The sequence below is a fragment of the Ochotona princeps genome, chromosome 25 (genome assembly GCF_030435755.1).
Source record: "Ochotona princeps isolate mOchPri1 chromosome 25, mOchPri1.hap1, whole genome shotgun sequence".
NCBI classification, from domain to species: Eukaryota; Metazoa; Chordata; class Mammalia; order Lagomorpha; family Ochotonidae; genus Ochotona; species Ochotona princeps.
Window position 1 is genome coordinate 23,981,217 of NC_080856.1, and position 435,447 is coordinate 24,416,663.

General features: G+C 43.7%; 4 protein-coding genes, 1 long non-coding RNA gene, 1 other non-coding gene and 2 pseudogenes across 26 annotated transcripts; 4 read left to right on the top strand and 4 right to left on the bottom strand.

Annotated features, from left to right (window-relative positions):
• Window positions 1-5,931: 5,931 nt before the first annotated feature.
• Window positions 5,932-31,734, top strand: LOC131477983 (uncharacterized). Its single transcript, XR_009244236.1, has 3 exons — window positions 5,932-6,052; window positions 11,382-11,441; window positions 31,519-31,734. It is a non-coding gene; the product is annotated as an uncharacterized LOC131477983 (long non-coding RNA).
• A 34,833-nt stretch (window positions 31,735-66,567) lies between these two features.
• CCT8L2 (chaperonin containing TCP1 subunit 8 like 2) lies at window positions 66,568-68,527 on the bottom strand. Its single transcript, XM_004594490.4, has one exon. It carries the CDS (start codon window positions 68,269-68,271, stop codon window positions 66,586-66,588), a length of 1,686 nt encoding a protein of 561 aa, XP_004594547.2. The 5' UTR covers window positions 68,272-68,527; the 3' UTR covers window positions 66,568-66,585.
• Window positions 68,528-74,379: 5,852 nt separating this feature from the next.
• On the top strand, window positions 74,380-301,397 carry KMT2C (lysine methyltransferase 2C). Of its 19 annotated transcripts, none has more exons than XM_058655077.1 (63): window positions 74,380-74,432; window positions 75,382-75,543; window positions 126,170-126,190; window positions 129,147-129,235; window positions 143,783-143,921; window positions 150,684-150,872; window positions 154,138-154,286; window positions 158,162-158,271; window positions 182,969-183,131; window positions 192,820-192,991; window positions 194,810-194,924; window positions 203,682-203,851; window positions 204,245-204,396; window positions 205,380-205,493; window positions 206,647-206,721; window positions 207,914-208,611; window positions 217,571-217,690; window positions 219,860-219,976; window positions 225,220-225,321; window positions 225,487-225,591; window positions 229,609-229,790; window positions 230,015-230,179; window positions 231,110-231,219; window positions 231,640-231,705; window positions 232,451-232,663; window positions 235,200-235,328; window positions 236,801-236,920; window positions 238,317-238,447; window positions 242,081-242,261; window positions 245,521-245,625; window positions 245,917-245,964; window positions 246,884-247,012; window positions 247,197-247,229; window positions 247,331-247,450; window positions 251,783-251,915; window positions 252,176-252,390; window positions 255,316-255,389; window positions 255,933-256,112; window positions 256,671-258,536; window positions 259,198-259,487; window positions 262,499-264,303; window positions 265,318-265,429; window positions 268,420-268,498; window positions 269,921-269,984; window positions 271,691-271,923; window positions 273,800-275,506; window positions 278,747-278,959; window positions 279,995-280,159; window positions 281,434-281,575; window positions 281,700-281,844; window positions 283,479-283,657; window positions 283,776-283,912; window positions 285,234-285,483; window positions 287,006-287,130; window positions 287,967-288,074; window positions 289,616-290,735; window positions 291,236-291,372; window positions 293,652-293,794; window positions 294,086-294,254; window positions 296,763-296,879; window positions 297,200-297,273; window positions 297,557-297,665; window positions 299,412-301,397. In XM_058655077.1, the coding sequence occupies exons 2-63, from the start codon at window positions 75,383-75,385 to the stop codon at window positions 299,502-299,504; spliced, it is 14,877 nt and encodes a 4,958-aa protein (XP_058511060.1). In that variant the 5' UTR covers window positions 74,380-74,432; window position 75,382; the 3' UTR covers window positions 299,505-301,397. The 19 variants fall into 19 exon arrangements, with proteins under 19 accessions (XP_058511060.1, XP_058511061.1, XP_058511069.1 ...); XM_058655078.1 differs by having other exon boundaries at window positions 74,383-74,401; XM_058655084.1 differs by lacking the exon at window positions 74,380-74,432 and having other exon boundaries at window positions 75,208-75,543; window positions 293,652-293,782.
• LOC118760249 (U2 spliceosomal RNA) lies at window positions 84,717-84,894 on the bottom strand (annotated as a pseudogene).
• A 7,353-nt stretch (window positions 301,398-308,750) lies between the features above and the next one.
• Window positions 308,751-362,960, bottom strand: GALNT11 (polypeptide N-acetylgalactosaminyltransferase 11). Of its 3 annotated transcripts, XM_058681309.1 has the most exons (12): window positions 362,832-362,960; window positions 338,106-338,438; window positions 333,169-333,292; window positions 331,750-331,916; window positions 328,425-328,550; window positions 324,366-324,615; window positions 320,294-320,411; window positions 318,571-318,723; window positions 314,415-314,633; window positions 311,799-311,903; window positions 309,525-309,662; window positions 308,751-309,007 (listed from the first exon to the last, which is right to left on the bottom strand). In XM_058681309.1, exons 2-12 carry the CDS (start codon window positions 338,398-338,400, stop codon window positions 308,876-308,878), a joined length of 1,827 nt encoding a protein of 608 aa, XP_058537292.1. In that variant the 5' UTR covers window positions 338,401-338,438; window positions 362,832-362,960; the 3' UTR covers window positions 308,751-308,875. The 3 variants fall into 3 exon arrangements, 2 of the variants coding, with proteins under 2 accessions (XP_058537292.1, XP_058537293.1); XR_009247624.1 differs by lacking the exons at window positions 308,751-309,007; window positions 309,525-309,662; window positions 311,799-311,903; window positions 324,366-324,615 and having other exon boundaries at window positions 314,505-314,633; XM_058681310.1 differs by lacking the exons at window positions 308,751-309,007; window positions 309,525-309,662; window positions 311,799-311,903; ... (3 more) ...; window positions 324,366-324,615; window positions 328,425-328,550 and adding an exon at window positions 329,936-330,017.
• Window positions 343,136-343,240, top strand: LOC131477985 (U6 spliceosomal RNA). Its single transcript, XR_009244239.1, has one exon. It is a non-coding gene; the product is annotated as a U6 spliceosomal RNA (small nuclear RNA).
• A 2,605-nt stretch (window positions 362,961-365,565) lies between the features above and the next one.
• On the bottom strand, window positions 365,566-393,777 carry LOC101519389 (polypeptide N-acetylgalactosaminyltransferase like 5). Its single transcript, XM_058654988.1, has 9 exons — window positions 393,688-393,777; window positions 390,338-390,419; window positions 389,378-389,498; window positions 382,013-382,179; window positions 379,997-380,119; window positions 375,206-375,455; window positions 373,021-373,165; window positions 369,955-370,104; window positions 365,566-365,758 (listed from the first exon to the last, which is right to left on the bottom strand). The coding sequence occupies exons 2-9, from the start codon at window positions 390,384-390,386 to the stop codon at window positions 365,603-365,605; spliced, it is 1,161 nt and encodes a 386-aa protein (XP_058510971.1). The 5' UTR covers window positions 390,387-390,419; window positions 393,688-393,777; the 3' UTR covers window positions 365,566-365,602.
• On the top strand, window positions 375,498-377,367 carry LOC105942321 (S-phase kinase-associated protein 1-like; annotated as a pseudogene).
• Window positions 393,778-435,447: the final 41,670 nt, after the last annotated feature.

Below are 435,447 nucleotides of genomic sequence, written 5' to 3' on the forward strand. Positions count from 1 at the left end.
TTGTGGCATAGAGGGTAAAGCCGCCCTCTACAGCACCAATGTATCATTTGGGCAACCTTTCAAGTCCTGGCTGCTCTACTTCCAAACCAGCTCCCTAATACTTTGCCTGGAAAAGTAACAGAAGATGGCCTAAGTACTTGGGCCCCTCTATACCTAGTGGAAAGTCTTTATGAAGCCCCTCGCTTCTGTCTGACCCAACACTGGATGTTGTGGCCATTTAGGGAGAGGACCAACAGATGAAAGATCTCTGTCTCTTTTTCTCTTTGTGTATATCTGCCCTTCAAATAAATAGGTAGCTATGGAAGGAAGGAAGGTGGACAGGCACTGTGGTATTGTAAGCTAAGCCTCTAGCTGCAGTGCCAGCATCCCATATATAGGCCCCAATTTGAGACCCAGCTGCTACACTTCCAATCCCACTCCCTGATTATGGCCTAGGAAAGCAGCAGAGAATGGTTCAAGTCCTTGGACCCCTGAACCATGTGGTGAAGGAAGAAGTTCCTAAATGCCAGCTTATTGATTCAGCTGTAGCCATTGTTGTCACCTAGGGAGTGATATTGGATGGAAGATCTCTTTCTTCTTTATAGCTCTGGCTTTCAAACAAAAAAACCTTAAAAAAATAGAAAAGGTGATGTGATATGTATATATAAAAATAATATATATAAAATAGAATATTATTTATATTCTATGGAATATAAGTCAACCATTTGCATCAACACAGCTTAAACTCTAGGACATTATGTTAACTAAAATAATCTGGAAAAAGACAAGCATTATAAGGCATATCATTTACGTGGAATCTGAAAAAAAAAAAAGAACAGAGAAGTAGGATGGTTCTCACCAGGTGCTAAAGGGAATGGGACATGGGGAGTTGTTAGTCAAACAGTGCACAATTTCAGTTACAATGTGAGTGTACAGTGCCCTTTAGTGACTAGTTAATAACTTCACTGGATACTGGAAGTTCTGTGAGAGTAGGATAGATCTTAAGCACTCCTACCACCAAAACAAGAAGGTTAATCGTGAGAAGAAAGACAGTGTGTTCATTTAGTGTGGTACCCCTTTAATAATGTCTACATATATACACTGAATACATAGAACACTGTAAATGTCTTCAATGTTAATTTCTCTATTATGTGAAACTAAGCTGAAGAAGACAAAAGCAATGCTTTATTGCCTTTTAGAATTGTGATCCATTGCCATAGTAAGGGAATGTGAAGTCCTAATGGGACAGAATGAATTTGCTGAGTAACTAAAACACAAATAATAAAGCCTGAACCCGAGCAAGGCAAGTGGAAACTCAGAGAGGGACGTGCTGGGGGTGGAGTCGGCAGTTCCACCGCTGCAGTTGTTGAGCAGTGAGGCTGTTTCTCATTTGAAGAACTGTGTGTACAACAATGCACACAGAATCAGTTGGGACCCAAGTAGGGGAAGCTGGGGACAGTGGGAAGGAAATGACAGACCAGTAAAGAGATGTACAACATGACCCAGAAGTCCAAACTCCTGTTCTCTTTCTACCTAAGACCAAGAAAGATTTGTTCAAACACTTCACCAAAAGAAAGACTTTATGTAATCTTTGCATTTGACTTCCTTTCCCAGGTGACAATCACCTGAGGATTTATTTATTTATTTATTTATTTATTTATTTATTTATTATTTGCAAGACAAGAAACAGAGCAATTTTCACTGCCTGAATGACTGTAGTAACTAGGGCTGGACCAGCCAGAAGCCAGGAAGCTGTAACTCAGCCTGGAATTCCCATGTATCCAAGCACTTAATGCATCACCTGCTCCCTTCCAGAGTGTTGGTTAACAGGAAGCTAGACCATAAGCAGGGACAAAGCTCAAAGGGCTGGCATTGTGGCATGGTGAGTGGATGCTGATCTGAGTCCCAGCTGCTCCATTTCTGATCCAACTGCCTACTAATGGCCTGTGAAGAAACGGAGGATGACCCAAGCCCTTCGGCCCCTGTACCCACATGGGAGACCCAAAAGAAGTTCGTGGTCAGCCTGGCCCAGTTCCAACTGTTGCAGTCACTTGGCAAGTGAATCAGCAGATGGAAGACCACGCTTTCTTCCTCTCTCTGTAACTTTGCCTTAAATAAATAAAATTCATCTTAAAACAACCCACAACCAGGCATCCTAATTGGGTTAGCAGAATGTGTGTGTGTGTGTGTGTGTGTTTGTGTGTGTGTGTTTAAAGATTCATTTTTGATTGGAAAGGCCAATTTACAGAGAGGAGAAACAGAAAGATCCTCCATCCACTGTTTCACTCCAAGTAGCAGCAATGGCTGGATCTGAGCCAATCCAAAGCCAGGAGCCAGCAGCTTCTTCTGGGTCTCCCCCATCATTTCAGGGTCCCAAAACTTTGGGCTGTCCTCCGCTGCTTTCCCAGACCACAAGCAAGGAGCTGGCTGGGAAATGGAGCAGCCAGGTCATGAATCGGCATCCATATGAGATGCCAGCATGTGGAGGTGGAGGATTAACAAATTGAGTTGTCTCACCAGCCCCCAATTGTAGCAGATGTGCTAAGCATCTACTTGAAAATGCTGCACTAAAAAAAAACAAACCAAAGCCCTGCATCAAATACTGCCCTTGCACTAAATGTTCCATCCACCTAAGACCCGAGGAGGAATAACGGGAATTCAATAAAGAGAAGAGCCAAGAGTTTGTTTCACCATTCCAGAATTGTTTGCATCAGTGAAGGAGCCCTGTGCGTGTCAGGACACCCTTCAAGGCTCCCAGGACACTGGGCTTCCTTCTCTGTAGAAGTGAGAGTCCCGGGAACAACAGTTACCCACACAGACCAAGTGCATCTCCAGCCATTCGCTCTCCCAGCTGCAGGTCACTGGCCACTGGAACGGGCCACACCCTGACACGAACATGTGTCTAGGAGAGCCACTTGCATCCTTCCCTTAACAGGACCCTGTAGCTGCGAGTCAGTGTTGTTCACTGAATGATTTTGTCCAGTTTTGGATACAGCTGACAAAGAAAATGAAGAAAACAGTTCAGACTATGTAGAATTTGCCTGGAGACCCTGGGTCTGTCTCCACAAAGGGGATTGGGTGACTGGGGGCCACAGGAAGTTTGACTCCAGCCCAGAAGTGCCTTGACCTCTTTGGAAATGCTGGTCCAGACACTTTAGAGAGGTCCTCATTTCTCTGGAGAAACCACACTCTCTGGTATGAAACATGCATGAACAGATTTAAGGAAAATGGAAAACAATTTCTTCTGGTGAGTCCCTCATTGGCAACTTTCTCCTTTACTAGAAAATTACCACATGCCGATGGGATTTCTGTTTTAATGGCGAGACACAGGGAGTCCCCTGTGGACACTAACAGGTGCCCAGGGAGGGAGACTGTTTTTCCTATCTCAGCGTAGGGTCCCACTAGGCTCTTCACTGGGAAAAGTTCTGCTCATTCGTGGATTCCTATTCTTAATGATAAGTAACTTTTATTTTCCTGTTTCTAACTGTGTATTGCATTTAGGGGAAAAATGAAATGTAATATATCCAACAAAGAATATTAAAATCAGCATTACTCCATTAAGAAGAGAAAATCATTAGTTACAATTTGGCATATATCTTTATGGTCATTTCTCAGTATACATATTAACAATTGTTTTATTTACAAAAAGGAAAACAGAGTGGTTTGCTCCTACATTGGAAAATATTTTTTTTCCACTTATTTTGCAAACACAATGCCATGCGATGATAATTATTTCACATATTTTTCTATTGACTGTCTGGAGTCCTGGGCTATGAATATGTCCTGCTCCATTTAACCAACCTCCTACTTACACCTTTTTTCTGACTTTTCCACATCACATCAACTCTAGCACAACGAATTCCCGAGTAATTCAACCTGTATGTGCACTCTTCCTTGTTTCTTTTGGATAAGGTGTTACGAGCGGCACTTCTGAGGCAGAAGACCCACACGCTTTTGGTGCCCAATGCTTGCTGCTCATCCATCCTTCAAGAGGTCACCACCACAAGCCCCCCAGAGGAGCCCCTGCTCTCTGAGACTCCACAGAAATGGATTTTTTTTTTTTTTTTTTTTTTTGCTGCTTGAGGGTTCAGAGTTGATGGTCTCGTTGAGACATTCAGCGTGCTCCCAGCTGCTGAAGTGATTTCTCCTTTCTGACTTTTCTGCTGCTGTGTCATGACCCTTGCGAGACAGGAGCCTGAGGTGGGTAGGCGCACACAGGCCAACTGAGCTTCACACATCAGCTGTTTGAACTGGTAACTGCACTTGAGCTTTCCTTTCTGTAACATGAGGACAACAGAATCACTGTGAGAATTGAACAAGTTTATGCAAGCAAAGTACCTGGGACAGTGCCTGACTCACAGCAAGCACTGCATGAAGTGTGCAGGAAATGGCTCACTCGCAGGGCGGATGCGGATAAGGGGGAAGATGATGCAAGAATGGGGGTGAGGCAGTATACTTTTGTGCCTTCCTCTCAGTTTCGCTGAGACTCTAAAACTGCACTAGAAAAACAAATTCAATTTTTAAAAAAGATTTATTTATTTGAAAGGCAGAGTTACACAGAGAGAAGCAGAGACATCTGCCATTCACTAATGTACTCCCCAAATGGGCGCCAAGTGCTAGAGCTGGCCCAGGACAAAGAAGCTGCTTCTGAGTCTCCCACATGGGTGCAGAGACCCAATGACTTGGACCTCCTCTGATGCCTTCCAAGACCATTAACAGTGGGGAGCTGGATCAGAAGTGGAGCCATTGGCATTTGAACCAGCATCCATATGGACACCAGTTCATGTCCAGGCTACTCCATTTCTGATCTAGCTCTCTGCTTGTGGCCTAGGAAAGCAGTGGAGGACAGCCCAAGGTCTTGGGACCCTGCACCCATGGGAGGGAGACTTGAAAGAAACTCGTGACTTCGGATTGGCTCAGCTCTGGCATTGAAGCCATTTAGAGAGTGAACCAGTGAATGGAAAATCTTTCTCGCTGTCTTTCCTTCTCTCCATAAATCTGGTTTGCCTTTCCAATAAAAATAAATAAATCTTTTTTTTTTTAAAGAACTTTTAGCAATAAAAATCTTTGCTTGAGAGGTTTGACAAGAATAGAGAAGAACGGGCCTGGCGCCGTGACCTAGCGGCTAAAGTCCTCGCCTTGCACACACCAGGATCCCATATGGGCGCCGGTTCTAATCCCGGTGGCCCTGCCTCCCATCCAGCTCCTTGCTTGTGGCCTGGGAAAGCAGTCGAGGACAGCCCAATGCTCTGGGATCCTGCACCCGTGTGGGAGACCTGGAAGAACTCCTGGCTCCTGGCTTCGGATTGGCTCAGCTCCAGCTGTTGCGATCACTTGGGGAGTGAACCATCAGATGGAAGATCTTCCTCTCTGTCTCTCCTCTATATATCCACCTTTCCAATAAAAATAAATAAATCTTAAAAAAAATAGAGAAGAAAATCTTTTTTATGACACTGTTTTGTCCCAGCATTGTCACTATTAGTTTAATATTTGCTTCCTGCAAAGACTTGGATCAGGATTACCTCAAGACATAGGAGCTAGGGGAGGGTATGCTCTGCCCCTGATCTTGTTGACTCCAAACAGCACTTATTTTTTTTCTTAGGACTGGCAAAGAGCATGCTTACAGGCGATGGTGACTTTCTTCCGCTATTGGAAGGAAATAATATTGGAAAAAGTAACACAGCTGCTCTTACTTTTCCAAAGGATGAAAGTTACGAGGAAATGAATTTGGGCTAAACCTAAGAAAGGACTTGTACTATAAATGGCTTCAAGCAGGGGCTGCCATCAGGGACTGGAATTGACTACAAGAGTAGAAGCCTGTATTCGACGAGCATAATGTCTCCTCATTATTTAAGACTTACTTTCTTCTCAGAGCTGTCTGTGCTGACATTTCTGGTTCTTCAATTGCAGCTCACAAGCATTATCAGCCCCATGTGTCTCTCTTCTTTCCACCAGACTGACTCCCCGCCGTGCCCGAGGCAGTGGGTTACCCAAGACCGAAGAGAGCAGCCTTGGTTTTACTTCTGGTCACTTGGATTTGGTCACATTGTCCCTAAGCTTTTGTCCCCACAAGGTACGTTTTTCTTCTTGCTAAAGAACTGTGTTTCTACCACTGTTGAAACTGATGATTTTCATGCTTGCCTTTAATTAGCCAACTCACTCATTTACAAAAATATTCAGGAAGCTTAGCTGGAGTGATTATACCTGCATAGCATTCTATGCCAGTGTGGATGAATCCGAGGTCTCAGATGGCATTCTGTACCTATCTGGAATTAGGATCAGCTTAAGGTAGACAGTCACTGCTAAGTCCTCATTGTGATTGCTAGGTGGAGCCTGGTCACACCACAACCCACCCTGTTTTTCAGGGTCTACGCAGTGATAGCCAGAGCTTGCGATTTCATACTACTGTCTCAGGGAATAAATTATCTTACATCGAATCCTGGGAGAAGGTCCTGACAGAGCTTTCACTAGGATATACAAGATGGGGCCCACAGTTAGAGCATGTGAGGCACTGGAGGGCAGGCCTGCCATGGAGTCACAGGGAAAGAAGTGATGCCATCAGCCTGACTGTTCTCCCGGCCCTGCCCTCACCAAGAAGTCCTCCTGCTCAGAGTGTGTGAGTTCCTGGTCCCTTCATTCTCCGATTCTCTAACATCAGGCAAGGAGGTGGCAACGCTGTCCTCCCCTGCTCCACGTCCTCTGGGAGTACTACACACATGTACATTGTCAGCCTCTCAACCGCAATCATTGCCATGGCCCAGAGCCCCAGCCCCCCAGGGTAAGCCTTCATCTGGTAAACAAGAGGATACAAACCAGAACATTTCTTCACTAATCAGAAACACTCCCTGAAAGCCTGCTCTTGGAAAAGTCCACACTCCCTCCGCGGCCTCCAGGCTTGGTGTCCTCCTCTGCTGGTCTGTCTGCTTGTCACTCAAAGCCCCCACCCAGATGGTCATCATGCCAGTTGAACACACTTAGCATTGGATTCAAATTGGTTTTATTTTCATCAGTCCTATTTCCAAATTCCTGTAATTTCCACTTCACCCAATTAGTGCATTTCGGTCCAGTTGTACCCAGCACGGGGGACAGAGGCATCACCCACTCAGAAATAATAGCCTCACTGCTAATAAATTAGATGGTACCACTGGTAAGGATCAGTTCCAGCCCATTCTTCCAAGGCCTTAATAATTAACATTAGTTAATCTAATATTCAAATTCTATTCTGAAATGAATTCCATCTCAAGGATGAGACGCCTTAAATCTAGTGTCTGGGAAGAGTATTTTGATGGAGCAGTAATAGTCTAGTCCTAATTAAGAGATTGAACAATGTGTGAGTGAATGGCTTTCCCTATTATTTCTCACTCCCCAACTCCAGAAGTGCTTAGACTCCGAGAGGGACCTTGAATACCTTAACTGATAATAGGTATTGTAGGACTCTGGCCCTACATTGCCTCTTCCAAAATATAGACTCCAAGGTGAGAAGTACTGAAGGCCATGAGTCATGCAACATAAGGAATGGAAGAAGTCCCAGCTCTGTTTGTTTCACTACTTCTCAAACTTAACCTGACTATGGGTTATTTGGTATGAGGTCATGACCGTGGGGTCAGTATGTGGCCAAGATCCTGAAGACCCTCAGTGAACTTCCATTAAATGAATAAATGAATTTTCCAAGACTGTGTGTCAGGAGATGCTGTTATAAAGCAAAGAATGCCTTAGGATGGTGGCAGTAAATGTAAACCTCAGGAGATGTACTTGCTAACAAATGCTATCCTACCATTTCTTCAAATTGCATACCAAGGTTAATGTGCCCAGAAAGCAGACCCATCTGGATCCAGGTTTAGTCCAATAGACATTTAAACTCCTGGAAGGGAGGAATTATTTAATGCTTAGTGCATACATATTTTTTGAAGGTTAATATTAATTAACATTTATTGAATACCACTTAGTGTCAAGGACTTTTTTAAAGCAGAGAAACAGAGAGAGACACTCAGATAGAGAGAGTGCTCTCACCAGCTGCCTCACTCTCCAGATGCTGGAAATAGCCAGTGGAGGACAAGCGCAATCCAGGAGCCAGGAACTCCAGGCTGTCCCACAGAGATAGGGACCCCAGTGTGTGAGGGACCACAGGTGACAACCTGCTGCCTCCCAGGTAACTACATTGAACACAGAATGGCACTCTGATATAGAATGCAAGTGGTAACTCTAAACTGCTGCACTCAACTCCTGCCCCAGATACATCATTTAACAAATAAACAAATGAGAGTAGGAGAGAGCCTGCCCAAGAAGTTCTTCGGAGTCGTCTGTTCCAGCCCCCATGCTACAGCTGAGTGAGACATACAGAAAACTGATGTTGGTTGCGAACAAGACTTATAATTACTCTTCTAATTGGATGCCTAATGCTGTGGCACTAATCCATCAGATTACATTATTGTCCACTGCATAGCTGTACTACAGTACTTGTAGTTTCTTTAAGCCGGCAAACAGTGCATGTATGCATCACCGTCGCCCTGGAATCCAAATACTAGCAATTATATTAAAAATATATGTTTACTAGTATTAACTCCAAGAATGGAAATGTTCAAATGTCTAAGGAATTTTTAACTTGAATGCAACCACTTTAGCAATCAGATTATCTGGGGAATTTTTCCCCTTCCTTTTATGAAATTGGGTTGTTGATTTATTTATTGGGCTCCCTTTAAATTCTCTGAAAGCTCAGAAGTGCTTCTATCTTTTCCCTTCTGAAATGGACTTGTTCTCTGGAGAGTGGTGGGACATTTGTTTTGCTAGCAGGATGGCTGATCCATGACAAACCTCTGGCCTTGTCCTGGTAAGAAAAAATGGAGAGAAATCATTGGTCCGCTCACTGGTGTGTTGGCTTGCTCTGCAGAAGGCCTGAGGCACTCTCCCCAGTTTTCTTACATTTGCAATAATCAAATCTAAATAAATAAGAGATCAGGTAATATAATTTTAGGAGTAACATTTTGGTCTTTATGTCCAGAAATATGTTCCCCAGTTACTAACATCTATGGTAAGATCTTAACAATTCAGATTCAAATTTGACCCTGTCCTTCGTTTCAGAAGACATCAAACTGAAAAGTTGCAAGTTTGGAGTAGTATTCCAGAGTACAAGCTTTAAGCAGAGAAGATAAGAGCTTCAGTTTTGCCTTCTGTTGGATGTAGAACAATAGGCATATCATGCCAGCCTTTATTTCCTAATTTGAAAAAATGCACTCAATATAATATCTATCTCATAGAAATGTTATAAAAATCACAATCACAACATTACCTGTATTATCAATTTCTGGTACAACACTTAGGAGTTATTTTAACTGCAGTCAGTATTTCTGTCTTTTTCTTTTGCCACACTAAGGAAAAGAGGATTCTAAACTTCCACTTCCCACCCAGGAGACATTACTGACCAAAGTCTTTAGTGCTTTTCAAGCAGTCGTGTTTTCCAACCTTAAAGGCAAGCCAGAAATAAGGACTTTTGAAAACCAGCTAGAATGCCAAAGGGTGCCTGGGTTCGTGAGGGGGGACAAAAAGCAGAAGCAGCAAGCTGTTACTATGCATTGAAAAATTTTTTAAAAACTTATGTCACCAACTTTGCAATTTTATGAAGAATCTGTTCAGGCTACCTCTATCTATAGCTATTTTCTAGTCATTTGGGTAACAGAGAGAGAAAGAAGAAGATCTTCCATCCCCTGGTTCCCTCCCAGTGACCACAACAGCCAGAGTAGGGCCAGGTCAAAGCCAGGAGCTTTTTGCAGATCTCTCCCTCTTTTTTTTTTTTTTAATGATTTACTTACTTTTATTGCAAAGTCAGGTATACAGAGAGGAGAAGAGACAGAGAGGAAGATCTTCTGTCCACTGATTCACTCCCCAAGTGACCGCACTGGCTGATCAGGAGCCAGGAGCTCTTCTGGGTCTACCATGTGGGTGCAGGGTCCCAGGGCTCTGGGCCGTCCTCGACTGCTTTCCCAGGCCACAAGCAGGGAGCTGGATGGGAAGTGGAGCAGCTAAGACTTGAATCGGTGTCCATGTGGGATGCAGCCATGTAGACAGAGATTAGCATACTGAGCCACTGCATCACCCTCTGAAAAGCAGAGTTTTTAGAGAGGGAATAGACAGAAATGACTTCCACCCACTGATTTACTCCTCAAATGGCCAAAATGGCTGGAGTTGATCTTCCTCTGGCTCTCCCAGATGGGAGCAGTGCTGTGAGAACTTGAACCATCTTCTGCTGCCTTCCCAGACAATAAGCTGGATTGGAAGTGGAACAGCTGGCACATGAATCCATATGGGATGCTGGTAGCTCAGGTGGATTAGCCTGTTGGCTGCCTTGTCAGAACCTCCTTTTTTTTTTTAATTTTTATTTATTTGTAAGGCATAGTCAGAGAGAGAGGGAGAGATGAAAGTTCTCTCTCCAAATGAACACCAGAGCCAGGGCTGGCCAGTCAAAGGGAGAAGGCAGGAGCTTCCTTCATGTCGCCCACATGGCTGCAGGGGCCCGAGGACTTGGGGCCATCCTCCGCTGCTCTTGCAAGCACTCTAGCAGGGAGCTGGATTGAAAGTAGAACAGCTAAGTCTTGAACCAGCACCCATCTCAAACCTAGTATTGAAATTACACCGTGGCTTAACAAGTTGAAAATAGTGCCAGTAAATGGACTTACTTAGGGTGGTGAGTACTGTCTGCTAGGACTACTGTAGGTCGCAAGGATGGGCAACAGAAAGGTGAGGTGTGTCTCCAGCAAGGAGATTGTGGGATCTGGCTAAACCTAAGAGGCTATAGATACAGAGAGCCAAGTTGAAGCTAAAATCAGGTAATCATGGCTTTAAAATCCATAAAATTTTCAGAACAAGGTTGATTCCAAAGTATGAACAGAACAAACTATTACCAAGTGTCAACAAAGCAGGCTGAAGCGGTAAACAAAACAGACATTAATTAAAAAGAAAATGGTGACTCTGCAGCACATTCCAGGCCCATCCACATGTTTCTGCTGTTCTCTGCCATGTCAGATACAATCAAAGATTCAGCCAGCATCATGACTCTGATCAAAGGCAACAACACAATGGCAGCTAGAGTTGAAAATTACGTGGGTTGAAAAATAGGATCAGAGTATGAATGGGAGGTTTGATAACTAACATGGCTTTCCCATGTTAAGCAGTCCCATGGCAGAGAATTCCCTGAAACCCAAGTGCAACAATAGGAAACAGAGCAAACCCCGGGGATCTGAGATGAACAACAGTCAAGAGCCACGAATGGCTTAGAAGCTCTAAAACTAAAAGTTAAAGGCAAAAAGCTAAAACTCAGGAGCATTCCCTTGTTTACTCATCTCATAACACTTTTTATGTATAGGCATGATGAGTTCAATGGCAAAGCATATATTCTTATGTTTTCACAGGACTTTGAACATTGGAGAATTCCCTGTAACAATGGAAGATGATTTTTATGACAAAATGTGGTAAGTGCTTTGATTCAGCAAAAGCTGAGACTGAGGGTGGGCCATGCCAGGCTGGGTTGAAACATCTTCCAGCACAGTCAAGATCCAGGGCTAGAAACGGACCACATAGGAGAACTTTGGGCACTTCCATTCTACTGCAGTTCCCACTGGTGAGTTCCATAGCCAGGGCAATGGGCAGACAGGGCTGGGCAAGGCTGCAGTATTCATCCGCATGCATGTGGGCTGAGTCTGGGGGCAGGCCAGACCAGGCTAGTCTCCAGCACCCTCTGGGGCTCCCAAGAGCCAAGCTGGGCCACAGTACACGCAGTGAATGCCAGGACTAGGAGCCAGTCATGTCAGGGGTGGGAGATCCAGAGCTGGGAGCAGGCCTAGTAGGGGAACTTGGAGAAATCCTCTTTTAGTTCACAGCTCCCACTGGTGAGTGCAAGGGCTGGGATTGGAGGCAGCACAGGCCAGGCTGGGCTGCAGCACCCATTGGAGTATGTGTGAGCTGGGTCTGGGGTAATGCTGGGCTAGACCAGTCCACAGCACACAGTGGCAAGAGCAAGAGCCAGAATGGGGCACAGGTCAAGCTGGATTGAACCACAACACCCACGAGCTCACATGAAGGCTGGGAGTAGGCCAAGCTTGGCTAGGCTGCTGCATCTGCTGGTAAATGCTAAGACTGGGTATGGGGCATCTCAGGCTAGCTCACAGCACCTACCAGTACATGCAAGCCCCAGTGGTAGGGAATAGGCCTGGTAGGGGAACTTCAGGGACTCCCTTGCTGGGCTACTGTATCTACTGGGAGTGTGAGAGCTGGAACTGGAGACAGGCCACGCTGGGCTAGTATATGAGAGCTAGAGTGGATATAGGGCAACGAAGCTAGGCCGCAGCACCCACTGCCAAGCGCCAGGCTGCACTGTAGTACCTCCTGGCAGGCACAAGATCTGGGTCTGAGAGTGGGTCTGGTAGGGAACTGTGGGCACTCCCCTGCTGGGTTGCAGCTCCTGCTGGTAAACATGAGAGCTAGGGCTAGGGGCAGGCCAGACTGGTCAAGACAGCAGCACCCAGGCGCATACATGTAAGCCAAATCTTGCGGGGGGAAGGTGGGCCGCGCTAAGCTGCAACACTCAAGGGTTTGCATGAGAGCCAGATGGGATGTGGGACAGATGGGGCTAGGCTTCAGTACATGCTGGCACACACAAAAATCAGGGCTGGAGACAGGCCTGGTAGGCGTTGGTGTGGAACCTGTGGTGGGCTGAGATCATCCTAGGCTAGATTTCCTGGAGGATTCCCAGGCTAGATTGCTGGACTCAAATGCTGGACACAGGCAAAATTATAAAAAATGTGGTCTGACCTTGGAGTGCATGTGTTGAGACTGGGCCTCCTTAGCTGGTGCTATTTGTGCAGTGGACAGCATGCCCAGGTGCACACGGAGGACATGACAGCCTGCTTGTCTAGGTCAGCAGAGGACATGGATTGCCTCTTCACAAGCTGGAAAGCTTTGCAGCAGGTGTCTGGGTCTGTGGATGCACACTGAGGTACACTTGGTCAGCCAAAAGACCCTGGAAAGTTTCTCTCAACCCTGGTGCAGTGGAGCCGATGACATCGCAAAACTAGCAAAATCATTCGAGTATCACTCAGAACATTCTTCCTCACAGTAGGGTCTGTAAGGCATCAACAAACAACTGTCCCCAAGCCTCAGGAACTGCTGTTTGGCAGCAAGGAATAGCCCCCTGAGGACACAGGAAACAAAGAAATGGAAACGTTTGTCCCACCCACCTTCCTACATACCTCAACCCTCCCCACCCTAATCGGAAGCCCCAGGGGTGTACATCCCTCTCAACTACATAAATAATATTAAAAATAAAAATAAAAGAATTTCTAGAAAATTTTTTAAAATAATGGGATTATTAATTTTACATTGAAGATTTTAAAAAATTTAAAGATTTATATATTTTTAATGGAAAGTCAGATATACAAAGAGGAGGAAAGACAGAAAGGAAGATCTTCCATCCGCTGATTCACTCCCCAAGAGCCACAACAGTCGGAGCTGAGCCAATTAGAAGCCAGGAGCCTGGAACTTCTTCAGCTCTCCCACGCGCGTGTATGGTCCCAAGGGTTTGGGTCGGCCTTGACTGCTTTCCCAGGCCACAAGCAGGGAGCTGGATGGGAAGCAGGGCCTCCAGAGCACGAACCAATGCCCATATGGGATCCTGGCACAAGCAAGGCAAGGACCCCAGCTGCTGGGCCCCTGTGTTGGGCCCAGATTAAAAAATTGATATACACAAAGAAAATAGAGAACACTTAATGGCTGGCACCATGAGTAGAAGCTTAAACCTCTATCTGCAGTGCCCACCATATGACTGCCAGTTCGAGACCTGGTTGCTCCGCTTCTCGTGCCTGCTTATGGCCTGGGAAAGCAACGGAGGATATCCCAAGGTCTTGGGACCTTGCACCCACCTGGGAGACTTGAGAGATCTGGCCATTGTGGCTACTTGGGCGTGAACCAGCAGATGGAAAATTTCTGTGTGTGTGTGTGTGTGTGTGTGTGTGTCTTTCTCTTTGTGTAATTCTGCCTTTCAAACAAAAATAAATAAATTTGGGGCCAGGTGCAATACCAAGTAGCTAAATGGTTGCCTTGCATGCTTACATGTGCTGGGATCCCATGTGGGTGCCAACTTCTGTCCTGGCTGCTCCACTTCCCATCCAGCTCCCTGCTTGTGACCTGGGAAAGCAGTCGAGGACGGCCCAAAGCCTTGGGACCCTGCACCCACGTGGGAGACCCAGAAAGAAGCTCCTAATTCCTGGCTTCAGATTGGCTCAGCTCCGGCTGATGAAGCTACTTGGGGAAGTAAACCAGCGAGTGAAAGATTTTCCTCTCTGTCTCTCCTTTTCTCTGTGTATCTGCCTTTCCAATAAAAATTTAAAATGAATAAATAAATAAATAATTAGAAGAAATAGAATACCCAAATAGTCTGCTGTTGGGTTTTTTGTTTATATAGTTTTACAACAATGATGAAGTTGAATCTAAGCGTTCATTCTAAGGGTACTCCACACCTCGAGGACTTGTCCTGTGAATTCTAATAAGTGTGGAAGGAATAAAACCATCAGTGTCACACAAATTCTCCCAGGGAAGTTGAAAAGAGTACTTTCCTCTGCTTACTGCATGAGGTCATCATAACTTGTACCAAAACTTGCCAAGGATATCATGTGGAAAAAAATTAAAAGTTTTAGGCCAATATCATTCATAAGCATACATGCAAAAAATGCCAAATAAAATATTGCCAAACTCATTCTAAAAATGTGTAAAACATCTGATGCGTAACAACCTATGTGAGTGTATGCTATGGAAGTTTAGCAAGTTTACTAAAAACCAGTGCAGTTCAGCCCTTGACAAAATAAAGGAGAAAATGATCATTTTAATAAACACATTCAAGTGTTTGATTTAGTTGACTATGCAAGGGGACTTGTATAGCACAGAAGTATAAGCTTACCACTTGCAATGCCAGCATTTCGGATTAGAGCACCTGATCCATGCTGTGTTTTCCATGTCTGCGAAGCCCGCAGAAGATGGCCCAACTGCTCAGGCCTGTGGCACCCATGTGGGAAATCAGAATGCAGTCCCTGGCTCCAGCCATCATCCTGGCCCAGACCTGGCTATTGTAGGCATTAGGGAAATGAATCAACAGAAGGAAGACCTCTCTCTCTCTCTTTCCTTGCTGCTTTGCCATTCAGATAAGTAAATAAAATTAAAACCAAAAAAATAGGGACCGGGGCTTTGGCATAGTGGGTAAAGCTACTGCTGCGACCCTAGCATACCCATATGGGCACTGGTTTTGTTCCTGATGCTCCACTTCTGATCATATGTGCCTGGGAAATCAATGGAAGTTGGCCCAAATCCATGGGACCCTGCACGCACGTGGGAGACCTGGAAGAACCTCTGGCTCCCAGCTTCAGACCAGCCCAGCTCTAGCCATTGTGACCATTTGCAGAGTGACTACACCCTTCAAATAAAGTAACTTAATGTCAATTAATCCCATAATGATGTAAATTTTTGCTGATGGTATGTTAGAGCTTTCAATTGACTGGGATGATACTCTGCTGGCTCTGTCTTCATACCAGAAAGGGTATACCTAAGAAGCTGTTGAACTTGACAGGACAATAAGATGCTGGACTCTATGTTTGGTATACGCTTGCAATGGGGGAATCTCAACTGAACTTGAGCTGTGGTTATGCAACAAGGTGGAGGAATCCACCATGGTGGGAGGGTTTGGGGAAGGGTGGGGAGAACCCAAGTATCTATGAAACTGTGTCACATAATACAATGTAATTAATGAATTAAAAATAATAAATAATAATTAAAAAAAAGAAAAAAAATTAACTTAAACAAATACACATATACTTAACAGAGAAATAGTGAAAAAATGCCCATAGAAGTTGGAACTGAGGGAAGCTGCTTCCTTCCTTCCTCTTTCCTTCCTTCCTCTTTCCTTCCTTCCTCCTTTCTTTCCTTTCTTCTTCCTTTTTTTAAATTATTTTTAAAAATTTTACTTATTATCATCATCATTATCATCATCATCATCATTTTATGATGCAGTTCCATATGCCCTGGGATTCCTTTATCCCCTCCCCTATCACTGAGTTCCCCGTTATTAGTACTGTAGTGTAGCTTTTTCACACGTCCACCTGCTGCTTTCCCAGGCCACAAGCAGGGAGCTGAATGGGAAGTGGAGCAGGCAGGACACGAACCCATATTGGATGCCAGCACTTGCAGGCAGAGGACCAGCCAGTTGAGTCATCACGCCAGTCCCATACAGAAAAAAATAATTAATCTCTGCCACATATAGGTTGTAGATAAAGGGCACCTTCTAGGTTCCTGCCACAACAGGGGCTGAGACTCTGTTCTTGTATTGAGGGATATCTGTGGTTCTAAAGAGAGCCAGGACAGCAGAAGGCTTCAGCATTTTATCAGTGGGCTTACTCATGCAGATCAGCTGAACATCTATGCCTCGCCCATCTTTTTGCAATCATCCTCCTTTGGCCAACTTCCAAAAGGTGTGCTTTTGGACTTCCCCTGAGGCAGCCAGCCTGCTGGGTCTTGTGGATATGTGGCACACACCGGACTTACCCTTGCTGCCCTCCAGGACTGACTGTCCTATTCATGCTCAACTCCCCACCGCATCTCAGCATCACAGGCACTAAACCAACGGTTGTTCCTTTGAACTGAGGAAGGGGAAATTGTTCTACTCCCAAATGTCAACAAACTATAAAGTTCCTAAGGAGAAGGGGCAAGATTATTTTTAATTAATGCCTGCCTGCTAAATGTTACTTCATTTTGTTCCTGCAATAAACCTTAAAGGTCAGTATTCTTACCCCCATTTTACAAATGAGCAAATCCAGACATGGACTAATCAGGCCACAGTCAGCCGGCAGTGTCAGAGACAAAGCCACCATCCAGTTTGCTTCACTCCAAACTCATTTCAGCCTTTAAAAGCTGTGTGGCTCCTCTAAGGAGTAATTATTTTATTTACTCAGTGGTTCAAACCAGAGATTATATAAAATTCACATTATGAATCTAACTGCTGTTTTCAAAATGTGCTCATGCTCTGTGTGTGTGTATGTGTGTGTGTGTTGTCTTGAAGGTGCATGGCTGAGAACAATTCCCGTTTTGTCTGGTAACCTACTTGAGAATTCACAATGGATTTAGTGGAGCGATATCTTTTATTTGGTTCTTTCGATTCTTTTTACCACTATTTTGTTTTCCACTAAATCAGTTACATTTGAGAGAGGCTTCTTTTGAAAGAGATCTCTTTCTCAGTTTTTGCAAAAGGAACAATTTCAGTACAGCCAAAAAAGTATAAAGGGAAACTATTTTAATTTTTTTTAATCCATGCCATTATTAGCTCTCCTTGCAGCAGCTTCTTCTAATTATGCAGAAGTGCACACATCTGACACAGTGCCTGGCCCTGACTCATGACTTACTAATGAGATCATATTTTTCATTACAATTCCAAAATCCCATCAATCTTTTCTTAATTATTTTAAAGTGAATTTGCTGCTTTAGAAAGGAAAGGGCGTATGTGGCACTAGCAGGAACTAAGAAAGTTTCATGCGATTTCAATTTCAGAAACTTTGTTGGCAGGATGGCCTGTAACTGTTGCCAATGTTAATAAATCACATTTCGATGTCTAGGAACGGGTTTAATGCCACAGCCTCCCCCCACCCTCCCGCCCGCTGCCATGTAGCAGAGCTCACTCTCAGATTCAAGAATCAGAACTACAGCCTTCCAGATAACCCTGCCAACAGCTATCATAGGCATTGGTGGGCCCAGGGATAACATTCAAATGTTTAACAGCAGATCCTAGCTGTCACACTGAAGCGGGGTGCCGGACTCCAGCTCTGCCAGACTGAGGCCTCCAACAGGGTCTTCAGAGGCCCCAGGAGACCCCTGGAAAGGACACAGAGCAAGCAGGCTTAGGGGGCTGGGGGCAGATGAACCAGCATCTATTTAATGACTCTTACAGAGATGCATTTAAATCTTTTTATATGCAGCATAATATAGGCATCTACCAGCACCCACCCTACTTACTTCAGCCCAGGGATCCCAGAAGGTGCTGCCTCCTAAACCTGGATTCAGGTCTCCTTTTTATTTTTCTTTAAACAGTTTAAAATACAGTTTTTTAAAATGTATTAGGGCCAGTGCAATGACTCAGTTGGCTGATCCTCCACCAGCCAGTGTTGGAATCCCATGTCCTGGCTGCTCCACTTCCCATTCAGCTCCTTGCCTGTGACCTGGGAAAGCAGTCAAGGATGGCCCAGAGCCTTGGAACCCTGCACCCACGTGGGAGACCCAAAAGAAGCTCTTGGCTCCTGGCTTCAGATTGACTCAGCTCTGGCCATGGCAGCCACTTGGGAAGTGAACCAACAGATCGGAGATATATCTCTTTCTCTCATTCTCTCTCTCTGCCCTTCTCTGTGAATCTGCCTTTCCAATAAACCCAAATAAAAAACATTTATTTGGGTTTATTGGAAAGGCAAAGTACAGTGAGAGACCAATATAGAGATTTTTTTTCCTTCACTGGTTGACTTCATATATATCTGCAACAGCCAGGATTGGGTCAGGCAGGAGCTGGAAGCACAAACTCCATCCAGGTCGCTCACATGAGTGACAGGAGCCCAGGCACTCGGCACATCGCCTGTTGCCTCATGGAACTGGGCCTTGGATCCTGACTCCCCAGAAGGGGCTGCAGGCATCCCAGGCACTCTCCCAACAGCCGACCCCAATCCCCACTCCTGAAGTCTCCATTTGAGTTATAAAGAGCATGAAGGTTGAGGGTGATATTGTTTCAGTTTTGTCCAACATTCTGCATGAACTTTCATAATAAGTGCTCCCAGTTGCTTTCCACCCCATTTTCACGTCTTGGCTGCAATAGAAAGCGGGAATCTACCCCAGTGCTCAGACAACAGAGAGTGGGCATCTACCCTATGCTCAGGGAATAGGAAGCGGGCATCTACCCTAGTGCTCAGACAACAGACAGTGGTCATCTACCCTAGTGCTCAGACAACAGACAGTGGGCATTTACCCTAGTGCTCAGGGAATAGGAAGCGGGCATCTACCCTAGTGCTCAGACAATAGACAGTGGGCATCTACCCTAGTGCTCAGGGAATAGGAAGTGGGCATCTGCCCATGGTCCTCAGGTAATAGGAAGTGAGCACCTGCGCCAGTGCTCAGGCAATAGACTCTGCAGACTCTGCCTGGCCTCACTGAGGTGTGTAATGAGGCACAACCAAAGCTGTGGCAGTGAATTTGGTCATCTTTGCACTCATTGGTCTTTGTTCTCCATAGTAACTTTTGCATTATTCCCATGAAATCGAGGACTTTAAAAATGAAATTCTAGTTATCTGATTGTAAATTTAAATGGTTTAATTTAATTTTTAAAATTTAAAGCAGATGTTTCGTGACAACATCAGTTTTGTAGTTCTTGAAAGTTCTAGCAACCCCTTATAAACAGTAGGGTGGGAAGTATCATTTTGTTCTTACATCTGTTTAAATGAAATTTCTTCACCACATATATATAATATATAATGCTATATTATATATTGTAATATATAATATAATATATAATGTGATATTAAATAAATAAATATATATGCATAGATATTTCTTTAAATCTGCAGGTAAAACGGGGGGCCTTCAAGGAAACAGGCCTAACCAGGAAAGACACTAGGCCTGGCTGCAGGGGGCTCTCATTCACAAAATCCACCTGATTCCCTGATCTTGGCAACTTTATTATGATTGTTTTTATGATGATGATGATGATGAGAAACAGAGACAGATTCTCCATCTGTTGGATCACTCCCCAAATGCCCTCAGCAGCTGGGGCTGGGCCGGGCTGAAGCCAGAGGCTCATCCTTCAACACAGCTATCTTCTGTGGGTGGCAGAGGCTCAACTACTTCAACTGCTTCAGCGCTCACCTGCTTTGACAGCTGTGATCTGAGCTGCTCCAACATCAGCCTCTTGCCTTTGTGTTCCTTCTAACTGAAAGTCAGGAAGAAGGGAGACAGAGAAGGCAAGAAAGATGGTTTTTTAAAAATTGCTTTATAGTAGTTTTGTGTTTGATGATGCTTACATAATCAGAATGGACAGGTGTTCCATCCGCTGGTTCCTTCCCCTCCAAATGCCTGCATGTGACCACCAGGGCTGGGTAGGCCAAACTCAGGAACCTAGAACTCCATCTCACTTTCCTTACGTGTTTGGCAGGGGCTTAAGTTTTTGTTTTTGTTTTTGTTTTGTTTTTATTGGGAAGTCAAATATACTAAGAGGAGAGACAGAGAGGAAGATCTTCCATCTGTTGTTTCACTCCCCAAGTGGCCACAACAACCAGAGCTATGCTGATTCGAAGCCAGGAGCCAGGAAACTCTTCTGGGTCTCCCACACAGTGCAGGGTTCCAAGGCTTTGGGCCGTCCTTGACTGCTTTCCCAGGCAACAAGCAAGTAACGGGAAGCAGGGCTGCTGGGACATGAACTGGAGGCCATGTGGGATTCTGGTGCATTCAAGGTGAGGACTTCAGCCACTAGGCTACTGCACTGGTCCCCAAGTATTTTTTGAGTCACAGGAGCATCAGCAGGAAGCTGGGACAGCAAAGTAGTTCGGATTCAGACCAGGCACTCTGAGGTGACGTGGAGGTGTCCCAAGTGGTGGCTTCACCTACTGTGCAACAATGTCCACCCTACCCCATATTTCCTTTTAAAGGTGTGTCAGTATTATTCATTATGCTTTGTACCTGTTTCTTCCCGCATCAGTGCTCAGTTCTGTTTGCAGAAGTGTTCTAGGCTGACACTGTTCAGGGCCTTGAAAGGAAAGCCAGGTGTAACAAGACAGGCCATGCCTCCGTCCCCGCGAAAGCAGCCCAGCCCTGTCAGTAGGAATGTGACCCATCACCTAGTGGCATCATGGCAGGGCCCAGGAGCCATTCCTGCTCCTAGATTCCATGGGCCAGACCCAGCATCTCAGGCCCTTGCTCCCCATTCCATGTATTAGAATAGAATAAGTCAGCTGAAAAAAAAAAATACTGAAGAAAAAAGTAAGGAAAATCGGAGCATGGGGGCAGCTGGGGCCAGCACAGAGCCCAGAGCAAGGCATAAAGGGCCATTGTGCCTGCGCTCCTCAGCTTGCCACCGAGGCCTTGGCACCCCCAAGGCGGAGGAGCCAGCAGTGATCTGCTTTCTCTGAGGGAGATCCTTGGATCAAGCCTGAATAAAGAACAACTTGGAATGAGGTGGGGGAGAGGGAAGACAGACAGAGCTAAGGGGCAGTGGAGTGTGCGAGAAGAGCGGGGCAGAAGGAAGGATGTGGGGAACCCAGCCGCCCTTACTAAGCTCTGGAGGGCTCCCCTTCCTCCCCTACAACGACGAGTCCAAAGCTCATTTTGGCAGCTGTCAAACAGGAAGAACAATGCTTCAAATAACTAATCACCGATTATTGAAAGCATGTTCTTGCAGGAAAGAGAAAAATGGAAGAGAAACTTAGAATTCCTTGCCATGGTAATGGTCCCCAATTATGAAGCCAGGACTTGAAGGCTTTGTCATTCATTGTATGAAACAGAGGAAAGGAAGCTCTGCAAGGGAGCTCTGGTGCCCAATTGTTATTTACTTACTTACGTCTTGAATAACGAAAGCAATTCCTTCCCAGCGTCCTGGTTTGGTTGTCACCCCATGCCTTCTCTCTGACCGTTGCTAGGGAAGTTGGAGTGGAGGTAGGAACGAGATTTGTTCAGACGAAATGTACTGCGCGACGCTCAGCATCCACAGTCTGGGGGATGTTTTTTGACCTTGAGCTCCCCTCCCTGATATCACCCACCCTCAACTCAACCCCAGCCCTCCAGCAGCAGTCCCTGGAGCTACTCCTGATTTTCCCAGGGAAAATCCAATCCATCCTAGGCCTTTGGTTTGCCCTTAGAAAAAGTTGGGGATCTGAAAGACTAGTACTATCAAAAAAAAAAAAAAGTGTAAGGAAGAAGGAGCTGGCACTGCTAAATGGAGAAAGTTTCCAGCAGCTTAATCCATCTTGCACAGAATCATTAATCAGGTGCAAAACTCCTAAAAGGAGCAAAACTAGGACCAGCACTCTTCCAGAGCCTGGATTTTTGTTTCCAGTTCCTTAGTGTCTTTGTATCAAGGCCGATCCAAGCCAGCCAGTCAAGAGCCACCTGTTCTTGTCCCCTCCCATCTCGCTGACCTCGGAAGTGAGAGGAGAAACGATGGGAAACCCAGACAGCTGCTTTGACCCCCTCCCCCACAAAACAAGCAGCCCTTTTCTAGGAATCAGGCCAGACCCTGGCAGCAGCTTTACTCCCTGTGAGAAGTGCTTCTGTAAGCATATTAACTCTTTCATTCATTGAACAGTTCTCTCACTGAACTGAAGATGAAGTCAGGGGCAAAGAAGGACCTCACAGAGCAAGCCCAGGTCTAAGTGTTCCAAGCGGCTGAAGGTCATGACAAAGATTACTCTAAGATGGACCCTGATGATTCCTGTCTTCCAGTGTCCATGTCCTTGGAGTTCCCTACCACTGTGAGGAGAGAGAACCTAAGGAGATGCTGTGGAAGTGGAGTCTGCCAGGGGTAGGTCTTCTAAGACCTTGAAGCTCCAGATGGCTTGCCCTCTCCTCGCTCTGCTGGGGGAGCCAGGTGCCACTTCGCAGGGCTACTTAGGCAGTCCTGGCCTGAGGCCTCCCACCAACAACAAGCCGTGTGAGTGGCATGTGGGTGACTCAGGTGACCATCCCTGGCACCTGCCTTTGGCATGACCTTGTCTTGGCTTTTATAGCTATATGGGGAGTGAACCAGTGTATGGAAGATTCCCCTCTCCCTCCCTCTATCCTTCTCTAATGTTACCTTCCAAATAAACAAGCAAACACATTTAAAAAAAAATGAAAGATGAGGTTGGAGTTGTAGCATAGCAAGTTAAACTACCACCTGTAATACTAAAATCCCTTTTGGTTACTGGTTCTTTTTTTTTTTTTTTTTTTTTAAGATTTATTCATTTTATTACAGCCAGATATACACAGAGGAGGAGAGACAGAGAGGAACATCTTCCGTCCGATGATTCACTCCCCAAGTGAGCCGCAACGGGCCGATGCGCGCCGATCCGATGCAGGGAACCTGGAACCTCTTCCGGGTCTCCCACGCGGGTGCAGGGTCCCAATGCATTGGGCCGTCCTCTCCTGCTTTCCCAGGCCACAAGCAGGGAGCTGGATGGGAAGTGGAGCTGCCGGGATTAGAACCGGCACCCATATGGGATCCCGGGGCTTTCAAGGCGAGGACTTTAGCCACTAGGCCATGCCGCCGGGCCCGGTTACTGGTTCTTGTCCCAGCTGCTCCACTTGGAAGCAGCAGAGAATGGCCAAAGTACTGCAACTTCTGTACCTACTTGGGAGATCTGGAAGAATCTTCTGACTCTGGACTTTGGCCCGGAGCAGCCCCTGCAACCGTGGCCACTTGCAGAAGGAAACAGCCGGTGGAAACTTCTCTCTTTCTCCTTCTCTTTATAACATGGGCTTTAAAATAAATAAGCCTTTTGAAAAATGGACAGTTTGGTAAAGGTTTTATTCAGTTGACTGCAGTAGGGGAGCACAACTCCAGAATCAACTGAGTTCCACTCTGAGCTGTGGAGACGTGACTGGGTTTCTTGTTTTCTATGATTTTTGTAAGACAGAGAGAGAGAGTTTCTGCCAGGAGCTTGTCTCCCATCACCATGGCCACTCAGGGTCCATATTAGCAAGAAGCTGAAATCAGGAGGCAGAGACCAACATCAAATTCAGGTGCTCCAGTATGGCCTGCGTGTGTCTGAACCAACAGCCTAACTGCTGGGCTAAACACTGTTCTGAGTGGGTTTTTTTGAAGAGGGAAAAATGAGGGCTGAAACTGAATTGGAGAGGTAGAAGGTTACAGAAAGAGAATACTTTTTCAGAACCAGCAGGCGAGGTCAGTTTTGTGTCAAACTAAATCTCACAGGGTGGGCATTTGGTACAGCTGTGACAACGGGACTCTTGCAACCCGTGCCAGGACACTGCTGTTTGAGTCCCAGCTCCACTTTGATTCCATCTTCCTAAGGAGCACATGGGAGACTTAGAAAAGTCTCCTGACTTCAGATGGGCTCAGTAGTCATACATAAACAGGGCAAGGTTTCAACAATGAAATGTCCACAACACAGCCACTCTTGTGGACTTTATCTTTCTTAAGTTGCTCTTTGATGTGTGTGCCTTTTAATGAAAACCAGTGACTGGCAGACCAGGCTGAATCAGTTCATGTCATCCACTGGCAAATCCGATCACCAGAACAGAGTGTGGGTTGAGCCGGGTTTGGTCGCGACAAAACCAGTACACATTATGGAATGCCAGGGCGTGGTTGCCTGTGCTGGATTTGACTGCAGCACCCAACCAGCAGACGTGAGATCCAGGAAGGGAGGGGCAGAGCTGGCAGGGGCATTAAGGGGCTGGTCCCCTCTCCGGACAGCAACTCCCACTGGAGAGCGTGGGCTGGGATGGGGACAGACCAGACTAAACAGGGCTACAACACCTGTGCACTGCATGTGGACTAGATCAGGGAAAAGCCAGGCTGGGCTGATTGTTCCTACTGGTGTAAGCATAAATTAGAGTGGGTGAGGGTTGTTAGGGCTTAACCACAGCATCAGTTGGCAGAAACTGGCACTGGGGGCTAATTCTGTCAAGTCAAACCACAGAACCACCCGAAGAGTGCATCAACCGGGATTGAGAGAGGCCCGGGAGGGAAATAGTGGGTTCCCCCTTCTTGGGTTACTACTCCCACGGGAGGGCATGAAAACTAGGATGGGGGCTGGGATGGCTAGACAGAGAGGCACTCAACAACATCCGTGAGGGCTGGATGGTTGAGTTGGTTAGATGGAACTAAGCTTTAATACCCATTGACAAGTACAAGAGCCAAATGGGATGGGGGACAGAATGGTCTACTGCTACACATACTGGCAAACCAGGGTAGGGGGCGGGCCTGGTGGGGGTTATTGTGGGTCGCCCGACTAGGCTGCAGATCCCACTGGTTGAAGGGCCTAGTATGTGCTGGGCAGAACCAGACTGGACTGCAACACCCATTGGTTCCAGTGCAAGTCGGGACTGAAAACAGAACCAACCCAGCAATTGAAACCACCAGCTGATCGTGGTGATGGACTGTGCCCGGCCCTGTGTTTGCTAGAACATACAAGAATCTGGTCTGGAAATGCCTCAAAGTTTCTTTGGAGATCTCCCCAATCGAACTGCTGGACTCAGAACTCTAACCAAGAAAAGACAGAAGACAGAACAGGTCAATCATTCATCTCAGCTATAAGTTGGCAGCGAAATATGGGGCAAACGGAGACTTTATGATGGACCATATCAATCAGTGGACGACCTCATCAAGCGAAATTGGCAGCGATTCATAACTGGAGAACTATTAAAACCACTTGAGCAAATATCTCAGAGCATGCCCCACATCCGGGACTTGGGGTTGGTGGGAAACCGGGTAGGGCTTCTCCCTCAATATCCCCCTTTACCTCAGATACATGATGGAAACAATATGGACGTAATAGTATTACCCACTTCCCTATGCCCCCTAAACCTTTTTTTGTTAACCATAATTAACTATGTAAAGATTGTCAACAACTATACAATAAAATAAATTAAAATAAATAAAGAAAGAAAGACATATCACATTGAAAAAGAAAAAGAAAAAAGAAAACCAATGACCAATACCATCAGGACAATAGTCAATATTGGAGGTGGCCATTTTTCTCAAAAGTCAGTCCTAGGAACCTCTACCCACCCCTGTTGCTAGTACTATAAACTTGTAAAAATGCATGAATTTCCTGAAACACAGATCATGAAGGTAGAGAGGCAGTGCTAGTTAGCAGACAGCTTGAGAAAAACAGCACCTTCATGAGCAGGAAGGCACATTCTCTTAGAAGTGCTTAAAATGGGGCCTGGCACGGTAGCCTAGCAGCTAAAGTCCTCACCTTGCACGCGCCAGGATCCCGTATAGGCACTAGTTCTAATCCCTGTGGCCCTGCTTCCCATCCAGCTCCCTGTTTGTGGCCTGGGAGAGCAGTCAAGGACGGCCCAAAGCCTTGAGACCCTGCACCTGCGTGGGAGACCCTGAAAAAGCCCCAGGCTCCTGGCTTCGGATCAACACAGCTCCAGACATTGCAGACAACTGAATGAGTGGGGAACTCACTACAGAGAGTGTGTCTAGGCAGGAGGAGGCAGATTTTGAGGCCAGCATCAAGCAGCCCACGTTTAAATATCAGGCTAGAGCACTCCTGACAGAGGGAGCAGCCCTGACAAAGGGCCCACCTGGGAAGAAACCCTTGATTGGGAAGACTGGGTCTAAATAGGAGCCTGGTGAGGACCAGCACTGTGGCTCAATGCTCACCTTCCAGTGCTGGCATCCCACGTGGACACCAGTTTATGTCCTGGCTGCTCTACCTCCCATTCACTTCTGTGCTTATGGCCTTGAAAAGCAGTGGAAGATGGCCCAAAGCCTTAGGACCCACTTGGGAGACCTAGAAGAAACTCGCAGCTTTGGATCACCCTCAACTCCAGCCAGTATGGCTATCTGGAAGTGAACCAGCAGATGAAAGATCTTTCTGTCTCCCTGTCTGTGCTGCTCTGTTAAATCTGTCTTGCAAATACTACTACTACTACTACTACTACTACTACTACTACTACTACTACTAGTAATAATAATCTGGTCACACAGCACCCCCTTTTTATTGGAAATTCAGATTTACAAAGAGGAGACACAGAGATAAAGATTTTCCAACCACTGGTTCACTCTCCAAATGGCCGCAATGGCTGGAGCTGAGCCAGTCTGAAGCCAGAAGCCTGAAACTTCTTCAGGTCTCCCCATAGGTGCAGGATCCCAAGGCTTTGGGTCATGTTCTGCTACTTTCCCAGGCCACAAGCAAGGAGCTGATGGGAAGTGGAGCAGTCAGGGCACAAACTGGCACACATATGTGATCCTGGCAGATGCAAGATAAGGACTTTAACCATTAGGCTACTGTGCAGCACCCTTGAAAGTCTCTCCTGTGGGCAAGCAAGTGGGGATGGGTCTCAGCTTATTTAGCCTATGTGAGGGGCAACAGGAATGTGGTTTCAGTGCATGTCTAGAGACTCAAGACCTCTTTTCGTTTCAGCCCATGCCTTGAGACCCTTCTGTCCCTATGGTACCTTGAGACCCCTGCGGACCCATGCAGTTGGCAGGAGGCCAGAGCCCTCTGGGTATTTCCCTCCCCTTCAGCCTCTTCTGGTAATTTGGGTTCTTTCTAGTAACTTGGTCACGTCCTCCTCCTGCCTACCCCGGCCCATGCCCATCTTGTGGTAAATTTGTGAGGATAGTCTTATAATAAACACTCAGGGTGCGGGTGAGTTGCATAGGTTGTGGTAGGTTACACAGTGCCACCTGGCAAAGTACATGACAGTTGTACTGATGGCTAGGCTTATAATATGTAATAGATGTTTATATCCAAAAGAAATATTGTTACTACCCTGAGGCTTGTTGCCCTGGACCCAGCCTATATAAGCTTGTACTTGGTTGTTAATCAATGGACAAGTTCACCATAACTGTCTCTGGTACTTCTCTATTGAGAATGCTTTACCATGTTACCTGGGTGAGTAGTCTACGGCCATGATCCCCTGCATTCTCCTATTGTTTCATCCCAAATCCAAATCCTATTCAGGGAGCCCATAAATTTGCCCAGGTCACACTGACTGACGCATTTCACTGGTTTCCTATTATTCTTCAGATGAAGAACAAAATCCTATATGTAGCTGTGTAGGCCTGTGGATTTGATTCCTGCCCACCCTGCATCTAACCTCGCACTTACTCTTCCACATTCCCTCTGCTTGCTTTGGCTTACAGAAGCCTGGTTCTCTCACCCAAAGCCTTTGCATGTGCTGTTCCCAGAAGGTTTCTTCATCTCTTCTCCACAGATTAGTTATCCTTCAGAGAAATCCAGGTGCTGTGACGCCTTGTGCAGCACTCACCACGGCATTACTCTGTAACGCTTTGTTGGTGGGTTTTTGTATCACATACATAGCGTGTTTTCTAATTACATATTAGAGATTCTTTCGTGATAAATTCACTCGTGCTGCTGCACTTCTAACCCAGCTCCCTGCTAATGCATCTGGGTAGACAGCAGAAGACAGCCCTAGTTCTTAGCCCCTGCCGCCCATAGGGGAGAAGATGTTGGCCATTTGAGAAGTGAACAGTTCATTATAAGACCTTTCCTCTCTCTCTCCTTCTCTCTGTCACTCTTACCTGTCAGATGAGTAAAATAGATCTTTAAATGGGGGAAAAAAAACTTCACTCTTACAAGTATTTAGACAGTTGGACTGCATGACCCATCCAAAGGTGGACAATGTCTTCATCTTTGTATCACCAGAGTCTATTATTTACATACCATAAAATATGTGCTCCTGTGGAATGACTGGCACAGTGTCCAGTGGAGGATGAAGCTCATACCACCTGGTGGTCCTTCAGCAGATTGTAGTACGGAGCAGGAGAAAGGCCATGGCCAAAAGTTTCCTGACCACATACAGAAGGATCTAACAAAGTGTCAAGTTCACAGGATACATAGTTTAAATTCTCTGCAGGAGTGGGGTGGAAGAAGAGAGGACCTCTCAGGTGGCTAGGCTGGAAGATGCTGGGAGAGCAAGTGGCAGCAGAAGCCATGGGAGAAAGATGCAAGGAAGAAAGGCAGACACTATTGTAGTGGCTGTGGGGCAACACCAACAGAAACCCAGGTGAGACTACAGGCATCATGGGAGGAAAGAGAAAAACAGCACAGCGACACGCAAGCTTGGACATTCGTGAGTTCTGCTGGGAGCTGTGGAAATGCCAGTCGTCAGGGCCCATCAGCAGGTGATGGTTCAGAACAAGCAAGGTCAGGCCTAGTGAGGGACGTGCTAACCACGCATTCTAGGTACATCTGAGGAAGGTGGTGCAGGGGTTACACAGATGGTGTCAGGTCAGGTGCCCATGGCTGGGTGAATGATCCAACTCAGGAACTTCATCCTCAGAGTCTCCTCTGCAGACAACATGGCTTTGAGCAGCAGTTCAGGCCGGGTCTCAGGTGTGCATGCATTAATGAGGAAGCAACTGTAAGAAAGGGAGTTTATGTACAGAAGGAGTCTGGGCTGAGTGGGGATGTGGCTTCCAGAAGTGTGGTCTCACACTGACCCTGTGCAGACTCAGCCCACCTGGAAAGCAAGGGGCAGCCAGGTGTGGCATTGCCTGTGGGCTCACCTGGGTCAGGGGGACAGGATGGCAGAAACCCAAGACAGTCTGGCTCCCTTCAGTCAAACCCAAACACTCAGTTAAATTTATGTTTTGTCCTTTGTGTTCATCTGTGATGGCCTTCACATATTATCATAAGTCATACATTCCTTGAGTTTGATATCTGGCTTCTATGTCCTTTTTAACTGCAAAATGGAATCTGTAAAATTCTTTATCATAGAGCCAGTTCAGGGGGCGATACAGAAGGCAGCCTGAAGACCATTCCTGCACCTGCCAATCCTGCCGATGCATTCATAAGCCAGACCTGTCTCGTTTAGTTCTCCGCTCGACCGTTCCAGCTCTCTCCACTTGAGCCACCAGGGACCTCCCTTCTCCCTATTCCGCACGTCCCACCGCCACCACAGCTTCCTCAACCTCGGACAGCTCCAAACAAACCCCTGGGAATAAGCATCCGAAAGAAAAGCTGCCACAGGAGACATGGACTTACCCAAGCGATGGCACTGCCAGTCAGGAGCGGGGAGTCAGGACCGTGCTCCTGGACACCCCAGTCAGGCGCCCATCTCAGGGGTGCACATGTGCATTCTGCCTGGCACGTGTGAGTGTGATCACATGTGTGAACTCTGGACTCACAACCCCAGCTGCATCACTTGGGAGCTGGGCAGGCTTCGCTTCAGTTTCTCATTTATAAAATGGGAATGACCACAGAACACTCCTCGTTGGGATTTCTTAAGATTAAATTTGTTGATAAATGTAATCCAAGACATTGCCTGCCAATACGACAATAGCAATTAATGATGGAATGATGAAAATGTCCTCTCTAAAAGTAAGAGAATTTTACACATACACATGTGTGAGTACGTTGCCTCTCCACGGTAGCCTGCCTGAATGAACATCCTTTATGTCTGCCTGCTAGTGTACACACTCATCATCTTCACTTCTAATGGATTTTTTTATATATGTGTTTTCTCACTTCTATCTCTTTTAAAGAAAAATAAAAGGTTTTGTCTTTTTTATTTATTTGAAAGGCGAATTGTCTGAGAGATTTTTCCATGTGCTGATTCATTCTCCAAGTGCCTGTGAGGGAGTTAGGGCTGGGCCAGGCCAGGGGTCACGTGGGTGACAGGACCCAATGCCTGCATTGTCAGGTGGCACCTCCCAAGGTGCATGCTACCAGGAAGCTGGACCAGCAGAGGGGCAAGGCTCAACTCTGGAGGCTCAGATTTGGGACCACGGCCCCACACACCCTCCTTCTTTCCCTAAATATGCATATGAGACAACTCCAAATAGGAACAGAAATAATTCACAATTTTCTGATGAGCCTTACATGGTGTTATTTGCTATTTTTTAATATGTGCCTGGTAACTGAAGAAATTTTGCTTTTGGTTTCAAATCTTAAACTACAGAACAACATGAATGCACACATTCTTTTGGGAAACCTACAGAAAATCACATGTGGCTGTCCCACCCTCGCCTCTCTCGCCATCCCTTTCGAGAGGTGAGCCCATTCCTTAGTTCTTGTGTCCCTTGCAGTCCACTCTCTGTGCCCTTACACAACTTTTCCCAATATTTTATTTTTATATAAATAAAACTGTTTACTGTTTTCTAGTTGTCCCACTTAATACAGCCTTCTTGATCAGTACACATACATACACATTCCACTAATTATTATTCCTAACAATTGTCAGTAGTGTTGCAATCACTGCTTTATCCACTCACAATCTGAAGGCACGTGTTTTTATTTTTTTTGCTGTGGCAAACAAAGCTGTAACAAACATTCTTGTGCATCTATAACGCCATCATTATGTTTCAAAATTTATTTATACCCTGCTTACTACCAAAAAGGATTTAAAATAGCTAAAAATTATTTTCCAACTTGAATCCAAATCTAAGAAGTGCCAGTTGTGAATTTAGATAACAAAGAGGGAGGGGGAATCAAGCTAATGTCAGAAAATTTATAAGTGAATTAAGCTAAAATGCTAATTGTGAGAGGGTAAAACAGATGGGGTTTCGTAATATGTGATCCAAAGGTTTCTGGAGACACTTATGTTTGAATTAGAGGATGCAGCATGCGCCTTCCTGGCAGCAGAAATTGAAAGCAAAATGATGTTAAATTGATTTTTCCCCCAAACAATTACTCCCACCAAATCTTCTTTCATCATTCTATTTTTATGTGCCAACCAGAATGCTGAATGTATTTGAAATAAATGGATTTTTTTAACGAAATTGTTATTTATATATATTTTCCTTTTTTTATGTTTTTGTATCTTTTCCTATCTTTACATTTCTAGTGTCAACACTCTCCTGGGTATTAGAAGCCTCATGAGAACCTGTCTTGTCCTCCATGGAAACCAACATAGAAGAACCAGCCCCCACCTTGAGGCTGCTCTGCTCAGAGAGGTACGTGGCCATGACAGTCTTCCAGAGGCCTCTGGAGCAGGTGCCCTCAAATGTGTTTCTCCCACACACTTCCAAATGATACCAAGGGATACTTGGCAGAAATGTTGCCCTAAGGGAACCTCCTTCCAAACACTCAGGAGCCAGGTCTGCCTAGAGTCAGCTCTGTCCTCTGGGGAGATATGCAGAGACACCAGTAATAATGTGGACAGTGGACTGGTGTTGAGGTGATGGGAAATGGGAGAAAATCAGAACGATGTTAACATCAGTGTGATGTGCAAGTAAGATTTTAATACAAAGGGGCAAATAGGTTGTTTCAGTCCATGTTTATACTTCTTTTTTTTTTAAAAAAAAGGATTTGTTTATTTTTATTGGAAAGGCAGATTTACAGAGAGAAGGAGATATAGACAGAAAGATCTTCCATCCACTGGTTCACTCCTCAAGTAACCACAATGGCTCGAGCTGAGCTGATCAGAAGCCAGGAGTCAAGAGCTTCTTCCGGGTATCCCATGCATGTGCAGAGTCCCAAGGCTTTGGGCCGTCCTCGACTGCCAGGCCACAAGCAGGGAGCTGGATGGGAAGTGGAGCAGCTGGAACATGAACCAGCACCCATATTGTATCCCAGCACTTGCAAGGCAAGGATTTAGCCATTGAACCGCTATGGCAGGCCTCCATATCCATACTTATTCAACAACTGAAGTCAACACTCACATGCTGTAGGACTAGATCGAACTATAGCAAAGTAGCATGCACAGAGGCCAAGACGGGGTGCAGGCCATGCTGGCCTAGGCTAGACTATCACGTTTACTGGTCGGCCTGAAGGCCAGGGATGAGGGAGGCTGGGCAGGGCTAGGCTGCAACACCCACCAGTGAAAGTTGGGATTGCAGGTAGCCAGGCCAGGTCAGGCTGCAGCATTGATGATAAAAGCCAAGAGGGGTGATGGGTTATGCCAGCCTGACTCACAACAACCTCCAGCACATGCAAGATCTGTGGCTGGGAGTAGGCCTGCTTGGTGAGCTAGAGACACCCAGCTTGGCTTGGTTCCCACTAGTGAGCATGTCAGCTGCGATGGGGATGGCAAACTGGGCTGGACATGGCTGCAGGATCCCTTGCCATGGCTGTGGACTGGGTCTGGGGTATGCTAGACTAGGCTAGGCTCCAGCACCTATTGGTGCTTGCAAGAGCCAAAGTGGATATAGGATAGGCTGGGCTATGTCTCGGCACCCGATGAACAATGTAAGAGGGGAATCTAAGGGTAGACCTGGCAGGATTGGGCTATAGTACCCAACAGTAAGTTCCAGAATAGGTGTGGCCTGGTCTGGCAAGGCCACTGTACCTGCCAGGACAGTAAGTGGACCAAGTTAGTTAGGCTAGTCCAAGAACTCACCAGTGTGCACGAAATCTGCCACTGGGTAGTGAACTGATGGAGGAGCTTGAAATTCTCTATCAGGACACAGTCCCTGCAGGTAAGCATAAGAACCAAGGCTGGGAGCAACCCAGCCCAGGCCAGGTTACACTATCCACCGGCATACGTGTGCAGCAGAGATCTGGAGGCGGGCCAGGCCAGGCCACTTCGTAACACCCACTGGCAGATCTGAGAACCAAGACAAGGTGCATAACATGTCAGGTTGAGCCATAGCACTAGCCAGTTCACATTATGGCTGGGACTGGGGGCTGGCTGGGCTGGGTTAGGTTGTAGCACTCACCAGTGTGAGCTGGATCTAGGGGTAGCCCAGGCCAAGCCAAATTGTAGCAACAAGAGAATCAAGATGGCAGAATAGGGTAAGGACACGTTTATACAGACGGAAAAACATTCACTCAGGATGAAGCAGAGAGGACATATTTCAGGTTGTAGGAAAGGACAAAACAACAGCAGAGGGGTACCTGGAGACTGACCGACACAGGAAAGCAGTGGACACAATGGTGTGGTGTTGCAGAGACTGATACTCCAGCACGGCGATCTGAACTCCACAGCAGCCGAAACTCCACCAGCAACCAGGTGGGAAGGGACTTTCACTGGGAGCTTGGGAGGTGAACCCAGACAAAGAACTGTCTGTTCTGCTGGTCCATTTGATTTGACCAGGAGCAGAGACGGAGCAGCAGATCTTAGATGGGCTGTACGAGAACAGAGTGGATTTCAAAGCCCAGTCAGCTTCCTAAAGCTGAATTGGGCGCCATTTTGTGTAAAGAGGAAAGGGCGGGCCCCACGGTGTGGCCTAGCAGCTAAGAGTCCTCGCCTTGAAAACCCCGGGATCCCATATGGGCGCCGGTTCTAATCCCGGCAGCTCCATTTCCCATCCAGCTCCCTGCTTGTGGCCTGGGAAAGCAGTCGAGGATGGCCCAGTGAATTGGGACCCTGCACCCGCGTGGGAGACCCGGAAGAGGTTCCTGGCTCCCGGCATCGGATCGGCGCGCGCCGGCCTGTTGCGGCTCACTTTGGGGAGTGAAACATCGGACGGAAGATCTGCCTCTCTGTCTCTCCTCCTCTCTGTATATCCGGCTTTCCAATAATAATAAAATCTTTAAAAAAAAAAAAAAAAGAGGAAAGGGCAAGGGAGAGGACGGAGCATGTGCTGAGCTGGGAGTGAGCTCATTTCTGTCTCAGTGAACTGCAACGACGTGGCATTCTACGGGTTCCACCCAGGGCAGGTCTGGGATAGCCCTCGGATCTGACGGCCAGCAAATCAAGAACCTTAGTGGTTGTACATCAGGCGCCATTTTGGGCACTGTGGCAATAGCTTTGGGACTGCAGGGGACAATAGTGAACTGTGCATGTGCTGATCTCACGAGAACTTGCTGAGGTCCGTGGATTGCACTGGTCCTGCAGGAAAATAATACTGACTGTGGCATCGTACCGGCCAAAATAGGTCCGTGTGGCACCCAGACCTAACGTCCAACAGGTTCTGACAAGATCAGCACCACCAACAACCTAACTATATAGGACACCTGGTGTCTCTCTAATCCTGGGACCTGCTCCAACTGAAAGTGGGAGAAAGGTTGCAGAGACAATGGTGAAGCCTCAGCACGGTATCACAGGAGGTGGAGAGTGGTGAGCCAAGAGCTGGGGCTGTGGAGACCACGGTGGAAATCTGACGTAAGAACCCAAACCTGGAACTCGCTGGAGGTTGTAGCACAAGTGGCTGCAAGCAGAAAGGTGTGTACCAACTGCAATGAGTAAAATCGCATTGTAGACCTGTGGGTGAAACATCTTAGAAACCTACCCCAAGGAGAAGACTCTGCTAACCAGAAGTACAATGATCAAGAGCAAAAGAAGAGACAAAGGCACAATGAATATTCCCGAAAACTCCCCTGCAAGGGAGCAAAACCCTATGCCAACCTCAGAGTTAACTGAGGAAGACATCGAGAAAATGGGGCACACAGAATCCATAAGACTCATTTTAAAGATTCTGATTAACAATGAGAAGCTCATGCAAGAGTTCAAAGAATTTAAGAAAGCAATAAAGCAAATCAAGGCTGGTATATCAGAAATCAAGAACACGGTGGAGCAAATTAAGAGTACAGTGGAGAGTCTCCAAAACAGAATGAAGCAAGCAGAAGAAAGAATCTCAGAATTGGAAGGTATTTCCTGTCATCAGGGGAAAGCAAACAAAAAGCTGGAAGCAGAGCTGGATCAGGCCAAAAAAAGTATTCAAGAATTGAAAGACACTATTAAGAGGCCAAATATAAGAGTTATGGGAGTCCCAGAAGGTGCAGAAAGAGAAGCTGAGTTTGCAAATGTATTTAATGAAATAATAAAGGAAAATTTCCCTAATCTAGAGGAAAAATTGGGAAACAAGTTCCAGGAGGGGCACAGAACTCCCAACAGGCTTGATCAAAAACGATCTTCACCACGACATATGATCTTCAAGCTCTCTTCAATTGAACATAAGAAAAAAATCCTTAAATGTGCACATGAAAAAAAATCAATTGACATATAAAGGAAAGCCAATTAAGCTCACAGGAGATCTCTCACAGGAAACTCTACAGGCAAGAAGAGAATGGAGTGACATATTCCAGATTCTAAAAGAAAAAAATTTTCGGCCCAGGATAACATATCCAGCAAAGCTTTCCTTTGTCTTTGAAAATGAAATAAAATTCTTCCACAGTAAAGAAAAGCTAAAGGAATTTGCCTCTTCCAAACCTGCCCTACAAGGGATACTTAAAGATCTTCACAGAAAAGAGGAATAGCACCTTCCCAAACCAAAGGCAAACAGGAAGAACATCCCAGTAAAATGACAACAGAAGACTAAACCAATGAACAACCCATTCCTAAAATGACAGGACCAAAGTACCACCCATGTATATTAAACTCCGAATGTAAATGGCTTAAGCTCAATCAAACGTCATAGATTAGTACACTGGCTTAAAAATCAAAACCCATCTTTTTATTGTCTGGAGGAGACTCACTTCAACAAAGATCAGCAGAAACTGTATCACATGGGTTTTGTTGTTTTCTGTCAGTTTCACCTCTTCAAAACACTTCCTTCTGATTAAATCATTCAATGACTCGTAGATCATGCAGTGGCATAATTTTCTTCAAGAAGGTTCTTGATTTTCATTTCTTCAGCTACACATTAGTCATTTAATAAAATGTTATTTAACTTCTTGATGTTGTTAATTTCTTTTTTCTCCCAGATGTTGATTTTGTTTTGTGGCTGTTCATTTAAGGGGATGTATAGTAGCTGTGTAATGGAGACTGTCATTATATAGTAACATGTCATTTAACTTCATGGCATTGTAAATTTCATTTTTCTTTCTATTGTTGATTTTGAATCATGACTTTTCATTTAAGGGGATGTATGGTAGCTGTGAAATGGAGACTAACATCCAGATGTGAGGATGTAGTGTGGCATGCATTTCTACTTTCAGACAAAGATGGACTTACAATGAAACTGTTTACTATATCTTGACAATAGGATTCTAGAGTCTCTGCCATTGTCTGTGCCTGCAATGATGGACATATGACTGAGTATGAAGAACTTTATGTTAGTAATGATATAGCGGAACTTGGGAGGGGAGGAAACTGGGGAGGGGATAAGGGAATATGTATTATAAAATAATAACAATGATATTCCCAAGTGCCCCTCCAAAAAAAAAAAAAATTGTAGCAACGCCAAGGTAAGGTGGGCCATGCCAGACTGGGCCACAGTATCTACCAGCAAACAAGACCTAGGAGGAATGGTGAACCAGGTCAGGCTGCAAGGACTCCCCTGCTGGGTCTCCACTCCTGCTGGTGAGCTTGAGATCTGGGACTGGGGACTGACCATGCTGAGCAGGGCTACAGCCCATTGGCCTGCATGTGAGCTGGGTTAAGGGGAGAGCCAGGCTGTGCTAAGTGACCATATCACTGGTGCATGCAAGAGCCAGAGTAAGTGCAGGCTGATCAAACCTTGCCACAACATCAGCTGGCAAGAGCTGGAAATGGGGGGGCAAGTCCTGTGAAGTTAGTAGACTGCAGAACCACCTGGAAAGTGCAAGATCCAGGGCTGGGAATGGGCCTAGTAGGGAAACTCTGGGCACATGTCTGATGTGCCATAGCTCCCACTAGTGAGCATGAGAACCAGGGCTAGGCGCAGACCTAGCTAGACAGGTGGTGGCACCCACTGACATGAGTGTGGCTTGATAGTGAGGTCCATGGGGCTGAGCTAGACTCCAACACCCATTGGTGTGTACAAAAGCCGAATGGGACGCAGGATGGATTGGACCATTCTTCTATAAACATCATTATGCACAAGATCTGGGACTGGGAGCAGGCCCGGTGGGGGTTATAGGCTGTAGTTCTTGCTGGGGTGCATGAGGCCCAAGTGCGTGGTGGGCAGGGTTAAGCTGGACTGCAGCATCCTTTAGTATGGGGCTGGCGATAGAACTGACTCAACAACTGCAACCACCAGGTGTGTGTGTAGGCCGATGTGGGTGATGGACTGAGCCAGACCTCATATTGGCTGGCACACACAGGAGTCAGGTCTGGGGTCACCTCTGGTGAGGTTTCCTTGGGGACCCCCCCAACTGAATCACTGAACTCAGAACTCCAACCATGGGGAAAATCGCAGTATCTGTGGTCTGACTGTGGAGGGCATGGATCAAAACTAGGCCTGCTCAGTTGCTGAAGACAGTGCAGTGGACGGCATGCCCAGATGCACATGGGAGATAGGACAACCAGTTCATTGAGACCTTCAGAGGACGTCTAGTACCATGGAGGACAGAACAAACTGGACAACTCAGCCAAGTGTTGACAGCACGCATCTGGGTGAGTGGAGACTATGTCAGCCAATGGCCCTTGGAAGGATGGGCCCCCTCCCGCGGTGGTGGTGGGGCTTGTCTGGCTCTACTCGCCTCTCTGCAGTGCTCCTGGGGCGGTCCAGGTCATTCGCCTTTCAGGTGCCTGAAACCGAGCGGTGGTGTCGCTCCCTTCCTCCCCTAGTGCCCCAACAGCAGTGAAATCAGCAGCATTGCAGAACCATCAAGACCACTTGAGCAGTGCCCTTGAGACATGCTCCACATTAGGGACCCTGGGATGACATCGGGTGGCCATCCTCCATCCCCGGTTACTTATGTGGTGAGGATGTTGGCTGCAGTTTCTTCGCTCTTCTCCCCACCTTCCCCACATACCGGAAGAAAAAAGGAGATTGGAAACAATTGTCTCATCCATTGTCCCCCATTCCTTGACCCTAATCGGTGATCCACATGAGCACACATCCTTCTTAACTATGTTAACATCATCAAACATAAAATAAATTTATTATTTAAAAAATATTTTTTAGTTGAAAGGGTCCAGAGAGAAGATAAACAGAGAGAGAGAGATCTTCCACCCACTAGTTAACTCCCCAAATGGCCACAACAATCATGGCTGTACCAGGCTGAAGCCAGAACCAAGGTTTTCATCCAGGTCACCACACAGATGGCAGGGGCCCAAGCCGCAGGAGCCTGGGTCAGGAATGAACAGCTAGGACGAGAACCAGCTGCCACACAGGAGTGAAAGCAAAAATTGAAACATTGGTACCACTCGCTTTCCTCCATATCTGACCCTCCTTGCCCAAATCTGAGGCCCGTATGGGTGTGCATCCCTCTCAGTTTTGTAAATAATCTTAAAAAAAAATTGAAAAACACCATAAGGTGTCAAAGGTGCCAGTTTTACCAACCGTGTCACAGCACTGCTTATTACACCTGTAGGTTCAGATCTTGCCTACTTGCGGTGAGCTAAACTGGAAGAAAGCTAGGAAGTGTGGGCACTGAGCAGAACTGGTTAATACTTCTCCACTGCAGCATCCTGGTTCTAGAAGATTACTCCAAGGCCTGGCTGGCACTCAGCACCTGCTCCTGAGGTCCTTGCTAACCAGATCTGCATTGGGAGCCAGGTCATAAAACCCCCAGGAGGGACTGAGCGAGCTCCAAGAGCTAATTAGAGACGGTAGCTCCAAACTGGCCCTACCAGTTCTGGTTGGCTCCACAGGCTGTCTCCTGTGGACAGCTCCTAAAGTAATTCAGTGCATTGTTCTAATGCTCCTGTGTCTGCTAGTTTCACAAAATTGTGCAGGAAATAAGCAAAAAGCAAAACTACAATGAAGACAGAGCCTTAATGCTGGCCCCTGTCACATGTGCTGTCATTATTGAGTCGGAGTTTCCTTCTGTTCTGCATGCATTCTTCCCAGTGTAGTGGTAGGGAGCCGTGTGAGGATTGTGGGCTCTGGCTCAAGCGGCCAGGGTTAGATTCCCCTCCAGCCATTCAATCAATTGGGCAGTCTTGAGCAGATCACGAATTCCCCCCTATATCTCAACTTCCTTATCTGTGAAACACACTCTACAGCAAGACCTACCCTTACAGGTCCATTGTGAAGTTTAAATAAGAAAATTCTACTAAGGTAGCAGAAGCAAACTGACTTCAGAGGCATGCAGCCAGGGCAGTCTCATAGGGTCAAATGGTCCCTACTGGGACTCAAACTCCTAATAATCTTATCATTCAATTTCTGTTTTCCAAGTGAAGTCTTATGGAACAATGGAGCATGTGGCAGGACTTGCAGCAGGGGTAGGCCTGCCTCCCTGCCTCCCTGCCTCTGAAGGGCAGGTTCCTGGCCACCTGTCCCCCTCCCTGCTCCCTGGCTTCATCCCTGCCCAGCAAACTCAACAGCTCTCTCTGGGCAGGGCCTAAGAGGACTGGAAGAGATTCCCAGCCTGGCGAAGGGCAGGGTCGTAGCCTGTGTTGTATTAGGTGGGAAGTTTTCAATCCCCAGGCATGCCGTGGTACCTTAGTCTCGGCAGCTGGCCTGCTGGCAAGTGTGCACCTGTAAACACTGAATGGCAGAAAACCTGGACACCTGAGAAAAAAACCTATGGTGAACATAATGGCTGAGGGTACATTAAGTCTGTAATTATAAAGTAAATAGAAATTATGTTATTGTAAAAGTTAAAGGGGAGAGCCTGGCACAGTAACCTAGCGGCTAAAGTGTTCGCCTTGCAGGTGCCGGGATCCCACAAAGGTGCCAGTTTGTATCTTGGCTGCCCCGCTTCCCACCCAGCTCCCTGCTTGTGGCCTGGGAAAGCAGTCAAGGACAGCCCAAGGCATTGGGACCCTGCACCCACATGGGAGACCCAGAAGAGTCTCCTGGCTCCTGGCTTCGGGTTGGTACAGCTCTGGCCATTGCGGCCACTTGGGGAGTGAAAAAACAGATGGAGAATCTTCCTCTCTGTCTCCTCTCCTCTCTGTAAATCTGACTTTCCAATACAAATCTTTTAAAATTCAAGGGGAGAAAAAGAAAGGAAGGAAGCAGAATTGAAGGAGGGAAGGGTAGTATGGTTATCTTAGAATTATATCTGTGAAATACGTGAAATCTGTTGTCTTTGTAGTAATAACAGGGGGGGAAAACAGGAATGTCTACAGCCCTGCCCTGCTTCTGTGTACCCCCAGCCCAGGAATATTGTTGGTCAGAGAGAATCTCCCATCTGCTGCTTTACTCTCCCAATGCCTGTCACAGCTGAGGCTGGGCCAGGCAGAAGACAGGGGCCCGGGACTCGATCCAGGTCCTTCCTGAGGGTGGTACTTGAGCACCCATGTGGGAGACACAGGAGATGTTCCTGGTTTCTGGCTCCTGGCTTTAGATGGGCTCAGTTCTGGCCGTTGCGGCCACTTGGGGAGTGAACCAGCAGATGGAAGATCTTTCTCTGTCTCTCCTTGTTTCTGTAAACTTGTCTTTCCAATGAAAATGAATAAATCTTTAGAATCCTCCTTAAGCCAGCAGACCTGACAACCAAGATCTGTCTACCAATCTGAGCAAGCGCACAAAATGAAGCCTACTCTGTTTTGGAGTGTCTTCCACTGCAGTGCGCATGCCAGAAGTGGTAAAGGAAGCAGCGTAGGGTGCACTCTCACTGGCCCCTAGGATACGATGTGAGCATCCCAAGTGGCAGCTCAGCCCACTGCCCTAACACTCACCTGCTATCCATATGGTGCTGTTTCAGGCTGCAGCTTGACGCATGGCACCACAACACCAGTCTCAGACAAAAACCTCTATTCTACACCATTGTAGGGATCTAATCTTCATTGATACAAGTGGGTGTCATTATTTCTGTTTCCCAGAGATCCTGAGTGGTGAACCTTGGATTTTAACCATGTTTGTTTTCTCAAAAAAAAAAAAAAAAAAAAAAAAAAAAAACCTCTTGATGTTTTAAGGGAGTTCCCCTTCTAAGCATTAGTGTTAAGAAAAATGGCAGCTGTACACTATTAAAGGATTTGCAAAAGATACTAAATCAAAATATCAATAGGCACTAAGAGCTTTAACTGAAGCTCTCGGATAAATAAATATTTAAGAACAGTTAAAGACGTAGGGCTTTTAAGGAAATATTTACTTTGGAATCCTGGTATAAGCAGAATTTTTTATAAAAGCAAACAAACAGAAAATGCAGAAGAGGGCACCCCAAGGGAGCTACATTTTATTTCACTAGTGTTCCTGTCCAATGTGGCCTTCTTTTTTTTTTTTTAAAGATTTATTTTATCTTGCGTCTGGCACGATAGCATAGTGGTTAAAATCCTTGCCCTGCACACCCGGGATCCCATATGGGCGACAGTTCTAATCCCGGCAGTCCCGCTTTCCATCCAGCTCCCTGCTTGTGGCCTGGGAAAGCAGTCGAGGATGGCCCAAAGCTTTGGGACCTTGCACCCGCATGGGAGACCCGGAAAAAGCTCCTGGCTCCCAGCTTCAGATTGGCGCAGCACTGGCCGTTGTGCTCACCTGGGGAGTGAACCATCGGAAGGAAGATCTTTCTCTCTGTCTCTCCTCCTCTCTGTATATCTGCCTTTCCAATAAAAATAAAATAAATCTTTTAAAAAAATTTTTTAGAAAATCTTTTTCTAATTTTTACAAAAATAAATAAATCTTTTTTTAAAAGATGAGGAAGAAGTTATAGTTGCCTTTTCTTTTAACCTTTCTAACATATTTAAATTTTCTTATGTCTTTCTACTGTATAATTGGTGTGTCAGCAATGTCAGGAACTCTGTTGAAGGCCTAGCTCACCCCATTGTCCCCAGAAAGTAGAGCATGAACGGAAAGCTTATGTTCTGCTTGAAGATAGAGCGGAGAGGCAAGGAAGGAGGGAACCAAGACAGATGGATATTATCACACTGACTGCCGCTGAAGACACAGGTTGCTCAGTCTCACAGAGGGCAGTCTCTGAAACCACATAATCTACAGACCAGGACACTTTTTCTATGGAATAGAAAGGGAAGAATTTATCCTCTGGCTATAGTATACTGCTGTTCAAAGGTTTGTCCCGGGAGATATTAACTGCCCCACCCTTGGGACTATGCTTGCATTGGTACTGAGTGAGGTCACGTGGTAAACACTCAACAAGAAGCCCCAGGGACATAGAAGTATCTGGGGAAGGAATACAATTAGGACTGTGGCCGCTTTGGTCATTGTTGAAGTGGCAGCAGACAGAAGCAGGTGTGATCGCCACATCTGAGGTCATCACAGGTGTCTGAAGTGTACGTCTTCTTCCTCTGCCTTGGTTCCCGAGTGCTCCTTTCTGAGGGTTGTCTGAGCAAGTGAGCACAAACCAGGTGACCCAGGACATTAGGAACTCATTTTCTCCCGCTTCAAGAGAGACCAGAGCCTGAACTCAGGGTGGGAGCAGAGAGTCTGTTCCATGGCATTCTCCATTCTGCTGGTGGTTGCTGCAAGTCCTTGCATTCCTTGACTAGCAGCTGAACAGTTTCAACCCCTGTGCTTGTTATCACGGGCTCACATGGTTGTCTTCCCTTCAGCTCTCATCACACAACATTTTCTTCTCTGTGTCTTTCCTCTTCCCCTCCTTTTAAAGACACCACCATTCCTATTACATTACCCCCAATGTGACTTCATCTTATTTTTTCTTTAAGATTTATTTATTTTTACTGAAAAGTCAGATATACAGAGAGGAGGAGAGATAGAGAGGAAGATCTTCTGTCCAATGATTCACTCCCCAAGTGACTACAACGGCCGGAGTTGCACTGATCTGAAGTCAGGAGCACAGAGCTTTTTCCGGGCCTCCCACGCGGATGCAGGGTCCCAAGGGCTTGGGCTATCCTCAACTGCTTTCCCAGGCCACAAGCAGGGAGCTGGAAGGGAAATGGAGCTGCCGGAACTAGAACCGGCGCCCATATGGGATCCCGGCGCGTTCAAGGCAAGGACTTTAGCCACTAGGGCATCACGCTGGGCCCATGACTTCATCTTTTTTTTTTTTAAACGTGCAACCAAAATATATTTAATCAACAGTATTTCATTTTTTCTTGCTCCTTAGGCATTTACCATCTTAATAAACTTATATTTATATACATACTAAATTTTAGATGAAATTGATCATTCAGTCATTTTTATATTTTATATGCTATAAAATGCAGCATAAAATATATAACTCAATGCCTACTTCAGATTACACATATGAAATGTTTGCAAGTCAGACATAGCTACAGTAGCTTTGGATGCTTATTTACATATGTTCTTCAAAATTTAAAAAAAAAAGAATATGTTGTGTGACCAATGTGACATATATCAGCAATAAAAATCACAATTTACAATATGCTCTGCAAATATGTTTGTCTCATTATTACTGAGTAACAGAAATAAGCAGAAAAATACTTGTTTTTGTTTTTCTAGAGCCATTGACTTTTTGGATTTTACATCAATAACCTAAGTTGTCCACTGATATTCTATTCCTACCTCTCTCGAACCTATACTGCTCCACAATTTTTGGTGATCCTTTTAAGACACACCCATTTAAGTCAGATCAAGTTGCTTCACAATACATTAGAAATAATTCTAACATAATTACCAGAAGGAACAACCCGAGGTGAGAATAGTACTGTTCATCTTCTTCTCTTATGGCTGGAGTAATGCCAGGCATATGGGGAACACACAAGTATTTCTAAGTAATGAATTAATGGTGTTTACAAAGAAATGAACTTTTGTGTATTGGGGACAGTGTTATAGCTGTGATTGGTAAATATTTGTTGGACAACTTCATTGACCTGAAAACTTCGAGCTGCTATTATATATTAGGAAGAGTAGAAATGAAAAACATTAAAGCATCTAACAGTAACCATTCTACCTATCAAAGATGTTTACTCTTTTTTTTTTAAAGATTTATTTATTTATTACAAAGTCAGATATACAGAGAGGAGGAGAGACAGAGAGGAGGATCGCCCGTCCGATGATTCACTCCCCAAGTGAGCCACAACGGGCCGGTGCGCGCCGATCCGAAGCCGGGAACCTGGAACCTCATCCGGGTCCCCCGTGCTGGTGCAGGGTCCCAAAGCCTTGGGCTGTCCTCAACTGCTTTCCCAGGCCACAAGCAGGGAGCTGGATGGGAAGTGGATTAGAACCGGTGTCCATATGGGATCCCGGGGCTTTCAAGGCGAGGACTTTAGCCGCTAGGCCACGCCGCCAGGCCCAGATGTTTACTCTTTATCAGGAGGACAAGCAAAACACAGCTATCTCAAAAACTGATGGGAATGTATAGAAGAATTTTAGAGAAATATCACCTTATCACTGATAAAGAATAACCTGCCAGTAAGGGGCAAAGTGAGGGCCATGTACCTCATACCTTAAAGATGATTGTGATTTAACCAAACAGAGAAGACAGAAGAGCTAAGACTTCATCTGAACTGATGACATCTGCAATGACCCTGTTTGCAAGTAAGATCAGAGTTAGTAGCTCTGGGAAAGATGAGTTTGAGGAAACACTCCTGGGATCCCATATGGGCGCTGGTGCGAATCCCAGCTGCCCCACTTCCCATCTAGTTCCCTGCTTGTGGCCTGGGAAAGCAGTCAAGGACGGCCCAAGGCCTTGGGACCCTGCACCCGCGTGGGAGACCCGGATGAAGCTCTGTGCTCCTGGCTTCAGATCAGTGCAACTCTGGCCATTGAGTCCACTTGGGGAAGTGAATCATTGGACAGAAGATCTTTCTCTCTGTCTCTCCTCCTCTCTGTATATCTGACTTTTCAATAAAAATAAATAAATCTGTTTAAAAAAGAATCTGTGAATGGTTAAGTCTCTTATTAAAATTTGTGCCAGATTTGTATTTCTAATTAGTGTGTCACACAAAAATCTATATACTTCATGAAGCTGGCAGAATAGATTGGGAAAAATCCTAAAAATAGTAACTTAGGGGACTGACACTGTAGTATAGCAGATAAAACCACAGCTTAAGATGCCATGTGGGCACCAGTTCAAGCCCTTGATGTCCCATTTTCTATCCAGTGATGATGGCCCAAGTACTTGGACCCCTACACCCACATGGGAGATGCAGAAGCAGCTTGGCTCCTGGCCTGGCACTAGCCGTTGCAGCCATCTGGGAAGTGAACCAGCAGGTGCAAGATTTTTCTGTCTCCCCCTCTTCTTTATCTATCACTGCGTTTCAAATAAATAACACTTTAATAAATACATAAGTAAAAAAAATAAAGAAGTAGTGAGTGTCAGCATTAGTTCTGAGAGTCTGAGCTCTGGACCAGCAATGAGACCATCTGGAAACTTAGAAAAACAGATGCTCGGTTCCCACCCAAACATGTTGGAGCAAAAACCTTGGGCATTGAAACCAGCAATCTGGTGCAATAAGCCGTCCAGGTAATTCTGATGCAGGCTCAAGTTTTAGAGCAGCTGATCTAGATCAATTGAATATACTAATACCACAAAATAATAAGGTTTAAGGCACAGAATTCCTCATTTTACTACAATAGTGACTTTTTTCCATCCAATATGAGAAGCATTTGCAGTGTAGTTTATGTTTCTGCTAGAAAGTTCTCAACATAAGATGTTTTAACTTTCTGACTTCAGGATATTTTTACATGCCAAGGTCATTTGTTAAGGTGGATTATATTTATTAACATTTACTGCACTAGGAACTAAAATTGAGAAAATGTTAAGCTGTACCCATTAATTTCTTCTAAATGAAGGATAATAAGCCCATATCATGTTTATTTAAATCACATATCTTTATGAAAAATAACTATATTTTCCAAAATAAAAGAAGAATTATATTCTCCAAAAAATGGAGAAGTGGCATGTGTGTAGTTTTGTAAATCTCTTTGCTATCTTGCTAAATGGAAGACAGCTGGAATCTTGTACTTGCATTCAGTCTAGTTAGGAGGATGTTCTGGTTGATTTATACTGAGAGAATCTGGCTTCATGCGGGTATGAACTTGGAAGAGGCTGAGGCCCACACCCCTCTGAAGGGATCTCCAGGATCCCAGAACGCCGAGAAGTATTCCACTGGAACACAGTTGGTGACCCCAAATGGCGACAATAGCTGGAGCTGGGCCAGGCTGAAGCCAGGAGCCTGGAGCTTCATTTAGGCCTCCCACAGAGGTGTAGGAACCCAAGCACTTGAATCATCTGCTGTTGCTTTTCCAGGCACTTTAGCAGGAAGCTGAATCAGAAATAGAGCAGCCAGAACTCGAACCAGTGCCCAAATGGATGCCAGCATTGAGGATGGGGGCTTACTTAGCTCACAATGCCACCATGTGGGCCCCAAATTGTGGCTTTTTTAAAAATTAATTTTAAATTAAATCATTACTCTTTTTTTTTTTTTTCAGTATTTCTTACAGAGAAGTAAGGAGACGGAGATTGCAGAGCCGTGTGGGCCCCTGGTAGGGATGAAGAGAGTCAGGGAGGAGTGGAACAGTGAGAGAGACGTGTCAGTGTGGCTGGAGTGGGAAGAAAGACCTTGTCGGGCTGCACAGAGGTGAGGATGCAGATGGGGGAGGTAGGAATGGCAGGTTGTGGGAGTGTTACTCGAGTGGTCATTGCATAAGAGGTGACAGAATGCCTGTGTCCTCACAGGGTAGAATTGAGCGTAGAGAATGCCCAGGAATTGGCCAGAGAAGTCTTGGACTAGCTGGAACCAACTGGTTCTCAGAAGGGTAGGCCAAGGAGGCACAGCAGGTTCTCAGGGTTGGTCCCGCAGACGGGAAGGCATTGTCGATGAGGCAACATTGGCCTGGCATAGCGTGAACCATCAAACTACGAAGGCCTGAGCCTCCCTCCCTGTCCTCCCTGTCCTGGAGGTGAGGGGTGTGGCCAGGCTGGGCATCATGCTCACTTGTCCTTCCCTCTTCCAGTGTGATTACTTCTTGGGCAAACAGTTGTTTTCCGAGAGGGAAGTTTCGGAAGGGAGTGGGAGGATCACTTTCCAAGGCCTTGGCCTCCAATAGTGCAACTTTGGTTCAAAAGCACCAACACTGCCAATAAGCCTGAGCCTGTCCAGGCTGAAAGACAGGCCAGGTGTGCCAAGGGCTGAACCAGGGCGAAGCTCTGCACAGCGCCATTGGGGGCGGCAGGACCTGATCCAATCCATTCATCCAACGTGACACTTTGTGCCCTTTCTCTGGGACCTAGTTAATAAAGATTTCTGTAGTAGCTCCTATTGACCTAGGATTTTTTTTTTTTTAAGATTTATTCATTTTATTACAGCCAGATATACACAGAGGAGGAGAGACAGAGAGGAAGATCTTCCATCCGATGATTCACTACCCAAGTGAGCCGCAACGGGCCGGTGTGCGCCGATCCGAAGCCAGGAACCTGGAACCTCTTCTGGGTCTCCCACGCAGGTGCAGGGTCCCAGTGCTCTGGGCCGTCCTCAACTGCTTTCCCAGGCCACAAGCAGGGAGCTGGATGGGAAGTGGAGCTGCCGGGATTAGAACCGGCGCCCATATGGGATCCTGGGTCATTCAAGGCGAGGACTTTAGCCACTAGGCCATAATCCATTTACATTAAGTTGGATTTACTACTTTAAAAAAACCTTTTATTTTGTCTTAGCATCCCCACCCCGACCCCAGGCCCAGGAAGTGTAGAAAGGCAAGAATTGTTGTAGTCCCATCTTATTAAAGAGAAAATCAAAATGTGGGAAGTGGTAAGTGACTTGGCTGAGCCTGCTAACTAGCTCCAGCAGAATCCAAGTTGGAAAGCACGCTTGCTGGATCCAAGTTCTGGAACCTTTTCACAATGAGGCCTTAGTAAACTGTCATGCCCTGTTGGTTCACCAGCATCATCTACTAACTAGTGCAGAACTTCAGCAGACTTTGAACAGATTCTCCTTCTATTCACTCAATCCTGCTTTGAACAAAATAGAGAAGCAGCTCAAGGTAACATTGATGTATCACATGAATGGATTAATTGCTCAGCCTTTGGTAGAACTATCTTCTCCTGGGCAACATTGTAGCATAGAGGGTTAAGCTGCTGCCTACCAAAGCAGCATCTCATATGAACAATGGTTCCAGTAACAACTGCCCCACTTCTGATCCAGCTCCCTGTTAATGCTCTAGGGAAAGTAGCAGACAGCCCAAGTTCTTAGCTCCCACCCACCAATATGGAAGACCCTGTTGGAGTCCTGGGCTCCAGGTTTTGGCCTGGTCTATCCCTGGCCAATATGGCCACTGAAGGAGTGAAACAACCAATGGGAAGTCTGTGTGTCTCTTGTACCTCTGTCTTAAAAGTAAATAATGAATAAATCTTTAAAATTTTTTTTCTCTTGAATTTTCTGAATGCATGTCTTTCACTACATCTAGAAAACTACGGTATCCTCAGGCTGATTTGTTTGCCAGAGTGGGCACAGCTGGTGTGGAGAGGGCTTTTGCCTGCCCTCCTGCACCAGGACTTCTGCTCTGTGCTAGGGAGGATCCAACAAGACCAGGGAGAAGGGCCCGATGCAGTTGCCTAGTGGCTAAATTCCTTGCCTTGCTCTTGCCAGGATCCCACAAGGGCACCTATTTGTGTCCTGGCATCCCTGCTTCCCATCTAGCTCCCTGCTTGTGGCCTAGGAAAGCAGTCGAGGATGGCCCAAAGCCTTGGAACCCTGCACCCACATGGAAGACCTAGAAGAGGCTCCTGGCTCCTGGCTTCGGGCTGGCTCAGCTCCGGCCATTGTGGCCGCTTGCGGAGTGAATCATTGGACGGAAGATATCCCTTCTGTCTCTCCTCCTGTCTGTATATCTGACTTTGTAATTAAAAAAAAAAAAAAAAGACCTGGGAGAAGCTCCCGGGTCACTTGCAGATCTGTACAAGTGAAATGCAACGTACAGCCAGATAAAGACAAGCCAGGGTGTTTTCTCAAGAAGTGCTCTGACAGGGAAGGAAATTGGAACTTGCTTACTTGCTTGTTTTTCCTTTTTTGGCACTTAATTTAGGGACAGCAGACTGGATGTGTTTTCTTCAAAAAAGGAAGTAATGAAGAGGTATTTTAGGTGAAAACCTGGATGATGGGAAGGAGACAAGTGTTTAGACAGGTTATTTGTGTCCCTCAGCTCAGGCTGCTGTGACACACAGACATCTCTCTGGCAGTTCTGGAGGTGAGGCCATCGCGCGCCTTGCACCTCCACCCACATCCGGTGAAGACTCGCTGCCTTGGAAGCTCCGACTTCTCCCAGCGTTCTGGCAAGGCAGAGGAGGGCCGGGCTCCAGGCTCCACCCTTCTGACCTCATTTCGCTGTAATAACTGACTCAAAACACCAAGATTCAGTGACATTGCAAGTCAGAGCTATAACACAGAGACTGAGGGAACACAACTCATAACTTCGTTCAATAAAAAGCAGTAGGGGGCCCGGCGGCACGGCCTAGCGGCTAAAGTCCTCGCCTTGAAAGCCCCGGGATCCCATATGGGCGCCGGTTCTAATCCCGGCAGCTCCACTTCCCATCCAGCTCCCTGCTTGTGGCCTGGGAAAGCAGTTGAGGACGGCCCAGAGCACTGGGACCCTGCAGCTGCGTGGGAGACCCGGAGGAGGTTCCAGGTTCCCGGCTTCGGATCGGCGCGCATCGGCCCGTTGCGGCTCACTTGGGGAGTGAAACATCGGACGGAGGATCTTCCTCTCTGTCTCTCCTCCTCTGTGTATAGCTGATTGTAATAAAATGAATAAATCTTTAAAAACAAAAAAAGCAGTAGGGCGCGGGCACCGGGTGCAGTAGGTCAAGCTGCCTCTCTGTGCCACCTGCACACCCTTTCGGAGGACGTGGCATTAAGCAGCATCTCCAGATCTGTGCCAAGGTGCCACCTGGGAGGTGCAGATGATGGGCCAAGTGCCTCAGGACAGCTGGATGGAGTTCCTGGCTCTCGCTCTCGCTCTCGCTCTCTCGCTCTCTCTCTCTCTCTCTCTCTCTCTCTCTCGGCTGTCTGGCTCTTTCCCTTCTCCATCATTCTGCTTTTCAAAAAAAAAATAATAATAATAAATAAATAGATAAATCTTAAAACATTTTTTAAAAAGGATTTATTTATTTTTATTGGAAAAGCAGATATACAGAGAGGAGGAGAGACAGAGAGGAAGATCTTCCGTCCAATAATTCACTCCCCAAGTGAGCCGCAACGGGCTGGTGCTGTGCTGAGCCGAAGCCAAGAGCCCAGAACCTCTTTCAGGTCTCCCACATGGGTGCAGTGTCCCAAGACTTTGGGCCGTCCTCAACTGCTTCCCTAGGCCACAAGCAGGGAGCTGGATGGGAAGTGGAGCTGCCAGGATTAGCACTGGCGCCCATATGGGATCCCAGCATGAATAAGGTGAAGACTTAAGCTGCTAAGCTATTGTGCCAGGCCCAAAAAGAAATAAATCTTAAAAAAAAAAAATGAAGAAAAAGAAGCAGAAGAAGCACGGTATCAGACAAAGTTGACTCAATGTCATTTGCTTTTATTAATTGGTTTCCTCTGGATTTGTGGCTAGCTGGTATGGATACCAAGCAGGGGTATGTTTTGCTTTTAAAGATTTGCTTTAGTCCAAGTAACCAATTTAATATTGAAACAAGGAAAATACTGTTGCTTGCACATGCGGGTTTTTTTTCTACTGTGGCAAAATATAATGATATTATTTACTCATTTTATGTTCTCTCACCCCTCCCAAAGAAACTGGAGCATGTTACAAATGAGATGGATAATTCTTTGGCTCAAATTCTGAATTTTCTAGCTGCAGAAAGTCAAGGCCAGTTGGAATTTGTTTTGTTGTTGCTATGCTCATCCCCATTTTTTTTATTTTGTCTTCTTGAGACTCTACTTCAAAGTTTCTTTCTCTCTTTCCTTTTTTTTTTTTTTTTTATCCAGTGCCCTGATATGGGATGCCGGCATTCCAAGCTACAGCTTGTACGTCTGATATAAATGTCTTAAAGCTTTCTAAAGTTGATTCATTTTTGTTGAAATGGCAGATTCACAGAGAGAAGGACAGAGAGGGCAAGATCTTCCATTCACTGACTCACTCCCCAAGTGGCCGCAATGGCTGGAGCTGAGCTAATCTGGAGCCAAAGAAGCCAGCATCTTCTTTTAGGTCTCCCATGCGGGTACAGGGTCCCAAATCTTTGGGTCATCTGTGGCTGCCTTTCCCAGGCCACAAGCAGGGAACTAAATGGGAGAAGCAACAGCCAAGATACAAACTACTGCCACAATGGAATGCTGGTGCTTGAAGGATCAGCCAGATGAGCCATCGCCCCAGCCTCTCATATTTTAATGTAGGCAATGCAAGAAATTTCACAAGATTCATAGTTTTAATTTGCATTCAGGCATACAGACATTAGCTCTTCAAACGCAGTTGTCGGCTGGTGGGTTAAATTTACTTTCTAGTAGATCCTCAGCTGGGTATAATCTAATTTATGTATTTTATTTTTTTCTTGCATAAATTTTATTTCTGATAATTTTTACATGTTTGATTAGAGTGCAGAGTCAAAGGCTAGAAGAAAGTGGGTGAGACCTTTGTTTTCACAGTCTCTTCTTTCTTGTATATGGGGGAAAGGGAGAGATAAGAGGAGAAGCCACACCCAGCCACCCACTCATCCCAGAGTCTAGGGACTCCAGGGGTCCTGGTCAAGTGGTTTTAATAGTTCAACAGTTCTGTATGGTTGCAGTCTTGCCACTCCAATCAGGATTAAATCTCTCCAGACTCCACTGGCTGACATAGTCCTCCTTAGAAACTCTGCTTCACAGGGTATTCACTGGCTGGGGTAGTTGATACCATACCATACCATATTTTATATATTTTTAATAGGAGAAAATATAAATGCTCATGGAAGATATCCAATGGATCTGCTATCTTACTTTCCCCAGTTCTAATAATCTTTTCAGTGAATTTTCTTATTGTTGGAAAGATCTGTCCAGAAATAAGTCTAAAAAGGGTTTGGGTGGCCAGTGTTATACACAGATCAGCTACTGCTTGAAATACTGCACCTCATATGGAAGTGCCAGTACAAGTCCCAGCTACTCCCCTTCCAGTCCAGCTTCCTGCTCATGGGAAAGCAGTGTGTGAAGGTCTGAGTACTTGAGTCCCTGCTGTTCATGAAGAAGACCTGGATGGAATTCCTGACCCCGGCTTCTGCCTGACACAGGCCCAAGGTCACAGACATCAACAAATGGAAAATCTGTTTCTCCCTCCCTCTCCTGGTCACTGTGACGTCCAAGTGGCCGCAATGGTAGGAGCTGAGCTGATCCAAAGCCAGGAAGCAGGAGCTTCTTCCAGGCCTCCCATGCAGGTGCAGGGGCCCAAGGCGTTGGGCCATCCTCTACTGCTTTCCCAGGCCACAAGCTAGGAGTTGGATGGGAAGTGGAGCAGCCAGGACAGGAACCAGCACCCATATGGGATTCTGGAGAGTATAAGGCAAGGATTTTAGCCACTGAGCCATTCAGCCAGCCCCCAACACAGAATTCTTCTAAAGTACCTAGGGCAATGTCCAGCACATTGCTCTAGAATGTAGAGATATTGTTATCATCATCACCATCATTATAATTTCTGAATCCTTTTAGGAAATTCTTAGGTATATAATCCTTCATGTTTAATTCTAGTCATCAATATTTCCAGTGATGTTCATTTGAATTGAGAAGGGTTTTTTGTTGTTGTTGTTGTTTTTTAAAGATTGATTTGTATTGGAAAGTCAGATTGACAGAGAGAAGGAGACAGAGAAAGATCTTCCATCCACTCGTTCACTTCCCCAGGGGCTTTGCAACGGCCAGAGCGGAGCCCATCTGAAGCCAGGAGCCAGGAGCTTCTTCCAGGTCTCCCACACGGGTGCAGGGTCCCAAGGCTTTGGGCCGTCCTTGACTGCTTTCCCAGGCCACAAGCAGGGAGCTGGAAGCAGAACTGCGGGGATATGAACCAGCAACCATATGGATCCCAGTGCATGCAAGGTGAGAACTTTAGCCACTAAACTACCCTGCTGGATTTGAAATGGACTTTCTACATGGAAAGTAAAATGCAAACTATTATTTCCATTTTTTCTTATAAATTTCACCTTGTGATGCAACTGGCCTTTTCCCTGAGCATGACTGGTAAAGAAAATAATGGTATACATCCGGTCGCCATATTCAATCCCAATGAGTTACCCATTTCTGCTCGTTGTAGTTACCTAGAGCAAAACCCTAAGATCATCTTTTCTTTTTCAGTTCACCTTTTCTTTGTGACAGTCTTTCACAATGTTATATAAGCTAAGATGGATACTCCAGCACAGATTTCTACAGTAACCAGGTGGCTTAAATCAATCCCACTCTGCCTGATGTACACAATGCACCCCGTGTAGTAGGCAGGACAGCAGCCACATCTACAAGGCAAGCCACAACTCTGTACTTTTACCTGATAACTTTTGTATTTAATCTTAGGAACTAAAAGCCTTTTAAGCATTGTGAGACAGCAACAACAGAACACACACATTAAAAAAAATAACAATAACATAGATCTGCAGACCCGGGTCTGTACCCTCCATGTACAGACACCCTTCCTGCTGCGTGGTACCCGAACCCCATCCAGCACGCACAGCCCTGAGACCGTCTTTACCCTGGACTGAAGTCACGTCCTTCCCCAGGAGAAGAAACGTGCTGATCTTTCCTAGTCCTGGAAATTCACTACCAAGCGTGAAATGAAACCGCGCCAACACATTTTGGTCAGGAATTATAAAAATCCTTCTTTCTGAAGGGGATTAGACATGAAGTGTTTAGGCAATACAGTAACTCCATTTAAAAAGGGAATTAATTTCCCAAGTCTATTCCAAAAGAATTTGCTAGCCAGGGATACAAAAGAAATAACTGAGGTAGAATGTCTGTGAGTGGAATAGAAGCACTTGGCTTTCACATACTTTAAGAAACTTACATGTTCTACCCTCTGATAAAGGTATGACACTTTTAAAGATTTATTTACTTTTATTGGAAAGGCAGATTTACAGAGAAAGGCCAGACAAAGATCTTGCATTTGCTGGTTCACTCAAGTGGCTGCAATGGCCGGAACTGAGCAGATCTGAAGCCAGGAGCCAGGAACTTCCTCCAGGTCTCCCACGCAGGGGCAGGGTCCCAAGGCTTTTGGTCTCCCTCGAGTACTTTCCCAAGACATAAGCGGGGAGCTGGATGGGAATTGGAGCAGCCAGAATTAGAACTAACACCCACATGGGATCCCAGCATGTGCAAGGCAAGGACTTTAGTTACTAGGCTACAGGGCAGGATCTGAAATATGCTTAAATGTGGCGACATGATTGTTTTAGTATTGCATTTTGCTGAAGTTGTAAAATATTTTTACTATTCCTCCTTATACATGATACCTAGTGGTTAACTGCAGCATTCAGGTTTTTGAACACTAATTTGCAATTCTCTCTTCTGACAATACTGACTTTATTTACTGATAACATCCTGGTGTGCTTGTTGAAGAAAAATAGGTTGTTTTATTTTCTTAAGCCAATTAACACTAAAAGAGAGGCAAAAATGAACAACCATTATTAGTAGGAATGCACTAAAAAAAAGTATCAAAACAAGAAAAGATGCCTATTTCTTCTCTTACTTTCTAGTTTAATAAGGGCTAGGAGTTTCTAAATTGCTAGTTTGCCAGTTGGTGAGAACATAGAGCGAATCCTCCATACAGGTCTGAATGATGAAAAGGTATTACCAATGAAAGGTGTTCTGTGCTTGGTTAATTTCCATTTAAGACTGAACTTCTACTCCATCCTAATCCTGTTAACATTATATTACAAAATAATATGTTCTTCAAGACTAATAATGATAGGACTAGTTAATACGGAATTTCATTTTAGGTTGAATTTAAATATGTTTTACTTAATGCGTAATTTTATTTTTTGATGACGTTTTATTGTAAATGTTAAAAATTTACATCTGTACCTTCTGTACACACACAGTATAATATACTGTCTCTTTTCAGTGCAACTACAGTGGATTTAAATAAAAGCTGAAAACAAAATAACTTGTAATACAATAGCCATTTGGCAAAGTAATAACGTTTTGAGCACATTGTTTTGTATATAATCATTCAAGAAATATGTTGGGTACACAAACATTTAAAAGAAAACATCTCATTTCATTGTATTATTGCACAAGAAACAGTTTGTAATAATTAGTACATTAAATAGTCTATTTTAATATTAAAATTGTAGCGTTTTTCCACATTTGACCTCCAGCTTTATACAATTTAGAAGAGGTGAGGTGGTCCTCGTTACTTAGACAATGCGTCTGCCACCCTGTTCTTTGGAAAAGTAACTCGGTTTAAATGGCTAGGGGTGAAAATGAAAGCATCGCATTTACTGTCCACTCCGGGCGAAAGTTCTAAGCCAACGTGCTGAGTTAACAAAGTACTGCTGGACCAGGGATCCTGCAACAACATCCATGTTGAAGACGTTCAAAAGACGGTGGCGGCTTGATCACGAATCCATATTGAAGAAAAATGGACGTACAGTTAAGCAGAATCGCAAATCCCCACCCCCACTCCCCAACCCCCAACGGTTATGTTATAGAAATGAGAAACCCGGGACTGGGATTCACGCTTTAAACTGTTTTATTTCTATTCTTTTCGCCTGGGAGTAATTGAGGGAGCGACGTGGGCGGCCCTGACGAGGGAAATCTCAGTGCAGCAGCGCTGGAAGGACGGAGCGCCAGCAAAGACGCGGAAAGCCCACGCTTCAGCCGTCCCTCCCGGCACCACGTCGGGTACAAAGCGCCTCCCCAAACACCGCCACGCTCCCGTCACGGCCCGGCGGAGAACACAGGTGACGAGCGAAGAGGGAGGCCGCAGGGCAGCAGGGCGCACGCCGCCACCCCGGGCTCCCCGGCCGCCCCCACAGGGTCCTCAGCCGCCACCCCGGGCCCCCGATCGTCCTCAGCCGCCGCGGATCCCTCCGCGCCAAGTAGTGCGCCGCTTCCGCGGGGACGGCGCCGAGGCCCCCTGCGCGACCGCGGCCTGTGAGCGGCCCGGCCTGAGGGGTGCCAGTCCGGCTGGCTCGCGTTCTCCCCGCGACACCGCCGGAGGGACCCTCGGCTCCTCTAAGCCTATACCGGGCACGATACCGGAGACGCCGCCGCCGTCGGGGCAGGTGTCCCCGCGGCCGCCCCGCCCCCACGGCCGCCGGCAGGAAGAGGAAGGAGCCGCCCGCGGGGCCGCGCGAGGCGGGGGCGCCCCGGCTCCCGCAGGCGCGTGACCTAGTTCGTCCTCCGGTGGATTTGACAGGTTGTCGGCTCGGGGCTCCCCGCCCCCACCCACTTCCGGGTCTCTTCCCCCTCGGCGCAGGGCTGCCCACCGCCCGAGTTTCCCGGCGAGGCGCCTTACTGGCCCTGGCGCCGCCAGGCGTCCCACCCCCTCCGCCTCGCCTTCCCATTGGTCTTCGCGACGCCCGGAGCCCCGCCCCCTGGCCGCCGCGCATCGCCATTGGCTTGGCGCTGGCCCGCGCCCCGCCCCCTGCCCGCGGCCGAAGCGCTGGGTGCCTGCGGGTCACCCGCCGCGTCTCCTGCCGGGCCTGGTCCTCTCTCCGCAGCCTGCCTTCTCTGGCTTGCTGCCCCGCGGTCTGGCTGGAGCGCGAAGCCGAGCTGGGCACTCGACTGCGTCGCTCGGCACCTGGCCGCGCACCCTTCCTCGCCTCCTGCGCTCTGCTCCGCTTCCCACCATCCTGTCTTGCCTGCAGTAGAATTCCTTCTTCAGGCTATGGCTTCGTGTTGACTATGTGTCTCTGTGCCTCCCCCTTCGCCGCCTTCCACTCCGGCACCCAAAATTCAGCCTTATCGGCAGAAAGGGCACGGATAAAAGCGATAAATGTCAATACCAATGTTTTTATTGCTTCTGGGTTTTGAAACCGAAACTAAACGAATGTCCTCCGAACCTAGGACAAACATTGTCTTCTTAACCGGATGAGCTGGAACAGCGAAACTGGAATAACCAAGTCGCGGGAGGGGCGGCTTTGCTTGGCGCCTTTAGGGAATATTGAACTCGGGTGTCTTTGGAAGTTTGCCGGAGGTTGTAAATGGCTGTTCTTATATACAATGATAAATTGATAGGGCTGAGGATTCAGTCTAATGCCAGTGTAAGTCGTAGGCTGTCATTATTTAAATGAGGGAGTGAAGTGGGAGGGCTCCCAGGTGAGGCCTGCGGCTCCCGGCCTGCTTCCTCCCGCCTCTGGAGGCGCTCAGGGCCGGGTGCTGGGCCTGTGGCCGCTGGTTTCCTCCTGAGCTTCCTTCACTCCACGCCCAGCCCGCCCAGCCCGTTTTACCACAGGGCCTTTGCTCCCGCTGTCTTCCGGCCGCATTTGCTCAGAGTTCTCACGTGGAGAATTCAAGTTCATCATCTGAGCTGGCGCTGTCTAAATAGGCGATGGCCCTGCCCCTTATTTCCTTTCAAAGCACTTAGCAGCAAAGTCTGAGATCCCCTTGTCTACTTTGCGTGAGCTGTTCCCCTCCTCCCTCCTGTCAAGGTGTGAACTTCCTGACCAGTGCGGTATTCCTACAGGGTAAACTCTGCTGCTGATGGCGGCGACAGATCCAGGTTCCAGCTCATGCACGGGGGAGTAGGGGGAGCAACAGAGGATGGCTCAGCTACCTGGCCCCATGTCACTGACATGGGACACTCAGATGGAACTCGGGATTCCTGGGGCCATTGCTGCTGTTTTGGGAGTGAACCAACAGGTGCATGATCAATTCTCTCCTGTCACTGCCTTTGCAGTAAATGAAGTCTTTAAACACCAGAAAGCAGGTGAAATGGGCTGCTGGAGGCAGGGGGTAAGGCACGAAGCAGGTGCTCAGCCAACCCTCCATGAATAAACAAGTAAGTTAGCTGGGATCCAATGTCCTGAGCAAGCTGTAGGAGTCTGCCAAAATCGTATAGACATACCTGAGTCAGGATTGGGAAAACAGCTCTCCTCTTTGTAAATGTTTTGTATTTCTTAAGATTTGTGCACTTTATTTCCTGCTCTTCTTTGACAAGGAGAAGCAAGCCCCAAGGCTACCCTTTTGCCCACTTCCTTTGCAGCTGATGCAGAATGGGTCATTGACTTTGTCCTCCCAGCTGGCCCCAGGTGGGTTGGTGCCTGGCAGGGAGCTCCTGGGAGCATTTCTGCTTGGCAGAGGGTCAGAACAGGGGACAGGCGGGAGTCCTGGCTCTCAGACCATCCCTGGAGCTTAGCAGTTGCACAGGAGTTGGCTAAGTGTCATCCCTTCCCTTCCACCACCACCATCATCGAGGGCATGGGAGCAGAGCCAGGAGGAGGTTCCTCCTCGCTCCTCCTCTAGTGCACCGCCCAAGAGGCCAGTGTGATCCTGACCCAGAATGTCTATGAGAAGGTCCTTCTCTTCCTGCTCAGGCAGAGAGCGCCTGATCAGTTGCTGGAGTTGAAAGAGGTGATGTGAATTTGGCCAAGTCTCCTAAGCGTTGTGAGTCTTGGGGGCTTAAGCTGTCTGCCTACACTGTTTGTTCATAGTTTCAGGGGGTATGGACATATCATGGATTTTAGCTGCTAAAACTGAGTGCCAAACAAGAATCCTGTGGCCTTCCCCATGCCCACAGGGTGGTTGCCAGGAGCAAGAGAAAGCCAGTGCTAGAGTGAACTTCCCCCTGGCTCACCCCAGGTTGGATCTAACCCAGAAACCAATGGGTGTGGCCAGGAGAAGGCTGGTTTGAGTGGGTTAAGTGAACCAGAACACATCCTCCGGGTAGAGGTTGAGGTGGAGGTGGGGGCGGTCACTGAAGTCTCAGTAGTTTCAGGCGGGGGGGTTGCAGAGAAAGCAGCGCGGTGACGGTTCCTCTTTGCTGCTGACAGCACAAAGAAGAACGTGTGGAAGCTGACTTCAGTGCAGTGAGCTAAACCCCCTTTTTAGGGTGCTCACTTCCTTTATTGGAGTGCCAGCCCACGTCCTGCCTACTCTACTTCCAGTCCCACTTCCTGCTTACGTGTTTGGGGCAGACGATAACAGCCTACGTTTTAGGTTGCTGCCACCCACATGGGCAACCCCAATGGAGTTCCTGGCTCCAAGCTCTGGCTGTTGTGGGCATTCAGGGAATGGCTCCGCAGTTGAAAGACCAACCCCTGTTTTTTGTCATTCTACCTTTCCAATGAAAGAAAACCCTGGTGTGGAGAATTAGCTATTCTTACATCCCTAATCTGCCACTAATGCTAGCTTTGTGATTTTGGGTAAACTGGAAAGTGGAGAATGTTAGAAGTGGAAGAGTGCTTACAGGATCCAACCTTCACTGCAGAAACTCCCTCGGTAGGCTCTAGCCTGAGTCTCCTGTGTGGGAATTCGGTGCACACTCCGCTCTGCCTCACTGTGAGAGCTGAATGAAGCAATGCTTGTGCAGAAGAAGACTTGGGAAGGCGACAAGCAACACTATTCTTACGCAAAGCAGTTTATTTGTATTCTTAGTGGAGTATTGATGCCTCATTAATAGGACAAAGGGAGAGTAACAGCACCTTCAAAGGATAAGGCTACTTGGCTCCAAGTGAGTATTAGCACTTGAGGAAGAGCAGATTGTGGGTGTGTTTATTCCTGGCTGGGGCACATGGCTAGAGTTGGAGTTGCAGCCCTTAATTGTACCATTAGGATGGGAGGTTGGTGTGATAGCCAATTAGACACTGAAATTGTCTTTCTGCTTAAAACGTTTATTTATTTGAAAGGCAGAGGGAGAGGAGGAGAGGGAGAAGGGAGAGAGAGGGAGACTTCCATTTGCTAGTTTACTCCCCGAACATGCAATTGCTTGGATTGTTGTGTCCAGCTGAAAATCAGGACTGGTTCTCTCACATGGGTGGCAGGATCCCAAGCACTGGAGCCACCTCTGCTGCCTTCACAGGTGCCTTGGAAGGCAGCTGGATTGGAAGTGGAGCAGCTGGGATGCAGAACATCACTCTTGCATAGGATGCTGGGATTGCTGACCACAGCTTAGCTTAGGGCCAATAGTGCTTGTACCTGGGCTGATTCTCCGGAAAGGAAGTTTGGCTTACTGACTTGAGGGAAGACGAACCTAGTGCCGGGAAGAGACAGCTTCTTAAACAGTAACCTCATCTTTAGGTCATTTAAAAAATAGTTCATTTAGGTCCTTTGAAAAATAGTTGCCAGGTCCCATGCTGTGGTGTGGCAGGTAAAGCTGCAACCTGTAATGCCAGCATCCCATATAGGTGTTAGTTTATGTCCTGGCTGCTCCACTTCTGATCCAGCACCCTGCTAGTGACCTGGAAAAAGCAATGGAAAATGGCCCAAGTGATTGGGCCTCTGTAGTACATGAGAAGACCGGAAGAAGTTCCCAGCTGCTGGCTGCTGGCTTCTGCCGGGCCCAGCACTGGCCATTGCAACCACCTGGGAAGTGAACCAGAAAATGTCTTTCTACTTGTCTTTGTTGCGGGGTGCAAGCAAGATCATGCCAGACAAGTCTAGGGTGTATTAAGGAGTCTTTATTAACCAAGTCTGGCAATAACAGAGCCCACTAGAAATAGCAAATGTCAAGTCCCTAAGGCAATCCAGTCCTATCTGTAACCACTAGAGGAATGACTAGAGGTCATTACCTGAAGTCCATCTGCTAAGCTTAAGACCTGTGTCCCAGCTTACTCAGCCGTATGTTATCCTAAGAGACATAATGGACAACCTGGGCACGCTTACAAAGCTGCAGACATTCACCTTTCCCTGGCTTCTCTGCCCACATTCCATCACTGCTAGGCCTCACCTCTCCTGGAACTTTTGAAAGTACACAAATTAGAAATAAAAAGTCTTTTAGCAATAGCATCTTTATTGTCTTGCCCAAGCAGTGAACAGAAGGTGAGGAATACAGACATACAGGGGCCATGCTCAGGGGCTACTCTACCTACCCAAGAGTCAGAGTGCAGAGTAATAGAAGCACGGGACCGAGAGAGAAAGCCCCTTCCTATCAGGGGCCTTTATGAGGGCTTGTGAGGGGTGTGATGGTGCAACAATGCAATAGCACCCCCTCTGGTTCCAGGTGATGATAGGTGGGCATCATAGGTGAGCAGAAGAGATTCTGTGGGTGGGGAAGGCATGTCTTCCAAGCACAACTAGCTGCCTTACCCCCACAATAGTCCCTTCCTCTCTCTGTAACTCAGATACATAAATAATTTTTTTGGCAATTATTCTATTTTGACAATCTTTACATAGTTGATTAGGGCACAAAGGGTCAAGGGTTACAGGAAAGTGGGTAAGACCTTTGTTTCCACGTTATTATTGTTACTTTTCTTTCAGTATCTGTGGTAAGGGGAAAGAAAAAGGGAGAAGCCCCACCCAGCCTCCCACCCATCCCAGGTCCCCAACGTGGGGCATGCTCTGAGGGTCCTGCTCAAGTGGTTTTGATACTTCAACAGTTATGAATTGCTGCCAATCTCACCATTCCAAACATGTTGAAAGTTCACTTTAGAGTCTCTGACATAGTTCGCTTTCGAGTCTCTGCCCAGGTTTTCTCTGCCAACACATGGCTGGGGTAGTTGAATTGTTTGTTCTGTCTTCCGTGCTCTGTTGTGGTACTGGGTATTCTCTGCAGGTTCCTGTGGTCTGCCATATCCTCCATGTACACCTGGATATGCTGTCCATGGCTCCGTCTGAGCCTCTGAGGAGGCCCAGCTAGATATATAAATACATTTTTGAAAGAAAACAAAAGACTAGATGTCAGCAAGGTTGTCATGCAAGAGGTTTATGGGGAGGGGAGAACAGGTATGAAGAGCCGCCAAGTCTGAGCTCTGAGGAAGGGGTGGGGAGGCAGGAAGCTGTCTGACTGCAGTGCAACTTAGAGATGGTCTTTGCTAGGATTACTAACAGTATTTGAATACAGGGGAGCCTGGACAGACCTATCTTAACCCTCAGCACTGTTTTGCAGCACCCAGCAGGAAGTTTGCTCTGGTTTTAAGATAGATTCATTCATTGATTTGAAAGGCAGTGCCACAGAGAGACAGAAACTTCCTCTGCTATTTCACTCCCCAAATGGCTGCAACAAATATCCATTTTAAACTCCCCTGCTAATCTGTCCCTATCACTAGTAAGGTAAGCACTAGAATCAGAGCTGGGGGTGGGTCAGGATGGACAAGGCAGTGGTTGCACCTGCCAGCATACATGAGAGCCGGGTCTGGGGGCAGATTGGGCCGAGCTAAGCTGCAGCACCCACGGGTGAGAACAAGAGCTAGGTGGGATACAGGCTGGGCTGGACTAGGCTGCAGCAAAAATTGGGATGTGTAAAAGCTTGGCTGGAAGCAGGCCTAGTGGAAGTTATTGGGGGGTTGCTGCAGCTAGGCTGTGACACCTGCCAGTGTGTGTTCTGTGGCAGACTGACTGGCTGGGCTATAACACCTATCAGTTCACATAAGATATGGGCACACTGGGGAAACATGCCCTGACCAGGCAGCTGTGTGCACTGGACTTGGACCCCAGCCACAGGGAAAATCACAGGTTGTGTTGTCTGACCTTGGAGTGCATGTGTGGGGACTGGGCCTCCTGTTTTGCGGATAGAATGCCCAGGTGCATGCAGGGGACATGACAGCCAGCTCATCCAGGCCAGCAGGGGATGTTGAGTCCTGAAGGCACGAGTGCCATCCCAGAGGATAGAAAGCAGAACGGGTTGGACCACTCTGATGGCCGATCTTTGCAGCCTGTTCCTGGGGCTGTGGATGTGCTGGGGTGGATTTTGTCAACCAGTAGACTTCAGAAAGATTTTCTCAGCCCTGGTGTAACAAAGGTGATGACATCTCAGAACTATCAAAACAACTTGAGTAACACCCTCGGAACACTCTTCTCCACATCAGGGCCTCCTGCCCTGCAGCACAGGAAAAAAAAAAAAAGAAATGTGTGTCCCACCCACCTCCCTTAATATCTCAGTCCTCCCCACCCTCATCAGAGTCACATGGCATTCATCACTAACTATGTAAATAATATATATATTTTTTTAATTTAAAAAAAAGAAATGAGGCTGACATGGTGGCATAACCAACTAAACTTCCTGTGGTGCTGGAGTCCCATATGGATACTGCTTCAGGTCCTGACTGTTCCACCTCTGAACCAATCCAGCTTCCTACTTATGGCCTGGAAAAACAGCCGACAATAGCCCAGGTTCCTTGAGCCTCTGTACCCATGTGGGAGATCCAGAAGAAGCTCCTGGCTCCTAGCTTCAGATCGGCCCAACTCCAGCCATTGCAGCCACTTGGAGAGTGAATCAGCAGATGCTAGATCTCTGTCTCTCCTGCTCTCTATAAATCTGACTTTACAATAAAAAATAAATCTTAAAGAAATAAACAAACATAGCTTTATGGGTGCAGATTCCCAAGGCTTTGGGCCATCCTCAACTGCTTTACCCACTAGCCTACTGCACCAGTCCCTAGAGAGAGAGAGCTTAAATTACGGCTCACTCCCTAAATGGCTAAGTGCACCTGGGCCAGGCCAGGCCAAAGCAGGAAGGTGGGAGCTTCATCTGGGTCTCCTGCATGGGTGACAGACATCTAAGCCCTTGGGCCATCTTCTGCTGCTTTCCCAGACTCAATAGTAGGGACCTGGATGGGAAACAGAACAGCCAAGACTCAGCCCTTTGGGATGCTGGCCCTGTAGGAAGCAGCCTAACTTGCTTTGCCACAATGCCAACCCCAACATACCTTTTATGTGATTAAAAAAACACTAATTGTAAAATTCCAAAGGGCCTCAGCCTTGGTCCTGGTATCCCATATGGGTGCTGGATCTTGTGTAGGGTGCTTCACTTTTGACCTGGCTCCTGACTGATGGCCTAGAACAGCAGAGAATGGCCCAACGGCTTGGACCCACTGCACCCACGTAGGAGACCTGGAGGAAGCTCCTGGCTCCAGGCTTCAGCATGGCCCAACTCTAGCCATTGTTGCCATTTGGGGCGTGAACCAGCAGATGGAAGATCTTTTTGTTTCTTCCTCTCTCTGTAACCTTGCCTTTCAAACAAAAACCCAACAATAACAAAAAATATTTTTTAAAAAAATTCAGAGGGCAATTTTTAAAAGGCTTTATTTATTTATTTATTTAAAGATTTATTCATTTTATTACAGCCAGATATACACAGAGGAGGAGAGACAGAGAGGAAGATCTTCCGTCCGATGATTCACTCCCCAAGTGAGCTGTAACGATGCGCGCCGATCCGAAGCCAGGAACCTGGAACCTCTTCCTGGGTCTCCCACGTGGGTGCAGTGTCCCAATGCATTGAGCCGTCCTCAACTGCTTTCCCAGGCCACAAGCAGGGAGCTGGATGGGAAGTGGAGCTGCCGGGATTAGAAGTGGCGCCCATATGGGATCCCGGGGCTTTCAAGGCGAGGACTTTAACCGCTAGGCGATGCCGCCGAGTCGATTTATTTATTTTTATTGCGAAGTCAGATATACAGAGAGGAGAGACAGAGAGTAAGATCCTCCATCCAATGATTCAGTCCCCAAGTGAGTGCAATGTCCGGTGCTGCACCGATCTGAAGCCAGGAACTTCTTCCAGGTCTCCCACGTGGGTACAGGGTCCCAAGGCTTTGGGCCATTCTTGGCTGCTTTTCCAGGCCACAAGCAGGAAGCTGGATGGGAAGTGGAACAGCTATGACATGGACTGGTTTGTATATGGGATCCCAGCACATGCAAATCGAGGACTTTAGCTACTATGTTACCACACCAGACCCAGATCCCTGTTTCTCATGGCTTGAGAAAGCAGCAGAGGATGGCCTAAGGCCTTTATCGCCTGTACCCACATGGAAGATCTGGAGGAAGCTTCTGGCTTCAGATCAGCTTAGCTGTGGCTGTTGTGGCCTTTTCTGGAGTAAACCAGTGGATGGAAGACCTCTGTCTATCTTACCCTGTCTTAGGGTAACTCTGCTTTTCAAATAAAAAGAGTAAATAAATCTTAAAAGGAAGGAGGGAAGGGAGGCAGGGAGGAGGGGAGGAAGAAGGAAGGAGGAAGGAAGGAAGGAATAAAGAAGGAAGGAAGGAAAGAAAGAAAGAAAGAAAGAAAGAGAAAGAAAGAAAGAAAGAAAGAAAGAGGAAGAAAGAAAGAAAATTTTCATTCATTGGTTCAACTCCCCAACTGTCTGAAACAGCTGAGATTGAGCCAGGCTGAAGCTGGAAACCTGAATCCCACCCAGGTCTCCCACATGGGTGGCAGGGCCAACGTATTTTGACATCTACCTCTGCATTCCCAGACACATCAGCAGGGAACTGAATTAAAAGTGAAACGTCCAAAACTGGAAGTAGCATCCATATGGGATGCTGGCTTGCAGGCAGCGGCTTAACCCACTGTGCCAAAATGGTGGCCTCAAAAATAGAATTTATAGATAAGTTTGGGGCAGGTATTTGGCTCAGTAGGTTAAGCCACTGCTTGGGACAACAGCATTTCTGCCGGTTCCTGGGAGGCAGTGGATGATGGCCCCCGAATGGAGTTCCAGGTTCCTGCCTCTGTTTGGCCTGAGACTGGCTACCGTGCTCGTTTGAGGAGTGAACCAGCAGATGGGAAATGGCTCTCTCTGCACTTCACCTTGCAAGTGCACACACACACACAAAAGTAAATCTTCTTAAAGTAAGTTTGTCTTCATACAAAAAAAAATATTGAAATCCATGGTTACTTTTCATGATTTTCATTTTCCGTGAATTTTTTTCAATTTCCCCTCATGAGCTAAGCCTACTAAGCTCTGCTCGGATCCCTTCCTCACTATTCAGTCCCCCCCTCCCACTCTTCCGTGTTCCCGCCCCGCCATGCAGCTCTCCTCTCCAAGGCCTGGAACAGTCATAAAGTGGGAGTTTTTCTGTTATCTATGCCAAGGAAGCCTTTAAAAACCAGTAGCTCCTTTATTTATTTATCTAATCTTAAAATGATATTCTCTTTTCTTTTTCAAATAGTCACAACTGAAATGACTGTAAGCTGGAACAGCTAGTTTTCGGAATGCTAAAGTGACACTAGACATAAATTCATATTCTGTTTGAATAGTGTGCAGGAAATGCTCAAACAGTTGCAAAGCAATTGCTGGAGAGTGTGTGTGTGTGTGTGTGTGTGTGCGCGCGCATCATCGAAGTACAGGTACTCAATTTAAAAATCGTGTTAGAATTGAATCCTGCTCTTATTGTAGGAAAGGAACAAACTCTAATGGAGAGGAATAGGAATTGAAAAAGTCAAGACTTGGAAGGCAGTAAGCCAGTCAAGGAACTGTCCTATTTCTGCAAGTGGTTGTATCTGAAGAAACAGACTAACGGTCCCGGAGATGGAGGTTGTCTATAAGGCGAGTATGAACTTCAGAGCAGACTGCCCTCCTTGGTGCGCGCCCCTTTTTATTGAGACTGATGTTCCTTGTACATCGCAAGGATTCTTTTTTGCATAGAAGACAGGCGTTCCTTTGGCGTCTTCGTGTCAGATTCCGAGCTCCGCTGCTGCGTGGGACTTTGCTTGGCCATTACAATTTTATCTACAGTCACGAGCTGCAGCACCACCTCAGCTACTGCCCGAAGTCCTTGGGCTTTGGCCATGAGGGGGTCCCATATCCCTTCCTGGGCCACGTTTATTATCCCTTCAGTTCCCACTCCGATCAGGAAGTTCCCAACTTGGTGAACTCCACTCATTTTAGCCATCACGTCTGAGACAGCCAAGCCCGCGTTCTCAGCCAGGGTTTTGGGAAGAGACCGCAGGGCCCGGGCAAATGCGAGGAATACAGGACCGCCCGGCCCTTCCAGTTGTCTTCCCTTATCTGTGAGCATTTTAGCCAGAGCCATCTCCGAGGCCCCAGCTCCTGGAATCAGTCTGGGATCTTGGCACAGCTGGAAGTAGGCATCAATGCCATGGTAGGCAGCCTGCTGTGCACCTCGGAGCCCCTCTGTTGTGGCCCCCCTGAGGACCAAGGTGAGGGCAGGTGTGCCCGGACTGTCCCATTCAAACACCATGGCCAAACCTTCTCCCAGCTCCTGTCTGTAAACCTTCTGGCACTTGCCTGGCTTCAAAGGAGGAATCAGACGAGTTTGCAAAGGTGTGTCTAGCACCTCGCTCAGATAAACCATCTCCCTCCGAGACGTGGCTTGAATCACCATGATGCCAGACTTGTCAGCCATTGTGAGGGTCCTGTCATCAATTTCTCCCCATACCACCACCACATTAATACCGACAGCTGCCAGCTGAGAAACTTGCTCTTGTATCAGTCGTTCACTTCCGTTACTAAAGTTAACTAGGTCCTCAGAACTGGAAAGCCGGGCAGTTGCTGGGGCATTAGGACTGGCAGGACCAAAGGGGCAAATGAAGAGAGCCACCCTGGCCCCGGTTAACAGCACAGTCATTTGGCCACAGGGTTTCCCAGACATCGCTAGACCCGGAAGCAGGCAGGAATCCTCCAGTGCCCCTCCATGCAGGATGCATACCCCAACACGCTCAGGCTTGAAGCTGCCATCCAACTCCTTGCTAGCCCAGCATGCATGGGCCACCAGCTTGGTTAGGAACTCTACGTGGCTCACGGTGTGGGTATTCATCACAGAATAGAGGGCCCAAGAAGGATCTTCCAAGGGCCCCAGAGATCGGATGGCTAGAGAAGGCAGAGAGGCCAGGACCTCTGCCGAGGCTGTGGCGTAGGCCTCCCGGAGCTGGATGCGAGGCAGGCCGGCCTTGAGTAGGTCCTCGGCCTGCTCCAGCAACGCTTCTGTCAGCAGGACTAGGAAGGCTGTGCCGTCCCCACTGCCCTCTGCCTGGGCCTGGGCTGCATCCCGGAGGAACTGGGCCACGGGGTGTTCCAGCTGTAAAGCCTTGAGGATTGCTGCGGCATAGCCTGTGCACAGTGTCTCTCCGCTGACGGTCACCAGGAACTTCTGCCGGCCGCAGGGGCCGTAGCAAGGCCGGATGATCCTGGCCAGGGTCTGGACTGCAGCCGTGCTGCTCAGCTGGTACCTGGCTTCCTCTCGGGCACTTCCTGAGCATTCCTTGGGGCCCACCTCCAGGCGCTTGGGCAGCTGCAGGGTTGGTGGGGCTCTCTGGTCCATGGCTACCAGAGGGGGAGGGAGTGTGTGGGCTGCCAGGTGCTCTGGCAGTGGCAACAGGGGGAGTGGTGTCAGCAGAAACAAGGAACCCAACAGTCTGAAGAAGCCAGCCTGGCGGAGGCACGCTGGCTTAGCTCCAAGGGGCTCCCGAGGAGAGCTCAGGCCCAGAACCAGCCCCCAAGTTGATTCTGCAGAGGAACTGGGCTCCTGGGGCTTCTGAACTTGGTAGCAAGCAGGATCTTTAGCTGATGAAGTCACAAAGTGGCAAATGGAATCCGGGCTGGGAAATGAGGTCACAGAGGATGTTTAGCAATGGGCAGGCCCTGACTGCCGGCAAAAATCAGGCCTGGTTGTCCAGTAGGAGGGGGACACTCCTTTAAACTCGAGATGATGAGAAGAAAATCAGGTAGCAATGCCTACGTAGTTAAAGTCGCTGATGGGGCAGTACAAACCCAGAATAGGTTAAGCTTCTACCTGAGGCCCCAGGTTTGAGTCCTGGCCACTGTACTTCTGATCCAGCTTCCTGCTAATAGCCTGGGGAAAGAAATAGAAGATGGAACATCAACTGGATGCCTGCCACCCATGTGGAGGCCTGGATGAAGCTCCCGGCTCCTGGCTTTGGACTGGCCCAGCCTCAGTCATTGCAGTCATTTAAGAGGGAACCAGTAGTTGGAAGATCTTTCTCTTGCTCTCTGTAACTCTGACTTTTCTTTTGTTTTGTTTTTTTTAAAGATTTATTTATTTTTATTACAAAGTCAGGTATACAGAGAGGAGAAGAGACAGAGAGGAAGATCATCTGTCCGATGATTCACTCCCCAAGTGACCACACTGGCTGGTGCTGTGCCGATCTGAAGCCAGGAGCCCAGATAATCCTCTTCTGGGTCTCCCACGCAAGTTCAGGGTCCCAAAGCATTGGGTTGTCCTGGACTGCCTTCCCAGGCCACAAGCAGGGAGCTGGATGGGAAGCGGGGCCACCGGGATTAGAACTGGAACCCATATGGGATCCCGGGGTTTTCAAGGCGAGGACTTTAGCGACTAGGCCACGGTGCCAGGCCCAACTCTTTCAAATGAAATAAATAACCCTTTAAAAAAATTCCATGTGAAATCACCAGGTACTTTTTTTTTGAGGGAAAATTGAGAAAGAATGTCTGTGCTTTGTTTTGTCTTCTTTGCAATGTTTAGTTTAAATGTTTATTTATTTAAAAGGCCGTAGGGGGAGGGAGGAGGAGTAGGGTAGAGATGTTCTATCCGCTGGCTCAAGTCCCAGTTAGCTTCAAACACCAAGTCTCAGCCAGGCTAAAGCTGGCAACTCCATCCAGGTCTCCCACGTGGTGGCGGGGCCCCAAGTACTGCTGCCTTCCAGGCACAGTAGTAGGGAGCTAGAGTGGAAGCAGAGCAGCCAAGGCCTATTCCGCACTTCGGATGCCACAAGCGGTGGCTTTACCAAATACCCATGATGCTTACCCTTTGTAGTACAACTCAATATGTTTTGCTATCTTTATTTTTGTGACTTTCTTTCAAAATTGATATTTTCATTTTATATGAAAGGCAGGGAGAAAGAAAGAGAAAGAGAAAGGTTTCATCATTGTACTCACTCCCTAATTCCTGCTCAATCTGGGCCTCTCCCAAGTGGGTGGCAGCAACCCAGGTAGTTCAGCCGTCACTCCTGTCTCCCGGGCTGTACATGGGCAGGAAGCTGGATCAGAACCCAAGGAGCCAGGACTTGACTTGAACCAGGCATTCCGAATATGGCATGTGGGAATCCCAAATGGTGTCTAAACAGCTGCACCACACGCCCATGTATTCTAATGAATGCCACTTATGCAAGCTAAGACAATTTGCACACTTACAGAAATGTAAAATGTAACAAACTATACAGAAAAGTGAAATATACATATATATTGTAAGGATAATTTAAAAAAACAATTATCCCTGTAAAAGAATTCTTTTATTAATTCATTTATTTTTATTAGAAAGGTGGATATACAGAGAGGGGGAGAGACAGAGAGGATCTTCCCTCCGATGATTCACTCCCTAAGTGGCTGCAACGGCTAGAGCTTAGCCAATCCGAAGCCAGGATCCTCTTCCGAGTTTCCCACGCGGGTCTCCCAAGGCTTTGGGCTGTCCTCGACTGCATTTCCAGGCCACTTTCACGCCGGGCACAAATTATTATTATTTTTTTAACATCAAACCTGTTTTCATGTATATTTCACTTACTGTGCAACAATTTATTCAGCTAGTGTTGAGTAATAGGGTGTCTAGGGGCTGGCACGCTGATTCACCTGGAGAATCCTCCACTTGTTAGTGCTGGCATCATATGTTGGTGCCAGTGTGTGCTTTGACTGCTCCACTGCCCATCCAGCTCCCTGATTGTGGCCTGGGAAAGCAGCAAAGGACAGCCCAAAGCCTTAGGACCTGCACCTGTGTGGGAAACCCAGACGAAGCTCCTATCTCCTTGGCTTCAGATTGGCTCAACTATAGCTGTTGCGGCCATTTGCGGAGTGAACCAGATGATGGAAGATGTTTCTGTCTCTCCTTCTCTCTGTGAATCTGACTTTCCAATGAAAATACATATATCTTGGGCTAGGCACGATAGCGTATGGTTAAAGTCCTCGCCTTGAACGCGCCAGGATCCCATAAGGACGTCGGTTCTAATCCTGGCAGCCCCGCTTCCCATCCAGCTCCCTGCCTGTTGCCTGGGAAAGCAGTCAAGGACGGCCCAAAATTTGGAACCCTGCACCTGCATGGGAGACCTGGAGGAAGCTCCTGGCTCCTGGCTTCGGATTGGCTCAGCTCCAGCTGTAGCAGCCGCTTGAGGAGTGAATCATCGGACAGAAGGAAGATCTTCCTCTCTGTCTCTCCTCCTCTCTGAATATCTGCCTTTCCAAAAAAAAAAAAAAAAAAAAGAAATACATGCATCTTTAAAAATAATAATAGTAGGGTCTGGCACGGTAGCCTAGGGCTAAAGGCCTCACCTTGCATGGGCCAGGATCCCATATAGGTGCCTGTTTGTATCCCGGCTGCTCTACTGTATACTTTTCTCTGCCAGTGGCCTGAGAAAGCAGTAGAGGACGGCCCAAAGCTTTGGGACCCTGCACCCGTATGTGAGACCTAGAAGAAGCTCCTGGCTCCTGGCTTTGGATAGGCTCAGCAATGGCTGTTGTGGCCACTTGGGGAGTAAACCAGTGGTTAGAAGATCTTTGACTGGACAGTAAGATGCTGGACTCTATGTTTGGTATACGCTTGCAATGGGGGAATCTCAACTGAACTTGAGCTGTGGTTATGCAACAAGGTGGAGGAATTCACCATGGTGGGAGGGTTTGGGGAGGGGTGGGGAGAACCCAAGTACCTATGTAACTGTGTCACATAATACAATGTAATTAATGAAGTAAAATAATAAATAATTAAAAGAAAAAAAAAAGATCTTTGCCTCTCTCCTTTCCTCTGTGACTCTGACTTTCTAATAATAATAATAATAATAATAATAATAATAATAATAATAATACAAGTAACCATTACTTTCTAAGTTGTAGATGCAACCATGGGGACATATGACCCCCCTCCGCCTGATGATTCACTCCCCAAGTGACCGCAATGGCTGGTGCTGTGCCAACCTGAAGCCATGAGCCAGAAACTTCTTCTGGGTCTCCCACACAAGTGCAGGGTTCCAAGGCTTTGGACCATCCTTGACTGCTTTCCCAGGCCACAAGCAGGGAGCTGGATGGGAAGCAGGGCTGCTGGGATTAGAACTGGCACCCACATGGGATCCTGGCGCATTCATGGTGAGGGCTTTAGCCGGTAGGCCACGGTGCCGGGCCCAAAAATTGTATATATTTTTAACGACTTTTTTAAATTGAAATGTCAGATATACAGAGGAGAGGAGATACAGTGAGGAAGATCCTCTGTCCGATGATTCACTCCCCAAGTGACCACAATGGCTGGAGCTGTGCTGATCTGAAGCCAGGAGCCAGTAGCGTCTTCTTGGTCTCTCATGCCGGCACAGGGTACCAAAGCATTGGGTTGTCCTGGACTGCCTTCCCAGGCCACAAGCAGGGAGCTGGATGGGAAGCGGGGCCACCGGGATTAGAACCAGCACCCATATGAGATCCCGGCACGAGCAAGGCAAGGACTTTAGCTGTTAGGCTACCACACCAGGTACTTAAAATTGTATTTGGTCCTTTTTCCACATGCTAATGTCTGATTTAATGGTTTTGAGGCCTCTCAGCTACCTATCGCCTGGATCTTTGCCCCTGTGGTCTCAGAGCTGTGTAATTTGGATGAGTGTGATGGAAAAATCTCTGGAAGGCTTTCAAATGGAAGAAGTATTCCTTGAATCTTTTCTCAGCATCGTAGGGTATGTTTTTTCCGCCGATGTTAACCTCACACCAACGAGCCCACTCTTCTCTTTGCTCATAGTGGCCAGGCTGGCTGGCCTGTGCCATGTTTCCTCTTTCCCCAAACCTGCCTGCACACCGCTGCCACGCCTCCATTCACTCCACCCACTTTTCTCCCCAGAGTCCCCCTTTTCTTTCCTCTAAGTTTCCAACCAGAGTGACTTGCAATTTGCATAGACACACTGACAGATTTTTGGAAGCGCTAAGGAAGTGTATTGAAGTAAACTGCCTTGATGTATAATTTTATACTTATTTGAAACTCCTAGTGCAAAGGAATATTCTAATTTCAGCACGAAACACCAATAAACCCTTGGATCAATCATCCAATCTGAAATTGTATATAAAGTGTAACAGGCAGCATAAATTGAAGAAAGGCGAGTGTTCTTGTTTTTACTTAGAAATAAGCTTCAGTTATGCCCATTCCTATGTGTAGTAGGATCTTTTCAATTAGAATTTGTGTTTACCATGCCAGCTGCCTGCTGCTCAGTCCCAGACTTCCTTCAGGGTGTGAATTTGGTAAACTTGAAAAAGCAGGAATTCACCCCGAAGGAATTCACGTGGCTATCTTAACTACAGTCCTGATTGTAGAAAACCGTGTTTTCAGTTAGAAGAGCCTCAGGAAATCAGATTGTGTCTATGTTGCCCAAATAGGAATCGCAGTTCAAAGTTAATATCCTGGTTTAGGGAGGGCAGGTGAGCCCCACGGCAGGAGACTGCGCCTACGGTTCTCATGGTTCACGCGAACAGAAAGGCTCCCCACCACAAGGCTCCCCCATGTAAAACGAGGGTTCGCCCTGCTCCTGCCGCAGATGGTTTCTGTTTAATATAGCCCTCCGCCCCCTCAAGTCTCCGTATTGCTCACTGCCGTAGTAACAGCGGATAGTAAGGGAAGGTAAGGACAGCACAGCGGAGTACATCGTCCAGGCTTATCTGTTGGCATAAGGAAAGCTTCTGGAATCCCATATTTATAACTGCTCTTCTGGAAAAAAAACCTGTATTTCTGGCTTATTCTAGCCCCATTTTTCTTTTACTTTTTTTTTAAACGTCCTGTAAGAGGTGGCTGAGAAATACTCGGATTATTTTTTGTCTCTTCATCAGCACAGGCTGAATTAAAATCTAGTTGTTGGGCTGTCGTGAAGCATTTTATTCTTCAAAATGTCACGGTTCTTTGTCTTACAGCTTTGTGTAAAGCCGTCCTGGTTTATTATTATTATTTAAAATGACGTTATAATAACGAAACTACAACTGGAATTGGATTATCACGAAGTTGAACTCCATTGCTTTTCCTCCACAGCCAGTGAAACGAAAGACTACCGTGCGCGGGCGGCGTCATCTCCCCGGGTCTCCACACACTCGCAGTGAGGGCGGATGGGGGAGCCGCGGGCGGCTGTGCCGGGGCACCCGGAGGCACGCCGCGGCTCAGCAGCGCGCCAGGCTCGGTCTCGGGGTACATTTTTTTGGTGTGTGTGTGTGTGTGTGTTTCCACAGCTTCCCCGGGGCCTCCGTCGCCCGGTGGTGCCCGGATCCCGATTCCGGATCTCTTTGTCCACAGCTTGCTTCTCTCCCGAGCCGGAGCCGGAGCCGGAGCCGGAGCAGCCGCTGGCTCGGCCGGCCGCCGCGTCAGAGCGGGCGGGGGGAGGGGCGGGGAGGGAGCCCCGGGCGGGGGGAGGGGCGGTGAGGTCAGCGGCGGCGGCGCGTCCGCGGGCGGAGGGGAGCGGCGCCTGCGCGGAGCGGGCCCCGTGAGTGGCAGCGGCGGCGCGCGAGGGGCGGGTGAGGGGCCGGGGAGCGGGGGGAAGGGGCGGGGGCCGGCGGGGCGGTCGTGCGTGTGTGAGTGTGTGTGTGTGTGTGTGTGTGTGGGCGGGCGGGCGAGACGGCGGCGAGTTGGAGAGGTCTGTGGTGCGGGTCGCCCCGGGGGAGCCCCGGCGAGGGCCTCGCGCCGCGGCCACGATCTTGTGTGTGTGTGTGTGTGTGTGGTGTGTGTGAGGGGGTACACGGCACACACGCAAAAAACTTCCTCCTCCCCTGCGCCGGGAGAGCGAGCGAGTGTGTGTGTGTGTGTGTGTGTGTGAGAGAGAGAGAGAGAGAGAGAGAGAGAGAGAGAGAGGGAGGCAGGGAGGGGGCGGAGGGGCCGGCGCTCGCGCAGCCCCGGAACCCACAACAACAACTGGAGCAGCTGTCAAAACTTCGCCGCCGCCGCCGGGGCCTGCGGGCGCGGGGGAGGGGCGGGACCCCCACGCCGCCCCGCCGAGCCCCCTCCCCGAGCCGCGCGGCTCCCCGTCCCTTTTTTTTTTTTCTTTTTCCCCCCTCTCCTCCCGCGGCGGGCGGCCCTGGGGGAGGGGCCTCGGGCGGGGAGCCCCTCGCGGCCGGCTCAGCCTCTCCGCCCCGCAAGCCGCCGGCGCCCCGCCCGGCCCCGCAGCCGCCCCGCCCCGCCCCGCCCGCCCGCCGGGCCCGGCCGGCCCGCCCCGCCCGCCGCCCCCCGCCGGCCCCTGCGCGCCGAGGTGCGCGCGCCCGCGCCGATGTGTGTGAGTGCGTGTCCTGCTCGCTCCATGTTGCCGCCTCGCCCGGTACCTGCCGGTGCCGCCGCCGCCGCCGCCGCCGGGGCTGCGGGCAATGCGAGAGGCTGAGCCGGGGAGGAGGAACCCGAGCAGCAGCAGCGGCGGCGGCGGGAGGCGCCCCCCAGGAGGAGGCCCCGGATCCATGTGTCTTTCCTGGTGACTAGGATGTCGTCGGAGGAGGACCGGAGCGTGGAGCAGCCGCAGCCGCCGCCACCGCCCCCCGAGGAGCCCGGAGTCCCGGCCCCGAGCCCCGCAGCCGCAGACAAAAGACCTCGGGGCCGGCCTCGCAAAGATGGCGCTTCCCCTTTCCAGAGAGCCAGAAAGAAGTAAGTTGAGTGCGGAGGGCGCCAGGCCGGGCCCGAGCTGTCACCGGGCGCCCGGCCCGCGGCCCCCCGCGCCCCGCGGCCCCGGGGGTGGGGGCGGGGCGGCCCCGGGCGGCGGCCCGGCCCCGCACTCTCCACTTTTTACTTTGGCCTTCTCGTTGCTGCTGCTGTTGCTGCTGCTGCTGCTGCTGCTGCTGCTGCTGCTGTGTTTTTTCCCCCCCTTTCGGGCTTCTCTCTCGCTCTCTTTCTCTTGTTTTTTTTGGGGGGGGCGGGGGAGATGGCGTTGATATTGCTGGGGAGATTCGTCTTGGCCTAGCAGGAATCATTTAAAAAACAAACAGCGACGCTCGCCCAGGTGTTTTCCCCATCGGACGAATTTCGTGTAAACTACAAAAGCCGTCCGCGCTCTCGGCAAACTCCGGAGCTGTCAAAACGCCGCGGCCGGGTGGGCTGGGGGCCGCGGAGGGGTGGCGGCCGGCAGGAGAGCGCCTTCTCTTTGTCAGCTTGTGTTCCTGGAACTTTTCGGGATCCCAGCCCTGTGTTTTCTTGTTTAATGATAGATTAGGAAGCCATTTGACTTCTTCCTCCACCCCCTCCCCCCACCCCCGGAGCCGCACTGCCCGGAGCACACAAACCCTGCTGTGTGCTGGTCCCCTCGCTCAGGTGGAAGCCACGCCAAGTTTGGGGGTGCCTTCCGTGGGGCCGACTGTGAAGAGCTGCGGGGGAGCCCTGCCTGGCTGACCCCCCGAACTCGCGGCGGAGGACTAGGCGTTTTTTCGTTGGTTTCCCAGCGTACCCCAGTGCCTTACGTGTCTAGAATGGTCTTTTTTTATTTTAATTTTTAATACCAAAGCGGATAAAAGACAACTTTTGCCTGTAAATTAAGAAATTCTTGCTAGCGCCAGGGAGTCCCTGGACTCTCCCGTGGGCCCTTCCTTTGGCTGTCTCTCCAAGTTGTAGGGTGGCATTTGCTGCTTACTCATTTCATTGTCGGACCTTCTCATGGAGCTGTCGCCAGTGGAGGGGTGTTGCTGGGACGTGGAGGAAGCCAACACGTTTATGGATGCGCTGTTTCTGTGGCTCGGATGCGTTCTTTTAGTAATAGTGTTGTTATGTTTAGTGATTTGGAGTAAAAAATGGTAGTGTTAACTGAGGCACAGCAGGCCTGGGGTGTGGGACACCTTTAAGCTCCTGACTGCGTGTGCTTGGCTTTGCCTTGCCTTGACTGTGAAAATGAGTCAGGGCCTTCACTTTGCTCCCATATTTTTTTGCTAGCCCTTTCCGAGCTGTGGCAAATCAGGAAGGCAACAAGTGCCAAGTATGCATTACCTGTAATAGGTTAGGTGGTTTTTTTTTTTTTTTTGAAACAGTTTGTTTATTTTGCAACTTATAATGTGGATGTAAAATGCCATTGCTACTTCTGTGTGAACTGAAATTTAGAGAAGCAAGGTGGAGTTTTAAGTAACGAAAGACTTCCCTGCCCCTTTTCAATCACTGGAAGCAAGTGAAATTAGCTTTAACTTGATTGCTTTGTATTTTCACTGTTTGAAAGGCAGTTTTCGCTCTTTCCGAAGGTATTTTTGAATTCTTACCCTAGAGAGCGCAGCCAAGTACTGTCCCATCCCTAGCCCGCCCCTCTTGTTGTAATGAGCTCATTTGTATGAGTGTGGCTCCTGGCTGCACCAGAATAGAAGTAGATTTATTAGAGTTTTTACCACCTTATTGTTTAAAATTTTCTCTCTCATGTTATGAATGAAAAAAGGTGGCCTTTTGAGAAGTTTGAAAATTTCCACAGGGGCGGGTATTGTTGGTTAAAGCCACCACCTGCTATGGTGCTTGTCTTTGCTGCCCCTGTTGTAATTCAGCTCCTTGGTAGTTCATTTGAGAAGGCCCAAGTACTTGGGCCTCAGAGCACATGTGGGGAAACTGGAAGAAGCTCCTGGTTCCTGGCTTCACATCGGCTCAGCTGGAGCCTTTGCCACCACTTAGGCTGCACACCAGTGGATGGAGGATCTCTCTGGTCTTTCCTCTGTAAATCTGCCTTTCCAGTAAAAATAAGTAAATCTTTAAAAAAAAAAACTGGGTTTCTTCTGAAAGGAATAGAATCATTTGTATTGTTAAAAAAATTTTTTTTTCATTTACTTAAATGGCAAAGAGAGTGACAAAGTAGTAGGTTGCCTTCCGTGTGCCTGTTCACTTCTCAGAGGACCGCAACTGTCAGGGCCGGGCTGGGCCAAAGCCAGGAGCCAGCAGCTCCCTCGGGGCTGTCTGAGTGACTGGCAGGAACACAGGTGCTTGGGCCGCCATCTGCTGCCTCTCGGTGTGCATTCGCAGGAAGCTGACCCTGAAGTGGAGCAGCCAGGACTGTGCTGTGGGGTGGAGAGGTCCTGCATCGCTCCCTGGCATCTGTCCTGCATCAGTTGTTTTAGAAACATGGGATTGGGATTAATATATCAAATGGGAAGCAGAGATGGTTTTTTCAGTTGTGCGTCTTTCTGGTATTCAAATTCATGGTGAAAAGACCCTGAAGTTACATGGTGAAGACCCTAAAGTGAAACTGATGTGTCACCAATGTGATGTAGGTTTGATTATGGAATTGGAAAGAATCCATCAAAGAAAGGGAAGCTAATATAGCTTGTGCAACAGAGTGGAGATAAGGGTTTTTCAATTGCTTGTGTAGTGGCTTGTGTTAAGATAGACATAATGCTTTATGACATTTTTGCTATTTTTTCCTTTTTTTTTTGTGACTTTGATGGAGTGAATTTTGTATGTTTGTCTTTGGATTTCACAAAAAAACATGCTTTGTACATTACACTTTGTTTGGATTTTGGTGTTTTTTTTTTTTTCCAAAGATTGATTTGGAAGGGCTACCGAGGAGGAGATGAAGGTCTTACCTGCTACTTCAATCCCCAGATGGCCACGGCGGCCAGTGCTGGGTCAGGCTGAAGCAGGGAGGCAGGAGGCAGGACCTTCTCTCTGGGTTTCCCGTATGTGTGCAGGGGCCAAGCATCTTGACCATCCTTCAGTGTTTTACCCGGGTATGTTAGCAAGGAGCTGCATTGGAAGTGCAGGACCCAGGAGAAGACCTGGCGCCCATGTGGGATGTTGGCATCACAGGTGGTGGCTTTTCATGCTAAATCACAGTGCTGGACCCTGAGTTTGGATTTTTACTAGCTAACTGAAATAAATATAACATTTTCTTCTTTTGTAATGGTAGCTAATTTTTCTTGTCATGTAAGCTGTGTTTAATATTAACCATGATTACTTGAAAATTGCATGTAGTACCTAAAGTCAAGAATTCTGAATTGAAGCTATTAATATTAGAGACAGAGTTTGTTAATTTTAACTTTAATTTTTATCAGACAGTGAGCAAGAGCATGCCCACTTGTTCACCCTCCAGATGTCTCTGGAGCCAGGTGTCCCACGTGGGCGGCAGGAGCACAGTTACCTAAGCCATCACCACTGACTGCCCGTGGACTCAGGACCAGGAGCTGGCTATCAAACCCAGGCATTCTGACACACGAAACTGGCATTGTTTGATTAAGATAATTTTGGGGGGAAGTCAGAGATACAGAGAGGGAATGAAAGAGACAGAGATCTTGTCTTTCCTGGTTCCGTTTCTCTGCAGTGGACAGAGCCGGGCCAGATATCTGTCAGGTTAAAACCAGGGGCCAAGAGCTTCATCAGGGTCACCAGCTTGAGTGACAGGGCCATCTTCTGCTCTTTGCTAGACCATTGAGCAGGGAGCTTGATCTGAAGTAGAATACCTGGAACTTGAACTGGGGCCCATTTGGGCTGCTGGTGTTGGCAAGCTGTGGCTGTAGTTACTACACTACAACATTGGCCCCAGAGGTGGAGTTTGAAAATTTGGGTGTAAGTATAAATAGAGGTGTTGGTATGGTGTTACAGTAGGCTAGGGAGCTGTCTGCAACACTGGCATGTTGGATGGAAGTGCTGATTCAAATCCTGGCTGTTCTGTTTCTAGTTGAGCTCCCTGCTAATGAGCTTGGGAAAGAGCTTGAGACCCTGACACCAAAGTGGGAGAACCGGGGAAGGCTAAGGTCGCATGACTACAGCCTTGACCAGCTGTTGTGGCCATGTGGGCTTGAACCAACAGATGGAAAATATGTAATTCTCTCCTCTCTCTCTTTTTGTTCCTTTTGAAATATTTATTTGAGGCCTGGAGCAGTAGCTTAGTGGCTGAAGTCCTCACCTTGAACATGCTGGGATCGCATAAGGGCGCTGGTTCTAATCCTGGCAGCCCTACTTCCCATTTAGTTCCCTGCTTGTAGCCCGGGGAAGCAGTTGAGGACGGCCTAAGGCCTTGGGACCCTGCACCTGTGTGGGAGACCCAGAAGAAGCTCCTGGTTCCTAGCTTTGGATTGGCGCAGCTCCAGCTGTTGTGGCCTTTTTGGGGAGTGAATCATCAGACAGAGGATCTTCTTCTCTGTCTCTCCCCTGTATATCTGACTTTCCAATAAAAAAATAAGTAAATCTTAAAAAACTATTTGAAATGCAGAGTCACAGAGAGGCCAGGCCAAAACCAGGAGCCAGGAACGTCTTCTGGGTCTTCCGTGTGGGTGCAGGGACCCAAGCCCTGGGCCTCCTCGTTGTTCTCCCAGATGCACTTGCAGGGAGCTGGATCTGAAGTGAAGCAGCCGGGACTCCAGTTGGCGCCCATATGGGATGTGAACCCTGTAGGAGGAGGCCCTTTCACCCATCAACTACTGTACTGGCCCCCTCTCTTTTCTTTATAAATAAATGAAATCTTAAAGAAAAAAAGTAAATAGGAACTTCCTTTTGCACATAATGCAGTTGTAAAATTTATACTTGTCTAGTAAGTTTTCCTAAGTTGCAAAGACCACTTAATTATTGGTTATTTGGAATAGCTCATGAGCTTCATGTGTATACATGTATACATATATACATACATATATATTAAACATTTATTTTTTTTGGAAAGGCAGATCAGATTTACCAAGAGAAGGATTGACAAAGATCTTCCATCCCAAATTTGCTTCAAACCCAAATTTGGGTTTACTTTCCAAATGGCCGCAACAGCCAGAGCTGAACTTATCCAAAGCCAGGAGCTTCCTCCAAGTCTCCCAACTGGGCACAGTGGCCCAAGGACTGAGCGATTTTTTGCTGCTTTCCCACTGTTAAGCAGGGAGTTGGATGGAAAGTGGAGTAGCTGGGACGAAAACTGTTGCCCATTTAGGATATTGGCACTGCATCTTGGAGGATTAGGTTGTGTTACCACCCCACCAGCTGCTGAGTCAACTATTTACATCCTGAACCAGTTTCTTTTCAGAGAACAGTTACTCTTATTAGGAAGCCACCTGAGCATTATTGTCTTAGAAGAATTGGACACAGTAGTGATATGGGGATCAGTAAACGAAGGCCGTGCAGCCGGTGGCTGGTGCTTGTCTATATTGGTGAGAGCCTTCCTCTCGTTGTCATACCTGGACAGAGTGACACAAGGCTCTACTGCATCAGAATAGATACATTTAATAAAATAGTGATTTGTAGTATTGATATTGTAATTAGTATTCACACTTTCTAATGTAAATTTGTAGTTTTTATGATAGAAGTTCTCTATGTTTTCAAGAAATAAGATGTGTGGAAACTTTGTGTGGTTTCAAGTCCCTGGCAGTTAATGGGCACTGAAAGGTTTTAAATGAGCTGATACCTGATCCATGACTGTCAGTCTCTCTCTCTTTTTAAAGATTTATTTTATTTTTATTGCAAAGTCAGATACACAGAGAGGAGAGACAGAGATGAAGATCTTGCGTCCGATGATTCACTCCCCAAATGGCCGCAATTGTTGGAGCTGAGCTGATCCAAAGCCAGGAGCTCGGGGCCTCTTTTGGGTCTCCTACGCAGGTGCAGGGTCCCAAGGCTTTGGGTCGTCCTCGACTGCTTTCCCAGGCCACAAGCAGGGAGCTGGATGGGAAGGGGAGCTGCTGGAACATGAACCAGCGCCCATATGGGATCCCGGCAGATGCAAGGTTAGGATTTAGCCACTAGGCTGTCACACTGGGTCCTGTCCTTAGTTTCTTACAGTTCATAACAAACTGTTATGTAGAATGATAAATTCTATAATAAAAGATTGCACAAGTGCAAAGGAGACTTAAGGGATCCTGAAGAGTGCAAACATGCTTCTGTAATTCTTCGATAGGATAGAGTTGAGGAACCAATACTTGCCTGTTATGTGCTAGGTACTTCTAGTGTTTACCAGATATTGCATTTACTTGATAATTAATAATCACATGTGGGCCCCACTGGTACGGTAGCCTAGTAGTTTAAGTTTTCACCTTGCATGAGCCAGGATCCCATATGGATGCTGATTTATATCCCAGCTCCATGTCCCATCCAGCTTCATGCTTGTGACCTGGGAAAGCAGTCGAGGATGACCAAAAGCCTTGGGACCCTGCACCTGCGTGGGAGACCTGGAAGAGGCTCTGGGCTCCTGGCTTTCAATTGGCGCAGCTCAGGCCATAGCAGCCCCTTGGGGAGTGAAATCAGCAGATGGAAGATCTTTCTCTCTGTATATCTTATTTATTTATTTACTTACTTATTTAAAGATTTATTTATTTTTATTGGAAAGACAGAGAGGAGGAGAGACAGAGAGGAAGATCCTCTGTCTGATGATTTACTCCCCAAGCGGCTGCCACGGCTGGAACTGAGACGATCTGGAGCCAGGAGCCAGGAGCCTCTTCCGGGTCTCCCACGTGGGTGCCGGGTTTCAAGGCTTTGGGCCGTCCTTGACTGCTTTCCCAGGCAACAGGCAGGAAGCTGAATGGGAAGCGGGGCTGCCAGGATTAGAACCGGTGCCCATATGGCATCCCGGCGCGCCCAATGGGAGGACTTTAACCACTACGCTATCGTGCCGGGCCCTTGATTTATTTGTATTTGAAGGTTTATGGTTACAGAGAGGAGAGAGAGCAGTATCCTCCACCTATTGGTTTACTCCCCAGGAGTTGCCCTAGTTTTGGGTAAGCTGATAGGAAGCTGAGAATCCCTTCCTCTGGTCGCAAGTGGGTTCAGGGGCCCGACTTGAACCATGCCCATAATGAGGGAGCTGAATTGGAACTAAAGCAGCCCTGAGTCAATTGCATCCTGCGCTGTAGGCTTAGGCTTAACCTGATACACCATGGCACAGGTGCCAGAGATGAGTGTTCGACAATAGATCCTTTCCTTTTCTAGGGGGTTTAAGGAGAAGGACATACTAGAGAAGAGGAATAAAGGAACTGTTTATGCAAGCAAATAACCATGTTCCTTTTCAGAAGTTTCACAGTTTTCAGCCGGCTGTGTGATCTTCAGATGCCTTCACTGCGCTTTGGTTGCCTTGTCTGTTAGGTAGAATTAACACCTATTTCACAGAGTTGGTGAGGAATTACACGAATGTGTCTACTGCATGGTGTCTGACATACAGAAAGCACCTTATCTCTATTCATTTGGTTAGCATTAAGTAGGTAGGCACAGAGTAGGGGAGAGTAGGCATAGAGTAGGTTCAGTTCAGTCTTGAGTGGTTCTTCATTGTGTTGGACTCGCAGGTCCTTTAGGGTACCTTGTCTTTGCCTGGGAGAACATATATGCTATACATAGATTTCAGTGTTCAAATTTTCTGAAATTTAAGGGGGCTCGTTGATTCTCCAGAACACATCGAGAAGTTTTGTAGGGGTTTTTAGCTCAGAATAAGAAAACTTCGTCCAAGAATGAAGTGCCCCATAAAGGAAATAATCCCAGATACAGAAGGGATGGAAATTTCTTTCTCTTCAAATTAGGAGCTTTGAAGGGAACAGTGTAGGATATAAGGGCAGCATAATACATTTTTGTTCTAGGAAAACAGGTGATGTTCAAGAGGATATTCGATTTTCAAAGTCTGCAGATGAGAGCTGGTGTTAGGCACAGCAACTTGTCAGTTGGGGTGCCTGCGTCCAGAGTGTCAGAATCCTGTCTACTAGGCTTTCCATGCAACTTTCCAGCTGATGTGCACCCTGGGCGTGTCAGGTGACAGCACACAGACTTTGCTTCCTACCAGCCGGGTGAAAAAGCTGCGTTCACTTTGGGGCTCCTGACTTTGGCCTGACCCAGCCTTTGGTGTTAGCTGCATTTGGAGAGTGAACCAGTGAATAGAAAATCTCTGTGCCCTGCCTTTCAAATTAAATAAAAGTAAATAAGAATTTAAATAAAAAGCAGATCCTAACAGTGTGTGCCTTGGAACTGCCACGGTGCTTAAGAGGAAGGTCATAGTAACCAAAGAGGAGGTGATGGCAAGATAGTTGGTTATCTTGCCGCTGCAAAGGTGTAAACAAAGCCCAAAAAAGGCGACCAGAAAAGATAACGTGGCAGACAGAAAAGTGCAAAAGGAGAGGAACAGCCAAAGGAAAACAGTCCAGGTGACTACCCAGAAAAGTAAAGACTTTCCTGTAAAAATTGAGAAACTAGAAATGAGGCTCAGCCAGCCTGTGACGATGCAGAGGAAAAGCCACAGGCTTGATTACTGTCCAGTACCATGTCTTCTCTCTAGTCCCTGTCTCTCCTCTCTTACCATCTAGAGGGATGTTTTTAATCAAGTTTTCCATAAGTGCACTTTGTGTAGTAGCTTTAGAAATATTTAAGAATGGGGACCCGGCATGATAGCCTCGTGGCTAAAGTCCTTGGTTAGCTTGCCACTGTGATCCCATGTGGGCGCCAGTTCATGTCCTGGCTGCTCCATTTCTCATCCAGCTCCCTGCTTGTGACCTGAAAAAGCAGTCGAGGACAGTCCAAAGCTTTGGGTCCCTGCACCTGTGTGGGAGACCTGGAGGAGGGTACTGGCTCCTGGCTTCGTATTGTCTCAGCTCTGTTTGTTGTGGCCACTTGGGGAGTGAACCAGCAGATGGAGGATCTTTTTGTCTGTCTTCTCCTCCTCTCTGTAATCTGACTTTCTAATAAAAATAAGTGGCACCAGCATTCCATATGGGTGTCAGCTCATGTCTCATGCTCCCCTTTCAATCCAACCCTTTCCTTTTGGTCTGGTAAAGAAGCAGAGAATGGCCCTGTTCCCACCTGTGTGGGACTCCTGAGAGAAGCTCCTGGTTCCTGGCTTTGGATCAGCTCAGCTCTGGCCATTGCAGCCTTGTAGGGAGTGAACCAGTAGATGGAAAGACCCCTGAGTCTCTGTGCTGTCTGTGCAATGTGCCTTTCAGATAAGAATAAATCCTAAAAACATGGAAGAAACATTTACAAAGGAAGAAAGCCCTGTCTTGTCTCATTTTAAGCGAAAATAATATTTTCAAAGAGGTGAAACCATTTGCTGGCTGTTTGTTTTTACTACACTTGATCTTAGCCAAAAGACCAAGAAGCGGTGGGTGGTTGTTTTTATTTACCAGAAAATGATATGATACTGAATTATGGGAGGCTGGCTCTCTTAGGTGTTCTCCTAACATTCCATGGTAGGGAGTAGTTTTGTATCTTAGGATGTAATGCGTTACTAAATGGATGCTTGAATAAAAAGTTTGCATTTAATCTGTTTTGAAAATTTTTGATTCTCCCATGTTTTTCAAGTAGAATTGTTTCCTACAGAAAAAATTATTCCTTGTTGTTTTGTCAGAATAGTATATATGCACTTTATAACATGTTGTTTTGTGGTAGTCCAATTTTGCTAAAGTAATGTTAAAGATTGAAATGGCTCAATTAGCTAATCCTCACCATGGCAAGTGGCAGGATTCCTTATGGGCACTGGTTCAAGTCCTGGTTGCTCCACTTCCCATCCAGTTCCCTGCTTGTGGCGTGGGAAAACAGTAGAGGACAGCCTAAAGCCTTGGGACCCTCATGAGACCTGGAAGAAGCTCCAGACTCATGGCTTCAGATTGGCTTAGCTCTGGCTGTTGTGGTCACTTGGGGAGTGAATTAGCAGATGAAAGTTCTTTCTCTACCTCTCTCTGTAAATCTGACTTTCCAATAAAAATAATAAATAAATCTTAAAAGAATTTAACCTTATCATGAATATGCTATTGTGAATTTGTGAGATTTATGTAACAGCTTATGAAGATTTGAGTATATTGGTACTTCCTGAAAGGAAGAGTTAGTTGCCTTCAGGTTTGAGGCTGGAAAATCCATGGAATAACTATTTTCTGAAAGTTTTTTTTTTTTTTTTTAAGATTTATTTAATTTTATGGAAAGATTGGATTTATAGAGAGGAAGATCTTCCGTCTGCTGGTTCACACCTCTTCCGGGACTCCCATGTGGGTGCAGGGTCCCAAGGCTTTGGGCTGTCCTCAACTGCTTTCCCAGGTCACAAACAGGGAGCTGGATGGAAAGCGGGGCCACTGGTACATAAACCAGTGCCCTTATGGGATCCCGGTACATGCAAGGTGAGAACATTAATCACTAGGCTATTGTGCCAGGGCCTGAATATTCTGTGTGTTTATTTGAAAGTCAAAGTTAGCAGAGAGGACAATAGACACACATGCAGAGATCTTTCATCCACTGGTTCACTCCCCAAATGGCTGCAATGGCCATGGGTGGGCCAGGCTGAAGCCAGTGGCCAGGAGCTTCTTCCAGGTCTCCTGTGTAAGTGCACGGGCTTCACTGTTTACACAGGCGCATTAGCAGGAACCTGGATCGGGAAGTGGAGTAGCTGAGCCTTGGATTGGTTGCCATATGGGATGCCGTACTGCTAACCCTGTAATCATTTTTTCTTTATTTATTTTTAAGATTTATTTTTTTTTTTTCTTGAGAGTTTGTGAGAGTGAGAGAGACTGATTTTTTTCCATTCACTGGTTCTCTCCCTGCATTAGTGCAATAGCTGCAGCTGACCTAGGCTGAAGCCAGGGGACAGGAGCTCCTTCTTGGTACCCACGTGGGAGACTGAGTGAGGCCTTGGGCAATGCTCGCCGTGTTTACAGTCTCTAACCAGGGTGCTGGATTAGAAGGGGAGCAGCCAGGAGTAGTACTGGCACTGATATGGGCTGCTCGTAGCTCAGGTGAAGGATTAGCTTGTGCTACCATCATGCTGTCCCCTGTGATAACTTCTAGAAAGAATGACATTTTATGGCTTAAAAAAAAAGATTTATTTTTATTCAAGAGCAGACTTACAGAGAAAAGTAGATACAGAGAGAAAGACCATTTGCTGGTTTGCTCTCCAGGTGGACTCAATGGCTGGAGTGAGCCGATCTGAAACCAGAAGCTAGGAGCTTCTTCTGGATCTCCCACGTGGGTGCAGGGTCCCAAGGTTTTGGGCTGTCCTCGACTGCTTTCCCAGGCCACAAGCAGGGAGCTGGATGGGAAGCGAATCAGCCAGAACATTAACTGGCACCTGTATGGGATCCCGGCACATGCAAGGCTAGGATTTAGCCAGTAGGCTATCATGCTGGACCTCATTTTGTGGATTTATAGGTTTTCAGTATATATAGAATTTTGTACAAACTGTACATTGTCAGTTTCAGTAAAATCTCAATTATAGATAACAAAAGATATAGATGATGTTCATTTATAAGAGTGTATTATCCACAAAAGCATGGTGAAGTACAAGTGTGTAGAAGTGAGGTTATTTTGGGGATAATGTTCAAGTATTAATTTGTTTTCAAGTAAATTTGCTCAAGCTTCAATACTTTAAATATGGTTAATAAGGAAGTGCTTGGTACTTGTGGCAGTCTCCGTGAGCCTGGAAACTTGCTCTGCAAGAGTTTTTAAGTCGGGACACAACTGAGGGAGATGATGAATTAAAAACTCCTTGTGCATGATAACTGGTTTCTCAATGTTATAGTCCCAGTAGCTACAGTGCAATTGTTCTCTGCCTTTCAGATGTTTTAATTTGAAAGGCAAAGTGAGAGGGAAATGGAGATACAGAGATACGAAGAGAGGGAGAAGGAGAGAAAGAAATCTTCCATGTGCTGGTTTACTATTCAGATGTGCTGTAGCTGGGAGGTGAGGCCTCAGGCTCAATCTCCTCCTGTGTGTGGTGTGGGTGGCAGGGACCCATGTGCTTGAGCCATCAGCTGATGTCCCTCCAGAGTGTGAAGTTCAGTTAGCTGGAGCAGAGAACAGAAGTGTTGCTGGAACCCAGGCACTCCAGCGTGGGATCTAGGCATCCCAAAGTGGCAGTCTTAACCACAGTGCCAAATGCCTGCCCCAAAGTGCATTTTTAAAATAGGATGATATAATAAGTGATAGTTTATATCCTGCCCACTGAGATGATAGGGACCCAAGTTCGTGTACTGTGATCTGCTGCTTTCCCAGGTATGTTAGCAGGAAGCTGGATTGGAATCAGAGTAGCTTAGGCTGAACTGGTACTTCTAGGGAGACACACGCTGTGGTTTTGCCTGCTGTGTCACAACACTGGAGTGAGTGTCATGTTTTTATACCCTTAGACATGCTTTAATGTGAATCTTTTAAGTTGAGGAAAGTATAAGTGAGCCGGATGTGGCTTTCCTCCTCAAAAATGACTGATGTTCCTCAGGAGTTAATCTTCGGAGTTAGACTTCCCGGAGATAGTTTATCTTAACAGGTTAGGCCACCACTTGTGACATCAGCATCCTTTATGGGCACCAGTCCAACTCTGACTGCGCTGTTTCTTATCCAGCTCTTTATTGATGTGCCTGGGAAAGCAGTGAGGGTGGCCCAGGTGCTTGGCCTCCTACCACACCTGTGGGAGGCCCAGATGGTTTGGGGCTGCTCCCCTCAGCGTGAGCCATCCTTGGCTGTTGTGGTTATTTGGAGAATGAGCCAGTGAATGGAAGATCTTGCTCTGTCCTTATTTCTGTACTCTACCTTTCGAATAAGTAGTCTTTACTGTTTCTGACCTTATTGCTCTAGTTTTCATTTGTCTTTATTATGTAGCCTTCTGGATTGACCACTGTCCTTGACTTGCTAATGTATGTGTTTTGTTTGGTAGATAACATTTGGGGTTTTAGGGGACGTTGTGGAAAAGTGGTGGGGGTCATGAAGTTGGTAAAATGCATAGTGCTTGATTAAACTGATCTTTGAGGAGGATGGGCTCTGCAGCATCTTTGTGCTCTAGTGGAAACAAAAATACCAAGAATGATTGAGGTAGATTATTAATTGATAATAGAGATTATTTTCTCAAATACAGTATTAAGTCTTAATTACATCATCTGTGAGTCTTAGTTCTTCAACAAAAATTTTTAAAAAGGTTTATTTTTATTGGAATTAATCAGATATACAGAGAAGGAGAGACATAGAGGAAGATCTTTTTTCCACTGATTCACTCCCCAAGCAGCTGCAACGACTGGAGCAGTGCTGATCCGAAGTCAGGAGCCATGAGTTTCTTCCAGGTCTCCCACGCTGGTGCAGGGTCCCAAGGCTTTGGGCTGTCATCCTTGACTGCTTTTCTAGGCCGCAAGCAGGGAGCTGGATGGGAAGTGGAGCATCTGGGATTAGAACTGGTGACCATGGGATCCTGGTACGTTCAAGGTGAGGACTTTAGCTGCTAGGTTACCATGCTGGGCCCAGTTCTTCAACAAATTTCAGCAAAATAAAAATTTTGAAATTCAAGTTCATATTGAATTTTAATCATGTTTGAATATGTTATGTGCCAATCAATAGATTATAAATTTGCTTTGTGTCTTCTAAACATTTAAAAAAATTAAAAAAAAATTTATTTATTTTTATTATTAAGTCAGATATACATAGAGGAGGAGAGACAGAGAGGAAGATCTTCCGTCCGATGATTCACTCCCCAAGTGACTGCAATGGCCGGTGCTGTGCCGATCCACAGGCGGGAACCAGGAACCTCCTCTGGGTCTCCCACGCAGGTGCAGGGTCCCAAAGCTTTGGGTTGTCCTTGACTGCTTTCCCAGGCCACAAGCAGGGAGCTGGATGGGAGGTGGAGCTGCTGGGACTAGAACCGGTGCCCATATGGGATCCTGGGGCATTCAAGGCAAGGACTTTAGCTGCTAGGCCACGCTGCCGGACCCAAACATTTTTAAAAATTTTTAATCTAATTTTAATACTGTTTATATAATTGAGAGGAATGTATGTCCATGTGGGCCTCCAGTTAGAGTGGGGAGGGCTGATGTAGGGAGGAAGTTGGAGGGACAGGTTTTGTTCATTTATTTCCTTCTGTATCTGTCTGCTGGTAAGGAAGGAGAGGGGGCCACTGCTTACTGTTGAACCATAGCAGCCCCCTGAGTTGGGGGACAGTGTGATGACACCTTAGAGATGCTGATGTGGGAACAGTGTTCTGAGGGTGCTGCTGAGACATGGTTGGCTTTGTTGCACTGGCGTTGAGAAAAGCTTTCCAGGGTCTGTTGGCTTAGTGCATCCACAGATTCTGACACTGCTGCAAAGCTTGGCCAGGAGTGTTGTGTGTGTAGGCATGCTGTGCACTGCACAGGCATCAGCAACTGAGGAGGCCTAGTCGCGATACATAGATTCCCAAGGTTGAATCCTGTGCCAGGGTTTGAGTCCCAAGGATCTAATTGAGTAGTCCCCCACCCTTGTCTGGGGTCCTCAGGCTTGATTGCACCACCCAGTGCAGGGTCGGGTTTGGTCTCCATCACCTGCACAGCCAACACACATAGCGGTGCATGTAGCTGCTTAATCAGTGCTGTCTCTAGCCCCATATGTCATGCAAACCGGTGGGTGCTGCAGCCTAGCCGAGCCCAGCCTGTCACAGGCCCAGACCTCATGCACAATAGAAGGTGCTGTTGCCTAATTGGGATGACCCCCAGTAACCCCAGCCAGGCTGTACAACCCTAGCTTTTGTGAGTGCCGGACTGCTGTGGCCTTGACTGGCCTAGCCCACATCCCATCTGGTTCTTTCTGGACACATGGCAGGCAGTCCACCTCGCACCCAGATTCAGCCCACACATATATCAATACGTGGTGCCATCTTTTCCAGTCTGGTTCACCCCCAGTCCTGGTTCTTGTACTCCTCACCAGTGGGAGCTGCAGCCTAGCAGGGGAGTGCCTATAGTTCTCCTGCCAGACATGCTGCCAGCCCCAGATACTGTGTTTGCCAGGGGATACTGTGGTCTAGCCTGAAATGTTTCATACCCTGTTCTGGTACTTACTGGCTGGTGCTGTGGTCTATCATGGTGGCCCACACTCATTGTGATTCTCATGTACCCTAGCGGGTGCAACTGCCTCACCCAGGCCCATGCCTATGCCCAGCCTACATATTGGCCCCGTGGGTGCTACAGCCAGTAGCCTATAGCCTGCCGACAGTCTGAGCTCTCACACTCACCAGTGGAAGCAGTGGCTGGCAGAGGAGTCCCTGAAGTTCCCCATCCAGACCCACACCCAACCCTGAGTCTTGCTAATGCCTGTGGATACTGCAGCACAGTCAGAGGTGGCCCACTTCCAGTCTCAGTATTTTGGCAGGTGCTGCAAACCAGCTTAGCCTAGCTTGCCCCCATTCCCAGGTCTGAATGACAGGTGCTTTATTCTAGTCCATCCTGGTCCTTGCTTGGCATGAGCCCTGGTGAATTGCTGGGGGCTATGGCCCAACCTGGCCTGACTGCACCCCATCCTCGCTCTGGCTAATGCCAGTGTTTGCTGTAGACTGGCCCAGCCCAGCCCAGCCTGCCCATATGTATGCAGACAGGTGCTGCAGCCCTGCCTCTAACCCTGGCTGTCGTGCTCACCATTGGGAGCTACAGCCTAACAGGGGAGTTCTCCTAGTTCTCCTTCCAGGGTTCCTAACCCTGAATCTCACACATACTGGTGGGTGCTCTGACCCAGCCTGACATGGCTTAGTCCCACTCCTGGAACTCACCAGTGGGTACTACAGACTAGCCCATCTGGCCCGCACCCATTGCTGCTCTTGCTGGCAGGTGCTACAGCCTAGTCCAGCCTGGCCCACCCCTTCACCCAGCTGTCGTATGAACCTAGGGTACTGTGGCCTTGCCCAATACATCACGCACACATTCTAGGTCTCGAAGTGCCAACACATTCTGGGGTCTAGTCAAGTCTGGCCTACTCCCTGACCCAGCCCATACACATGCCAGTGGGTGCTGCAGCCTTGGCCATCCTGGTTCACCCCCAGTCTTGCTCTTGCTCTCACCATAGGGAGCTACAGCCTAGTAAGGGAGTCGCTAAAGTTCCCCTACCAGGCCTGTTCCCAGCACTGGATCTTGCTTGTCCCAATGGGTGCTTTAACTTAGCCTAATGTCAATTCTAGCTGGTAGGTGTTGCAACCTAGACCAGCCTGGTGTGGTCCACATCCTTTTTTGTCTCTCATACATGCCAGTGGGTGCTGTGCCCTGCTTGACATGGTTTGTCCTCAGTCTCGGTGTTTGCATGTGCTGGTAGATGCTATAACCTGCCCCTGACCAGCTATCTCCCAGCCCCACGTTCCTGTGAGTGTTGGTAAGTTCTGTGATCTAGCCTGGCTTGGCCTGTCACCACACCTAGCTCTGTTGTAAACTGACAGGTGCTACAGCCCCACAGAGGGAAGCCCACAGATCCCCTACAGAATCGGCCCCAATCTGATCCTCTCACGTTCTGGCGGGTGCTGCAACCTGACATGGCTCATCCCCTACCTTGGCGCTTACATGTGCGGGTACTGCAGCCTAGCCCAACCCGGCGTGTCCCCCAGTTAAGCTTACACGTGCGCCAGCAGGCAGTGAGTGATGTTACTTAGCCCAGCCCAGGTCTCCTGTGTGGGCGGCTGCCTTGGCCTGACTCACACATGCCCTCTGGTTTACTCTCTCTGAACCACCCTGTCTCAGCTCCCTCACCGTGACTACAGTAGTTCAGTCTGTGGAAGCCCTCAGATGTCACTGCTCCCCTGTCAAAAATCCTTTTGGTGGTTTCCAATCCAGCTCATTCCCAGACCTCCTCCAAGCAATCTGTAACTGCTCCCCTCCTCCCCCTGTTGCAAGGCAGTGTGCCCGGGGGCTGGGCTTGTGGGTCCCAGCTGTGTTCCCCATCTTTCACTGTGCAGACTTCACAGTGGCCATCAGAACTCCCCGTGTATCTTTAAAGAAAAAATAGAATAAGCAACTATGTGGGTACACTGATATAGTTAACACAGATTTGACATTAACCAGGCCCAGGATGTCCACTAGCTATTGGCTGCTTTCCTTCCAGTATTGTAACACTTAACTATGTACAAGGCAACCTAGACAGTTGCCTAAAGCTGGGGTTCTAAACATTTTTTAAAAAATTATTTATTTTGACTTGGGGAAGAATTCCAGAGAGATCTTCCATCCTCTCATTCATTCCCCAAATGGCCACAATGGCCAGCACTGAGCTGACCTCAATTAGGAGCCAGGAGCCTCTTCTGGGACTCCCATGTAGGTGCAGGGTCTCAAGTTCTTGTGCCGTCCCCCACTTATTTCCCAGGCTTTAGCGGGTGGAGGGATCCGGTGCGGAGTAGCCAGGTCCTGAACCAGCCCTGGTAGGATGCCAGCGCTGCAGGCCGTGGCAGCAGCAGCTTTACCCTCTATGCCATGGCACCATATTCTCTAAATATTTTTATTTAAAATAGCTTCATAATTCACTACAGGTGATTCTTTGAAATTATAATGTAATTTTTAAATAGGAGAGTGGTTTTTGAGTCTTAGTTTGCGCTGGTGACCAAAAAGCCTAGATTTATACTTAGCCTCTGCAATACAAGCCCTTTCTAGAAGGCCTGCGTTCTTGGGTATGTTCTAAATCTTAACTTCTTTAAGTTTTATTATGGATTTTAGAGGAATTAATGTTAGCTTTGGAGACCATTGTGTGAAAGGTAATAATGTATAATCAGGATTCTGAGCGGATGAGATTTTATGGAATAGTAGATTTGAAAAAATACTTTCTTGACTTGGCTTATTTGGAAAGACAATCAGAAGTTGACCCGTAGTTACCTTGCTCTGTCCTATCCACCCTACATTAAAAGTCTTCAGTACATTTATTTAAAAGGCCAAGACCACTGTTAAGTCATTATTTAGGATAGTTTATTAGAATAACTGAAGTAGACTAGTTATATTTCTTAATTTTTTTCCTGATTAAGATTATGTTTGGTTTAGAAAGTTGGAGAAGTAGAATTGCTTATTGGGCAGGAAGGTAAATTGTCCATAATTGCAGATTCTTGTTTTGTGGAAAAGGTGATGAGAAAACCTTTTGATTGGAGCTGGTGGGTGGAGTCTGAAGCTGGCATCCTGTACAGGCGCTGGTTTGAGACCTGGCTGCCAACCTTCTGATCCATCGCTCTGCTAATGTTCTGGGCAAGCAGTGGAGGATGGGCCAAGCGCTCGGGCTCTTGTACCCTCGTGGCAGATCCCCAAGAAGTTCCAGGCTTGTGACTTTGGCCTGGCCCAACTCCGATTGTGTCCATCTGTAAAGTAATCTAGTGGATGGAAGATTTCTTTCTCTCTCTCTCTCTCTCTCTCTCTTCCTCTTTGTGTAACTCAAATAAATGTATCTTTTAAAAATATTTTTTAAATCGTGAGAAAAAAGGATATAAATTGATTGAAGCATGCTAATTAGACTTGTTTAATAAAAAGTTTCATTAATTGAAAGAAAAGAGGCTCTGTTTTGGCAGAATGAAGCACAGTTAGGACTTTTTGGGTAAACACTGAATAATGTTATGATTTTGGTCTTATACTGGAGATAGTATATTAGAAAAGATTTCAAGATAACTAACAGGGTATATGTACTTTCTTTTTAATGTAATGTTGCTGAATGTATTTCATTTGTGTTATAGACTTAGCTTCTAACCAGACTGTCTTGAGTGTTCCTTAGTTCTACAACCTTGCCTGACCCTGCCCACCCCCAGCTGCAGCTCTTGTGCATGCAGTTTGGCAGGGATGAGCCTACCAACCCTCTTCCAGTCTGCATCCAGCCCTGGTTCTTCTGCGTGCTGGAGGGATGCTGTGACCCAGGATAGTGTGACCCAACCCTGTCCTGATTTCATGTGCGCTGACTGGTGATGCTGCCTGCCTAGCCTGGTCTCTCACATGGGCAGGTGCCTTGAACTGACCCACACATGCCCTCTGGATTTCCTTTTCTAAACCACCCCATCTCAGCTTCCTCAGTTACCTGTGAGTCTGGTCTGTGAAAGCTGCCAAAAGTCATTCCGCATCGGTCCAAAACACCCTCGGGGACCCCAACTGCAGTGTGTCCCCACACCCCTTTTTCTGGGTAATCTGCAGCAGCCCTGATACAGTATGGGCCAGCAGTTTTCAGGGCTGAGGCAGTGTGGTCCCACGTGGCATCCTCTCTGCCTGATGGGTACCCAATATATTTGTTTAATTGCAGAGGCAGATTTCAGAGGAGAGGGATATATATATATATATATATATATATATATATATATATATATATCTCGAGGGAGAGAGAGAGATTGATTGATTTAGATATCTTCTATCCTCTGGTTCACTCCCCAAATGACCATAATGGCTGGAGTGGGGTGATACTAAGCCAGGAGGCGGGAGCTTCCTCAGGTCTCCCAGAAGGGTACAGGGTTCAAGCACTTGGCCCATCCTTTTACTGCTCTTCTGCCATGACAGCAGCAGAGAGCTGGATTGGAAATGGAGCAACCAGAGCTGAACTGGTGCCCATATGGATGCTGGCACTGCAGATGGAGGCCTGGCCTGCCATGCCTCTCTAACCCCACTTAATTCTTCTTCTTCTTTTTTTAAATTTATTTGGTTCTATTTGCAAAGCATATATGTCAGAGAGAGGCCTTCCAGGTCTCCCTCGTTGGAGTAGTTGTGGCACAAGGATTGGACCATATTCTGCCGTTTTCTCAGGCACATTAGCAGGGAGCTGGATTGGAAATGGGGCAGCCAGGACTCAAACTGATGCCCATATAAGATGCCAGCACTGCAGTTGTTGCCTTAAGTACCTGCACCACAGTGTTGACCCTAAACTCATGTTTGTACTGTTACTATTCTAAGATATTTAGTGCTGGTGTTAATGATGTTAATTAGTGCATCATTTTTTTCTTCATAGTGTTGAACGTAATAAAATATCTCTACAATACTTTTAGCTGCAAGTTGAAACAGCTGTGTTAGTTTATAAGTAGATATCGTATAGAAGTGTATATGTCTCTCCCCTCTCTCTGTATGTGTGTGTGTATGCTTGTCTGTTTTTCTACAAATAAATTTAAATTGTGCTGAAATATATGTTCTGTGTTCTATAAGGAAGCAATGTATTTGAATGAAAACTTCAGTGTAGTACTATTCCAGTTGATAATGTAAGTTTGATAGCTGCAAAGTCGTTATTACTCTAGGTATGTGATTGCTTTGAGCATGCATATTCATTTTTTAGACATAGACAAAATGTAACCTTTTAAAAGAACACTGAAGCACTCTTTTGCTTTGACTCAATGTAATGACAATAAAGATGTAAGGTTATTGGGTAAATTATCTTTAAATTTTCTTAGCTTTTTGGGTCTGTTGCTGTGGCCCTGCAGTTTAAGTCCTCGCCTTGAATGTGCTGGGATCTCATGTGGGCGCCAGTTCTGATCTCAGCAGCTCCATTTCCCATCCAGCTTCCTGACTGTGACCAGAGAAAGCAGTTGAGGACGGCCCAATGCATTGGGACACTGCACCCATGTGGTAGACCTGGAAGAGGTTCCAGGTTCCTGGCTTCGGATCTGCGCGCACTGGCCTGTTGCGGCTCACTTGGGGAGTGAATCATCGGATGGAAGAGCTTCCTCTCTGTCTGTCCTCCTCTGTGTATATCTGACTTTGTAATGAAATGAATAAATCTTTAAAAAAAAAAAAAAGAAAAAAAGAAAAAATTTTTCTTAGCTTTTTGTTGTATTTCATGGATCCTGGGAAAGTGAGTCTGTGACTTGTTTAAAATATATTCTATGATGTGCTTGTTTGTGTAGCTACAGTAGACCCTTGGCTCCTGTGGCGAGATGGAACTGTGTTCCCTGTGTACTGTCTGCTGAGATCTTTTATCCTTTCTTGAGTTGCTTTGTTGTCCTTTTTTTGTTTGTTTGTTTTGTTTTGTTTTCAATTGGAAAAGCAGATTAGCAGAAAGAAGGAGAGACAGAAAGATCTTCCGTCTGCTGGTTCACTCCCCAAGAGGCCACAATGGCTGGAACTGAGCCGATCTGAAGCCAGGAGCCTCCTCCGGGACTCCCATGTGAGTGCAGGGTCCCAAGGCTTTGGGCCATCCTTGACTGCTTTCCCAGGCCACAAGCCGGGAGGTGGAAGGGAAGTGGAACAGCCGAGATACGAACCAGCTGCCCATATGGAATCCCGGCGCATGCAAGGCAAGGGCTTCAGCCACTAGGCTACCATGCTGGGCCCAGGATTCACAATCTTTTAAAATGATTTATTTATTTGAAAGAGAGTGAAGAGTGATGTTCCATCTGCTGCTTCACTTTATAGTCCCAAACTCGATTCATTTCTTTTAGGGTGGCAGAGCAGTCTTACCATCTTGGGTTACCTTCCTAGAAACATCAGCAGGAGGCTGGATTCGAAGTGGAGTAGTTGCGACTTACAAGCCAGCACTCTGATGTGGACTGTCATCCTCAGAAGTAGAAGTTTAACCTACTGTGCCACAACACTGGCCCCTAGATTCATAATCTTTCTTGAATAAGAGGTCTCTTTATAATTTAGCACTCTTGGGCCTGTTGCTGTGGCCCTGCAGCTTACGTCCTTGCCTTGAATGTGCTGGGATCTCATGTGGGCGCCAGTTCTGATCTCAGCAGCTCCATTTCCCATCCAGCTCCCTGATTGTGGCCTGAGAAAGTAGTCGAGGACGGCCCAAAGCCTTGGAACCCTGCACCTGCATGGGAGAATTGGAAGAAGCTCCTGGCTCCTGGCTTCGGACCAGCTCAGCTCTGGCTGTTGTGGCCACTTGGAGAGTGAATCATCGGACGGAAGATATTTCTCTGTTTCTTCTCCTTTCTGTATCTGTCTGACTTTGCAATAAAAATAAATAAATCTAAAAAAAGTTGGCACACTGCTCCTACCTGTTTATTCTAGTATAATTTTTGTTATTGATCAGACTTCATTTGTTGACCCTTAGTTATCACTCAGGTTACAGTTAATAAGCAGGTTTAAAATGAGTTTAGTTGACAGTAGTGACTAGTAGATTTTCCTTAAGATGAAATTTAGTAATAATTTGTAATTTGACAATAAGGAATCCACTATTTTGCTCCAGTGTCAGCTTTTCCATTTTTATTTTTAAAGAATTTATTTATTTTTATTGGAAAGTCAGATATACAGAGAAGAGGAGATATAGTGAGGAGGAGAGACAGAGAGGAAGATCTTCCATCCGCTGGTTCTCTCCCCAAGTGACTTCAATGGCCAGAGCTGAGCTGATCTAAAGTCAGGAGCCTTCTTTGGGTCTCCCACGCAGGTGTGGGTTCCAAGGCTTTGGACCGTTCTTGACTGCTTTCCTAGGCCACAAGCAGGGAGCAGGATGGGAAGTGGAGCAGCTGGGACACGAACCAGTGTGCATATGGGGTCCTGCTGCGTGCAAGGTGGGGATTTTAGCCAGTAGGCTACTATGCTGGAGCCGTCTTCTTTTTTTTAATTGATTAATTAATTTTTGAAAGGTAGAATTTATGGAGAGGGAGGGAGGAAAGGAGAAAAAAAAAGAGTGAGAGATCTTCCATCTACTGGTTCACTCCCCAAATGGCCACAGTTGCCAGGGCTGAAGTGATTTGAAGCTGGGAACCAGGAGCTTCTTCAAGTCCTCCATGCTGGGTACAGGATTTGAAGGACTTGGGTTATTCCCTTCTGTTTTCCCAGGCCATAAGCTGACTTGGATCTGTGAAGTGGAGCAGCTGGGACAGGAATCGTGCAGTACATGGACACTGGTGTCAGAGGGCAGAGGATTGTTGTGCTGTGTCACCATTTTTGGCCCCTGTAATGCCAGCTCTACACTGCGTGCACTAGTTTTTTTCCCTGAGCTTGGGATTTCTTATTTGGTTTTAGAAGTAGTTTCTCTTAAAGCATTAAAAAAAGTCATTTAAATGACCTATTATTGAAGGAAAATAAGTGTGTATTTTGATATATTTGAGCCAGATAGTTTTCTTTCTAAAACTGGGTTGAATCAAATCTAATATTCAGATATTTACTGTTTCAGTGTTTTAAAAATAGGATCTTTAAATTGTGGATGAAGTATTTTTGGTGTTTAGAAAAGAGTGTTAAGCCTTTTATTATATTAGGAAAGGTGTCACAAGAAAGTTATGAACGTAATACACATTGAGAAAATTTTAAAGAACACAGGAGGCCTAAGTTTTTAAAAATGTAAGGTCTTGAACTTCAGACCCTCATCCTAGGAGATAATGACTGTATGTGTCCTTGATTTTTGCTCTTCATATAGCTTTTGCATTTGTATGTAAATATATGTATACACACACACACACACACACACACACACATCAGCAGTAAGTCCTATTAGTCTATATTGTTTTGGTCACTTTGCGGTTTTCTTGAGTCCTTCCTCCATTTTTAGCATACACATGTATCAATCTCATTTGTTTCAAAATTTATCCAATGATGTGGATCAAGTGACTGCTTATTGCAATTAGGATGTTAGATACTTTTTTCTTTTTAAGGTTTATTGATTTATTTGTTTTTATTGCTGCTTTCCCAGGCACATTAGCAGGGAGCTGAAGTAGAAATCATATGGCTGGGATGGAGTTGGTACTCATGTGGTGCCATGAAGCTAGCCCCCAAATTCATCTAGTGATTTTGGCTTCAGCGGCCGCGTGGACTGTGGATTAGATGGTCTGGTTTTGCGGCTTTTGGGGAGTGAACCAGTTAATGGAAGGGCTTTGTTTGTGTCTCTTTCTGTTTTTCACATCAGACTGTAGTTAAAGAGAAATGAATCTTTAAACTAGGATGGTGTACTCTAAATAGGTTAGCCATTCATCTGATAACAATTCAGTTTATTTAGAATTTTATTATGTTTATAGTAAACATCATTTGTATATGTATACTGTGAGCTTATTCTAGAAGATGAATTTGCTGTATGCAAAGTTCTCTCATGAGAGAATTCCTGGAAAAATCTGGAGCAGTACCCCCAGCCGGAGCACCCCCCCCCCCCCCCGCCGGACCTGTCGGAGTAGTACCCCCTCCCCCCCACTGGAGCAGTACCCCCGCCAGAGCAGCCTCCCCCCCCCCCCCGCCCGCGGCCGGACCTGCCGGAGCAGGACCCTCCCCAGCAGTACCCACTGCCAGAGCAGTACCCCCCGCTGGAGCAGTACCCGCCCCCCCAACAGTACCCCCGCCGGAGCAGTCCCCACCCAGCAGTCCCCACCGCCGGCCTCCTGAGCTTACCTTCCCCTACAAATGAGGCGATGGCTTGGGCTCCTGCACCAGAGTGTATTCTTTCCTGGAGTCCTTAGCAACAGCATGCACTGCTTGGCTTACATTTCAGGATTCTAGTAGATTTTTATGTATGAAGTCACTTGACTAAGTCCAGAATGCAAGTTCTCTTTCTCAGAGTTCCTAAAGTCACAGCCTGTCTGTGGCTGTAGTTTTCTTCTGGTTAGCAGTCATAAAGCTGCTGGTCAGTCCTTCAGTTTCAGTGATATACATTTTGTTGTAAGAATTATGACAATCATGTTGAAATTATAAGCTAGTGATTGTTTAATGGATGTTTAATTGTAAAGCACTACCTTAAATGCTTTACAATGACTGCATTAGTTTTATCTTTCATCTACAAAATGTATACTTTTTTTTTTTTATTTGGACTGAGACAAAATGCTTCTAGCTTTTAGTTGTCTTTTTGTTTTTTATTTTTGTGTCAGTGTTTCTGATAAGTTTGTCGTTTGAATACCTTTAGTCATTTGTGATTGGTCAAAATACAAGCAGAATAAATGGCAGAAAAAGATAAGTAGATGAAACAATATACTGCAGAATACATTCGGTTTGGAAGAGTGATCGTTTTTGGCTGACTGTGTTTCTAGTGTTTTAGGTTCTTGGGGTCAGAACTTGATGGCATTTTGCGCAGCAGGTGAGCTGTGGCTTGGGCTGCCTGCCTCCCTTGTTACAGAGTGTGCTGCTTGACTTTAGTTTCTTACGCGTGGGCACCATGGGAGGCAGCAGTGATGGCGTAAGTGGTTGGGTTGCTGCCATCCATCCACGTGGAATACCTGGATCCCAGAAGCAGCTCCTGGTTCCTGGTGTTGGCCTGCCCCAGCCCTGGTAGTGCAGGCGTTTGGGAAATGAACCAGCTAGTGGAAGAGCTTGCTTTGTGTGTCTGTTTCTGCAATAAAATTTAAAAGCTGAGGAGTTTGGATCTTGGCCTTACTACACAGTAGCTATTAGATTTCTGGGTGTCCATTGTTTTTTTTTTTTTAAGATTTATTTATTTTTATTGGAAAGGCGGATATACAGAGAGGAGGAGAGACGGAGAGGAAGATCTTCCGTCCCATGATTCACTCCCCAAGTGACCGCAACGGCCGGTACTATGCCAGTCTGAAGCTGGGAGCCAGGAACTCTTCCAGGTCTCCCACGTGGGTGCAGGGTCCCAAAGCTTTGGGCCGTCCTCGACTGCTTTCCCAGGCCACAAGCAGGGAGCTGGATGGGAAGTGGAGCTGCCGGGATTAGAACTGGCGCCCGTATGGGATCCCGGTGTGTGCAAGGTGAGGACTTCAACCATTATGCTATCGCGCCGGGCCCCATTGTTATTTTTGTATAGTTCAGCTTCCTCAACTTAAACATGGGGTAACAGTAGTACCTATTTGTGTAGTTGTGGTTCATGGCTAGGAGGAAAGGAAGCAAGTCAAAGTCAACTACTTTGATTAAAGCTTTATTTATTAATTTGAAAGCTAAGTGGTGAGAGAGGGAAGATGGGAGAGGGAAGGAGGGTGGGAAATACACAGATCTTCCGTCTGCTGGTTCACTCCTCAGGTGGCTGCAGTGGCCAGAGTTGAGCTGAGCTGAACCCAGGAGCTTCTTCCAGGTCTCCCACACGGGTCCAGGGTCCCAAGACTTTGGGCCGTCCTCGACTGCTTTCCCAGGCCACAAGCAGGGAGCTGGGTGGAAAGTGGAACAGCCAGGACATGAACTGGCGCCCACATGGAATCCTGGTGGATGCAAGGTGAGGATTTAGCCTCTAGGCTACTGCGCTGGTAGGTCTTTTTTTCTAGTAATCTGTAAATAATTGTTTGGTGTTAAGAAAATAAGTACTTGTTACAATGGATTCTTCAAACATATATGAGGTACTTTTTGAAAAATAAGGTTCATTTTCATCTACTTCAAAGGCAGAGTGGTGGGACAGGGGAGGAGCTTCCATTTGTCTTCAGCTGCTGGTCTGGGCCTCCATGAGTCTCCTGTGTGGGTGACAGACTCGTACTTACCGGAATAATCACTAGTTGGAAGCTGGGTTAGAAGCAGAGATGCCCATCCCAGGCACGGCTGGCGTCCTAAGCACTGCTTAAGCAGCTGTGTACAATGCCTCCGGACACTTGTTTTGATGATTTGTTTTACTTTTATTTGAAAGGCATACTAATAGAGAGGGAGAGACTGGGAGAAGTGGCTGCTTAGACTGCAGCTGGGCTGATCGGGAGCTGGAGCTAGAAGCTTGTTTTGAGTCTCCATGTGGGTTCAGGGAGGTGCTCAAGGACTTGAGCCATCCTTCTTTGCGTTCCCAGGCTACAGCCAGGGAGCTGGAAGGAAATGAGTCAACCGGGACATCAGCCGTTCCTCATGTGGTATGCCAGTACTGCCGTCTCCTCTTAGCCTACTACACTGTGGTACTGGCCTCCACACTCTCCAAGTGAGCCGCAGCGGGCCGGTGTGCGCCGATCCGGGAAGCCGGGAACCTGGAACCTCTTCCAGGTCTCCCACGTGGGTGCAGTGTCCCAATGCATTGGGCCGTCCTCAACTGCCTTCCCAGGCCACAAGCAGGGAGCTGGATGGGAAGTGGAGCTGCCGGGATAAGAACCGGCGCCCATATGGAATCCCGGGGCTTTCAAGGCGAGGACTTTAGCCGTTAGGCCACGCCGCCAGGCCCCACACTTGTTTTTCAATCTAAGCTTTAAAGTTTTAATTGTATCAAGATTATTTATTTATTAAGTAATTCTTAAATTTTACTTTTAATATTGTTTACATAGTTGATGGGAGGTACGTCCATGGATGGTTTCTGATTAGAGTGGGGATGGTTGAGGTGTGGAGGAAGGTGGGTGGGACAGATGCTTCAGTTTTCTTGTTCTCTCGTGTCTGAAATGAGGATGTAGTTTTGCTCTCTGCTGTCAAACTACATCAGCACCTGTGGATGGGGGATGGTCCTCTGATGAGATCCTGGTGTGTTACTTGAATGGTTTTAATGGTTTTGAGATTGTGTTGGCTTCATTACACCAGGGTTGAGAAAATCTTTCCAAGGTTTAATGGCTGATCAAGTCCACTTTAGTGCGTGCCCAGGCCCAGAAACATTGCAAAGCTTGCCGAGCATAGTGTCCAACATGTTCTGATTTCTGACAAGTTGCTGTCTCCTGCTGGCCTAGATGAGCTCATGTCCTCCATATGTATCTGGGCATATGAACAGGCATCAGCAGCTGGGGAGGCCTAGTCATTATACTTGCACTCCAAGGTTGAACCACACATCCAGTGATTTTTCCCTGCGGCTGGGAGTTGAGCCGAGCCATCTTCGACTGGTGAGTCTTCCAAGAAACCTTGCCTAGGATACCTCAAGCTTGACCCTTGTGTACACCAGCTAGTGCAGTGTCAGGTTTGGTCCATCACCTATACCTGCCAATGTGCATACTGGTGAATGCAGCTTTCTGCAGCCCCATATCTCATGCAAACCAATGGGTGCTTAAGCCTAGCTCAGCCCAGCTCACCACAGGAGCAGTCTTCATGTACACCATTGCATGCCATGGCCTAGTTGGGTGACTCCCAGTAACCCCCACTTGGCTCACCCCCACCGTCGTTTTTGCATATGCTGGCCTGTGCTCAGGTCTAGCCTAGTCTGCTTCACATCCCCTCTGGCTCTTGTGCACACTCATGGATGTTGCAGCTTGGCTCAGCCTGCCTGCCCATAGACCTGGCCTTACATGTATACCGATGAATGCTGATGCTTTGGCCAGCCTGGCCCACCTCCAGCCCCAGCTCTCCTGATCACCAGTAGGAGTTGCAGCTCTACAGGGGAGTGTCCACAGTTTTCCCACCATGCCCACTCCCAGCTCCAAATCTTGTGCCTTCCACATAACTCACACCCAGTCCTGGTACTTGCAAGCAGGTGCTGTGGCTTCACTCATTCTGGCTCTCTTGTACACCCAGTCTGGCCAGACCCCAGGCTGGCCTGCCTCCAGTCCCAGGCCTCATGCTCACCAGTGGAATCAGTGGACCAGCAGAGGAGTGCTCCAAGTTCCCCTACCAGGCCCCTCCCAATCTTGGGTTTTGCATGTGCTAGTGGGACCTGTGATCCGGTCTGAGACGACTTACCTCTGGTTTCAGCATTCTCCAACAGGTGCTATAACCTGGCTCAGCATGGCCTGTGCCCCGTCCAGCTCTCGCTGGCGGGTACAGCAGAGTAGCCCAGCCTGGCCCACCACCCAGCCCTTATGTGAACTGATGGATGTTGCAGTCCAATCCAGGCAGGTCTGCACCCCATCCTGGCTCTCTTGTGCTAGTATGTACTGTGGACAGGCCCTGCCTGGCCCACCTCCAGGCCCAGCCCTCCCCCATACCTGGCTCACATGTGTGCTGACAGGTGCTACAGCCTAGCAGTAGAGTTCCCTAAGTTCCTCTACTAGGCCTGCTCCCAGTCTTGGATCTCGTGTGTGCCTATGGGTGCTGGCAAGGTGTCTGTGGCCAGCCTGGCTTAGCTGGTCATGTTTTTGGCGTTCACTGGCATATACTGTGGCCCAGTGTGATTGGCCCACACCCATTCCAGCTCTCGCTGGTGGGTGCTACAGCCTAGCCCAGCCTGGCCCACTCCCAGACCCAATTATCATGTGAACTAGTGGGAATCATAGCCTAGCTAGGCCTGTCCCTCATCCATTATGGCTCTTGCAAGCACCATTAGGTGCTGGAGCCTAGTCTAGTCTGGTCTGCCACTAAAGCTAGCCCACATGCATGCAGCCTGGTACACCAAAAGCCCTGGCTCTTTTACTTAGCAGTGGGAGTTGCCACCTACCTTAGGAATCTTCAGAGTTACCCTACCAGCTCTGTTCACCAGCGTGCTGATGAGTGCATTGACTCAGCCTGGCATCGCCCATCTGCAATTTCAGCTTTGTTGGTGGGTTTTGCAACCTAGCCCAGTTGGGCGTGGCTCACACCCTGTCCTGGCTTGCATGCATGGCAGTGGGTGTTGTGGCCTGGCCCCGATCCCGAACTGTCCCTAGTCCTGGCCCACACAGAAACTGAGGAGTACTGCAGCCTGGCCTGGCCTGGCCCACTGCAGCTCTGGGTATTGTGCTCGCTAGTGGGAGATGTGCCTTAGCAAGGGCATTCCCCAAGCTCCCCTACCAGGTGTACTCACAGTCTTGGATCCTGTACAAGAGAGGCATTGGGTGCTGTGCCTCTCTTGGCATGGTTTGCCCTTAGTCCTGGCCTTTTGGTGGCGACTGGCCTTTGGTCCAGTCCTGCCTCTCCTCCAGCCCCAGCTCCCACACGTGTCAGATGAGTTCCGTGGTCCAGCCTGACTCAGCCTGTCACCACCCTGAGTTTTCCACACAAACTGGCAGGAGCTGTATTTGCGTAGAGGCAAGTCCACAAATCCCCTACAGAATCTGCCCCCAGATCTGGTTTTCTCTCTGGTGGTTGCCATGGCCTAGCCTGATATGGCCCACCCACTGCTCCTGCATAAGCAAGTGGGGACTGCCTCCTAGCCCAGTCAGGCATGCTTCCCAGCCCCAGTTTCTGTGTGTGCTAGCAGGAGGCAGATGATGCTGTTTGGCCCAGCCCAGGTCTCCCAGGGTGGGTTCCTTGGCTTGATCCAGACAGCGCCCTCTGGTTCATCCCCTCTAGACTCTCCATCTAGGCTCCCTTGAGTACCTGTGTACCTGCGAGTGCAATGGCCCAGTTTGTGGAAGGCCACAGAAGTCATTCCTCCCCATACATTTCCTCAGCCATTTGCACTTCAGTGCACTAGATCCCACCTCCCCAGGCAATCTGCAGCCCCTGTTGCCTGGGGGCTGGGGTGGTTTGTCCTGGCTTGTCTCCCCCACCTTCCCCATATATCTTTAAAAATGGGTTAAATTGTGGCTTAATTTATAGTTTTGTGGAAAGGAAACTGATGGGAATGGTTTGGGAGAAGGAAGATTAAACTTAGAGGACTGAGCAGTTGGCATAGCAGTGAGGCTACTTCCTGGGTTATCCCCCTCCTATCAGAATGCCCAGGCCAATTCCAGTTTGTGCATACTCGGGGCGGGGGAGGGGGAGGGCGGTGCTCGTGTCCCTGCCTCCTGTGAGAGACTTGGGTGGTTGAGATTTGGATTCCTGGCTTCCATTTGCCCAGTTGTTTGGGCCATTTCAAAATAAATGAACGAATGAATATGTTTAGAAGAAAAAACAAAAAATCGAAGGCATTTTGTGCCGAGAGATTGAGACAGTGTCCAGAATGCAGGCAGAACGATAATTCGGGAAGCGCAGTTGCTGAGTATGTAAGCATGTGTGAAAATGGGCACCATCATATGATAGTTCTTTGATTTAATCATTATGGTGTAGTGAATGTTCTATTGAATATTATTCCTTTACATTTCTTCTTCTACCAAATGTTTTAATTTTGAAAAAATTTAGCTATCTATAAATCAGAGAGAATGGGTGAACTATCCACTGGATCACTCTCCAAATCTCATTCCTTGGAGCTGGCCCAGGCCGGCCCCCAGCAGCTTCCTCCAGGTCTTCTGTGTGAATACAGGTGCCCAAGGAGTTGAGCCATCTTTCACTACTTTCCCAGGCACATCAGCAGGGAGCTGCATTGCAAGTGGAGCAGCCAGGACTTGAACTGGCACCTATATGGGATGCTGGTGTTGCAGATGGTGGCTTGACCTGGTGTGGCCCCTACCAAATCATTCTCTATAGTTTTTGAGTGTGAGTAGGAAAGTGTGACAAGAACTACATTTAAGAAAAAATCTATTTACACTTACATAGGAAAGGGGTGAATCGGTGGAGCTGCTCAGCATTGATTCATTTTTCTGGTTACATAAAAAAGGATCTAGCATTCTGAGTCCACCTGTTAAACCCAGAAAATGATTGTTATGCAAGCTTCCTAGGACTACTGTAACAAAGAACCAAAAACAGTAATGCTTGATATAACAGTGATGTGTCTTTTATTAGTTTTGGATACTTAGAAATCTAAAATGAAGGTTGGCAAGGTTGGTTCCTGCTGGAGGTTCTGTGGGAAAGTCTGTTCCATGCCACCTTCTGCTGTCCCTGGCTGTGTCTGTGGTTCTGTGTGTACACCTGCTGTGCCTGGCTGTGCCTGTGGTTCTGTGTGTACACCTGCTGTCCCCGGCTGTGCCTGTGGTTCTGTGTGTACACCTGCTGTCCCCGGCTGTGCCTGTGGTTCTGTGTGTACACCTGCTGTCCCCGGCTGTGCCTGTGGTTCTGTGTGTACACCTGCTGTCCCTGGATGTGCCTGTGGTTCTGTGTGTACACCTGCTGTCCCTGGCTGTGTCTGTGGTTCTGTGTGTACACCTGCTGTCCCTGGCTGTGCCTGTGGTTCTGTGTCCACATTTCAGTCTTGAGAGGATGACTTCCTCTGAAGTTGATGCCTAGCTAAAGATCTTTTTCCAGATAAGACTGGTTCTCACATGACTCTGGATGCATGTGAAGTTTTGAGGCAAGACACTAGTCATTACAGCACAGTAGTTTCAGACTGTGAGTGAATTTCAAATATTCAAAGTTGTACAGAAGTTTTAATAATGAAATTACTGAAACAGACTCAAAAATCTTTTAACCTCTTCAGGATTTAAGGTTTTGTGATTAAATGTTCTTAATAACTTTTAAAATGATAAATCTGATGAAATTAAAATTGTATATTAGGTGAACAGAGATGAAATACCGTCTATATTCATAAATCTAAATCCTAAATTAAAACGTCTTTTCACCATTTTTAAGCACTATAATGTCGTTGTTACCAAGGAAACATTGAAGATAGTCTTCTGAGCAGATGACAAGTGTCATTATTGCATTTAGAAAAATGTTTGTTTATTTGAATGATGGGGCAAAGGGAGGAGGTCTTCTGCTGCTGGTTGGCTCTCCCAAGTGCCTGTAACAGGCAGGGCTGGCTCAGTCAGAACCCAGGAGCCTGGAATTGCACTGTGGTCCCTCGTGTGGTTGTCCAGCATTCACATGATTGGGCTTCACAGGGGATGTGTTGCAGGAATCTGGGTGGCAAGTGGAGCTGACATCCATATTGGATGCAGGTGTCATGAGCAGGGACCAAGGCTGCTGTGCCAAACAGCTGCCCTAATCACTCTGAATGTAAATTTGCAACTTGCAGTTTTCACATTGACATTATTTTGAACATTTCTGTTTATCAGTAGAATTTACTTCTTGAAATGCTTAGTGTTCAGATGGTTTTCTTCCTCCCCCCCTCCCTCCCTAAAACTTGGATCGGAGCAAGATCTTTTTGGTGTAACTGAGTGGATTGAGCATAGCCAATTCTAATCATAGGCATAGAGCTTTTCCTTGTGACTTATTTTAAAACCTTAAACTATTAAAGCTGCCACTTGAGATTAACCATGCGTTTTTAGGGGTGGGAGGTTTTGACAGAGGCAGAAAGGAGCAGATACATTCCCCCTTCTCCCTTTTCAGATAATTACTGAAAGAAAGAACATTGAACCAGCCTTTTTTGAAGGAGAAAAATGATCAAATATTGGTAATTTCATGGTATTTAAGAAAGCACTCCTCCCTGCACCATCACGCAACTCCATTCACATGAAGCTGTAATTTTAAAACAGGTTGAGTAATAAACAGGTTTCATGTAGGGGAACTCAGTTGAATATTGTGTGTCAGTCCAGGAGCAGTAATAACAAATGTGATATTGGAGTCAGTCCCATGGTGTAGTGGGCTAAACTTCTGCCTGTGGCACTGGTATCTTACATTTTGTGTCCTGGGTACTCTGCTTTCCTTCTGGCTTCCTGCTTTTGATCTGGGAGAGCAGCAGGGAAGGACTCAAGTCCTTGAGCCCCTGCATGCCTATGATAGACCTGAAAGAAACTCCTGGCTCCAGCTGGAAGACAGCGTAATTCTGACCATTGAGCTATCTGGGGAGTGCATCAGCACATGAAGGATTATCTTTCCTTCTCTCTGTAACTTGGTCTTTCACATAAAAATCTTTAAAAATGAAATTTTTTTTTCATAAAGCACTCATTTTGCATAGTGTGGCTTTATCTATCGACATGCTTGAATTTTCAGATAATCAGTTTCTCGTGTTTAAATTGCATTTTAAAGCCAAACACATACTTGTCCCTCTGGGATACTTATAATACTGAGTGAGAATATAAAATGCCGTGTGGGTTAGAGCTGGCATGTGGTGCAGTGCCAACATCATATATGGTTACCAGTTTGACTTGCAGCTCTGTTCGATCCAGCTGTGTGCTAACATAAGGAAACAGTGGAAGACAGCCTAAATAGGGGCCGCTGCCAGCTGTGGGGGCCTAGACCTAGGTGGACCCTCACTGACCCTGAGCCTGTGGCCATGTGCTTGGGATGTCTTTCTGTCTGTCTTTGCTTTTGTGCCTCTCAATAAATCAGTAAATGAGTCTGGAGGTAAAAAAGAGACTCACATAAATGTTATGCTGTATCATTGAGGGAGAAATAAAGTAAAACTTTACAAGTTCAGCCAGTATCGATCCAGTTAATAGTAATGGTATTTTCTGTCTGTGGTTGGTTGAGACCTACAGATAAGAGGACCAAGTATGTATTTTCTATTGAATGTAAGTGGTTCTGCATTATCTTTAGTCAACCCCTGATTCTTTTACTGTGTGCAATAAGTTTTATTTTTATTATTAAAATTTTTGTTTTTATTATTATATTTTGATTTAGTATGAAATTTGGTTGTGTTTTGTACCTCTTAAGAAGTTATGTATATGTATTGTCTGATTTTTCTCAGCATACTGATTCATAAAGCCCACAGTAGGGATCAAGAAAACAAATTTCAGGTGTACAAAGCCAACTTCCAGTCTGCCATCATCAAAAGCCCAATGACTTAGAACTAGTCATTTAAGGAAAGCTGTTTGCAGGAAGCATCAGAAAATGGTGCTTGCCAGCAGGTTAATTTTTGAAGTAATTTGAAAAGAGTTAGATTCATTTTCTTTTAAAATTCATTTATAATGATAAATTTCAGTTTCAGACTTTAGGTACCAAAGTAATTATTACCAAAGTAATAATTTCTATGAACTAGTCTAGCATGTTGCCTTAACAAATCTTAGAATTTTCCTGTTCCTGAGAGTTTAAACGTTAAGAGATCCTAAAACAAAAAATTTGAACTCAAGCGGAGAAATTATAGATTTTAAGAGAAAGATTTATGTACCTGTTTTCAAGAGTTGTAGAGAGATCTTTATTCCACTGATTCACTCCCCAAATAGCCGCAGACATCCAGGGCTTCACTAGGCTGAAGGCAGGGACCAGGACCTTCTTCCAGGTTTTCCCCTGTGGATAACGAGGGCCTGACAGCACCTGGGCCACCCTCTGCTGCCTTTCCCAGGCTGTCAGTAGAAAGCTGGGCGGAAGTGGAGCAGCATTTAGGACAGAATGTTGAAGTTTTCAAATTCATGTATACTTTTTTCCTGATACAATCTCTGGTATCCTTTCAGGTTGGATCTGAATTTCACAAAAAGGGTATGCTTCATGAACTGTTAAATAAACTCCTGATTAGAATTACTGATTTGAAAATCTACATTTGCTCCCACCCCCCTCAAATTTGAAGGCAGAGATCACCAGTGATAAGTTTATTCACAGTTCACTTAGGTGGGTCTTAGCAAGGCCATAGTGGGATTCAGGAACTCAATCTGGGTCTCCCATTTGGGTGGCAGAACATCAACTGCCTTTCCGTGTGTGCACTAGGAGGAAGTTGAAATTGCAAGTGGGAACTAGGTCTTGAACCTGGGCACTCTGATACGGGATGTGGGTGTCCTAAGCAATTTCTTAATCACTATACTAAACACTCAAACTTACGTTTCTGTTTCTTCTCTTTTCATTTTTTTTTTTAATAAAATGGCCTCCTCCTCCTTTTTAAAAAGATTTACTTATTTTTATTTGAAAGGCAGATTTACAGAGAGAAGGAGGGACAGAGAGACCTGTTCCATCTGTTGGTTCACTCCCCAAATGGCTGTAGTAGCCAGAGCTGAGCCAAGCTGAAGCCAGGAGCTTCTTCCAGGCTACTCATGTGGGTTCAGGGGTCCACAGTCTTGGGCCAGCCTTCAGTGTTTTCCCAGGTCATAAGCAGGGAGTTGCATCAGAAGTAAAGCAGCTAGGACTTGAACTGGTGCCCGTATATGATGCCAGTTCACAATACGTTGTGTCTGCTTTGGCAGCCCACACACTAAAATTGGAGTGCTACAGAGATTAGCATGGTCCTGGGAAGGGATGACATGCAAACTTTTGATGATGCAGTTTTATTCAAAGAAGATTTATCTGTTTGAAAGGCAGTGTGTGACAGAGGAGTAAGAGATCTCCCATTTACTGGCTCACTCCTTCATTGAGCATGGTGGCCTGGCACTGGGGCCTGGCCAGGCTGCAGCCACCAGGGGCTTCTGAATCTGCCAGGGGCGGGGCAGGGTGGGGGGTGCGGATGTTCCGCTTTGTTCCCAGGTAGATTAGCGCTTTGTTCCCAGGTGGATTAGCAGGGAGGTGGATGGGCAGTGCAGAGCAGCTGGGACTTGAAATGGCCCTCTGATGTGGGATGTTGGCATTGTAGGTGGCTGCTTATTTTTTTTAGCATGTATGTGTATTTAAATAGATTTACTTATAGTTGTATGAACAAGTATGCATATACTGAAGAAATTGATCTAATGATATGTTCATTGTAAAGTGTTAAAATTTGTTTTTCTTAACCTAGAGGATTTACTGATTAATATAATATTGTATTTTGGGACTTTGATACTTTATATTATTATAATTCATAAATACTTGTATCTCTTTTTCCAACATTTATTTTTATGTGTGTGAGAAGCAGATCTACAGAGAGAGAGAGAGAAAGAGAAGAGAAGAGAAGAGACAGACAGAGAGATAGAGACGTTTTCCATCTGCTGGTTCTTTGCCCATATGCCTGCAATAGTCAGGGGCTAGGCCAGGCTGCAGCGAGGAAACCATGTGGGAGATTCCTGTGTGGATCATACAGACCCCCAGTGTTTGATTGCTGACCTGCTGCCTCCAGGCCTGTACGGTAGCAGCACACTGGATCGTCAGGAGTGCTCAGCTGGGAAGCTGTGCACTCAGATAGGAGATGCAGGTGTCCTTCAGTGACACCATAACTGCTGAGCCAAACCCCAGGTCCACAGATACCTTTATTTTAAAGTATATTTTTGTTGTTGTTGTTGTACTAAAGGCATATATGATTGTTATAAATTTAGACGCTAGCGAAAAATCACAGATTCAGGAGTAAAGCAGCGGACGGAAGATCTGACTTTCCAATGAAAATAAATAAGTCTTAAAAAAAAAAGGAGGGTACTTTGGTTTATTTGAAAGTTAAAGCTAGAGAGGCACACAGAAAGATCTTTCATTCACTGGTTCACCCTAAATGGGTGTAATGAGTTGGCCTAAAGCCAAGGGCTTGGAGCTTTTCCCGGGTGTCAGGGCCCCAAGGTTTTGGGCCATTGTCTGCTGCTTTCCCTTCTACATTAGCAGGGAGCTGGGTGGAAAGTGGAACAGCTGAGATTTTTACCAGTGTCCATATGAGATGCAACTCTGTAGACATAATGTGTTCAGTTGTGGTACTGATCTCTTCCTTTTTCTGCGCTGAAATCTTGCTGAATTTTCTCATAGTCCTTGAAAAATAAATAGATGTAATTTGTCATTATAGGGTCTCTCTCTCTTGCTGTCTGAATGTGCACACTCACACCCCTCCCCCCCATGTGGGAAGGGGTGTGGTGGTAACTGATTTTGCATCTTTTGGTTCATTGCCTAACAGCCAAGTCTGGACTGGGCTGAAACCAAGTGCCAGGATTCTGGTTTTCAAGCAGTGGTTTAAATGCAACCCCACCACCACTCCCCCTTTCCTACCTGAAGTGGTCTTTATAAGAAGATGTTTACATGAATTTTAAAGTTGACAGTCATGTCTATTTTGGTGATAACGTGATGCTTTAAAATATGTATGCATTGTAACTGACTGTACCAAGCTAATTAATACATCATGTCCATTTTTGGAAGTGAGAATGTTTACAGTGTTTTCTTGAAGCAATTTAAGAATATGTGTTTTGTGCTGGTGCTGTTGTGCAGCAGATTAGGCCATAGTGGGGCCTCCCACTGGCCACATCCAGTCCTGCTGGTGTGACCATTTGGGGAGTACACCAGCAGATGGGAGACTTTCTAACTCTGTAACTCTGCTATTTTTTTGTTTTTTAATTGTAAAGTTAGATTTACAGAGAGAAGGAGAGACAGAGAGAATCTTCTTCTGTCTGTTAGTTCACTCCCCAAGCGGCGGCCATGGCTGGAGCTGAGCCAATCTGAAGCCAGGGGCCAGGAGCTTTTCCAGGTCTCTCATGTGCATGTAGGGTCCCAGGGCTAACTGCTCTTCAAATAAAATATAAAATGACATGTAGCGTTAATTATGATCACTGCTGTGCAATAGCTCTGATAAAAACATTTCTGTTGTATAATTGAAATGTGTGCATCTCGTAGCAATTCTGCTTTACTACTGTAAATTCTGCTTCCTTAAAATTTCTGGTGAGTAAAATCATGTATTACTTATCTTTCTCTTATATCTCATTAAACTTAGCATAGTATTCTCCATGTTCATTCTCTTTTTAAAGGTTGCGTAGTGTTCCATTTTATAGAAATACCAAATTCAGTTATTTTGCTTATATACCTGCCCAGTTACTGAGTAACTGGATCCTATGGTGCTGCTATTTTAAATTTTATGTGGAGCTCCCAAACTGTTTCTATATTATATTTTCCAGCAGTAGTGTGAAAGAGTTCGTTTTTCTTCACATCTTGACAACACTTGCTATCTTTCACTTTTTTGGTGAACAGCCAGCCACTTTAACAGGTGTGAGCCAGTATCTTTGTGGGCTTTTTTGCGGGGGAGGGGGGCGCGTTTTTCTGGTTATAATGTTGAACACTTTCTTTAAAACTTTGGACATTTGTACATCTTGTCTTGAAAAATATTTAGATTGTTTTCTTGAGTTGGGTGTTTTATATATTTTGGGTGCTAGTATTTATTACTTGAATAATATTTATTAGTTTTTCAAGAGTTTCAGAGAAATAAGAGGGAGAGTAAGAGATATTGCGTGAAAGCCCTTGAACTCTTATTCTATAGATTGTTGTCCAAAGGTTGGGAGCTGGATACAATAGGCCAAAATCAGGAGCCAGGAATTCAGTGCAGATCTCCACACCTTGGCAGGGTCCCAGCTGCTTAAAACCATTGCTCACCTCCCAGGATCTGCATTGATAGTAAACCGGAATTGAGCAGCGAGCTGGGAGTCAAATCTGCTTGCTCATTTGTGGGATTTGGCCATCACACACACACAAACACTTTTTGTTAAGTAATTGATTGATTTATTTGATAGGCGAAGTTGAGAGGGAGTTGGGCGTGGAGAAGTAGAAACATGCATCTTAACATGTGTTTGTTCCCCAAATCGCTATGGCATGCTGGTGCTACAGGCAGAGGAATAACCTGCTCTAGGAATTAATAGTCTGCATTCAGGTCAACTTAATTTTGGGAAAAGATTTTATTTTTTTATTCTAAAGCAGAGTTGGAAGGACAGTAAGAGCTTCCCATTAGCTGGCTCACTTTCCTAATGGCTAGAGCTGGGCTAGGCCAGAGACAGGAGACAGGAACTTCATCTAGGTCCTTCACATAGTTAGTAGGGGCCCAGATACTTGGGCCTTCTTCCATGGCTTTCCCCAGATCCTTAGCAGGAAGTGGAATTGAGCATCTTGGATACAGAGTAGAGCCCATAGGGGATGATGGCATTATAAATTGTATTTTTACCTGATATAACATAGCCCTGGGCCTTTCAGTAGAGTTTGAAGAAACACATTCTCCCATTTAAAAAGTAATTATCATCATTTACTTATTCAAGATGCCCAGAAGAATGAATGAGAATAAGAGATGGACACTGAGGAGACAACTCCCATTCTGTGTATTACTCTCCAAAGGGTGGGAGCAGAGTGGGGCAGGACTAGCTGATGCAGGAATTCAGTCAAAATCTTCCAGAAGAGAGCAGGGGCCTGAGTACTTGGGACATTATCTTCTGCTCACCCAGACGCGTCAACAGGAAGCTAGATTGGAAATGGTGCAACTGGGACTCCAAGCAGTACCCATATGAGATGCTGGTGTCACAGCTGATGGACCAAACCCAGCACGCCATGACCTCAGTCATGGCTTGAAAACTTGAAGATTAAAAAACAATTTTTTTTGTTAGAAAATTTACCCATTGGTTTACCCCCGAATTTTCCCCAAGGAGCTGGTGCTGGGTTGAGTTTGGGAGGCAGGTACTCAGTGAGGTGCAGCAGGGACCCACCCCCCCTGACCGATCCATCACTTGCATGAGCAGGAAGCTGGCGTTGGGAGTGGTCCAGGTCCTGAATATAGGTGCTGTGAGAGTGGAAGTGGGGGATCTTACCTGGAAGCTTAACTGCTAGATTAAATTCCACTCCTAACATTGTTCTTCACATATGAGAGAGTATGTGATTTTTTTTTTTTAAAGATTTATTTATTTTTTATTACAAAGTCAGATATACAGAGAGGAAGAGAGACAGAGAGGAAGATCTTCCATCTGATGATTCACTCCCCAAGTGAGCCGCAACGGGCCGATGCACGCCGATTCGAAGCCGGGAACCTGGAACCTCTTCCTCTGGGTCTCCCATGCAGGTGCAGGGTCCCAATGCATTGGGCCATCCTCAACTGCTTTCCCAGGCCACAAGCAGGGAGCTGGATGGGAAGTGGAGCTACCGGGATTAGAACCGGCACCCATATGGGATCCCGGCGCGTTCAAGGCGAGGACTTCAGCCGCTAGGCCACGCCACCGGGCCCGTATGTGATTTTTTTTTAAAGAAAGATTTTAAAGTCAGATATACAGAGAGGAGGAGAGACAGAGAGGAAGATCATCTATCCATTGATTCACTCCCTAAGCAGCTGCAATGGCTAGAGCTAAGCCACTTTGAATCCAGGAGCCAGGAGCCTCTTCCAGTTCTCGCACACGGGTGCAGGGTCCCAAGGCTTTGGGTCATCTTCAACTGCTTTCCCAGGTCACAGACAGGGAGCTGGATGAGAAGTGGAGCAGCTGGGACACGAACCAGCACCCATATGGGATCCTGGTGCATTCAGGGTGAGGACGTTAGCTGCTAGGCTACAGCATTGAGCTCAAATGTGTGATATTTTATTTATTTTGACTTGAAAGGCAGATTTACAGAAAGGAGAGAGGGAGGGGAAAAGATACCTTGGATCTGCTTGTTCAGTTGCCAGGTAGCTGTGGATCTGCTTGTTCAGTTGCCAGGTAGCTGTGGTGGCTGGAGTCGAGCTGACTTGGAGCTGAGTTAACTTGAAGCGAGTATTCAGGAGCTTCTTCTGGGTCTTTTCTGCGGTGCCAGGTCTCAAGGCTTTGGGCCATCTTCTTCTGCTTTTGAAGGCCATGAACAGAGAGCGGGATGGGAAGTGAGCAGCCAGGACATCCATCCTGTGTGTTATGTGTGCTGGTGGGAGCTGCGGCCCAGACAGGCATGGCTCACCTCACCATAGTAGCTGCTGCTGCCTGGCTCATCCTGGCCTGTCCCCAGTTCCAGCTCTGGCTGGCTGGTGCTACAGTCCAGCCATGCACCAACCATCCCTCCTGTTCCAGCCATAATGTGAACTGGCTGGTGTTGTGGCCCAGCCTGGCCTGTTCTATACCTTGTTTTGGTTCTCAGATTTGCCAGGGGGTGTTATGAACTGGCTCAGTCTGGCCCTCCTTCAGACCTGCCGCACATGTAACTGGCACTGTAACCTGACCTGGTCTGGGCTGCTCCCAGCCTTGGTTCTTGGGCTCACCTGCAGGGACTGGTCCCTACAGAAGAGTTCCCCAAGTTCCTCTATCAGTGGCAGATCTTGCAGAAACCAGTGGGTCTTTGACACAGCCTAACTGTCCTAGCAAGAACAGTGGCCTTGCCCGACCAGCTCACACCTATTCTGATTCTTACTGTTGGTTGTTACAGCCCAGCCCTGGTTGGTTCACTCCAAGACCCAGCTTTCGCGTGGTTTAGTAAGTGCAGAGATGTAGCCTAACCTGTCCTACACCTACTCTGGTTCTTGTGAGTACCAACAAGTGCTGGAGTCTAGCCCAGTGGCACACGTCAGACCCAGTCCACACCCATACCAAGGGGTTCTACAGTCATGTCCAGTCCAGACCCCCCTGTCCCATTCTGGCTCTTGTGTTTACTGATGGGAAGTACAGCACAGCCAGGGGCGTCCCCTTAGCTCCCCACCAGACCTGCTCCCAGCCACAGATCCTGTGCATGCTAGTGGTTGTTCTTACCCTGCCCGCCATAAACCAAAACCCGACTTAACCTTTGCCATATATACTGCAGCCTGGCCTGGCCTCGCCCGTCCACAGTTCCAACTTTTGCTGTTGGGTGATACAGTCTTGCCCTGCCCAGCCTCTCCCCTGGCTTTCATGCAAACTGGTATGTGTTAGCCTAGCCTAGGCTACTCCTTCCTGGCTCCCATGCATGCCTATGTGCTACAGTTTGGCCCGCCCTGCCTGTCCCTCCCCCCCACCTCCACGAGCCAAGCTACACACCTACCAACAAGTGAAACAGCCCTACCCTCCTGACCAGCACCCAGCCCTGATGTGCTCACCAGTGGGAGTGACGACTCACCAGGCCCACTAACAGACCAAGATCTTACACATGCCATCAGTGCTAGGCCCTTACCTGGCACAGTCTGCTCTCCAGTTTCAGCCTTTGTGTGTGCTGGTAGGTGTTGCAGCCTGGTCCACCCTCTTCCTGGGTGTGTCTGCAGGTGCTATGGCTTCAACCAGCCTGGCCTGTTCCCAACCTCAGTGCCCGTGAGTGTTGGTGAGTTCCAAGGTCATGCTTAGCTCAGTCTATCACTACCCCCCGACCTCAAATAAACCAGCTGGCATGGCAATCCCATTAGGTGAGCCCACATTCCCCACAGAATCTGCTCCCAGACCCAGTTCTCTTAGGAGCTGATTAGTATCATGGCCCAGCCTAACATAGTTTACCCCTGCCCTGAAACTCACTGGTGGGTACTATGGTTGAGTTTTATCAGGCAGGCTCCCCCAGCCATGGCTTTCATGTGTGCTTGTAAGTGGTTGTCAGTACCAACTAGCCCAACTCAGGTCTCCCACGTGGAAGAATGTGGTGATTTAGCCCCAAAAGGTCCTTGGTTTCCCTTCTCCAAACCACCCAGTCTCAGCACCCTTGTTTACCTGCAAGCACTGTAGCCTGGTTTGTGGAAGTCCCCTAGAAGTCACTCCTCACTTTTCACATTCTCCCTCAGGAGTCCTCCCTCCCACATTTCCCCAGACCCCCTTCCCTGAGCAATCCACAGCCACGAGCTTGCCAGTCCTCAAGCCCAGCCCTCCAGCAGTGTGCCATGCCAGTCTGGGGTCCTGTCTGCCTACCTGGGGTCTATCCACACTGACGTGTAGGTCCCCAGACCCTCTCTGCTGCCGTCACAGCATCTGCACACCCGCCTCCCCATATATTTAAAAAAGAGAAAATTGAACAGGCAGCTATGCTGGCACACTGGTCTAGTTAACACAGATTGGCATTAACCAGGCCCTGGTTGCCTGCCAGCTATTAGCAGCTCTCTCAGCAGTGAACACTCACCTAGGTACAGTTCAGTCTAGGCACTTGCCTACAGCTGGAGAGGATGTCTGTTTTTATTGCTGAGTAACTTTTGATGTGTGTTCTATGTGCATGTATATAGTTGTATACATATTTTTCACATCTTATCTGTTGGTGAGCATCAAGGATTATTTTATATTTTAGCTTCTACGATTTGTACAGTAATGAACATGGCAGTGCAGCTTTCTTTGAAATGCTGATCTCATCCTTTGGGCATATACTTAGAATTGGGGGAGTTGTATCATATGATCCAATTTTAGTTTCTGATGAATCCCCATTCTTTTCTCTATGTCTGTGCTAACTTTCATGCTCATTATCAATGTTTTTCCATATCTGCACAAATTTGTTATATTGTACCTTTTAAAAAAAAAGATATATTTATTTTTATTGGAGAAGCAGATACACAGAGAGGAGGAGAGACAGAGAGATAGATCTTCAGTCCATTGATTCAATTCTCAAGTGGCCACAATGGTACGAGCTGAGCTGATCTGAAACCGGAAGCCTGGCGGAGGTTCCTGGTTCTTGGCTTTGGATGGGCGAGCACTGGCCATTGAGGTCACTTGGGGAGTGAATCATTGGACGGAGGATCTTCCTCTCTGTCTCTCCTCTCTGTATATCTGACTTTGTAATAGAAAGAAATAAATATATATATTTTTAAGGATTTATTTTATTTTTATTGGAATGTCAGATACACAGAGAGGAGGAGAGACAGAAAGGAAGATCTTCTGTCCGATGATTCACTCCCCAAGTGAGTGTAATGGCTGGTGCTATGCTGATCTGAAGCCAGGAGCCTGGAACTTCTTCAGGTCTCCCACTCGGGTGCACAGTCCCAGGCCATAAAGCAGGGAGCAGGATGGGAAGTGGCACTGCCGGGACTAGAACTGGTGCCCCTATGGGATCCTGGAGTGTTTGAGGCGAGGACTTTAAGCCACTAGGCCATGCTGCCGGGCCCGATCCATGTTGTTTAAAGATGTGTAATTTATATCTGAAATTGTTCATAATATTGTTTTTTGCATGCTTATGCAACCTGTAATGACATCTCCTTTTCTTGTTTCTAATAATTTTAATTTGTTATATCCTCAGTATTTGTTCACTGTTTCTATAGATCTATTCTGTTGATCATTCCAAAGAATGAGTTTATCTTGCTGACTTTAGAAAAAAATAGTGTAATAGAAAATAGGACATGTAAAAGCTTTATTTCCATTGTAAGTTCAAATACATTAAATACATTTAAAATATGTGTTACTGTGACACCACCCATCTCACTAATAATAATTTTTCACTTCATACCTTTTTAAACAATCAGTTCCTAATACCCTCCTCTTACCCCTCAACAACCAGATACTGTCATCTTTAATAATGAATACGAAAGTACCTCAAATCAGTGAAGACCATATACATACCTACCTACATATGTAGTCACACACACACGCTATATATATTTTGACGCTTGTGTCATTTTACTTAGAAGTTCATCTGTTTTACAGTGTAGCATATTTTAGATTATACTGTTTTTGAGGCTGCGTTATTCCATTACTTGCAAAAACCAGTCTGTTTATCTGTTAGTTGATGGTCTCTTGCTTTGTTGTTGCATTTGTAGCTGTTAGGAGTAATGGTACTGTGAATGTGGGTGTACAGATGTCTGTTAAAGGCGCTGGTGCTGTAGGGTGGTGGGTTAAGCCACCTCCTGGAGTGGTGCCATTCTTATGAGCACTGATTTGTTTGAGTCCTGGCTGCTGCAGTTCTGACTGAGCACCTTGCTCCTATGCCCAGGAATGCAGCGGGCGATGGCCAGGATGCTTGGACGCCTGCCATGCAGTGGGAGTCACGGAGGAAGCTCCTGGCTTTGGCCTGGCTGTTGGAAATATTCGGGGAGTAAGCCAGCAGATGGACGAGCTCTCCCTTTGCCCTCTCTGTTTCTTTGCAGTTCTGCCTTTCACATAAATTCAGTAAACAGAAGGAGGATATGTGCTTTTAAAAAAACTGTGCTTACGACCTTACTTTTGATTCTTTTGGTATATAAAGCTGTTTCCTTTCTTTTTTTTTTTCTTGAGGAATTACCACCTTTTTTTTTTCACATCAGATGCATGATTTTACATTTTTGTACATTTTTTTTTTTTTTCAGTGCATAAGGCTTCTAATTTCTCATCATCTTTGCCAACATTTGTTGTTCTGTTTTTTTTGATGCTGGTCATCTTAAATGGTGTAAAGTAATTTTTCTGCTTTTTTTTAATTTTAAGGTTTATTTACTTGAAACAGAAAGACTAAAAGAGACCTTCCGCCTACCAGTTTAGTTCACAAACGGCCACAACAGCCAGGGCTGGGCCAGGCGAAAACCAGGGGACTGGAACTCCATCTGAATCTGAATCTCCATGTCAGTGGCAGGCACTTATTCAGTTGAGTCATAACCTACTGGTTTGGAAGTAGAATAGTTGGAACTTGAGCCATGCAATCCACTATGGGATGTGGTTGTCCAACTGGTGGCTTATCCCACTGCTCTATAGTGCCCACCCATCTTTGTTGATTTTCTTTTAGACAGTATTTGTGGGAGAGAGGACATAGTTTCTATCTTCTGATTTCCTTCCCAAAGGAAGCCAAGTCTGGACAACAGGAACCAAGAACTGCATTCATGTCTCCCAGGAGCCAAGAGCTTCTTCTGGGTCTCCCATGTGGGTACAGGGTCCCAAGGCTTTGGGCCGTCCTCAACTGCTTTCTCAGGCCACAAGCAAGGAGCTGGATGGGAAACGGGGCAGCTGGGATACTGACCAGCACCCATTTGTGATCTCGACACATACAAGGCAAGGTCTTCAGCTAGTAGGCTACCACGCCAGGCCCTTGACCCCAGTTCTTAAAGTGTATACTCAGACCATTGATTTCTTTCTTTTCTAACATGAGTAATTCATTCTAAAACTGCTCTTCAAAACAGTTTTAGCTGCATCCAAGAATTTTTGATACTGCATTTTAATTTTTGTTTATTCATTATGTTTTCTCATTTCCCTGAGAATTTCTTTAAAAGAATATTGCTTTTCCGATTATTTGAACAATTTTTATACCACTTTTATTTATAAGCTATCCATTAGCTGCATTATCATCTGAGTACATGATATTAATTTTTTAAAAATAATGTATTTGAAAATCACAGTTACAGATTGGGGGGGGAGAGCGAGAGCGAGAGAGAGAGAGAGAGAGACAGACAGACAGAGAAGGGGGATGGCAGGAAAAAGAGGGAGATCTTCCATTGGTTTGCTCTCAAACTGGCTGCAGTATTTGGGGCTGGACCAGGCTGAAGACAGGAGTTAAGAGCTTCTTTAGATTTCCCCCGTGAGTGGCAGCGACCCAAGCACTTAGGGCATCTTCTGCTGTTTTTCAAGGAGACTGGATCAGAAGTGTAGACTTAAACTGGTGCCCACATAGGATGCCAGTGTCACATGGTGGATTTACCTGTTATGCCATAATGCAAGCCTCAGTGATTTCAACTTTGCAACTTTTTTGAATGCTGCAAATGTGTATTCTGTTCAATGGAGTATTGTGCAAATGTTAATTATGTCCAGTTGGTTGGCATTGTTGGTTGATGTTTATTATTATTCTATAGTTGGAGGGAGGAGCAGAATCTTCCATGTACTGGTTCAGTCCTACTTCAGAATGCTGGCAGTAGCTAGGATTATGCTAAGTTGAAGCCATGTGCCTGGAACTTCATCCAGGTCTCTCTCATAGGGTGGCAGAGACCTGTGTACTTCTGTCTGCCAGGGTGTGCTTTAGCAAGAAGCTGGAATCATAAGTGAAGGCCAGGGTTCAGATGCACACAGTCGCTTGTAAGATGTGGGCATCCCACATGACATCTTCACTTATGCACCAAACGCGAGCCCTCCCCTGCTGATAGTTGGTGTGTTATGAGAAAGGAGCAAGTTCTACTTTGAACTGTAAAATGTCTTGTTTCATGTGTGTTGAATTTCAGTTGTTTATTGCATACACTTTTAGATTTTGTGTTTTTGGTGAATTGAGATTTTATCCATAGGCATTGTTCCTGTTTATATTTGGTAATCTTTTTGTATTTGTCCGCTTTGTATATTAACATTAACTCAAGCTATATCTGTATTTCTTTGAACATGTCATTATCTTGGGAGACAGCATCCAGTTGGGTCTTTTTATAAGTTCGTTCTGTTCATCTGTGTTTGGGGCTGTGCGTTGAACCCCCTGTTGTGATGCTGGCATCCCGCGAGAGCACTGGGTTTGAGTTAGCTCCACTTCCGGGCCAGCTCCCTGCGGGATCCTGTTTCTGGGAAAGCTGCAGAATGGGGCCAAAACCTTGGGCACGTGCCGCCCATTTGGGATCTGTAGAACTCCTGGCTTTAGCTTGGCCCAATCCTAGCCATTGTTGTCATCTGGGGTGAATGCAAGACCTCTTTCTCTCTCCCTCGCTCCCCCTCTGTAACATACATTCTGACAGTGATTTGCTCGCTTAACATGGTTATTTTTGTTTTTAGTAAACATGCCATTTATTACTAATTTTGCAATTTTATAAACTTCACCTGGTTATTTATTTATTTGATATATTGGCGTGCTCTGTTTTAAATTTTAAGATGGTTGTGATTGTTTAGTTGAATATTTCAGGTTCTGCCTTTTTTTGTTTGTTTGTCATTGATCTTTTCTTCTCTGCTTGAATCTCCCGTATGCACCGGCAGGGAACCCAAGCATTTGGTTCCACATCTGCTGACTGCTAGGTTCATTATTGGTATCTGGATTGGAGTGGAGTTTGGTGCTTTGATATTGGTTGTGGGTATTCCAAGTGATAGGTTAACTGACTTCGCCACATGCCTACTTCTGTTCAGATTTTTATTTGTGTATTTATTTATGTTTTTGTTGACAGATTTTATTAATTTGAGACAAAGGTACAGAGAGAAAGAGACAGAGGGAGTTTTCATGTATTGGTTGACTCCTCCAATATCCACAATAGCCAGGGTAGGCCTGGGCCGTTAACAGGAGCCTGCAGGTCACTCCAGTTCTCCCATGTGGGTGGCAGGGACCCAACTACTTGGACCATCATCTGCTGCCTCCTAAGATGTGCAAGCACAGAAAGCCGAAGGGAGGGGTGCAGTCAGGACTTGAATGCAGACACTCCAGTTTTGGAGGTCCGTATCCAAATGGTGTTTAAGTAAATTCCACCACATGTGTAGTGTGAACGTGAAAAATAGGCCATAATCTTATTTTTTTGCTTTGTTGTGAGAATGACATTATCTTCAAAAATGGGATGGTCCATTGCTTACATTTATCCTTGGAGCAGGTGTATATTCATGATAGATACTGTTCTTACTCAATATCCTGGGTTGAATTTACTGTTAGTGTATAGCTGATGTCATTGGGATTGGGGAATATTTCTTTTATTTCCTGATAGGTTAATATTTTTTTCTGATTGGCTTAGTATTTTTCTCTTGTGTTTGACACAATTTCTTAATAAGGCCATTTAGGATGGCGCTGTAGGAAGTTTTATGACGACAAATCAAATTCTGTGTTTTCTAATGGACACTGAAGACAGTAATTGGGATGCCCAGTTGGAGTCCTGGCTGGTGGGATGCCTGGAGCATTCCTGTTGCTGCTCACATGGGGACCAGCTCTTGACTTCTGTCTGACTCCACCACAGTTTCTGGAGGAATTTTGGGAAGTGAATCATCAGATGTCATCAGATGAGAAATTTATCTGTCTGCCTTTCTAAGAAGTAAAATTGTTCAAGTTGAAAAGTTTTCTTAGGTCAGTTTATTAAGATTTATTTTCATTTCAAAGGCAGATTTACAGAGAGCAGGAAAAAAAAGACAGAAGTTCTTCGTCTGCTAGTTCACCCACCACTTGGCTACAGCAGCCATAGCTGAGCTGATCTGAAGCCAGGGGCTTTCGCTTAGTTTCCTGTGTGGGGTTAGGGGCCCCTGGACTTTAGCCATCCTGCGCTGCTTCTCAAAGCTGTGAACAGAGAGCTGGATTGCAAGTTGAACAGCCAGGACAGTAATTGGTGCCCATATCCTGATGCCACAAACCCAGGATGAGCTCACTGTACCATTGTGGTGTTCACCTTAAGTAAATATTTGTATTTTGTGATAGTCAAAAAATGTTGCTGTTTCATCTATGTGTGGGTTTTTTTTTAAAGATTTATTTTTTATTGGGAAGGCAGATTTATAGAGAGAGATTACAGAGAGAAAGAATTGGTTCACTCTTCAAGTGACCAGAACAGGGGAGCCTAGTCAATTAGAAGCCAGGAGCCAGGAGCTTCCTTGTTCTCCCACGTGGATGTAGGGTCCCAAGGCTTTGGGTCATCCACTGCACAAGCAAGGAGCTGTGGAGCAGTGGGGACAAAGTGGATGCCGAAGCCACAGACTGAGGATTAGTGCACTATGCCATTGTGTTGGTCACCTTAAGTGAATTTTTGTGATTTGTGGTAGTCAAGCTGTAGTGTGAGCTTCCCTGTTCGACTTTTTTTTGTTTTTCCAAAAATATATGAAGTAGTTATACAATTACATTATATGTTTTAACTCATCAGAATGCAGTGTGAGATGTTTTCATCACTTGAAATCAGCAAAATAATTTTAGTATACTAATCCATATTAGTATACTTTTCTTAGCTGTAAAATATTTTTGCTATACACATATTAACTCCATAATAATTTTTGCTTTTAAATAGTCATTTCTAAGTAATAATTACCTATTAACAAACCTGCAAAGAGACAAAGAATATGTTTGCACATTTCTTGTTGTATCAATTTACCCAGAATTTTTTTTTTAAGATTTCCTTATTTACTTGAAAAGCAGTATTACAGTGAGAGAGAGATATCTTCTATCTACTGGTTCACTCCCCAAATAACCATAATGGCTGGAGCCTGGCCAGTCCACAGCCAGGAGCCAGGAGGCCAGGAATTTCTTTTTTGGGTCTCTTAGCACTTGGGCTGTCTTCCCCTGCCTTCCCAGCTATGTTGGCATGGAGCTGAATGGGAGGTGGAGCAGCCAGGGTTAGAACTGTGCCCCAGTGGGGTGCTCATGTCACAGGTGTGTGCTTTACCTGCTGTGCCTCAGGGCTGAGCCCAGATTATTTGACTTTGAAGAATTCCCTTAACATATCATGTGGTGAAGAATTTCTTCAGCATTTGAAAGTTTTCAGTTTACTTTTTTAAAAGTTTTTTTTTTTTTTAATCTTATTAGTCAGATATCCCTCTTGCTGTCCTTTTTGTTCAGAATTTACAGGACTTTTTCTTAACTTATTCTTATATTTTGTTCTCTCTCTCTTTTTAAGATTTATTTATTTTTATTGGAAAGGCAGAGTTAAAAAGAGAAGGAGAGACAGAAAAAAAGATCCTCCATCTGCTGTTTTACTCCCCAAGTGGCCACAATGTCCAGAGCTGAGTTAACCTGAAGCCAGGAGCCAGGAGCTTCGTCTTGGTCTTCCATGTATGTGTAGGGTCCCAAGGCTTTGGGCCGTGCTCAACTGCCTTCCCAGGCCACAAGCAGGGAGCTGGATGGGAAGTGGAGCAGCTGGGACTCGAATTGGCTCTCAAGGAATACTGGTGCCACAGGCAGTCTGATGTTGCTACACCATGGTGCAATTCCCTGCTTTTAGGATTTTAAGAAATTCTTTTCCAGCATTTTGGGAAATTAACTATACATCGATATGCTACATTTTGGGGAACTTGCAGCTCAGTTTTGATGAGGTATATTGTTCTGTCCTTGTCCAATTCACACTTCTAGTAGATAAGTTGCTACAGTTGTGTAGGGCATGGGTGCTTTATGTGTATGTCATTTTTCACTCTGTCCTTTCTTTTTAACAGGTTTTCAAAAATGTCTTTAAGGTCAGTGATTTTTTTTTTTTCCCTGTAATTTTCACAGATGTCTTTCTTTGTGAAAATTAGTTCGTTTTTGATGCTATTTTTGTAAATCCAGTTGTTTGATTTTGTATTTCTCCAAATATTTGTGTTTCCTTTACATTGTTGATTATATGAAGCATATTGTAACAGCTCTGTCCTTTTAGTCATCTGGTCCTCAATCATTTGTTTCTATGAATTTTTTCTTTCGATTGTGGCTTCAATAGTCTTCTTTCTGTTTCTTCATACATATTACACATTTCTTTTTGCCTTTAGAAAACTGTGTATAACAAAGGTAAGGTTTATAAAAGGTAATTTACAAACCAACAGCAAAGTACATTATGTATAGGCATTCCTAAAACCTCCAAGTGTTTGGGCCCAGTATAATGACTCATGGCTAAATCCATTCCTTGAAGTGCTGGGATCCCATATTCCGGCTGCTCCACTTTCCATCCAGCTCCCTGCTTACTGTCTGGGAAAGCAGTAGAGGACAGCCCAAAGTGATGGGACCCTGTACCTGTGTGGGAGACTTAGAAGAGGCTCCTGGCTCTTGGCTGCAGATTGGCCACTTGAGGAATGAGCCACTGGTGGATGATCTTTCTGTTGGTATCTCTGTAAAATCTGATCTGCCTTTTCAATAAATATAAATAAATCTTAAAAAAAAAAAAAACAAACCCAAGTGTTCAAATGCAGGCCGAAGGATAACAGCCACTGCCCCTAGGCATAGGAAAAGACTCTCTGCACATCATAATTCAGCCAGTCTTCATGATACAGTATTTAGATGCACAAAAATCATACAAAGTTAGTCATACTCAGTGAAGATGATCCAAGAACTTAAAGACATTCCTGCTGGATAGTGTGTTTGTGGTGATATGGTGAATCGATAGAATAAGAGGCCATGTAGTCAATCTCATGTGCTTTGGTTTCCTTGCCCAAGAAGGATGTGTATTTATTTAAGTAAGTAATTTTATGTAAGTAAGTAATTGTCTTCACTTGATATCCTGACCTTGTTACAGATTCCTCTAACCTTGTCATCTTGCACATTTTTATTGGACATCACACAAGGTTTTTTTTTTTTAATGAGTGTTAGACTTCCTGTACAGCAGCTAAGTAGGTTCTGAATCATATTTATCTCTTTGCAGTGTGGTCTAGAAACCTTTACTCTATGATCCATTTAGCTTTACTACCCAGGCACATCAGTAGTAAGCTGGATGAGAACTGAAGTAGCTGGGACTCCAACCAGCACCCTCCTGGCGTGTGGGTGCTCAAGCGGCAGCTCCACCGGCCACACCGTAGTGCTGCCTCCTGCTCTTATTCTTGACACATGTGCTCTACTTGTTTCTTGCTGTGTTTCTTCTTACTAAAATGGAGTTTTGTTAAAAGAGTGATTTTGTTTTATTTTTTTCAAGCTTTTTTATAGTCTTAACGGTTTACATAATGTGTTTCTGTTGCATTTTATTATTTGTGTAAATTAGTCTTTACTGTTAAGCAGTGACAGCAAGAGTATTACTTTTAAAATGTTTGTATTTTTAATTTTCCATGTTTTTTCTGTTTATCATGTATTTTCTTTTTCTGCTTGCTGTTAGGTTGACTGTATTTTCCGCTTCCCCTATCTTCCCCCTTTGAATGTTTTCTTTAAACTTATTTGTTTAGAATATCTGTTCTTTTTTAATTTTTGAAAAGTTGGAAGAGTCACTGGGAGTTGAAGAAGGGATGAAAAAGGGAGACCAAGACAGAGGGAGCTGTCATTGATTTACTGCCCGAATATGGCAGCAGCCAAGGCTAGGTCACCTGAAACCAGTAGCCTAGGTATTCCACCCGGGTGGCAGGATTAGTGCTGGAGCTGTCATGTGCTGCCTCTGGGGTGCACATTAGTAGAACGTTCAGATGGGGAGGTGATCCAGAACTCTGAAGGCAGAGATTCCAATATGGGATGCAGGTGTCCTGGGAGCATCTTAGTTACTGTGGCATATACCTGACTGTTCTTTACAACTTAAAGCTATTGTACTTAATACATTCTAAAGATAATGATTCCTTCCTCTGTTTTGTAGTTGTTAATTTTTTAAAAGAATATTTATTTATTTTATTTTGGAAGGCAGTATTAGGTAGAGGGACAGGGAGGAGAGATGGCGGGAGGGAGGGAGGGGGAGAGAGAGAGAGAGAAAGAGAAAGAAAGAAAGAAAGAAAGATAGATAGATAGATAGATAGATATATGATCTACTTGGGCCACCCTCTGCGGTCCTTTTCCTTGGCACGGAGCTGGATCAGAAATGAAGGATCTGGTCCTTGAACTAGTTCCTGTGTGGGATCGTGGCTTTGCAGGCCGTGGCATTGATGTGCCACAACATGGGTCTTATGTTTTATTTTTCTTATGTTTTTGTTTTTGGCTCACTTTTTTCTATTCTTTAAGATACTTAAAATCTAGTTATTTTAATTTTTAATTCTATTAACGAATTTCTTGTTACCACAATTGGGGTAGCTTTGTTTTACTTTCTTAAAGTGTTTACAAGTTTCACTACCATCTTTGAGAGCCAGACATGATTAGCTTATGCCTATCTTTTTTTTTTAAGTCTCTTCCCTCTCTCCTATTTTGTGTCACGTGTACCACAGTGACCAGTGTGAGCTTTGGGTGTCACTAGTTAGTGTCACTTAGTGTACAGGTGGGAAGAGCCAGCATAAGGGCCTTGGAAAGTCAGCTGCAAGCCCAGTTGGAGGAGTACTTAGTAACTGAGTTGTGTTGTCACAGCTGTATTGATCTGGAGCTGTCCTCAACATTTACATTTACAGGAGCAAATGATGACATAAGACCTTAATGTTTGATATATTTTGAAATACTGGGAAAGTACTCAACTTACTTTGTGTGCATTCACACTGTGCTATATTTTGAGTATAAACTGAAGCCTTTAAAGTTATCATTTAATTATACGTACTTATTTCTTTGAAGGCCCCGGAGTAGAGGAAAAACTGCTGTGGAAGATGAGGACAGCATGGATGGACTGGAGACAACAGAAACAGAAACTATTGTGGAAACAGGTATTAAAATTTGTTCTAATTGTTAAAAGCACGTAATAACTCACTCGTTCCTATCCTTTGTACATTTAACATTTTTATAGCTCTGTATTGTGTTAACACTTTTCTGTATGCTGAACTTTTTAATTTTATTTGAAAGGGTGGGAGAGAAGATTGTTGGGGCTGGACGGTGGGCATGGGAGCAGGCTAGGGGAAACACCAAGTAATCTGTTAGGTGGATCAGACCAAAGCCTGTAGGTGGCAGGGCTCCAAGCCCTTGGACCATCAGTGGTTGCTTTTCCAACAGAGAGCTGGATCTGAGGTGGAGCAGAGAGTGTCAGCATCCCTGTGCCACAGTGCCAGCTCCTGTGTGCTGAACTCTTAATGTATATCTGCCTCTCTTAATAGCTAATAATAAAACAGCAAAACAAAACCGAAAACTCAAGTTCTTCTCTTCCTCTCTTTTTTGTTTTAACATTGACATACTTCATATTTGTGCATCAATGTTTTATTAAAGCAAAATTGAAATGGGAAGAAACTCATTCCTGGCCATTAATAGGATAAGTTGGTATATTTCTGGCTAATGAAGCGTCTAGTATAGAGTAGAAAAAAAGTGTGTGCCATTACCAAGTAGTATGAAGTGCTGTGTTAAACAAGTAGTTTCTGTCCATTGGACTTTTAGTTATGTTAAATCATTTTTTTTTCTTTTTTTATTGATTACCTTGCATTGTGTGACACAGTTTTATAGGCACTGGGATTCCCCACCCCCCACCCACATGGAGGATTCCTCCACCTTGTTGCATTACCACAGTTCAAATTCAGTTGAGATTCCTTCATTGCAAGCACCTACCATTCATAAAGTCCAGCATCATATTGTCCAGATAAGTTCAACGGTTTCTTGGGGAGACCATCATCTCTGGATTGAAGGTAGAGCCGGCAGAGTATCATCCCGTTCAATTAAAAGCCCTGACATTACATCAGTAACAATTTATAACATTATGGAATTAGTTGACATGGTATTGAGTAACCAATATGTTAAAAGAGAAAAAAAAAAGAATACAAGTTCTTAACCACATCCTGTGACTTCTTCATTGACATTTCAATTTTAGTTTATATACAACTGAGTTCTATACACCTTAAAATGGCTACAGATTACTATTCAGCTGTCTCGTGTCTATTTTAATTTTAGTATTTAGCAGTTTATAGCGTTGAAGCATGATTTTGCTGATACTGGCTGTTTTTTGGGTAGTCTAACTCTATAACTCTAACAAGACATATGTCAACAGTTTAGGTGAACAGTTTTAGGAGGGGTGTGCAGAGAAATCTTCACTACCCCAGTGAGGAATAACTAATCTTTGTGTCCCACCCAGTGAGTTATAAGTGCATCCCCACTGACTGTTTCCTGTCTGTTTCTAAGCTTTCCTTGTTGTTCTCTGTCTGTCTATTCTAGTTTGTTTGTTTGTTTGTTTTGAGGGGTTTCTGGAGCCATCCTGATGGTCATTACGAGAGAGGGTGAGGACCCAGATTCGGAACCAGGCAAGGACCAGAGAAAGCTCCTCTCGCTAATCCCGAAGGAATTTTACTTTTCTTCTGTTTCTGCGGACCGCTCAGTGCTCCTGGCTGTTGGTCCGATGACCTTGGATCCTGCAAGGCAGGATTTGGGCTTCTTCCATCCCATGTAGTAGATCCAAATGGGGGTGGGTGACCTCGGAGTTCTCAGCCTACGAAGGCACTCCATTTCCCTGTGGTCTTGTTGGCAGTTGGGATGTAGTCCTCGGTGCTGTTACTGGTAGTCCTTGGTGAGGATCTGGGAGTCTTCAGGGTTGGGATACAAGCCTCCTCCTGTCTACCTGCTCCTCTCTGGGTCCCCCCTCACCCCCCGTTCTACACGTATGACCTCCTGTTAAGAGGTTGTTAGGATTGCTCCTAATTCCCCCCATATGCCTTTGTAGTTTTGCTATTGTCTAATGCTGATTCGAGTCTGTTGTCTATGAGTTACCAGTTATAATCCTAATAGGTTATACTTCCCGTCTTCCTCACACCTTCTAGGGTGATGTAAGATTTCTCTGCTCTCCCTTCCCATTTCCGAGTAGCATAGGGCCTTACAAGTATATTAGGTTTTACAATTCTTTGATGTAGATCATAAGCAATCTGACTCATATAGATTGTTGGTTCATTGGTTACTTCACAATATCTTATTGCATGAGATACAGGCTATTTGGAGTTGAAATAATATTACTGTTTTTCGGATTGACATCATTTCATAACAGCCACATCAATAACAGCAACAACAACATCAACAACAAATCATAACACCCTGAAAAAATAACGCGCCACTGAGTAACCAACACATACGTGACAAGGAAACACAGAAGTCTCTTGGGAAAAATGATGCCATTGTATACTTCATGAGTACGCGATGAATTCTGCTAGAGAAAAGGGATTATTTGGAAGTAACAAAACTGAGATAAAAACATCAAAACACGTGGGATACAGCCAAAAAAGCAAACAATCAAAAAAACAGTATAGATTGGACTGTTGGAGTTACACTTTCCATGTTGGCTTCCTTATATGAGAGAGAATATATGGTATTTGTTCTTTTGTGATTGACTCATTTCACTGTTAAAAAAGTTAATGTGAAGTTTGTAAATGCAAAGGCTTGGCACAATATGTTGCTCAAACTATCTTGTAAAATTTACAGGTTAATGATTTAGTAAATTGTCAAAAGGACTAGATTTCAAATTATATTTCAAGAATATCTGTATGAGTTTGTCTCTTACTGGAAATATTCTTCACAGAAGTTAGTGATGGTTTTTTTGTTCTGAAGTTACTATCACCTTAATGTTTCCAGAATTTGGTGTCATTTTTAGGGAGAAGCTAAACATTGTCAGATAAAGTTGACATTATGTCCCTGTTGTTCTTGGACAACCTGTCTCCTCCAATAGGGCCTATTTAGAGTGGTAACGTGAAACTGGAGGCTCCAGCATGATGGCAGGCGAGGTGAACCTTCACTTACAACGCTGGCATGCCATGTGAGAGCTTGGTCTCTGGAGCCAGCTCCCTGCTGGTGCACCTGGGGGCGCAAGGCCAGTGCCCTCACAGCTTTGAGGGAGCAGACCTGAAGATGGAAGGTCGATCATGGCCTCTTTGTCTTTCTGTTCTTTGTGACTCTGCCTTTCAAATAGGTAAATCTTTTTTATTTTGATGAGACTTTATTTTTTTCTAAATTTATCCTTTTGTGTATTTTCATTACCATATAAGGTGATTTAGTAAGTTAAATTGATTCTTTTTCATGTAATATATATTTTTTTCTGTTTTCTATTCTGTTACTTACTAGTAAAAACTACTTTTTAAAAAAACTTTATTTGGGCCCGGCGACGAGGCCTGGCAGCTAAAGTCCTTGCCTTGAACGCCCTGGGATCCCATATGGGCGCCGGTTCTAATCCCAGCAGCCCCACTTCCCATCCAGCTCCCTGCTTGTGGCCTGGGAAAGCAGTCGAGGACAGTCCAAAGCCTTGGGATCCTGCACCTGTGTGGGAGACCTGGAGTAAGTTCCTGGCTCCTGGCTCTAGATCGGCACAGCACCCGCTGTTGTGCTCACTTGGGGAGTGAACCATCGGACGGAAGATCTTCCTCTCTATCTCTCCCTATCTGATTTTGTAATAAAAAAAAATAAATCTTTAAAAAAAAGTTTATTTGAAAAGCAGAGTCAAAGGGAAACACAGAGGTCCTTCAATGCTGATTTACTTTCTTTCTTGTTTTTTAAAGACTTACTTTATTTTTATTGGAAAGTTAAATATACAGAGAGAAGAGACAGAGAGGAAGATCCTCCGTCTGCTGATTCATTCCCCAAGCCACCACAGCAGCTGGAACTGCTCCAGTTTGAAGCCAGGAGCCCAGAGCTTCTTTTGGGTACCGCGTCCCAAGGCTATGGGTTGTCCTTGACTGCTTTCCCAGGCCACAAGCAGGGAGCTGGATAGGAAGTGGGGCTGCCGGGATTAGAACCGGCGCCCATGTGGGATCCAGGTGTGAACAAGGTGAGGACTTTAGCCACTAGGCTACTGCGCTGGGCCCTGGTTCACTTTTCAAATGACTTGGCCTGGAGGAGGAAGGGCCTGGAGCCCCAGTTCATCTCCCACATGGGTGTCAGGTTACTGAATACTGCCATCATCTTCTGCGTTTTCACCTGCATCAGCAGGAAGCTGGACTAGAAGCGGGAATGGCTGGAGTTTAACTGATAGTCTAATATGGAATGTGGTTGTTCTAGGGGGTGGCTTAGTGTGCTTTGCCACCTCGACTGCCCTTTGAAAGTCTGTTAGGTTGTACCATGTTTTTATACTCCTTTTGGTGCACTTACTAGCCTTGTTCTGGGGCATTCTGTCTTGTTCAGTGAAGATTTAGCACTTGAATTTCTATTTTATTCTCTGTTCCTTCATCCATTGCTATTTTTGATGGTCTCTTAAATATGCTAGTTTCTTGCCATCTTTCAAAGTCCTGTTTTCCAAATCACCTCAGCACTCATTGCTGTGGTCATAGTTTATATTTGTCATTTTACCAATCACCAGGACAATGACTGCATCATTTCTAAAATCTGTATTTCAGACATCCTGTCCTCTGACTGCCATCTCTTCTTCCATATCCCATAGGTTTTCAGTTGTATCAGATCTTCAGTCATCTTACCAGTAGATTTGTCCTCTTTTCCATTCTAGTTCAAATTCTGGTTCATTATTGTAATCACTCTGTCATGTATCTTCAGATTCCTTGCCACCCTCCTAGCTTGCTTTCACAATAAAGCCTGCACTTGACATTGTAACAGGTTAAACAGAATTTTACTAACAGTTTTACTTAGGTTTGTGGCCTCAGATCCTGGGGAAATCAAGATTGCTACCATCCATTCTCCTTTCACTTGCAAATTTCTTCACATTATTGGAGGTCGATCAGTTTACCACTGTTTTTTTGTCTTCAGAATTCTAACACTTCTTATTTTCATTCTTCAGCTGATGATCTTTCTATTGTAATGGAAGGAAAACAGGAACAATTACACAAGTCGCACATTTTTCATCATCAAATCTGCCTTCCTGATTAAATGAAATGGAGAGTGTGTGAGGCTGAGTCCTGCTTGCTTTCTCGAGTCTGTTGTATCACCATTTTCATTTTGAGTCTGCAGTTTTGTGTATGTGTGTGTGTGTGTGTGTTATTTTTAGGATTTATCTATTCTTGTTGAAAAGGCAGATTTATAGAGAGCAGGAGAGACAAAGATCTTCCATATGCTGGTTCACTGCCCAGATGGGCCACAATGGCTGGAGCTGAGCTGACCTGAAGCCAGGAACTAGGTGCCTCTTCTGGGACTCCCATGTGAGTGCAGGGTCCCAAGACTTTAGGCCGTCCTCTACAAGTTTTCCAGACCACAAGCAGGGAGCTGGAAGACACCCATTCGGGATCCTGGCTAGGCTAGCAAGGTAAGGATTTAACCACTGAGCCATCGTACTGAGACCTAGTCTGTAATTTTCTTTGCTTTCCCGTGAATCATTGCTGTTAGCATGTGAATATGCTTCAGAAATTCCCATCTTAGATGTAAATGACCTCTTTTGATCAGGCATCCTCTTTCAGTTCCTGTATGCTTCTTTGATTATTCTTTTAGCAAAAATCATTAGAAGAGTTGTGTGTCTGTACTTAAGTTCCTTCTTGCTTTTTTGCCATTCTCTCGTGAACTCTGAATCAGGCCTTCTTTCTCTTATTATTATACTTAAAATTTGTTCTGGTAATAGCATCAAAAATCTCATGTTGTCTGCAACAGCTTTTAGTGTTCATTCTCCTAAACCAGAGCATTTTCTTCGACTAACCAGTGAGACGTCAGTCTGTTGGTTTTTTGACTCAGAATGCCAAGCTCTCGTTTCTCCTGTTACCGTTCTGGCTGTGTTTTATTCTCTTCGTTTGCCTTAGGTGGTCTTATTAATTTTTTTTCCTAAATTAAAAAGGTGTTTTATTTATTTTAGAGGGAAAGAGAGTGCCAAATGGTGATAAGATCTTCTCTCCACCGATTCTCTCTCAAAATTGCTGCTGGAACTCCATTTAAACCTCCCGTATTAGTGGAGGGCTCATGCACGGGGACCGTCTTTCTGCTTGTTCCCTAGTGCCGTGGTGGTGAGCTGGATGGCCTCAGTGTCACAGTGTGAACACGTTATTGGGTTTCTTTGCTGTAATTATTGTCTGTGCTGGTAATTTTCATGTCATAATACCAGGTCTCTTCTTACTTGGTGTGCAGCCGTTAGGTTCAACTTGCTTCTGAACATTTCTTCTTAGATATGTAGAGTATTTCAAATTTAATACATATTCCCTGGAACTTTTTATTACTTTCCTAAAACTTTTTAAAGTTATAACTTTGTTATTTTTGATGATGCTTATATAGCTGAGAAGAATGTATGCCCATGTGGATTGTTGATTAGGATGGGAAGGGTCGAGGTATGAGAGAAAGTGGATGAGACAATTACTTTCAATTTTTTTTTCCTTTTTTCTGGATCCGGTGGAAGGAGAGAAGGGAGAGGGCCACTCGTAGTAGTGCAACTGCATCAGTACCTGGGGATGTGGGATGACCACCTGACGTCATCCCAGGGCCTCCATGTGAAGCAAGTTCCAGGGATACTGCTTAAGTGGCTTTCCTGATGAAGCATACCTTCTGCTCTCCCTGTTCACGGCCTCGGGTTACAGGCCTTGTTGATACTCCTGGAGCCAGTGGACATACTCCTTTCTCAGCTGTTTATGCTTTGCTTGCTTTCCTTCTTTCTCTTTTCTTTCTCTTTTCTTTTATTTTCCTTCCTTTTCTTTTCTCTTTTCACATTTACTTTTATTGGAAAGGCAAATATATAGGGAGAAGGAGATACAGAGAGAAAGATTTTTTTTGTTGCTCAATGTGATCTTGGCACTGAAGGGGGAGGATTAGCTAATTGAGCCACTGAGCTGGGCCCTGTTTGTTAGAGAGAGAGAGAGAGAGAGAGAGACAGAGAGATGTCTTCCATTGGCCGGCTCACTCCACAATAGTTGCAAGGATCATACCTGAGCTAGGCGTTTCCAGGTCTCTCACATGGGTGCAGCGACCTCAGCAGCTTGGGACTAGAACTGCTGTCCTTCCTGGATGTTGATCCTGAAGTGACTGGTTAATTCACCATCCTGAAACATAGGTTTGTACTCAAGCTTTTTTTCTGATTTGCTTAGAGAATTTTTTTCTGGAAATCAGGCAACTTATCCCTTATCTCATTTGTCTCTGCTCAGTGAATATCTCCTTTTTTTTTTTTTAAGATTTATTCATTTTTATTACAAAGTCAGATATACAGAGAGGAGGAGAGACAGAGAGGAAGATCTTCTGTCTGATGATGCACTGCCCAAGTGAGCGTAGTGGCCAGTGCTGTGCTGATCCAAAGCCAGGAACCAATCTCTTCCAGTTCTCCCACACGGGTGCAGGGTCCCAAAGCATTGGGCTGTCCTCGACTGCTTTCCCAGGCCACAAGCAGGGAGCTGGATGGGAAGTGGAGCTGCCGGGATTAGAAGTGGCGCCCATATGGGAACCCGGTGCGTTCAAGGCAAGGACTTTAGCCGCTAGGCCACGGCTCCAGGCCCATCTGCTCAGTGAATATCTTATTAGAGACTCTTTTCCTAATCAACTTCTTTAAAACATATTGTTACTTTCTTTATAGTTTTCTTTCTGTTGTTTTAACAGATGTATGTTATAGTCTGTATTTGTTTATGGTGTATTCTCCAAGCTAGAATGTAAGCTTGTTTTGCAAATGATAGCTTAACCCATTGCACAGACTTCTGGTTTAATTCTGTTTTATTGGAAAGGTAGATGTACAGAGAGAAGGATAGACAGAGAAAGGTCTTCTGTCTGCTGGTTCATTCCCCAAGTGGTTGCAATGGCTGGAGTTGAGCCTGTCTGATCTAATGCTAGGAGCCAGGAGCTTCTTCCATGTGGGTGCAGGGTTCCAAGACTTTGGGCCATTTTGTACTGTTTTTCCAGGTCACAAACAGGGAGCTGGATGGGAAGTGGAGCAGCTAGGACACAAACTGGAGCCCATACGGGATCCTGATACAGGCAAGGCAAGGACCTTAGCCATTAGGCTAGTACCCTGGGCCCAATTTCGGGTTTTTAGCTTAACGTTTTGCTATTGACTTTTTGAAAATACTTTCATTTATTTGAAAGGCTGGGAGAGAGAGAGAATGAGATACATTCATATGTGCATGCATGCACACACATGCACAGAGAGAGACCTTCTATATGCTTATTCACCCTACAAATGTCTGCAAAAGCCACATGTGAGCCAGACAATTCTGGGAGCCAGGAACTGCTCCCACGTGAGTGCTGCTTTCACACACACATTAGCAGTAATGGGGATGTGAACAACACTCCAGAATGGTAAGCTTGTTTTGCAAATGATGGCACAGACTTCTGGTTTAATTTTATTGTTGCCTGAGCAAATATTATATGATTCTAATTCTTTTAAATTTGTTAATAGGTGTTTTATGGCTGGTAATGTGGGTTTGAAAAGAATATGTATAGTTTTTCAAGACCCATGTATTTATTTATTTACTTCAAGGGCAGGAGTGACCGAAAGCTGTATGTTTGCATGCACGTGCTGGTGGTTAGAACTAGAGCACATGGGCATGTCTGCTTTAGTGTGACAATGAGAGCATACTTACATTTGCTGGCTTGCCGTATGGGCGCAGGTTTCTGTCCCACTGCTGCACATTTGATCCGGTTCTCTGGTTGTGGTTTGGGAAAGCAGCAGAGGCTGACTCAAGTCCTTGGGCCCCTGCACCAGCCTGGGAGACCTGGACGAAGCTCCTGGCTTTGGACCTGCCTAGTTTCAGCTCTTACAGCAATTAAAGAAGTGAACCAGCAAATGGAAGGTCTCTGTAGCTTTCAAATAAAAATAAAATAGACCTTTAAAACTACCAGATTGTATTTTACCAACAACAACAAGAAATAATCAGAACAGGAACCGTATATCTATATTCACTTAAGGTATTAATTATGTGGTCTTACAATGCTTTTTGATTGTAGGCAGCTTTATAGTTGCTAATACTATATGTTAAATGGTGAGCAGACTGAAATTGAGGATAAGTAATTTCACAAGATCACGTTGAGCTAAATGTCTGAGCTGTAGATGCAAATTTTAACACAGCAAACAGTTTCTGCTATTAATTTTAAGCTCCTTACATCATAGAACCATGTTTTTAGGATTTAATAATATGAGGTGGAAAATTAAAGGTTTAGACTAGAATATGTAATGCAATTTTGTAAGGGTAGAGGTCAATATATTTTATCTTTCTATCTCCAGGAATAATGTCTCAAATACGTGTGATGTGATTTAATGAACCGTATAGATAATTTCTTTAGTTTTTCCTAGGAAGTAACTTCCTTACTTGTGATCACGTGCTGCAGTAGTGTAGTTCACACGGCACATGTGCCACCTAGTGGCTAGTGATGAGCCAAAGTGAGTGACTAAGGATAAAAATCTGCCCTTCCTCCTTATCCCTGGGTTGAGGTGGTTTCCACCTTTCCAATTTTAGAGCATTTTATGACCAGTGTTGTTGCCTATTTTTTTTTTTAGAGGGAACTAGACTGGGATATATCATTCTGGAATTTTTTAAAATGTAAAAATTACCAGCTCCAGTTTCCACAGCTTTGGTGTGTAGGCAATTTGAATGAATAGAACCGCATGAAAGATGAACACTCTGCAAAGTGGCCATGTTGCAGATCCTAGACTATTCTTTTGGCGAATGTCTCACTTCTCCCCTTGAGGAACCATAGACTGGTGTTTGTGCATTGTTGATATCAGGACTGTTCCAGTCAGTTATCACTGGGGTCAGTCATTTCATTCGGAGCATATCTTTGACAGATAAGGCACTATCTCGTTTGCTTGTGTTACCAAATGAAGAGTAACAGTTAAAGATAGATTCTATTCTTATCTGTAGTTACCCATGCATAAAGATACCCATTTTTGTTTCTGTTTTGTGGCCGAAACTGGTGGTCCAAAGGAAGCAGTAATAAAGCTGAATTTTTTTTTGTAGAAGGTGAAAAAAATCAAAACAGTAAACTCTTAACAAACCAACTGAAAGTCTCAATCACTAATATTTATTAGATTTAGACTAGAATGATAGGCAAAGCCAGTAGATGTAGTGGCTGAAGGAGACAAGAAAGTAGAGGAAGTCTTAACCTATCCTATTTTTATTCTCTTTGTGGATCGGGACTGCACCTGATCCTATATCAGTTCTGTCAGTTGATCATGCAAGTATATATATACAGAAATAGAATATTTTAATCCTAATTTCGAGAGGTTGTATATATGAAGTCTGACATCATTAAGATATTATTAAGCTTTCCGTTACTTTTTTCTAATTAGAGAGGGGACAGACAGGCAGATATTAATGGAGAGAGAGGGCAAAGTTGTGTTGCTGGTATCATATATTGGAGTTCAGGTTTGAGTCCCGCCTACTCTGTTTTTGATTCAGTTTCCTGCTAATATACCTGGGGAAGCAGCAGAGAATAGCCCAAGTGTTTGGGCCCTCCCCATGTGCAGGTGAGCAGATGAGTTTCTGGATCTTGGCTTTCACCTGGCTTTGGCCTGGCTGTTTTCGGACATTTAGGGAGTGAACTATTGTAAGGGAGGCAACAGTTTGTTTTCTGCATTGTTGCATGTCACACTTGTATCAAGTATTTTGACACTATATGAAGTGGGTCCATGGATTTTCAAGCTCCATTGCTAGTGTATCATGGCCTGATGATCAAGCCACTTATTTCAAGGTTTTATTATGGTAATTCCCCTCTCCTGATACCAGTGTCTATGTTAATTAGTATATGTGTTAAACTATTGTGACAAAGACTACAGAATAAACCAGTGGCTTCTGTAAAGCTAATTCATTTTTCTCTCATATATTATCGGCGTGGTGTGAAGTCTAGGCTGATGATGTATCTTTGTTCCACATCGTTGTTGATTGACCAAGGTTTTTTCCATATTTTGTCTCTGCTCTACCCTGCAGCGTTGCCTTCACTGGCATTTTTCTGGCTATGTGGCTGTCATGTTCTTCAAAGTTCTTAGGTAGTGGGGACTATAATTTAGTATAAAGTAAAAAATGTTTTTTTAAGTGATGGAAAAGTTGCACAGTCACTTGTGATCATATTCTCTTTAATTAATTAATTAAGTAAGTAACCAGCTTGGAAGACCAAGTTATAGGGAGTGAGGGAAAGGAGGAGAGAAATGTCTTTTAAAGTGGCCGCAGCAGCCAAGGCTGGGACAGGGTAAAGCCACGAGCCAGGAGCTTTTTGTGGGTCTACTATGTGGCTGGCAAGTGCACAAGTCCTTGGGCCATCTTCTACTTGTTTCCCAGCTGCATTAGCAGGGAGCTGGATCAGAAGAGGAACAGCAGCTGGGACGTGAATTAGGACCTGTATGTATGCCAGTGGTGGCTCGGCCTTGTTCATCGTGATGCTGGCCTAACTGGTGACACATTTACATTCCTAACTGTGAAGATGGGTGGCACATGTTTCTCTATTAGAGCAGTCATGTACTCGAATAAAACTTGAATGATATAGAAATAAGAGAATATGGAATTTTGTCCTTTATTTTCTGCAGAATTGTGTGCCTTATTCAGTTAACCTTTAGAGTTCTCGACATATTTTGGGTTTGAATACTTCATTAGGGTTACAGATTGCATGTGTTCTCTTGTACCTGTGACACTCGTTTGGTTCACAGAGTTTTCTGTCATACATATGTTTAAAATTTAATGAAAAGTTAGTGAACCATTTATATTGTTTTTGCATATAAACTTCCTAAAGTTTTGATGTTACTACTTGACTAAATCAGCTTCTGTAAGGATAGACCTAACACCAAATTTATGTACCAAATTATGACACTGGGAAGATCAACTACTTGATAAAAAAAAGCCAAAAAGTTGTATTTTAAATAGGAAAATTAAAACTGCATCAATGCTTCAAGTCGTGTTAATTTTATGATTTGAAATACTTTATAATTATTTACAGTTTTTCTCAAAATGTTCAAAACTGTTTGCTCTTTTATTTTGCACCTAGAATATTGTCTCAGAAATTGAAATTGCAGATAGAAATGCTGAACTGAGAAATTAGAAATCAAGGTTGATATGAAATTGTTAAGCTACTATACGTATATCTGTAGTTTGCAGTTAATATATGTTTAAAGCTGTGCAAATGTGTTAATCGTGTAGATTTTGAGCTGAAAACTACGAAGCAGGGACTGGATCAGTAACTCAGCTGGCTAATCTTCCATTGCCAAGTGCCAAGCTTGTGTCCCAGCTGCTCCACTTCCCATCTGGCTCCCTGCATCTGGCATTCAGGATGGCCCAAAGCCATCTTTATGGCTTTAGATCTGTGCAGCTTTGGCTGTTGTGGCTAGTTGGGGGAAGTGAACCAGTGAATGGAAGATTTTTTTCTCTCTCCCTTTCTCTCTGTAAATCTGTTTTTCCAATAAAAATCTGAAAGAAGAAAAGAAACAAGGACATATGGAGGAGCTTGTAGAAACAGGGAATTTTCTCCAAGAACAACATAAAAGGACATGCTGAAGGCTTGTCTTTCTAGAACAAACAAGAACTCTGAGTTAGCAGGTATTAGACTATTGAATCATCAATAAGATATGGTTAGTTTTTTTCATTTCATAGGCGAGTGAAAGGTAAGTTTTACATGATATTGAGTAGTTAGTAGGTGGGAGAACTGATTTACAAATAAGATCTTTATAATTCCGTATTTATCCATTGTGACTGCTCAGACTGTATCTGTTTCGTTACATATCAAAAGATGAAGAACATTTCACTAAAAGAAGGTAGTTGGAGCTGGCACTGTGGCTTAGGAGGCTAGGCCCCTTCCTGTCTGTGGTGCCAACATCCTCTGTAGGCACTGTTCATGTCCCAACTTATGGCCCAAGTCCTTGGGCTCCTGAGCTCACCTTATGACAGGGATGGAACCACCTGAATGGTGACCTGTTGCTCCCCAGGGTGTGCATGAAGGGAACCTGGATTTGGGAGCTGGAACTGAATCCAAATGCCTGCTCCCAGGCTCCAACTTAAACAACTCCTCATATCTCCTTGAAATGAGTTACCCATTTGTAAACTGCTGATTTCTCTAAGGTATTATTCTCTCAACTTTCTGTAAAGCATCAGTGTTCTTTACTGTTTTTCCACCAAAATTTTACCATAAAGTTGATGTTTGATCTGAATTTCAGTGTTAGCAGAATTCATATTGTTCTAACTTTGGAATTTTTCAAACTGGTATCTTATCCTTGCTAATGCTGCCATGAGATGGTTGTAGACATGTTATAATAAATTGAAGCTTATGCTTAATTTTTCATAATACACATGCTTTGAATGTTTAAGACTCCCCTGTGTTGGTTTTGTAGATCAATTCCTGTAAATCTGCAAAGTAAGATTTTTATTACAGCTAGATATACGAAGAGGAGGAGAGACAGAGAGGAAGATCTTCCATCCGATGTTTCACTCCCCAAGTGAGCCGCAACGGGCTGTTGCGCGCCAATCAGAAGCCGGGAACCAGGAACCTCCTCCAGGTCTGCCACACGGGTGCAGGGTCCCAATGCATTGGGCTGTCGTCAACTGCTTTTCCAGGCCACAAGCAGGGAGCTGGATGGGAAGTGGAGCTGCCGGTGCCCATGTGGGATCCCGGGGCTTTCAAGTCGAGGGCTTTAGCTGCTAGGCCATGCCGCTGGGCCCTGCAAAGTAAGATTTTTTAAAAAAGCATTTATTTGGACCCAATGAGATGGCTCTGTAGCTAAATCCTCACCATCTAGCTCCCTGCTTGTGGTCTAGGAAAGCAGTACAGAATGGCCCAAAGCCTTGGGACACTGCACCTGCATGGAAGACCCGGAAGAAGTTTCTGGCTTCAGATCAGCTCAGCTCTGGCTATGGCGGCCATTTAGGGAGTGAACCAGTGGATGGAAAAAATCTTTGTTTCTGTCTCTCCTCTCTGTAATTCTGCCTTTCTAATAAGCAGATTTACAGAGAGAAGGGGACAAACAAAGGGAGAGGTCTTCTACTAGTTGGTCCACTCAAATGGCTTTCCCTGGAACAGGTTGGGGCTTGGAACTTCTTCAGTTCTCCTACATGGATACAGGGACCCAAGCATTTAGGCTACTCCCACTGATTTCTGAGGCACAATAGTGGGAACCTGCGTCACAAGTGGAGCTATTGGGTTTTGAAATGGTACTCATTTGAGATATCAGCACTACAGGCAGCAGCTTAACTGACAGCACAGTCCCTGAAGATTCTTAACAGTTATCACTAGGATTAAATTTCAGTTCTAATTTTGGCACAAGAAGAAGTCAGTATGTTTTATATTATTTCAATGATCATTTTACAGTAGAGAATAAACATAGTGGAGACTGGACCCACGATATCTGGTGTAGGCTCTATTAATAATACAACCCTTTTCTTTATAGGGAAGTATTGGCATTGGTTGTTTGTATTTTTCCTCTATTACATATGTTATAGGTGATGAATGTAAACACAAAAATAACAGTTGTTTTGTTTGCTGTTCAGCAGAAAACAAAGATCAGTCTGCAGAGGAGGATGCCGAAGAAGTAGATAACAACAAACAGCTGGTTCCAGTTCTTCAGCGATCTGTGTCCGAGGACTCTGCACACTCCCTGGTCTCTGTAGGTGTGGAAGCCAACATCAGGTTAGAGAATGCACACAGTTCCGCACCAACTAGACAGGAAGCAGCGCACTGAATTGGGTGTAGAAAAAACTTAAGGGTATGATTTAGGATGTAAATCTGAGTCTAATTTTACAGTTTGGTGATTTAAATTTGAGACTGATACATCTGATGTACTGCTGTGGTGTAGTATATCTTGTGGGAACAGTATATCTTGACTAATTTTCCCAGACCAATGTAGAATGTTACCAGTATGCCGTTCCTAGCAGGAGAAATAACTATTAACATTTAGCATAAGGACTGTATTTTTTGCTTACAAACCCATGTTCAATACCTTCTGCACATTGTTTAACAAATATTTGAGGTCTTCAGGAGAGTAAGAAAATGTGTTATGAAAAACTATGCATGCATTTATGTAATTTTTGCAACAAAAATTTTTTTGGCATTAATTTGTAAAGAATACTGAGAAAGACATAGCAACAGACAGCGACTCCTCAGCCGTTCATATCCACTGTGTCTGGCCCAGGGTGAAGCCAGCAGCTGTGCCCATCATCTGCCGCTTTGTAGGGTGAGCCTTGGCAGGAGACTAGACCTGAGGCAGAGGGATGTGGAACCCCTCACTCTGAACCAGGGATGTGAGTGTCTTGGGAAGCATCTGAACTGCTGCCCTCAGCACCTCCTGACGCCTCATTCTGCTAGCAGGAACTTTTTTTGTGGGGGTAGGGATAAGATGAGAAAGTGGGCATCTTTGGTAGGGTCCACAAAGCCTGAGACTAGATTCAGTCCTAAGCCAGGAGCTGGGAAAAACAGCCCAAGTTTCCCAAGTGGTAGCAAGAACCAGTTATTTGAGTCATCATCACTGATTGCCAGGGCCTGCATTAACAGGAAGTTGGAGTCAGGAGTTGGAATTGGGAATTGGACTCCGTTTGTGGAGGGGGCAGGAATCTGGCCTACATCCCAAATCAGCTGCTCTGGTGCAGCTGTGGATGTGAGACTGGATACATACCTCCTTGCTCCACAAAGTTTTGCCCTCGTATAGAATAATGTTTCAGTGCGTAAACCAGCTTTGATGTCTTAAAGTTCTTAGTTTTTATTTGACAGATAAGGATAAAGTGATGACAATTTTGGTAACTTGAGTATTTCCATCTTCTTGGCCTTTCTTTGGCTTTGGCACACCTTGGTCCTCCATTGGTCCTTTATCGGAGGTTTTCCATCTTTGTAATGTTGTGTTCATCCCGCCTGAGTCCTTAGCTGTTTGTCTTCTTTTACCTTTGTACGCTCTCTGGCATGGCTCATCCAGCCTGTAATATAAATCCTGTGTGCATCGTGATGAGCGCAGTGCTGCTTGCTCTCTTCACTCCAGACTCCAGACTCTAGATCATTTAGTTATTAGGGGCATTTTCACATTAATCTTTCCAATAAACAGACATGACATGTCCTGCCTTTTATATTATCTTCAGTTTCTTTCATCGGTATTTTATGGCGTTTGTTTATATGCCTTGATTAAATTGGCAGCTAATGATTTTGTTTTTGTCAATGGGGTTATTCCCTCATTGCCTTTGCAGAGAGTTTGTATTCATACATAGAGATAGTGTTGGCTTTGGATGTTGCTTTTGTGTCTTTCTACTTTGTTGAATTTGGTTAACAAAGTCTTAATTGAGGATTTTCTGTGTAAGACCTAGTTATCAGAAAATAGCCACAATTCTGTTCCTTTTTGTCTTGCCTCCTGGCAGTGACCAGGCATTCTAGTTTTATGTGGAAAAGAAACCATGAGAATGGGTGTTATTTTTCTTTGTTCCATGTAGTTAGTTATTTCTTTCATTTGATTTTTCTTTTTATAGTCTCTTTTACTGATTTCCATCTTTTTTCCTTATTCCTTTCTCAGAGACTTCTCTCCCATGTGATCTAATTGAATAGCTAGTCATTTATATATAAACTTTTAAGTTTACTTTTAAGTTTACTGGTTTGTATAAAATTGTGAGCCTTCCTTTCAATTGTCACGCTAGCTACATCTTTGCTTTTTTTTTTTTAAGATTTATTTATTTTATTACAAGTCAGATATACAGAGAGGAGGAGAGATAGAGAGGAAGGTCTTCCGTCCGATGATTCACTCCCCAAGTGACCGCAATGGCTGGTGCTGTGCCGATCCGGGAAGCCAGGAACCAGGAGCCTCTTCTGGGTCTCCCACACAGGTGCAGGGTCCCAAAGCATAGGGCCATCCTCGACTGCTTTCCCAGGCCACAAGCAGGAAGTTAGATGGGAAGTGGAGCTGCTGGGATTAGAACCGGCGCCCATGTGGGATCCTGGGGCATTCAAGGCGAGGACTTTAGCTGCTAGGCCACACCGCCGGGCCCTATCTTTGCGTTTAATACTGTCATTATCATTTTGTCCCAAGTACAGAGATTTCTGTTTCAAGCAGGGTTTCTTTAGCAATAGTTATTCTAGTTTACAGATACTTTGGAAATCTTGTGTTATTCACTGTGCGTTTCTAGTTTTTCTGACTTATTTTCAGAGAATATTATTTGTATGTTATTGATCATTTGAAGTGATGTGGTTTTTCTTTTATGACTCAATGGTTAGCTTATTTTTGGAATAATTTAAAATGCTTGAAAAATAGGAACTCTTGGTTATAGATAGAATTGAATGCAGTGTATTTTTTATTGAAGAGTTATTTATTTTCATTGGAAAGACAGATTTATAGAGAAGAAGAGACAGAAAGATCTTCCATCTGTTTGTTTACTTTCCAGATGGCTGCAGCTGGAGCTGAGCCGATCCAAAGCCAGGAGCCAGGAGCTTCTTCTGGGTCTCCCAAGCGGGTACAGGTCCCAAGGCTTTGGGCCATTCTCTGTTGCTTTCCAGGCCATAAGCAGCGACCTGTTTGGGAAGAATAACTAGTGCCCATATGGAATGTGATGTTTAATAGGAGTGGAGGATTAGCCAGTCAAGCCAATGTGCTGGCACTGAATGTAGTGTATTATACAACTATGAAATATACAGGATAATGAAGACATTTAAAATGATTAATTTCATCTAATTGTTTTTCTGTGAAAAATCATTAAGATATATTATTGGTGACTGAGTAATTTAAAAAATTACTTGAAAGGCAGAATTGGCTCAAGAAGGAGAGAGAGGAAGGGACAAAGGCTGGGAAGGGAGAAGAATGAAAGAGAGAGAGAGAATGAGAGGAGATTGAGATCTGCCATCCTTTAGTTCATTTTTTGAGTGACCACGATAGCCATGGGCTGGGCTAGGCCAAAACCAAGAACTGGGAACTTCACCTGGCTTTCTACATGGGTGACCGGAGTCTAGGTACTTACAGCATCTTCACTCCCTTTGCAAGGTGCATTGTTAGTAGGGAACTGTATCTGAAAGTAGAGTGGTTGGGACTTGAACCCATGCTCATGGAGGAGGCCAGTGTTGTAGTTGTCAGCTTAGCGATTGAGTGCTGGTTACACTTACTGCAGGATTTACTTTCTAGTTTTTTTTTTAAGATTTATTTATTTTTTTATTACAAAGTCAGATATTCAGAGAGGAGGAAAGACAGAGAGGAAGATCTTCTGTCCGGTGATTCATTCCCCAAGTGACCGCAATGGCCGGCGCTGTGCCGATCCGGAAAGCCAGGAACCAGGAGCCTCTTCCGGGTCTTTCCACGTGGGTGCAGGGTCCCAAAAGCTTTGGGCTGTCCTCGACTGCTTTCCCATGCCACAAGCAAGGGAGCTGGATGGGAAGTGGGGCTGCTGGGATTAGAACCGGCGCCCATGTGGGATCCTGGGGCGTTCAAGGCGAGGACTTTAGCTGCTAGGTCACGCTGCAGGGCACACTTTCTAGTTTTTCAAGTAGTTATTTGTTTTATTTTGAAGGTTATTGGGAGTTCATATCTTATACGGTTACTGTTAATGTTCTGTAATATATTGTTTCAAGTGTAATTTTTTAGACTTGCATTAGTCAAGCAAATTTTGTTTGGCTTCATATTTGGTTGGTGTCTTTAACTTCTCGCCCATCAATATTAGTTGTTCTTGTATTATGTGTCTTGTCTTTGTTTTCAATTTTTTTTTTTACCTAATTGTTGAATTTAAATATGTGTGGTATTGTTTTTAAGATTTATTTATTGTTTTGAAAGGCTGCGTTCCAGAGGGAGAAAGAGTCAGAATCCACTGGTTTGCTTCCCAGAGGGCTCCATGTGGAGATGTGGAGATGTGGGCCAGGCTGAAGCCAGGATGGGTCTCCCGGATGAGTTAGGAGGTCCTCGTACCTGGGTCCTTAACAGGGTGTTGGAAAAACAGCGAGCAGTCAGGACCTAACCAAGAGCCTAGATAGTATACTGGCTTTGAATGTCAAAACTTAATCAATTATGCCATAATGCCCTCTCCTAGAAATTGTTTTTTAATTTGTGAATTTTAAGTGTTTGCATTTATTATACTGCCAGTTTTACTGACATCTAGCTTGCCATCTAAGATAATGTTTTTCAGTCCTTGTGTGGGTGAACACTTGGAGAAGGGCTCGTGAGTAGGATGACTGCGGACGTAGGTGATCTGTGTTCATGTGTTAGTCACACTTGACGTTGAGCAACTTTTAACCTTTTTCATTGAATTTTTCTTGTCCTCCCTTTTTGACTTATAGCCACCTTTTCTCCAGATGATATTGTGCTTCATCTTTTTGGAAGCATCTTTAATTTAATTGAAAGTAAATTGGTTACCCTGTGATTTCTACCTTCCAATGAATCCAGTAAAATGAAATGTGATTCTCTGATTTTTTTTTTTTTTTTTTTTTTTGTATTAGAGATTCATTCTTCATTTTTCCATTTGAAGGGTAGAGGGAAGAGGTTGATAAATCTTTCATGCACTGCTTTCTTCCATAAATACCTGCAGCAGTCAGAACTGGCCAGACCAGAGCCAGGGGACACGCCATGTCATCCAGGCTTCTTATAAGTGATGACATTTCTGAGGACTTGCAAATGTGAGAAAAATGTTGTTATACTTTTTTAAAAAAATATTTATTTCCTTTGATTTGGAAGGCAGATTTATAAAGAGGAGAGACAGAGAGGGAAAGATCTCCATTCACTGTTTCACTTCCAAATGGCTCCAGTAGCCAGATCTGAGCTGATCTGAAGCCAAAAGCTAGGAATTTCCTCCAGGTTTCCCACATGGGTGCAGGATCCCAAGGCTTTGGGCCATCCTCCACTGCTTTTCCAGGCCACAAGCAGGAGCTGTGTGGGAAGTGGAGCAGCTGGGACATAAACTGGCACCCATATGCGATCCTGGCACTTGGAAATGGAGGGTTGGCCTGTTGAGTCCTCACAGTGGCCCCTTATTACACTTTGAATTAGAGGGATGGAAATTTGTTTATTTGCTTGAAAGGGCTGAGAGGGGAGAAGAGAGAAACAGAGATCTTTTGTCTGCTAGCCATTCCTCCAGTTTTGCAGCTGCTGGGGCTGAGCGGTGAAAGCCATGAAGGCCGGGAGGCTGAACTAAATGCAGGTCTACTTGCCTTGTGTGCCTGGCAAGAGTCAGCTACCTGCCAGGGTGCGTGTTGGCAAGAAGCTGAGGTGTAGTTGTGCATTTGGTAAGAGTGTAGATATCCCAGCCTCAGCTTAACTACTTGGCTCAGCTCTTGTCCTTGAATATAACATTAAAAAAAAATTAAAATCTTTTGGATGGTGTTCCAAAATTTTCAAATTTTCAATTTATTTTATAGGCAGAGAGGCATAGGGAGCAGATTGAGAACTCTGACTTGATTCAGTCCCCAAATGCCTGCAGCAGTCATAGTTGAGTTGAGTTCAGAAGCAGGAGCTGCAGTCAGTTAGGGTTCCCTCCTGGCTGGCAGGAAGTGTACTGTCCCTGCCTGTCCCAGGCGGCAGCATCATGCAGCTGGATCCAGAAGCCGGACTGGGAATCGATCCCAAACACTCAAATGTGGAACGCCTAAAATGTCCATAATTCAACATATGTGTATGATAGATACGCAGAAACACGAACATAATTCACTGAGTATTAAATTAAAGATTAGTTCATTTTGGTGCAAAATCTTTATAAATCTATGCACAGTTAGAAAATACATAACTTTTCATTTTCTAATGTTAAAGTCATTATCACAAAGCAGCAGATATTTAAATACAGCTTTATGACAACATAGTAATACCTTGAGTTTTTTTTTAAAGATTTATTTATTTATTTTCTTACAAAGTCAGATATACAGAGAGGAGGAGAGATAGAGAGGAAGGTTTTCCGCCCGATGACTCACTCCCCAAGTGAGCCGCAACGGCTGGCGCTGCGCCAATCCGAAGCCGAGAACTAGGAACCTCTTCCAGGTCTCCCACACGGGTGGCAGGGTCCCAAAGCTTTGGGCCATCCTCGACTGCTTCCCCAGGCCACAAGCAGCAGGGAGCTGGATGGGAAGTGGAGCTGCCGGGATTAGAACCGGCACCCATATGGGATCCCGGGGCGCTCAAGGCGAGGACTTTAGCCGCCAGGCCACGCCGCTGGGCCCAATACCTTGAGTTTTTTTAGATTTTTCAGAAAACTTTCTCTTTAACACAAAAATGTTTGTTTTGGTATATTTAGTGTCTAAAGATAATGGTGTGGGGAAAGTTAAGTTGGAATTGCATCACTGTTACCAAACTCAGTTGTTCATGTATAATCATTGAATAGAGAATAGAAGATACACATTAAAAACTTTGATTTTTTTTTTATAGACACATAATCCTAACTTACAAGTATGTGTTGTTTTCACCTGAACAAATGATAAAGCTACTTCTCTTTTTGTCTTCCCCACATTTTATTTTACTAGTGAACAGCTCTGTGCTTTTTGTTACTGTGGGGAAAAAAGTTCCTTAGGACAAGGAGATTTAAAGCAGTTTAGAGTCACACCTGGATTGCTCTTGCCATGGAAAAGCCAGCCTTCTAACCAGAAGGACCCTGATGACAGCAGCAATGGCGCCTGTGAGAGAATGCCACGAAAACAAAGAGGACAGCGAAAGTAAGCAAGCCTTCTGAATTTACTTTGTTGAAGTCTATACAGTTTCTTTTTATTGTGATATGTACAAGTTTGCAAGTTGAGGTTGTTAATGTAGAACAACTGTTCATGTTTTCCATATTCATAGGATTTTAAAAAAATGATTCACTATCAACCCAACAATCGGCCCTTTTCTCAGAAATTTGTATTTTAAAATGTTTGTCATGTTATTTTTGTGTGTGTGACCACAGAAGTAAATTTCTGGAAGTAAATATTCCATAAGCTTACAGGAAGTACAAAGAAATTGCGAAAAGAAAGAAGTTAATGGAACCCTTCTTTCCTGCCTCAGTAATTGTTTCTGTGAACGTAACATGTAGCAAATCAGTGTGTTTTTTGTTTTGTTTGTGCTTTGTGTCATTCATATCCCAATGCATTTAATTGACTGTGTATATATATATATTTCAGAGCATGTTGAGCAATCCCTAAATGTGGCACATTCTTGTAATGTAGTGCTTGTTTCTCTCCTGCTCTGCCTCTCTCCCTGTCTTCCTCTTCCCCTCTCTCTTTTTGTCTCTTTCTCTCTGCCCTCAACACCCTAAGAGACTTTAATAGCTATGTATACTTGTCCATATGGTACACCCTCCTTCAATGTTTTGAAAACTGTTTTTTCAGATGTGTTTAAAAGACTTCTTAATATGTGAATTAGGCTTCGTTGGTTAAGAAAGTAGAAGCTTTTGCAGTTGGTGAGAGAGTCTAAAAATTAATTTAGCTTGGAAAGCTAACCAGCTCTGGCCCTTGAGGGTAATATCGTCGAAGTGCTTCTCTGGCTTATGTCCAGGTCTGGGTACTAGCGCATTATTGTGTTGTGCTTTTTTGATTGGCCGCTTTTCTGAAATGCTGCCAGTGTCTTGATGACCTGAATAAGAAATGAAACAGCAAAATGAAAGCGAATCTTGTAAAAGAATTTAAGGTAGAATAGTTGCGAAGTTTGATATTTTGAAGGCTGCAGCTAGATGACATGTAAGACCCTGATCTGTTGTCAGTTGAATGATCACATGTTGAAAAAATATATTTAAAGATGTGCACACTTGTAATGTCAGTTGAAAATTAGAAAATTTAATAAACTGAGCTAGGCTGTATGTTAAAATTTCATTTTTGCTTTAGATATAAAATACTGTCCTGGAAAATAAAGCTGGGATTAATTTACTTTTTTTATAAATGATGTTAGATGTTAGTGAAGATCTTCGTATGTTCATAACTAAAACTGTGTTGGTTTAATGAAAGTCTTTATGGGTACTTCATATTTATTTAACATGTTTATTAAGTAGTGTACTTAGTATTTACTGTTAAGTAGTGGCAGCAAGCTCATTAATGAAGCATACTTTCAAAATTTGCAAATCATTTAGGAGCAGATAATTTAGCTTAGTAATAATTTTCAATATCTATAAAATGTTACTGATGAAGTACAAGCAGTTAAGTCCTTTCAATTTGACAAAAAAAGTTTCAAAAATAACTTTCCCCTCTTGTTTATAGCAAATATAATAGGATGTGATTTGGAATTCTTGTCCTGTGTCTTTTTATTTTATGGTTTAAAATTTTGGAGGTCCATATTTTGGTTGATTTCTTCATTCCCCTTGTAACACTGAGCTGCTGTCATCTTAGCAATGGCATTGGCGATGTATGATGTATTTACACAAATTCATCCTCAGACGTGAAGTTTGGATCTGGTGACGATGTTCGCTAGAAGCTGATTAGTAGTACACTGGATAGTTATTCCGTTGGTTCATATTCTTCTTCCCTGTCAAGTCCCAGTGTCCCCCAAATGTTATAGACTGTTAGTTGTTTTTTCATGGTAAAATAATAATGGCTAATAATAGATAAAATAATTAAGGAATGGAGATTATATTTCTAGAAAACAATTTGTTTTCATTTTACTGTGGGTATTTGTAAAAGGGAGAATTTAAAGTTAGCGTAGCATGTTGAATGTTTGAAAAAGCGCATTTCTAACGCTGAACATAAATTGCTGGTTGTATTTGTATAATTTGATATTTAGTTGTACTTACTGAAATATGTTAATACTTGTTTTCTTTCAATGATTCCAGGTATAAAAATGTTTAGTCCCCTGGTCATTGTGCTGATTTTCTCTTAATAAGAATCTTGCTAAATATCCAGCTTACAGAAGTGCAGTGAGTTGTGATCTATATTCAATAGTGATTATTGCAGAATTATCAGGTTAAATACTATGATATTAGGAGGAAATTTAAGCTGTAGTGATAGTCGCCTGATTTCCCATTTTAATGTTAGACACGATTGCTTTTGTTTATAGGTTATATACCTTATTTAATTTTCAAGAAGATATGTAATACAGCTTTTTGTATCCTGCTACCTTCTTTAGTCTCCCAAATTCAGTGCTATTTTGTTTTTGTTTGTGCCTCTTCTATTTGAGAGTGCATGCAACAACATGCCACAGATCAGCTTTTGGGATTCGAAACTTACAGTTACCATGCTCTACAAACTTCCTTTCAAAAAAAAGATATATTCACTTATTTATATGTTTATTTTTATTAAAATTAGAGACAAGCAGAGCTTCCATCCGCTAGTTCACTCCCCATGTGGCTGCAGTGGGTTAGAGGTGAGCCAGTTCAAAGGCAGAAGCCAGGAGCTTCTTCTAGGTCTCCCATGCAGGTGCAGGGTACCAAGCTTTGGGCCATCCTCTGCTGCTTGCCAGGCCACAAGCAGGGAGCTGGATAGGAAGTGGAGCAGCTGGGACACAAACCAGTGCCCATATAGGACCCTGGTATGTTCAGGCCTAGGATTTAACTGCTAGGCTACTATGCCAGGCCCCCAACTTTCTCCGCTACATTTTTAAGTTGGTTTTCATTTTCACAGGGAAGTAACCCTTTTTTTTACCCACATAAAATTGCTTCTTGTGGTGTGGCAGTGCTCAATTTAGATAAAGCAAATGTAAATGTCATAATATGATCTAGTTACATTTTATAAACGTTTAAAGCGAGGCTATAGGGAATTATTCACTTATTTGTTAAATTGTGATTTTTGAGAAAGAATATGAAGAGAGTGGACTCTTTAAAAATCTTATTAGAGAATGAAAAATACATTTATAAATGAATTTAATGCTTGTGAATTTTTAGTTGCTTACATGATGTAGGATTGAAGTTTAGATTTCTAACTATGAATAATAATGTCGATTTGGCATTGCACTGTGCTTAAATATTAATGATGCAATTTCCTGCTTGTTATCACTTTCACAGATTTCAATTTTTATTTTCAGAGAACGATCTCCTCTGCCGAACATAGTGTCTTGCGTAAGTGTAAGCACCCAGACATCTTCAGATGACCAGGCTGGTAAACTGTGGGATGAACTCAGTCTGGTTGGCCTTCCAGATGCCGTTGATATACAAGCCTTATTTGACCCTACAGGTATGATTTCTCTTCTGTAACAGTTTATTCTTGATTGTGTAAGCTTATACATCTCAGTACTCTATCAAATTTTTCACTAGGAAGTACATTTTTTTTAAAGATTTATGTATTTTTATTACAAAGTCAGATATACAGAGAGGAGGAGAGACAGAGAGGAAGATCTTCCGTCCAATGATTCACTCCCCAAGTGAGCCGCCATGGCCAGTGCTGTGCCGATCCGGGAAGCCGGAAACCAGGAGCCTCTTCCGGGTCTCCCACATGGGTGCAGGGTCCCAAAGCTTTGGGCCATCCTCGACTGCTTCCCCAGGCCACAAGCAGGGAGCTGAATGGGAAGTGGGGCTGCTGGGACTAGAACCGGTGCCCATATGGGATCCTGGTGCGTCCAAGGCGAGGACTTTAGCTGCTAGGCCACGGCTCCAGGCCCAGGAAGTACATTTTCAGGAATTAATTAGGATATATTCTTGAAAATCTCATTAAGTATGCCCGCTTAGAGAAAGGAACTTATCTAAATTAATAGTCTCCTAATTTATTCAAGGTCTGCATGGTGCCAGCACTTGACAGGTTAATTTTATAAATACTTACATTTACTCTTGTGTAGATATTAATGCCAGGGAAATCTAACAGTTGTGGAAAGAAAAGGAAAAAGATTTATTTATTTATTTTTATTTGAAAAGCAGTGACAGAAGGAGAGACAGAGAGATCTCCTTCTACTGGTTCATGTCCCAAAAAACTGCAGTGGTCAGAGATGGCTAGAGTGGGGCTCGGACCTAGGAGCTTCCTCTGGGTCTCCTAAATTTGTGTAGGAGCTCAAGGCCTTGGACCATCCTCTGCTGCCTTCCCAAGCAGGGAGCTGGATTGGAAGTGTAGCGGTTAGGACATGAACTAGTGCCCATATGTGAAGCTGGCTCTGCAGGTAGGGAATTTGTGTGCTGTTTCACTGGTCTGGGCCAAGAATTGTAGGTTCTCTAGCTCTCTTTTTTGTAACATTTTTATTTTAATTTGAAAGGCAGTTATAGAGAGGAGAGACAGATACCTTCTATTGATTCATTCCCCTAATCTCAGTGGCCAGAGCTGTGCTGGTCTGAAGCTGGGAACCAGAAGCTTATTCCAGGTCTGCTTTGTGCAGGGGCCCAGTGCTTTGGACCATCTTCCATTGCTTTCCCAGGCCATTGACAGGGAGCTGGATTAGGAAATAGAGAAGCCAGGAATAGGCCCAGTGCCTGTATCACATGTTATCATCACTGCAGGTGAAGGATTACCCTTCATATAGAAGGTCCTCCACGTAATTCTCATTGTAATGCTGTTGGAACTTTAAGTAAATCTCATTTTACAGTTGAACTACACACTGATAATGGTTCAGTTGTTGTGTGATGGCAAACTTATTTTAGGCCTGGGCTGATACTGATGAGTGATGTATGCTACTGTCAAATGGTTTAGCAAGAGTAGTAAGTTTTTTCCACACGGTTTAATGAAAAGATTAAATATTATATGAACAAAACAGTAAAATAGAAAAAGGTCTTTTTAAGAAAGATTTATGTTGGGCCCGGCGGTGTGGCCTAGCAGCTAAAGTCCTCGCCTTGAATGCCCCAGGATCCCACATGGGCGCCGGTTCTAATCCCGGCAGCTCCACTTCCCATCCAGCTCCCTGCTTGTGGCCTGGGAAAGCAGTCGAGGATGGCCCAAAGCTTTGGGACCCTGCCACCCATGTGGGAGACCCGGAAGGTTCCAGATTCCCGGCTTCCCGGATCGGCACAGCACCGGCCGCTGCGCTCACTTGGGGAGTGAATCATTGGACGGAAGATCTTCCTCTCTATCTCTCCTCCTCTCTGTATATCTGACTTTGTAATAAAAAAAAATAAATCTTTAAAAAAAAAAGAGAAAGATTTATATATTTGAAGTGCAGAACTAGAGATAGTGTGAGAGAGAAAAAGAATCCATCTTCTATCTGCTGTTTTCTCCCCAAATAGCTTCAGGGGCTGGAGCTGGGCTAGGCCAGTGTCCTGTGCCAGGAACCCTTTGGCGTCTCCTCCCTGAGTGTAGCGGCCCAAGCACTTGGGTCATCTACCACAGCTTTTCCAGGCACTTTAACAGGGAGCTGACTCTGAAGTGGAGCAGCCATACCACATCTTTACCCTGTTGTACCACCATGCTGGCCTGGGTAACAGCAAATTTCTAGGGATGAAATAATTACTAATTCAATGATGTATGAAATTTCTTGTGTATCTGCATAGTCTGGAAGGCTTGTTCAAATGGATTTCTTGTTCCACCTGAAGTTCCTGCGGGAGGTTTGTTTTAATACATCTGAGTTGTGATCTGAGACTCTGTATCTTTAATGCCAGATTGATAATGATATCAGGACTGGACTATAATTTGAGAAGAGTTGCTTTAATGGTGCTTGAAATACAGAATTTCATTGTGTATTTTTCTTTTATTTTTTAAAAGATTTATTTATTTATTTATTTTTTAAAGATTTATTCATTTTATTACAGCCAGATATATACAGAGGAGGAGAGACAGAGAGGAAGATCTTCCGTCTGATGATTCACTCCCCAAGTGAGCCGCAACGGGCCGATGCGCGCCGATCTGAAGCCGGGAACCTGGAACCTCTTCCGGGTCTCCCACGCGGGTGCAGGGTCCCAATGCATTGGGCCGTCCTCAACTGCTTTCCCAGGCCACAAGCAGGGAGCTGGATGGGAAGTGGAGCTACCGGGATTAGAAGCGGCACCCATATGGGATCCCGGGGCTTTCAAGGCGAGGACTTTAGCCGCCAGGCCGTGCCGCCGGGCCTGAGATTTATTTATTTTTATTACAAAGTCAGATATACAGAGAGGAGGAGAGTCAGAGAGGAAGATCTTCCGTCTGATGATTCACTCTCCAAGTGAGCCGCCATGGCCAGTGCTGTGCCGATCCGGGAACTAGGAACCTCTTCGGGGTCTCCCACGTGGGTGCAGGGTCCCAAAGCTTTGGGCCATCCTCGACTGCTTTCCCAGGCCACAAGCAGGGAGCTGGATGGGAGATGGAGCTGCCGGGATTAGAACCGGCACCCATATGGGATCCCGGGGCTTTCAAGGCGAGGACTTTAGCTGCTAGGCCACACCGCCTGGCCCTCATTGTATATTTTTCAAGTATGAATTGAGATAGAAGTTTTATGTCTTTTTTGGTTAGTATGTTTAGAAAGGTTTTTTTGTTTGTTTGTTTTTGTTTGTTTTAATTTGAAAGGCAGATTGATTGAGAAAAACACGCGGAGCAAATGTCCACATACTGGTTCACTCTGTGAATATCCAAAACAGCCTTGGCTGGGTCAGACAAAAGCTAAGTGCTAGAAAGTCATCCTGGTTTCCCACACCCCTTGCAAGAAAGCAAGTTCTTTGCCCATCATCAGCTGCCTGCCAGGCACATTAGCTGGAAACTGGACTGAAAGTACTTGGAGGCCTGGACTTGAGCTGGTGCTGTCATACGGGATATAGCTGTCTCAAGTGTTGGCTTTAGCTGCTATACAAAAAAATCTGCTCAGATTTGGTTATTTTAGAAATGTGTATTTATGTATTTGAAAGAGAAAGAAATGAATAGGTTGAGGGAAATCTTCCATTATTTGTTCCCTCTCCAACTGCCTCTAACAGCCAGGACTATGCCAGGCTAAAGCCAAGAACCTGGAATTCAGTTTGGGTCTACCATTTGATTGACGGACCTAAGTGCTTGAGATATTACCTGCTATCTCCCAGGGTACACTTGACCAGGAAATTGGAATCGAAAGTCGTGCTAGGTATTGAACCCAGTTACCCTGATATGGAATGCAGGTGTCTCAAGCAGTGTTTTAGTAGCTATACCAAGTTTCTGCGTCATGGTTAATGTTTTTAATATTTTTTACATTTTAGGCACCTGTTGGGCTCATCACCGTTGTGTGGAGTGGTCACTGGGTGTGTGCCAGGTGGAGGAAGCATTGCTAGTGAACGTGGACAAAGCTGTTGTCTCAGGGAGCACAGAAGTAAGTAGTAAAAACATATTTAAACAATAGTTTTATAACTCTTAGTTATCAAAGATTTACTTGCAGGAAATTAAGTAAGTAGTAAAAAGTCCTCAAAATAGGAGAATATTATTTTATATCAAGAGTAGTATAAACCAGAATTATATAAATATGTTGTTACTTAATAAACTTTAATTTTTCATTAAAGATTTATTATTTTTTGAGATTTTATTTTTATTGGAATGTAAGATTTACAAAGAGAAGGAGAGACAGAAAGATCTTCTCTGTCCACTGATTCACTCACCAGATGGCTGTAGTGGCCGGAGGTGAGCTGATGGGAAGCTAGGAGCCCAGAGCCTCTTCCGGGTCTCCCACATGGTTACAGTGTCCCAGGGCTTTGGGCTGTCATTTGCTGCTTGATGGGAAATTCCTCTAAGAAACCTTGCCTGGGATGACCTCAGACTTAAGTCTGTTATGCAACAGCCAGTGCAGATTGAGGTTTGCTTTGTCACTTCTACCAACCAGCACACATACCAGTGAATGCAGCTGCCTGGTTAGTTCTGTTCCCAGCCCGATCTCATCAGAATTGATGGTTACTGTGGCCTTACCCAGCCCCAGCCATCACAAGCCCAGTCTTCACTCACACTCGTGGGTTCCATGGCCTAGTTGGGACAACCTCCAGTAACCTCTACTCATTTTTGTGTATGTGCCAGTGTGTGCTGTGGCTTAGCCTGGTCTATCATTCATCCCATCTGTCCCTCCTGCCACATCCATGGGTGCAGGAACTTAGCCTTAGCTCAGCCCATCATTTTTTGTAGACCTTGCCCACACAAATGCTGAAAGGTACTATAGCCCAGCCCTGCCTGCCCTCAATCCTGGCTCTTGAACTCAATCAAAAGGAGTTACAACTTAGCAGGAGAGTAAGTTCCCTTACCAAGCCTGTTCCCAGCCCTGGGTCTCGTGTATGCCCATGGGTGCTGCAGCCTGGCCCAACTGGTTCATACCCGTTTTGGCTCTTGCTGGTGGTGCTGCAGCCAGTCTGGCCCACCCTGAGACTGGCTCTCATCTGACCACGTGGGTGCCTGATCTCTCCCACATCCATTCTGGCCTACCCTAAGCCTGACCCATAGGCATACCAACGAGTGTTGCATCCTTGTCCAACCTGGTCCACCCACAACTCCAGTTCTTGCATTCACCAGCAGGGGAGTCCCAAAAGTACCCGCAACAGGCCCTTTCCCAGCCTTGGATCTCATGAGTGTCAGTTGAATTCTGTGGTGCAGCCTGGCTCAGCCCATCACCACTCCCAGCTCTCTGCACAGACCAGCAGCAGGTGGTGTATTATCACAGAGAAAAGCCCACAAGCCCCCCACTGAGTCTGCCCCCCAGATCCTGTGCTTGCACTTTCTGGTGGGTGCTCTGTCGTTCACAGTGGGTACTGGGGTTAGCCCATCCATGCATGTTCCATCACCCTCCTCATCTCTAGCTTTTGTGTGTGTGCCGGTGGGTGGCGCGTGATGTTGGTTAGCTTAGCCCAGGCCTCCCACATGGGCCGGTAGCTTGGTCTGACCCAGGCATGTCCTCCCAGTTTTCCCCCTAAACCACTCAGTCTCAGCTGCCTCGTCTACCTGAGAGTACAGTGCCCAGTCTATGGAAGATCCCAGAAGTCATTCCTCTCTTGACATTCCCTCAGTTGCTGCCAGTCCAGTAGGTCCCCAGACCTCCTTTCCCAGCCAATCTGCAGCCTCCGCCAGCCCTTCCTAGGTTCTAGCGCCATGTGTCCTGGCCGATCGTTCCTCAGGTTCCCCACTTAGCTTTAAAAAAAAAAAGAAGAAGAAGCAACTGTGTTGTTCTACTGGTATAGTTAACACAGATTTGACATTAACTAGGCCCAGAATGCCTGCCAGCCACTGGCTCCTTTTCTCTCAACAGTGTAACACTTGCCTAGGTGCACGGCAACCTACATGATTGCCTACAGCTGGGGTAAACATAGATTTAAATACTGCCTCTAAATCCAGTTTGCAGTTGAATTCCTCTGTTGGCATCAGGTATTACTCATACAGCTTGCCATATTTTAGGATTTTCACTTAATTCTGAAGCAGTTACAAAAAGGCAAGGAAGAAAACTGATGAATTTATATTTCTTTGTTCTTTACAAATTTTTTTTTTAAAGATTTATTTGTATTGGAAAGTCAGATATACAGAGAGGAGGATCTTCTGTCCGCTTGGTTTGCTCCCCAAGTGGCTGCAATGGCCAGAGCTGCGCTGATCCAAAGCTGGGAGCCTGGAGCATCCTCTACTGCTTTCCCAGGCCTCAAGCAGGGAGCTGGATAGGACGCCAGGCTGCTGCGATTACAACGGGTGTACGTATGGGATCTCAGAGAGTAAGGCGAGGGTTTTAGCCATTAGGCTACTGCGCCAGACTCTAATTTCCTTTGTTTTTGACGAGCAGTTTGGGAAAAGTGAGACAGCTCTTCCAAACATATTCTTTGAATATAGGAACTAAATGGCTTTTTTATAAGATAATGTCTTCAAAAATATATGTAAGGATTTAGAGTCCAATGATTATTCAATTATTAAAATATTTTTGTCTTAGATTATTAAAATCATATAATTTGTAAGAATAATCAAGTCACAGCGCTTGTTTTGGCGATCTGATGTTACATTTAAATGCATGTTGTCAAAGTTTGAGTGATCTAGCACATCATAATTTGCCTGTGCTTCTTTGGCCAGACTGAGGCTGTGGTATGTATCAGCACCAGCTCGTCCATGGAGTACTCCACATGGGTTATTCTGTTAGAATGGAAAGTATCTGAGGGATGACAGTGACTTGTGGCTTAGGACTCTGTAATCTCAGTTTGGCCAAGAGGAATCTGTGTGAATGCATGGTAATTTCATTTATAAAGACAAATGCAGGAGTATAGATAGATGATTTGTGCAAGTTTTTAAAATTACAGATATTTTCTATTGGAAAAAAAAAACCCCAAGCAAAAAACAAAAACAACCAGAGACTTGAGTGACCTTCATGTCTTCTGGCTTGAGTGAGCTGAAGCATGTTGGATGTGCTAGGGTATTTGGTCATAGGTACATGGAGAGGAGTTTAGAGCCAGTGGCAGTTTTGTCATCCTTTTATCTCTCTTGAGTAACTTTAGTCACTCAAAATTTATATTGGTGCAGATATTTTCTTATATTTTTGGGGTTGTTGTTTTCTTCCCTTATTAGATAGGCATAGCTAGTTACAACTTTTACTCCTAAGAAGTGAAGATTTGTCTCAGTGCTTAAAGTTTCATGCATGTAACAGCACAATGTTGACAAGACTGGGCAGAAACCTCTGTTCTCTTGATTTGGATGCTGGGGGTGCAGATTGTCCAAAAATTGGGGACAAATTTAGTGATAATAAATTGTATTTCCATTATGGTTTTTCTAGGATATCTGTTCTGAATATGTCTCCAGCTATGCAAATGAAATATTGTTATTGTTTTTTTTTCCTGCAAAATATTGAAAGCAGTCTAACTGCCCACATGTTTAGATTATTTAAACAATTGAATGAACTATATGCTATAGCACCTGAAGGAGTACTGTGCAGTTGCAGGCAACCAGTGAGGTAGTGTTTGTTTGGGCATTTAGGGAATTAGGGCACTTACTGCGCATGTCAGAGTGCGTGACTCCAGTTTTCTGCCCATGTGGACCCTAGGAAAGTGTGGCAGCGTCATGGATTGACACAGAGAAAGGACTTGCATCCCCAAAGGGCTGCATGAGTGGGGCTTTGTCATGCTGTATTCTGGAGATTTTTTTTCAGGTTTTCCCTGTTGGTGGAGGTGCCATAACCCTTGGATCATTCTCCTGTTTTCTACCTAGGCACATTAACAGGGAGTTGGACTAGAAGTGGAGCATCTGGGACTCAAACTGGCACCCATAAGCCACAAAGCCAGTCCCTGATGCTAGTTTCTGCAGTGAGCATACAGTTAAATAAATATTTTGTAGGTACCGACTGTTCAGTTTCTCAGTGTTGGAGAATAAAAAGGTTTGTATTGATGGAATGGAATCAGAAATACAAATATAGAATCAATACAAAACTACCTTCAAAAGTTGTGGACATTGGAATGAAAAAATATTTTGGAGGGCAACTCTGTGTTGATGTAAATAAATAGATATAAGAAATGTGTTGTATCACTCATCTGCTTTGTACTGATAAGTGACCTCCATATTTTATTCAGAAGAAAAGGCCATAGCTCTTAGTGTCCTTCTATGCTATGTCTTATGAAACCCTCCCTGAATGCCTTCAACAAGGAGAACTGTCCCCAGGGAAAGCCTGCTAGTATGTCGATGACGCAGTAAATGAGTCCTAGGAATTTTTGTTCTTGCCATTCGTCATGGAGAACTGAATGAAGTTCCTGGCTCCTGGCTGAGGCCTGACATTTGTGACTGTTTAAGGAGTGAATTAACAGATGGAAGATTTATCTCTTTGTGAAATCTCCATCCCTCTACCCTTCTTCCTGTGTGGGTCATTCCTTTTTTCAGATAAATACCAGATAAATGAAAAGTTTTTAAGATTTGTTTATTTACTGGAAAGGCAGAGTTACAGAGGAAACCAGGTCAAAGCCAGGAGCCAGGTAATCCATTTAGGTCTCCCATGTGCTCTCCCAAGCACGTTAGCAGGGAGCTGGATCAGATGTATATGAGTATGAACTGGCTTCCATCGGGATGCCAGCCTTACCCAGCCTTACAGACTTCAGCTTAAGCAGCTGCTCCACAATGTCAGCCCAATAAATAATTCTAACAGACAACACACTGTGAAAGTCTTCATATTCCCTCACTAGCCAACTGTGAGTAGCTCTATGTGAAATCATTTAGAACAGCAGTTCTATCTTTATGTCTGCTGTTTACATGTACTTTTATGAGTCGCGTTAAATAATCCTAGTTAAAAAACATTCCTTGTCGGGCTGGTATGGTAACTCAATCAGCGAATCCTCCGACTTGTAGCAGCGAAGCCCCATATGGGTCTAATTCCTTCTGCTGTGTATCTAATCCAGCTTACTTGTTATGGGCTGGGAGGGCAGCAGAAGATGGATTACATCCTTGGGTACCTGCAGCCATGTGGGACACCTGGAGAAGGCTCTTGGCTCCTGGCTTCAGATAGGCTCAGCTCTGGCCTATTTGGCCATTTGGGGAATGAGCTATTGGATGGAAGATTCTATTTCTCTGTTTACAAACAAAAATAAATCTTTCTAAAATCTACGCATATGCATTCCTAATGTTTTATAATAAAAACTAAATTATTAAAATATGCCTTCCTCATTTTCTAGATCTTCTTAAGAGGATAGATAGGTAAATCTTCGTGTGGCTGTGTTTATGTCAGGTGTACACAGGCTGTCTTTCCAATTGGGGATTTGTTAGAAGGACTTATAGTACTCACCTTAGGATCTGGGATGTTATAGTTCTTTTTTACGGTTAGGAAAATTATGGGGCTGGTGCTGTGGTGTAGCATGTCAGACCACTGCCTGCAGCACTGGCATCCCATAGGGATTTGTGTTCTGGCTGCTCTGCTTCTGATCCTTCTTCTTGCTGATGCCCTGGGAAAGCAATGGAAGATGACCCAAGTGATGGGGCTCCTATGCTCACCCAGGAAACCTGGAGCTAACTCCTGACTCCTGGCTCCAGACTGGCCCAGCTCCAGCCATTGTGGCTGTTACAGAGCGAGCCAGCAGATGGAAGTTCTGCCTCTGTGTTTGTGTGGCTCTGCCTTTCAAATGAGTAAGTAAATCTTCTAGAATGTCAAATTTTAATATTTCTTACAAAGGTGATTGGATTACAGACCCATGTGGGCCTCTGATCAGGATAGAAAAGGTCAAGGAGGTGTGGAAGGGAAGTGGGTGAGATAAACATTTTAGTTTTCTCTCCTGTGTCTTTGAGGGGAGGTGGCGCCGAGAGGGAGGGAAGAGAATGTGCATCCGTCCTTGGTGTCACATTCTGGGAGTGGAGACGGCGCTTTGATGTCAGTTTTGAAGTCATGATAGGGGGAATAATGTTCCAAGTGTTTTACTTTCTCAGGAAGAATGTTCTGAATGTTGTCCTTGAGTGTCTTGATTGTTTTGAGAACTTGTCTGCTTCATTACACCAGCAGTGAGCAATTGTTTCTAAGCCTGTTGGCTTTCCATGTCTGCCTCAATGTACCCACAGACCTAGTTTGCTTGTTGTAGAGCCTGGCATGGAGTGTTGTTCAACTTGTCCTTCTTTCCATCTTTTGATGAGGTACTCAAAGCCTTGTATCGACTGTGTTGTTTCTCTTGTTCTTCTGGGTATGCTCTCCATTTTTGCACAAGGATCATCTGCTGAACTAGCCTAATCCTGTGGCATGTGCTCCAGGGTGCAGCAGGCTGAACTGACCTGTTCCTTGCCCCAGATCACGTGTGTATCAGTAGATGTAGGAACCTAGTTAGACCCCAAGTACCCATACTGTTCCGTTCGCCAGACCTGATTCACACACGTACTGGTAGTTGCTGCAGCCTAGTCAAGGAGACCCCCAGTAACTGCAGCCAGGCTGGGATCTCATAAATACTGTTCCCAAGAACACCCGTTAGGCTCACCCCTAGGCCTGGCTCTGGCACGCTGCGCTGAGTATTCTGGCTTGGTTTGACCTGGCCCACCCCAGACCCAACAATACAGTTTTTTTCTGTTTCTCAAACATTGTTAATAAGCCAGGTATCATTTTCCTTAAGTCATATTGCTTGTTTACATGCTGAAGTTTCTTTTTTTTTTTTAAAGACTTTATTATTATTGGAAAGCCGGATATACAGAGAGGAGGAGAGACAGAGAGGAAGATCTTCCATCCGATGTTTCACTCCCTTGGTCTTAAAGTTTTTGAGAAAAAGTCATAAATTCTTATCTTTTAGCTTTAAATGTTTGATTTAAATAGATAAGCTTATTACGATAGAGGTGAATAATGTTCTTTGATATTGAAAAAGATCCTTTGTGCAGCATGGGAGAGTATCAGACTCATGGTGTTATAGATAAGGTTACTTCAAGAAATTCTTGGGAAAATGGAATTAGGATACGTTCATTTTGTTAGAAACAATGTAAAATTCACACATAAAGCCTATTCAACACTAATGGAAATGAATACTATGTAAGAAGTGCATTGATTCAATTTTTAATTTTCTTTTTTTTTGCCCCAGAATAAATGTAAACTTTTTTTTTTAAGATTTATTTTAATTTTATTGTAAAATTAGAAATAGAGAGGAGGAGAGACAGAGAGGAAGATCTTTCGTCCGATGATTCACTCCTTAAGCGGCTACAACAGCTAGAGCTGCACCCATCTGAAGCCAGGAGCCTCTTCCTGGTCTCGCATGCAGGTACAGGGTCCCAAGGCTTTAGTCCGTCCTTGACTGCTTTCCCAGGCCACAGGCAGGGAGCTGGATGGGAAGCAGGGCTGCTGGGATTAGAACCGGCGCCCATTTGGGATCCCGGTGAGTTCAAGGCGAGGACCTTAACCATTACGCTATCGTGCCGGGCTCAGTGAAGTACAGTCTTAAGGAATCAAAATACTGAATCGCTCTTTTTCAAAGCAGTTCGATGATTTTGGTTGTTTAAAAGTGGTAAAAGTTTTATTGCAATTTTTTAACTTGAAAATGGATATTGAAATCTTTCTAAATGAGGAGACTAACTTCAGCTATTAAATATGTAATAGCTTTGGAAGTTAGATTTGCTGCAGAGTTGTTAATATTTATTAAATTCAACTGAAAATTATAAAGCAATTTACATGTGAAACTTGCTCTCTGGTGGTGTCTAGTGGTATTTGGACCATGAGTATGGCACACTAGTGTGTAAGGTAAAAAAAAAACTCATTTCCATTCCCACAAAAATTTACTGCAGAAAAGTTTTCTAGCTCAAACCAGTTATTTTAGCAGTAATAATTTTTACACTTGATCTTAGCCAAAAGGCCGAGAAGAGATAGCAGTAATAATTTTTATTGTTTCACCAGTGGTATTCTTGCAGAATTCTCAGTTGAGAATGTGTTCTGTCAGTGTCCTGTTTCTTACATAGTAGTACCATCGGTTTTACCTACTGTAGCTGTTGGAATTTGTATGAGTATGGCTGTGTTGTAAATGGCAAATAAAAAGTTTCAAAATAATTTTAGCTTCATGGCTACTTTCAGTGTGCTTAGTGGCCTGCTTTTCTCAGACACTTATGGCCCACTCCTTGAAAACTCCTCAGTATAAAAATGTTTATGTATGTGAGGTATTTGCTGTATATGAATATTCGGTATAATAGGTTTTTCTTTTAAGGACAGTTGCAAATTGGAACCAGTGGAAGTTTATGGATAATTTGTGAAATAGATTTTTTTTTAATTCCTTAAAACAAAATGCTGATGGTGCTTTGGAATCTCTTCAAATGATTATTGTAACCATGTTCCCTGCTTCCCACATGTAATCTCTACAGTCAGTTTAGTGGCAATTAATCTCTTGCTTTTGCTTGCACAAGAGTACTTCTAAAAGCTCACTAAGGGCCCGGCAGCGTGGCCTAGTGGCTAAATCCTTGCCTTGAACGCCCCGGGATCCCATATGGGCGCCGGTTCTAGTTCCGGCAGTTCCACTTCCCATCCAGCTCCCTGCTTGTGGCCTGGGAAAGCAGTTGAGGACGGCCCAACGCATTGGGACCCTGCACCCGTGTGGGAGACCTGGAAGAGGTTCCTGGTTCCTGGCTTCGGATCTGCGCGCACCAGCCGTTGCGGCTCACTTGGGGAGTGAATTATTGGACGGAAGATGTTCCTCTCTGTCTCTCCTCCTCTCTGTATATCTGACTTTGTAATAAAAATAAATAAATCTTTTAAAAAAAGCAAAGAAAAATACAGCCAAAGCTGGCAATTGGCTGACCAGTTAAGGCACTTGCCATATAGCAGCGTACCTATATGTTCGGTTCCCAGCCAGTGCCAATGTAGACCCTGAGAGGCATCTATCTGGTCATGGCTCAAGCACTTGAATTCCTACAGCTTTTGTCATTTTCCTTTGGTATAGTAACTATTCTTATCATTTCTTTGAATATTTCATGACTAATTTTAGTTCTCATTTGAGTTTGTTTTTCTTTGTTTTCTAATGGAAGGAACCTTTTTGATGATTTTAGAATTCTGGTTGAAAATGCTTTTAAGGACTTGGAAATTGTGCCATGTTTTTGGGGATTTGTGGCTTCAGATGACAATTTTAGGCTTCCCCTGTTTCCCCCTACTGGGGTCTGGAGCCAGGGATCTTCTTACATCCCACTGAACATCAATGTCCTAGCTCCTTGTCTGGCCCTTTTGTAACCAACCTTTCCGGAGGTTAGGGTGAAGGTTGTGTTCCAGATTCTCATTCTGAACTTTGCCATGGATATAGGGCATGGGATTTTGGTTGGTTGGTTTGTGTGTGTGTGTGTGTGTGTGCACTCACATGCCTGTTGCGGTTTTCAGCGTCTAGGCTAGTGCTTCCATGTTTTGGAAAATAAGTCTGCGAATTCAGGTTTTTGGGTTCTTTGACATCTGGGGCCCGAAGTGGTCTTTATTCATTCATTTATATTCCCTCTCTGTCAGTGTCTTTAGTTTTAGTTTGTCTTGCCTATCATACCTGAGGTTTTGTGGTCTGTATTTAATGGAAAAAATCCCTCTTCAGTTTAGTCTGGAAATTGAACTCTGCATTCCTTTTTGACTCTTTATCCTCCAACGTGAAGTTGCAGGTGGGCATGTTTGGCTTCTTTCAGCACTGTGCTGTAGCATTTCTCAGGAGAAGTCAGATGTCATGCATGTGATGTTTCACTGTTCTCCAGTTGCTTTCAGGATTTTCTCTTTATCTTTGGTTTTCAGCAGTCTATGATGTGCCTAGGTGTGGTTTTCTTTGTATTCATCCTGCTTGGGGTTTGCTGAGCTCCTTGGAACTGTAAGTTGATATTTTTCACCAAATTTGTGAAAAGTTTGATCATTATTTCTTTTCTTCACATTTTCTTGCTCCTGTTTCTGTGTAGCTCTGTGTACATGCATGTTAGAGCATTCAGTAGTCTGATAGACTGAGGAGTTGTTCATTTGCTTTGATTTCCTCAGAATGAGCACACTATTTATTTTTAAGACAACTAACTGTTCTGTTTAGGTTCCTGTTAGGCTCATTCATTGAAATTCTCATTTAAATAACTATGCTTCAGTGATGGAGTTCCTTTAGTTCTTTTCGGTTGCTGTGTTCTTGGTTGGGACTAGCTCTGCCTGTTTGTTGTTTAACGTGTGCTCAGTGGCTGCTTTGAAGTCTTGTTTCATTCTGGCTTTTTCCATGGAATATTTTTTGGTTTTGGTGTATATGATATAATTTTCTGTGGTTTCCATTTCTCATATCTAAGAATTTTTGTCGATGGTCAACATTGTAGATAATAGATTGTAAATGGTGGATTCTGTGTCTTTTTATTTCCACTGTCAGGTTTTATTTTAGGAGGCCTTATTATGTTGGATGGACACTCCTAACTATGTTATAATTCCAGTTGTTGGCACTGTTGGTTTCAGTTGTTTCTTTCTCTTTACCTGTAAATATTCCATTTGTGCATGTATGTTTTGGGGGTAAAAATTAATTTAGAAGTAGTTCAAATATTTAGATTCTGTATACCTTCAATTCCCATTCGTTTCTATTAGTCTTGAAGTGTTTTCCAACGCGAGTCAGACTGTATATTTTTTGCTTTTATGATTGCAGTGCCACGTTCCCCTTTCGTGCATGTTGGCCATGGCCTTGGCTCAGCATTTGTTTCAGTCTTAGTTACAGTTCATTGAACATCGCTTACCTTTCTCTTCCTCTTTGCCTTTGGTTATTCATAAGTGACTTCAAGTAGTTTGTATTCATGATTTATTTATTTATTTATTTATTTATTTATTTTTAAAGATTTTATTATTATTGGAAAGCCTGATATACAGAGAGGAGGAGAAACAGAGAGGAAGATCTTCCATCCGATGTTTCACTCCCCAAGTGAGCCACAACGGGCCGGTGCGCACCGATCTGATGCCGGGAACCAGGAACCTCTTCCGGGTCTCCCACACAGGTGCAGGGTCCCAAAGGTTTGGGCCGTCCTCAACTGCTTTCGCAGGCCACAGGCGGGGAGCTGGATGGGAAGTGGAGCTGCCGGGATTAGAACCGGCGCCCATATGGGATCCCAGGGTGTTCAAGGCGAGGACTTTAGCCGCTAGGCCACGCTGCCGGGCCCGTTCAATGTGTTTTGACAGAAATGTTTCTATGTACTTTTGTAATTCTTAACCACAATCAAGAATTGAAATGCTTCCATTACTCTGTAGGTTCTCTCATGATTCCTGTAAGTTCTTTAACGTCAGTTCCCACAACCTTACTCATCTCCTGGCGGTTATCAAGCTGCTGTTCTCCATATTTTAGCTTTTATAGACTGAGAGATGAATGGAGTCATACAGTATGTAGTATTTTTTATCTGGCTTTTTAACTTAGTGTATTAGCTCTGACATTTGTTCATTTATCAGCAATCAGGTTTTTTTTAACGTTTGACTAGTATTTGTATGGATGCTATGAACAATTTTACAACAGTCTTTGGTGTATCTGTTCATGTTGCTTGGATAAATACAGCTTCTGGCCGACTAGAAATAGATACTATTTTTAAGATATATATTTTTTAAATTAGAAAGATTTGCAGAGAGAAGAGACAGAAAGATCTTCTGTTTACTGATTGACTCTTCAAGTGACTGTAACAGCCAGAGCTGAGCTGATTTGGTGGTTGGAGCCATGAGCCTCTTACTTGGTCTCCTACACAGGTGCGGGTCCCAAGGCTTTGGGCCGTCCTCGACTGCTTTCCCAGGCCACCAGCAGGGAGCTGGATGGGGAGCGGAGCAGCCGGGACACAAACTGGTGCCCATGTGGGATCCCGGTGCATGCAAAGCAAGGATTTAGCTGCTAGGCTGCCGTGCCATGCCCCAGAAATAGATATTTTTGAATAAAGTTTTTTCACAATTTTTTAAAAAAATATTTATTTATTTTGAAAGAGTTCTGGAGTGTTTGAGGAGAGAGAGGAAGGGATGAAAGGAGAGAGAGAGAGAGAGAGACAGAGACAGAATTGCCTAGGTGGATGGAGCTGCGCTGTTGCAAAGCCAGGAGCCAAGAGCTCTTTTGGGGTTTCCCACATTAGTTCCAGGGACCCACTTGGGTCATCTTTGGCTGCCTTCCCAGGCACATTAACAGGGAGCTATATTGGAAGTTAAACAGTCTGGACTCAAACTGGCACTCATTTGGAATGCCAACCTTGTGGTGTTATTGTTGAAGCCAGCACCACAGTTGGTAGCTTTATCTGCTCACATAGCTTTCACAGTGTCTTTAAAACTATCCGTGTACTTGTCCATTTCCCTTAGCTGGAGCTAAACGTTCCAGTTACTGTGTATTTTTGCCAGTAGTGAGTATCCTCAGTGTTTCTCTGTTTTATCCATCTGATTGCTGTTGGGTGTATGTCCCCTCTGCATTTCCTCCATGATGATGATGAAACTGAGCACTATTTTAGGGTTTTATTTGCCATTTTTCTATGTTTGTGGGGATTTTGTTGAGGTATTTTATTTCTCCCTCTTCTTTCATTGTATTATTTTGCATTGTTATTGAGTTGACAAAAGTATTTAATTGGGGCTGGGGTTGTGATGAAGCAGTTGAAGCTGTCTCCGGCAGCACTGGCATGCCATTGTATGTGCCAGCTTGAGTTCCTGCAGCTCCACTTCTGTTGCAACTTCTTGCTAATGTGCCAGCAACAGGGGTGTTCCATATGCGTAGGCCCTTGCACCTGCATGGGAGATCTGGAAGAATCTCCTCGCTCCTGCCTCTTGGTTCCCTGCTCCTGGCTTTCTGCCTCATTGCTCTGGAGTGGCTCAGTGATGGCCGTCGTAGCATTTTGAGGCATGAACCAGTGGATGAAAGATCTCTTTCTGATTCTTCTTCTCTAATCTGCCTTTCAAATTAAATAAATCTTTAAAAAAGTAATCCATAGTGTATCTATAAAGATAATAGTCTGATTCGGGAGATCAGTAATGGAGTTTGATGCTGATCATTGGATGTGTGAGTTACTTGCTGTCTTGTTACTTCATGGTTTATGGTGTTACTGTTTTTCGTTCATCTTAGTGGCAGGAGCAGTAGGAAGCTAATGGAAGTATAGTATCTCTTCTCTCTATGAGATGGGCTGAAAGCACAAGGAATTTGGTGGTTAAAATTATGTGGAGATGCTTCAGGAAGTTCATTAACATGTACATTTTCTTTTAATTTTTCCAAGAACATTTTGAAGCTTCCATACATATGCTAGATATTCACATACATAACTTTTGTTTAAATGGATTTTTTGTATGTAGTCTCTAAGAGTAGAATTGTTGAATGTTGTCAGAGTAATCTAAGATGATGAGTGCTTTTCCTTCAGTTTTAGGCTTGGGCTAAAGCATCAAGTTTTAGACTACAAATAACAGTATCCAATAACTTAGTATTTTTATTTCTGCCTCCTTGACCCTTATGTGGTATTTTAAACTTTTTCCTCCTTTCCAGTTCAGTTTGTTCTTTTAATAACTGAAGATTCATTTATTTGGAAAGCAGAGTATTACAGAGAGAGGGAGAGAAAATGAGAGAGATCCTGTTTGCTGTTTCACTCTCCAGATGCCTGCACTAGCTGGGGCTTGGCCAGTAGTTAGCCGTCAGTGTGGGATCCCAGATGAATGCAGGAACCCAAGTTCTTGGACCGTCATCTGCTGATGTCTCCCAAGATGGTCATTAACAAGAAGCCTTAGTAGTAGTGTGTACTACTAGTTTTAACCATGAACTCTAATAGTAAATGTGTATTCCCTGGAGCTATTTAACTCACTCTGCCACAGTGCCAGAACCTCAAAACTGATTTCTTCTATGACATGTGGTGTTGTATGAAAAATCATTGAAATACATTTCCCTTAAAATAAACTGATTTTCAAACAGTAAATTTTATTGAACATATTTGTCCTTATATGATTCATCTAGCACTTTAATGTTAATCTCCCTAATCAAACCCACAAAAAGATGGTTTATATAATAATTGTGTTCATTTATTTCTTTCCTTTCTTCCTTTTTTCTCTATTTTTTTCTTTGTCTCTCTCATCTCTTTTATCTAGTTTGGCTAAGTATAACTATCTCCAATTTATATTGCTTTTATGTGTTTGAATCACTGCATTAGCATCATCTTAATAACTGAAATTACCTTAGGAAAATTAGAGATATTTACCTATCCTTAGGGAAGGGAAAAATGAGGCAGGGCACTAGTATTGAAAACATTTGTTATGAAATAAAATTCTTCCACAGTAAAGAAAAGTTAAAAGAATTTGCCTCTTCCAAACCTGCCCTACAAATGATACTTCAAGATGTTCTCTTGGGCCCGGCGGCGTGGCCTAGCGGCTAAAGTCCTCGCCTTGAAAGCCCCGGGATCCCATATGGGCGCCGGTTCTAGTTCCGGCAGTTCCACTTCCCATCCAGCTCCCTGCTTGTGGCCTGGGAAGGCAGTTGAGGACGGCTCAATGCATTGGGACCCTGCACCCACTTGGGAGACCCAGAAGAGGTTCCAGGTTCCCGGCTTCGGATCGGCGCAGCACCGGCCCGTTGCGCTCACTTGGGGAGTGAATCATTGGACGGAAGATCTTCCTCTCTGTCTCTCCTCCTCTCTGTATATCTGGCTGTAATAAAATGAATAAAATCTTTAAAAAAACAAAAAAGACGTTCTCTTGAGAGAAGAGGAATAGCGCCCACCAAAACCAAAGGCAAACGTGAAGAACATCCCAGTAAAATGACAATAGAAGACTAAATCAATGAACAACCCATTCCTAAAATTAAGGACTAAATTATCACCCATACATATTAACCCTGAATGTAAATGGCTTAAGCTCAATCAAACGTCATGGATTAGTAGACTGGATTAAGAAACAAAACCCATCTATTTGTTGCCTACAGGAGACATATCTCACTAACAAAGATCAGCGGAAACTATATCTCATGGATTTTGATTTTTTTTAATTTTCATTTCTTCAGAATAATTTTTTCTCAAATTCTTCGCTGACTCGTAAGTCATACAGTAGCATAATTTTCTTCAAGAAGATTCTTGATTTTCATTTCTTCAGAGACACATTAGTCATTTAGTAGCATGTTATTGAACTTCAAGGAGATGTTAATTTTTTTCTTCCTGTTGTTGATTATGTTTTGTGGCTTTTCACTTAAGGGGATGTGTGGTAACTGTGTAATGGAGACAGTCCTATCTAGTAACATGTTATTTAACTTCATGGCATTGTAAATTTCTGTTTTTCTTCCTATTGTTGATTTTGTATTGTGACCTTTCATTTAAGGGGATGTACAGTAACTGTGAAATGGAGACTAACACATCCAGATGTGAGGATACAATGTAGTATATGCATCTCCACTTCCAGACAAAGATGGAGTTAGAATGAAACTGTTTACTGTATCTTGACAATAGGATGCTGGACTCTCTGCCATTGTCCATGCCCGCAATGATGGACATCTGACGATGTATGAAGAAGTGTATTTTAGTAATGATATAGAGGCACTAGGTGGGTCTAGGGGGCGGGATATTGGATCTGGGATAAGTGAAATACCAGGAGCCTATGGAACTGTATCATAAAATGATAATAAGAGTGATAAATAAAAAAGAAAACATAATTGTTATGAGAAAGAAAAAGGAAAACGTTTTTCGTGAGAAGTACTAGGGCCAGCATTGTGGCGTAGCGCTTGGTCGCCACTTTGTGAGATGGCACCGTGCTGAGCTGCTCGGCTTCGGAGTGTGCTGCAGAAGAGGCCCAGGTCCTTGGTCCCTCTGCCCTTGTGGGTAACTTGGAAGAAGGCTTCTGGCTTGGGCCTGGCATAGTGCCATTTGGTGAGTAAACCAGTGGCTAGATCTTTTTTCTTTTTGTAAGTTTGCCCTTCAAATAAATCTTTACAAAATAAAAGCTAGTATGTAGCTTTTTTCTCAGAAAAACCTTACTGAAGACTAATACATATATAACCTAGTACACTTGTGCTTTGTGTAATTTGAACATTACAAGTACTGTTTTCTCTTATTCATGCAAAAATCATGATACATATGTTGCTCCTTGTAATTCACTAATTATTATTTGCATGTAGTATTCCTGTGAGAATGTCATAATTTAACCATTGAACTCTATATTTGGGAGGTTTTCAGTTTGGGACTGTTGTGAATTATATTTTTTGGACATGCCTATATATAAATTTTGGTGGACAAAAAATTAATATTTAATATTAATATTTTGTGGATTTCTAACCCCCAAAATGTTGATTCGATACCTTATTGTGATGTAACCCATGGCAGTGATTAACTGATCAAGGAAATATATTTACTATTTTCTTTTTTTTAAAAGATTTATTTAGTTTTTTATTACAAAGTCAGATATACAGAGAGGAGGAGAGACAGAGAGGAAGATCTTTCATCCGATGATTCATTCCCCAGGTGAGTGCAATGGCCGGTGCTATGCCAATCCGAAGCTGGGAGCCAAGAACCTCTTCCAGGTCTCCCACGCGGGTGCAGGGTCCCAAAGTCTTGGGCCATCCTCGATTGCTTTCCCAGGCCGCAAGCAGGGAGCTGGATGGAAGTGGGGCAGCCGGGATTAGAACCAGCGCCCATATGGGATCCCAGGGTATTCAAGGTGAGGACTTTAGCTGCTAGGCTGCCCTGCCATGCCCGGAAATATATTTACTACATTCTAGTAAGTGAATGTAATTTCCTTTAATACCTATGTGTAACTATTAATGAATTTGAGTTCAGTTGTTCTATTCTTATTTATGTGAGTCAAGGCAAGAAATTTAACCTCTCTGTGTCTCATTTGCATGCTGACATGTAATGGTATCTGTCCAAAGTGTTGGTGGTTCTGTTTGCATTGCTGTTTCGTGTAAAGTACATTGGCCCAGTGTGGTGGCCTAGTGACTAAAGTCTTTGCCTCGCATGCACCAGAATGCCATGTGGGCACCTGTTAACGTCCTGGCTGCTCCACTTCCCATCCAGCCCCCTGCCTGTGGCCTGGGAAAGCAGTAGAGGATGCTCCAAGGCCTTAGGACCCTCTCCCCACATGGGAGACCTGGTCAGAAGCTCCTGGCTCCTTGCTTTGGATTGGCTCAGCTCCTGCTAGTGTGGCCACTTGTGGAGTGAACCAGCAGAAGAGGATCTTTCTGTCTTTCTTTTCTGTAGATCGACTTTCCAATAAAAGTAAATAAACCTTGAAAAAAAAGGAGCATGTTATATTGCCCAATTTTATGCCTGCACTAAATTACGAGTTTCAGAAACCTACATTCATTAGATTTTTTTCTTTTCTTTTTTTTTTTTTTTAAGATTTATTCATTTTATTACAGCCAGATATACACAGAGGAGGAGAGACAGAGAGGAAGATCTTCTGTCCGATGATTCACTCCCAAAGTGAGCCACAACGGGCCGGTGCTATGCCGATCTGATGCCGGGAACCTGGAACCTCTTCCAGGTCTCCCATGCAGGTGCAGGGTCCCAATGCATTGGGCCGACCTCAACTGCTTTCCCAAGCCACAAGCAGGGAGCTGGATGGGAAGTGGAGCTGCCGGGATTAGAAGCGGCGCCCATATGGGATCCCGGGGCTTTCAAGGGGCTTTCAAGGCGAGGACATTAGCTGCTAGGCCACGCCACCGGGCCCATTAGATTTTTTTCTAAGCTGTGTTTGCTCTGTATGAAAATTTTAGGTTTTATGTAATTACATTAATATTTTATATATGATAACGTTAAAGATTATAACTATTAGAGGGCTGTTCAATTGTCAGGGTTTCTAGCTTGCTTATATTGTTCCAGCTAGAGAAATTATTTGACTATAGGAAGAGAGAATATTTGTGGAATGCTTCCCTCTCCAATGACATCTTAGAAAAATCGCTGAGATTTGCTCCTCCATTTCTAAGCAAGAGTTCAGGTTATTTCATAGTGTTAGCACATTGTGAAATATAAGCATAATAATTAGCAATAGATTCTTAAGAATGTAATAATTATTTGGCATAGATCAAAGCATTGGAAACCCTTGAAATGCTCTGTTTTTTAGACCACGCTTATTCCCCTACTGAGGTGTGATTTGGAAGATATAGACACAGAAGATATAGAAGATATAGACACAGAGCATAGAAAGATGGCAGGGTTTATTTGAAAGAGCGACAGAGATCAATACATTAGTTTGTGTGTGGGAGCCACCCCATGCAGAGATACCTTTGTGGTGGGTCAGAGAATCATCTGTGAGAAAAAGAGATGAGCAGGGACAAACAAGGATCCCCAACCATGGTCAGGATGCAAAGTAAAATCTCATTGAATATTTTCAATCTCTGTATCAAATGACAGATGATGTCCTAATTGAATTTACGAACAAGGTGTATTCTGAATCCACTTTATTGTAAGGGAGACTTTCCTGAAGAACCTTCATTCATGAAGAGCCTCTGCATGGATTTCTAACTTAAACATATTCATAATAAAATCTCTTCCTTCTTGGCTGAGGTCATCCTGGGGAATTGGACATTTTAGATCAACAGCTTAGGAGTGGTAGAAACCAAAGTTCAAGGATCCCTAACTCCCTTTCCCAGGTCCTCTGTTGAGTCATGTGGGGTAAAGGGGGAGATAAAGGGAAAAGCCCCATCCAGCCTCCCACCCATCCCAGGTCCTCGATGTGGGTGGGGCATGCTCCGAGGGTCCTGCTCAGGTGGTTTTGATAGTTCAATAGTTATGAATTGCTGCCAATCTTGCCATTCCAAATATGTTGAAATGTTTCCAGAATCCGCTGGCTGACATAGTAATATTTTCTAAACACAGTGCTAAGGTGGGTTTATAACCTTACATGTATTAATCTCGTACATAAAATATGTTTATTTTTTGGTAAAAGCTTACTTATTTGAAAGGCAGAGTAGTAGAGAGGGAGAAACTATGAGAACTTTCTCTTTAATCTTCTGGCTCACTCCCTGTTCCTGCATCAGCTAGGACGGGGCCAGGCCGCTGCCTGTTCTCTCCCGTGTGTCCTGGGGCCATTTTCCACCGGCTTCCCAAGTGCATTAACAGGAAGCTGGAGAAGAACAGCCTGGGCTTCAGCCTGTGTGCTGCCATATGAGCCACTAGGGTTGGCTTAAAGTAGTTCTCCACAGTGCTGCCCCACATGTTGATTAACATTGGATTTAATTTTAAATTTAGTTTCATTATTGTGATTCTTTAGTTTTATATTTTTGAAATTATTTTTTCCTCTTCAATATGGGTAAAATCTTGATATTATTTAATGATTTCCTAACATTACATGCTTTTCCTTTGGTTAAAAGATCTGCTTACTGTTACAATATTAAATTTTTCTGGTATACAGATTGGGGCATTCATCATTATAAAATTTCTAATTCTTAATGTGTTGGACTTGGGAAATGCTTGCTTCTATTAATTGCTTGATTTTCTGTGGCTGTTCACATACTGGTGTTCTGCCTTCTTTCATTATGCTGAGAACCTGTTCCCTGGTGAAATATTTCAAAATTCTTGTGTGTATGTAAGTAGAAGTATGAAATATGACTGGATTACTCTGAGTTAGATTTGATCATTGTGTTGAAGTTTTTAAAGTATTTTTTGGTTTGGGATTTATGTTAGTGTAATCCACGCTGTGTTCCTGTAAGATATTTATTAGGTGCATACATGTTAATGACAGTGTGTTCTTTCGAGTTCATACTATAATTTAAGACCTATGCAGGGCCTGGTGCGATAGTGTAGTTGTTAAATTCCTCGCCTTGAACACATGGGGATCCCATATGGGCGCCGGTTCTCATCCTGGCAGCCCCACTTCCCATCAAGCTCCCTGCTTGTGGCCTGGGAAAGCAGTTGAGGATGGCCCAAAGCTTTGGGACCCTGCACCAATGCGTGGGAAACCTGGAGGAGGCTCCTGGCTCCTGGCTTCAAATCGGCTCAGCTCTGGCCGTTGCGGCTGTTTGGGGAGTGAGCCATCAGATGGAAGATCTTCTCTGTCTCTCCTCCTCTCTGTGTTGCTTTTCCAATAAAAATAAATCTTTAAGAAGAAAGAACTATGTAAACTAACTTTATTTGTACTCATGACTTGTTTATTGAGATTTAGTTATTACTGTTGTTCCTACAGTTTTCAGAGTTCTGTTGCTCTGCTTGGATAGCAGTTGTCTGAATTTTTTTTCTTCTTCAGCCCTTTGCTTTGTAGTTGCAAGTGTTACTGTGCCTAAGTAAGAACATGTTTGTGTATTTACGTGTAAATTAAATATATTAAGTATATTACACATGTTTTCAAACATTTTTAAGTATTAGTTATTTAAAAGATTGCGGGGAGAGGGCGAAAGAGAGAGAAAGAAAGAAATCTCATCTACTGGTTCACTGCCCAAATGATTGCAATGTCTAAAGCCCAGAGTCTCCTCAGGGTCTCCCAGGTGGATGGGAGGGCCACATACTTGGACATCCTCAGGGTCTCCCAGGTGGATGCGAGGGCCACGTACTTGGACATCCTCAGGGTCTCCCAGGTGGATGGGAGGGCCACGTACTTGGACATCCTCAGGGTCTCCCAGGTGGATGGGAGGGTCACGTACTTGGACATCCTCAGGGTCTCCGGTGGATGGGAAGGCCACGTACTTGGACATCCTCAGGGTCTCCCAGGTGAATGGGAGGGCCACGTACTTGGACATCCTCAGGGTCTCCCAGGTGGATGGGAGGGTCACATACTTGGACATCCTCAGGGTCTCCCAGGTGGATGGGAGGGCCACGTACTTGGACATCCTCAGGGTCTCCCAGGTGGATGGGAGGGCCACGTACTTGGACATCCTCAGGATCTCCCAGGTGGATGGGAGGGTCACGTACTTGGACATCCTCAGGATCTCCCAGGTGGATGGGAGGGTCATGTACTTGGACATCCTCAGGATCTCCCAGGTGGATGGGAGGGTTATGTACTTGGACATCCTCAGTTGCTTGCGGCAGAGCTGGGTGAGAAGAGTAGCCAAGACTTGAGGAAATGCTGGCATTGTAGGTGATAGCTTTAGTTGCCGTGCCATTGCGCTGGCCCCAGTGGTTTTTGTTTTTAAGTGGAACACTTACCCTATTTACGTTTACCCAGGAGGTTGAAACTTGGCTGTTGAAGTATAAACATTTTTTAGCTTCCAATTATTTTTTTCATAAACCTCGAAAGCTTGCTTTCTTTTTTTTAGTATTTAGTATTGCTATAGAGAAGTGATTATTGATTTTCCTTTGTTCAGTGAAATATTTTCTTTAGGCCTACACAATTTTCCCTGTGTCCTTGCTGTATTAAATTTTTTTCAGTGCTTTTAATTGGGTGTTTTGATCAGAATTGTATTTTGAGGATTTTAGGGAAGAATTGTATGAAGGTTAGTACTTTTTTTAGATCAACAGAACAGGGATAGGCTTTGTTTTACTCCCCTCCTCGGTAAATGGAGGTGGCTTAATGAATATTAGTTTTTAATAATACAAGTTTTGATAAATCTGCTAGCATATTCTTTTGGAATACCCTCTAATTTATTCTGTGTTCAACTTTTAACTTTTGTGACTACGAATGACCATTTTCCTTTTTTTTTTTAAACACCTTCTAGTACTCTTACTACTAAATAGATATTGCACCTTCTGGATCAATTTTTTTAAAAATTTCTTTATTTTTGACCATCTTTACATGGTTAATTAGGGCACAAAGGGTCAAGGGCTGCAGCAAAGTGGGTAACTATTATTCTCTTTTTTTTCTGTATCTGGGGTAAAAGGGGAGATAAGGAGAGAAGCCCCACCCAGTGAATCAATTTTGAATGCCATTTTACCTTTCTTTACGTCTGTCTTGTTTATTGCTGTATTTTCGGAGAATTCTTGCTGTGTAATTATAAAAGAGGGTTGGTGGCCATTTGAAATCACTTAAGAGTGTGAAAATCCAAATAATATTTGACATCTCCTATTGTTAGCCATAACTGTAGTTGATGTATAATAAATAGTTGGTAATTGAATGAGCTTTGCAATACTGTTTAGCCTTGGTTATTTTATATTATAATTCTGAGATTTTATTAATTTTTGTTTAGTAGTATAGGTTTATTTTGAGAGACCTTCCTCATTTTAGAATCATTAGATAAGAGTTTTGTCATTTCCTCTGATTTTTCTATTTGGTAATATGAATTCTTTCTGAATTGTTTTTTACTTTAGATTTCCTTATGTGTCCTTTGGTTAATGTTTAAAGATGAAAAACACATTTTCCTCTTTTCTTTAGTTCATATTTTCCTACATGTGCTTTAATGACTAAAAGTAGAAAATAATCAATGTTATATAATTGCTTGTGATATTTATTGAGGTAAAGCATTGATAAACTTTATTTTTTAAAATGTTTTAAAATTAATTACATTGCATTATGTGACACAGTTTCATAGGCATTGGGATTCCACCAATCCTTCCCCATACATAGGTACCCTCTCCAATTGCTAATCAGTTTTCAATTTATCAGTAGTGTTTATGACTTGGGATTTCTGGTGTATGGTAGATAAATATGCTAATGTTATACATGTTCCCATTGGAAATAATTTTGATCTGATTTAGGAAGATGAATTCCAGACTATGAGTCTAGCCTGTATTTTCCTTCAGTGCGAAATGTCATTTGTTATCTATTTGATTTTAACTGATGATTTTGATGACTTTGCTTAAATGCGTTTAGTTTTTTACTTTCCTTGCTTTATTCCTGATAGCTTTATATGGCAGTTAAAAATTAGTATGTTGAAATTATTCCCAGTACTTACCATAGTAAGTTAGCTAATGTTATATTGTGTGTGTGTGTATAGTAGATATGATTAATAGAACATACTGGTTTTCTAGGTTGATATAAATATTAAGGAGTAAATCTGATTTTTCCCTTATGACATATGATATTCATTAGCCAAGTATATTTATTTTTAAGATTTATTTATTTTTATTGGAAAGGCAGATTTACAGAGAGAAAGAGAGATAGGAATATATCCATCCCCAGATGTCCACAGTAGCTAGAGCTGAGCCAAAGTGGAGAGAGCCAGGAATCTTTGATGCAGGTGCAGGGTCCCAAAGCTTTGGGTCATTCTCCACTGCCTTCCAAGGTCACAGGTAGGGAGCTGGATGGGAAGTGGAACAGATGTGGCGTGAACTGGTGCCCATATGTAATCCTGGCACTTTGAGGTGGAGGATTGGCCAGTTTGGCCATCGTGCTGTGCCCAAACCAAAAAATTTTTGAGTACAAGGATTCTGCACAGTTTGACTCATAGAATCATGGAGCAGGGTCTGACTGCATGTGAAATGAAATTTCAGTTGTTTGAACTTGGTTATTTGTAAGCCACACATAGGATTAGCAACAATGATGTCTGTTTAGTGGATATAGATATGAACACTTTCTAGGATAAGCACCATTCCTGTGCTATGGAGCAAATATTTTAATCTTATGCCTTTACTCAAAGATCTTGCACCAGAGCATAAAAAATGAAAATAGGGGTTTTTGCTGTTGGTCAGTGTGTTAAACTGCTGCCTGTGAGAGACTCGACTGCAGTTCCTGGCTTCAGCCTAACCCAGTCCAGAAGATGGGAGTAATCTTGCTCTCCTTCAGGATCTTTCCCCCTCCCCCTCTCTGTTACTCTGTTTTAAATGAGAGAATGAATGAATATATCGAAAGGTGCACTACACAGAAAAGACTATGATAGCACAGCACCACAGAGCAAAGGTTCTGCAGACAGTTGTTCTCACAGTATGTTGGGAAGAATGAGGAATAGTTCATTACCCATTCTATGGAAATGGTGAAAAGAAAATTTGGCTTTTAAAAGACATTATTTTCATTGGAAGATCAGACTTACAGCTTTTTAATATTTTTTTTTTAAGATTTTATTATTATTGGAAAGCCGGATATACAGAGAGGAGGAGAGACAGAGAGGAAGATCTTCCATCCGATGTTTCACTCCCCAAGTGAGCCACAACGGGCCGGTGCTATGCCGATCTGATGCCGGGAACCTGGAACCTCTTCCAGGTCTCCCACGCGGGTGGCAGGGTCCCAATGCATTGGGCCGTCCTCAACTGCTTTTCCAGGCCACATGCAGGGAGCTGGATGGGAAGTGGAGCTGCCGGGATTAGAACCGGCGCCCATATGGGATCCCGGGGCTTTCAAGGCGAGGACTTTAGCCGCTAGGCCACGCCGCCGGGCCCAGCTTTTTAATATTTTTAATATTTGCCGCAGTTTCCCTCCACTTATGTGGGGCTTATTTCTTTGTTTTCCTTTCCCGAGAGGAGACAGTGTGAAGTGGGGTAAAGTGGTACCCAGATGACTTCAGTTACCTTCGCTGTCCCAGCTTTGATAGGTAAATTTGAAACTAGTTGCTACAGCTATATATTTAGATTTTTACCTTGAATCCCATAGGCATTGCTCATTTACTTACTTAAATGTTTTGATGAGGTTTAAGTGTTAAAATAATCCTAAACTAAAATCTTGCCTTAAAACCATAATTATATACTTTTAACTAAGCACATAAAAAATTAAATTCTGACTTTTTAATTTGAATGGAAGCACCAAGTATAGAAGTGAGTACCTTAGGTTTTATTATTTTTAACTGATACTTTATTTGCTATTTTGCAGGCTGAAACTTTCCTAATAATGTACAATGATTTTTTTGTCCCTTAGTGGCTTTATATTTGAGTGTTGTTTTATAAAGAGATTCCTGTACCTTGACCTTTTACAGCGATGTGCATTTTGCAAGCATCTTGGAGCCACTATCAAATGCTGTGAAGAGAACTGTACCCAGATGTACCATTACCCATGTGCTGCAGGAGCTGGCACCTTCCAGGATTTCAGGCACTTCTTCCTTCTCTGTCCAGAACATATTGACCAAGCTCCTCAAAGATGTAAGTTCTTAAAATAAATGTTAAAAATCACTGAACATATTATTCTATTTGTAATAAAAGATAGCATGATGAAATCTTAATAATCAGAGGTCTTTGACAGAGATTTATAGGTATTTCTAGGTAGCTTCATTGAAGTTAATTCAGAAAAGGTATTTATTTAGAGGTAGCTTCATTGAAGTTAATTCAGAAAGGTCTGATTCTCAGAAATTCAAAGCCAGTTGGTGTTTTCTGTTCTGTTAAATAAAAGACCTCAGACAACCTCTGTAAGGGAGAAAATATTATACAGAATTCCTGCTGTATATATGGACATACAGTATTTCTGATATAAACTCTAAGGAAATTCATTAAAGACTTAAAAGATATTCAGTATCTTATTTATTTAAAGCCACCAAGGGTGTACGTTAATAGGAACATCCACAGCTTCTGAAATTTGTAGTTGTAGAGTCCAGTTAATGTTGATAGAAATCTCTGCTACTGCTTCTTAATGGTTTATCTATCTTGATACATTAAATCAGCAGTTATAGTTTTCCTTTATTTGCCATATGGTTTTTTATAATTATGTGAAAATTTCTAGATGCTTGAATTTCATGTTACATAAAAATTATATTTTTATTATATTATTAAATGTATACAAATATCTTTTCTTAATATATGAATTTCCAGTAGACATGTATGTTCTGGGATCTTTTTTCCTCTGATAAAATTGATTTTTCATTCTCATTGCAAAAATCTCAGTTTATTTAATCATTTTGTATCATCTTTTAATTATACATGATTTTGACCTTTACCTTTTTTTAAATGGTATTGGTCAAAACTTTTCCCAAAACAAATATGGCTTACACAGACTTCATTGAAAGTTATTTTAAATACAGTGAGAGTGCATGATTGTTGCCTTTTAGCTGTTTTCATTATGATGTCATTTTCTTTTATATCCAAACATCTAACCATGTTGTCCTTCTTCTCTATGTATGTAATATCTCTATATATGTATAAAGCATTCAGATAGGTGAAACTGAAATTTCAGATTTTGCTCAGTTTACTAAAGGCTAGAAATAATCATGAAGGTTATAAATGAAGTTAATGTGTTTATTAGTTTCCATATAGTCATCAGAGGCATGGTATCATAGATGCTGCCAGCTGACTAACGCACATGTAGAGTGTATGCATCTGAGTTTTGTTTTGCTTTATGTATTCAGTCATGCTTTATTTATTTATTTGAAATAAAGAGAAAGAGAATCTTTCCCATCCACTGTTTATTTTTCTGATGACTGGGACCCAGAAGTCAGGAGCTTCTCCCAGGCCTGTCAGCAGGGTTCCAACACGTGGGCCATATTTGGCTTTTCCCATGCCATTGATAAGCAGCTGGATCAGAAGCAGAGCAGCATGGCATTAGCCAGTACTCATCGGGGATGTTGGCATCACAGGCAGTGGCTTTTCTTGCTGTGCCACAATGCCGGCCCTCAGTCATGCGTTAGACCTCATTAAAGAGCACACAAACTTTTATGGGAATGACATTTTGGTATTAGAAATTTTATTGCTCAGTGTAAGTGTTACTTTCTACTGACTCTAATCTAGTGGTATGTACCTCCATTTTTATGTCTGCTGTTATGTATCAGTTTGTAAAATAATGCACTGTGAAAAGCGAGGTAAGGTAATTTATCATCATTTATTATGCATGTGGTGAAAAATTCATGCTGAGATCCTAACACTAAAAGATACACTGACAGTATTGGTATCATGACTTTCAAATTGAACTCATGAAGACTCATAAAAATACATGAACGATAGGATAAAATAAAACTGGAATAGGGCCTGGCAATAGCCTAATGGCTAGAGTCATTGCCTTGCTTGCTCTGGGGTCCCAAATGGGCGCAGGTTGGTATCCTGGTGGTCCTGCTTCCCATCCAGCTCCCTGTTTGTGGCCTGGGAAAGCAGTCAAGGACGGCCCAAAGCCTTGGGACCCTGCACCGCATGGGAGACCCTGAAGAAGCTGCTGGCTCCTGGCTTCATTTGGCTCAGCTCTGGCCGTTGCGGCTACTTGGGGAGTGAATCATCGGACGGAAGATCTTCCTCTCTATATATCTGCCTTTCCAGTAAAAATAAATAAATATTTAAAAGCAAAACCTATAGTAAGTAGTGAAATATAGCTAAATGAAATATACGTAATGTAAATTCAAAGTTGTGGTGAAATTGATCCTTAAACTTCAATGTATCCTTGGCATCAGGCCTCTCAGTGCATGGAAGGAAATAGGAATACCTGTCGGATTCTTGGGATTTATAAAGAATCTTCAGCGCTTCACAAAAAATGCATATTATGAAAAGTCCAAACCCTGGTGGAAAGCTTTGTTTTGTACTGGGGAAGCATTTAGCCTAGCTGTGAAAATACCATTTAAACTGTCTCCTGCTTCTGATTTCAGCTAGAAATCTTGTTACTGTAGTAGACTTCAGGAATTAGAGGGAATATATTCATGTGTTTGTTAGTACCTTCCATGTTGAGGACTTTAAATTGAGTTTCTGGTTGGCTGTTGTGAGCATATGTGTTCCTGGGCTGAAGATCGGATTGGGCTATCACTTCCAACTTGCAGAAACTGCATTACTGGAAAGCTGGCTCTAGGAGCTAGTCCAGGAATTGTACCCACACACTCTGATATGGGACTCAGGCACCCTTAACTTCTTGTCTAAATGCCTGATCTGCCGTAAACATTTTAAACTTTGCTCAAATAGCAAGAATCCACTTGATGCTGAGACTACAGGATAAGTTGATACTACATATTAAAGTGTAAAATGATCTTGGGAATGGTGTTGTGGTGTTAAGCTGTCCACCTGCAATGCCAACGTCCTATGTGGGTGCCAGATGAAGCTCCTGCTGCTCCACTTGTGATCCAGCTCCTGACTGATGCTCCTGGGCAAACAGCAGCAGGTGACTCGAGTGCTTTGACCCTGCACCCAGAAGACTCGTAATTGCTGGCTTTGGCCTGACCTAATCATGGCTGTTGTGGCCATTTGGGCAGTGAATCAGCGGATGGAAGAACACTGTTCTCTCACTCTGCTTTCAAATAAAGAAACCTTTGTAACCAAGAAAAACGTATTTGCCTTGTAGTATAAAAGGAAATCTTATAAATGCAACCAGCAAACGCCCAATACAGTAGTTTCTGTTACAATGGAATTTTAAATACTGCAATTTAACTGCAGAAGTTCTGACCATCTGTCTTATTCTAAGGACAATTTTGCATATTTGTTACATTGCTACCTTAATAAATCCTTTTGTATATATTTCTGGTTATTGTGACAATGTGTTGTAACAGAAGATATTTAACATTTCTTTTTAAATGGAAGCATCTTCAATAAATGTTAGGAGAATTAAACAAGAATAATGGCACTTGTATAACATTGTGCTGTTTGTATTTTGTTTTACAAAAATAGTTATTTTAGCTGTTATTAAAGTCCATATTTGTGAGAGTAGCATTAATTTGAGTATGCATCGAGTTACTGAGTAATATGCTGTGATAGTTGGTTAAATAAGATCTTTTTGTGAAAAAAAAATCAAAACACGAGTTTTGTTTAAAGAAATGTTAAAAAAAATTATGTGTAGACAATGTCAAGATTTCTATCAGAAAGTAGCTTTAGTGTTCTCTGTCCTTGGTAAGGAGTAGTCATGATTCCAACATTATTTTCACGATGTTGAGAATATGCTAGCCTTGTCTGAAACTTTACATTAAATACCCCTTTAGGATATCTAATTATTCATACTTCCTGTCTAGGAAAACTGAGAAGCAAGGAGTTTGCTATGTGAGATTAGAAAACAGAATATTCAAGGCAGAGAGTACAGTTATTATATAGTTCTTGAAATGATTCATGAATGTGTCAATTTAATCTACTGAGTGGATATAGACATCCAGATGTACAAAAGCCAAATCAGGTAGACCTTGTAAGTAACAGAAGAAGTTTGGTTTCTATTCTGTCTGTAATGAGAAATGTTTGTAGGAACTCAGCATAGCAATTACATACTTCTGCATATGCCTCCAACACATTTTCATTAGTTGGCTTTAGCTCCAGTCTTTTATGGGTTGATTTTTTTATCTCTCGACAATAAACCCTGCTGTCTTTCTGTTACCCTAACTTCTGTCTGCCTCCTGACTTTTCTGTCTTGTCTTTGTGTCTGTCGAATGGGCTGCCCTTGTGGGTAACACCCATGCTTTTCCTCTTGAGAGATTGCATTTGATCAGCAAATCACCTAGCTTAGTGTCCTCCCAATCATGCACCCTTGGAGGGAGGGAGCAGGTGTTGCTGTGTTGGCGGAAGTTAGAAAGCTGTGCTGACTTAGTCCTTCAAAAGTTGATGCTGTGTGGCAGCACTTTGCGTTTGGTTGCTGTTCACTTGTGAATCTATTCTTACGTGCTGTCTGAACTTTGTTGAACAGTTTGAGCAAGGATACTTTGTTCTGCTTTAAGCCCAGTGCTTTTTTCTTTTTCTTTACTCACTCCCTCTCTTTTCACAGCTGTCATTTGGGAAATGACCTCCAAAGATGATGATTCTCTTCTCCTTCCACAAAACCCTTGTTTTTTATACTCTATTTCATTTATTCATTACTTCATCTGGTACTTTATTTTCTATGTTTCTATGTACATAGACATTCTTAGTTTTGTTTGACCATTAGTGAAGTTTGCTTAGGAATTAGTAATATGGTCTGTAATAAAACGTATGATCTTTAGGTTCAGATATACCTAGAGTTTACAAGTAATTTTTAGTTAACCTTACTCAGTCTCTTCTGCTTTTTTCCAAGTACTTTAATAATGTTTTCACTTATTTTATTTCTTCAGTTTTAATGTTCTGTGACTTGTGGACATAGATATGTGTGTCTATCATATGTGTAACTTTGTATGCTTTCATAAAAGTTACTCATTTACTTACTAGAACAAGTTAGAACACGCCCATTTTCTGGTTATGTCTCCAAACGCTCAGAACATCTGGGGACTAAGCCTTATCAAAACCAAGAACTAGAAACTCATTTCCTGCTCTCTCAGCTTGATTGGCTGGACCCTGCTAGTGCTCCCTCCTTGGATGCACATTAGCAGGAAGCTGGGATTGGGAGCGTAGCTGTGGCTTGACCCTAAGCACTGTAGTGAGACGCAGGCATCACAGTGGCATCTTTACCTCCACAACAGGACTGTCCCTGCACACAAGACAGAATTACAGAGAGAGAGTGAGCGAGAGAGATTGATTGATTGATTGATTGATTGATTTCATCCTCTGGTTCACTACCTGAACGGCTACAGTGGCTGAAGCTTGGATGCTAGAGCTTCTTCTGAGTCTCCCACATGAGTGCATGGGCCTAAGAGCTTAGAATGTCTTCCACTGCTTTCCTAGGTCACTAACAAGGAGCTAATATGGGATGCTGGCACTGCAAAGGGCGGATTAAGTCGCTGTGCCACAGCACCAGTCCCAGAATACTAAAAGCTGCCTAGCAATAGCATCTTTCTATACATAATTTCTGAAAAGTGTTTCAGTATTTGAATACTTAATCTGAAATTGGCCAGTTTAACCAAGCTCATTTCCTTATGTAGTACTTAGTAACAACACTAAAGTGTTTTATATAACATTAGTTGTTTTTGCAGTGCATATATCATTCGAGCATTTTTGTTTGACTTATTTATGATTAGTGATCCACAGAACTAAAACAATGTGACAAGATCACATTGGACTTGTTAGATGCTATCACAGAAAAAGGTGATCGCTGTAGCGGTTGTACGGACTTGTTGCATTTAAAGTGGATGTTGCTTTATAGAAAACAGATGTGCAGTAAGAGCATAGAATTTTATTTTTTCAGGTAGTCATGGTAAAAGGAGAGAAAACACAAATTTTAGTTTTATTTAATTGGCATAAAATGTTTCAAAGTGTAATCATAAAATTTTGGAGATAGTTGTATTTTGCTCACAGTGAATCTTTGGAATCCAGACTGTACATTTATATATTCTGTGCAATTTAATTTAGCCTAGCCTTCCAGTTCCTTAATGGCCACCAATAAGTAGTATCTTAGCAAGTTGAAATATCAGAATAGCGAATTCTAGCATGTTTCACAGAAACATTTTAGACATTGTTCCTGGAAAATTGTATCTGGCAACCAGTTGAGTATTTCCCCAATTTATTAGTTTTCAGGGTGGCTGAAAGCCAAAATAATTTCTTATTTTGAGTTCTAGAAGATCTGATTTTTGAGACTGCCATTGGTTCGCTACCTGCAAGCACTGGCATCTCATATCAACACCGGTTCATTCCCTGGCTGCTCTACTTCCCATCCAGCTCCCTGCTTATGGCCTGGGAAGGCAAAAGAGGATGGCCCAAAGCCTTGGGGCCCTGCACCCACATGGAAGACCCAGAAATTCCTGTCCCCTGGCTTTGGATCATCTCCTTGACCATTGTGGCCATTTGGGGAGTGAACCAGAAGGTAGAAGATCCTTCTTCTTGTTTTTTTCCTTCTCTGTGTTAAAATCTAGCTTTCAAATAAAAATTAACACTTTTGTTTGTTTGCTTTAAGACTCTGTTTATTTGAAAGGCAGAGTGATGGAGAAATGTGGAGCTCGAAATGGGGGGGCAGTGGAAGATTGTTTGACTCCCCAAATACCTGTAACAGCCATTCTGAGCCCGATCAAAGCCAGTAGCCTGGAACTTAAGCCAATTCCTCCATATGGTGGCAGGGAAGTCAAGGCCCTTGGTCTGTGGACTGCTGCCTTCCAGGTATTAACAGGAATTTGTATTGGAAGCAAGGCATTGCTAGGACACGTATCAGGTTCTTTGTGGACGGCCAGTTTCCCAAGCAAGCAGTTACTTTTGGCTCTGAATTATCTAACCCACTTCATTTTAATAGTCTTTAAAATGTTTATAGCTTTGAGGGAGTATTTATGGCATTCGTAGTATTAACAAGAAACAACTTAGCCTGTTGTGTTCTTACTGTCAAAAGGAACAATTTGTGACATTTCATTTTTTTAAGATAATGATTTAATTGTTTATCAATTAAAGAGGTATTTAAAAGTAATTTTAGAAGGAAGTCCTTGATTTTTAAATTATGCAACAGAACTTGAGTCACTCTAGGAAGTTTTAGATAGTAACTGGTAAGATTTTACTTCAAGCTTTTCATAGTGTCATAATTGAGTATGTAAGAGAAATTTGTTGGAGACACGAAGATATTTGGCGACTCACTGAGTTTTTGATTGTTTTAATAAATATTCAAGGAATATGTTTGGATATTTTTTTTAAGATATACTTTTTATTTATTTAAAAGGCAGAGTTACAGAGAAATGAAAAGTGACCCAGAAAGAGGTTTTCTGTCTGCTGTTGGACTCCCCAGGGAGCTGGGCCAGGCTGAAGCCAGCTGCTTCCAGGTCTATCTTGTGGACCCCGGGGCATGTGGGCCATCCTTTGCTGCTTTCCCCCACACTGTAGCAGGGAGCTGGATGGGAAGTGGAACAGCCAGACCTCAAACTGGTGCCGATATCATGCCCTGCTGAGTCCCTGAAGCAGTGTTGTGAAGACCTGTCTGTGTTGGGCACATAATCCAACCAGAGGGAACTGAGTTAGATAAAACATGCACACATTGAAGAGCTTGGGCTGTGACACAACCAGAGGGAACAGCGTTAGATGCAACACACATGCCTTGGGCTGCTGTGACACACAGCAGTTGATTTGCTATGATGAGGAAATAGTGAATATGTTCTAGAATTTACTTGGAAAGGAATATATGGTAGTTTTCTTTTTTTTTTGCCTCATCCTAGAGATTACCATTTTTAAAAAGTTAAGACAAAAAGTGATGTATAATGGAATTTAAAGCAAGCAGAACATAGTAGCTTGATTTACGTATTCGAGTTTGCTTTAGATACATAGATGATTGAAAGAGATCAAATCATAGAGATTTCATTTGCAATATGTTATGATTATCAAGACAAATTATTGGAATATACTATAAAAATAGAAAGAGTGATGTATAGAAAATATAAGAAAGAATTGTTGTCTGGTCCGTTTTATATCAGGGAAGAGTTAAAATGACAACTGTAATATTGAGGTATTTTTCATTACCTGTTCTGTTGGGAAAGAGTTTTAGATTTTTAACCAAATTGTATTGTAGAGCTGTTGAGTTTGAGTGTTTTTTAAACATTTGGCTATTCACTTTAAGACTTGAAAGTAAGTTTTTAGGATTGGGCTGTTGATGCAGATTTGGGAATCTTGGAAGCATTTTATGACATGGAAATCAACTTGGTCACAAGGGAAATTACTACGATAATTCAAAACAAAACAAAACAAAACAAAAAAAGGACCAAGAGGAAACATTTAGAGGGATTATGGGAGCTCGAAGGCCAAAACAGGAGTATCAAGTGAAGGTGTGGGGAAAATAGAGAAGAATCAGAAGAGTTACACGGAAAGGGAAACTAAATGTGAAAGGGCCTAGGAAGTGTTGTGGTGTGCACATAAAGCAAATAGAAAAAGAAACCATTGAATTTCCCATGCTCATTGGTATCCTTAAAATAATTTCCACTAGTTTGCAGGTACAAAGCTAGCCTGGGACGTTGAAGTTGAGTCTAAACTGCTGTCCACATTCCAAAGTCCATTTTTCTACTGCTTTGTGTTTTTGAAAGATTGTGAAAAAAAGACAAAAAGTCTGTGTTATAAAGACTGCTATGACTCACAGGGTTGAAAATATTTACTATCAAGTTCTATGCAGAAAAATGTCTGCCAGCTGCTAGTTCAAATAAAGGAAGAGTGTTGTTTAGTTTTAGGATGCTTGTCTGGGAAAAGTGAAAGTAAGAAGTACTTCAAGCTAAAGGAGTAGACAGGAGTGATGCAGCCTTCACGAAGCAAAGAATCAAAAGATTCAGGTGCTCTCGGATGTTGTGAGAATAGGCATCTTTGTATTCATTATTAAAAGGGGTATGATTTCAGAGTATGTTCTTTTCCTTGTGTGTTTGACAAAGCAGATTATTCTTATATAATTTTTTAAGCTCCAAAATCCTCATTTAGGGTTAGAGATAGGGTCCCTAACTATATATAAATTTTAACAGTTTTACAACTAGAAATTAATATCAATGAAGTATAAAATTAGTATATGAAGTATTGTATTTGTATGTGAATATGTAATTTTCACCTTTAGCATTTTCTCATTTAAGATTTTTTCCAGAGTTAAAAAAAACCCTGTGTTTCATTTGCATAGTGTCTGTGTATTAATTGATTATAGTATTTCTTGGTTTTATCTCTTGATGTAGCTCATTAAATATTTCAAAATATTTAGCATCAAAATAAGATGTTTATTTTTATATGGCAAAGCACCTTTTCAGTTCATCTTTGCCTTGTTTGTTTTTTCAACAAGCATATATTGAGCATTAACTTAATGCCCAGCCTTATCATTGGTATTAAGGATATAGAGATCAGAACTACCTGTCATCTCAAGTAGATACAGCTACAAAAGGTTGTAGAAATACACAACAATTTAATTTTGTGAATTTATTCTATAGTCCACATTGAACACACTATAAATGTTTCTATAGAGATCGGATTCTTTATTGGATGTCAGTTTAATATGGATAACTTAGGATGTCTGAAACATTTACCATGCAAATTCCCTTCAGGTGATTTTTTAAGCTGTGAAGTCAGAAAAATATCAGATTCTTACCCAACAATTTCGTTGTTTCACTGTTAATTATAGCAAAGGAAGATGCAAACTGTGCAGTGTGCGACAGCCCTGGAGACCTCTTAGATCAGTTCTTTTGTACTACTTGTGGGCAGCACTATCATGGAATGTGCCTGGATATAGCGGTCACTCCATTAAAACGTGCAGGTTGGCAATGTCCTGAGTGCAAAGTGTGCCAGAACTGCAAGTAAGTTTTAATTTTAAGTCAACGGTGTGTATTGAGTTTAAGAGAGACCCTATTATTAAGTGCTAAAAGGTTTGTATAATATGATAAAAGTTGTTCATGTTACAGCTACATTCATCCAAACTGATTTCATTGTGGCTTAAACAAATCAGTAGGTATTTATTTAAAAATATTTTTATTGTTTTTGGGACAAATCTAAATCAAATTTTAATAATTTAAATTCTTCTGATAGTAAAATGCTGCTGATTTCAGTTATTTTGCTAGCTAATTTAAAATGAATTATGTTAACAATTGAACATTAGTATTAGAGAAATAAAGCAGCTGTTTAACAAGTGTTCTGGGGAGGAGATTATTAATAGGAAAAGAAACATTTGACTTTAAAAGCTATATGTTTAAATTGAGCCCCCCAAATCAATGATGTGTTTGAATTTCCATTCTGGGTAGGATGCTGTCCAATATTTTAATAAATTTTGTATACTCATTTGACAAACCGTTCCCTTTGGTATGTCCTAGTTTCTATAATTCTAATACAAAATATTGAAGTGACATTGAAACAACTCTAATGGAATTATGTTTTACTATTTGTTTTTAGCTATTTGGTCATTTCAAGCTGGATCAGTATCTTTATCAGTGATTTAATTAGCGTGATAACTACAGAGAGTCACCTTTATTTTTCAGCAGTCTTTAAGATGTTTACAAGCTGAGAATTTTTGTAACTTGGCCGAATTATGCTCAGCACTGCCTTGATCAATCTTGGGAGTTAACATGGAATCATAGGATAATCTACCTTCATATTTTGTTGTAAATTAGATAAAAATATCAGTAAATATTTATTTGATGCTGTATATCTGCACTCTGTTTCTTGGGAAGGAATAATAAAACTCAAAGAATGCTTCCCTCCATGATTTTTTCATGTAGCTGAAGAAATAGAATATTCAACTTTATGTGTGGAACTTGAATAGCTCTAAGCTAGTTTGCCCGTTTTCCTGTATACTTTTATTTTCTCCAGGCTTTAATCAAAGATTCCTCTCAACTCTGCTTATATTCTGTTTTTTTCCCCTTTCCCTGTCTTTAAAGTCTTAGTATGTTAGAATTATCAGTATTCTAGAACTGAGAGAGAGCTCATGCAGGGGGCTGGGCTTTGGAGCAGAGAAGTATCTAGAGAAACACTGTAGTTTTTCTGCTGTAATCATGACAAGATTTCTTAATTTATGTTACTGAACATTAACTACTTCGTGGGCAATATCAGCTCTTGAACTAGGATTAGATTTAATTTCACAATAATCTTTGTGATTTGCTTGTATAACTGAACTTAGAGTTTAATTCTACCCTTTTTTTTTTCTTTTTTTCTAATTCTACATTTTTAAGAGTCACACAGCTAGGGGACAGTAGTGTGCATAGAAATGCACATCTGGTGGCAGATATTATCCACTTTTCAAAGAAGTTTCCAATTCACTGTGCCAATATTTGTTCCTTTCTGCACCATATCACATAGCAGGTAAAAATGCTTCCTCCCAAAAGGATGAGTATCAGATCTTTAAGAAGTAAGGATTAGCGGTTGTTCATCTTGCCTTAACTCTTCCTTCTTTACAGGAATCCTAAATTTACTAAAGAAGTTTACTTTAGGTGAGCATTAAATAAGCATCGTTCAGGGACTCAGTGGTTAGGGGGAAACCTGTATAATAATCTGTTGAGAAATAAAAAAGATACTGAGGTATTTATAAAGTGTGCATTTTCCAGGACTCATTCTTTTCATGGTTACTTATGTTACAAAACATAAGTTTAAGCATAAGGCATCATTAATGCTATCTTATTTTTTAGACAATCGGGAGAAGATAGCAAGATGCTAGTGTGTGATACGTGTGACAAAGGGTATCATACTTTTTGTCTTCAACCAGTTATGAAATCAGTACCAACCAATGGCTGGAAATGCAAAGTAAGTTGTTTATTTTTTTAAGAAAAATATCCTCTGTATGTTTTATATAGTGAGCAGACAAATTCAGATCTATACCATCAGCTTTTTTTTTAATACCTTTGTGGACATATAATTGACAAATCTTACACTTTACATATTTGAAGACTTTCATTTCACACACACACACACACACATACTTAAGAAACTACACTTATTTTCAAGATAATGGATGCCATCCTTCCATCCCCAGATTTCCTGATGTTTCTTGGATCTCTCCCTCATGGCTGCTGCCTCCTCCCTTGTGCTGCCAGGCACTGTAGACCGTGCTCGCGTATTGTATGGGGTTGACATAGATTTTTTTTTTTTTTTTGGCTTCTTGAGCTGTATGTGGTTGTATAGTTGTGCATATCAGTACTGTTAGTGACAATTTGAATTTTTACACTTTGATGCTATTATAAACTATGCTGTCAACTTTTAATAAATAGTTAAATGGTGTTTTGTGACTTAGGAATTGTTCATGAATTATTTACCAGTCTTCCTAATAACGTTCTTCACTGGATGATATCTTCATATGAGGAAACTGAAATTTAGACATGTATTTTAAAAATTTGTTAATTCATAATTCTTGCCTAAAGTCCTTGTAAATTGTTTAAATTTGTTTGTAGGTAACATTATGTTTTGGTCAAATAACTGTTAGGTAATCTTTTTTTTCTTCTATGTGCACCTATACCCATAGATTCCCCCCCCACACACACACACACATACGCACCCCTCACCCCCCTCACACATACTATGGGTTATGTGTGTTCTTACATTAAGTATTTGGAATAATGTTGTGTATGAAGCTTTCAGATTTTTCTGCCTTGTTTTAAATCAGCGATTATGGGAAATTATGTCTAAATTTCTCTTGGTTTTAGAAATCAGAACAGGATATATTTTTTGTTTAAAATCAGACTTTCTACTTGGGTGGGCCATTTTTAACATCTCTTTTCAGTTACTTTTAATTTTTTTTGGTTATTCTTTTAGTCAGCAATTCTCTTGTTTTCTCATCTGCTTCTTTATCTGTTCATTGTGACCCTGAGTTGTATGATGGTAACTTTTAAATTTCTTGAGGAATTTGCTAAGGCTCTGGTGTTATCGGTAGATCCTATAGGCCTAGATCCTACATTATCTGTGAGCCTCATAGTGGCTACAGAATGTTTGTAGTACTAGGTACAACTACAGAATTTGGAATATTTGAACAACCACTATGTGTTTAAAACTATTAAAGTAGAAATGGAAGGGAAGAATGATTCAAGTTTACTTTGAATTCTATACTGATTCACTAAAACTAAATTTCCCCCGATACTTAAAAACAACATTTACCTGTGGTCTTTATAGACTGAGAGCTTGTAGCTAAAGAAATAGTCAAGAGATTATATTTATTCTTACTCCAATAATGTATGCTTACTCCTTGTGCCATTGTACTATACTTAGTTGAGTAATAAGAGCTTCCTTTCCTAAACTGAGGTACCCTGAAAATTTTCTCTTAAAATCTTATTTAGTTATTTTATTTGAAAGGCAGAGAGCTAGAGCCAGAGACTTAACATATCCATAGGTCCATTCCCCAAATGTTTGCAACAGCTGGAGGATTTGCTGAATCCAGGAGCCTGAAACACAACCTTAGCATTATCGGGAAGCTGGGATTGGTAGCAGAGTTGTGACTTGAACCCTAGAACTCCAGTATGAGATGCGAATGTCCCCAGTGATATTTCAGCTACTATACCATCTGTCTACCCAAAGAAATATTCCTGGTTTTCTTTTTTCTTTTTTCTCATTAGTATGTAGATTGTAAGAAACCTTGAAACTTTAGATCAGTATGCCATCGTTCCTTTCCCCATGTTAGTTTTTAGACTCTTTTAAAGAAGAGTCTAAGCAAGTTTTATTTAAAATAAAGCTGAAAAATGTTTATCAGTGCAATGAAGGAAAAAATGTTAGTTTAATGTAACAAATGTAACTAAAATGCTTGGACTGCAGCCTCTGTGTGGTAGGTGGCATCCCGTATGAGTGCTAGTTTGAGTCCTGGGTACTCTACTTCCTGTCCCGTTCCTTGATACTGTGCCTGTGAAAGCAGTGAAAGATGGCTTGGGCACCTGTGCTGATGTGGGAGATTAAAGACAGACGGAGAAGCTGCAGGCTCCTGACTTGGGACAACCCAGCTCTGGTCATTGTGGTCATGTTGGGGAGTGTACCAACAATCTCCTCCTCCTTTTTCTTCTTCTCTTCCTCTCTGTAAATCTTCTTTCAAGTAAAAATAAATGCATCTTTTAAAAAGGCTAAAATGCTAATATTTATTAAAAGGAAAGATGCTTTCTGTACTTTATTCCATTCCAGTTCAATGCTTAGGACTTTTCTTCAAAGATATTAGAGGTCCAGTTTGAGTCATGGCTGATCTACTTCCACTTAAGTGCATGCTAATGCTCCTTCAAGGCAGCAGAAGACCAACTGAGGAGTGACCCAGGCGATTGGAGAGCTGTCTCTTTTTAAACAGTGAAATAGATTTCTCTTGTCTCATGCAGAAGAATTTCCAAGGGCACAATGAGAATGGGCAAAGCAGTAGTTTTGTTAAAAACAAGGAACGTGCTGTTGCAGCCGTCAAGAGGAAGCGAACGACAAGGGAAGAATTAGCCAAGTATCCTGCAGAACTTGGCTCTTTTGTCGAAGTGGTGTCATAGAAGTGTCTTTAATTGGCTGGTTTAAGGGATTGGAACGGTCCATTTGACAAGGTACAAGGGCTGTTCATTCCAATTTTAGTATATGTGCTGCTGAAGCGAGCGCACAAGGGCTCTTCGATGTTTACATCCTGAATTGGTCTATGTACTTGGGGAAAACTGTAGGGAGGCTGGAAGACATCATTGCTCAGGCAGGAAGTGGTGACTCTCACTGTTTATTATTGGTTCTTCGTTATGAAGCCAAGTGCTGTTATCGGAATCAGCTTGCAGGAACTTGACCAAACTATGTAACTCCTCACAGTGTTGACACTGTTATGACTTTGTTCACTTGTTCAGGTTAATCAGAACTCAAAGTTTCCAATAAGGAGGTCATTGAACAGTAGATTTATTGAAATTACACTTTACTCTAAATTTTTTTCTTACAGTTTGGCCATTTGTAGCCTACTGAAATCTGTAAGAAATGGAATATTAATCCAGGTGTTTCTAAAACGTAAAACAGAAGTTCAATGTAATTTCTAGTATGCTGTGTGCAGTATAATGGAGTTGATCTGTACAGAGTCCTGTACTTATTGTAGAATGGTACTGCTGTTGTGCCTATTTCTGCCATTCATTCCTTTTTCCATTACTTTGGTATGTAAAAATCTTGCTTTAAGATCAGGCAATTTCTGCATTAAGTTTTTAGGTTAGCATTTCTAGCAATGATTTCAGGGTCTTAGAAAGCATGAGTGTCTGAGTCTGCAGTGTCCCTTTAACCTGTTCTTGAGTGATTAGCATGGAAATGTGCTCTGTGTAGACCTCCTGCCTGTCTAGGGTATTGCATTCAGAAGAGTGCGTGTGTGATGTGGCTAGGTTAGAGTCGTGTCTGGAGACAGAACCCAGGTGACTAATGGGCTTCGGTCCTTAGGCTGATGGGAAGCGAACCCTGACACTTAGCACGATCTCATTCATTTATTTATTATTTTTTGCTTAGTGTAGTTTCAAAGGGCATGGTGGCATGCAGGGAGAGCGGAGTGCTGGGAAGGACCTCCTATTTCCTCCTTGAAATTGCTTTTAAAAATGCTGTTTTAAAGGAGGAGGCCAGGGTTCTGGAAAGATGGTAAGCTGGCTGCTGGCCATAGGTGTTGGAAAGTAGGGTGTGGGGCGCACACTAGGAGCAGGTAAGGAGTGACACCTGGAGCGGAGGGCCCAGGTCTGCTTGTTCGTACGGCACTCAGTGGGTTCTCCTAGGTAGGGTGTGTGGCGCGCAGGAGCAGGTAAGGAGTGACACCTGGAGCGGAGGGTCCAGGTCTGCTTGTTCGTACGGCACTCAGTGGGTTTTCGCCGTGGATTCTCCTAGTTAGCCTCCAGAGTGGTGGTGGTGTGAGGGGAGGAACTTTCTCACCTGCAGCCAGAAGCCTTGGTAACCTTACTCAGGTGTGCAGCCGAGAAGGTGGGGCCTGAGGGCTAAGAAAGCTTCCTTTTCCAGGTTGTTCCAGTTCCTTCTCTTGCTGAATGGTTGGGGTTATTCCTTTTCTGTTGGTTATCTGGCTAAGTAAAAATCATTTCTACTGTTTGATGAATTGGTATGTTTATACTTTTTTCTTCATTCGTTTTTACGTGAAGTTTTTATTTCTAATTTTCTTTCTTTAGGAGAAATGAGTATATAGTATATGGCTTTTATTATAACTTTGCTTGTGAGTTTGCTGGAGTTATATCTTTTACATATGTATGTTTCTGATCTTTTTCTAGATTGGTTCAAACATGTCATTCTGTTTTGATTGCATTTAAGTAGAGAATTTGAATTTGCAAGTTTTTTTTTAGAAGAAAATTTGATACTTTATATAACTAAATTGTGTAGCATGTGTTTTTATGAATTTCATTGTTAGGTGAAAATACTTTTACCTTTGATAAGTTGACTCAACAAATTGGTAATATAGATCAATATAGGTGCTACTGTTGATTTCTGGTTGTACTTTGAAGCAGTTATTTGAACAGTTTAGGTCTGTGTAAATGTGGTGTACTTGTTATTACTATAACATTTTGTTGTCTTCTTGGCTGTGTGGCCCCTCCACTGCCCCTGCCCATTTTTGGGTCGAAATGTTTACTTTCCTTGTTATTTTTCTTTGCTTCTGTGTATTTTACATGTTTTTGAAAGGTTTAATAGAGTTAACTGTTTGGATATATGGTTGCAGCTGGAATGCTTGGCTATTTTAAGAGCAAATATTTTTATTTTTTTTGTTGGTTTTCCTGTAATGATTTTGATTTTCAGTTAAGAGTCTTATTTTGCTAATGTTAATGGTGATAAATGTTGAAAATACAAATTTTTCTCTTTCCCACTCCCTGCTGAAAATAGATTTTTCCTTTTGACTGGATTTTATTAACCTAGGTAATAACCCTCTTAACTTTTTTTATTGCTACCTATCTATTTCTTTTGTTAATTCTAATTCCACTTCCCCTCATTTCCTTGGTTATGCTTCTACAATAAAATGTTGCCAGTTTTTCTGAAAAAGAGTGTTCACTTCAGATGAACACAAGGATGTGATTTGATAAAATATTTTGCATTATTATACTTTTTTCTTTTTTATATATTTTAGAAACCTTTTTCAGCTTTTCTAATTTGTGATATTACAGGAGAAACATTTTACTTCATTATAGTACTCTTTGTATGAAAATTTTTGTGTCCTTATAATTGTTAGTTCTTGTTATTTGCTTCCAGGATATATCTGTTAGTAGTTCTGTAGTCATTAGTTTTGCTAACAATGTGTTGACCACCTTCAGTCTCCAGTCAGGCTGATTTAAAAGTCTGGAGAAGAAGTTTATTGCTTTTCTATTTTCTTTACATGTTTTAATACCCACTAACAAGTGTATGCTTTTTATTTTATGCTTTTTAAAAATGTTTATTTATTTGAAAGTGACAGTTACAGAATGGGAGGAGAAGAGGGAAAGGGAGAGGATGAGAATCTTCAATCTGCTGTTCATTCTTCAAATGACCACATTAGCCAGGGCCTGGACCACACCAAATTCAGGATCCAGAAGTTTCACCCTGAGTCTCCCACATGAGTGCAGGGTCAAAAGGACCTGGGCTATTGTTTGCTGTTTTCCCCGGCATATTGGCAGGGAGTTGGATCGAAAGAGGAGCAGCTGGGAGTGGACCCAGTGCCATAAGGGATGCTGGCACTGCAGGCAGCAGCTTTTCATGCTTTGCTACAGTGCTGGCCTGTTTTATGCTCTTAATGAAAACATAACAAAGAAAATGAATTATTTTGGAACATTTCTGTAGAATTTAAGTGTCTTTCTGATGTACTTTTGGACTTTTTACCAATTGCTTTCTATGATAGTCTAGTATTCTCTTTCAGAGTAACATATTTCTGAGAACAGTAATGGGTATTTTCTTATTCTGTTCCATCAAAACACTATAACGTAATAGCTAAAAATTTAGGCTTAGGAGTCAAGGTCTGGCTATCTTAGTAAATATGTTATTTTTGGTAAGTTGTGTGACTTCTTAAGTCATTGAAAAGAGTTAATGCTTATCTCACAGAAACTTTCATTTACTGAAACTGTACCTATGAAATGCCTAAAGAAGGACCTAAATAATCATTGTGCTCTTGTTAAAAAAATTATTATTTGTAGGCTTGAGAGAGTGATATGTTCTTTCCGAAGGTTCAGTCCCTAAATGTCTGCCAGTAGGACAGGGCTGTCCATGGCAGAAGGGGGAACTTAGACGAGATCAGGCACATTCAGGGTGGTATGACTGTAGACGAAACTGGTAACTCAGAACCAACCCAGGGCCCTGACATGGGATGCAGAGACCCAAGTGCTTGCAGTAACAACTGGTACCCTCCAGACTGTGCATCGCAGGAAGCTGGAGACGCGTGCCGAGGAAGGACTCCAGCGTGGCAGAAGTGCTGTACTGCAGCTCCGCCCCTGGAAGTCATTTTCTACCTGTTCAAAGAGATCTTTCTCATATTTTTAATCCATTTTTAGTGTTTATAGAATACATCACTGTGTGTCTAACTATAATTTAACTGAAGTTCTGTGCTTGGATATTTAGGTGGCTTCTGCTATTTTGCATGATGAATCACTATATGATCTGTAAATGTATGTGCTTTTGAGTTACTGGGAATGCAAATACAGGACGGATTCCTGGGAGTGCGAATACCACTATCGTGGGTTGGGGTTGTGTATTGAATACTCAGTTAGTTTAAATAAAGATTTGGTTGAACTGTTATCTGTCATTTTTGTTGTTTGTTTGATTGATTGTTTGAAAGGAAGAGTTAGAGCGAGCTTTTCCATCTGTTGGTTCAGTCCACAGTTGGCTACAATGACGCACACTGCAGAAGGCCAAAGCTATGAGGCAGGCTCTTCATCCACATCTTCCAAGTGGGTAGCTGGAGCCTCAACCTTATTTTTGGCCATGTTTGTGACTTAGAATGATTGGAATCTAGTTTTGTGTCTTTTAGGGCTTGCTAGTTTTATTCTTAAATGTGTCATTGGTGCAGTGTGCCAAGTAGAAATTTCTTATTCATTCTAGTACTTTAACATGCTACATTTATATATTACTGTTTTGTTTAATGCTTATTTGAGTTTGAGTCTTTAAGGTCTTTTGGTGTGTTTCCTCATCATTTAAAATAGAATTGTTTCTTCCTTTCCTGCTCTCATTTGTCACATGTTCCAGTGTGTACATTGGTTCCAGAAGCGGGTAACAGGGATACCACTGTATGTGTTACACTGAGCAGCCACACTTGGTTTCTGACCTTAGTGGCAATGCTGTAGGATTTCTGCAGCAAAGATGTGCTTTTGGAATTGAGGTTTCCACCCATTTTTATGGTTTCTCAAAGAGTTTTTGTTAGGTGTGTGTGTTGACTTTCCCTAACACCGTTTTTTTCTTTTGCATCTGTCAATATTTTTTCTCAGACTTATTAATTCTTTGGTAGGTTTAAAAAATGTTTAATTGAAAGGCAGAACGATACACAAAGATACAGAAAAACAAATACCATTCTTCCACTAATTTAGTCTCTGAATGGCTGCAACAGTTTGGGCACAGCCAAGCCAAACCTGAAACTCCCTATAGGTTTGCGATGTGGATGAACGTGGGACTCAGTTTATGAGCCATTGTCTGCCACCTGCCATATACAACAGCAGGAAGCTGTATTGAAAGCGTTAATGGAGGCTGGACACAATCTCAGGCATTCTGATAGGCGAGTTTCAAATATCTGCCTAATGGGCTTTATACCACCATGCCTACCATCATCCTTGCAATTCTTATATTTATTGTTTTGGATTAATTGTTATATTAATTTGCATCTACTTGCATGCTGGGATTGAGGGGTGTGTGAGGAGAGAGACACGTTCCAACTATTGACTCTGCAAGTGCTTGGGCCAGCTGGGCTAGGAACATGTTGGAACCAGTAACCTAGAACTCATTCCTTAAAGGCCCTGCCATCGCTGCCTGTCAGGGTGCGTCACCAGGAAGCCGGACCAGAAGTAGGTCTTGAGCCGGCACTCTGACATGGGGTGCAGACAACCCAAGTAGTGGCTTGTCTACTACCCCACACATGCCCACCCCTGGTTAACTATTAATGATGCTTTGGAGTCTGAGAATGTATTTATGACTTTCACATTACCTTTTTAAAAAATGCATTTCTTAAAAAAATTATTGATTTATTTGAAAGACAAAGAGAAGGAAAGATAGATCTTCTGTCCACTCGTTCGCTCTGCAGAGGACTGCAACGCCCGGGTTAATCTAGTAGCCTGGAGCCCCCTCTCGGTGTTGAACATGGGTGCTGGAGCCTACACCTTTGGACCATCTGCTTTTCCTAAAACATTAGCAGGAATCTGGATTGTTAGTGGAGTGGCTGTTCTATGAACCGATCCCCATATGTGATGCAAGTGATGATTTTACCCCCTAAGGTGAAGGTTTTAGTCTAAATATTCTAGTATCACATCAAATGTTCCTAGGAAATTGCTTTTTCAGAAGTGTATACCTTAAGTTGTTCTAATCTGTAATCCACAAATGAGTCGTTTCCTTAAAAGAAGGTTTACATCTGGATATATAATGCCGTTGGTTTTTATTTTTCCTGGTGTTTAGAATTGCAGAATATGTGTAGAGTGTGGCACACGCTCTAGCTCTCAGTGGCACCACAACTGCCTGATCTGTGACAGTTGTTACCAACAACAGGAGAACTTGTGTCCTTTCTGTGGGAAGTGGTACCATCCCGAATTGCAGAAAGACATGCTCCACTGTCATCTGTGTGGAAGGTAAGGACAAAGTTATCCATTCCCTGTCCGCTCTTTAATCCTGTGAGCATCTCTGCTGCCCGATAACCACTCCAGAAATTCCACCACCAGGACCTAGTGTCGGTTTGGATGGGTTATGTTTTTATGAGTTTGAAAGGCATGAAGAAATAAATGGGTAAAAGATCATAACAGAAATGAGTACCAAGAGGAAAAAATTTTTAAATGCGGTAAAAATGTCGGTTGTTTCTAAAATACCTGTTCTAGTGTTCCAATCCCTGTAAGCAGTAAGGGTCAGCTTTAACCCTTCTCTTACGCATTCTCAACTGATGTTTCAGAATTTGGTTATCATTTTTTCCTAGCTGTTAGCTTGACTGTAAATTAGACATTTTTATTTAAATATACTTATCACTACAGATGGGTTCACTTAGAATGTGACAAACCTACAGATAATGAACTGGATTCTCAGCTCAAAGAAGAATATGTGTGCATGTATTGTAAACACTTAGAAGCTGAAATGGAGCCCTTACATCCAGGAGATGAAGTGGAGATGGCTGAACTTAACACAGGTAGAGGCGAATTGTTTCGTTGTTTACAAATAAAGCTATAGCAGCACATTTCAGGCCTAATATGTTAATCATATTCACAGTGTCATGTGTACCAGACCCACGTTTTTAGTTTCTCAGTCTTTCAGAATATTTGTTATCTTGGTAATTTCTGAATTTGGTGGCCAAAATTTAACTTCTTTCAATTCTCTTAGTATTTGACTTTTGGGTTGGTGTGCTTCCCTTCAGTTGTGTTCTTAATGCCAATGGTTGAGCATCTACCCTAGTATGTTTTTCCCAGTTGAATTTCCTTTTTGTAAACAACAATTAATTTTGTAATTCTTTACTTAAAAAAATTTTTTTAAAGATTTTTACTGGAAAGTCACATATACAGAGAGGAAGATCTTCCGTCTGTTGGCTCACTCCGTAAGTGGCTGCAATGGCCAAAGCCGAGCTGATCTGAAGCCAGGAGCCTCTTTTGGGTCTCCTGTATGGATGGCAGGGTCCCAAGACTTTGGGCCGTCCTCAACTGCTTTCCCAGACAACAAGCAGGGAGCTGGGTGGGAAGCGGGTCTGCTGGGATTAGAACTAGTACCCATATGGCATTCCGGTGCATGCATGGCGAGTACTTTAGCCACTTGGGTACCGCGCCAGGCCCTCTTTACTTAAATGTTACCCATCTCCTCTTGAGGCCAATATGTTGTTCAGATATAGATTATTTTTTGTTAATATCCTATTGTTGCAAACCTTAATAAAAATGTTCATAGAAGGGATGAATAATCTTACTTTGTCGTTTGCATGAAATTTAAGTAGAAACATCTTAACTAGTAACAGTAATATCAGTGCAGGAATAGCCTCCTAATATATTACACTTAAAATACTTATTTAACATAAGAAAATCTGAAGAAAAAGTAGGGCATTTTGTTGATGATTTACAAGAAACAGTGATAATTGTTGCCTAGTTCACAAATTCAGAAAAACTCATCTCTTGAATCTTTTTTGTTAAGATTATAGCAATGAAATGGAAGTTGAAGGACCTGAAGATCAAATAGTATTTCTCAAGCAGACAGAGAATAAAGGTGTTGATGGAGATGAATCTACACCTGGAATTGTTCCAGCTGGTAAGAACTTTCTGTAATACTCTATTTTTAACGAGAAGTGAGTGTCTGCTTAAACTTAAGTATCCTAAAAAAAAGTAGCTAGGATACTGATATTAAGAAAATTGCTTAGAAGAAAGCAGAATTACAGAAGGAAGGAGTGAGAGACAGACAGAGACAGGCACAGAGAGACTGACTTTCTATGTTTTCTACATATTGGTTTACTCCCCCAAGATAGCCATGGATGGGCCAGGCCAAAGACAGGATTCTGGGTCTCCGTTCTGTCTTCCACATTGGTGGCAGGGCCTAAGGGCGTGAGCCATCTTCAGCTGCTTTCCTGGGTGCATCATCAGAGAGAGAGCTGGATTGTAAGTGGAGCAGCTGGGCTTTAACAGGCGTCCAAATGGAGTGCTTGGATTGCTAGCTGTGGCTTCACCGTCTGTACCACAACAACAGCTCCAGAAGACAGCAATGTAATAAAACAATAGAAATTAGTAGGAGAGAGGGCTTGTATAATTTCTCAGTGACGTTATCAATATAGTTCAGTCATACTGCCTACTTTATTTAGTGATCAAGTGGTTTCTTCATTAAAAGGCAATCCATTTCTTTTATTATTTTTGTAATTGCTAACTCTTACCTCTTGCTGATTAGGAGATGTTTCAGCCTGCCATAATAAAAATCGTATTGTATCTGATCATCTCAGCAGCCCTACTGACTGTTAGTTCAGTGATATTCAGTTAAGCTTTTTGCTGTATTGATAACAATAGCTATTGGTGTATTTGAGGATCTAGCATTAATGAAAAACTATTTCAGGAACAATGCTTAGTAGTTAATCATTAAGTTCACATTTAACAGCTGTAATTAAAAGCTGTAATTCATAAAAATTGAGGGAAACTCATATATATAATATATAATGTATGTAAAATATATTGTGCATGAACAGATTCCTAGTTCTAAATTTTTTACTGTACTGAGAAATAAACAATGTATTGCATAAGTAGATTCCTAATTTCATTTTCATACTCTACTTACTGACAAATAATAGTATGCTTTATGCTTATATTGGAAATTGGTATTTGGTAGGAGGACAAAAAGATAAGTCTACTCAGATTGTTATTGGGGTAGGAGTGTTAGAGAAATTTTAACTTTTTGCTAGACTCTGTAAATGTTGTTTTAGCAGTTCAAATCCACACTGAAGAGCAGCAGAATCAAGTACCCGAAATTCTTGACAATAATGGTCATCTTTTTTCTGGTAAGTAGTATTTTCATATTGTTTATTTTGGAGTTACTAGATAACACCTCCCTTTGGCTCCCTGTGGATTTGAGACATTATTCACTTAATTATCTTCTCAAATTGTCCCTCAAAACATACTTGGAGTTGATGTGTACACATAGTAACTATTTTTAAGCTCTGTTGATTTCTTTTCTTGAAAATAATCGACAGTGTATTTAAAGGAGGTTAATTTCTCTATAATGGCCTTTTTTTTTTTTTTTAAGATTTACTTATTTTATTGGAAAGGCAGATGTACAGACAGGAGGAGAAACAGAGAGGAAGATCTTCCGTCCGATGATTTGCTCCCCAAGTGGCCGCGATAGCTGGTGCTGTGCCAATCCGGAGCCAGGAGCCAGGAACTTCTTTTTGAGTCTCCCACGTGGGTGCAGGGTTTTAAGGCTTTGGGCCGTTCTCAACTGCTTTCCCAGGCCACAAGCAGGGAGCTGGATGGGAAGTGGAGCTGCCCGGATTAGAGCCAGTGCCCATATGGGATCCCGGAGCGTTCAAGGCTAGGACCTTAACCATTATGCTATCACGCTGGGCCCTATAATGGCCTTTTGTTGTTGAAACTACTTGCATCAGACCTGTTATTTGGTGTTTTTTTTTTTTTTTATCCCCAACAGTAGTATTGCAATAATGCAAGAATGAGATTTGAAATACCATTTTGATACCAGAGTACAGATAAATGCTAGTTTTTCAATGGTAAATAATAAATGAAAATGTTAGTGACTTTAGTAATGTAACTTAAGAATTACCTTGAATGTGTTCAAAATAAATGCCACTTATTTTTATCAGTCCCAGTACATAGAATAACTTAGGTCTAATACCAGTTGGACCACTAAATTTTCTTAGTAAAGATTACGTTAAATGTTTAATATACTAGTAGTCTTAGTTGATGTTTACTAGCCAGTGGCCGTGTGTTTCTGATATCTACATTTATAGACTGTTATTACACTGTTATTTAACAGTCAATGAAGACGTGTAGGGAATAGATTAAAACTGATTTGGTGGCTTCTTGCTACAGCTTAATGCAAGCTAGTTCAGTGATTCTTTTCTGTCTGTGCTCATTATTTGAATCTACAAAAGGTTTACTATAACTGAAAATACTGTTGCATTTTGTGTTTTAATTTTTAATTGCACATTAATGTAACAAATATTCTGAATTTTGTAGAGTCACCCCAGAATAAAGAGAACATTGAATTGGAAAACCAGATTTCTCATGAAGTTGATAAGGCAAAATTGGAAATGCCTTCTAAAGTGACTAATATTTGTGATGAAGATCAAAGTGGCAAAATGGAAGTGACAGAGAATGTTGATGTCCTTACACACCAGATGGTGGTGCAGGAAGAAGAACTGCAAGTGCTGGAGGAACCTAAAACAGAGGTGTCCAAGGAGGAACCTGGATCTCCAAAAGCAGTTGTCAAGGCCATCACTGTAGCTTTAGTGTCTCCCAGTGAAGAAAGTACTTTGCTGTCTTGTAACGAACACTTGGTAACAGAAAGGGTACAAGAAGGAAAGGAACAGAAGGAGTCTGAGCTTTCCTGTAGGTCTACAAACTTTGAAATGACGCCTGCCGTTCATAGTTGTATGAAAGATGGTTCATGTCGAGGAGATAAATCTGTATCATCTGAAGCACTGTCATCATTTTCATCATCGGGAGACCTAAGCAAGGCAGTTGTGTCTTCCTCTCCAGCACTTTGCTCAGACTTGCCTCCACAAAATATCCTGCACAATTTCCCATCAACTCTCAGTTCTCCTGTTGGAAACATCATGCCAACAACTTACATCTCAGTCACTCCCAAAATTGGCATGGGTAAACCAGCTATTTCCAAAAGAAAATTTTCTCCTGGTAGACCTCGGTCTAAACAGGTAGGGTGACGACAATGACACTGCCGGAAAATATTTTGGAGCAGTTATATAAGAAGGTGTATGTATAGTCTTGCTTAGTAGGGCAACCTTTTCCATTCTCGGAGAACTTAAATACCATGTTGATTCACGTGTTTTTGCCATTATTTTAAAAATATTGTTAATTACACATGTTAATTTAGTATTATTTGGTGGTTTTTTTTTTTTTTTTTTTTTTTAGTTTATTGGAAAAGTAGAGAGAGAGATGAATCCTCCATTTGTTGGGGCTCATTCCCTAAATGCCTGCAAGAGCCAGGCTGGACCATCCAAAGCCTGAAGTCAGAATATTCATCCAGGGCTCCTTTATGGGTGTCAGGAACCCTGCGGTGAAACTAGAACCCTGACACTCAGATTTGTAGGATGTGGGCATTGCAAGCAATGTCTTTATACCCAATCCAGGTTCTATGAAATTTAAGTGAAATTGTTGTAAAATTAACATATTATACGTAAGAATGAATTAATCTCTATAAAGTCACTTCTTTCTAAAGTTGTTTTAAATATGGTAAGGTATCATACAGTAGAGAAGTGTTTGGTCTTAATATTAATTTGTAGTTCTCAGTCTCATGAATCAAATTGCTTGTAGTAATTAAAGTTTTACTTCTTAAGTAGGAATAATATGTTAATCTAATTTTGTGGTTTTACTTTTTTTCTCATTTTTTAGCAAATATTTAATACAAGGGTGGGGTGGTTATAGACCCATGTTGTCTCCAATTGAGATTAGGATTGTGTGGGGGAAGGTGAGTAAGAAAATATTTCCACTTTCCCTCCTGTGTCCATGGGGAGGAGGAAACGACAGAAAGTGTGCTACTTCTTACTGTCACACTACATTATACAAGGGCGGTTTTCTTATTCTCTGATGTGGAGAAAAGTGTTCCAAGTTTGTTACTCAAGTGGTCTTGGTTATTCTGAGAGATTGTCAGCTTTGTTACAGCAAAAGTGTGACATTCTTTGTGAGACCTGTTGCCTGTCCTTTTCTACTTCAGTGTTCCCATAGATCTAGGTGCTTGTTGTAGAATCTCGCCTGAGGTGTTGTTCAAACTGTCCCTCTTTCCATCTTTTGATGAAGTCTTTTATTGGCTTAGATGAGCTGGCTGCATCTGGGGGCATGCTCTCCTTTTTTTTTTTTTTAAGAGTGGGGTTTGACCTAGCATCTGAGATGCTTTTGTATTAGAGTGCTTGGATTTGATGCCTATGAGTTCTGCCTGTATCTCTCAGTATAGACCTTGGGAAATCACAAATAATCAAGGGCTCATGTCATTGGGTCCCTGCACTCTTGTGCTGATCTCGATTGAGTTCTTATATTCTTAGTTCTGCATTTTTCCAGCAGCACCAGCGCTTGGCTTTTAGGGAGTTAAAACCTCTGCTCTTGATCTGTGTGCCTTCCAAAACCAACCAACCAACCAGCCAACCAGTAGCTATGAAATATTACTTACTGTAAAATGTCCAATAAAGTTTTCCAAAACGTAGATACTATTTTTAAGTACTTTTTGACAAATTCTTCATGTCTTCATTGTGTTAAGTTTACAAAGATATCGTCCTTTAATTACACTCCATTAGTTTATGAACCAAGTTTATTATTTTTTTATTTGAAAGCATTTATTATAATAGTAAAACATGAAAACAAACAGACCCAACACTAAGGTTTGATTAAAGTAAAACATAACTTTCACAAAGAATGAGGGATTATTCAGCTTTTGAAAAATAGCATGTATAAATAAACATATGCTGAAGTAGATGTTATTCATAACAGAAAAGTTGATAAAACCGTATCCAATAAAGTCATTTTCCCTTATAGAATTATATAACTTGTTTGTAAAGCAAATTTCTGACAATATACAATGTTAATAATATTAAGAGTAAAATTGTAGTGAGATGTTTTCTTTTTGTTTATTTTAATAAAAACCTATTTTTTCTCTTTTGACAAGGAAAAAGCTTTCAGAAAAACTTTCAGATCCATTTAGTCATTTGCACGGCAGCTAATTTGCAGCATTATATTTCAGTGCTATTTCCTTTTCACTTTTTAAGATAAAATGTGCATTTTAAAAGGACAGCCAATTCTCTTCATAGCCTTAGCTATTGAAATGTTAGTATATTTTATTTCTTCAGAATTTGTGTTTAGTTAGCAACATAATATCCAGTTTTAAGTTTTAATTTCTAGTTGCAAGATTTAATGTCTGTGTAGAATTCTTTCCTGAAACAAAACTATTTTAAAACATATATAATAAAAAAGAGAGAGACTCTCTGTCTTAAAGAACTATCATTTCAGAAAATATACGCACCTGGATCCCACAAGGGCACCAGCTTGTGTGCTGGCTGCTCCATGTACTCTCAAGCTCCCCACTTGTGGCCCGGAAAAGCATCAGAGGATGGCACACTTGGCACCTTGGCCAGTATGGGAGACCCAGAAGAAGCCCCTGGATCCTGGCTCTGGATCAGCTCGGCTCCAGTCACCGCAGCCACCTGGGAAGTAAATCAGCAGACAGAAGATCCTCTCTCTGTCTCTGCAAATCGAATTTATCCTTCCCTCCCTTCCTTTTCTCTCTTTTCACTCTCTCTCTCTTGCTCTTTCTTTCTTTCAAGATTTATTTATTTTATTGGAAAGTCAGATTTACAAAGACAAGGAGAGACAGAAAGATCTCCCATCTGCTGCTTCACTCCCCAAGCAGCCACAACAACCGGAGCTGAGCTGTCCGAAGCCACGAGCCAGGAGCCTCCTCCAGATCTCCCACGCGGGTGCGGGGTCCCAAGTTTTCAGGCAAGGACTTTAGCCACTAGGCTCTGACGACGGGCCTCTGTAAATGCACCAGAGATTTATTTATTTTTATTGGAAACTCATACACAAAGAGGAGGAAAGAGAAGATCTTCTGTCCAATGATTCACTCCCTAAGTGGCAGCAATGGCTGGAGCTGAGCTGATCCGAAGCCAGGAGCCTTTTCAGGGTCCCACGCGGGTGCAGGATTCCAAGGCTTTGGACCATCCCTGACTGTTTTCCTAGGTCACAAGCAGATAGCTGGACAGGAAGTGGAACAGGGATTAGAACCAGTAGGATTAGAACCAGCATCCATATGGGATCCTGGCTCATGCAAGGTGAGGACTTGAGCCATTAGGAAACTGCACTGGGCCCAAGTTTATTATTTTTTATCAGTTACATTTCGTTGCAGTCACATGCTATAATTGCTTTTGTACCACAATTGAATTTTTTTTAAAAGATTTATTCATTTTATTACAGCCAGATATACACAGAGGAGGAGAGACAGAGAGGAAGATCTTCCATCCGATGATTCACTCCCCAAGTGAGCCGCAATGGGCCGATGCGCGCCAATCCGGGAAGCCGGGAACCTGGAACCTCTTCCGGGTCTCCCACGCAGGTGCAGTGTCCCAATGCATTGGGCCGTCCTCGACTGCCTTGCCAGGCCACAAGCAGGGAGCTGGATGGGAAGTGGAGCTGCCGGGATAAGAACTGGCGCCCATATGGGATCCCGGGGCTTTCAAGGTGAGGACTTTAGCCGCTAGGCCACGCCGCCGGGCCTGAATTTTTTATTTTTTAAGATTTATTTATTTTATTACAAAGTCAGATATACAGAGAGGAGGAGAGACAGAGAGGAAGATCTTCCGTCCAGTGATTTACTCCCCAAGTGAGCCGCAACGGCCGGTGCTGCACCGATCCGATGCCGGGAACCAGGAACCTCTTCCAGTTCTCCCACGCGAGTGCAGGGTCCCAAAGCATTGGGCCATCCTCGATTGCTTTCCCAGGCCACAGGCAGGGAGCTGGATGGGAAGTGGAGCTGCCGGGATTAGAACCGGCGCCCATATGGGATCCCAGGGCGTTCAAGGTGAGGACTTTAAGCCGCTAGGCTACGCCGCCGGGCCCCACAATTGGATTTTAAGTGAAATCTTTCAGATGATCACACTATTGTCATTCTATTGCTGTGTGTGCAGAATCATCCTCTAGAATGAGCTGTAGTGGATTGTGTTTATTTTTTTTTCATCAGATACGAGTTAGTAGTTTCTTACATATCGTTTTTTGATCAGATACGAGTCAGTAGTTTCTTACAGTAGTTTCTTAGTATACCATCTCTGATTGTTATCAAAGAATTTTTAAAAATTTATTTGAAGGCAGAATGACACAGAGGGAGTGTCAGAGCTATTCCATTCATTGGTTTACTCTCAGAAATGGCCACAATAGTCAAGTGTGTATCCGTCCAAAGCCAGGAGCCAAAAGTCTGTCTTGGTCATCCACTTGGGTGACAGGGTCCCAAGTATGTGAGCCATCTTGCCCTGCTTTAATGGAACAGTTACCAAGGAGTTAATCTCAGGTGGAGCAGCAGACTTGCTCCAGTATTTTTGCAGGCAGCTTAACTTGCTATCCCACTATGCCAGCCTCGCTTGTCAGATTCTGAATGTAGATGCATTCACATAAACTTCTTTTTGTTGTCACTGTTGCTGTTTATTTGAAAGGTGGATTTACAGAAAGTGGGAGAGACCGAGATCTTCCTTTCACTGATCTATTCCCTATGTGGCTGCTACAGCTGGGGTTGGGCCAGAGGAGCCAGGAACTTCTTCAGGTCTCCCACATCCGTGCAGGGGCCCAGCATTCTGGCCATCTTCTCTTCCTTTCCCAGTCATGTTAGCAGGGAGTTGGATTAGAAATGGAGTCACTCCGAATGGAACTGTGATGTCTGTATGGGGTGTAGCATCACAGGAGAGGCAGTTAAACCACATATCTGAAACCACAATGCTATTTTTCTTTTTAAAGTTTTCTTTTACTTAAGAGTTGTAGAAAGAGAAGGGGAGAGACAGGGAGATTATCCATCCTTTGCCTCATTCCCCAAATGGCTGCAGTGGCTGGAGCTGGGCCATTCTGAAGCCAGGAGCCAGGAGATTGTTCAGGGTCTCCCACATGGATGCATGGACCCAAGGATTTGGGCCATCTTTTGCTGCATTCCCAGGCCATTAGCAGGGATGCAGATTACAAATAGAACAGCCAGGACTCAAACTGGCACCCATATTAAATGCTGGCAACGTAAGCTGAAAATTAGTATGCTGTGCCACCCCATCAGCTCCAATATTGCTATTTTTCTGATAACAATGTTAACAATTATGGTTATGTGCTGACAAATAAAAGGCTCCAATTTACTGGTTTACTTCCTGGGTACCTGCAACCACCTGGACTGGGCTGAGCTGAAGCCCTAAATAGACTCAGTCTATTTATCCCCTGCATGGGGCAGCGTGTGAGCTCGGTGACAAGCTGTCCAATGCAGGGATGTCTTTACCAGTATGTTAACTGGAGAACTAAACATTTATACAATTTTAAACTTAATTCTTAATAAGCTGTTTCAGTGCACATTTTGATTATTTCATATCCAGCTTTTAAGATAAATGTGAATTCTGAAACATTGCTTGTTATTTAAGAAGCAGATTTCATTAAAGCAAAACACCCCACTGTGGGTAGTTATTGTAGTTGTGCTTTCTTGGATCCTTAAAAGGTGGAATCTATGTATTAGAAAATGTATCTTGGGATCTACTATTTTTTTCGACTTATTTTTCTGTAAGCATTTTGAAGAACTCATGTAAAAATCTTGTTCTTTAAGGAAAATTTAAAATTTCAACATAGAATCAACAGCTATTTCTGTAGGTATTATTATAGTTTAAATACCAATTCTACCTTTTAAAAAACAACTTTTAAGTGCTCTGTATTGTTTATAGTGTAATTGCTAAGATTGAAATTATTGTCTCCCTGTTGGCCTTTAATTATGAATTGTGCCTTACTCTCTAAAACTACTCCTTATGGTTATTATAATTAAATGATAATGTACCTAGTGTAATGATCATGTAGCAAATGCCACCACATTTTTTTTTTATTTGAAATGTCAGAGAGTTATCAATCTTCCTCTGTGCATTGTTTCACTCCCCAGCTGGCCACAATGGCTGGAGTCGAGCTCCTCCTTGGTCTCTGTGGGTGCAGGCTGGCAAGGGTTTGGGGTATCATCTGTTTTGTTGTTGGTGGTTTTTGTTTTGTTTTGGTTTTGGTTTTGGTTTAAAGTTATCCTCCGTTGTTTTCCCAGGACATTAGCAGGGGGCTCTGTTATACGTGTAACAGCCTGGTCTTGAGTTGGCACCCACATTAGATGCTAGCATTGCAATCAGAAGTTTAACTTGTTGTGCTGTCATGCCAGTCCATGATGAGAATAGAATGTTGTTTAGAATGGAGAGTTAAGGAACTGTAATAATCAGGCATTAAATGTTGTGCTGTCATAATGGACCTGAAACCAAATAACTTGCTTTGTAACTTCTGTTCATGAAATACCACTCCAAAGTAACTGTAGTACTGGACTCTGGGACACTGGTCACAGTAAATGCAGTATGTAGTAGTTCCAAATTCAAAGTCATGTAATTGTTTTACAGATATTTAGGACTTATATAAGGAGACCTTTGAACAGGATATGTGGTGATCAGCATTGTGGAACAATAGGTTGAACGTTTTGTATGTGGGACTTAGGATTCTGTAAAGCATAAACATGAGGTGTTTGTTCATCTAATGAATAGACAAGTTTTACACTTCAGCTGTCTATCATGTTTTTCTTATTTCACTGATCGTCTTTCTGTCTGGTGAGGTGTTTTCACCTTCCCTAACTTAGATTCTTTAATAGCCACATGGCTTAGGGACTTACTGGGCAGCTAACCTTTTCTGAATGGTTTATGTAAGTTTTTAAAATTAAATCATAGCTGGGATCTGACCAATGATTTATAATTAGACATTGATAAGTATAGCTGTATTTTAGTTTTGGTCTAAAGAATGTATAGGGTAATTTTTTTGTCGCAACATTTATACATAATCATGATTTTTCTTCAGTGTCTATAAAATTGTACCTAATCTCTTTTCCAGTGTGTTATAATATACTTAGTAAAATTCATAATGTAATTATCTTAGCTTTTGTTATATAAATTCTTAATAGCAGTTGAGTGGTTTCCTAATTATCCCTGAAATGACATCCAAATATTCTTTATCTTTTAAATCCCTTCATTGGGTGTATTCATGTTATATGAAATGTAAATGCTTTTTGAAATGAAATAACATTCTGGCATCACAGCTAACTTATGATGAATAATACATAATCACCAGAAAGTTCATATGTCTGAGTTATTTCATGTAATTTCTGTGTTACAGTATGACTTTTTATGATATGTTTTGAGAACTGTCTCCTCACAGATAACACTGAAAGGAATTTAAGATGTGCACTAACCACATATCCTCATTGAAAATCAGTGAGACTAGAGAACTGTATCTGTCTCTCTTGCTCCCACTTCAACCACTGAATAGCAGTAGAAAACCCCAAATGCTGATTCACAGTGACATGTGAAATGGTATCCATAAACTTAAAAAATCAGGAAGGTGGTTGATCTGGAGTGCCAAGAAAGGGTTTTTTAATGTGGAAGCAGGGAAACCAGGCTGGGCCTGGGGCATGCCTACACAGGGTGAGATAGTAGAGGGGCTTTGGGGAAAAAGTTTCTTTTCTTTAAGTGCACTGAGAAGCAATGGAAGGGATTATATATAGTAGGATGGTAATTTGCTTGTCCAGCATTTCTAAAACTTTCCCCTGGCTACCTTATGGAGAAAGACTTGACTGTGAGAACACAGAGCCCTGTGGTAGCAGCATACTGGGTGAGAAAGAGTCGGGGCCACCATTGGGCTGCTGGCCCTGAGAATTCAGGATAGAGTTGCTGGAGAAAAACTTCTAGAGGTTTGATAGTCAGCTTGAAAACCTGAATAATTCTGGAGAAGTTTTAAAAAGAAGTGCTACAGAGAATGAGAGTTGCCTTTGCTGGATTTGGATGTGTGTGGATTGAGTTTATAAATCCAAAGGGAAACTGACCTCTCCTTTCTGTAATTACCCTGAAACTCCCCTCCTTGATGGAGTAGTCAATATCTGGTGTCTGCTCAAACACCTCCTTGACAGAGTAGTCAGTGTGTGGTGTCCGTTTTAATTTCGAGTGGTATCTTTTTGTACTTACTGGGATATTACTTGCTAGTTTCATTATATTCTTGAACTGGTAAGTACAGTGTACTTCAAGTTTTGGTTATTGGTGAAATTGTAGTACGTATTGTTGAATTATATAATTTGATATATCTTATTGTTTGGCATTTGTTTTGTGTTATCTGAAATGTTACTTTGTGGAAATAATTTTTTTTTAATGCTGTTTAGCATCTTCATCAGGTTAGTGTAGATTATTGCTAAATGTTATTTTAAGTAAAAAGCTTTAGTTTTATTTTAATTACTTTAATATACTATTTCCTGTGTAATTTATCAGATTTAATTTGTAAATTTGGGACAATTTGCTTTAAAATTTTTCTGATTTTCCAATTGGGCCCTTGGGGGTAATCTCTTAAAAAAAAACAAACACTCATTTCCCTAAATAAAAAAAAAAAAAGAATACTCAAACCTGCAAATGGCTTTTGCATTTAGAGGTTATAAACTTAACACTCAGCCATTGAATGTGTATGTCAATTGATCGTGCATGTTTTGGATTAACATTTTTATATTGGTGATTTGATTGTAAACAAGAAAGTGTAGGATTCTCTAAGGTTAGCTGTTTACTGCTTTTCAGTGGAATGATACTTCCTAGAACAAATGGTCAGATAGTTTCTTCTAATGTTAATTCTTAGATAGAGTGTGATTGATGTTAATTTTGGTTGTAAAATTGCAGTTCATGAAGTCAAGCCTGTGATGGTAGTGCTGATTCCACAGGGAAAACTTCCTAATTCCCTGAAGATAAGATTTTTAGCCCCTTTCATGAAGCAATTTGTCCTAAATTTCCATACGTTTGCATTTGTTTTTGCTGTTCTAAAATTCCTTAGTTGCTGGCTTTGATCTTTTATGTTGCTGAGTTTTCTACATCTATTTTCTCACCTACCATATCCTAGGGGGCTTGGAGTACCCATAATACAGTGAGCCCACCCTCCTGGTCCCCAGACATTTCAGAAGGTCGGGACACTTTTAAACCCAGGCAGCTTCCTGGCAGTGCCATTTGGAGCCTCAAAGTGGTAAATAAAATTGCATTTACATTCATGTATCATTTATTGCTGGTCCGCTTTATCCCATTAAATGTTAAAAATTAAGCTTTTTTTTTTTTCTAGATTCAACTTCCAGAGTCACTTTAGTAAGCTAAAAACATGAAAAACAACTTGCTTACCTTTGACAGACTGGACTAGGGTGAAGTTACATTGCAGTTATAATAGTGTATTTTAATACTTTTTTGTGGTTGATTTATTTTGTTGTAATTAGAAGATTTCTGTGAGTGGCAAGTAAGCCAAAAAATAATTAAAGGATTGCTTCTTGACAAATTCATAAAATGCTATTACTTAGAATAGAATACATTAATCTCTTTAAGTTGCTAGTTGAGAGGAAGTACCACAATTGCAGCATATTTCATTGTATTAAAAACCTCCAAGATGGGCTTGGCAGTGTGGCCTAGTGGCTAAGGTCCTCGCCTTGATCCCATATGGCTGCTGGTTCTAATCCCGGCAGCTCCACTTCCTCTCTATCTCTCCTCCTCTCAGTATATCTGACTTTGTAATAAAAATAAAATAAATCTTTAAAAAAAAAAAAAAAAAAACCTCCAAGTTGCTTTAGTTTTTCCCCATGTCTTTGGGGAATGATTCTCCTAATTGTTGAGGTAATTTAATGTATCTTGAATTAGAAAAAAGTTTGAAGAAGCATTGAATATCGTATCAATGAAAATGCTTAATTGAGTGGAGAAAAAATTTCTCTTGATCTCCTTTATTTAATGTAATTCTGGAATAAATTGGTATGAACTAATCAGGATTTTATAAGCAGTTCTAGATTGTATTTATTTTCTCTCATTAGAAGAACTCTGATCATCTAGATATAAATGTTTGTTACAGGAGTATAAAAATGACCACCAATTTTCACCTGTTTGTATCTGTATTGTTTGATATTGGACAGAGAAATAGCTCTAGTCTTCATAATAGTTTCATTTACTTAAAATAAGCAAATCCACATCTGTCTGTTGTTCAGAGGTGCTTGTGGCCTCTGAAAGGTGGAAGGGGAGAGTGTGTGAGGGATGTCCAGGAGAGAGAATTGCTGTGCTTATTAAAGTTGATAAGGGAGAAAGATTTCTCCCTTTCTTTTGTTCACACCTATTGTTTTATGCATATAATACTGATAGCCATCTATTTTTTAGCATGGAAAGCATTTTAATTAGAGAATGAATTGCTGAACATTTTAAACTATGATAAATGATAGTAGTTGAAACTGCAATGTGATATTTAACTTGGCAGGTTGGGTTGGAGTGGGAACCTGAGAGGATTTTTCTGATTATTTTAATAATCAGGGAATAATACTTAAGAATGCATGTGTGCAAGAGACTAGTTTCACAAGCCCTGGTGCTTAGGATTTAAATTGTCAGGGAATGTAGTATGCTTTCCCATAGAATTTTCTTCTTGTGTTGGGTAAGGTTGGATGAATTATTTTTATATCAGGCACTTACTGTCCAAATGGCTTATATCAATATTTTCATCCTTTTGTCGGCCTTGCTATAATTTAAATACTGTGGTAAAATGAGATAGTTCTGTTCCATTCATAGAATGTTATTGATTAGTAATGGAAATTGACTTAATTTTATTGACAAGATTATTGTATGCTAGCAGAATTAATTTTCATACAGTGTGACCTTGAACCATTTTATCCCTTAGTTACACAGGTTTCTAAAGTAGAATAACCGGAAAAAAAAATAAACCTTGAAAATAAAAGAGATCTTAGATCAGAATGTTACCTGTTAACATCATTGCTGAAAGATCTGTTAGCAAGAGTTCTTCCTTAATTTTCTTAATATTGATTGTACTTCATTGTACATTGAAATGTCTGAATTATTTTAAAAAATTTTTTTTGAATTATTTTTTTAAAGCTATCTAGAATGTAGGACTAGGAAATGGGAATGGAAAAATAATAAGGCCTGCTAATGGTGAAATTTCAAAACGATAATACAATTTGTAAGATTATAATAATTTTGCATTTGTATTTTAATTGTGGAATATTTGTACTTATTTAATGATACAAATAATCTTGTCTCTTAATAGTTACCACCTAAATCAAAACAAAAGGAACTGTTTGAATAAAATTTCATAAAATGTTTTTTCTTACTGCCGTTGGGATGTTTATGCAATGTCGATTTTCCCCTATCTGTTATCTAGGGCCGTGGTTCTGGATTTCCAGGGAAGCGCAGACCTCGTGGGGCAGGACTGTCGGGACGCGGCGGCAGGGGCAGGTCCAAACTAAAGAGTGGGATTGGAGCTGTTGTATTACCTGGGGTAAGGAGCACCTTAGTTACTTCTGCTGTATTCTGTAAATATCAATTGACGATAGATTCATTTATAATAAATTAATTAGACCCTGAAAGTCCCATAAATAGAGTAGAATTTTTATTGTACTCTGTCTCTTCTAGTTTCTGACCAGGCTACTGTCATAGTTTCTATTTCCTCAAACTTTTATCTCTCATTTTTTACCATTAGCTTTGACGTTCTTTCAGACTTTTAGGGAAAGTCATCAAGTAACACATTTGTTCTTTTATTTGAAAAAAGGGAACAAATCTTTGTTATATTAGTGAATATGTTTGGAAAGTTTGATTAGGTTGGTGTTTGCAGTTTTTGGTTGGAGTTGATGTCAGTGGCTAGAGGATTTGGTGGCACAGTGCATTAAGCTACCGCTTGCATCCCGTGTCCTATGCTGGCTTGGATTCTGACTATCCCACTTCCAGTCCAGCTCCCTTCTAAGCCATTTTGAAAACAACAAGATCAAATTGTTGCTGAGTTCTCCCCACAAATGGAAATCGCAGAAGAAGTTCTGGGCTCTTCTCTTCAGCCTGGACCAGTCTAAGGTGGTGTGATCATTTGGGACAACAACCAGCGAAATATCTCTGTCTTTCAAATAAATGCATTTTGCCAAAACAATAGAAATGTTTTAGGTGAGAGTGGACTCCAGAAATGTGTAAGATTTTATGACTAGTTTTGATGATTTATAATAATATTCATAAATATTTTCTCATCAACATTTCCAATAAAAGATTTATCTACTTTTATTGAAAAGGCAGATTTACAAATCTATAAATCTGCCTTTTGAATACAATATATATATATTTTATGTAGAAATTGAAAATCTTGTTTCAAATTCTAAATATTTTTCTGTAGGATTTTATGTGTGCGTGTTGAGTAAAAGTGATAAATTATTTATAAGTCAGTTTATTTAAAACTTTTACCCTTGTTTTTCCAGCTTTTCTATAAAGTTGTAACATCATTTGATATGACTTTTACACCACAGACAAATAATACTGGATTCTGTTACTTTGTTTTTGTTTTGTTAAAGGCAGTAACACCCCCTCCCCCCAAAAAAAAACCTGATTAATTCTTGTATAGTTTAATAGTGGGTAAGCAATGCAGTTTCATGTGTACTTTTTTTTTTTTAATATTTATTTGAAAGAGTCACAGAGAAAGTGCGAACATGAGTAAGGTTTCAGCCTTTGCACTCCCCGAACGGTCATACCACCAGGGCTTTGCCAGGCTGAAGCCGGAAAGGAACTCCATTTAGGTCTCCCAGGTGTATACAAGGGCCAAGCATTTGGGCCATTATTGCTTCCCATGGCTGGTTTTCAGGAAGCTGGAAAAAAGTGGAGTGTGTGTGTGTGTGTGTGTTTAATGATTGATTTTATTTTAAAGGTATAGTTACACAGAGAGGAGAAAGGAAAAGAGATGTCTTTTGTCTGCTGTTTCACTTCCCAAATGGCCACAACACCTGGGGCTGGACCAGCTGAAGCCAGGAGCCCAGGGGCTTCTTTCTGGTTTCTTATGTGGGTGGAGGCCCACACATCTGAGCCACCTGCCAGTTCCTTTCCCTGGATGCTTTAGTAAGGAACTGAGCTGGCACAAGCAAGATGGTGGTTTGTAGCTGGAAGCTTTATGTGGTGTGCCTCGAAGTATCTCTTTGCTTTTTTGTGTAGTTCTCTTAAGTTGTCTTGTATCTGTGCATGCCTTCAAGTCATTTCACAGTGAACAGTGAATACTTCAACCTCAAAATTTCTTCATGCTGACCTGGTGCTGTAGCCTAGTGGCAAAAGTCCTCGGCTTGCGTGTGTCAGGATCCCATATGAGCACCAGTTCTAATCCCGGCAGCCCTGCTTCCCATCCAGCTCCCTGCTTGTGGCCTGGGATAGCAATGAAGGACTACCCAAAGCCTTGGAACCCTGCACACATGTGGGAGACACAGAAGAGGCTACAGGCTCCTGGCTTCAAATCAGCATGGCTCTGCCCATTGCGGCTGCTTGGGGAGTGAATTAACGGATGGAAGATTTTTTTCTCTCTATGTATCTGACTTTCCAATACAAATAAATAAAATCTTAAAAAAATTTTTTTCTTTATGCCTCTTGTGATCCTTCCACTCTCTTCAGCTGGCACTAGTCTAAGTAGTGTCTGCTCCACAATTCACTGGGTTTATAGTAGTTTCATTTTTCTAAAATTTTATATAAAAGTGGAATCACAGAGTATGCTCCTTTTGGTATGGTTGTTGCATTTACTACAGTTCAAATTTCATCCATGCTGTTGCATATGTTTGTAGTTTGTTGCTGTTAGATGCTAAATGAATAAATTAAAATATAAAAATATTTCTTTAATTCACGAGAATTAAGTTTAAGTTTCTTTTATGAGGACAAAATTTTTGACAAAAATTTGATTATCCATCATTTGTTAGTTACTTTTCGAATCTTCAGCCTGTTTGAAATTTGAGTGATGGTACTAAAGTTAGCTTGCAATATTCTTAATATCTTGGACACAAGTTCTTCCATGTGTGTAAATATTGTCATACATTTTGTGATATCTTTCTACTTTCTTGCACCTGTTATTGCAAGAGTAAATGTTTATAATTCATGAAGTTTGGCATCTTAATTTGCTATTAATTGTGCTTCTGATGTCTGAAATATATTTGCATAGTTCCTCCTTGGAGACATTGGTTGCTTTAGTTTGCGTCTGTAAGTCTGTGATCCAGGTTGACATAGGTCTGCAGAAATGAAGTTAACAACGCTGTTTCTCTGAACTGCCTGTGCGTTATTCTTGGAAATTGTGTGTGGACCCATTTTTGTAATTTTTGTGGTTCACTTATGGCATTGTCTCTATCTATAGGTCAGTACTATATTAACCTAATTATTTCTATTTTACAATAAGTCTTGAAATCAAAGCATTGCTAGTTTTTCTAATTTCCACCGTTTTGAGGTTAGTTGGAATGTATTTGAATCCCTTTGGATTTCTGTATGGATGCTAGATTAGCTTGTTCATTTCTATAATTTCTAGAATCTTGCTTAGATTTATTAAGACTGTTCATAGCAAACATATTATAGAAATACTGTACACAACGTTAGAATTTTTTTGCAACAGTGCACATGTATATCGTGCAGTTCTATTCCTGCTTGAACTTTCTGATGTATGCATATATGTTCAAACTGAAGTTCAATTTGGAGAAAAGTATTATTTCTTTAAATTGCATATGTGTTTTCTTCTACATTTTAGTAGGGCTTCAGTTACCTCAGTGATGTGCTGTAACTTTCACCATACATGAGTTTGACTGTTGTCTTGATTCTATTCTTAGGTGTTCCATTTTATGCTATGTTAATGCACATGTTGTCTTGGTTGCCTTTTATTTTTTTGTGAGGCAAACAGATATAACTCCTATACAGAGATTCATTCCCCAAATGCCTGCACCCTACCTCCCCACAAAATGCTGGGAGTTGGGAATCCCACCCAGGAACTCCCAGTGAAGCTCTGACTTGCCTCTTGGATTCTGTGTGAGGAGGCAGGCTGAGACGTGACTCAAGCGAGTCTGGTGTGGGACCCAGGCCTCCTGACCCATGTCCTCAGACTCGACCCAATGAGTGCTCGTTCATTTCAGATGCTGAGAATTAGTTTCTTACATATTTAATTGAACTCATTTTTGTATGTTGATCTTGTGTTCTGGAAACTTAATACTCAACAGTTAATACTTCTGCTTATGTTTTTAATTAATGTAGAAGATATTGTATGTTGTGTCAAATGCAACTTTATGATTTTGTAGATGTTTTTGTTTCTGTTCATTCTTTGTGGCATTCACCGTAACCTTTCAGACAGTGTTAAGTAGAAGTGATTGGATCAGAATAACAATAATCCTGTTTTTGATGTATCTTTTTCCCAGTCTTGTGTTAGTCCACTTTTTGTTGTTGATTTTAATAGACATGCTGAATTAGTTTGACGGCTCCATTTGATTGATCATTATTTTCTTATAATTGAATTGCATCTTTAGAGATGACTAAGTCCTTCAAAATTTTTTGCTTCTGACTATTGAGATAATTAACAAAAATTATGTATTAAGGGGGTGCAAAATGTTTTGATATAAAAATAATGATTAGATATTGTTAAATGATTACCACTAGTAAGCTAATTAGTATATTATCTTTTTTTTAGGGAATAGTTAGAAAATTTTTGTTATGTAATCCTTTGTTAATAAGGTGATTTTCATTGATTGATATTTTCTATGTTGATACAGTCTTGCATTTCTGGGTTCAAACTCAACTTGGCTATGGAACTTTCTATTATTTATATATTGTTGCATTCAGTTAGCTGTGTTCATTAGAAATTTGTTAGTAGTGTGATTTTTTTTGGCAATCTCACTGATTTTGGTAATATGCTGGCTTCGTAAACTAAGTATAAAAACATTGTTTTTCTTCTGAAAAGTGCGATGTTTGAAATATTTACTAAATTCTCATAGAATTAAGTTTGAGTCTATCTTGATGTTGAGTTTTCTTTGAGACAGTTTTGACATGCAGATTCATTGGTTTGGTTAAATATAATGAAGTCAAGAAACAAATTTTGGTTGATAATCTTTTGGTTAATTTTGAAAGTTTGATATATTTTTCTAAATAATATTGTAAGGAAGTCACATTCATTAGAAACGTAATTTGAGCCAGATATGCAATTTAAGACTTCCTAGTAACTGCATTAAAAAGTTTGGATGAAAAGATGAAATTAACTTTAATGTGTATCGTTTGACTTATATTCATGTTAATATACCACTTCTACTTGTAATATATATGTAGGTAATGTAATTTTTACATTATTTTTTTACTGGTACTATGTCTTTGAAAACCATTGCATGCTTACCTTGTGCTTACAGCATATCTCCATGTGGGTTAACAGTGCAGTTCTTTATTTACACTATGTAGTGTACATTATATGTATACAAAAGTATTCCATACTTATGTAGTTTAGTGTTTGTAGGTGTTCAATGGTTACTGATGGTAGGTTTTGTTTTTCGCATTACTCTGATCTTTAGAAATTGTAAAGAGGCAATTCAGTGAATTACAATGGTGACCCATAGTCATTACATGATTCTATGGTAGTGTTTTGGCATTAATCTTAGAAGTTGGGATTGCTATTCTAGACCTTGTGAAAAATTATATATTTCAAACATAAATTTGAAGGAACTTTTCAGTGTAATATAAGTGGAAAATATAATTTCATATTTTATGTACTTTTCATAGGTGTCTACTGCAGATATTTCATCAAATAAGGACGAAGAGGAAAATTCTATGCACAATACTGTTGTATTGTTTTCAAGTGGTGACAAGTTCACTTTGCATCAGGTTTGAACTTCGTGCTTGTCTTTGTACACTTGCATTATCCCGTAGACACAGGAATCATCTGATATTTAGCTACAAAGCTGTGTTAGTGAGGACGGTATTGTGAAATGAAAACTTATGTAGTTTAGTTTACTTTGAAGTTTGTAATTGATGTGTTCTCTGTTTCAGGATATGTGTGTAGTCTGTGGCAGCTTTGGCCAAGGAGCAGAAGGAAGATTACTTGCCTGTTCTCAGTGTGGTCAGTGTTATCATCCATACTGTGTCAGTATTAAGGTAAACATGCGTCCATGGGTTGGCAGGCATGCCCCTGCTCCGACTACATCTCCTGAGTACCATAGTGCACCCACAGACAGGAGGGAAGGGCGGGGGAGGGACAGAGAGAGAGAGAGAAGAGAAGAAATTGTGAGATCAGAATCAAGGACTTGGACCATCTTCCACTGCTTTTCTCAGGCTTACTGGCCAGAAGTTGGATCAGAAGTGGAGCAGTCAAGGCATAAAGCGAGTCTATATGAGATGCTGGAATTGAGGCACTTTAAGCTCTGACATTACATTACTAAACATCCCATTTATATAATTATTTTGTTTTGAGTGCTGTATGCATGTAAAAACTTTTGCTTTTGAAGTGCTTTCTTGCTCAAGAAAGTAACTTTTTTAAACCTGAAGTTTAAAACTGTAGTAGTTAACACTACCTTTTTTTTTTTTTTTTTTTGGAAAATGTATGTCAAAAGTGCCTGCATTTAATTTGCAATTATTTTAAAATAGTTTATAATGTCTTTGTTAAGGGATTGTGTTTAGTTGGTTTATTTTGTCTGCTAATGACAGAAGTTGAGAATAACTGGCTTAGTTACCACAGATTCATTAACCCGTTCTAATCTTTCTCATAATCATTCTCCTTACCACCAACCCATATGCAAAACGATGCTTTTTCCTAAAAGCTGAAAAATGGAAGACAGTTTTCACATTGATATGTAGTGTGGTTCAGTAATAATCCAGGGTCTGTATTCCTCACCCTGCAATGTTTTACTCTGTTTTATTCCAGCAGCTGCCAGTCTGGTATCAGTTTACTGTGTCCTTAAGCCCCAGCACTTAGGGGTGTCTATAGAATTCCTTCTTTACTCACTAGTGTCGTTATAGTCTTGGCTATTTGGGATTTACTTCTTCCAGGCTCATCGGAGCTGTGATAATTTTTCAGTTCAGAAATTCCCAGGAGTTACTCTTTTGTTTTGATTTGGGTTCTGATTTGGCCTTTTGGACTTGTAGCATGCTATTCACCAGTAATTTCTGGAGAATTTATTCTTTATTGCTTTTTCCTTGCTAGAAGTATAGTCCTATACTGCATGATGTCCCATATCTACATTTTTCCTGTCTTTTTAGTTTCTTCTGAGGGACAAACAACTTGTGTGCATTATCTCTTCATAATGGTAGCTGTTTGTCCATATAGAGTATAAAATATGTCTGTTTTAAAAGCTACTTGAGCTTTTAAAAGTAGAGCGCTAATAATTAGGCTAAGAGAGAAACTGAAAGGATTGAACTACTACAGAGAGGGCAAATTACACAAATACTAACATGTTCGATTTGGGTCTCAGATGCTCTTGACTAATTTGAGTAATTTCATTGAGTATGGATCTGTGATATATTGAAGAATGAATATAAATTGGGCCCGGCGGCGTGGCCTAGTGGCTAAAAGACCTCACCTTGAACGCCCCAGGATCCCATATGGGTGCCATTTCTAATCCCGGCAGCTCCACTTCCCATCCAGCTCCCCGCTTGTGGCCTGGGAAAGCAATTGAGGACGGCCCGAAGCTTTGGGACCCTGCACCCGCGTGGGAGACCCGGAAGAGGTTCCAGGTTCCCAGCTTCGGATCGGCACAGCACTGGCCGTTGCGGCTCACTTGGGGAGTGAATCACCGGACGGATGATCTTCCTCTCTGTCTCTCCTCTCTGTATATCTGATTTTGTAATAAAAATAAATAAATCTTAAAAAGAAAGAATGAATATAAATTGAGTAAACTTGAGAACTTGAATCTTTAGGACCACAAAATATGTGTCTGATAAAAGAGAACATAGTAAGAATGAAGGTATATAGTTTAAAATTCCTGGTGTGGGGACTTTCATTTGGTCTCCCACAATGCTATTTGGTTTTGTCTGTTGCTGCTTTTTTGTAGGCAATTCTGAATTTGTGACAGACCATATAGTCTGTTTGTCTGAGTTCTCATCCTCTTTCGGCTCTTGCTCTCTCATTCTGTTTCTTCTGTAGCTCTGCTTTTGAGATAATAATAGCCTATTTGTTTCATAATGAGTTCAGCTGCCACCTTCATCCTAAAATGGAGCACCAATTAGAGTCCCAGCTATGGTGCCTAGGAAATTAGTCAAAGATGGCTCAAGTTCTTGGCCCCCTGCCACTTGTGTGAGAGAACTCACAAGTAGCTCGGGTCTTCTGCCTGCTCCATTCAGCAGATTGGAGAGTGCTCTCTCTTTCTCTCTCTCTTTGTATCTTCTCTTTTTCTCTGTAGTTCTGCCTTTCAAATAAATAAATGTGTTTTGTTGTTGTTGTTATTGTTGAAGTATTATAGTTAAGTACATGCATCAGGTCCAAGAAGCAAAGTATGGCTTTAAATGTTTTTCTCTTTTTTAATTTGGAAAAACAGAGAAAGTAGGGGAGGAGGGAAATTGTTCCCGGCCACTGGTAGATTGTCCAAGTGCCCACAGCAGCTAGGGCTGGGGGTAGACCCATGATCCAGAAGGCAATCCGGGATCTCATGGGAGCAGCCATCTGAGCATTACCCTGCCTGCCTGGTTTTGCTTGCTGGGAAGCTGGAGTTACTAACCACAACTGCAAGTCACACCCAGGCACTTTCATGGTGCAATGTCTGTGTCTTACCTCCTACGCTATGTGTAGACTGTTGACTATTGTTTTTAACAACCAGAAGAAAATAATTACTTGTCACCTTTCATTAACTTTGTAATTATTCATTTTTACCTAGTATAAAAGAACTGCTATATGTATTACAAGGGTGTTTTATAAAGGTAATGATAAATAATATTAAAGAGAAGTTTATTTTGCAGCAATGTATTTTTTGTAACACACTGTTAGACACTGTCCTTGTATCTTACACATATGTCCCTGGACCTGGACTGATGTCCTTTGTTGTGCACCTTGCTTCCTTGATTCAGCATCTACCTTTTGTTCTTTTACAATTTCATTCTGTATTTTATTTCTGTGAGTGACTTAATTAGAGTAGTACGAGTTGAGTTTGAAAGCTGTTCTTCCCTTGTATGCAGTGGTTTGAACTGTAGAGATCGTAGTTTGAAAAATACTGTTACTTGATTGTAATATTCAGAGCTGTGAAGTTTGATGACATCCTAGTAGGTGTTCCTTTGAGTTTCTCCCTTTATTTTTCCCTCTGGTAGCCTTTAGGTTTTTCTTACTCCTCATGGGCTCAAGTTTTATCTTTTCTTTGATAGCTTACCGTGTTACTTGTTGGCTTATAAATTTTCCACTAAACTTTGTTCTGTGACAGGAAAAAAGAGAAGAGAGTTGAAACTCAAGAGTCCTTAGCTTCACAGCATAAAAATTCTCCAAGACACTAGATGTGTTTTTTTTTCTCTTTCAATTTTAGTATTTTTATAATATGCACAAATGTCAAAAGCAGATGAATTCCTTAAAATCAGCTCATGTAGTTGTATATTGGTGGAATTTTCATCTGAACCACAACGTGGTTGTACGGACTAACAAGAGACGTTAATGTATATTTTCATTGCTGTTATTTTGAAGAACTCTTGAAAGTGTTTAAACATGCCCAGCCCTGTACAGGGCCACAATAGTTGTTCAGTAAAAGTTATTTTTCGGTCCGGCACAGTAGCCTAGTTGCTAAAGTACTTGCCTTGCATGATCAGGATCCCATATGGATTCATGCCCTGGCTGCTCCACTTCCCATCCAGCTTGTTGCTTGTGGCCTGGGAAAACAGTAGAGGATAGCCCAAGTCCTTGGGACTCTGCACCTGTGTGGGAGACCCTGAAGAAGCTCCCAACTCATGGCTTTGGATTGGCTCAGTTCTGGCTGTTGGCAGCCACTGAGGAGTGAACCAGCGGATGGAAGATCTTTCTGTTTCTCCTTCTCTCTGTATATCTGCCTTTCCAATAAAAGTAAATCTTTTTTCTTTAAGTTAGTTTTTTCCTTTTTGCTTCTAGCTATATAATCACCACATTAACATATAGTTTCTTATTATATACTCTGATACATGAGTTCTTAGTTATAAATTAATGTGGATTGATTGTTTCTCTTACAGATTTCTAAAGTGGTTCTTAGCAAAGGTTGGAGGTGTCTTGAGTGCACCGTGTGTGAGGCCTGTGGGAAGGCGACTGACCCAGGAAGACTCCTGCTGTGTGATGACTGTGACATAAGTTACCACACCTATTGCCTAGACCCTCCATTGCAGACAGTACCCAAAGGAGGCTGGAAGTGCAAATGGTATTCTGGGATTTGTGTTTTCCTTGGTAGACTTTTGAGTTCAGAACTTTCTGATACCACATGTGTTTTAATCACATTATAAACAACTAGCATGAGAGATATACTTATCAAAAAAATCTTCATTTGTGTAATCATTTCACCTTATTCTACTTATATGTAGCTTCCTGAATTACAATAGCTGTATGTCAATAAAATTGAGACTGTTGGGGCAATTTGGATTTCAGGTGTGTTTGGTGCAGACACTGTGGTGCAACATCTGCAGGTCTGAGGTGTGAGTGGCAGAACAACTACACGCAGTGTGCTCCTTGTGCAAGCCTGTCCTCCTGCCCCGTCTGCTGCCGGAACTACCGCGAGGAGGACCTGATTCTGCAGTGCAGACAGTGTGATAGGTATTAAGCTGCTCCTTGTCTTTGCAAGCTTCCCTCTGTCAGCTTAAGGAAATTGGAAAGTATTTCCTTAATCATAACTTTAAGGAATAAGATCTTTAGCTCTCCAGATTTTTAGCCAACTTGAAAATTACAGATTTTCTGCTTTGAATTTCAGACTCAAGATTTTTGCCTTTGGGATATTGAGTGTTTGTGAATCTCTTGAAATTTGATGTAGAATTATTGCTTGCATATGTGCATTTTCTGCTTATAGGTTTTTGAATTGTTTTATTAAGCATTAACAATGACCTCATCCATTGTGTTTTCCTTCAGCCTTTTTTCTTAATGCTGTAGATTCTATTTATCTGGTCGTTTAGATCAAGGTCCTAACCTCTGCAAGTTTAATGTGTACAGCTTCAAAATCGAGAATGTTTGCTTGGTCTTATGTGTACATTGTTGAGCTCTGTAGCTATCATTTCTTCAGTTGGTACTGCTTACCAGTTCTCTGTTCTGAAGCGTGATAGGTCTGTAACTATTTCCCAATCAGCATTCAGCATCACTATATGTGAGATTAAGCTATTTCAAATTAGATGCGTGGATAAAACACTTGCATCTTGGGCTTTTGGCAGTCTTCTAAACCCCTTTACCTGACCTAAGTAACCTAACTTGATTTTTTTGATATGTTCAATGTATGATTGCATAATAATTAACCCATATTCATTTAATGTATTTTTGCTTTTCTCCTTAAGTTTGTTCCTTTTTCTTCTGTTTTCTGTAAAAATTGTTGTTAGTCGGTAGAAATAATTGGAAGAAAAACTTAAAATGTGCTATGTAGTAGGAACTGTGAGTTGCAAGGCTTTTATGTCTAGAAATCAAGCTTGTGGTGTAGATTTAAAAGGAAACAATTGCCTGTATATTCATTTGTTTTTAAATGTACAAATATGGTCTTTTCAGATGGATGCATGCAGTTTGTCAAAACCTAAATACTGAGGAGGAAGTGGAAAATGTAGCAGATATTGGTTTTGATTGTAGCATGTGCCGACCTTATATGCCTGTATCAAATGGTAAGAGATAAGAAGTAATAAATCTGTTCTTCAGTAATGTACTTGTACTTTTTTTCCCCATAAATAATAAGTGGATTTATTGTTAGTTCTTTTTGTCTTTGAAGCTAGTGTTGTAACCTACTAGCTTGTGAAAATGAGTTTTTTTTTTAATTGGTAATTTTTGTTATCCTAATTTTCTATACTGAAACAGTTTGCCTAAAGGGAGAGGATGAAACTCTTTATTTTACAGGGTAATTTTACTTTCGAGGAAGATAATCTCTGGTAGTTATTAGCAATACATGGAAATGGCTGTGTTTCTTCTCTGATGTAATATTTATCTAGTTCCCTTTATGTTTGTTAACTCTTTAGTGAATTGATATGTTTCGTTCATGTATGTGTTTTAAACTTTTTCTGAAAGATTCCCTGATTTTGTCATTTCAGTGCCTTCCTCAGACTGCTGTGAGTCTTCACTTGTAGCACAAATTGTCACAAAAGTGAAAGAGCTAGGTAAAATTGCAAATACTGTTTTTTTGTTTTGTTTTTCAAAACATATGCATCCTTAATTTGTGTTCAACTGGCTTGTTGCACGTTATTTAAAACTTGCTTTAATCATGGATACTCTGTCTAATGTTGGTCATGATTTCTGTAATTCATACATACAGTGTTCTGCAATTTGAGTGGGAAATTATCCCTTTAAAAGGGTAACAAACATAATGAAGTTTTAGAAAGAACTATTAATGTCATTATGTATGGTTTATACTTTTAGTTAATCGCAGAAAACAAAACCTAGTTCATAAACAGATTCCTATAACTAATTCAGTATGTTACTATTTTTTATATAATAGAGCAGCCTGCTTTGGTGATGAATGTAGTATCTTTTATCTACCTGTGTTTGATGTCATCAGATATGAAACTATTTGTCTAGTACATATTTTGTGCTAATGAATAGTTTGCTCCTACTTTTTGGAAAGTGCTTTGGGAAAAAGTCATAGTTGAATAGTAGAAGAATAGCACAAAAGTAGATATGCCAGAAGAACTATTTTCTGAAAGCATGAAGCATTTCTGCCTATGATCCAGTAAGCTTAGACAACTCTCCCTAATTTATGACAGTATTATGTACTTGACTTTTGCAGATACTGCCAAGTTGAACTATAGTCACATTTCCTTGTTCTGGATATTTTGGAATAATAAGTTTGTGAGACATATTTAAGATGAAACCTTAAGTTTGTGTTCTTGGGGTTTATAATTGTAGATCCACCTAAAACATACACCCAGGATGGTGTGTGTCTGACTGAGTCAGGGATGACTCAACTACAGAGCCTCACCGTGACAGTCCCCAGAAGAAAACGGTCAAAGCCAAAGTTGAAATTGAAAATTATAAATCAGAATAGTGTGGCTGTCCTGCAGACCCCTCCAGAGATCCAGTCAGAGCACTCAAGGGACGGCGAGATGGACGACAGTCGAGGTGATACTGCTCATTCGTTTTTCATTGACTACAAATGTAAGAGTGGCAGCACTAAGATAATTTTCGAAATATGTATGCGTTTTTTAAAGGTAAATCACATTATTTATTATAGATGTATCCTGATGTGTCATTTGCCTTAATTGATTTTACTAGATTTTTTCCCTTTTTAGATTTTTTTTTTTTGCCTTCATATATGTATCATGTTAATTGTAGAAACCTTGGGAAGCTCCATGCCATGGACAATCAAAAGTGCATGGATTTGTTTCTTTAGACTATTAAATAAACTTTCTCAGAGAATGTGTCTGGTTTAAAGTATAAGTTGATTGATGTATGTAATCTTGAAATGGCGTGTAAATTTATATCCACAGGTGTTCATCACAGGGCACTTATTTGTACATGTTTTTCTTTATTTTTTCCCTATTTTTCAAATATTAAAAAAAAAATGACTTATTAGAGAGTTCTTCTTCCAGTGGCTTTACTTCAGTAGTCAGAGATTGGTTAGGCCAAAGCCCTAACCTGGGGCTGAATTTAAGTGCCCCCATGGGTGTTAGGTTGCATCATCTCCTCTCCTCAGTGTGAGTGTTGATAGGAAGCTGAAATCAGAAGTGTCAACACTTTTTCTTATGCAGCAAGTGTCCTAAGAATTTTCAATCTTCATTTTGTAACCTAACTAATTTTAGTAGTAACACTAAATTTAGTGTTGGTCTGTTTTTTGTGCTAATTTCCTTATAGCTTATATAAAAAATTATCTTACTTTCATTGTATTTTTAAATATGAAAAAATTTTTAAAGACTTATTTCAAAGTCCATTAAAGAAAGAGTTCTTTTATTCCCTGTTTCACTCCTTAGATGGCCAGATCAGCCAGGACTGAGATAGACAGGAACCAGGAACTTCATCCAGATTTCACAAGGGGTTCATTTGCCAGGGGGCTTTTCCCAGGCCTCTGGTAAGAAGCCGGATTGGAAGTAGGGAGGTGGGGACATGAATTGGCACCGTTGCAGATGTAGGCGTCCCAGGTGATGGTTTTACTTTCTGTGCCACAGCTCTGACCCTCTCTTTGCTCTTTCTGCTGTATTTATTGAATGGCTACTATTGCCAGGGTTTGCAATTTATGTCTTGCATTCATGGAGCTTCCTTTTATTTTCTTCATCTTATTTTTATTTTAAAGCAGACTTAGAGAGTTGAAAGAGATTTTCTGTTAGTTCACTCCTCAGTGGATATATGAGCAGGAAGTGGGTCAGGCCGAAGCCAGGATCCCAAAGCTCATTTGTTGTCTAGTGTGAGCACAGGAGCCCAAGCACTTGGTTCATCTTGTGCTGCCCTTGCAGTGTACACCTAGGTTAGCAAGAATTCGGCATGCAGGAGCCATCTGGTACACAGGCTTTACAAAGCGCTGCATAAGCCGTAGGATTACCTCCGTGAGAAGCGTCTGTGATGGTGGGGAAGCCAATGCAGAGGTCCTGTGAGAGATTGCACAGTGTGAGTAGGGGATGTTGCTGGGACCACCCTGTCCAGCAGAGTAACGGGAAGAGTAGCTGAGTCATCTAGAATAGAAGAAACTTATATTTGTTAGAAGTTGAATAATAGAGGAAATTGAAGGTTTCAGAAAAGAGTGTCTTGATCTTCTGTTTTGAAAGGCGGGAGACTGTTGAGGCCAGTAGATCAATCAGAATATTGCAGTAGTCAGACTGATACTGGTAGCTTTATTCCCAGAAGTGGTCTTCCAGAATGTATCCAAAATGTTTATTGTGAACAAACAAACTATAGGCTTCCATTCTTAAAAAGATTTCTTTATTTTATTTGAGAGAGAGAGAGTATCCAGTGGCTTTCTCCCCAAATGGCCACAGTGGCTGCAGCTGGCTCTATCCAAAGCCAAGAGCCAGGCGATTCTTCCTGATCTTCCACATGGGTACAGGTGACCAAGGACTTGGGGTCCTCCTCCACTGCCTTCCCACACTGGTAGCAGGGCAATGGATCAGAAGCGAAGTTAACTGGGACTTTAACTGGCACCGTATGGCATCTTGGTGCCACAGGTGGCATCTTTACCTTCTGTCCACAGTACACAGTACGCATGGATGTATGGCGTTTCTCCCAATACGTTGGCTCACTAGTATTATTAATATGACACCCATCAGCAAAAGAGCTTTCTTTCTTTCTTTTTTTTTAATCCTTGTGCACTCTTACAGTAGGCCCAAATTATATGTCATTGATTTGGGGTTCCCATTGACCATCATCCTGGGTATCATCTGATACTCTGTTGTGCTCATGCATTTTCTATGATATCCTGAATTTGTCTTCCTTGGTTCTACACTTGTTCCCATAGTTTCCTGAGAGATATTGTATGGAACACAAATATTGCATTATTTTTCTCCAGTTTAAAAATATGCCATCCATTGAGCAGCATTTTAAGACTTGGTGTACTCACGTGCCTCATTAGAAAGGATTAGTGATGACCTTGTGTTTGTCATTATGTAGGGATTGTGTATTTGTTGGCTTTTCCTGTTTCATCCATATGCTTGTGTGTGTGTTTGTTTAGAAGGAGATCTCATGGACTGTGATGGAAAATCAGAATCTAGTCCTGAACGGGAACCTGTGGATGATGAAGCCAAGGGAGTAGATGGACCGGATGCTATCAAAAAGAGGAAAAGGAAACCATACAGGCCGGGTATAGACCTAAACTACACATTTTAATAGAACAAAAGCTCCAGAGTATAATATTCAGGATCTGAAATGTAATTGAATAGCTATCATCAATGTAATTCAGCCTAATAAACACAGCATTTTATTAAGCATGCTAAATGTGTGTGTATAAATTAAACTATTAATGTGTTTTCTAGCTGAAATTCTTTGAGTTTAATATCCCAAAATAATATTTAAATTATTATCCTAACTTTTAACTATGTAACTGAATGCTTTATTAAGTTAGTGTTTGTTCATAGTTAAGTTTCTTAGGCAATTATAAAGTAACCTTCTGTGTGTATTTCCATGATTATTTTCAAAACTGAATTCCTAGTATCTTTGTTTTGAACGTCTTTTTTTTTTTTTATTGTATATGCAGTATTCAGGGTGAAGGTGAGAAAGTATGTTGCTTAGAATTTATAATACACTTAGTACAGTGGCTAACAGAGCATGCTGTTCCTTAATGTCTGACTCTGGTGTAGAGAAGCTGCCTTTTCCATTTGTTTACAAAACTAACTTAATGCCTCTTGCCAGTCAATGAGATATTAAAATGGATCAGGACAGTCTTCAATCCTCTGATAGACTGAACATCTTACAAATAAAATGTAAAGTCAGGTTTTACTACATGTAAGGAAGAAATTTTTTAACTGTTTGTATTATGCAAGATGTTAATGGTGGCCACATATACAGGAACCTAAAGTTCCAAATGTTATTCTGATGATTTAATTTTAGTTGTGACCTTAAAAAATATTAGTGACTTTTCGAGACATTGTGAATTCCTTCTAGGAGCCTACATTTAATGGATTCTCCCTGCCTTGCCTGTAATAGATCCCTCTGCTTGAAAGGCCTACTAGTTCATAAAATGTATAGCTACACAGCTATGTTGCTAGATAAAAGTGTTGACTTTGTGCCAGGTTCTATTCTAGCAGTTTTATGTTTGATATAGTGTTAGGAAGTAGTATACATTATTCTCATTTTTCTAGTTAGAGAACTGAGGCATTGAGACATTAAACGTGGAAGCCAGGCTCCAAACTAAATGCTTTTAACTACAGAGCTCATGTATCTTCTGTCTAAAAACCTTTATGGTGAATAACGTGAGTGATAATAGTCACGGTCCTCTTGAAGTTTCATTAATCAAAGAATATTTGTCTTCTAGTTTTATTATCATCTAACCTGCTCATATGAAAATTATTAGCCAGCTAATTTATCAGTTACTAATATTTGATGAATAAGCTTAATTTAATATTTTCTCTGACATTGTCCAGAAGAGGAAGCCCATGCAAGTCTTTCTTTAGCCAATTTGTGATTTATTTTTTGACAGTGGTGGTCTTTGACATTTTTCCTTCTAACTTTGATTTTTATTAAATAAGATGAGATTGTTGGTTCAAATGATCCCAGTTTGAACTTTGAAAAATGTCTTATTTAACACAAAAATTTCTGCCTACTCTCTTTGCATAGGTATTGGTGGGTTTATGGTACGGCAACGAAGCCGAACTGGGCAAGGAAAAGCCAGAAGATCTGTATTGAGAAAAGATTCATCAGGCTCTGTCTGTGAACAGTTATCTAGCAGAGATGATGGTATGGTACTAATTTATCTTGATTTTACACTTTCATATTCATGTCTCTTCTGTTAAGATGACCTGCATGGTTTTGAATTCAGGAGCATTAATAAAAATCAGAAATGATCACACATTTGAGCAGTGAAGCTCCGTAGCTGGTTATTAGGTCTGCTGACTGAAGTAGCTGCATCCTGTCCTAGACTGCCCGTCTCTGGCTCCTAGAGGTTGCTCACTGGGAGGAGACCGAGATGGAGTTCCTGCTGCAGCTTGTTAAAGAGTGGGGTTTGTGTTCTGTTCCCTCCCACTCACAACCATGCTTCTGCCTCTCTCCTTCCACTCCTCCCTTTTCCCCCTGCTGTCCTCCTCCTCCCTCTTCTCCTCCCTCCCCTCCCCTCCCCTTCCCTCCTCTCCCCTCCCCTTCTCTCCCCTTCCATCCTCTTCCTTTCACTTCCCTCACTTCCTTCCCCTTTCTGACCCTCCCCCACCCCACCCCGTCTCTCTCACACACATTCTTCCACTATCTTTGATTAATTTTTCAGATATTTTAAATTACTTTACGTTTAAAAAGGCTAGTTTCAGTTGTAGTCTGACAACAAAAGTACTCATGTGAATTGTCAGTGGAATTGTACACATGGGTACTGTTAGCTTGTCTTTTTCAGTAGTGTACTTGCTTCTTTGCTCATTTCAGACTCTTAAGATTGTTTTGTTTACATTCTCCTATATTATGAATGAATATTTCATAAATGCTTATTACTAATAAATATTCATGAGCAATTCATAGACATGAATGTTTATAGTGCATACACAGGGTGCCATGGATGATAGAATTAGAAGGTAAGTTTATGTTTGAGCAAGAAGTTTTATATCTTTTCATAATTTTTCCGTAACACTCATTTTCCTTGAATTGTTTTAAGACTTTATATAGAGAATTTTAATTTTTTGTGCGAACATAATTTTAATGACATTTTCCATGAGCTTTTAAAATTATTTTATGTATTATATATATATATATGCTTCTAACTGCCTCATTTCAGTAAAGTGATACACTTGAGATTTTAGATTGAAGGATGCACATTAATTTGAAATTTCTTTTATTGAGTGTTACCAGTACAATCTTCAAAAAACTTTGGTTTAGTAGATTTCCATTAATTGTATGTGAAGAACTTATGAGCAGTGAGTATTTTCATTTTGAAATAGCTTTAACTGGTTATTGTATTTAAAAACAGAAATTTCTGCTTTACAATGATTGTCAAAGATTAGGCCACAAAATGGAATTTTTAGTTATTAAAATTTAGTAATATAGTTATGATAAAACAGTTTGAAATTCTCTACATTGGTCAATTATAAAATTAACTGGAGAAATTTGTCTGAAATTGTCAAATGCCCTGTATTTATAAATGTGATTGTTGTTCTAGGTTGGAGTGAACAGTTACCAGATACTCTAGTTGATGAATCTGTTTCTGTTAGTGAAAGCAGTGATAAAATAAAGAAGAGATACCGAAAAAGGAAAAATAAACTTGAAGAAACGTTCCCTGTCTATTTACAAGTAATATTTTTTAACATTATATTTACTTTGTTAATATAGGGAGTCTAATGTATTTTGCTTTACAGAAAGATTTATTGCATTTATTGTTTTGTTTTCATTTATTTGTAAATGCAGGTATTTAATTTTTTAAAAAAACATCCCAGGGCTCTATAAAGTATACAGTTTACCCCTGATTGTGTATTGATAAGTTATGTTCTTTTATCCCAGTTGTTTATTTCTAATTCTTTTAAAAGCCAAAGCAATCTTGCTCTGGGTTGAGAGAGCTTTATCCAGGTCTCCCACGTGGACAGAAAGGATTCACAGTTGGCCATCGTGTATGGCCTCGTAGAGAGCTGGATGAGAAATAGAGTAGCCAGGCCTTGACCTTCACTCCCATATGGGATGCAGACATTCCAAGCAGCAGGCAGTATGCCACTCTCAAATTACTGCTGCTTCCAAACTAATTGCACCGCAATCCTAATTGCCAGTGAAATGACCCTTTGTAGTAGGTGTGTTTATCCTAGCGGTGAAGATGTTAGTGTGGCATGTTTAAGTACCTGAGTTTGATTCCTGGCTCCAGTTCCTAACTCCAGCTCCTGCTGATGCCGACCCTGGGAAGCAGTGGTAGTGATTCATGGGATTCCTGCCACCCAAATCCTGATTTTTTTGGTTCCCTTCCTGCCTAACAGTGGCAATTGCAAATATATGAGGAATGAGCCAGGAGATGGAAGTTGTCCTTGTTTTTCTACATCTTATATAAATAAAATTTTAAGAAATTATCCGTTAATAGTGAATATGCTAATTGTGTTTACTGAACAAAAAATGTGTTTTTAGTAGGCATTTTTAACTTTAATAATAATTTACCACTATTAGGGCTTTGTAAGCCACATGTTGAAGCCAAAAAATTCTGTTAGTTTAATAGGAGCACTCCAAGATAAATTATGTGTGATGAGCATCAATTGAAAAACAGAATTCTGTTTCTCCTTTGTAAGCCTTTGGTCCCAGAATTGCTACATGTTATTTATTGAAGCACTTGTTTATATTAAAGCTGAAGAAGTGTTTTTGTCATTTGCTAATTTTCATGCCTGGACATGTTCCATCCTTCCTGGGCCTCTTCAAATGAGTGCGTTGTAGTGGATCGACGATACTCGGTGTCTGTCCTCGCTTCAGTGTCTCTACTGATCTAATCTGTCTTTCGTAGAGTTTAGAATTAAATATTTCTTGATTGCTTCAATTGGAGTTTTTATCTTAATTACAAACTGATTGTTTTAAAGATTTATTTTTATTGCCAAGTCAGATAAACAGAGAAGAGGAGAGACAGAGAGGAAGATCTTCCATTCCATGATTCACTCCCTAAGTGACTGCAATGGCCAGTGCTGCACCTATCTGAAGCCAGGAGCCTGGATCCTCTTCCAGGCCTCCCATGCAGGAGTGCAGGGTCCCAAGGCTTTGGGCCGTCCTTTATTGCTTTCCCAGGCCTCAAATAGGGAGCTGGATGGGAAGCAGGGCTACCGGGATTAGAGCCGGCACCCATATGGCATTCAAGTCAAGGACTTTAGCCACTAGGCCACTGCGCCCGACCTTACAAACTGATATTTAGCTTACAAAATTTCCTTACTTTCCATTTTTGTAGTTATTTCCCCCTCACCTCCCCACCCCCACTTAATGGCCATGTTACTGCTTTAAAAGTTCAGTTATTGTTATCATCATCATCATTATTGTTATTACTTAGACCTTCCTTTTTAAAGATTACAGAGCATTAAGGAGAGACAGAGCTCTTCCATCCACTAGTATATCCCCCAAACGGCTGCAACTGCCGCTGGTAATCAGGAGTACTTTCATGTTTCCTATGTGGGTTCAGAGGCTCTAGGGCTTGACCCAGCCTCTTGTTTTTGTGGACTAGCACTACAAGCTGAGGCTTAGCTAACTGTACCACCATGCTGCCCCATAAAAAGTTCAGCCTTTAAAATCTGATGATATTGGTTGCCTTTATTTTTTAAAAGATTTATTTATTTATTTACTTACTTACTTATTTATTTGAAAGAGTTTGTGTCAAAGCTTGGTATCCACTTTGTGGCTGAGACAGCCCAAAGCCAGGGAGCTTCATCCTGGTCCCACGTGAATGGCAGGGGCCCAGTGCCTTTTCCTGTCGTTAGCAGGGAGCTGGAACAGAAGAAGAGCTGACACCTTGATGGGATTCTGGTGTTACAAGCAGTGACTTTACACAGCGGCGTATGAATGTCCCTTTTTCTCCCCTTGTTGCCCTCAAATTCCTTTTCATCCTGCTTTTTGCTCTAGCCTCTGTGATGTTCAAATTTCTAGAGTATAACAACTTAATTCCAGTTAGAAATGTGAAAATTTGAAATAAAATGTAATCTGTGTCAGATTTCATCCCTCCCCAGCCTCTTTTTAAAAATTAGGAAAGTTTTTCTTTTTAGTATTTAGCTTTGTACTTTCAGAATGTTTTATAGTTTAATGATAGTTTTTACATATTTTCTTGAACATATTCAGCTTTCTTTATTTTAAGGATATATCTAAAATATTTCTAACATGGTGTATGCTCTGTCTCTCTCTATACACACACACACACACTTTAATTAATTTATTTGAAAGGCAGTTAGAATTGGAGATCTCTCATCCTATGGTTCACTCTCAGTGGCCCAGGGATGGGTGAGCCTAGTGTTAGGAGCCTGGAGATCCACCCAGTTCTCCCTTGTAGGTTCAGAGGATAAGCATTGTGGTGCCAGGTCCACCAGCAGGGGGCTGGGTTCCAAGTAGCCAACCTGGCACAGTGCTGACTTTCCAAATATTCACTAACAGTTGCTTTATTTCAGAACATTGTGTGTAAATTTGAATGTGCACTAAACATTAATAGTTGTTGAAACATTGTTCTTTGCAAAGTCCCTTTGCAGGCAGATCACATTGTAGGACTATAGTCAGAAGATTTCTTAGATTGAAAATAAAAGGGATATTGAGTGTTTCCTTTTTTTCTTTAATATTTTGGTAAGTTTGGGAGAGATCCTTGCTTTCAACACCAGCCTCCAGAGCAGAGCTTTTATGTTGAAATTGAGAAGTGTTAATACGAGTAAATGAAAAAGAGCCCTTAACAACTCTAAGTGGCCTCCCTGGCTGCACTCCTGCAGTGGTTAGAGTTGTTGTAAGAGCCTGCTTTCATATTTGCAGTCTAAGTTCCCGTATGCCTAGGTGCGTCAGTGTGAGATTACTCAATCAAGCTTGAAGTATATACATGTTAAAGCTGTACATCCAAGTCTGTGATATTCTCTGGAAATAATTTATAAATATGATGATGCCTTGTTTTTCTGTAGTATCAATTAAGGTGCTAATAGTATTGTGAATCTGTCAACTTTTAGCTTGTAGTGTAATGTGGAAATAAATTCTTGTACTGTAGTTTCTGGAAACACATGTGATGGAAGTTTTATTTGAATACCTTTTTTCTTTGAGGGAAAACTACAAAAATGATTATTTGTACATTGGAATAAAGCAAGCTATGTGATTAGTATGTTTCTATATTCAATCTTTATATTGTTAAAGTCTAAGATTTTCTTATTTCTGTTGCATTGTTAGAATGATGACAGTCTAATCTGTTTGGAATTTTTGGACTTACACTTTTTATATGTGCTTATTTTTATCTAGGAAGCTTTCTTCGGAAAAGATCTTCTAGATACAAGTAGACAAAGCAAGTTGAGTTTAGACAGTCTATCAGAAGATGCAGTTCAGCTTTCATATAAAACAAACGTGAACACGAGCTTTCTGGAAGCTTCATTAGATCCCGTGCTTAGCTCATCCTCAGTTCCCGCTAAACTTGGATCTCAAGGTAGGGGAACTTTTCTCATGCTTATATTGTTTGTGTTGTGTAACATTAATTTTTTTAATTGTGCATGATGCATTTGATTTTTATTCTTTGACATGTACCTTTTAATTTTAAACCGTTGAAATGCTTTTGTTAGACTTCCTATGCTTTCTCGTTATCATCTTCATTGAATGGTGTAGTATACACTCAGTAATTATAGCTACGTTAGTGGGAAAGTCTATAACTTACCTTTGTTAGTGCAGCCAAAATTACGAGTTATAAAGGAAAACAGTTAACACCCTGTTCAGTTTGGCCATTGTTAGTGAGTTATAAGTATAATAATCTTCAAAAAAGGCATACAAATATGTTTGTTTATAATGCAATCTAGAGAAATGTAAAGCAAACCAAAAGGAATGTCACAGCACAGGATGCTGTGTTAGTTATATACCTTGTCCCCAAGCATTGTGTATCATTCTTGACAGCTAAATGTTTGCTTTGAGAGGGAGGCTTTCCACTGCCTTCTGGGATGTTCACCAGCATTTTCTGTCTCATAATAATCAATATCTCTAGATGCTGTCCGATATTCCTTACTGTACAATGTTCCTGGTTGATAACTATTATTCTAGTTGTTAAGAATCAGGAAAGTATAAGAATTTGTGCTTCTCAAGGAGTAGGAACAAGCTGGTAGGAGTTCTGTTTTGGACCTGGAAACCTAGTGACCGCAGTTACTTCGATGACATCATACTCTGACAAGCCTTCAGTTTTCCATTGATTCTGTTTGTTAATGTATTAATTTTTCGCACCTATTTTGGAAAGCAACTGCAAGAATATTTAACTGGCTTAGAAGGAGAGCAGCCATTGCTCCTTAGGGTTGCTGGCGTTGCAGGTGGAAGCTTAAGCCGCCTTACCACAGGGTCAGCCCTGAAAAATCAGTTTTTTATGAAGTAGTTAGGCTGTTAATTTTGTATTGCCTGGGTTGAAATTAATGTTCTGTGTCCTTGGATTCCACTGGCCATTGACCAAACTGGGGGAGCCTCCCGGGGGGACTTGAACATTGTGGGTTTTGGTGTCTGAGACTTTCTTGGAATTAACCCCTGTTTAATTTTTTTTTAAAAAAAGCAAGATCTATTGATTTGAATGTGGGAGAGAGATCTTCCATCAGCTGATTCACTACCCGGTTGGCCACTGTCCCACAATGCCTCTCCTCTAAAATGCATTGTTGTCTACAGAATTCTGTTAATATTTTTAAATGAAAATTTAAAATTTAATTTCAAAAAATTCATCTATATGGGTGGCTGAGTTAAGAGATAGGGAGAGGCAGAGATCTTCCATCTGCTGATTTAGTTTCCAAATGACCCCAGCAGTTGGGGATGTCATACCAAAGTCAGGAACCAAAATGTTCATTGGAGCCTTCAATGATGAGGGCTAAGCATTGGGATAATATTCTGCTGCTTTTCCAGTGCCATTTCTGTGAATTGGATTGGAAGCAAAGCAGACAGGACTTGAACCACTACCCAAATGGGTTGGCTGTCCTATAGTTGGCGGCTTAACCCTTCCATGCCATAGCTTTGGCCCTTGTTGTGATAATTTGCTGGATATTTGGTATACAAAATTTTCATTAACTTTCTAGTTCGAAAATTATGTTGTGGGTCCCGGCACGGTGGCCTAGCATCTAAAGTCCTTGCCTTGAATGCGCCTGGATCCCATTTGGGCACTGGTTCTAATCCCAGAGGCCCCACTTCCCATCTAGCTCCCTGTTTGTGTCCTGGGAAAGCAGTTGGAACTGCCCAAAGCTTTGGGATCCTGCACCCACGTGGGAGACCTGGAAAAGCTCCTGGCTCTGGATCGGCGCAGCAGCGGCTGTTGCGGTCACTTGAGGAGTGAATGATGAGACGGAAAATATTTCTGTCTCTCCTCCTCTCTATATATCTGACTTTGCAATAAAAATAAATAAATTTTAAAAAAAGAAAATTACGTTGTCTTGGGTGAGTCCTATTTTAGAAAAATATTTAAATACTCCTAGACTGTTTCACAAAATATTTGATCTGGAGTATAATGTTTAGGCCTATATTCTTTTTATGTTATTAAGTAAAAATAATGCAATTTTTAGGTATTCTTTATTTGAGTGACTAAACATAAGTACTAAAACTGGCCTAGTAAGAGTTCCAATATTTTTGTTTTGTATTATGTCAAAACTCCTCAGAATCCTTTGTACTCAGATTGCATGTGTTATCTATCTACAAATTTGCTTTCACTTTTTAGATTTGTTCCGACCTGACCATTTCTTGTCTTGGCTTTCCCTATCATGAGGTTACACACTGTTGTCACCCCTAAGTACTCTGCAGTACCCTGCTTGCCTTTGAAGTGGCCAGCAGTCCTTCCCCCAACCCCAGCGCTCTCTAGATTCTGTACAAAGCAGCCACTTCCAGTCATATCATCCCCCCATCTTTACTCTTTGAGCAAGTTCCCATTACACTTTAGAATTAATTCTGTCTTCATGCTTACTCTCCCTTTGCTTCAGCTATTCATCTTAGGTATACTAATTTTACTCCCTCATTTCCTCTATATTTAAGCTCAGTCATCTTTCAAAGGACATCCCTAACAAGCTCCTGCGGTGTGACTTGTGTTTTGGACTTTTTCCTTGTTTGCTTTTTATAGCATTTACAGTTAGTGTTTATTTGCTGTCCAGCTCCATTTAAGAATACATCGTCTATGAGAGCGAACACTGTTTTTAGTCACTGTTGTATTCCAGTGGGTGGATTAGTGCATGATAGGTAATCTTGAGATATGGTTTTGTAGACACTGAAATTTTTTGTTTTACTGAGTGAGTGAGTAAGTAGCGAGTGTGAGTAGCAAAGTTGGAAGTAGTGTAGTACCTAAATTTCTAAATAATGGGTTTGGCTTGCACATTTTATTAACTTCTGTAAGTTTGATTTTCTAGATGTCATTTTAGAGATACTGAATTTTTTGGTTTTCTTTGCACATTCTTTTTCACTTTTGTTGCTTATAGTCCTTTATTCCAAATTTTATTTTGTTATATTGGTCACAAAGGTCTGAGTTTTTAATAATAATTTGTTAGAAATTTTAGAGTGCCTTAACCATGAAAAATTACTTATTTAGAAATAATTTACATATCATCATTGTAGCACTTGCTTCAGCATCTGTCCAACTCTCAATACTTAGTAAATTTTTGAATGAGTGAGAGTATCTTAGAATTAACATCTAGGAAAATACTGCATATTTTTTTTTTTTTTTTTACAAAAAATATACTTACTGTATTTAGGTACTGCTGATGACCCATTAGCTGATATTTCTGAAGTCTTAAACACAGATGATGACATTCTTGGAATAATTTCAGATGACCTAGCAAAATCAGTTGATCATTCAGGTACATATGAATACTATTTGCCCAATTTCTGTTTTGTGATGTGAGAGGTATATGTGTGGAAGAAGTGTAGTTTTTTGCCTGATTCCTAGTAACTGAAGTGTTTTTTCCTTGTTGCTTTGTCAAAGAACTCAACATTTTATTTGGCCTACTTCAGCTTTCCTGCTTTAGGAGTTAGTTAATTTCTGTTCCCTTTCTGATTGCATCACATTCAAGGCATGTTGCCTTAAAGTCTTGCTGTATCTTGTTTCTTCTTATGGTAATCATCCATTTTATTTGGTTTGGGTCTTGTAGGTCTTGATTTATGCACTTTCCAGGTTGAGCGTCCACCTTTTCCATTTGGTAAGAAATTGAGCAGTGGATGACCGCTGACTAGAACTAGTCTTCTTTTTCATAGTGATTTGAGCTGAAACACCCCTAGGTGCATGCATATTTTTTGGTAGTGCTAATGTGTCACTAATCCGTACTGTACTTTTCTCTTTTTTTTGTGTACAGCTAAAGATTAGTGTGGCCATATTGTCCTTTGGATGACATCCTGTGTGTGTGTGTGTGTGTGTGTGTGTGTGTGTGGTTTTATATTCATTAACGCATAATTCACATTAGCCAAGTATTTACTTTAACTCCTATTAAAATATCACAAAAAATCAGACAACGGTCTTTACTTTTAATAGTAATGATATTGAAAGAGAATGAAAGACATCAGTAACAGACTACTTTTATATGTTTGTTTCTTAAAATAACAATTTTGAATGAGGTAAAACATGTTATAATGTTATAATCTATATCTTAAAACTGTTTAAAATCTTTAAAATCTTTAAAATCTTTAAAAATATTTATGATATTTTAAAAGATAATGTTCATTAAACAAATAGTTCTATAGCTCTTAATTTATATGAAACATTTCCTCTTGTAAAGGATGCTTAAGATATTTGAACTATGCATTTACTACCATTATTTTACAAGTTAATGCAATTATTTATAGATCAACTTCTCACAAATTTATGTCTTAATATGGAGTTGGCTTTTTAGAGAAATTGCAAAGTTAAACATTAAGTATGTTCTTTTGTTCCTTGGGAAATGTGTTTACCTTGCTTAAATGGTAACGTAAAGAGGCACCTAAGCTTATTAATACATTGTGTGTTGTTTTTACTGATCCATTTATTGCTATCCAGCATAGCCATCCTAATTGATTCCCATGTGGTGCATTACTGTCCGTGGTTGTACTCAGCTCACTTGTACTCTCTCTGCCTTGCTCCTGTAGATGTTGGTCCTGTTGCTGATGATCCCTCAGCTCTGTCTCATCCAAGTGTTAGTCAGAATTCACGGCCATTGAGTGAGGAGCAGCTTGACGGCATTCTCAGCCCTGAACTAGACAAAATGGTTACAGATGGTAAAATATTTGCCCTACATCTAGGCTTTCTAAAAGACATGAGTAAATATGATTTTCAAAGATTTCTGCATGCCTATTTATAGCTTAACTTCTGATTATTTTGTTATCAATGATAATTGCTATTTTGTATCAATGTAACAGCTTGGTAGTAGCTAATATTTCCATTTTTTAAATTTTATTCTAGGAGCGATTCTTGGAAAGTTATATAAAATTCCAGGTATTTGTGTTCTGATCTTTTAGTTGATTGGATTGCCATTCTTGATGCTCTGACCTGTTATTGTCTTTTAAAGTTAATACTGTTACTATTTTATTGCACAGAGCTTGGAGGAAAGGATGTAGAAGACTTATTTACTGCTGTCCTGAGTCCAGCAACCACTCAGCCAACTCCATTGCCACAGCCTCCTCCTCCAACCCAGCTGCTGCCAATGCATAATCAGGGTACGTTGTTACCTTCATATAACTGGGTCTGTATATATAATTGTGTGTGTATGAGTGTCTTTTCAAAAGCTCTTGGAAAAATGGATTTAAACAGCATCCTGTGTCAGAATGCCGACTGGAGTTCTTGTTGCTCACTTTGCAATCCAACTCCCTCCGGCGGCTCCTGGGGTGCCAGTGCATGATGGTCCTAGTACTCGGGCTGTCTCCATCCATGTGGGAGACATGTGTAGTTCCTGGTTCTTGGTGTTGGCTGGGCCATGTCATTTCTGCGTGTGCCAGAGGATGGAATCTGTTTCACTCTCTCTTGTCATTCTGCCTTTCAAACAATTAAAAAAAATTTTTATTACAAAAACATTTGGGTACCCACATTGTCGCAAAGCAGGTTAAGGTGTTTGGTGTTATCCCCCGCCCTTTAACTTGGCTTTTTACATAAAAATGTAATTTTTAAAGTTAGATTTATTTCCTTGCAATGCAGTTTTTTAAAAGATTTTATTTATTTTTATTGCAAAGTCAGATATACAGAGAGGAAGAGAGAGAGAGAGAGAGAGAAAGGAAGATCCTCCTCTGTCTAATGATTCACTCCGCAAGCTGCTGCAACAGCTTGGAGCTGAGCTGATCCGAAGCCAGGAGCTTCCACTGTGTCTCCCACGCGGGTGCAGGGTTCCAAGGCCTAAGGCTGTCCTCGACTGCTTTCCCGGGCCAAAAGCAGGGAGCTAAATGGGAAGTTTGACTGCCTGGATTAGAAACGGCACCCACATGGGATCCCGGGGCATGTACAAGGCGATGACTCCCAGCCGCAGGCCACGGCACTGGGCTGTATTGTAGTTTTTATATGTATTTTCCTTGAAGCTTTGAAGACTGTGTGTGTGCACATGTGTGTATACATACATATGCACATGTTTATTTTGCCTTGTTCCTTAAGTTGCACAATATATAACTGATAAGAGAAAGCTCATCCTTATGATAATGGAAAAATACCAACTTCAGTTACAAACCTACCTGCCTGAAATTCACTGCAAATCTTTTGTCTAGAATAGTTTTTCTTTCCTTTTTAAAAAATTTTTCTTAGATATTTACATAGTTGATCAATGTGGGAAGGGTTGAGGATTGGGATAGTGAGACCATTGTTCACACATTTTCCTTTCTTCTTCCGGTATGTGGGGAAGAGTGGGATACAGAGGAGAAACCGCACTCAGCCTCCTAACCACCACATTATCCGGGGATGGGGACCCGCCACTGGATGTCACCCCAGGTTCCCATTTATGGGGCATTTTCTGAGGGTTCTGTTCATGTTTTTGTTTGTTTGATAGTTCTGAGATGGCTGTCATAGTCCACCTCTGAGTCTCCATGGCTCAGAAATTTGCTGTCAAGCTTCACTGCAGTAGTTGATCAGTTTGTTCTGCCCGTCATCTTCAGCAAACCAATGGGTGCTATGGCCCATTGGTGCTGATTATCCCTCATATACCACAGGGGCAGCTGCAGCCCAATCAAAGTGACCCCCAGTAACCCCACTGGACCAGCCCCCAGCTGTGGCTCCTGTGCCTGCCAGCATGTGCAGTGGACCTGTCCGGTCTGCCCCACATTCCATTGAGATCTTGTATTCATCTTTGGGCAGTGAAGTCTAACTCAGCCGAACCAACTCCACCCTCCAGCCCACACTCATGCCAGTGGGTGTCTGTCCAGCCAGGCCCACCCGCAGTCCTGGTTTTTGTGATCATTAGTGGGAGTTGCAGCCCATCAGAGTGGAGCCCACAGTCACCCCACTGGACCCACTGCCCGCCCCAGATCTCACACTCTCCAGGTGGTTCTGCGGTGTAACTTGACAGGACTTGCCCTCAGTGCCAGCACTTGTCAGCTGATGCTGCAGCAAAACCCAACTCGCCTGCCCTTGTTCTGGCTCATGCCTGTACCTGTGGATACAGTCAGCTACCCCAGCCTGGCTTTTCCCCATCCCAGTTCACATGTAGGCCAACAGGTATTGTAACCCTGCCCAGCCTGGTCTGTCCCCAGTCCCAGCTCTCATGCTCACCTTCATGAGTGTGACCTAGCAGTGGAGTCTCCACTACTCTCTTGCTGTGCTCACCCCCATTCCAGTCTCATGTGTGCCGGTGGGTGCTGTGTCACAGTCTGTTCTGGCCTGGCCTGGCTTGCCCCATTCCAACTCATGCTGTTTGGAGCTACCAACCCAACGCAGTCAGCCCTCAGTACTGGCCTTATGTGAATTGGCCAGTGATGCTGCCAGAGCCAGCCTGTCCTGCACCCATCCTAATTCTCAAATCTGCCAGTGGTACCTAAGCACAGAGCCCATGTGGGGTGCTGGCATCTTGGGTGGTACCTTAGCACAACAAACCTCTGAAATTTTTTTTAAAATTAGTTTTAAGGAGACTTTTTTTTCAGCTAAGTGTAAATATGTAATACAAAATAAGTAATAAGTAGAAGTACTAATAGAAGGCCAGAAAACAGAGAATGGAAATTACAAGCAGATTGAAATATAACTTTAATCTGTGTAGGTAAAAATTAAATGAGATAACTTTTTGTCTTTTTGAAGACTTATTCTATATTTGAGAGAGGGGTCATCTCTCAGTTGGTTCACTCCCTGTTGCTGGAGCACACTGAAGCTAGGGTGCAGGAGTTTCATCTGGCTCTCCTGTGTGTGTAGACAGGCTCAGCACTTGGTCCGTTTTCCACTGCTTTCCAGGCACATTAGCAGGGAGATGCGTCCGAAGTAGAACAGCCAGGACTTGAACCAGCACCAGAGTGGGATGCTGGTGTTTCAGGCAGCAGCTTTTCCCACTGCAGCACAACAACCCGGTAGCTTTTCAGTACTTAAGTCAATAATGTCTCATACCCAGGTTGTGGTGGTATGGTACACATGATGAGAAAAAAAAAATCATCTTTAATTAAGATTAAAATGCAAGAAAGATGCTTTGTCTATTATTTATGTATGCTTTTTTTGGTAACTTATTTATGCCTTTTATGTTCAAATAGGATGACACATACAGCCTTTTGGTCTGAGAAGCCAAAAAATTTAATACATATGAAGCTTCTAGAATATTGTCTGACATAAAGTACTTTAGTAGTAGTAGATGTTATACAAAGCTTTCTGTGGTTCCAATAGATAGCACTGACAACATGGCACACCTTTCAGATTTTCCTTAATAGCTGAGATCCTTAACGGAACCTGCTTCTTGCTGAAGTTGAAAATACATGTAACATTCTTTTTTAAGTAAAAACAGAGTGTGGCCTTTAATGCTTGGAATAAACGGGTTTCGTGAGATATTTTCATTGTGAAATCTTGATTCACTAGGTGTGACAAAGTGATCAGTTAAGAATTCCTTCATCCCAGATATTAGCCACATCTCTTAACTATTTTGTCTTTTGTTGGCAGTGTGTATATTTCCTGTAATGTATCAGTGTCAGTGTTAAAACAGTTAACAGGTCATGTGTTTTGCTTATGTTTCCAAAAGTCATTATTTATAATTAATTGGGAGTCTTTGAAAGTACGTATACATTGTCTTCCCTGAGAATCTACTTTAATATGATCAATTAGCTTCTTTCCAAACAGTTTAGAAAAAATCGGAAATTTCCAATACAGTGTAGTTTTAGGGAAATGCGAGTTGCTCTTGTGCTTCTCTCCATGTCTGTGTAGAATGAAAGTGATAAGGTTTTTGAAACTTCCTAGTAACCTGGAATGTGAATTATAATCCATCCTGGGACTAAGTTGTAACTAATGAAAATTAAGCTAAAAATAGAATATGTAAGTTTTTAAAATCATTGTCTGATAATGATCAGTGAAATGTTGAGAGTGGAAAACTATTTTAAAGAAAGTGCTGATTTTTAAGAATCATAGATGTTGCTTATTTTAACAGGAATAGGAATAAAATATAAGGAGTACTTTTTGCCAACTTTTAGTGAAGAAAAAAAAATTTGTTGAACCCACCATTTGCAGTGACCCATTTGCTTTTTAGAGTTAATATGTATTGAATAACTTACCCAGACACCATACTGTGTATATACATTATCTCAACGAATCCACTCTGTTTTATAATATATAGAAATCCATTTTGCTTCTATCAAGTATCAAGATTTAACAATCACAGCTCGCATTGTCATAGGGCTTTGGAAACCATGCTATTTGTAGTATACTGTAATAAAGTAAATACAGTTATAGAGATCGTATTTCCAAAATTTGGAACCAGAACACTAAGCAGTAGTGTACTATACGATATTTTTTTAAAAGTCCTACTTTTAATTCACATTTAAAAATAAATTTGGTGTTTTAGCTGCTTGTTATTTTTTAATAAGACGTCGTCTGTATTTTCTTTTCTGAAGATGTGTTTTCACGGATGCCACTAATGAATGGCCTCATTGGACCCAATCCTCATCTCCCACATCACTCTTTACCTCCTGGCAGCGGAATGGGAACTTTCTCTTCTATAGCACAATCTCCTTATACCGATATCAGGTATTTAAAAGTTTACTTTCTATTAAAATTTAAATTTCAATAATTCTTATTGAATCATCTGTATAAATTAGTCTTTAAGTTACACGAGTACTTGCAAAAGTTTGTTACAAAATGTAAGTAAAGTTTTACTGCAAAACGTTTTTTTCAATCCATGTGCTGTTTTTATCAAGCATATTGCTGTTTTTTTTTTGTAATACATATTATTGAATTTTCGGTTCAAACATAATGTTAGTCATTTTATGATATTTATTATTTGGCAGGGATAAAAACCCAGCATTTAATTCACTACCAAGTGATCCTAATAGCCCTTGGACATCATCAGCTCCCGCTATGGAAGCAGAGAATGACACAATGTCAAATGCTCAGAGAAGCGCTCTAAAATGGGAGAAGGAGGAGGCTCTGGGTGAGATGGCAACAGTAGCACCAGTTCTCTACACAAATATCAATTTCCCAAATTTAAAGGAAGAGTTCCCTGGTAAGCAGTGTGTGTACTATTGCTGTCCATGTTAACCAGTCTCTCTTATTTATTAGGATATCTTTTTTCTTTTTTTATTACAATAGAGAATTCTTAACTAGTTTTCATCTAGTATGTCTATCTTGCATTTTCTTTCTTTCTTCTAGACCCAGCATCAATTTGTATATTTCCTAATAAAAGATAGCTTTTGTTTAATTAAATGAAAGAATCTCCCTAAAGTTGAAACTTGCATTTAATCAAAGCCACTAAGTTTGGCTCAATCAGGTGCAGTGCTTGTTTTGAATTTAACAAATTGTCCCTCCCCTGCTTCCTGTCTCCTAGTGTTGGTGGATATGCGTTTGAATAAAGCACATGTTGTACCAGCACTGTCTGGGAAAGTTCTGTCTGCTCTGATGGTGAAACATTCTGCAGTGAATTTTACTTCAGTTATGAAATTGTCCAGCAGTGCTGGTTTTTAAGTTATTTCATTTTATTTTTGAACATTTTCTCAATATATAAAACAAAAAATTTTGAGGTAGTATTCCAGAAAGTTTCCATATACCCATCCCCCAACTTCCCTTAAAAATGTGTGTTTATTAAAGAGATAGGTAGCTTGCCTCTATTGATTTACTCATCTGATGCCTCCAATGGCTGCTGCTGGGTCCAGCCTAAATCTGGAAGTCAGGATCTCAACGCAGCTCTCCTACATGGGTGGCAAGGTCCTTATTACTTGAGCTACCACAGTTCCTTCAAGGTTCAGCCTTAGTAGAAAGGTAGGCTAATTAGCCATAGTTGCATATGAAATCCAGGGACTGCAGTAAGAGATAAGGGCATCCTAGCTGGTATCTAGAATGCTGGGGTATACTCTTCTTGTTTTGTTCACGTAAGTTCATGTTGTCAGACACATGAGGATTAATAAGTTATTAGAGTCACATAAGCTTTTCTGATTGTATTCAGGTTGTCTGGGCCGCCTTTCATGTGGATGACTCTTGTTTGGGTTTCTAGTACGTTTTCAGTTTGCTTTCCACGTGGAACTTTTTTCATTATGCATAAATAAATCAAATGCTGTCTGATGTAGCAGGAGAAATCCAGTGAAGTCTCAAAGTAAAATATTTCTCCATTGTTTATAGATTACTATTTTTACACACAAGCATGCACATGCTGTCGCTGTCCTGCAGCCGATAATAACACGCTTGGACTACTGACTGATGATCAATAGCCAAACTTTATTAGGGGCAACAGACTTTATATGCTGAGGGTCATACAGGATTAGGGTAGAGATACTTAGTTCATCAACAGAACCATCAACTGTTTCTATGCCTTAGTTTGGAAGTCCTTTTGCCTTGTAAATTACTTCCCACTCAACTGTTCTTATACAAATGATATCTCATCAGGTATACAAAAGGTAGCCATACAGTTGTTCTCATGCCAAGGATATCCAATCAGTCACACACAAGACATCCATTCAGTTGTTTATCATATAAATATTGTCCCATCAACTGTAATCCTGTGCTCGCTGACTACTGTCACAATGTCCTCCTACACATGCAACCCCAGGTTCTCTGGTCAGCATGTGGTCAGGTTAGGCATTTGACTGAGTGGTTAAAATGCTGTTTGAACACCTGCATCCCGTGGCTCTCTGCACTCTGCTTGGGATTGCTGCTAATGTGTTCCCTGGATGGCAGTATAAACGCTCAGGGAGTTGCATCCCGGCCACCCAGGGGCTGTCTTTGTTTCCATTCTAGTTTCTTGACTATACTGGCCCAGCTTTGCCATTTTGAACATTTAGGACATGAATCAGCAGATTGTTGATCTTTGCCTTTCAGTAACTTTTTTGGTGTGGCGTAGCATAGGCTGCTGTGTAGATGCTAGTTTGAGTCCTACCTGCTTTGCTTTCAATTCAGCTCTCTGGTAATGTTTAATGGGAGGTGTTCTAAATGCTTGGGTTTCTGCCATCCTTCTGGAGGTCCTGGATCCTGACTTTGGCTTTAATACAGCCTGGTAACATTGCAACCACCTTGTAACATAGTATTTACTATAGGTTGAGTATCTGTGTTCTCAGAAACTTAACATGGGATAGAAATGATTTTAGGTTTTCCATTTTCTTCACAGTTTTGAATATTTAGGTATGCATACTGATAAATTTTGTGAGTAGCACTCAAGTGTAAACATGGTTTATTTGTGTTTTATTTTGTGTATCTGTATGTTTTAAAGAATTATTTCACAGAGACAGATGGGGCAGGTTTTATAGTGTAACTAGTATGGGCCTTAGGGCAATGGTTCAAGTGCCACCTGCTCCAAATCCCATCCAGTTTTCTGCTGGCCTAGGCAAAGCAACGGAAGATGGCTCAAACTTTTTGGAGCCCGGCCATCCACATGGGAAACCTATTCTAAGCTTCTGACTTCACATTTAACTGGGGTGTGAATCATGGGTAGAAGATCTACTTCTCTCTGTCTCTAACTCTTGACCTTCAAAATAAATATGTGTTTTTAAAAAGTGAGAAACAGAGCTCCGATCCACTAGTTCATTTTGCTGAAAACCCACAAAGGCTTGGGCTGGAACAGGCTGGAACCCAGAATTCAGGCCGGTTCTCCCAAGACCCAACTTGAGCCATCAACTTCGTCCTCCCAGGGAACATCTAAATGGGAATGTGAACTGGGGAGAAAAGCCTGGACTTGAACTCAGGCACTCCAGTATGGGATAAAGGCATCTTCCTTAGAGTGCTGACTGCTGGGCCATACGTCTGCCTGTCACATGAGATCTGCCACTTGGTGGAGTCAGCCCCTAACAAGGTCTTGATTTTGCAGCAGTTTAAGTTATCAGACTACCACATCATGAATGTAGTATGAAATACAACCTAAGATTAACTGCTTCTCATAATATTTATTTTTACAACAACTCATTATCATGGTTCCTAAAACATATGTTGTGTTTTTTGGTTGTAGACTGGACTACAAGAGTGAAACAAATTGCTAAATTGTGGAGAAAAGCAAGCTCACAGGAAAGAGCACCATATGTGGTATTTCAGAAGTTTTATTGGTTACAACTTTAAGCAGATACCTTTATTTTCTTGGATTAATAGATTTTCCATTGCGGACAATGCTTAATACTAATATTGTTAATATTAGTATTAATAATATATAATGTTATACATGGTTAAATATAGTAAATATAAATAATAGTAAATGGCTTTATTAATGTTTCTCAATTATTTTTTTGAGATTGAACTGTTCAGAATTTTTAATTCTAGGATTAATTCAGTATTTCATATTCATGTTAATTCTTCTGTTTTGTAAAGACATGCTTAGAATGTTAAGCACAAGAATGTGTGCCTCTTGGGTTCCCTTAGCCTAACTCCAGTAGCTAGAAACATGTCATCAAGTGATGGGTAACATGCATTGCTCCTGGGTGTCTTAAGTTCTCAACAGTAGTATTTCAACTGTATTCAGCTGTTTTACTTTTTTTTTTTTCCATTTAATTACCTTCATTATTGTCTTGGCTTAGTTTCTTAAAACATATTAAGATATCCAGAGAATTCAAGGTTTTTTCCTCTCTGTCAAAGCAAAAGGCCAGAGATAACAGAGCTGCTTTACGTATTAACAAAGTCCAGATGTCGAATGACTCCATGAAAAGGCAGCAGCCAGATAGCATTGATCCCAGCGCCCGCATCGATTCAGAGCTTTTTAAAGATCCATTAAAGCAAAGAGAATCAGAACATGAACAAGAATGGAAATTCAGACAGGTATATGCTTTTCTAATAGTTTGTTTCTTTAAAAGTTATGTTTTGGCTTTTTGGAGGTATTTATTACATTGTTTCTGGAAATAGGCCTCTTTATTACATGATAATCTGATTTAGGACAAACTTATTTCCTTTCTAAATGAAAATACATTTAAATTGCCTTGGAAGTTCATATTTAAATATTGCAAGTAGTAGTATTTTCTTAGGTGTGACTAGGGTTTACAATGATGAATGATGACCTCTCCTCTAAGGGAATTTGCAGTCTAATGTGGGAGCAGTCAAATATTTGCTGACAAGAAGCAGATTAGTTTTTCTTTTATTTTTTTTCCAGATTCAAAAGCAGCAGTGCTCTATTAAGAAGGATAGAGTAAACTGATCAAAGGAAAACACCCTGAGGTCTAGAATAAACAATCTTGCAGCATAAGATTAGTCCTAACAAGGGCAAGCCAGCCAACAAATAAGAAATAACCAAATTATTTTTTTTACCTTTTCTATCCATGGTGGTTATTTTCTTTGTAAATCGTATGATTGCTTTTTGCTTTTTCTTTTCAATTTTAACAGCAAATGCGTCAGAAAAGTAAGCAGCAGGCAAAGATTGAAGCAACACAGAAGCTTGAACAAGTGAAAAATGAGCAGCAGCAGCAGCAGCAACAGCAGCAGCAGCAGCAGCAGCAGCAGCAGCATTTTGGTCCGCAGCATCCTCTGGTGCCGTCCGGCTCTGATACGCCGAGTAGTGGGGTGCAGAGCCCCTTGACGCCTCAGCCTAGCAACGGGAACATGTCTCCTGCACAGTCATTCCATAAAGAACTGTTTACAAAACAACTGCCCAGTACTCCAACCTCTACATCTTCAGATGATGTGTTTGTAAAACCACAAGCTCCGCCACCTCCTCCAACTCCTTCCCGAATTCCTATTCAGGAAAATCTTTCTCAGCCTCAGGCTTCTCAGCCGCCCTCACCACAGGTGTTTTCACCTGGAACCTCTAACTCCCGGCCACCATCTCCAGTGGATCCTTATGCGAAAATGGTTGGCACGCCTAGACCACCTCCAGTGGGTCATAGTTTTCCACGAAGAAATTCTGTTCCACCAGTGGAAAATTGTGCACCTCTATCATCAGTATCTAGGCCCATGCAAGTGAATGAAACAACAACGAACAGGCCATCCCCAGTGAGAGATCTATCGTCTTCTTCCACAACAAACAGTGACCCCTATGCAAAACCTCCTGACACACCAAGGCCTGTGATTGATCAATTCCCCAAACCCTTGGGCCTACCCCGGTCTCCCATAGTTTCAGACCAAACTGCAAAAGGTCCTCCAGCAATTGGGACTAACGATCACTTTACTAAGCCATCTCCCAGGTCAGATGTGTTCCAAAGACAACGAGTACCTGACCCATACGCACGGGCCCTGTTGGCCCCTGCACCTCTGGATGGTAGTCCTGGAACTTTTAAGACTCCAGTGCAGCCTCCCCCATCCTCTCACGACCCTTATGGATCGGCGTCACAGGCCTCGAGGCGGCTGTCTGCTGACCCTTATGATAGACCAGCTTTGACACCAAGACCTGGAGATCATTTTTCACATAGTCATTCAAATGATCTTTATAGCCAGTCTCCCTTAACCCCACACCCTGCACTGAATGAATCTTTTGCCCATTCTTCAAGGGCTTTTCCTCAGCCTGGAACCATATCGAGGCCAGCATCTCAGGACCCATATTCCCAACCCCCAGGAACTCCAAGACCTGTTGTAGATTCTTATTCCCAACCCTCAGGAACATCTCGGTCCAATCCAGACCCTTACTCTCAACCTCCTGGAACTCCCCGACCTACTGCTATTGATCCATATTGTCAACAACCATCCACTCCAAGGCCGTCAGCACAACCAGACTTGTTTGCTACAACTACAACTAATCAAAGGCACTCTGATCCATACTCTCATCCTCCTGCAACCCCAAGACCTGGAATCTCTGTTCCCTACTCTCAGCCACCAGCAGTACCAAGGCCAAGGATATCAGAGGGCTTTCCCAGATCTTCAATGACAAGACCAGTCCTCTTGCCAAACCAGGATCCTTTCTTACAAGCTTCCCAAAACCGAGGACCAACTCTCCCCAGACCCCCTGGACCTGGTCTTTCAGACACATTTAACCACATCTCCCCGTCTGCTGCTCGGGATCCCTATGAACAGCCTCCGATGACTCCCAGAGCGCAGTCTGACTCCTTTGGAACAGCTCAGATGGTTCCTGATGTTGCCGACCAGTTACGGCCTGGCTCAGAGGGGAACTTCAGTGCATCTTCAGATTCTCCAATGAATTCTCAAGGTCAACAGTTTTCTAATGTTGCTCAACATCCTGGACCTGTACCATCTTCAGGTGTCACTGAAACACAGAATACTGTAAATATGTCTCAGGCAGACACAGAGAAATTGAGACAGGTAACCATTTTATGTTTCTAAGTGTTTCAAATATATATGAAGAAACTTCAAATTAATTTCTTCAAAAAAAACCTTATTTACCTGAATGACAGATTCACACAGAGAGAGGGAAATGTTACACCCATTCTCGACTCCCCAAATTGCTGCAACACCTGGGATTGGGCCAGACCAAAGCCAGGAATCAGAAGCCCCATCCAGGTCTTGCACTTGGGCCATCTTTGGCTTTCCCTGGCACAATGACAGGATGCTGCATTGGAAGTGGAGCAGCTGAGATGCTGGCTTCCTGTGCCCTTTTGCAGCACTGAGCCCCAGCCATGTCACTGCTTCACAGATGTTGTATCTCCTCCTTTATGGTATTCTGTAGGCTTTGTCATGCTGCAAGGAAGGCAAATGAAATTGATTAAATTAACACAGATTAACTTGGATTTATTATGTATCTCATTTTGGTTTTCACAGATAATATGAACGTTTTACCTTAAATATGAATGGTTTTGGTTTCATGATATTTGTCAGAGAATGACCCAAGTTGTATATTTTATAATCTATTGCATATTTTATCAAAGTGTGAAGTAATTAGGCGCTTTTAACAAAGTAACTTGATGAATGCTTAGGAGTTCTGAAAGCTGTTTGAATCCACAGTGATTTGGTTGTTTCCACTTAGCGGCAGAAGTTACGGGAAATGATTCTCCAGCAGCAGCAGCAGAAGAAGATCGCTAGTCGGCAAGAGAAGGGGCCGCAGGATGCAGCAGCTGCTCCTCCAGGTCCCCTGCAGCACTGGCAGCCAGAGAGTATCACCCAGGCTTTCAGCAGACCTCCACCTCCCTATCCTGGGAACATGAGAGCTCCTGGTGTCCCTTCTCTGGGACCTAGGTATTCTGTTTTCCCAAAAGACCAACGGGGACCCTTCCCTCCTGATATTGCTGGTATGCGGATGAGACCACATGGATTTAGGTAATGCTTTTAACTAACTACCTGGTGTAAATTGTTTTTTTTTTTTTTTCTCTTTATTTTTGACAATCTTTACATAGTTAATTAGGACAAAAAGGTTCAAGGGCTACAGGAAAGTGGGTACGACTATTATTTCCACATTTTTTCTCTGTACCTGGGCTAAAGAGGGAGATAAAGGGAGAATCCCCACCCAGTCTTCCACCCATCCCAGGTCCCCGATGTGGGCCATGCTCTGAGGGTCCTGATCGAGTGGTTTTGATAGTTCAACATTTCTGAATTGCTGCCAATCTCACTATTCCAAGCACAATAAGGTCACTGTAGAATCCACTGATTGACATAGTCCATCTTAGAGTCTCCATTTGCCCATTTTTTTATTGCCAGCATATGGCTGGGGTAGTTGATTGATTTGTTCTGTCCTCTGTTGTGGTACCAGGTATCCTCTGCAGGTTCTGATGGACTGCCATATCCTCCACATGCACCTGGTTGTGCTCTCCACTGCTCCATCCAAGTCTCTTGGAGGCTTGGCTCTGGCACTTGAACTTCATGGCAGACCATGGAACCTGCACTTCTCTTCATGGTTAGAGTTCTGAGCCCGGCAGTTCGATTGGGGAGATCCCATAAGAAACTGTGTCTGTGGTGATCCCAGGCCAGATTCTGTGTGTACTTGCAAATACAGGGCCCAGCACAGTCCATCACCCCAATCAGCTGGTGGTTGCAATGCTGGGTCAGTTCTGTTTCCAGCCCTGTCTTCCACTGAAACCAATGGGTGTTGCAGTCCAGTCTGATTCTGCCCAGCACACACTCGGCCCCCACATAAACCAGTGGGAGCTTCAACCTAGTCAGAGTGACCCACGATAACCCTCACCAGGCCCGCCCCTACCCTGGTTCCCGTGCTTGCCATTATGTGCATTCAGCTCTCATACATGTCAATGGGCATTGAAGCCTAGTTCAACCCAACCAGCTCCACTATCCAGCCCACACACATGCTGGTGGGTGCCTTTCTGTCTAGCCACCCCTGCCTCTGTCCTGGTTTTTATACTCTCCAGTTGGGAGTAGTAACCCAAGAGGGAGGAACCCACTATTTCCCTTCTAGGCTACTCCCACTCCTGGATTATGCACTCTCCAGGTGGTTCTGGAGTGGAACTTGACAAATTTCAGCCTGCATTGCTAGCCTGTGCCAGCTGATGCTGTGGCAAAGCCCAGCCAACCCTCACCCACTCTGACTTATGTATGCACCAGTCAGAACAGTCAGCACAACTTGGCTTTTCCCTGGTCTAGCTCAAATGAGACCCACAGATGTTGTAGCCCTTTCTGGGCTGGTCTGTCCCCTTCCCAACTCATGCTCTCCAGTGGGAGTGGTTGTCCAGTAGGGGAGCCCACATTCCCCCTGCCAAAATTGGTTTTCAGAGAAACCAGACACAGTTTGTTCATTGAGAAGTTCTTAATACTACTACTTTCTCTCCTCCTCTCCTTTGCAATAGAATCCATGTTATCTAATGAGAAATCTAAAATAATTTCCTTTGTTATTAATCAGGTTAGGATACCTTATATGTATAAATGATGTAGTTTATTGTTAATTGAATCATGTCCTCCAAATTGTAGCTGCCACATACAAGCAGAATCTGCTGTGATGTAATAAATCACGAATTTGTGCTCTTCCCAAACTTTGGCTTTTCCAGTTACATTGTGCAATGGTTGTGGAGATTTCCTAATGAAAAATATTTTACATTATGGACTTTCATGATGAGGTTGGATTAAGTCGATGATCTTAACTATACTGCTAATTTTCTCAGGGTTTTCATTTATTTATTTGAAAAGCAAAATGACTGAGGGGTAGTATTTTTCATCTGCTGGCTCATTGCTCAGTGTCCACAGTGTCCAGGACTGGACCAAACCAAAAGCAGGAGCCAGAAGCTCTAAATAGCTTTTGGACATGTGTGGCAGGGACTCACATTGGAGCCATCATCTGTTGCTTCTCGGGTGCCTCAAAAGGGTGTTGGATCAGAAGCAGAGTAAGATATGCTATGAAATGTGAACATCCCAAGTAGCAGCTGAACTTGCTATGCCATAACTCAGGCCTCAGCTTTGCTTCTTTTGAAGTTGACAGCAGAAAGGAAAAAGCCAAATTTATGCTATAGTTATAACAGAGATACTTTGAGCTGCAGGGGTGTGTATTTGGCTTATTGGTTAAACTGCCATTTGGTTCAAGTCCTGCATTCTGCTCTGTATTTCAGCTTCCTGCTAATGTACTTCATGGTTAGCAACAAGTGCTGCTCAAGGACCACCCAGATAGTGTTCTGAATTTCCACCTGGCCCAGCCCTGGCTGTTGCAGACATTTAGGCGTGTGAACCAGAAGATGAAAGATCTTTGCAACAAAAGTGTTAAGAAAACATACCTAGTAGTGATATTATTATTATTATTATTATTATTATTATTATTATTATTATTATTTTAGGATTTATTTAGTTTTATTGGAAGACAGATGTTCAGGGAGGAGAGACAAAAGCATCCTCTTTCCACTGCTGCACTCCCCAAGTCACTGCAATGAATAGAGCTGAGCCCCGATCCGAAGCCAGGAACCAGGAGTCTACTCCAGGTCTCCCACATGGGTGCAGGGTCCCAAGGCTTTGAGCCATCTGGACTGCTTTCCCAGGCCACAAGCAGGGAGCTGGATGGGAAGTGGAGCTGCCAGGACACAATCTGGCACCCACATGGGATCCTGGCACATGCAAGGGACCCAGCTACTAGGTCATCGCTCGGGTGCAGCAGTGTTTTGATCAGTTCATTCCATTTTCTTGGTTCCTCTTCTTTATTTTACCTTAAGCCTTTGGAACTCCAGCAACTCGGTTGTTGTGGAGTCCTTAAGCCAAACTTACTTGTATTTGCTTACTTGAATATTTCTAAGTACTTTCTTTGGCTATAGTAATTTTGTCTAGAATGGCTTTTCCTTTTCATAGCTAAATTTAAATTTAAATTCCACCTATTATTTAACTGTGTACTTTTTGTTTTTTAGATTTGGATTTCCAGGAGGTAGCCATGGTACCATGTCAAGTCAGGAACGCTTTCTGGTGCCTCCTCAGCAGTTACAAGGACCTGGGGTTCTTCCACAGCTAAGAAGATCAGTATCTGTAGATATGCCTAGGGCTCTAAATAACTCTTCAATGAATAATCCCATTGGGCTTCCACAGCATTTCCCACCACAGAGTTTGCCAGTTCAGCAACATAACATACTGGGTCAAGCCTTTATTGAATTGAGGCATAGAGCCCCTGATGGAAGACCACACGTGCCCTTCAGTGCTTCTGGCAGTGTTACAGAGCCACCTTCTCATCTGAGACCTGGGAACTTCATTCCTCGGCCAGACTTTCCAGGTCCTAGACACACAGACTCCATTCGTCAGCCGCCTCAAGGTTTACCTAATGCATTACCTGTGCATCCAAATTTGGAACCTGTGCCACCCTCTCAGCAAGAACAAGGCCAGCCTGCTCACCCACCGTCTCTGGCTGTGAGGCCTCCGAGTCATCCCTTGGTTGGTGAGTTTTCAGAGACTCCTTTGTCAACATCTGCACCAGTTGAAGCAGCATCGGATAGTTTACAGATAACCAGCCAACCAGCTGATGGTCTGGAAGAAAAACTTGATTCTGATGACCCTTCCGTAAAAGAACTGGATGTTAAAGACCTGGAAGGGGTTGAAGTCAAAGATTTAGATGATGAAGATCTTGAAAATCTCAATTTAGACACAGAGGATGGCAAGGGAGATGAATTGGATACTCTGGATAATTTGGAAACCAATGATCCCAACCTGGATGATCTCTTAAGGTCAGGAGAGTTTGATATCATTGCGTACACAGATCCCGAACTTGACCTAGGAGATAAGAAAAGCATGTTTAATGAGGAACTTGATCTCAGTGTTCCAATTGATGATAAATTAGATAATCAGTGTGTTTCTGTTGAACCAAAAAACAAGGAGCAAGAGGACAAAACAGTGTTTGTCTCTGATAAACATTCACCACAGAAAAAATCAGGTGTTAGCAGTGAGGTAAAAGCGGAAGTATTGTCTCCACATTCTCAAGAGGACTCCAGATGTGAAGCTGACCAAGGTGATGAGAGTAAAGAGAACATTGATACTCCCTGCTCACAGACTTCTGTTCACACAGATACACATGATGGAGAAAAGTCTTCCTTGCAGCCTTGTGATGCAGATCTGCTTGAGAAAAGAACTAATCAAGAAATGGCTGGCTCTGCTCCGCGTGTTATTCCAGGATCCACTTCACTGCCTGCTCAAGATATAATAAATTCTTGTGGCCTAACTGGATCAACTCCAGTTCTCTCTAGTTTACTGGCTACTGAAAAATCTGATAATTCAGACATTAGGCCTTTGGGGTCTCCACCAGCAACTATGCCAGCTTCACCATCCAATCATGTGTCAAATTTGCCTCCTAGTTTAATGGCACCACCTGGCCATGTTCTGGATAATACCATTACTTCTAATGTAACAATGGTTTCTAGGGTTAACCATGCTTTTTCTCAGGGTGTGCAAGTAAATCCAGGATTCATTCAGGGGCAGTCAGCTGTTAACCACAGTTTGGGGACAGGAAAACCTGCAAGTCAAGCGATGCCTCTGACAAGTCAGTCTGGACCCCAGCAGCTAATGATCCCTCAAACATTAGCCCAGCAAAATAGAGAAAGGCCCCTCCTTCTTGAAGAGCAGCCCCTACTTCTGCAGGATCTTCTGGATCAAGAGCGGCAAGAACAGCAGCAGCAAAGACAGATGCAAGCCATGATTCGCCAGCGCTCAGAGCCATTCTTCCCAAATATCGGTAGGAATCCCCTTGCTTATCAGCATATGTGAATTTGGGCATTAGATTATCACATAATTCACTACAATCTCAGTATTAAGTTTGTATTTGGATTAGAATACTAACAATTTTTCCCTTCTTTCTGGAGCTTTAAATACAAGAGTTGCAGATTCCCTTCTTCTGATTCAAGAGATTCAAAACTATGAGTGTGGACCGTACTCAGTCCATTATTTATGGTATTGTTTAAAAGATACTCTTTGGGTCCTGTCTTTCAACTGTTACTTCTGTGTATTTTCAGAATCATGAAAAAAATTTAAGGAAGTTATTAAAAATATAGCTTCTTAGTTACTTTGTATACACAGATGTTTGATTTTAGAAAAAAACCAACTATCAAAAGTCTTTTAAACTTGGTATGGCTTACTTGCTTTAAGCTAGAAGAGCATGAAAACATTGCGGTGAAAATGTTTCAATTCTTGTAAAGATAAGAATTAACTCCGGGCCCGTATCTGAGGAATCCTGTATTCCAAGCAGTAGAATTAAGTTTTATTTAAAGACTATGATCATAATTGTTTTTTTTTTTTCCCCTCAGTTTTACCTGTAAAAGAGATCTTTGTTCAGTAGACTCTCCTTATTTTGGGGATGTTTTTTCAATGAAGCTGTGTGTTTCTTCTAAAGCAATGTAACTAATTTAATGGAATCTCTTAGTATTAGAAGTAATTATAAATTTTTATTCATGATATAGCATTACTAAAGAAGCCATTGTGATTACAATTTGGTAGATTTGGATGAAATGAATTCATTTCAGTAGATTGTTTCTGCTATAATTTCCCTTACGTTTAGTTTTTTTTTTGTAATTGCTACAAGACTAAGATTAAAGTATTCTTCAATTATGGATTATAAAAATATGATTAAATTTATAATGCATCGTTACTATTTCATAGATTCTTGCCTAGGGAAAACTTATAATGATTTGAAAACCTTGTAAGAATGTTTTTTTGTCACATAGAATGTGTAACTTTAGATATTTTTCTTTAGATTTTGATGCAATTACAGATCCTATAATGAAAGCCAAAATGGTTGCACTTAAAGGCATAAATAAAGTGATGGCACAGAACAGTCTTGGCATGCCACCAATGGTGATGAGCAGGTAGGTGGAGACGCTTCTCATACTGACTGAACTTCTGGATGGGTTTGAGATCCTAACTAACTCATAGGAAGAGCGTGCGGACACTCAAAACATCTGTATTCTAAAAATGATCTGCTGAAAATAATGAGATATAAAATGTTGTACAAGTATGAAGAATTTATTAGTTTTCTTACACCTTGGTTTTTTTTTTTCCAAGTGTTGTTTGTTTATTTATTTGAAAGGCATAGTGAAAAGGAGGTGGATGAGAGAGATCTCCTTTTCCTGGTCGCAGTAGCTGGAGCTGGGTTAGGATAGAGCTAAGCTATGTGGGTCCCCTCTATGGGTGATGGGAATGCATGCTGCTTTTCTAGGTGCATTAGCAAGAGGTGAATCTGAGGTCTGTAAGCACAACTCCTCCAGGATGATGGTGCCTTATGTAGCAACTGCAGTACAATGTTGGGTTCTATCAGGGTTTTTTAGCCTTTTTATGTGTTGAACTGTACTGATATTGCACTGAGGCATTTGGAATTGTTTTTAAAATTTTTCATCCCCAAACACAAAAATATAGCACTGTAAAGGGAATCAATTAATCAACTATATTTAACGCATTTTATAAAATAAGGGTATGTGGTTCTTAGTGTACTTAATACCAATAACTACAGTAATTTGAAAGTGAATAGTGACAGTTTTTAGGAAAGTAATCTATCCACAATTTGTGATGATAATCATGATATTTATATAATTTGGGGCTGGCATATCAGCTCAGTTGGCTAATGCTCCACGTCTAAGTGCTGGCATCCCTATGGCCAGTGATTCATGCCCTGCTGTCCCACTTCCAGTCCAGCTTCCTGCCTGTGGCCTGTGAAGGCAGTAGAGAATGGCCCAAAACCTTGGAACCCTGCATCCATTTTGGAAACCTGGAGGAGGCTCCTGGTTTCTTGCTTCTGGCAAACTCTGGCTGTTGGGACCCTTTGGGGAGCGAAGCATTGGATGGAAGGTCTTTGTCCATCCTTTCCAAAAGATACAGATAAAATCTCGAAGACAAAAGTGAATGTTGTAGTTTGACACTTACGTAGTCAAAGAAAATGCTAAGTATTGTTGCACACAAATTTCAAAAGATATATTTATTTATTATTGGAAAAGCAGATTTACAAATAGAAGGACAGAGATCTTCATTCCACTGATTCACTCCCTAAGTAACTGCAACAGCTGGAGCTGAGCCTGAGCCAATTCAAAGCCAGGATCCAGGAGTTTATTCTGAGTCTCCCGTGCGAGTGCAGGGTCCCAAGGCTATAGGCCATCTTGGACTGCTTTGCCCGGCCACAAGCAGGGAGTTAGATGGGAAATGGAGCAGCTGGGACATGACCCGGCACCCATATGAGATCCTGGCAGTTATAAGGCAATGATTTAGCCACTAGGCTATCTTGAGGAATCCCACACATTTTTAAAAACAGAAATCAGATTAGAATTTTTTACGCATCTTCCACCCTTTCAGGATCGTATCTGTGCCATCATGTTGTTTACCCTAAACTAATAAGGACTGTTTTCTATAAAAGATTTATTTTATTTGGGCCTGGCATGGTAGCCTAGCAGCTAAAGTCCTCTCCCTTGAACACACCGGGATCCCATATGGGCGCCGGTTCTAATCCTGGCAACCCTCCTCCCCGTCCTGTTCCTTGCCTGTGGCCTGGAAAAGCAGTCAAGGATGCTTCAAAACCTTGGAACCCTGCACCCACATGGGAGACCCAGAAGAGGCTCCTGGCTCCTGGCTTTGGATTGACTTAGCTCCAGCTGTTGCATCTACTTGGGGAGTGAATTATCAGACAGATCTTCCTCATCAGACAGATCTTCCTCTCTGTGTATCTAACTTTGCAATTAAAAAAAAAAAGATTTATTTCATTTGAATAGCAGAGTTCAGAGATGGGAGGGAGAGATAGATCTTCCATCCACTGGTCCGTTCTGCTAATGCCCACAGTGGCAGCATTGGCCCAGTCTGAAGCCAGGCGTTGGAAACTTCTTCCTCGTCTTTCCTTTTGATACAGGAATCTAGGCTAGGGCCGTATTTCACTAATTTTCCAGACATTAACAGGAACTTGTATAGGAAATTGGGCAACCAGGACCTAAACTGGCGAACATGAAATGCCAGTACCAAAGGCGGGTTCTTAGCCTTCAGTGATGCACCATTGGTGTCAATAATTGCTTCTTAGGGAAATGTAATATATTGAATCAGACAGTGATTAAAAATTGGACTAGTGCATTATCCCAGACTACAGTGGTAGCACAGGGGAGAAAATTACAAATGGATTAAAACCATGAGTAAAATATTTAGATTATTTTAAGCTAATACTATTTATATATGAGTATGCAATATTTCTAATGCATTTTGAAAATTGTGTCTATGTTGATATTTTAAAGCATTTGATATAGAGGAAATCAGTTCATAAAAACAGAATTGATTCTTTTTTATATAGCTTTACGTAGAAGTAGCAGCATTTTACTAAATATTTTTAACCATATAGACTTTCCATGGTCATTGTCTAATTTTTGCCTTATCCTATCAAGTAATCGAGGTGCTTTTTGTGTTTTAAAATATAAAATAGCTAGCTATCAGTTTTTTTAAAAGATTATAACCCACATATTTAAAAATGAAACTAAATCTTCAATGTCTTTTTATCTTTAGGGCTTGCATTCATGTTAAGATCCTTTGAGGGTATGTTGCACAGTCTAACCTCTTCCCCTAACTAGGGTGATTGAACACAATCTTTTTTCCCTATGGGAAGTTGTGCTTAAAACTTCTCGAGTCTTGCTTTCATCAGAGATAACATAGGAGAGGAAGGATGCACTCCGCAGAGCTGCAGTAAGGGTTAGTTCTTCTTGGTGTATAGGAAGTGTTGGGCTTTAGTATCTGCTGTGGTGAAGACCTTTGCCGTACCTCCTCTTTGCCCTAGGAGACAGAATTGGTCAACACGTGAAGTTTCGTTCTTTGACACTTACTGCTTTGTTTTTTCCAGGTTCCCCTTTATGGGCCCCTCCGTGGCTGGAACACAGAACAGTGAAGGCCAGAGTCTTGTTCCACAGAGTATTACTCAGGTAAAAATGCTTTGGACTAGTCAGTTGAGAAGGCATATTTTCCTGTGTTTCTCACAAACCAGTTCTTGAAGTGAGGCCTCTCCTGGGAAGAAGTATCAACTTTAGCCTTCTGCCTGAATATGTTCCTTGATGCAGCAAAAATTAGAATGTTTTTATTGTTTCTTAAAAGACAAATCATTTAAATAAGTATTTTCTGGCTTTATATTTCTTGATTGATTCATTACTCCAAAAAAAAAACATTTAATGTTTTAGATTTTGGAATTAATCCATTATATTTAAAATTTAAAACTGCTATGAACAAAAATAATTCTCCTTAGATAGTTATTCATTGTTTATTCCTTGGAATAATTTGATCATTTGATAATCAGCATTTATAATACTCAGCTTTAAATGTAGGTATTCTGAGTTTCTTACTATCATGTAGTATCTGGGGTAGTTAGGCTGTACATCTAGTCTCATATGGTCTTTTTTTAAAGTGTCTTTAACTAATTTTAAACGTTTATAGGCTATGTTTTGATCTTGCACATTGTGTAATGATCAGATCGGAAGTGTTTTTTTTTTTAATTTACCAGTAAGAAAAAAACTACCTACTATATATGTCTTTATTAGGCTTTCTTTTTTGTTGTGCCACTTGGGCTTTAAAAGATAGTGCTGACAGAAATATCCTTTTCACCGTATAAAGAAGAGAGTGCATTTTATGCAGCACCAAAGTCATAAGTGTTAGCAAGAAGCCAATTTCTGTTAAGAACTTGCTATGCGTTTTTTGGGCAAGTTCATGAAACCTCTGCTTTCTGGCTTGTCCATGTTACACTGCCTACTTGCGGCATTGTGACGATTACTCATAATGCATTCTGGCTACAGTGTCATTCGTAGCTATTTCTTTTATATAGCCTGTATCTAATAGAGTTTGATACAATTGGATAAAAGATTTTTAAAGTTAATTTTATTAGATTGCCAGAGAATTATTAGAGTAATAACTAATCACTTTGAATGAACATTTATTTGAGAGAGCAGGCTAACATTTCTCATTTTTAACTTATGATTTGTGCACGTTAAAGGTTACATTTTGTTCTTGTAAATAATTTTCCTTGAGGGGACTTGAGTAGACAGCATGAAGTGAGTTTTTATGTGGATCTTTAGCTTGGCATTAGCAGGTTTTGCTTTGCCCTCAGTTATGTTTCTGATAAATAGTGCTTTCCCTTAAGCATGGTTTCCTTAGCTAAAAGTTGAAAAATGTTACTCATGTTAATAGTTGTCTCCACATTAAATTCACGCAAATTTTTATAGAAATCAAAATTTTTATGATGTCTTAGGAAATTAAAGGTATTTTTCTTCTAATTCGTATTTTCTTCTTTGAAAAGTTTTTTTCCCCCTTTAATTCAAGTGTGGAATAAACATATTTGTAAATTTTACTCATTTTAGGATGGCAGTATAACACATCAGATTTCTAGGCCTAATCCTCCAAATTTTGGTCCAGGCTTTGTCAGTAAGTATAAATCTAATTGAAGCTACATGTTTTCTGGGGATTTATTGTGTTCACACATTTGTGTTGTTGTAAATACCTGGAGTTAGTGTAGGTATGAGATGTGAAGTCTGAGTGCCCTCACCGTTTATCAAACATCACTGTACCATTAGGCATTTTTCCCTCAAGGCATGCATTATCCTCGGTTTCTTTCTGCTTGCATGAAGAATTATGTTAGAAATAAGTATTTTAATACCAAGAATCATCTTGCATATTTAATATTTTTGTTTCTAGATTGGGCGTTTTACAGTTCATAGAATTAAACCAATTTTTGCTGTCACTACTGTCTGCCTAAATGAAAAGGACACTGAATGGGAAGAACTCAGGGAGTATACATAGAACTAAGATGGGTTAGCAGCATGGTGTAAAGGTCAGGTGTGCTGGAGGCCACTCTTCAGGGGTCCCAAGGTGATTCAGGATAGAATTTAAAGTTCTCCCCAGACTGAACCTTTCTGAAATCTTCAGACTGTTTAGCTAACTTTTTTCACCATTATCTTTCATTTTGCTCACCTCTGCTCTCCTGGTTCCAGAAACCAGAAAGGCTTTCCTTGCGGTAGGTCTCATTCTACCAGAAGCAGAACTTCTGAAATCTTGTGAAAAAGCCTGTTCTTGAAAAATGCCCTTCAAATTTAGTAGTCTAGATTTCAAGTTCAATCATGCACTGGAACTGCTGGGTTTAGGAACAGACCCAAAGTCTGACCTTTTAAAATCCCCCCTGTATTAATTATGATTATGATTTGACTACATATTTGCATTACAAACAAGTAAACTGCTGTAACCAACTGGCTTTTTCTGGCTTTATTGTGCCCATTGGCTTTGGTTGGATTCTTAATGTTGACTAATTTCTGTTATCATTGATGTTATTTTCAGCTAATGTCCTTCTAAGAATTGTATTTACTCGTTTATTTGTCTTATAGTGACTCAAAAAGGTATATTCAGAATTTTTTATTATATAGAGTGACTCTCCCATCCTCCCTGTTTTTGTCTTTTTTGGGACTTGTCATTAGGGAAAATGAAGTCCCTTACACCTAACGAAGGCAGTAGTAGTTAAAAGGATAAGGGTAGTCAGATGTAGAAAAGGATTTACCTCGGTAAATATTCCCTCTTTTTGGTTATTTGTAGAAGTTTATGTTACAAAATTAGAAATTATCAATGTTTTTAGAACATAGGCTTCAATTTGGTTCTTTCTAAAACATTTTGTGTTCTTTAATGGGATAGGGAAAAACCAAACCAAACTAATACAAAATTAGCATGGGAAATATGATTACCTCATCCATGCTGCGGATCTTAATGGGTTTTTACTTTGTCTCTTCAGAGATTGTAAAAAATTAACATAATACATTTATAAGTAAATATTTCCCTTGTGGATAAAGAATTTGATAGCTCAGGAGATAAAAATATTTCATTAGACATAAGTCTTCTGTTTCTCAAACTAAAGTTGTAGTATTTACAATATCTTAAGATTTTACATTCCCTGAATTTCTCAATTAAATATGTTTTTAGATCTGTTACTTTTTGGTAACAATAATGGCCTGATGATTAGTATTATATTTTCAAATCTTCTGTTGACTAGTCATGGCAAAATTTTCTTTGTAAAATGAATTTGAGTAACTTTTCTAGTATTATATTCCAGAAGATTAACACAAATGAATTTTTATTTTTTTCTTCAGATGACTCGCAGCGTAAGCAGTATGAAGAATGGCTTCAGGAGACCCAGCAGCTTCTCCAGATGCAGCAGAAATATCTTGAAGAACAAATTGGTGCACACAGAAAATCTAAGAAGGCCCTGTCAGCCAAACAGCGTACTGCAAAAAAAGCAGGGCGTGAATTTCCGGAAGAGGACGCAGAACAACTTAAGCATGTTACTGAACAGCAAAGCATGGTTCAGAAACAGCTCGAGCAGGTAATCAGAATTGGTTTTTTTTGCAGAGTAGAAAGCACCATCCAGAATGTTGGCTGTGTTGTGCATAAATGATGCAGGATTCTGGCTGATGTTAAAAGGGCATCAGAAGAGCACTGCCAAAAAGAAGCAGCTCTCGAGGACTGAGGAACTCCAGTCCCTCTCTCTCTTTCTTTTTGTTTTTTAAGATTTATTTATTTTTCTTGGAAAGTCAGATATGCAGGAAGGAGAGACAGAGATGAAAAGCTTCCATTGCTGTCTCACTCCCCAAGTGCCCACAATGGCTCGAGCTGAGCCGATCCGAAGCCAGGAGCTTTTTCTGGGTCTCCAGGCAGATGCAGGGTCACAAGACTTTGGGCCGTCCTCAACTGCTTTCCCAGGACACAGGCAGGGAGCTGGATGGGAAGTGGGGCTGCCAGGATTAGAACCAGTGCCTATATGGGATCATGGCGTGTGCAAGGCAAGGACTTTAGGCAATAGGCCCCACTCCGGGCTCCTCAGTTGCTCTCATTATGACTGTCAGCAGTAACTTCATACATAAAATTACAGAGATTAATTTTCCTTATTTTGACTTAGAAGTATTGTTTTACTCTTTAGCAACTTACACATTGTCCTTATACCTGAAAAATTAAATCATTATCTTCTGTTATATACAAGATGTCTCAAAATATTCAAATATGGTAACCGTCATGAAAAAATTTAAAATATATTTACAATAAAACATTGAAGAATTTAAGTTAGTTTCAAGGCCAGCTATAGGTATTCATCCACACAGTTTCAGACACCAACGGTGTGTTGTGTGGGTTAAACTATCACATGAAAGCATCTCTTTTTGGCATCCCTGTTTGAGTTGTAGCTGTTCTACTTCTTGTGGCAGTACAGAATGACCCAAAAGTTTAGGTCCCGGGCACTTATGTACCCATGTACTGGTTGGCATTCCTAGCTCTTCCCTTTGACCTAGCCCTGGTTCACTGTTGTATATATGGAGGATATCAGCAAGTGGAAGATCTCTCTGCCTCCTCTCTCTTTGTGTTTCCTCTCTCTGCCACTCTGCTTTTCATGTCTTTTTTTTTTAAATCATTAGATTCATGCAAAAATGTATTAATCTTAACAGTAGCTCTATTCAGTCACCAAAAACTAGAAGAGTTAATGGTCAGAGAATGTTCCATCCACACAATGGAATGTTACATGGCAGTTAAAAAAGAACAAATTCTTGATGTATGTAGCAGCCTGGATCTCAAGAGCATAATGCTGAGAAAAGAAGCTCATTTCACTCAGATGGTTCATTCACTGATTCTGTTTGTATAGTGGTCTTTGTTTTAAGATTTATATATATTTGGGAGGCAGGGTGAAACAGAGAAAGTGGTTCATTCTCCAAATGCCTGCAGTTGGTACCGCAGCCTGGAACCCTCCCTGTGTTTCCCACATGGGTGACAGGAATCAGGTACTTGGAGCGTCTCCTGCTGGATCTGAGGCGGAGCCGCTGGGACCTGCCAGGCATCCAGGGATGGGCTGTTGGCCTCAGAGACAGCAGCCTAACCTGCTGCATCGCAGCTTTGGTCTGGTTTATCTTTCTGATTTGTATTTTAAATGATATGTGACTTTCAGTGTAAAACTCTCCTAACACTTATTTTGGAAGAACTATTTTTGGAATTTCATATGTGAAGAACTTTCATGAAAACACCTAGAAAAGCCCTGTTGTGCAAAAGATAGTCTTTAGTTAAGACTTAATTATCCTATGTTTTTAAAATTTTTTTCCCCCATTGCATAAAGAGAATAATTTTGCTCTTATAAATCTTGCTGCCTTCTGTGTGTCTCCCACCAAAATCTTCAGTGCTTTGTGATACATAAATGAGTAATTTGTCAATTTTTTTTCCAGATTCGTAAGCAACAGAAAGAGCATGCTGAGTTAATCGAAGATTATCGAATCAAACAGCAGCAACAGCAGCAGCAGTGTGCAATGGCCCCACCTGCCATAATGCCTGGCGTCCAGCCACAGACACCTCTGGTGCCAGGTGCCACTCCACCTACCATGAGCCAACCCAACTTTCCCCTGCTACCACAGCAACTTCAGCACCAGCAACATGCCGCAGTCATTTCTGGCCACAGTAGTCCCGCCAGAATGCCCAGTTTACCTGGATGGCAGCCCACCAATTCTCCTGCTCATCTCCCCCTCAATCCTCCTAGAATTCAGCCCCCAATTGCCCAGATTCCAATAAAAACTTGTACACCAGCACCAGGGACAGTGGCAAATGCAAATGCACAGAGTGGAGCACCACCACGGGTAGAATTTGATGACAACAACCCCTTTAGTGAAAGCTTTCAAGAAAGGGAACGAAAGGAACGGTTACGAGAACAGCAGGAAAGACAAAGAATCCAGCTCATGCAAGAAGTTGATAGACAAAGAGCTTTACAGCAGAGGATGGAAATGGAGCAGCATGGCATGATGGGTTCAGAACTGAACTGTAGGACAACCGTTTCCCAGATCCCATTCTACAGTTCTGACCTCCCTTGTGATTTTAGGCAACCTCCCAGACCCCTTCAGCAGTCTCCACAACACCAACAGCAGATGGGACAGGTTTTACAGCGGCAGAACATGCAACAAGGATCTATTAATTCACCGCCTACCCCAACATTCTTGCCAACCAGTGAGAGACGGCAAGGAGCGCCTCCCTCATTTATTCCTGATTCACCACCTGTTCCTGGTGGAAGCCCGAATTTCCATTCTGTTAAGCAGGGACATGGAAGTCTTTCTGGGACCAATTTCCAGCAGTCTCCAGTGAGACCTCCCTTTACGCCTTCATTGGTAGCAGCTCCACCTCCCATAGCCAACAGCAGTCTCCCATGTAGCCAAGACCCAGCTGTAACCCATGGACAGAATTTTCCAGGAACAGCCCAGTCTCTCATTCAGTTATATTCTGATATAATTCCAGAAGAGAAAGGAAAAAAGAAAAGAGCAAGAAAAAAGAAAAAGGATGATGATGCAGAATCCAGCAAGGCACCATCAACTCCCCATTCGGATATAACTGCTCCTTCTACCCCAGGCGTCTCAGAAACTACCTCCACTCCTCCAGGGAGCACACCCAGGGAGCTTCCGGAGTCGGTGGAGCCAGTGGGCCCATCAGCTCCCAGTGTGGTGGCAAGCCAGCCAGATTCAGAGCTAGAAAGCAGACTGCTTCCTAGTGATTTCTCACAGGGGCCTCCAGACCAGCAGACTTATGCAAACTCCGAGGTCAATAAGCTGCCCATGGAAACCCCTGCCAAAACTGAAGACGTGAAACTGGAAAAAGCTGAGGTAGAGCTGTGCCCAGGCCAAGAGGAACTTAAATTGGAAGAACAAACTGGTATTCAGATAGAAGAAAAAGCTGTAGCTGCTCCTTCTGTCTCCTCAGCACAGAGTCCTCCCCCTGCTCTTGGTGCCCCTTCTGCTAAAGGAGATGCTGGCAATGAGCTTTTGAAACACTTGTTGAAAAACAAAAAGGCGGCTTCCCTTTTAAGTCAGAAACCTGAAGGCAGTTTTTGTTCAGAAGACAACTGTACAAAGGATACTAAAATGATTGAGAAGCAGAATGTAACTGAAGGATTGGTAAGTGCAAATCACAAAGACTACATATTTTCCTTTGTTTTAACTTTAAGCAGATCAATCCTGACAATTGTAAGGACGTTTTTCCTTCAGTTTTGTTTTTAATTTTGTGATACAATTCCATGGGCTCTGGGTTTTCCCTTACCTCCTCCCCTCCATAGAGGTTTCCCCTCTATGGTTAGAGTAGCGTAGTCCTTCAGGAGCAGTCCTGCTTCCGTCGTCCTGCTGGTGGAGTGTAGCCTGATGTGGGCACAGCCACTGCCAGAGAGTTCTTTCTCCTCTGGGGAAAACATGGCCTTTATTTATATGCATGAAAGTATATTAAGTAATTTATTTACTTCTTTTCTTAAAGAAATACTTGTACAATGATGTTTCAGGCTTGCATTTGTCACCTGATTCTCACTTTGAGTTCACCTAAATCAAAGGAAATAAATGTACACTTTCACTGTAAATATGTTCATAATTTGCTAACCTCTTGAAAAGAAGTATGTCCTGTTTAATATCCCTGGGGACTCAGTGATAACCCAGACTGAACTGTCTAAGAGTTTAATATAGAAATGTGCTGTTTGGGTAGATAGTATTTCAAAGTTTTCTATTTTTAATCAAAAATATTGTATTTGCTTTTTTATGAAGCGATTGGTTGTAAATGTATCTTTTAAAGACTCTCTTCAATTAACCACATTAAGATATTTCTAAAGCTTAGGTTTAGGGGTCGTACACATTAGGGTGCTTGCTTCTATTTGTCGGGTAGTGTTACTGAGGCCATCATAAAGCTTTCCCTCAGTGCTTCTCAGTTGGATTTTTATCATTTTTTATATTTTTATTAAATAGGAGTGGAGTGCTATATTTAGTTTCCCAAATTTCAATTGTTAATGAAGCTCATCTGTTTTGCTAGTATAACTTAACTCTTTTTCTCTTGCTTTTCTCTATTTAGTAGGGATTGAATGTTGACCTAATGGATTCATGTAATTTCTGTATATTTTGCTGGTCATGCTTTTCTAGTCATAGTTGTCACCAGTAAATATTCCAGTTGTCCAACCCCCTTTCTTCAAAGTAACTTAGACCTGTGGGTATACTGAATTACCTGCAAATATATTGAGTGTTTCTGTTTGCACCCTTCCATGTGTTGCCAATAAGTGCTGTTTCTGCTCTGCTTTCTTTCCTTTCCTGTATCTTTTTAACTTAAAATTCAGTTCTGGGGCTCATCTTCAGATGCCTTTTTGAACTCAATCTCGAGTGTGTGAAGTTGGCATCTCTGCACTCACACGACAGTTTCTGTAGTAATATTGGACATTACTTAAATAGCTTTTTGAAGATCATATAGTATGTGTTGAACACTTAACAGAATGGAAAGCAATCATTTGCCAACTTTTAAAAACATCCACTCCAAGGACACAAACTGACCATTTATTTATTTATTTAAGTGTAAATGTGTAGACAAAAGTTTGAGAACAGATACTGTTGATATTATCTTGGGCTAACTTTTAATTTTTGTGTAGCTTTGTATAATCAGATATTTATTGCAATGCAGTTATATCTGCTTTTCAGGATATGAGGGTTAGATCTGTCTGTACAGCACTTCCAACACATGATTGCATCATCAGTGTTTTATAAGCCAGTCAAGAAATTGTTAGGTTCTTGGGATTCAGAGACATCCACATCTCCTGCATGTTAAGACATGAAGAATTTCCTGGCTCTCTAGCCAGTAGTGTGTTATGGCCAATCCCCAGCCTCTCTTTTATGCATATGAATTAATTGGAAGTTTCCTGTAGTTCTGAGAGCCTTATGATAATCCCCTGGAGGCCTTATTAAATAGGATCCCAAATTAAGGTTTGTATATTTAAATAGTTCTCGGATGGATCAGATAAAATGGCATGTATCATTACATCACCACCAGAAACATTGGCATCCCAAATCAAGTGTTAACTCAAGTCTTGGTAGTTCCAGTTTTTCTTATTCTTTTAAGCATATATTTATTTATTTGAAAGAGTTAGGATAGGGAGGGGCTCAGGGAGAGTTTGGAGAGAGATGTTTTCTGCTGCTGATTGACTCCCCAAATGTTTGCAAAAGCTGGGCTAAGAGCAGGAGCCTGGAGCGTCTGGATCTCCCATGACTGCAGGGTCCCAAACACTTGGGCCATCTGCTGCTTCTCCAGGCTGTTAGCAGGGAGCCGGGACTCGAACCAGTGCCCATATGGGACGCCTGTGCTTCCAAGTGGAGGATTAGCTAGGTGAGCCATTGCACTGCCCCAATAGCGCTACTCTTACAGACCTCCAGGTCCTTGCTTTGTATTACTTCTAAGACAAAATAGTCAAAATGTTGTCTGCTTTTATCTATGTTCTCTCCCATTCACTTTTTTTAGAGATGCATTTTTATTGAAAAGGCAAATTTACAAAGAGAAGGAGAGATAGAAAGATCATTGGTCCGCTGGTTCACTCTCCAAGTGGCCACAACGGCTGGAGCAGAGCCAATCTGAAGCCAGGAGCCAGGAGCAGCCTCTGCATCTCCCACAAGGGTGCAGGGTCCCACGGCTTTGGGCCATCCTCTGCTGCTCTCCTAGACCACAGGCAGGGAGCTGGATGGGAAGTGGAGCTGCCAGGATATGAACTAGCACCTGTATGAGATCTCTGCACATGCAAGGCGAGGATTTAGCCACTAGGCTACTGTGCCAGGCCCAAAGCCAGGGACTTTTTAAGTAATTAGACATTGTTTTTCAGTCATTTCTGTGATTGTGATCTAATGTGAAGGACCAGCATTGTTTCTTTTTGTTACTCACTGTTGCTAGCTGTTCTTGGACTGAAGACAGTTGGCTATGAAGCTGTTCCAGAGCCTTTGAATGGTTTCAGCAGACCTCATGTTTCATTAGTTCTTAGTTCCTGAGGAAAACCCAAAATGCAACTGAGCCTATCACTGTGTGGAGTTTGTCGGGATGCAGCCCCCACCTGCTGAGCAGTGCTGTCCATGGTCCCATTTTCTCCTCACACTGCCAAGTTCTGTGCTTTTCTCAGCTTGTGTGGCTTACTGATTTTCCACATCAGTAACTGTTGGGAAAAGATATTTTCAGCAAAGAAAATGTTTTGGAACATTTTGGAACATTTGACATTCTTGTATATTTCTTCCTTAACTTAGTATTGTGTTGAGAATATGTCATGGGATGGAACTGGAGTAGTAGCATGAGCTAAAAATCAAGTGTACTTATATGTTTGTAGTTTACTTACTTCTCAACCTTTTCAATTACATTAGCAAACTTTGGGGGCTCAAATGCAAAGTGGTTTTGGCTGTGGCAACAACCAGTTGCCAAAAACAGATGGAGGGAATGAAAGCAAGAAACAGCGTAGCAAACGGACTCAGCGAGCAGGGGAGAAAGCGGCACCTCGCTCCAAGAAAAGGAAGAGGGAGGGCGAGGAGAAGCCAGCTGTGTATTCCAGCAGCGACTCCTTCACGCACCTGAAACAGGTGAGTCATGCAGAGCAACCCCTTTACACCTTCCAGCAAGGAGACCTGCCGACACTCTCTCAAGTCCCATTGAGCTCACAATTTATTGTGATAATTTCTTAATTGAAGTCGAGTTCCAGGGGTAAAACACATCTAGAACAGGAAGATTAATAAAATAAGCTTCCTGTTTCCAAGCAAATGTGTACTTGATTCTGTTAGTCCTTGACATGTATAGGAACATAGCTGGACTGATAGCTCATGGTCAGGATTTACTTATAAGCACGTACAATACTGAAAAGCTCTGTGCCTATTACTTTTTTTTTTTAAGGTTTATTTTTACTAGAAAGGCAGATTTATAGAGAGAAGGAGAGACAAAGATCTTCAGGCCACTGGTTCACTCTCCAAGTGGCTGCAATGGCTGGAGCTGAGCCAATCCCAAACCAGGAGCCAGGAGCTTCTTCTAGGCCTCCCACGTGGGTGCAGGGTCGCAAGGCTTTGGGCCATCCTGGACTGCTTTCCCAGACCACAGGCAGGGAGCTGGATGGGAAGTGGAGCATTCGGGACAAGAAGTGGTGCCCATATGGGATTCTCGTGCTTGAAGGGAGAGTTTTAGCCAGTTGAAATTTCATGCCAGGCCCACAAAGCTCTGTGTCTGTTATCTGATAACTCTGGATCCTAAGAAATGGAGTTACTGTGCTCCTCCCTTAAGTAAACTTATTCCTACACCCTTGCATTGGTAACAAAGTATGAATCCACCATCAGTACTGCCACTAGTGGTGCACAGCCTCATGTCAGTTGTTTCTTGCTGAGCAAAGACAGTACGTGTCTGTTTTCTCTTGTGAGATGCTGGACAACCACCTTCCTTTGGGACAGATGGGGAAAAAAATTTAAGTGTATCTTAAAGACTCAATTGTATGTCACTCTAGCAATTTGGTATTTGAAATGTTTAAGTTTTATTTTTTCCCAAGCTTTATTTCACTGAGTTGTTTTGAGTCTTAGAAGTTGAGGAATGGTTTGTTTATTATGTACATTATTCTTAAAAGTGTTTTTTAATAGCAGCTTTCTCTGCTTCCGCTAATGGAACCAATCATTGGAGTGAACTTTGCACACTTTCTTCCTTATGGCAGTGGCCAATTTAATAGTGGGAATCGACTTGTAGGACCTTTTGGCAGTGCGGCCCTGGAAGGGGTTTCAGACTACTATTCCCATTTGGTCTGCAAGGTATGTTGCTTTGCTGTGGTGTGTCACCTTCATCTGGTATACCATGTCAGAGCAGGGAGTGTCTGTCTGCCTTTTGCGTCTAGTTTTACATGTAAGCTTCCAGGTTACTCTAAGTTCAGCCAGAAGGTGAAAATATTACTTGGTAGGTTATTCCTAATGTGAGAAATGGCCTTTTTTTTTTTTTAAATTTTCATGATAGAGGAAATACTCACTTCATTATAACATTTACTAATTGTTGACATGAATCAAAATTTTATAGTGGGAGTTCCAAAACATGATTAGGATTATTCCTTGAAAAATAAAACTTCAAGATTTTAAAAGGTTTTTTAAGATAATCATTTTTGGACTAATTGCAAATGTGCTAATTCCTACATTATTGAAATAATATCAAAACTAAAAAGATTTTTATGATAGGATCATTGGACTGCTTCAGATCTCATCTGATTTATGTGAAAAGATATGCTTTACAAAAAGTGAGAGCTTTGTTGGTTTTCATAAGGACTCCTCTTCTAGCTTTAAGATGTGAATGATTCTCTTCCGGCACGCCCTTTGCTGCCCTCGGTGACTTCTCCCTCTGTTCAAACCTGTCTTAACTTCTGGATCGCCTTTTCTTTTGCTGAAAGCTATATGCCACCTTCTCCATAAACTTTGTAATTTCACTGTATACTTGACCTGCACACTATTCTTGTTAGATTCTAATGATCTTTCAGATACTAACAATAAATGACAGAGGTTAAGCTTGCAAAGATGTATGAAAGGAATGACAGTTTTGGAACTTACTCATCTTAATATTGCTGCTACTAATTTTGCTTCTTTTGCAAAACGCTTTTTCTGGGATTTGTGTAAGAATTATAGGCTTGGTACCACAAATCCTTAAGTTTTCCAGAGAACCTAGGTATGCCTTAATGATGATCACAGTATCTGAATTTTTAAACTCTTTTTAAAATTTGATTGATTTTTTAAGGGGATCATTTAATGTCTGTAAGCATAATATGTTAAAGGAGTTTTATAAAATAATAGTATCAGGTATATATAATTGAGATTTGCTTCTTAGTTTCCAGGATAAATGCTCCTGTCCATAAGGCTCGAGTAGCTTGCAGGCCTTCACTGCGTATGTTTTGCTTCTTGGTATGCGTTTGGGAATGAAGCTGCATCTTAGCTGAACTTCCTGAGCCTTGCTTCCATGTCCTACAATTTCACATAACTAAATTTTAGCAAGGTCATTACATATTTGCTAAGTAGCATATAATTTAACATTTTTTGGTCTCCTGCAGCAGAATAATTTAAGTAATCCTCCAACACCCCCTGCCTCTCTTCCTCCTACACCACCTCCTATGGCTTGTCAGAAGATGGCAAATGGTTTCGCGACCACTGAGGAACTTGCTGGAAAAGCTGGAATGCTGGTGAGCCATGAAGGTATGAGTTTGTGGCTTTAAGGAACATACCAGTGTCACGTAAAGTGAAGTGATGATAGAGTTACCACATTCTATCAGGTTTGACTAAATGTATTTATGGGTTTGTGTTATTTTTGCTTTTCCAGTTACCAAGACTCTAGGACCTAAACCCTTTCAGTTGCCATTCAGATCACAGGATGACTTAGCCAGGGCTATCGCTCACGGCCCCAAGACAGTTGACGTTCCTGCTTCCCTTCCAACACCACCTCATAATAATCAGGAAGAATTGAGGTAAAAGTTGCTTTTTTCACAAATAGTTTTCAGTTATTTTATGTTGTAATATGATACTTATACGAATAACATGTAATAATATTTGAGTAAATATTTGTAAGCTGTAATCTTCATACTTCATTTTATTCAACATTGTTACTGTTAGAGAGTTTCTTTATTAAAATTTTTTTGAAACACTGAGATTGGTGTATGTGGTTAGAAAGTAAAACCTGTGATGCCCGCATCCCATATGGACACTGATTCAAGTCCCAGCTGCTCTACTTTGAACCCAGCTGCTTGCTAATGTGCCTGGGAAAGCAGTGAAAGCTGGTCCCTGTGTGTGGGCCCCTGTCAACCACATGGGGGACATGGAGGAAGATTCTGGCTTAGGACTGGCCCAGCTCCAGCTATTGTGGTCAGCTGGGGAGTGAGCCAGCAAATAGAAGATCTCTGTCTCTGTATTTCTTCTTTATCACTGTAAAATAAATATAAATCTTAATTTTTTTTTTATCTTGAAGGCAGAGACAAAGTGGGTATTCCTATCTTTTTGTTCAATCCTCAAATATCTGCAGCTCCCATGCCTGGAGCTGGGGGTGTAACAGTTTGCTCATGTGGATGTTAGAAACTCATTTTCTAACAGTTACATGAACTGTTACTACTGACTTCCAGGGTCTGCATTTGTGAGAAGCAAGAAATTGAACCCAAATACTCCAATATGGGAAATAGGCATCTTAATTGCTAGGCTAAATATGTGCTCCCAATTTGTGCACTTACACAGAGTTCAACAAAAGATAACGAATAGACATTGGACAATAGAAAATATCCATGTCATATATTTTAAAGGTCATTGTCCATTATAACCGTCACTGTGATTTATTAACACGGGAGGTGTGTACAGTAGCAATCAAATACCTGAGACTGCAGGGACTGTCCTGTCCACGATTTTATAACTGTTTTGTATCTATTCTTCAGTCTCAGAAATGTGTTTTTAAAAGATTTGTTAATTTTTTTTTTCAAAGAGTGACAGAAAGGGAGACAGAGAGGAGAACTTTGTATCTGCTGGTTCATTCTCCAAGTGTCCACAAAAGCCAGGAGCCAGGGCTTCCATCCTGCTCTCCTACACGGGTGGTAGGGGCCCATGTGTTTGGGCTGTCTTCCTCTTCTTTTCCTTGTTCATTGGCGGGGAGCTGGGTCTGAACCCAAGCAGCTAGGACTCCGTCTTGGCCCGCTCCACCTCCTCCTGCCCAGTATATAGGATGCCCATGTCACAAGTGAGAGCCTAACCCACTGTATCCGATATAAACCCCTAGTCTGAAGTTTCTGGTTGGGAATAATCTAGTTCTCTCAGTAGATACATAATTGTTACTTAGATTATTACATCCAAAGGATTCATACCTATTTTATCAAATTACTATATCTTCTTTGGAGAGTCAGCTAGCTGTTTCCTGTTTCGCCCTGAACTAACTTGTGTTACTTATGTTGTTGCTGTTGCCCAGGGTTCCCTGCCTGCACCTCCATAGATGTAGTGTCCGGGTTGGCACAGGAGCTTGCAGGGTACCCTGCTTTCACCTCCATAGACACAGTGTCTGGGTTGGCACAGGAAGCCCCCAGTGGTGGATTTGCACATTCTGAGAGCGGGCTGCTTCTTCCCTCAGGATCCATGATCACTGTGCTGACCGCGACAGTCCTGACAGTTTTGTGCCCTCCTCCTCTCCTGAGAGTGTGGTTGGAGCAGAAGTGAGCAGGTACCCGGATCTGTCACTGGTCAAGGAGGAGCCCCCAGAGCCAGTACCCTCCCCCATCATCCCAATTCTCCCTAGCACTGCGGGGAAAGGTAAGCACGTTACCTGGCCCGATTGACTCTTTACAGCCGACCTGCTAGTATTTTTATTTTGAAAAGCCACTAACATTCCTTCCTTCCTGTCTTTTTTTTTCTTCTTCTTCTGCTTAAGGTTCAGAATCAAGAAGGAATGACATCAAAACTGAGCCAGGCACTTTATTTTTTACATCACCTTTCGGTTCTTCCTCAAATGGTCCCAGATCAGGCCTTATATCTGTAGCAATTACTTTACACCCTTCAGCTGCTGAGGTAATAAGTGAAATTGTTTCTTAATGCTATAAACTGTGTCCTCATTTTATAGAAAGGCATTAGCAGAGTCAGTAAGTTTAAAAGATCAGAGACATCCAGACCATTCTGAATTGTCAAGTACTAAGTTAATCTCAGGCTATATCAAGTGCTTATTAAAAAATGTCTACTTCCGAGACATTTTTATAACTGTTTGTGTGGTTGAAAATTAAACAATGAAAAAAAACTTTATTCAGTGAGTATTTGGTAGAAGTAATAGAATATGCTCTTTAGGCAGTAACTGTTTATATCCACCACTAGACTTTACTGAAAATTCCAAATTCATTTTTTAAAAAGATCTATTTATTTTTACTTGAAAGACAGATTAACAGAGAGAAAGAACTACTGTCTGCTGTTTTACTCCCAGTGGCCACAGCAGCTAGAGCTGCACTGACCCGAAGCTAGGAGCCAGGAGCCTCCTTTGGGTCTCCCATGTGGGTGCAGGGTCCCAAGGCTTTGGACCGTCCTCCACTGCTTACCCAGACCATAAGCAGGGAGCTGGGTGGGAAGTGGAGCAACTGGGGCAAGAACCAACGCCTGTTTGGGGTCCTGGTGCATGCAAGGTGTGGACTTTAGTCATTAGGCTGCTGTGCCAGGCCTTAGATGATGATGATGATGATGGTGATTTTAAGATTTATTTACTTTTATCGGACATTCATATATTCAGAGAGGAAGATCTCTGTTCTCTATTTCACCACCCCCCCCCACACACGTAGCAGTAATGGCTAGAGCTGAGCCAATCCAGAGCCAGGAGCCAGGAGCCAGGAGCTTCTTCTGGGACTCCCACGTGGGTACAGTGTCCCAAAGGTTTTGGCCATTCTCAACTGCTTTCCCAGGCCATAAGCAGGGAGTTGGATGAGAAGTGGTGTCACCAGGACATGAACCAGCGCCATTTGGAATCCCAGTGCATGCAAGGCAAGGACTTCAGCTACTAGGCTGTTGTGCCAGGCCCTAGATTCATTTTTTTAAACTTTAAATTCTGTGGTAACATCTCACTGGACACCAGATGCAAACAGAGCATTACATTTCAGGTTTCTTGTGGGCTTTGTAAATAGAAGCCCCTGAGATAAGTTTTTTAGCAGCTCTGAAAGGGGGACCAGACTTACTGGCTTATCCCTTGTAGTTGTGTGTGTCCCTTTGCTGATCAGATATTAAGGTAACTAAAATAATTTAGTGTGTTTTAAGCACTTGATATTAGTTGGCATATCTTTCAGAGGATGTTGATTAAAGCTTTATTGTGTCACTGTTTCTTTTTGGTTGAGTAACACAATGTTTGCACTTTCAGAATATTAGCAGCGTTGTGGCTGCCTTTTCCGACCTTCTTCACGTCCGAATTCCTAACAGCTATGAGGTTAGTAATGCTCCAGATGTTCCGCCCATGGGCTTGGTCAATAGCCACAGAGTAAACCCAGGTTTGGAGTATCGCCAACATTTGTTACTTCGTGGGCCTCCGCCGGGATCTGCACACCCTCCCAGATTAGCAAGCCCTTACCGGCTGAAGCAGCCTAATGCACCATTCCCTCCAACAAGCAATGGTGAGCTTATGAACTTATTGTTAATCCCAAATGCATTCATGATCCAAAGTTTAAGATGTCTTTTAAATCTTAATTTTGAACTAGTGGCAGTAACATGTTTGTATATAGTCCTTAGTAAATTAACTTTCCGAGTGTTCTCTGATTTGATCTTAAATACTTTAGTATGTATGTTACATATCATTCCAACCACCTGCCACTGTGCAAGTGCCAGCCCCCTGCATAGACAGCTAGAAGCAGCATGTGACTTGGTTACCTTGCAGTCCCTATTGAGTCCGTGTCTTCCCTTGTCCAGTACTTCTCAGCTTCCTGTGGAACCAGTGAGCACTGGCAGGTGTTCTGTTTTTCCATCATCACCTGCCTGCTGGACCCCTGTGCCCTCTCTGCTGGGCCCTGGCTCTGAGCAGCACTACACCTGCCTGCTGGACCCCCGTGCCCTCTCTGCTGGTCCCTGGCTCTGAGCAGCACTACACATGCCTGCTGGACTCCCGTGCCCTCTCTGCTGGGCCCTGGCTTGTGAGCAGCACTACACCTGCCTGCTGGACTCCCGTGCCCTCTCTGCTGGGCCCTGGCTCTGAGCAGCACTACACATGCCTGCTGGACCCCCGTGCCCTCTCTGCTGGGCCCTGGCTCTGAGCAGCACTACACATGCCTGCTGGACTCCCGTGCCCTCTCTGCTGGGCCCTGGCTTGTGAGCAGCACTACACATGCCTGCTGGACCCCCGTGCCCTCTCTGCTGGGCCCTGGCTCTGAGCAGCACTACACCTGCCTGTGGTACCCCCGTGCCCTCTCTGCTGGGCCCTGGCTCTGAGCAGCACTACACTTTTCTGCATCCCACATGGTGATACTCTCCTTATGTCTCATTGGCGCTGTTACAAGCATGTTCCTTGGCATTTCCTTGCTTACTCATTTCATTGTTCTGTTGCGTCCTAGTTGTTCTTTAGCTCTCATTGTTGAACCCTTTTCCACATTGTCCATGTTGGGTTTTTTAAATTGGCGTCCAGGTTCTTCCATGACTCCTGTTCTTCCTGGTCCTGTTGGCTTTGACGTTCTCCTTGAGTAAACCTGCCTAAGTGGGCCCAATCTTCTGATCCCAGAGTCCTTGTTTGCATTTATAGCTTGACCTTGGGTCTTTTCCTGTTTTTATTTGACTCTCTCATTCACACTTAGGGTTTTTCTGTTTGTCTTTATCTTTCATTAGACATTTTAGTGTTGTTTTAACCCTTAAGCAACAGTAATGTCACTCCCCCTGACTTACTTTGCCTGAATATTAGTGTACTTGGTTTTGTTATGTTCTTTCATACTCTGAACATCCTCTCAGCTGCTTGAGAATAGACACGTTTCTTGTGCCCATGTCAGATGGTAATACCTCATGCCTTGTAATTATGGTTTAGAAAATAAAGCTTTTATTAAGGTATGTGGAACTAAAGGACCATGGTATAAAAGCTTAACCTAGTATAGTTTTGTGTCATGTATCACCTCTATTGTGACTATGAATTTACTAAGCAGAGTTGATTGTCTTTAGGTCTTCCCGGATATAAGGAGTCTGACAGCACAGCACTCAGGCCGCAGTGGTGCTGTTACTGCAAAGTGGTTATTCTTGGAAGTGGTGTGCGGAAATCTCTCAAAGATGTGACTTCGACAAACAAGGTACTTTCTGTTCTTTTTATGACTCCACCCCCGCCATGTCCAATGACTGTGTCCTTGACAAGGTCTGCTGCCATGTCAGGCAGAGGCTGTACTTCACGGCAGTCTGATAGGATGTTCACTTGTAGTGGTACTCTTAGTCGCATCCACATGCATGTGCTTGGGCTTGGAAATAGCTATTGTAGACTGTTACATTGGTTCTTATGGAGACCACACATTTAACCTCTTTTAGGGATTTATTTGTTGAGGTGCCAATACCTTGATGTGACAGTCTGAGCTTCTGCCTGTAGTGCCAGCATCCCATATGGGCATCAGTTCCTAAATGTTCTTAGTTTCCAGGGCTGGGTAAGGCCGAAGCCAGAGACAGCTCCAGCTGTATCTCCCATGTGTTGGGTAGTAGGAGACATCAGATACCTAGGCCATCATGTGCTGCCTTCCTAGGAGCATCAGAGGGAACAAAAGAACCAGGACCAGAACCAAACCATCACTGCAGTGTGGGGTGCACAGTCCCAGGCCGCAGTTTAGTCCTCTGTGCTATAATACTCAACACATTTTAAAGTCAAGCAAAATATGGACAATAGTTTGTTTTTATACATTTAGTTTCTCTATAGCTCAATTATTGTATGCTAAATTCTAGGGGGACTTTAAAAAGTTGGAAAAATGTTTCACGATCAGGTTGTTTTGATACAAAATGTTTTTGAAATCCTTGTGTGTAGTTTTTTCATAATATATTTTCCATGAACTTCTTGAAACTCTTTGAAATTAATGCAGCTATGTTTCCACTTGTAAGATATACTAAGTTATTTACTGAGATGCCCTCATTTCTCTCTGGCTTTCAGGATGCTCGCGACAGCTCCAGGAGAGGGGAGAAGGACATTGTCTTCTGTAGTAATAACTGCTTCATTCTCTATTCATCAGCTTCAAAAGCAAAAAACTCAGAAAGCAAGGTAAATAATTAGGACTGTTTCAACTTATCAACAATATGTAATGAGTGGGTTTTTTTTGTTCTGGGCATATGTTATAAACCAGATGTGTGCCCTCCCACCACCTCCCCCCACCTCACAGAGCTGAGAAATTCTAAGCAGATCCTAAAATTTAAGCCTGTTTAAATAATGTTTAAGCCTATGCGTGTTGAGGGTAAGTATTTTGCTCATATCATGGTGGAAAAGGTCTGCTGTACTTGGTTTTATGCAGCTTAATTGTATATAAGTGTTTATTTTATACAAGTAGTATATTTCTATACATAAGACTTTAAAGGAAAATTTTCCCTTTGTCGTAATAGTGCCAGTCATTTCTCCTTATACTTGTATCTCTCACAGAAGAGTTCTTCACCAATTTTTTTTTTTTTAAGATTTACTTATTTTTATATGAAAGGCAGCATTACAGAGAGATGTAGACAGAGAAGGGGCAGGACAGAGAGGGCGGGGGGGAGAGAGAGAGAGAGAGAGAAAGAGAGAGAGAGAGAGAGAGAGAGAGAGAAAGAAAGAAAGAAAGAAAGAGGCATCTGCTTATTCACTCCCCATATAGCTACAATCGCCAGAATTGAACTCATCTTAAGCCAGGAGCTTTTCCCAAGTCTCTTATGTAGATGCAAGGGCCCAAGCACTCAAGCCATCCTTTGCTGCTTTCCTAGGCCAGTAGCTGGGAACTGGATTGGAAGGGAAGCAACCAGGACACAAACCACCCATATTGTGAGAAGAGTGGACCCTTGGGGCTTAGTGATTAGTTTATGCTACTCTGTGTTCCAGATGAAGGAAGCTTCTAGGGCTTCTCCATCAACTCTGTCAGCAGATGGAGGGATGCAAGTAGTCCCAGAGATAAGGTGGTATCATTTGTCTGTTGGCAGGGGTGCCTTCCCGTTTCAGATTTATGTTTATTAAGCTGAGAATAATAGGAGTTTTAGAGTGGGGGGTTAGTTATTAGGAGGTAATGTTGTCATTCTTAATTTCATTAGACAAGAAATATTGTTTCTTTGTATAAATTAGCTCTTTTTTAAAAATTTACTTATCACCCCGGTCTCCCACATAGAAGGCAGGGTCAAAGTTCTTGGGCAGTCTTTTGTTGCCTTCCCATATACCTTAGCAAGTAGCTGAATTGGAAGTGGAGTAGGCAGGACTTGAACTGGCACTCCAATATGGAATTCTGGTGTATCTGGCAGTGACTTCACCGGCACCCAGGTTAGCTCTTCTGACAATCTTGACTTTTCTGGCTTTATCATGGCTAGAAAGGAAGATGTCCAGGAAGATGTCAGAGCAGAATAACCTGCTTCTGTGTTTCAGCTTTGTAGAAATTACCTTATGCTTGTGAACTCTTGTCAGTTCCTAAACACATTATGTTCAGAAATGACTTCTGCTCTGCATGAAGCCTTATCACTTCACCCTCTAGCTCACATGCCTTTGTCCACCCGATATTGCTTGATTTGTTTTAATGAGAACAAAATAGGCTTCTGAGTTGTTACTCTTGCTGATGATTTATTTTTATTACCCAGGAACCCATTCCTTCATTGCCACAGTCACCAATGAGAGAAACACCTTCCAAGGCGTTTCATCAGTACAGTAACAACATCTCCACTTTAGATGTGCACTGTCTCCCTCGGCTGCAAGAAAAAGCTTCTCCCCCCGCGTCACCTCCCATCATGTTCCCTCCTGCCTTCGAAGCAGCCAAAGTAGAGGCCAAGCCAGATGAGCTCAAAGTCACAGTGAAGTTAAAGCCTCGCGTAAGAACTGTCCATGGTGCGTTTGAGGATTGTAGACCATTAAATAAAAAATGGAGGGGCATGAAGTGGAAGAAATGGAGCATTCACATTGTAATTCCCAAGGGGACGTTTAAGCCTCCATGTGAGGAAGAAATAGATGAATTTCTAAAGAAATTGGGCACATCCCTGAGGCCTGATCCTGTGCCTAAAGACTATCGGAAGTGTTGCTTTTGTCATGAAGAAGGAGATGGACTGACAGATGGACCAGCCAGACTGCTCAACCTTGACTTGGATCTGTGGGTCCACTTGAACTGTGCCTTGTGGTCCACAGAGGTCTACGAGACTCAGGCTGGTGCCCTAATCAATGTGGAGCTGGCACTGAGGAGAGGCCTGCAGATGAAGTGTGTCTTCTGCCATAAGACAGGAGCCACCAGTGGGTGCCACAGATTTCGATGCACCAACATTTATCACTTTACCTGCGCCATTAAAGCACAATGCATGTTTTTTAAGGACAAAACTATGCTTTGCCCGCTGCACAAACCAAAGGGAGTTCATGAGCAAGAATTAAGTTACTTTGCAGTCTTCAGGAGGGTCTATGTTCAACGTGATGAGGTACGACAGATTGCTAGCATCGTGCAACGAGGAGAACGTGACCACACCTTTCGTGTTGGAAGCCTTATCTTCCACACAATTGGTCAGCTCCTTCCACAGCAGATGCAAGCATTCCACTCGACTAAAGCACTCTTCCCTGTGGGCTATGAAGCCAGCCGCTTGTACTGGAGCACGCGCTATGCCAACCGGCGTTGCCGCTATCTGTGTTCCATTGAGGAGAAAGACGGGTGCCCCGTGTTTCTCATCAGGATCGTGGAGCAAGGGCATGAAGACCTAGTCTTAAGTGACACATCACCTAAAGGTATGACCCACTGTTTTTTGTGCTCTACAGAGCTGTTTATTCCGATGAGTGTATTTATTAGCTTAAAAAATGTTGTATGTCAGTATTTCTGGGTTAGGGTAGTTGTTTGGCGTAGTAATTAAGATGTTGCTGGTATAACCAAATCCCATATTGAGGTTTGAGTTCCAGTTCTGTCTTCTTGTTAATGTGTACTGTGGAAGACTGTGAGTGAGAACTCGAGTGCTTGTTTTCTGCCATCCATGTGGGAGAATGTTTTGGGTAGTAAACCAAAAATTGGGAGCTCTCAGTCTTTCCCTATCCCACAAATAATTTTTAAAAATTACAAATTGCTGTGGTTTATTAAAAAGATTTGTTGGATTATTGCATTTCAGATTGGGGGGGCATTAGTATGTCTTTGTGAGTGGTTACCAATTTTGTTCTTGTTTTTGCTGTTTATCCTGTTTTTTCTCTGTTTAGGTTAGTGCAAGTTTATCATAATTTTTCTTTTTGTCCTTATGTAGGTGTTTGGGATAAAATTTTGGAACCTGTGGCATGTGTAAGGAAAAAATCTGATATGCTGCAGCTTTTCCCAGCGTATTTAAAAGGAGAAGATCTATTTGGCTTAACTGTCTCAGCAGTAGCACGGATTGCCGAATCAGTGAGTGTGTTGGTCAAAATCCAAACTCAGACTTGCTTTTCTAATTCAGTGTGACCACTTTAACATATGCTTATAATATGATACTTTTCAAAAGATGCCACTGCCTGTGAACTAACCCCTATTTCTTTTAACGAAAATAAGGAGTTGGTCAATTAAAACAGGGCCTCGGGACATGCTGATGTCCCCTCAGTGAGGGAGCTTAAAAAACTTCAGTTTCCTTTCCAAGGCTAAAGGACCCCCGGCACTGTGTCCGTCACCTTTATACTGAAGGGGTGCAGGGACCGTTGCCTCTGTACAAGTGTTGGTGTGTCAGCCCCCTGACACCCGAGCGCTCCTGCCCACGGCTGTGCTCCTCCCAGGACACAGCGGCAGCCCCTTTGGACATCATCTCAGGCTGCTTTTTGCTTAAAAGACATGTCTAACAATTTACATAAGTGAACGCAGTACTCGGAATAACTGTGCCTAAATGATGTATGACTAGACAAATGATTTCATAGGAAAGACTCATAACATATAAGTAATTTCATAAGTAAACTTTCTGTGACTGCCTGTGCTCCTAGGATATCACATGTGTCAACCTCATCATGTTCTATTCAAAGAGAAAGAAATGAGAAATGAATAAGGGTATTTTAATTAAGTTTAGATTTCATTTAATCTTAATTTTTAAAAATAAAGTCAGAATTAGAGAGAGAAGGAGGCATAGTGAAAGGAATTTCGCTAGTTCACTCCCCAAATGGCTGCAACAGTCAGAGTTGGGCCTGTTCAAAGCTTACATCCAGGAGCTTTGTCCAGGTAGGTCCCGTCTCCCACATGGATGCTGGGTCCCAAGGCCTTGGGCCATCCTCTGCTGCTTTTTCAGGCCATAAGGAGGGAGCTGGCTTGAAACTGGAACAGCCAGGACTAAACCAGAGCCCAGTAGGATTCTAGCATCACAAGAGGGAGAGCAAGATCTTCCATGAGCTGCTTCACACCCTGCATGGCCTCGATGGCAAGCAGGAGCCTAGAACTCTGTCTAGTCTTCCATGTTAGTGACAAGGACTCACGTACTTGACCCCTCGCCTGCTCCTCCCCAGGGCATGTAGAAGCAGAAAGCTCAGGTGGGAAGAGGAGCTGGGACTTGAACTCACACTCCCGTATGAAAAGAGGGCATCCCAAACGGTGTCCTAACTGCTGTCCCTATGGTTTTGCTATTCAGTGCTTATACTAGACATTTTCCTGGGGACCTGTCTTTTGATTTATTCATTCCAGCTGCATCTGAAAGAAAGCAGCTGACCCGCTTACTGGCACCTGTATTGGATGCTGGCACCACAAGCGAATGATTAGTGTGCTGTGCACTGCATCAGCCCAATTTTAATTTTATTTTTATTGGAAATTCAGGTATAAAGAGAGGAGGAGAGACAGAGAGGAAGATCATCTGTCTGATGATTCATTCCCGAAGTTGCCACAATGGCTCAAGCTGTGCCAATTTGGAGCCAGGAGACTCCTCTGAGTCTCCCACTTGAGTGCAGGGTCCCAAAGCTGTCCTCAACTGCTTTCTCAGGCCACAAGCAGGCAGCTGGATGGGAAGTGGAGCAGCTGAGATATGAACCAGCACCCACATGGGATCCCGGCACATGCAAGGCAAGGATTTAGCCACTAAGCTATTGCGCTGGGCCCCCAATTTCAGATTTTAATTAATTTTCATTTTAAAATTCTTATCAGAGGTGTAAATTGGCTTCGAGGCAGGTGTTCCACTGGGGCACTTGCATCTTGTGTCGGAGTGCTAGCAGCCTGTGTTTTAGGCCTGGCGGCTCTGCTTCTGATCCAGCTTCCTGCTCTTCCATACGCTGCGAGGCAGCTAGTAACACCCCCTTGGGTGACCCTGACTGAACTCCACTCTCCCGGCTTCAGCCTGGCCTGGTCCTGCTGTTGCCAGCATTTGGGGAGTAAACCAACAGGTGGACACTCTCCCTCTGCCCCTGTGGCTCTATCTCTGTTCTTTCAGAAACAATGAAAATAAATAAATGTTATTTCATTGCCATTAATCCAAGTGGAAAACTAAAGTTGTGAATCACTCTACCCAATGCTTGTGAGTGTTGGAATAATCAGATCCTTAAATCACACAAGCATATAAGATTCAGCTTTTTCTTCAAGGAGAATTTTGTAGGATTTAGTGAGTGTTGTTTGAAGTTGAATTTTATGAACTCTTAGATCTGAATGTAGGATGGACCTTTTTGGAAAGCTCAAGATTATCTGTGGCCCTCAAAGGGTTACCTTCTGCCTTCTTCTGTTTCTTTCAGCTACCTGGGGTTGAGGCATGTGAGAATTACACCTTCCGCTATGGCCGGAATCCTCTCATGGAGCTCCCGCTTGCCGTTAACCCTACAGGTTGTGCCCGTTCTGAACCTAAAATGAGTGCCCATGTCAAGAGGTTTGTGTTAAGGTATTTTGTTTTAACTTCACATAGTACAGCCCAGGGTTTCTAGGCATATTAGTGTTTTTTTTGTTTTTTTCTTTTTTGTCGTTTTCGTTTTGTTGGTGCTTAATTTGTCTGCTGCTTACAAACCCTGCCATCTCGGCTGTGTACGCTCCTGACTGCCGCAAGGAGCCACTCTGTCGGCTAGGCAGCTTTCCATGTGTGCTGTGTCTTCAGAACTTGAACTCACCAGGGTGTAAGCTGCCTTCAGAGATATCTCCAGTTCTTCCTTTCTCTGTTGGTGTCCCGTTGCTCCAGGCCTCACACCCTGAACAGCACCAGTGCCTCCAAGTCCTTTCAGAGCACGGTCACTGGAGAGCTGAGCGCACCCTACAGCAAGCAGTTCGTTCACTCCAAGTCCTCACAGTACCGGAAGATGAAGACTGAATGGAAGTCCAACGTGTATCTGGCCCGGTCTCGCATTCAGGTGAAGAAATAATTTGTTTTCTGGAAGAGAGAGAATGGACTCTGGGCGTGTAGGAATCTGAAGGTCTGATGTCCTGACCCACCGTGTGGAAAGGGATTTCAAAAGCTGCAGGATGGGATCATGTTTTTTTACGTTCTGTCAATCCTGTCATTTTGTGAAATTAGTAATTTAAGTTCTAATCTTAGGGTGTGGTGTTCAGTTTCCCCTGAAAGGAAAGCAGGCCTTTGGTATCTGCATCTTAAATCTTGAAGAGAACTCTCAGGAAGCTGCTAGCATTGTATTTTTACTGTTTGTGGAAAGCTCAGCGGGGCTGTTTCAGACACTTGTGAAAGTATAAATATATTTATTTACATATCTAGGATTTACTTACTTATTTAGAAGGTCGGGTTAGAGAGAGGAGAGATCTTCCATCCACTGATTGACTCACGAAAGTCTGGGCCAGACTGACAGCAGGAGGTAGTCGCTCCCTCTGGGTCTTCCATGTGGGTGGCTCATGCCCACGCATGAGCTTTGGCTTTCCTCGGCATGTTGGAGATGGAGCAGCGAGGCCTGGGATGCTGGTGCTGTAGGCAGTGGCTTAACCTGTGCTACAGCATAGGCCCAATTAACAATATTTTCAAAAGTACCCCAGTTTTTGGAAGCTTCCCTGTATTCGATCAGCTACCTTTTTGGGAACTGATCACATGTTTGTGATAGAGTATTAGACGAAGGCCATGTGCATTTAAATTCACGTCTGCAGTCTATCCTGGCTGACCTGGAAACCTAGATAGGCAAGTGCCGAAGCAGCATCTCACTTTGGATGTCCCAGAACAGAATGATGCTGCTCTCCTGTTGTCAGACTTCTCCAGCCCCCGAGCCTGGTTATCCACAAGGCTGACCTTACTGAGCAATAGTGCTGCTTATTCTCATTGTGCTCACATTGAAGTCTCCACATCCAAAGCATCATCAAGTTCGGTTGGGTTTTTTTTTTTTTTCGTCTCCATCTAACAGTTCTCTGAATTCCCGGCTTCCACTCCCACCCCTGTTGTAATCTGCATCATCGCCTGTAGATGAGTGAAGTCCTCTTTTCCCATCCAGCCTCTTCTCAGAGGCTGGGATAATTACTCCAGGATACACATCCGTTCCGCATTCCAGCCTTGAGTCGTTGACATTCAGGTTCTTGAAACCATTTTCTTTTTCACTAGAAGTTTTTAGGATCTTCTATTTTTGATATTTGGGTATTTCACAAAATTAGATCTAACTTTAGGCCTTTTTAGTTACTGGCTTCCTCACTGGGTGTGTTCTTTTGTGTTTCCAAGTTTTTCTCATTTTCTATTTGCACCCAGAGGCAAAATACTAGGTCTTGAGAATTGGACTGTCGCAGTGTGTACCCTAGGCTAGCAGCACAATGTCACCTGGGGACTTACTAAGGCCTGAAGGGCTGGGGGCTCACACCTGCCTTCCCGGGCTCTCGAGAGCACCCTGATGACCCTGATGACTGGGCTGCACGCCAAGAGTTCTGTCACGTTTTCCCCATTTATTTTGTTTCCTTGACTATTTAGAAATTTCCTCTACTTTATATGCTGATCTTTCTTGTGCATTAAAAAAAAACTCCACACCATGACACAGGATCCACCCCTAGACAACCCACTACCATGACAGGGGATCCACCCTGTAGAGAACCCCATGCCATGACACAGGATCCACCCCTAGACAACCCACCAGTGACAGGGGATCCACTCTGTAGAAGAACACACCGCCATTGAACAGGATCTACCCCTGGAGAACCCAGCACCGTGACACAAGATCCACCCCTAGAGAACCCACCACTGTGACACAGGATCCACCCCTAGAGAACCCACCACCGTGACACAGGATCCACCCCTAGAGAACCTACCACTGTGACACAGGATCCACCCCTAGAGAACCCACCGCTGTCCCCTGGAATCCCACCTCTCAGAGGTACTGCCTTTGGGAGATGAAGTTTCCAGCATGTGAACTTTTTTTTTTTTAATTAATTATTATGCATTATGTGACAGTTTCATAGGCTCTGGGAATGCCCCAACCCCTCCCCACGCCCCTCTCCCCTGGTGGATTCCTCCACCTTGATGCAGTATTACAGTTCAAATTCCATCAAGATTCTTTCCTTGCAAACATATACCAAACATAGAGTCCAGCTACTTATTGTCTAGATGGGTTGAACAGTTTCTTGGGGAAACCATTTCTGGTCCGAAGTTAGAGCTGGTAGAATATCATCCCAGTCAAATAAGAGTCCCAGCATGTGAACTTTGAGAACATGATCAAGCCATGACCTGAACAGTCCTCAAGAATTCAGTGAAAGACACAGGGAAGGTAGTGATAGCATAATGGGAAGTGGTAAGATGGTCAGATACCTGAATTTCAGAGAAGAATATGTTTCACATTTAAGTTTGTATGAGATTGTTAAGTATGACTGTTGTGACGACCCAACGGCAGCATCTGTGAATGACGTGAGCTGAAGTGTGTGTGCCAACTTTGTTGTTGTTGCAGGGCCTGGGCCTGTATGCTGCTAGAGATATCGAGAAGCACACTATGGTCATTGAGTATATAGGGACTATCATTCGGAATGAAGTGGCAAACAGGAAGGAGAAGCTCTATGAGTCTCAGGTCAGTGTCTGTGCTGTCATGGCCGCCCCCATGCCGCCTGGCCACCCTGCAGGGCTGTGGTCACTGTTGAACAGTAGTCATCTTTGTCACGTTTTTACATTTTTCTCTTGTCCCTCTCATCTGTTTAATCTTCTTAAGTTGATGATGATATTTGCACAGCTATCAGTAAATTGAAGGCCTGGCTTCTCGGGTAGCTTCCTGCCTCAGTGCTTCCCGTGCCTCAGTAGGTGGCGTCATCAGAACATTAGAGCTCACTGTCGACTTAGGGTGCCCCTCGTGTGGAGCTGCACCTCACTGATGGCTCCTTGCCTCCTTTGTAGAATCGTGGCGTGTACATGTTCCGCATGGATAATGACCACGTGATTGATGCGACGCTCACAGGAGGGCCTGCAAGGTAAGACCGAGAGGAATCCAGTCGAAACAGCCTTGTTGTGTCCCAGGCTCATCTAGAGAACCGTGAAGTGGAGGAACGGTGCTCTTCCTTATAGCCTTGCAATGATTAAAACTCACAGCAAACAAGTTTCAACAAGAATTGTTATTAAAAATTTCTGTTCATACATATTCTGTTTGTAATGGACAAATAGAAACGGAATTAACAGAAAAGACTTTTTTCAGGCCTTCATGTGTTTCGAAGTGCATTCTAGCTGCTCACAGTAGTTTCTTAACATGGCTTTCAGATACATCAACCACTCTTGTGCACCAAACTGTGTGGCTGAAGTGGTAACTTTTGAGAGAGGACACAAGATCATCATCAGCTCCAACCGGAGAATCCAGAAAGGGGAGGAGGTAAGAGACCGAGGGCCGGGTCCCATGCTGTGCCTTGTTCAGCTTTCTGGTCAATTTCTTAACAACATCAAAAAATTCTTCTTGGGAGGCCAGATTATGCCACTCCGTCGTCCTTCTGGCACTCATACCGTTACCTTCTGTCATAGCAGCTGTGACAATGCTGAACACCAACTTTCCTTGTGTATTTTGTTCCTCCCATCCAGCATTTCCATGTCACCATCTTTGAATGCTTTACGATCCTTCTTTAGTTCCTTAACCCAGCCACGATTTCCAGCATGCTTCTCCTCAGAGGTTATGGTCATCATTGAGCTGATGTTTGAGGAACATCATGGGGTCATTGCCTGCTTTGGGTGCTGTCATTGGAACGGCAGTGGGCAGCACATTCGGGGGGCCCTACGCCTCCAGATTGCTCATTCGCATTAGTGGTCAGTGTAAGCTTAGAAGAGTTGCACGCCAGTAGATGTTCAGTTCGTTGCTGTTACTGTTTTTGCTTTTGTTTTGTCTTCAGAATGCTGAATACTGAATCTGAAATATGTCTCTGGTCTCATAGATGACTTTGGTTTAGCATTTCACCTGTTAGATAATTGTTGGTGTAGATCACCTCACCTTTCCCAATTGTTGCCTTGCATAAATGTGACCCTGACCTAGGCACTCTCCTCCAGTGAACTACCATCGGTTGAGAAGCACCTGCTAAGTCATGTTGCTCTCTGCAGGGATACTTGTCCCATTTAGGATAAGGAACCAGAACCTTTTTACTATGTTGGGCCTCCCGGCCCTTCGTGAATGTAGCTTGTGGGGTTATACCTGTAGTTTGGGTCACTTATTTGGAATCTCCCTCTTTCAACCCGGAAAGACTCAAGGTGTATTCATTGTAAATGTCAGGGTAACCACTCAGACGGAGTGTATGAGAGCCCCAGGGAGGCACCAGGAGCCAGAAGAGGGTACCATGGCCATCAAGACAGATTCCAGGTGCTTCTGCCTCCTTATCGGAGTGTCAGAAAAAGCCATTTAATCACCTTTGACCTCAACTTTGTATAGAAGGAAAAGTCGTTCCTCACAGAACTAGGTAGATGGCTAATGAAAGGTACCAGCAAAATTACGCAGAGCAATTATTCTAAGTAAATGTTTCCTGCCCATGTTCTGTGGCCAGTCTTTCCAAGTAGTGTCCCGGAATACCAGAATTAGAAAAGATTCCAGAAAGTGCTGGCCCTCTACTTCATTATACAGTGCAGAATTTTCAGGGGTTTCCTGTTGCAGGGGACAGCTAGAGATAAGAGGGGTGACGCTTACCATGGAAATCATGCAGGTTCCCACCAGTTTGAGAGAAGGGTTAGTCTGAGATAACAATTTTGTAATTCCTAAATAGTGAAAGGCCTCCAATACCAACTTAAGTAAAATGACAGAGGAAAAACAGTGTTTCTATCTGCCCGAACTGAGTATCGATCGCCCTGGGCGCGCCAGGCTTTGTCCCCGTGCTGTGCCAGTGCACTGTTGGGAAGTGGAAGGGCGGCCTCTCAGATCTGATGCAAAGCTTAGAACACTTCTCCATTTCTTCTGTGAAAGTACAATCCTATCAGTGTCTTTGCCTTTATTTCAAGGTTGTCCCCAAGGTCCTGCGGGACCGCCACAGGTCAAGTCTTCCATTGACATCATTTTGCTGAGTTTGAGATGTGCGGGGGCAGGTGGCAGCAGCTCAGTCCTTCCCTCCCCCCTCCCTCTCTTACACTGTGTCTTTGCCGTGGGCAGCTCTGCTATGACTATAAGTTTGACTTTGAAGATGACCAGCACAAGATTCCATGTCACTGTGGAGCAGTGAACTGCCGGAAGTGGATGAACTGAACGCATTCCTTGCTGCTCAGCAGGCGGCTTGTCCCTAGGAAGAGGCAATTCAACACACCATTGGGATTTTGCAGACAGAAAGATGCTTTTGTTTTCTGTTGTGTGACTTTTTGAAAACTCGCTTCTGGGAGTTGTGCTCGCCTCAGCGCTCCAGGTCAGAGGCGCCAGGAGAAAGCAGACCGCGACTTTCCTGAAGTGGCTGAGGTGAAACAGAACCGCAGAATGGTCCAGCACTTTGGCTTTTTTTTTTTTTTTTCTATTTCCTTTTCTTTTTTTTTTTATTTTTTTATTTTTTTTCCTTGTGGGTGGGTTTGGTTTTGTTTTGTTAATCTCACTAAGAAGAAACTTTGACTGGGGAGAAGAGCCGATGGCTGCCCTGCGGCAAGGCAGGGGCCTTCCTATGAATGTAAGACTGATTTCACCAGCGACAGGGGATGTCCAGTGTGCTGGCCACGGCCTTAGTGAAAAGGGGCAGGCCCTCTAATTTAAAGATGTTTTTAAATAAAGTAGACACCACTGAACAAGGAATGTACTGAAATGACTTCCTTAGGGATAGAGCTAAGGGATAATAACTTGCACTAAAATACATTTAAATACTTGATTCCATGAGTCAGTTTATTGTAGTTTTTGATTTCTGTAAAATAAGAGAAACTTTTTGTATTTATTATTGAATAAGTGAATGAAGCTATTTTTAAATAAAAGTTAGAAGAAAGCCAAGCTGCTGCTGTTACCTGCAGAACTAACAAATCCTGTTACTTTGTACAAATGTGTAAATATTTTGAGAAAAAATACAGTATAAAAATAGTTATTGACCAAATGCTACCAGGCTCTGCAGCAGCGCGGGTGCTTGTTCTTAGGGATGTCACAATATAATTTTTGTTATTAAATATGCCATTATCATTATGTAATAACCAAAATTTCAACCTAGAGTGTTTGGGGTTTTTTGGAAACTACCGTCTATTAGTACTTAATTGTTTTATACACCTTACTTCTGACAAAACAGAGTGTATGCTATGATTACAATTTTTATAGCTGTTTTGGTAATTTAAACTAATTTTTTCATATTATATTGTTGCATCCCTACTTCTTGAGTCAGGTTTTTTGTGCTTACAATTTGTGATAACTGTGAATAACCGCTTACAGATACACCCAAATGGAGCTGAATTTTTTCTTCAGCAAATGTAGTTTTGATTAGAACTTTGTTTCAGGCCACAAAGAATCATGTAGCAGGAACCTAAACCTAACTCTAGCCTTCTATTTAACACAACAATTTGAAAAAGGTTTTAAAAACGAGAGAGATGTGATTATGCTTGCAGCTGCAGGACTCCGCAGTAGGGTTTTTGGAAGATGTAATTTTAAAATGTGTTTGTAGGAACTGTTTGTTTACATTTCTTTAATAAAAAGAAAACACACACTGTTTTGTGTTTGCTTGTAGAAACTTAATCAGCATTTTGAACCTGGTTAGCTTTTTATTTTGTACTTAAAATTCTGGTACTGACACTTCACGGGCTAAGTATAAAATGAAGTTTTGTGTGCACAATTCAAGTGGACTGTAAGCTGTTGGTATATCCAGTGATGCAGTTCTGAACTTGTAATGTATATGGCATGATGTATTTTTATCTTACAGAATAAATCAATTGTATATATTTTTCTCTTGATAAATAGCTGTATGAAATTTGTTTCTTGAATATTTTTCTTCTCTTGTACAATATTCTGACATCCTACCAGTATTGGTCCTATCGGGTTTTTGTTGTTTTCTGTTCTGTATAATAGTATCTAATGTTGACAAAAATTGAATTTTTTGAAGTATACAGAGTGTTATGGGTTTTGGAATTTGTGGACACAGATTTAGAAGATCACCATTTACAAATAAAATATTTTACATCTATAAAAGTTGCCTCCAAGTCTCTTGTTGGCCCCACTCAGTGTTGTGGCTGGAGCGCCTTAGCCGACGTTGGTGAATGGGCCTAGCCCGACACACCTTCCAGAATTGTGCGGCGTGAGCACCTGGTTCCTTTCCAGAGACGGTCCCCTGTGGGTCCCCTCAACACCTGCCTCTCCCTTGCAGCTGAGTAAAGAGAGGACCTTGTTTCTTTACAGTATGTCTACCAAGGTGAGATTAAGTTATTCTTGGTTCCTTGTTCCTTTATTCAGGACCCATTTCTGTTTTATAGTGGTGGATCTGTTCACTTGGATTTTTTCAAGACTGTTTTCTAGACTTTGTGTAAGAAAAAATTTCCATTGTAGCAAATGTCTTGAACATATTTATTTTAAAGGAGTTGCTTAGAAACTTCCCCAAGCCCAGAAATTCCTGCAGCTCCTAAAACAGATTAACCTGGGCTTCATGAACACCTTCTAACAAGTTTTTAACTTGCACTGAGAAATTCTCAAAGTACCCATCCTCTTGTCGGGGGGGGGGGAGCAAAAGTTTAAATGCACTTGTGCACCACCCCAAGTTTGTGACCACGTCAGAATGGCTCAGGGCTGGGGGATGTTGGCACATGCTGATGCGTTCTGCTGCTGCTTGGCTTGGTGCCATCTCAACACGTGAGAAGAGACTTCCTTGGAACCGAGGCCAGCTCCTCATTGCTCTGCGAAGGATAGGGAAGGCAAGGAAGCTTGTCTAGCTACCTCTGCTCTCGCCTACAGTCGTCTGTGGAGTGGGGTGTCACCACCTGGCGACTGTCACCTTCCAAGGATCCCGTGAGGATGGGAGCCGCCCCCACCGCCAGGCCTGACATCACACATCCATCAGTTGTGGTTGCTTGGCTGAACCCTCCGAAGGCATTAAAGACACAGCGAGAAGCCCAGGACCCCTGGCGTCGTGGAATAAACTTGGAGAAATGGACAAAACTGGGAGATGTTATAAACGGAAATTTAATGAGATGTCAAGAGAAGGTTCTCCAAGGAGACAACACTTAAGACCTGAGGAATACAGAGGGTCCAGTGAGAGGAGGGATACAGAGGGTCGTGGGCAAAGGTTTTTGGATTTTGTGCGTGTGTATGTCAGAGGAACACTGGTCTGAAAGGGGGCCGAAGCTGCAGGAAACTCAGAGAGACGAGCAATCTAGGAGACGAGTGTGCCTCACCCAGAGACCTTCAGCCTGTGCTGGTGCAGGGGAACGCTGTGCACAGAGGATGGTCTGGGCTGCCCGAGGAACCCGAGCTAAGCAAGTAGCAATGCAAGATGGTTTGTAGGTTGACTTTTTAACTCCTGTGTTTCAAAATAAAATTCCTTTGTCACAGTCTCTCTGAGCTTCCTGCCATCAACCTCTTTGTTGGTAAGACGTGGTTTGTGTCCCTTGCAATGCTACCAGCTGTGCTTTGTGGCTACTGTAAAATTTCTGTGGCAGCCGACAGTGATGTCTCCTTCAGCACTGTGCCCCACCCTCTGACTTAATCTTTTTCTTCTAAGGCCTCTACTTCATTTTTTTAAATCTAAAAGGTATATTAGGGCAAAAAGGTTACTTTAGAGAAGACACTCGGGGCAGTGGAGAGCCCAGCTCGGCTTCTGATCTGGTTTCCTGCTGATGCGCACTTCTGGCGGCAGGTGATAGCTGAAGTTGTTAAGTCCCTGCTGCCCACGTGGAAGTCACAGCCTCACTGCCTGGCCTAACCATAGTGGTCAGTCACTTGGGGAGTGATGGGAGATTGTAAATTAGCCAACACTTTTAAAAGTATTCTCTTGAAAAGGCAGCTTCTCAGAAATGAATTCCTCTGGGACACCATAGCCATGTAGTCACTTCGCAGCGTGACGTGGAGGCGTCTTAAGCTTAAACACAGACCATCCTGTTCAAACCACAGATACTCAGAACCAATGTGTGGATGACTTCTGAAGAAAGTGCTCTCATAATGTAAGTTAAAAAGTATTAGCCGTAAACATAATAGAAGAGGAAGGAAGAAAGTGTGTTTGACTTGTGATTTCGGAGTCACTCAGCTGCGGAGACTGCCGGACCACCTGCCGTTGAGTGGGGGCCTCTGCCCCACTGTCTTCTAGTTTTTAACAAGGTGCTTGCTTGGTCTGGAAAGCCAGAGGAGCCAGGGTTGAGTGGTGACCTGCAGAAGTGAGAGGCACCCCTGGGCTGGCAGGGACCATGTGCCTGAGCTGGCCTCTGCAGTCTGCTCAGGCAACCCTCTGATGATTCACTCCCAGCCGGCCTCGGCAGCCGCAGCCAAGCCAATCTGAAGCCAGGAGTTCAGAACCTCTTCTGGGTCTCCCATGTGCGTGCAGGGTCCCAAGGCTTTAGGCCATACTCAGCTGCCACAAGCAGGAAGCTGGATGGGAAGCAGGACCGCCAGGATGTCAACCAATGCCCATATGGGATCCTGGCTTGTACAAGGCGAGGATCTTAGCTGCTAGGCTACTGCGCCAGGCCCTTTGGTCCATTTTTGATTTGTTTTTGTAGTAGTGATCTAGTTTTCATTCTTCTGCATACTTTGTCAACTCCATTTATTGGAAAGAATACTTTCTCCAATGTACATCCTTGGCAGCTTTTGAAAAATCTGTTGGCCACAGAACTGCTGTTGTGGTGTGGCACATTAAGCCAGCATGTGCAATGCTGGCATCCCATGTTCTTGGCTGCTCCCCTTCTGATCCAGTTTCTTGCTCAGGTCCTTGGGAAAGCAACGGGGAACGGTACAAGTGCTTGAGCCCCCGCCACCCACAAGGACGATCTGAATGCAGTTCATGCTGTTGGCTTGGCCTGGACTAGCCTCGCTGTTCCTGCATTTTGGGGAAGAACCAACAGATGAAAGATCTTAACTCACTTGCTCTGTGACTGCCTTTCCAATAAAATCTTTCCAAAAAAAAAAGTCAGTCATCGTATGTGGCTTGGGCTTTCTGATTCTGTTCCGTTAATCCATCCTGTGCTTTTACTCCGGTACAGTGCTGTTTTAATTACTATAATTGTGTAGTATGCTTGATCGCTGTGCGCCTCCTGCCCCCAGACTATTCTAGTCTTGTGGTTCCACATTAGTTTTGGGATTGTTTTGTAATTCTGTGAAGAATGTTTTGATACTTTGCTAGAGATTGCACTGAATTTGTAGGATGCTTAAGTAGTATGAACATTTTAAGTGTATGAACATAATTTCTAAGTTCCTTGATGATTTCTTTCCTCAGCATTTTAAATTTTTCATTGTTAGATGTTTCATTTTGTTGGTTAAATTTATTCCTAAATATGTAAAATTGTTGTACCTATTGTGATTAGCATTCCTTACTCTTTTTTAATTTTTATTTTTCGTGATACAGTTGCACAGGCCCGGGATTTTCCTGAATGTTGCTGTGATTTTGATTGGGATCACAGTGGAGATCTGTATATTACTCTTGGTAATATGGACATTTTTGATGTTGATTCTGCCAACCCAGGAATATGGTAACTTTCTCCATCTTTTAATGCCTCCTCCTATTTCTTTAATGTTTTAGAATTTTCATCATAGAGGTCTTCCACATTTTTGGCTAAGTTTATTGTAAGTTATATAAGATTCTTCTCTGCTGTTTTGAAGAGGACTACACTTACCAATTCTTTCTCAGCCATGGAGCTATTTGTTTATGTTCATTAATTTTGTATCCTGCTGCCCTGCCAAATTTTCTTATGAGTTCCAATAGTCGATAGTTTTAATTCCTTGTTTCTGATTTGAATCCTTTCTTTTTCTTGCCTAATAGCACTAGGAGGATTTGCGATGCTATGGTTGACTAGTGCTGAGAGTGGACGTCCTTGCCAAGTTACACATCTTAGTGGGAAGGTCTCCAGTCTCTCCCCATTTAGTAGCATGCTGGCTTGGCTCTTTGTGACTTGTTTTGTGCGGTAAAATGTTCCTTCTACGCCTTTTTTTTTTTAATATGAAGTGGTGTTGGATTTTACCAAATGCCTTCTGTGCCGTTATTGATCTGCGTATGTTAAACCACACCGGCATGCCAGGGACAAATCTCACCTGGTCCGGGTGAATGATTTGTCTGATGTGTTGTTGTGTTCTGTTGGCTACTATTCTGTTAAGGATTTCTGTATCTTTGTTCATCAGGGATATCGGTGTATAGTTCTCTTTTTCTGTTGTTTCTCTTCCTGGTTTTGATAATAAGGTGATACTGGCTTCATAGGAAGAGTTCGGAAGGACCGCCTCCCTTTCTGTTTGTTTTTCTAATAGCCTGTGGAGGATTGGGGAAGTTGTTGAAATGTTTGGCAGAATTCAGCAGTGAAGTCATCTGGGATTTAATTACTGATTCAATCTCCAGTTTTATTATAGGTCTATTTAAATTAATAATTACCTCCCAGTTTGGTTTTGGCGGATTGGATATACCAAAATCTCTCCAGTTCTAGGCCTTCTGATTGTTGACATAGTCACCGATTATTCTATGTATGTCTGAGCTTTCCATTGTTGTATTTTCTTTTTGTCTCTGATTCTACTGATTCATATCTTCTCCATTTCTGGTTAGTTGGGCTAGTGGGGAGTCTATTTTGTTAAATTTCTCAAAGAACCAACTCTTTTGATTTGTTGCTTTATGCTTTGTTCTTTTGGTTTATTTCCTCCATTATTTTAATTATTTCTGTTTTCCTGCTCATCTTGGGGTGGTTTTGCTGTTGTTTCTTTCTTTTGCAGTAAAATTTAAATGTTTAATTCCCCCCCAAATTTAACTGTACTAGTAAAACCAAATTGTATTTAGAACAATTTCAATATTTGTACGTCATTTTAATACAACTCTAGCCTCTAACAGTGCTTTCGAAGCACACTTCTGTAAAGCACAATTTCACAAAGCATTTTAAAATCGGGGGGACATGAAAGAATTTGTCTAAATTAGCTCACATTGCTGACAAGAATACTGTTCTTTACCCAAATTAACTGGACTTGTATTCAGAGTAACACAGGCTTTAACTAAGGGCAGTTTTTTTCTTGTCCACCTTGGTGGTTTCTTGAATCGAAAACAAACTCTGCAAATGTGTTTTTTGGAAAACATGATTGGTTGCGTATTCTCTGCTTTCTCAGCCCCGGGCACTTGGCTGGGAGCTTGCATCTCCTGTGCCACTGTCCCCAACAAGTCCCTTTCACACATTTCAATGTGGTGTCTTCCTTCATCTTTTTTTTCTTTCTTTTCTTTTCCTTTCTTTCTTCCTATTGGAAAGCCAGATATACAGAGAGGAAGATCTCCCGTCCAATGGGTCACTCCCCAAGGCCGCAGCGGCTGAAGCTGAGCCAATCCAAAGCCAGGAGCTTCTTCCAGGTCTCCCACACAGGTGAAGGGTCCCCTCGACTGCATTTCCCAGGCCACGGGCAGGGAGCTGGATGGGAGTGGGGCTGCCGGGATTAGAACTGGTGCCCATATGGGATCCCGGCCCTCTTTTGTTATTTTTCATGTCAAAGTCTATAGTATCTAAGAATGTCCACACCAGCTTGCCTTTCCTTTCCATTAACCTGGAACATCCTTTTCCACCCTTTCACTGTTTCCTTGGCACCAGGCCACCAGTGGAGCTCTGCTCTCCGCTGTTTCTCCTGCTTCACCTCAGCTAATCTTCCCTCTGTTCAAACGTGTCCTCGCCCTATTCCACCATCCTGAAACTCTTACTAATGGGTTCCCTTCTTGATTTACATCATTATTTGTATATTAAAAAACCACTTGATTATGTATCCTGTGACTTTGCTGAATAGGTTTATCAGTTATCACAGCGTTTTGGCAGAGTGTAGGTTTTTTCATGGACACCATAACTTCCTTTCCAATGGTGATGTCTGTTATTTCTGTGTCCTTCCTATTTCTTCTGGCTAGTTACTAAACTGAATAAGACTTCTTCCAGATCTGAGAGAAAATACTTTCAGCTTTTCCCCCTCAGTATGGTACTGGCTGCTGGTTTGTAAGTTACAGCCCCCGTTTTAATGTGTGTTCCCTTCCAGAAGTAGTTTTCTCAGGGCTCTTTTAATCATGAAAGGATATTGGATCTTATGAAATGCTTTCTCTTGCCTTTTTCTTCAGGCATTCTTGTTTGTGTCCATTTCTTCTCATCATCTGGAATCTTCTATTTGCATTTATATATTTCCATTTTGTTTGAAAGAGATCTTCCATCTGTTAGGTCACTCCCCAAATGCCTACAATATTCAGGGCTGGGCCAGGACAAAACCAGAAGCTCCAAAATCCTTCAGATCCCTGTTAGGGGAGGCAGACACCCCAAGAACTTGCTCTAGTTCCTGCTCTCACCCCAGGGTTGGGAAGAGCCAGGTTTCAAACTAGGCACTCTGATAACCATCCCAAGGGGCCATCTGACCCTTCTCTCACACACACACCCCAGTGGCACAGGCTCTGAAGTTCTGTTGTTCCTATACAGTTTCGTCTTGATGAATAAGATCTGTTGTCATGAAGAAATTACTTTATCATTCATAATATTCTTTGTTCTGAAATCAACTTAATTTAACACTAGTATGGTTATCCCAGATGCCAGCGTATTAACTCAGTGTTAGGTCTCTGTATACCTTCCCATCATCCGTTTCAACTACTTGGGCCTTCATATGTGAAATGAGTTTCTGCTGGGAAGCATAGTTTTATCTGATCTAACAATTTCTGCCTTTTTTAACTGGAATCATTCAGTCTCACATCCAATCACATTTCATGTGATTATCTGTATTACTGGCTTTAAAGTTGTAATTCTGCCATTTTCTGCTTTCCATGTGTATCATCTTTGCATTTGGCATCTTTGACATAAAGTACACTGAGTCACACACCTCCAGCTAAAGCCAAGGACTCTTCCCTCAATTTAGCAACTGCTAATTAGTTTACCTGTCCATAAGCTAAATCCAGGAGTATTTCTCATGTATCCCTGCAAGATAGCACACACATACAATCCTATTTAAATAATCAAAAGGATCCTTTATTTTAAGACAGGACCGTAATTAATCAAAAATAATTTATAAGTTAACTGCCTCTTAAATACGGTCTTATAAATGGTTTGCCCCCTGAAAAGTACCATAGAGTCAGTCTTTAAATTACCTATTAAGAACATTCTAGAAGAATTAAGTATGCCCTAAGTTTTCTAAGAAAGGAAATTATGACAAGCTCCTAGTCAGATACAAACTAATTCCATCATTACACAGATTAAAAAAACATCAATAAATTTCAACAGAAATGTCTATTTCCTGGGTTTTGTCCTATATTAGTTCCTTACAGATTTATGTCTATATTCGGGGTCACTATGAATGGAATTCCTTAAAAGCAGCTCAGAGATGACCTCTGCGCCTACAGAGGGTCCCGCGCAGCTCCCGTCTCCATCACCGGGCTCCGAGCAGACGGTCCCCCTCCAGAGCAGCTGCCCTGCATCCGCGCAGCAGCAGCGAGGTGCTCCCTTGCCGGAGCAGGCAAAGCCCAGTGGATCACCCTTCTGGCCCAGATATGGACCTTAACCTTCCAAATGCCACTGCTGTGAGGGGGAGCCATCACAGATCGCCATGGCAACAGAGCCTTTCTGTCCCAGCGGATCCATCACTCGCAGGCACTGTCCAACAGACACCTGATACAGCCGGTTATTTTTCTGGTGGGGAAAACAAAGAAGTAGCAAGGAAAGAAGTACCACCATTTCTTTAAACAGTTCTGTGTCTCACCCTCTCTCTTTCACTGGGTTCCAAGTAAGTAAATAACCCTTTAAAAAGGGGAAGGGGCATCTCTGTGGTGCACTAGGAAAGCTGCCAGCATCCCATATGGGCGCTGGTTCAAGTCCCAGGCGCTCCACTTACAATCCCACTCAGGTTAATCATCTGGGAAAGCAGCAAAAGATGGCCCAGGTGCTTTGGCCCCTGCCACCCTCAGAGGGGAGACCTGGATGAGGCTTCTGGCTCCTGGTTTTGATCTGGCCCAGTTCTGGCCATTGGGGAGTAAACCACTAGATGGAAGATCTGTCTCTCTTTCAAAATAAATTAAGACACACACACGTGCAGCATACTGGCAGAACATGGTACAGAGGGAATTCAGAAGAGAGATGGACATTCGACTGCCTAGGGGGCTGCTGGCTGCTCAGGAGACAGTCTCCATGGGTGACCCCGCCTCCTTACCCCAAAGGTCCACTGCTGGGACCCCCCAGAGCCGTGACACTTCATGAGCCGTGGTGGGTCTGATGAGCGAGTCTCTGACATGTCTAGACACAAGAGATTATTTAAAACCAATTCATGTTCTTCATTATAAATCCAGACCTAGAAGAGAAGAAAAACAAGTTTTGCTTTAAGTACTGAAGCACACAAAAGCACAGCACTTTGCATACTCGTAAAACAAAACCAGATTTGTTCCGGTTGGTTTTAAAGCAGACACAGCGAGGAAGCGGAATTCAGCTGTCTGAAGCGGAAGACTCCACTGAGGGGAGAGGGACTCTCTGGGAAGAAGCGGAAGCAGTTCAGCCTGGTTCCATTCAGTTAACCGATGGCATCGATCGCAGGCATCTCAGTGTATCACGACACAGATCTCCTTCCTGGGCCGCGTGAGCACCTTCTGTGGCCGTCGCTGCCACGCAGTCCGCCTGTGTGGGGCTGGTGCACATCTCACAGGAGGCGAGGGAGCGCTCCCCCTAGTCCTCAGTCAGCTACGAGCCTGCGCACTTCACCTTGACTGTCCAGAAGCAGCTCTCCTTAGGCGCATGCGCATGCGCTTTCAGACTTGTCTTCATCTTTATACTCCAGCAGATGATTTTCAGAAACACAGGCCCAAAATACAATAACCTATTCTCCAACAGGCATCATCACTAAATTCAAAACAAATGCATTTTCTTCTGTTCGCACCTGCTCAGGTGCTTTCACCTGTCACCCCAAAACAGATGTGAGGATCTCCACTAACAGGAAGGGAGAACACCTCATCAAAGTCACAGACTAACAGACTTCCATAAAGCACAAAGGTTCAACTGGCTCAGCCTCAGCCTGCAAGCACAGGCATCCCATACGGGCACGGGTTCATGTCCCAGCTGCCCCACTTCCCATCCAGCTCCCTGCCTGTGGCCTGGGAAAGCAGTCGAGAATGGCCCAAAGTTTGGGACCCTGTACCCATATGGGAAACCTGGATGAAGCTCCTGGCTTTGGATCAGCTGAGCTCCAGCCATTGTGACCACTTGGGGAGTGAAGCAGAAGATGGAAGATTCTTCTGTCTCCTTTTCTCTGTAAATCTGCATTTCCAGTAAAAACAAATATTGTTTAAACCCTTCCTTACAGTGCCAGTGCTTGATAGTCCGGGTGCCAGCAGGCCCATGCAGCTGCTGAACACCTTCAGGGTGGGTAGCATGGCTGGGCAAGCACACTGCTGGTCTGACTGCCCTAAAGGAATCAGCCACACCCTCATACACTTGCAATGGAACAGTTCCATCACCACAGGCAGCTGGGTAATTCAGCCATCTCATCCCACCGTGTCCTGCGCCACTGTCACCAGTTCTAATCAGGGTCCACGCACTGCCCACTTCCCTTCCAGAAATGCAAGCTTCCTTTTGTCAGCCATGTTTTCAACATGTGTATCACTCCTAACAATTACATGTTCTGAGAAATGTCAAAATAAATATTCCATTAATTTTGGAACATTCCACTTACTATGCCTAAAAAGCCTGTGTTTTTTTACTTGAGTGACAGACTCCACCCCCCACCAGGACACATCCTAGGCACCACCATGCTCGGGACGCCACAGCCACGGGCTTAGGTTGCCGTAAGGCCAGTGCTGCTTCATCAGGCAGTTTGAAATTACAGTGCTGAATCGAGAAGTTGCTTATAGCTATTTTAGTGTAACTTAAGGTATACATACACAAATGGAAGTTAATTTACATCAATAAAATGAAGTTGCTTTGAGATTCCTGTTAAACAAAAATCAGGAAAACGCGATATGAAAACTTGTACCTGATGTGCTTGTACTAGAGCAAGGACAAGAAAATCTCATTTATCTTTGTTTAGCCTTTGCAGTTTCATTTTTGTGGTTGAGATATGATACATTTGAGGGGAAAATGTCTCTTGGGGTATACCTAGAGACACAGATGACTGTATGGAGAAGGACGGCCTGCCTGCTAGTGGGGGACTCGCCTTGAATAAATCATAACAATACTAAAAGATGAGGAGTCTCTGCACGCTGCTTTGTCTTGGTTAGGGTTTAGGTCTGCCTCTTCCAGCAACTCACGGTTTTTCAGTCCTAATTCTTCCCATATAATATTTGAAAGTATCAGTGGTCTAAACAACCAAAGTACGACTGGGATAATGAACAAAGGACAAGTCTACCAGGAGGAGAAAGCCGCAGTCTATGCTGATTTTTAGGGTCAGCCCCGGGATGAGAGGTCACAGATGCCTGGCTGTGCGCCCAGCATCACTCACCTGATTGGGGTCTCCATAGTCACAGGCCTTGAGCACGACCAGGCCGCCCTTCTGACTTGGACGGCCCTGAGCCACCAGACACCTGTTGGTCTGGAAATGGTAGAGCTGTAAGAGAAGAGAACGCCGTTGAGAGCACAGCAGACACACGCAGGCCTAAGGCGAGAAGTTCCTGCAGGAAACACGGAGACACTGTTCCCGAGGGGGAGTCCACGGGCCACAAGCAGGTAGTGGGCATTCTTTATTCCCAACTCCCAGTCTGGTCATGGGAACATCAGGATATATATTACAAGGCTACCAAGCAACTTTTACAGCCAGGTGCAGGCAGTGTCAAGTGTAATATGAGCCAAATAAACAAGTCCATTGATCTGCTACAGCCTAAAGGTCTGAAGAAAATGAAAACACAGTATTTTGTCCCTGTCCTCTAGAACGTACAGACAGAATGGGTGCAGGGAGGCTCCAGGCTCTGTCCTGGCACAGCGCAGGCTCTCAGGGGCCCTTGAGGAGTGAACCCGGGGTGAGTCCTGGCTCTCACTCTGCCCTTCTAGTAAGTAAACAAACAAAATGAAACCAACAAAACAGAACAAAAAGTTAAACACACAGCACATAAACAGACACGCTAAGTTGGGGACTGCAAAGCTGAGCTACGGAGGCCACACCATGAACAGCACAGTCCTTCAGGTACATGGATATACACTAGGAACTCTTTCTACTTAACGAGAAAACCAAAATAACCAGCTTGACAGGTGTTTTTGTTTTGTTTTTCACCTTGTAGAGCACAGAGAACAAGAGGGATAAAGTTCTACACTTATTTCTGACCACTAAAGGACAGCTGGCATTGTGGAAGAGGCTATGAGAGGGCCCTAAAAGTAGGGGAGACAACAACGGCAGGTCCAGGCCTCAGCTTACAAAGAAATGACTCAAGGGGAAAGACTGACAGCATGGCAGGACGCCTGCATTTCAGGTGTAATAATACAACTATGAAGCTTCCCTCAAAAAAAAAAGGGGGGAACACAGGGAGAAAAGCAGGCCAGTGCTGTGTCTCAGACTGCCACTCTGCATCTGTGTGTGTGTGTGTGAGCCCACACACCTGCGAGCTGTGTGTGTGTGTGAGCCCACAGACCTGGGAGCTCTGTGTGTGTGTGTGTGTGTGTGTGTGTGTGTGTGTGTGTGTGATCCCACAGAACTGGGAGCTCTGTGTGTGTGTGTGTGTGTGTGTGTGTGTGTGAGCCCACAGACCTGGGAGCTGTGTGTGTGTGTGTGTGTGAGCCCACAGAACTGGGAGCTGTGTGTGTGTGTGTGTGTGTGTGTGTGTGTGAGCCCACAGACCTGGGAGCTCTGTGTGTGTGTGTGTGTGTGTGTGTGATCCCACAGAACTGGGAGCTCTCTCTGTGTGTGTGTGTGTGTGTGTGTGTGTGTGAGCCCACAGACCTGGGAGCTCTGTGTGTGTGTGTGTGTGTGTGTGATCCCACAGAACTGGGAGCTCTGTGTGTGTGTGTGTGTGTGTGTGTGTGAGCCCACAGACCTGGGAGCTCTGTGTGTGTGTGTGAGCCCACAAACCTGCGAGCTGTGTGTGTGTGTGTGTGTGTGTGCGTGCCCACACACCTGCGAGCTGTGTGTGTGTGTGAGCCCACAGAACTGGGAGCTGTGTTTGTGTGTGAGCCCACAGAACTGGGAGCTCTGTGTGTGTGTGTGTGAGCCCACACACCTGCGAGCTGTGTGTGTGTGTGTGAGCCCACAGAACTGGGAGCTGTGTTTGTGTGTGAGCCCACAGAACTGGGAGCTCTGTGTGTGTGTGAGCCCACACACCTGCGAGCTGTGTGTGTGTGTGTGAGCCCACAGAACTGGGAGCTCTGTGTGTGTGTGTGTGTGTGAGCCCACACACCTGCGAGCTGTGTGTGTGTGTGTGATCCCACAGAACTGGGAGCTCTGTGTGTGTGTGTGTGTGTGAGCCCACACACTTGCGAGCTGTGTGTGTGTGTGAGCCCACAGAACTGGGAGCTCTGTGTGTGTGTGTGTGAGCCCACACACCTGCGAGCTGTGTGTGTGTGTGTGAGCCCACAGAACTGGGAGCTGTGTGTGTGTGTGAGCCCACAGAACTGGGAGCTGTGTGTGTGTGTGTGTGTGTGCGCGCGCCCACAGAACTGGGAGCTGTGTGTGTGTGTGTGTGTGAGCCCACAGAACTGGGAGCTGTGTGTGTGTGTGTGTGTGTGTGAGCCCACAGAACTGGGAGCTGTGTGTGTGTGTGTGTGTGAGATCCCACAGAACTGGGAGCTGTGTGTGTATGTGTGTGTGAGATCCCACAGAACTGGGAGCTGTGTGTGTGTGTGTGTGTGTGTGTGTGAGCCCACAGAGCTGGGAGCTGCCACCTTCTCTAATGGCAGCAGATAAAGGATGTTGATATTAAAAGCAAATTTTTAAAAAATATTTTTGAGATGGAGTTATAGACAAAGTTACAAGATCTTTCTAAAGTCTTCAATAAAGGAATAAAATGGAAAGAAAGCTAAAATCTTACTGTTAAATCTAGAGTTTAAGCTTACAAAGTCAGTTATAGCTTTTTCACATTTCTAACTTTTCTGCTAAATTTTCATGAACCGCATTGACAGAACAGCTTCCTACCCTGCCACGCTGCAGCACTCTGGGGCGCTTTGGCTCTCTGTTGAAGAAGACAGGCTGCTGGGGTTTGGCATTGGGCCCTGGAATCTGCATCTCTGGGTAAACATTGTCCAAATACCATTTAAAGGAGTGACAGGCCAACTTCTTCCTCAACTCAACACGTTCACTGATATTTCCGTAACTTTTGGTCTTCAAATCAGGTCTTAAAGAAAAATACTGCTCCTGGTTTAGCAGGGAAAACAAACAAACAAACAAAATTCTTGTTAAAAATTGAGTAGGTTTAAAGAACAACTGAAAATGAGAAGTTACTTTTCATGTATTTTCTTAACGGTATCAGAACATGTCAATGGAAATTTTTAATGCAGATTCATTAGTAACAATGAAAGGAAGACACAGACTATGTTACACCCTGAGTCTGCTGTGGAACAGCACTGCAAGCTTCTGCCTGCAGTGCCAGTGTCCCATAGGTGAGCTGGGGTCAGTCCCAGCTGCTCCACTTCCAATCCAGCTCCCTGCCAACGTGCCCGGGAAAAGCAGAGGAGGCTGGCACAAGTCCTTTGGCCCCTGCTATCCACTGGATGACCCAAGGGAAGTTCCAAGATCCTGGTTTTAGCTTGGCTCAGCCCCAGTTCTGCAGCCATCTGAGCAGTGAACCAGTGGCTGGAAGATCTCTGTGTCTCCCCTCTCTTTCTGTAACTCTGCCTTTGAAATAAATAAACCCATAAAAAGGAGAGACATATCCCAAATTCAGAAATGGAAAAATGTATAAACTGATCTGTCAAACCAAGAGACTTCAAAGTTTGTGGAAACATGGAATCCCCTATGAGTGCTGGTGATTCCCAGCGCTACCTCCAGGCCAGCTCCCTGCTAAGATGCCTGGAGAAACAGCAGAAGATGGCACAGCGCCTGGCTTCCTGCTACCCACATGGGAGATCCAGAAGCTCCTGGCTCCGATCTGGCCCAGCACAGGCCACTGTGGCCACCCGGAGAGTGAACTAGCAGACCGAAGACTGATTTCTCTCTCTCCCTCCTCCTCCTCTTGTGCGCCCCTCTCCCACCATCCTGTAACTCTGCCCTTCAAATAAATCTTTAAAAAAATGATTATACAAAACTTTCATAGACTGTTGAAGGCCTATCATATCTCATATCTGAGAATGGTGGTTCTCAAACTTGAGCCTCATGAGTCCACATTCTTAATTACTTGTCCAAAGAGGTCCTGCTTGGTTTTATCTAGTGATATTTATTATTATAAATTAAAACTGCTTATTAACCCATTAAAATACTATAATGAAAAACAAAAACATCAGAATAGTTGGCATTTGCTGTCTATTTCTGCAAATTTGTTGTTTGCTTAAAAGAAGTCATTGGAATTCTCTTGCCTGCATTTAATGTATTGGTACTTACTCTCTTAGCTGACAATATTTCCTAAAGTATGGTCTAATAAAAATATATAACTCAAAACATAGCTGTTACAGTATTTTAAAAATATGGTAAGCATCACTATCTCAAACAAAACTCAATAACTTTACAAGCATAATTCAACACATAAAATAAGCCCCATCCGGACTGTTCCGACTGCTGCGTGTAATCTGGCCTACCCTGCCATCTGAATGCAAGATTGTTGTAACATCATGGGTTAGTTATCTTGAAATCACTGGCCCACCTCGTTCTTGCAAATACTGACAAGTTTCACTATCTGCTATCTAAAAGCTACATTCTTACACGTCACTGACTGTAACTGCATCAGAAATGTGCTGAGGTAGTCAAGCCTGGAGTCAGCTTCAGGGCCGGCATCATGGAGCACGGGTTCAGAGCAGCGCTGACGCCAGCAGCCCACATCACAGGGTCGGTTTGAGTCCCAACTGCCTCACTTCAAATCCAGCTCTCTGCGCACGCACTGGGAACGGAGTAGATGCCCCAAGCGCCAGGGCACTCATCTGGGAAACCCAGGTGGAGCTCCTGGCTCCTGGCCTGAGTCTGGCCACTGCAGCCACCGGGGGAGGAAGAGCAGACGAAGACCTCTGTCCCTCTTGTCATTCTGCCTTTGAACAGTGTTTTTTAAAAAGATACCCTGTTAAAAAAATTATATTTTTCACCTGAGAGGTTGAATTTTATCGCTTATAATAAATGCTTACTTGGTATTTTCATTTTCATCACTTGGCCCCTTTCTGAGAAAAGTACTCTAGTATGCATGACCACACCTTATGAATTTAGGCATTATTTTTAAATGAACAGAACATTCTAGAAAATAGCATACTCAATACACAACTGCATGATCTTTTCCTTACAGCAGCTGTTGTAGTTCAACATGCAGGCAAGTGCCCTCTGTGTGAGCACACACACACATAATACCAAAGACACTGACATTTAGTAAAAGTGATTTCTGCTACTTTATCACTTTTTTTAAACTTACTTGTAACAGTTACAAAGAGAGAGAAATCTTCCATTCATTGGTTCACGCTCCCAAATGGCCGCAACAGCCAGAGCTGAGCTGATCTGAAGCCGGAGCCTAGAACTTTTTTGGGTCTTCCACGTGGATGCAGGGCATCCTCCACTGCTGCCCCCGTCATACGGACAGAGCAGGATCAGCAGTGGAGCAGTCGGGACTAGAACTGGTGCCCACATGGGATTCTGGCGCTTGCAACCGGAGGATTAGCCTGCCCCGCCATAGCGTGAGCCCCTTATCCGTCAATTAGCTTTTTCTTCTTTTCCTTGATCATAGATTGTTTGAAAAGCAGAGTTGCAGTACGAGAGGGAGAAGAGATCTTCCACACTTGTTGACTTCCCAAAACATGGCAGTGGCCAGGGCCGGGCCAGGCCGGAGCCAGGAGCCAGGAGCTCCATCTGTGTCTCATGCGGCTGCAGGTGCCCCAGCACTTGGTCATCTTCCACTGCTTTTCCAGGTGTACCAGCAGGGTGCTAGATTGAAGTGGAGCAGCTGGGATTTGAACCACTGCTCATCTGGAACCCTAGCATTGCAGACACATTCAACTCATTAAGCCCCAAGCGCCCAACTTTTCCCTTACCGTCTTTGTGGGCAGTTGAACAGAAGCACCGTGGGCAGTACTGAATAATGCAATGACCATGAGAACATGGTGCTTGTAGCTTGATTATGCTAAGACAGCTACTGTGTTCACTCACCGCCCCGCACCAGCAGTGGAGTGTCAGCATGCTGGTTGCGGTGAACACTGTGTTAATCTGTCAAGGCGGCTGTGACCTGCAGTCTCCTGAATGGGTGGCCAGGAGCAGCAGGAGCTGGGGGACCATATTTTGGGATTTACATTAGAGATGATTCAAAGGTCGCATGATGCCAGACCTAAGGGAGCCCTGCCTGGAGGAGGGGCGGGGGGAGCTGGGCACCACTCTACCAGCGCCACAGAGGCCCCACCTTCCTTTCCCACTGACCGCTTCACTCTCCTCATTCCTGTGGCACGCACTGGCTGCGCCGTGTGGACCTGCCTCACAGAGAGGTAAATTACTATGCCCTGTACTCCTCTTTCACCTCCAAAGCGCAGAGCCCAACACACAGCATGTGCTCCACACTGTTTCACTTATAGCGGCGTCCTCCATTAACAGCCAGAAGTGGGGACAACCCGCTTGGCCACCAGGTAAGGAATGGCTCCACTGTGAGTGTGAGTGCATGGAGCAGGAGGGACGAACTGGCCAACTCCTACTCAGTGCAAGCAGCAGGACAGAAAAGGCCACCTATTCCAGGGTTCCATTTGTCTATTATGTCCAGAAACAGCAACTTATCTGTACAGTCAGCAGGCAGATTCCAAGACTGATTTGTGAAGTTCACCTCAACAAAGCTGTTACAAAGGACAGCCTGAGCGCTGCCTAAGGCAGAAGAGAACATGCCAACCCTCTTGTAGCTGTGCAGTGGGGCTTGCACACAGTGCAGTCAAGGGCAGCAGGGGGAAGATGGGAACCAAAGCAGAGCTCTGACTGGCTGCACGACCTACTACAGAAGCCGCTGGAAAGCTAGAAGGAGTGAAACACTGCTTGACAGGGAGAAACAAACCGAGGGAGAGCTGATGTGCATGTGGAGGGCAACCCGGCAAAGGCCCAAGGGCGCAGAGGCTGCTTCAGGCTGCATGAGCAAAATCACCGCCAATGCAGTCCAAGGCCCGCAGGCCCTGCTCGACACGTGAGACCTCACCTTGTACTCATCCAGCCAGACGTGGGCCAGCCTCAGAGAGTTGTGGGTCATGGTGTCCTGGCCTTCAGGAGATCCATAGGGTCGCCTTTTCCGGAAAATGTGTCCTACTCTAGAGCAAGGGATGATGAAGAGTCTACCTCCACACATCCAGATCTGGCCAGGAGCAAAACACACATTAACAGATGCCTCGCAGTGCCAAGTCAGCGAATGAAGTTCAGAAAACCACTCTTTGTTAAGCAGGTGTTTATGAAACTATGCAAGATATTTTATCTTAGTATAAATAAACATTCAGACAGAAGTCAGATATATTTTTAGCAAAAAAAATTGGTTTTATAATTATAAAGGAATCAAATTCTAAACAAATGCACTATTTACTACCTCATATCTAAACTGTACCTCCCATGCTTTTTTACTTGAACAGCTCACAGGATCTGATCCTAGGGACTGGTTCTCAGTGTCGCAGGCATTCCTATAAATGTGCACTCTTCTTTATCAAATATACACAAGTACCAGGACTGAGACGTTAAAGAGTTGTTCCGATCTAAATTTTCCCCTTGACTACAGTTAGTTTTTTTTTTTTTTAAGCATAAGGACAGGAAGATATAAGGATTATCTATTATGCTTTTTAAAAACTTTTTAAGTTGTTATTTATTAGAGCACAGGGTATGGGGGGGCAGAACACTCCTCCACCACTCCCCAAACATTCCCAGTGTGCAGGGCTGGGCTGGGGCCAGAGCCTGGAACTCAGTCCACATGGGCGGCAGGGATCCAACCACTTCAACTTCCACCTGCTGCTTCCCAGGGAATCCATCAGCAGAGCCAGGACTCAAACTGGGCACCTTAACTACCAGGCCACATGCCGACCCCAGCTAGCTTATTACTGTGGGACACAATTACCTTATCTAAAGGAAAGACTTAACCACTGTCATCTACTATGCCTTTTGACCTCATAATTCTACAGATTATGAAGGAAAATTTGTCTTTTGAGACACTGTAATCAACACACTTGGCAAAATACGTAATGGCACATGCACAAACATTATGGAGACCCTAGGAGGATTCTGTTAGCAGGGCCAGGAGGTGATGTGGGCAGGGATGGGACATCGGCTTGCAAAGGAGATGCCAGCTCTCCCCGTGTCATCCCTCTGCCCTGTCCCCCGGGCCCCACCCATCCTGCCATCTCCTCAACCTCAGCCACTAGAGAAGAGACTAATGAGAGGGGAGTTTATGAAAGGGGAATTTTTTTCCTCAGACTGAAAAGTACCTGAATGTGCAGCTACCATCAGGTGATGGCACAGCTCAGCATCAAGCTGACACTCCCCTGACAGGGAGGCTACCCGACCCTGGCAGGACAGATGTGCAATGACGGTCGCAGGCAGACAGGCAAACCTGGTCATCCTACCTACATACATCTAATCGTACCATTAAAGTTAACAGACCGACAAAGAACAAAGAAAACGAGATTAAATGTATATGAAAAACTTCCTGAATTAATTATCAACCATTCTTTACAACCAAACTTTAAAAATTATACAACATATGTCTTACATACTTTTTCATCTTTAGTAGCTATTATCCATCACACACTATGGGTAAAACAGCATTCATTAAGCACAATTTGTCAACAAAGATAATCAAGAAACTTTATAGAAAATATATACGGACAGATGAAAATTATATTCCATTACATAGAAATAACTGGTAAGCCAAAAAATAAAATTACCCGAAATGATATTTCCAAGTTTTCTCCTCCCCAGATGTCCATGCCGCTGTCGTACTGTCCAAGCTCGTTGAAGTAGAGCCTGTCCATGGCGAACAATCCTCCAGCCATCGTGGGCGACCTGGGAAAGACGCAGTTACTGCACTGCCCTACGCTGCCACCTTATCCAGTAATTTTGCTTAAAGACAATTCAGGATAGTCTCGGACCTTTAAAAAACAAGATTACCTGTTACATATTTTACCTGTGATGGCATGACTTGGGCCACACAGCTGAAATCCACATGCTCACTGTGACATATGAGGGTTACTTCAAAAGCATAAAGTACTTTTCTTATTGTAACTATGTTTGATAGAAACCTGAAATGAATCATGGAATTCTAACAGAGCCACGGGGATAAAAAGGACTCTGGGGACAGGCACTGTAGCACAGTGGATGAAGCTGCCATTTAGAAAGCCATGTTCCGTGTGAGTCTCGCCAGCTCTGCTTCAGACCCAGAAAGCTGTGAGAGATGGCATGGGGGCTCGGGCTGCCACCGCCCACATGGGAGACTCGGGTGGGGTTCTGGGCTCCTGGCTTCGGTATGGCTAGTTACGGCCACTGCAGCCATCTGAGGAGTGAAGCAGTGGATCAAAGATTTCTGTGTCTCTGTAATTTTCCAAGAAGGGAAAAAGGAAGGAAGGGAAGAAAAAAGGAAGGGAGGCAGAGAGGAGAGGAAGAAAGAAGGAAGGAGGAAGGAAAAGAAACAAATTCAAGCAGCTAATGAAAATCCAAGTTTATGGGCCCGGTGCAGTAGCCTAGCAGCTAAGGTCCTTCCCTTGCACACGTCAAGATCCCATATGGGCGCTGGTTCTAATCTTGGCACCCCCGCTTCCCATCCAGTTCCCTACTTGAGGCCTGGGAAAGCAGTCGAGGATGGCCCAAACCTTGGGACCCTGCACCTGTGTGGAAGACCCACAAGAGGCTTCAGGCTCCTGGCTTTGGCTCAGCGCAGCTCCGGCCATTGTGGTCACTTGGGGAGTGAATCAACAGAACGGACAGAAGATCTTCCTCTCTCTTTCCTCCTCTCTGTGTATCTGACTTTCAAATAAAATAAACCTTAAAAAAAAAAAAAGGAAAGAAAATCCAAATTTATCTTGAGAAAGAAGAGAGTGATGCTGTCTTCACTGACGGAAGGCAGGCAGTTCCTGACTGAGGCCTGGATGCCGAAACGCCCGCCAGCTGACTGCACACTGAGTGAAGTAACCCTCAGCAGAATGGTGCCCTGCGAGCACTGCCAGGGCAACAGAGGAGCAATCACCAGAAGGCCCAGCTGAAGAAAATCCCAAGCAGTGTTCAGCAGTCGGAATGGGAGCAAGCTTGCCAGGGCAGCTGGAATAGTGACCCAAAGGGAGAATCCTAGAGGGCGGGGCACCCCTCCAGGGAGCGGCTCCTTCAGAGACACCAACTCAACAGCAGCTCCGGTGCCAAGCCCCCTTCCTGAGGGCTGAGGAAGCTGGGCAGAGACCAGAGCACCTGGTTCTAGAAGAGTAAGAAGGCACTGAATAAACAGGAAGGAGTGGCCCACACTGTCCTTCCTGGGCTCCAAGTCGTGCAGCCAGATTCTGTCTGCTTGTTGGGGGGAAAGGATGAAGTCCAGACCACAGGCTTGAACCCCAGTATCACACTCACTTCATAAAGCCCAGTGTCGGGTCCCACACACCTGTGCAAACACCCACAGCCCGCAGGAGCTCAAGTGACCGCCTTCAGCAATCCCGCAACCTTGGGCTGATGGTGAGCAGGAAGGGAGTAGGAAAGCAAAGCACTCAGAGCTCTGCCTGGAGCCCAGGCCCCATCCTGCCCCGGCACCCGGGCCCCGTCCTGCCATGGTACCCAGCACCAGAGACCACACACCCCTGTCCCCAAGCCAGCCCTCTAGCAGAAAGAGCCTGTAGATCATCGCTGCTACCAGCACAAACTTGCTCATGAGTAGAATGAACCAGGATTTCAGCCTGCATCACTGCCTGCCTCAGATGGGCCTGCCATGCATAGAACAACTCAGGGCCCTAGAGTTCCAAGAGTCAGTGTGACCCAGTCTAGTGTCAGCTTGTGGAGCCAGGGCATTGCCTTTATGGCCCCTCCCATAAGCCCCAGCAGACAGCCAAGAGTAAGACTCAGCCTCAGGGTGGAAGGACTGGCGGCGAGCCCAGGCAGCTTTGAACCTCAGCAGCAGGCTGAGATGGAACACCAGGCAGGTAGTACAGCCCCTTCACTAGCTCGATGCTTGCAGAGGGCGCCTCTGCGCCTGCTCTAAGGCCACGCAGAGGGCAGGGAACCCAGGGAGCCGGCCTTCTCCCCTAGCCGGGCATCAGTTGTGGTGACCTGCAGCGGCCACGGGCCATGAGTCCACCTCAGCAGAGGCGGCCAGAGAGAGTGTGAGCTTGGGCTTTGGATGAGCCTCAACAGCAGAGTAGAGGTGCTCGCGAGACTGCCCTGCTCACCCTTCCCCAAGCCCCACCAGCACAACCCCAGCAGGAATGATCAGCTTGGGAAATTACCAGGTACTTGGGGGCTAAGACATTGCATAGAAACCCAGGGCTGAGGTCCCAGGGCCCCACGCCCCCTGCCAGACTTCAGGCTGACACCATCAGGACATGATGCCCCTTTGCCAATACAGAGGATCTGTTTCTGTTTCTGCTAGACTTGAAGTTGGCACTGCTTCCATCTTAACCACACCGTTTCAACCATGGGAACCCCTGCAACTCCTTCAAAACTTTAGACAGAACCCCTCCGCCCAGGCTGCCAGCTGCCCTGAGCTATGTGCCCTCACTGGTGCTCAGAAGAGGGTTCCATGTCCCAGCCATGGCTGACTGCAAGAGAACTTGGGGAACTTCCTTACCAGGCTGCAGCTCCCACTGGGGATCACAAGGCCAGGACAGGGTGTGGATCATGCCCAGTTGGCCTAGGCTGCAACACCCGCCAGTGAGAGTTGGGACTGCAGGCAGGCTATGCCAGGCTGGGTCATAGCACCTGTGTTAAGCTGCCACCTAAGAGCACCAGTCTGAGCTGTGGTTGCTCCAGTTCCAATCCAACATCTTGCTAAAGTGCCTGGGAGAACAGCAGAAGATGGCCTGCCTATCTTGGGCCCTGTCATCCACATGGAGACCAGGAACGGAGTTCCTAGCTCCTAGCTTTGGCTTGGCCAGACCTGGTCCTTATAGCCATTTGGGGAGGGAAGCAGTAGATGAAGATTCTCTCTCCCAATCTCTAATTCAGCCTTTCCAAAAAAATAAATAAGTCTTTTTAAAAGAATTGCCTCTGGAGAGAAAGAAGAGGTAGGGGATCATATTATATTATAGAATGTGGAACACCGATAAAAACTTAAAAATAATTCATATACTACGACTTGGTAAGAATGGAATCCATTCCTCCAACCCTGGTTGAAGAAAAGAGTCATATATTAACATCCTTCACAGCACTGTTCACACTGCAAGCTGGGCATCTCTAATCTGAAAATCCAAAGCCCACACTGTTTGCAAATCAATATAATGCTCTCCGTGAAAAATGCCACACATGATGGCATGTGATGGGTTACAGTCAAAAGGCAGGCACACTGAAGATATTATATGAAGTCACTGCTAAGTCATGTGTACAATATGCACAGGAAGCAGAAATGGATTCAGTGTTTTTTCTTGAGTTCCATCTATTTCAAAAATCTGAGAAACAGAAATCCCCAATTCAAAACCCTCTGGCCCCTGGCGGTTCAGATTCGGGATGGTCAAGTGAGAGCGCACCGGTGCCCGCTGCCAGACACAGCACACAAGGAGCTCCCGCACACTGCCAGTCAGCAGCTACCTCAGCGCATGGATGAGCTCACTTGTCTTTATGACAAGACTGTAAATCCTTGAGGGCACAAACTCATATCCACACACTTCCTTGGGATTTGGCAGAGACACAAAAATCCAGAAAAGACTCAAACTTTTTGATGGACAGATGAAGTCAACACTCCTGCTCCTTAGGAGGTAAAAGCTCTTCCATGAAGTTCTCTTTTTAAGAAGCACAGGTGCGAGCTTTTCAAGCATTAAAGAGAAATCTTACTTAATAGGTGCAGTGGCACCCTCTGCTCCTCCCTGCTCGGAAAGCGGAACGAGATCCCACTTGAAGTGCAGGCCCCAGTTGAACCCTCCACGCACGACAGGGGATGAGCTGTAGGCCAGCGTGTCGGCACTGATGATGTCGATGACGGGGCACACCACGGTGCGCCGGTCCTCGCGGATAACCGCCAGCAAGGGCTGCAGCCACATCACATTGACTTCGCAGTGGCTGTCCAGGAACACAAGGACTTCTCCTGAGGAGGCAAGCATTGGCGGCTCAGCAGAGCGTCTCAGCACGTACCCTGGGCAGCACACCTGACACGGCAGGAGACAGATGGCCAGCCTTCCAGCCCTGATCCACAAACTATTCCTTCATGGCCAACTCTACACACAGTAAGTCTGAGAGGCAGCTTGCAGCAGCTATAATAAAGCAACACACATAATACGCAGAACTCTTAGGATGCTCTTTAGTAGAAACATCCAAAGCCTTGCAACAATCACCTGCTTTTCAGAGGACTAGCTGTCGAATGATTTCAAGCTGTTTTGGCACAGCTGTGTGTAGATACTGTTATTAGTTATTTAGAAATTCAGTGTATTTTTAGAATGCACTTCCCCCACCCCTCAGGAAACAGAATCAGAGCATCACTGTGGCCATTTGGGAAGTGAACCAGCAGATGGAAGATCTTTCTCTGTAAATCTGCATTCCCAATCAAAATAAAATCTTTAAAAGAACTTTTTGCCAAATATATATCTGCATCCATTAGTCTTAGGAACAGGAAGCCAATCATTGACATCAGGGCAGTGAGGTGAAGTTGCTGCCTATTGCAACATACAAAGCAAGGAGCTGGGCATAAATGCTAGGCTGCCTGAGAAGTTAGGGATAACGATTCTTAGACTGAAGAGAGAGTTGACAGGTATATTTTCAGCTCCTGGGCACAACTCCGGTTGGCCCCCATTTGATTGGTCAGTGACACATTGTTGGGTTAAATTCGATAATAGAAAACTGGGCCTCATTCAGTCAGTAATAGTTAACTCAGGGCCTGGGGCTCCTGAAAACAAACAAAACAAACAAAAAAAGAAACCAAAAAACCCCATCAAGACGAGATCAAACATCCACATGTTACCTCCATGGCAGTTATGTTATGGCATGGTGGGTTAAACCACTGCTTCCAAAACCTGGCATCCCATATCAGAGAACTGGCTGGAATTCCACCTGCTCTGCTTCTTGCTAATGTACCTGGTAAGGCAGCAGCAGATGACTCAAGTACTTGAACCCCCGCCACTCAGGCAGGAGAGAGGTGGCGTTCGGGGCTCCTGGCCTCTACCTGGCCTAGCCCTGGCTGTCGCAGCCATTGCAGAGTGAACCAGCAGATGGAAGACTTCCCCTTAACTCTGCCTTTCGAATAATCTTTATAGAGGAGATCAATGAACACATGAGATGACAAGGGACCATCCATCATTTTGTTAGGTTAACTTACTAACCAGCTGATGTGTGAAGAAACTTTAAGCAAAGGAGGAGACCGAAGACTGGGGCCTGACAGTGTCCAGGATTTACGTCGACGCCATTACAGGTCATCAGAAAATGAACAAAAACGTTTTACACTGAGAACTTCAGTGACCAGATGTATCCAGTTTCAACTCCTAATACAAGAAACACCTCGGACAAGCAGGCTTTCCGTGTGAGCAGTGGATGGGTCACTAGCAGCCCAGGGCTCACAAACAGGGGGCCATAAAGGGCTGCACCTAATGCAGCAGGCACACTCCTGAAGTCCATTAAGGCTGCCTTGCAAAAAAGCCTTCATGGCTTTTCTCAATTCAAGAAGTCTCAGTTTCTTCAATTAAAATCAAGATTGTACCCAGTCACAATGACTTGCCTGAATCAATGGCTTCTCCAAACTGTTTGCTCCTGAGGCCCTAAACCATTTCTGAAGAATCTGAGCATTTCATTAAAAAACACTAACTACTGTTATTTAAGAAGAAAAAAGGTAAGGATACATTTGTAACACTCCAGTGCTTCAAATAGCAATACCTGTAAAATGCCCAACAGTTTTTGTCATCTTGCCTTCAATAACTCAACTGGCCGATTCACTCTTTACTTGACTACGTATCTAGAAAAAATAACATCATCGAAGTCTTAGAATCAATTTGTACACGACTACCAACTGCGCATGAGGAGCTAACTCTCATTTATTTTTGTCAATTGCTCGGGACCACTTTGGGTTTAAGCCAAAGGATTCTACAAGTGAAGTTCTAACTGAACTCAGAGAGGGGGCGACAGCGCTACCAAGCACCTTACAACAGGAGTCAGTCACCGCACCCTCCCCACCCCTGTGAAGGTCACTGCCAAGTTCAGTAATTCTCAAATGACTTCTGTGGGGTTTTGCTTATTTATTTGTCTGTCATATCCACACACTACCCATAAACCATATGCCCAACACTTTTATTACATTAATTTGTTTTAGCTTTATTGAACTTATTTTAAAAGGAATTTTTTTAGATGTATTTATTTTTATTGGAAAGGAAAAGGACAGAGAGATCTTCCATCTGCTTCCAACTTCCTAAATATAGTAATGGCGGAGCTGAGCCGACCCAAAGCCAGGAGGTATGAGCCTTCGCAGTCTCTCCTACGCGGCTGCAGGGTCCCAAGGCTGGTTTCCCAAGCCACAGGCAGGTAGCTGGATGGGAAGTGGGGCAGCTTTCCACTGATACCCATATGGGATACTGGTGCAACAAGAAGGAGAACTAGCCAGCTGACCCATTGAACTGGCCCCTCATATTTTTAAAATTATAAATGAAAATGGGAATATAAATCTGAGAGGTAACCATAAAAGAACAAAATAGGATCAATAAGACTATATTTTCCATAGATGCATTTCTGATTTGTTGTGGTGCAGCATATAAAGCTGCTTCCTGTGACATGAGCATCCCATACAGTGCCTGCTCCTGCTCCGTTCGCTTTACTTCCAACCCAGCTCCCTACCAACAGTCTGGGAAAAGCAGAAGACAGCCCCAAGTGTTTGGGTCCCTGCCATCCTGGCTTCAGCTGGCCCAATGTTGGCCCTTCCCTGGCTATTGTGGACTTCTGAGATGTGACCCCACCCAGTGAACAGAAGATCTCTAGATCCTTCTCTCCCTGTCTCTCCTTTTTTTTCTGTAATTCTGCCTTTCAAATTAGAAAAAATGGAAAAAAGTATCTTTCAACCTTATGTCCATTTATCAACCAAAATCATGACACATACCTACAGCCGTTACACATGCCACACCAAAAATGAACACCATTCAAATCAAAAACTTTATGTACTTATATTTTAAGTTTTGTATTAAACATTCACTTAGCTTTTTGAGAATTTGTTTTCAAATACCTACAACAGGAAGGGCCGGGCCAGGCCAGAGGCAGGAGGCTGGAACCCACATTGGCGCAGACTCAAGTCCCTGAGCCATGGCCTGCTGCCTCCCACACTGTGGCTGAGCAAGACAGAGTTCTGCAGCTGGGATGAAGGCATCCCCGGATGGTGACTTCACAGCCACAAGAACACCAATCCCATGTTCAGGTACATTTTCAGCTTACATAAGTGAACAGGATATAAAACCTATTTGAGCAGCAGTAATTAACATCAAGTACCACTGTGAACACTGACCACTAGGAGGAACAGAATTCACCTCCTTGTTGTCTTAAGCTCTAAGTGGGGGCAGTGGAGCTAGAGCTATGAACAAGTCTTTCCTGACCTGGACAAGCCCTTTCTCTCCTGGCAATGCCTGTTGGAAGAACTACTTTTCACAAATTGCTATAGGATCAGGAAAGTACCTGGGCCCCTGGCATCCCACACCCACAGAAGAGAGCCTGTGGAAGGCGTACCTGTGGCATGGCCTGCTCCTGGGCCCCTGGCATCCCACACCCACAGAAGAGAGCCTGTGGGAGGCGTACCTGTAGCATAGGCTGCTCCTGGGCCCCTGGCATCCCACACCCACAGAAGAGAGCCTGCGGGAGGCGTACCTGTGGCATGGGCTGCTCCTGGGCCCCTGGCATCCCACACCCACAGAAGAGAGCCTGTGGAAGGCGTACCTGTGGCATGGGCTGCTCCGATCATTCTTCCCCGGATCAACCCCTCACGCTTTGTATTTCTTATTACTTTAATTTTTCCAGGGAGATATTTTTGGACATATTCATCTAGTTCTCCTTTCAAATCATCTGAAAATAAAGATGCGTTCAATCATTCAGTCTGAAACATATGTAAAGATATCTGATAGCTGTTCTGAACTTTTATCTGCCGTTTGCTAAAATGCACAACAAATTATCAAGCACATATTATAGAGTCTTCTGCTGTATTTTAAAAGAATACTGTAGCTTGTCCTATCAGAAGAAAAAGGGAAATATTAAGGGCAAGATTTGGAATATCAGATAAAAGGAGTATTTATCGTATTTACAAACCTGTTCTACAATTTCATACAATTTCCAACAAACTATTTCACATAAAGATGTCAGAAACACAAATGTTCAGCTGACAGCATAGAACTCACTTGTGAAACAAAAAAGATGCACCTTTTGTTTCCAAATAATTATGTCTCAGACCCTTACAGAGGAGTTAATGAGACAACTTTTGTTTCCCCTACCAAGAATTACATAACAGCAGTAGTAAATATCACCTTACATCAATTTACATTTTTTCCCAAAGGCACTGTACTACACAACTTCTAAGATTCAGATAAGATATGATTAGTTCTTTCCATAATCAGTATAGAAACCATAAATTATTGTGAATTTTTCCTTTTTAATAAAATCATCACTCTAAGAAAATCAGAATATAGCCTGATTAATAACAAAAAGAAAAAAAAGAAAGAAAGAAAGAAAAAAACAATGCAGGCCCTTGGCCTGGCAATGCAGACAGCAAGCGAAGCGGCCACCACATCAGGCGTCAGCATGCTGGGTTCAACCCCAGCTGCCGCTGCAGATGCTAGCTTGCTGCCACTGTGACTGGAGGCGACCACGAAGGAGCACTCGGACAGCTAGGTCTCTGACAGTGCACGCAGCCAGTGCCTGGCTCCAGCTCTCTGGCCACTTCAGCAATCTGAGGAATGAATCAGAAGCTGTAAGCACTCTCCGTTCACTCTAGCTCCGCCTAAGAAAAATCAGTAAATTCTAGATATTACTTGAGTCTAATATAAATCTTCATTACTTTACCAATCTTCTACTTGAGATTTATTTTTTTAAGTCACTCATATTGAAAAGAAGTTCTACCTTCTATTTACTCTTTTCAAATTTTTTCCCAGAAAGTTTTGATATTTACTCAGGTTTGAGGATTTTACTTCCATCAGTTCTAGTGTGCATTTCCCTACTTTGTATGTGTAATCATAATAATACACCAATCCTATTATTGATATAAGAGGTGCCTGAGTGCATGAAGAAATGTCACTGACCTAAGGTTCACCATGGCACTTCTACAATATGCCTTAATAACACAGCAAAGGCAAGCAGAGCAGAGGTATAATCTCAACTCTACCATCCAATAGCTACAGGATCTTAAAAGCAAATTAGTTAATTTTTGTATTTCATCCTTAATAAAATAGGGTTCCTACCTATCTTGCAAGGGTGCTAGAAGCTGAATTCACACAGTACATAAAAAGCCTTCTTATGTCATGAAAGCCATTCATGGTACATCTCTGTTGAATTAAAGAAAAGTGCATGAATATGTAATGGGTCATAATATACAGGCATTCAGAGATGAAGAAGAGCTCCCAGCATGCATCTGTTTTTGTCTAGAGACAGTCAGTAGAACAGACTTATCAGATAAACCTAGTCCAAGGCACACACTGAGAGGAAACACCCTATCTCAAAATGAATGATTTCATTCATGTAACATTCTTAAGAAAAACTCACAGCGATGGAGACGAATGGCTGTGCAGATGGGTGAGGGTGCAGCAGGAACACAAAGGCAGCATGAGGAGAACCCCTTATTTGCAATGGTGGCTACAGGGATCCACATGTGATAGAATCACACAGCCTTATGCACACACACTGCGCAGACATGGAATTCCTGGTTCTCTACTGTACTATAATTTATAAGATACAACCAAGGAAGGTCCTGGATGGAAGGTACAAAGCCAATCTCTTTGCAGTTTTCTCTGAATCTATCATTACTTCAAATAAAAAAAAAGAAGACTTTAAAAAAATACACAAGGGCCTGGCACAGTAGCCTAGTGGCTAAAGTCCTTGTCCTGCATGCACCGTGTCTCAAATGGGCCCCAGTTCATATCCTGGCTGCTCCATTTCCCATCCAGCTCCCTGCTTGTGGCCTGGAAAAGCAGTTGAGGACAGCCAAAAACCTTGGGACCTGCAATTGTGTGGAGGACCCAGAAGAAACTCTTGGCTCCTGACTTCAAATTGGCACAGCTCTGGCTGTTGGAACCACTTGGGAAGTAAACCAGCAGATGGAATATCTTTCTGTCTCTCCTTCTCTCTATATATCTGACTTTCCAATAAAAAAAATTAAAAATGTTTTTAAATCAATGGGACCAGCCTTGTAGCATAGTGAGTTAAACTATCTCCTGTACTGCCCATATCATACACACACACGTCAAGTGGTCAGCATTATGGCATATACTGGGGCTAAGCTGCCACTGTGACTCCCAGATCCCGTGTCAGCATGCTGGCTCAGGCCCAGCTGCTCTGCTTCTGATCTGACCTCTTGCTAAGGTACCTGGGAGTCAGCAGGTGACAGCCTGAGCACTCAGGCTCCTGCCATCACACAGGAGACTCTGATGGAGCTCCAGGCTCCTGGCTTTGGCTGGTCCTCCCCAGCCACAATAACCATTTGGAGAGTTAATCAGTGAGTGTAAGATCCCTGCATCTGGCTCTGGCTCTCCTCTCTGCGTCACCCTGCCTCTCAATCTTTTTTTAAATATTTATTTACTTTTATTGGAAAGGCAGATTTACAGAGAGATACAGAGAGAAAGATTTTCCATCTGCTGGTTCACTTCCCAAATGACTACAGTGTCTGGAGCTGAACCAATCTGAGGCCAAGAATTAGGAGCTTCCTTTGGGTGTCTCACAAGAGGGCAGGGTCCCAAGGACTTGAGCCATCTTCCACTGCTTTTCCAGGCCATAAGCAGAGAACTGAATCAGAAGTGAAGCAGCCAGGACATAAACCAGCGCCGATATGAGATGCCAGCACTTGCAGGCAGAGGATTAGCTTGTTGAGCCACCACACCAGCCCGAAATAAGTAAATCTTTAATATTCTGCAATAATAAATCGGCAGGCATTTATCTGAAGCCGGCTCAGTTGCAATTACACAGGTAGGATGCAGGCTCAGTATGCCTCTGAGTGGTCAGCTGTCTCGGTGTTTGACAATGACACCGTGCATGCAGTGCTATCAGTAACAGTGCTCCTCACCAAAGTCGCTGTCATCATCAACAAGGATGACCTCGTGGAGAAGGTGTGCTGGCGTGCGGTCCAGGACGCTGTGCACAGTGCGGAGCAAGGCAGAGAACGCTTCATTGTAAAAACAAATAACGACACTAGCGACAGGCAGGTCGGCTGGGTAGGACTTTTCTCTGCATCTGTAACGATGAGAAAATGCTTGCACCTCAAAAAGCTCAAAACCCAAGGTGGTTTTTCAATAGCACATGCTGGCCCTTCGTCCAGCTGCTTTCTCATATCATGGCAACAAGTGCTTAAAAGTATTTTAAAACAGTGTGGTTTGTTCTTTGGATGTTTTCTGGTTTGCTAACGATTTCTCCCTCCTGATCTTAACTTGCTTATTTTAAGACAATTAAAATATGGCTCTTTTAAACTTTTGATAGCGATGTTACAAAGTAATATGTTATTTTCACTGAAACTGCAGCAAGTATTAAATGCAACACTCAAACTCATGTCCAGCAATGAGGTTTCAAAGGAAACAGAAACATAAAATTTCCTATTTGAAAATTCAATTTTTCCCTTGTAACACAAAATATTTGAGAAAATTATAATACATACATGTAAACAGATTTCACAGAAGCAACTAGTTGATAAAACAAAATGTTAGGTAGCTATAGTAACAACAAGATTCTTTCACATGGCACACAAAGCCTGGCCCACCTCCAGGGCCCTGCTAGTCTTACTGCAGCCAAGGTGAACTACCATTCAGTCTCTGAAACCACAGGCCTCTGTGTCGGAACTTGCCGTGTGCTGTTCCCTTTGCAGGGAAAGGCCGCCTGCGCATCCCGCGTCCTCACCTCTCTGTGCTGTCCTCCTAGCACTCGTGTCGTCTCTCGGCCTCTTCATGCTCCATCACTACCATTTCTTTGCATATCTGCCCCTCTTGCTGCACTGCCCTGTGACCCCAGATACAACTTTTGTTCTGTTCATGTTCTGGGCTTCACACTGTCTATACCAAACAGAAGGTGCCCAGCCAGCATCTGTCTATGGGAGGGCTGACAGACCCCACTAACGAAAAGCCTTCGAAGGAATAAAAGACCAAAGTGATTTTATGAGCAATGCTCTTCACTGACTATAATGCCTTTTTTCCATTAATCTTATAAAAGATTTAAAGTAAACTTATTGACTCTTACTTAATTAGTATTCCTCTTCTCTTTCCTATATCAACATGGAATTTCAAGAGACATAGTAGCACATGCTATAACCTTCCTGGTACAATCTTAGACCATGAGGCTTTAAGTACAATACATGTGGAAATCAGACTCAGGTTTTCTAGTAAGCTGAGTAATGATGTTAATGACAAAATACACATACCACCCTCACAGCTCCTTAAGCTGGCATTAAAAGCACTGTGCTATTTAAAAAACATATTAACAGAAACTAATAACATACGCTGCATTCCTTGTATCCGGCACATCTCTATGGTAGCCCAAGCGGTTACTAATCAGCATGTTAAAGGCATGTTTTTGGTAGCCCAGGTCTCTCAACTCCTGATCACGTTCATTAAAAATCATACCTGTAAAAAAAGAATGAAGCTGCAGTCAATGTATTCGATCTGAACAGGATTCCTATGATTACTTTGAAGATGTTAAGACAATGTTAACTTTAGCCCATAGTCATATCTCTCAAAGCTAAGTTACATCCAGTTTGAAAAGAAGTACCTTTTTCAGAAGTTGCGGTGAAAGCAACTGCACCTAAATAAGAAATGGCAGCTGCTCACAAGCCATCATCTTAAGACTGCTTTTCAATATTCAACAGCAAAAGCTACCTGTGACCATGAAAAACAAAAAAGTACGATAACTTTCCAAAAAATAAAACTAACACTCCATTTGAGAACCCCAATGGACCTCAGCCCACAAGCTTAGCCATGTCTTCAAATGGGCTTCTCCCCTTCCCAAAGGCTGGTAACAGCCCTTCCACTGAAAAGGGCTCCCCCGGGGCTAGGGCTTTAATCAGCTGCAAAGACAAGAAGCTCCTGCAAAGATCTATGCAAAATTTCACATTCTTCTTCTAACATTCTGCCAGAATTTTGTCTTTATGAAATAACTTCTCTTCCCTTTAGCCTCTTTTCACAGAACAACACTTGTACCAGCATTTCTCAAAGTCTGTTGATGCAAAATTAAACCCAAAAACCAGAAAAAGATCTTAAAAATAAAGGATTGCATGGTCAAACAAATAAGGGGAAGTAACTGAATTTTTATTATTTTTTAATTTTTATTTTCTTTTTAATATCTTTTACAGTTGAGAGAGATGCACGCCCATGTGGGCCTCTGATTAAGGCACGGCAGAAGGTGTGCGGAACACACGTTTCAGTTCTTTTGTTTTTATTCTTCTTGTCTGCTGGGGTAAGTGAAGGGGATCGCCGCTTGCTGTCAAACTACAACAGCACCGGGGATGGGAAAGTCACTTGATGACACCTTAGAAACTCCAATATGGGGAAAGAATGCTCCGAGGGTGCTACCCAAGTGGTCTTGTTAGCTCTGAGACGATGTGTCAGCTTCACTGCACCAGGGCTGAAAAAAATTCCTTGAAGGTCTGCTGGTTGAACAAGTTCAGCATGCATCTACAGACCCAGGCACATACTGCAAAGCTTGGCCAGAAGACTTGTCCACCCTGTTCTGCTTTCCATCCCCCAACTAGACAGCTGGCATCCTCTGCTGGCCTAGCCAAGCAGGCTGTCATGTGCCCATGTGCTTCTGGGCATTCTGTTCACTGCACAGGCATCAGCAACTGAGGACCAGTTTTGACATATGCATTCCAAGGCCAGACCAGGTATGCTGTGATTTTCCCCGTGGCCGAGATTTGAATCCAGTGGTCTCGTTGGGGTGACCTCAGGCTTGACTCCTGTGTGCACCAGCCAGTGCAGTGACAGGTTCAGTCTGCCACCTGTACCAGCTAATGCATACACTAGGGACACAGCTGTCTGGTCAGTTCTGTCCCCAGGCCCATCTCTCATACACAGGCCTGGTCCTCAAGCACACCAACAACCCTCGATAACCTCCACCAGGCCTTCCCCCAGCCCTGGTTTCTGCATGTGCTGGCATGTGTCACTGAGTAGCCAAGTCCATCCTACATCCCATCTGGCTCTCATCCACAGATGCTGCAGTATAGCTTAACCCAATCCACCCCCAGACCTGTCCCACACATGTCAATGGGTACTAGCACCTTGTCCAGCTTGACCTGACCCCAACCCTGGCTCTCATGCTCACCAGTGAGAGCTGCAGCTCAGCAAGGGAATGTGCACAGTTTCACTCCCAGTCCCATATCTCACGGCTGTCAGTGGAAGCTGCAGCTCTGCTTTGCATGGTCTGCTGTCAGCCCCAGCCTTTGTATATGGCAGTGAGTGCCGCAGCCTAGCACCTGGCCTCCTCCCAGCCCCAATTTCCACCATGTATCAACAAAGTTCCTGTCAGATGAGTTCTGCAGTCCAGCCTGGCTCAGCTTGTCACCAACCCCACTCTCTGTGCAAACCAGTGAGTGCTGCAGTCCCAGAGAGGTGAGCCCACAAGTCCCCTACAGAATATGTCCCCATATCTGGTTCTTTCACATTCTGGTGGGTACTGCAGCCCAGCATGACATGGCTGAGTCTCTGCCCTGACACTCGTGGGCAGGCACCATGACCTAGCCCAACCAAGCATGCTCCCTGGCTTTTGCATGTGCTGACAGAGTAGCCTTAGCTGACCCAGATACACCCTCCAGTTTCCTTCCTGTAAATCAATCTGTCTCAGCTCCCTCGCCCTCCTGTGAGTACAGAAGCCCCTGAGAAGCCATTCTTTCCCTGTCAAGCTTGCCCTCGGCCACTCTCACTCTTACACATTCAAAAGCTTCCTTGCCTGGGAAATCTGGGGGCTGGGGTGGCATGTCTTGGCCTGTAATTCCCTGTCTCCCCCACATACCTTAAAATAGAGAGAGAGAATAGAATAGGCAACTATGCTGGCACAAATTTGGCATTACCTAGGTCCAGAATGCCTGCCGGTCACTGGCTGCTATTTTCTCAGTGGGGTAACACTTCCTAGGTACAAGGCAACCTATAACTGGGAGTAACGGAGTTTTAAAGCTCTTTGTTTTTGACAGTACATCTCTGTTCCTTTAATATGTGGACTGTATTATGGACACACGGGTGTGAGAGGGATGAAATATTGTGGCATAGCAGAATGCTCCAAATGGGTACTGGCTCAAGTCCCACTGCTCCACTTTCAATCCAGCTCCTGCTAATGCCTTGGGGAAAGCAGCAGAGGGTGATCTAAGTGGCTGGACTCCTGTCGCTCATATGGAACACCCAGATGGAGTTCCAGATTCAGTGCTTCAGCCTGGCCCAGTGCTGGCCATCATGGTCATCGGCCACTGAACTAGCAGATGGACAGTATCTTTTTCTCCCTTTCTGTCATTCTGCCTTTCAAACAAAGTCCTTTAAAAAACCATTTTAGCTTAATTTTCTCCACCCTCTCCTGAAATAAAATTATAGCCAATGTCAATTAGTATGCCAGGGGAACTATTTTAATTACTTTTATAATTAACTGCAGATTAAATAAGTCTTCAATTTTAAATTAATTTTAAAATCTATTTTACTTATTTGAAAGGCAGAGTCAGAATGAGAGAGAGAAATCTTCCATCTGCTGGCTCATTCTCCAGATGGCTGCCAGAGCTCCAGCTGGATCTCTGAGATAAGGGCAGGGCCCAAGAACCCTGGCCATCTTCTGAGGCTTTCATGGGTGCTTTAGCAGAGAACTGGATCATAAGCAGAGTGGAAAGGACTTGAATCCACTCACACGACTGCCTGCATCCCAGGTGACCGAGCGCTCACTCATCATACCACAATTCCAACCCCAGAAAATAATGAGATCTTAAAAACGTATTCCTTTGAAACTATGATCAAATACAAAATTAGTTTTAACATTTTCTTTAGTCTATGGTTTCCTTAATCTCAAAATCTCTGACCATATTTTTTTCTAAATTACCTATTTGATGTTGCTGTAAAAAAAATCAAAGTTCTTTCTAAAATGTGAACATAACCAAAATTATTACTTATCCCTTAAAAATCGCATAAATGCAAGAGTGTAAAATGGGGGGGGCGGTCCTGGCATAATATCCTAGTGGCTAACATTTTCACCTTGCACGTGCCAGGATCCCATATGGGTGCCAGTTCCTATCCCGGCAGCCTCACTTCCCATCCAGCTCCCTGCTTGTGGCCTGGGAAAGCAGTCGAGGATGGCCCAAAGCCTTGGGACCCTGCACCCACGTGGGAGACCTGGAAGGAAGTCCTGGCATACCGCCTTCAGACTGGCTCTGCTCCAGCCACTGCGGCCACTTTGGGAATGAACCAGAGGATGGAAGATATTTATATCTCCTTCTCTGTAAACCTTCCTTTCCAATAAAAAAAATTAATAAATCTTAAAAAAAAAAAGCCACTGATGGTGGATTCTTGCTTATAAACTAAACAAATTTGGGAGAAAATTTTGCTTTCTGTTTTATACTAAGATTGTATAAACTAGACTTGATACATATTTAAATACCTTAGTAACTCTTTTTTTTTTTTTTTTTTAAAGATTTTATTGTTATTGGAAAGCCGGATATACAGAGAGGAGGAGAGACAGAGAGGAAGATCTTCCATCCGATGATTCACTCCCCAAGTGAGCTGCAACGGGCCGGTACGCGCCAATCCGATGCTGGGACCAGGAACCTCTTCCGGGTCTCCCACGCGGGTGCAGGGTCCCAAAGCTTTGGGCCGTCCTCAACTGCTTTCCCAGGCCACAAGCAGGGAGCTGGATGGGAAGTGGAGCTGCCGGGATTAGAACCGGCGCCCATATGGGATCCCAGGGCTTTCAAGGCGAGGACTTTAGCCGCTAGGCCACACCACCGGGCCCACCTTAGTAACTCTTACATGGAAATCTTACCCAGCTGATTATAAACTTAATGCTTTACACTGTTTTAAACAAATATGCATTTCGAAATAAACTAGTCATATTTTCACCACCTTTCCCCTCTATTAAATAATCCTAGCAATTAGAATCTTCTCTCATGCGCATAATTTTTCTTGCTAGCTCTTCAATTATTAACTCCCCACGCCCCTTTTCTAAATCTTGTTATTTTCAACAAAGTTCTCACAAAATATTGAAGTCAGAACTGGACAAAACACAATAGCAACTCCCCCTGGGTCTGCAAAAATCCCAGAATCTCAGCTAGGTCACACACCAGATAAATTAGTGTGCAAAAAAACCGACACGTTTCTAATTCCCTGAGCAACACTTGCTTTTTTAAGGAATAATGAAGTTATAACTTCAAATGATTAACTATTTTATATTACTTCAGTAAAAATCGAATGCACTTACCCAACTCAGAAGAGAATTTCAAGTGGCCTTTTTCTGGATCTTCAATGTCATTATCTATCACATCATCAATTTTGTTCACTTTGAACTGTGTGTCTAACACTCGACTTGGGCCTCGAGTGAAGCGTGGATAAAATTTTTTTGGAAAAGGTCCATGGGGTCCAGACCCCTTGATGGGCACATTCTTGAGTGGCTGTGTCACTTCACTGAAGTTGAAATAAACAAAAAGCAAAACTGTCCAGGTTGCAGAAGTGAAAAGGCACCCGTAACAGAAATACCGAACTGTGACACTTCCCATCGTAGACCTAGCATAACTCAACAGCCATCTTCAATTTCCTAAAAAACAAAGCAGGTACGTCAGGAACTTCAGAACACTTTCCAATCAACCACCAAATACAAGTTCAGTGTTTTCCACACCACCAACTGGAACGTCTCTCTACACCACTGACAAAGACTCCAACACAAGACACACAGAGAGAACTGAATTTATTAAAAAAAAAAAAAGACTCAATAATTAAAAGACAGAAGCCAATGTGTTCAACCTTGGGAAAGCAATGGAAGCCAAATAGCTGACTTATTCACTTGCCCACGTGATATGGCTTCACCTTTGATCAGGTTTGCTTTCCTTCGGGTCATTTTTTTCAGGTTTTAACTTTTCAGTAGGAGAATAAGTACTACCTATGTCAAGACCACACATTCCATGGCCATTCAACTGTAACATTGCAAGTTTTTTAAATGTTGGCAATCTTAACTTAAATATAAGAAACTTGAAAAAATAAGCAGTTCTGTTTCCAGAACAAATCAGCCCTTGTGCATACTTTTTGTATAATATTTTCAAATAATCGTTTTTTTTTTCTTTCTTTTTATGATGTCCTACAAAACAAGGTTAGAAAAGTAATGCCATTTTCTGTAAGCTTTCTGATAATATCTTGTTTTTATGGAGGTTCACACAGCTTCCTGGGGAATTCTTCTTAAAGAGCCCAGTGCACACATAACAAAGGCTCACTTAACAGATTTAGGACAGAGAAACCCCATATAACTAACATAAACCCATAACAAATCTACACAGAAATACTACTTATAATCTGCTATTGTTTCAGCACAATTTTTAAAAATGTATTTATTTTTATTGGAAAGATTTTATAGAGAGAAGGAGAGACAGAAAGATTCTCCATCCACTGGTTCATTCCCCAAGTGGCCACACTGGCTGGAGCCAGGAGCTTCTTCCAGGTCTCCCACGTGGCTTTGAGCTGTCCTCTACTGCTTCCCCAGGCCACAAGCAGGGAGCTACAAGGGAAGAGGAGCAGCTGGGATATGAACCAACACCCATATGAGATTCTGGCTCATGCAAGGTGAGGTCATTAGGCTACTGCACCAGGCCCCACAAAATAATTTATATATATATATATATATGTAATTTATATGTATAAATTATTATTATATATTATACACATTATATATTATATAATATACAATATATTATATGATATATAATATTATATAATATAGATCATATAATATATAATGATATAATTATTATAATTATAATTATAACGATATAATATGATTATATAATTATATATAATTATCATATATTATATGATATATATTATTATGTATAAAATTATATATTATGTGTAATATTATATATATAATTTATATATATAATTTATATATATATATATATATATATATATATATATATAAAATCCTGACACTGCAGGTATAGGTAATGATAGAAAGTCAAGTATTGAGCCCTGCACAGTAGCCTAGTGGCTAAATTCTTGACTTATAAGCACCATATGGGTGCCAGTTTGTGTCCCAGCTGCTCCACTTCCCACCCAGCTCCCTGCCTGTAGCCTAGGATAGCAGTAGAGAATGGTCCAAGCCTTGGGACTCTGCACCCACACGGAAGACCTGGAAGAAGCTCCTGGCTTTAGATTGGATTGGATCGGCTCAACTCCTGTTGCTGCAGCCACTTGGGGAGTGAATCAGCGGATGGAAGATCTTTCTCTCTGTAAATCTGACTTTCCAATAAAAAGAAACAAATCTAGAAAGAAAGAGAGAGAGGGAGGGAGGGAGGAAAGAAAAGGAAAGAGAGAAAGAAAAGAAAGAAGAGAGTCCAGCATCTTATTTTCAAAATATAATTAACAAAATATCCTTCCTTGGGAGTCCTCCTTTTATGGTGGAGCAGAGATGCTTTCTGCAATGTATTTCCACTTCCCAAAATGTTAGTTTCCATTATACAGTTCATCTTTAAATATATATATATACACACACACACTTGTTCACCTATGCATCTTATTTGTATTATATTTTTAAAATATTATCCCCAAGAAATCAGAATCAAGCAAATTAGCACTAGAAAGCCTTGCTTCAGAAGTTAGGCTGTGTTTTACAGCAGGTAAAGCTGCCACCTGCAATGCCACCCTCCCATGTGGGTGATGGTTTGAGACTAGGCTGCTCCACTTCTTGGGCTCCTGCACCAACATAGGAGATTGAGAAGACGTTCCAGACTGCTGGCTTTGGCCTGGCCAAATCCTGGCTGTTGCAGCCATTTGAGAACTGAACAAACAGAATTTTCCAATCTCTCCCTCTATATGTGTAACCCTTCAAATAAATAAATAAATAAATAAATAAATAAACAAAAATAAAATAAAATAAGCTGTCTCAGTGGAGGCAGAACAAGATGAGAACTGAGTAAGATCCACAATCATCTCTTCAGAGATACCAGTTCACCCGCCAATCTACCTTTGTAAGAACTGGGAAGCCAGAGGACATGGCAGTCCCTGCTGTGGTATGACAAGCCACTGTTAGCAAGGCAGGAAGAGCTGCCCACCTCATCCAACTCCAAGCACTGTGGAGAGAGACACTCCACACTTGAAAGAGGGAGAGGGGGTTATGCCCAGGCTTTGGTACTAGGCTTGCCAAGGGGAAACCAAGTGCCAGGTGGAACCCCATGGCTCCTGTCCACAGCCATGAGTCCAAGGCTCTGCTGCTAGCGCTAACCCCCAAGTACTTGACAGGGAACAGGCAGAGGAAGGAGATACCCAACGGCCTTACAAAAGAAACAGAGCACGTTGGGTAGTCCAGCTCACGAGATCAACCTTAAACCAACAGGGACTTTGCTGAGCTCAGAAACGATTAGCCAGAGGCCCCCAGCTATCGTCCCCGGAGTACACGGTTGAGGCAGGAACTGCTGGAGAGCCCAGCAGCCCTCAGCCTGAGCCCCATCTGAAAAGCTGACCAATGGTCACATGGCTCTCCCACCTCCCAGGATATCTGCACAGAGCTTCCAGAAATGGCACCCCTGTGATTGTCCTAGGAAGCAACTGCTCTCAGCAGCTCCCCAAACACAGCCTGGGGGTCAGAGATGAGGTCTGCCTGCCCTCCCACAAACCTGAGAAAAACACCCTGAGTGAAGCAGCCTGCAGGGGCTCCCTCTTGCCACCCTAAAAGCAGCCAACTGGTCCTACCCCCAAGACCTGACAACAGGAAGCAGCTGGGCAGCTAGCCCTGGGTGACAGGAACAGAGCAGTGCCCCAGCCACGATCCTAAAAGCAATCTGGAGTCCTCCCAGAGGCTTGGCCACACACGGCCCTAGGAGGCAGCTGGGCAGGCTGTCCTCCAGTGGACTAAAGAAGCAGATGAATCGCCCATTCTTAGACACACTGAAGCCCTGACTAAGCAGATGTTCAACCCAGGAAGCAGCTGGCCACCTCCCTGAGCAGTCAGCTTAGAGGCTCCCTACGTTCCTTGTACAGTCCTCAAACACTGTCACAATACTGCAGCTCAGCCCCCTGCAACCCTCAGAAACAGAATGGCATCTTATCCCTCCACCATGCAGGGAGCAACACACCCAGCTGGGCCCACAGGGTTGCCTACGGAAGTCGCACATCCCATAAAAACTGATGAGGGCCCGATACCCTGTCAGGTGTACTGTGTACAGAGCTGACAGGGAACATGTCCCATCAAGGAATCTGTGTCCCAACTGGCAGTACAATCCCACAATCCTTACAGCCCAAGTTCCTGAGACATTCACAGACATCACCAAATGTGGATTATATCTACGTAGGCATTGCGCTAGAGTATCCACCTAGACCCAAAGCCAACACTGTGTATCCAATCAACATCCCAGGCCCTATTACCAGCAGAAGGTCCTTTACTGTGAAAGTAGAAAAGCCATCCCATAAAACTGTCAGAAGCAAATGATCATTAGATGCGCACGCGCACACACACACACGAGCAAAAGAAGCATGAAAAAATAAGGTAACATTAATTTTCAAAAAGAATGCAATAGTGCTCTAGCCAACAGACCACAAAGAAATGGAAAATAATGGATCACTTGAGTAAAAGTTTCTTTTAAAAAAATCATTTTAGGGCCTGGCAGTGTGGCCTAGTGGCTAAAAGTCCTCGACTTGAATGCGCCGAGATCCCATATGGGCGCCGGTTCTAATCCCGGCAGCTCCACTTCCCATCCAGCTCCCTGCTTGTGGCCTGGGAAAGCAGTCGAGGACAGCCCAAAGCTTTGGGACCCTGCACCCGCGTGGGAGACCCGGAAGAGGTTCCAGGTTCCCGGCTTCGGATCGGTGCGCACAGGCCCGTTGCGGCTCACTTGGGGAGTGAATCATCGGACGGAAGATCTGTATATCCGGCTTTCCAATAACAATAAATCTTCAAAAAAAAAAAAGGGAATATTGAGGAGAAACCCCACCCAGTCTCCCATCCACCCCAGTTCCATGTAATCTTTTTTTTTTTTTAAAGGTTTATTCATTTTATTACAGCCAGATATACACATTAAAGGTTGCTTTAAAACTTATGTTTCATTCTTGTTCTCAGCCACTCACCCTTCACTTATTTTCCTATCCAGTTTGGAATATCATATTGAACATGGAATTACAAAGTGGTAAGCACCAAAGAGGAAAAAATAAAGCAGAAGAGAGGCAACAAAAGTACAAAAAGGGAGTGTGAACTTTTAGGGAAGACGCCATTAAGAATGTGAAACTTGAGTCGATACCTGAATAAGACAGCAAGTGCTCACTCTAGCAGCATATACACCCAAACTGGAACCCAACAGGTAAGGGCAGCATGGCCCCCAGGCAAGGATGACACAAATTTGTGAGGTCCTCTATACTGTTCTCACTTGCAGTTTGCAATCTGTGCTGATGAAGAATCGATTTCTCTTATCAAGGCTATCATAGCTGGGAATGGTGTGAACTCTCACATCTGTAAATCTCTTTGGAAAAAAAGGGGCAGAAGAGAACTGCTTAAAGGGTTGTTTTACCAAACTCTCCTCTCTGCACCGTAATGGGACAGGAGAGAGTGGGGATGTGTGGAATTTGTTTAAGTTAAACAAAAAGGCAAAGACATCCCTGTAGACAGAATAAAGAACCTTTTGTATGCGCTCCTAGGCGTGGAAGCTCATGTGGTGACAGTAGTATTGATTTGCTAGGATTTCTCCAGTGTTTTACACAAACATGAAACTGAAAAACATTTTTTTTTAGAAAAACAAAAATGCAAACTGCATGTCTGATGAGAAAGAACTGTCCAGGAGAAGACCAAACAAGAAGAGCACAAAGGGGGGCCCAGAAGGGCCCACCACACAGACCACACAGACCACACACAAAGTGAAATCTTACTGCTCCAGGGGCACTACCATGAGTTCCCAAAAGGAAGCTTCAATTGTTCTGACAAGCAATGACAACAGTAGAAAGGAATAGCTCCCTAAAGAAACTGCCACTGACATTGCAGGTACAGACAATGGCAGACAGTCCAGCATCCTATTGTCAAGATATATTTAACAGTTTCACTGGGAGTTCATCTTTGATTGCGAAGCAGAGATGCATACTGTGTTGTATCTTCACATCTGGATATTACAGTCTCTATACCCACAATGTCAGGTGACACTTAAATAGCAGAATGATGGACTTACGACTGCTTACGAAGGACTATATTACTGTAATAATACAGGGGAAATCAGTAGGGGGAGGGAGTTGGGGGCGGGGGGGAGGGAAATCTCAGAGCTTATGTAATTGTGTCATAAAATAAAAAATAAGGTAAATAGGAAAAAAAAAAAAAAGAAAGAAAGAAACTGCTGCTGGGAGAAGCAACTGGCTAGGGCATTTTCCAGCCAGGGTTAGGAAGCAGCCAGGCTGTAGAACTGGGGGAGCAGGAAGGCCTTGCCAGCTGGCAGCGTAATACTTAAAGTGATGTGTGGGGCCCGGCACGATAGTGTAGCTAAAAGTCCTCGCCTTGAACGCACCGGGATCCCATATGGGCGCCAGTTCTAATCCCAGCAGCCCCACTTCCCACACAGCTCCCTGTGGCCTGGGAAAGCAGTTAAGGACGACCCAAAGCCTTGGGACCCTGCACCCGCGTGGGAGACCCGGAAAAGGTTCCTGGTTCCCAGCTTCAGATCGGCGAGTACCGACCACTGCGGTCACTTGGGGAGTGAATCATCGGGCAAAGGATCTTCCTTTCTGTCTCTCTTCCTCTCTGTATATCTGACTTTGTAATAAAAATAAATAAATCTTTTTTAAAAATGCAACTAGAGAAACTCAACAAAAGAATAATTGCATTAGTAGGAACAGAAAGATGAAAACGAATAACAAAAACTTAATCATTTAAAAGATCAGAAAAATTCAAGTATGAGTAAGACTAATCAATAAAAAGGAAAGCAGAAGTAATACTAAGAACAAAAAATCATACATAGAGAAGCAGATTACAATTAGGAGTACTGTTAATAAATCTAAGTGAAACAGATAAATTTTTGAAAAACTAGTGCACACAATGACTGGAAAATCCAAAAATGTAGATGGCCTCAGTTCTTCTGAATGCTAAGGCATTGCAAAAATATGTCTAGGTAATTTCACAGTGAGTTCACTGAACATTTGAGGACTCCATGATTGCATCTTCAGGAAATAAGGTCACAACTGTCCACCTTCATTCTGGAGGCCATTACAACACAAGGAGGGTTTATGGGAGGAATACCAAAGGCAACCCCAGTCTCTCAGAGCCAGTGCTATGGCTCAGCCTCTTAAGCTGACACCAGCATCCCATATGGGCACTGGTTTGAGTTACAGCTGCTCCACTTCCTTCCAGCTCCCTGGTAAGTTACCTAGGAAAGTGGCAGAAGATGACCAAAGTACCTGGGTCCCTGCCACCCAGGGGAGACTCCTGGCTTCAGCTTAGCTCAGCCCAGAACAAAAAGTAAAGCAGGCACAGGATGATCTCTGTCTCTCCTTCTCCAACACTGCCTTTCAAATAAACAAATAAATCTTTCTTAAAAGACAATATTGCATTGCAAAAATCTTTTTAGTAAATTAAACACTAAACCTAAACATGTTTGAAACATTCAAAAATATTTGAAATATTGGAAATCTATTAACACAATCTTCTAAAAAACACGTGACTTGATACACTGAGATAAAGACTTTAATTATGAAATTCAATATTAAATTCTCAGCAAATAAATAGCAAAGTCTGTATCTGATGAAGAATTTCTGAAAATCTTTTTGTAAACATGACACTAAACGGTAAAATAATTTTCTTTAAAATAAGAACAAAACATGGGGCCAGTGCAGTGGCTCAATTGGTTAATCCTCTGTCTGGCAAGCTCCAGCATCCATTATGGTCATCGGCTCGTTCCAGCTGCTCCAGAAGAGGATGGTCAAACCATTGAGACCCTTGCCCCCATGTGGGAGACCCAGAAGAAGCTCCTGGCTCCTGGCTTGGGTCTGGCTCAGCTCCAACCATTAAAGCCATTTGGGGAATAGATGGAAGTGATGTATATGTTAAACCAGACAAAGGTAGCCCAGAGCTAACCTAAAATAAAGGACAGTCCAAGGTCCAGCTGGCCCCTCAAGGCCAGCAAGTCACCTTCATGACCTTTTAATCCTGTAGGATTAGGGACTATTTAAGGGGCACAACAGCTGCTACATCCACAATGGCTACAATTCCGTCAATCTTAATCCCTATATTACACAAGCAGATACCTTATCCACAATAGTATGAAAACTAATCAGAACAATAAGTAAACTTACTGAAAAAAAACCCACAAGAAATAACTCAGAAACTTACTGTCCAATTTTAAAAATGAAAGGTCTCCAGGACAAAAACAGGACACTATTTCCCACTTTGTTTACTCCTGATCTCATGTTCCCTCAGGACAGCCCACTGGATCAAAGTTTTCTGTTCAAAGTCCCCACCCATGAGATGACTCTCGGAACAGCCCTCGGGCTCACCCTTCCCAATTTGTCATATCTGTCAAATGCACTCAACAAGTCTGTCAGGTGCATAATCATAATGATTTTCCCCAAGTCATATTAAATTTTATTTTAGGTCATTTCTTAACATAGTAAATCATTACCTAAAGAACATATAAAACAAGAAATTTATATAACCAGGCTATTTCTGTTGTACAATTAATCGTAAAAGTAATAGAAGTGTCCAAAAGAGAACAAGATTTTGAGACGTCAAGAAGTCAACATCCAATTATAAACAAAGTGTAAAGCCGATGTCCATTATTCAATAATAGCTTCTTAACTGCTTAAAAATGAAAATATTCAAACAAAAATCAAAAGCTGAATTTTTAATTTTTAACCTATTCTATACAAATGAGTAACCAATCCAGCACCACACTGCTTATTTGTTCCATCAGCTAAGGATTACTTCAATCCAAGGCCTTTAAACTTAGAAGGAGGGTCAAGGAAAACAATATAAGACTAGTTGATACAAAACAACTAGTTCAATAATAAACTTGAAGAGTTAGGAAAGCCAAACTTCAGCAGTTAAACATCAACATCGTGTAGTTCTCAAAGTGAAATCAGTTAAGATCCTTATCAGATACCTAGATGAATTTAAAAGTGAGACTTAGCAGTGTATTTTTGCATTTTTCTATAGTCATGGTCTGCTACTCAGGCATAGGGTCCTTGCCAGCTGACAGCTGTAGTTGTGCAAAATAACCAGGGCAAGTCCATGGAAGGATTACAATGGGAGACCTCAGCTGGAGCCAGGCAAAGAGAGATATTACCAAATGAAAGAACTAGTCAGAATGAAAGTGGTGGCAGGTCCCTGTGTGTCTGAATAACTGCTAGGGCTGTTCCTAGAGGGAGGGAGCCGGAAAGGCAAGACAGAACACCGTGGCTGGAAAATGAGATGCCCAACACGGATTTTAGACAGGTACAGTTAGTGACAGTAGAATCATCTTTTCTAGACATATGTGCTGGAAACATTTCAATAAACAATATGCCTGTGGTGTAAGCACATCTATCCCTCGAGGAGAGAAATTCTGTCCCTTTTTCTCACACCAACATGTGTAGTACAGTGCCTATTATTAAGATTATTAAATACTTGGTTTGTGTAATTTTACATATTTTTTAAAGATTTACATGAGGGGCCGACATCATTACTCAACAGCCCACTCCATTTCAGGTCTGCGTGGGTGGTAGGCACTCAAGCACTTGGGCCACTTTAGTAGCAAGATGGATCAGAAGCATGAAGTGGCCAGGATTCAAACAGCATCTTAACTAGCTGTGACACACTGCCTACCCCATCCATGCTCACACAATTTTTAAACTGTATATTTCTGTTTGGGAAGGTTAAGAGACATTGTGAATGTACAGTGTGATATGAAATCTTAGACATATTCCAAGACCACTGTACAGCCTGGTGTGCCATTCAAACATACGAACAACCAATGGGGAAGGAAGAGGAAAAAGATCAATTACATAACGGTAATTTAACAATCTAGTATACACTTAATATAAACAAAGAACACCACAAACCAGAGAAAATGAATAACTTTTTACGAAAATCCTACTGAGACAACTGTTTAGCCATATGAAAGATAGTCCATCCCCCACACCACTCACCAGCATGCATACAATATAAAATGAACACTTCTATACAGAAGAATAAATTTACCAGTACAAGAAAAAAAGACACAAAATCCTTCTAGCAAATGGAACTAGAAAAGGTAATTCTAGGTATGACTGAAAAATTCAGAAACGGAAAATACACACTGGATTACATAAAAACAAAAAACCTGCACCATCAAGACATTAAAAGAAAAATAAAAGAAAAATATTTGCAACTGGTATCACAAAGGATAGCATATCTCAGTATAAGTTATTAGACTGGCCTGTCTCCCTTTGCCCAAAGTGTCATTTTTTTTTTTTTTTTTTTAATAATGATGACATGGTTGATCAGGGTGGGAAGGATCAAGGGTTAGGGAAAAGTGGGTGAAAACATTGTTTCCAAATTTGCTATTTTTTCTTCTTGTTTCTGGGGGAAGAAGAGATATAAAGAAGGAAGCCACACCCTGCCTCCCAAATATCCCAACACCCCGGAACTGAGAACTGCCACAATATCAACCCAGGGTCCCAATGTGTGCATGTTCCGAGGGTTCTGCCCAGGAAGTTCGGATAGCTCTGAAACTGTCGATTTCGCCGACCCAGAGATGACGCAGTCCTCAATGTCCACTAGCTGATCAAGTCAACCTCAAGTCTCCATTCACCCAGATTTTTGCTGTCACCATTTGGCTGGGGTAGTTGTCCAATTTACTCTGCTCTTCTTCTGCTCTGGTACCAAATGGGCTGCCACATTCCACATGAGCATCAGGGTCTGCATCCTCTACTCCACCTTTCACTGAGGAGGACATACTCTTGCGGGCAGACCAAGTACCCAAGGACCTGAACCAGGCTACTCAACCCCACCAGATCCCCTACCCCTGGGCCTCATGAACCTGGCACTCACCTCACAGGAGGGCACAGGGACCTGAGCCAGATGACTCGAGCCCTGTGGGTCCCCTGCCCCCGGCGCTCACAAACCCAGCACCCACTGACCCCAGGCTGGCACGGCTCATCTCACCTCAGCATCCACTATCACTCTGCACAGCCTGGCTCAGTCCAGCCTGCCCCCAGTTCCAGCTCCTACTGGTGGGAAGGAATTCACTGAAACAAGGGAGTGGTAAAGCTGGCCCTACAAGTTTCTAATCACTAGATTCAAAGTCATTCACTTCTCCAACAAATAAAAATCAGTATTCTCAGAAAAGGATTTCCTTTGGGAAGATCCAGAAAATTCCACCACCGCCACCACCATAAAAGTTGCCTAAACAGCACAGCTGCGCTGACCAACCAAAGGAAGGTAATGAGAACTCAGACTAGGAGCAGCATATGCACCTCTCAGCCCCAACTTCAATCACTAAGGTCCTCCACCCTAACCCCTCAAGCAGCCTGGGAACCCAACAGGAACTACCCAGCTCCTTGCTCTGTGTGTTACAAATGCATCTCCCATCCTCCACCCTTGCAATGGTACAATGGCTAAATCCTCAGCCTACAAGCACCGGGATTCCATATGGGCACCAGTTCATATCCCAGCTGCTCCACTTCTCATCAAGCTCCCTGCCAGTGGCCTGGCAAAGTAGTAGAGGATGATCCAAAGCCTTGGGACCCTTACACCCACATGGGAGACCAGGAAGAGGTTCCTAGCACCTGGCTTCAGATCAACTCAACCCCGGCTGTTGTTGCCATTTTGGGGGTGAATCAATGGATATAAAATCTCTCCCTCTTTATCTCTCCTTCTCTCCATAAATCTGATATTCTTTTCCAATAAAAGTAAATCTTTTAAATAAATACATAACATTCCTCCTTTCTCCCACCATCCATTCAGTAACAGACCTTCTGCACCCAGATTCGAATGTTCTTTCACTGCAACTCCAACTAGTTTCAAGGGTTGTTCTGCAACAGTTAGCTACTGCTATCTAACAAATCATCACAAATGCTGTGGCTTAAAACATTAGACATCTATTATCGCAGAGACTCTCTGGGTCAGGTGAACACAGCTTAATTAGGTCCTCAAGGCTACCAATAGTTTCAGTCAAGCTGTATTCTCACCTAGAGACAAGAATGGAAAAGAATTTGCTCTAAAATCACCAAAAGTCTGCAGAATCCAATTCCCACAGAATGCAGAACTGAAGGACCTTGGCTTTCTGTTAGCTGACCACTGGAGGGCACTCTCAACTACTCAAGGTTGCCGGCAGTGCCTTGCCACATGGGTTTTTACCAACATCTAACTTGCATCAAGTCAACAAAGAATCTCCTAGCGCAGAGTGCCCTGAGACCTCTGTTTTCAAGGCAGGTGTTGTGGCACAGTAAGTTAAGCCATTTGCATGCCAATACCACAGTACAGCACCCCTTTCAAGTCCTGACTGCTCCACTTCAAATCCAGCTCCCTGCTAAGCCTGGGATGGGTCACCTGCTTGGGTCCCTGCATCCACCTAGAAAACTCTAAAGAAGCTCCAGCCTCCTGTCTGTGACCTGGCCATGCCCCAGCCCTCGTAGCCATTTGGATGGCAGACCAGTAGGTGGAAAATCTCTCTCAAAATAAATAAAAATTTTTAAAAATAAATTAAAAACAAAAGCTTGGAAATCAGAATACTGAGATCAGATTATAGCAAAAACTCCTATTTTATAGCTTCCATGAAATATTCTTTGACACAATCTAGTAAAACATGCATTTATCCTTTGACCCCACAATATTATTCTTAATATCATCTCTCCCAGAGTGTAAAAATCGGAAACAATGTATGAACACCTATTTACTACAGGACTATCTGTAATAGCAAGAGACTGAAATCAATCCAATTATCCAATAATAAAGGGCTGGTTGAGAAAACTGAAAAACATCCATGAAGAGCAATATAAAGCCATAGAAGGAGTTATTTGCTGTTACTTACAGATAAGTCTCTAAATCAGGTTCAGAAGGCGGAGAGGAGTGTATACAACACACCACATACAAACAGACAACGCCCTGAAACACACAGAGCTGTTGTAAAACAGCAGCAGGATAACAGTGCTGACACTGACGGGGAGAGGCAGGAAGTGAGATGGGTCCCTTAGACATCACCTGTTGGTCAAGGGCAGCCTTGCATACGAGGCAATCCCCACAACTAGAAAAACGTGTACCTGTACAAACACAGGCAATGGCAACTCAGGCAATCAGCCTGTCACCTATCCCCAATCAAACATTTTATTGCTACTGTGAACCAGCACTGCTTTGACACCTAAAATGCTTTGTGGTGAGCCATCTAAAGATCATTTAATCTGAACTCATTCCACTTAAAGCCTATTGGATTACACTGGTTGTATTTCTCAATACCACAATACAGGCCTTGAATTCAGATAACCCACTTGGAATGCTTTACTACGTCATGCTGTATTTACACAAGGCACAGTCCACACCAGCCTCTAAATTGTGTCCAACAAGGCACTCAAATTCTGTAAAATTCCTCAACACAAAGCCTTTATGCAATGTCACTCTACAATTGGCAATTTAAGCAATTCTAACTAATCCTCCGGACAGAGCCTATTAAGGGTACTAAGTCATTTTACATTTTTCTGAAAATTATTCAATTACCCTAAAGAAAAGGCTAATGTTGAGAGCAGAGTGAGATGTCAGGCAGCATTCAGGAGGCGACTGATATCTTAAACTCCTGCTATTGTGTTAAAAACTCAAAAAATACAATTAAGCAGAAAATCTTTACAAATCATCTGAAACTTTACTATTGCTAATGTCTTGGCTATAAAATCTGTTCTTATTTTTCATCTCATTATAGTATCTATAAAATGTCATGCTGCTTTTGGCAGTTAAAAAGGAAATTTAACAGACTCAATTTAGTGGCAAATCGGCTAACTTCCATTGTACTTTTAAGCATTTCCTACAAAGAATACACAGTTGTTTGACAAATGAGGCAAAAGCCAATTTGCGTGCCCCTTACAGGTCAACAAGAGAATTCTATTTTAAGTAGCAGGATAGCTTCCATTTTCTATCAGTACAAAATAGTTTTCTGTAATGTTTAATACAATTTAGATTCTATCTTTAAATGGTAAGTACTTACCTTCTGGTAGTTTCCAACTATTCATGTGCACACATACTCAGTAGCCCAAACAGCCAAGACAGCAAACACCTGTTTGCTTTTTCCACAAGAAACACATTCCCTTTGACCTCAGCCACAGTCATACGAGTGCGAACACCGACTGATAAAATCCCTGTGAAATTACTGGGCGATGAAAACCCAAGAGCACTCATTACTCCTTCTCATTTTTAATCTACCCTGGAAAACTAGAAGAAAACTCTGCCACCAAAGGCACTTTAGAATTACACATAAGGAGATTAGTGAATTAAGGAGTGTTTCAAAGTAAATTTGATACAACATATGCTCTCTGGGAAGGGAATGCTGCTTTAATGTCCTCCTGATATCTGTGAATCTGTTCTCTACAACATCCAGAACAACATAAACACACGCAGTGGCTAATATCTCAAATGTGAAGAAAATCCCAAGACAAAGCTTTTGGAAGAAATAAATCGAAATGAACCCCCAATACAAGAAAGCTAAAGGACAGACGGCAGGGCCAAGCTCCTGCATCAGCTGATGGATCAGTAACCTCAGCTAGCAGAGGCAGACCTTTGTTCTTGAACACCCTCTCTGAACAAATGACCCATGAAGGTAGCAGTGCCAACACTGTAGATCTGTAGATGACAAGCAGAAAGAGACCACAAGCTCACTGGGCAAACGCAAGGTCAGGAAGTCAACAGGCAAGCCTGTGCGCCGCTCATTTCACGGAAATCCTTCTAACACATAAGTCTGCCCTGGGCTCAAAGCTTTTCTCCCTTCACTATGGCTTGCTGGATTTTAATTACAGCAGTCCCCAGAAAGGCAATTTTGTCTCCTGTTATTTCAGGGACCAGTGGGCGAACCACAGCCCAAAAAACATAAATGCAAAATGTCATTAATAACCAACCCTAATCCTATGCTACTTAATATAGATTCCCATTATCCACAGGAGGATAAGAGATGTAGGATTATAGATTTTAAAAGACTGATCATTAATTTTAAATTCCTTTTTAATGCCTGAACTTTTCATTGTTAAATTTTTCTTTTTAATCTGAATCAGCAAATCAACATTTGTTCTTGCAACCCTAATGCTTACATTGGGTTGTCAGCTTCCTTACGCACAGTGGTTTCTAGGCACGATCGTGAGCTTGTACTGCGTGGCCCTCACTGACCCCCGCCCACAGAGCTAGAGGACAAGCCCTCAGTCCATCCTCAAACATGCTATGTGTCCCTTCTCTCCTCACTTACACTTCTTCCTTATTATTAACACCAGTCTCACTGTACCTTACCCTTAAAAACAGTGCAGAGAAGGGTGTGCGGATGCTGAGTGCTCATAGGAAGAAGGTACGGTCCCTTCCTCAGTTCCACACCCACCTGTCATACTCCACTCCAGTGGTTCTTGGTCATGGGCTGGGATACATATTTCCCATAATTCAAAGTTTCAAAAATCCTATTTTGTCAGTAAGAAAATGTTGCCATCTTCCATTTTTAAAAAATTTACTTTCAAAGGTAGAGTTACAGAGAGGACAGAGATAAAGAGATCTTCCAACCACTGCCTCCCTCTCCTGATGACTGCAACAGCCAGGGCTGGGCCCATTTGAAACCAGGAGCTTCATCCAGATCTTCTACTTTAGTGCAGTGGCCCAACCACTTGGACTCTCTTTTGCTGCTTTCCAAGGCTCATTAGGAAGGAGCTGGATCACAAGTGAAGCAGCCAGGACTCAAACAGGATGCCAATGGCTCAGGCTGAGGCTTAACCTGTTAGACTACAAGACAGACCCCAACTTTAACATCATCATAGGAATTACCTAACGGCAAGTTGATACACTTTGCTGAACAAAGCAGTAGAAAATACTCTAATTCTTTAAGAAGTAAGTAATGAGAAAAGTATCTTACACAAAAATAATCAAGTATTTAGAAATAAATTTAATAGGAAATGTGTGCGCAGACTTCTCTGGAAACACCTAGGAGATATAAACCAGTCTTCCTATTAACATATAAATATCATAACAAGGTTCAGCTACCATCTACAAACTGACATTCCGTATGAGTACCAGTCTGAGTCCTGGCTGTGCTCCTTCTAATATAGCTCCATGCTAATGCACCTGGGAAAGTGACAGAAGATGGCTCAAGAGCTTGAGTCCCTGCCACCATGTGGGAGACCCAGATGAAACTCCCAGCTCCTGACTTCAGCCTGGCCCAGCCCTGGAAGCTGCAGCTATTCTGGAGTGAATCAGCAGATGGAAGATCTCTGTCCCTTTCTCCAACTCTGCCTTTCAAATAAACCTTTTTTCAAAATAATAATACCCAACAACTGGAAGTGAGTCACTAGTGCATGCACTGCAGCGGAGTGCGGTAAGCTGCTCAGCGCATCCTACATCCCCAGCTGCGGTGCCTGGCTTTCAGAGCTGCCTGTCTTCCACCCTAGCTTCCTGTCACTGTGCACCCAGGGAGGCCACAGATGATGACCAAGACATGAGTCCCTGCTGCCCTAGTAGGAGTGTGTTCCTGGCTCCTGGCCTCAGAAACTGGAAACAGACCCAACATAGGGGAGATAAACAGAGTGAGAGAGAAAAACTGAGAAAGGGAGAGATTTTCCACTTGTTGGTGGATTCCTTGAATGGCGGCAAGGGGCCACACACAAACATCAGCAGCAGCTTCTTTACCAGGAGCATTAACCGGGAGCTGGATTGGAAGCAGAGCAGTAGAACTTGAACCAGCATTCCAACATGAGATGTTCACATCGCAAGCAGCAGCTTAGCTCACTATGCCACACTGGGCCCCAAAACTGCTATGTTGAAACTCTGATCTCAGTACCTCAGCAGTGAACTTAAACAGGTAATTAAATTAGAGTGAGGTTGGAGTAGGTCCTATGGCCCAGCAGGATGAGTCACCACTTGGGAAGCCTGTATTCTATATCAAAACATCTGGAGCCAAGTCCCACCTCCCCTTTCAAACCAGCTTCCTGCCAGCAAGAGATGATGGCTCAAGCACTCAGGCCCCTGTCATCCCTGCGGAAGACCTGGCTCCTGTCTCCAGCCTGGTCCAGGCCTTGCTACGGTGGAAGGCCTCTGTCAGTAGGCCTTTCTCCACTGCTTTCAAACAAAATGGAAGGGGGTAGGGGGGAGTTCAACGCAGAATTACCTTATGGCTCAGCAATTCCACTCTAAGTTAGCCTAAGGTACTCCAAAACTCATGGGAAAGTAGAATCAAATGTAAGTTTAGGGCCAGGCATGGTGGCCTAGCAGCTAAAGTCCTCGCCTTGAATGCGCCGGGATCCCATATGGGCGCCAGTTCTAATCCCGGCAGCTCCACTTTCCATCCAGCTCCCTGCTTGTGGCCTGGGAAAGCAGCCAAGGATGGCCCAAAGCCTTGGGACCCTGCACCCGCGTGGGAGACCTGGAAGAGGTTCCTGGTTCCCGGCTTCGGATCGACACGACACCGGCCGTTGCGGCTCACTTGGGCAGTGAATCATCGGACGGAAGATCTTCCCTTCTGTCTCCCCTCCTCTCTGTATATCTGACTTTGTAATAAAAAATAAATAAATCTTTAAAAAAACAAAACAAAGTTTAATATGCAAAAGAAATTTTTAAATTCATCAATAGTTTTTCTGGAATATGTACTTTATATGAACTTTCTGAAGACCCCTCATCTACTCAAAAGAACTTTAAACAGGATCTAGAATAGAGGTAGACGCTTGTTCCCAGAAGTACCACTCACAACAGCCAAGAAGAGGACAAACGCAGTGCCACTAAGAATGAACAGAGGGCCAACACAACAACTGGCTGAGCTTCTGTATATAAGGCCAGCACCCCATATGAGCACTGGTTCGTGTCCCAGAGGCCCCACTTCCCCTCCAGATCCCTGTTTGTGACCTGGAAAAGCAGCAGAGGATGGTCCAAAGTCTTGGGATTCTTTATCCACATAGGAGGCCCAGAAGAAGCTCCTGGGTTTGGATCAACTCAGCTCCAACCATTATGGGCATTTGGGGAGTGAACCAGCAAATGAAGGATCTTTCTCTTTTTAGTAATTATTTTTATTTTTGATGATTTTTACATAATTGATTAGGGTGATAAGGGTCAAGGATTACAGGAACGTAGGTGAGATCATCATTTCCACATTTTCTTTTTTTCCTTCTTGTATCTGGGGGAAGGGGAAGAAACGTGCAGAAACCACACCCAGCCTCCCAAACAGCTCTGCACTCTGGGATGGAGGATGCCTCCCAACCATCCCAGTGTCCCCACTGTGGGGCATGTTCTGAGGGTCTTGCTCAAGAGGTTTAGATAGTTCAAAAGTTCTGAATTTACTGCCAATTTCACCACTCCAAGCACGATGAAATCTCTCCAGAATACACTGGTTAACAGAGTCTACCTTAGAGTTTCCATTTGCCCAAATATTTACTGCCAACACTTGGCTGTGGTATTTGATCAATCTGTTCTGTGCTCTGTTCTCTGTTATGGTACAAGGTGTCCTCTGCAGGCTCCAATGGACTGCCATATCCTCCATGTGCACCTGGATATGCTGTGAGGCCCAGCTTTCACAAATGCAGTCCACAGTCAGACCATGGTACCTGCAATTCTCTCCATGGTTGGGGTTCTGAGTCCAGCAGTTCAGCTGGGGGAATCCCCATAAAAACTTCATCTGAGGTGATCCCAGACCTGATTCTTGTCTGTGCTTGCCAATATGCGGATCGGCAAAGTCTGTCGCCCAAATTGGCTTATGCACATGCAACTGCTGGGTCAGTGCGGTCTTCGGCCCTGTCTTCTACACAAACCAACGGGTGTTGCAGCCCATCCCAATCCTGCCACCACACCTCAGCCCTCTCACAAACCAGTGGGCGCTACAGCTTAGTCAGAGTGATCCATAATAAGCCCTACCAGCCAGCCCCCTGTACTTGTTTCCATGCTTGCCAGTATGTACAGCAGACTGGTCCAGTCTGTCCTATATCCTATTCAGCTTTCATATATATTAATGGGCACTGAAACTTAGTTCACCTCAACCAGCTCCACTATCCAGCCCAAACACATGCTGGCAGGTGCCACCATCTGTCTAGCCATGCCTGCCCCAGTCCTGGTTCTCAATGCGCACCAGTCAAGAGTGGCAACCCAAGAGGGAGGTACCCACTGTTTCCCTACTGGGCCCACTCCTACTCCCAGATCTTGTACTCTCCAACTGGTTCTGCAGTTTGACTTGACAGAATTTGTCCCCTATGCCAGCATCTGCCAGCTGATGCTGTGGCAAATCCAACCTATCCACACCTACTCTGGCTTATGCATGCACCAGCAGGAACAGTAAACCCAGCCTGACTTTCCCCAGATCCAGCTCATGTGAGGCCAACAGGTGTTGTAGCTAGCCCTGCCCAGTCTGGTCTACCCCCATCCCAGCTCTCATGCTCACCAGTGGGAGTGGCGGTAGAGCAGGGTATCCCCTCACAGCCCCGCTACTGGTTACGACCCCTCCCTGCCCAGGTCTCACGTGTGCTGGTTGGGCACTGCGGTCCAGTTTGGCAAGGATGGCCTCACCCTGGCATTTGCCAGTGGGTGCTGTAGCCTGGCCAGGCCCGGCCCACCCCCAATTCCTACTCACACTGGTCGGGACTACAGTCTAACCAAGCCCAGCCGGCCCCCATGTGAACTGGCTTGTGTTGTGATCTGACCCAGCCTGACCCACACACCATTTTGGCTCTCGGATTTGCCAATAGATGATATGAACTGGCCCAGCCTGGTTCACCCCCAACCTGAGCCAAAAGCTATGCTGGTGGGTACCGTATTCTGGCCTGGTCTGGGCTGCTCCCTGTCTTGGTTCTTGCACTCACCTGCAGGGTCTGTGTCCTGCCAGAGGAGTTTCCCAAGCTCCTCCATCAGAACCTCTCCCAGTGCCAGATCTCACACCCACTGGTGGGTCCACAGGCCAGCTCTACTTAGTCCATTTCCTGTCCTAGCAGGAACAGTGGCCTTTCCTGACTAGCCTTCACCATTCCGGATTTTACTGTAGCTTTTACAGCCCAGTCAAGCCCAGTCCATACCCAAACACAGCTCACATATGGCTCAGCAGCGGAAGAGACCTAGCCCAGCCTGCCTTATACCTACCCTGGTTCTCATGAGCACCAGTGGGTGCTGGAATCTAGTCCAGTCTAACACACTCCAGATCCAGTCCACACTTGTGCCGAGGGTCCCTGCAGCCATGTCCAGACCAGATCGCACTCACCAGTGGGAACCACAAACCAGCCAGGGTGTCCCCTTTACTCCCCAACTAGGTCTGTTCCCAGCCACAGATCTCATGCATCCCAGTGGTCGCTCTGATCCAGGCTGGCATAGTCTCTCATCTGTCTTGGCCTTTGCCTTTGGATGCTGTAGCCCGGCCTGACCCAGCCTGCCCCCAGTCCCAACTCTCACTGCTAGATGCTGAAACCTGGTCCTGCTCAGTCTGTTCCCATTCTTGGCTCATGCAAACCAGTAGGTATGACAGCCTAGCCTGGCATGACCTGCATTCCAGCTTGGTTTCTGCATTTGCCAGTGAAGCTAAGGTTTGCTCAACCCTGCCCAGTCTGCCCCTTCCAAAACCAACCCACACACTTGCCAACAGATGGAGCTAGCTTGTACTTCCTGCCTAACATCCAGACCTGGACCATGTACTAACCAGTGGGAGCTATGACCCACTAGGGGAGTTGCCCAAATTTCCCCACTCAGCCCACTCCTAGACCCTGATCTCACGCATGCCAATGGGTGTTAGGCCCTTGTGCAGCATAGCCTGCCCCCTCTTTCTTGGCCTTTGTATGAACTGGTGAATTCTGTGTACCGGCCCACCCCATACCCTATTTTAGGATGCACATGCAGGTGCTGCAGCCCGGGCCTGCCCAGCCTATTCCCAGCCCCAGTAACCATGAGTGCTGGTGGGTTCCACGGTTCAACTAGCTCAGCCTATCACCACCCCAACACTTAAGCTAACCAGTAGGACTTGTATGTCCACTGGGTTTGCCCATACATCCCCCACAGAATCTATCCCCGGACCTTATTCTCTCATGTCCTGGCCCTGCCTAATGTGGCCCAACCCCTGTTCCAACCCTCAGTCAGGGACTGGGATCTGGCCCTGCTAGACAGGCTCCCAGCCCTAACTTTCCTGTGGGTTGGCATGTAGTGGTCCATCTCATAAGTCCATCTTAGGACTCCCATGTAGGCTGGTGCATCAGTCTGATCCATACAGATCTTCCAGTCTCTTCCCTCCAAAACGCCACGTGTCAGTCCCTTGCTTACCTGCAAGTACAGTGGCTCTGTTGTTTTCAGTCCCTCAGGATTTATTCCTCAACTACATGTATGGTGGCCTTATCCACTGATGTCGCTAGGCAGTAATTCCACTTCCGCAGGTCCTCAGAGATCATCATTGGGCAGCCAGCAGGCAAACCCGGCACCACTGGCACTCTGACCGCCCAGGCCAAGATGGCTCTGGCTGCCTTTAAGCAGCCAGGTTGGGCTGTGCCCCTCCCCCTACCAGCCAAAAGCAGCCAGTGGGGTTGAGGGTCTGGAGGTCTTTCTGTGTCTCTCCTTCTGTCTGAAAATCTGCTTTTCCAATTAAAAATAAGTAAATACATTTTTTTAAAGATTTATTTATTTTTATTACAAAGTCAGATATACAGAGAGGAGGACAGACAGAGAGGAAGATCCTTTGCCCGATGATTCACTCCCCAAGTGATCGCAATGGTTGGTACCCGCCGATCTAAAGCTGGGAACCAGGAACCTCTTCCGGGTCTCCCACACGGGTGCAGGGTCCCAAAGCTTTGGGCCGTCCCCGACTGCTTTCCCAGGCCACAAGCAGGGAGCTGGATGGGAAGTGGAGCTGCCGGGATTAGAACTGGCGCCCATATGGGATCCCGGGGCGTTCAAGGCGAGGACTTTAGCCGCTAGGCCACACTGCTGGGCCCAAGTAAATAAATTTTTAAAATAAACGAATAGAGGGATGCCAGCTCTGTGGCACAGTGGGAAAGACTGCTGCCTATAATGTTGGAATCCTATGGGATAATATTTAGTCACAAAAAGGAATGAACAAGGGGTTGCTGTTGTGGCGCACCAAGTTAAGCAACCACCTCAATGCTGGCATTTCACCTGGACACTGGTTCATGTCCCAGCTGCTCCTTGCATGATGCAGCTGCCTATGACATGCCTTGCAAAACAGCCAAAGACGGTCCATGTGGGAGACCTGGGAGGATTTTCAGGCTCTGGGCTTCAGTCTGGCCCATTCTAGCCCTTTACAGCCATTTGGGAAGTGAACCAGCAGCTAAAGACCTCTCTTTAACTTCGGGTTTCAAATCTATGACAACAAATTTTAAAAGATGATGTATGACCCCATGCTACAATATGATCTTTGAAAATATGTGAACTAGCTGACTACAAATACTGTAACAGACCACTCAGGTTAAGTATCCAGACTATATAGAACAAACATTAAGTTTCTATGAACAGACCAGAAAGGGGCTTGGGGGGGGGGAAAGTTACCACTTAACAGAGTTCCTACTTGGATGAAAAAATTATGCCACTTTATGGCATAAATGTTGCAAGAACATCACTGAAACTGTCACCAGTGACAAGCCTTGGGTGCAGATGGTAGACCCACATGCCCTAACAGCTCCACTTCCAATTCTACTTCCTGCCAACTGCACCCTGGGAAGCAGGTGACGGTTTAGGTAGCTTGGCTCCCTAGCAGCCATATGGCAGAGCTAGACTGAGTTCCCGACTCTCACCTCAAGTCTGGCCCAGTCCTGGTAGGAGTAGGTGTTTGGGAAACAAATCAGCACATAGAAGATTTGTCTATGTCTTTCAAAAAAAAAAAAAACTAAAAACATGTTGTCTTCTAAAGTGGAAAGTGTAGGCCAGTGTGTCATGACGTTGAACTTGAAAACTCCACCTGGTACTAGAGTACTAAGGGTAGAAAGAGGTTCTCATGGTTCCTATTTTCTTGGGGCAAAGATTACAAAATATATTTCTGGGCAAAAGCAGAGAAAACGTCAAACTGTTTAAAATCCTGATATGGGCCTAACCCTGTGATTTGAGGCAGGAGAGGAGATCAGAATTTGGCGGGCGGACACACAGCACTGAGCATTCCAACACAAAACGAAATGCCCAACCTTTTTTTTAAAAAATATTTATTTATTTTTGATTGGAAAAATTTAAGGAGAGAAGGGGAGAGAGATGGATTCTCCACCTGCTGTTTCACTCCCCCAAAATGGCCCCAGCAGAGGTGATCCAAAGCCAGGAGCTTCCTCTGAGTCTCCTATGTGAGGACAGGGGCTCAAGCACTCAGGCCCTCCTCTGCTGCTTCCCCAGGACACAAACCTGTGTCCATATGGGATCCCAGCACTTGGAGGGGGAGGATTAGCCAATAGAGCCACACTGTATAGGGCCCTTTCAGCATTCTTGAAAAGGTACATCACGCATTCATCAATTTTGTCCACATACTTCTCTTATGCCTCTGGAATAAAACTTGCAGGGGTCCAAGCAAATGATCCAAGTACAAAATAAATAAATAAATAAATAAATAAATAAATAAATAAATAAATAAGCAAACAGGGAGCCAGATGGGAAGTAGAGCAGCCGGGACAGGAACTGGGGCCCACATGGGATGCCGGCACTTAAAGGTGGAGGCCCATGCCCAGTCTTCTGAAAGTAATAAACCTTGGTTCTGCCCCCCCACAGAACAGCTGTTCTTCATCAAACAGCGAAGGTTATCAGAATGGAAAGGTGGAGACCTTCTGATGAGACCCTGCTCAAGGCAAACGACCCAATACAAAAAAAAAAAAAAAAGAAAGAAAGAAAGAAACAAAGAAATTTCAGTGCCTATCAACCAAATGCTGTAAGTGCACCTGCTTAAATCCTGAGCAACGCAATCACTAAAAAGAAGAGGAGGAGGAAGAGACTGACATATTTTAAGAAAACCCGAACATGACCTGTGTTCGTGCTGAGCGCTCCCCACGGAGGTGTGCGCTGGAAATTTTTTATCATTGCTTCATTTCAGGTCTTTACCTCCCTAGCCCGCCTCCTGGGCGGGGTGCACAGAGGCCCGAAAGGCAGCGCTGGGGGCGAGCACCGCGGCGAGGGGCAGCGTCCGCCCAGGGAAGCTGGCGACCTCGCGGTGCATGGCCTGGTGTCTAGGAGCTGGCCCTCCAGTGGAGCTGCACGCCCCAGCATCCAGCGGCCGGCCCTCCAGGGCAGCCGCACGCCCCGGCGTCCAGGGACCGGCCTGCCGAGGGGCCGCGCGCCCCGGCGTCCAGGGAGCCGCCGTACCCAAGGGCCGCACGCCCCGGCGGCCGGCCCTCCAGTGGAGCCGCAAGCCCCGGCGTCCAGCAGCCGCCCCTCCAGGGCAGCCGCAAGCCCCGGCGTCCCGTGGAGCCGCACACCCCGGCGTCCAGCGGCCGGCCCTCCGGGGCAGCCGCACGCCCCGGCGTCCAGGGACCGGCCGTGCCGAGGGGCCGCACGCCCCGGCGTCCCGTGCAGCCGCGCGCCCCGGCGTCCAGGGAGCCGCCGTACCCAAGGGCCGCACGCCCCGGCGGCCGGCCCTCCAGTGGAGCCGCATGCCCCAGCATCCAGCGGCCGGCCCTCCAGGGCAGCCGCAAGCCCCGGCGTCCAGCAGCCGCCCCTCCAGGGCAGCCGCACGCCCCGGCGTCCCGTGGAGCCGCACACCCCGGCGTCCAGCGGCCGGCCCTCCGGGGCAGCCGCACGCCCCGGCGTCCAGGGACCCGCCGTACCGAAGGGCCGCACGCCCCGGCCAGGCCGCACGCCGCGCCGCGGCCCATAACCCGTCCCCCGGAAGCCGCACGAGCTCAGGCATCCCCGCCGGCCACTCACCGCGACACCAGCAGCCCAGGAGCGCGGCCTCCCGGGACTGGCGCTGTGGCATCGTCCCTCCCGCCGCAGCCGGGCAGGAGCCGCGGGGGCGGCGCTGCCCGGCGGGAAAAGGTGGCCGCCGCCACAGGCTCGCCCGACACGGGGCTCTCCTCCGGGGTAACGCAGCTCCACCTCAGCTCGCCGCACCACGTGACCTCGGCCGCGCCGCGCGCCGCCTGACGTCACCGGAGTGCGCGAGCTCCGGCCTGAGGGAATCTCTCAGAAAGAGTCTCTGGAATTGGGTGTTGCGGTTCGGCTCTTACTGGACAGTTTATTAGGGCCATGCTGGTGACGCCAGCACCCCATATGGACGCTGGTTGGAGTCCTGGCTGCTCCGCCTCCAGTCCAGCCCCCTGCCTTCACGTGCGCGGGCGCAGCAGGTGCTGACGACCCCAGTGCTTGAGGCTCTACACTCCTGGCCACTGAGACCAACCCCGGAATAAACCAACCTATGGAAGGGCTCTGACTCCCCGTCTGTAACTCTGCCGTTATAAATAAATACTAAAAAGAGGAGATAGATGGCTTTATACACATTTAGGAGGTTTTCAATAACACGTGTATTTAAAGAAGTGTAGATTAAACTAAGAAGTGTGAATGAATGAACTTCAAGGCAGGTGACACTAAGCTGGTCCTGAGGTTTAATGAAGAGAATATGGAATGGAACCCAGCCCTGCCTTCCTGGTGGAGTTTTTCTAAACATGGACACAGCCCACCATTCCTCCAACCCCGTGCCTTTTCCGGCTTATTGGCCGGTGGAGGGCTTCCCAAGGTGTGGAATTTGTCAGCTTTCCCCCGGGGATTTTATCAGCACAGTGTAGTTAGTCAACTAAGATGATACCACCACTACCATCCACACCACCACGGACAGCAGGGCCACCCCCCATACACACACAAGAGCAGAGGTTTCTCTAAACTGCCGCGCAGGGCGAGCCAGGGCCACAGGTGAAGTGATCCAACAAGGGCTCATGTTGCATGTGCACGTGGCAGCCAGCTTCCGAGGCATGCTTCCTCTTTCCTCATTCACCTGCATGAAATTCCTGCTTTGTGGTGCTCGAACCCCTCACGCCCACGGAGGTTAGGCTTGCTTCCTACCTAGCAGCCCATTAGTGTTGAGTGTGAAAGTCTGTAACTAACAGAGGCAGCTGTGGACATTTCTGACAAACTGCTGCATTTATCTTAGGCCCAGGAATCTCCAATTACACGCATAGTCATGAATATCTTTATATATATATATATATTATCATATAGTAATATGTATTATGAAATAATTAAAATATATAATGTGAAAATAAATTTAAATACATAATTCACATAAAAATTGTAAATGTATAAAAAATATTAAAAATAATATAATAAACAAATAAATAATTCTTAAATTATATGTATTTTTTTATTGGAAAGGCAGGTGTACAGAGAGGAGGGCACACAGAGAGGGAGATCTTTCATCTGATGACTCACTCCCCTAGCGGCTGCAACAGCCGGAGCTGAGCTGATCCAAAGCCAGGAGCCAGGAGCCTCTTCCGGGTCTCCCATGCGGTGCAGGGTCCCAAGGCTTTGGGCCGTCCTCTATTGCTTTCCCATGCCATATGCAAGGAGCTGGATGGGGAGTGGATCAGCTCCCTGTAGGATCCTGGCGCTTGCAAGGTGTTGATTTTAACCACTGAGACATTACATTGGCCCAGAACTTATTACCTAAAAGAATGCCAGTTCCATGAGAGGAACCAGTTCCAGGCTCTGGGGCATCCCAGTGCCAAGGAGGAGAGCAGGCCCAGAGTGGCTTTCAGCTGGGTATGGGAGGAGCTATAGGTGAAGTTCGTGTTTCCTGTTGTAAAACAGCGGCTCATCTCTACTCCAAGCATAAGGGACATTTATCACCCTATATGAAGTTTCCCCCTACTCCATGTTTGAATCTTTCAACATATTCCTTCCCGTATTCTGTATCTCTCCCTTTCTCTCTCTCTTTGTGAATTAAATCTCAGCTTCCTAGCCACTCTCAACAGATTGAACCCAGCAGCAGATGGATCCATAGCTATTTTTATTGTGATCCTAGCTAAACAGTTTTTAAGATTCGGATCACAGATGAACAATAAGATGTACAACACAAAAAGCATCCTAGGAGCTGTAGGCCAGAGGCATGGGAGGAAACAGACATGAAAAAGACAAACCACAAGTAGGGAGGAGAGAGTGTTTCCAAGCAAGCGAATGGTCAACAGGACCTAGAGATCAGAGCCAAGACAGCCAGGCCAGCAGATTAGACATCAGAAATTCTAGAATCCAAGCAAGCAAGGCCTCAATACCAGAATGACCAGACTCTACGTTGGTAGCAAGACAGGAGCTTGATAGAAGGACTTCTTGAGATGGCCTACTAAGAAGACAGCCGCGTCACATTGTAAGAGCTCAAGTTAGCAAAGGCTCCGAGAACAAAGCAGTTCCTGTGGTCAGCCCGGCCAAGTGAGTCTTGGCCAAACATCATGAAGCATGCACTGTACCCCCAGCCAACTGTGTGACAGAATCACTGTGTAACAGCTTACATTTCTGACAAGCAAGGTCCCATCAGCCCAGAAATTCAATGACAGAAGAGCACCAAAGTAGTGTGAATTGTGGTCAGAGGCATCATGTGGCTCTCTGGCCTTTGACTTGATTCCGTGGTGTTCTGACCTTCGTACTCAGATATCCCTATGTAGAAATACTAGGAGAATTTTTAATCCTTTATTAGTGAAAAGATTTTTCTTTCATTTGTTGCTTACAGATGCCTCCAACTCTGGGAACACTGTATCCAGATACCACTGAAATGACTTGCAGCCCAGTCGCTTCTTTAATTCAACGCGCTCGCTAATGTTTCCAAAGGACATTGTTCGTAATCCAGGTCTGCGAAGAAAAACCTCCTCCTAAATGAAAACAACGAGTTTATTTCATTAATCTTTGGTCATCAAACATGTATCTAATGCAGAAGTGATTCTTTTCTCATCATCTGAACTAAAAAAAAATCTCTTTAGTTTCCTCTGCGCAAGAAACAAGCTGGAGACAGCCCGTCTCCAGCGCACGTTCACTTTATGCGTATGGCACTGCAACGGATGGGGAGCTGTGTGCGGACAAGACTGGGTCCTGTTTCTTGGGTTCTTCCCAAAAATCACTGTCCCCTGCAGCCGTCCCTCCCCCCACTCTTCCCACAGTATTCAAGGTCCCCTCCCTCCTGGGTTGCAATCAGAACGTCCCTCTTTTTAGTTAGAATACGTGCTGTGGTGGCTAAGGAGGAACGTAGGGAAGGGCAGTCTGGATTCTGAGTTTGGCTGAGTTTGACTTCACTGACTTGGCCCCTCCTCCTCCTGAGATTGCTGTGATGATCAAATGCTATGTTTATTTATTCTCAAACTTCTTGACTTTAAACAGATTTATCTATTCGCAAGGCAGAGTTGCTGATTCATTCCCTAATGGCTACAACAGCCCCTTGAAACCAGGAGCCAGCAGCATCTTCCAGGTCCTCCAACTGGTTAGCAAGGACCCGAGGACTTGGCCAACCTCTGCTGCTTTTCCTGGGCTAATAGCAGGGATCGGGGGCAGAAGTGGAGTAACCAGGATGCAAACTGGTACCCATATGGGATGGCAGTGTCATGGGCAGAAACTTTACACATCTATGCCACAATATCATCTGAGATCAAACTCTTTAATAAAAGCAAAGCCCCTGAGAGAGGAGGCTAGTGTGGGTACATGTTGTATCAGTCATTGTGAATACATCTGGGTAGTTTTATACATTCTCTGATCTAGGAAGCACTAAGAGTCAATGTCTAATTCTACCTGGTTCTCTCATGTGAGTGGCAGAAATCCAAGAACTTAAACCACCATCCATTGCCTCTCAGTTTGTGAATTAAGAAGAGGTTGGATTAGAAACACAGACGAGACTTGGCCCCAGTCACTCCAGTATGTGATGCAGCATCATAAGCACCTGTCCCACTGCACTCCCAGTCCCCAGGGAAGCCTGAGGAGATGGGTCTAATGGCTGCCATCTCTTTGGAGGGATGGGCCCATGGATGGCCTCAGGCAACATCTCTTGATCTATGCCCTTTCTTGTTCCTGTCACTCAATGTGCCAACGTGCTGTGTGTCACAAAGCTATTGATATCATACCTAAAAGTATGATTTTAACTTTCGCATTCTATATTCTTTATGATTTTAATAACCCACCCAGTAATTGCTGTGTTCATTTTAACTGTCTAGATCCATGACCAGAATTTGCATACACAAATCAGCAAACAAGAAATAAGCTTAAGATCTCTTGGAATAAAATACATGCATTATTAAAACAAGATATATCATTTTAGTCTATAGTTTCATTCTTTAATTTTGGGGGAGGCAGGCATGTTGTGTCTGACAGTGGAGGACAATTCAGATAATAACTGTTAGGATCTAAGATGCACTAATGCATACTCCGGACCTCCACATCTTGTGTAAAGGATGCTCACTTGAGCATTGGGGTGTGCTTCTCCAAAGCCCATCATCCCACAGCGGTGTACTGATTCCACTACCTAGCACTCGAAACACGCTCCTTGCTAATCTTTTAAAAGGAAATAACAAAGGGATCTCACATTTTCTAGTGTGCACACCTGTGTTAGCAACTTTTAAGCAATTCAGTGATTACTTCTGGGGGGTAGAAGTGTAGGTTTAGAAAACGTACTTTTTATTTCATAATCTCCAGCACTTTTAAAAATGAGCATGTTTTATCTTTTTAAGTAACCCTTAAAATCAATAATAACATACAAAATTGCATAAAATGTAAAAGGCACATCTTAATGAACTACTGAAAAATCAGCCACAGTCATCCTGCCTAGGTTGAGAAGTGGAACATGCCCAGCATCCCAGAAGCCTCAATCTTCCCATTCCAATTAGACTGATTATACCAGATACCCAGATGGAGTTACAGGCTCCTGGTTGTAGCCTGGCCCACCCCCAGCCATTTGCAGACCTTTGGGGAGTGAACTAACAAATGGGAATGTCTACCTCTCTCTTCCCATTCCTCTCTCATTATACCTCTGTCTCAAATAAGTAAATAGATCTCTTTTCTAAAAAAAATTACAGTAGACAAAATGTATACTATTTATCTGTTGCACTCTCTTTTTCCCTCTAAGATTTGCTTATTTTTATTTGAAAGACAGAGTTATAAAGAGGAGAAGGGACAGAGAAAGAAAAGTCTTCCAACCGTTGCTTCATTCCACAAATGGCCAGAAGGGCTGGTGCAGAGCTAGTCCAAAGCCAGGAACCAGGAATCTCTTCTGGGTCTTCCACACAGATGAAGGGGTGCAAGCATTTGGACCATCCTCTGCTGCTTTACCAAGTGCAATAGCAGGGAACTGGATTGAAAGGGAAGCATCCAAGACTTGAACTGGTGCCCATTTGGGATACCAGCACTACAGGTAGAAGCTTTACCTACTGGACCATTGCATTGGCCTCTATTGTACTTCTTGATGAACACTCATCAAGGTTCAGATTTTGGCTAACACAAGCAATGCTGTTTATAAATACCCATGTTTCCCGGTGCACAAAAGCACGTACACTGAATGAACTCGGCAGAGTGTAGGGTACTCATTAGTTTTGGTAGGTGTTGGCCAAACTGTTTCCAAATGTGAACTTGTAGAAGCTGGCATTGTGGCACAGAAAATTAAGAGGTTATCCATGATCCATGTTGAAGTCTATTTTAACCTTGTAGGCCAGGGCTTCCCTGAGGCTGATCATTGGCCCTGCATTTCTCTGCCTTTGGGGAATTGCCCAGTGAAGCCATAGTAGACTCTCGAAAGCAAATTGGGGGAGCAAACAAAAGGAATGCCTGCAACAAAGGCTGGTTATTATGGAAATTCTTGATATGGAGGTTGCAAGTTAATAACATGGAACTAGTTCCTGACATGGAAACTAGATGCCTGGCACCTATAACCTTGGATGAAACGCACAGGGTCTAAAACACAAATCATTCATATACAAGACAACAACTAGGGCCCAGCATGGGTGGCTCAGTGCCTAAATCCTCGCCTTGCGTGTGCCTGGATCCCATTTGGGCACCAGTTCATGTCCCGGCTGCTCCACTTCCTAGCTGCTCCACTTCTGTTTCAGCTTCCTGCTTGTGGCCTGGGAAAGCAGTCGAGAATAGCCCTAAGCCTTGGGACCCTGCACCCACGTGGGAGACCTGGAAGAAGTTCCTGGCTCCTGGCTTTGGATTGGCTCAGCTCCGGCCACTGTGGCCACTTGGGGAGTGAACCAGTGATTACAGTATCTTTCTCTCTGTCTTTCTCTCTGTAAATTTGCCTTTCCAAGAAAAATAAGTATTTTTAAGTGAGCTTGTGAAAATTAACATTTTTTAGCAGAGGTGTATGAGAAACCCTATTGTTCTCACCAGTATCAAACTTTAAAAATTTTTGACAACCTAGTTGATATCTCATTGAGGTTTTAATTCACGTTCCTCTGAGTAAAAAAAAAAAAGTGCTCTACACTTCATTATTTTAATAATAATAATCATAACAATAAAATCCATGAAGACCAAGACATACAGTATCACAGAGAGCCTTCAATGTATTTCTCTCCATCGGTTTTGTTTGTGACCCTTTCTAGGTCCTGGCAAGGAGCTTAACTCTCGGACAAATGCACAAATGGAGGGCAGAGCTCTGATTCCGCAGTTTTGAAATCTTTGACTATTGGTAGGAAAGAGGTAATGAAGGGTCCCAGGACCAGTGGTATCTGCAGCACTCAGGAAATTGCTAATAAAGGAATGCAGGGTAAGACTTGCGGGACTGGAGGGCTGCTCCAGAGAGATTGTTTGCACAGAGAGAAGGTGCTGTATTTTAAAAGAAAAAGCACATGGAAGAGGGAAAGCGAGTTCTCATGTGGGCTTATTTCCTTCCAAGAGATTCAAGTTTCCCTAAAAATAAAAGAAATCTTGAATACTAGATGCCAGTGTAGTACCTTAATTGAGAAAGGGATTGAGCTGGGGGAGGGTGGGCAGAGGGGTGAGTGGTTGAAGAGGGGTGATTGGGGGGGGCTGTGGCACTGGAAGGCCCCTGGAGTCCTCCCATGGCTTGCCAGGTCCCAGACGCGGGCCTGACCTTGTACTCATCCAGCCAAGTGTGCACCAGCCGCAGGTAGTTTCGCGAAATGACTTGAATGAGGGTCATGTTGTTTTTCACAGTCTTCCTGTTGATGTGTCCTACTCGAGAGCAGGGGATTATAAGCAGCTGGCCTCCACACATCCAGATCTAGACATAAGGAAAGGAAAAAAGTGTAAATGACTTTTGAAAAAATTAAATTTTCAAAAGGTTTGAGAGAGGGAGAGAGAGGATGAGAATCTTTCATCTGCTGGTTTTACTTCCCAGATGATGGCAATGCCCAGTGCTGGACCAGACTGAATCCAGGAGCCAGGAGCTCCTTCCAGGTCTCCTACGTGGGTCGTCTTCCACTGCTTTCCCCAGGCACCTTAGCGGGGAGCTGGACTGCAAGCAGAGCTGCTGAGATTCGCCTGTGATTCGGGTACGTCATGTCTCACCCTCCCCTTAGTCAGTTAGGACTCAGGTTTGTGTGTAGACACACATAGGCACATTCCGTTAGCATAGCTTGGGGCTCTTTCCACTGGATCTTAGGTGAAACAATTTTTAAAAGTCTTACATTGGCTTGACATGTTTTCAGTTTCCAATGATTCATATTGTTATTGTAAACAATGCCACAAAGAATGTGCTTTAGAATGCAAATCTTGCGGGGCTGATGTGGTGGCATAGCAAGCTAATCTTCTGAGGTGCTGCCATCCCATAGAGGCACTAGTTTGAGTCCCTACTGCTCCACTTGCCATGCAGCTCCCTAAAGATATGCCTGGGAAAGCAGCAGAGGGTGACTCAAGTCCTTGGGCCCCTGCCCCCACGTGGGAGACCTGGCATAAGCTCCAGGCTCCTGGCTTCTGATCAGCTCAGTCCCAGCTATTATGGCCATTTGGGGAGTGAACTAGTGTCTATAAAATCAGTCTATAAAAATTACCTTTCAAATACAAATAAATCAACCTGTTTTTTTTTTTAAGGGAGAATGGTCTTGCATGCCTGATGTCAGCATATTTGCCGTGACACTTTAGTGGGTCCGCATCCAGCAGCAGGATCCCCAGAAATGAAAATCCTGAACCAGCTAATCAAGGGACGGCGCCGGGTAATCTGTATGCTAACCAGCGTTTTAGGTGATTCTGATTCACCACCAAGTCTTGGACTCGCCAGCCTAGTTGATCAAGACCATATATCCCAGATTTTTAATTTTTTTCCTTAGAAAATCCACTGTTGTCTAATAATTTGGACAGTCGTGATAAGCAATTAAGACACTGATTCTGAAGATTTTGGTGAGATGCGTCAGTCAGCCAGAAAATCAAAAAGTCAGTCCCGAGGGACTGCATTAAAGAACATAGGAAGTAGTACTTCTCAAATAACACGGAGCCTAATGATCTGCTACTAGAAACCTGTGGCTTCCTTAGACAACCAGGAGGACCCCCGTGGTCCAGAAAACTCTCCGTCAAATTCCTGCTCCATCTTGTGTGGGACAGGAGGGCAGTGTGAGACCGGAAGGCCCAAGAATTGCCTTCTTCCATCATCTCTGTTGATGTCTGATGGCCTGCCTCCTCCCTGGCTCTCCTCTCCTTCCAGAAATGGGAACTAAATATTGAGCTAAGCTATCATTCTGGGGCCCTTCATTATGCAGCAAAGGCTGACAGATCCCAGTAGTCTATAATGCTTTATTCTTGTTTGTAAGTGAAAATGGAAGAATATTTGACAAATGACTGATTGCCATTCTAATCACTCGGACGGGCAGTAACCATACTGTCTAGCTCACAGGCTGAAAAGTGCGATGTGGAGAGAAAGCTCCTGAGTATCATGTTTAAGGGGTGAGGAGCACAGAAATTCCTGTGAAAGAAATGGAAATGACTGGGCCGCAGAAGGAGGGAAACTGGGATGTTGTTTTACACCCTGAGGAGACTCCTGCAAATGTCATGGGCTACATTGCCCTCCTGCAGATGAGAGACCGAAAGCGCTCCAGGAAGACCACCCATATGAACTGGTGGCAGTTCCAGGAATGACATCTCAGGATGACAAGGGTCTTCTAGGATGCTAATTGAAATAGACAATAAATGGGGTATAGGGAGCGGGGAGGCGGCATAATGGCACGGTGTGTTAAGTTTCTGCTTACAATCCTGGCATCCCTTATTGGAGTGCCAGTTCCAGTCCTGGCTGCTCCCTGCTGATGTGCCAAGGAAAGCAGCAGAGGATGATCCAAGCGCTTGGTTCCCTGCCATGGGTTAGGCTGCAGCTGGGGCACCACTTGCATGCCGTATCAGAGGGCTAGAGTCAGGTGCTGCTGCAAGGCAGGAGGTACGGCCCAGGTATCTGGGTTCTTCCCACTAATATGGGAGACTTGGATGGAGTATGATTCCTGGCTTTAGCCTGGCGCCGTCCCAGCTATTATTGGTATTTGGGGAGTGAACCAAAAAGAATTTTCTCTCTTCATCTCTCTCTTCCCCTCTCTTTGTCATGTTGTCGTTTAAATAAAATAATAAAAAATTTAAAAACAGTAAATGAGATATGAAAATATATGTGTATAGCTTATGCTTTTCTTGGGAAAGACACAGTTACTTGTCATGCTTAGAGACAGCTGCCATGGTCAAGGGAGTGCTTTAGCTTTCATCAATTTCCCTATTTATGAAAAGAATAGGCATTTCTGGCAAGATGAAGGGGACTTTAGGAAAGGGACAGTTGAGAATATTGGAGCAAAAGTAGTTAATAGGTCCTGGATAACAAGTTAGTTGTCACACAGGGTCAGAAAAAGGAACACCACACTTTTCAAAAATGTGTACATCAATCACAAAATCTAGCCTGTTCTGAGAGATCGGTTATGCCTATTATGCTACTAAGTCCTTTGATAACGAAACTCCTTATACAATATACTCAGAGAGCAATGTTAATAACATGAGGACTAGCCAACAAGATAGAATAAAAAGTGCCAAAGTCTTGGATATTATAAAATAATGTCTGGTTGTTGGCACTTAGGGGGTAAAGCTGCCACCTGTGGCACCAGCCTCTCATGGGTGCATCAGCTCGAATACTGGCGTCCACATCTTAGGGTGAAGCTTAGCCACCCCCTGGAGGTACCTGCTTCAAAAATAAAGTCTGAATTACCCTTAATGAAATTTCCAAATTTTCTCCTCCCCAAAGATTCATGTCCTTGTCGTATTGTCCAATTTTTTTAAAATAGCGCCTATCTATAGCAAAAATTCCTCCAGCCATGGCAGGTGATCTGGAAAGGAGACAGAAATATTAAACCAATTCCACAGTCATTACGGAGTATTCTAAAAAATCACAAATATTAATGACAATTTATAGTCAATGGCAACCATGTAAATAGTAGGCTTACGTTCATACACATTTCAGAATGTAAAAATCCTAAATTAAAACAACAACTAAATGTAAGCAAAAACTTTTCCCTAGCTGTCATAAAATTATGCAAGTAACATATTCAGATGTTGTCTTGATGGGCAGGAAAACTATTTAGAATATGAGTTTCCTGTGAGGACTAGTGAATTAGGTGATAGGGTTTAGAATTCTCCCTTTCTAAGGTCATTAGATGGATTTTAAATTTGCTTCTGGGGCACCTACTTTTAGTCCACCAATAATTACAGGATCCAAAGATACCAAACCAAATACTTAAAGTACAAATAAATAAAATGTATGTATTTGTTTACAAACATATTTACTGAGTACTTATGGTGTGTTATGGATCAATTAGTGAATGAACAGGCAAAGAAAGACCCCAGCTCGTGCAGGGGTGACAATCAAAGTGAAGAGATCAGTTAGACTTCGTTGCAGTGATCCCAGAGGATAATGGAATTCAGGTAGGCAGTGGCATGTGGCTCAACTACTGATACAGTTTGAAGATAGATTTGACTTGTTGGCTTATGGACCCGGATGTGGAGTGTTGGAGCAAGAAAAAAAAAATCAAAGTTGACTACAACTTTTTGTCCTGAACATTTGGTTGATGCAGTTGCTCTCCACCGAGATAGAAAATCCCCTGGGTGGAGGAGGCTGTGGCAGGAGGATGCAATTTTGCATTTCCTTGAGATGTCTGTTTATCAGGCACCTGGAGATGCCAAGTGGGTGGCTGGTTGCAGGAAGGAAAAAGCCAGGAAGGTCCTGGCTGTGGTCACACACTGAGCTATCCAGCTGTTTAAAGATGAAAGATGCAAGAGTTAGCGGGAGGGAATTAAAAGAGTTAACACCTGCATAGTCATTTAATTTCAAAACAGCACAGTGAAGTGTTACTGTTCTCGACTTTCAAGGGAGAAAAGTACAGAGAAGTAAAGAAATTGTACAGACCATACAGCTCTAGCTAAATCAGAAGAGAAGCAAAGAGGAATGACCAAGTTATATTGTTGGGAAATGAATTTATGTAGTTTGTAAAGCAAAGAGGTTAACTGTGAGGAAAAAACTGAACCTGGAAGGGGTGGTATCACGGCATAGTGCTGCTGTGTATCATGCCCACAGGGGTTGATTGAACCGTACTAGAATCAGGCACTCCTAGCCCCAGCTACCCCACTTTTCATCCAGCTTCCTGCTAATGTGCTTGGGAAGGCAGCAAATGATGACTCAAGCTTCAATTTATCCTCATCCTGGATTTGGAGAATGATTCATCAGATAGAAGAGCTCTCTCTCTCTGTCTCCCCAACCTTGACCGTACTACCACTGTGGTTTTTTTTAATAATAAGTAAATAAGTACATCTTTTAGAAAATGTATCAATACATGTGGGGAGTTGTCTGGAGGACACTTCTTTGCAAACAGCCTTGTAAAGGTAGTAAAAGTCACAGCTTTGAACAATGAACTGAGACTTAAAAGCAAATTCAACTGTTCTTGTACTTAGAAATAGATTTTGCTAGGCTATTTATCTAGGAAGGTCACATGTATACTACCACCTGTGAACTTACAGATGGAAACATTTGAGTAAATACATCCTATGTATGAATATCACACACATATCTGTTTCTCCTAGGCTATCCAGGTTACTGGCACTATTTCGCATTGATCAATGAAAGATTTGCTCTCAAGAAGGGGGTCCATATTCTAAATATATACACCTGACATTACAGGAGTCCTTAACCGCTGTGGCTTTCAGAATGGGAAATACACATTTTCAATGGAACATATTTAACATCTACCAAATTCTATTATTGAAGACTTTGAGAAACAAATACAAAAATAAGCCATGTCTCTTCATTAAGCCCAAGAAATTGAAAACTTTTTTTTTTCAGTGTCCTATTATGTCCCCATAATCAGAACACTCACCGGATTGGGTTAGTAGGTCCTTCTGGGCCATCCATCTCATAAGAGAAAACATTGTCCCACTTAAATTTCAGTGCCCAGTCAAAAGCCCCCCTCACAATGGGAGCGGGCTTATATTCCATGGTGAATTCATCAATGACGTCTATTACAGGGCATACCACCATGCTTGAGTCCTTGGCAATGACAGACAGCAGGGGCTCCAGCCAGCCTCTGTTCACCTCACAGTGGCTGTCCAGGAACACTAGAACATCCCCTGCAGAGGGTAAGCAAGCCAACATTAGTCCACATAAGCAAAATGCATGACAATCCAAATCCAAGTTTATTGCAGTATGTATTTGTTGTACATTTCATGGTTTTGCTTGTTAAAGTGCTTTAGTTTTCTTGGATGAGAACTTGCGAAAGACTTTTTTTATGTACAAAAATCGTTAGTGCACCATTGATGTTCAGAAGGCACTGGTGAATTAATTGTCCGTAGTATGGGACAAATTCTAAACAAACAGGTGGAGGTGCTGTTCAACAGAGTAATCCTCCATCTGAAAGTGCTGGTATCTCTTTAAGAGATAGAGTTGCCGACTCATGTCCTGGCTGCTCCACTTCCCATTCAGCTTCCTACTTATGCCCTAGGAAAGCAATGGACGATGGCCTTTGGAATCCTGCACTCAAGTGGGAGACTCAGAAGAAACTCCTGGTTCCTGATTTCAAATCAGCTCAGCTCTGATTGCGTCAGCCATTTGGGGAGTGCACTAGCACATGGAAGGACCTTTTCTTCCCTATCTCTCCTTCTCTCTGTAATTCTAACTCTAAAATAAAAATAAATCTTAAAAAACCCCCAAAACAAAACATGCGTAACTAGTCTGGGATTTAGTTTTTAAAAGTCATTCTAGTTTGGCCCTGACCAACTCATTTTAACCTTTGTTACACTGGAGACCATCTTCTTGGGGATTGAGTTTGGTGCTTGGAATACAGAGATGCATAGTTTTGCTCTTAAGTTTACGTTTAGAGACTATGGGAGGAAAAGGATGTGGCAAAATAAAGAATACATATTGTCAAAGGGCAGATGAACTCAAACTGGTAGGAACCTCAAAGTACAGGCAGTAAGGTTTACTTTTTCTGGTAGCCAACTCAAAATCATTAGGAAAGGGGTCAACACTGTGGCATAGTGGGCAAAGCTGTTGCCTGCAATGCCAACATCTGATTTGGGCACCAATGCAAGTCCTGGCTGCCTCACCTCCAATCCAATCCCCTATTAATGGCCTAGGAAAAACAGCAGAAGATAGCCCAACTACTTGAGCCCCTGGGAGATCAGGATGAAACTCTTGGCTCTTGGCTTCAGCCCTGCCCAGTCATGGCCTTCGTGGTCCTCTGGAGAGCCAACTAGCAGATATGGGAGATTTCTGTTTTTCCTACTCTCCCTCTCTCTAGAACTCTGACTTTCAAATAAATAGATAAATAGATAAATAAATCTTTTAAAACTCATTAGGAAAGTGTTAAAAGCATTCCTTGGTTAGGAAAACATATTCTGGTTGAGATATTAGCAAGAAAAGCTAACAAGATATCATCATATTAATACGTCAGTGATCTGAGTGGCCTTGCTCCTGCCGATCTCCTTGTGCTGACGTCACTGCTCTCCAGCCTGCCGTGTCCATCCGCCCAGAAGACCACGCCTTCCATTAAGTTTCGATGGGGAGGCTTTTGAAGTTACTGTGGAATTTGCCAACCAATGTGACTGTCAAGACCATGCTGGAAGATTATGGAATGGATGATGAAGTAGGTGATGCCCCAGTTCCTCTACCAAATGTGAATACAGCAATATTATAAAGGTTATTCAGTGGTGACTCACCGCAAAGATGACCTCTCCCACTCCCTGAAGATGATGAGAACAAAGAAAAGTGAACAGATGATATCTCTGTTTGGGACCAAGAATTTCTGAGAGTTGACCAAGGAACACTTTTTGAGCTTATTCTGGCTGCCAACTACTCAGACAGCAAAGGTTTGCTTGATGTTACATGCAAGACCGTTGCCAACATGATCAAGGGAGAGACTCCTGAGTTGATCTGCAAGAGCTTCAATATAAATAATGACTTAACTGAAGCAGCAGCCCAGGTATGCGAAGAGAACCAGTGGTGTGAAGAGAAGAAAATGTGCCTGACACTGTAACACTGTAAGGATTGTTCCAGATACCTGTTGCACTGCTCTGTTTATAATTGTTCATATCAGCAAACAGTAGACAAACACAGCAGCAAACCACTTGTTCTAGCAGAACATTGTCCTCATAGCATGTGTAATTTGAGTACAGATTACAAACCCAAATTTCTTCTAGTATGATCGAAAGTTCCTGTTTGCTTTCCTCTGAGGAAAAAGGAACTGTGGATTCGCCATAGAAAATGACATTTTGGGCTTTCTTCTTGCAAAGCCATTTCTGCCTAGTTTCTTTTTTTTAAGATTTATTTATTTTTATTGCAAAATCAGATGTACAGAGAGGATGAGAGACAGAGGGAAAGATCTTCTGTCCAATGATTCACTCCCCAAGTGACTGCAATGGCCAGTGATACACCAATCCGAAGCCAGGAGCCAGGAATCTCCTCCAGGTCTCCCATGTGGGTACAGGGTCCCAAAGCTTTGGGCCATCCTTGACTGCTTTCCCAGGCCACAAGCAGGGAGCCAGATGGGAAGTGAGGCTACTGGGATTAGAACTGGTGCCCATATGGGATCCTGGCGCGTTCAAGGCAAGGACTTTAGCTGCTAGGCTACCATGCCAGACTCTCTGCCTAGTTTCTTAACCAGGTAACTTGAGGGTACCTTTAAAAGTTGGCATTGTAAATAATACAATTTTCAAGAAGTATCCTGAAAAAAGAATGAAGATCTTTACTGATGAGTTGGAAACTTGAAAGAGGCTACTTGAAGTCAGTGTCCAGCGTAGGACTGGTAGAACGCCTTCCGTGGTCAGTCAGTGCTCCTAAGGCTGGCCCAGCTATGTGGGGCTGGCAGGACACCTTCCAATGATCGGTCAATGCCCCTAATACCACCCAGCTGTGTGAGGCTGGCAGGGTAATTCAAGTAGTCAGTCAGTGCCCCTGAGTCCAACCCAGCTGTTTGGAGCTGGGCTCCCTCAGTTGCGTCTGAGGACTTTCTTTTATTTTCAATCCTCTCAGCTTTGAACATATTGCCTAGAAGTCAGTTACTACCCAGTATGTGGGAATTTGGGGGGGTAGGGTGGGGATGTAACTAGTTTATTAGCTTTGCAAGTTAAAAAAAAAGATATTTAATTCAAGTGATATAGCATTTTCTTACAATCTGTTCCCACGTGGAGAACACTCTTCACTTTACTTGCATGTCGAAAACAGCCTTTATTGTGAAAAAACGTGGCAGAATCCAGAAAACATTCATCATGAATGTGAGATAACTTTCAGTAAAAGTTAGGATAGTGAAAAAAAGTCAATGATCTTCAACTTGATCTACAGATTCCCATTAAGAAGTAATTCCCATCAAATTCCAGGCTGGCTTTTTCTTTTCTTTTCTTTTGTAGAAATTTATCCTGATCTTCATATAGAAAGGTAGGAGACCTAGGCTAGCTACAACAATGTTGTAAGAGAACAGTGAAACTATAGGACATCTTAGTTTCAAGACTTACTGTAAAACTACAATAATCAATAAAGGTGAGATTGGCAAAGGATAGATGTATAGACAAAAGGTGTAAAACCTGAGTGTCCAGAATAAATCACGTCCATACGCAATTTTTTTTTTCTCAAGAGTGCTCAGATAATTCACGGAAGAAGTATTCTTTTCAGTAATAGTTTATTGAAAGAAACAACTGAATATTCTCATGCAAAACAATGAAACTGGACCCTGGCTTCATTTCATATTCAAAAATCAAGTTAAATAGCTCATGGCCCTAAAGGGGAGACCTGAAGCTTTAGCTCAGAAGAAAACAGGTGTAAGTTTCAGGCAATAGCTTCATACATATGACACTAACAGTAAGTGACAGAAGAAAAAGAGATAAATTGGGCTAATGAATTTTAGCAAAACCAAAAAAAAAGTCTGTATTGAGAAGACACCATCAATAGGGTAAAAAGAAATCTATAAAATGGGAGAAAATATTTGCAAATCATGTATCTGATAAATAACTTGAATGCAGAACCCTCACAATTCAATAATAAAGATAGTATAATTTTAAAATGCGGCAAAGGATTTGCACAGACATTGTGTGAAGAAAAACAAATGGCTGCTGAGTATATGAACACTACTCAACATCACTAGAAACTAGGAAGTACTAATCAGAATCACAGTCAAATACCACTTCACACCCACTAGGGTGGCTACAATGAAGGATCAGCAGATGCCGGCAGGAGAACACAGGACCCTAAGGTGCTAAGGAGAACAACTGGACCGCCAGGGTGGAACCCATCTGCAGATAAGAGACTGCCGCAAAGGGGGCCTGGCACAATGAGTCAGTGGCTAAATCCTCGCCTTGCAAGCACCAGAATCCCACATGGATGTCAGTGCATGTCAAAGCTGCTCCACCTGCTCCATCTGTTCAGAGTTCAGCTGGCGACTGGGGCTGACGTTATAGCACCTTCCTGTCCTCACCAACCAAAAACAAAAACAAAACAAAAAAGGAGTATCTTCCGTTAGAAAGACCAAACTGACAGTTGAGGTGGAATGCTTTCAGAGGCAAAAGGAACTTAGAAAACAATGTTAAAGTTGGAAGCGATGTGGAGGGTCTGTGAGGGTGACACCTGTACGGGAAGGGGGAATCAGACACAGTCACGGCTTGTGCCCAGTACATGTGCTTACCGGAAGCGTGAGCTGCTCCAAGCAACCTTGCTCGAATGAGTCCCTCTCTTCTTTCGCTTCTTATTAACTTAAGCACTCCCCGAAAATCTTCCAGCCTATGGTCTAGCTCTTCTTTCAAATCATCTGAAAAATATCCAACAATGACTTATAAACAGCAGCAATAGAAATTTAAATAATTCATCATCATTATAATTGATTTCCAATCCGAAAAGAAAATTATATCCTACTATAAGGGAGAGAAAGAAAAATGATCTATCACTGAAATAAAATAGAAACATTTTTTTTCCTATGGTTCTAGTGGAGCACTTTTATATGACAAGGCATTATTCAAATTTGAATGTAAAAAGCCTAAGTTATAGGGTTTGGGTACATGCTTACTTTGCTGATAACTGTGCTATAATTATACTATAATCAACTGTAATTGAGACTCTTTTGTCAAGTCATTAATCATTCAATAATTAATTGTATTTAATTAAACATTAATTTAAATATTAGTTAAATAACATTTCAAAAATAAATTAATAATTGACAGTTTAAAACAACTAAATAAATAATAATTAAATAATACTTAGATAAATTATTAAATTTTAGCCACATTATTTTTTTTTTTTTAAAGATTTATTCATTTTATTACAGCCAGATATACACAGAGAGGAAGATCTTCCGTCCGATGATTCACTCCCCAAGTGAGCCGCAACGGGCGCGGATGTGCGCCGATCCGAAGCCGGGAACCAGGAACCTCTTCCGGGTCTCCCACGCGGGTGCAGGGTCCCAAAGCATTGGGCCGTCCTCAACTGCTTTCCCAGGCCACAAGCAGGGAGCTGGATAGGAAGTGGAGCTGCTGGGACTAGAACCGGCGCCCATATGGGATCCCGGGGCTTTCAAGGCGAGGACTTTAGCCGCTAGGCCACGCCGCCGGGCCCAAATTTTAGCCACATTATTAAATGTTCAGTTCTGTTCATCAGTGAGAAAAGATGCCCATCATGTTCTTAGCACCTTTAGGAAAAAAGAGGTGTATCATCCAAGTGCTGGGAGGCTGACATGCTGAGAAAGGAAACGTGGAATCAGGTGAGACTGATCCAGGTGCCTCGGAGGCCTAAATTCCTACATCCCGGGAATCTGCACGCAGGAACTGGGCATTCATGGGAGCTAGAGTATGACAAGTACAGCAGCAGATCAGCTCTCCTTCCTGGTCTCCAGGAAGAGTGCCGGTCCCTGCTGAGAGGTGGGCCACAGGTTTCAATCGTTTCACTTCAGCCTAGATCCTGACAACATCTCTAGACTACAGGATGGATGGGGCACTATCAGCCAGGCTTTGGAGCTCATTAAGGCAGTTCTAACAGCAGTTGCCACTGGTATCAAGTGGAGGGCTTGGGTTTTCCCAAAGACGGTAATTATATCATCATGCAGTGAAGAGGGAGCAGGAGTGTAGGAATAGTGGGGGCAGCAGGTCAAGGCCACGCCACCTGTACAACTCCATGGGGACAAGTTTCCAGGTCCCTGACTCCCCATTCTCCTATGCTGAAGGAGTCCATCACAGGTTCCAGTTCTGCCACACTGCCTGTTAAGGATTTGTTGTGAATTAAAACATGGATGAATCGACCTTGAAAGCCATCAGAACACAAAGTCTTTCTCTGTCTGAGACTGTCAAGGAGGAGAAAGGGAGGTGTTTGATCTAGCAGCACATTTTTGTCTTGGCCATGAGCTGTGACCCTCTAGTATCTTATGGAGGACCACCATGACACATAACACATTATGAGCTGTTTATCCGATGGTATGGGCTGAATGTGTGTGTCCTCTTAAAATTCTTTTGTCCAAATCTTATTGCCAGCATGTTGACATTTAGAAGTACAGAACTCTCCACTCATGCACAGTAAACTACATAAAATGATTCCAAACTATGTACCAATAGCTCATAGTGTCACACCTGCTTCAGTACTCACCTCAAATATGCATTGTATAAAACATTCAAACACCATCATGGAGAGTACTACCTTCAAAGTAGATTAATCTTACCAAATTCACTCATGTCATCCACCAAAATAATTTCTTCAAGGAGATGAGATGGAGTGAGATTGATAACACTGTATAATGTCCGAAGCAAGGCGTTAATTTCTTCATTGTAGAAACAAACAATAATGCTAGCAGAAGGTAGATTGGCTGGATACACTTTTCGATGACACCTATGACCATAAGTGAGAAGATTCATTTAAAAGTTATGGGTGGGTGTTGGGCAGGGAGGTTAAGACAATGTTTAGGATTCCCGGATCCTGCATCAGAGTATATAGGTTCCACAAGTCCTAGCTCTACCCCAATTCCAAATTCCTGCTCATGTGCATCCTATAAGCAACAGGGCAGGGCTTTAGTAATTGAGTCCTTGGCACCAGATGGAGCTCTGCACTGAGTTCCCGGCTCTCGGCTCCACCCTGCCCTAGCACTGGCTGTTGTGGCCATTTGTGGAAGCTCCTGGCATTGTCTTACAGCAGCCTTGCCAAATCAATAGGAGAACATTACCTTTGCATAGTCATAAATATTGCCAGAGTTCTTGCTAGAGGCAAATTCTTTTTTTATGATTTATTTATTTATTATTTATTGGAAAGACAGATTAACAGACAGAAGGAGAGACAGAAAGGTCTTCCATTCACTGGTCCACTGTCCAAATGGCCACAACAGCCAGAGCTGAGCCAATCCGAAGCCAGGAGCCAGGAGCTTCCTCTGCATATCCCACAAGGGTGCAGGGTTCCAAGGCTTTGGACCATCCTCTGAGGCTTGCCCAGGCCACAAGCAGGGAGCTGGATGGGAAGTGGAGCAGCTGGGACATGGAATGCTGGCACTTTTAGGTGGAGGATTAGCTAATTGAGCTATCAAGTTGGCCCCTAGATGCAAGTTCTGATGAAATTGATCTGACTTAGGATCCTGCAGTATACTTGTACCCTACAGCTGCCCATACAGTGGATTCTCAGATCACGCTTGGACTTGGAAGGGTCCAGTGGGCAAAGATACCATTTTAAACACCATTCTTTGAAGCGTTTTAGACAAACATAGTGATAGATGACTGTCTAACTACTTTCTAAATAACGGTTCATTTCTTTAATGCAACTAAAGTATTCTTTTTAATACCATCTGGATCAAAAAATTAAAATTGCACATTATGAGGAATTTAATAAAGTGTTAACCATCTTAAAACCTGGTCAAAAACTTGAGGATGTGAGGCAGGCCCTTGAACTCAGCAGGCTAAGCAGCTGCTTGGGCCACCTGTGGCCCCTGTTGGAGTTCCTGGGAGAGGGGTCTGCCCCGCTAGAGAAACAGCAGCCTGGGAGACAACAAATAATGACTCAGGTGCTTGGGTCCTGACCAACTCCTTGAGAGACTGCTGGAGTTTCTGGCTTCTGGTTTCTACCTGGCCCAACTTCAGCTATTGAATCAGTAGATGGGAGATGAATCTCTCTCTCTCTCTTTCTCTTTCTCTCTCTGATTTTCAAATAAATAAATATATCTGCAAAACCATTTAAAAGACCAAGTTGGAAATGAATAAAGTCTTCAACAATCTGAAAGTTGTGTCTTTTAAAATGTATTTATGTGTTTTTATTAATTTGAAGGGTGAAGAGATAGAGACAAATGTGTGGTCCATCCATTAGCTCGCTGCTCCAATATCCACGCCAGCAGGGCTGGGCTGGGCGGAGGCCAGGAGGGGAGCTCCATCCAGACTGCCTTCCTGGGAGGCAGGCATCCAGACACCTGAGCCATTGCCTGTCGCCTCCCCGGGTGCGCGACAGCAGAAAGTAACATCAGAAGTAGAACCGGTACTTGAACCCAGACACGCAGCTATGGTACACGGGAAAATCAAGCAGCATTTTCATCATTATGCCAAATGTGTATCTCACTATAGAAGGTTTTTTTTTTTAAAAAAGATTTATTTATTTTTATCGCAAAAGCAGATATACAGAGAGGAAGATCTTCCGTTTGATGATTCACTTCCCAAGTGACTGCAACGGCTGGTGCTGTGCCGATCTGAAGCCAGGAGCTCTTCCGGGGTCCCATGCGGGTGCAGGGTCCCAAGGCTTTGGGCTGTCCTCAACTACTTTTCCAGGCCACAAGCAGGGAGCTGGATGGGAAGTGGAGCAGCCGGGATTAGAAGCGGCACCCATATGGGATCCCAGCGTGTTCAAGGCAAGGACTTCAGCTGCTAGACAACCACGCTGGGGCTTTTTTTTTTTTTTTTTTTTTTAAGAGAGAGAGTTAAAATAGGGTAGCCCACAGAATTGGTTTAACATTTCTTAAATATACATCAGCAAGCAAACAAAATAGAATATCCTATGGTTAGTGGTTATAACTCTAAACAAAAGCTTAAAAGCAAAATACAGCTAGGAAAGTCAGATTAGAATTAAATTTAATTTTAGATTGTTTAAAATTAAATTGTTTAATTTGAATTTAGATTGAAATGAAAGTCTACAACCTATGTCTTGCCTGTTATGGGAAAGCTTTTCAAAAATACTTCTATTAAATCTTATTCCTTACGCGTAGTGCGACGGCTGAAATCTCCCATCCCTATTTCTGAATTTTAAATTCTGTTTAGTTAAAAGTATACTAATACAATGTACTATAATTTGGTATAACATATAATTAATGTATGTTGGTATCCCATAGGAGTGTTGGCTGCTCCACTTCCATCCATTCATCTGGGAATGAAGTGGAGAATGGTTGAGGAGTTTGGGCTCTTGTGCCCACCTGCAAGACCCCAATGGAGCCCCTGGCTCATGGCTTTAGCCTGGCCCAGCACCTGCTGTGTGGCTATCTGAGGAGTGACCCAGCAGGTAGAAGCTTGCTTTCTCTGTCACTCCCACGCCCACCCCTGCCAAGTCACTTTTCCTGGAACTCCATCTTTCAAATAAATCAGTCTTTGAAAAGAAAAATGAAGAGTGTGACAAAACAGATAAGTACAGAAATAAACCACATGTATGTGAAGAATTCTTCCTCCCCCCTCTTTTTTTTTTTTTAACTAGGAGGAAAGGTAATCCAATAATGAAAAAAATTCTTTTTGTTGAACGGTGTGAGGACAAATGGATGTGGGAGCTGAACCTTGCGTTGGTATCTGGCTCCTGCTGCCAACTGTAGCCTCTCCCTAATGAGGAAAATCTATACATAAAAGGATAGCAATATTATTAGTCTTCAGGAAAATGCAAATAAAATACTATAATACCTCTATTTGAATACCAAGAGTTGGCCAAGACACAAAGGAACTGGGAATCCAGTGCAATAAGCAACTACAAGTATTTGGGGAAAGTGGCAGTTTCTTGTAGGTCATCCATGTGTTAGCCTGTGACTGTCCATACTAGTCTCTTAGGATCCTTTGTATGTCTGTGGTATCTACCATAAGATTTTTTCATTTATGATTTCATTTAAGCTTTTACTTTCAGTTTACTTAAAATTCCTGAATTATCTTTTCAAAAAAAATCAACTCATTTTCTATTGTTTCCTAGTCTTAATTTCATCTAAATATCTTAAATGTTTAATTTAAAATCTTTTAAAAGTTTGATTTACATTTATTCGAAAGGCAAGAAGAGAGGGAGAGAAGTGAAGAGAGAGGGAGAGAGAGGCTGAAACTAGGGCAGAGGGTGAAGGAGAGAGATAGCTTTCATCTATTGGTTCAGTGCCTGCAGCAGCCATGTCTGGGCCAGGTCAAAGCTAGGAGTATGGGACTTTTTCTGATCTCTCACTGCAGGGACCTTAACACCCAAGACATACCTGCTGGGTCAGAAACACTACTTCATTATGGGATGTGCATGCCCCGAACGGCATCATAACTACTATGCCATAAACCCATCCTATTTTTTTTTTTAGTTAAAGATTTATTTTTGTTGGAAAGGCAAACTTTGCTTTCAGGTGAGGTTTACATAGTTGAGAAGGACAGATGCCCATGTGGACCACTGATTAGGGTGCGAAGGGTCCAGGAATGTGGGAAAGTGGATGAGACAATTGTTTCCATTTTTTTTCTTCCTGTATCTGCAGAAAGGAAGAAGAGAATGGGAAAGGGCTTCTTCCAGCATCCTAGCCGCATCAGTACCAGAGATGTGGGATGCCCACTCAGTGTCATCCTAGGGTCCCCAGTGTGGAGCATGTTCTGAGGATACTATTTAAGTAGTTTCAGTAGTTCTGAGGTGTTGTTGATTTCACTGTTCCAAGGATGAGGAAATCCTTCCAAGGTCCATTGGCTGAGGTAGTCCACCTGAGAGTCTCCACTGTCCCAGATACTTGCTGTCAAAGCTTCATCCAGACGGTTGTTTAGTTTGTTCCACCCTCCATGGTATTAGACATTCTCTGCCAGCCTCAGTGATCTGTCATGTCCCTCATGAGCCTCTGGGCAGGCCATCAACTGCACAGGCTTCAGCAACCAAGGAGGCCCAGGTGTGATTCATGCATTGCGCAGTCAGACCTCAGATCCTGTGATTTGTTCTGTGGTTGGAGTTTTGAGTCCAGAGATCCAGTTGAAGGAGTCCCCAAAGAAACCTCACCGGAGGTGACCCCAACCCTTCCCACCGCACACCTAGCCCTCACGCACACCAATGGAAACTGTAGTCTGGTTGGAGTGATCCCAATAACCCTCACGGGGCCTGCCCCTGGCCCCGGGTTTCTGCACCTGCCAGTATGTACAGCAGACTGTACAATTGGCCCTGCATCCCATTTGGTTCTTATACAGAACAATGGGTGCTGCAGATTATCTTAGCCCAACCAACCCCAACTATCCAGTTGGTGGGTGCTACCACCTGTCCAACCAGGTCTGCCCCAAGCCCTAGTTCAAATGCTCACCAGTGGGAGCTGCAACCCATAGGAGGGGTGCTTACAATTTCCCTAATAGGCCCACTGCCAGCTCCAGATCTTGCACTTTCCAGGTGGTTCTATGGTCTAGGCTGACAGGATTCACCCGCAGTCCCAGAACTTGCCAGCTAATACTGCAGCAATGCCCAACTACCTGCACTTACTGTGGCTCCTGCATGCACCAAGGGACATGGTCATTTAGCCTAACCTGACTCTTATCCTAACCTAGTTCACATGTAGGCCAAAGGGTCTGCCCCTGGTCCCAGTTCTCACACTTACCAGTAGGAGTAGTGGCCCAGCAGGGGAGCTCCTGGAGACTCCTTACTGGGCTCACTTGCCCTCTCCCCTCCAGGGGCTTACATGTGCTGATGGATGATGTGGCCCAGTCTGGCATGGCTCTTCTCACCCCAGCACTTGCCAGCAGGTGCTATAGCCTGGCTCAACCCAGCCTGACCCCAGTTCCAGTTCATGCTGGGGGGTGCTTGAGCCTAGCCCAGCCTACACAGCCTCTAGTTCTGACCCAAATGTGAACTGGTTGGTGCTGCAGCCCAACCCGGCTTGTTCTGTACCTCATCACGGTTCTCATATATTGCAGTGAGTACTATAAACTGGCCCAGCCTGGCCTGCCTCCCAGACCTCATCACCCTTACATATACCAGCAGGTACTATAACCTGGCCTGGTCTGGGCTGCTCCCAACCTTGGTTCTTGCACTCACCAGCAGGTACTGCTTGCTGGCATAGGAGTTCCCCGAGCTCCTCTATCAGTCACCTTCCAGTTGCAGATCTCGCACATATTGGTGGGTTTATGACCAAGCCTGACTTGGCCTACCTCCTGTCCTGAAAGGAACAGTGGCCTTGTCCAACAAGGTCACACCCATTCTGGCTCTTACTGTTGGGTGCTACAGCCCAGTTATGCCTGGCCCACCCCCAAACCTAGCTTTCAAGCAGCTCAGCAGGTGTCCTAGCCCAGCCTGTCTTGCATATACTCATGAGCACCAGCAGCTGCTCAAGTCTAGCCCAGTCTTGCACAACCCAGACCTGATCCACACCTATGCCAAGGGACACTGCAGCCATGTTCAGCCAGTTTGCTCTCTGATTCCAGCTCTCATGCTCACTGTTGGGAACCATAGCCTTGCCAGAGCTTCCCCTTAGTTCTCCAACCAGGCCTGACACCAGCCATAGATTTTGTACCAGTGGTTGTTCCAACCCAGCCTTGCATAGTCCTTTCCCCCAGATTAGTCTTTGCCATTGGATGCTGTAGCCTGGCCTGGCCTGCCTCCAGTTCCAACTCTGGCTGGTTGGAGCTGAAACCTAGCCTTGTCCAGTTTTGAGTTTCATGCAAACTGGTGTCATAGCCTATCCCAGCATGGCCCACATCCCATACTAGCTCCTATGTATGCCAATGTGCTATGGTTTGGCTTAACCCTGCCTGCCCCCCAGCTCCTCCCCCCGAGCTAACGCACACACCTACAAACAAGTGAAGGAGAGCACCCAACTCGACCAGCACCCTGCCCTGACTCATGTGCTCACCAGTGGGAATGATGGCCCACCAGGGGAGTTCCCTAAGTTCCCCTTAGGCACAGATTTTATGTTTGTCAGCCACATCCATCCTATTTCACTCTAATCTTTATTATTTCTTTCCTTTTAGTATCTTTGCTTTCGTTATTTTCCATTCAAATAATCACTTGATGGAAGAAGAGAAGATAGCCACAGAACTTTAGAAGGTGCACTTGAGAGAAAAGAAATGATGGCATGGGGAGACATTCCTTATAGGCATTCCAAAATACTGGCTTTTGTGGTGCTTCAATATTGAGAAGAAGTCTTCTAAATGAAATTCATATCATGATCTACGGTTGTAGTAAAGTTTCTTTTTTTTAATGATCCAAATAAATTGCTTCATTATATGCACAAACTCAGCATCTCTTGAAAGTACCATGCTATCAATGTCCTTTGTGGTGTCACATGTTTGTTACACAGAATTTGCAGAAAGGCCAACTGACCTCTCTTGGTCCCATTTCCTGGAACTTGGCCACTGTTTCTGCATCACTGAGAGGACAGTTGCAGAGGTGCTTAGAGGGAACAGAGCCCCAGTTGGAGGAGATAACAAAGTGCTGGCCATGGGTGGTGGTGATGGCTGTACAGTGAGGTGAACGCTTTTAATGATTATAAATCATATTATCAATTTCATGTTAAGTGTATTGTAACACAATTTTTTGAAAGCCTTAACACAAACAACTAAAAGAAGAGTTAAAAGAGCGCTAGGGAAAAAAAAAAAAACTACACAGCATTGGAAGCACTTTATGTAGGACTGCATTCCCACTGCAGCAGCAATTCTTTGTGGTGACTTAACAAAAAAACATCTGGGGGTGATTCAGTCCTCAGAGATCCCTAGAACACAAAGTGTGCTGATGGAGAAGGTGTTCTCTATGTTATAACCATTGGCCTCCTCAATTCAGATCTTGACAGGGTCTAATTCCAAGTCCTGTAAATAGTACTCTATACTCCAAGACTTCTAATAAGTTGAAATTAAAATCAGGTTAGTAACATCATATAGGAGAAACATACATTTTATGCCTGGTGTCTGGCACTTCTCTCTTGACGCCCACGTTTCTACTGGCAATGATGTTTAATCCATAATTTGTAAATCCAAGGATGAAGTCTGATTCTGAATGCATATGACTGTTATCTGCAAGGAAAAGGAATTAGAGTCACATAAGTAACAACATACTACATCACCTGGAGAGGGAAGACGCACAGCACTCTTGTGGCTCTACTTTGTAATGAGACAGCATCATTTTCTTGGAAATCAGAGTACTCACTACTGGCAAGGTTAAAGGTGGAAGCCAAAGTGCTTCCGCAAATCAAAGCACATTCTTTAGCAAAGCATGGTCATCACTAGGTCTCTCATTGAAGGGTACTATTTTGTTTCCTTGGGGCATTCATGATTCTCAACTGTAGTGTGACACGGTGGTAACAAGAAGACTTACAGAAGGTAGAGGGATGAGAGCTCAGACTCCTCTCTCAGTGGCTGATGAGCGAGAATAAGACAAGCCAATCAGGGCCGCCCAGACAAATCAGCCACAATGATTGGTTGAAGTTGGGGGTCAACTTCCTGGTAGAAGATAAAAACTCTTGGGTGGAAGTAAAAGAAACTAGATACAGTCATAAAAGATAAAATTAGGAAAAGACTTAGCAAGTGAAATGATCAAAGAATCCAACAGCCAAAATATCATCCTAAGAGGCGGCGGGGTGGCCACCTTCACAGTTGAAAGGAAGGGACGAAAATTGGAAGCAATGTTCTTGTTGTGTCTATTTGTTTGAAAAAAGAAAATTATATAAACAAGGTTAAAGTGATAAACCAAGTATGCCTGTTTTACTAGCCTGTGTAAATATTCACATGTAAATGTATCCTTTTATAATTTTAAAATTAAATTATTCAAAGAATATTGTCTTATACTTTCAATTATTAAATTTATACTCTATGCTTCCCTTAAAATGGCTAGGAGAGAAAATGAAAATACTTACTTGACATAGAAAATGACCTCGGTTTTCTAATTTCAATTTCTTCCAACATCTCATCGTTTTGCCTTAAGCGATAGCTAATTTGCTGAGAAACATTTTTTTCAAGAGACCAAACTGATGTTGGTATCTGAATTGTCTTCTGGTTGTTGTTCACATAGTGGCAAAAATACATGAATATCAGAGCTCCCACTATCGCAAGTATCAAGGATGAGCATATTAAACACTGAGATATAATTTTTCTCATTGTAGGTCTAGCATTTCTGAAGGTTCATTTTTCAACTTTCTAAATCAGAAATAATTTAAGAGATACATTATTAGTCATTTAGTGTTTGCAGATCAGCTACATAGCTTCAATCCAATTCTCACTGTTTCAAACAGCATCATTTTTTGTCAGTCCTTACCAAACATAATATATAAAGTTTTTTTTGTATTATTAGAAACTGTTAAAACTGCTAATGGTAAGATTACCTAATATAAAATGTACACCATTCTGTAAAGCATATAGCATGGTTTAAAGCCATTGGCCCATACTTCTGAGCACACAGTTTAAGGACATGTGAAAGAAGGCAATCCATCTTGCAGAAATATTATATAGTCTCCAAAGATGCTGATTGGATACCAGACTGTTAAAAATGCAAAACCATATGAAATCACACACTGGAGAAAAAGTGCGCAAGGAGATCCAGGTCTCCTGTTGATGGGACTGTAAATCGTTCAAGCCATTTTGAAAATATCTGGTCCAACTGAAGATATATCAGAGTACCTCCAAAAGCTCACAGATGTTTTCATCAGGATGGTATGGAAAGCAAAGAAGCAGACTCTTGCTCCTCTCAAAGGAAAAGCAAAGGCTTTGCAGGCTGAAAGGGATTTTACACACACACACACACACACACACCTCTGTCTGTTACCCAACTTCTGGTGGCCCAAGACATGTATGTATACAGCTCTGCAGGCAGCTCAGATCTCTTCAGAAGAGCACCTGCAGGAGCAATAAGCTAGGCCACTATGCAGTCGAGCTCTCCTGACCACTGAGTCTGCTAGAAAAACATGGAAGACAACATGCTCACGTTTGCTGTGGATGTCAAGGCCAACAGGCACTACTTCTAACAGGCTGTGAGGGAACTGACAAGGCCAACGGACTGATCAGCTTGGCTGGACTGAAGGCATCTGTTTGGTTCCTGGTTATGACGTTTTAGATTCTGCCAACAAAACTGGGAATCAGCCAAACTTAGTCCAGCTGGCTAATTCCAAATAAATGTTTTATCACCATAAACAACTTCATAGGAAAATGGAATAAAAAGATGTTTATTTCTCTGCATAGGTGAATAGAAAAGCAGCAAAGGAGAGCTTAAGTCCTCAGGCCTCTGTACCCATGTGGAGACCCGGAAGAAGCTCCTGGCTCCTGGCCCATTAGATACCAGTTGGAAGAGAAAGTAGGTTAGGAGACTTAAGCACATTTAACAGACACATGTATTTATGAGATAGGATTCTTACTAAAAAAACGAATCCATATTCTCCAGAAGGATTCTATAACGGTAAACTTGGAGGGAATTTGTTTTAGATGTGAATATTTATGAAAAACACCTTTCCACAGCTTACATGTTTTCCTGTTGTAAGTTCTAATATTGCAGTTTCTTTTTCCTGTATTACAACGTTTTAAAGCACAGTTCGCCCTACGCCCCCGGCTCACCTTGCCTCACTTCCATCTCCACACACACACATTCTCTCCCACCAAGAGTTCGATCTGAGAGTCTGCAATAGTCTTTGGATCTGTATCCTTAGCAAAAAATTCATGTTCAGTCATTTTTCTTGACTAAAACATGATGACTTCACATAGAAAAAATAGAGTTTATTTGCAAAACACATCTCAAAGATAATTTGTATGTACAACGAATTAATGTTAAGGGCATTCTAGAAACCTGAGAGTTAACTAAAAGAATCCTGTGACAAAGAAAAGAACAGAGCTGATTAACACAACATACACATAACACACACACACACACACATTGCAACTAAAGGTGTGCTTCCAGTCTTTGGGTTGTTTTAAAATATGAGTTTTTGGAGTCAGGAACGCATGACTGAGTCTTAGATGATGTCACAGCTAATTTTTCTGTGAGTAGTCATGGTTTTTTTAAGTCCTTACCTTTATCAGAACAGTCTTTATACGGATCTTTATTTAAGATCTATGAATTCCTAATAATACTAGTGGCCTTCTTTCTTTCCATTGAAACTTTTTTAAAAATGAGAAATATATTTATTTTGCAGAAATTCTAAAACTCACAAGGCAGGATATAATGACAATTGGCCAGTTTTCTAGGAACTCAGATCACTGTAGGGCTCCATCCACTTTCAGGGTGTGTAACCAACCAGGCAGCTACTCTTCCTGAAAAGGAATCATCCTGGGACCTACACTGTGGTGTACTTAAGCCTCCTCCTGCAATGCCAACATCCCATATGGGCAACAGTTTGAGTTCAACTGCTACACTTCTAATCAGACTCCTTGTTGATAGCCTGGGAGATCAGTGAAAGATGGCGCAAGTCCTTGGGCCCCTGTACTCCTATGGGAGACCCAGATGTAGTCCCTGTCTCCTAGCTTCTGCCTGACGCAGCCCTAACCATTGCATTTGCGGAGTGTCTCTCTGTATCTCTGTCATTCTATCATTCAAATAAATAAATAAATAAACAAACCCTTAAAAAGAATAAATTAAATCATACTGAAAAAATTCATTGTGTGATTTCATTTATAAAGCTCTACTTCTAAGGTTACTGTATTTCAGCTGCAATAATTTCCTAGTTTCCTGCCATCATTCTTATTCACTCAGTTTTATTTATGTAAGTGCTGCCTGAATACCCGCCAAAAGAATGTCATTGGGGCCCAACACCATGGCATAGCAAGGCAAACCTCTGCCTGTGGCACCTGCATCCCATATTGGAGCTGGCTTGAGTCCTGGCTGCTCTACTTCGGATCCAGCTCCCTGCTAATGTGCCTGGGAAAGCAGGGAGAGATAGCCCAAGTGCTAGAACCCCTTATCCTATGTGGGAGACCTGGAAGAAGCCTCTGGCTCTTGGCTTTGGATCAGCCCAGCTCCAGCACTTGCAGCCTTTTGGGGAGTGAACCAGTCTTTGGAAGACTATCTTCGCCTCTGTGTAATTTAACTTCCAAATAAACAAAATTGATTATTTAAAAATTTAAAAAACATTAAAAACCACTTCTCAGTCCCACCCGAGAGAGCTAGCATCCATCCATATGCCTCAGTGATCGGATGTGCTGTGTCCACCGCTGCAGGCCATCGGGACTCTCCCTTCACGCGCCCGTTCCAGCTTTGTGAAGCACAGGGAGCCCTTCCGCTTACCACCGGCTGCTGTGTAATTGATGAACTTCCTGAGCAAAGGGGTAGGCCAAGCAGGCTGACAGATGTTATGTCTGGTTGATTTTGTTGGTGTCTGGACGCTGCCGGGCTATGCTGCGCTGCTCTGCTTACCTCACAAAGCCTCATGACGTCACACAGGCTGTAGCCAGCACGAGAGGCCCTTGCATTCCAGAGCTGCCCAAATCCCAGGGCTCCTTCCAGAAAGTTCACATCTTCCCTCTTTAGCTGAGGAGATCCTCGTTGAGAAAGCTGGGCATTAGGCCTGGTTGAAGGCCAAGGCCGAGTCTCTTCTCTAGGCTAGTTGGTTGCAATACTTTTGAAATAAACTTAAGAAAATCAAGTCTTATTGCAGGACCTCAATACCATCAACTCCTTCCTCTCTCCACACTTTAATAAAGCTAAGATCAAGGTGTCAAGGATGCGCTCAGCACATGAAATTATACTTTCATTCAATAAAAATAGGCCCTTAGGTTCATGCTAAGATATGACTCCTTCATCAACTGTTCTTGATGTGCTTTTTCTAAAGCAGTTTCACTTCCACCTTAACTCTTCCTGCTTGTTCTCGACTTCCTGTAACATTTGCTTTCACTTTAGTTTTTCTATGACTACCATTTTTGGGGAGTCATTTCATTTTCAAGTGAAATAAACATAACCAACTCTAAGATATAGCACATCCCAGGGAAAATAGCTGTATATGCCTCCTTTAATTCAAGTAGATGTCTAATATTGGATGACATGTCAGTCTCTGCTGATTTTTGGGTCACTCAACTCTTCTTTTTCTTTTTTACTTTAACATAAAAGGAAAGTCTCATTAGAATCTGCGTGGGGGAAAAATGAATGAAGACAGAACCACAAGGAGACACCTCTAAGTAAAGCACTAAGCAAGTAGATTGCAAAGGAGTGCAAACAGTGTGATAATACGCCTTTATAAGATTTCAAGCCTGCCAAATGAAGCTTACATATTATTGACAAACATGTACTTGGAAAAGTATCAAAATTCATATGTGTATTGGGAAGCAGTAGGTGCCATGTCCATCCAGGAAGGTGACAAGGAGCCCCTGAAACAGCCCAGGAGGCAGTCCAAGGAGGTGGATGAGAAACATAGTGCTTAAAAGCAGACACACAAAGAGTAGGAGGAACTTGAGGAGCTAAGCGAAGGCCACAGGGAAGGGTCAGTTGGCCACAAACAGAATTAGGAAATCTGGCAGGGTGCCGCGTGCAGCACCAACGTCCCATCCTTGTTTGAGTCCCAGCTGCTCCATTTCCGGTTCAACTCCCCACTGATGTGCCTGCCAAGGCCGTGGAAGTCTGCCCAAGTGTTAGGACTCCTGCATCCATGTGGAAGACTGGGTTGAAGTTCTGGCTCCTGGCTTCAGCCTAGCACAGCTCCCCGGCTGGTTGTGGCCACGTGGGGATGAAAGGTCTCTCCTTGTGCCTTTCCTACTCTTTCTGTAACTCTGCTTTTTTTGTTACTGGCAAAGCTGGGTGGGTTCTTTCTCAGCTTAGAATATAAATAGAAAGCCAGGAACGGGTTGAACACAGACACATTTTATTTGCCAAGTGACCAGGTGAATGGGAAAAGCAGGGGAAGCACTGGGTGCAGTAGCCTAGAGGCTAGAGTCCTCACCTCGAATGCGCCAGGATCCCATATGGGCACCGGTTCTAATCCCAGCAGCCCTGATTCCCATCCAGCTTATCTATTTCATTTCTAACGATCGGCAGTAGGCAAGAGGCAAAAAATGTAAAGACTAGCTTCTGCATGGCCTGACATTTCTATAGTTTTCTCTGGATAATTGGGGGTGTGTAAACAAACAAACAATTAAAGGTCCTCCACAACTGGTGGGATTCACAGAAATGGCTTTTCTCCAACCTTTCATCCAGTCATCCTGTCTACTAAAGGTGACTGGTGTGTTTTATTTCACAGACGGCCCACTAGAGGGGGAACTAGAACAATCCAGCAAGCACCTGTGTAATCAGAACAGCACCACTGTGCGAAGCAGTGTGGGGACGGGATCCTCAGCCCTGCGCCTAGGCCCCTGGCCACGCCCTTCCCACCTGTCTGACATCCACAGACCCCACGCCCTGGCGCACACGTCACAGGGTGCGGCAATAACAGTGTTTTTCTCTGAAGAGAGTAACAGGGTGTTTGTTCAGGTTTTAAAATCCCCGAGTAAATAATACAGTAGCAAGAAGAAAGGGAGTTGAAAAAAAATAATAAGCATGCGAGAGACTTGCAAGAGTCCTTGGCACCTGTGGCAGGTGATCCCATCGGCTCCCCGGGGCCGGCGCGGAGAGGCAGGAACGGCTGCTCTGACCCCTGGGACACCGTGAGCCGCCAAGGTGCGCTGTCGCTGCAGCCAGATGCAATAGGACCAGAGCCAGGGTGGCGGCTTAGGTCTGTAAGCTAAATTTACTGTCACAACCTGCACACAGTGGATTTCACGCTCTCCCAGCAGTCTTTCTGGGAAAAGTTTCGTGAAAACCTGGGAAGGTTGTGGAAGGGAAGGATAATTTATTCAGGGGTGTGATCCTGAAACAGGAAGCACTTGCCCTTCCTTTCTGCCATCGCCATTTGGTGGCTTTAAAGCAGCTCGTTCCACCTTCGGAATCACAATATTGTCAGCAGCAGAAGGCTGCTTGCTATGTGGGTGACCCTTAAAAAGTGTTAAGGGTCTGCAGAAGCAAGCATGTTCAATTAAACTTCTGCCTGCAGCCGCCGAGATCCCATATGGGCTCTGGTTCTAGTCCTGACTGATCCATTCCCCGTCCAGCTCCCTGCTTGTGGCTTGGGAAAGCAGTGGAGGACGGCCCAAAGCCTTGGGATGCTGCATTCACATGGGAGACCCTGAAGAAGCTCCTGGCTTCAGATTGGCTCAGCTCTGGCCATTGTGGCAATTTGGAGAGTGAACTGCTGAGTTTGACTTCAGACCCATCACACCCCAACCAACCTCCAGCAGGGGCCCTGAAGCGTCATCTGTGATGCTGACAGCTGAGAGAAACCAACTGCACCGTCAGAAATGAGGTAGAAGAAATGTGTGAGCCACCTTGCCGGCTGAAGGTCTCGAAAGGGGGGTCATGGAACTTGTGTTAGTCAGCCAGTGGCCTTCAGGGCAGAGGGGAGGACACAAAGCTCTCTGCGCTAAGGCTTCCCTCACACCACTCAAAGCCACCCAGCCATGGCTTAGCTGGTGACCGGAGTGGTGGGTCCTCCTGCCCTGAGGGAGGAGGGGTGGAAACGGAGAGCAGTGGAGAGGGGAGGGAGAGAGAGAAGAACTGCATGATGAGTACAAATCACTCAGACTTGAACTTTCCAACCCAGAAGGACATAATTCTGTCCCCACAAGTGTCTGACTTGGGGTTGACCGCAGGTCTAATCTGAGTTCCAGAATGTGGAACAGAGGGCCTCCTCAGTTCAACTTTTATCATAGGTAGAAATCATGGCGCCCTGGAGTTCTTGGAAAAGGCCTACCTAGTGCCCAAGCACTGGCAGAGAACTTCCAGGACTCAAGAACTGACTTATCCCTTAATCCACCTAGTGCCCACGCACTAGCAGGGACAGTGTCTGGCTACCTTGAATGTCCAACTTCCTGCTGCTGCTGGGGGTAGGGTAGGTGGGATGGGGAATGAGGGTCTCTGCCCAAGATTTAATCAACCAGGGACCAGGAATAGGTCCTTAAAAGCAGCAAGTTTCCCAGATTTTTCTGTCATCCTTCAAAGGAACAAGGACATTGGGCCATTCTAGAATCAATCACTCTCCCTACCATCCTCCCCGCCTGTGATATCATACACAAGAAGGCACAGACTACCAGCTCAGACTGCCAGCTCAGCCAGGACGGGGTGTGGGTTCTGGTTCCATGACCTACTGGTTACACGGCCTTGGGCAAACTCATGACTGTGATGAAGCCTCGTGTCTCATTCTTTGCAAAATTGGGATACTCTTGGATCCTATGCCAGTGCTCTGCAAATAAATAATTACTACTTGCACATCTCTTTTTGTGGATTATTTTTTTTTAAGATTTATTTTTTTGGGGGGGGTGAAGTAAGATTAACAGAGAGAAGGAGACACAGAAAGATCTTCCATCCACTCCCCAGGTGGCCACAATGACAAAGCTGAGCCAATTTGAAGTCAGGAGCTTGGAGCTTCCTCCAGGTATCCCACACAGGTGCAGGGTCCCAAGACTTTGAGCCATCCTCGACTGCTTTTCCAGACCACAAGCAGGGCACTGGAAGGGAAGTGGAACAGCCAGGATTAGAACTGGTACCCATTTGGGATTGAGGTGAATGCAAGGTGAGGGCTTTAGCCACTAGATACCATGCCGGCCCTTATGGATTCACTTTTAAGAACTCATAGGATACTAGTTCAATAATTTGCTTCATAAATGTCAGTTTCGTTCCTTCCCCTAAAATGAGGGGGAAAGAGATGATTTAATGATCATATTTTGTAGGAGGGGTGAAGCCCTTTGCATTTATATTGTTACCCAGACTGTTACATTTACGTATGTGTCTGTGTATACACATATGTAGCTAACAAATATATGCCTAGGTCATGTATATTTATACTGTATGTTATTTTATTTTACATATTATATGATGCATTGGTTTCCAGAAAGGCTTTGCAATAATTTAAGAGGAAAACATCAGGATGCTTAAACATGTACAATAATTTAAATACTTTTACTTATCTGTTTTGGGAGTGCCAATTAACTTTCTTTTTTCTTTTTTAAAGACTGATTTATCTATTTGAAAGTCAAATCTATTTGGGAAGTGAAGCAGCTGGGACATGAACCAGAGCCCACATGGGATTCCGGCGCTTGGAAGTCGAGCATCAATCAGTTGAGACATTGTGCTGGCCCCACCAGCATGATGAGGGGTGGGTTTCTGGCACAGTGGTTAAGAGGCTTCTTGATGCTTACATATGCATACTGGAATGCTTGGGTTTGAGTTCTGGCTACACTTCCAATCCCAGCTTCCTGCTAATGCATACCCTGGAAAGCAGCAGGTGCTGTCTCAGCTGGTTGTGTCTCTGCCACTTGTGTGGGAGGCTAGGATTGAGTCCATAGCTCTTGGGTTTGTCTGGGTTATTGGGAGCATTTGGGAAATGAACCAATAGATGGAAGATTTCAGTCTCTGCCTTTCTAAAACCAATAAATTGATTGACAGATAATAGTAGTATCATAAGACTTATTTGATTATAATAAGAGTCTTAAAGAGTTTAAGTATTTTCATCATTACTAGTAACCTATCCTAAGTAAATATTAAATCCTACATGAATATGATGGTCTAAAAGGGTTTAGTATAGTCATTATTTAAATAGCAAAATTTGGAAACTGTGCACATGTTTAAGAATAAGGAGAAGAAAAAAAAGAATAAAGAGAGGAGGCAATTAAATAATTGGAAATGGTTCAGTATTAAGTGAAGAATCAAGACACAACTTGTGGGTATAATACGATTGCAACTTTGTAATAATATATAGATATGGAAGAATGGAAAGAGAAAATAAAACTCCCAAACTAGCAGCAGTGAAATTACAGGCTGCTATTATTTTCTTCATGGTATTCAGTATTGTCCAACTTTGAATACTCAATTTTAAAATATATTTATTATTTGTTATTTATTTGAAGTCAGAGTTACAGAGAGACAGGGAGAGAAGCAGAGATCTTCCATCTGCTGGTTTACTCCTTGTGTGGCTGAAATGGCTAGAGCTGTGTCGGGGCCAAGCCAGGCGTTTCTTCTGGATCTCCCATACAGGTACAGAAGCCTAAACACTTTAAGAGGAAGAATGCTATGATTGATTAGCAATGCCTACTGCAGGCACAGAGAAGGTTGGTTGTGTGTGTGTGTGTGTGTGTGTAGGACACATCAGCTGTCTTTGTTTAGCAACTTTCCCCTTGATAATCCTCCTATTCCCTTGGCATTTGTTATTTGAATATGGTTTGTCCCTTACAGAGCTAACCTTGGAGGTTAATCCCTATTGTGAGATAGGACAGTAGGAACTTAGTCCAGCTATAAGGCTTAGAGCAGGGTCCCCTGGGAGGGGCTGAGGGTTAGCCCAGGGCATGGACTGCAGCCTCCGTTACTGTCAGCTGGTGACTGTCTAAGGAGAAAGAGAGAGAGAGAGAGAAAGGTCTCACAGGACACACACAGACATGCACACATTCCTGCCTCTTAGTGTGTGATACCATCTTGGGACTCTGCCAGCAAGAAAGCCATCATCCCCAGCCCCGACCTTGGACTAGAAGAGAGAACCCAAACAAACCTCAGTTCCTCATGAAGTTACCCAGCCCCAGGACTTCATGACATGACACATGTGACTTACCATATCGATGCTGGGAACTCAAGCCCACAAGCCCCGTGGTGCTTCATTGCCTCACATTCTGTGCCCACCTATTCCACCTGACACTTTCCTGAGTTTAGCAGATACAAACTGAACCTATTTTCTTGTCCTTTTACTTTTCCATGAAGAACCTTTTTCGCGTTTATATTGCCCTATCATGTCTACATCCACCTGATTTTGAAAGGTAAAAACTTTGGTGTTGCTCTGTTTCTGTTCTTCCTTACCGTTGCTGAAGTGTGAGCTCCTGTAAGTACCACCTCCAAAATGGCCTCAAACACAACCTCTCCGTATCACCCTTCAACAAACTATTTAACCAGCCTCCAGATGGGCTCCCCTGCTGTTTCTTTGATCTTGTATTTTGCTGCCTGATTTACCTTCCCATAAACAAAGTAGGCACTGCCCTTCACTCACCTGAAACTCCTCTCTCTGTCCTTCCCCTGTAGGGCACAGGAAGCCCTGCCCCTGCTCCTGCCCCTGCCGTGCCACTCCCTTCCAGAGTTGTCTGCCTTCATCCAGCTGTTGGAGCCAGCACCCTAGGTCCCTGGCACACCAGCCTTTGCACAACATGGCACGTTTCTGCCTGCTGTGCTCTTTCCCTGCTGTCTGGCCCAGTCAGTGTCAACTCCTGTAAAATCTAGGTCAGGTCCTGCTTCTGGGGACACCTACCTGTCCACGTGGTCTCTGTCCTTGGATGCACCAGCAATTGTCGTCCTGTGGCCTGCTCGTGTCTCCCTGATGGCCTATGGCTTCTACAGAAGGCACCTGTGTCCCCTCCACTTCATGGGGCTTAGAACCTGCTCCTAAATGAATTTGCATGAGTCCAGGAGTGAGTGAGGAGGGAGAGGATTGGATGCTCTGACTGGGAACATGGGCGAAGAGCAGTTTTGGTTTGTGAGTGTTACCTTTATACGATGTTCCTCACAGCCATCAACATAGGAAGTAGACTGGGCTAGCCAGTCCCCATTGTCTACCCGCATGAGTTCTGTAGGAGAAAGAAACAGCCAGGGCCTGATAGCCCTCCCAGCACCTGGCCTGTCTGAGGAAGGCACTCCACTTATACTTTTCCTTACTGTCCCCCAGAAAGTCCCAGAACCCCAACATGCAAACACCTTGCTTTCCTTCCACACCGGAGTAGCCCAGACCCTCTCCTCTCAGTCCTTGGAGAGTCCCTGCTGCTGCCCAGGGGTGCTCTCTGCCCCACTCCCATCCCCCAGCTCACTCCTTCTTGTGGGTAACAAAGAAGTGTAGCCCAGAAAAGCTCACCAGAGTGGAAGAACTCTCTCTCTCTGTCTGCTTTTCCTGTCATGCTGCCTCCTGCATAAATAAATCTAAAAAATATTGCAGTATTTTTATTCTAACAGTACTTTCAGTACACGAATACAAGTACTTTAAGTGCATGACAATTTGAACTCCTTGTCCCTACTCAACGAGGAAAACAAGTTTACAAATCAAATGTCAGAACACAACTGGCCATGATAATTTACTGCAATGATGGTGCTCTTTTCAAGGAATGAGATTTCTGTTTCAACAGAAAGAAAAAGAATGCAGTCTTAGCCCTGGTTTAATATTTAATCTGCTTTAGTATTTTTGGCTTGCATAGCAACACAGAGAATGTGTTTTGCTATCAGTACAGCCTACCAAATGTCATCATTAATGTAAAGGCTTTTTGTTAGCCAGTTTAGATTTGTCATACCTCATATTTAATTCAATTTTGCCAGCAAGTAACCTGAAACACCCATCTTACCGAGATGTTATTGTAGTTGCTAAAACTGTAGCTCATGTACAGTCAGCACAAGGGTAACATTGGGAGGCAGTTGAGAGATATTTAACTTAGTAGTGTCAGACTCAGGGACAGGCCTTCAGTGCTAAGATTGGCTATTGACGTTGGCTGACAGGGAGAAAAAAAAATAGGGTAGGAAATCAGCGAACACTGGAAACGTATTCGCATCATTGTAAGAATGATCTGACCTTAATCAGGTCATGAAAGCTTGCTTCTTGTTGCTTTCATTTCATCTGCACAATAAAACACCCCAATGATTGACACGTTGGTTTGCTGAGTAACATCATTCTAGACAGTAGGCTATGCTTGCTGCAAAGCTGTACTGACACACCAGGACTGCTGCTGCTTCTTTCTCATGGGCTTGTGAAACAGAAAACCGTCTATCACTCTGCCACGCTGCGTCATGCTCTCTGCGAAAGAGACACCTTGCATAGGAAAACAGCTGTTCAATTGCAAGTTGACATTGCAAAACAAGAGCCTTCTCTTTACCAAAGGATTTCACCCAGCTGCAGTATGACTTGCTCTGGCTCCTGCATATCAGGAGCCAGTTCCAGGGCTATCATAACAGGTACAAAATCATATCCGGTGTCCCCAGATGCAATTCCCTGATTTGGTTGAGTCTCTGCACCTGCCATTCCTCTGGGGCTGGCCCAGTCTAGCTCTACCTTCTCCCATACTCTAGAGCTCGGAGGAAAGGAGAAGTGACTTCACTGAAGCAGGTGGAAATGCTTTGTGAGGCAAAGGTGCCCACTTCACTGTGTCATCCCTCTGCCCCCACACTCTGCATGAGCCATCATGTGCACTTCCCTGACGCTCCAAATTATAAAGGCTTTTTGTTAGCCAGTTTAGATTTGCCACATCTCATATTTAACTCAATTTTGCCAGCAAGTAATCTGAAATGCCCATCTCAACGAGATGTTGTTATAGTTGCAAAAACTGTAGCCCACATACAGTTCACACTAGGATGATGCTGAAAAGGGCAGCTGAGAGGTATTTAACTCAGGATCTGCTGCCCAGTGGCTCAGAGCCAACAAGAGGATCCTGGCTGCAGAACACCCAGTCATGCAAGCCCCAGCCCTGGCATGGTAGACAGCAGAGCTGTGAGACAGGTTACTGTCTAAGCAGGGGCTCCGTCCTGGTCTGCCCTGGGCTTCCCTGTGGCCAATTTAACATCTTTGAGTGGAGAAAGGATGCCAGTTAACTCCATTCTGGTCATGGTAGCAACGTGAGGGAGAGAGTGATTTGATGACTTAATATTTGTCTGACCAAAGCAGGCATTCAGGAGGTTAGTCTGAAAGGAGTACTTGGCATAGTGATAGTATTGACAAGTAGTTTTCATATAATAAACTCATCCTGTACCAGACACCATGCTAGATGCAGCAAACACCAGCTCTGCCACCCACTTAGCAATGCCTTGAGGTTCTATGGCTTATGTAAAACCCAGGTCAAATCCCAACATCTTTTTTTCTCTCCCAGAAGATTTGATTATTTGTTTATCTGAAAGGTAGAGTTACAAAGAAAGAGAGAGAGAGAGAGAGAGAGAGAGATCTTCCATCTGTTGGTTCATACCCCAAATGGCTGCAACAGCAAGGGCTGGGCCAGGTTGAAGCCAGGAGCCAGAAACTCCAGCTGGGTCTCCCATGTGGATGCAGAGGCCCAAGCACTTGGGTCATCTGCTTTCTCAGCTTCATTCGTAAGGAGCTGGATCAGAGGTGGAGTAGCTGATACTCAAACCTGTACCCACTTGGGATGCTGGTGTTACACGTGGCAGTTTAACCTACTGCACCACAATGTCACCCTAAATCTGAGCATCTTAAAGCAGCAGGCATTCTGTTAGTTCCATGATTTTATGAAGTGATGTGACTCAGTCAGATATTATTCTGTCCCACATTATTCCTAAGACTGTGACCCTCGAAGGTTGGCCTAGCTAGAGTTAACTGGCATGGCTTGCTTAGGCTTGGGGCCCTAGCTGGGGCAGGAGTAGGACTAAGCTGAATTGGGCCTTTTCTATCATCTACCCGTCTGTCACTGTATGTTGCTACCAGTGCAGCCAAAGCTTGTTCCTGGCTGGGAAGCACAGAGCTATAGCCTGCTGGATGGTCTTGTGGCCTAGATGCAGAATCGAGCTTAGCATCACTTCTGCTGCTCTAGTGTCAGCCTAGACGCAGAGTGGGAAGGACCACAAAGGGGCATGGAAAAGGGAGGGGGAGTGTTCAACTAGGAAAACTGGGGCACAAAGATATGGGGTCATACAGCTGATAAGCGGCTGGTATATTGCCAAGGTTCAAAGTCAGGTCAGCCAAACTCCAAATGCGTGTTCTCCAGCGTTGCTGGGCTGATCAGAACCAGGGCACACATGAGACAGGGACAGTGCTGAAGTCTGCATGAGGAAAGTTGAGCCCAAGCCTGAGCAAAGGCCAGCAAAGCACACCACGTCAACTTTTTAATAGATTGCAGTCATGTCCAGAGAAAGAGGAACACCGAAGAGGCTCCCTGCTTGGAGGAGATGGTGGACTGGAATGGATGAGAAGACACAACTGCTCAACTCTGAAATGGCTTCTGGTCTACCTGCCGTGATGGAAGAACACACTTCCACGAGAGGTTAGCTATGCTCTGAGGCAGGCTGTGCTCTGTGTTGGGCTCAAACTCAGAAGGCCTGGCATAGCCCAGCTCTACCTGCCATCTGTTTAATGCCAAGAAAGTGTGGTCACCCTTGGTGATTGTGTCCTGCCTAAGGGGAGACAATGGGAACCAACTAAGTGGCAGATTCTGAAAGTTAGATGAGGTGGAGATAAGAAGGAACTGGAACACAGCTAGGCCCAATCTGTGTTAATTTTTACTGAGAAGACACCACCTGATTTGAACAAATTAGACTCCAGGGGCTTGAGAGACATGTGGATGACACTGATGAATGTGTTGTGTGCTCAACAGGCTAATCCTCCCCCGTAAGTGCCAATGTCCCATATGGGTGCTGGTTCATGTCCCAGCTGCTCCACATCTCATCCAGCTCTCTGCTTTTGCCTGGGAAATTTTGCCAGGGAGAGGGTCCAAAGCCTTGAGAGCCTGCATTCAGGCGGGAGACACAGAGGAGGCTCCTGGCTTCAGATCAGCTCAGCTGTGGCCATTGTAGCCAGTTGGAGAATGAACCAACAGAAGGAAGATCTTTCTCTGACTCTCCTCCTCTTTGCAAATCTATTTTTCCAATAAGAATAAAACAAATTTTTTAAAGATTTATTATATTTTTTTTTAATTGAAAAGCCAGATATACAGAGAAGAGGAAAGACAGAGAGGAAGATCTTCCCTCCATGATTCACTCCCCACATGGCCTCATTGTCTGGAGCTGTGCCGATCCAAAGCCAGAAGCCAGGAGCCTCTTCCTGGTCTCCCACATGGATGCAGGGTCCCAAGGCTTTGGGCCATCCTCAACTGCTTTTCCCAGGCCATAAGCAGGGAACTGGATGGCAAGCGAGGCCGCCAGGACACAAACTAGCATCCACATGGAATCTTGGAACGTTCAAGGTGAGGACTTTAGCCACTAGGCTACTACGCCAGGCTCAAAATAAATTTTTAAAAAAGAAGAAGAAAGTGTTGGAACCAGGCAAAGGTACAGAGTGATGACAAAGAGTGTGTGCACAGAGACAACAGAGCTGTTCAGCAGAGCTGATCACCAGTTAGTCAGCATGGTCTCAGATTCAGGCACTGCCTCACAGCCCGCCTTGGCCAGTGAGCTTTGTATTGGGGCTATTCCTTCATGCCTCTAGAAGCATTCCATTTCCAGCTTCTCCTCCTGACGTCCCCCAGCTTGGAGTTAGCTGTGGGATGGCGCTTCCTCCGTGTTTTGCTCCTGGGTGCTTGCTGCTGGCCAGCTCCTTGTCTGTCTGACTCCTGGTTCCTTCATTTCTGAAGCCCAAGATTCCTGCACAGTGCCTGGGACTCAATAAATATTTATTGGAGAAAAGGAATGGAGGAAGGAAGGAAGAGAGCCTGGATACTAGCCCAGGCTGTGAATTCCTCTCATCGTTGGTGTTGACAACTGTGCCAGAATGTGTCACTCACAAACTGGTGGTGCGGCAGTGTGCTGCGTGGGAAGGGCTTTTGTGCTTTGAGGATTAACAGACTTGAGTTTGACTCTTAGCTCCCATGCTTCCCAGGTTTGTATGGGTGTATTATCTATTTATTGTTTTGGAAGGTAGCGAGGCATAGAGGCAGAGAAAAAGAGAGTGACACAGAGAGACAGCGTGAAGACTTCCATCCACTGTTTCACTCCACAAATGATTGTATGAGCTGGGGCTGAGTTGGGCTGAAACTGTGACTTGAGAATGTCATCTGGATCTCCCACATGGGTGGAGGGGCCCTAGTATTTGAACCATCATCTGCTGCCATCCCAGGCACAATAGCAAGGAGATGGATTGGAAGCAGAGCAGCTGGGACCCAAACCAGAAGTCCTGTGTGGGACACTAGTATCAACCTTCTGTGGCACACCCTGGCTACGGTTTACCAGATGGTCATAGCAAACTACTATGTGTTTCTCTATCTTTGTTTCCTCTTTGTAGAGTGAGGACACAGGTTCTTGTAGTTACTTTTGGAAAGATTTAGTTATTCATTTGGAAGAGCTGTAATAGGAGAGGGGCGAGAGAAAGACAGAGACAGAAAGAATCAGCTGTCTTTCATTTCTTTTCCTAGGCCATCATCAGGCAGCTGGATTAAAGGTTGAGCACCTGGGAGTTGAACCAGCACTGGTTTGGGATGCCAGCATTGCAGGCTTCAGTTTTACCTGCTACTTTACATTGCCAGCCCCTGTTCTTGTTGGGTTTATTCAGGGTTTCTAGTCCTCGCCACTCTGTGGGATCCTCTCCCTGTCAGTAGATACTGCCCAAGAATGTGTTGGCCAATTCCACAGAATCTCAGTTCTCCATCAAGGAAAGTCTAGGGTTACAGTGGAAGGAACCCCCAGGGACAGAGTCCCCAGAAGGAGACAGGAAAGCTGAATTGTGACCTAAGACTCCCTTTTGCCAAGACAAACACACTTGTCACCTTCACCTCTCATTTCAACAAACACTTTATTGTTCAATATTTAACAAACCCACCCTCAGAAAATCCTTGGTTCACCCGAGGGAAACTTATCCACAGATATGCTTTTACATTTCAGTTCAATATTCACTATAAAAACAAGTGAACATATGCTCCCAGTGTAAAATGAAGAGGCGCCAGGACCTCAGAGCTTTTAAGCTGGAAGCACCATGGTCACTGGTTTTATGATAATCGGCAGATTGTTAGAAGTCTTGCTTCTGTTAGCAATTTCCTTCTGTTAATTCCTTCTGTTAATTCCTGCCCTCCTTTCCATCTCAACTGTAATCCCCAACTCTGTGAGGCGTGGTCTGCTGTTGGTGGGAATGTGAGTGTAAGGTACTTACTGGGTCTGTTCTTGCATGGCAGGTTCACAGCTCTGTCCCATTGCCCTCTCAGCCCTGTGAGGCTGCACCTGCTTTCTGCTTGGTCTCTGTGCCTCTTATTCTGTGCAGTTATCACTTGGCACCTGCTGTAAAACCTGGAAGGCAAGACAGAATATCAGAGTCGCTCCCTACCCCACTCCACAGTTCCCTTGTCTCTGGGGTTGTGGCATCTCAAGACTCAGGAAGGAATGCTGCTTTTCTTGCCCTTGCCTGTTGCTTACCCATCGTAGTGGGGGGAATTGAGCAACCCATGTTCTGTTCTTGTACTAGTGCAAGTTCCCATTGGATTCTAATGCCTTTTCCTCAACTTTCCTTCCCTTCATCAACATTCCTTCATTCCATCACGTCACTCCCATGACTGAACATTAGGTTTTGTTAGAACACTGTCCCACTTCTGAAGTCCCCATTTCCAACATGTACCAGTTGTCACCTTTTTTCTTATAGGTCGCATAATCTAATCCCATACCAGTGCCCCATCCAGAGAACCAAGGAGCGCCAATAATGCCATCAGAGACCGAAGAGATGATGCAAATGCCAACGCAAATGTCAGAAGCTGAAGAGGCCAAGGAAGACTGTCCTGGAGCCTGCTGAGGAAACATGGGCCTGCTGACACCTTAATCTTGAGCCTGCAGTCTCCAGAACTGTGAGAGAATAAACACCTGTTGTTTTACACCACCCAGTTTGTGTACTTTGCTGTGGCAGCTACAGGAAAGTGATTCAGTAAATCCATTCTCTTAACTCCAATCCAAAGCTTGGATTTGAGAACCAGACAGAGCACTACTTTATCAGTCATGTTAATTCAAGGTGGGATGCCACGCAGATGTTTTGGTATTCCTGTCCCTGCATCGGTTCCCTGCAAGTCTTCTCCCCATTCAGTAAATGAAGTCCCACAGTATTTCTCATCCCAAACTCATCAAGTTCTCTCATACCTTAGTTCCACCATCTTTAATGTTAGGCCCTTAGTGCAGGCCACCATGACCCTTGGCCTGGACCATCACCCCTCCCCATACTGCTTCCTGTGCTCCATCATCTGTGGTTACCTCTGCACACACAGAGCATCCCACAAGCACCTGCTGAGTTGACTGCTCTACAGGAAAGTCAGATGCAGTTTCTAGATATCCTAGAGTAAAAGACCAAGTCTCCATATAAAGGACATCAAGCCCTGTACCACCACCTCCTGACGTCCGCTTCACCATCCTAGCCTTCTCTCTCTTGCCCAGACTGAGCTGATTCTGGCCCGAGGGTCTGCCAAGGTGGTTTTTCTTCTGCCCCCATCAGTGCTGACTCCCTACACAGTCTTTCTGTATCTTCAGCTGATCACTGTAACTGACCATGGCAGGTCAAGGCAGCCCTCTGGTCCATGTTGCCGTTCAACTTCCTCGCAGCCAGTCTCCATGACCTTTTGGCTTACTGACGTCAGTCTCTCATTCCTTTACCTAGAAGACTTCTAGAAGCCTCGGCGTCTCTGCCCTATAGAGCAGGGTCTGAGCTCTGTCTGATGGAAGACTCTCAATGATCCACTTATTCACTAATGGATAAAGTTTGGAGCTCATTATAAACATGTGCAATGGGACCGGGCTCACTCCTGGAACATCCTGCCCCTTTTGAGGGATGGGAAGGAAGCAACAACTTACAGAGGTTTTCCCCAGACTTTGCCTTCAAGCAGGAATGCTTCCTCAGAGAGCTTCTGCCAGCGCTGAGATCAGCCCCAGGGGCCATGCGCACTGCAGGGCATCACTGCCATGTATCGTGGCCCGTCTCTGCCCACAGCAGGCCGCCACACACCTTTCCCCCCAGCCCTAGGGAGGGGGACATAAATCAACAAGGAGAACTATTTCTCTCTAAATGAACCATCTCTCCTGGGCTGAGCAGAGACGCAGAGCACTACCTGAACTTGACAAGGTGCTTACTGTTGACACAGTACCCTGTTCTGCTTTGCGGAAGGTAGCAAGGTCTAGAGCAAACATACGCATGCAAAGCAACCTTGGATTTACTCCCAGGTCTGCTGCTGATCTATGTGATTTTTATAAAGGTCATTTGACTTCTGAATGCACGGAGAGTAGAACTTGCCCTTGTTGTACACAAGGGTGTTCCGAAACCGAGGGAGGCATGTGGGCAATGCCTAGGGTGCTTCTAATAGCAGGCTGTCCGCTTATTCCTTTGGACAGCATTACAAAAGCTGTCAGTATCATCAAACCACCTTAGGGGAAGGGGCACTGCGGCCACCGTAATGTGATCTCAGCGTAGTGTGTCTCAATAACTACAGGGATGGTTTTACAGTTTTTAAGCCAGCCCATGGCAGGAAACATGGTCTCAGGACTGCCGGAAGGGCTGTGAGTTCCTCCCTTGGGGCAACGCATCTGCCATGGTCCAGACTCAAACAAGGTGCTCCTCTCCCAGAACAAGCTGCACCTCTGTTCTCTCTGCCCACATCCCCTGCTTTCTTTCTATCTCACAATCCTACTCTTCCTGCTACTGTAAACCTGGACTTCTGATAATGTTTTTTTTCAAGATTTATGCATTTATTTGAAAGAGTTACAGAGAGAGAGAGAGAGAAAGAGAGAGAGAGAGAGAGAGAGAGAGACAGATGTCCAGCCACTGGTTCACTTCCCAAGTGACCACAACAGCTAGAGCTGGGCCAGGACAAGATGAAGAGTTTACTGGGCTCTCCTACTTCTAGGTGCATGTAAAGGGAGCTGGATCAGCTGTGAGGCAGCTAGGACTTGAATCAACACCCATAGGGGATGCCGGCATTGCAGACAGAGGCTTTGCTGGCTGAGACACAGTTCCTACTCCTGTACTTTACAGTTTACAGGCTTTTAAAAACTGTACTTTACAATTCACAGGATATTTTCACATGCATGGCTTCCTTTTGGCCCTTAAACCAACTTTCTTTGATAAGATTTTTTGTGGAAAAATTTCCATTTGACAGGTTAGAACCTGAGGTGTCGAGCGGGGAGGAGGAGGAAGCCCCACCCCCGACCCCACATTGGGCACATCACAGTCCACGGTCTCCATGTTCTCATGGCAGCACTGATGGTGTGCACGTTCTGTGGTCTGGAGGAGGACGTGAGGCCCCTGTGATAGTTTATTTGCTTGCCGTGCACTTTCTCTCTGGCCTACAACACACAGACTTGTCCCAGAAACATAGGAGCTACAGCAAAAACGTGCAAGGGCTACTCTCTGGCTGCTGGGCCCTGCAGGCATGTGGTTGGGGAGGCAGAACAGCTCCCTCAACCCTAAAGCCACCTGGGTGCCCCTTCTCGGGGATTTGGTAGCCTCCTTGCCATATCACTCAGGGAAATCTATTTTCCAAGTTCAAGGAGAAAACCTCTGTGTGTGTCTGGCACCTGGCCAAGGTACCATGCTCATGTCTCCATTGTCTTTTTTGGAAAACACTAAGTTAGAGGACTATCTGGCTCCCTTCTGCTTCCACTGAAGCAAAAGATAAAGTGACATTGAGCAAAGCAGCCACTTGTAATGCTGACATACTGTGGGTAGAGATTAGAGATCAGGCAGCTCCCTGCTACCAAGCCTGGAGAAGCAGCAAAAGATGGTCTGAGTGCTTGGGTCCTTACACCCACATGAAAGACCCAGGCAAAATTTCAGGCTGCTAGTTTCAACCAGGGCAGCCATTGTGACCATTTGGGGAATGATCCAGTGGATGGAGCGATTCTCTTCATCTCCCTCTCTCTATCTCTCTTCCCCACATCCACCAAATAAATAAAAACAAATCCTAAAAACAGACAAAAGCACAGGTCAATAGTCCTCCTCTCCCAGTGCTGTCACATAAGCGCATCTGCAATGCTATCTTTCCATATGCATGCTGGTTCAAGTCCTGGCTGCTCCACTTCAGATCCAGCTCCCCACTAATGTACCTGGAAAATGACAGAAGGCGACCCAAGCATTTGGGCTCCTTCACCCAAACTGGGAGAGCTAGAGAGAGGTACAGGTTCTTGGCTTCAGTCTGGCCTGCCCCCAGCTAGCCATGTGGAGGCTGAATCAGAGGACAGATGGTCTCTCTCTGTGACTCGGCCTTTCAAACAAACAAATAAGATCGTTTTCTTTTTTCTTATTAATGAGTCCACAATCTGCTAGAGTTTCTAGTAATTGGTTAACTGGACAGATCAGACCTAGGCTTTGCAGAAGAGAAGAAAGATCAGACTGTAAAGGAAGACACTTTGGGGGCCAAGAGAGTAGATGTGTCTGAGGTTGGGCAGCCAATGTGACCCTGAACACTGATGGATGGGCAGTGAAACCTTGATGGATGGGCAGTAGAACTTTGATGGATGGGCCTTGATGGATGGGCAGTGGGACCCTGAACACTGATGGATGGGCAGTGGAACCTTGAATGCTGAATGTCTTACATGGCTTTGGTTTTAGACAATGAGAAACTATTTGAAGCTTTAAAGCTAAGACTTTCCATACTCAAAGCAGTTATTCCACACAACAAAATGGAAAATAAATCACAGCCCTGAAATTGGAGGAGGTTCACATGTTGGTTTTCCTATCCCTTAGTTTTGTGACTTAGAGTAAATTAGTGACTGAGAGTGTAGCTTTTTGAGCCATGAGAATTTGAGGGGACATTCAGTGCTGGTAGCAACATAGTCTCTGATCTTTCCAAATCTCCAAGTATAAATAAATTGAACAACCAGGTACAGAAAACAAAGCCCTTGCACAATGTTTACAAGATCACAAGATAGTTAGGTGGGTGCCTCCATAACTCCCCAAATATAAGCAGCTGGACAAACCAATAAAACCTCACAATCTGTGAAGAATTAATACCTGTGTGTGGAAATGCAGGGCTGTGACAGTAGAATGCAGAAAACCAGTCTCTAGATGGTGACTGAGCCTAAGGGACTTTGTCCAAGCCAGAAAAGAAAGACCCTGGACTGGTCCCATCTTCTGGATTTCTGCAATGAGTCTCCCAGGTCCCGTCCTGGATAGGGCTCTTCAGTAAACAGAAATTGTTTGGAGTAAAATCAAGCTGCAGCAGAACAGCGATAACAAAAATAAAGAAGAAAGTGTCCGGATCTAAGTAGGGAAAGAGCCAGTCAATCTCAGCAAGCAATCTGCTGCTCACAAAGAACAGAAGGATCTCTGTTATATTTCTGAAAAGGAAGCAGCTCTGAGAAGCAAACCTTCTAACAGACAGAGGCGAGTACTGCCAGGCAAAACCTGACAGTGGACTGTGAAGGTCGAATCTCACACAAAGCTACTGTTTGGAAAAGGAGGAAGGAATGGGGCAGAATAGAGCCCTACAAGTGATGCCAACACACTGGAACGACATGCCCACTAAATAGATCCAAGTGCAGGGTGCTACATTCACTTGCTATTGATGTATAACAAAGAGTCGCCAACTCAGCCCTTTAAAATGAATCTTCATGATCTGAAAGTTTTTGTGGGTCAGGAGTCTAGGCACAGGTGGACATGAAGACATTGGCTGGGGCTGTGATCACATCTGAGCCCAGGGTGCCTTTCCAAGCACACTATTTGTTGGAAGAATTCTTCTTGTGATTATAGAACTAAGACCTTTAGCTCCTGCTGCCTGCTGCACAGTTTACCCCATGCCATAAGTTTGCTTCTTCAAGGTGTGTCTCTGCTGTCTTGAACTCTGACCTCTCATTGAAAGGAGTTATTGATTGGGTCAGGCCCACCCAGGCCCTCTTGGTTACCTTTATCCTCACCATTGCCATATAGTATAATCCAATTATATAAATAGTTATATAAAATAAAACCACTTCATATTCATAGGTCCTGCCCATATTCAAGGAAAAGGGGGCTATATTTAGCATGTACACCTGGCAAAAAACTATATTATCATGCATCTCCCAAAGAGTCGGAATGGGAGTTAGAAGAAGAAATGAGATACAAAACACCAGCATAAATCAAAGTTAGAAAATCATAGAAATGAGTTGACAGGACTAAAAAATAACCAAAATTAAATAGCTTGGAAAAGAAAATTAGACCATCCAAAACTAGAACAAAAACAAGTGCAATAGATAATGACAAGAAAAAATAGAAAATAAGGGAAATTTAAAAATTACCTCCCATCAGACTTACAACCAACTTCTCATCCGAAGCCCTGCAAGCTATGAGAGAAGAGACAGAGTCTGGGTCCTAACAGAAATTGACAACCCAGAATACTATTTCCAGCAAAGCTCTCATCGACATGCGCAGGCAAAGTAGAAACCTTCCGAAACAAATAGAAATGGAAAGAAATTGCTGCCACTGACTCAGCCCTCAAGGCTGAGTGTTGCTTAAGGATTTCTTATATATACAACGGACATCGCAGACATACAAAGAATCTCTAGGAGTTACAGCAAAGAGCTACATTCTAACAAACTGGAAAATCTAGAACAAATGGAGGGCTTGATGACATACACAATCCACCGAAATTGAGTCATGATGACACAGAAATACTAAATATACCAAAAACTAAGATAGAGACTGAATCTGTAATGAGCTCTGCTCAACAAAGGAAAGTCCAGGACCAATGTCTTTACTGCAGATTTCTATCTTTTTTTTAAATTCCATTTTTGATCATGTTTACATAGTTGAGAAGGATGTGTATCCATGTGGACCACTGATTAGGGTGGGGAGGGTCAAGGATTAGGGGAAAGTGGGTGGGACCATTGCTTCCAATTCTCTTTTTCTTCTTCCTATATCTGGGGGAAGGAGGCAGAGAAGAGAAGCTGCACCTAGCGTTCTAGCTGCATCAATACCTGGGAATGGGGGATGGCCACCAAATGTCATCCCGGGGTCCCCAATGTGGAGCATGCTTCGAGGGCATTGTTCAAGTGGTTTTGATAGTTCTGAAATGCTGTTAATTTCATTGCTCCAGCACTTAGGAAATCCTTCCAAGTTCCATTGGCTGACATAGTTAGTCTACCTTAGAATCTTCATTCATCTGCTAGATACTTGCTGTCAAAGCTTGTTTGGGAGAGTTGTCCAGTTTTTTCTGCCCTCCATGGTACTAGACATCCTCTGCAGGCCTCAATGAACTGATTTGATGTCCCCCATGTGCATCTTGGCATGCTGTCCACTGTACCCTCTTCAGTAACTGAGGAGATCCATTCTGACACAGGCACGTCATGGTCAGACCCAAGATTCTGCCATTCTCCCCGTGGTTGAAGTTCTGAGTTCAGTGGTTCTGGGGTGTGTGTAGCAGGGGAGTGTATGTGTTCCCAATTCACCTCATCTGAGGTGACTCCAGATCTGACACCTGTGTGTGCCAACTGGTGCAGGGTCTGGCTTAACCTACACACACAGTTGGTTGCAGTTGTTAGGTCAGTTGTATCTGCAGTCACATCTCCTACACAAACCAATGAATGCTGCGGCCCAGCCCAACCCTGCCCACCACACACTTGGCCTTCATGTATGCCCATGGGAACTGCAGCACTGTTGGAGCGACCCCCGATAACCCTGACCAGATCCGCCCCAAGCCCTCGTTCCTGCTCACAATATGTGCAAGTGGACTAATCTGGTCTGTCCAGCATACCATCCAGCTTTTGTGCACACCAGTGGATGCTGCTGCCTAAATCAGCCCAACTCACCCCACTATGCAACCCACACTGATGCTGGTGGGTGCTACTGCCTATCCAGCCATGTCCACCCCAGCCCTGGTTCTCATGCACATGGGGGGTGGTAACTGCAGCCCATCAGAGGGGTGCTCACAGTTTCCCCAATAGGACCATGCACAGCCACGATCTTGCACTTTCTAAGTGATTTTGCAGTCTAGCTTGACAGAACTTGCCCACTGTCTCAGCACTTGTCAACTGATGCTGCAGCAAAGCTCAATAAGCCTGCACTTACCAGTGGGTATTGTAACCCTACTTAGCCTGGCATTCCCCCAGTCCCAGTTTTCACACTCACCAGTAGGAATAGTGGCCCTGCAGGAGAGCCCCTGAAGTCCCCCTTCCAGGCTCACCACCCACCCCAGCTCTTATGTGTGCTGGTGGGTGTTGCAGTCAAGTCTGCCATGGCTCTTCTCACATTTGACATTTGCTGGCAGGTGCTATAACTTGGCTGGTGTTACAATATTGGAGCCTGATTTGCAAGCCACTCAACAACTACTTATTGAAAGTTTTCATAACAGGTTTGCCTGTAGCAGAACCGAAAACCTAAATTTCTGAGAAGTGCATATTTTTCAAAGATTTATTTACTTTTATTGGAAAGTCAGATATATACAGAGAGGAGTGATAGAGAAAGATCTTCTTATCGCTGGTTCACACGCTAAGTGACTGCAACAGCTGGAGCTGAGCCAATCAGAAGCCAGGAGCCAGGAGCCAGCAGCTTCTTCCAGGTCTCTTATGAGGGTGCAGGGTCCCAAGGCTTTGGGCTGTCCTCAACTGCTTTCCCAGGGCACAAGCAGGGAGCTGGATGGGAAGTGGAGCAGCTGGGATATGAACTGACACCCATATGGAATCCCAGCACATCTAAGGTGAGGACTTTAGCCACTAAGCTACAGTGCTGAATTTAGGAAATGCATATTTAAAATTCTTTCGGAAAACATCAGCTTTTCTAGACTTAAACTGCTACCTGTTGTTATGAGAATGCTGCAATAGAATCTTTGGAAAATTGCTGTGAGCCAGGAGCCTACCCCAAACATATTTTGGTGTTCCCACTGACAGTTAAGATGTATTAGAAGTGGATTAAGGTGGTGTAGGTACTTGGCATGGTGATTAGGGCGGCACTGGTGATGGCTCTAGTAACACCTATGTGGGAGCCTCAGACTGAACTCTGGGCTCTCGGTTGGCATCAGTCAGTGGATGGAGCATTCCTGTCTCCCTGCCTTTCAGATACAATCACAACTCTAAAATACAAGTCTCGTAGGAAAGAGGCAGGCCGCAGAGTTGATCACGATTCCACAGTGGTCCTTTCTGCAGATGAGCTAATGGAAGAGAAGGGCGTGAACTCCTGCCAGGATGTTCATTTCTTCTCCTCGAGTCCCTGGAGTGCTATCTTCTTACTTTCCTTCCCAGTCCCCGTTCGGAGTGGATTAGCGATGCAGCATTCGCCTGTGATAGCAGCCTGCAGCTGCTACCAGAGTTCCCATCTCAGTCATGTTATGCTACCTACATGTGAACTGCACTTGCAGCGTTTTACAGCACAACCACATTATTATGATAATCTATGACTCATAAAAACAACATCACTGACCACATGAGTAACTGCAATTTGTGGACCAGTGCGTTCCCCGCCACCTGCGGCTATCCCACACCGTCTGACACAGAATCTGCCCAAGAGAGTCAGTCATCATCCCACTCTTCCAAAACCATTAGTGGCTTTTTACTTACCTGAGTTACAAAGAGGTGGTGGAGGGACAAGCAAGCAAGATCTTCCATGTGCTGTTTCACTCTAGATTCCAAAGTCAGCAGCCAGGAGTGTCTTCCAGGCCTCTCATGGGAGTAACAGAAGCCCAGATTCTTGGGCCATCTTGCACTGCTTTTCCTAGGCCATTAGCAGGGAGCTGGATTGGTCATGGAGAAGTTGGGACTCAAACCAGCCTCCATGTAGGATACTGGTGACACAGATGGAAGCTTTACCTACTACACCACAACAGCCCGCCCCCTCCATGATTCTTTTTAAAGAATATGAAAAATATACATTTGAAGTGTTAAAAATCCTGCTCACTGTACACAGTACTTTGGAAAGCTTGGTGGTTTTGAGGTTTAAATTTCCTTCCATGAGAATGTGATGGCATCTCCATTAACTGCAGTCTCTACAAGTCTCACACTGAGGCTTTGTCAGTTTCGTTTTTAAAAAGTGGAATACCTTTAAAAAACATGAAAATGATTTATTTAATGATCATGTCTGTGGTATACAGTGTGACATGTCTTTTTCTTTTCTTTGTGCTAAAATGTATGCCGTTTTCTTTATGTAGGGTTGCATATTCTCCCTTATTTCTTGTTTTAGTGGATCACATCTTTCTTCCCTTTGATTCTGTGGCTCCTTAGTGTTACATAAAAAGCCTCAGCCATGCTAATTTATTTTCCAATCACTGCATAAAATGACCTTCCAGTGACTAAGAGCTTTTCAGTCAATTCTAATTTGTTCATCAGGCAGATGATTATATTATCAAATTAAAGTCTCTTTCTAAAGATGGCTAAGTCTCAGTTTATCCGGAATTTGATGAGGCTGTTTTTCTTGTTTCACTGACTTTATGTGAAGGAAATTATAGCAGATTCTTGTTCTCCTGTTTTTTGGTGACTCAAGCAGCGTGCTGGGTTAGTTCAGATGGAGGCTCTGCAGTCAAGTTGCCAGGGAGCACTTGGGCCATGCATTACCAGTAGGAGGAGAAAACTGGTATCAGTGTGTTAGGGGACCGCAGGCTGCGATCAGAAATGGAGACACCAGCTAAATGGATCCTGCAGGGACAGTCAAAAATTGGCTCTACAATAGGAAATCCAGGAAAACATAACAGAGAAGGAAGAGAAGTTAGATAAACGAAAAATTGGGAGGAATAGTTCTTGAATTGAAAATGACCCTTGAGAGTCGATGACCAATAGCAAAAGAGAGTTTGAGCAAGATTGTAGAAGTTTTTCATCTGAAGGATAAAGCAGGAAAGAAACTTAATATCCCAATAGAAAAAAACTGTCTCCAGAGAGAAGAATTTAGCTATCAATTAGACTTCTCTCCAACACAGAATGCAAACTTGATTATTATCCGCAGCATATGAGGTCAACAGACTGACTTCCACACCTCTGTCCAACCGTGTTATTTATTTGTCAGGGTGGTTACATGATCCTTGATGATGGCAAGACCCACAGGTGTGCCTGTCATCCTCCATTCCTGACAAATCTCTCAGCCAAGAACTCCAGGGATCAACACGCTTGATACTCTATATTTATGCACTTTAAATGGATTTGATGTGCATATGGTCACACAGATCTTAATTAAAAGTAAAAAATAAAAAGCAAAACTTTTCTCTGTGTACTGATTTTATAGTCTTTCTCCAAGACTTAGCCATTTTAACATTTTGTTTTTATTTCTTCAAACTATAAATTGACTAAATACATTAACCCTGTTTTCCCACAAATCCTCCATAGAAAATGTCATTATTAGAATGGGGTATTCGCTTTCCATCCTCTTCTAAGTTTTCTGTTATACTTTTTTAAAGATTTGTTTTTATTGGAAAGTCAGACATACTGAGAGGAGGAGAGGCAGAGAGGAAAATCTTTTGTCCAATGATTCACCCCCCAAGTGAGCACAACAGCTGGAGCTGTTCTAATCTGAAGCCAGGAGACCAGAGTCCCCTCCAGTTCTCTCACGTGAGCACAGGGTCCCAAGGTTTTGGGCTGTCCTCAACTGCTTTCCCAGACCACAAGCAGGGAGCTAGATGGGAAGCAAGGCCACTGGGACTAGAACAGGCGCCCATATGGGATCCCGGCACGTTCAAGGTAAGGACTTTAGCCACTAGGCTCAGTTTTTCTGTTATATTTTATTTTAATTTCTTACTTATATGTATACAGTTAAAAACATAAAATGAACCCAAACACCTGTTTTTGCTCTGTGAAATAGATGGCTAGGGGAGTTAATAGCCTTACACTTCTCTTTATCTCTGCCTACCTTGTATCTGTTAGCCCCACTAATCCATTTTTTAAAAGTTTTTTTTTATTTGAAAGTTATAGAGAGGAAGAGAGAGAAAAAGCAGGGATGGTCTTCCACTGCTTCCTCAGGCACTTTAAAAGTTGGATTAAAAGCAGAGCAGCCATCACTTGAGAACCAGCCTCCTCCAAGGGGATGCTGGCGTGGCAAGTAACAGCTTACCCAACTGCACTATAATACCACCCATCTCCCTATTAATTTTTTACTTTTAACATATATAGTATTTATGTTCTAGTCTGCTGTGCTAGAATTCTTACTTGAAGGTTAGTGTTAAATATAGAAGACCAATTTTGTCAATTACAGTTGAATTGTGGATAACAGGAAAGGGATTTACTACAAGGAGCTAGAAGCTTCTACATATATTCAATGAGATGGTAAAAAAAATCATTCCACCTTCTTTTATAGATTCTATTCTATTTTATTTGGTATTTATTTATTTGAAAGAGTTACAGATAGGAGACACACACAGACAGACAGAAAAAGAGATAGAGAGATCTTCCATCCACTGGCTCACTCCCCAAATGGACACTTGGGCCATCTTTTGCTGCTCTGCTCAGACCATTCGTCAGGAACAGAATTGGAAATAGAACAGCCAGGAAACAAACAGTGCCCAAATGGGATGCCAGCATTGCAGGAAGTGGCTTTACCTGTTACACCGCAATGCCTTTAACACACAGATAGAGACCAGCCCCTGCTCATGTTTGACTTTCACAAATGATTTCAAGACGTTTCTGCCTCTGCACCATCTGGAAGGCAGAGTATGCAAGGCTGTGCACCCCAGGAAGCTGGACTGCATGTGATACAGGAACCAGGAAACTTCCCCTGCTGCTGTTGTTGGCTTCCACGCCGTGCACCAGGTCAACCAGCAGAAAATTCTGCAGACTTACATCCTGCCTCGTGGCAAAGTGATGCCATTAACACAGCTTTAGGAAAGTCAGCAGCAAAACAAACAACAGAATGCCGTGTGAGCATGCTCATCCGCCAAGAGCAGAAGTCTCATCTGACCCCATGTCCACTGCCTCGAAGCGCATCCAGCGGCCGAAAAGAAGTCCAGTTGTAAGGGAATGTGGAAGGGTGAGTTTTGCTTTTCAACCTCTGCAGAATAGGAGGCCCACTGGGAAGAAGGCAGAAAGATGCTGAGGGACAGCCCACCAGGCAGGCCACTCTGAGCATCTACAACAGAACCACTAGTGGTGCTAGGACCTGCCGGGGAAGGCTGGACTCATCCAGCACTGTTACTCCTAGAGCCAAGGTCAACTGCATTCTCTCTCTCATAGCCTTCACTGCACAGAGGTATGCCACACCGAAGTTTGCTTCATTCTCAACAAAGAGCTTCTTGTGTGGTGTTGCTTTTTGTTTTCCTGGAGTGACCCATGGACTTTCTCACTGAATGACAAAATGCGATCAGGCATCACCCTATCACTGAACCGGATAGCCAATGTCCACATCTGTCCCCAGCATGATCGTCTTGAGCCTCAGAGTCTCCATTCTAAGTTGAACCATTTGAGCAATAATGTATTAAAGACCAGATGCCTCTCCGATGACTATTTTCTATCGCAACCTGCCCCGTCATGACCCTCAGAGAAGCCAGTGGCTCAGCACACAACACCCAGGCGCATGAGACTTCCATTTAGAGCGAAGCCAAGCGGGAAGGCACACCTACAACTGTGGAAGAAACCCAGGCCAACTGTTGACGTTAATCGCTTTAGTGTTTATTTAGAAATGTAAACAAGCAACAGGGTTACCCAATATTTACAAAAACCAACAGCTGGAGAAGCATGGATCAAGATGGGCCAATAAAGCAGGAGAAAATCGAGATTATTAGGAAATGGGAAAGAAGTTTAGGAATTCTGATTGGAGCATGTGTGCTGTGGCATAACAGGTTAGATTACTGCCTGGGACACTGGCATCTCATATGGGTGCCAATTTGTGTCCTGGCTGCTCTACTTCTGATCCAGATGGAGCTCTTGGCTCCTGACATTGGCCTGGTCAAGCGCTGGCTGTTGTGGCCATTTGGTGAGCAGTAGATGGAAGATCCCTGTCTGCCAGTCTATTTGGCTCTCTCCGTAATTCTTCCTTTCAGGTAAATAAATATTTTTTAAAATTTCACCTGGTGCAGACTCAAGGTGGTAGTGCATAGAGCAAGAAGAGGTTGCTATAGAAAATAGTAATAAGAGAGGAATATTATTACCCCAATGAATCCAACTTGGAACAGAAACTCAGAGACTCATGATGATTATGTTGGGGACAGATGTGAAAATTTGTCCCCATCCTAGTTCTCACTAAATTTTCATTGACAGTCGCTCTCATGGCTGTGCTTCTTGCTACAGTCTCCTTTCTCAGTGCTGTGTCTGAAATCTGGGACAAGAACTTCTGCAAGTTGGGAAAAGTGGATGTTAAAGAATGACTCTATCTTAACTTAGGCATGGCATTTCCTTACGGCTGACATCTGAAGTAGGGAGAGGGAAGCAGACTGTTGGGACTGAGACTTTAGCCTGTACGATCAGATTCTCTCTCTAGGTAGATAGCGCCAGAATTGAACTGCACCGAACTGAACTGAATTGGATTAAATTATTAAGCCCCTAGTGGGTGGCTGCTGGCGAATTGCTTGGTGTGCAGGACAGAGATGTGCGCTGTGTTAAGTATGTGAGTCAAGGACGTTTGATTTTCCCCTTTACAGATGATTGAAAGGAGGTCAGGACCAGAATGGGAAGGTGCCAGGTAGAAAAACGCGTTGAAGATGACTGTTACAGGGAAAGGGGAGAGCGAGGAAGACAGCTCAGAGCAGCAGCATGAAGGGCCCCTGATTGTGTGGTAGACAGAGAGGAAACCAGGATGTGGAAATGATCATGGCCAGCCACCAGGAACCACAGCCACCATGGTGAGGCACAATGCCTCTGAGGGCTGCTTCCTTCCCTGCCAGCGTTTAGTGATGAAAACCTTCAAGCACCAGGAGATGGGTGTCTGGTGCAGCAGTTAAGCCATGGACCCTGTCATCCCATTCAGAGCGTGTGCATTCGAGTCCTGCCTCCACTCTCCTTTCTGATTTCCTACTAATGCACACACAGGATCAGCTGGTGACAGCTCAAACAAGTCAGTCCTTGCTACCCACATGGGGTGCCCAGATTGAGTTTCTAGGTCCTGATCCCACTTTGGGCTAACCCTGACTCTAGCAGATATCTGGGGATTGAACCAATGGGTGGAAGCTCTCTCTCTTTTTCACTGTTTTTGAAATAAATAAAGTGCATCAATTAAAAAAAAAAATGCTGGGACCAGCATTGTGGTATAGTGGAAAGTTTTTGCCTATAAGGCTGGCATCCCAAATGGGGGCCAGTTCCAATCCAGGCAGCTCCATTTCCAATCCAGCTCCCTGCTATGGCCTGGAAAAAGCAGCAGGACCCGAGTGCTTGAGTCCCTTCACCCTTTTACTGTTAGGAGACCCTGATGAAACTCCTGGCTCCTGGCTTTGGCCTCGTCCAGCCTTGCCTATTGGGGCCATTTGGCAAATGAACCAAAAGACAGAAGATCTATCTCTGTCTCTCCATCATTCCCTTCCTCTGTAATCCGGCCTTTCAAATACAAAATAAATCTTAAAAAAATAATAATAAACAGACAGCAAAGCTGGAAGAACTTTACAGTAAACACCGCCTGGTATGAACCATTTTGATTCTGTTATTGCCACTTCACAGTCCTCACTTTATTGCAAATCCATCCATCAATGCAGCCATTAACTCTTCTTACTTTTCTAATGTATTTCAAAGTAAATTTAGACACCAACACATTCTCTCACTAGTGCATCAGCAAGCATATCTGTTTACTAAGAGCTACAATGTTTATTTTCAATGAGATGTACAAATCTTTTTTTTTTTAAGTCAGATATACAGAGAGAAGGAGAGACAGAGAGAAAGAGCTTTCATGCGCTGATTCACTCAAGTGACCGCAACAGCTGGAATTGAGCCAATCCGAAGCCAGAAGTCAGGAGCTTCCTCTGGGTCTCCAATGCAGGTACAGGGTCCCAAGGCTTTGGGCTGCCCTCCACTGCTTTCCCAGACCACAAGCAGGAAGCTGGATGGGAAGCAGGGCCTCCGGGATTAGGACCAGTGCCTATGTATAGGATCCCAGAGCATGCAAGGCGGGGACTTTAGCCACCAGGCTACCACACTGGGCCCAAGATGTACAAATCTTAAGTGTACATTTTACAAAGTGTACACACCAGTCTATAGACCATGGCTATCATCCTGAAAGTTCCATCATGCTCCTTCCCAGTCAACCCCTTCTCTACCCCTCCTCTGGAATTGTTTTCTGCCTTAGTTTTGCTACTCCAGAACTCCATACACGCAGGACAGCTTATAGGTCTCCTCTTGCATCTGGTGTCTTTGGCTTAGCAGCTTTTGTGAGGCCCATATTTTTGTTTCCGTTATCATTAAGTCAACTGCATAAATTTATCACAAATTGTTTAATTTATTCTCCTATGGGTGCACACCTGAGATACTCCCTGGGTTTAGCTACCATGAATGAAGCAGCTCTGGATATTCTTACCCAAGACTTCCTGTTAAAACATCTGTTCATTCATCTTCTGCAAACACCCAAAACTGGAATTGCTGGGTCTTAAGGTAGATGTGTTCAGGCAAACTGAGGTGATCTGAGGTGGCCCGAGGAGGTCCGGGGTAAGTGGGAGTGTTCTTTTTGAGAGTGAGTAATATAGCCTGACTCTGAACCCTGGATTAGCAACTGTAGTATCTAGGGGGATGTTTTCCTATTGGTACTTCCTTACACAAAATTCCAAATACATCATGTATATGTCTTTCCGACAAACATACTTGTATAATACAGCACATTTTATATTTTCTAAATTAAAACTAAGAGCATGTTTCTTTTCCTATTTCCAAAGAAGAATCGTGCCTCCAACCTTGGTATTTCACAAGTACTTTGTAAAAAAAAAAATTATTGATTTTTATTGGAAAGTCAGATATACAGAAAGAGAGAGAGAGAGAAAGATCTTCCATCCGATGGCTCACTTGCACTATGCCTTGTGCAAGTAGGTGGCACTGGAGATCTGCCGTCAGCCCTGCAGAGGGTCCGGGGGGGTGAGGCCTACTGTGGAACATGCAGATCACCTCATTCTTCAGTTCTCAGCAGTGCAATCGCCAAGGCCAAGTCGAGGCTTCCCATGGGAAGTCGGCCATTTCTCCTGTGATCCCTGACATTTTCTTGGTGTTCAAAGCCTTCCTCTTTGCTCAGTTGGAGAGAGAACAACCACTTGGTGGTGAGGAGAGGGGGCTTACCTCCTCTCTGCTGCCTAATCACTGTGTGGTCTAAAGCAATTTTTTTTCCACCTCTCTGTGACTTAGCTGTCCTCTACCACCAACTACTGTTCCACAGTTTTAAATTGTCCAGAGTGACCACCACCAGACAAACCCCAAACTCTGCAGGTGGCGTAAAAAGACCTCTTTCCCGCCTCTTCACTGCTGCCAGGTGAGGAACACCTGCCGCCTGCTTTTGTGTTAAGACACCTTCATTTTGCTCACATGCTGGGTGTGTAAAATGGTAATATTTTCTCAATTGAGATTGGTGGCTGCAGAACTTGTTCAAAAACACTGCTGGCAACTGGGAGAGCTGGAGCCCGTGCAGTGTCTGCAAGGCCCCGAAGTCCTTCCTCTTCAGCCTATGCCCGATGTCTCCGTGTGCTCCAGTGCAAACCACGCTTGTTAACATTTCCGGAACATTCCAAACTGCTCATTCCTGAGTTTATCTGCACACTAATCTTTTCTCTAGTGTATTTACAAAATCATGGTAACAGCAAGGTGGGTGTGGGTGCGAGGAAATGGAAGCAAGGGAGGAGAGGAGCCATGAGTGCCACTACTGGAGTGGGATTTTCCAGGTTCAAACGATGATCAGGGGTGAGTGTGCCCCCGAGTCCTCCCTTTCTTGGAGGGGGAGCTATGGCTTTCTGCTCACCATCCTGGGAGCAGAACCTGTGGTCTCATCGTCTCACCATTTTAGGCTGTGGTTGAAGAGTGCAGCTTGCATGGCTGGCTGGCAGACTGAGCCATCTCCTTGGAGTGGAAAGGGAATGGTTGTTATGGTGATGACTGACTACCAGGGCTTCGCTGGAAATACCAGCCCAATCACCGACTAACAAGCTGCACATTTTCTGTTTTTGACCCTGAAAGCCAGGGAAAGGCAGGAGAAAGCTCACACAGGATCAGACCGGAAACACTGCAGCCCAGGCTGACACGCGAGATAACCGTGTCACATAAACCACTCCCTCTTCTTCACTGGGGCAGAAGAAAGACACGGGGATGGGGGTTAGCATCAAAGGTAGCTTATAACAAGATCTAACAATTTAGGGCCCAGATCTCCCAGGAGATCTCCCAGCTTATAGGCTGTGCTACATGGCAAGCCCCAGGGCACTAATTGTTACCTTTCACATCCCAATTTCTATCGTCAGCAATTTGCTAGGGAAGCCCCAGGGAAGAAGGGAGGAACTCACTGCCAAGAGGGCTTTGTGTGGGGAACTGGAAGAAAAGGGAAAGTAATTCACCCAAGTACTTGGATAAAGCACAGGCCAGTGTGAAGGCCCTGAGGCAGGTGGGACTGAGCGGAGTCTGGGATCAAGAAAGACAAGGAAGAGAATGAGTGGTGGAAGACAGGGTCAGGCAGGAGTGGAGGGCAGATCCTCATGGCCTTGGAGGTGGCTGTGAGGATGCTGGCTTCTGCTCGAGTGAGATGAGGCTCCTCTGGAGGGGTCTGGTAGTCAGGGATCACTGTGTTACCCTGAGAGTCAATCATGGGGGTGTGCGTGATGAAAACAGACTTGTGACAGGGGATGTAGCATGGATGCTGTTGGCACAGAGGAGGGGCAAACCGTGCTGTTCTGACTGTGTCAGCAAGACTGCCTGGGCTCCCTGATGGAAATTGGGCAGGAGAAAGTTCAGCATCTGGACACCACTCAGTGTGGGCTTGAGTCTCAGAAGAGCTAGAGAGGTCCCAGTAAGAGAGGCAGATCAGGAAACTGGCTGGGGTGAGGAGGAAGGCCAACACTGCAGTCTGGGGTGTCCACAAGTCACCCAAGTGAAGATGCCAAGCAGGTGCTTGGAGCTGTGGGAGTCTGGAAGAACCCCAGACCAGAGGATAACACCGGCAGTTCCAGGGACATCAGGAAGCCGACACGAGCAAATGCTCCAAGGAGGAGGGAGAGGTCAGTGAGCCAGGGCTGCTGGGAGATAGCAGCACAGGACGGAGGGTGGACGCAGCCACCATGTGGGTGGCCAGATTCTCTAGTTGGCAGGCAAGTCCTGCTGGGGGAGGGGTTGGTGAGAAACAGCAGGCTTAAGTGAGAGGAAGGAGGTCCAGAGAGAGCTTTGCAGTTTGTTGTAAAGGGTGTGGGCTCAAGAGGAGCTTTAGGGGTGAGTGCGTGTGGCTCTCCAGGGCGTGTGATAGCTTTGCTGTGCGTAGGAACAGTGGGTGGCTCTCAGTCTCCCAAGCCTGCTGGGGTGCCAGGCCACTTAGGGAGAGGGCCCCGTGTGTATCCTTTTTTTTTTTTTTTTTTATTATTAATTTCATTGCATTATGTGACACATTTTTTTTTTTTTTTTTTTGCACTGGAATTCCCCCCGCCCCTCCCCAAACCCTCCCCCTCCCACAGTGGATTGCTCCACCCCGCTGTATTTCCATAGTTCAAACTCAGTTGGGATTCTTTCATTGGAGGTTTTGACCAATCGTAAAGTCCAGCATCTAATTGTCCTGGCAAATTCAACGGCTTCCTGGTGAGACCATCTCTGGTCCAAAGGCAGAACCAGCAGAGTATCATCCCAATCAAGTAAAAAACTCAACCCAATATTTACAACCATTTACAGCATTATGGCATTAATTGACATGGTATTGATTAACCCCCGTGTGTATCCTTAAAAACCCTCAGGCATTTCCAATGGATAGCCACGCTGAACAAAAAAAAAAAAAAAAGGAAGGAACCATTTCAGGAAAGGAAGGGAAGAGTGGCTTGGGTGGTGAAGGGTGGCATGTGGGTGGGGGGAAAGAAGATGACCCTATGACTGGCATGGATGGCTACTCTCAGGTAAGGTGACACAGCCAATGGGACTGGGGCCATGTGAGAGCTCTCTTGGGTCTGGGAAATAGAGCTTGAGGTTGTCAGCTGGAGATGCGAGAGGCCAGCAGGTGCTTGGAACCTGCTGGGATCCCCAGCCCTGTAGCGGCCACTTGGGCTTGAGGTCGGGGGTCTAACATGAGACGCCTCAGCTGGAGACCCTCCCTGCAGCTGCAGAGCCCCACCAGGCCCGTGGGAGTCTGGCTCGGCCATTGGCTACTCATGTGATCCCGATTCTGGTGTTTAATTCCCATGCGTTTCAATCTCCTCCTCCCCATTGCTGACAGGGCAGCTGAAGGACGCGGTCAAGGCCAGAAGTGGACTGAGAGCACCTGCCCAGCAGGCCACATGGGGAGGCAGTGGGCTGTGTCAGCTCCTGCTGTAGTGACTGGGAGGTTAGGGGTCATTGTGTTCCATGGGAAGAACCCTGGCCTTACCTGTTTGTAGTAAGTTGTCTTCCCCCAACCTCCCCACTTTGGGGCCTCCAGAAAACATGCCTAGCTCCAGCCACAGGGAAATTGCATGCCTTTGGGGCTGAATAATTAACTCCTAAATGAGTGTTTGTCTTGGTTTAGTTCATGAGATCAAGAAAACTAGCAATAGGGCGAGTGCAAGGGGAAGACACCTGCCTGCTCGGCCAGCAGTGTTCTTCCTCTCTGATTACACTGGGTTTGATTCTTTTTTTTTTTTTTAAGATTTATTTACTTTATTAGAAAGGCAGATTTACAGAGAGAAGGAGAGACAAAGAGAAAGATCTTTTTGTCCGCTGGTTTACTCCCCAAGTGGCCACAATGGCTGGAGCTGAGCCAATCCAAAACCAGGAACCAGGAATCTCTTCTGGGTCTCCCACGCAGGTGCAGGGTCCCAAGGCTTTGGGCCATCCTTAACTGCCTTTCCAGGCCACAAGCAGGGAGCTGGATGGGAAGTAGAACAGCCAGGACATGAACTGGCATCCACATGTGATCCCGGTGCTTGAAGGGGGTTGATTAGCCATGGAGCCATTGTGCCTGGCCGGGTTCTAATCTTAAGGGTGGAGTTACACATACAATGACTGATTTCCACAAGACGGAATTGCTGGAGCACAGAGGAGCACCATTACAGGGAGGAGGCAAGAGATGGCAGAACCAGCCTGGCACTGCAGGGCCAGGCTGCACCTCACTGCCCACCACGCTGCCTCTGAGGGGCAGCACTCTAGTGCTCCCAGTGAGCCGTGCAAGCTGCTTAGAACAGCATTGCTGGGGTGGGAAGCTGCCCTCACCCTGGGGAGGCAGCGGGGAGCTCCTTGAAGGTGAATGCAGACAGGGGCGAAGGGGAACTTCCCTTTGGACTGGGAAAGGGGCACCCAGGTGCCCCGTTGCCAACACAGAAGCAGAATGCAGGGCCTGACAGTGGGCCTGCTGATGGCTCTTCTAGGGCTGGAGGATGATCCCCAGCGAGAATTCCCCACAACCTCTTTCCTGCATGGAAGGTGCTGGACCTGCATGGGGCAGGGCCAGTCAGGCCGCATGTGATACGTCCACCACGGCAGATTTCGGACCCAGAAGGATCACATGGGCCCTGATATGTCCCGGCACCCTGGCCTTCCTTTGCTCCAGCCGGGCTTTCCTGCTCCTTGCGACCTCCTGCAGCAACTCCGCACCTTGGTTGTCCAAGCTTCTCTGGTTTGTAAGACACTCTTGTGACAGCTGACACACTCCTGCCTCACATGCTGCGTCCTCCAGGGCTTCAACCATAAAATAAAAGAGGCTGATCATGGTGGATGCTTACCACATGGGGCGGGCAGAGACCACAGGATCCAGGCCCCCATGGCTCTGGTGGAGATACACAACGGGTGGGTTTGTTCGGCAGCATCTCTCCAAGGCTCTGCCATCTTGAATTAGTCACCCTCCCACTCTGGACTCAGTATCTCCCTCGATAAGAAGAGGGGAGGAACCTGCAGGGCCTTGGAGCTAACGTCTGGTAATGAGAGTTGAGTGTGCATGCTGCCCCCTGGCACTGCCCCTGGCCAATACACCCTCCCAGAAGCCACAGACTGGCTGGAGGAGGCCCAGCCTGAGCCCAGTGGGGCCCCAGGCAGCCCCATGCTCCTAGCAGCTTCCCTAAGAGGCAGCTCTGCCAAATGACCCAGGTGACTGCTGTGTGGTGAGAGCTGCAGGCCACGCTGGCCTGAAGGGGACTTGAGCTGTTCTGCCTTTAAGAAAAATGGAAGCTTGAAGCTTCAGGGGTTTCGTTTTTGGTTTTGGTTTGTTTTTAAGATTATTTGTTTGTTTGAAAAGCAAATTTTACAGAGAGAAAGTCTTGTATCCACTGGTTCACTCTCCAAATGACCACAATGGCCAGAGCTGAGCTGACCCAGAGCCAGAAGCTTCTTCCAAGTCTCCCACGTGGGTGCAAGATTGCAAGGACTGGAACCATCTTCTACTGTTTTCCCAGGCCATAAGCAGAGAGTTGGGGTGGAAATTGAGCAGCTGGTTCACCAACTGGTGCCCGTATGAGATTAGCTTGCTGGGCCACTGCCCTGGCTCCAAGCTTCTGTGGCCACTGAAATACTGAATGCCAGTCACCTGCAATTTACAAATGAAATGAGTCCTCCTGGTCCCTTTCTATGGCTTTCCGGTGGCAAGCTCTAGAGTTCACTTTTTTTTTCTGCTGAGCCATTGCAGCAGCTGGAGAGTTCGGGGCTTGGCAGGTTGACATATGGGGCTCTTCTCCAGCACCTCCGCCCATTCTGGATTTTGCCTTAGTTCAGAGGGATGTGGCTGCTTGAGTGACAAGTCCATCCTTGACGAACAGACATTTTCAGAACTCAAGTCTTGCTCGGGTACTGGCTGCCTGGGGCCCAGAGTGAGGTGGGCTGGTCCCAGGGAACTTGGTGTTATGTGATGTGTACCGTGGTGTCCTGGAAACCTCATGCTAAGGCCTGTTGGTGCTCGGAGGCCTGAAGTCTGAGACTGTGTGGCTCCCAAAATAAACAGTCGAGTCAGTCTTGAAAAATTAGGACAGCAAGAAACTTCTCGACAGCCAACGGGAGCAACCAGTGCCTAAAATTCTTGTAGGGAGCAAGATGAGATACAAAAAAGAAGTCAGGCAAAGAAGGTACTGGCCAGAGAGCATAGTGTGTGGGGCAGAGGGGCAGCTCAGGCTCCTGGGGGTGGGTTGAATGTGGCCTTGATGGCAACAGGGGTGAGCAGAGAGTGTCCTAGGCAGGAGAGAGCCCGGTACTCAGGGACAGAGCAACAGCTGAGAAACACAGGGTGGCTGTCACAAAGCAGTGCAAGCCACAAGGCCTAACACTGCAGAACTTCATCTTCTCAGAGCTCTGGGGACCAGAAGTCCAAATGTGCTGGATGAGCAGGACCTCCTTTCCCCCTAAAGACTCCAGGGAGGCTGCCCGACTTCCCCTGTGTCCGACTGTCATTGGCTTGTGGATGTGTCACTCCAGGCCCAGCCTCCATCCTCACAGGGACTTCTTCCTGTGTATTTGTGTCTCTCTGTATTTCTTTCTTTTTTATATATATTTATTTATTTTATTTGAAATTAAATTTATAGAGACAAGGAGAGACAGAAAGATCTTCCATCCACTGGTTCACTCTCCAAGTGGCTGCAGCAGCTGGGGCAGAACTGATCCGAAGCCAGGAGCCAGGAGTTTCTTCTGGGTCTCCCACATGGGTGCAGGGTCCCAAAGACTGAGTCATCATCCTCTGCTTTCCCAGGCTACAAGTGGGGAGCTGAATTGGGAAGTGGAGCAGTGGGGATTAGAACCAATGCTCATATGGGATGCTATTGCTGCAGGTGGAAGATTGGTATGTTGAGCCACTGTTGAGCCACTGGGTCGGCCCCTCTCTATATTTCTTGTAGAACTGTCAATCATATTGGGTTAGAGATCATCTTGAGGTGTGACCGCATCTTCCCATCACAGCATCTGCCAAGTTCTTTCCAGCTACAGTTACACTCAGCTGTTGTCAGAGTAGCACTTCCATGAGTTGTTGGGGGACACAGTTTAACTCCACAGAATTTGAGAGGCCAGTCTACCTGACCTTGGGGAGAGACACTACTGAGAAGGCTGGGGGACAGCTGTGAGGCAGGGGAGCTGTGGCAGGTCTTAGAGGAGGTTAAGGTGGTCCTGGCAACAGAGGTGGTGGCTCAAGTCTTTGCTCAAAGAACATGTTGCAGTGTTGGTATGTCAGCTGTTGAGGGGGGTCGGGGGTGGCACAGTATGGAAGTCACAGTCACCACAGGGGAGAATTAGAATATGGGTGCCTGGGGGATTGTGGTAAAGCCACATTGGCTGCAGCAGTCTGGTGTGCTACTAGCCTTGATCTTGAAACACCAACTGACCGTGTGTTTGAGACTTCAAACCATGACCTGAGTTCTGAAGAACCAACAGATGGCAATGGTGCATCCAATTCAAGCCTTAGGGGCAGCAGGGAGCAGGACTGGAGAGAGTTGGTTCTGGTAGTTAAGATGCCTGCTCTCCACAGCACATTACTTTATTTTGCCGCCTTGTTACAGTGCAGGCTCTTAGAGTCAGCAGTAATGGCTTAAGCAGCGTGAGATCCTGCTCCCCGTGTAGGAGACCTGAACTCCTGCCTCCAGCTTCAGCCCCAGGAAGGGCCATGGTGGGCATCTGGAAATGAACCTGTGCATGACAGTTCCCTCTGGCTCTCTCTTTCTGTTTCTCTGACTCTCAACATAAATAAATACATAATCAAAATTTTAGCATGAGCCTGAGCAGACTCCAAAGGCATGAGAAAACTGATCAGGTGTCCCCAGTCCAAGATCACGCACTATGGTTCTAGCAGTCCTTCTTTCCCGGTTCACACATACGACCATGGAGGAGAGGGAGAAAAACACTGAAGTTGTATTGATGTTCATACTAAGGAAACAATTGGATCATTTGTGGTACCGAAAAATGGCCCTGGGCATTGTGATGGAGCTGTCAGGCCAACACCTAGGCCTCCCGTGTCAAGAGTCACTGGGAACTCAATCTCGCCTCTTCATCCCAACCAGCTTCCTGCCTGGGAGCCCAGGGATGACGACTGAGTCTCTTCCACCCACATGCAGGACCCAGGCATCCACTTGGCACCTCACAGTTATCCCATATGTGCAGCCAGCTGTCCCGAAGGGGAGCGACGGTCAAGGGCTCAGAGTTCTCAGATAAAGGTTTGGATCACACCTCCAAGGAAGCCATCCCAAATTAGATACCCCTGTGGTCCTCAGGGCAACTGCAAATATGGAGGCTTATGGTTACTCCCATTCTCCTTCTAATTGTCTCTTGCCATGAAAGGCCCAAGGAAGAATAGGCAGCAGGGCTGCTCTCTGGACACACGTGGAGACACTGGTGAATGATGAGAGAACAGTAATGATGTAGAAATTCTGATGCAGAAATTCTGATCCCATCTCCAATTGTCAGGCCCTGAACTGCACTGCACGTACTCGGGGCTGGGCTTCTAGAAGAGCTCTTCTCTGGTGTGAAGGTGGTCTCACTGTGCAGGCCACATGGACACCAAAGGGCGACAGGACACGAGCCCAGGAGACTGAACTTTCTGCAATTTTCCTGAAGAATGCTGGGAAGCAAGCAGCACACGATACTGCTCTAGAGTTGGGATTATCCTGCAGGAAAAGAAAGGAACTTGCAGTGACTGCATACCTGGGCAGACTCTCCTCATGTTCACAAGGTGGCCATGTGACTTGCCCAGCATGACACCAGCAGCAAGTGGCCAGGGCAGCTATGACTTGGGGCCAATGCCCCACCTCTGCATCCTTACTCAATGGAGAGCGGATTCCTGCAGGTATCAACAGGGGAGCCCTCCAGAGGACTTTCAGCTGTGGCTCCTACATCTTCTACAGATGCCTGAAATCACACCATTTACAATGTGTTCCTTGGGAATACAGAGCACATTACAGGGGTTCCTGGGAGAAGTATGTCATGCAGTGCTCTCCAGAGGGGACAGACACAATGTATTTAAATCAGTGGATGGGACAGGAGACTGCCCTCCCAACATGGCCAGCCTCAACCAGTCAGAAAGAAGGCTGGTGCCATGGTTGTATAGTAGGCTTAGCCTCTGACTGTGGTGCTGGTGTTCCAGATGGGTGTCAGTTCATGTCCTGGCTGTTCCATTTCCCATCCAGCTCCTTGATAATGGCCTGGGAACGCAGTGGGAAATGGCCCAAGTCCTTGGACCCCTGCCACCCACATGGGAGACCTGCTCTGGCCGTTATGACCATTTGAGGAGTGAACCAGCAGATGGAAGATCTCTCGCTATCTGCCACTCTTTCTCTGTAACTCTTTCAAATAAATCTTTAAAACAAACAAACAAACAAAAACAAACAAGGTGGTGGGGGAGGCCATTTATCTCCCAGGGCAGGGCTTCCTGTCCTGTCCCGCAGGTTTCAGGCTTGTGTGGTCCTCCACAAAGACACAAGCAAGTTCCTTAAAACAACTTTCCTTGTCATTTGGAGTATTCTAGATATGTTTGCAGATGTTCTTAGGTGGTGTGGAACTGGGCCTGGTATTGTAGGTTTTTCAGGAGGTGTCAGACACCAAGGATTTCAAAACCTGTTGCTGAATTAGCGAGGGCAAGGACCGCCTATGTCTGCGCCTGCGTGGTGAGGATGACCACACAGGCGCACTCCAGCCACTCTCACACCAGGGTGAAGTTTCACCTCTTCCTTGGCACCACAAACCACGCACAGGTCTTCCCAGCAAGGGGCCTTGCTGAGTCCTGATAGTAACAGGGAATACAGAACAGCTCAGGCAAAGAACCTTCCCACACCTCTGCCCAGCTTCCCCGGGCTGCCTGCCACTGGGCCCCTTCCTGTGTGGGCGGGCCATCCCTCCCTCGTCCACCCAGAGCTGGCCACTTGATTGCTGCAGCCCTTTCCTCTTGCCCGCGCTGGCATCTTGCTCCTGCAGTTTTTCTGCTCTTCCCTGTCTCCTTGATTCTTCCCCCGACCAGGAAGCCTCATTCATAACACAGACATGCTGTGATATCCTGTACCTTAAACAAAACAGGCCGTCTCTTGACCCTGCATTCCTCCCTGCCCACCAGCCGGTTTCCCTACTTCCTGGTGCAGCAAAACTCGTGCAAAGAACTGTAGCCTTGCTAACTATCTCCTGCGTCTCCTTTCTGTAAGGTCATGGCGGCCTGGCTCTTCCCTGACACCATCTACTCCCACTAGGCTTACCAGCCCCTCCCCGTAGCTACCCACTCTGCTAACACCTCACAGCCCCCAAAGGCCCTTTCACTTCTGCCCATGGCTTTTCTCCGCCCTTTGGCTGACTCTTGCCTCCTCAGCTCTGACCTCTCCCCATTGCTGTTGACATTCTGCTCCAGCTCCTGGCTCATGTTGCCCCATGCCTGGTGAAATCCCCTGGTACCTCCAGCCAACCTCCTCCCTGCCTCTCTGATAGCTCTGCTGGGTGTCCAGTGGGCATTTTCCAAATCGAAACCTTTTATTTCCTCAGCTCCTCTTTGTTCCTCCCCATCCTATTAATGGGACCATTCCGGTTGCTCAGATCCCACACAGGTGAATACATTCTCAACGACAGGAAAATGTTCTCTTATGCAGGTCAAAGGACAGTGAACTCTACAACTATGCTTCACTTTTGACCCAGGGGGTTAAAGTGCTATAATGAGTGGGGTCAGTGAACAAGCAAGGCACGGCCTTTTGTGCAGTGGTACCATTGGGAGTGTGTTACAATAATCAGAAAGGACCTTGTGCAAGCCCGCAGCTCAGATCTTACTTCATGCCATTTTTAAGAATTACATTTAGGAACATTTTGCCGAATACTTTTTGACTCACTTGGCATAAGGAGAGTTGTCAAAAATCATTATGCCCTCGAGGCTCACCCTGCCTGCTCAGAGTCCTTGAACTAAGCAACTCCATGGGCTTTATCTCTGTACCAAATGGGCACCTATTGATTGTGAGCTAAAGTGCTAAGTTGCAGGGATAGAGATGGAGTCGGGCAAGGTTGGCTTTGGCTGGGTCTGAGGGAGAGCCACAGAAAGTCAGGGTGCTCACATGGTCTCCCCAGTGGAATCCAGGCCTGGGTGCACCTGGAAATCCAGCTGGTGCCCCAGCTCTATCTTCTCCACATACTGCCAACCCAAATGTACAAAAATCTATGTATCTATCTATCTATGTATCTATCTATCTATCTATCTTATTTTTGGAGTCTTGTTGAGAACCCTAACTGGCATTTGTTCCAGAGGCCAGATCTAATTAGCAGCTAATTATAGCTAATTAGCAGTCATGTGACATGACAATAACCCTGGTGTTAGTTAGCCAGAGCTTCAGGTATATTCTTCCATGCAAGTTGGTACAATACAGGAACTGGGAGACCAGTATAATTGCCAAAGTCATTTAATTTGCTAGGAAATTATTTTAAAAGCATTATTAGTTGTGGCCCAGTGAATGGGTGATTGGGAGGTTGGAAGTCAGGTAATACTGGTTT

Coding starts and splice junctions, on each gene's coding strand:
- KMT2C (XM_058655077.1), top strand. CDS start 75,383: ATGTCGTCGGAGGAGGACCGGAGCGTGGAGCAGCCGCAGCCGCCGCCA. Junction 258,537..259,197: donor ACACAGAGAAATTGAGACAG/GTAACCATTTTA, acceptor GTTTCCACTTAG/CGGCAGAAGTTACGGGAAAT. Junction 259,488..262,498: donor ATGAGACCACATGGATTTAG/GTAATGCTTTTA, acceptor TTTGTTTTTTAG/ATTTGGATTTCCAGGAGGTA.
- GALNT11 (XM_058681309.1), bottom strand. CDS start 338,400: ATGGGAAGTGTCACAGTTCGGTATTTCTGTTACGGGTGCCTTTTCACT. Junction 331,917..333,168: donor CCGGATACAAGGAATGCAGC/GTATGTTATTAG, acceptor TCATCGTTACAG/ATGCAGAGAAAAGTCCTACC. Junction 311,904..314,414: donor GAGTGCTGCAGCGTGGCAGG/GTAGGAAGCTGT, acceptor CTTCTCTTACAG/CTCTACCATTTCCAGACCAA.
- LOC101519389 (XM_058654988.1), bottom strand. CDS start 390,386: ATGTTGGAAGAAATTGAAATTAGAAAACCGAGGTCATTTTCTATGTCA. Junction 389,499..390,337: donor GAGGTCATTTTCTATGTCAA/GTAAGTATTTTC, acceptor TTTTCCTTGCAG/ATAACAGTCATATGCATTCA. Junction 365,759..369,954: donor CTTGGCTGGATGAGTACAAG/GTCAGGCCCGCG, acceptor GTTTTCATTTAG/GAGGAGGTTTTTCTTCGCAG.
- CCT8L2 (XM_004594490.4), bottom strand. CDS start 68,271: ATGGACCAGAGAGCCCCACCAACCCTGCAGCTGCCCAAGCGCCTGGAG.